The following is a 522,917-nucleotide window of genomic DNA, read 5'->3' on the forward strand; positions in this document are numbered from 1 at the left end:
ATATTCATCGGTAGCATATTTTATATGTAACTATTTGCGTTCTTGGGGTGTCTGCAGTAAACCATTGCCCTTTAGAAACATGTATAATTATAAACATAAAACTAAGTCTCTTCAGATCGGTTCTTTGGGAGAGGCAGTCTAGTGGTAAAAGTGTTGATAGACCAATACAAAGGTCGTTGGTTCAAACTGTACAAAGGTCAATCTATCACACGATACCATACCAGTGCTCTTTTCAAGAAAGCATCTTTTAGACTTATTCTAAAACTTGAAATATGATTCAAATTAGTATCATTAAATATGGTATAAACTAATAACAAGTATAATAACTAAATAATAATACAATAATACATTTAGTACACATCCCATTTTCTTCTGTAATAAAGAAAGCATTGTTGATGATGGTATGCTTTAGCTTGAAGTCTTGAAAAACATATAAATTGCTTTCAAAAATATATGATTAAAAGTAATAAATTATATGTCCCTTTTTGGGGCCTCATTTTAAGCGTGTCTCCTCATTTGTTTTGGATTCAACATACTTAAAAAAGTAATATACAAAGCTTCATACCTTCTTCGCAAAAGAAACATCTTTTTCCCCATAACCTAAACGCTATTCTTCATTTTTTAAATTATATGATTAAATGATTTTACCTATTATATATTACTCAGCTCCAATCTGTGGTGACAAATCTTACTCTTGCATATATTTCGTTAAAACAAACCATGAGGTATTTTTTGGAAGTCGGGAAACACAATACATACTAAATGCAACTATATTCGGGGAAAAGCGCTAGGAGCCAGTATTTGTTAAACGATGGGGTGCAATTATAAGACATTATTGTTACAGGATTCAAAATTAGATGAAACGATTTTAACTGGGTAGAATTGTCATCAATTGTTACTTGTAAAAACTGTATTTTCGCATTTGTCAAATGTTTAGTAATATTGTTGATAAAAATAATTTACAGCTTTGTACTAAAACTTTTGTCAACGTGTATAAGAGATTGAAATTCATGAATGGAAACAATCAGAAGCAAAGAAAAAAGGTTATAATAAATTGAGAATTTACAGACTTTGAAACTGCATTTTATGTTAACGAGTCACCACCATTTTTGTTCTGTAGTGTTATGGCAAAATTTAGATGTGGTGTAGCACCCATCAGAATATTAAAAAAAAACAGGGAGATATGAAAATGTACACATAAATAAACGAATTTGTTTTATTTGTTTGAACTGTATTGAAGATGAAAAACATGTTTTACTCAAGTGTGCATTATATTTGTCTGTAAAGGCGGAATAGTATACACATATCAGAAGGAATTCAAATGTGTTTGATAATTTGTCTGATGAGGAGAAATTTTGACACACATATAGTAATTTCTACAGCCAAAGCTAGTTTTAATATCTTAAAACATCTTATTGTATTGTAAATGATGTCAATAATATCTTAATATTGTCAATTTTATTTTAGAAAAGTAGTATGAAGAAACAGTATCAGTCTGTAAATACATATCAAGTCTGATTTGATACAACCTTCATATTGTAAAAGATTTATTAACAACACTTTTATGCATTGTTTAACATTATCCTGTCACAGATGAATTTAGAATCTATATTTCCCGCATTGTTTGATATAAGGAAACCTTTTGAAAGTATACTTATTGATAACAATTTTAGTCAATTTCTCAGTGGTTCTACTAAAGATTAGGTTTTCGAATATGTAAATGTATAAAACTGATGTATAGTCAAGTTGCCTCTTATATTTCTGCACAGAAAGGCATATGTATTTTATAATATCTTAATGATATACTGTTATAACATGCTGCACGTATAGAGAGACAGTAATAAACTATTTTACTTGACTTTAGTTGGGTATCTTTTTAATGTGTTAAATTACAAACAAAAATCATCATTTATTATGACATAGAACGACAGACTAACGACAGTGCATCCAAACTGATTAAATGCAGTGTCATAGTAATTACATATTACATTTTTAGATCCTGGTATCCAATTTGAAAACAATCATTTAGAAAAGTTTATTTCAGGGCAAATGTAAGAATAGGGATTCCCACGTAGGAACCTAGTTTGCGCATGTACTTATTACATTATCATAGAACAAGTCTAATCACGTTTTCAGTTTACACATATTTGTAATTGGAAAATCCCTTTAAAATTCAAAGTCTGATGCAACAAAAAAAAATATATTCGTTGTATATAAAATATAGACATCTCTGTTATATGTTTTTGGAGTTCACTTTAAACGGAATGGAGTTTCTCAGAGGTAAAACAGTTTTCTTTTGACTTTGACTTTGAATCTTAAAATTATTCAAAGCATAATATGATAAATGTAAAACTGTCTTTCTGTTTTGCTGATTCATGTTTTATTGAGGACCAGTGACCAAACAGATTGGAAGTACAAAGTCATAACATAAAATGCATACCAGAAGAAATGAGGGGAAAGAAATTGAAATGAAATTAATCACAATATCAGGGTGTTACTTGATTTCTTTCCTTTTTTTTTGTTTTGATATGGACCCTAAATGTCTTCCTTTTCAATTATGTAAATCATATTAAATACACATAATACAACCATGTAGCACAGCAAAGAATATGGTTCTATAATAGAAATATTGTCAGTGTTAGGGAGGAAATGGAGCTATTTTACTACTGAAATTTGCAAGATATTTGTATTTTACACAATAATTAACGTTTATTTACCTAGTATAACGCAACTATAAGCATAAAAATAACATTATTCTTCTTGATTGTATATTGTTCATAAACTAAACATTTGGCTAAAAACTAGAATATTTTATTATAGCTTGTATTAATAAAATTGTGTCAAATGATGGACAGATTATGATTTCATAGTAAATATATATTCATCATGGTAAAAGTCTATGTCAGTTTTCTTCGTCAAAATTTGTCGGAATCACCCGTTTGAGCTTATGTCGCATGAAGTGCTAAATAATCAACTTTTATTTTTTTGTACTTATAATTAAACAAATAATTTATGTGTTGTATCTCTGTATGAAAATTTAAAACAAATATTTTGTTGTGTTTTAATCAACTGTTAAATTACCAGAGGTAAAGTTTCATGTTTTTCTTGTTCAATGATTTTAGAGTTATATTATTCGAAACACTTAAAATCGGTTATATAACTAACTTACTAAAAAGTAAAGAGCAAACGAACTTTGTCTAGTAGATAAATAAATAAATAAGCAAATAGATAAATGAATGATTAAATAAATAAATAAATAAAACCCTAACCATATGAATAAGTGTTATTATCAATATCATACTAAATAGGTGAAATAAAGACATTTTCTTACGTTAATACAAACCTCTCTATAAAACGTTTAATATGGCGTATAACGGCTAATGACTTTATATTCATAAAATCTTCAAAGAGTTGTATCCTTTTTGTTATAGTTTGAAAGGATATGAACCAATACATTTTGAAAAGGTCTCTTATATTTCTAAACAGAATAAACAAAGCAGAACAAATACATTATGACTACACCGCTAGATGGAATCAGATTTTGTACCTACAGCAATTTGTGAGCAAGACTCAAATGTTTTACTCCTAGCTTAAGGGAGCATCGCATGTTTCAATATTTCTTCCTAAACATAATAAAAAAAAGATAAAAAAACTTTTAAATTTTAGCTAATATAATTTCAAAAACTTAATACCCATTGAAATATTAAGAGAATATAATTTTTATTCTAGTAAAATTCTATAAAACTTAGACGTTTAATTGTTTTACTATTTTATTGGTCAACATTAGTGATATTTTTTTCAAGGATAGATTAATCTATATTAGATAGATTGTCTGACTGGCTGCAAACATATGTTTGTACACTTTTATTTGTAAATATAAGTGTATTTAAAAGTTTGCCATACTATTACATTTCATAAAACAGGTAAATGACCCCATATAAGGTGCATGTTAATTTATCTTGTCTTGAGGGCCCCATGCAAGAAAATTTTTATTCTTATTATGATTATCACTATCATTTCATTATTTATCAGGTAATAAAACCAAATAATACACAGAATGTTAAAATTAGGACTTCTTCAGTTAAACTAGCAGTAAAATTAGTCAAACAAATATCCTATATATCAAAAAATTTATGACTGTAAATAAATCAAACATTTATAAAAGAGTACAACCGCGATCGACACTTTTAAAAGCACTTGAAAGCCCAGAAATCTATAGATAGTATTTCACGCAGTATGCCTCTTTGTACAAATATCTATATTTATTCCCATGTTTACTGTATGAAACTAAATTGGTAAAAAATAATTGACGTGGAGCTTTGGAACTTTATTCTTAACGAATAAATTGCTGATTTATTTATGGTGTTTATTGTGGTTTATTTTTTCTCATGTTTATATATTTTGTTTTCACTTGTAGGAAAAAAACGTACGTTGTCCCCTGACCCACCAGAGGAACCACTGCGGAAGGTAATTCGCCGTGGAAGCGTGCAAGAATCAGGTAATAAAACATGTAACATTACAAGAGCACAAGATTTAGCTTAGCAAAAGGTTCCTTCTAGCTCATACGCAAAATTTTGTCTTTTAAGAAAATCAGATTTTAGCATCATGTTACGGATGTTTAATATGACCCCACTCCGTATGTTCTCTCCGTATGTTTTCGTCACGTGATAAACACACGCGAGCTACCTCTTTCAGAAGTACACTGTAAATCGCTCTGTCGCAACTTCCGAGGTAGTACATGTCGCGATAAAAGAACATCAACAAAGGTGAGTGTCATCATACTTTTTGTATTTTTACAAGCATTGTATCGAATATCGATTAGCTAAATTATTCTTGATTTGTGGTCGTGGCGATGTTTACCAGCAAGCTGATTTAGCAGTGAACTAGACCGGTCCGTCATGAAAGCATTTTCATTGTCACATATTTGCATTTTAACTGACATCAAGAAGCAGACTGAGTAGGCGTGAGATAGCTGTGAGGTATACAATGTATTTGGAAATAAAATTTGTACCGGAAATTGTTTGGAAATAGAAATATTCACTTTTTATTGTGAGAGACAGTTCTGTCGTGAAGGAGATAGTCATGTCGCCTAGAAGATAGCTCTGTTTTTATAAGTGAGCTCTGTGTTCATAATTTTATGCTACATTGAGAAGTTTACAATATTTACGCTGGGTTGTCCTCTTTTGAAATAATATACAGTCACTGTTCCATTGAGCATACATATGTATTAATTTGCCAAGTACTGTTTTGATATAGATGTTTCATAAGACTATATTTGTAAAAATTTGAATAATTATACATTATTTTAACTTTTCTTAGGTATAATGAAACAATGTAGGCAATGTTATCGATTCTTAACGATTAGTTTCAGATGGGTGCATTATTTAAAGGAAAGATCAAGCGGTAATGTTTATCGTAAAGGAAAAAGGGCAGAAATTTGATTATACATATGAAGAAAAAAATAATAAAGGTCATAATTATGTGAAAAATCACTCAAATGGAACGTGTTTTGCACATGTTCAACTTGACTTGGTACCAATGATAATTACAAGGTTTGATAAAAGTCTGGCATATATGGACCGCGAATTGCGGACAATTTTGTTCCATATACATATAATAAAAAAATAAAAATGGGCCATAACTAAGTGAAAAATAATCCAAATGGAACCCACTTCGCACATGCACAACTAGGCTTAGTACTGATAATAAATTACCAGGATTGATGGAAATCCGGCGAATTATTGCTGAGAAATAGCCCCGACAAATTTCGTCTACAGACAGATAGACTGACGGACGTACGGACCAATAAATATAAGAAAATATAAAGCAAGATGTATTATTCAAATTTTGTATTAATATGAAAATGTGATAATTGAATTGCTATCGTAACTGGACCTAACTTCTATCCTGTTACGTTCAACACTGTTCAAAAAAGTTAATGTAACACAGAGCTATCTCCATGGCGACATGACTATCTCCTTCACGACAGAGCTGTCTTACGATTAAAAAGTTAATATTTCTACTTCCATACAATTTTCGGTACAAACTTTATTTCCAAATACATTGTATACCTCACAGCTATCTCTTTGTTGACGTTCTTTTATCGCGACGTGTACTACCTCGGAAGTTGCGACAGAGCGATTTACAGTACACTTCTGAAAGAGGTAGCTCGGCGTGATATATGTAGGTGCTCGCGAGTGTTTACCAGGCGTGAAATAAATACATAAAAGTATTTCATATATTCATTTACGAAACACAAGAAAAAGATCTAAACAAGTAAAAAATATTAAAAGAATCATATAAAAAATAAACTTTAGGATTTGCAAATTCCACAGATATATTTGAAGCTATAAAACATCAGGTGACTAGCAACTATTTCATTACATGATTATTTGGCAGGAATCTATTTTTTTTTTTTAAATTTAAATATTCAATGCACGGGTTAACACTTTACACGAAATATTGTCCCTTGTCAGCTTGCTGAAAATAACATGCATTTCACAACTGATTTACGTAAAGACGCATGAACACACATTAGCAAATCAATTGTGAAATGTCAAACATGTGTTCCTTTTTTAAGAGAAGGAACAATAATAGACAGTAGTTTTGTCTGTATCGAACAACGAGGCTTTAGAAAGGATTTAGTTGTATTCAACCTCATTTACATAAAGATATCAAAGGCTGTTAGATATTTTTGTCCTCACCATGATGTAATAAACTCTTGCCATAGAACAAGGCTATAGGTCAATCAACATTTTAACGAAATTTAACCGATTGTACTATTCATTTAATGAATTGTGCTAAATAATTTGAACCAGTTATAATGCTCTCATGATGGAATCACAAGGACAGATATCAAATGCCGCTGTAAAATGTCTCCACCTACTTGGACTCAGAGTTGTTAAATTTTCTGGTCCTTTGGGATCATGAAAAACATTCAATTTACTATTATGGCTCCGTTTGAGCCGTTGTTTTCGGGTGTGAAGGGCGTTGCACATTTCATTACCTCTCATGAACAAACTCAATTAAATAGAAAAAGTGGAAACCCCCAGGTCACCCAACACGACAGTAACGAAAATGTTGCAGGCTCAGCTTGATTAAGCCTGTTCAAAGAAGGTAGTGGATAAGAAAGCTACAGTTCACACCTCTAGACCCGGTTTGAGCAGGACGCAACATGTACACATGTTATAAGCACCAGAATATAATTCAGAGACACCCGCAGATGTATTCATACGGCGGTGCACATGGAACCTGCAATGATATACAGAGTGCAATTCCATGTATGATCTACAGTAAAATAATGGTTCTACCCTAAACGAGAAAACAACTGACAAAACTAAACAAACTGAAATGGCGATCTTAGGTTATAGAGCCTGCATATGACAGAAAATGCGAAAAGACAAAATTAAAAAGCAAGTACTATATCTAAGTGGTGAATAAACATTACCACCAAAAGTTATTAAAGCGGGAGTATTGGAACCATCGTAGCCAAAATGTTTACGCTGAAACATTGAAACAGTACACTATCCCGACATAAATGTCGTGCTGAACGATCTGAAGAGATCGAAATATTACAACTCTGAGTTTGCTATCGTGTTGCGTTCTGTGCTTCCAAAGGATCTTTTCACTGTACTTTTCCAATTGGCAATGGTGGTTAAAAGTCTTAATGATATTGATGTATCTATATATTGACTTGGTTTGCACAAACCGACTTCTAAAGTTACAAAACAAAAAAAAAAAAAAAAAAAAACATTTGGTGGACTGTTTTACCCCTGTGTGTAAATGAACTTATGCATAACGCATAAAGGCTGACATTTTGATCCCCACACCTTTGGCAGAAGAAAAACGGAAACAAATGAAATCCGTCATATTATATATCAACACAGAAGGCTGCCTGCAATCGAAGACGGCCAAGTATTATCTTTTTACCTTTATATATTAAGTAAAAACATGAAGAAAAATTTGGAAAACCACCAAATGCTTAAGATTTAATGTCAGTGTTTCTTTGTTATCGTGCAAAATACGATTCATTGAAATGCGTATATAAGAGCGCTTAAAGACTTAAAATGAAAATGGTTTTAAATCCTCAAGGTAAAAATCTTTCATGAGCTTCGCAAACTTCGGCCTATCCTAATACCGACTCTTCGAGGCCATTCGAAACATATATGAACAATAAAATATGATAATGAATAACAGCTAATTATATAAAACCACTGAACAGATATATCACATGCTTCTGATTCACAAGACCACTGAACCGATATGCCACTTGCTTTTGATTCACCAATTATTGAGCAAACATTTTGAACGTGGCTTTGAAATGACAAAAGTGTTGTAACGTTAACAAACATGTTGAAAGAGCTAACAAAATGTATTTAGTTCGAGAGAGAGAGAGAGAGAGAGAGAGAGAGAGAGCGGTTTGGGTGGCTGGGTGGGTGTCAATTGTTGTTATTGTTTGCATTTTTATCATGGATCACCCATTATTCCTAAAACCAGTAAAAGTACATTGTGGAGAGAATTACTATAAGCTCTAGCATCTTTCAATTCAATCCACTTGTCTTGATATTTGTATTGTTTGGATGTTATATGTATGAATGTTATATGTCATGTATATCTTGATAAATAAATATGTTTAAACCAAAACTACCTTGACGTCTCTTTGCAAAGTTTTGACAATGCAAGTCCAATATATCTTTGTATAAAAATGAAAATAAAGCACTAGTGTTAGCCGTGCATGAATTCTTTGAAAAAGTTCCTCTGTTCACGGAAGTCTTATCGCTTTTATGTCCTCACTACTAAAATTGTGTATATTTGAGGGCGGGATGCTTATAGTGTTATCACTTTTCATACGTGCTTTTGTGAACACTATTCGATTTTGCTGATATTTTCTTATGTTCTTAACAACAAAAAAGTCATAAGTGTACCGTTAGTTTATGAAACCTATTGCCAAAACTATGGATGGATGTTAGATAAGTTTAATAAGGTATTGTTCTTGCTCAGTCCCTAACGATACTAATTGGAACTGATCCCTCGGCTTAGCAAATAGTTAACATTAGTGACACACTATCTGGTTGTGTGATATACAACGTGGGAGACACTAAAATTTGCCACACATGTGCAAACAACATTAAACAAAAGCCCATGTCTTTGGAGTAAACTATTTCAGTCAATGTCTTTGTATCTTATTTCTGTCATAAGAGAAGTAATAAAAGCAAAGTCCAAATCAGGAAAAAAACCCGCGTTTTGACTTTTTATCCCCCGCCGATGAAATCGGGAGGGGGTTATTGAAATGGTGTTGTCCGTGCGTGCGTGCGTGCGTGCGTCCGTCCGTCCGTCCGCGGCCATTTCTCAGTAACTAACAGGTAGAATTTCATAAAACTTGAAATAAACATGTATCAACATACTGCGATGATGCCCGTCAAGTTTTTTTGGATTGGTCAATTTCCCTTAGAGTTATTGCCCTTGATTTAATGAAAAATCCACGTCTGCAGCCATTTCTCAGTAACAAGCTGGTAGAATTTCATGAAACTTGAAATAAATATGAACCAACATACTTCGATAATGCCCGTCATTTTTTTTAAATTGGTCAATTTTCCATAGAGTTATTGCCCTTGATTTAATGAAAATTCCATGTCCGGAGCCATATTGGTAGAATTTCATAAAACGTCTTTCATTCTTTTCCATGAACATATATTATAAACATGAGAAGTTGTGTACCCACACCTGGGCACCCCATTGCCTTGGTAACACCCCTTCCTCCACCCCCTACCCCCCACCCCACAAAAAGAAAAAAAATAATTCCTTATTTTAAATTTATGAATATTTATCAACATGCAAAGTTGTAACGTTCCCCCACCTCGCTACTCCAGCCAGTCATGCCCACCACCCCGATCATGCATTCTTTCATTTTTTATTTTCCATCAATATTTAAAATCAACATGTGAAGTTTTGTACCCTCACCTGGTCTCCCCCAAACCCACCCCCCACCCAACACCACCCACAAAAAAAAATCCATTCCTTTTTTAAAAAAAATGTTCAACTCTTCAACATCCACACCCACCCCGCCGCCAGCCATGTTCAAGATACTGTACTTGATTGTGCTATCTCAAGGACATCTGTTCTTTTAAGTTCAAATGTATATGTTAAATAGCAACACTTGGTGCCAAACTACACGAAGACAATATTTCATTTTAGTTACACTTCAAGCTCAAATTTCAAATAACTTTATTTAATTCTAAAAGCTTAGCTTATTACAGTAAACATATTCCATTCAAAATCGTTTCATTACTAAGGATCAACATAACATACATTTATTATGTACACTTAAAACGTTCATTTTCTGTTAAATTGATTTTGACTAATGAAATTATTTGCTTCTTTGTAACATCCTTAACTTTTTGCCGGATAATTTTTTTTGCCATTCCTCACCAGAAACCCTTTCGCCGGGGGATACCAATTCATCGAATTTGCTTGTTTATAAAGTCTTCATCAGGTGAATATTTTATCAAAATAAGATAAACAATTCTCTTTTTTAACCTAGTTAAAATACAATATTTCATGCAAAATTAGCCATGCAAATATAACAGTTACGGCCAAATCATGAGATATTGATATTGTAAACATTGACCGTATGATAACTATTTCAGCAAGAGGAAATGCCATAAACAGACAGAGGAAACGTGGTATAGACAGACATGGTTAGTACATAGTAGATTGATAGATGTTTATCTACCTGTTTTGAATATTTTACATGAAACTCACCAATAACTCCTTTAGGCTCTTGGCATGCAAAATAAATTACAACTATGCATATTATTTCAATCATTTATTTCTGAAATATACTGTATGAAAAGTGTTTTCACTATACTTTTTTAAATGGTCCCTCTAAAAAATCCTTAAAAGATTGCCAAGAGTTCCCAGTAAAGGCACTTATTGACAATAAAAAGTACTTTGATTTTGATAAAAAAAGACGTATTTGGTTTAAAATAGTATTTGTCTGATATACAATTTGTAGTTTTAACAAAATATTTTGTGTACACAATATAGGTTAAGGGCCAAAATTTATTTTCGTAGAGTCGTTCTATTACACATACCTGGTACATGTAGTTTGAAATTATTTTTGAAAAGAAGATAATCAAGATGCTAGGTTTTTAATCGTGGTCAGATACGAGAAAATTATAAAAATCAAACTTTATGTGATATTGCCTCAGTAAAATTTGTATAGCTTTAGGAAAATCGCATGATATATCTACTAGTATTTTGTTCACACTCTTCTAATTTTTCCACGGGTTTTAAACGCGCAATCCAATTCCCGCTGGGAATACGCTTAAATGGGTTGCGCGGCTTCCGGTGCTTGTGTTGCGCGTAAAAAGACGAAATTGAGGTATGTGAACTTATGATTTTGCTTAATATGGGACAAGTATAATTTTTCTCGATAAAAGCAAACATTTCATTCAAGTGTATGTGATATTCATGACTGATCATTAGAAGCGTCACATTTCCAGAAATAAGGCACAAGAGATAGAAAATTTGCAGTTTTCATGATTCCATACTTTTTTGACAGTTCGAGCCAGCAGAGTTTTCGTGATAAAAGGGCTGATTTTTAAATTAATAAGTTTGATACATTTGTATCTTTCTTTATTGAATTTAAATACAGTTGATAAAATACTCGGCAGAGCCTTGCATTTTATTATTTTATTCAATATGAAAAAGACACTCATGTAACGTCCTTTATAAGCTTGTCTCATCCCTGTTTAATACCAATAATATTTAAAGCCTCGCAGTGTTATATCCTTAGCCTAAAGGAACACCAACGTAAACACTTAAGAAATTTATAAAGGTCATCAGAATTAAGGACAAGTTGTTATATGTCCTAAAGTTCCAATGAAGGCACATAAAATAAGATTTAGTTCTGATTATATACCATTACACTATCTGCAGAAAATAGATGCAGACTGATCTTGGTCTTACTGGTCGCAAAGGCATAATCACTTGCCGCCAGCAGGCTTAAGATTTACAAATGTCAACAACACAGCATACCGGAAATCGCCTTATAGTATCCGATCCGCAAATAAGCAAGTTCTATATAACAGTGCTATTAAAACATAAAAAAAAAATTGATGTCTGGTAAGGACATATAATTTTGGTATCATTTGAAAGTGTATTGTCTATAAATTACATGACAAAAATGTGTAATAAAATTTTTCTCTTTTATTTTCTGCAATGATACTTCAAGAGAAATCCAGTTATTACAGTGTAAAAATTATCGTTTCGCAGTCAAAAACATGACTTTAATGACTCTTGCATATTATTTATGGTCATATCATTTACTGGTTCTTGTTCAGCAGACACCACTCTTTCAATGATACCAAAACACATGGGGTCTCTGGGCATCAAAATTTTACCTATTTGTGGATCGGATACATTAAATGAACCAGGGAAAAATAGCTTATGCATGTCGTCGGATATATATGATAAAAAGCAACAACACTGCCTCCCTATGTAAACAGATGAATGCTAAAACATAGGAATATATGTATTTACTGTGTTTATAATATCTGTAACGCAAATATGCATAATTCATAGATTGAATGACAATGTATTTTATTACAATTCTATAGACTAAAGTGTTTATATGATATGTGATACTTTAATGAGAATCAAATAAACGCTAAGTACACGTACTTACATGATCAAAAATAGATATATACTCATTGTTAGTTAACTGGTCCCGGTTTAACATTCAATATTTGGTTTCCGAATGTTTTCGAAATTATGTAATGTATACACAATCAAACATGCGCCACAGATAACCTCAGAATAAAGGCCACTACTGTAAAACATGTTTATTAAGGTCATTATTTTATCTTCGCGTTAAACCATACATACTTAAATTTATTAACGCAAATTTACTTCTCTTTAGAGGTCACTAATCAAGAAAGATAGCAATTTTAATTTCCTTAAAATGCACTAGGTTTGGCTGCGAAATGATATTACAAGTTTATATCTTGAAAATTGGAGTATTGGGGATTTTTTGTTTTTGTTTTTGTTAGGTTTTACATCGCACCCACACAGTTATAGGTCATATTGCGACTTTCCAACTCTGTTCTAACAGGAAACGGTTGAGAACCTTATACATGTATACCTTGTTTCAAAATTATAGAATTAAGGAATCTGATAAATATGTACATTACCGAACTTATTTTCTATTAATTGAACATAGTACAACAGGCTATAACATTGTTAGATAGGGAACTAAACACAGGTATCTGCAAATCAGTAACATTTCTTCTTACTGGTTTTTGTTATTATCTGTATAAAATGAAATACCTAAAGGAAATACTTTATTTTTTGTACGCCCGTTTTGAAAAAAAAACCCGGACGAGTTAGGTGATGACGCGCGCGTCTGTCCATCCGTCAGCAAGGTCAAATGTGTCTGTCAGATTTTGTGTCCAGATCAAAACTTGAAAACCGTTCAAGGTATTGCCTTCGTAGCGATAGACGATGTTCATGATGCATAAACTTGGTCTATAGGTCAAAGGTCAATGTCAAAGCAAGGTAAAATTTGCCTGTAAGATTTTGTGCCAAGAGCATAACTTGATACACATTCCATGTATGGACTTCAAACTTGGCATATAGGAAGGAAGCGATGAAACTATGTGCACTATGTGCATGGCGCATGAACTTAGTCTGTAGATCAAAGGTCAATGTCATAAATTGAGTCCAATTTTTGTGTCCAGAGCATAATTTTTTTCAAGATATTGACTTCAAAACTTTGAATACAGGTGGTTGGTGATGAGGTGAATTGAGGAGTGCAGAAATCTACATTAAACTCCCCCCCCACCCCCCCCCCCCCCCACACACACAAAAGATAATAGTCACGTTTTGTTTCTGTGCCTTAGTATTCAAGCGAGCAAGGTCAAATGTGTCAGTCAAATTTTGTGCCCAGAGCATAGCTAAATAAGCATTCAAGTTTTTGACTTTGAACTTGGCATATAGGTAGGTGGCAGTGAAACGATTTACAGTGTGCATGAATTTGGTCGGTAGGTCAAAGATCAATGTCACAAATTGAGTAAAATCTCTCGTTTGTATTATGTGTCTGGATCAAAACTTCAAGGTATTGGCTTTAAACTTTGAAGTGGTTTGAGAGTGCAACAGTCATATTACCAATATCTCCAACACGCATACATTTCCCGGATTCATTTTCAGTTTTTATCTCAGCTGAGCACAAAGTGCTCAAGGTGAGCTTTTGTGATCGTCCTGTGTCCGTCGCCCGTCGCCATCCGTCGTCAACGATTTGAGAGTTAACACTCCAGAGGTCACGATTTTAGCACAATCTTAATGAACCTTGGTCTGAAAGTTACCCTCAATAAATTCTTGGACGAATTTGATATTGGGTCATCTGGGGTCAAAAACTAGGTCACCAGGTCAAATCAAAGGAAAAACATGTTAACACTCTAGAGGCAGGCATTTATGACCATATCGAAATGAAACTTGGTCAGAATGTTAATCTTAAAGAGCTTTAGGTCAAGTTTAAATCTGGGTAAGGTGGAGACAAAAACTAAGTCACCAGGTCAAATCAAAGGAAAAGCTTGTTAACACTCTAGAGGCCAAAATTGTGACTATATCTTCATTAAACTTGGTCAGAATGTTAATCTCGATGAGTTTTAGGTTAGTTTTAAATCTGGGTTATGTGGGGTTTAAAACCAGGTCACCAGGTCAAATTTAAGGGAAAGCTTGTTAACACTCTAGAGGCCACATTTATAACTGTATCTTAATGGAACTTGGTCAGAATGTTAATCTTGATGGTTATTAGGTCAAGTTCAAGTCTAAGTCAAGTGTGATCAGAAACTAGGTCACAATGTCAAATCAAAGGAAAAGCTTGTTAACACTCTAGAGCCATATTTATGACTATATCTTCATGAAACTTGGTCAGAATGTTAACATTGATGATCTTTAGTTCAAGTTTGAATCTGGGTCATGTGGAATGTGACCAACTAACCTACTTTTTTGTTTTTTAATATACAACCTTGAAAGGGGGGGGGGGGGGGTCCCAGTTAGGTGTCTGCGCAAAATGTTTTTTGATTTTATTTATTCTTTGTGGTAATATACCTACATGTATTAAGTTTCATTAACAAGTGTTACTGTTACCAGTTTTGACTTACTTTTATAGATATTCACATTTAAAGTGGGTGGGGTAATCTGACATGTGACCAGCCAGGAACACAATTTCTGTTATTTTTTCAAAAATGGTTCAAACTTTTTACCTGAAACTTTCATGATAAAATAACTAAGCAATGGCCATTCACACAACATGTTGCATTTTAAATTGTACGGAGTACTTTTTTCATCACAGAGCCACAAAGTGGTCTAATCAAATTTACTGATTTTCAATGGACGAACTTTACCCAAAAGCTAAAACATTTTTCATTAGTTGAGATATTCAGTTGTTATTTGCAACAGATATTGTAAACTAAATAAACATTAAAATGACAGTATATCAGTACACTCTGATTAATATTGGAAGGGTGGTACACTCTCAAACTGGGAAAAAGTGGGTGGGGTAAATAAATATTCGAAGCAACACTACAAAAATTGTGCAGTTGTTAAGAAATGGCCTCAGGTTGTCTATTACTATTTTAATTTTATTAAATACAGCATTGATTGATAAATTTTAACAAAAAATTTCCCACTTTATACATGTGTGTCATGGAAAAAGCATGGACCTTGAACATGACATGTAGACAAACCAAATTAACCCTGAAAGCTCGAAGTATTTAACAAAAGGTTTTGCCTGAGGCAGTATATTTTGAGGAAAGCTATTGTTCAAATTAACATTAAATTTTCTGCATTGATTTTTCCATGGCACACATGTATAAAGTCTTATTGAAGAGATTTTTTTTTGTTAAACTTTATCAACAAAGCCTGTATTTAATAAAACTAGAATGTGTCTGTAGGACACATGGTGTGCTCACTCCCCCCCCCCCCCCCCCCCCACGACTGGTACATTTGTCACAAATAAGGAGAAATAATTCAAATGTTTCCAGTAGTAATGGGGTATAGCCTCAAAAAAATATGAAAAGGATTCATTATTCTATACCATATACTTTTTGAGTTATGAGCATCACAAACAAAAAATCCACTATTTTGGCTATTTCAAGGGCCATAACTCTGTAATGAATGCTAAAATTCTCAAGAAGAATGCCATGTGTGCAAAGGTCACATTATAATAAAGACTCAAGCAAGGTTTCATGAATTTACATTTAAATACTTCTGAGTAAGGCACCGAGAATACTTCTGAGTAAGGCACATAATTAGGTAAAAATGTGCATTTTTTTACTATTTCATGGGCCATAACTCTGGAAATAGGGGACAGACTCAGATAAAAAATAGTAGGTGCGCAAGTTCATATCATGATAAACACTCATCAATTTATATCAAATACCTTTTTGAGCTAGGCGTGTCACAAGGTAAAAATGTGCATTTTTGACTATTTCAGGGGCCATAACTCTAGAAATAGGGCGCGGACCCAGATTAAAAATAGGAGATGCGCAAGTTCATATCATGATTAAGACTAATGCAAGGTTTCATGAATCTATATCAAGTACTTTTTGAGCTAGGCGTGTCACAAGGTAAAAATGTACATTTTTTACTATTTCAGGGGCCATAACTCTAGAAACAGGGGGCGGAGCCAGACGAAAAATAGGAGATGTGCAAGTTCATATCATTATAAAGACTCATGCAAGATTTCATCAATCTATATCAAATACTTCTTGAGCTAGGCGTGTCACAAGGTGAAAATGTGCATTTTTTACTATTTCAGGGGCAGTAACTCTAAAATTAGGGGGCGGAGCCAGACGAAAATTAGAAGGTGCGCAAGTCCATATCATGATAAAGACTCTTGCAAGGTTTCATCAATTAATATCAAATACTTTTTGAGCTAGGCGCGTCACGAACTTCGGACGGACGCACGGACAAGAGCAAATCTGTATGCTCCTACCACTCATGGGGGGCACAATTAAGATAGTAATAGACAATCTGAGGACATTTCGTAACAACTGCACAATTTTTATAGTGTTGCTTCGAATATTTATTTACCCCACCCACTTTTACCCAGTTTGAGAGTGTACCACTCTTCCAATATTAATCAGAGTATACTGATATACTGTCATTTTTATGTTTATTTAGTTTACAATATCTGCTGAAAATAACACCTTAATATCTCAACTAATAAAAAATGTTTTAGCTTTTGGGTAAAGTTCGTCCATTGAAAATCAGTAAATTTGATTAGACCACTTTGTGGCTCTGTGCTGAAAAAAAGTATTCCGTACAATTTAAAATGCAACATGTTGTGTGAATGTCCATGGCATAGTTATTTTATCATGAAAGTTTCAGGTAAAACGTTAGAATCATTTTTAAAAAAATAACAGAAATTGTGTTCCTGGCTGGTCACATGTCAGATTACCCCACCCGATTTAAATGTGAATTTCTATAAAAGTAAGTCAAAACTGGTAACAGTAACACACTTTACACGCCTTTTCCCACACACAACAAAAGAAAAAAGGTTTTCTATAAATTGTTCTTCCTCCTCTTTCAAGACGTTCGGGCGTACATTGCCCCGCTTTGTGGAGCTCTTGTTAAAACATGTAATCTTTAGATACTGCCGGTGACTGTACAAACTGACCATATGATATGATGCAGCATCTACTGTCATAATTTATTGGCTTTCTGTAAAAATTAGCAAAGGTCTCATATTCTATACTTTCTGAAAAATGACCACGCAACTTACAAACTAACATATTTATTATCAAATAATAGTTAAGTACCAACATTGTGAAACATCCAAACCAAATGAACCAGATATGTTGAATAAAAATTTGTTTTAAGGCATCTTCAGAATTTGACCGCAGACCTAATACTGGGGTTTATTCATCTCAATCTCAATGCGTGTACAGTTTGCAATCGATTTCAGCTGTATTGCCTGAAAATTACATTTGCATTGACATAAAATACATTTGGTTGCTTTAAAAGCGGCAGAGGATATTTACACTTTGGGGCGAGCAACTGCTTTAAATGTGCAACAACGAAAGTTAATCTTATTACCAAAATCAAATGTTTTAGACCAATTCGGTCAACTTTCTTGTAGTTTTTAGCTCACATGTCACAAAGTGACAGTGTGAGCTTTTGTGATCGCGCAGCGTCCGTCGTCCGTCGTCCGTGCGTCCGTGCGTCCGTCCGTGCGTAAACTTTTGCTTGTGACCTCTCTAGAGGTCACATTTTTCATGGGATCTTTATGAAAGTTGGTCAGAATGTTCATCTTGATGATATCTAGGTCAAGTTCGAAACTGGGTCACGTGCGGTCAAAAACTAGGTCAGTAGGTCTAAAAATAGAAAAACCTTGTGACCTCTCTAGAGGCCATATTTTTCAAAAGATCTTCATGAAAGTTGGTCAGAATGTTTATCTTGATGATATCTAGAATAAGTTCGAAACTGGGTCACGTGCCTTCAAAAACTAGGTCAGTAGGTCAAATAATAGAAAAACCTTGTGACCTCTCTAGAGGCCATATTTTTCATGGGATCTGTATGAAAGTTGGTTTGAATGTTCATCTTGATAATATCTAGGTCAAGTTTGAAACTGGGTCAGCTGCGGTCAAAAACTAGGTCATTAGGTCTAAAAATAGAAAAACCTTGTGACCTCTCTAGAGGTCATCCTTTTGAATGGATCTTCATGAAAATTGGTCAGAATGTTCACCTTGATGATATCTAGATCAAGTTTGAAACTGGGTCACGTGCCATCAATAACTAGGTCAGTAGGTCAAATAATAAAAAAACCTTGTGACCTCTCTAGAAGCCATATTTTTCATGGGAACTATATGAAGGTTGGTCTGAATGTTCATCTTGATGGTATCTAGGCCAAGTTCGAAACTGGGTCAACTGTGATTAAAAACTAGGTCAGTAGGTCTAAAAATAGAAAAACCTTGTGACCTCTCTAGAGGCCATATTTTTCACAAGGTCTTCATGAAAATTGGTCAGAATGTTCACGTTGATGATATCTAGTTTAAGTTTGAAACTGGGTCATGTGCCATCAAAAACTAGGTCAGTAGGTCAAATAATAGAAAAACCTTGTGACCTCTCTAGAGGCCATATTTTTCATGGGATCTGTATGAAAGTTGGTCTGAATGTTCATCTTGATGATATCTAGAATAATTTCGAAACTGGGTCAGCTGCGATCAAAAACTAGGTCATTATGTCTAAAAATAGAAAAAGCTTGTGACCTCTCTAGAGGCCATACTTTTGAATGGATCTTCATGAAAATTGGTCAGAATGTTCATCTTGATGATATCTAGGTCAAATTTGAAACTGGGTCACGTGCCATCAATAACTAGGTCAGTAGGTCAAATAATGAAAAAGCCTTGAGACCTCTCTAGAGGCCATATTTTTCATGGGATCTATATGAAAGTTGGTCTGAATGTTCATCTTGATGATATCTAGGTCAGGTTCAAAACTGGGTCACATGAGCTCAAAAACTAGGTCACTATGTCAAATAATAGAAAAAAAATGACGTCATACTCAGTTCAAAACTGGGTCATGTTGGGACAGGTGAGCGATTCAGGACCATCATGGTCCTCTTGTTTAATTGACCTATTGTCTATTATCCAGAGAATTTGACAGAATATCTTTATAGATTAACCAAACTGAGACTATTTCAGATGGAGCAAGAGGGGGAACACGCGGTCGAAAGATGCCAAAGCAAAATGGGACCAGAAGGCACGGTAAGTACGCAGTAACAAGTTTTATTGTCTACATGTTTTGTCATTATCACAGACAGCTGTAGTCACACTGCGTACAAGGTACATTTAAGATTCATTTAAGATAGATTTAAGATGGGCTGTCAGTCCGAATATAGGCCTACCCGTCTAAAAGATTTTTTTAACTCGTCTAAATGTCAAGCTCAAGGGTTACTGACGTACGTTCTTGTTCTTTAACGATAACGTGTTATTTACAAAAGTAACTATAAATATATCTAAGTGAAGCATTTACAATACAAGTTAAATCTAAATATTTCTAGTCATCGTACCAATAACGATAATCGTTCAACAGATCTTTTGCCGAGTGGGTTCGAAACTCAGCAACGACAGTTAATTTTTTATCTTATTTTGCATCAAAAATATTTAGATTTGTTTGAGTGTTTATAATTTGTCCCTACAGAAATTTGGTAGATATGAAGTTTAGTATCAAATGAAATATGATATAAAATAAACGCAAAAAGTAAACATATAAATAAAAAGTGACTAATGAATATATGTAAAAGGTAGACATATATCTAAATAAAATTAACAAAGAAAGAGGCGAAGAGAATGGAAACAGAAAGAATAAAAACGAGTACGCAAACTGCAAAATATCTTCATAAGGACTCGAAGTCATAAAAAAAGAGTTGATGATATGCTTCTGGTATTTGCATTTTACCCGACTGAGCTATTTTGCCATATACATAGTATATATACATATATAGCATATACATCATTGGGGTATAGTATCTATTTTCAGAAAAACGTGATATTTTATTTTATCATTATGTTAAAATATGCAATTGTTAAACTGTCAATTAATCAATAACATTTTTCTATTGAATACTTCGATTTAAGCATTTTCACTTTAGCTTGAAGTTAATATGATATTGTTAATAAAGCTGCAACAAAAGTGGACACTTCAGTAACCTTAAGGTTACTTTCTACCAGTCGGACTAAAAAATGTTTTCAAATTAGGTTTTATACATGCTTAAATGTTTTAGGCCGTGCAAGACGTACAAGAGTGGACCGACTCAACAATTCATGTCTTGGCATACTTGGTAAGTTTGCACCAAGGAATATTTGTAGGCCTACTTGAAGTCATTTTATTCAAGATTTAGAAAGCGTTTTATCCTGTTGTTGAATTTACTGGATGCGGTGATACCCCAACATAAAATTATTGACAGAATAGAGTATGGAAACACAAAAAGTACCTGCTTTCCGTCCCTCGAATACATCAAATATCAGCTTATTAACTTACAACTGTCTGTTCTGTATCCAAGCCAATCAGTGAAGATCTCAAACAGTTGGCAATATAACAAGTTAATCACGGTCCACACAACAAACGCCTTTACTTTCACTCGAACAAACTATGCCTTATGATTTTAGACATGGAAGCTGTACTGTTTCTAAAGAGCATTTAAAATCAATAGTAGACTTTAACTCCTGTGAAAACATGTTTTCCATGATACTCGTCTTGTTAAAAGAATAAAGACAGCTAGTGTTGGTTTCAAAAGCTGTAAGATAAATTGGAAAAAGATATTAAATTAATTTACATATAGTTTAAAACAAATAAAAAGTTGTCGCATACTTCATAATTCAAGCTGTTCTGTAGTTCTTAGGTCTGATGACTTTGAAGAATTTTCCATATCGAGTTCAGTGCCGTTATTGCTGAAATCACATGACAGGCATTTACTGCCCTTTTAATCTTGTCAGTTATTATGGATAGTGATCACAATATGCCCGCCTCCACCCGTCTATCAACAATGTTCGCTCTTCTTAAACCATTAGGAAAATTGATGAAAATAAAATTTTGCCTGTATGTTTTTTGGGTGGTCCTCTTCCAAAGTTGTTCAAACAGTTCAGCTTGATTGCACGTAGGGGCCACCAGAGCTAATAATAGAACCATTAAATCATCATAATTTCGTAGTTGACTTTTCACTTGTTCAAATTATTGTCAGAGAGGGCGGTCTCTTTTCTCTTTAAGTATATAATGTTAACTTTGAAAATCTTCTTGTCAGACACTGCTATTAAGATTTTAAAGGAATTTTGCAAATTTGCATGGGTTGACACTTTATTAAAAGTGTTTGAATTGTTCTTATGTGTCCAAAATATGTCCGTCAGAGTTAAAACTAGAAAATATTAAAATAGCATATTCTCCTAAAGCTTTGGTCTTGTTTTAAAGTAATTCATGGTTCTTCTAAAGGTTATTCAATTCGTTTTGACAGCCGCTATGGGCATAGTAAATTATCGAATATGCATAAAGTAGGAAATCTAAAAATGTCTTTCCAGAAACTGCCAGCTCAGTTTTGAAAGAATTTCATTGGAGTGGTTTTCTGAGTTACTTTCTACCAAAACTGTTAACGTTATCTCGAATCGTCAAAAACGTGGCCACCGGTTTCCCTAGTGTAGATAGTGGCAACTGTGACAAAATCTTCTATCAAAAACTTTTGCTTATATTTAGAAATAAGGCATAAAAACAGTTTGTTTCCGGTATTCCGACCTACCGTAAATTGTTTGCTCGTCCCTAAATGTTTGTATGGCCTTGGAGAATATTTTGTTCAACTTTTTAACATAAAGTTGCAAAATTGCACTTTTTATGCTTTAAACATGGTCAGTGATGTTAGAAATCAACTTACTGATGCTCTAAAGGCATAATCCCCTTATTTCTATTCATTTTCTGACACATTTCTGACACAGAAATAATTTCCGAAAAGTCTCACTTAAAACAATTAAAAAATTAGAAAATCCGACCTACCTACCATTTTGTTTTAGCATGTTGCCGGAAAGAAAGAACTTTTAGGCCTAATGTACAGACAATTTCATTGTTTACCGGCTACAAAGATTGTTCAAAGATCTTCAAAAACTTCATCTTCTCATAAACAACTAGTCTGATTTTGATTTCAAAAATCTGTTCTTTGTGTAGGGTTACTAAAATTGCTAGATGCAACAACAACATAATGGTTGTCAGACATGGGTCTAGTGTTCCCTATAGGCTGTATGGAAAATCTTCTTCTCTGAATCTTCAGACCAGTAGTTATTTGTTAGAAGTGTTTCTTATAACACTAACATTTTCTGTCCTTAAATCTCATATAAGTTGAATACATTAAAACCTGTTTTGAGGTGTTATTTCCAGACCTTTATATATTACACCACCAGTAAAATTACTAGCAATGCTGAGACCCCCTTAAACAAATGTTGTTTATGTTATTTTTTTTTTAATCGATTTACTCATTTCGGTTCCCAAAGGGCTGAGAACTATTTAAATGCCCGCGATTACTTTTTAATATAAGTGAAAGTTAGTTTGTCCACCTCTTTGCAGAAGTTTATCATTAAATAGTTTGTTTACTTCTTTCTTTCTGTCTATTCTTGCTTCACGTTGTTTTTCAACTTTTCAGTAAGTTAACCTGTGTCCTTGATTCTATTCCAGTACTGACCATCTTCGCCAACATTAAATTGCCCCTATTGGATGTATGCACATATTAAGTGTACAATATACCGACTGAAAGTTAGGGTTAGGTTTAACATAGGTTTAATAGTGTACATTCAATGCGTGCGTACACTCAATGCGGGAAAAGACCTACAATCTTGTTCAGAGTAAGAGGTGGAGGATGAATGACTTCAGACAAAGTGTCTGCTATAACATTGTTTCACAGAGAACATACACCTCGCCAAGAGCTCGCATTCACGATACCACGATCAACTGCTGATGGGCATTTGAGTAACAGACATTTTCAAAGATTGTTTTGATGTTGTTGTTGTTGTTTTTCAGGCAGATTCAGTGATACAGTGAGGCCTATTCATGACGGATCAGGTTTGTATACTTTTCACAAAGTATCATTTAGACAGAATATCATTTCATAAAGTTACTGCATAATTCGATAATATGCTTAAATACATAATGATTTTTTTTTTTGAAATATGATATGAAATAAACGCAAAAAGAAACTTTTTGCGTTTATTTTATATCACATTTCATTTGATACTAAACTTTTCATATCTACCAAACTGGCTTCAAAATTTCTGTAGGGACAAATTATAAAGTGACTAATGAATATATGTCAAAGGTAAACATATATCTAAATAAAATTAACAAAGAAAGAGGCGAAGAAAATGGAAACAGAAAGAATAAAAACGAGTACGCAAACTGCAAAATATCTTCATAAGGACTCGAAGTCATAAAAAAAAAGAGTTGATGATATGCTTCTGGTATTTGCATTTTACCCGACTGAGCTATTTTGCCATATACATAGTATATATACATATATAGCATATACATCATTGGGGTATAGTATCTATTTTCAGAAAAACGTGATATTTTATTTTATCATTATGTTAAAATTTGCAATTGTTAAATTGTCAATTAATCAATAACATTTATCTATTGAATACTTCGATTTAAGCATTTTCACTTTAGCTCGAAGTTAATATGATATTGTTAATAAAGCTGCAACATAAGTGGACACTTCAGTAACCTTAAGGTTACTTTCTACCAGTCGGACTGAAAAATGTTTTCAAATTAGGTTTTATACATGCTTAAATGTTTTAGGCCGTGCAAGACGTACAAGAGGTAGAGTGGACCGACTCAACAATTTCATGTCTTGGCCTAACTGTATTGGCAACGAGTGTTTGAATCGTTCTTATGTGTCCAAAATATGTCCGTCAGAGTTAAAACTAGAAAATATTAAAATAGCATATTCTCCTAAAGCTTTGATCTTGTTTTAAAGTAATTCATGGTTCTTCTGAAGATTATTCAGTTCGTTTTGACTGCCGCTATGGGCATAGTAAATTATTGAATATGCATAAAGTAGGAAATCTAAAAATGTCTTTCCTGAAACTGCCAGCTCAGTTTTCAAAGAATTTCATTGGAGTAGTTTTCTGAGTTACTTTCTACCAAAACTGTTAACGTTATCTCGAATCGTCAAAAACGTGGCCATCGGTTTCCCTAGTGTAGATACTGGCAACTGTAACAAATCTTCTATCAAAAACTTTAGCTTAGATTTAGAAATAAGGCATACAAATTGTTTGTTTCCGGTATTCCGACCTACCCTAAATTGTTTGCTCGTCCCTAAATGTTTGTATGGCCTTAGAGAATATTTTGTTCAACTTTTTAACATAAAGTTGCAAAATTGCACTTTTTATGCTTTAAACATGGTCAGTGATGTTAGAAATCAACTTACTGATGCTCTAAAGGCATAATCCCCTTATTTGTATTCATTTTTTGACTCAGAAATAATTTCCGAAAAGTCTCACTTAAAAAAATTAAAAAAGTGAAAAATCCGACCTACCTACCAAATTTTTTTTAGCATGTTGCTGGAAAGATTTTTTAGGCCTAATGTACAAACATTTTCCTTGTTTACCGGCTACAAAGATTGTTCAAAGATCTTCAAAAACTTCATCTTCTCATAAACAACTAGTCTGATTTTGATTTCAAAAATCTGTTCTTTGTGTAGGGTTACTAAAATTGCTAGATGCAACAACAACATAATGGTTGTCAGACATTGGTCTAGTGTTCCCTATAGGCTGTATGGAAAATCTTCTTCTCTGAATCTTCAGGCCAGTAGTTATTTGTTAGAAGTGTTTCTTATAATACTAACATTTTCCGTCCTTAAATCTCATATAAGTTGAATCAATTAAAACCTGTTTTGAGGTGTTATTTCCAGACCTTTATATATTAAACCACCAGTAAAATTACTGGCAATGCTGAGACCCCCTTAAACAAATGTTGTTGTTTTTTAATCGATTTACTCATTTCGGTTCCCAAAGGGCTGAGAACTTTTTCAATGCCCGCGAAGTCTTTTTAATATAAGTGAGAGTTAGTTTGTCCACCTCTTTGCAGAAGTTTATCATTAAATGTTTTGTTTACTTCTTTCTTTCTGTCTATTCTTGCTTCACGTTGTTTTTCAACTTTTCAGTTAGTTAACCTGTGTCCTTGATTCTATACCAGTACTGACCATCTTCGCCAACATTAAATTGCCCCTATTGGATGTAGGCACGTAATGAGTGTACAATATACTGACTAAAGGTTAGGGTTAGGTTTAACATAGGTTTAATAGTGTACATTCAATGCGTGCGTACACTCAATGCGGGAGAAGATCGTACAATCTTGTTCAGAGTAAGAGGTGGAGGACGGATGATTTCAGACAAAGTGTCTGCTATAAAATCGTTTCACAGAGAACATACACCTCGCCAAGAGCTCGCATTCACGATACCACGATCAACTGCTGGTGGGCATTTGAGTAACAGGCATTTTCAAAGATTGTTTTGATGTTGTTGTTGTTGTTTTTCAGGCAGATTCAGTGATACAGTGAGGCCTATTCATGACGGATCAGGTTTGTATACTTTTCACAAAGTATCATTTAGACAGAATATCATTTCATAAAGTTACTGCATAATTCGACAATATGCTTAAATACATAATGAAATAAATTTTGTTTTATTACGTAGTAAAGATTGTATATAGTAAAAATGACTGCATTTTATACGTAATGAAAATACATTCAAATATATATTGAATGAATACCAAAAAAACCTGCTTTGAAAAAAGGGTCCATTCCTACAAATAATGTTATTTTTACTGGTGTAGGGGAGGCAACCTGTCTTAATGGATATTTATATGTACAATGTTTATACTATAAGGACACGAAAACAATAAAAGACTGTCAGTGTAAATTTAAGAGCTTGAAACTGATGGCGACACCACAAATGTTCAGGCGTTTTATATACTATTTTATATTTGCTCTTTTATCAACAACAATGCCTCATTATTACTTTTCAGTAAGAGCTATTCGCCGCCCGAGGGATGCTTTGGTGCCATCTGGTATGTCTTAAAATAGAAAAACAATGCCAGTCAGAGTATTAAATAACTATTTGCTACATGTTTGATTTAGACTAATTAAATAACATCGTGAAATGTTTCCAAGCCTATCGAAACATATCGTGCCAAAATAAAGTACAATTTTTTAGACTATCGTTAATTTTAAATTAAACTTCTAATAGCCCATTATTGAATAGCTGACCGTAATTATTCCTTATTGGATCAAGTATGTAAGTGGAACATCCACCAAAATAAAAGGAAGAGCAGTATTTACTTTTGTTTGGACGATGTTATATTGTAAAAATAACAGGTGATATATTAATGTTTTTGTTTGCAGGTGCATCAGGCGAGGGACAAGAGTTTGACACATATAATGGAGGAACGATAATAAAGTTTAACATGAGCATGTAGTTCTACTAACTTTGGCAACAAAGTTCAACAAAAGTCAAAGGTGCTGAGACTGACAACACAAAATATAATTTCATGTGCAATTCAAATAGTTCGCAACGTTTATCAGTTTTGCCATAGAGTTGTATAAAGATTGTTAAACTTACCTGTTTCAATAAATCTATTTGCTTTAACATGTTATAATACTGTTTTATTTTTCTTACGGTAAATACTTGAAAGATAATATTAGAAAATATTACATAATGATGGTAAATTAATTCGCCCCTATGAATGAAATGTCTGTATGAATGGAACTTTTTCGTAACTCGACACTTTTGACACCGTTTCGTTATAGATTATAACCCCGGTCTGTAAATAACTAATTAAACAAACGCTGGTTCCGAGAAACAATTGTCGATATGAGTTATACTGCGCATTATTCGACAACCTGACATAACATGGAAAATAACAAATATGAAATATCAATTAAAAAGAACTTATAGTGATATGAGTTATGTCAGGTCTTATATTTAGGGCTAAAGTTATAAGAATCTATTCATTTGCTATAGGTCCTACGGGACGTAATCGCTGCGTGGAATTGCCTCAGTAACGTGAGAAGAAACAAATGACCACTTTCTACGAGTTGTATACCTAAAGAGCGTACATGCTATATATTCTTTTTTTTTTTGGCTATTTCTATACTAAATTCATTTTAGAAACATTCTGGCGAATGCTGAAAGATATATTGTAAAAAGTGCTCTGTCACCATTTTGTTTAAAGGGCGGGGGCGTAGATGTAAGCGATTTTGTTTAAACACACGTTTTCAACTGTATTTCAGGTTATATTAAGATAGTGGACCCGTAACGGTAATGTTTAACACATGTATTAATTGATACAGTCCTGAAGTTAACATTGTTTCGCACTGTGTTGCATTTTTAAACGACTTTTACCGTGTCGTTGTTGTTTGATTGTTTTTTTATTTGTTAATCTTGTATAAATTATGTTCTTTCCTCCAGCTGAAACAGAGACAAATTTCAAAGTGATAGCCATTGCGCAAAACGAATGCAGAGAAGTCATTTTACCTCATATTTTTTTTAAATGAAACCTCAAAGTATTGCGTAACAATTATAAAACACAAAATAAAATTGTCGATAACAATTTGTCTTGGGAGCCTCGAGTATGAGAATTTAATCGGACAGAAATTAAGCTACAACTCTTAAGAATTATAGCCTTGCTCTCTGCATTCAAAAAGAACCATAGGGCAGAAGTAAAACCTACCTACATTTCTTCCAAACTTTGTAAACTAAAGAATAAATGCAAAATCAAGAACTTTTACAAAATGTAACAAAGTATTTTCAAAGATGTCTAATCATTCACCCTTCAGGTTATATTCATTTAAACAGCATGAAATGGTTAATCAAATGAAACATTTCCGCTTTTGTACGACAAATCAATGATAATAAGTATTGATAACAAGAAATATCTTTAAAAAAGATGGTCGGCGTGATGTAATTGAAGCACAAGTTATATATGGGCAGAAACCTGTATTTTAAATCTTTTGGCAATGTTGAAAGGGGCTTCTGTGAAGTTTTGTATAAATGAGGACAGTAGTTCTGAAGAAGATTGTGTTTAGAAATTGTGGAGGGACACGACGGACACCAAACAATCACAAAAGCTCACTTTGGTGCTTAAAAGATGGTAACAGTAAGCAAACAATATTGAAATACGTTCTATACTTTATTTCTGGAATTGTTGGAAGCAACATGAACCCTTACCCTACTTCAGCTTATTATCAAATTTGTCTATCATTCATAATATGTACAGTACTGTTTTCACTGGAAAGATTAATTTAAAATTTAGAGTCTAAAATTTAACAGTATCGGACATGTTGTTGCAGGTTAGTAATGATTTGCACTGGTTAGAAATTGTTGAAAGGAAACTTAACTAAACAGAAATAACTTAACAAGAAAACTTAACAAAACAGAAATATGTCCGGATGAGCCGATGAATATTTGGTTACGCACACCTGTTCAAGTGGTACGCATACAACCCGATGGTGCTGTACTTATAGAGGTTATAGATGACGAACGCGTTGTCATTTCACTCAGTGTCACACATGACTCAGAGTGAAGCATTTTTATCCTCTTCTCCAATCAGCGCGACTAAATCTGTCATTATGGCTGAAAATACCGAGAATACCTTACCAAGCAATCCGATTGGTACATTATTCAGGCGGCATGAGGTCATACGAGGTCATAAAATCGTGCTTAATACGGCACGCCGAAAAAAACCCCCAATTTATCTTACTTGAAAAAAGGAATATAATGAACAAAGTTTGATCCTAGTGGGGCTTGAACCTACGCCTTCCTGAAAAATTAGTTAAAGTAGCCTTATGGTAGGAATGGAATATTCTTCAAAAAAAGGAGGTACACTATTCCGGTCCGTCAATTTTCCTAATCATTGTGTTAGGGAAGGAACAGGACTAGACCATAATCATTAACAGTCCGGTTTGTAGCGGGTTTCCCTCATACCGACAAGAAAACCACCCCATCTGATCAGTGTTCATACATTCATACATGATGTGTTTGTGTGTGTGTGTGTGTGTGTGCGTGTGTTTGTGTGTGTGTGTTGGGGGGGGGGGGGGGGGTGGCTTTGCATATCGAAGTATAGATGTTGTGCTTGTTACCTTTATACCTTTATACTTTATCTGATATTATGACCCTCAATGTTTATTATTGCTTCATTATAAACATATATAATCGGTTATGGCACGCCTAATAAAAAAGTGAACCCAGGTTCATGATAAAAAAACTAGAATCAACAATCGATAAAGCAGGTTTTTCGACCGTAAAACCAAGTTTTTTGAATACTTACCCATATTTTCGAGCGAATCATAAGATAACGGGCGTTGACCATAGTTTACGCCCGTGAACCCAGGTTTATAACTAGATTTTTTTTTTCAACTGAATTATGAATTTCGGTCGTTAATCTAAGTTCACGAGTGCGAACCTATGTTTACGGGCGTAATCCAGGGTTCACGAGTGTAAACCATAGTTTACGAACGTGAACATATGTTAACGATCGAGAACTTAAGTTTACGACCGTGAAAATGGGTTTACGACCGTAAACATACGTTCATGCTCGTGAACATAGGATTACGACATCATAGTTTTGTCCGAGAAACCAATTTTACTGAACGTAAACAAAGGTTCACGTTCGTAATCTATGGTTCATCTCGTAAACCCAAGTTCATGGTCGTAAACATAGGTTCACGCCCGTAAACAATGGTTCGCGGCAATCCAATAATCCAATAATTACATTCTTGGTCGAAAAAACTAGGATTATCAAATACTAACATATATTTTCGGGCGAAAACATAGGACAACAGGCGTAAACCATAGTTTACGCTCTTGAACCCATGTTTACGTTCGATAAACTTGGTTTCTCGATTGAACTTTAACTTGGGTTTACAAACGTGGGCCTATGTATACGATTGTGAACTATGGTTTACGACGTTATCCTTTGTTTTCTCTCGAAAGAATAGGTTTACATGCTTTTAAGTTTGAAAAACCTAGTTTATCCATCGTTAATCCTAGTTTTTCGACTGTGAACCTGGGTTCATGTAATTATTGGACGATTTCCGTACATGTCACGTCTGTAAAGTATGGTTCAAGATCATAGACCTAGGCTCATGTTCGTATACAGGGGTTCAAGATTCGTAAACGCAGGTTCACATCCGAAATTCATGGTTGATTTTTTAATCCTAATATATCGACCGTAAACCATAATTTACATTTGATAAACTACGTTTCTCGAATAAACTATGAATTTCGTTCATTATCCTATGTGGTTTGATTGGATTACGTTCTCGGAACCTGACTTTTTTGTAAGATATTAAATTTTATCGTTTCAGATTTCCAAGTGAGCATTATGTGACGTTTGTCTCACTAATTATGTTATCCCCAATGAAGCAAACACAATGTATTTTTTTCACCATCTGTAGTCTGTAATATCCTTCACAAGTTAATCAAGATGGTTCATCACATCAATACCCTATGCTCGCCTTAGTTTGATATGGAAAACCCATAATATCTAAGAGTTTGCAAACATCTTTCCCGCACAGATTTCATCCAGTGTTTTGTGGTAGCCAGCCTTTCTGTACTTTCAGTACTTTGATTTTCTTTATGGCAGTGAATAGATTTTTGTACAGTACTGACCGCCTTTTCATAGACATTTAAAAATACGTGCAAGCATCTGATGTTATAACTTAACATATATGTTTTAAATATGCTTAAGCACATTATTATGTCTTCCTTTTTAGATGCTTTATCGTTGTTCATCTCTGTTTTATATAATATTATACTTGTCGGAAAATAGCTCATGAGCTAATGTTAACTTGTTATATTGTATCCGACGTGAAATAAAGCTTCTTGTATCTTGTATCTTAACGTATATAACTTGTTTGCTATAAGTATACATGCACTGGACAATAGAATAGTATTTACCAAAATATATCAATCAAATGAAATAAAACAATCGCAGAATGCGTCCGTATCCGGATTTTAAAACACTCATTGAGGGGACAATGCCAATTTTTGCAATTTTCACTAAATCAGTGGGTTATAACTCTGGAAAAACTTATCTAAACTGGCTGGTTATCAAACTTGACCTTGAGATTAACATTCTATATACGTAGATATGAAATAATAAATACTCAAGTGATTGAGGGAGCATAGATAATTTTCTAAATTTGAAATAAATTCAAGGGCCATAGCTTTTGGGGTAATCTGTTTACCGCGATACATGTAGGCTAAATACAGAACAACCTTGCAAGCAGCATAAATTACGAATTCCAAATATATTTTTGAATTCGTTTATATACACTGTAACATGAAATGTCGTGTAACATAACATTATTACAAGGTAAACTTTTTATAAAAGCCAGTCAGCGGTCCGTGTGTCATGCTCTAAATAACTGACACTGAAAGATTTAAGAAGTAAATAATACTGTTATATTGTCTAGCAGTTACACAAAGAATAAACAACTTTCAGTTAGAGTCTCTTTGGGTTTATATATTGCAATATGATGAAATTCCTTTCGGCATCTCAACACGACTCAGCTTGCCAACAATTTACAATTACAAATGAGCCGTGCTCATAGAGATAAACCAACATAGTGCGTTTGCGCATCCGCGCAGCCTGGTCAGGATCCATTCTGTTCGCTACTGGAATTAAAGAAACTGTTAGCGGACAGCATGGATCCTGACCAAACTGCGCGGATGCGCAGACTGGTCTTGATCCATGCTGGTTGCAAACGCACTGTGTTGGTTTTCTCATGGCGCGGCTAAAATGTTTCCATACAGAAAGCAAGGTAAAAAGTATCCATTGGGATTCGATGGCTTCGGAACTATCGTAATACGGTCCCGTCGAGACAGGTCGGAATAAGGTATTTAAGAGCTACACATTTGCGAGTTTGTTGTTCCAGACACTTTTCTGTGATAGATATAGACTAAAGTAGTCCTTCGTGGAACAGTTAACCTTGTTGTCAACTGCAGACAGCTGAACCAAAGATGCACCTGTCCAAATATATCGGCAGTTTTCAAGCCACAAAGGATGGAACCATGTGTAGTTTTATTATATAAATGATGAAAACAGTTTACATAAACGTTCTGGAACAATGAACTGTAAAATCTTGATCTGATCAAACATTCAATGAGACTTTTAAACTCCGACCTCCCGTTTCCCAAAGGCGGTTATCTTAACCGCTAGGTCACTGTGCACGATAAAAGTGCGTATTATAAATATCATTTCACTGAAACGGTGAGTTTACAAGTTTATTCGCACTAGGAGACATTTTACTGGAACATGTATCGAACGATGGAATCTAAACTATTGACTAGACCCCAACTCCAACATGCTTCACCTACAAGGTGACGTTATTTTCTTATTGTATAAACTGTTTGCGATTTCAATGTTGAGAAAATTTTCTTTCATCATTAAAACTTGCTACAGGAGAGGTAATACTGTGTAAAATAGCATACAGATATAGAGAAAAACAGGTTTCTGTCTTTTGAGAAAGGGTACATAATGGGGGGTTCGCGAGGCAATTAGACGCTAATTAGCGTTCTTGTTTTCGCCCCACGAATTATTTTTTTGCGATCTAGGTATTGCCAACGAGAGCATCGGGTTGGCTTGCTTTTGCATTGAAATCCAGGTTGATCGTCCTTAAAAGCGGTCTTAGTTGATTAATTAGCGTAGTCCTGGATCGTTCACCTTTACCATTATAGCCTGGTTGGCCAGTGTATGGACTGACACGTGACTGATACGTATCCAAGTACACACGTGTCTGTTCTTTAAAATTATCCGAAATTTAGCGTCGTTATCGACTTGTGTTCTTTTCAGAAAAAAAAAAGCGTCATAAGGCTAAAATGATCAGACATCTTTCTGTTATTTCGGTGCAGGAGAGTCAATGACAGTATACAGGACAGACTATATTACATAGCACCGCGTATGAAAATATCACCACGTAAACGTTTTTGATTACGTCAACGCCACCTACAAAAGCGCTTAACAAAGAAATATCAAAAACCAAAGTATTGTTTTAACGGTGCCTTCACTTTAACGGATGTCCAAATATTTCTTACAGGTGATCAAATTACTGCATACCCAAGATGAAAGTTTCATGAGCGGAAGTCATGCTTCAAGCAGCGTTGTAAAAAAACTATTGCTATCAGTATTTATATATGATAAATATACATACTAGAAAAATCTTCCTAGAACAAAGTCGCTCATAATTAAATGATGCGTTTTTTTAATTTCTGTAGTATGTACATTTTCTTACATAAGCAGCTTGTTTCATTGTTCTTATATAATTATGATATTTGAATGCAGATTTCTCAAAAATTACAATGCAAAGTTTGGTTCTTTATTTGAAATTTAGGCCAAACAGTCGAATGAAATAATTAGACATGTAAAACTATTCAAGCAATAAGGACACATGCACATGTTTAATCTAACAGCATACATATCAATGTATAAAAAAGGTTGCACATAACTTTATCACAAAAGGTATTTTAACCTCTTCCAAAAAGCTCAAAAATATAGCAACTGATAGACATGTAATAATGACCTTTAAAATGCTGAAATGTCTTATGTTTACATTTTTGCCCAGATTAACATAATTCTTAATTGAAAAGAAAGTAGCGGAAAATGCAGTTTTGCCGATCGCCAAGTAAATGACTAACATTTCGTAGTACACAACTTTAAATATAGACTGAAACTTTCAATCACGAATTAAATTTTAACTATTGCCGAAAGACATTCTTCAAGCCAAAGCCTACTTTGAAAAAAATAGGCAATTCTTCCTTATCAGTCACGTTTTCAATAAGTAAAAACCTCGACTTTGCTCTTGGGAAAGTGTTCAAAGTTATCTTACTGGTTGTACACGTGACTTAGCAGCTTAGAACACACGTGACTATATTTGAAAATTTATGTAAGACTTGAACAAGTCTGCATAAATATAACACCTCAACTGCCAAAAGTCAATAGAAAGACCTGTTTCGAACAGACGAATATGTGAGTAGAGTATCTGATTTTTTTTTAATTTAATAAATAGAGGATATTACATGAGTGTCTTTTCATATTGAATTTATTAAATGAGTTGAATAAAATGATAAAATGCGAGTTTATCAATTTTATTCAACGAGTTTAATAAATTCAATATGGAAAGTCACAAATGTAATATTCCTTTATCACATGTTAGTCTTTCCTGTCGAAACATCAAAAATTCGACTTTCTTTTACTATATAAATAAGTCAATTTTATCAACGTTTCCAATACTATAAACGACGTCGACGTCAAAGCTTTATTACACTAGTGTATTATCGTTTTTATTTAATGGCTTTATTTCACTCCCGCGACGTCAAACATGTGATAAGTTATTGTAATAATAGTTCGTTCGTCGTAATAATACTTTCTTATTGTTTAAGAATATCCATTTGAAATATTTTAACTTTAATTTTCTTCTGCTGAAGTAATCAAAATGACATATTAAATTATTTTCCAAGGTCTTGTCTATTCAGAAACTATGACATTAAGCATCGTCATTCTCTACACTTCCTGTGTATGTAATTGCTAAACTTATGAAATCATAATTGTTGTCTTAGATTTCTAAATGCTAAATTTTTGGTTTGCCTTTTCAAAGATAGCTTGGTGAAAAATTGTATCAAAATATTTATGACTTATTTTAGCAAATTATTCTACAAACTAGTTGACGGTTTTAGCTCATGTTATATCAAAGACCGGTTCAAGTGAGGAATAGAGACGCAGTTTTATTACCCTTGTGGGACTTTTCTTATCACGTTGGCTTCGTTTGTCTTTGCATTGTTTTTTGTTTGTTTTTGTTTTTCCTGTTTGTTGTCATTATCACTGATTTCATTTTATCTTCTGATTTATTTTTGTCCTCTCATATCGGTTCTGTATCTATTGAAATAAACTGACAAAAGACGCTAACCTTGTACCGATAATTTTCAAGTCACCTATAATATAGTTTTAATATACCAGCGAAATAACATTTGATTTTAGATTGAAAGATAAATTTTCTGAACTTCGCAATATGCTGCATATGTCTTGGCACCAGTCAGCTCACTGAGGGACTCCCACATGCGTCAGAAGAGGTCTACGGTACTAATGAGGAGCCGGCCTTCTGTCATAAATTAGACTGTCCAAGATTTACAGTAATTGAGACATTTAAGGTAGTTGCCTCCCTTTCAAAATGTATCCTTTAATTGTAACATCGCTTTTATGAATTTGCTTTGTCTTACATTTCTCTTCCTAGTTGAAACGACCTAATTAAGCTCAGTTTCTAAAGAACATTTAATTATGTCAACAGTCATCATCATAGGAAGATTTTTTGAATCAGTATATAGTCCCCAACCCGGGAAGACCATTAGATAAACATGTCGAAAAAGTATTTAGCGCGGTATTGATTTTGTAATGAACCTCATTTATTTTATTTTAGACATATGAACTTCGAAAGTATGCACCATCAATGTGGGTTTCTACACAAATAAAGAAAATGGATTTTACTGAACAGGACAGGAAGGAGCTATTTGACAAACTGTTTTACTATATATCTGGAAACAACACTGAACGCAAGTATTTTGTATTCACCATATTTATTCTCAACAAACAGTAAAACATGGTGTATGTTTCCAGTCATCGTAGTGCTTGGTATATAAAACACATCAAACACAACAAATTACATGTAATCCCACGTACTTTCGTACGGAACATGATTTAATGTTATCTTACTTCATACTGACTCAATGCAACTAATAACTATAAATTGCATAAGTATTCACATGAAATAAATTCTTCAAGTATTTTCAAATATAACCATTTCAGATATGAAATACAACATTGAATATAATACTAGTTAATGCATTCTTTACAGATATGAAAATACCAATGACAGCCCCGGTTGTGGAGACAGTTTTACATGGTCAAGGTCCAGATTGTGAAAGCACGTTCACTTTTCAGTTTATGATACCGTTTGACCTGCAGAAATCACCCCCACAGCCAACTGCTCAAGATATTAACATTACTACCATGCCAGAGATGAGCGTTTACGTCAGGTAAGAATGTGACTTTGATCCAATACAGTAATAAAAATCACCCTGTCTCCGCAAATCTGACATTGTTGGTTCGTCTCACGTCGTCGTGACAGGTCTTGATCGAAACTGTGTCTGGTTGTTTCGTCAACCAAACAAAAACAAAAACATGAAAACTCTCAATGAATTTTAATATTACAGCGCATAATTTTCATTTAGGTAACCAAAGAGAGAAGTGTTAACGGAAAAACGTCGTATCAGTTTTTATAGAAAATTACAACGGACATTACAGTACCAAAACAAAATAATGGCACTGCGTTACTGAACTATGTATATGTAGTTATTATGCTTTCTCTTAAGCTTCACTTTACGTAGAAAGCAACAAAACTGTTTGTTGAGTTGCGGCCGTGGAAGTCACAAGTTATCGTTTTTACTTTCAGGGTTTTCGGTGGATATTTGAATGGCACAGACATACAGAACAATATTATAAAGCTTTCGGAAGACATCAACGACTCCAGCAAATATATAGCAAACCCCTACTATTCCGCCGGATATGACAATCCTTTCCAGATTCTTAACAGACATAACGAGGTCTGGCTCCGTGCCAGTTGATATGCCCAAGGACTCAGCTATAGTCTAATGTTTTTTTATAAGGAGCCGGTTAAAGAGTTTTCATGTATAGACTTTACTTTTTATTTTTATATTGAAATAAACTGATAACATTTGACAAAAATGTTTGAATTTGTTTGCCAAAAACCATGGTAATAGACCTTTCGTATTGCACCTAAATAACCCTCCAGCAAGCAGTACATGTACATAACATAACAGGCCATCATCGGATCGAAATTGTTTACAAAATTGCAAACTTATATCGGTCCGATATAATTTCCAACACATGCCGTTTAAACGTCAATGCCTGATTTCGGCTGAATGTTGGACCTATCTCCAAAGCAGATGTCAATTTGCCTACATTGGTCCAAAACACCAGTGTTTGCTCGTTGATTTCTACAAAAGTTGTATTAAATGCGTGTCGATTGCTCTGCTTTCACTGGCTCTACACTACAACTTTTGTGCCTTGTTGATTATCCAAAAGCACTGACAATTACATTTTACCTGTTATCAATGTTAATAACAACATACGTTACTCAATTTTGCTAAAGTTTAGAAAAGTCTACAAAAGAAGTATACTTTTGGAGCAGGTGTAGAAATTGAGTAAAATAAAATTTAAAAAAGATCAGAAAACATTTTATACTAAAGAATCTACTTGTAGGGGAACATATAAAGTCAACACATTTGTAAATACGAGATTTAAAATCATTATATACTTATACTTCTCTGAAATAAATCTTTTTGAAAGAAAAAATGTATCATCATGTTTTGTGATGTATCTTTCTTTGTTTTCTTTTTTCTAGAATAATTTTTTTAAAAATCTAACATCTACATGAAAGTTAATAACAAAGAAAGCAATCACACTCTTCAAGTACAAACAATTGTATGACAAATTGTACAAAAGCCAATGTTTCCCATCGCTTGATCTTCGTATCAGATCTCACAATGTTCAAATTAACATTATTCTGCTAAGGAAAAGGAACTGTGTACATGCAAACCCAAAATGTTCAAAATGCATTTATTAATTCTGCAGGGCAACAGTCATGCAGCTCCAGATAGATTATCTTCATTCCCTAAGGAAACACCCTCTTGACTTGCAAATCAATCAGTCTCGAGCTCCGGAGAAGTGAGTGACTCTGAAGATTTTATTTATTTCGTTCTTTGATTTAAGCAAACATTTGACAAAATGACCATTGTGAGTAATGACAAAATTACCCATTTCATCCGTAGTTGCTATTTACTTTGCTAACATTTACAAGAAGTCCAATCGGGTCATATATTCCTTTCCAGTTGTTAGATTAATATCTTTCACAGTAAACTCTGTCTCCCCTACTATGAGACATGACTCACCCACCCAGTAATCAGGCCAGCCTTCCGGCGGTGGATATTTTATAATGTTTCCTATCAGATTACACCCATGCTCCTCTGTGCAGTACTCCGGACACTTTTTTGTAGAGCGATAAACGGCGGTATATCTCTCTTTGTGTTTCAGTTCTTGAGAAATGGCTGTATTATCTCCCTTATGTTTAAATGTTTGTCCGTACTCCAACAGCTGACCTTTCTCTATCAACTTTACAAATACCTTACAACACCAAACTTTTCCATCTTGTATGTACCTGAGATAGTTTGGATGCTTCCCGTCTACGAATGGGCACATAACACTGAATCCGTATGTATATCTTGACCTACGCTGTATGATATGATTCGGATTCCATCCCATCATGACTGCTCCATTTAACACCGCCAATCTAGAATTTACTGAAAAGATAACTCTTAAATCGTTGAACTCAGTCTCAACTCGTTCCTTTAGATATGGCGATTCACTGTAACCTCCTACTAGAAGTATTGTTTGTATGTTACTTTCTCGGCAATTCTCTAATACCTTTCTTATTTTCTCTGTAATACTATTCACAGATGGTGTAAAAAACTGTTCCATGACTTCTCTGTAAATGACGAATTCATCGTAAGAAGGAGAGTACCCTACTTTATCAGCATACACTGAATTTCTTATTATGCGATGGAAAGTTTTTCCTGTTCTAGTTTTTATGAGATCTATGAGTGCAGTGTCAGTTCGCAATGTAATTGCATCTTTGTCCAATGTAAAATGCTTTTTCTTCACCTGAAATTCATTCATAAATCTAACATGGACAGACGGGTATTCAGATGAAAATTCGGTCCACACAATTTCCCCAATCAGATCACCCATAAATTTTTCAAATTCTTTATCAACACTGCTACCACCTACAGGTTTTCCGGTTGCTCGATATATTTCTATAAGTTTGTCATCTGCTACTGTTTCATGCACACAGATATCTGTTGTTCCACCTCCCAAGTCAGCTATGATGTACTTGAACCCAACAGGAACTGTGTCAGCCATAAGCCGATCTTTACAATACAAAGCGGCGGCTTCCGGCTCTAGGACAAATTTCAATTGATCATTAGGGATGCCTGCAGCAATAGATGCCTCCCGCATAAACTGCTTTGCAGAATCCGACGATATTGCAGGAATAGTTATGACCCATAGGGTGTCGTCTTTCTTGTATCCGATCGTTGATTTCTTAATAATAAATTCAGCAAGTTCTTTCATATTTTTTATTGCCAAATAAAATACTCTCAATGCTCTGACCTTTCTGCCTGAACTGTCTCTTATCATCATATTGCGATTAATTTTGTTTTGTGCGTATATTGACATTTTAAAGTTTTTTATGTAGAAGTAACGTTTTCTCTCAGTAGGTGGTAGTTCAAAATATTTTCTCTGAGCCTCATACCCAAAAGAATTGAACGTTTCATTAGGATTAAGTAGTAGAACTGTAGGAACTTTGTCTTCCTCAAAAAACCAACCATGATTTGCTGTATGTATCTCATTTGCATGCTTCTTGAAAGAATATGCAATTCCAGAATTAACTGTGCCAAAATCTATTGCTATCACAACCGAGGGTTTGTTATCATCATTTTTTTGCCCTTTTTCCCCTCCTACTTGGAGATCTTCAAGCATTCTTCGTGTGTTTCTTAGATTTCGTTGAAATTTGGGTTTTGCACCCTGAGCCATAATGTTTTCCAAGTGCTAGAGATTATCTGAAATTTGAAAACCATTTTCCAGTGTCAGCATTCCAGCTACTCTGTACTGATAAAATGTTAGAAAATGTATTAATCCTATTGATAATTTGAAGTATTATTACAAATATATCATTGTTAAAATGAAATTCTTCTTTGAAATAGTTGTATTTGATAGTGTTCTTTCAAATTGTTTGAAACGATAGTCTTTTTCTAATGCTTAATATAATGGTGTGCTATAAGTCAGGTCTAATATGCCCTTACATTTTAACGCTATATACGTCTCTCGAAAGTGAAAAATATATAATATTATATAGTATGTTATATACATAATATTATGTTACATAATATATTACCACATATTATAACTCGACCTCCGTACATTTCTTAACTTTATTCCTGAATTAGTTTTTATAACATTGATGTTTACGAAATGTCAAAAGATATTTAGTAAAACAAGAATCCGAAATAAGCATGTTTAAAAAAATATGAGTACTAAAAGCTCTAAAACAGATGCCTTAAATATCAAATTAATGTCATGATATGCCAAGTGCTTTGTTTCTTATCGAGATTTTTTATAGTGAGCTTTTGCATGGTCTTCAAATTAATGTCAAAAGAGTATTAAGATTTCCTTACCTTAAAATTGTGATGTTTGTCCAAACATCACAACTGTGCGGTTCATTTCAATATCATGAAAATATATGTTTGTATCAAAGCACAGCCTTGGTTACAATATTCAATCATGCTCTATCTATTAGTTGCTAAATAATGTTTACTAGGTCATGATAAACTTGAATCAATACCAAAGATTTAGTTTAGACTATTGAAATAACATGGTATAAAATGGTATCATGTTACTCAAGTCATTGAATCTTGAATTGAACTCTTCAATTTATCAATTGTTTATCTGATTCGAATGGTTTGAATGGTTATACGTCTTCTATTATGTCATTAAATCATATATCTTTTATAAAGCTGGCTCCTTTAAGGTGATACTGCATGTTCGAAACTATTTAGTTTTGTTTGTTTTGGGCTGAACGACGTTTTTCAACGGTATTTCAGTTATGTACCGGCGGGCAGTTAACCTAACCGGTGTTCCTGGATTCTGTACCAGTGCAAACCTGTTCTCCGCAAGTAACTTCCACACATGAAACAGAGATTGAGGACGAATGTCTTTTTATTAAATCTTCACAAAGAACATACGCTCCGCCTGGGGACCGAACTCGCGGACCAGAGATCCGTAGAAATGTGCTCTCGTAGATCTGCGCCCTCCCTATTGAGCTAAGCGGGCGTGCACTGTTTTCTACAACGTATATTAAAGTTAATCTCAGGGCCGTAGGAAAAAGCCCCCCCCCCCCCTCCCCAATGATTTGACAGATAATGGTAATTATTTTTGGCAATTTTTTGACAGCGAGTCAATTTTAGCTGATTTTCATAATGATGTGTGCCTCCCCTCGCCAATGTGAAAATGCTTCCTACAGTTCTGAACCTTAATTTTAAGATATCAAGCTAATTTAAACCATGTCGAGACTTTTGAGCAAATGAAAAAGATGGGGTATTGTGCTTGATTTTGGCTAGAGTGATTTCAAAAATCATACCTTAAACAAGATTTAATAATTCATGATTTGGATGACTATTGTGCTTAGCCTAGTATAAATAAATTCAAGTGTGTTATGAATACAATGTGTCCAGCTATTGAACAAAACAGCCACGTTTATTTTTAGCGACAAGCAAACACTTAAATCATTAAAACAATAGCTTGAAATAATATTTTATAATATCAGATAGGACTAGTCTATTGTTGAAAAATCTTTATCCAAACCCCCATTGACTACCGTGTTTTGAAGATCCGTATATTTAAAAACTGAGATAAATATATGTATATACAGAGGGTATTTGTTTGTTTTAGTGTAAGGTCGAAATATATTTTATAGAGTGAAAACTAAAATGCAATATTGTCACGAGTGGCGCAGCCACGAGTGAAAATGTAAATTATGGTGTTTACGAGTGAAATATATTTCTATCTTACACTGAAACAAACAAATTTTCTATTTATTTAATGCATTTTAATGGTTTTAACAAAATTATATTCCGTTTGCCCGCGCAGCGTCGCGTGCATCGCATCATGACGTGATAATGTCGTGAGGTCAGGATATTTTTGCAGAAAAGCTATAAATAGTTCTCCTAAAGTCGCGCAATATTTCCGCTAAAGAACTCGTGCATATTTCCCGATACAAAGCTAATAACTTATAAATCTCCGAATGTTTACATTTTTGCGCGACATTTCATTATTCACAGAAGATAGTGCCTTCGTGGACTCTTTCATTTTCTAGGTTATGATTTCAATCTATAAATTGCATAACCTAAATTCTCAAGCAGATATTTTACTTGAACTGATCACTTTTTTATATGATCACAAGATCATCCTTTATACTGAAAAGTTTATACATTAATGAATCTGTGCTTTTCTAAATTCTATGCCAAAACCTAATTATGTTTATGTTTTTCAAAACAAATAGGGGAGCTTTTCCAAGCTCGCTATGAACGACTAGGTTGGAAGTTTATTAACACCTAAAACAAATTTCAGTTCTTTCAATGTCAGGAAAACTTTATGAAAACCCCATACTTGAAAAAGAACGATTTTTTTCTGATTTACTCATATGCAAAATATCGAGCAATGAGTTTAATACAAATACCGCTTTAGACAAAGATTTCTGAGATTAAACAATTGAATCATTAGCTGACAAAGTGACACCTAAGAATGTGAACTTTGTCACAACTAGATGCCCACAGGCAATATGTCAAGCCCGCTAGCTGTCAAAAGGACTGGGAGTTGTACATGACACTCCTTGTCTCATTAAGGCGAACATTTATGCCAAATAAAAAAGAGATTGCAAAAAGTTACAATATAAGTTATTTAAAGTAACAGCAAAGGAACGTTAATCTAAAAAAAAAATAATAATAAGAAAAAAATTCGAAAGTCCACACAAAAATCCGCACCAATTGAGATAGGTCAAAATACACCTCAAAACTGGATGTAACATGCATGTTGTACTACAGAAAAGTGGTCTTGATTTTTCCCTACGACCGGTAATAAAAAAGTTACAAATATAAGCTATTTATAGTAACAACAAAGGAAAGTAATTCTAGGATCTTGCGCATGACACTCCGTCGCATGATGATGAACAATTGTGTCAAGTTACATCAAAATCCCTCTATGCATTAAAAAGAAATGCTCCAGACAAAGTCATTCTTGTATCTGAGTTTTGACCTCTAAGTGTGACCTTGACCTTAGACCTAGGGACCTGGTTCTTGCGCATGACACTCCGTCTTATGGTGGTGAACATTTGTGCCAAGTTACATCAAAATCCCTCCATGCATGAAGAAGAAATGCTCCGGACAAAGTTGTCATTCTTGTATCCTTTGACCTCTAAGTGTGACCTTGACCTTAGACCTAGGGATCTGGTTCTTGCGCATAACACTCCGTCTTATGATGGTGAACAATTGTGCCAAGTTACATCAAAATCCCTCAATGCATGAAGAAGAAATGCTCCGGACAAAGTCATTTTTGAATTTGACCTTTGACCTTGACCTTTAAGATAGGAACCTGTAGTTTGCGTATGACACTCCGTCTCACTGAGGTTAACATTCATACCAAATATGAACAAGATTGTTCCATGCATGTCAAAGTTATGGTCCGGACAAACAAATCCGGACACACACCGAACAGACATCTGGACAACTATGTCTTCGCTTCGGCAAGCGGGCTCGACAAAAATGAACTTAATTAACTATAAAAAATCAACATCTTCTTGTCTGTTTCCCTTTTTACACAGCATTACAACAGACATATAACTCCAGGTTGTACAATAATGGTTCAAGTTATACAGTCTATTTTGCAAACCTTCCTTTGAATATGAAAACAAGACAGTGTCATCTTCAAACATTAGTAAGCATAATGTCAAATTCAGTTACTGCTTACTTTTACTTCTTTTTTCCTTTACTGACTTCTAAATTACTACTGTTTAATAAATCCTTCGTATTGACTTGATTCGATCATTTTCTAAAAACACATTTAATGTTCTTTTTCATGTCATAACCTTTATATGCTTTTAAGTAGTTTTTATCAACAAATGAATTTCAAATTTGTAACTATGACTATGACGTGATATCAAAGCGCTAAAAGCACAGAAAGGTTGAAACCTTTCGATTTATAATCTGAAGAAAAACATGTTGTTCTGGTAAGAACTTAGTTCAATAACATTAAACTTGCACAGGGCGCCTTTTAATATTTGGACGTTCAACATGTCCCTGTGTCAAGTTTAATCGAATGACAGCCATTTACATAGCAAAAATTTCAACGTTATTTTATTTAAGAAATAATATATCTCATCCAGTGATTTGTCGTTGAATAAATCATTGTTTGGAGTTCAGATGCGAAGGAATTATATCACGAGGGCGCAGCCCGAGTGATATAATAATACGCATCTGAACGACAAACAATGATTTATTCAAGAGCAAATCACTAAATGAGATATATTATTTCGATTCTAACACGTTACCAAGGATTTTTAAGTACATCCTTGACGACATTCATTAAAAATTTGCCCGTTTTCAATCGGTTTCTTTTCCAGCGCGCCGCTATGCCGTTTGACACCATGACGTAATAATTGTGACGTCAGAACAGTGATTTGTTGTATAATAATTCACTGTTTTCTGCCTTCTTTGTTTAATAGGAAAATGAGTCGGATCGTGTTAGAATGAAGTGTAATGATAAAAAACTCTCAAACACGTGATATATTGGTTCACCGTAATTTAAACTGCGCCACAAATTACTTCCCCGGCACATTACACAGACGATTTTAGCGTAATTTAATTAAATATCATGAACAATACAACACTGAAAAAACATTTAGAATCAATTATACATGCTTTGACGTAAACAAATACGTTTTACCTACGGCACTAGTAAAATAATCTGCGATTATTATTTAACGCACTTGTACCACCGAATGCATGTAGACTAGCCTTTTAAACTGCTTTTATATGAATTTATAACTAACTGAAATTAATTTTAATATAACAACCAATAAATGCTGGTACACCTATAGATTATAATCATATTCACATAACATAGACAATACCTTAGTAAAGGGCCGCATTTTAAAATAAAATCCGACCATTAGAATATTTTTCGTCTAAAATCATTCTTTATAATAAAGAAAATTTGACAGTTTCGTGTTGTGTTGCAAAAGTGAATGGATGTAAATTTCAAACTGAGGACAGGTCTTCGCTAATTTCAGTAAGACAGTGTGTTCAGTGGATGTGAAAACATAGGTTTCTTTGTCCGTTGTTGGTATTTACCTATCACTTTTTAGTCACTTCCACCGTGAACTTGTAAAACATTCCGCAAAATATTTTGCGGAAAGCTCTACCGGAAAATTTCAATGACAGCTTCGATAAAACGTCAGACTATATGAAATGTCAAAATCGTAAAATATTGAAATCCGACGTATATTTATAGAACTAGTAAGAAGTGTGTATGTAACCTTCACTTTCACAGGAGCTGGTATTTAAGGCATGAATGTCGTTATTCGCCGGATATGCCTTGGTCTACTCAAGTTTAGTCCATATTTAATTTAATAAATACAACCTATACAATACTAAGTTAGCGTTTCCAAATCATGTTTATTCAACAATAACTACGTTGTGCACATAAATGCGTTCCCCTTCTTTTCAAACTGCGCTTATCATTCAAGAAAGATAAAACAAACAAAAGTGTCATTGTGGCCCTACCGCTCACCAGGGTATCAAACGCTATTCTCCAAGTAATCAGATCTCCAATAGTTGAAATAAAATATTATTCATGTTTGCTGTGTGTCAAGTTTTTTTCTATAGTTGTATGTTGAAGCATATTTCCAAGAACTGCTAAATTGTGGTGATAAATTAGTAAATAAAAAGAATTATCAAGCGTAAATTAGAAGGATATAAAAATAATATCGTTAAATCAGACGGCTACAGGCAATGCACATCCTACAGTACCAGAATGCACTTACTGCAGGCACAACACCCAGAAAAGTTCAACTCCAAGAATTTAACACCTCAAAAGTTAAACTCCAAGATCATTCTCCAAGTAATTAGATCACCAAGATTTTAAATTTGCTCACCTCGCATGACTATCATTATTTGTTATGTTTCAAGTTTTTTGTATAACTGCTAAATTGTGAGGCTTAATAGATAAATTAAACGAGAATTATGATTTGTTCTAGCAGGATTGGCATATAAGTGAGAACTGTTCTAGAAAGATTCAGAATTCAAAAGCTACACATGTATACCATCTTGGATGTACCTCTGCATGAAGGTCTTCGGATTACAGTATGTTACAGCGTTTCGAACAAATCTACAGTTGGCAGCGGACAATAACAAATAATATACATTCTTGATCTAATCAATACTACTTTCTATGTTCACCAATCTATTGTACATATAATGTTCTTGACAAATCGTTATGTATTAAAAATATGGCTTCTTAATAAGAAGAGCCATAGTGTCGACTTCCACAAATCAAAAACATAATTTTCAGATATAAAGAATAATGTTTTGACAAATAAGGATCATGGGTCCATTCTCTTATTCTTAACATAGTCTTTAAGCTAGAAAATATACTTTTAGAAGTATTTCTATGTAGCTAGGTTCAAAGTATTGAGTAGAATCGAAAAATCTTTTTTTTTCCAAAATTTATCACGATATCACATAAAACACTAACTTTCACAATTCTTGGAGCAAAGGTTGTATAATTTTACACATTTCTGTGAAATCTTCTTGTTTAGCCGACCCTAGAAATAAAATGTGTTCATGTCACGACTTAATCGTGACACCAAAACATTAAAAATGTTGCAACCCCACTTATTTAATTCATGGGCTATTGTCTTTAAACTCCGCAACCTTGTTAAAAAGTTTCTACAAAGGACCGACCCTGCTAAAATAACAGTAGAAGACAGTGGGGTCCACTAAGCTAGAAACTCAATCTATCAAGATCCTGCTGTTTCGACTTCCGTGCAATTTTGAGATAAGAAAGAAAACTATACACATGAAAGTCGTCGGGAGAAGACGCAAATGCCCCCTTGCTATGCTATGATTCAATTTTGCTGAAATGAAATCAATCAGTTTCATTAATCGGGGACACATTTGTAGGCCAACATCGAGAAACTTCACATCATGCAAACACCAACATTTGATTTTCTAAGACAAGATATAATTGAGTCGGGAAGACAATTACAAGTAACATAAGCTCTGATGAGCTTTTTAACCGACTATACATTCTCGTTATGTACTGCTTTGATTCTATTCTTTTGCTTAACAATCTATTTTAAAGACTCTGTAGATTTTAGTCGGTTTTATCATTTATCAAAATGACAACTTTCGTGTAAATTTTTCAGTTCAACAACAATCAAAATACAAATCCGGAACTGATGTAATACTGTTAAAAGTAATAGTCAAGTACCGCTTATATCTAGACATATTCAGGATTTACAAGGAATGTCAATTAATTATCTTGTAAGAAGTAAAATAGGTCTATTTTACATTAAATATTGAGACAAATATGTAATCCCAGACACATAGCTTAGCTTAACTAGCTACGTGGATCAACAGACCTAAAACATAATTTTAATGCGAAATGACGCATTCTCTAACCTTATCGATTTACGTATATATGAAAATATCAACAGACTGTAGAACAATGTTTAGAAAACAGTTTATATCAATAAGAAAATCTGTCGATTAACCTGAAAAAAACGGGCAAAAACCTTACGGCGGATTAATCTGTCTTTCTGTGAAGTCTGATATTTTTGCAAGCTCTAGAATACGGTAATAATAGGTCTCACCGCTTTGCAGTTTCAATCTAAAAATTGTTATTCTATTTGATAGGTACACTTTTATTATGTTGCAACTTCACGGTGATACATCGTACAGCGGATATAGCTAGTTATTGAGCTGTAATAATGGCGTGTTTTGAAAACCTGCATTACCACAGGTAAGATTTAACATTATTTCAACACCTTTAAGATAAACATTATGTAAACGGCGAATTTCATCAAAAATGGAATGATTCCTATGCCTGAAATACATCCACGTGCACAAGGGAGTTTATAAACAGGCTGATGTTCCGTTTGCTCACTGTCGAACCTTTATTTTTTTGCATATTTTAGTAAAGTAGATAATAGACGATTCATCGAAATTCTGAATCGGCAATTCTCTTTAATTTTCTATTGAGTATTCATACGAAAAATCCTGGATATCAGACTATAACAGTTTCTTTGTATTACCCAAATGAATTTGACACGAGTGTACGGGGTATAGACCGTTTTCAGAAATATCCTGTACGGTGTATAGATTAGGAAATTGAGATGTACTGAAGGTTTCATTCAATATGATTACTTAAAGTTAATGCTGCTAACAGAACATTTAACCATACACTTTCTTGGTGCTTTTTAGGATTTGTCTCACTTTTAGACCATTAATTGCAGCTCATGTGGTCGGTTAAAGTAGGTCAGGTGCTATGTTTCTGATAAGTGTATGTCAGCTCCAAACAATATCCAAACCAAACTTGTGAAATGAATCAACAATGCTGATAAATGCAGAAATCATGTTGTTTCCCCAATCAGTCTAAGAGTCTAAAATGTCGTATGTTTTGCAACAGATTTTGCCAGTATATTTCCATTTTGTTTTAAGAATGTCAACAATGCTGTACATATGTGGAGCCAAAACACGAAACTTAAAAAAGATAATGGAACATTATTTTATGAAGCCTCATTTCATTTCTTAAGTATTATTTATATGCTTATTCTTCTTTTTTTATTAATAGTCATTGTCATGTATGTATCTCTGCATAAAATTGTGAAACGTTACACAATGATTTGTCAAAATATGCATGCTGCATTTCTATTCATTATGAAAAATAGATCATAAGAAAATAAAAATGTTTTAGATATCAAATATTTTTTTGAATCATGCATTTAAAATTGTCTTTGTTGTGCACTTTGTAGACATGTTAACATGTAAATATGTGCACGTATTGTCCATCAATGTTGAACAGAATTATGGCTCTTCAGATTGTGCATTATACTTCACATGCCTGTTAATCAGCTTGTGAAGATACCCAATTGAAGTTTAGTGTTTTTTGCAGAAAAGTTTTTTGTTTATTTTGAGGCCCCAGCTGGGTAACCCGGTTTATTTTTCTTTGCATAACATACATGTATATGACATGCAATTTTATATACAATGTCAATGACATATATAGTCAAAAACAAACATGAACTTAACATGTTTCGAATCAAAATCACGTCAGATTCAGTACGAATATTATGCAAAGAGTTTTGGAAGGTAAAAAAACAGGAAGGAAGGAGAAGGAAGTAGAGAAGAAAGAAAAGAGCCATGTCGCTTGGGAGTTCTAACTTTGATTAATGAAAAAGTAGATTAAAAAATGAGGAATAAGGGGTGATCGTTTCCTGGTTTCAGTAGTAAGTACTCAATACTAGTATATGTACAAGAGTTTTAGGGGTTGTAAAGTTTAGTGTAGTCAGCTATTATATTTCATCGAACTTAGACCACTTTTCTTCATTTCTATCTAACTTGTTTTGCATTAATGCGATTTCTTTTTCAATTTTTATCCTAGCTTTCAAGTATTGTACAAAGCAGTCAAACATTGGAATGTTTTTGCTTTACTTAGATTCAAATATAAAATATTTGCATAATATTATTATAAAGTTTTGAACATCATTTTTCTTATTGTTTTGTGTTACACCGAAACATATGTCTTTGATATTCAGTTACGTGTCATTTCCTTTAGTAGTCAATAGATTTTGAATATTGTTCCAAAAGGCTTGTACTTTGGGGCATTCCCATATTATGTGTTCAATTGTTTCTGTATTCATGCAGCAGAAATCACATAGGTTACTGGGGGCCAGCTTACAGATAAATAGATATTTATTTGTGGGCAACAGACGCATTAAAAATTTGTATTGAAAACTGCGTAGATTTGTATCAATGGTAGAAAGGAATGGTACGCTAAAAATATTCTTCCAATTTAGGTTTTCATTTTCAAAAAAAGATTCCCATTTCACAGCAGCAGTTGGTTTTTCATATGGTACATTGGTTGCTTGTAAATTATAAAGATACTGGTTGGGTGTTTTACAAACTTTTAGTTTTTCTATATGAATGTTTGTTTTATTTCCGTCCAGAAAATTTTCAGAGATGCTTTCTATTAATATTTTCGGTATCTTTTTTTGCAGAAAAGTTATGACCTTTGAGTTTGTACTTTTTATTATTTCTGAAATCTGGTTAAAATTCCTAACAACTTTCCTTTGAGGACAATATTCCAATTCATCAATGTCTACCTAGAATAAGCAGCTGTTATGTTGCATTTGTTGGAAAGAATCCTGTTTATTCTAATTAAATCTTGCACAATGACTAGGACATACTAGTATATCACAGACTATCATTCTCATCTAACTCATACATTTTAGAAATTGCAAAACAGCTTTATTCCATGAAAATATTTAAACAAATAACTTTTGGGTAATGAATAAGGCTCTTACTTTGTATCATAGACCTTCCAAAATTCCACCCATAGACCTTCTAAAATTCCATAGGCAATAGAAATAGAACTTTAAATTACTAAATTATAATCAAAATGTTTTACTATCATGTAATAAGTAGTTTGAAACTCTTGACAAGCATGACAGCTCATCAAATACCTTTGTTTTAAAGTAAACTTGCCATTGGGTTTAGTTTAGTTTAGTTTAGTTTAAACATATTTTATTGCTCCTTTTTTATAACATGTGCAATTATATACATGCTTATACAATTAATGATATCAAAAGTAGCAAAAAGGTTGAACCACGAGTTCTAACAACATCAGTAAACGGTTCTCCCCGACAATATTTCACAATACTTGTATAGCAGCTTGACGGTTACATACCAAAAAGGAAGATTATAATAAAAAGACCAATTGTCAATATTGTTTGAAAACAAGACAAAAGAATTTAAGAGAAGGAAAAAAATGTTGTTGAGAGTTCAGCATGCTAAGGCCATCCGGAGTGGGTACAAGTAGTATCGTTTGCCTTATTGCCGACAGACATTGGGGTTTTATACAATATATATATAAGTTAATTTACACATATATATATATTCATTATCTACTTTCAAAGCGTTGAGAGGACTTTATGTATTTCTGAACTTCGCTGAAAATTATTGGAAAGAGTTTCTTTTCCAAACAAAAGAGTATCTAGACTTAATGGATGAAACGTACGTGTCGCGCGAAAAATTTGTATTCTTTGGTGATTATATAATGGACACTTAAAAAAATAATGTTCTGCATCCTCCATACTGTTTCCACAATTACAAGTAGAGTTTATCCTCAAATTATTTCCACAAAGATCAGCATTAAGATTACTTCAACGTTTTCTGATGCGTGCATGATGAACTGCAAGACTTCTTTCTCCATTTAGAAAAAACTTAGGAACAATAGGTAGTTTAAATTTGTTTTTTAAGACGAGATTTAAAGATATTTAAATTATCAGCATTCCTTATAGATTCTTCTAAATTATTCCAAAGGTCTATTGAAGATGGAACAAAGGAATTCGGGAAAATATGTGTTCGACATGAAATCGTCACATAATTGTTATTCGTTTCGAAGAGAGTATGGAGTAGAATTTGCGACATTATTAGGAAATAGATCTGCTACACAGCTTGGCACAATACCACGGTGAACTTTATATACGGTAACTAATTTCTGTATTTTTCTCCTATCTGATAGTGATACCCAACCTATTTCTTTAAGAAGCCTTTCAATTGAAACAGATCTCGTTAGACCAGTCACTACACGGGCAGCTTCGTATTGTAATTTTTCAAGCAATGCCTTATCGTTTTCTGTGCAGCCGTCCCAGACTATTGAACCGTATTCGAGAATTGGTCGCATATAGGAAATGTAAATTTTATTAAGGGTTGTTCTTTTAAGTTAAAATTTCAGAGCTCTCATGGAGCCAAGTACTTTAGAAGCAGATGACATAATATTACATATATGTTCATGCCATCTGCCATCCTCACTAAAGGTAAGGCCAAGATGTTTATGATGTTCAACAAAATTTAGCTGAGTGTTTTCAAAAAAGAGAGACGGACGCTGGTCTTTACTCAAGGAGAAAACATTACTTCAGTTTTTTTTTCGGATTAAAGTTAACCAACCATTGGTGGGACTATTCTTGTAATATGCTTAGATCTCTATTTAAAGTGTTTTCGATAAAATTTAAGTTGTTGGAAGAGACGGCAAAAGAACTATCATCCGCAAAAAGGCGGGTTATACTTAAGAGGTTTCTGCTATATCATTTACGTATACTAGAAAGAATAAAGGGTCAAGGACCGATCCTTGGGGAACTCCAGCTGTGGTATTTTTTGCCTTTGAATATGTTGATTTTACAAAAACTTTTTGATTACGATTAGAGAGGTAGTTTTTAATCCATTGCAAAAGTTTGCCATTAATACCATATTGACGTAATTTGAAAATCAGACCATCGTGCCAAACCCTGGCAAAAGCTTTAGAAATATCACAAAACACCATACATGTAGACTGTCTTTTATCAAAAGCTTGACATATTTGATGATATATATCTATCAACTGGTAAACAGTGGAATGACCGGGTAAAAAGCCGGATTGTTTAGGGTAAATAAGATTATTTAAGAGCAAATGATTATGAACATGTTTAAAAATAATTCTTTCCATTACCTTCCCTACACAACTTATCAAGGAAATATGTCTGTAATTAACTGGACTATTTTTACATTTTTTAAATAATGGCATAACAACTGCTGATTTCCAAGTATCAGGATAAATTGTTTCTACTAATTTAAAAGATCTATTAAATAAGATACATAGGGACACACATACAGTTATAGTTTCTTTTCTTTAAGCATTCTGTGAGTAATGTCATCTGGTCCGCTTGCTTTATTTGTCATTAATGAGGAGAGAATATCCTTGTATTACTAGATTTTCTAAAGTTACATTGCTTTTTTGAACGAAATTTGGCAGAGTAGATTGTGAATCATCAGTGGTTGAGATTGGGGTAAAATAGTCGTTCAAACAGTTTGCCTTTTCTAAATCAGTAAAATAAAAGGATTTAGTTATCATTTTCCGTAGAGAGCGGAGGAATATATTCACGACCTTTTTTCCCCTTTAATAATAGTTTATCCGTTTTCCAGTATTGTTTAGGATTATTGGAACTTAAGTGAGCAATCGTTATTATAAAACATTTCCTTCGCATGCTTTTTTAAATTACTAACTTTGTTTCTTACCCGTTTGAAGGTTGGCCAATCAGATGGCTTATTAGAAATTAAACCTTTATTTTTTAGCCGATCTGTTTGACGAGACATATGACGAATTGCCAAGTCATAGCCGATCGTTGGGCCTTACAGTAACAATACATAGAGGATATTACATGAGTGTCTTTTCATATTGAATTTATAAAACGAGTTGAATAAAATGATAAAATGCGAGGCTCTGTCGAGCATTTTATCAATTTTATTCAACGAGTTTAATAAATTCAATGTGGAAAGCCACAAATGTAATATTCTTTTTATCACATGTTAGCCTTTCTTGTCGAAACATAAAAAAATCTACTTTCTTTTACTATAATAAGAAAATTGTTTGTTTGCTTTAGGTTTAGCGCTGTTTTCTGTTAACCCAACCAGTGTTCCTCTACAAGTAACTTTCAACTTCACCACATAAAATCGGAGTTGGAGGACGAATGATTTCGGACAGATACCTCCTACCAAATTGTCATGTCCTACCCAGGGATCGAAAATGCGATTCATAGAACTGTGCTAAGCGGATGGGGTAAAAGAAAGAAACACAGAAAACTGTTGTTGTGATGGAAACTCGCTGTAACTCATCAGCGGTTAAACATGTATAATTCTATGTTGTAATTATCTATATGAGCGATTCAAGAATCGTAACTTTGTACGTAGGACCGACGGCTCAAACTTGCTAGTCCTGGTTTCGTATTTACGAGATACTAGGATTTGTACAAGTATATGTGTATGTGTAAGATTTTATTTTTATTTTAATAAGCGTCTGAGATGTCAAAATTCAGAAATTAACAATCTTTAAACAATTTAGCACATCACTAATCAGAATTTTATACAGCTACGCTTATGCACTAATGTAACTTTAGGATAGTATTCAAAGCGAAAACTCTTATATGAGCCGTGCCATTGGAAAACCAACTTAGTGCATTTGCGACCAGCATAGATTCGGACCAGCCTGCGCATCCGCGCAATCTGGTCAAGATCCATGCTGATCGCTAAGGTTTTCTTTAATTACAATAAGCTTTGAAAGCAAACAGCACGGATCCTGACCAGACTGCGCGGATGCGCAGGCTGGTCTGGATCCCCATGCTGGTCGCAAACGCACTAGGTTGGTTTTCCCATAGCGCGGTTCATATCATGATTGTCCTGGAACTCATATCTAAAATAGTGCCCTTTGCTATAAAATTTCAAAATACTCTGACTAGTAAAACCAAGTTCCGCCGTCAAAATATGTGAACATTTGTGTGGAGCGGATAATTTACCGGACAAGCCCATGGAAATTAATCTTATTGTCATATGCTACTATGCTGGAGAAGTAAGAAACGAAATAGTAAAAATGTATGACATTGGGGTTAGCGTGCGTGCGTGTGTGCTTATGGAAAGTTAGGGATAATATCAAGAAAAACAAGAAACAATTAAGCTGTACTCTTGTGGAGGGCAAACTTAAAAATATATGAATCCTCATCTATGATATTTTACAATAATTATGCTTTAACTTTTTGTTTCAAATGTGAAATCTCCGAACTATCTGCACAATTGCATATGTATGAATTTTTAATTTTAACAGTGTATTACAACGGAAATCTTGTTAATTGGTACTTTGAATAAGAAAAAAAAAATCATTATTATATAGAAAATATATTTAAAGCAATTTTCAAAATGGCTGAATTATGATGTCTCAATCTGCAGACGTCGAATTATGGTACATAATTTACGCATGGGGGTGGGGGAAATAAAATCACATGTACCGAAAAAAACTAAGTCGGTGACCCCCCCCCCCCCCCCCCCCCCAGTTTTATTTGTCATTTGGACTCGGTATACATTTTTAACACCGTGTATTGAAAAAAATCAAAAATTTAATTCAGGGATTTTTTAATATGCTGATTTAAAGCCGAAAAATGCTGCGAAACTGAACGTCAATTTTCAGTCAAAAACGGCGATTTTCTTTCCATTTTTCAAATGTTTGTCTGTATCTACCCGCGACGTCAAACATGTGATAATAGTAGGTATACATTGCATTGCCAAATCTCAAAAAGTCGTTATAAACAAAACACAAGCTTCGTCAATCGAGCTTAGGTTAATAAAGGACCAGTCTTTAGTACGAATTAAGTGATTAAGCTTTACGAAATCAGCTCTTTTATAATTCCATAGGCGCCTTTTGTATGGAGCAGAAGATGTTTGTTTAAATCAAATAAAAACTTATGTATCGTAATGATCACTTATGTCTTTAGGCGTAATATAAGTACCCGAATTCAGAACGGAAATATTATAGGACACTGCATATAGGATCAATGAGATTCGATGAGTAAGTAGTCACTGTCTAATTGGCTCGGTTATTATACTGACCATATCATTTACTAATAAAATATTACGACGCGTACTGTTATTTATGTTCAGCTGATCTTCATTTATGCCTCCAAGAAGTAAGATATTCCGACATAATTCAAATGCTTTTTCAAGACACAAATTTAGTTTGTTCCAATAATCATTATCACAATTCGGCGGACGATACGTAGTACAGACTAAATATTTTTCATGTGGACCTCTAATTTCGCCATTAGGTAAAACACATTCTTTAAACTATGCTCACTCTATTATTTCGAGGGGAATTTATACATTTGAAAACACTCTTCTATCCCACTTTTTAGTTTACATCTGAATGTTTTTCACCAGAAAAGATAAAAGTTGATAAAATAATAAAAGTTTATTTCATCAACTGCAAAAATTGGAAAAGTTAAAAACTTAATCACATATTAGTAACAAATCACAGCAGTGTAACTTTTTCATTGTAATCATGATTTGAAGTGCATCTCTTTATGAATTTGTCTGAAATGAGTTTTTTTTTTAAGAAGATAATTCTTTCCCAAATCTAACCTAATTATAAGTTAAACCGTAACTAATGAAAAAATTGAACCATTTAATTTCTGAGAAGAATCCAATGTATCAAATTTGTAAGAACATTTTAGCCCAAAGCAAACATTTAAAAGAATCAACTGAAAATATAGGTATGTAGTATAATTATGATACCATTTTTGCAACTTCCAGTAAGAACAAATTCTAATTTATACTCCGTACAGATTAAAATTACCCCCCTTGCAGTATACAGGCGAGAGGACCTACACACTGTACAGTCCATGCATGCGATTGATGATGAATTTCTCTGCAAGTTGAACACAAAAGCTCTAGTATTTGGCAGGGATCGATTTAAGGTTGCAATGAACAAATTGTACAATTCACATTTTTGATAACTGATGCAGTTACGTTTCTAAACGAAAGAAACTTTTTGCAGGTGTGCTCAAATCAGCGGTGAGCATCCGAACTTTACACACTTAATTTCGTCTTTCGGCCATGGCAATATGCTTTAAGTGTTCTACATGTTCTGTACACCCTAGTTATTTGCAGAAGTTTGAATGTAAACGGCCTCTATAATAAAAACATAGAATGTGGATTTAAAATTTAAATACCTCGACCTTCTTGTTTAGTTTGGCTCACGGGACCAGCTATATCCGCTGTACGCTGTACGATGTATCGACGTGAACTTGCAAGTATACTTTTTTATTCATGTCACCGAATAGCTATAAATAGCTAATGTTGTCAATATTATGTACCACTGGCTTCAAATAAAATTTGTATATTTTATATAGTGTCGAGAAGAGACAAGAATTACCTTCATTGTGGCCTAACTATACTAAAGGAACCAGCGTGGGAAGCCATCTGGTCTAGTCGCGTAATGGCTGCCAGGTATTTGAACACTAATTTTTCACTTGGCATGGCAACGGAGGTCTAAATTAAAGCTAGTTTCTGTTAAATTTCATTGTGGATGTATTTGTGACATTTTGGTAGGAAAATTGTGAGAGCAGGTTGTATTTTGTGAAGTGAATCTCAGTTGTAGTACGAGTAGTACTTCCAGGTCACAGCAGTGTGATTTTGATGTCAGTTTACAGTAAGCAAATGTGACCAGAGAAATCTCTCTTAGAAGATACATGACCCCTACTTTTCTCTCCATTTTATATCAGTTTTATCATAACTCTTTAAAATGAGGTAAGGATTTGTTCTCTGAAATGGGTCTAGCTATGTTTGGAAGCTCTTGAAAACATGTCAGTTTTATATAGAATATATAGGGAAAACTATTCAGATGGTTGTGACCTTGTAAGTAGTATATTAACAGTGCATGTAGCCCTGCAGCCCGTCACGTGACATTATGACGTCATCAATGACTGCGCACGAACAATGGGACGGGTATCGTATGTCTGCATAGGAACGATAGGGATGGTATCGTATAACAGCCTGCGAAGTCAGAAATTCCCATGACGTCATACGCCGCACCCAGCATTCCAAATAACGAAAGAGAGTAGGCGAGTAAATTGTCGTCCTGGCCGCACGCAACATTCGAAATAACAAAAGACAGTAAGTGAGCCAATCTGAAAAACCTATGACGTCACTTGGCACACCCTTAACGTTCCGTTACCACCCAGCTTCTCTATTTTTAGCAGTAGACAATAGAGGATCTTTTATAACGGTGTTATCACCATAGTTATATTATTCATATTCATTATATTCATTTCTTAATCAATGTTCTATTGTTCTAACATAATAGATTTCTTAACTGAATAACCGTAAACCGCTCCCAGTTCCACTTTATATTAAAACTATATTAAATGTAAACAAATTTATTCAATCAATTAATCAATCGATATACAATACCCTAGGATCAAATGACTAAGAGATATCAATCGGTGTCAGTTACACTGTACGCGGTAAGGCGTAACACGATCTCTCTCTATCTCAACTGGTGAATAGAAAGTAAACGAACTTTGTAATTTCGATTAAACATTGATTTCTTTAACTTGTTAGCAGTGTTAGACTATATAAACTTGTAAAGGATTCACTGTTACACAGCTCTGTTCTGTTCTCGATTAAACATTTATTTGTTTTAACTCGTTGTAGTGTTAGGACTATATAAATGTGTAAATGATTCACTTAAGTCTGTTCTGTTCTATTTAAAAATCCGTTTTAACGGTTTCCACTTCAACCATTATAGGTTACATTCTACCAGTTCAATTCCTTATTTATTTCATATTAATAACAAAACATTCAGACCTCATTTTCAGCACTTTAGAGCATTTCAATGATATGAAAACCACATATGGTCATTTAGTATAACATGTCTTCTTATCAAAAAAAAGAAAAATATTGACATGTTATGTTGTATATAAGAAAAATAATCTGTTCTGAGAAACATCACCCTCTAAAAATGCCCTCATGTAAACAGCAGTGTAGCAATTACGCGTAGGTAGACATTTTTCGCAAAGAATAAAACTTATTCCAGGAAATTCACAATGAAAATGGCCTAGATCTTTTCTCAATACAATAAGCAATAAAAATAAGTCAAAAATTTAACTGTCACCTCCTCATTTCACTCATTATACCAGATTTTATCCATAGCATGGAACTACATTTTGGACTACTTCGCATGTAACACTGAGTAGTCACTTCCGGTTTGGTGTAATCCGTCCATTACACTCTGCAATTGTTTGCTGCAGACTGTAATATTATAGTCAATTCTAATTATTTTCTTGTAGACATAGCAAGAAATCATCTCCTCCTCATTCGATAATAGTAATCGCTAGATAAAACAAAGTTATGTTTACAGTTTATTTGTTTGTTTGTTTTGGGTTTAACGCCGTTTTTCAACAGTATTTCAGTCATGTAACGGCGGGCAGTTAACCTAACTAGTGTTCCTGGATTCTGTACCAGTACAAACATGTTCTCCGCAAGTAACTGCCAACTTCCCCACATGAATCAGAGGTGGAGGACTAATGATTTCAGACACAATGTCGTTTATCAAATAGTCACGGAGAACATACGCCCCGCCCGAGGACGTTTACAGTTTAATTGTCTTTTATTTTTCAACCACTTCAAAAACGTTTGCTGATAATGCATATTCGGGGCTGATTTTTTAACCGTAACAGTTCGTTTTCTGCCCAACGCTCGACTCTCTGCATCAGCCCATCGGCGTCACTCTTCCAGCTCAATCCTGTCCAACTGGTGCCATTATTTCTGGAGGTTCGTATATGTTTTTTCAAACAGGTAAATCCTTTTGTTAATCGCGTACTTCCACGCATCCTCAATAGCGTAGCCATCTATCAACTACAGATCGGATACTGTTTCCTTAATGGCTCTATAAGCACGATACCATAGCATAGCGTAAGCAAAGTTTTTCGCTATCGTTTTCCTATATTTGTCTCTCATGTCGCCAAAAAAAACAAACAACGCGATTCCTAGCGGTATCTATCGTGACATATTCCTCCACCATATGAAGTGGAAACCGTTAAAAAGAATTTTTAAATAGAACAGAAAAGACTTGTTTAACAGTGAAGTCAATCACTACTAACAAGTTAAAAGAAATAAATATTTAATCGAGAACAGAACAGAGCTGTGTAACAGTGAATCCTTTACAAATTTATATAGTCTAACATTTCTAAAAGGTTAAAAGAAATAAATGTTTAATTGAAATTACAAAGTTCGTTTACATTCTATTCACCAGTTGAGATAGAGAGATCGTGTTACGCCTTACCGCGTACAGTGTAACTGACACCGATTGATATCTCTTAGTCATTTGATCCTAGGGTATTGTATATCGATTGATTAGTTGATTGAATAAATTTGTTTACATTTAATATAGTTTTAATATAAAGTGGAACTGGGAGCGGTTTACAGTTATTCAGTTAAGAAATCTATTATGTTAGAACAATAAAACTTTGGTCAAGAAATGAATATGAATAACTATGGTGATAACACCGTTATAAAAGATCCTCTATTGTCTAATGCTAAAAAAGAGAAAATAGAGAAGCTGGGTGGTACCGGAAGGTTAAGGTCGTGCCAGGTGACGTCATGGGTTTTTCAGACTGACTCACCTACTGGAATGCTGGGTGCGGCCATGACGTCATGAGAATTTCGGATTGACTCACCTACTCTCTTTTGTTATTTGGAATGCTGGGTGCGGCATATGACCTCATGGGAATTTCTGACCTCGCTGGCTGTATACAATACCACCTCCATTGTTCCTGCGCAGACATACGACACCAGCCCCATTGTTCGTGCGCAGTCATTGATGACGTTATGGGGTCACTTGACGGGCTGCAGGGCTGCAGGCACTCTCCCAAATCGATTGTTATATACTACTATTATAGAAAGTCCAAGTTAGAGTATTTTAACATAACATATATTTTCGGCCTTAATTTTTCACTTATTTGAACAACAATAATATTTGACATAATTGTCTTTATTTTATGTTTAAATGTCTTTTTTTATTTTCGAATACAATAGTTTTCTGTACATAAAGCGGCCGGATCTATCCAATGATAATCTGGTGGTGGCATCTGCCGTCATATGCGATGGGTATTGTCAATCCATCCGTGTAAGCTGGAAAAATATTAATGAAAGCAAATTAAAAGCGTTTATGCTAATTAAGCCAAAGAATAGTACACATACTAAATACACAGTTAGTTAATAAAGTCGATAGAAGTTATTTTGCTCATATACATAACAGAAACACTACATTGCATTAGATTCTCTAAACGGTCTTTGACTGAGTTTGAATTACGTCATCGTGTTAAAATGTCTTTTTGTAATAGTCTTTATTTTCGTTATACATTATTATTTCGGTACTTACATATCTTATGCAATAATGCCATTCTATGACAGAAGTGACACTCATCCGAGTATGTAATTCCATCAGCACACACCAAGTTTTGATGACCGACAGTAGTGTTACAGCGATTGATCTTCACAACCTGAGTCAGACCACCTTCCACCGCAACAGGTATTTGTTCATAGTTCATGTCTGCGTATGTTGAGCAATCCACCTAGTTTGTATAAAAATATCTACTAGTAGCGTCCTGTAATTATGTTCCAACTTTGTCAAGTATAATCTTTACTATTGGTCAATTTAGTATGTTTACAGATACTACCAATCGGACTGGTCCTCAAACTACACACCGTTCAGACTGGTCCTGAATCTGCAAGCATTCAGGCTGGTCATCAATCTACCACCAGTCAGATTGATTCTTGTACTACTTCCACTCAGACTGATCCTCATGCTACCACGATCAGACTTATCCTCAAACTACAACCACTTAGACTGATCCGCAAACTACCACCATTCAGACTTACTCTAATACTACCTATAGTCAGACTGATCCTCAAGCTACCACAAGTCAGACTGATCCTCAATCTTCTACCATTCAAACTGGTCCTCAAACTGCTATCAGTCGAACTGACCACCAGTTAGACTGAACCTCATGCTACCAGAAATCAGACTGATTCTCAAGCTAACACCAGTCAGACTGGTCCTCAATCTACCTCAATTCAAACCGGTCCTCAAGCTACCGAAATTCAGACTGATATTAATGCTAAGATCAGCCAGACAGGTCCTCAAGCTACCACCATTTGGACTGATCCTCATGCTTCCACAAATCTGACTGGTCCTCAAGCTACCATCATAAGACCGATCCGTAGTCTACTACCAGTAAGACTGTTCCTCATGCTGCCATCATTCAGACTGATCTTCAATAATCTACCATCATTCAGACTGACCTTAAAACTACCACCGATCATTCTAGTCCTCAAATTACCACCAGTCAGACTGGTCCTCAATCTAGTATCAACAAAGCATATACACTGAACCAAGAATTTCAAATAAACTTAACGATCACTAAGCGTTCTTAACTGAGCCATCAGACAACTCGACGAGTCTTGTTTCAATGTTTAACTATGTTTGTTTTCAATACCCAATTGTTGAATCACAATATACAGTAACTTACATCCCTAGATAGATTTGTAGAGTTGTCTAGACACTTGCCCGCGTGCAGAACTTCAATCGGTTTAGTGTTGTCCGGAGATGATAAAAGTCGGCACTGAGCTGTTCTCAGGTAGCATTCGTTTGCTGTGAATTACACACAAACTAACTAAATGTTCTATTACCATATACACGGGTCGAAACACAAAAAAAGACAACAAAGGTAGACCTAGCTGTAAATAGCCATAAAAGGACGATACCGTTCACTGTCTTAGAAAAAAGTAATTTAAACGTCACCGTGTTAAACGCCATCATTATAATTAAAACGCCCGAATTTCATAAAGAACATTTTTTCCAGAACGAAAATTTTGAAATTCATTAGACTGAAGGATGATAAACACTTTAGCAAAACGAAGAATTTCTGCGATGCATTAATTAATATGTGTCAATACTTTGAATACAATATCTCGTCCAAACAGGCAAGTCATATTTTCACGCTGAATAAATTACCAAGATTGCAACATGGGTACTTCTTATTTTTCTTGCACGAAATATAAGTAACTCAGACGAGAATTGAATGACGTCATCTAATATTCTTACCATATGTGTATCCATTGGTAGCGCAGACATAATCCTGTGTGTGCGGACAGGTGTGAGAATGTAAGGCATCTGCACAGGAGCTGTGCAGGTCAAGGCATGGACCTTTGCTAACTACAGTCAAGTGTTGATGATTGTGTGTGGCGTTACATATCGCGTTGTTAGCGTCACACTGTGTATCTTCAGAAAGTTAAACCATTATTCAGACTTATTTCAATATACATGTAGTGCAAAGATAAGCTTTGAATTTAAGCTTTCTGTATTTAGTAAACGAGTGTTTGAATTGCGGAACACATTGTGATAATTGTCTACCAAATAACAGCTTACCAAATTTGCCAATTGCTAATTATCTACCTTTAATGTAAGAATGCGAAGTTGAATGGTAAATAGCCACAATTTTTAAAATACCACTATCACCTGAAAGTTAAATTGAAAAAATAAATCAGCATTTCAAAGGTATATAAAGTATGTAACGACGGTTAAAGTTTCCTTTTAATGACAATTTCCAGGTAATAGACGAAATTCTCAGTCAGACATTCCGATATTTGCCACAGTACTACAAAAATTCTTATAAAAACCAGCTATCAACTATTAACCAAGTTATTGTTAACCAAACAAAGGCTTACCATAAGTCTGTCCGTCGCTAAGACAAACCCGATTGGTTGGTTCTTCCTCGTCACATATAACATCACAATGTTTGGTGTCTATGTGTGTAGCTGGTGTAGTCCTGTGGCAGTACCCCATGTAGGCCATCGCCAGGTGACGGTGCTGCAGCTTGTACAGGCATATAGCGTGGTTCAGGTAGCAGTAATTCGCTGAACATAAGAAAAAAAGGTTCAGATTTCTCAATTCAATTTGGAAAACTGAATTTTGCTCATTTATAAAAACTCTGTAATGGTTAATTTTGTGAATCAAAGTACTTAATGTAACACACACACACAAAAAAAAAACAACTTCAAAAGTATACGTCGTGTATTTTGGTTTATATTGAAACATAATTTGAAGGTTATTTGAATATCGAGCTGGAAACAACTTCATTCAATGAAACAATAAAACTATTTATTTAAGTATATGTATTCATTTGAAAAGTCTTTAGTTATTGAGCTCCTATAAACAAATCCAAAATATAAAAAAAATGACTTTAATGGTAAATATGTCATCGCATCAGCACGAAACTGTTGAAACTGACTTTGGCTTTACCGCCGGGGTCACGATTTTTAGCTCACATGTCACTTTGTGACAGGTGAGCTTTTGTGATCGCGCAGCGTCCGTCGTCCGTCCGTGCGTGCGTAAACTTTTGCTTGCGACCACTCTAGAGGTCACATTTTTCATCGGATCTTTATGAAAGTTGGTCAGAATGTTCATCTTGATGATATGTAGGTCAAGTTCGAAACTGGGTTATGTGCGGTCTAAAACTAGGTCAGTAGGTCTAAAAATAGAAAAACATTGTGACCTCTCTAGAAGCCATACTCTTGAATGGATCTTCATGAAAATTGGTCAGAATGTTCACCTTGATGATATCTAGGTCAAGTTTAAAACTGGGTCAAATGTCATCAATAACTAGGTCAGTAGGTTAAATAATACAAAAACCTTGTGACCTCTCTAGAGGCCATATTTTTCCTGGGATCTGGATGAAAATTAGTCTGAATGTTCATCTTGATGATAGCTAGGTCAAGTGTGAAACTGGGTCAACTGTGGTCAAAAACTAGGTCAGTAGGTCTAAAAATAGAAAAACCTTGTGACCTCTCTAGAGGCCATACTTTTGAATGGATCTTCATCAAAATTAGTCAGAATGTTCACCTGGATGATATCTAGGTCAAGTTTGAAACTGGGTCACGTGTCGTCAATAACTAGGTCAGTAGGTCAAATAATAAAAAACCTTGTGACCTCTCTAGAGGCCATATTTTTCAATGGATCTTCATGAAAATTGGTCAGAATTTTTATCTTGATGATATCTAGGTCAGGTTCAAAACTGGGTCACATGAGCTCAAAAACTAGGTCACTGTGTCAAATGATAGAAAAAAAACGACGTCATACTCAGTTCAAAACTGGGTCATGTGGGGACAGGTGAGCGATTCAGGACCATCATGGTCCTCTTGTTATAATTAATTATCTATTTGGAAACCCTATAAAAATCTCGAAACAGAAACGATCAATGTGTAGGCTTATTATACACATTCTGGTTTTTATTTCAGATGTAATCTGAAATCTAATTGAAGTAGTTGATTGAAATTCTACTATTGTAGATCCTTCCTAAAAAAAGAAAAACTCTTAATGTAAATACTTTTGGATATACTTACTGTACGTTATTCCGTTGGTACCACACACATGTGAACCATGTTGTGATGCACAAGTCGAAGTACTTCCACAGTGTTGTCCATTACATACACCAACAAAAACAACAACTGCGGAAGAAAGTACACATGCTACCTTGCTACATGTAGTGCTATCATTAAAATTTAACACACAAATATTGTGCTTAAATTACAAGACTTTATTCCTCATGTGCATTCAGTTTAGTGTGTTCGATAATATTTCCTTTCATTTCTTCTAGCTCTAAATCAAACATAAGGACCATTTAATGTAACGTCGTGAAATTTACGACGGTCAGTGTCAGAATTAACCTTAATCACAACGCACAATCAGGCACCAAGGTAGAACCATCAATTTTCTACCTATAACGACATGAAGTCAGTTGCCTTCGCAATCGGCGCAAAAATAAGACAATTTATTTTAAAATATTTATGATTTACGACATCTTATTAACCCCATACATGGACTGGTAGTATCTACCTCATATACCACCTCATTTACACGAACTATAAACGTTTTATATAAACAAAATAACCGAATATTTTAATAATTACCGCAGAAAATTGCCACTCCTATCATATTGCTTCCAAACTTGAACAAAAGAGAATCACAATATCACGACTCGCTGTTCTTATCAGTAACTCTTCACGTCCCTTATGGCAATAGTCTTATCTTTAACAAGAGATACATTACATGAAGATAAAAATAATTCTAAAAATAACTTGGCACAAACATTGTCATCAACAAGTCTTGTTGTGTCATATGTTTAACCCCTATATGCATAATTGCTATGGATATGGTACGAGCCAGACTGACAGACATATAAATGACACCAGAAACAAGACAAAATGACACTCTTATTTCTTTAATGGAGTTATCACCGCTTAACGAGTATTAGGGTCCGATTTTTGGCGGAAGATCTGAGGTAATCAACCTTTTCGTCCGTCCGTCTGTTTAGACAATATGCAGTTGCCATGAATTAAAGCTATTTGACGTTTGAACTCAGCGGGACCTTGACCCTGGTTTGTAGGCCGTACATGTTGTCTTGATGAGGTTATAACAAATGATGTTAGTTCCTAGCAGTTTTGACAATATGGAGCGGATACTGTTAGGTAAACAGTTGATGTATGTTTTAAGCAGTTTAGACACAGACTAATGAACGAACAGTTCTGTGACTCAAACATAGTATATTTTGTATCTGGGGTTATAATTACAACTGGACATTCCCTTTAAAGAAATTATAGTATAAATTTGCATATGTTTTTGTAATGTCGTGACAAATGTCATTTACGGAGAAAATTCCTGATGCCCAAATAGCAGAAAGCAGAAGAATGCTGCACAGACAGTGGGCTTTCAAACTCATATTAAAGACAATTCCCTGAAAGGCCGGCAGCGGGTTTTGGTGGCTTGAAGCCTAATTATAAGGCTCATACATATCGAAAGGTGGCGATTATGATATATTAAAGTACAGAAATGAAGGTGGAATTGTCATTAGAAGTGTTTAAACAAAATGGGTATAGAAACCACTTTATTTTTTCGGCGACGCCGTCTAAATTGGTTTTCGTTACCTATGCCACGTGACTTCAGTTTGCAAATCAAACTATTTGATAATGCATTATAGATAATTTATCAAAATGGAAGATTTATGCAACACTCTGCCTGATTGGACGAGAGCGTCAATTTCTTTCACTCTGTTGATTGTGCTACGCTGAGTGAAATGTAGACAAAGCGTTTATCCTAAACGACGCTGTTCACAGTTTTAAAGCTAACTTTGGCTAAGTATATTTTAGCAAAAATATTGATATATCTCAAAATGATAAGTAAGTTTAATAAATATGATAAAAACCTGTTCAAATACCACATATATCAAATTAAAGGAAGAGCTGAATACGGTCTGCGTATCACATTAATAAGGGTGTGATAAGAGTCTTTTATGTAGAGAAGTGCTTTTTAAAAGATTTTCCCTGTTACAATTGTCGTCTGTATATGAAAAGGTTTCTTGCTTTTGTGACTTATTCAGATTGCATATTAAAATGAGTACTTGTTTGCTTTGATATATTTGTTATAAATTATTTAACTGATTTATTATATATGAATATTTTTCTTTAGTATGGTATGCAAATATTGAACTCAGTTGAAATCTGTTTTATTATGTATATGCTATATAATGACTGAATCTCATTACACTGAAATGAAGGTACGTTGCATACAGTTTATCTATGTTATATGACTACGAACAAACTTTGCTTATGAAACAGAAATATTGAAATAATTACAATTGTATGTTTTGCTTGACTTTCCCTTTTTTATAGGTGTGACGTCATTGTCAAAAGATTCATGAATAGCGAATATGCATTTGTTAAAGCGGGATCAGTTGACCTATTTTAGAAATAATTAAAAATAATAAATAAAAAATCCTTTAATTGATTTTTTCTCATGTATTCTAATCAAACTTGATTTGTAGCATCTTTATTAGGTCCGCAGCCAACTTTGTTCAGCTCGGACATTTAACCCCTTTTAGGGGCTGCTAGAGCTAAAACTAGAAATGCCTTTATACAGCGTCTCATGAACAGCTTGGTGGATCTTTGTCATACTTGGTCTGGAGCATCATTATAAGGTCCTCTCCCAAATTTATTTATATAGGAACTTGGGCCCTATTAGGGACCACTATAGCTAAAAGTAGATATGCCTTTCTTCGCATTAACCACTAAAATGTAATGGATTTTGTGTAACAATACCGTAGGTTTCCTGCTATTTTGTTACAAATGGGGATAGGGAACAATTTAGCTAAAAATACAAACACGTTTAATGACCTCTTCTCATGAACCGCTTCATGAATCTTCATCAAACTACTGCTGTAATTATTCGTCTAAGGATAAACGAAACAAAACTGCAACCCTACGAAACCTTTGCAAAAAATTAAAAGAGAACCATTTTAATTGTTAAAGTGCGGTGTTTAGTTTTGCAATTTGAAAAATGTTAGATGAAAGATGAATGTTAGATGAAAAAACTCATAAACTTCTTTCCTTATTACAATTCGCCGACCATCATTTTTAAAGATATTTCTTGTTATGTAATATAGTATGATTCATTTTAATAACCTGGGTATTGAAACAGGATAATTCAATTTTCAAACATGACCAAGGTATAGTGAAGACAACAATCTGAAAAAAAATCATACAAATCAAATAGAAAATGCTGTGAACGAAGCATCGTGTTTCTCATGTTCTGACCTAGTTTTTATTCCCCGTTTTTAAATATTGTGATAACTTTTCATGATAAGTAAAGATGCCATCTTCACTTTTTTTCTATGATTTAACATAGTAACCCACTCTTTTTACCAGACCACCCAGTTTCAAATCTGACCGAGACTATATAAAAACTCTTACTAAGATTCTTGTACATCAGGCAAGCTAAAATGGTTTCTAGGTTTGAATAAATTGACAATTTCCCTTTTATCTGAAGCAAAGACCTAGTTTTCAACACAAGACCTAGATTTTATATTGACGTACAATTATACAAGATTTCATTTAAGTGGTTAACTAGACTTTGGTCAAGTAATAGATTTAAGGGGAGAGTTTCTAAAAAAAGTTTATAGCTTCCTACTCAGTCCTCTATGTTTATATATTTGTAACATTGCAACAACTGCAATTATTCAAGAAATACTGTTAAACCAAATAATGGATTTGTTCGAAAACTTAACAAATGATCATTTAACTTGGGTTTACGGAGATCTTACTATAATCACTGTATGTATTTTCATGTCCTGGTTGCCAAGATAAAGTTATTTCAGCATACATATCAATTTAATAAACGTATTGATATTACAACTGTATTACATTTCACAAATTTGATAAATACATATTTAGCCAAATTTCAACCGAAATGCATGTTTGTAAAATCATTATAACCTCCATTTACCTACTTGGTTGTTTAACCAGGATATTTTGGAAATAAATGAATATAGAAACCGCGAAGTTTTAACTATTGCCATTTGGTTTAAATAATTGAAATATTCCAATATCTATCAAATGCAAGACAAAATCAATAGAAACAGTTCACTATTTGAGAAATTCTATTTTTAAGGGAAGTAATTTAGAAAAAATACATAAAATATGATAAAACCTACATTTCTAACAAGGAACAAACTGTGTGATGATAATTTTGTTCATTATAAAGTTTTCAAATGTAATAGGCTTAAAACCAAAATGTGTTTTAATGGTTGCTTAACTTCGATTTGCCATGTTCAAGATAAGCTCCATATAGCAAGGCAAAATACTAGAGCAGAGGAAGGGGAAGTAAAATTTAGAAATTTGTGAGGTTTTGTGCGGTGGTGGTGATGGAATACTCGGGCACAAAAAAAAATGTTGTTTTTTTTTCCCGGTGCGGGTAGAGGTAAGGGATGGGGGCTGGCGCAACAAAAAACATCAATTTGAACGGTATGCAAATGAATAATACTTTCAAATTTTGACCTTTGAACTCCTTTTGTGTGACCTTACCTCGTTCATGCGCTCTGCACATTGTCTCATTGCCACCCACCTATATTTCAACCTTGAACGGTTATCGAGTGATGTTCCAAACACGAAATATGACGGACAGACACACGCACCATATAGCACAGTTAAAACGGGCGTTTAGTAAATATGTGGCCTGTGTGTGTAAAACATATCTATGGTTTGACCTAGTGACTTAATTTCTGACACGATATGAGGTTTTAATTTAGCACAGACTACATGAAGAATAACATTCTGACACAATATTTAAAGATTGATAAATTTCACGCTAAAGTATTTTTACCACAGATGACCTTGTTTTATTCCTGATCTAGCCCTCATTAAGACACAATTCCAAAAAGGTAAAGGCAGACAATCGCAAAATTGTGTTAAGTGTAATTTTTTGATAGATTACACCTTAACTGGAAATTAATCAGTAATCATTTCAGAGTTATTCTTCACCTAGCTTTCAACATCACAATCTGATTTTAAGCAGATCAGTTAGAAAATCACAAACTTTTGTTAAGTGCAATTTTTTGATGGGATGGCACACACTTTTAATTGGTCATTTTTGGGGGAATAATGTAGACCATTTCAATAATATAAGCTTTTTATCAATACCTTGATTTCGTATTGATGCAATGATAATTTACTATGCACTGTCAAAGTATTAACCCAAGCTACGATGCAAACACAATCAGGGGTCATTTTGGTCTACCAATATATTCAAAATTCTATAAAAACAAAATGTAGGTGTTTACCTTGATGCCAAAGAACTGCACTGAACATGGGTTTGTGGGTGGAAGACAACATTTAAGATCCTGTTGTTTCTAGTTAATAACCGAAAGGATATGGTAAAAATCATGTACAGACAACAACTGAAACCTTACCTAGCTATGTTGATCAGATTCCTACACACTTCCGCCAAGTTGGAACCATTTCAGTGATAGCTATGTTCTGTTCCTCCAGTCATGAGTTTTTCTATATATTGACCTTGTGCTTCAACCCTAGGTCGCCATTTCAAATTAGACCTAGATTTTATACCTCTTGTAGAAATTGTGGGTTCTGGAGTCAACATTTTTTCTACGATTTGACTGCGTGACGACGTTTCAAACATGCCATAGATTTTGGACAAAATTATGTTTCTTCATGATGATCGGGTAAATAACGCTCTTGATGTCAACAATGCTCTTCCATGACATGGATTACTTTACAGGCTTTCAAGTGACCTTTGATAAAAAAGTAGGAGCCTCTGATATAAAAAAATGTAGGAATCTAATGATAAATAGTAGGAACTTAGAAGAACAAACTTACCCCAAATTCTCAGTTACTCAGTTACACTTCAATCATAATATACAGAAATGTTTGATGGGGGAGGGGGCACCAATTTAGAACAAAAGCGTCACCAGCGAGGTGCATGGCGCCGAGATGGGGTAGGTTCGGGAGGGGCCTCTGTCCATATTAGGGGGAAGAGTGTTATTTTGAGGTACTGGAAGGGTACTTCCCTCATTTTAGGGAGGTCAGGGGGCTCCCCCCCCCACCCCCGAACTCTGGAAAATTTTTGAAATATAGGTATGAAATGCTGGACTCTAGGTCATTTTTGGTCTAAAACTTGATGTATGGGAGGAGGGATTCCTGTCATTTTAGGGGGTGGGGGCGGTCACTCTTCCTGGAAAATTTTAAAATACAGTTATTAAATGCTGGCCTCTGGTGCATCTTTTTTTCTGGTCTAAAGTTTAAGGTACTGGATGGGTACTCCCGGAAAACCCAGGAAAATTTTGAAATATAGGTATAGGTAATGGTGGCCTCTGGATCTACATTTTGAGAAAATATTATTTCTTTGCCAAAATGTAGTTTGGTGCAACTTTGAAGAGTATAGATCACTTCTCAGCCAACTGGGGCTTGGGGTGCATGGCCCCCTCAGCCTGGCCTCATATAGAAGGTCAGTCTATTTCATGATGCTCTGAGGTCCAATTGTACATAGCAGAGCCTCACCAGTGTACCACCAGTCCTTATATTATGTAACAAATTTCATTCTACAAATAGACTAACAACTTTTGTTAACATATTTCTTCTTCTTTAATAAAAAAGTAGGAATACTAGTTTTTTTTTAAGTAGGAACAGACCTAAAAAGTAGGACTACTTGAAAGCCTGCTTTTAGTTTCCAGATAACCCAGTATCAAACAGTCTTATTTTCATTATTTTTAAGGCAACCATTCTGACCTAGTTCATTAAGGCTGGGTCAAAATTATACTCAGTGTTAACGGTAAAATTGTGGACAATGGTTCACCTGCCTTACACTAAACACCTTTGTTTCAGGTAAGGTAACTAGAAGACGCTTTTGTAGAAAAGCGCATGCATAGTGGTAATAGGCAAGAAGTAAATAGTGGACAGGAGCGGAAGTCAGAGACACTGATGGGATCCTCTACTCGGCATGTCCTATTATCCCACAAAGTTTAAACATTCTGGGCCTAGTATTTCTCAAGTTATGGACTGGAAACGGTTTTCTATGTTCCTGCCCCTGTGACCCTAAAATCAATATGGGTAATCTACTCTGCATGTCCAATCATCCTATGAAGTTTCAACATTCTGGGTAAAGTGGTTTTCAAGTTATTGATAAAATTTTCCATGTTCAGGCCCGTGACCTTGACCTTTGCTCAAGTGACACCAAAATCAATTACGTCATCTACTCCATAATTTCTATCATTCTATGAAGTTTGAAGGTTCTGGGCCAAATGGTTCTTAATTTATTGATCAGAAACCGTTTCCTATGTTCCCTGTGACCTTGATCAAGTGACCCAAAAAATCAATAGCGATCATCTGCTCTAAATGTCCAATCATCCTATGAAGTTTCAACGTTCTGGGTAAAGTGGTTCTCAAGTTATTGATTAGAAACGTTTTGCCATATTCAGGCCCCTCTGACGTTAACCTTTGATCTAGCAACTTAAAGATAATATGGGTACTCTACGCTTAAAGTCCTATCACCCTATGAAGTTTGAAGGTTCTAGGTCAAATGGTTCTCAAGTTACTGATAAAAATGGACTTCCATGTTTTGACCCCTGTGACATTGACCTTTAATACAGTGACCCCAAAATCAATAGCGGTCATTTACTCTGCATGTTTAATCATCCTATGAAGTTTCAACATTTTGGGTCAAGTGGTTCTCAACTTATTGATCTGAAATGGCTTTCAATGTTCAGACCCCTGTGACCTGTGACCCCAAAAACAAAAGGAGTCTTCTACTCTGTAAGCCCTGTCATCCTAAGAAGTTTTGATGGTTCTAGGTCAAATGGTTCTCCAGTTATTAATCGGAAATGGAGTGTGACGGATGGACGTACAGGGCAAAAAACAATACGTCTCCCGGGGGAGGGCCATAATAAAATAGCTGGTCTGTTGAAAAAGTGCCGAATGGTGTAACATTCACCAAACATTATGATTCACCATAAATGATTCTTTAGCAATTGTCTGCAGATGAAAGCTGTCTCTAAATTCAATTAATGTACATCTCTTTCTTTTATATTATATTTGTAAGATATAATAATGTGCAAGGCATCTCTAATCAATGGTTTGTCAAGTAGCATTTCTGGTCACCTCAAATGCCTCTACCAATGAATTGCATTGCCTAACACTCAAATTAAAGTATTGGGCTGTAGTAAACACATCAAAACAAATTCAGTCAACTAAATCTGATTATGTAATAATTTATTTTATTTTAAACAATCTACAGGCAAACATAAATAATTCCAGATTAAACTAGAAAATTCATCAATGTTGCTTCTGGTACTATGGCATCTGTATCAAGTCAGGAGAACAAGAGCCATCATCAAACCCAAACCACCACACGATATTTCAATGAATGAACCTAGAAACAGAGATAGTGATTTTAAAAACAAAATGCGCATTTGTTTCTCACAATGATATTAAAGAGTGTTGCCAATTTTTTATATATGGAGAAATAAGGTCGCATTGCCCCCTTAATATAACATGTTTTTTTTCTGCTGTGACTCATGTCTGATAAATGTTGTGATATTTTTTAAACAAGAGGGCCGTGAAGGCCTTGTATCACTTACCTAACCTAGTTCTTACCCCCAGATAATATAGTATTTTATATGGTCTAGATTTCATAGAGACAAACATTTTGAGCATTTTGAATGTAGATCTATCAGTTAAATCATTATCCAAGTTTCTTAATGATTTTACCTAGTGACGTAGTATCTGACCTTAGGTACCCTACTTTAACTTGACCTAGATTTCATATAGACAAACATTTATGATGACAAAGTCGAAAAAGTTTCCTCTGAAGTGTTAACAAAGATTTTTCTATTAATTGGCCTAATGACCTAGTTTTTCCCAGTTGACCTAGTTTCAAATTTATTCTATATTTAAAACAAACATTCCGACCAACTCTCATGAAGATCAGGTAGAAAATGTGGCCTTTTGAGTGTTAACAATTTCTTTCTGTGATTTGACCAAGTGACCTCGTATTTGACCTAGATAACTATATTTGATGGAGAGAAACATTTGACATTTTTTATCAAGATCAAATAGAAAATGCAGTTTTCAAGGGTTAACAAGGTTTTTCTACAATGTGACCTACTGACCTAGTTTTTGACTGCAGGTAAACCAATTTTAAACGGTTAATCTAGATACTGAACAAAGACAAACATTCTGACAAAGTTTTATAAAGATCTAGTCGTTATTGTCTTAAGAGTGTTAACAGGCTTTTTCCATTATTTGACCTAGTGACTTAGTTTGAGATGTTGATTAACCCAGTTTTAAATTAAACTTAATAGCTTAGGGACAAAGATTTTGACACACTTTTATGCAGATCAAGATGAAATTGCAGCCTCTAGTGACCTAGTGACTTAGTTAAAGATTTCAGATATTCCAGTTTCAAACTTGACCTAAGTTTTTTTTCTACGATCTGACCTAGTGACCCAGTTTTTGACCTCGGGCAAACCAATTTTAAACTTAACCTAGAATTCATAGGGACAAATATCTAAAAAAGTTTTCTAAAGATCAATTCAAAAATGTTGCCTCTAGAGTGTAAAGAAGGTTAATATTCTGACCAAGTTTCATTAATATGTGCCAAAATTGAGACCTCTAGAACGTTAACAGTCAAACTGCTGGCGATGGACACAGGGTGATCTAAATAGCTCATCTCGAGAGCTGTGACTCAAGTGAACTAAAAAGTTGAGGAATATGTCTATTTGCAGTATATTCTGATAATCTGTATATCAGTACTAACTCTTGTTATTGGAAATTGTTTCTAGTAACTTCTATATAAAATATACCCTCAAATAAACCGTGTATTTCACCCTGCAATTCCCTCAAATATATTTAAAACTAAATATGTGTCCATAGGACAAAGGTGTACATGGTTTCATGACTCTAGATGATATTTAAGATATATGCAACACAAATATGTTAACCTATGACTTCTAAGTATGACCTTGACCTTGGAGCTAGGGGTCTAGGTCTTGCGCCTGACACATTATTTTATAATGTTAAATATTTATGCCAAGCAATTTTAAAATTCCTTCATGGATGGCAGAGTTATGGACCAGACATGAAACAGGCCATGTTAACCTTCGATCTTCAAGTGTGACCTTGACCTTGGAGCTAGGGTCTGGGTCTTGTGCATGACATATTGTCTCATTATGGTGAACATTGATGCCATATTATTTTAAAACCCCTTCATGGATGACAGAGTTACAGCCCGAACAAGAATTTACGGACGCACGGAGAGTGCAATTTTAATATGCCCACCTTCAGGGGAAAAAAAACATGGAAGATAATTAGAAATATGATTTCTATAAAGTTTAAGTTAAATAAATGTCATCCAAATACATGTTACCTCATTACTGTAACGTATGCAAACAACAGCTACCAACCTGCACTAGAATCACCACCATCATCACCCCCATCCTCATTTATGACAACTTCCTCAAGAACTTCTTCCCCTCCAGTTGCCTGACCTCCCAATAACGTTTTCTGTTCTTCAGTCATTACTGCTTTCTGGTCATCCGTTATCGACACTGCCTGTGCATCTGTGAATGACTGAAACTGGTCAGTGGTCATCTCCTGTAACATTAAATCACATTTTACTGCAGCAATAATCGACACTGCCCGGATATTTGTGGATGACTAAAACTTTGACAGGGCTATTGTCTGAAAGGTTTTATAACTTTAAACTTCACTGTAGCATTTTACTGTATCTTGTTTTGTTTGGATAATGCATGTTTTTTCGTGTTATAACATCTGCAGAATCCCGAGGGATTGGTTGGTACGGAACGCGCATATATAACAAGAGCTGTCACTAATGGTGACAAATGCCCCCACAGCACCTTGACCTTTGGCCTAGTGATGGGTGGTGTACTCAATAAGTACTATCAGCATGTGAAGTTTGAAGATCCTGGGTGAAGTGGTTCGCGAGTAAAGTGCCTTCATGCAAAAAGTTAACGTTGGCCCCTGTGACCTTGACCTTTGACCTAGTGACCCAAAAGTCAGTAAGGATGGTGTACTTAATAAGTACTATCAGCATGTGAAGTTTGAAGGTCCTGGGTGCAGTGGTTCGCAAGTAAAAGGCCTTTTTGCAAAAAGTTAATGTTGGCCCCTGTGACCTTGACCTTTGACCTGGTGATCCCAAAGTCAGCAGGGGTGGTATACTCAATAAGTACTATCAGCATGTGAAGTTTGAAGGTCCTGGGTGCAGTGGTTCGCAAGTAAAAGGCCTTTATGCAAAAAGTTAATGTTGGCCCCTGTGACCTTGACCTTTGACCTGGTGACCCCAAAGTCAGTAGGGGTGGTATACTCAATAAGTACTATCAGCATGTGAAGTTTGAAGTTCCTGGGTGCAGTGGTTCGCGTGTAAAGTGCCTTCATGCAAAAAGTTAACGTTGCGACGAATGAATGAACGAACTAACTAACTAACTAACGGACGGACAGTTGAAAACTAATATGCCTCCCTTCGGGGGCATAAAAAGGTGTTACAATAGCATGTGAGCAGGAGAATCCCTCTGTTAAAACAAGTTTTCTTTCCTGTTAAAACACCTTCGAAAGGTGACAATAACAGCAGTTTTATGCTAGACTACATCTATACATCTGTGAATAACTAAAACTGGACTAGTGTCATTGCTCAAAATTCTCACTGTAGCATTAGTTACTTCCTTTGCCTCTGTGAATGACTGGCACTGGGTAGATTTCAGATCAGCATTAGATAACAACACTGGCCTGACCACCTGTCAATGACTGGGGTCATGGTCATCAGCTGAGATTAAGTACTTGAAAAATTCATGGTTGGCCCTAGCCATGAAATTTAAATCAAAACAGAAAATCCTATTATATTACCATAACAAGAGGGCCATGAAGGCCCTGTATCGCTCACCTGACCTACTGACCTAAAGATTATCAAGATTAACATTCTGACCAAGTTTCATTAAGATATGGTCATAAATGTGGTCTCTAAAGTGTTAACTAGCTTTTCCTTTGATTTGACCCCGTGGCCTAATTTTGACCCTACATGACCCAAATTCAAACTTGACCTAAAATCATCAAGATTAACATTCTGACTAAGTTTCAAGAAGATACAGTCATAAATGTGGCCTCTAGAGTGTTAACACGCTTTTCCTTTCAATTGACCTAATTTTTTAACCCCACCTGACCCAGATTTGAACTTGACCTAAAGATCATCAAGATTAACATTCTGACTAAGTTTCAAGAAGATACAGTCATAAATGTGGCTTCTACTGTGTTAACAAGCTTTCCCAGATGACCCAATATCAAACTCATTCAAAATTTTATTGAGGGCAACATTCTGACCAAGTTTCATTAAGATTGGGACAAAGTTGTGACCTCAAGAGTGTTAACAGTAAAATTGTTGACAACGGACGACTGACAGACGGACGGACGACAAACACAGGGTAACAGCAGTTTTATGCTAGACTACATCTATCTATACATATGTGAATAACTAAAACTGGACTAGTGTCATTGCTCAGAATTCTCACTGTAGCATTTGTTACTTCCGTTGCCTCTGTGAATGACTGGCACTGGGTAGATTTCAGATCAGCATAAGATAACAACACTGGCCTGACCACCTGTCAATGACTGGGGTCATGGTCATCAGCTGAGATTAAGTACTTGAAAAATTCATGGCTGGTCCTAGCCATGAAATTTAAATCAAAACAGAAAATCCTATTATATTACCATAACAAGAGGGCCATGAAGGCCCTGTATCGCTCACCTGACCTACTGACCTAAAGATTATCAAGATTAACATTCTGACCAAGTTTCATTAAGATATGGTCATAAATGTGGTCTCTAAAGTGTTAACTAGCTTTTCCTTTGATTTGACCCCGTGACCTAGTTTTTGAACCTACATGACCCAAATTCGAACTTGACCTAAAGATCATCAAGATTAACATTCTGACTAAGTTTCAAGAAGATACAGTCAAAAATGTGGCCTCTAGAGTGTTAACACGCTTTTCCTTTGATTTGACCTAGTGACCCAGATTAACATTCTGACTAAGTTTTAAGAAGATACAGTCATAAATGTGGCCTCTAGAGTGTTAACACGCTTTTCCTTTGATTTGACCTAGTGACCTAGTTTTTGACCCCACCTGACCCAGATTTGAACTTGACCTATAGATCATCAAGATCAACATTCTGACCAAGTTTCATTAAGATAAGTTCATAAATGTGGCCTCTACAGTGTTAACTACCTTTTCATTTGATTTGACCTGTGACCTAGTTTTTGACCCCACCTGACCCAGATTTGAACTTGACCTATAGATCATCAAGATCAACATTCTGAATAAGTTTCATTAAGATATATTCATAAATGTGGCCTCTACAGTGTTAACTAGCTTTTCCTTTGATTTGACCTGGTGACCTAGTTTTTGATCCTACACGACCCAGATTCAAACTGGACCTTGAGACTATCCATTGAGACTATCAAAATTAACATTCTGACTAAGATACAGTCATAAATGTGGCCTCTACAGTGTTAACAAGCTTTTCCTTTGATCTGACCTGGTGACCTAGTTTTTGACCCCAGATGATTCTACATCAAACTTGTCCAAGATTTTATTGAGGGTAACATTCTGAACAAGTTTCATTAAGATTGGGTCAAAATTGTGACCTCTAGAGTGTTAACAAGCTTTTCCTTTGATTTGACCTGGTGACCTAGTTTTTCAACCCAGATGACCCAATGCCGAACTCATCCAAGACTTTATTGATAGTAACATTCTGAACAAGTTTCATTAAGATTGGGCAAAAATTGTGATCTCTAGAGTATTAACAAGCTTTTCCTTTGATTTGACCTGGTGACCTAGTTTTCCACCCCAGATGACCCAATATCAAACTCATTCAAAATTTTATTGTGGGTAACATTCTGACCAAGTTTCATTAAGATTGGGACAAAATTGTGACCTCAAGAGTGTTAACAGTCAAATTGTTGACAATGGACGACTGACAAGACGGACTGACGACGGACACAGAGTGATCACAAAAGCTCACCTTTAGCTCAGGTGAGCTAAAAATTTGAACGAAATATTCGTTTTATACAAAGCTACTGAGCCACATGTTCTTCAAAATAAAAGGCTTTTAGAGTATTTTACATTAGTCTTTCAGTTGCTGCTTCTAAACTGGAACTAGATAGAGACATATAATTATACTTTCCATTATTTGCATATATAATTAAATAAATGACAAGGGATGCAATTCAGTATTTTTTGCAGACTTTTCATGGTTGTAATTGTATAAGAATATGTACTGGTTGGGAACCATTTTCCAGACACATATTCATATTTAGGTTCCATTATTCCCTAAAAAAATATTTGACATAAAAGAAGCCCACACTGCACAAACTTCAGCTCCTTCCACATCCGATGTTGTAATCAGCATCGCGTTGTGACGTAAAATATGGGTTCCATGGGGCCTCAAATGGGGTCACTAAAATAAGTTATTTTTCCCGTCAGGTAAACCAGTATCCGGACAAATATTTTGACGGTGTTTTGTTGTTAATTTGATATCAAAATAAGTAATTATACTATTTCTACATATTTCTTTATCATTCATCTCTTCAAAATTGCACATGAAACATAACCCGACGTTCAATAGCAGCTACGAAAGCAAACCGAGGTTGACTATAAAAAACTTGAATTTCGTCTTATACGAATTCTTGATAATTCCAATAGATATAGAATAAAATTAGTTCAAAAATCGAGAGCGCTGCATCTTACGTAACTTTTAGCGTGAAAGTAAAAGTAGAACATGTAATCAAGAGACAATCATTATGTAGTTTGATTATTTCTTCCCCACTTGATACCTCGGCAAGTGTGAACTACTGCGCATGCGCAAAGCTATCTTCATGCCCCGTTAAGACAGAAAGTTGTTTTGTAAATGCAGGTGAGTTATCATCAAAAACCCAAACATTATACAGCCTTACAAAATAGTGGTTTTTTGTAGACATGAAGAACAAACATCTAAATGATCTAGATAAAACAATTACATGAAAAACAACGAAATAAAGCGGATATTACATGTGTCCAGAAACTGGTCCTGTCCAGAAACTGGTTCCCAACCAGTATATCAAGCTTAAAATTAGTCAGTAGTTCAGAGATTAGTTATTAATTATCTAAGAGACACATTATGTCCTCATGAAAATATAAAAATCGTCTCACTTTTTAGTGAGGTATTTTAAAACTCAGTCAAAACAAATAATATGAGCTAAAAGAAAATTGTATGTACGGTATCTTTTTTTCCGGTTTGGAGCCAGTGGCTCCACCTACTGGTGGCAAACCATTTTTAAACGAAAACAATTTTGATAGAGGGTTAGGCAAGAAACACTTGTGTGAAATATCTGAGACAATTACTGAAGTTTTTTGTTCTGGTTTGCATGGCAACCATAATTCTAAGGGAATATGGAAGACCCCCGCCCCCCACCCCACCCCACAAGGAACATTCCTGTTAAGTTTGGTTAAGTTTACTTGGTGCTTTAACAGGACATGTTCTTTAAAGAAATTTTAGATGATTGGTGGACAACAGACATTTACTGACCCACTTTGCTTAGGTGAGCTAAAAGCTAGATTTCGTGGCCAAAACAAACTAGAGCTATCACTAAAGGTGATGAATGTAACCCCTGCATGCACTGACACAGTATATTGCAAGATTGCATAATTATGTGGACTGTATGTATATAGAATGTTGTATACAGTATAGTAACAAAAAACAAAGTATCATAACTCTGCAGACTATTTATCTAATAGAACGTAACATGCACCATGCACAACTAGGGTTGGTACTGATCACTTGTGTGAAGTTTCATTAACTTGTGTGCAAAGGTTCGGAAGATTAGGTGCACACAAGATTGCATATGCAGACTGTATGTACATAGTATGTTAACAAAAAACAAAGTCCCGTAACTCTGCAATTTTTTTTCATGGAAGAACCTAACATGCCTATGCACAACTACTGTTGTTACTGATCACTTGTGTGAAGTTTCATTAAATTGTGTCAAGGGAATGAGGAGAGATGGTGTGCACAAGATTGTGTCTATGTATATAGTATAGTTACAAAAAAACAAAGTACCGTAACTCTGCAGAATTATATTCTGAAAGAACCTAACATGCACCATGCACAACTACTGTTGTTACTGATCACTTCTGCAAAGTTTCATTTAATTGTGTCAAGGGAATGAGGAGAGTTGGTGCGCACAAGATTCTGTCTACGGACAGACAACCTGAAACCAGTATACAATTATGTTGCCCCTTGCTATAGAGATTTGGGAGCCTACTCCTGTGCCTATTCAGAATATAATATTTACAGATGCTAGCTTCCCATTCAAATTAACATCTGAAGGCTTATGTAAAATGATATATTCACAAGTCTTACCTTGAGAACAGCTGCAGGTATTAGTGGTATCACGTCAGCATCCAGCCCCTCTATGGCAGCCACCGTAAGTTCCTTTATCTCAGTACCAGATACACCAGCTGCATACAAAAATATTCATTTTAGAAACTATTTTTATTTGATGCCATTTTTTAAATAGAACAAAAAATACCTGTTAATATGTTTAAAATAGCAAGAGGGTCACGATGGCATTTGATCTTTCATCTGACATTAATAAGCTGGACTGAATAATTTTTGAAAAAGAAACAATGATGAGAAATTATTTAACAAGAGCCGTCAGTGGACAGCACGCTCAACTATTCTCAGTGCTTGATAGTATAATATAAGCAATTAGTAAAACTTTAACATTACAATAAGCATATTCTAAGTCGAAAAGGGGCCATAATTCAGTATAATAGAGGTGCCTCCTCCATTTTACAGACTGGGGTTATGATGGTAAACAAGTATGCAAAATATGAAAGCAAAATCTCAATGGACTTTGAAAATATTTGGGGTGGTACGCAAACTTTAACATTTATTCTAAGTCGAAAAGGGGCCCAATTTCAGTCAAAATGCTTGATAGAGTTTCCTCCTCCTTTTTACAGACTGGGGTCATGATGGTAAACAAGTATACAAAATATGAAAGCAAAATCTCAATGGACTTTGAAAATATTTGGGGTGGTACGCAAACTTTAACATTTATTCTAAGTCGAAAAGGGGCCATAATTCAGTCAAAATGCTTGGTAGGGTTGCCTCCTCCTTTTTACAGACTGGGGTCATGATGGTGAACAAGTATGCAAAATATGAAAGCAAAATCTCAATGGACTTTGAAAATATTTGGGGTGGTACGCAAACTTTAACATTTATCTAAGTCGAAAAGGGGCCATAATTCAGTCAAAATGCTTGGTAGGGTTGCCTCCTCCTTTTTACAGACTGGGGTCATGATGGTAAACAAGTACGCAAAATATGAAAGCAAAATCTCAATAGACTGAAAATATTTGGGGTGGTACGCAAACTTTAACATTTATTCTAAGTCGAAAAGGGGCCATAATTCAGTCAAAATGCTTGGTAGGGTTGCCTCCTCCTTTTTACAGACTGGGGTCATGATGGTAAACAAGTATGCAAAATATGAAAGCAAAATCTCAATGGACTTTGAAAATATTTGGGGTGGTACGCAAACTTTAACATTTATTCTAAGTCGAAAAGGGGCCATAATTCAGTCAAAATGCTTGGTAGGGTTGCCTCCTCCTTTTTACAGACTGGGGTCATGATGGTAAACAAGTATGCAAAATATGAAAGCAAAATCTCAATGGACTTTGAAAATATTTGGGGTGGTATGCAAACTTTAACATTTATTCTAAGTCGAAAAGGGGCCATAATTCAGTCAAAATGCTTGGTAGGGTTGCCTCCTCCTTTTTACAGACTGGGGTCATGATGGTAAACAAGTATGCAAAATATGAAAGCAAAATCTCAATGGACTTTGAAAATATTTGGGGTGGTATGCAAACTCGTAACATTTATTCTAAGTCGAAAAGGGGCCATAATTCAGTCAAAATGCTTGGTAGGGTTGCCTCCTCCTTTTTACAGACTGGGGTCATGATGGTAAACAAGTATGCAAAATATGAAAGCAAAATCTCAATGGACTTTGAAAATATTTGTGGTGGTATGCAAATTTTAACATTTATTCTAAGTCGAAAAGGGGCCATAATTCAGTCAAAATGCTTGATAGAGTTGCCTCCTCCTTTTTACAGACTGGGGTCATGATGGTAAACAAGTTTGCAAAATATGAAAGCAAAATCTCAATGGACTTTGAAAATATTTGGGTGGTACGCAAACTTTAACATTTGTTGAGCTTAAGAAAAGAGAAAAAAATTCACGCCGAAAACATAAAAATTGCCGAATTTTTTTTTTCTGATTCGCGGTCCATGATAAGGTAAACAAGGTTAACAGGTTTTATTGCTGTTTTAATGCGTCAAAGTGATATTGATCGGAATCCATGCATTGGTAATACATGTAGCTGATGACACAAACTCAAAAAGTCAGGAATTATGGTGTTGTTCATCATTTGTTTTAAATCTGAAGTGTCTGTGCTAGTGCCACACATGGCCTTCGATGTGCCGGTAAGTGATGAAGTAGGCACGTTCTACGATTGTTCAAATTATACAGTGAAAAGAACAAAGCCCGACTTGTAAGACCTGCATGGCCACGGGGATTCAAATTGAAAATATTTGGATTAAACATAGAAATATTGTTCAGATAAAGTTTTCAAACCATTTGTTATCAGTGTGTTTAGTTAAATATTTTAGATCTAGAGCCAAAGCCAGTGCTTTCTTGAAAAAAAAGTTTGTTCACAGATCCTGACTGATCCATCACATTAATTGTCTCGCGGCCCAAATCGTTTTGAACGTAACTTCTTTAGTACGGCAGTCAGATATTCTATCAAAATGCATATATTCATTTTTAAAAAATGTTTAGCTTTTCAAATAAGTTGTGTAGATGTAAAAAATAATTTCTGTCGTATTGTAACCCCAATTTTCCCTGTTTGTATATTAATTGGCTGTGAATTGATTCAAAGAAAGAATCTGAAAAAACAGACCTTCTCAACTCAAAATTTCTTGGTCAATCAAAGCACAACAAATAACACTTTTAAAGAGTGGCCATATTGGGATCATTTTTTGTCTGTCTGTTATCATTTTTGACTGAAATGAACCTCTACCACAAAAACTTGAGCTAAGCTTATCTGTTAAGAAATTATTCCAATGGATTCGAGCAATGTCGAAGCATTTGTGTGCCCAACTCCGTTTGGTCTCATTGGTCAAGTGATTTATTACTTTCCCCTCACCTCTACCGTTTGGAGTTACACTAGGGGCACAAAGTTGCTCATGTGTCGAAGCCATCTAACTGGGTTTCAGAAGATATGTTATTCCACTTGGGTGCCTGTTTTGTCTAAAATATTCCTCATCCTCTGCCGTTAAATGGGCACACCTTCAGATTAATGTAGAACAATCAAAATTAAAAATAAGACACTCATCCCTCAGTAATTATAAATACAAAATAAAAACAAAGTGATTCTGTGAGTTTTAGCAAGAATTTATTTGCAAAACCATTCATGTAGTCTTTAAAACATACAGAAAAGCTATCTACTGTCTTAGTCACACTGTAAATGTTTAAGTTCTGTGTTATTATTAAAGAAATGTTAACTTCATGTATAATCATAACTGCCAAAAAAAAAAAAAAAATACCCGCTCGCTCCATGTAAAAGCTACCCGCCTCTGAAAAAATCAAAATTGAGGGAAAAAAAAAAAAAAAATTCGCACGCTCGCTCCCATTTTTTTTTAAAATTCTCCGAAGAACTATTAATCAATTTGGTATGGCCTAACGCCGGGGCAAGTAGGATAGCTCCCCTATTCTTTGAATAGTCGAGCTAAAAATCAGGCCAACGGTTTCAGCAGAGGAGATTTTAATTTTCCAAATAACTACAGTCAACATCGTACGTGACCACCTCTATTAAGCATTTTTTTTTATCAAACGACCGGTCAAAATCCCTCCTGAACGTCTTTAGTATATAAATTCATTCCATTAACGGCTTTTTTATTAAACGGCTAGCGACCACATTCATGTAGTCCCAACAAATATTGGACAAAAGTGTCTATTGAGCAGCCTGGTACAAAATTCCTACTGGGCATTACTTCACCTGTATAATTAGCGAGTACATTTTGATTCTGATGATGACTGATGATGACAATGGTGGTGATTTGATTGTATAGAACAGAGACAATACACAATGTACATGTATATATTTTGAAATCTTTATACATATATGTATGTTCATAATAAATACAATTACATTAACAGTTAAAATAACTTTTCTTTTCACCTGACTGAAATTCATTAAGAGACCATTCCAATAGGAGACCACTTTTAAGCAGTCCCTTGGGCGGTCTCTTAATACAATGTCGACTGTATATAGGGAAAACTAGACCCCACCCCACAACCTTGGCATCCCTATTATTAAGGTTTAGGAGTATATTTTCAAAACACAGAAATATATGATAAACAAACAACATCAATACCAGTAATTTTCCTCACACCATTACATGTTCTGCCATACTGTCCTGTACGATGGATACTTAAAATATTCTCAAAAAGTTGTTCCCCTTTCAAAATGAATACTACTTGTAAAGAAATGAAAATAAACAATTGCTGAAAATTACGTTCAACCTTGTTATGAAAAATTTCAGCAATGGGACATTACTGCAAATGCATCAAAACAAAGATGTAACAGTTCTTTGAAAATGGTAAGTTTTTAAAACTGCTGAACTGTCTGAAAGTGTGACTCATTTTATGCAGCCCTTTTCTGGAATTAAATGTAAATATCAGTAAACTGACATTTGTTGTGTACAGTAATATACATGTTTTATAAGCTGTTAAATTTTCATCTGAAACAACCTTTTCTTTCTATGATTTGGTGTTGTTTGATTTTTTTCTCTCAAAATGTTAGGCTAAGTATTGATGAAACAGAATGATTTGAAAGAACTGAATGGGATGTCACCCCAGGAACATTGCTGTGTTATTATTTTCAAATAAAGTAATCATACAGAAAATTAGCCCCACCACCTTGCAGCCATGATTTTGAACAAAACAGAATGTTTAGTAGGAAGTAGAGGGCACCAAAAAACCATGCTGTGAAACTGTTCTGAAATTCAGCTAGCAGTTTTCGGAGAATTAAAATTTTCTGTATAGCTATAGGGAAAACAAGCACTGCACTCCCTATTGGCTATGTTTTTGTTTTTTTTAACAAAATGGAATAATTTGACAGACTAGTTTTGGTAGAGGGTCACCCAAGGAACATTATTGTAAATTACTTTTGAATCAGGCCAGCAGTTTTTGAGATTATCAAACTTTTCCATATAGTCATAAAGGAAAAACTAGTCCTAACCACTAGTAGATATGTGTTTTAACAAAACAAAATGATTTGAAAGACTTGGTAGAGGGTCACCCAAGGAACATTGCTGTACATTATTTTAAATTAGGCCAGCATTTTCAGAGTTTTCTCTATAGCCATACTGCAGCAATGTCCTTTTTAATGACAGTCTGAGAATGATCTGAAGGAATTTGGTAAAGGGTCACTAAAGAAACAGTTCTGTGAAATAGATTCAAAATAGGGTCAGTGGCTTCTGAGATTTTTTTTTAAGTTTTCTATTTGGTTGCCATGATAACCAGAATTCTGCATGCATGACAATTTGAAGGAGGACAAACCCAATCAATTTTGGTTGAAATTTACATAGTGGACGAGTAGGAGATGGTCTTAAAAAAAAATGCAGGTAGACAGACATCAAACAATCCTAAAAGCTCACACTGAACACTTCATGCTCAGGTGAGTTAAAACTCCGTAAGTTCCATAAAAATCAACACCTACTGCTTAAATGACAAAGAAAACCTGGCACAATGAAAAAGCAAAATTTTATGGCAAAAGGCATTGTTAAAATCTGAAAAAAACATTAATAAATCATATGTTGGTGTCCTACTTTACTGAGGACATATACGAATTTCTCATCTAAATGTATATATAATAGATTTACCAATAAGATATCCAAGTTCTGTTATTTCTGCAGCATCTAGGGTGCTCACTGGTCCATATGCATCTGCCTGTGTAGCTAGCTTGACAAGTTCAGTCAATTGTGCTATACTACATTCATGCAAAGCACCAATATGTGCTCCACTTTTCCTGATCAAAAGAAATTTATTTGATTTATTTAGTCAAAGTCAAAGAATAAATTAAACAAGAGGGCCATCATGGCCCTATATCGCTCACCTGTTATCATTGCACTTAACGACAAGAAGGTCAAAAAATCATAATCAAGATCAATCAAAAGAATTATGAGAAAATATAGTTGGAAACTTTCTTAAAGTTACTTCAAATAAAATTATTTTCAAATCAGGCCAGTAGTTTCATACAAGAAATTTTCTGTATAGCTGTATGGGAAAATGAGCCCCTCCCTCAGGCGGCCACTTTTTCAATGAATCAAAATTATTTGAAGGAATTTGGTAGAGGGTCACCCAAGAAACATTTGTGTAAAATTATTTTGAAAACGGACCAGCAGTTTCTGACAAAAAGATTTTCAAAATTCTATATTATAAGGCATATAGGGAAAATAAGCAAAACCCCTTGGGGGTCATGTTTTTCGCTGAATCAAAATTATTTGAAGGAATATAGTAGAGGGTCACCCAAGGAACACTAGTCTTGTGTAAAATTGTTTTGAAATCAGTTTTCTATATAGCCATAAGTCCAAAGGACAGGAACAACAAAGGGAAGAAATTTAACCAAAAAGAAAAAAAAATTCTTACAAGGTACAGATATGTCAAAATACACCTAAAAATTGGAGGTACCATCCATGTTGTACCACAGAAAAGTGGTCTCGGTTTTTTCCCTACGGCCAATAATAAAAAGGTTACTAAATAAGCTATTTATAGTAACATAAAAGGGAAGTTATTAAAAAAAATTATTCTAAGTGAACAAAAGAAGGATCTGCCAAAAAAAACAAGAGCACTGCAACGCAAAGCAAATGTAGAGCAATATACACACAAAACAAAGTAATATGACCTTTAACCCCTAAGTGTGACTTTGACCTTGAAGTGAGCCATCCGAAACATGCGCTCTGCACGTCGCTTCGATTAGATAAACAGTTGTGTCAGGTTTCTTTGAAATCCTTCAAAGGGTTCAAGAGTTACAGAGCGGAAGGGAACTTGCTAACCAACAGACAGATGGGAGACCGAGGCGATAACATAATACGTCCCTTGGGTGTATAAAAAGGAATCGAGATCTTATGTCAATACAAGTTGTGTGCGAGTTCGGTTAAAATCAAATCATAAATGAAGCTGCTATTGTGCAGACAAGATCAAAATAGCTAATTTTGGCCATTTCAGTGACCATAACTCTGGAACCCATTAAGGGATCTGGCCGGTTCAAGAAAAGAACTGAGATCTTATGGTGACACAAGTTTTGTGCAAGTTTGATCAAATTCAAATCATAAATGAAGCTGCTATTGTGCTGACAAGGTCAAAATAGCTAATTCTGGTCCTATCAAGGGCCATAACTCTGGAACCAATAAGGAATCTGGCAAGTTCAAGAAAGGAAGCAAGATGTTGTGGTGATACAAGTTGTGTGCAAGTTTGGTTAAAATCAAATCATAAATGAAGCTGCTATTGTGCAGGCAAGGTCAAATTAGCTAATTCTGGCCCTTTCAGGGGCCATAACTCTAGAACCCATTATGGGATCTGGCCCGTTCAAGAAAGGAACCGAGATCTTATGGTGACACAAGTTTTGTGCAAGTTTGATAAAATTCAAATTATAAATGAAGCTGCTTTTGTGCAGACAAGGTCAAAATAGCTAATTCTGGCCCTATCAAGGGCCATAACTCTGGAACCAATTACGGAATCTGGTCAGTTCAAGCAATGAACCAAGATCTTATGGTGATACAAGTTTTGTTCAAGTTTGATTAAATTCAAATCACAAAAGCTCACCTTGTCACTATGTGACAGGTGAGCTAAAAATGAAAGATGTCTTTTTAGTTTCAGAGGATATATACAAGAAATGTTTGTAAGATACATATGACCCATGACTGCCTGTTGGAGGTAAATGGTTTTGTTTGTTTTGGGTTTAACGCCATTTTTCGACAGTATTTCAGTCATGTAACGGCGGGCAGTTAACCTAACCAGTGTTCCTGGATTCTTAACCAGTACAAACCTGTTCTCCCCAAGAAACTGCCAACTTCCAAACATGAATCAGAGGTGGAGGACTAATGATTTCAGACACAATGTCGTTTATCAAATAGTCCATGAGAACATACGCCCCGCCAGAGGATCGAACTCACAACCCCACCATCCGTAGACCAATGCTCTACCTACTGAACTAAGCGGGCGGGCAGGGGTATGGTTGATTGATGTTTAGTATCATGTATGCTTTGACCTTGACTTTTGACCTAATGACAACAAAAAACCCAACAATCATTGAGGTCATCTACTGATCACAGAATGTCATCTTTTGAAAAGTATCTCTAGTTATTTGACAGAGAACTTCAGCCTTAAGGTCACTGTGACCTTGACCTAATGACTCAGTGTAAACATGTTTGACATAGTTATTTTATGGAGACAAATATTCTGACCAATTTTCATTAAAATTGCCAAAATGCTGTCCTCTTTTGAGTGTAAACAAGCATTTTCTTTGACTTGACATAGTAACCTAGTTTCTGACCCCACTTAACCCAGATTCCTACTTGCCCAAGATTTCATAACATTCTGACAAAGTTTTGGGAAGATTGACGCAAAAAAGTGGCCTCTCGAGTGTATACAAGCTTTTCCTTTGATTTGACCTAGTGACCTAGTTTTTGATCCCACGTGACCCAGATTTGAAATCTTCTAAGACTCAATGACAACAAACATTCTGAACAAGTTTTATGAAGACAGAATAAAAAATTTGACCCCTAGCTTGTAAACAAGCTTATTCTTTGATTTGACTGGATGACCTAATTTTTGACCCCACATGACCCAGATTCCAACTTGACCTAGAGGTCATCAAGACAAACATTGTGACCAATTCTCATGAGTTTTAAACTTAAACTGTGGACTCTAGGGTGTTAACAATATTTTTCTTGATCTGGCCTAGTGACCTAGTTTTTGATCCCACCCAACCCAGTTTCAAATTTGACCTCGAAATCATCAAGACAAACATTCTGACCAAGTTTCATAAAGATTGAATCAAAACTAGAGTGTTCACAAGCTTTTCCTTTGATATGACCGGGCGACCTAGTTTTTGATCCTACATGACCCAGATTCTAATTTCACCTGGAGATCATCAAGACAAACATTCTGACCAAGTGATATAAAGATTGAGTCACAACTGTGGCCTCTAAAGTGTTCACAAGCTTTTCCTTTGATTTGGCCTACTGACCTAGTTTTTGACCCAACAAGACCCAGTTTTGATCTTGACCCAGAGAACATCAAGGCCAACATTCTGACCAAGTTTCATAAAGATTGGGTCACAACTGTGGCCTCTAGTGTTTTCACAAGGCAAATGTTGACGGACGACTGACGATGCGAACTGGACAATGGCCGGTCATAATATCTCACCTTGAGCACATCGTGCTCAGGTGAGCTAAAACTTATTTTTAGGTGTTTCCATACAATATAACCTGCAAGTAACTAAGTTTCAAAGCTGAGACTCTTAAGAATATAGCAATAATTTTCTGATATCTAAAAAGTTTCTTTTTTTGTTTGGTTGTGTGATCTGGAGGTCAGGCAGCCTTTAAATGAACATGATAAATTTATTAAGAATCTAATTTTAGACAGGATCACTGAAGCTGCATACAGTTTCACAATGGTACTAGGTAGTCAATTAATCTGATACAGTATACCCAATTTCTGCTGATGGTGCTGTAGCAATCTGATTAGCTGTAAAACCACAAAAGATTGATCCCAGCATTGTGATGTCATCAGATGTCAGTGTGGAGAGGTCAGACAAAGTGTTTGTGCTCATATATCTTACAGCAAGGGCAGTCAACTGAAATTGCATATCTAATAATTTTAGCAAAGAGAATGTACTGAAATTTAGGAAGTGTACTATATTACTGGCACGCGAGTAGTCCCCGGACAGAAATCGCATATATATTTCGTCCTCAAAAGCTTAAACAATATTAAGAATAAAAACGATTAACATATATACATACCTTAGCTCCGGTATTACCAGTTTAGGGTTTTTCCTGTGAAATGACGTCACGTTCGCAGGGGATTAGTGAGGCCCAAAAAGGGGTCTGTAGAACGTCAAATTTTAACATGCTCGATAGTAATGCCCGGACACCATTTTTTCCATTAATATATTTATAGGGAACTGCCCATATCAGCTGGAATTGTGAAAAAGAAAAATGCTATTCTATGTAAAAAGATCCCAAGTTTGCGTCGTTTTATTTGTCCCAGCCACACTGAAATTGTGACAACAGAAAATAGAATGATTATGCTTAAGTCACAGATGTCTGGACAATGTAGTGCTATAACACCTCTTTATTAGTTTGGCAAATTAGTATTGTGGTCACAAAGAAAATAAGTTTTCTTGTCGGAAGTGTATGTATCGTCCGCTAGTCATGAAGCAAATACATGTAGCCTTAATTTTAAAACCCTCAAGAGGGGCCCCTCTTGCGCATGTGCATTAAAATCGGGAGCCCAGCCAGTGAAAATGTAAACTAATAACCATGCGGTAGGATTTCAACAATTATTATAGTGAAAGAATGAACTTGATAAACTTCTCCAAAACAAGCGTCTGTATGATTAGGCACAAAATATGTAGACAAATCATGAAAATAGAGCATTGCGGGAGTGTGTCCGGGGACTACCGGTACTGCTGTCCGGGGACTACTCGCGTGCCAGTATCCTTTTACTTTAAAGTAAAATTTCAAAATGGAGTATAAGTATGCCTTCCTTTTTTTCAAGAAATGTATTGGAATAATCAGCAGCAGAATAACAAATTTCATTTCAATTTTTATAATTTCAATACAGATATTAAAAGATGTTCATCTTTTACACAATCGATCAGCAATTTTTCTGCTCAATTTATGGATAATCATAAAATATTAGAAGACTGGTGGAACCAAAAAAATGTTCCTCAATGGCACTTCGTATGCATATGTGTGTTATAGGTTTTTTTTAGAAATGTACCAAAGGAATTTAATTCTGCTAGAAATTGTAACAAAACATAGTTCTTGTTCTCTGCTTTTCTTGCTGACACAGTTTAATGACTGAATTAATTCTTTCAATGAATTTACTCTTGGAGATAATTGTTGCAGACTAGGAAAAACAAGGAAAGTGCAACTCCAACTTGTAGTGAAGCTTCCAATGCAGTTTTGATGAAACCATACTGGCAGTATTTGAACTGAAGTCTTAACAAAAATCTTAATGTAGATTATATGTTTAAAAACCAATTGGTCATACCTCAGTGAAAAATTCGCCAAATGTAAATGTGCAACAAAACTTCATGCAAGTCATTACTATGAGGTTTCATTCAAATCCGATCTACAGTACAGAAAAACTTATTTACCATAAAAAGGGCCATAACTCAACAATAATATGACAGGGATGTGCAGATAATATGCACAATTCTTACTGATAATGAAGCTTGCAATGAAATTTCACCAACCAGTGGCTTCTTAGAAACAGCCCAAACAAGACTACCCTTACAGAAGCAAGCCTCTGTGGCGTACATGCTGCGTATTTGCTGTGTATATGCCGCGAACACAGTAGTACGCCAGAGGAGTACATTTTACATACACCGCATGCCGCGTACTATTTCGAAGAGTACACAGCATGTACGAAGGAGGTCACTAGTATACTTCAAGTATGCAGCACAGACTCTGAAAATTTAAGGAGTACACTGCATGTACGCAGGAGGGACTTGTACAAGAAAATAGTACACTGCATGTACACCACAGTTACTTTGAAATTTGTGCAGTACACTTCATATACGCGGGAAGGACTTGTACAATTTCTTTTGACATTTATACTTAGTTTTTTTTTATAAGTTAAAGTCTGAAGTACACTTCATATACGCAGGAGGGACTTTTGGTGTTTATACTTAGAATTTTTTTAGGTAAAAGGCTGAAGTACACTTCATGCAGGAAGGCTTTGTACATTTTTTTTTTTTGGAAGCAAGAACTTGATTTCCGAGTAACTTTTATCTTAACTCCCTGAGGCCGATATCATAATATACATGCTGCGGCGAGATAAGAATTACCACCTGACGTCGAAGAACATTATCTGATTTTCTCATAATCACACTCGCAGGTAGTCAATTGAAATCATGCATGGAAATATTATTAACATGGATGTAAATTAAACTATACTTTTAAACTCTTCCAAGTTTGAACAAATATTTATATTTATCCACTTTCGTTTGTAAGTTTTATCCAAATAGAATTATAATTTCACTTCGAAACATTCATCATTTTTACACACCTATTGCGTTTAATAAATATTTGAACATTTCCGATTTTATTACTTTTTCACATGTAAACACATTAAATTCCAATAAATAGAAATACATTATTAACACAGAGTATTTACATCAGCATTACTCAAAATTAACATCCATACTGAGTGAATATCTATGGTTTCTTTTGATGAATAATTTATTTCTAAACATGTACACAAACGATGTGTGACACGCACTGAGACAGTTAAGTTGTAATATTTACACCTATCTTTGAAGAATTATTAAATTTACAAAAAGCGTTTATTTACGCACATTTTTGTGTATGAAACATGTTTTGCTGTGTTATTTTTATCCATTTGAATTTAATGCGATGTAAGTGTTCTACTAAAAGATAACATTTTCTGACCATTTATTTCTCTGATAATGAAATTTCATCGTCGGAATCATCATCCGACGGACTGATACATCAAAATCAGCATGATAATGAATATTTTCTTCAGTGTAAGAAAATTCTCGGGCAGCCGACATTATTTTAATCTTTTGAAATACAGTATGAACGAAACATAGAGGAGTTCGTCTTTTTAATTTCCTTTACCGAATATTTACAAACATTTATTTTAACAAGGAAACTAATTATTAGCATAATTAATAATTATAACATCTAAGAAATAATAGCCGATATGCAAAATAATTTTGCTTTTATCAGGATTATCAAAAATTAACAAGTATGTGACGCAATCAGCAAGATCTCGGTGCCGCGACTATACTCGTCAATCGCCGTCCTGGGGAGTCCTGATAACGCGCGTATAGTCGGATATCGACGCTACAGGGGTAGAAAATATAGCGCCTTTAGTCGCATTTCGGCCCCAAGGAGTTAATAGCATAGAACAGTTCAGATTATTCTGAACAATGAAAATTTGCCAAACTATTTGCAGTGTTCATTTTGTGAAGCTTACATCTAAGTGATTTCTGAGCTGCACCTTGCATGCAATGTAAAAATATATTCTTTTTCATTTTGAATTAATTTTGAGGGCCATGATGTAATAAATATAGGTAAAAAAACATCTGATTTTTTTTCAGTAAAGTAACACCTGTATATGCAATTATAATGAAAAATTGAGCAGTGAGCTGTGTGTTACCCATGCTCCTCAGCATTTATCGCAGATTTGCCATATGCTTTAAGTGCACTTGTTACTCTTAATGTCCAAAGTCTAATTATGGTGCATTTTAGGTCACTATTTAAAACTGTTAATTTTAAACTAAATATGGTATTTTTCAGCATTATGAATTTTGTTTGATTTAGAAAAGGCTGCACATGCACAGTAAAACCTGTTCACAGCAGTTTCACACGATAGTACATAGCATGTACGCCACAGGAGTATACAGCATGTATGCAGCAGAAGTACACAGGTTGTCGCTGCAGGAGTACACAGCATGTACCCTGCAGGAGTACACAGCATGTACACAGGGATCGAATTTAACTTTTTTTTCCACTAGCAATTTTTTGCTAGTGCCATTTTTTTCCACTAGCAAAATGGTTAGTTCCACTAGCAATTATTTAGAGGTTGTTTGCTCACTAAATTTTATAACCTAAAGTGATATTTTTTGTTGTTTTATGTACAGCTCTGCTGTTGTGTTTACTGACCGACTTGAAAGTAAACTATAAAAACCTTTAATGTTTTTGTTATTTATTCATACAAACTTATCCACTGTCTGACTATTACATGAAAATTTCTAACAATAAAGCCACAAGGTACCAGTGTAACGTTTTTACTTATATTGTCATCATTTTCTTTTGTTTCATACAAAAGTTTTATATTTAGCTCGGATTCCCATTTTTTTTACAGTTTTGACAGATACCGTGGGGTCAGACCGGGACTTTGTGGTTTGAGCGGTACGAACCAAAGTACTCGTCGTCGAAACGGCCGATGTTGCTTTAGGTTCTTTGGGGTCACTCCCTTGCTTTCACTGTCATTGTCAGCCTCCGCGGCCTTTTTATCCCGAAGAAACTAGTTATTTTATTCATTTTCCATCCATCTTGCGAACCACGGGAGCAAATCGTAAACAAATATCGTATAGACGCTTACTTAAATATCCGATAATTACATTTGTATAAAACGACAAGCGTCTACAATCGGTCACGTGGTTATCGGTAAAATTACCCTAAAGTAGTTTTAAAAAGCACAAAGGACAGTTTGAGCGAATGCGTTGATTTTCGGACGCGGCCGCAAAAATATTCGAGTGCCATTATTTCCTACTCGCATTTTTTGATTCTTACTCGAATTTCGCTAGTTAGCGACCGTTAAATTCGATCCCTGGTACGCCGCAGGGGTAGTACACCGCAGGCTCATTTGCATGTGAAAAGTGTATGTGCCGCGTACATGCTGTGTACTATTTCTCCGGTGTACTTCCCACATACTAGATTCCTCCAGCGTACATCCTGTGTACTATGTAGTCCACAGCATGTATGCAGCAAGTAGTACGCAGCAGAGCTCATCTGCATGTCAAAAGTGTACTACAAACATACTATCGGTGTATGTGCGGTGTATATCCTGCGTACTATTTAAAGCCCTTGATTTCAGTACACATCATGTATGCGTCAAATACGCTGTATGTACACAGCAAGAGTACGCGGCAGGCCTTTTTCTTCTGTAAGGGTATAGGGATGGACACTACATAGATTATGTCTAATAATATTACAGTGATTAAATGCACTCTCAACATTATACACCCCATTTTTGCAAAATGTGGGACCGCAATTTCATTTATAAAAGATCTAACATATACAATTAAACAGTCATGATTTGTGGCTAAAAGATATTGATCAATGGTGACAGTAAAGTGAAATGAGCCGCGCTATGAGAAAACAAACATAGTGTATTTGTGACCAGCATGAATCCAGACCAACCTGTGCATCCACGCAGTCTGCTCAGGATCCATGCTGTTCTCTTTCAAAGCTATTGCAATTAGAGAAACTGTTAGCAAACAGCATGGACCCTGACCAGACTGGGGATGCGCAGCTGGTCTAGATTCATGCTGGTTGCAAATGCACTATGTTGGTTTTCTCATGGCGCGGCTCATATAATTATCATCATGGCACATACATTTCATAACTTTTTGTTCAATGTTGACAGTAGCTGAAAGTCACCTGAAGCCTGTTTTGTTGACAAGGAAAGATTAAAAACATGAAAACAGCAGATAAATTGCATAATTGTCTCTTTATACAGTTTAAAAGCCTCATAATGCCTTTGCTTAAAATGTGGAAGCCACACTGTCTGTTTTGAAATAAGATATATTAACTCCTTTTTTCAATATTTGTTTTGCTTGTATATTTGTCATAAGTCTTAATATTTGATATTAACAGTGCAGAAAATATTTACAAAATCCATTAATATGACTACTTCACTTTTTGCTTCTTACTGTATAAGTGCATGTGTTATAATGAAAGTAGTGTTTTTCTGATCACTTGATTATGTACATATCAGCTGCTTTATCTAGCTGTTATTACCTCAGATTGAAAACCATACCGACTTTAATACAAATATTGATCCCAGTGTTTATTCTGGACACAACTTTGCCAGAATCAGACTAGTTTTTTCCAGATCCTGTACCTAATCCTTGTACGATATGCATGACTGAGCATGCTCATCCTTTGACTATAAGCAAGCATTTATAAACTAAAAACAGGAATGTAAATTCTTTTGCATAGGAGTGATGTTTTGTTGACCAAAATGCCTTCCCTTTGGTCACATTATATAATGTGTTAACCACTCAAATTAGTGAACCCCAGTGAGTGTATGACGAAATAAGAGAGTTTCAAATGTAAAAGAATCATCCACTAACGATCTGTTTCATAAAATAGATGTCTGAAAATATCATTCTTTGTTGTAAGGGAACTATTGTTAATTTGTCTGTGTTTTTCTGACAAGTTGTGAATGTACAGTTTTTGTCTGCACTTCTGGCACATATTGCACTGTATTGCGGCAAATAATCAGAATGTAGAAAAAAAAGAGAATCACTGATTTTTTTTTTCAAGCTTCCAAGTCAAATCCATCAGAATCTTCAGTCTTGTTGAAGACTTTTAAACCAGTAAGACACTAGAAGAGTTTTAAAACTAAGAAGCAAAGAAGAATCTTCTCTGAAATGACATTAAATAGAACAAACCATGACATATTTTGCATTGTACATGACATCTTGCACACTCCTGAGGGACATTCCACATTTTTTTTTACCCCCCCCCCCCACCCCCTTTTTTTTTTTTTAGATAAATTCCCTCCTGTTTTTCAATTTCTGGAATACACACTGAAATCCAGGAACTGTATAGTGGAAACTATGATGAATCATAGAAAGTTGTGAAAATTGGACAGAACACATTTGAAAACAAACATCGGAACCTATTCTTAAAAATTACTGAGTTGTTGTCTTGTGATCATATGAACCAAGACAAGGTGATTAACCAAGAAAGATAAAAGACAGGTAATAACAAGAGTGGCAGACTGTCACAAAATACGCCCATCATCGAACTTAATTCGAAACGTAATTCAAGGGCCATAATCAAAGAGAGCCAGGGGTGATTTGGCTGGTTATCAAACTCGGCCAATATATTATGCCTACAAACATTATCTGCAAGTTTGGTGAAGATCTGATGAAAACTGTTCGACTTAGAGAGCGGACAAGGCTAAATTCCCAGATTTCAAGTAATTCAAGGGCCATAATCCAAGAGTGCCTAGGGCGATTTGGCTGGTTATTGAACTTGGCCGAGATATTATGCCCACAAATATTGTCACCATGTTTGGTGAAGATTAGATAAAAACTGTTTGACTTTGAGAGCAGACAAGGCTAAATTCGCAGTTTTTTGAGTAATTCAAGGGCCATAATCCAAGACTGCCTGGGGCGATTTGGCTGGTTATTAACTTGACCGAGATATTATGCCCACAAAATTGTCACCAAGTTTGGTGAAGATCTGATGAAAACTGTTTGACTTAAAGGGCAGACAAGGCTAAATTTGCAGACTTTTTGTAATTCAAAGGCCATAACTCAAGAGTGCCTGGAGCGATTTTGCTGGTTATCTAACTTGGCCATGATATTATGCCCCTAAACATTGTCACCAAGTTTGATTAAGATCGGACGAAAACTGTTTGACTTAGAGAGCGGACATGCTTTTGGACGCCGACTGCCGACACGGGTGTTCAAATAATATGCCCCGCTCTTTCAGAGACGGGCGTATAAAACAAGAGCTGTCAGTGGACAGCGCGCTCGACTATTCTCAGTGCTTGATAGTATAATATAAGCAATGAGTAAAACTTTAACATTACAATAAGGGCCATAACTAATTAAAAGACATTTTATATTTATTTATTACTGTCGATAATTTACAGGTATGGTATGACCATAGGTAAGAAAACATTATTCGTGAATAACAATATAAATAGACTAAGTGAATTTTACGACATCGAATCCCTCAACATTTTACAAAATTAGTTTGCCAAGAATAATCAAGGCCTCAAAATGTACGAGTTATAAACAGAGAGATATAAATATGTATATTCTATCTGATGGTCACACCAAAACCATACCAAAAATTGTGCCGAAAGAAGTTATTTCACTTTTTATGACCTGCACCTAGTGACCTTGTGTTTACAGATGTAGCTGATTTGCAAATTGACCAAGGCCTGCGGAATCTCCTTTACCTCGCAGAATCTGCCATTACAGAAACTTCTGTTAAATTATAATGCAGATGTTCTCTAGTATAAATAAAATGGTTGTGTTAGTTAAAAAGAAATGACGATCACCTTTCTTTTGCTAATCCATCAAAACAACGAAGCCGACGTCGCTGTCAAAAGTTCCCATATTTACTGCTTGGTGCTATGCTAAAATATTGCTATAGTGTGAGATAAGCGATATCTACTTCAGTTTGCACTTGATTTGTTATTGTTGTCGTTGAATACGTTGTCTTAGGTACCATCTTTACTTTAGTAATTAAAGCCCTAGTAAAATGCATGCACTACAGTAGTTACTTCAACAGTGTGCATTAAAACGTAAAGCAGTGCTGTATAACAAAAGTGTTAGTGCTCTGGCAATTTTACCTGTGGCTGTAGCTACATGCTACCATGCTAAAAGGAAAGTGTGTAAGATTGCAATGTTGTCAAGTTTCTGTATGAACTTCTTTTACCAGGAACCAAATTTTGTCAAAAGAGGAACTGTTTAAACCAACATTTTTACAGTACAGTGTAACTTCCGAAAACTGAATGACCTTCGGACCGGCCTAAAAGTTCGGTTTTTGGAAGTTTCCAGAATTTAGAAGTTTGAAAGTTTGTAGACAAATGGGACGTGGTACACAATAGTTATGTTTTCTTACACGTAGGAAGGGAGATTATTATCCTTTTTAACTTTTTAAAGAAATTAATTAATTAATTAATTACAAACATTAAGGTTAATAAATACATAAATAAAAAATGTAAAAGGAAAGAACACATCTTTAATAATAGCATTTATGCAGATATTTTCCACTTACATTTTACCATCTTTGGAGTCCAGAGTTTGTCAACATTTAATTAATGTTGATAATGCATAGTTTAATCGATGTAACTAAATCAATTAGCACCTATCTTTCTTTCGTTCAAATATTAAGGAAGTTTTTCACACATAAGATATTTAATTTATCACATTTTCATAAACTGAATACAAATGAAAGTTATCGCTGATTACTTCCTTACTTTTGCATAAAATGGTCATTGTGATTATAGCGTGTCAAAATAAATGCGCGCCGCTAATAGATAAACAAGAGATCATAGAGTGATCTTGGCGCCCACCAATGTGCCATTTTTGAGTGTTCCAAATTTCAAGACTTATTGACTACCTCAAGGTCAAATTTCATTTCCGTACACAACACTGTGCATGTGGTCCAAATTCAAAAGCTGTAGCTTGAGAAATGTGAAAGTAGGTCACTAGGTCAATGTCAAGGTCAATGTTTGTTTCAGTACACAATCCTATGCATGTGGTCTAAATTTGTAGCTACAGAAATGTGAAAGCAGGTCACTAAGTCAATCTTAAGGTCAAAGTCCGTTTTGGTACATAAAACTACGCAAGTGGTCCAAATTTGAAGGCTGTAGCTTGAGAAATGTAAAAGTAGGTCACTAGGTCAAAATAGAGGTCAAATTCTATTTCGGAACACAAAACTATGCATGTGGTCCAAATTTGAAGCCTGTACCTTCAAAAATGTGAAAGTAGGTCACTAGGTCAATGTAAAGGTCAAAGTTCATTTCGGTACACAAAACTATGCATGTGGTCCAAATTTGAAGGCTGTAGCTTGAGAAATGTAAAAGTAGGTCACTAGGTCAAAATCAAGGTCAAATTTTATTTCAGAATACAAAACTATGCATGTGGTCCAAATTTGAAGCATGTACCTTAACAATGTGAAAGTAGGTCACTAGGTCAATGTAAAGGTCAAAGATCATTTCGGTACACAAAACTATGCAAGTGGTCCAAATTTGAAGGCTGTAGCTTGAGAAATGTAAAAGTAGGTCACTAGGTCAAAATCAAGGTCAAATTTTATTTTAGAATACAAAACTATGCATGTGGTCCAAATTTGAAGCCTGTACCTTAAAAATGTGAAAGTAGGTCACTAGGTCAATGTAAAGGTCAAAGTTCATTTCCGTACACAAAACTATGCATGTGGTCCAAATTTGAAGGCTGTAGCTTGAGATATGTAAAAGTAGGTCACTAAGTCAAAATCATGGTCAAATTTTATTTCGGAATACAAAACTATGCATGTGGTCCAAATTTGAAGCCTGTACCTTAAAAATGTGAAAGTAGGTCACTAGGTCAATGTAAGTCAAAGTTTTTTTCGGCACACGAAACTATGCATTGGTCCGAATTTGAAGCTGTAGCTTGAGAAATGTGAAAGTAGGTCACTAGGGCAAAATCAATGTCAAAGTTTTTTGAAACACGGAAACTTGCATTGGTCCAAAATTTGACGCTGTACCTACAAAATGTGAAAGTAGGTCACTAGGTCAAAATCAAGGTCAAAGTTGTTTCCAGGCACAAAACTATCAATGTGGTCAATTTGAAGGCTTTCGCTACAGAAATGTGAAAGTAGGTCACTAGGTCAATATCAAGGTCAACTCTGTCAAGGTTCATCTTGCCACTCAAAAATATACAAGTGGTCCAAATTTGAAGGTGTATACAGAAATGTGAAAGTAGGTCACTAGGTCAAAATCAAGGTCAACTCGTGTCAAGGTTCATCTTGCCACTCAAAAATATACATGTGGTCCAAATTTGAATGTTTTAGTTATTGACAAGAACATTTTAAAACTTTTCCCTATATAAGTCTATATGAACCATGTGACCCTGGGGTGGGCCATTTTTGACCCTAGGGCGATAATTTGAACAAACTTGGTAGAGAACCACTAGATGATGCTACATTACAAGTATCAAAGCCTTAGGCTTTGTGGTTTGGACAAGAAGATTTTCAAAGTTTTTCCTTATGTGAGTCTATTTAAACCATATGACCCCCAGGGCGGGGCCATATTTGACCCTAGGGGTATAATATGAACAATCTTAGTTGAAGACCACTAGATAATGTCACATACAAAATATCAAAGCCTAGGCCCTGTGGTTTTGGACAAGGGGTTATTCAAAGTTTTTTCCTATATAAGTCATTATAAACTATGTGACCCCCAGGGCGGGGCCATATTTGACCCCAGAGAAATAATTTGAGTCATGTTGGTAGAGGACCACTAGATGATGCTTCAAACCAAATATCAAAGCCCTAGGCTCTGTGGTTTTGGATAAGAAGGTTTTCAAAGTTTTTCCCTATATAAATCTATGTAAAATATAGAAATAAACAAAGGGCCATAACTCACTCATAAATTGTTGAACCAGTCTGATTTTCAGGTGGACACAACTAGGGTACCAATACATCATTCTGACAAAGTTTGGTCAAAATCCCCCCAGTAGTTTCTTAGGAGATGCGATAACGAGACGGATGGACGGACCACGGACGCAGAGTGATTTTAATAGCCCACCATCTGATGATGATGGGCTAACAAAAGATCTAACATGTTGACAGCGATATCTGATTAACAGGTGACACTTTTAATCCAGCAAATATTTTGCTGTTCGGTTTTCGGAAGTCAATTTTTGTGTTAAAATATAAACGGTGCTTCAAAAATCGTCCGGTTTTCAGAATTTGGAAGTTCCGGTTTTCAGAAGTTAAAAATATATAGAAATAATAACAGAGAAAATGGGACTTCTATATTTTACATAGAGTTTCGTGCGGTTTTCAAAGGTTTCCGGTTTTCAGAAGTTACACTGTACTACTTTATAGTATTAATATGCATTTTCTGCATCCTTCTGTAACAGTCTAGTTGCTTTAATAAATTTTATGTACATTTACAGACTTAACTGAAATTCTAGCTACATGCAACTGTGTCTTGAGGACTGAAGTTTTAATTTCATGCTGTTTAATTTAGCTAAAGGCAAGATATCAAAAATATCACTCATGAACTAAAACTAATCTCGTTTTTAAACAGAAACATTGTATGTTTATTTTATTCATCAAAATCTAATTACAACATAATATATTTATATTTAATAGTAAACTTTATGAAGCTTACCTCAGCAGTAGTCCATTCCTCCAGACTCCCAAGGGAAGTAACTAAACTACTGTCACTCAAGGGAAGACAACTAAGATCAGTCTCTTCAAAAGCAAGAGCAACAACTCCTAAGTTAACTAAATCACTTGTTTCCATTTCACAAACATTGTTCTTAGATAAGGCCTGAAATGAAGTCAAAATTTTATGTGATTCCTCTACTAACAATGTTACAATGGCACCTCAATTATAAACTACCGTAGATGTTTTTTGAAGAAAGTCTCCCCATACATTTAATCTTCATAAGGTAGAGTAGTTGAGGAAGTATGTTAACATATACATTATTGAAACAGCTGCATAGAAATGTGTATTGAAATGTGTTTTGAAAACTATGAATTGGGCTATGCAAACTTTAAATTAATGGGCCATAACTCAATGAAGATCATACCATAGAATATATAGAATCTGCACAACTAGGTTTGTTACTTGTCATTCTTATTAAGTTTCTTTAAAAAAACACACAAAAAACACACACACAATAATATAGAAGAGGTAGTCAAGACATATTGTATTTTGTAATAACCTTGAAGGGACCTTAAATCTGCATCAAAAACCTTAGCATGATGCACAACTCGGCCACGTTTCTATCATTCCTGTAAAGTTTCATTGAAATGTAACAAGTGGTTTTGCAGATGAAGGACATAGAATTTATAAACAGGCATAATGTATAAAAATCGAAGGGCCCTAACTCAGTGAAAAATCATTCAAGCATAAAACTGTTAATAAACATGCAAATTAACCCTTATCCTGCTGGACATGATTTATTCTGCCTTTGCGACTAATGTAGATCATGATCAGCACTGTTCAACATTCAGTCAGTATATTTTTGGTCAGCACTCCTTTAAACAGTTAATGGTACTGTCCAAACTGGAAGATGGACAAGTTTAGTATAGAAATTTAGCAGGGTAAGGGTTAAAGTTTGCCAGTGATTGTTCCCATGGCATGTCATTTAAACCCCATCAATGGTATGGGGGAAATAGTCTTGACAAATTTCATTCAAAATTCCCCTTAAAGGGCCGTTTCTCTGCAAAAAATAAACTGGGTGGGATGTGCCAAAACTTTGCACAACTAGACTTTATAAAAATTATTCCTGTGAAGTTTCATTGAATTCTGCTCATATGTTTTGGAGATGCATAACAAAGAATCTCTATGTAGATTAAAATTTATGAAAAATAAACAAAGGGCAATTTATATTGCAGTGAAAAATCATTCAAGCATAAAACCTGTAATATATGTGCATCAAGGCTTTCTACTTGTTTCCTTTGAAGTTTAATTCAAATCCCACCAACAGACTGTAGGAGAAGTAGTTTTACACAACTTAATTTCAAAAATTAATCTTACAGTCCCAAAATGCTTCAAAACTTAATTGTGCACCACTCATTGCAGATTTATTTTATACTGTTATGAATGAGATTTCTTGCTTAGTTTGTCCACTGCGACCTTATTTGGGGTTATATAGATTGATACACAACATACCTGGATAATATTTTAAGTATGGACAACCTACATTTTTTTAGAAATGGTGAAACAAATTTATCCAAAGCAATTACAATTACTCAAAACTAAACAGATTGAAATCTACAAAATACATGTATATACTAGTTGTGTGTGTATCATCAATGAAAATCCTGCTTCTCCTATAAAACCGGATATGTGTCATTCTTATGCCGAATAAAGGTTTATGATGCTTTTTTTTTTTTGACAAACCAAATTGATAACTGAGCACAGCAATCTTACGAAATATTATAAGCTGAATGTTGGTAAACACAGCATCAGTGGCTAATACACATAAATTTTTTAAGCTCAAAATAGTTTGGACAAATAACTAAGAAACAGGTATTATAATACTGTTGTTTTTTTTTCCTCCCTTCCCCTCAGAAAATTTCTTTAAAATCATGCAGTTTTCCCCAAAAATTGACTTTACATCAGGTTTTTAATTCCCCTTTGCCCAAATACCCAGCTATTTTTTCCCCAAATGACAGGCCTGGGCCCCTTCCCCTCCTAGTAAAAACAAGTGAATGATGTATTGCCATGCAATACAAAGTCCCCTACTGGAAGGCACCTAATTTTCTGTATTGTTATTTATAGTAACAACGAAGGGAAGTTAATCTTTAAAACAAGAGGGTCATGATGACCCTGGATCGCTCACCAGAGAAATATGAGCTATATGTTTCAAATGTCAAACTGATGATTTTTAGAAATTTTTTGGAAGATTTTCCGATGTACAATCAAGTAACCCCTGGGGCGGGGCCAATTTTATCCCGGGGGTCATGATTTGAACAAATTTTGAAGAAGTCTACTAGGCAATGCTACATGTCAAATATCTAAGATCTTGCCCTTCTGGTTTATTTTTAGCAAATTTATGAAGTTTTCCCTATGTACAATCAAGTAACCCCTGGGGCGGGGTCAATTTGACCGTGGGGGGAGGGGTCAAGATTTGAACAAATTTTGTAGAGGTCCACTAGGCAATGCTACATGTCAAATATCTAAGATCTTGCCCTTCTGGTTTATTTTTAGCGAATTTATGAAGTTTTCCCTATGTACAATCAAGTAACCCCTGGGGCGGGGTCAATTTGACCGTGGGGGGAGGGGTCAAGATTTGAACAAATTTTGTAGAGGTCCACTAGGCAATACTACATGTCAAATATCTAAGCTCTAAGCCTTCTGATTTACTTTTAGAAAATGTTGAAGATTTTTCTGTGTACAATCAAGTAACCCCATGCCCGGGGGTCATGATTTGAACAAATTTTGTAGAAGTCTACTAGGCAATGCTACATGTCAAATATCTAAGATCTAGGCCTTCTGGTTTATTTTTAGCAATTTTTTGAAGATTTTCCTATGTAAAAATCAAGTGACCCCTGGGGTGGGGTCATGATTTGAACAAATTTTGTAGAGGTCCACTAGGCAATGCTACAGGTCAAATATCTAAGCTCTAGGCCTTCTGGTTTATTTTTAGAAATTTTTTGAAGTTTTTTCTTTGTACAATCAAGTAACCCCATGGGGCGGGGTCAATTTGACCCCGGGGTCATGATTTGAACAAATTTTGTAGAGGTCCACTAGGCAATGCTACATGTCAAATATCTAAGCTCTAGGCCTTCTGGTTTATTTTTAGCAAATTTTTGAAGATTTTCCTAATCAAGTCACACCTGGGGCGGGGCCAATTTTACCCCGTGGGTCATGATTTCAACAAAGTTTGTAGAAGTCTACTAGGCAATATTACATATCAAATATCTAAGATCTAGGCCTTCTGGTTTATTTTTAGCAAATTTATGAAGATTTCCCTATGTACAATCAAGTAATCCCTGGGGCCAAGTCAATTTGATCCTGGGGGGGGGGGGGGGGGGGGGGTCAAGTTTGAACAAATTTTGTAGAGGTCCACTAGGCAATGCTACATGTCAAATATCTAAGATCTAGGCCTTCTGGTTTATTTTTAGAAATTTTTTGAAGATTTTCCTATGTACAATCAAGTAACCCCATGGGGCGGGGTCAATTTGACTCGGGGGGTCATGATTTGAATAAATTTTGTAGAAGTCTACTAGGCTATGCTACATGTCAAATACCTAATCTCTGGGCCTTCTGGTTTATTTTTAGAAAATTTTGAAGATTTTTCTATGTACAATCAAGTAACCCCATGGGACGGGGTCAATTTGACCCCAGGGGTCATGATTTGATCAAATTTTGTAGAGGTCCACTAGGCAATGCTACATGTCAAATATCTAAGCTTTAGGCCTTCTGGTTTATTTTCAGAAATTTTTTGAAGATTTTCCTATGTACAATCAAGTGACCCCTGTGTCGGGGTCAATTTTGACCCCGGGGATCATGATTTGAACAAATTTTGTAGAGGTCCACTAGGCAATGCTACATGTCAAATATCTAAGCTCAAGGCCTTCTGGTTTATTTTTTAGAATTTTTTGAAGATTTTCCTATAGAAATCTATGTAAAATCATGTGACCCCTGGGGCAGGGTCAATTTTGTCCCCGGGGTCATGATTTGAACAACTTTAGTAGAGGTCCACTAGGCAATGCTACATGTCAAATATCTAAGCTCTAGGGCTTCTGGTTTTTGAGAAGAAGATTTTTTAAGATTTTCCTATGTAAAATCAAGTGACCCCTGGGGCGGGGTCAATTTTGACCCCGGGGTCATGATTTGAATAAACTTGGTAGAGGTCTACTAGGCAATGCTTCACACCAAATATCTAAGCTCTAGAGCTTCTGGTTTTTGAGAAGAAGATTTTTAAAGTTTTTCCTTTCGATTGCCATGGCAACCAGAGTTCTGCATGGAATTCAATTCTTTGAACAATTTTTGTAGAGCTTCACCCAAGGAACATTCCTGTGAAGTTTGGATGAAATTGGCCTAGCGGTTTATGAGGAGATGTTGTTTAAAGTAAAACTTTACGGACGCCGGACGGTGAGCAGGGTTGCCAGCACTCTGGGTGAATAAAATTCCCTGACTTTTCCCTGATTTTTCCCTGACCAATTCATGTTTTTCACTGACCAAAACCGCCAAACATTTAAACGGCCTCCTGACCTCCCCTATAGCCGTCCAATCCTCCTATTATTTTTTTTCCAAATGTTTTGTATTTATTTTCCGATATATAAAACATAAACATCAAACACAATGATAATTAACATGGCTTTCTTTCTTGTATGACTGTTTGGTGGTCAAGTCAATGAAACATAATTGTGACTATTGGTTATTGAAACCTAATTATTAAGAGATACATACCAAAAGCATCTTTGCAGGACATGTAACTATCAAAAATCTAACATCTTTTAAGGTACACTTTCCTCATGGTAAAAACAATAAAGTATGGTTAATAACAAGACCATTGGAACCCTGCTAGTATTAGCAAAATATCATTCTCAAAAATCCGTTATTATACAGTTTCCTAGAGGCAAAAACAATCAAACACCATGACTAATAGCAAGACCATTGGAATCATATTGACAAAGCATCACTCTCAAAATCCAAGATCTCTTAATATACAGTGTCCAGAAAACACCTGGAGTACCTACAACAAAAAAAGTGTATCAGAATAATGTTAGTTGTAGGCTCTCTTCATGTGTCACTTTCCTACAAAATAACAAAAAAATGTTAGTTAGCTCTGGGGCAAGGGTTGTAAAGCCTTTCAGTCTTCAAGCAAAATCAGTGTTTAAAGAAAAATGAGGGATTTAAACAAATTAAATGCATGTTACAGTATTACATCATTGAACTTCGTTTTTAATTACTTAAATTTAATGCTTGAAGACTGCCCTAGACACAAAAGTTTAAAATGATTAACTTCTTCGAGCTTTGAAATCGTTTTTCCCTGACTTTTCCCTGACTTTCCAGGATTTTCATTTTTCACTGACCAAATTTTAAAATTCCCTGACAATTCCCTGACCTTGAAAAAGAAACCATTTTCCCTGACTTTTCAAGACTGCTGGCAACCCTGGTGAGTGATCCTAATAGCTCACCCTGAGCCTTTGGCTCTGGTGAGTTAAAAATGATATTTAATATAAGTCCACATATAACTCTTTACCAGGTAGAGATAAGTCAAAATACACCTAAAAATTGGATATAACAGAAAAGTGGTCTTGATTTTTCCCTACAGCCAGTAATAAAAAAGTTACAATATAAGCTTTTTATAGTAAAACAAAGGGAAGTAATTCTAAAAACAAGGGTGCCTCATGGTGGTTAACATTTGTGCCAAGTTACATCAAATTTCCTCCATTCATGAAGAAGAAATGCTCTGGACAAAGTCATTCTTGAATTTGATGTTTGACCTCTAAGTGTGACCCTGACCTTAAACCTAGGGACCTGGTTCTTGCACAAGGCAATCCCTCTCATGGTGGTGAACAATTGTGCCAAGTTACATCAAAATCCCTCCACCCATGAAGAAGAAATGCTCCAGACAAAGTTGTTCTTGTATCTGACCTTTGGCCTCTAAGTGTGACCTTGACCTTAGACTTAGGGACCTGGTTGTTACGCATGACACTCTGTCTCATGGTGGTGAACATTTGTGCCAAGTAATAATTAAAATCCCTTTAAGTATTGTTGAGTTACAGACTGGACAGGAAAAAAAACCCTTTTCACGGCTGTATCTTAAACAAGAGGGCCATGATGGCCCTATATCGCTCACCTGAGTTTAGTTGGGCCCACTACATGATGCTACATACCAAAGACATTAAATTTTATCATATACTAGTTACTGTTTGTAGATGACCAGTTAAACACATTTAACTTAATAATAACAACAATTTTTGTGTATCTCACTTTTAATGTTTTTGTGATGGCTTGTCAGGCGTAAAAAAAAAAGTTGTTTGTTTCCGGTGACCCGACCTACCCTATTTGTTTACCGCCGACCCTAAACTTTTTTTAGCGGTAAAATCGGGCCGCATATTTTTGCAAATAAGTATATTATTATTTTTATAGCTCTTTGCACGAATGGACTACTCCATCGATCGGGCGAGTGGTTTTTTTTTGGTAACTTTACCAAACTGAGAAATTACATCAGGCAATTTACCTGGATTGACTGGAATTTACCCGCGAATCGTAAAAATATCAAAACGTCGTGCTGGTAATTTTCCACTCCACAAGCACGTGCGCGCTATCGTAATATCTAATTTACATGGCGGTTACTTTTGACACAAAAAATGCGCATAGTGCATTCATTTTTTAATATAATCGCTTCAAATTTTCAACACCGCTTGAGAACTAATACAGTTCGAGTTCTATAACAATTTTAATAAGATATCCACAAGAATGTAGGCAAAATTCTTTAAAAACGATCAAATTTTCATATAATGTTTTGTAAAATTTCTAACAGCGCGATCTTGATTATTTACTTCTTTCTTAAAGTAAATAAACGGTACACATTATGGTAATAAAATTCAGACTTTTGACCAGAATGTACAAAAAACACAATTAAAAAATCTTAAATAATGAAAAAGCGGCAGCAATTTAAATACATGGAGTAAAACGATTTTTGGCAAACAGATTTCTGTTAGCACGGCAGAATATGTTACGTGACCTCGTGAACGTAAATAGAAATGTGGTTTTAAAATAAAGCAGTATGATGTTGTTGCGAATTTTAATAAGTTTTAAATTATTCATTGTACATGACATTTTTTGACACAACACTTCGTTAGATATTCTTTTCAAACAATAATGTAAAATTCCTTGAGGGCAAATAGGTCACAGAGGTAGGCTATCCACTATCATCGTTCACGGTTTGACACATTTACATGTCAGTTTATTCGAGATATTGCACATTGGCTTTAAAAAAAAAGATAAAAAAAAACTTTTTTATTGATTTCTTCTCAACAATTTAAGGAATCGAGAAAGTACGATTAGACAGTGATGTGTCACATGGCGTGAAAACATGACGTAATGCCATGACAATCTCGGGGCAACTGTACCGCTTTGATCTCCACTTCAGATGTCATAATAACCGACACTTCTTTGAGGGGGTGTTAATTGATGATGAAAACAAGGCTAATTACTTAGTTTATCATCAGAATAATTACCGATAATTGTTAATTTTTTTTTTTACTTTCAACACGGGTCGACGTCGGGTGGATGATGATTATTGTGTCCATATTTTGGGACACGTTACAAAATAATTATTTTTCGGGATAACAGATTGTTAGTCTTCCATTTTTAATTTTTTTAGAAATAAGCCCTGTTTCTTTGAGTCAATTGAAGTTATGACGTTTGGAGGTCCACTAAAGTATGAGCAGGTCTACTAGATTTCAGCAGTTGGTGGACCTGCTGAAAAAAGTTAAGGTCGAGGCCTGCAGAGGCTTGAAAAGTCCGGTTTTAGATGGGATTTATAGTAGTAGTAAGACGTTGAACAACCACTTGCAGCTTTAATAATTCACAATTTGGGCATACCAGTCAAAACTTCATTGTCTGGCATTTCCAGGTAATCCAGAATTTTAGATTGGGGTAGGGGGTGATGGTATTAATCTCAATGCAGATCAAAGATGCAAATCATATTCCTGGCCAGTGTGCTTTTACTTGGTTTTAGTTTGAAATATAAATGTTGATTGTTGAATAATATTCAATATTAAAATTATATTATTTAAAGAGAGAATCCACAGCAAGATTTCATTCAAGTTTCACGTTTAATTAAATATAAACCATGTTCTCTGCAAGTTATTGCCAACTTCTCCACATGAATTAGTGGCGGAGAATGAATGATATAGGACACAACGATCCTATGACCACTTGATCTGTAGATCATCTGCTCTACCTTGAGCTGATCGGATGGGATTATAAATCTGGAAATGAAAAAACAACAACAACAAAACGCAAACATGTAAAGCAAATATTTATTTCTTAATATTTAAATACACAATCAAATGGCATTTTATATTGCTAAAACATCATCAAAGTCATTGTACATCCGGGTGTAAATCAAACATAACAATAGGATGCATGTTTATATGGTTTATAATCTCCCTGTTTGAAACTACAATAGTGTTAGGTTAAAAAACAAAAAAAAAAAAAAATGCCTACCCTATTTTTTTTGGCCATGTCACTGGAAACAAACCATTTTTTTTTTTAGGCCTCATTATGTTTCTATAAAATGAAGGTTCTAAACCATTGTTGAATGTTTGTATTTTACTTAATATTAGCATTGTTTTACAAAAGTTGTATTATGTATTTAATTGTATGTTCCAAGACAGCATGACAAGTTTTTTATGACAATAATAATATTTCTAAGGTAGTTCTGCACATTCGGATTGACCAACAAATTTTTCATAATGGTGTCTACAGGAAAATCTTAACTTTCATAACATTTTCACGAATAGAAATTTTTCTACAATGTAGATTTTAATGAAACTTCTGTTATATAAATATGATCTATGTGGTGAAATAAAATGTATAGGTCCATGTGCTTATTTTTGAGATATATGACCATGATTAAAGTGAACCGCACATTCAAGTTAAATTTAATTTTGAATTATTAAATGTTTCAGATGTTTTAATATCATAATTCAACTTTAGAAAGATAGTAACAGTGCCATTGAAAAAATTAGTCACAGAATGCTATTAATTCAAAAATGATCAGTCTTATTCTACAATATAGTTGTTAGCTATACACTCCATGTTAATCAAATGTGCAGAACTACCGTAAACAAGTGGCAGCACCAAAATTTTTTAACAGAAGCAGACTGATTAAATCTATATTTTTTTCCATACACCTAATTCATTCTATTGCGAATTGGGTTGTCTGTTACTAATATGAACAATTGACAATAATATAAAGTCAGTGTCCCCCCCATAATATGATAAAAGCAACTAATACAACAAAAACATTTTATTAAAACTATTAAACAAACTAACAACAAAACCATGAAAGTACAAACAGAAAATTGATATATACGTGATTCGAATTATTCATTAAATGAAGTGTACTCAAAAAGATTTAGAATCATTGCGGTAACCAGACTAGAAAAAAAAAAAACACCGAGGCAGAATTTTTTTCCTGGAATTGGAAAGTGGTTGCACTAATGGCATAGTTACAAACTACACTGTACAAGTCATTAATTAATTTGACATTTTTTCTCCATATAAAAATCATAATGGAGTTTTTGACATATAATTAAGACATGGATACAGGGCCAATCTGATAAAAAATTTGGAATACAACAAAGTCTAAATGGTGCCATTTTAAGTTGTATAATCAGCATAAAAAAACTCTGAACAAAACACACATACAATCTTGCCTGCAATACCTTGGAGTACAAGTTGAGATCTGGGTGGTCCTCCTGTAAAATTTGACAACTATACAATACATACTTTGCATTTAAGCGATTAGACAAAAATCTGAGCACATCAGAGTAAAATTACACACCTACTCCGCCACATAATTGGAGTACACGTCGAGAGTTGGGTGAGAAATTTAGAAATTATACAAGACAAAGCAGTGATTTTAAGCATCTTAAAAAATAAATATGAGCAAATAAGGTTAAAAAGTATTGCCCTACATATTCGACTGCAAATTTTGAATACGGTAAAAATGGGTTTCGAGTCGCTCCCCAGGAAACTTTCAAATTATAAAAGACAAAATGGTGCATGTTTTAATTTAACACATTCTTTGTACCTAAAACATCCGACAGAATCGGGTTGACATGTACACATTACCCACGCAGAAATAGAGATAAGGGGTTCGGGTCCTCACCGGAAATATACAAGAAAAAATGGTGCATTAAAGCCATCTCTGACAAAAAAATCTGAGCAAATCAGGTTAAAATGTGAGCATACACTCCTACTTGTTGTCTGCGTAATTGAGTGACAGTACAGGTGGGGTTCGGGACCCTCTAGAAGAAATTTAAAATTCAATAGGCAAAACTATGCATTTCAAAGCCATTTCAGACAAACGAACTCAGCAACTCAGGTTGACAGTTAACCACACAGACTGAAACGGATCGGAAAACAGGTATTGGGCAAACTGTTAAGTTATACAAGAAAAAAGTATGGCTTTTTTCAGCCAGTTTAGATGTAAAATGTATGCAAAATGTTATGTGATCACAAGCAGAAAGTACAAAGAATGTGTTGGTTATGTGAGGTTCATCCCATGATGCCAAAGATGTGTCGAGAAATCGAAAACATTTGATCAACATGGGACGACCACTATGCAGAACATAATTTCTAGGATTGTATCTAGTATTCATATGAAAAAGTATAACTAAATACACAAAGGTGAGTAATTCCTAGAAAAACGATTTCAAATACAAAAGAATTAATTACATAACACACATGCATTTTTACTATATTAATAACCTTTAACTACGCTATATGCAACAACTTAAGAAGTTTCCTCTGCTATCATTTCAAGTATGTTATAAACTAGATATTACATCCAAACTGTTTTTACACTTAAGACAAAATACAACAGCAATAAAAATCATCTAAAACTTAAAAAAAATGGAAAACTTTGTCAAACATGTTTATAATAGAGACCATAAGACATATAAATTATCTTGCAAATAAAATGTAACAATTGGCCACCCTGAACAACGTTGAACCACTAGAATGCCGAACCTCTATATGGAGAGGTTGCATACATCATACCAGAGGTGAAAATGTATTAAGTGATGTTAAATTCAGTTTTGGACTAGTTCCAATGATAATGCAAAACTCAGTTATGTACAAAGTAAACAAGTTTGTGATCTGACCAGTATGTTTCTACAGTTCCAACACTGCCACTACCATTTGCAAATACCAATCTATTGTGACGCCTGTATTCGTTTGTTGGTTCTTGCATCATTAGTTGGCAAAATAAACTTTCGATCATAAATCGTTTCAGGCTGTCATTTGTGAACATCTATATTGAAATCTCCCATGAAAACTAATGGTTTATCTTGAGTCGAGGTGCTACAAAAAGCTGTTTTTCAATAGTTGAAACAAGACTATGAAAGAAGACGGGTGAATTTGTTCAGAATTACAATTTGCATTTGCTTAGCACATGTTTTTATCCATCTACGATATCCACTCAAAATTCGTTGTATCTATAGCAATTGCATTTAGAAACTTTGGATATCATTTTTAACATACAAGGCTAAACTATGAGACGTCTGATGTTCTGTTTTGTTTGGTTTTGGTCATTCTTATTAGCTGAAACCCATTTATTGAATAGACTAATTTTCATCGTCTTCGGACTAATCTTTTTCAGCAAGTCCAATCACATGTGTCGACATGATAATCTGCTTACGGCTACAACTTCAAAATGTCTTTAGAGCAATGATCTACAATTGTTATAGACTAATTTAAAATGTTGATCAGAATTGACTGTGTCAAGTGGGACATAACAGAGTTGAAGATTTGCTTTAGAATAAAGTCTTTCCATTTCTACTTCTACACGTTCATCCAAAGAAATGCCTTTCATTTTGAAGTTCTCTCAAAATATGGAGATTTTAAAAGATCCTCACTCGCTTTAAGCTACAATAATGGATATGAGGATTTTTTTCTTGTTTACGTTGGTACAAATCTATAACAACTTGGACCAGAGTGGGTTCCCTGAGTTCTGTGAACAGTTTACCTGCAGACTTGTAATGAAAATGTATTCTCTGAATTGTGTTTTTGTCTCAGGTGAAATGTTCGCTCTATGACAAATATGAGAGTCCAACTGTCAGCAAATTAAGTGATGAAAAAAACCTCTATTGTGATATTTTTTTCGTCTTTCACAGTGCCTATTCGTTTTTGTCAAAGTTTACCCATATAATACTGGTCATTGGTTTCAGCTTGCAGTGAATCAATATATTAACTACACGCGCGGAGCAAACCATTAGTTAGCCATCTATCTGTATCAATATTAACAGTCAAGTCATATAACATGCCAACCACTACGCTCAAAGAGAAGTGCAAACCTCACACGTCCTAACAGCATCTCATGGTAATCTTTCAAAATATAGCATTTTGTCTATCCAGTCTATCTGTGATAAGTTTTTGCTCCCTACAACTGAGTCATCCAAGAAATTCTCAACTTTTTGAGGATTAATGTAGTATTGATGGATTTTGTCATCTAAATGCTTGCATAAAGCAATTTTCTGCAAATATATGGGGGTGCGATCTGTGGGGGAGAGGAGGTCCAGATTGTGTATCAACCTGACGATTGTTGGATTGTTCTTATGTTCATGGTCTGTCATTTAATTGTGACGTAACCTGTTTACAAAACAGCCTCCTGCAAATAAATTGTCATTCTTTTGTCGCATGATCTCAGTCAACTTCAAACATGGAAAGAGTGCGAGCTTGCCAGAAATTAGTTGCTATAGCAGATGCATCATGAGTAGAGGTCTTGAATATCCAAGATCCTGGCACTGGCTTTAACTGTGAGGCGCGAGAGACACGCTACAGCTATGATGCTTTTAACCACCAAAAGGTATTATTCTTGTGCCGTCAGTTCTTGATGTCTTTGTCCAATAAACTTTAGCATTGAATTGCTAACCATTGATATCTCATCTATATGACAACGAATGGTTTCTATACCTTGACCTAAATGTGTTTGAGCTTGTCACATTTAAAGTTTTGTTCCTTTTGCTTAAATTTTTTGATGGAAAGCTGTCGATATTGTGTGAACCATTGATGTTATAAGCTGCTTTACCAGTATACGCACACCAACAGTACACCATTTCTCATCTGCATTTTCACCTTCTCTTGAGATTAAAATGATCTGTACAAGTTCTTATACAAAGCCTTTATTACTACACTAACACCAACACCTCTGCGCCTCCAGTCAAAAAAGCATACATTTTCACATCTTTTGTTTTTAACCCAATGTATAACATGTTTGAAGAAGTGTCTATGTTTGTATTCAAAATCTCAAAAGTTCTCTGTAGTGTCAACTGGCACACATTTTCATTACATCATTGTAGCAGATGAAGCACAGCTTCCTAGTTTCAAATACCAACTATCATATTCTCTCTGCTCATTAGCTCTATCAGATTGAAATAACAAATGTCTCAGATTCAACTGACCTTCCTCACAGCAGTTATCTGCTTCAACTTGTTGTGTCTTTCGGGGGCTATTTTCACCATACGCATCAAAGTCCTTTTCTGCCAGCTTCCCGACCATTTCAGCTCGCTCACATGGTGTTCATACAGTTTGCACTTGCTTCAATTTGAATGCTTTTTTGCTCATAATGCTCCTTATAATTCAAAGTTAGCTGTCAAACTGTCATTCATTTCTCCATGGCAGAAACCAAAGAAGTTTCTCGAAAATGATATCTTCATCTGATTTGTAGATTAAATTGAACTTAACGTATAACTTTGTGGTTGTCTCTTCTAATTTGATACCATTTTTTCAGTACCAAGAGAGTTTGTCAACATTGAATACTTCATGGTCACCATTTATCATCGTCATTCACATCTTGGTCAGAAGGAGGAGTATCATCATCATTTAGAATAGACACTTCCTAACTGTGATATATAATCAGCAAGACACCAGTTTTTTTTGATGAGACACGTTGGTCTACTTGAAACCATCTGATGATATTTTCAACTAATACAGTATCTGTGAAGAATCTGGCAGCTTGTCCAATACACTTTTTTGGTCTTAGAACCTGTATTCGCTGATTTGGTTTTTGTGACGTGTTAAAAAAATTACTACATCCCTTGTGCTCCTAGTCAAAGGCATTTGAAGTACTAAGTAAGCTGCTCTTGGCACTAACCTCAACACTATTTGAAACTACATTACCAATTGTCGAACCTGTCTCATTATATCTAAATTTCCATTCTGGGCCTCCTTTTGCAGCAGCAAATCAATAATGTACTCATTCCCGCTCGTGATTACTAAATATAAATACAATGTACATTTGCCAAGCATATGGGTCTAAAACAAACTAATATCAAAGTTTGCATTCAGGCTCTTAAGACTGCCTCGTTGTACAAATTACAAGAATATCTTTAGGTGTTCCTTTCTAGAAATACTTAGATGCTTTTTCAGCGCAGGATCTTCGGTATGACTTAATATAGTCTTCCTCTGTCATTCCAAAATCAGTAAAAACAGTTCAATTACGACATATCTAATCCATCTTTTTCAGGATTCAATTTCTCTGTACCATTTTTGTACATTTTCTGTACTTGTCAACAATCTGACTCAAGTGCTCTAGAACCATTGTCTGATTTAATGTGGAAGTGGGTAACCAAATCGACAAATTTATCTCTCCTTTTTTGTGACAGGTCCTTGAATGTTTAATGAATTTGTAACTGAATCAATCTTTTAAGTGTATTTCATCTGAACATCTCATTTCAAGTACATGACAACATATGCCGTTATTTCTCATTGGGAAACTACTGTTATATTTGGAGCATCTTCCACCCAAACTACAATATGAAAATATGTGGAGAACCTCTCTGTTTGAAATTCAACTCGATAGAAATGGTCCTGTCAACAACCAAGGCAATTGTGAGCTTCTCAAAACAATTTTATAAATTGCGACCCAATGCTCAAAATTATCCGAGAACAATTACAGGGTCTTTTATGAATCACTTTATTTTCTGTTCCCATCCCACGTCAAATTGTTATCTGCTCTTCAAATTAGTTCAATGCCATCATTAAGATTTGATAATCAATTCAATAAATTCGACCATCTGTATTCTGCAGATAAAGTGACATGAACCAAGTTTGGCAAACCAAGTTGTCGTATCATTGCAAAGATATCTTTTTTTTTGTTTCTAAATATGACTGGAGAAATCTAAGCTGTTTGAAAATGGTAATATCCATGATCTTTTTGTACCATGTCCATCATGAGTCTGACTTTCTAGCCGTGAACTCTGTCAATTTCTATCTTTTCAAATACCTTCTACGAACAGCAAGATTAACTTTGTCATTTAGTTGCTTCATTTGATTTTTTCAATTTAAAAAATATATTTGGTACACTATTGGGCTGCTCGTCCTATCAACCGCTTCTCATTTCCCATTTAGGCAATATCACTAAGCTTACAGGAATTAACTTTCTGCATTGTCAGTTCTCCTTTGTCCACCAAATATTGTTGGGAAACATAAAAATTCCTGATCTGTATCCTTGAGATATCCTAGAGGTCGCTGACCTCCTCCTGGAGCAAAGTAAATGGTATAGTAACATTCTCAATATCTGCATCATCAAGAGAGTGTCCTATGTTTCCTACATTTCTGTGTGTTTTCTCTGCATCTGATCATAATTAATTTTCTAGACTTTCACCTGAAAAGCAGACATAACATTTTTGTCTTTTTTTGTAAAACTTTCAGTGTTGTAATATCAGATGAAAAAAAATCTTGCACTGTAATCTTCGCAGTCTTTGTTACATGTGCAGCCATCTTCATCTATAAGCACTGTTGAGTATTAGCGTAGAAGTCACAATTCTCTTAACCAGTGCATGCTACTAAACACCTAATGGCCGCACATACACTGAACGCACAGTGATTTGTATGACAATTTTTTTTTCAATTAACACAATACTGTTACATTTTCATCAAATGGTCTTGAAGTGCATTTACAACAGGTTGAATACAACATGAACATTGACAACATACCTTCACAGAATATACTGACGACCCCCTTCGCAACTCTCAGATCTGCAATGAATGTATAACGTAAAGAAATTAATCTTTCTTCCAATGGATGCAAATGAAGCCATTCAGTTTTCCAGGGCCAACTCATGACCATTCTTACAGATAACTTGGGAACTTTTTTTTTAAAAAGACTGGTTTTAACAAGTTGTACATATCCATTCTAAACCATCATTAACAATGGTCCCAGTCTAAAGCTGTGAATCAAATAACACTTTAATGCTGCTAATTTATTTGCAAACACTTTGCTAAACCAGTCTGCTTACAACAAGTGCAGATAAACTGAGTCCAACTTTATCATTCCAATGAAATGAGAGATCAACTGTCAAATCACTTACCTTGCTTCGTTTCGTTTAGCAGCAATTTCTCAGTTTGCCTAAAATCATGCTTCTTTCGCTTTTTTCAGCTTTTCTGGTCTTATCATTAAGTAAGTATCTTTTCTTTTGTCCTAGCATGTGAACGAGATATTAAGTTTTGTTATCCTTTCATTTTCTAGCACATAAGGTTTTCATTCTAGCACTTCTTTTTTGAGCTCTCTGAATACAAGGGTTATTCCCTTACTTCTGACTCTTCCATCAGCTCCATTGGCATTCTGGCTTTGAAAGTTTCTGCATGTCTTATTCCTTATTTTAGGAACTCTAACTCAACTCTAGCTTTTTGTTTTGATTGTCTCATTCTTTGTTTGCGTAACCTAAAGCTCTCTGCTTTACTGTTTTGAAGTTTTCTGCATTGTCCTTTTTTCTTTACTTCTGAGAACTCTATGTCGGATCTTGCTTTTTGCTTGAAGTTTTCTGCCAATGTGTTTTTTCTTATTTTTGAACACATACATCCAACTCTAGCTTCTGTTTGAAAAGTTTTCTGTATTGCTTTTTCGTATATTTTGAAGAAACTCTAATCAACTCCCAAGAGCTTTTTGCTTTTGAAGTTTTCTTCCCCTGCATTTTTTTTGCTTTATCCTTATATTATGAACTCTAAACAACAACACTCAAAGGCTTTTTTTTTTGCTTTGAAGATTCTCTGCATTGCTTTTTTCCACCCTATTTAAATTTCCTTAAAATTTTGACGTCATATAAAGACTTTTATCTAGCAATCAGCTCTAGCTTTTTGGGTTTGAAAGTTTTCGCCTTTGCTTTTTTCCTATTTTTAATTTTTGAAACTCTACAACTCACTAGCTCTAGCTTTTTTGCTTTGAAAAAGTTTTTCTTTCCTGCGGAACTGGGAGGCTTTGTTCCTTTTATTTTGAACTCTAACATCCAAAACAAACTCTAAGCTTTTTGGGCTTGGTGGGGGAAAAAGATATCTCTGCATTGCATGAGTTTCCTTCGTATTATTTTTTTTTTTTTTTTTTTTATTATTTTTATATTTTTTTTGATTTTTCAATGGTTTTTGTTTTTAGGATTTTTTTATGTTATTTTTTTTTTATTTTTTTTTTTGATTTTGTTTTTTGATTAGTCTTTGCGAGTATTGTATATTTTATTGTTTTTTTATTTGGCCACGGGGAGTCGTATAACAACAACCTCTAACTTTTTTTTTTTTTGTTTTGATTCTCAATTCCTATTTGTCTTGTGCGGGGGGGGGGGGGGCCGGCGGGGTAACCTAGAAGCTCTTTCTTTTTGCTTTCTGTTTGTTTGGTGGAGTTTTTTGCCCTGGCAAACTATTTCTGTTTTTCATTTAGCTTCAGAAATCTATGTCGCGGATCTTGAGAGTACTAGTCCAAAGTTCAATTAAAATGTGAGAGGTAACAGGCATGATTTGATTAGTATTTAGTCCACACATAAGATACTTTTTTTTTTTATTTAGTATTAAAATTTGGGTATGCTGAATTCAAAAATATATGTTGGCCATCTGACAAATGATTTTTTATAGGTCAAAATGGCGGAAAAACAAAATGGCCGCCAAATTATGATATTTCTAATAGAAATGGGTAATATTATTACAATTATCCAGAAATATGTGGGTTTCTTTGTTAGTATTTGGTCCCATATACTTTTTTAGTATAATTTGGGTATGCTGAATTCAAAAATTTATATTGGCCAGCTGACAAATGATTTTTTATAGGTTAAAATGGCGGAAAACAAAATGGCCGCCAAATTATGATATTTCTAATAGAAATGGGTAATATTATTACAATTATCCAGAAATATGTGGGTCTCTTTATCAAAGTGATGTGTAACATAGTAACAAATGAAAGAAACAACACTCTTGTTCAAAAATAAATACTTTTTAATCCAAATGTGTGCTCTGTTCAGAGAAAAAAAAGCTTAAAAAAAAACTTTTAACTTGATTATTTTTATATTATTCAACTCAAATTGGTTATATTTGCAAAGCTATTTTTGATACAGTACACTAATTTTTTAATGTTTTGAATCAGTTTACAGTTTAACTGTTTATCATATAATTATTTCAAAATCATATAGATTGAAATATTTGAACCTTAAGGTATGCGTTCACAGTCCCATTTCATATGTTAATTTACTGCCTCGAGTTCATACAGCTGGTAATGCTTTTATCGCATTAACATATATCTGAGCATAAAAGCCCAGTCTTTTTACATCTACATCTGAGAGTCCTACATCCAGATGCACACTTGAAAGCAATGAACTCCATACATGCTTGAGGAATCGGATCACAGGTAAGAAGAACTGGCTTAAGTGTGTCATCTGCCACCTACCATCCCGTGTCAGTAGGTGCAGGCAGATCTGGATTAGGAACAGTTGCTTGGTTCCATACCAGAGCTTGATAATGAGCTCTTTTAATGTGAAATGAGCAAGCATCACTGGTTGGGGGCATGTGTTCAGGACTTGTAGACCTGCCAAACATAACATTTCGAGCACTGTCAGTACTAACAGTATCTTGGCCACACATCTTGCAAATAAAGTATTCACAGTTTTTCATTACTTCATCAGACAGTTGTCCATATCCGAGACATTCTATCAGTTTTACATTGCCTATAATGACCTTAAATGCAGATCTTTTAGAGATTCCACACACATACGATGTTGTGTCACAGCCAATGAGTGCATGGAAGGCAAGTAAATTTCTACGTAACTCTTCTGTTATTGATAATTTATCTAACACTGTGTTGACTTGAATGTATTTTCGTTTTTTTGCTGTTCCATCCATCATCCATACTGTTGCATTTATTTCCTGCAGATGGCACAGTAAGAGCAAAAACACATCAGTGTCTCTGGCAGAAACAACAACAGTGTTGAAACTTGATCGTTTACTGCAGTGAACAGCATGAACAATGATTCTTGTGTCAGCTTCCTCATGTTTAGCCTTTAATTCATCCAAATTTAGGTCACTGACATTGCTTTCAACAATGTCTTCTTCCTGAAAGCCACCACCAACAACCAATGTCTTTTCAGTAGGGGCTTGCATGATCAGCTCCTCTGATAAAAATCTAGCCAGGTCAATTTTATTTGCAGGAAGTGCTAAAAAGTTACTCCAGACTTTTGGTAACGGTACATCCCTACTTTCAATTACTCTCCTCACTGGTTGATATGTCCTTGTGCGTTGTTTCCTGGTGTTTGATTTTATTGAGTGATGCCTATATCGGTCAAACACTACATCTATTCTTTCATACTTTTTTCCTTTGTTTAAAACTGCAGCAACAAATAAATCAGCATACTGACCAAATGTTGTTTCTCCTTCTATTTTCAGACTTTGTACTAAAGCTTGGCCATCGACAATATATGCAGACTTTCCTTGTATGTTTATTCGGTCACTCATCTCAATATCCTTGACAAGCTCATCCAGCAATATGGATTGTTTGCCCGTTTTGAGAGTTCCATTGGTTTCGGAAATGGAAACTGGAACTGGCAACAGTTCATGTTTTAGTATTTCCTCCATATTAACATCTCTGCCTGCCTTATATGCTGTCACTAAACGATGTAGTGTATTTTGATCTGCTCTTAATATTTTGCCCTTTTCAACTGTTGACTTCGATGCTTTATCACTGATGTACAAAGAAGCAAATGTAGATGGATTATTCTTTTTGACTGTATCACGTAGCTGAACTTTTGATACATTATCACTGTTTTCAAACTGTAGTCTCTCTCTTACAAAACAATCAAGTTTTTCCTGGCCAAATTGCAGGGCAGACAGTAGAGACTTTTCTATGGTATCAGTTACTATGTCTTTAGTTGCTACATTCAGCAAACTTTCACCTTGCAGATGTGGATCAGCCACATTATATCTTTGTAATACATTTAGAACTGCTTCTTCAGCTTGCTGGTCCACAGCTTGCCTGCTCTTTGATTTTTCCTTATGCACAAGTATGTCTTCGTCATTGACTTTTTACATACACTTGGTAAGAAGGCTTATATGAGACTTCAGGTTGTACGATAAAGACCATCTAGTCAAAGCTGTAGGGGTTCTTGATATACCAATTATTCCTTCACCTTTCTTCCCAGTTGAATTCAGCCATTCTTGACTTTGATCAGAATCCACCTGATTGAATTTTGAGTTTGACCTCTTAACAACAAAGTTGCCATTTCTGAACTCTTGCAACACTTCTTGAGGAAGCTGATGTGCATCTGCCAGATAGACAGTTCCCCAACGTGCATAATTCGTATGATCATACCTATGAAATAAAGGGAGCATGCACCGAAACGCATATAGGTATAGATCCCAAAGACCATCCCTTACAGCTCGCGTGAACATCAGAAGCACTGAAACCATTTCCAGGTATGCCCACCAAAACTGGAAGTTAGGATTTTGATCATTCTTTACAAAATCGTCAAGGTGGCTTCTGAAGTTGTCATTTTGCAATTCAGCTACAAGCTTTTCTACGCTCCCAGAATACTTCACTTCCATTAATTTCCCATGCAAGTTAATGTCTCTTTCTTCAATGTAATTCAGTAATTGTGGAAGAAACAATGTCCAGAGAGCCTGTGTTGTTATCTTGTGAGCCACCATTCCTCTGTTGTAGTGCGGGGCCTCCGTGGCCGAGTGGTTAGAGTCGTTGACTTCAAACCATTTGCCCCTCATCGATGTGGGTTCGAAACCTCATTTGGGGCGTAGAATTCTTCACGTGAGGAAGCCATCCAGCTGGCTTACGGAAGGTCGGTGGTTCTACCCAGGTGCCCGCTCGTGATGAAATAGTGCACGGAGGGGCACCTGGGGTCTTCCTCCATCATTAAAGCTGGAAAGTCGCCATATGACCTAAAATTGTGTCGGTGCGACGTTAAACCCAACAAAATAAATAAATAAATCTGTTGTAGTGCTTTTCTGCCAAGACCTGATATGCGGCTATAGGACCCAGAACATTGGATTCAACCCATATTTCATGTAAACCTGACCCTTTCATATGGTCACCTATTACTTTCAGATAGTTCATTGATATATGCAAACCACCCATTCTAGGTATAAGCTTGTCCCTGTATGCAGGCACTGCCCATTTCAAATCCATTAGCTTAAAGTAAAGAGCCTGGTCTACAGTTATAACTGTATGTGACTGCCCCAGCCTTTCTGATATATGCATACACTTCTGAACAACAGTGTTTAATGTGTCGATATCATGGGCTGGTGCTTGTATAATCGGCATGTATCCAACTTTTGTCATATTTGAGTCAGTTCTACAGATAGACTGGTTGAAAGATGACCAGGTTGGACGAGTATCTGCATTATTCCGAAATAGATGGAATGCCATATCAAGGGCTCTTGCTTGTATATAAAGCTAGCTTTAACAGATACTTTTTACTAAACGTATCACAAATATTAAAAGTTAAAATAAATGCAATTTCACCAAATATTAAAATTTAACGATGTATATGAAACAAAGCATTTCTAAAATTTTATAGAAAAAAATACATATAAATTTTTCCTACCTGCAAACTATCCTGCAAAACGCAGTGATTCCATGAAGTATTCTTGACACCTCTAAAACCGTAATGACCACAAAAGAGTGTGTCCTTGTCAGAATTAATGTGGATTAATTAACAGGTAAAGCATTCCAGAGTGTTTAGATAAGGACTTTACAATAACATGATCAGACTCAGATCATTATTGTAATTGTTTATATAAATTAAGTTCACATTAGCCATAATCTTAATCCCTGTCACACTTAATTTTCACCAATTATTATGATGCTTAGGTATTAAAAAGTTTATTGTTCAATAAAATCTTACAAGGATTACATAATGTTATACATGTTATTTTTTTCTCTATTAAAGACAATGTTATGTTAATTTTTAAAAGTTTTAATTTCTCCATTATTTTTGTCTTAAATGATTTTTCTAAAAAATGCATTTCATCAAAAGTATTATTTTCTTTTGACAAAATTCCAGCAGAAGCTTTTAATCTTTTAATCTTATACTTATTCTCATTTTTTTTCTATTCTATGAATGACGTTGAATATTTCTAAAAAATTAAAATGTCTTCAAATTCCCCTTTTTGAGCCCCTGAAGTACAAATTTTTAACTTGTAAAATAGTTTACTGATAAATATTAACTCAATTATACTAAAATATGAAACAATATTTTCAAACATATCTAAAGATAAACATTTGTATCATAAAATAATATCAATGGAAATAAAAATTGTAAAAACAGTGGTCATTTTTGCCCCTATTTTTAACCCTTTCAGAGGCATTTGCCAGATGGCCAACATATATTTTTGGATTCAGCATACCCAAAATATGTTAAAAAAGTATGTTGGACCAAATACTAACAAAATGCTCGTAACTTCTTAAATAAGCATATATCTGCAAAATCGGACTAGACTATTGCTTTTTGTTTTGAAGTTTTTTTGCATTTCTTTTTCTTTACTTCTGAAATCTATGTCGGATCTTGCTTTTTGTTTTGAAATTTTCTGCATGTCATTTTCCTTATCTTTGAACTGTGTTTCAGTTCTAGCTTTTCTTTTTGAAGCTGCTTGGATTTCTCTTTCTTTTTCTTTAAACTCTGGATTAGTTCTTTCAGCTTGTTTAAATTTCTTAAAGTACTCTTTCCTATCTTTCTTTTTATGTATTACAACAATCCAATCTTCTTGTTCCCCTGAGTTCTGCATAAGACTGCTTTTTTGCTTACTCATTTTATGATCTCTTCTTATCTCTTGATCTTCAAAGTATTTTGCTAATAGATCTGAGGCATTACTACTTTTACCACCTGAGACAGCTAATCGCAATGGCAAAATTTCATACTGACAAGACAGATCAATCTTCATGCTACTATACATAGCATACATAAAGGTAACAAGATCATCTAGGCAGATAAATGACATCAACACACATTTACCATCAGGACTAGACAACCCATCTTTACAATGCGAATGAGAATCAAAAAGCCAGAACAAGTCATCTTTGACAAAAACTGCTGAACAAATTGCTCCAATCATCACCAAAACATGTTGTACATTTTGAAATGCTGTATGTAAAGACTGGTGTAAAGAAGGTAAAGCAGAACTGCCAAACTGTTCAACAGCAACTCCTGATATAATGTCTGCCTTTTCAACACAAACAAGCCTTGATAGAACGTTTACTTTATCTGGAATTTCGTCTAGACTCAGCAATCTGTGTCTAAATTTTTCAAGACGTTTCTAGGTGTTTAAAACACTTTTATATATCTGATCACCTGTTTTAAGCACATCATCTAATAACTCTCTTGATGAAAAATTAGAATACTGTGCATAAATTAAAGCACACAATGCATTAATAGTACACTGACTTCCTCTTGAATCAACAGAAAATCTGACATCACCTTGATGGTAGAACCAAATATTACTGACCTACTACTTTCATTCATAGATTTAACAGCATGAGCATAATACAGAGTTTCATTTTTATTCACTGATGCAACATTTTCTACTGTCATAATGACAGGATCTAGTAATATTTGATCCACATTTTCAACTCTATTTAGTGAACAAATTTCAGGCTCAGAACAAGTCTCATTATCAATCAGAATTTCAGGCTCAGTACAAGTCTCATTATCAATCAGAATTTCAGGCTCAGTACAAGTCTCATTATCAATCAAAAATTCCAGCTCATTATCAATCTCAATATCAATGCACTCAGATGATCCTTTATCAAATAAAGGACTAATGGGGCGGGCTCCACCCCCATCTGAGTTAACCAGGCGCCCATTTCTCCATCATTCTTCCCGAATCACTGCCTTCCTTGCCAGTGCTCTTCTCCAGTTCTTCCCTCTAGGCATCTCCTACTAGTGTATCACTACAAAATCCAGTCTTGACTATAAAATCCACACTAAATCCACACTATTGTTATGCCACTAACTATTAAACCACAAGTTTTTCACTTGTCACTATCAATAACACAAATATTTATAGTTTATAGTTTGTTGGAATATAATCCTTGATATAATTCATGTAAGCCTAGAAAAGAAAAATATGGTATTTAATGGAATCATAATAAAAATAAACTAGATATAATTGCAAAAACAAATAAACTTTTGACTGATTTACATATGTATTTATATTATTTTAATTTATTTGTTTTGGGTTTAACGCCGTTTTTCAACAGTATTTCAGTTATGTAACAGCGGTCAGTTAACCTAACCAGTGTTCCTGGATTCATACCAGTACTAACCTGTTCTCCGCAAGTAACTGCCAACTTCCCCACATTATTTTAATTATTTTAAATATCTAATTAATTATCATTAGCACTTCTATCTTTAAAGTTCTAAAAATTTAAATATCTAATTAATTATCATTTTTCATTTCTATTCTTTAATCTTCTAAAATATTTATAGATTGTTAAAGTAGTATCTGAAAGGAAATAAAAGCAGACACTGTGATCAGCCAGGCAGTCAAATTCCAGGAAGAGGTTTTCTCATACATGGGTGACAGTGATAGCACTTTAATTGTGATACATTTTTAAAAGATTACTATGTTGTAAAATAAAAGAAGCAAAAACTTATTGCTTCAAATCCTCAGTCATAAAAAGAAAAAGTGGACATCAATAGTTTTAACATGTCACCCATGGCACTTCACCTGGTACACTATGAAATCTCAAGTACGCATAATTTGATATTATTATAGAACTCCTTGTATAACAGGATGCATCTGAAAAAAAAACAGAAGAAATAAAATGCAATGACAAAAAGACATCAAAAAGTTGAAAGATACATTGAAAACTGTGACCTCTAACACATTTGCAGACTTTTGTGCCTATATTAACTCACTTGGCATCTATCAATTACATGTAGTCAGGGAAATTAAAGTAAAACAGTTGCTAATAAATCATATTCTTGCTAGAGGGTCGCACAAGGGCCATTTGTGTGAAATTATTTTAAAATCAGGCCAGCAGTTTCATACAAGAAGATTTTTAAAGTTTCCACTATATACATATAGGGGAAAATGACCACTGACCTTAGCGGCCATGTTTTTTTGACGAATCAGAAAAAATTTGTTTTGGTAGACGGTCACCCAAGGACCATTTGTGTGAAATAATTTTAAAATCGGGTCAATAGTTTCATACAAGAAGATTTTTAAAGTTTCCACTATATACATATAGGGAAAAAGTGACCACGTCCTCCAGCGGCCATGTATTTTGACGAATCAAAATAATTTGAACAGTAAAGGCAGAGAGTCACACAAGGACCATTTATGTGAAATTATTTCAAAATCAAGCCAGCTATTTTATACAATAAGATTTTTAAAATTTCCATTATATACATAAAAGTAAAAATGACCACTGACAGCCATGTTTTTTGACAAATCGGAAAAAACTGAACAATCTTGGTAGACGGTCACACAAGGACCATTTGGGTGAAATTATTTTAAAATCCGGTCAACAGTTTCATACAAGAAGATTTTTAAAGTTTCCACTATAGACATACAGGGAAAATAGACCACGCTCTCTGTCCGCCATGTTTTTTGAGGAATCAAAATAATTTGAACAATCTTGGCAGAGGGTCACACAAGAACCATTTGTGTGAAATTATTTCAAAATATTTTTTTGGAAGATTTTCCGATGTACAATCAAGTAACCCCTGGGGCGGGGCCAATTTTACCCGGGGGTCATGATTCGAACAAAGTTGGAGAAGTCTACTAGGCAATGCTACATGTCAAATATCTAAGATCTAGGCCTTCTGGTTTATTTTTAGAAATTTTTTGAAGATTTTCCTATGTAAAATCAAGTGACCCCTGGGGCGGGGTCAATTTTGACCCCGGGGGTCATGATTCGAACAAAGTTTGTAGAGGTCCACTAGGCAATGCTACATGTGAAATATCTAAGCTCTAGGCCTTCTGGTTTATTTTTAGAAATTTTTTGAAGATTTTCCAATGTAAAATCAAGTGACCCCTGGGGCGGGGTCAATTTTGACCCCGGGGGTCATGATTCGAACAAATTTTGTAGAGGTCCATTAGGCAATGTTACATGTGAAATATCTAAGCTCTATGCCTTCTGGTTTATTTTTAGAAAATTTGAAGATTTTTCTATGTACAATCAAGTAACCCCATGGGGCGGGGTCAATTTGACCCCAGGGGTCATGATTTGAACAAATTTTGTAGAAGTCTACTAGGCAATGCTACATGTGAAATATCTAAGATATAGGCCTTCTGGATTATTTTCAGAAAATTTTTGAAGATTTTCCTATGTAAAATCAAGTGACCCCTGGGGCGGGGTCAATTTTGACCCCGGGGGTCATGATTTGAACAAATTTTGTAGAGGTCCACTAGGCAATGCTACATGTCAAATATCAAAGCTCTAGGCCTTCTGGTTTATTTTTAGAAAATTTTTGAACATTTTCCTATGTTAAATCAAGTGACCCCTGGGGCGGGGTCAATTTTGACCCCAGGGTCATGATTTGTACAACTTTAGTAGAGGTCCACTAAGCAGTGCTACATGTGAAATACCTAAGCTCTAGGGCGTCTGGTTTTTGAGAAGAAGATTTTTTAAGATTTTCCTATGTAAAATCAAGTGACCCCTGGGGCGGTGTCAATTTTGACCCCGGGGTCATGATTTGAACAAACTTGGTAGAGGTCCACTAGGCAATGCTTCACACCAAATATCTAAGCTCCAGGGCTTCTGGTTTTTGAGAAGAAGATTTTTGAAGTTTTTCCTTTCGGTTGCCATGGCAACCAGAGTTCTGCATGGAATTCAATTCTTTGAACAATTTCTGTAAAGCTTCACCCAAGGAACATTCCTGTGAAGTTTGGATGAAATTGGCTTAGTGGTTTATGAGGAGATGTTGTTTAAAGGAAAGTGTGGACAGACGGACGATGGACGGACGCCGGACGGTTAGCGATCACAATAGCTCACCCCGAGCACTTTGTGCTCAGGTGAGCTAAAAACAAGAAAGTAGGTCAGTAGGTCATATTCATGCTTGAAGTGCAAACAAGCTAATGCAAATAGAAGGATGGACAGACAGACAATGAAGGCAAAAGCAATATGTGTTCCATGAAATGGGGAGACAAAGGACTTCGGACACTATCATATGCTTCTAGCCTACATTTTAAATGCAAATTTCTCATTAAGTATTTGAACAATACCCAAATCGTTTTGAGTCAATGATAAACCAATGTATTAGTTAATTTATTACAGCAGAAACTGATTTGTATCTGTTCCTATCAAGATGTTTTTCTTATTTTATGTGGGCCAGGGTATATTTTCTTGAAAAAATAAAATGTTTAATTTCCGTAAAAATAAATGTCATCACTTACGGAAGTTTTAAATTATATGAATTCCAGTCGAAAAAAGTGATACAAATCTGTTTATTTAAGGAAAAATAACATTTTAAGATTAAAATCCTATAAATAAATAAAAAAGAGAACGATATTTTTGCAAACAACCCGTACTTGATTTATCTATACACTGTTCGTAATGTAAAGTTATTGATGCATTACATGTGTGAATAGGTATACATGTATAAGTGACCGGTCAGTTTTATTACAGTGGTTCAGGTAGTTATTTAAGTACATGTACATGTCTGTATAGCTCTGTTATAAGTGATGGCAGATATTTGTGTGCTGTATAACATTAATACTAAGAAAAGGCAGTAATCTTATCAAGGCCGTAGGGTGCGTTCTTGCTTGGGATAAGTACCAGTGGCACAGATAATATTTGAGCCGCGTCATGAGAAAACCAACATAGTGCAATTGCGACCAGCATGGATCCAGATCAGCCTGCGCATCTGCGCAGTCTAGTCAGGATCCATGCTGTTCACTAACGGTTTGCCTAATTCCAATAGGCTTTGAAAGCGCACAGCATGGATCCTGACTAGACTGCGCAGATACTCAGGCTGGTCTGGATCCATGCTGGTCGCAAAGCCACTATATGTTATTTTTCTCATGGCACCGCTCATTTCGCTTAAACATGTAATAAAAATGTATCCGAAATGACAGTTCTTTCTGAGGCTTGCCTAAGGAAGCTGGACCGGAAAAAGTTAAATCGGGATAAGTCTGACAACAACCCATGTATAGATAATGTTGTCTATTCAGGGCTGAAGTTGTGGGCAAAACATATTCGAAATGTGTCATCTGTAGGGCTAAAGTAGAAGCAGGTCTCTGCATAAAAATTCCACCTGAAACTCGGCTGGATCGTTTAGTTCATTTTTGCATCTAGCCGTATTTGTATATGCCATCTGCATGGAAAGCGACTTGACACATCACTTTCGTGGCATCACACTGTGTGTGAAACCATCACCGATATGACCTGCCAAGAAGCTAATGTTCTTGACCTATGCATGACAGGCATATCAATGCCAAGCGTTATTTCTGTTGGATAGACTATATTCAGGATCAGATTAACTGCTGTGCTCATATTGCCTCTTTTTTGTTGTGTTTAGGCCTAGTCCGCCGCAAAGAACAATCTTCAATTCAGTTTTCACAGTAGGAAGAACATGAAGTAATGAATGCGTGTGACATTTAGTATGTGTCTAAAAGAAATAAATATAAATGCACAGAAGAAGATGAAGAAATAAAGAAATGAAAAATATATAAAAAATACAAAAAAATAATAAAAACAAAATGGAAAACAAATTACATCATCGCTAGTGGCGTGCGTGTTGCGAGGAGGGCAGGCAGAAGATTACCTGGTGTGTTGCTAGTATTTTACAGCACACATTTGCCAATCTACTGCAACAAACAACCAGGATAAGCCAATGAAAATTTAACCCAACGAATAATAATGAATTCACAGTATTTGCTTCTCTCACTACTATACATGTATAACATGCCTATATGTGCCCTTTCAAACATTTGTAGAGTATTTGAGTTACAAACAGAAGTAAAAATATGTGACTATCAATTATTAAAAATGAATATAAAAAGTATTGGTTACTTTACATTGGGAACACCCTGTAGTTATAGTTTTTGTTTAAAAGTACTGTTCCACCCCTTGCATCAACACAATAGTCACAGATAATGTGTATAATTAATATCTACATATGCTGGCCAAATATGGTTTTGATGCACGGGGGGGAACAATGTTGTTTAAAGCAAAATAGCTTTTATATGTATATAACAGGGTACGTAATTCTATTTAGAGCAAAAATTACCATTTTATGAAACAAATATTGAAAAATTTGACTTTAAGAAAAATCTCAAATATGTATTTTGATGGTATATGTAATTAAATACTTATTTCTCAGTGGTTTATTTTTCACTCTTGGAGTAGGCAAATTCATATAGAAAGTGTCCGAAGTCCTTGGTACAGTCATGCAGAAGGTCAACAAAGTAAGCTCAATACTCAATAGACAGCGACCCCCACCCCCCACCCCCAAAAATATGAACAACTGCAAACTCATACACTGGTAAGTAAAGGAGCTTCCTTACATTCATCTTATATAATAAGCAGAATAAACAATCTCTTGATTTATAATCATCATAACCAACAACTTGATTGTCAAATAGGTAAGTCTTTGTTTGTATCAAATCTGAATATACAAATTACAAACTCTCCTGCTTAGCTCAGTAGGGAGAGCGTTGGTCTACAGATTGCGGGGTTGTGAGTTTGATCCCTGGGCATGGCATATGTTCTTCGTGACGATCTGATAAAAGACGTTGTCTCTGAAATCATTTGTCCTCCACCTCTTTTAATTCATGTGGGGAAGTTGGGAGTTACTTGCGAGAACAGTTTGTACTGGTAAAGAACCAGGTAACACTGGTTGTTACTGCCCGCCGTTACATGACTGAAATACTGTTGAAAAACGGCGTTAAACCAAAACAAACAAACATCTCTGCATACATTAAATAAAGAGTAAATAAGAATACTCTTGCTGCCAGCATCAATATAAACTTACTGTTTTTGCTTTAGCAAGCAGTGCATCTCTCTGCTGACTTTTGAGATCTGTAAGTTTTCCGATATCTGGTATACATTCAGTGAATTCAGTATTGTCCATTGCAGTTATTTCTTCTGCAGTGGCAGTTAGGAACAACATTGGTATAGAACGTATCTGAGAGCATGTCCACACAACTGAAATACAAGAGAATGAAGCTTTTAGTTTATCCAACAAATTAGATTACAGTGAAACACCGCTCGCTCGAGGTCGCAAGGGGATGAGCAAAATGCTCAAGTTATCCATGGTTTCGAGCGACCCAAACATTGACCAACATATGAAGGAAAATTGAAGTTTTATTGTTCCTTCTCATGAGAAGGAACACTTATGGTGAACATGCAGGGTTTTCCCGGACGCAGGTTTTCTGCGTCCCTGACGCGCTTTGACTGCTTTGGACTCGCATTTTGTAGTGCCTCTGCGTCCACTGGACCCGCAAAATCGGTCACGAAACTCCTTTGCACTGAAGCTTCCTTTGCGCAGATACCATGTAAAATGCGCAGTTTTTTACCACGGGACCATCCCGAATCGTGGGTGCTCATTATACACAGGTATAGACGATTTTCCAACTCAAAACAAGTTTTGTTACCGATGTTCGCCATTTTGGTAAAGGGAAAAATACTCTCCGCGCTAACTGACACCGCTAAAATCTAGATTGCCGTTACGTTCCGTAAAGATCGAATGGTTTATTTTTTCTATTAAACAAAATTAATTTCATATAAATTTAAAGTATTTTGATGAAAAAATATTAATAAATCACAAAAATTATGATACTATTAGGATCGGTATTCTTTAACTAAGATCAAACTGTGAAACAACATAATTGACATGAGTTGACACTTAATTGCCGGTAATTACTGGCTATTTGATCATAACAAAAAGACTGTCACACCTTTTGTTATCAGTCTGAATTGAGAAGCTCATGCCATTTTGACAGATACCATTCCGAAATACTGAATCAGCTGCTATCTAAATTAAAAAGATACAAGTTCATTCGGTTTTAGGATAAATTTTTTTTAGTAATAATGTCCATTTTCAAGATCAATAATTTGTGGACCCCCAAAAATTATTAGGGACCCTTAAATTAGCAGCCATGGGAGTCCATGGACTCCCAAATAAAAAACCCGAGGGAAAACCCTGACATGTCACACTTGACTGAGCAGGTAAAGGATACAAGGGTATCATCAAAGGCATCCGAATTCCAGTAGGCGCCGCCATTTTGTACTCATGCATATTCATTAAAAATAGCCTCTTTGCCAATGTGTTTTACGCATCTTTAAGTCAATCTTTAGTGAAATACAACTACGTAATAAACAGACCTACAAAAACAATAATTTAGTTTAAACTATCTAACTCCTAAATCTTACATGTCATATTGTAGAATAGAGATTAACTAAATGAATATTCATCATCTAAAAATAGACTCCCGCCCAAAAATATCGTCTACTATTATTCTTCTCGGCTGCATTCTTTGCTGCTTCCAGAGGTTCTTTTTACGATTTTATTTCATACCAACTGTATTATTTTAACATTTTAAGTATAACCATCAAAACATACTGCACTAATAAAGCTATTCGAGATTTTTTACTTGTCTGTGAATGCTATTGCACGTTACGTACCGTCGCCGGGTTACGACATTTCAATTACTTCCCTTGTTTTTTATCTAGAACTGTATAATGCATTTCTTCACTTTACTGAGCTATAAATATTTCGAACTTTGTAATTTCATACCTTTTGATTAATTGTTTTGTAATTTTCAAGTTGTGAACTTTTTGTATGCACTTTTTCAAATCCATCAGTTTGTTGGTGCCGACTTATATAAAAGCCCCTTTTCTCCTGGTTTAGTCGTTCTGGAACTGTGAGTATCCATTCATGCAATGCAATTACTGGCATATGGCAGAACTTTTCATCCATTGTATTGCTAATTAAAATTAGGCAAACATACGACCAAATTCTGATCTGTGCCACTAGGACAGCTGTCGACATTGGTGCCCGAAATTTTGACAGAGTGATGGTATTTATTGTCCGCTGATAATATTTAGGTATGTTCGCTCATCTAAAGGTGTTTGTTTATTATTTTTAGTTAGATAAATGTTTATGTGAAATAACTTTAAGTATTCTTATAATAAACAGATAAGAATGCACGTAAACTAGCAAAAAACATAGTTCATAATTATTTTATTAAAGATCCCTTAAAAAGAATATTTAATATGCGCTAGAAGGAACCTTTTGGTAAGCTTAATCTTGTTGTATCAATTGTCATCGGTACTATTTGCAGAGGAAGCGGGGATACATGATAATAACAAACCCGTGACATTTAAAAAAAAACGTATCACAAACGTTATCTATGATGTAATAAGTAACTACATGCTTGCTTTAATCTAAAGCAAACAGTAATTGATCAATATTTGATCAATAAAACTTTTCTTTAACCTTTCATTAATAATTAATCTCATTATCAAATCAAATATACCGACAAACAAACATTTAAGATAGTCGGGGAATAGACAACGCAATTTTCACAACGTGCGAAAATTTTTAATTAACCGATACATTCTGATCGCCGAAGCTGCAAAAAATTTTGACACCTCTGCTCGAGTTAGCCAGAAGCAACAAAGAGTAAGTTAATACACAGGGACCAGGTGTCATGCTCGGGCGATCGAGTTATCGATGCTCGACCCAGCCATGGTAATTTCAGATAGAAAATAGAAGGAAATCGGCCGGGACCACATGAATTGCTCGAGCCAGCCCGGGTGCTCGAGTCATCGATGCTCGAGCGAGCGGTGTTTCACTGTAAAATGAAAACTGTATGGAACATGATAATTGAACAGCAATAATAATAAAAAAACAAAATCCAACCTTAAGAAGTCTACTGATGTACTAAGTTTTATGAAAATATCTTGTCTAAAAGTTATTGCAGCTTTCCACTTTATTTGACTGATGGACTAACAGTAGGCCAGGTTGGGCACCACGTCTCCTCTGGTGAAGCATTAACAGGGGACTCAAGACTGGCTTAGTGAGCTGCTTACTTATTTCATTGGTATGATTTGACTCTTTAATAAATAACATAAATAGAAATTACAATAAATTATAGAATAAATGTAAATGTTATATGTGCATTGGGGTTTAATTTCACTTGCTGACAAGACCACAAAAGCCATGAAATGGAGCACAAGTAAAAACGGCTTTAAAGCATAATATTATGAAAAAGTAGCTTAAAATATTACAGGTTGCTCTTTTTCCTCTCTTGCTTGATAACAAGGCAGCTTCTCTTGACATCATGAGAGTGTATTCTTCATTTTCTAAATGGTCATCAAAACTCAGTTTATCAGCATGTTCAGCAGCTGGCATTAACTCCTTAAGCAAACCTTCATTTGCCAGAACTTTCTATTAAAAGAGTAAATAATATGATAATAACGACAGGGCATCCACTATTCAGCGATTTGACAGTAAAATGAATTCATGTCTCAATAAGAGACCTCTACTTTAAAAGGAAGATACATCAAGATATAACAAGAGCACCGCCATGCGGGTGCAGTCATGCTCATCTGTTTTTTTGTCTCTTGTATAATAGAAATATTGTCCTACCCATGATTTTCTAAGTCCAAAAGGGGCCATAATTCTTGCAAAAAGCAATGTAGAGTTACGGTACTTGCTGTGCAGAGTCAGCTTTGAATGGCAAATAACTGCTCCAAGCTTTAAAGCAATAGCTTTAACCACTAAGAAGAAAAGTTGACCTAAACGCAAAACTTAACTGAAAAATCTGATATTTTCTAAGTCTAAAAGGGGCCACAATTCTTGCAAAAAGGAGGATGGAGTTATGTTTCTTGCTGTACGGAGTCAGCTTATGATGGTACACAAGTGTTGCAAGTTTCAAAGCAATAGCTTTAATAGTTTAGGAGAAAAGTTGACCTAAACACAAAACTTAACCAAGAAATCTGATATTTTCTAAGTCCAAAAGGGCCATAATCTTTGCAAAAAGCAGGATAGAGTTATCTTTCTTCCTGTACAGAGTAAGCTTATGATGGTGAACAAGAGTTGCAAGTTTTAAATCAATAGCTTTGATAGTTTAGGAGAAAAGCTGACCTAAACACAAAATTTAACTAAGAAATCTGATTTTCTAAGTCCGAAAAGGGCCATTATTCTTGCAAAAAGTAGGTTGGAGTTATGTTTCTTGCTGTACAGAGTCAGCTTATGATGGTGAACAAGTGTTGCAAGTTTCAAACAATAGCTTTGATAGTTTAGGAGAAAAGTTGACCTAAACATAAATCTTAACCTGGCAACGCCAACGCTGACGCCGACGCCAATCAAGTGATGACAATAACTCATCATTTTTTCCCCAAAATATCAGATGAGCTAAAAAGACCCTACTACTCAGAGGGGTTAAAGGTCAAGTATGGAATGGGTACTGACATTCTTTATTTTGATGGAATTAAATTATATCAGAAAAAACAGTCCAAGAAACTACATGCACATAAAGTATAAAGACTTTGCTAAACTGAAATTGTATTTCTATTTGTTTTTTTTTTATATTATTTTCATCTTATTTTATTTATTTATTATTATAGCAGATGATGATGATAAAGATACATTTTGAGTTTCAAGTCATTATCTTATTATCTTATATTGTACTAAAGTTATATCCAAATTTTTTTTTGAATTATGAAAGGGGCATAAATCTGTCAAAAAACAATTAAAGTTATGGGGATTGTAATCACACATGCAGATGATGATTATAAAGAAATATTTTAATTTAAAGTCATTATCTTTTAAAGTACCTAAGCTATGTCTATAAACAAAGATTTCGAAAAAATTTAACATGAAAATAATTCCAAGTATAACACCTTGGTGACCTTGACCTTGGGTGTAATGGGCCCTGCCCCTGCACATACTTTGTTTGCATGCTGAACAATGTAAAAGTGAAGTTACAGTAAGATATAAGCAACAGTTACAAAGAAAAACAAAGGTTGTCGAAAAAAAACTTTAACCAAAAAGGCTCATGCTGACGCCGCCGCCGGGGCGAGTAGAATAGCACCCCAATTCTCCAAATACTGGAGCTAAAAACTGACAACAACATACACAGGGGATCACAATAGCTCACCTTAAGTACTTCTAAGTCAGGTGACCCAGTAACACAAAACAGTTGTCTGTAAAAATGTCCTATCCACCGCATTATGTCTGAGGGAACTGATAATTTTCAGTCTATAGAATGTTGTGACCTCCAACCACTGAACATGCCCCCCTCCCAACATATGAAAAAATAATTACCCACATATTAGGCCTTTATTTTTTTATTGTTCGTTTTACAAACCGTGGAATTGCCCAAGTGTCGTAGGGGGGAGGGAATAAAATTAAAAATAAAATTTCAAATCCCAATTTTATTTAACTGTAGGAAAGGAGTATAGAGTATAAAATAAAGAATAATGACAGGGGAGGAAATAAAAAAACTAATTGATAGAAATTCCCCGACAAAAAAATAAAATTCCCCAATTTATTTTGTCGTAGGAGGGTTTGTAAAACGAAGAATAAAAAAATTATTGCTTAAAAAAAGCAGAAAACTGGGACAAAGTCTGTTTGTATTAGGTATTAATAAGTAAATTCAAAATTGATTTGAAAATCTGGGTAGGTATTCATCAGTTTTTAAGTATGAAACTTAAGACTTAGGCACCTAGACTTAAAAAATTGCAATATTCAACTTTCTGTTACTTAATTGTAAATCTAGTCATGCAATTTTTTGGAGCTGTCTGTGGTTGCCAAGTTGTAAAGTTTCATTACCATCTGTACTAATTTAAGGTTTAGGAGTATATCACCAAAACACAGAAATATTTTATGAACGAACAAAATTGTTACCAATATTTTACCTGACCATTACATGTTTTGCCGTACTGTCCCGTACTGGAAATATTCTGAAAAAGTTGTCCCCCTTTGAAAATGAATGCCATTTGTAAAGAAATAAAAATAAACAATTGTTGAAAACTGTGTTCCACCTAGTAATGTGAAATTTCAACACTCGCACGCTATTACAAATGCATCCAAACAAACATGTGTAACAGTTCCTTGAAAATGGTGAGTTTTTAAAAGCGCTTGACTGTTTGGAAGTGGGGCCTGTTTAAACAGTTCTTTTTTTGGAATTCAATGCTTATATCAGTATACTGACACTTGTTTTGTAGAGTAATATAAGTAATATACACGCTATCATTACAAAAACAACAAAACAAGTGTCAGTATACTAGTATAAACATTGAATTCCGAAAAAAGGACTGCCTAAATGGGACCCACTCCCGGGCAGTCAAACGCCTTCAAAAACTCACCATTTTCAAAGAACTGTTACACATGTTAGTTTTGATTCATTTGCAATCGCATGCGAGTGTTGAAATTTCACATAATTAAGTGGAACACAGTTTTCAACAATTGTTTATTTTTATTTCTTTACAAATGGCATTCATTTTCAAAGGGGGACAACTTTTTCAGAATATTTTCAGTATGGGACAGTACGGCAGAACATGTAATGGTTAAGTAAAATATTGGTAACGATGTTATTCGTTTATAAAATATTTCTGTGTTTTGGTGATATACTCCTAAACCTTAACAATTAGAAAAAAAGAAAATCTAGCATTTTTAACACTAAGTTTCAGGCTAAAAACAGATAGATGAATATCATTATGGTCTCATAGCATTCACTTCTCAATTTAAGAAAAGAATACTTACTATGAAATTGTCAATATCTGAACAGCCTTTTGCATTTTCTCTGAACTTCACTTCCCTGAAAGAAAAGTTAATGCTTTTGATTGCTCACCTGCTTCTCAGTAATGCCTAAGTTCACAGTCAAATGTTATTTACTCTCTGAAAACTTCTTATGTTTGTTTCACTACTTAACTGTTGTTCTTAAAACATTAATATGACCTTTTAAGCAGTTCTCCAACCATTTTCTTCATTTCCTTAAGGAATTCTCAGCAATTTCTCCAACAATTTTCTGCAAAACTGTGCAGATGTCTGAATAATGCAAAAAAAACCTTACCAGCAATCTTTTGTGTAAAAAATAATTCTCTTGATTTTTTTTTCTGCTCAAATCTTCCTTTCCAATTACTTTGCATTTTCTATGCCTTAATCATTGAGATTTTTTTTCTGACAAGTTTTTTAAGTAGATATCAAAGTAAATGTGAACACTTCTTACAGAAAATTCTTCTGTTCCTCTTCTTTAAACCTTCTGCATCTCTCTGAAATAGACCGATACTGCCTAAATATACTAACCTGCCTCAATTTTTAGCTCACCTGAGCACGAAGTGCTCAAAGGTGAGTTTTTGTGATCGCCCTGTGTCCGTCGTCATCCGTCCGTCTTTCGTCAACAATTTGACTGTTAACATTCTAGAGGTCACAATTTTGGCCCAATCTTAATGAAACTTGGTCAGAATGTTACCCTCAATAAAATCTTGGATGAATTTGATATTGGGTCATCTGGGATCAAAAACTAGGTCACCAGGTCAAATCAAAGGAAAAGCTTGTTAACACTCTAGAGGTTACAATTTTGGTCCAATCTTAATGAAACTTGGTCAGAATGTTATCCTCAATAAAATCTTGGATGAGTTCAATATTGGGTCATTTGGGTTTAAAAACTAGGTCACCAGGTCAAATCAAAGGAAAAGTTTGTTAACACTCTTAGAGGTAATAATTTTGATCCAGTCTTAATGAAACTTGGTCAGAATGTTACCCTCAATAAAATTTTGGATGAGTTTGATATTGGGTCATCTGGGGCCAAAAACTAGGTCATCAGGTCAAATCATAGGAAAATCTTGTTAACACTCTAGAGATCACAATTATGGCCCAATCTTAATGAAACTTGGTCAAAATATTACTCTCAATAAAGTCTTGGACGAGTTTGTTATTGGGTTATCTGGGGTCAAAAACTAGGTCACCAGGTCAAATCAAAGGAAAAGCTTGTTAACACTCTAGAGGTCACAATTTTGGCCCAATCTTAATGAAACTTGGTCAGAATATTACTCTCAATAAAATCTTGGATGAGTTTGATGTAGGGTCATCTGGGGCCAAAAACTAGGTCACCAGGTAAAATCAAAGGAAAATCTTGGTAACACTCTAGAGGTCACAATTTTGGCTCAATCTTAATGAAACTTGGTCAGAATGTTACTCACAATAAAATCTTGGACAGGGATATAAATAAGTAGGGGCCCAGTAGCCCATGGCCCCTAGATTTTAGACTGGGCCCCTAAATTGTTGGAGAAAATACCCATATACCTAATGTTAAACGTTTATTTTTGACAGTCTGGGCCCCTAATTAAAAATAGCTAGTTTATATCCCTGTTGGACGAGTTTGATATAGGGTCATCTGGGGTCAAAAACTAGGTCACCAGGTCAAATCAAAGAAAAAGCTTGTTAACACTCTAGAGGTCACAATTTTGGCCCAATCTTAATGAAACTTGGTCAGAATATTACTCTCAATAAAATCTTGGAGGAATTTGATATTGGGTCATCTGGGGTCAAAAACTAGGTCACCAGGTCAAATCAAAGGAAAAGCTTGTTAACACTCTAGAGGTCATAATTTCGGCCCAATCTTAATGAAACTTGGTCAGAATATTACTCTCAATAAAATCTTGGACGAGTTCAATATTGGGTCATCTGGGGTCAAAAACTAGGACACCTGGTCAAATCAAAGGAAAAGCTTTTTAACATTGTAGAGGCCACATTTATGACTGTATCTTCATGAATGTTGGTCAGAATTTTAATCTTGATGGTCTCAAGGTCCAGGTTGAATCTGGGTCAAGTAGAATCAAAAACTTGTCACCAGGACAAATCAAAGGAAAAGCTAGTTAACACTGTAGAGGCCACATTTATGATCATATCTTAATGAAACTTGGTCAGAATGTTGATCTTGATGATCTATAGGTCAAGTTCAAATCTGGGCCAGGTGGGGTCAAAAACTAGGTTACAAGATCATCAAAGGAAAAGCTTGTTAACATTCTAGAGGCCACATTTATGACTGTATCTTCATGAAACTTGGTCAGAATGTTAATTTTGATGATCTTTAGGTCAAGTTCGAATCTGGGTCATGTGGGGTCAAAAACTAGGGCACCAGGTCAAATCAAAGGAAAAGCTAATTAACACTTTAGAGATCATGTTTATGACCATATCTTTATGAAACTTGGTCAGAACGTTAATCTTTATAATCTTTAGGTCAATAGGTCAGGTGAGCGGTACAGGGCCTTCATGGCCCTCTTGTTTGTTAAATATCGAACTTTTCTCGGCACTCTGGTGTGACCTCAACTATCTCACACTGATTTAAGTAGCATGGGCATAATTTGAAATGTTCCACTTGAAATTATAGAACAATATTAAACAGAGACACTCGGGACAATACCCAAATAAAACCTCCATGTGCAAAATTTCACAACATTCCCTTAAAGTGAACCCAGGTCAAATCGTAGTAGTCTCTCTGAGACATGTGCATCTTTAAAGTTCTTTATGCAATTATTTTTGTCTAAGTCAAGGGCCATAATTCTGATCTTGTGGAATGAAATCCAAAATAAAACTCCAAGTGCAAACTTCACATACTATGTAACAACTCTTCAAGCCATTCTTTCACCTCCATTGAAATGTTAAATTATTTTCAGACATGTTTTACAAACTATTACTTTCAGTATTGACTGGAACAGAAGCTGCCAGCAGACAACAATATATGAAATTCCCTGATAATTGATCCCTCAGTTTTAAAAAAAATTAAATTCCCTGATTTTTTCATATTCCCTTATATTTTTCTTGTAGAGAATTTTTACTTCCCTAATTTCCCAGTCTACGGCCACTCAGCATCTGTATACAAACCCTCTGATGAAATATTTCATCTCAGACCATGGATGTCATCTGTGTTTTTTTTCAATTCTACAGGTAATGTAGGTAGGTACAAAATGCATGATGTACTTACTTTCATATTCCATTAGATCATTCTTAGAAAAAATATGATGTAAGGGGCTTGACTCTCCTGCTAATCTGTTATCTTTAATTTCACTTCCATCAACAGTCCAAAGTAACACTGAAACAATGTAAAGGTGTTCTGGTGATCATGCAATTTGGTTACACTTTTCTGAGTGCATTCAGTATCTCTCATGCAAAGAAAAAAAAGAAAAAACAAGAAAAGGACCTATATGCCTTACCAGTGTTTACCCTAAATATGCAAACTATACTACAAAGGAATTCTGCCCATTTACAAGAAAAAAACTTTTCGCAGGTATTCCACATACATGAAGTCCATCAAAAAATAGCATTAATGCTAAATGATTCTTATAATAATCATCACCTGATTGCAAAAGTGGATTAGTGGATAATGTGGATTAGTGACTATCAACTGGTATAAAGAAGCATTTTATAAATCCAAATTTTGCACTCAGGTGATGATTAATTCATCATATTCTTAAAGCTTCTGCTATGCTATGGGTTCAGATCATGTACAAACCACATACCAACATACACCTAGTTCTGCATCAGTGAAATAAATCAAAGTATATATATATATATATATATATATATATATATAAAGTTGCAGACAAAACATACAATATAGAAGTGGTAGTGTATGAACTAACTGTCCTACTTACATAATGTTACTGATGATGTTAAAACAATCCCTGCTACCATCCTTAGACAAGCTGAAATGTATTTAAGAAAATTATTTTTGTGTATTTTAAGTTATCTTTATACAAGGTTACAGAATTTTAGAGAAGTGACACCTTTTGATTGGCTGGCTTTGTATACCAATTACCGGGATATACATATCACCGCAAATGTCCTGTTTTGACACTTAACATAAAAAGTGCTTTATATTTTTTCTCTTTTATTCATGCTCAATGTGCTTAGATTTTTAGTAGATTCTAAACCTATTTTTGAAATTGGTGTGTCTCTCTTTTTTTTCAAACTGATCCCAGAAATTAAAGAATTTAGCTAAGTGACTGGTGGTTATGGTTAATCTTTGCAATTTTTCTCCTTTAATTTTCAATTAAGTTGCTTATTTCTGCCATATCTCGTACCTGTCAAGTTTTCAAACTATGAAAGATCTGAGATTTGTGCGAGTCGTGGCTCGCGACTAATGGAGGTGGGGGCAGGAGGGGTCTTTCCCTCCGAGAATTTTTTTTTCAAGTATATATGAAAATATGCATTCTGGTGCTTTCTGAGATCATTAATAATAATTCCATGTCCACGCTTTTTTGCCTTGCTTTAACACAGTCTATATGGAAAACACATGTGACCTGATTTTTTTGGGTTTTTTTATTTCATGATAGATCTACAAGAAACTTTATTTTGTCTAAAAAACAAATAAAATTGATAATGCAAATTTTATAACTGATTTTGTCAGTAAAACTGTTTTGAGTTTTTATTACAGCCGTGATATCTATGGACCTAAATGATTAATACAAACAAAACGTCTCACTGATCTACATATTCTACTTTCGATTTGAAATGTACTTTCAGTTTGAACCTGCACCGGAAAAATGGTTGTGCATACAACTTACTTCCTGCATAGCTTGCAGAAAGCAAAACTAGGTTCATTGTTTGCTTTTAATTCTAATTAAGCCAAGGAAATTCCAGTTCCCACGCGTTGTTTTATTTTGATGAAAAATTCTTTTTTTTTTGGCATCTTCATGTTTTTTTAGTGTCGGTCAAGGTCAAGTGCGCGAATGGTTCTAATACTTTTCCGACAGTGCAATGTCCACGAATAGCATAAATAGTAACCAGTCCGTCAATATCGATGATTTACATAATTGGCTCGTAGTCATACGGAAATTAACGCATCAATTTGATTGATACAATCTTTCTCGGGAAGCTTCGGTTAAAGCAAAAACTGGCCAGAACCAGTTTCGGCAGGTCTGTTATGTAATCAGTACATTAAAAATGACACTTGACATGTGTTTTCTGTTTATTGTTGTCTCATCCTGTCTTAAAATAACGATGCCAGATGGCAAATTAGCGAAAGTAAGTGGTCCACAATTTTTTTTGTCTGATTTTTTTTTAGAAAGCGTGAGAAAATGCTCCAAATTCGTTAAATCGTGATCAAACCTTGAATTCGTGAGAATCATGATTCAAGCGTCAGACTTGACAGGTATGCATATCTGTAAGTCTGTTTCATATTTAGTTTGATCCACTGTAAAATAGAAATGCTTTCTTTGTCTTAGTCTAGATATAGATCAATTTAACAACTTCTTTCGATTGAAAGTTGAAATTCACGGTAATAGGTAAATGCCAGAAAATGATAAAATTCCCCACCTCTATTCTTTGAATGACATAAGTGGAAACTTTACCTAGCAGGTTCTTTCTTTACTAAGAAAGTAACGCCAATAGTCAGCGTCTTCCCCTCCGAAATGTTTCCCCCCAAAAAATCAATTTTCCCTAGCCATGTGGCAAAAAAAATCTCCAATTTTTATGATTTAGTAGTATTAGATCCTCTTATCTTAAAAATCAGTGCATCCCTAATAGTTTGACTTACAGCAACAATGTAGTAAACTAGTCAAGACGGTGATTACTCTAAATATAGCATGGACGATGTGTCCCAGCATTCAGCGCTCGCTGTATATGATGACAAGGAACCAATTGCACTAAATCCCGGCATTACATGTTGGCGTATATTTGCCACGTACATCGACGGAAACCGATCTTTATCCGGGGATTCCAGAATTCCAAAAAGATCGACAACCGACATTATGTATATAACATTTTGAATTCTCCCCAAACTGGCCTCTTTCGCACGATGTTTTCCCCTTTGACTAGCGCCCACCATCTTCCCCATCTCCTAAAAAAAATTCTGTCTAGTGTTTTGAAGAATTTTTTGCCAAAATTCTAAAGCTAAAATATAAATTAATTAAACAGAATAAAATTTATTCTTTCATACAATCATTTTGTTATAAATAGAGTCCACTGAATACAAGACTCACGGTAATTGGTATACCCAGTTAGGCTGCTTAAAGGTGGATAATCCAGACATCCCAACTTCTCCCGATTCTGGTTGTAAAACCCGATCACCCCGATCAGAAGTCTCAATCTCCCGATTAAAAAAAAAAAAACAACAAAACAACATAAACACACAAAAATTATGAAATAATCCGCTTCTTTGCGCCTATCTGATACTGTATCACTACTAACGAGTCTGTAAACAACAGCTTTCGGATATTTTCGCAACTTAAATTATTCTACCCGTGCTGATTATTGTTTATTACACGATTTAACAAAGCCAGGTGTTGATTAATGTGTCACAGTTGAAATTAAAATCCAGACTTTAGATATCTAATTAAATTCAATCAAATTTAGATTAGAAATTATACTGGCTTTACCTTTTCTGTAACGTTTTGAAATCGAAAGTAGATGGTCGCCGAGTCAACCTGCTAGGTTTTAAAAAACATTTCTCTTAAAATCATTTTGATAAGAGGAAATGTCATGGTAAATTTTAATATCACTTCCTATCAAATGCTGTTAAACTGTCTTTGCATCATAACAATTTGTCAAACACATCCTTTTAACTGGAGATTTAGGCAAATCTACGAAAGTGTAACAATACCCGGACATTCAATTTTGGGTAACAAGATTTTGATCAATAAAAGTATTTGAGCCAGGGGTTTTAAATACTGGTTGACAGGGATGAGAATCAAACAGTAAATTTTCTATTGCTTGAACTTTTATTCTTTTAGCTATATACATTCTGTACTGTTTGTCATATAAAATTCACCTGGGGAGTCTTCTTTCCAACAAAAGAAATAAAAGTGCAGGTTTAATTCTCAGTGGTGTTTCGAATTTAGACATAGTGCTTAAAGTGCCATAACTATTTAATGTTGCATAGAAGGCTTCATGTATTATTGTTCCAAAACATTGAAAATAAATGAATAATAAGATATAGACAAGTGAATTTTTTTAAGACTAGCGATTTTATAAGGGCAAATAAGTTTATATTATCATTAGATTTGTTAAAAGCTTCGTTATCATGAACATTATTACCGCGGTATAAAATCTCCCACTTGAACACCTCAATCTCCCACTTTGGAAAGCAAAAACTCCCACTTGGCATTCAGAAAAAGTTGGGATGTCTGATAATCAGATTTTGGCCATGTAACGGATTTGTTCGAAACTTTAGCATCTGATCATTTACACTCATTTATGTTCACTTAATACAAATTTGATTTTCACTGGAGGTATTATTAAAATTTCATTTTCCTATCCTGGTTGCCCAACCAAGATAGAGTTATTTTATCATAAGTATAAATTTGATAAACATATTTTGCCTAAGGAAATGTATAAATATTGGACATATTGTAATATATTTGTAAAATATTTGCATTAAAAATTATGTATTTAGATGGAATTCATTAGAAACAAAAGTTTGAAAAATTATTATTACCTCCCTTTGCCTATCTTGGTTGCGCAACCAAGATAGATTGGAAATAAATGAATTCAGAAGCTACACACAGCTTTAAAACTTGCATTTTGGTCAGATTGTTCAATAGTTGATATGTCTATCAAATGCAAATGTAAAACTAGACATTGTATCGAAATAAAAAGAAATACCCAGCTTTTTATATACTTTCATATTAAAGGGGAGTAATTACAAAATTTTATAAAAATAATAAAATATACATTTCAAATAGGAATCTAACTCTATGTAATCGGTCTTTTTGTTCCTTAAATAATACTCTACCAGAATATACAAAAAGTAAAAAATGTCATTAAATGTTGATTAAATGTGATTGACCGCCTTTAAGGGCATCAAAACTAATGACCGTCCGGGATTTACTATCTATCTCTATCTCTGGATACTGCCAACCCCTCTCACAAGTGTTATGGGCAGGAAATAAGTGCACGCTGGATTGTTTGTAAACAGAAAGAGATAAAACCTGACAGTGAAAGCATGTCAGGATAAGTGAGACTGGAAAAGTATTCTAGATAAAAAAAGTAAAAACACTATCAATGAAAGTGTTTTTCTGAGCATTGATAGTACATGGGAGCTTTTTTTAAAACACAGACGTTGTTGACTGATCGAGACATGTGCTGAGTTTGTTTTGAATGCCGAAAATTTATTGGCTGAAGGTTAGCAGGGCCGGTTTGGGAGGGGAGGGGTGCTGACCCCCCAAGTGTCTGTGCATCAGTCGTGAGATATGCATAATGAAATGTGCAATACAGGACATGTCTCTTATCTGAATTAAATTATACAATTAACTTTTAAAACCAACACTGACGGAATTCGTACAATGCCACACTATACACGCAGTTCCGCTTATCTTCAAATTTTCCCACGCAAAAAACTCCGCGTTACAAGAACGTTTTGTGATTGTCGTACTATCATGGCTAATTCCTAGTTCCCGGTACAAAGCGCCAAATTCCTCCATTCTTCATTCCACTTGTTCGTAGACTCTATCTCATTCTCAAATGTTTTATATCAGTATATGTTTCTTTCTTGTTTCGATACTGCACAACTGTAAAGTCACCCTTGGCGTAAATGTCTTCGATGGGATGTTGCCAAGTACCACTGTTGAGGCTGAGGTTGAGGAGGAGAGATCGTGTTTGTATACAAATCCGTTGTATTTTCTATTTTTAGCACTGATAAGACAGAGATCGCGTGAGCAGACGCCGAGCGTCCAGGTTTTTTGTAAACAGTGATGTTTTTCTAACGGCTTAAACTTCCTTAAAACACAAATTATATCAATAATTTTTTATTAATGGAAAGGTTATAAAACAAGCAATTTATTAATAACTTTTAATTATTATTTCGAAGTAAAATGGATTTATTATGAACGCTTAACGTACAGTGTTTTTCTAAAAGTTTTGAACATCGCTACGCCGCTATTAAAATCATATGTCATTTAAAATGGTAATTCATTTTAAAAAGATAATTGCATAAGAAAATATGAAAATCGTAAGCATTTCAAAACTTTTTGAATTTTTAAAATCCTTAAATAAACGAAAAAGTTATTAGAAATTAAAAATTCCGATCCGATACATAAACAATATAAAAACAATTGTTTTGCCAACCACCAGATAAACAGGTGTTAATGCGTGACGTCACGGCGATCTCTCCTAGTCCTTTGGGATCATGAAGTCCACTCATTTTACTACAACAGAATTCGGTGCTAGGGGATATGAGGGGAAATGGCCACACTTTTCATTACCTATCACCAACAGACTCAGTCAAACCGAGTCTGCTATTTAGTTTTTGTATGGTTTCATATAGAATTTTTAAATATTTTAATAAAGAGACTTTTCAAAATGATCTTTCACAAATAAAACTTTCTGGAGATATTTCTCAGGAATTATCAGATGTGCATCATATATATAACAAATTTGAAGAAGATGTAACAAAAATCATAAATGAACATGTTCCTGTTAAACAGTCATATAGGAAGAGAGAACAATTGCCATATATGAATAAAACATTAAGGAAAGCAATTTACCGTAAGAAAATGGCATATCACAAGTATTTGAAAAATAAAAATTAAAAAAATTGGGAAAAATACAGACAGAACAGAAACATGGTAAATAAGATTAAAAAGCAATCAATTAAAAATTATTTCTTAGAAAGATGTGTAGGCGGTAGCAAATCCTCAGACTTCTGGCAAACAATTAAACCCTATCTATCCAAAAAGTCATGCAAAAATGATTCAAAAATTACATTAAATGAAAATGGAATTACAGTGTCTGATAAAAAGGAGGTGTCCGAAATATTTAATGATTTTTTTGTTCATGTGGCTAAAGACATGGGCAAAGATGAAATTTTTAACTCTGAAGATCATGAAAGTATACACAAAATAAATGAAAAAGGTTTTATTCCAGGCAGTTTTTCTTTTCAACCAACAGATCATAAAACAGTTACTAAAATTATAAATAAATTTAATATAAAAAAGGCTACAGGTATTGATAAAATATCGGCTAAAATTCTGAAACTAGGAAAAGAATCTCTTGTACCCTTTTATACTGACTTGGTAAATATTTCAATTTCCACAAATGTTTTTCCAGACAGGTTAAAAGAGGCCCAGTTAGCGCCAATTTTTAAAAAGAATGACCCTTTCAGTAAATCAAACTACAGGCCAGTCAGTATCCTGCCAAACCCGTCCAAAATTTATGAAAATGTATTATCAGATCAACTTACCTCTTATTTTGAAAATATTTTTGATGATTTTCTATGTGCGTTCAGAAAGGGTCATGGCTGCCAAACAACTTTATTAAGGTTATTAGAGGACTGGAAATGTGCACTGGACTCAAATCACTATGTCGCAGCTTTTTTAATGGACCTGAGTAAAGCCTTTGATTGTTTACCACATCCAATTTTATTAGAAAAACTTCAGAGTTATGGTCTTTTATAAATTAATAATATTGTCAGCTCATGGGCAAATATAGAGAAAGGAGTTCCCCAGGGTTCCATATTAGGGCCTCTCCTCTTTGACATTTTTATTAATGATATTTTTTACTTTATCAAAAAAAGCACCCTTTATAACTATGCTAACGATAATACACTCTCACCAAATTTTGATCTCTTCATGACAACATTACAATCAGAAAGCGAAATACTTATACATTGGTTTAGAAAAAAAATTAATTGTATGCAGGCAAATCCAGACAAATTTCAGGCAATAGCAGTTGGCAAAAAAACAACTAAGGATAAATCACCAAAATTCAACATAAGTAGTACTGTAATAAATTGTGAGGATGAGGTAAAATTACTAGGAGTTGACATAGACTTTAATTTAAAGTTTGATAACCATATAAAAAATATTTGTGCTAAGGCAGAAAAACAACTTAATGTATTAAAAAGGACTGGAAAAAACTTAGTAAATTAAATAGACTTACAAGTTTTCATACTTTCATATTATCAAATTTTAATTTTTGTCCTTTGTCTTGGCATTTTTGTTCTGTAAAGAATACCAGAAAAATAGAAAAGATCCAGGAAAGAGCTCTCAGATATGTTTATAATGACTACAGTAGTTCCTGTGATGAATTGTTAAACTTTGCTAAATTACCATCATTACATGTAAGACGTTTAAGAACAATGGCAGTTAAAACATATAAAATATTAAATAATTTGGCACCTCCAGTATTGTCCAACCTTGTTAATAAAAAAGATTCTAACTATAATTTTAGGTATTCAAATATTCTTCAGGTACCACAAGTCAGAACTTCAAATTTTGGTAAGAACTCCTTCAGGTATGCTGCACCTGTTCTGTGGAATTCCCTTCCTGAAAGCTACAGAAATGCTGTAAATTTCAGTCAGTTTAAAAATCAGATCTCTTTTTGGAATGGAAATGATTGTAAATGTTCTTTGTGCAAAACTTGAATCTCTCTACAGTCGCATCTTTTTTTATATACCCATAGAACAGGTTAGCAGCATACTCGATGATGTACATGTTTTCCTGTGTGACATTATGTATATAATTTTGCGCTGGATTTTTTAGTTTTGCTTGCATGCAGTTGTATTTATTTTTCCCGCAGTTGTGCTTTCTTGATTTTCATCATGCAGTAGTATTATTTTATCATTTTTGCCTTGTCTTTCAGTTATGTCTTGCATGCAGTTGTATTTGCTTAGTTTTTCCTGCAGTTATGCTTTCTTGAATTTTCTTGCTATCATGTAGTAGTTGCTGTTCAGTTCACCTCATGTCTGATCCTGAGATGATAACTTCCTTTAGCTTTCTTTTAAATTATGCATTTTTGTGCTTGTTTTATGGCTTCACTTTTTTACATTTATTTTCTTATGGCAGTTTTTAGGTCACCGACCTAGAACAGCAGCTATTACATGGTTTTTAAATCTATTACATGGTCTTAAATGTACTGTATTACCTGGTTGTTAAATCTAAAATCTATCAGGAACACATTCAAAGGTCATTTTTATGTTTCTTTCATGTGCTAATATGTATGGTTTGTTTTATATACTAGATCTCTCAGATTGTGCAATGTCATTATAATGTTCTGTCTTTGTGCTAGATATAATTTTTAGGTTAATTTGCAACAATAATAATTTTAATGTTCATATGTTTCTTTAATCATGTCCTTTTACAGCTTGTTTTACTTTTGTTCCTTATAAATTTGTTAACATATAGTCAGTTCAAAAGCACCTAGAGTGCTTATGTTGTATTGTTACTTGTCTTGCCGACTCAAAATAAAATTTATCTTATCTTATCTTATCTTATCTTATGGTTGCGTTCCATGCTTTCAAACGATATTCTTATAGATTTTATTAAGCTCCTCTATGGTGTTTCTCCTCAGACCATTTCAATGTATGTCACTGTACGTGTTCCTTAATATGTTCGTTTCGTCCTCGTTGTCTCGTGCTTTATCTATATATATGCATGCGTGTGTGCATGTATGTGTGTGGAGGGGGCGGGCGGAGGGGAAGGGGGCGTGCGTTCGCGTGCGTGTTTGTGTCTGTCTGTCTCTCTAAGTTTGGGGGCGCGCACGTCCATACATGCACTCCTGTGGATGAAAGTTTGAGGTGACTGCGTTCTTGGGACTTTGCTTTTTCATGGGATGGTCAACCCACGTGACATTTCGATATCGTACACATGGGTAAATCGCTCGATTCAGGTTATATTTTTGCTTATAAATTCTTAATACATGACCGATTTTAATAATATATAAACATCGAAAACAGGAGATTGAGTGTGTTCCTCAACATAAAAAGTCTGCCAGATATTCTCAGTGTTTTCTGAAACACTTCGCCTAATTTTTTTTTCACGAATAAAATGTGTAGGTATCGTGCCCACTAGGATTGTGTTTGAAGAAGTATTGAAAATGTGTTGCTGATGCAGGAAAGCATTCGTTTTAGGTCTTCAACGCTTACTTAAGTTATAAAAAATATCAGCAAAAATGTTAACCGATTGGTATTATTTTTTCCTTGTATACGAAACTGAAAAGTTTGTGTGGTATCTGTTTTTATCTAGTCTGTATGTTTGAGCTGTTCCCACCACGAGTTTAAATTTCATTATAAAGTTTTGTGATCAACTTGTCGAAAAGCCACGTTCTAAAAACGCAGCCTCCCCAGACGTAAACCCAACACGCGGACACACACACACACGCACGCACACACACACTCATATTGCCTACCATGTGGACACTGCAGTTTTAATCCTCACTGTGGACACTTTACTTTCTAATGGTATTATTCAAACAGAATTGATAATTTTCTTACTCTATCTTATTATTGAGGCTACTCATTCTATGATTTACTGAAAATAGCCAATATAAATGAAGAAGGTGTAACCCACAATATGGACACCAATTAGTCGTTGTGGACACCAGCCTTATATGGTAGGTGTCCACACGGTCATATGGCTTCACATGTGCGAGTGTGCATACTATTTGATACAGGTAAAGGGTAATGACTAAGGGATCATTCAACACAATAGTATTTAAAGGCCTAGATCCACTACTATATAAGTGTCCCCCACAATCCAATGAACAACTCCCATCTTATCTGCTGCATATCAGCGATTATGTAACAGTAGCTAATTAAAGGGCAATTAGCTCAGCAGGGTCCCAACTAGACCATGAGGATGTATGCAGTGGAGTTGAAAGAAATTAATTTTCCTTCAATGTGGAATACCGGTCATAATGATAATTACTATTATTTTGATATTATATAGATAACAATAATAATGTAACATTACAAATAAAATAATAAAATATATAGTAATATTATTACAAATAATAATGATAATAAAACACAGTTATAGTGAAAACTCAATGATTTCTTTGTGTTGACAAACAATATTTTCCAATATCATAATTATTATGAAATTCATATTGATGAAGGTGATCCTTATATTAATTTAGAATACATTTTTGTATTTACAAAAAGAATGGGAAAATGGTTTTCTCGTATTTATGCAATCACCATTATTTGAATATAATATACTGGATAAAATCAAATTATTGTGTTCAATCTATACTGAATTTTCAACTTCAGTAAGTTGCCAAAAGTGTACTTTTTTCATGCTTTATTTTGTAACACTGAAATGCACATTCGGTTTCAATCTTAGACAAATGTTATATACAGTATTCTGCAAGCATTAAACAAAGCTTTTAGATAAGTGAAAGACACATTTTTCTGCAATATCACGAGCGGGCACCTGGGTAGAAAACACAGTGCAAAGGATGAATAGATGTATTCGGACCGCGAACACGTATATATCGTAAATAAATGAAAATGAATGATAATGGACTAAACTTAAACAAAAGTTCTGTACAAATTCTGCAAGAATGAATTGTTTGAGAGGTATAACTTAGAAGAATGGATAAATCTTTAGCTTTCATTAAGAACGACAACCTCAATTGAAGAACTACAATACTTTTATTTCAATTTATTATTTTTGTCATGAACGAACCCGTGATAGTAATTTGTCGATATTTCATGACCTCTTAATATGAACATCCAGCAAAAACAATACTGTACATGAACGAGTGTCTGGGGACTTTATGTAAAAAAAAAACACACATAAACATTTTTACATTTTGAAAATATATGTCTGTTAGATTTCATTGCAAGTTTAACGAATGTTTCTTTTTCTGTTAACTTTTTTTTTCTTTAATCTTTGTATTTCATCATGGTCACGGAATTTGATGTTCTTCCAGTCACGAGAAAGCAACAGGCTCTCATTTTTCCTTGCTCGTCCGCATTCCTCCTTGTTAGGAACTCTTAAGCAGCGGATATTTTTGGCGAATGACCTTCGCATGGCCGCTAACTGCTTCTCTGTCCAAGGAACGACCTTGATCTTTTTGCCTGTTTGTACTGGAGATTCTAATATATACAAGAAAAACGTTTCAGTTACTTTGTATAAAACACATACAATCATAGTACAAAGAATCATGAAGGATAAAAAGAAAAAAAAGAATAAAGAAAAAATAAATAAACAAAGCTTTGAAGTTAAAATGAATTCAATTGATCATATTCAACAAAGGGTTCTAATTACATTTAAGGTTTAGAAAGTACAAGTGGTAAAGATGAAATATAAAGTTGTTAAGCCTTTACATTAATGTCTAATTTATTTGAATGACAACTATTATTGACTGCAAAAATTCATGCAGTGATTGTGTTAACACAATACCTGCTTTGCGTTTGGAAGCCGATGTTACACCACTGTTGTTGTTCTCATGACCAATCGAACTACAGACCTTCCTTTGGTATTCACACGCTCTGCATTCTACAGGAGACTGAACTGGCTCATCGTCGCAGTTTTCATTACAAGTCAAATCTGAATGTGCATTAGACCAAAACAAAGTGAAATACCCGGTAATGATTGAAAAAAGAAACATGTCTTTTTTTTAATTGTCCTACAAATGTTATTTAAAAGAAATTACTTCTGGAATAGTGAAGATTGAAATTGAAGTTCTTTTAGGCGAAAGATATATTGATAGAGTTGAACGCTCACTGACTTGGTGTCCACAGTGCGGCTTAATGAAAACAGTGAGAGGAATTGTTCATATTTTTATCATGTTATTTAAGATATTTCATTGTTTGATATTGTTCAAATTATATTTATTTTACATATCTGTTGAAATTTATGTTTGTTTTCTCTTTCTGCAATGACTGTTAGTCATTCGTTTAAACAGTCTCTAAACATTACACTGATGCGCTATTTGACAGTAACTATACTTTTAATGGAAATTGCAACTATACATTTACTTATAATTGTAACTGTCGTATCTGTAAATATGTTAGGTCGGACTTATGCAATATCAAGAATCTGAATAAACATGTTAATGTTTTATTAACCCCCCCCCCCCCCCCCCCCCCCCCCCCCCCCTGCATTTAGTGTGGAGAATCTTAATTACATAATGACTACAAGTTCAACTGCTTAGATTGTTCCTGTTTTCATAATCAAAACATGTTAGAAATAACATGTGTAACCAGTTACACATCAGTTAGATTCAGATTGTTAAAAAAATCGATATTAACATTATATAATCTACAACTACATTTTAAATTTGGTGTCCACAAGGCTGATAGAATGATTAAATGAGCTGTAACTTGGTGTCCACAGTGCAGACTGATAATAGTTGAACGCTCTCTGACTTGGTGTTCACAGTGCGACTTAATGAAAACTGTGAGGAGTAAATGTTCTCTATTTTTATCATGCGTTTTATCAAATATGATGTTTTATTGTTTGATATTGTTCAAATTACAATTTTACAGTTCTGTTGACATTTATGTTTGTTTTCTCTTTCTGCAATGTATGTTAGTCATTCGTTTAAACTGTCTCTAAACAGTACATTGATACGCCGTTTAACAATAACTATACTTTTAATGGGAATTACATAATGCATTAATTAAAAGATTGTAACAGTCTTGTTTGTGAATACGTCAGGCTGTAATTACGTAATATGAAGAATCTGAATAAACATGTAAATGTTTCATTTAAACCCCCGACTGTATTTAGTGTGGAGAGTCTTAATTACACAATGACTACAAGATCAACTGCTTAGATTATTAATGTTTTCATATTCAAAACATGTCCGAAGTAACATTTAAATTCCATTTGGTAAAAAATAATCGATATTAACATTAAATTATCTACAATCACATATGTAATTTCGTGTCCACAAGGCAGATAGAATGATTTTGTGAGTTGTAACTTGGTGTCCACAATGCAGATTGATCGAGTTGAACGCTCACTGACTTGGTGTCCACAGTGTGACAAGAAAACACTGATGAGTAATGTTCAATTTTTTATCATGTATTTTATTTATGATATGTAATTGCTTGATATTGTTCAGATTAGAATTTAACATATCTGTTGAAATTTATGGGTTTTTTTTTTCGCTTCTGGCATTTACTGTTAGTAACTCGGTTAAACAGTCTCCTAACCATATATTTAATAATTCCTTTACAGTAACTATACTTTTGATGGGAATTACACAAATGCATTTACTGACAATTTGTAACTATCGTATTTGTAAATATGTCATGTTGCATTTACGTAATAATTATTAATTATGAAGAATCTGAATAAACATGTTAATGTTTAATTTAAATCCCCTACTGTATTTCAAAACATGTCAGAAGTAACACGCGTAATAAATAACACATCATTTAAATTTCATTTGTTAAAAACTAATATTTATCAGCATTAAATCATCTATAATTACATGTGTTTATACGTTATTTGGTGTCCACAAGGCAGATATAATGATTTAGTGAGCAGTATCTTGGTGTCCACAATGCAGACTGATAGATTTGAACGCTCACTGACTTGGTGTCCACAGTGCGACAATAAAACAGTGAGGAGTAAATGTCTAGAATTTTTATCATGTATGTTATTTACGATGTTTTCTTGTTAAATATTATTCAAATTAGATATATTTTACATATCTATTGATATGAATGTTTTTCTCTTTCTGAAATAACCGTTAGTTATTCGTTTAAACTGTCTCTTAGCCAGATATTGAATCGCTGCTTGACAGTAACTATACTTTTGATGGAGAATCTTAATCATATAAAGAGCGCAAAATCAACTGATTAGATCATTCCTGTTTTTATATTCATAACATGTGTAATAAATTACAGCAACAATTAACCTAGTCGCAAACAGTACAAGATGAGGAACCCCATTCACACCAATGACTGTTATTCTTGAATTTCTCTGTTGTTTGTTGTCTGCATGATTTACTAGCCGTCCTAACGATGGTTGATACAGTTTTGGTACCTCTGAGGCATCAATGCTACCAAAAATATGATAATAACAAAAATTAAAACGTACTGAACAGACAAATGTGTCAAACTAGTGCGATAAAGTCTTGAAGTTAATTAATTTATCTTAGATAATCATTTATGAGACCAAATGTAATCATGTAGATTTCAAATGGATGTTTTTAATTTTGAAAATGCATTTTTATTCACACGAGTATTTTCATGGATTATACAAATAAAAGAAAACATTAACATTAGTTTTCTTGAAGGAATCCGATTCACAAATGATTTATGTAAATGTTACACAGTACTGTCTTGCCTTTGATTACCTTATTCTAAAACAGACACAGATCCGCCTTTGCGTTTGATATCCAATTTTGTAGCTTGAATTTAAAGGCTTGTATTATTTAAAGGTTGAAATATTTTACATACCAGTACTTGACACCATTAAAGTCAAAGAAATATGTGTAGTTTGTATCTTTGTCTTTCACGTCGTCAGCTTTGGATAAAACGCCACGGTATTCCGCAAGGAATTTTCCATTTCTGATATTTTTTTTTTGGCAAAAACACCTCGACGTGAGACATAAAAAGTGAACATAGTGTATTTCATATACGTTAAAAAATAAATTGCTTTACTTAGGCAGGTAGTGAAGAAATACTCCTATTCCTGTTTTTATTTACTGCAATTTATAGCGGCTGAAAGATGAAATCAACGATTCTTATATTATCTCAAACTATAAAATGTTTTCAGAGTAGATTTTTTTTTGCAACGTCTTTTAATTAGTAGTTTTGATAAGCTGAATATTGTTATACATATTAAATGATGCATTTGATTTACTGACGAGAGACCGATAAAATGGTCATTAAGCACAGCAGCTATCTAATTATCTCTGACAGATGCTTGCTGCCGTCTAGTTTATCTGTAGCAGTAGAATGGTTACTGCTAAACATTAGTATCACCTTTCACAAAAACAAAAATGTAGATTTGCACTGCATTCATTATCAAATAAATGTCATATAAAAAGACATCTTAAAGACCATTTTGCTTGTAAATTATAAAGGATGTTCAGAAAGAAAAATAGAATACACTAAAACGTGTTTTTAGATTAAATTCTGTGTTAATGAAATTCTAGCCTTAGCTTATCAGCAGTTACATGTGATTTATTGCTTTTTATTGATTACATGCTGATAAACTGGCTATCACCTCAATTACCATGAAGGCTGCGAGTAGTATCTATTCTCTGGGTCTGAGACAATCGAAATAAGGCATACTAAATCTTCGATCTAGCTCGTGCAGCATAAAAGAAAGTGATGTTACAGAAAAAAAGGTGTTTTCGAAGATATCAATGTTTTACTATTTACTACTGTATCGTTATCAATAAACTATTATAGAATGAAAGAGCTATTTATAAAGGTTTTCATTAACTAGTTTACCTATGAAATCGTTGATATATTTTTCGCATATATCTTCAGGATCATGTTGTCCTAAAACGAACCTCAGAGCTTCCTCCACCGGTTTTATCCTTTTCTCTGTTCGCTGAACCTTTGACATCAACAAATAACTCGTAATACATCTTGCGTTTAATAATAAAGAATTGATAATTTGTAACTGAATGCACGATTTATCTATTTATCCCCATTCAAAATATATTTCTTATAAAATAATGAACTCATTTACTACCACTCTCTGGAGTTGGCAGTCTCGTGTTTTATGTCATACAAGCAATGTACAAAACAAGGTTTGAATGCGTGTTAGATGTACATAATGTCTGTAGAATCGAATGGTTAAAGCCCAGTTCCGTTCCTTGACACTGCGACATACCTTCACTCCCATAATTATGGTTGTTCAAATAGTTATATTACTTTCAACTGTGTATACTCTTAGTATTTTCTTCAATACTTGAATGCAAAATTACAAATTCATTTTACATTTGCTTGCTAAAGATGCATCATACTTATTGTAAAAATACCTGTTATAGAATTTGGAATTCTTTTCCATTTATTAATATGACCGCAACATCGGGAAGAAGGGCCACACCGCTGACGACTTGTCCATCGAGAGTAACTAGTTTGAAACATCTGAGGAATGCCTGAAAATTATATCGCATGAACAAGATCAGGAACAAATTCCTCATGCATTTTTGTCATTCATTTTTTTCTCTTCTTTAATTTACTTGTTTTTACTCTCCTCGTCTTTTTTACCACATTTTCCAATAATACTTACATTTATAATTAAAAAAAAAAGAATACTGCAGATTGATTAAGAATGTAGTTCCTTTTCAATATTAAAAAGAAATAACCTGTTACTGATGTATTTATTGTAGATGGACTGTATTTATTGGAAAATAAAAATATATTACAAAAAAAGAGAAAAATATCTAAATTGATGTTACATTAAAATACAACAACCACTGTTCTGCATTCGGCAAATTGATGATTTATTTTCATCAAGATACCCTTACAGGTAAAATCTGACCACTAAGCTGTGACCTTATAGAAAAGTGTGTATTTCTGCATGAAATGTATTTTATTGAAAAATGTTAGATCAAAAATTATAAGGAGAAAACTGCAATGTTAAATCTGGGGAATTATCATGTGTTATCAGTAAAGAATATAGGATCTTTCGATGCTTTTCTTCAGGGGTCGTAGCTCATGGGTCAAATTCTCACTATATGTGGAATATGTACTTTTTAAAATAAAATCATATTAGCAGAATGTAAATACATCAATAAAAGAGGAATGTGTTTTTTTCCCGATCAAGGCCATTTCATCTAGTGCCACTAACTTTGAAATGTTTATTATCATGATTGAAACAAAGTACCACTTGCTATTAATTCATAATCAATTACAAAAATAAAAAAGTATCACAAAATGGGGAAAATGTTCCCAGTGGGGATTCGAACCTATGACCCTTTGGAATATTGATTCACTACCTCCGTCAAGCTAGCTTACTTAGGCTTAATTTTCTGAGAATTAAGATGAAAACAAAATCGTGTGGTAAATAAATTAAAAAAAGGATCCTTTATCATGAAATTACTTACTCACGAATAATACCAACAGTCATTACAAACCATTATTTTGATAGGCATTTTTTTTTTCTTTTAAGGTATTAGACACCTAATAGTTTTGTTGAAAATGGTATGCTAGTATTCTTAAAGTTTTTCATAAATTTTGTGTATAAATATTACTTCCTCAAACTTTTATAGACATATTTTAAAGCGATGGTATATGGGGCCGTCTTATCAATATCGTAACTTTACGAGAAAATTGCTAAGTCTATTTCTCGTAAGTATGTTGTTGAGTTAATGTTTATGACAATACGATTTTGCACCTATTTTGTTTTTTAAAAAAGAAGATAAAATAGGCCTTCAATAGTCAGTTTTGCTTAACGCAGGTAATGTGGAATGCGCAATGGTAACTTCATAAAAAAATCAATCATCTGTTAATAGCAGGCAGTGTGTCATCAAGAAAATAGTAATTAAAGCGCGCGCCTGTTATAGTCACAACTTGGTACTAGTATAGTAAAACAAATTTAACACTAGGTCTGTATATTGTTGAAAACTGAGCAAAAATGTACCTGCTTCTCAGAATTAAACTCTATTTGAAAATGCGTCGGAATCGTGTCTTTAACTATTATATCACAGCCGTCAGCACTGAAGAATAAATCATTACATATTGATTCATTGACTGGTAAAGAAAAAACGCGCATCAAATAACATCAAAACTTGATAACATTGTTTTGCCATATAACTATTTGCCATGCTTTAATTAATGATACTTAACTCGATAATATGGATAGAAATAATAATGTTCAACTACACGTGTAAAATAAATTATCTTCATTCGATATGTAGAATTCTAATATTATTAATATGAATAGAAATAATAATGTTCAAATTCACATGTATAATACATTATATTGATTGAATTATCTTAATTAGACTACTACCTTCCAAACAGACAGTATGGATTCATTATTGGATACACATGTCCTTTAACAACCACTTTTCCAAGTAAAGCCTAGAAGTGAGAGAAAAACTATTTGAAATTATTTTTCCTTATCGCGTAAGACCGCAATATTTAAAAATCTAACGATCAATAGCATATAAATCTTTCTCCATGATGATCAGTTATGTTATTAAAACACTTTGAAATCAGAGATTGGTAGCATTGTATTGTTTAACAACGTTCTTTAAACACATATCAAATACATATTTCTCAAATTAATTAAAGTAAGAAAAACGGAAAAACTATAAGTAACAAGCTATGAAGTAGTAAAAAACATTACCTTTCCCATTGTCTTAACCGGCATGTGAAATATTCCGCATTGAATTAACTTTCTCTGCTGACATAAATTAGGGACAGATGGGGTTCATAAAACATATTATCGCCTGTTTTATCAGAAATTACTGCAAATTGCCCTTCAGACTGCCTCGGTAAATATAATTGCTACACTGCGGTGTCAGGTTACCGCACGGATCTCTGTGTGAGCGAAACATAAAATTTACAAGTTTAATTCACCAGTCAAGGTGTGCGTTTCACTGGTCCATAACGTTGGTTGACAGTTCCTGATTTAAAGGGAAGATAACCCCTCTCTGACTTGTCTGGAGGTGTGATCTTTGTGGACACCATGTTCCGGTGTCCACAACGAAAAATGTGTCCACAACGAAGGTCAAAATCATACAAATGTGTCCACAACGGTAGGAATATGAGGGCACGCACACGCACACACACACACACACACACACAAAGAAAAAAAAACAAAAACAAAAAACAAATCAGAAGGATACACCGCCTTGGAACGTTCAGTGGCAAAACCACCACTGGGGAGCTTAAGGCCTATGCTATTTTGACATATGTAAAATTCCTGTGTAAAACTGAAATTGTCGTAACAACACGAGAAATGCACGGGGATCAAAGAGAAACTAATCATAATGAGAAAATATATCTCCAAGTAAATTATAAAGTATCAAAAACACTCAAAAGCATGTCCTAACAGTGTACTAGAAGAAAATGCATAGAAATTTTCAGTGCAAGTATTTGGTACCGTAAGTCTCTCATATTTATAAAATATATATATTAATAAATCAAGGATATGTCAGTGTAAATAAGCTGAGCGTTAGTTTTCTAAGAAATCGTCGTAAAACTGTACTACACAAATCACACGTGCACCGCTTTTTTTACAAAAATATGTCCGCCATGTTTTCTTCAGTGAACGAAATAAAAGTAGTGTTTTACCTTGGATTTCCTATTGTATAGTACGATTCAATTTCTAATCTACATAAAGCATCACTTTTTTTTATAACATCCCACCGTCCGATCTTTCCGATCACTTAACGATCACTCACAATTATAAAATAAATCCAACGTGTCATCAAAATTATCACTTTACATGGCTTCATGGACATCACGACCTAGTAACATTAAATTTGTAATCACGAGCCAACCAAACAAATGATGAAAGATCGTGACTTTTTCAAAGATAATGTTTTATTTTCTGCAATTTTCTGATATTCTAACCTTTAAACAATCGAATAGTATGCACAGAAATAACGAGAAATTTATGCAATATAGCTTTTAGTTTAAATCTTTTTCCAGCCCAACAACAGACACGTATATGTCACAAACGCGGCTTGTCCTCGAGTAAAATGTCAAAGGTTACTAGAACATAAATACAATAAATAAACAATCGCTTACAATGTTTTTGTAAGTCCTGTAAGATGAGACGGCTCATGTTTATACATTCATATATATTCCGTATCGGGAACATTGACAATCACAGTTCGATCTTTTCCTCGAACATGAAAACAGTAACTTTTATTCCTTTGTTTACATTTCAAACATGACGATTCACATATACGTTCAAGAACGTAAATTTCGTGCTTTCCGACCCACATGGTGTGTAAACTTTTGTTCGGCAAACCATTTGTAATTTCTGACCGTAAATATCATTTTGAGTATCATTTATGTTCACGAAATTTAATTGAATATTTAAGTTTTATACTTGCAAAAAAACGTGACGGTCATGGTCGCTGGCTTCCCCGCCCATTACCGACGTGGGATGGAACCCTCACTTGATGTGTAAAACTTTTCACGTAAGGAAGCCATCCAAGTTGAGGTTAGTGTCTCGATCTAGGTACTAGTCTAAGCCCCAAAACATGTCTGGAGGGGCACTTGAGTCTTTCCCCACCAATAAAACCTGTGAAAAGTTCATTGTGTCATTTCGGTGTTACTCTCATCATACAAAATAAAAATTGTTCCCGTTTTGGTTTGTTTGTTTGTTTATATTTTTATATAAATGAATATGCAAAAGTGTATTTGTTTGTTTCAGTGTAATGTGAAAATATATGATTACAATTATATATCAACAATGAACGTCACATGCATTATATTTTCACGAGTGTTAATGCTTTGATCGTATATATAAAACAAACATATTCAAAGTAAAGGTCTTGTTTATTAGAGTGCCACTTTTATTGAAAGGGCCAGCCAATATGGCTTATGAGATACCGTTATTGTACTTTCCAATTACCTCCCGATAGGGCTGTCATCGATAGAAACGATATCGATGTATCAACGATATTTATTTGTCGATCGATTATCGATTCCCATTTTCAAAAATCGATATTTTACAGAGAGAAAAAACTATCCAGATAAACACTCAGACCCTCAAAAACAATTAAACTTACAAAGTTGTAAATTTAGATAAATGCAGAAGAGAAGTGAAGGCAAAATAAAAATGAAAGATTTTATTAATTTTTATTTGTTTCTTTTATTTTCATAAATACAAATACAACACAATCAAACAGTAATATGAAAAGTAGGCAATAAAACTAAAAAAAGCATTTACAGGAAGGTATATAGTATGCATATGAACAAATAGGTTGTTAATCTAACTTAATAATCGATATATCGATGTATCATCGATATTTGTCTTCTGATATATCGGTATCGTCGATATGCCTAAGACCCAATCAATGACAGCCCTACCTCCCGACTGCTACCACTATGCCAGCCGCCATGCGGATAGAAGTCGGTAACCATTCATTCAGCTCGCAGCTCAAGAACCGGCCTTATCGGATTGAATCCCATGACAAACACCCCCATTTATATGTATATGAGTATGTACACGTGAAATTGTATGTTAAGTGTAAATAGTATGTATTCACAGTGCAAATCATCCATGCTAATTAATACGTACGATATGTTTGCTTTCTCACTGTCTAACATGTCCGAAATGATCTATTCGATTTTTATCATAAAGTTCTAGTTTAATTTTCACCTTAAATTAAAGCAAACGTGTTCAATATAATTTTAAACTTTGAAGTTTAGTAGGTTGTAGCATTCTCTAGATCAAGGGTATTTTATTACCTTCTGTAGTCAGTTATTTATTGTAAAAATGCTTTTTTAACCAAAGTGGAAAATATCAGGTACTTGAAAATGCAGCTTTCTGAAAGGTCAGTAAGAATTCTCGATGTCATTTGTCAGACATACCGTGTAAATAAATAATATTATTACATAATTAATACTGATATTTCTTTTGTTGCACTTTGCGGACTTATGATAAAGTTATATATATCTGTTAATATTCAAAACTATTAATATTCAAATCTTTCATTAGGTCAAACTTCAATTATTGCCCACTTATATGGCATTTCTGTAGCAAGTCAAACACAGAAAAGCTAGAAAAGCTGCAGTACCGGGCCTTAAGGATTGTATTTAATGACTATGAGTCAAGCTATGATACTTTGTTAAAAAAGGTTAACATGACCACTTTACATCTCAAGGACAACAAGGTATGGCAAGAATTCATTCCGCTTTGAGGCTGCCCGGGTGTGGAACGGTCTGCCAAATGACTTACGTACAATCGATCAGTACAAGGATTTTGCCCGACTGATCAGCACCTCGACAGGCCCAAAATGTAAATGTGCCATGTGTGAATAACATAACACCGCTTCATCTGTTGTCCTGCTTTGCATGTGCTTGCTTTTTCTTTCTTTAAAGTTTTAGTTTACTGCGTATAATTTTGTTGCAATGTTCTTTCGCATTTGTTTTTATCGTTGCTTTTATGTACATGCCTACTTGAAGACTGCCTCCCTGTTGCCAGTCACTGATGCCCTTTGTGCTTTTTTCTATTTTCCATAGAGAAGCCTATCTGTTGTCAGCTGGACGAGTACACTAGCTGGGCAGATTAGACATTCAAATGTCAGTAAGAGCCAAGTGATCTGGTTTGCAGTAGAGACAGTGTACTCTTGTTTTGTTGATGTTCTAAACCTGGTTTGTTCATGTCTTTAACTTAGTCTTTTATGTGCTTTAAACCTAGTCTTTTATGTGCTTTCTTTTATACTATCTAGAGGAAGGTGCTAAGGGCTACATCAACCTTAGTAAATTTGCTACTAGCATTCACCAAATCTTAAAAAGCTTTTAAATTTCTTTTGCCTTTTAATAGTTTTTATATTTAGCACCTTCCATGCAATAAACTCACTATGTAGTGTATTATATGTATGTCATTCCCCTTTTATTTATGTACTTTTCTATACAGGTTTGTGCTTATATGTGCTATGTATGTAAGTTTCTTTTAATTATATAACCATGCCATTCTTAACCGCTGTCATTTAATTTATGTTTTAATATGCCTAACTTTCGCTTATCTTTCTTTTTAGCCGCTTTATTTTTTGTTACTTTCTGTTTTCTTTGTTTGTCGGGAAATAGCTCATGAGCTAATGTTTTTTGTTATACTTTATCCGACGTAAAATAAAGATTCTTGTATCTTGTATCTTGTATCTGTTTGAGCAGTACAATCCCTGTAAATGCGCACTACGTAAGCGCACGGGCCCTTCCCGCACACCATACCTATAGTTCGGACTTCTTTAATGTGTAAAGGCATGTGCACAAAATGACAAATTTTGCCAACACCTTGTAAATTGTAGTGTGTTTTTTAGAAAAGTAATAAATGGAAATAGAAAAATAGCTCTCAGCTCATTTACACGGATAATTCAGCTTTATTATGTATGTTATAGTTTTTCGCAGTTATGCAAGCTGACATAGAATACTGTCACCGAAAATTGTGACATGAACATACTGATAACTTTTCCCACTTTAGTCTTTTAATTAAAGTAAGAGTTCAGCACTTCATGGTTTTAATGTATTGTCACATTGGAAAAAAGTTTCGAAAAATTCCTCAGAAATCATATCATGTACCCCACCCACCTAATTCATAATTTCAAAATAGCATAGTTCTTAAACTGGTTTATGGTGTAATCCCCGCAAAGGCAACAGAATGTATTTAATGTAAAACACAAAAATGCTCTTGTATATTTACACAAAAGCAATCCCTAAGAACTTAAAACGCGTGTACTCGATGCCTTTGCAGAAGACAGAATAACAAGGAAAACACCCTTAAGGGCCCGACGAAACAGATCAGAAGACAGGAATCAAAATAGCTCAGTCCCGGTGGATTTAAGAACTACCTATCTTAGAGTCCTTCACCTGTTCCGTCAGACACAATCAAAGAGGAAAGCGTAGCGTCCAACTGTAAAAGGGCTGAACACCAAACATGTGGCGTGTCTCAAAAGTCATATAATATAATCTGAAAAGTAGATCCCGCGGAAGCACCTAGAACAAGGCAAACAGTGAAGATAAGCCTTACTTCATTCGCAATAATACGTTTACTTTATTTTTCAAAAGTCACCTAACTTTTTTTAAATATTTGGTTTGTCACGAAATCGTTTCTGGATGTTCCGAGCGAAAATAACACCTAAAATAAAAAAAGGAAAAATACCATAATCATAAAACGCAGTATACCAATAGGTCATACACAGTTTCAAAGTGACCATGTCTACTGTTTGTTTACCCTTTCCGTAACAGTGTTTTTCCTTTGTTTCTCGTAAATGTAGGACACCACAATTAATATCATATATAGGAGTCTTAAGGCCTCGGATCTTTTTCTAAAATATCGTGGTTAATGTATTTTGAGATGATCAGCAAAGACGATTTTGTTGGATTCTAAATTATAAATTTCGGTCAATTTGAACATAAATACCATTGTTGGATTTGCTTGTTGGTAGATTGTTATAAAAATTTCTGGATGTCTTAGTAAGAATAAAAGCAACATTTCAATTAAAAGATATTGTGAAATTTCTAAGAAAAATGATATTCGAAATTACGACTTTGCCTATTTTTTTTTCATTGGGAAAAATACTTTTAAAAATAGGGTAATAAAATTGACATAGATATTTCAAATCTTTACTACCACCTCGGAGACTTAAGGATAGTGTATATTTGTGTCTTGATTTGCAAAATAAACCGCAACCCGCGAAAGACACTGTCCTGAATTAGGTGGATCAGAAAGAAAATATGGATGAAAATGCCACAGGTAAAATAGAAAAAAATGAAAACTTCAAACGTTGCTCAATACGACAAAAATGAAAATGTTTCCGGCGGTTTTATTGAGCCTGTTCATGGATGGTAGTGGAAATGTATGCTACGATCCGCGCCCTCTAGTCCTGGGTTGAGCAGAATTCAACGTTTACGTATGTTACAAGTACCAAAGATGTGTTCATACGGCAGTGTACATGGAACCTTCAATGATACATTAGTGTGTAATTCCGTGAAAAGCGGCATATTATCCCTCTTAAAATAATGGGGATGCCCTACACGAGAAAACATTGGGCATAACTAAACAAACTGGAATTTAGAAAGGGGATCTGAGGTTATAGAGTCTGCATATTACAAAAACTGCCAAAAGACAAAATTAAAACGAAGATACCATATCCAATTATACCTTAACCCCAGCAATTTACTGGTACCCATTTACTATCTATCTTCTGTTACTGTCTAAACCTTTACAGGGACGTAGACACTTAAGGAGATGGATCGACTGCGGCAATCGGGATAAACTGCCTTGCTAAATGCATTGCAATGGGAGTAGCCTGGAATCGAACCCGGGACCTTCATCTCCATAGGAAAGTGTCGACCAATGCGTCTAAATGCATTATATTATATGTACTCAATGTCTTTGCAGAGACAGACGTTTGAGGGTCCGACGAAACAGGCCAAGAAATAAACAAGGATAAATATCCACTGGGAAAGCAACAATAAAACAACAACAACAACAACAACAAAAAAGCAGCCTCCGCAAACCTTAACACAGCGTGCGGACGTGCACATGAACAACACAACACTCACACAAACCAGACACACCAGGAAAAATATAAAAAAAAGCCCAGTCCAGGTGAGATTTAACTGCTATCATATACAGTACTGTAGTCTTCCGCCTTTTCCATTCGACACCATCTTTCATTCGGGCATGACTAGATACCGGAAAGGGCCCTTTCCGTGATATTTGATCGGAAAGGGCCTAACATGATCGGAAAGGGCCTGCCATATGTTTATTATTGGAATTGGTTTAACTATTTCTTCATATTTCATTATGACATAATAAAAGAAAATAAATTACGAAAAAAAGTTATCAATTTGTTATTTTTAAATGAAAATACGAGTCATGGCATAAACCGCGCTGATCGGAAAGGGCTTAACATGATCGGAAAGGGCCTGCTATATGTTTATTATTGGAACTAATTTTATTATTTTTTCACATTTCATTTAACAAATGAAAAAGAAATTATTCAAGATAAAAAAATTATCAATATTCGATTTTTAAATGAACGAAAGATGGTGTCGGATGGGCATTTACACGCGCTCTGTTTCAAAGTGAGATATAATGCGAAACTCTTTAGTCACCGTGCATTTTACGGCATTTAGTGCATTTAGTGCGCTCCGGTGTATTCCCGCCAAATGCTTCAGAAGGAGGCAACCGGCCGTTAGATTTATATCAGGTAAAATGTCAAATTATTTGTTGAATTGCATGTTGGGGGTGCAGGCAAGGCCAAGACTTGACAAGAGTCTTTACATGAGACTGGGAGTGGGAAGAAGTTATCTCATTGCTCCAGCAACAATGAGCAATTGACCACAAGCTCCAGAGCCCAAACAAAATTTTGCCATATGGCATATCTTTTTGTAATTCAGAGCCTTCTCATTGACCCAAGCCCTTTGGAAAACTTGCAGCTATTTCCTGTTTCTTAATTTTATGCATGGTCCCTAATACAAGGGCATACGAGCTGGGGCGGCAGTCGCCCCAATATTTCGAGGAACGGCGAAATGCCGAACTCGTAATTTTTTGAAAAGGCTAGAAAATAAATCTAGACTTGTTTTACCCAGAGAGAAAGATGTCGTTTTTTACATGATATTTATTTGCCTTGTTGATTCAGAGTATTTAGAACAAAAAAATGAGGACATTTTAATGAAAATAGCAAGTCAAAACTGTAAACTGTTGCCTGAAAATATTTGTTTATGATATTGTAGCAGTGTGTATATAATGTAAATAATTTGTCTATGATATCGATTGTCCGATTAGCTCAGTTGGTAGAGCATCTGACTTGCAAGCAGAAGGTCGCAGGTTCGAGTCCTGTATCGGGCTGCACATTTTCCCGCTCCTATTACATTGGTGCCGTGAGTGTGGTGGCTAGCCTTGGAATCCTAGAGCTAGGGTGAAGCAATGGCTGGGTTAGTCAAAAGAACCTGAGTTTGTCTTTGAAAAAAAGGAAAGAGGAATGTAGCAGTGCAGTGCTCCAGCTAGGATTAAAAAAGGGCAGGGTGCTGGCACTGAAAAGGGCACTTCTGGAGTGGTGGTCGGTCCGGGACCGTGCTCCCCCGGGAAAAAAATATAACTGGTCCATGCATACAGTGCATTTTAGCATACTTTAGGCATGGAATTTGGCATAATTTAGGCATGTTTTTTGGCACACTTTAGGTATGGTCTTTTAGTAGGCTATGTCTGTCATCTCTAATGCACCTATTTATTAACTAAAAATTCTGCTGTTTGCAGGGTTTCCGCTGCAATTCGCCAAATTCGCCAATGGCGAAAAAATAAAAAAATTGGCGAAAAAAAGTTTGGCCGTAAATGCCTTTTTAGCTCACCTGAGCAATGCTCAGGTGAGTTTTTCTGATCGCTCGATGTCCGGCGTCTGTCGTCCGTCGTCTGTCGTCTGTCGTCTGTCGTCCGTCGTCTGTCAACATTTAGCTTGTGTATGCAATAGAGGCTGTATTTTTCAATTAATCTTCATGAATATTGGTCAGAATGATAACCTTGATGAAATCTAGGCCGAGTTCGAAAATGGGTCATCTCGGGTCAAAAACTAGGTCACTAGGTCAAATCAAAGAAAAACATTGTGTATGCGATAGAGGCTGTATTTTTCATTTAATCTTCATGAATATTGGTCAGAATGATAACTTTGATGAAATCTAGGCCGAGTTCGAAAATGGGTCATCTGGGGTCAAAAACTAGGTCACTAGGTCAAATCAAAGAAAAACCTTGTGTATGCGATAGAGGCGGTATTTTTCAATTAATCTTCATTAATATTGGTCAGAATGATAACCTTGATGAAATCTAAGCCGAGTTCGAAAATGGGTCATCTCGGGTCAAAAACTAGGTCACTAGATCAAATCAAAGAAAAACCTTGTGTATGCGATAGAGGCTGTATTTTTCAATTCTTCTTCATGAATATTGGTCAGAATGATAACCTTGATGAAATCTAGGCCGAGTTCGAAAATGGGTCATCTCGGGTCAAAAACTAGGTCACTAGGTCAAATCAAAGAAAAACCTTGTGTATGCGATAGAAGCTGTATTTTTCAATTGATCTTCATGAATTTAGGTCAGAATGATTGCCTTGATGAAATCTAGGCCGAGTTCGTAAATGGGTCATCTCGGATCAAAAACTAGGTCACTAGGTCAAATCAAAGAAAAACCTTGTGTATGCGATAGAGGCTGTATTTTTCAATTGATCTTCATGAATTTTGGTCAGAATGATTGCCTTGATGAAATCTAGGCCGAGTTCGAAAATGGGTCATCTCGGTCAAAAACTAGGTCACTAGGTCAAATCAAAGAAAAACCTTGTGTATGCGATAGAGGCGGTATTTTTCAATTGATCTTCATGAATTTTGGTCAGAATGATTACCTTGAAGAAATCTAAGCCGAGTTCGAAAATGGGTCATCTGGGGTCAAAAACTAGGTCACTAGGTCATATCACGTAAAAACCTTGTGTATGCGATAGAGGCTGTATTTTTCAATTGATCTTCATGAATTTTGGTCAGAATGATTACCTTGATGAAAGTTAGACCAAGTTTTAAAATGGGTCATCTCGGATCAAAAACTAGGTCACTAGGTCAAATCAAAGAAAAACCTTGTGTATGCAATAGAGGCGGTATTTTTCAACTGATCTTCATGAAATTTAGCCAGAATGATAACCTTGATAAAATCTAGGCTGAGTTCGAAAATGGGTCATCTGGGATCAAAAACTAGGTCACTAGGTCAAATCGAAGAAAAACATTGTGTATGCAATAGAGGATGTATTTTTCAATTGATCTTCATGAAATTTGGTCAGAGTGATTGCCTTGATGAAATCTAGGTCGATTTTGAATATGGGTTATCTGAGGTCAAAAATTAGGTCACTAGGCCAAATTAAAGAAAAATCTTGTGTATGCGATAGAGACTGTTTTTTTCAATTGATTTTTATGAAATTTGGTCAGGTTGATTGCCTTAATGAAATCTAGGTCGAATTTGAATATGGGTCATCTGAGGTCAAAAACTAGGTCACTTGGTCAAATCAAAGAAAAAACATCTGTATGTGATAGAGGCTGTATTTTTCAGTTGATCTTCATGAATTTTGGTCAGAATGATTGCCTAGATAAAATCTAGGTCGAGTTTGAACATGGGTCATCTAGGGTCAAAAACTAGGTCATATCTAAGAAAATGCTTGTTTTATCGCAAGAGACCAATTTTTTGGTCCAATCTTAATGAAAATTGGTCAGAATATTTGTTTCCATGAAATCACTAGGTCAAACATGTTTTACACTGTTATGGAGTGTTTCTTAGGTGAGCGACCTAGGGCCATCTTGGCCCTCTTGTTTTTATAATGTGTATTGTGTGACAGGGTGATGTTTATGATGTAATTTTTTATATTATATATAATGTTTAAAATAAATAGTCAAGATACATTTAACATTTAGACAATGAGATTTATGTAAAGGTAATTAGTTATAAAGCATTAGCTTCAGGCTGATAGTAATTGATAAGTCTTTGAATGTGGGTTCCATACAGGTGTTACAAATTGATGCATATAATCTATGTCTACAATACTGGACCAACTATTGAGGATAGTTATGCCTGATTAAGGTTCAAAGAAAGTAACACCTACTTATCAAGTTCTTTGAGTCTGGGAGTTCTAGTAGCAGAAACCATATTGGGATGAGAATAAGTAATTATGATTGATATGGGAAGCTACATGTCTATTGGCTAATATTTGTAAACGGGTGTGTTAATACATAAAAATCTTAGGGGCTGAGGAATGAATGAAAGAAGGGAGTTGAAGTTAGTTAGAGGAAAGAGGTAGTGATAGAAGGAAGTAGTGTTAGAAGTTTGACGGAAGAATATTAGTAAATAAATGCAAAGTTACAAATGATGGACATGGATATTGGAATTAAATATTGAAAATAAATATAGTAGAACACAGAAAGCGAGTTGTATGTGTTAATTCCCCAAAATGAGTAAGAACAGTAATAATAATAAAGGCGCGAATTTGAGCCGGTTATACATGGTGGAGTTAATCCTAAGTAGAGATCCTTGGTGATAGTGAAGAAATATGTGGATTTTGAATTGGGAATATGGTTTGATCTTATTATAAAATGGCAAAGGACAGTAGTGAAATATATGATGTAAATTAAGTATAAGAAATTTTCTCCTAGTACAAGTTAATATAGCAAAATGCCGAGAGCAAAGATGGCAGTCAATGCTCCACAATATCAAGATGGGGAAAATGTGAACTTTTTCTTGGAAAAATTTGAAAAGGTAGCACAAATAAATCAGTGGACTGAAGAAGAAAAATGTGTGCAATTCTGTTTGATAATGCCTAAAAGTGCAGAACAGTGGTACTTGAATTTAACAGAAGGTGTAAAAAGGAACTTTGATGACCTTAAGGAGTCTTTTAAAAATCGTTTTGACAATGTCAGTAACCGTGCCAACTTGTACGCTAAATTCATGAACTTGAGTCAAGAAAACAACTCTGTTCAGCAGTATATCGAGAATGTGACCTCCTGTGGAAGACTTCTAAATAAAACTGAAGATGAAATAATGGACAAAATTATATATGGGATGAAGGCAGATATTAAGAAGCATGTTATCATGAAGGAGCCTAAAACTATGGGTGAATTAGTGAAATTTGCTAAAATGGCGGAAGACGTACAAGAGGTATACGATGCTAGAATACCTCTTAACCAAACACCTGAATCAAATGGGCCAACGGGGCAGGACTCAACAGGCAATCTATCTGGGTAACAAACCTACAGACAACAACAACCATGGCGGCACAACCCCTACAGAAGACAAGGATTTACTCAGAAACAGAAGAACAAGTGTATTCATTGTGGTAGGTGCAACCATTTGTCTTCTGATTGCTATTTTAGGAATGCCACTTGTCATATTTGCAAAACGATAGGGCATACAGCAAGGGTACATCAGTTAGCTAGTAAATAGGGATACGAGCCTGTCCCACAAAATTTGGGGGATGGGCATAGTAGGGAAAATTTAAATAATGGCACAAATATTGGGAAAGCCTATCAAAATCAAATTGGGAATGAGAAAAATTTAGCTGATGTAAGATTGGGAAAATTTTCAGTAGCTGCAATGTTAGATAGTGGCGCCTCAATTTCATGTATTACTTTATCAATGTACAAACATGCTGGCCTTAGTAAAGAGTTCCAAATGTCAGATTCTGGAATTAAACATGCTGAAACTGTTGATGGTACGTCAATGTCCATTATTGGAAAAATTTGTGTCCCAATGACTATTTGCAGGCTTACATTAATGCAGACCTTCTTGTTTACAAGGCTAAGTACAGAAACAGTGACGGAGGGAACTGTAAAAGTGTCTGGGTTTACAGTGGTGACCTGCCAGAGGATGTGAGGAAAAACTTCCATACAAAGTACACATTCTCTGGTAAGGCCCGTAAATTCCGGCGGCCTTAGTTGTGAAGCTGGTGAAGGGAATTTTATACAGCAAATTATGCTTACCTAATTGTATTAGATAGTTTGTCAAATGATATTAAATGATATCAGCAAATCTTAACCACAGCATTAACTTTACATATGGTGTTGAATGGTCTAAATTTGGTTTGATGGAATTTTGATGTTTGTGAATGCAAATTCCAAATTAAAATCTTGCAAGTACTTTGGTTTAACTTTCTGGGGGTTGGGTTGCACAAGCATTTATTATTCTTACTTGAATCTGATTTGTTTATTTATGACTGTATAGTCAAGTTACATGCATAGTGATACCCATGTGATAATAAAAATTCTGTAGTTCAAAATGTATGTAATAATAAACATACAGAGCAAAAAGTCTGTCCGGAAAGACTTAAAAATATAAAATGATGGAGTTTAACATAAAATTGTGTCCTAGTAACACCAACATTTTACATGTTCTTGAAGAATATTAGCTCCAAAGGAAGGGAATTAGAGGGAAACGTCTAGTTAAAGACTTTTAGTATCCAGGTTCTCTTTCAAAATTAGTAAGCTATAGATATATCCTTGGGGAAAGTATAGATTTGTCATGGTGCAATTAATATATGCTCTTGCTGTGAAGTATTTATGAGTAAAATCCAAGATGTGTACTCTGAGAAGTTAAATATGTAAGTTCACAAGGCATTCTTATGGTAGAAATCAGAAACACTGGTTGTACTGAGATTTAAATGAAACAAAAAGAAAATGAAACAGTGTAAAAGTACATTTGATGTGTTAAAATTTATGAGTAATGTGATTAGAGACAGTGACTTTACATAGATACTCATGAAGAGGCCAAGTGGAACTTTTTGTACAGTGTGATGTGATCGTGAAATACGGACAAACAAACACTGAATACAGTGAATTCAGACAATCATTTATACAATGAATTCAGACAATCATTTTAAGTGTACACTGAAATATTTTGCTGTAAATATTTGATCACTTTTATATTCCTTGTAACTTGATACTGAGGATGATAAAAAAATGTAATTAAGAATAACATTTTATCTTCATGATGATGATTATGATGAATAGTAGTATAAGGTAGACTGCTGACAAGTTAGTCTTTGTATAAAGTTTATGCCAATAAAAAAAAAAAAAAGGCATATTGTAGTTTCTTTCTTAAAATGTTTTCGAAAAGAAAGGAATTTGTTAAGCTAGCATTTATAAGTAAAATAAGAGTGCATTTTACAATTTCTTTCTTAAAATATTTTCGAATGGAAAGGAGTTTTGTGACTTAATTGCACATATAATTATTAGTCATAAATAGATATTAGATAATAAAATGATAGTGATCAATTTTCTCGAAACAATATCATTGTAATATCATCATGGTTGTTTTATATGTTGATTTGATGCATGCCACAATTTATGAAATGTTGTTTTACCATGTCCATCATACTTAAATGTCAAATGTAAGGAAATATTTGATGTCTTTAAGTTTTGTAATGATGTTTATTACGTAATTTTTATATTGAGGTAAATCTTTTATATGAAGTTTTGCAAGTCTTTACAATATTTCAATATTTACTGTGTTCAAAATGAATTAATTTGCGGAGCAAATTTTTAGAGAGTATGAGGATGTGTGACAGGGTGATGTTTATGATGTAATTTTTTATATTATATATAATGTTTAAAATAAATAGTCAAGATACATTTAACATTTAGACAATGAGATTTATGTAAAGGTAATTAGTTATAAAGCATTAGCTTCAGGCTGATAGTAATTGATAAGTCTTTGAATGTGGGTTCCATACAGGTGTTACAAATTGATGCATATAATCTATGTCTACAATACTGGACCAACTATTGAGGATAGTTATGCCTGATTAAGGTTCAAAGAAAGTAACACCTACTTATCAAGTTCTTTGAGTCTGGGAGTTCTAGTAGCAGAAACCATATTGGGATGAGAATAAGTAATTATGATTGATATGGGAAGCTACATGTCTATTGGCTAATATTTGTAAACGGGTGTGTTAATACATAAAAATCTTAGGGGCTGAGGAATGAATGAAAGAAGGGAGTTGAAGTTAGTTAGAGGAAAGAGGTAGTGATAGAAGGAAGTAGTGTTAGAAGTTTGACGGAAGAATATTAGTAAATAAATGCAAAGTTACAAATGATGGACATGGATATTGGAATTAAATATTGAAAATAAATATAGTAGAACACAGAAAGCGAGTTGTATGTGTTAATTCCCCAAAATGAGTAAGAACAGTAATAATAATAAAGGCGCGAATTTGAGCCGGTTATAATTGCTTTGTCTAAAGGACTCTCTGTTTAGCCTAAAAATCAGTATTACCCGCGGCCGTTTCTGTTCGTAATACACAATACACAGCGTGTCACCAACCAACGGATTAGCGGGTCACGAGTGTCTATTGTAACATAATTATAATTACCCGACAATGTATAGATAATTGAATTACCGACATGTCGAGCCGGTGGTGTTAGATCTAGAAGCTGTTCAAAAGAAATAAAACTATATCGCACCTTTGATGTTTTCAGTAAATTTGATCAAACAAAATTTAAAACTTTAATTTATAAATGTAAAATATTCATAAGAAAAAAAGGTAATTTGCGTGTTTCCCAGTTTGAATGCAAGACAAAACATAATTATGCCGCAAAAGCATACAACATTATTTACATAATTAGCGATGTTGTCAGTTTGAACGCGAGATGAAAATTAGGAAAACAACCACGCTTATATAAACTCATCCTCGGATAGTACTTAATGTTCAGACAAACTTTTCGTATTCGTATTCGTATTTTAAGAATAGAATTAGTTCAATCATGGGTAGAAAACGTAAGCTTGAAAATGTGCCAAAAACGGAAAAAGTGCGTAAAATTTCAGAGTTTATGTGTGTTTCTCAAATTAGACAATCAGAGGATAATGTTAGCGAGGATTTAATTACGGACTTAGAGTGTAGAGACGTTGTTACTGAATCTCAAAGTCAGGATGTGAGTGAGAGGGCAAAAGCTAGCGCAAAAAGGAAATTTAGAGAGGACTGGAAACTCAATAGGCCCTGGTTAAGTTACAATCCGCAGACGAGATCTATGTACTGTTCTCTGTGTAGTTCGGCAAATGTTACAAATTCGTTCACTACTGGATGTGATATAATGAAAAAAGAGAATGTGACAAACTATGAAAAAGCAAAGGGTAAGTCAAAATTATTCATTTCTTTCCCGACATCAACTGCTGTTGATAGATCGTATACGCATTTCGTACACGCAAAACTGGTATTTTCCATTCGAGAAATGGCCCGTTCTACGTAAAGTCGGCGAAAATAAATGTTGTTTAGATTCTGAAACTTTTTTCAGTTAAATACACTTGCAGACGTAACATATTTTAGTCATATATCCAAATCTATGAAACAAATAGCACGGAAGTGCCGCTTGCTTTGCACGTGAAAATAGTTTGTCGGGCTTCCCGGCAGACGTAAATGCCATTGTTGCACACGATTGAAATTGAAATTCAGACAAGATATCTAATTTTTAATCAATATACATCAATCACATTCGAATATAGAAAAGAAAATATATTGACTTTACCATTTGCCAATTTGGTTTTTTAAAATCGAAAGTAGGTTGTCAGAATGTCTTTTTCACGATATCGGAGTTTTCGAAAACATTTCTCTTAAATTATTTCAATAAAAGATAATGTCATGGAAAACTTTAATATCGGATGCTGTCAAATACTGTTAAACTATCTTTACATCATCTTAACTTGTAAAACATATTCTTTAAAATGAAGATTTTGGCTATGATTACTAAAGTGTACCAGTATCCGGACATAAAATTTCGGATATCCTGATTTTTACCAGTATTTTTAAAATATATTTTTCTCGGAAAAAATGGTCACCTCGCTGCCCTCCAGATTATTGAGGCTAGTAAAAACTATAAGAAGTCCGCTGAAGCTCAGCTTTCCAAATCCGAGGCAGCAGTGACTGCAGCAATGAAAAACATATTCTTCATGACGTCCAACAATCTACCCAACATGTTGATCTCCAACCTCAATGAATTGTGCATTGATCAGGTAATACTTCATTATTGACACTATGAAACAATGTTGTTTTTTACCAAATACCAGGATAAATAGAAAAAATTGTGGAATTTTAGAATATGTAAAGTATTGGGTGCTGAATAAAAAGAATTTAATAAGTTTTTGATTCACAAGTTACACTTACATTCTTTAATATTGATAAAAAATGACTATTGTCTTAATTTTTGCAAGCAAGGCATAATCTGCTTAATAAAGTCACTTTCAGGGGCTAACTTTGATTTTACAAATTTATTTAACAGGGTTGCTCAAGTCTCCAGTCCTTGAAAGTTGATCGACACACCACCTATGAACATAGCACAAGCGTCCAAGAAATGCAGCAATCTATGGTAGACGTGATCAATGATAAATTTAAAAATGATCTCAGTGACTCAAAGTTCAGTATAATGGTTGACGAGTCTACAGATATTTCAGTTGATCAGAACATGCTTATATATGTTAGATTTCTTGAGCAATCTCTAGGGTGTTTTGAGCAAAAAAGTGTTCTACTTGATGTATGTAAACTAAGGGATGGTGCAACAGCTGAACAATTAAAAAACACAATACTTTCTTCCTTTGACATTCATGATTTAAAGATAAACAATCTTGTAGGGATTAGTACAGACGGTGCTGCGGTCATGACAGGAAAGAAAAGTGGGTTGGTGCAGAAATTAAAGTCTGAAAACCCGAGCATCCTTGCCACCCACTGTATTTCACACCGCCTAGCTCTTGCTAGTGGCCAGGCTGCAGATTCTATTCCATATTTTTTGAAATACCAAGAAATCATCAATGCCATTTACAAGTACTTTGATAACTCCCCAAAGAACATGGCTCGTCTTGATAAAATAAATGCTGTCATGATGAGTGCAAGTAACTCTTTGAGGTTCAAGCAGGTTTTTCATACCAGGTGGTTGAGCTTCGAGGGCAGTGTAAGGGCAGTATGTGATAATTATACTTCTTTGTTGAGTGTTTTGAGTGAGGACAAGGGTGCAAGAGCTCAAGGTTTGTTGAAAAGTGTTTCAAATGTTAAGTTTTTATATGTTTCTTACTTTCTGGCAGATGTTTTGAAGCCCTTGAGCATCTTGTGCAAGGGATTTCAGTCAAGCAGCATTGACTTCACTAGTGTATCTGCGTCTCTGGAAACCACCACTAGTGAAGTCCTGAGGCTGACTGAGTCTAGACAAGGCAAGATGATGAAGGATTTCAAGACATCTGTACCAGAATTTGTCTGTGAGAATGGCTATTTTGAGTTCCATGGGCATATGATTAAGGACAGTGAGAAACAGAGAGAGGAAGCTGAGAGATGTTGTGGGCAGTTTGGGGAGAAAGTGGTTGAAAATTTGAAGGACCGGTTTGCTGATGTGGGAGATAGTAAGGTGTTGAGAGCATTCTGTGGTTTGTTTGACCCTGCTGTGTTTGTGACTGAGGGAGAAGTATTGAATGAGTGTGTAGACATTGTCAGTGATCATGTGCATGAGGAAGAGTTCCGAGATGAGTATGAGTGCTTCAGGAGAGATGTAATGTCAAACTATGGTAAGGTTGCTAATGATGTGAACAGTGTATGTCAGATTGCATTAGGAAAGAGAGAGATGTATGGGATTGTTGCTGAAGTTGCTTACAAGCTTTTATGTGTGCCTGTATCAAGTGTAGAGTGTGAGCGAGGGTTTAGTGTGCAAAATCTTGTCAAGACTAAACTGAGGAACAGATTGGACACAAACTCACTGTACTTATTAATGAAACTGAACATTGATGGTGGTGACCAGAAGTCATTTGATTTTGCTTTTGCCTATAGAAAATGGAAAAATGTGAAAAGCAGGAGAATTTGTGGGTATTAGTATCATTAATAAATAAAAAAAGAAACAGAATGATTTGTAGCCAATTGCTAGTATTACTTTTATTAGTATTATGACATACTATGTTTTTTAAATCTTGTTTGACAATGTTTATACTTGTAAAACATATTGAAAAATTTAGAAAAAATAAAAATGTTAAAATGTTTTAAGTTATTATTTATCAAGAATGATCTATACAGTCTGAAAGAAATTACAGCTGGGAACATCCATAAATGTTAGAAATAAACTGATGAAATAAATGAATACCCCCCCCACCCCCATATACCCGCATACACCTCCCAATTTGTGACTTCGAAACTTTGTGGCCAAAAAAAAATTAGGGCCAGTGGAAACCCTGTGTTTGTATTTTACTTGGCATTGATTTTACAACTTGTAACATTTCTTTGTAATTGCATACTGAATAACAAGATCTATGTGTTTAGGCTTATTTTACTTGTTACAATTTCAGTACACATCTTCTCCATGTAGGCTACTTGATATTTATAAATTTATACCTGTAACATATTATATACAGAAAATAAAGTTTAAACTTCCACTTAAATAAATGAAATTGGGCAAAGTTTTTAACTTGCAACAGTCTAAAAGCAAGTTTAGCAGTCTTGTAATAGACATATTCCGGGTATCCAAAATTTTATATCCGGATATGGTTACACTTTTTTCTAAAAGTCGTCGAATGTCCAGTTTAAACAATATTTTTGAAAAAATATTATGATGCAAAGACAGTTTAACAGCATTTCACAGTATCTGACATTAAAGTGTACCCTGTCATTACATCTTAGTAAACTAATTTCAAAGAAATCTTCATGAAAAATCGGCAATTTCACAAAGCAGACGACAATTTACTTTCGATTTCAAAAACTTGTAAAACGATAAAAATCAAAATATTTTCCTTTTAAATTTGATTGTGATCGATTTTTATTAATTACATATAAATGTCTGTTGTCTGGACTTAAGTTTCAGTTGTGTATAAAGGGGTATTTACGACTATATTACCGAAAACGAAAGTACACTTTGACAGGTGGCGCGAAATGATAATGATTTCAGACTGGTTTGCAAACTGTTTTAACACTAAGGTTCAATGATTTTAATGCTAGTGGAGCAGTCTAAAATATCATGGTCTGCCTCGGGCACGATTACAGCAGGTAATTGTTTTATTGTTTGCTAATTATGTCAATGCCCACCGGCGTGTATCACTCGATAAAAAGGGGGCAATAAAGCAGTGTATTATAATCACTGAGGCAAAAAAGGGAAGTTTGGCTAAAAAAAAGAAATGAATGGTTGTAAAACGGGCAGGGTGCCTGGTGGGGCAACAGGGCGGAACGAATTTCGGAACGGGCGATGCGCCCTGCTGTAAATAGCTAGCTGGAGAACTGCAGTGTGTATATAATGTAAATAATTTGTGTATGATATCGATTGTCCGATTAGCTCAGTTGGTAGAGCATCTGACTTGCAAGCAGAAGGTCGCAGGTTCGAGTCCTGTATCGGGCTGCACATTTTCCCGCTCCTATTACAATATAGCTCTGTTCTTCACCATTTAAATGCATGTTAAACCTAGATGATTTTCTGCAGTTTTATCTAAAAGTTCGGAATACTAAATGTAACTTCGTTGTCGGCCTTTTAAAAAAAAAAAATATTGTTATTTTAATTTAAATACATTGTATTTTTCACACATCAGTTTTAAGATTAAATTTATTAAACTAATTTTTGGAGTTTAAACAACAATTTCGTTTGAAACATTCCCTACGTTCAAGAAGAATGTTTGTTTCTGTATGTAGAAATCTGACATTATAAACAATAATTATAATTTCCCTTACAGAAGCAAGCCTCTGTGGCGTACATGCTGCGTATTTGCTGTGTATATGTCGCGAACACAGTAGTACGCCAGAGGAGTACATTTTACATACACCGTATGCCGTGTACATGCCGCGTACTATTTCGACGAGTACACAGCATGTACGCAGGAGGTCACTAGTACACTTCAAGTACGCAGCACAGACTGAAAATTCAAGGAGTACACTGCATGTACGCAGGAGAGACTTGTACAAGAAAATAGTACACTGCATGTACACCGCAGATACTTTGAAATTTGTGCAGTACACTTCATATATGCGGGAAAGACTTGTACAATTTCTTTTGGCATTTATACTTAGTTTTTTTTATAAGTTAAAGTCTGAAGTAAACTTCATATATGTGGGAGGGACTTGTTCATTTTCTTTTGGTGTTTATACTTTGAATTTTTTTAGGTAAAAGTCTGAAGTACACTTTATGCAGGAAGGATTTGTACATTTTTTTTTTTGGAAGCAAGAACTTAATTTCCGAGTAACTTTTATCTTAATAGCATAGAATAGTTCAGATTACTGGTATTCTGAACAATGAAAAATTGCCAAACTATTTGCAATGTTCATTTGTGAAGCTTACATCTTAGTGATTTCTGAGCTGCACCTTGCATGCAGTGTAAAAATATATTCTTTTTCATTTTGAATTAATCCTGGAGCTTTCTAACTTGGATAATTGAAAAGCCTTATTTGAACTTCGTTGCATTACATTTTGTAATACATGAAATAATTACCAAGATAATGCCTCAACAGCGCCCGAATGAGAAGAATTAATAGCTCTCACTGTTATTTGAATATTCTTAAGCAAAACACCATTCTATCATGTTTTATAAAGGCTTTAATGCTCATTATGTTAACTCATTAAGGCCTCACCAAATTAAAAAGTTGTTCATCGGATTTGCCGCTCGTATATTTTCAGAACGTTTTTGGCTAATTGCGCTCGCCCCATTGGAAAAAATCAATCCAAAATTTTTTGGTGCGCTACTTTTTACGGACGTACAGGCCTCGACCTTAACTTTTTTCAGCAGTTGCCAGCAGGTCCACCAACTGCTAAAATCTAGTAGACCTGCTCAGACTTTAGTGGACCTTCAATTCTATCACATAAATTGTGATGTTGTTGACGTCATAACTTCATATGACTCAAAGAAACAGGACTTATTTCTAAAATAATTAAAAATGGAAGACTGTAGCAATCTGTTATCTCGAAAATAATTATTTTGAAAAGTGTCCCAAAATATGGACACAATAATCATCATCCTCCCGACCCGTGTTGAAAGTGAAAAAAGAAAACATCAACAATTAATTATCGGTAATTATTCTGATGATAAACTATGTAATTGGCCTTGTTTTCATTTTCAATTAACACCCCCTCAAAGAGCTAAAAGAAGTGTGTCGGTTATAAATTCGTGGCATCTGCAGTGTTCACGAAAGACCCTGAACATTCACAGGACAGTCGGTCTGGTAAACATGATTCTTTTACAGGACCGGATAATATTTTACCAGACCAATTTCTTTTTAATAAATTTGATATCTGATCTTTAAAACTGGTATTATACATAGTCTATATAGACAGCATTACACAAATTACATCCTTTAAGTTTATTTCCACGTCATATTAATTGAAACAGATCTTCAGACATTAAGTTTTCAGGCTGTAAAAAATCTCCCTGTACTTGGATTCAGTGTTGTTATATTTTCTGGTCCTTTGGGACCAAGGAGTCCATTCAACATATGTGTAATAAATCTAGAGTCCCACTTAAGCCGTTGCTAGGGGGCGTGAGAGATGTTGCACATTTCATAACCTCTCGCGAAGACTCGGTCAACGAGTCTGTTGTTATTCTTCTTGGTTGCATTCTTTGCTTCCAAAGGATCTTTTAGTAATTTTACAGATTTTATTCATATTCATTTGCTATATCATCGCTGTTTTTTACCCCACAAGTCTATTGTTTGCACCGAGTCACGTTGATGTTGACATAAAGAGAATTTCTGGAAATTCCCGTCTGGTTCCAGCGTACATAAATCGAGTACCATCCACGATTAGTACGCATCCAATGATAACGCGTGTTCTTAGAATTGTCGTGACGTTGTGAGGGGTTTCCACTGTTTCTATTTTAAGTACCAATGAAACAGGCGCTTACTAAAATATAGTTTGACATCAATTTCTCGGGATTCCATTTTACAGTTTAATGATAAAAGTCGAACTTTCGCGAAATCGTGGAGGACTTTCTTCTTATTTTATCATATTGACCTGCAATTTTTATCGGACACTCGGTCTTGCGAACTTGATATATCATGCCGGACCAGATCAAAATTTACCGGAAATGTCCCGACGGTCCGACGGCTTTCGCGACCTCTGCATCTGAAGCGGAGATCAAAGCGGTATAGTTTCCCCGAGATTGTCATGGCATTACGTCATGTTTTCGCACCATGTGACACATCACTGTCTGATCGTATTCTCGATTCCTTTAATTGTTGAGAAGAAATCAGTAAAAAAGGTTTTTCTTTAATTTTTTAAAAGCGAATGTGCAATATCCCGAATAAACTGACATGTAAATGTGTCAAACCGTGAACGATGATAGTGGATGTCCTACCTCTGTGACCTATTTGCCCTCAAGGAATTTACATTATTGTTTCAGAAGAATATGTAACAAAGTGTTGTGTCAAAACATACATGTACAAAGAATCATTTAAAACTTATTAAAAACCGCAACGACATTATACTGCTTTATTTTATACCACATTTCTATTTACGTTCATTAGGTCACGTAAGCTATTCTGCCGCGCTAACAGAAATCTGTTTGCCAAAAATCGTTTTACTCCATGTATTTAAATTGCTGCCGCTTTTTCATTATTAAGATTTTTTAATTGTGTTTTTTGTACTTTCTGGTCAAAAGTCTGAATTTTATTACCATAGTATGTACCGTATATTTACTTTAAGAAAGAAATAAATAATCAAGATCGCGCTGTTTGAAATTTTACAAAACATTATATGAAAATTTGATCATTTTTAAAGAACTTTGCCTACATTCCTGTCGATATCTTATTAAAATTGTTATAGAATTCAAACTGTATTAGTTCTCAAGCGGTGTTGAAAATTTAAAGCGATTATATTAAAAAATGAATGCACTATGCGCGTTTATTGTGTCAAAAGTAACCGCGATGTAAATTAGACATTACGTTAGGGCGCACGTGCTTGTGGAATGGAAAATTACCAGCATGACGTTTTGATATTTTTACGATTCGCGGGTAAATTCCAGTCAATCCAGGTAATTTTGCCTGATGTAATTTCTCAATTTGGTAAAGTTACCACGTAAAAACCACTCGCCCGATCGGTGGAGTAGTCCATTCGTGCTCTCCTGACTTTAACTCGCCAATGCTTATAACGGTAGAATGCCGTACTTAAGGCAAAATCAACTTTCGTTTTGTGAATTCGCCGATATGGGTACGATTTTCCCTCCTATTTTTTTTACTTTTAAGGGTTTTATTTTATTTGCAGACCGTGACTGAAAATTGGTTGACCGTCGGTCTACCCAACTTTTCATAGTTAGTGGACCTGCCGATATTTTGGTTGAGTCGGTCCAACGGTCCACCGCTAAGGTCGAGGCCTGACGTAGAAGTGTATAAATGCTTATATAATTCCAGTCCTAGATTGTTCTCAGATGGATTTTAATCAAAATAAATACATACTACGCACACATCGTCTATAATAAATCATAACACTTATATTTAGTTGCATTAAAGTTGTTTCCCCTTGATGCAGTTACGCCATTTTCTTCAAATGTTTACCAAATTACATGCTACAAAAATTGATTTATTTCATTGAAAAGTGGATGAAGAAAAGCATACTAATTTATTTGATAACATTATTTTGGTAAGGGTAAATACTTACTGATGCATGTCACTTATCTTTTTTTGTTTTTTTTTCTGTCCAAATGATCAGCATTTGCATACGAAAGTTGGTTGGGTAAGGAATTTACATTATCACAGCAGTTTCGCCACAAGAGTACACAGCATGTATGCAGCAGGAGTACACAGCATGTACGCCGCAGGAGTACACAGCATGTACGCCGCAGGGGTAGTACACCACAGGCACATTTGCATGTGAAAAGTGTATGTGCCGCGTACATGCTGCGTACTATTTCCCCGCATACTAAATTCCTCCAGCGTACATCCTGTGTACTATGTAGTCCACAGCATGTACGCAGCAAGTAGTACGCGGCAGAGCTCATTTGCATGTCAAAAGTGTACTACAAACGTACTATCGGTGTATGTGCGGTGTATATCCTGCGTACTATTTAAAGCCCTTGATTTCAGTACACATCATGTACGCATCATATACGCTGTATGTACACAGCAAGAGTACGCAGCAGGCCTTTTTCTTCTGTAAGGGTTTGGCTCTACAAGATTCAGAAAAGTGTCAGCTTTCTGTTATTTTCCATTTTTTTATTCAAATCCCAACAAAAATCGGCCCTTTGATAAAGGTTTTGAAGTTATGTGGTAAAATATTTCTTCAGGGAAGTGAGCTCGAGTTAATTCATAATAATTAAGCATATCACCACATGCAGTCGCATGCTGTTTTTGCTTCAGAATCCCTTTAGATCAATCTCTGATCATCTAATTATCGCCACTTAACATGTGACTGATAAACCCTTTGAACAATAAGTGTTGTAGCTCCATGATTAACGTGAGGTAATATGCTAATTACACGCTAATCGATAGTGGCGAAAACAAAATATCGATCGCTAACGACTGGTCGATATTTACAGATATGGACGACAGTACATGTATGACTAGCAAGTTTAGTGAGTAGAGAATAATTAAGAACACTTGAACACATGCCATTGACAAAAATAATCTCAGTATGCCTAGAACTTCTACCCTCACTGAATACTGCACTGGTCTTAAATCAGGAGTCCTGAAATAAGCTGTCCGAGTTGTTAAATGTCAAAACAATCGACTCGAAAAATTAAGCCACAAATTTTGGCTACTAAACTTTTTTACATAGCGTAACCTAGCTAATGGATTTTCTGAAAATCAAAAATGAAAGTAGATAACGGGAATCCCCAGACTGGCGCTCATTTTCAACTTCACGGTGTAATTTTCCAATAATGATCATTAAATGTAGTAAACCAGTCCACGTGTCTATAAATGGCTGCATACATTTTTGTTTTGATAATTTAAGGGTCATAAATGATCACAAACAGATTAGATATTGCCTTTAGGCATGCGGAAATCACAGATGACGCCGATTAGTTCCGTTTTTAGCTCATCTGATTTTTTGAAAAAAAATGGTGAGTTATTGTCATCACTTGAGCGGTTGTCGGCGTCGGCGTCTGCGTCGGCGTTGCTTGGTTAAGTTTTATGTTTAGGTCAGCTTTTCTCCTAAACTATCAAAGCTATTGCTTTGAAACTTGGAATACTTGTTCACCATCATAAGCTGACCCTGTATAGCAAGAAACATAACTCCATCTTGCATTTTGCAAGATTTATGGCCCCTTTTGTACTTGGAAAATATCAGATTTCTTGGTTAAGTTTTATGTTTAGGTCAACTTTTCTCCTAAACTATCAAAGCTATTGCTTTGAAACTTATAATACTTGTTCACCATCATAAGCAGACCCTGTACATCAAGAAACATAACTCCATCTTGCTTTTTGCAAGAATTATTGCCCCTTTTGGACTTAGAAAATCAGTTTTCTTGGTTAAATTTTATGTTTAGGTCAACTTTTATCCTAAACTATCAAAGCTATTGCTTTAAAACTTGCAACAGTTTTTCACCATCATAAGTGGACCCTGTACAGCAAGAAACATAACTCCATCCTGCTTTTTGCAAGAATGATGGCCCCTTTTGGACTTAGAAAATATCAGATTTCTTGGTTAAGTTTTATGTTTAGGTCAACTTTTTCTCTTAAACTATCAAAGCTATTGCTTTAAAACTTGCAACTGTTGTTCACCATCATAAGCTGACCCTGTAAAGCAAGCAACATAACTCCATCCTGCTTTTTGCAATAATTATTGCCCCTTTTGGACTTAGAAAAATCATTTTCTTGGTTGAATATTATGTTTAAGTCAACTTTTCTCATAAACTATCAAAGCTATTGCTTTAAAACTTGCAACAGTTTTTCACCATCATAAGTGGACACTGTACATCAAGAAACATAACTCTATCCTGCTTTTTGCAAGAGTGATGGCCCTTTTTAGACTTAGAAAATCATGGGTAGGACAATATTTCTATTATACAAAAAAAATCAGATGAGCGTCAGCACCCGCAAGGCGGTGCTCTTGTTATAAAATATTTTCCACGGAAATTTTACTTGTCCCCGGACAAGCCAGCTTCTAAAAACTGCTTGTCCGGACCGAGGAATCCACGAATCGGACAACTCGGACAGCTTATTTCAGGACCCCTGTGTGGGAGACATATAGATTTACTCCAGTCTGTGTGTGTGTGTGTCTGTCACAAAGCTTGTCCGCACTATAAATGAACATTTCTCATCCAATTTTCACCAGACTTGAACAAAATGTGTTTGACCATGAGACCTCGGCCAAATTTGATAATTAGCCAAATCGGTCCAGGCGTCTTGGAGTTATGGCCCTTTAATTTCCAAAAATCGGCCTTTTTACTCTTGTCCACACTCTAATTCAAACATTTCTCATCCAATCCTCACCAAACTTGAACAAAATGTGTTTGACCATGAGACCTCAGCCAAATCGGTCCAGGCATTTTTGAGTTACGGCCCTTGAATTATCGAAATATCTGCCTTTTTACTCTTGTCCGCACCCTAAGTCGAACATTTCTCATTCGATCTTCACCAAACTTGAACAAAATGTGTTTGACCATGAGACCTCGGCCAAGTTCGATAACTAGCCAAATTGGTCTAGGCATTTTGGAGTTACGGCCCTTGAATTACTGAAAAATCTGCCTTTTTAGCTCATTTGATTTTTTGAAAAAAAAATGATGAGTTATTGTCATCACTTGAGCGGTTGTCGGCGTCGGCGTTGGCGTTGCCTGGTTAAGTTTTATGTTTAGGTCAGCTTTTCTCCTAACTATCAAAGCTATTGCTTTGAAACTTGGAATACTTGTTCACCATCAGAAGCTGACCCTGTATAGCAAGAAACATAACTCCATCTTGCTTTTTGCAAGATTGATGGCCCCTTTTATACTTAGAAAATATCAGATTTCTTGGTTAAGTTTTATGTTTAGGTCAACTTTTCTCCTAAACTATCAAAGCTTTTGCTTTGAAACTTGGAATACTTGTTCACCATCATAAGCAGACCCTGTACATTAAGAAACATAACTCCATCTTGCTTTTTGCAAGAATTATTGCCCCTTTTGGACTTAGAAAATCAGTTTTCTTGGTTAAGTTTTATGTTTAGGTCAGTTTTTATCCTTAACTATCAAAGCTAATCCTTTAAAACTTGCAACACTTGTTCACCATCATAAGCTGACCCTGTACAGCAAGAAACATAACTCCATCCTGCTTTTTGCAAGAATGATGGCCCCTTTTGGACTTAGAAAATATCAGATTTCTTGGTTAAGTTTTATGTTTAGGTCAACTTTTTCTCTTAAACTATCAAAGCTATTGCTTTAAAACTTGCAACTCTTGTTCACCATCATAAGCTGACCCTGTACAGCAAGCAACATAACTCCATCCTGCTTTTTGCAATAATTATTGCCCCTTTTGGACTTAGAAAAATCATTTTCTTGGTTGAATATAATGTTTAAGTCAACTTTTCTCATAAACTATCAAAGCTATTGCTTTAAATCTTGCAACAGTTTTTCACCATCATAAGTGGACACTGTACATCAAGAAACATAACTCTATCCTGCTTTTTGCAAGAGTGATGGCCCTTTTTAGACTTAGAAAATCATGGGTAGGACAATATTTCTATTATACAAAAAAAATCAGATGAGCGTCAGCACCCGCAAGGCGGTGCTCTTGTTACTCTTGTCTGCACCCTAAGTCGAACATTTCTCATCCAATCTTCACCAAACTTGAACAAAATGTGTTTGGCCATAAGACCTTAGCCAAGTTCGATAACTAGCCAAATCTGCCTAGGCTTTTTTGATTTATGGCCCTTGAATTACTGATTGGATCCACTCGTCCAGACCATCTAATTGGATCCACTCATCTAAGCCATCTAGAGACACTAGACATTTTTCATAGGGGCAGTTGTGGGAGACATGCGCTTTTCTCAAAGCATCTCTAGTTACAAACCATTTTTTCCCTGAATTTAAATGTTATCTCAACATAACATGAGATTTAAATATTCTCCCTCAAAAATGAGCGCTGCCATCAACATATTGAGGGATGGCTTCGCTGTCTTTCCTTTGGCCATGTTGTATGCTGTGCCATGCACAACTTTACAAGTAAAATGGCAGGCCGGGTACCAGAAGAGCCAAAACAAATCTGTTGTTCCGTTACGTAGACTTAATGGTGAAAATTGGTACATAGACAAATTCATCTATATGAATAAACCAGTGATTTTTTTTTGCACTTTTGGGAAAAGGTCCGGTACCGGATATATTGGGAAAAATAGTGGGGTTTTTACTCAGATTGGGAATTTTTATAGTTAATTAATAACATCATTTGCTTCTTCCTTTAATTCCATGTAAATAGCATCAAACAAACTGTTTAAATTGTTAAATCGTGGTGAATGTCAATGTAACTAAGTTTTCCTTCTGCAATCATCACAAGTGCTGTCCATAAGACAGCGCGCTCGACTTTTCTCAGTGCTTGACTCTGAATTAGAGCTTTGCCAGTAAAAAAAATCCAAGTTAAAAAGGGACATAACTCTGTCAAAATTCAAATCAGAGTTATCGGAATTGTGTCTCCTGGTGTAGACTATGATAGTAAATAACTATTTTGAGTTTCAAGTCAAAAGCTTTAATAGTAACAGAGATATTTGACTATCAAAAATTTTAACAAAAATTTCTAAGTTAAAAAGGGACATAATTCTGTCAAAACTCAAATCAGAGTTATGGGGATTGTTTCTCCTGGTGTAGACTTTGACGGTAAACAAGTATTTTAAGTTTCAAGTCAAAAGGTTTGATAGTAACAGAGATATTTGAGTTTATCAAAAACTTTAACCAAAAATTGTAAGTTAAAAAGGGGATAATTCTGTCAAAATTCAAATCAGAGTTATGGGAATTGTGTCTCCTGGTGTAGATTTTGATAGTAAATAACTACTTTGAGTTTCAAGTCAAAAGCTTTAATAGTAACAGAGATATTTGACTTTATCAAAAATTTTAACAAAAAATTCTAAGTTAAAAAGGTGCATAATTCTGTCAAAAGTCCAATCAGAGTTATGGGGATTGTTTCTCCTGGTGTAGACTTTGATGGTAAATAAGTATTTTAAGTTTCAAGTCAATAGCTTTGATAGTAACAGAGATATTTGACTTTTTCAAAAACTTTAACCAAAATTTCTAAGTTAAAAAGGGGCATAATTCTTTCAAAATTCAATCAGAGTTACGGGGATTGTTTCTCCTGGTGTAGACTTTGATAGTAAATAACTATTTTAAGTTTCAAGTCAATAGCTTTGATAGTAACAGAGATATTTGACTTTATCAAAAACATTAACCAACGACGATGCCAACGCCGGGGCGAGTACAATACCTCTACTTTTTCTTTTAATAGTCGAGCTAAAAATGCAAACTTAATTTGGTCATTTGGGAAATTTTTGGATGATAATTGGGAAAAAAGATTACATTTTTCAATTGGGAAAAGGTCCTTTTAGGGGTACTTTACAGTGATTTTTTTGCCCTTTTGGGAAAAGGTCCGGTACCGGATAAATTGGGAAAAATAGCGGGGTTTTTACTCGGATAGTTAATTAATAACATAATTTAGAATGCTTTTTCCTTTAATTCCATGTAAATAGCATCAAACAAACTGTTTAAATGGTTAAATCATGGTGAATGTCAATGTAACCAAGTTTTATTTCTGCAGTCATCAAAATGCAAACTTAATTTGGTCATTTGGGGAATTTTTGGATGATAATTGGGAAAAAAGATTGCATTTTTCAATTGGGAAAAGGTCCTTTTAGGGGTACTTTATAAAGAAGGAAAAAAATCGCTGCTTTATAAAGAAGGAAAAAAATCGCTGTAAACATGTTTCCTTTTACGAATTTTCAAGGAAATGAATACGTCATAATTTCCCAATCTAAGACGCGCGACCTAATTCACTTATGGAAAAACACCATATAGACTTTACACTGATATTATTTCTGTGTAATACTCTCAGCAATCCGATAACTTTTATTTCAGTGTCATTAATTGAATCAATTAAACAATTAGTGGCCAGTTAATTTGCATATGTTGATGTCGTAACCATGTGATTTGAAGGAGAGGCTTAGAGCTAGCGTGTCGTCTGCACATTTTTTTTTTTTAAGTAAACAGTTTTACGTGAATAAGTTGAACTTTACTATATTTATTTATAAAATACTGCATAAAATTTCCAGAAAATTAAATGCCATATATAGCTGTCGATAACTGTATCCAGATGTCGATAACTATGTCAACAAGGGAGATCGATTTTTTGATCATCATAACGTGGACATATCACAGTAACCGGGAAATACCTTTCCAAATTTTTAAGGGCCGATCAAAAGCCGTTTTACATAATAGGATAGATATTACAACAAGTAAACAAAGTACGTAATTTGTGTATTTATATTTAGATTAAACTGTCGATAACTGTGTCACCTGCTATATAACCTTCTTATAGGAAACAGAAACCACTTATTGTAAAACTATTTTGTCTGCAAAGTTTATGAGCCATTAGAAAGGTGATCATTTTAAAGCATTTTGACGTGTATTGCTTCCAGGTCCGTATTTTTTTTTTTCCAAAATATTTCTTTATCAACATGATCAATGACTGTCTTTTGGGCAAGTGAATAATCTTTCAAAAATCTTACTTCAAAGCCCAGAATGATGCAAACCGTTTATGCACAGCAAGCAGGGCCAGACACTAACCATTTTTGGCCACTGGTCCGAAGAGCAGTTTCCGCTACATTTTTAAATGAAACAATTACTGGTCCTCCAAATATTTCACTGGTCCTTGTTGCTTTTCACTGGCCTCGGACCAGCGGACCAGTGTTAGTGTCGAGCCCTGGCAAGGCATACGGAACAGAAGTTTTTTTCTCTGCCCGAATAAATGACAAATGTCACTCATTTTTCGCAGTACATCGTGTCAGTTAAAATAATGCTACAAGCGGTCAGAACAGGCTAAATGCAAACTAACAAGACTAAAAATTTGGCTCAATTCTACTTAGTTACTTACAGGTTTGCTATTTAATTTTGCTTTCGTAAAATTTTATATCAAAGCAAAAATAGCGGAAATGTATGGAAAAAATATGAGTACTAGCATTTAGGAGTGACCTGTCGCTTTTATTAATAGATTTGAAAGGTTACTGGAATAAACCACTTCAGTAAAGGGGTACCCTACCTTTTTATAACTTATTTTTATAATAAATATTTAAATGACTGCCTTCTTCGACAATTAGACGCAGTGGTGTAGTGGTAAGCGTGACGGCTATAAAATCTAACTTTTGTGAGTTCGAATTCCAACGGAGATCAACATAATATTTTTTCATTTTATATTTCTTTTTCATTTTATATTTTGCTAACATACATTTTAAAATGATGATAATGTTAAACATGTATTTGAATTGCATTAGTTGTATCCTTTTGCTATTTTCGCATATAACAGTATTTTTTTCAAATATCTTCTTGATTGTGAATTATTCAACATGGTTGACATAGCTCTTGACAATTTGGTCATTCAGTTAGCTGATGAAACTGATTCGGAGGAAACTAACACCGCCAGCGAGTGTGAAGATGCTCCATTGGACGCGTGTGTTTGAAATGTATTGAATTTACTGAAATTGTACGAATGAAATTAAAAAAAAATTGAAATGATGAAATAAAATGAAATAAAAAAAAAACAAACATGAAAAATGTAAATAAAACAAATTCAATCATAAAACAAATTGCCCTGTGCTGGATTCGAACCAACAGCCTCATAATCGCAAAAGTTAAATCTTTGAAATATATTTATAGTTTTAAAAACGTCAAATAGCTTTCAAACCCTTATTTAATAAATGGAACAGTCTGGAAAATCCAAATCTAAAAATAAAAGCGACAGGTCACTCCTAATTGCTAATAGAATAGCGCAACTGCATTGGATCAGATAAATAAAGTGGGAATTATACCCACCTGAGTGCCCGCTCATATTGCTAAACTATTCGTCTGTGCTGTCAACATTGTTAAAAATTTGGCAAAATATATTTCTTTTCATTGTAAGAACTGTTCAGCACAGTATCTAGGCTTAGTTATATAAAAATTGAAAGCTATGAAAAACACATTCGTTTGATATACATCAACTTGAAAATACACAAGGAAACAAATGCAAAATCTGTGATTAACTGATGCTAATGTCCAAACATTGAGACCTGTGCTATTTTTACATAGCAGACATTGTCACCGACGTCACAGATCCTTACTTACGAGAGAGCGCTATTTTACAGTACCACTTTTTGTATTCACTGAATCTCGATCTGTGAGACTTTTAAGGTTTAGCAGTATATTACAAAACCAAAGAAATGTTTAGTAAACGAACAACTTCTTAACAAACGACCTATCTGTCAAATACATTTTTACCATTCTGTCCCGTAGAATTTACTTAAAATATTCTAAAAGAGTTGTCCCCTTTTAAAAAAGAATGCCATTTGTAAAGAAATAAAAGTAGAACAATTATCAAAAACGATGTTAAAGGTTTATCAGTATATCACAAAATCACAGAAATGTTTGGTAAAGGAACAACATTTTTACCAACAATTAATCTACCTGTCTAATAGGAGAGATCGTGTTTGTACACAAATCCGTTGTATATTCAATTTTTAGAACTGATAAGACAAAGTCGGGTGGGCAGACGCCGAGCGTCCATGTATTTTCGTTAACAGAGATGTTTTTCTAACGGCTTAAACTTTCTTAAAACACAAATGATATCAATAATGTTTTGATCAATGGAAAGGATATAAAACAAGTAATTTATTGATGACTTTTAATTAATATTTCGAAATAAAATGGATTAATTATGAACGCTTAACTTACAGTGTTTTTTCTAAAAGTGTGGAGCATCGCTACGCCGCTATTTAAATCATATGTCATTTAAAACGGTTATTCATTTTGAAAAGATATTTGAAGAAGAAAATATGAAAATAGTAAGCATTTCAAAATTATTGAATTTTTAAAATCCGTACATGAACGAAGAAGTTATTAACATGCCATGAATATCCTACCACTTTAGATTTCATACAGTTTGCCGGGTTTTAGTGATGAATATAGCCAGTCTATCCCTCTGATCCATGACATTCCGTGCAAAGTATGGTTGCAAATTCATTCCGTGCAAGGCATGGTTTTAAATTATCTAAATACATGTACACTGCTGACTAGCGTACAAATTAAACCAACTATAAGTCAAATCGGGTCTGCAATATTTACTATTTGTTTTGTCGTCGTTGCTTCTGAGGGATTTTTCAGATTTTGTTAGGGCCTAATATATTATGTTGTTATTAAGTGATTAAGTATATATCAATATCTATTTCAAGAAAAAAAATAATTTTAGGATTTTATTTAATGATAACATCCTTACATCATTTAAATATGTTTCAGCAAATAACTTTTTATTTGTAAACACTACAGTATGTTCTTTGATTTTAATGCTGACCGTAACTTTGTAAATTCTTGTCCGGGCTGTAATTCTGTCATCCATGAAGGAAATTTTGAAATAATTTGGCATAAATATATTAACCTTAATGAGACGACGTTTAATGTGTAACACTCAGACCCCTTTCTACAAGGTCAAGGTCACACTTAGAAGTCAAACAGTCTGTTTTGTGTCCGGATTGTAACCTTGCCATTCATCAAGAGGTTTTAAAAGTACTTAGCATAAATGTTTATCACTTGAAAATGAGAACCCTAGCTCCAAGGTCAAGGTGTTAACAGGGTTATTTTTGTGTCCGATCCATATTTCTGCTATCCATGGAGGGATTTTGAAATATCTTGGCGTAAATGGTAACTATAATCAGACAATGTGTCACGCGCAAGACCCAGATCCCTTGCTCCAAGGTCAGTGTCATATTTAAGAAGTCATATCATAATAGATCTTCACGTGTCCGATATATAACTCTGTTATCCATGAGGGGGTTTTGAAACAACTTGGCATAAGTGTTTACCATAAGGAGACAATGTGTTACACTCAAGACCTAGACCCCTAGCTCCAAGATCAAGTTTACACTTAGAAATCAAGTGAAAGGTTAAAAGGATCTGTTTCATATCCGATTCGTAACTCTGTCATTAATCATGTTACAATCTAAATATTTCAAGATTTTGTACCAGTTGCAATTAGCTCCGTGTTAAACAGATCTTTTACCGTGTGGGTTCGAAACTCACCATCAACATTATTTTTTTTTTCTCGTATTACTAAACATTTAGATTCCTTCATGAACTATGTGACAACACAACAGAGAAGTATCATAAGCCGACATGGCAGATCAGAAAAGTTTACCATTATATCAAAGATGATATTGACTAAATGCATGCATTTAAGCCATGCAAATAATAAACATACTGTTGTTTTATATAAAGGCAACCATACAAATACAAACTATCAAAGAAAGAAACAAAAATATGGGAATGAAAATGAAAACGAAAAGAAAAAAACACACACACACAAACACACACAAAGAATAAACATGAAAAAAAACTCACGTAGATTCGACCCCACAAAATGATTACACGCAAGACCCAGACCCCTAGCTCCAAGATCAAGTTTACACTTAAAGGTCAAGTGAAAGGTTAAAAGGGTCTGTTTCATACCCGGTTCGTAACTCTGTCATTAATCAAGAAATTTCGAAATTAATTAGCAGAAATATTCCCCAAAAACGAGACAACGTGTCATGCATAACAACCAGACCACTAGCTCCACGATCGATGTCACATTTAGAGGTTAACGGTTTGCATGAAGTGTTTCTTGTCAGTTCCATACCTATTCCGTCGATGAAGACATTTTAAAATTACATAAACGTTACCTATAATAAAATGACGTGTCAGACGCCAGTCCAAACTCTCTAGTTTCAAAGTCAAAGTCAAACTTAGATTAAAAAGCTAAAATTTATGTTTCTTGTCCAGTCAATAACTCTGTCATCATCAAACATTATTTGTCACAATTTTCCCTATGATGAGTTAGTGTGTCATGTTCAAGACCCAGACCCTAGCTCTAAGGTCAAGGTTACCTTCGGAGAAACTTTTTCTCTTGTCGGAAAATTAGTCATACCTTAACTATTCTGGCATATTTTGCGCATCGAACTGTAGCATTCTTGGACAAACCTCTGGGGGCGTTTGTCACTAATAGTGCCATCTCTTGTTTGAGCTTCAATTCTAACTTTGAGAGTTTATATATATTTGTACTTATCCCTTTAAAATGTCAAGGTCAGTAGTGGCTATTGTCAAGTTACTTTAAAGACACACCACTAACTGTAACCTTTTGTATTTCCATAATGCTGTCTGACTAAAGTACATCTCCTGTTACGCTATACTTAGGATCTGAAGACGTGCTATTGATAGCCTCATTCTGACGACCATTCCGTTAGCCAGGCAGAAGGCTTACTTACAACATTTTGTAAGAATAAAAAATTTGTAAGCGACTGGTCCTGGATTCGAGTCCCTGACAGCCTACACATTTTTACTTACTTACAACATTTTGTGAGAATAAAAAATCTATATTTTGACTGGGTTTTTGATAGTTACATTTTTTATGACATAAAGTGTCAGCCGGTTAGCTCTGTCGGTAGAGCACTTGCTCTATAAGAGACTGGTCCCGGATTCGAGTCCCTGACAGCCTACACATTTTTCTTAATCTTTGGCATTCAAACAAGTCGGCTGATTGGTTAAAATAAAAAAATAGAATTGCGAAAATAAAAATAGCAATTCTGGAAATCAAAAATATACAGAAGACGATTAAGAATGGGTCATTCTCGGATCTTCGTTTAGAAGATCAAGTACTTCAGTCAGATTGTTCCATAATTGTAAATATACATTTTTGTATGGAGAAATGAGAAATGACAAGTGTCTAATTACAGTTTGACAGTAACAGATATAAGGCTAAGACAATGTATTACTAAATATATTATTCAATTCACGGCACTTCATGTATTAAGGTGAGTTTAGATCACACTTTGTTTCTATATACAGTGTAAGATAGTTATTATTCTATTTTTTTTATAAAACTATACTGAGAAGAGAATGACTGAGTAAGTTTGCGGATGAAGTTATGAAAACCGGACTGAGCTTGTCCACCTGTCATCTTGTAGAATAGTTGTATGATACCAGTATTACCAGAATTATTTGCACAAAGTTCATGTGGGAGGAAAAAGTAGACCACTAGGTATTGGTGGGTCTTTAACTCTTCAAACTTGTTAAATACCGATGAATAAAAATAAATGCTATAGTCTATAATTAACGGTCAATGCAAATACGTTAATGCTACACACCGATAGCCACACGAAAACTACATGCAGATATAGACTTGCTACAGTTCTCTACTGCGAAAATCTAAAGTGGTAATTTTGACTGGGAATTCACGGCATGAAATTAAAAATTCCGATCCCATACACAAACGATGTAAAAATATTTTGTTTTGCCCACCACCAGATAAACAGGTCTGGTGTTGATGCGTGACGTCAGGGCGATCTCTCCTATACATGTTTTACTTTACTGTCCTCAGTGTCCTGTACGATTGGATACTTTATATATTCTCAAAAGTTGTCCCCCTTGATAAAAGAATATCATTTGTAAAGAAAGGAAAGTAAACAATTGTTCAAATCGATGTTTAATGTAGAACTTTATGTGAAGTTTAAGCTCTGGGACATTATTGCAATTGCATCAAAACAAAGACATGTAACATTTCTGTAAAAATGGTGAGTGTTTAAAGGCATTAAACTTTCCAGGAGTATGGCCCCTTCATGCAGTCCCTTTCCAGAATTCAATACTGTAAGATATCATATAATGAGAGCAAATTGATATAATGTTTTTTGTAGACTTACATTTAGTTTTATATGCTGTTTAATTTTTATGTAAAACAACTCTTTCTTTCTTATCTTACATCCGAAAAGTGCAGGACTAGTGAACTCTGTTGCAGATCAAGACATTTTTATATCCAACGGTAGATATTTCATTCTTTTAGAATATGAAAATAAAATAAAATCTCAAACAAAAACGTCCACTCCACAGCAATTGTAATTTATACAAAACTGAGTTATATCAAAAACAAAAAGGGAAATACAGTAAAACTGATCATAAAATATCACAATACGGAGCAGGATAAGTCATTGGTATCGCTTTTGAACACTAAATATCTTTTTCAGGTTCAGCTCAGTTTGTGAATGTGTGTCCAAATATCACAGTTATGAATGGATAAATTTGGCATTTAGAATAACAATACATTCTTGAAATTTGGCATGTGCTTTTATAATAATAAACATGCAAAATATGAGAGAAAAAAGATCTTGTTGAAACTTGGTAATTATTTTTCAACAATTTTTCAGGTAATATTATATTTTTCATGTCGTTTATTAGCTCTGAACTACCATATAGCGGGTTATTTCTGCGGTCAAAATATTCTGCGTTTTGGTCCCAAAAATTGTGAAACAAATTTCTGCGTGTTTAATTTCTGCATTTTCACATAAAAGGAAGAGAAATTTCTGCGTTTTTTATGCCAAAGAGGAGGTAATTCCTCGCATAATCGGGCGTTGTGAGAATGATAGCGTATGAAAACAATAAACTAAATTACCAGTAACTGTTGTAAAATAACTTTGCATTTAATGAATACATTGTAGGATTAATAACATGTGAATTGAAAAAATATAAGTCCAACAACAATCGCACAAACAAAAACTTCAAACTACAGTATATCGGCATAACGGTTACACTTATATAAAGGTTACTAAAGTATTGTTCGGAAGATCTTCACAAGAGATTAATAAGAACAACACAAGTGAAATTCACTCAGTTTATTTCATTCACAGAAGAAAAATGTTTTCTGAGGGATTAACAGTTAGGACTTTGATTGACCATCACACCTAATTATACCATTATCGGTAATTGTCAGATGGCGACGGTAATTTCCAATAATTAGACCATGCCATTGTGAACTTTGGATTACTTAGGGAAACATAGCGTTAAACAACGTTGTTGAAAATAATGCAGATTTTTTTGTGTTTTAAATTTTTGCTGGATGAATATTCTGCTGGAAATATTTTTGCGATTCTACTGAGAGACCGCAGAAACGCAGAAATATTCCCCCCGTAGAAGTAACCCGCTATATGATACCAGGATTAATTAAGAAATAGCATGCAGTATTCTTTCTTTCTTTTCTCTTTGCAGGAGACTGGTGAAAGATGGTCACTAGAAACAAAATGCATCATCATTTGAAATATATACCAGTATTCATGTGTAAGGCAACTTTATTTAAGATTCAAATTTTTATGTTTTTATGTTCCCACATTTATATGGGTGGCATTAGCATTGCTTGTCTACGTCCGTACGTATGTCTCAAAATCTTTTGTGTCCAACTTCTCCCACACTATCCAAGCCTTATTAAACATGTTAAATGCTTCAAACTTTCACAGATGAACAAACTTTATGTGCAGATGACTATAACTTTCGCTGTGACAGTTTTTACTGCAGTTTTTGCCCTTTCATAGTTTTGCTTTATAGAATATTTAAGGTAGTTCTGCACATTTGATAAATGAAGTGATGGGGGGAATGTCATTTAGCCAGTGTACAAAATTCAGATTTGAATCCTCTTGCCAGTTCGGGCTACCAGATAAGAAATGTTCCAAGCCCGACGTTGATTTCAGTAGCCCAAACTTTAACGCCATAAAATTTCTATTTTTTGCACCATAGTAAAATATTTTGTTTTACAGGCATCTGTGCATGTTTGAAGGAATAAAAAGGACTATGTTTGCCATGTTGTCAAACAATTTATTCTCTGCTGTACAGAAAAGAAGTCTATCAATGACAGACTCTGAATACTCCATAATTATCATCATCGTCAGAGTCCCCATCATCAGACACGTTGACCAGTCCATGCATTCTTGAGTGAAAAGTTAGTGGGGCTAAGAAAAATTCTGTCGGGCTACAAAAAATTGGAAGTCCTTAGCCTGATTGGCTACGTTGTTAAAAAGTTAATGTCGCACACTGACTTTTTGACACGACACTTTATAATAAGATATTCTTCTCAAACCATTTTGTAATTTCCTTGAGGGCAAATAGGTCACAGAGGTAAGATATCCGCTATTATAGTTTGACACTTACGTTTACCTGTCAGTTTATACGGGATATTGCACATTCGCTTTAACAAATTAAAAAGAATCTTTTTTTTATTGATTTTTACAACACTAGATCTACTTCTCAGCACTAAAGAACCGAGGCGGTACGATCAAACAGTGATGTGCAACATGGCGCGAAAACATGACGTAATGCCATGAAATACTCTGGGAAACTATACCGCCATGGGTGAAAGTTTTCCGGAATACTCCGGAAGTTCCGGATTTTCCATCTCGGCCGGGATCGTTTTTCCAAATCGTCTAAATCCGGGTCGAAATTCGGGGGGGGGGGGGGGGGGGTGTTGGTATTGTGTCATCAATCAACAAAGCTTGAAAAATCAGTCGATCGGCGACAAACACAATCGACTCTGTTTATCACATTTGCCGTTTGCAGCGCATCTCGCATATTGTCAATATGTAACGACAATTTTGATTGGCCCGCATAGGCGCTGTACTTCAATGAAAACAACTGTTACGTTTTTCATAAATTTTACATTCGCCGAAAAGTTCCCGTGCGTCAGAATTTGCACGGACTTTTGTCTGCAGCATGCATTTCTCGATTTCTTGCATGCAATTTTATCTTCAAACACCACGGACATATAGCCGCCTCGTATATTGCGAGTTATGTCTTATACGAGTATTGGTGGGTTAAAGTCTGGATAGGGACGAGTGGACCTCTCTGTATGCTCATCCGATCGGACGCGTGAATTTTACCTCGTAACTTTACCAAATGCAGAAATTACATCCCTAAAACTAACCTGGATTGACTGGAATTTACCCGCGAATCGTAAAGATATCAAAACGTCATACCAGTAATTTTCCATTCCACGAACACGTGCGACCTGTAGGCAAAAGTCTATAAAAACGATCGAATTTTCATACATTTATTTGTAAAATTTCAAACAGCGCGATCTTAAATATTTATTTATTTCTAAAAGTAAATAAATACTACATTCTATGGTCATAAAATTCAGACTTTTGACAAGAAAGTACAAAAAACAGAATTAAAAAATCTTAAATAATAAAAAAGCGGCAGCTATTTCAATACAGGAGTAAAACAATTTTTGGCAAACAGATTTCTGTGTAATGCGGCAGAATAGGTTACGGGTGATTTCAAAAAAAATGAAGACATTAGCATGACAGAAAGCTCAAAATTCAAATTCAGTCTTGGCTCTTAAATTATATGGGCTTGATATCTCCTGACATTGAAGTTTACAAAACTCATTGGGGCGAAATTGTACAAGCACACTGGAATTTTATTTTAACAGTTTTAATTAACTAGTTTTGTGTATTTTGACAACATAAGTATCAAATTTGAACACAGATAGTTTTATAGAAATCATACATATAACTCTTATTTTTTATTGTGTATGATGGTGTACATTTGAAAAAAGAAAATTTCATCAAATTATTGGATAAGACTGCAAAATGTTTTAAAAAAAATTGAATTTCCAGCATTTTAAACCAGCTTTTTTCTGTTCACACATGGAAAAGTTTAAGTGTTTTTTTTAAAAGATCAAAAGACAAGATCTTGCCTCTAAAATAAACATTGGGGTCAGTGAAATAACAATTGATCCTTTTTTTGTTATTCTATATGTATGTTACGTACCAAAATATGTCATACAAAAACAAACATAATTTTTCTCCAAATTTGTTACACTTGCAACACATTAAGGTAATGGATGTTTCCCAAATAAACATGAAATGTATTGGGTTTGTGGACAACAAATGCTTAGCATAATCATGTACATTGTAAATGTTTTAGAAAAGGGGTTTATAAACAATTTATTTTTACAAAATTAACAAAAACATTCGAAAATCAAAGTTGAATATGACAACATGTCAGTTAAGGAATATTACAATCTTTTGTTGTTTCTTGATGAACTGATCCATGTTTAATAATCATTTTTAGCCATTTTATAAATGTTTTGATAGTCTATTTAGTAAATGAGTAAAGTTAGTACCATATTTAGAAAGGTAGCATCGTGTTACACTTGCAACAAGTTCAAGAAACATAATATGACCAGGACTTGGCCTTTAGGAAGTGTTCAAGAAACTGCTTTCACTTCACTTTCTATTACAAAAAATGAACAGTTGAGAATGCAATTTGCTTGCTGAATATTTATTTTAGATTATTACTATTATGAAAATAAATTCACAGTACGATTACATCTGCTTATTAAAAATGCAATGCTTTTCGTATGACAAAAAAAGTTGATGTCTTGGTATGCCACATAATCTTAGCAAATTTAACAGTGAAGACCCTGATCAGATGGCTCTTTTAGAAGCTATCTGATGTGGGTCTAGTCACTTTTTGCATAATCATCAATATTTGCATGATAAGAAAATTGAAGGGTTTATAGTTTTAATAAAGAACAGTAGAAAATTTTAGAACAAACTGGGTAAAAAATTAACCACATGTAGGTCCATTTAATCTGGACTAACCTGTAGCAGCCATCTTGTCTATAGATAGAAAATCACAATAAATGCTTAACCCTTTTGATGCCTGATAACAAGCTCTTGCCCATTCATGGCCGGGAGCTATGGAAATGGGTTCTTCCAGTCGTCCGGCATGTGTCTGTGCATCTGTCTTTCCGTGTGTCTGTGCGCATGATGTTAATGCAATATCCCATGAACGGCTAGTTTGAATCTGACCAAACTTAGTGGACCAAACTTAGTGAATAGATTGCTTATAGAGAGAGGAAGGCTGTGATTGCATTTGTGGAAATTTTGTTAAAAGATCAGGGTCGCTGTTGCTAAACAATTTCTGCTGGCCTGTGCACTATTTGTCAATGTTAATTTCCTGAACAGCTTCTTGGATTTTCACCAGACTTTACCAGTGGACCTATATTGACATACTAATCCCTGTGCTGGCCAGTGATTTATCAGTGATGTGAACGCAATATCTCTTGAACGGCTTCTTAGATCTTCACCAGACTTTACCAATGGATCTATATTGAAGATGTCTCGGATGAATTTGCCTACATGGAGAAATTCTGCGCATACAGTACTTATGACCTGTGCTGGCCGCTGATTGGTCAGTGTTGTTAATATTGTATCTCCTGAATGACTGATTGGATTTACAGCTGAGTTTACCAGGAGCTCTATGGAGAAACTCCATGCATATAAGATGTGCTGGCCTGTGATTGGCTGATGTTGCTGTTGGATTTTTACCAGACTGTACCCTTATAGAAATGATATTAATTCATAGTTTTATTATGCCTGCCTGTTGAAAATAAAAAGTTTTTCACAATAACAAGAATTTAAAGGTCTGGTTTGTCACATGCTGTAAGCAAACAGTACAAAGTCTGATAGGACAGCTCTTTCGGGGCTGTCTGATCTGGGTCTGAGCTGTTTGCAAAAGCATCAGTATGTTTTCTTAGCAAGATAAGGATTACATGTTCACAATGTCAACAGTGAACAATGTCTGACACAATTCTGTCAATAAACATTAAGTTTAAACAAGTTTCTTTGAATTTATATTATTTTCTGTGAAGAACAAATACAGCTGTATGTAATAATTTGCAATTATTAATTTTATTGTTGCGAGTGTAACACTTTACCTACATTAAGCATTAACATGATAGTCAAATAAAGTACAGGTATTTGGCTTCCAAAGTTGCTTATTTTGAACAAGTATGCATTGCACTTTTATGCAAAACAATTAAAATTGCTTATTTAAATAAAATATTTGTTTCAGAATTCATAATGTTAATAAATGAAGGGTAAATTCACACATTTTATATAAAATTTAACTCAAAAATAAGTAATTCCATTAACATGAAGCCTCTACAACAATGAGAACGTAACTATTTTTAATTGAATGTACAGCTGTTCCAATGGAGATGTCACAGTTTTGCTTAAATCTGGTTAGAAATGTGTCCAGTTCACATGTCAAAATAGTGTTACACTTGCAACATCACTTATAATGGCATCATTAATCTACATGCTTTGATACATGATAATAAGTGTTGTGCATGATCTATGGTGTTGATGCTCCTGTGATAGATAAAGAAAGGTACATGTTATCTCACATTTGAAAAAAAATCTTGTCATTTTTAATCAAATGTTACACTTGCAACATATTTCAACTGACAATCTTTAATTCACTGTTATTATTGTATGAAAGCACTGATCTTTAAACTTCAGAATACTTTGTGTAGATAAAACCTTAGTCTGTGAAAAGTCATATACCGTATTTTCCCGTATTAACGCCCCCGGGGGCGTTACATTTTCCAAAGAGGGGGCGTTTATTTGAGGTAAAAAAATAAAAAATGAAAATTTTTACAAAACTTAAAAACATCGTTCAATCTAGCTGTAAAGTGTTTCTGTGTTGTTTAATCCCCCAAAACGTAATTATTTGGCATCCAATTTAATGCAGTGTGTCTTTTATGCATTTAAATACGGTACCTCGTGTATTCCATGTCTGGCTTTTTGACACGCTCGCGACACTACACATTACGTCATGACCCAAACAGCTGTGTACTCCGATAACATTTTCCTTAGTACATGCGGGTAGCTAATTGCGCAATACACAATGTCAATGGTTTGACACGCTGCTGTGCCTGCTTTTAAATTAAAAGTTCTTAAAACTGCCGAAGAAAAGGGTATATCGTAAACACATTGCTGCAAGTTTGTTTAAAGTCGGCAGGAAGCGTGTGCGCGAGTGGTGTAAAAACAAATCAAAAATGTATTTACCGTTTAATTTTCTGTTACATACCGTACTTAGTACAAATGTTTTGGACTTACGGTACATGGATTGTTTAAAAGTGTGTTTAATTTTTAATACATTGGACTTTAGTACTGTAAATTACTTATTATGTGGACTTATAAAAATGAGGTAGGTGATTTTTTCCCGTTCTTGTTGATTTTTTTCCCTCCAAAATGGGTGGGGGGCGTTAATTAGAGGGGGGGCCTTAATTCGGGAAAATACGGTACTTTTTCATTATCTTTGCTTCACAACAACTAATAAAATACAGTCTATTTTGAAAATGGAGGTTTTTAGTTGTAAAAAAATCCAATGGGTCATGTTACTTCGATGCACAAAATGAATGCATCAGATGTTGGTGTATTAGAGTACTATCCATATTTATATGCCTGAATGTCCAAGGCATCGGCAAAAACAAATATTTTGCATACTCAAATAGCATTTTCTTTACACAGTTACATTTAAAAACTTGTTTTTGTAAAAATGTCCCAAAAAAATGTTACACTTGCAACAAATTTAGCCACATTTCCCTTCGTTAAATTTGATTAACAGCATATATCATCATGAAACTTGCTACACACATTTTGGTCATAGAGACGCATATTACAACATAAAATTTATGTTAAGAATCCTTTTATTTGTCTTTTTAAGTAAGTTTATTTGATTTGCCTCATTTTTTTTGAAATCACCCTTACGTGACCTCGTGAACGTAAATAGAAATATGGTTTTGAAATAAAGCAGTATGATGTCGCTGTGGTTTTAAATAAGTTTGATTAGTAAATGAATATGCGTAGATGTATTTTTGACACGACACTATGTGAGATATTCTTCTCAAACAATAATGTAAAAAAAATTAGGGAAAATAGGTCACTTATCGTTTGACACATTTACCTGTCAGTTTATACGGGATATTGCACATTCGCTTTTAAAAAAATTAAAGAAGATACTTTTTTTACTGTTTTAAAGAACCGATGCGGTACGATCAGACAGTGATGTGTCACATGGCGCGAAAACATGACGTAATGCCCAGAGGTCGCGAAAGCCGTCGGACCGTCGGACATTTCCGGTAAATTTTGATCCGGTCCGGCGTGATATATCAAGTTCACAAGACCGAGTGTCCGATAAAAATTGCAGGTCAATATCATAAAATAAGAAGAAAGTCCTCCGCGATTTCGAGAAAGTTTGACTTTCATCATTAAATTGTAACATGGAATCCCGAGAAATTGATGTCAAACTATATTTTAGTAAGCGCTTGTTTCATTGGTACTAAAAATAGAAACAGTGGAAACCCCTCACGACAATTCTAAGAACGTGCGTTATCATTGGATGCTTACTACGCGCTGATGGTACTCGATTTTTATACGCGGGAACCAGAGGGGAATTTCCAGAAATTCCGGGTCATCTTTCTCTTTATATGTCAACATCAACGTGACTCGGTGCAAACAATAGACTTGTGGGGGAAAAGACAGCGATGATATAGCAAATGAATATGAATAAAATCTGTAAAAAGATCCTTTGGAAGCAAAGAATGCAACCAAGAAGAATAACAGCAGACTCGTTTTGACCGAGTCTGTTCGCGAGAGGACATCTCTCACGCGCCTCCCAAGCAACGGCTTAAGCGGGACTCTTAATCTATTACACAAATGTTGGACTCCATGGTCCAAAAGGACCAGAAAATATAACAACACTGAATCCAAGTACAGGGAGACTTTTTACAGCCTGAAAACTTAATGTCTGAAATCTGTTTCAGTTAATATGTGGAAATAAACTAAAAGGATGTAGATTCGTGTAATGCTGTCTATATAGTTTAAGACTATGTATAAATACCAGTTTTAAAGATCAGATACCAAATTTATTAAAAAGAATTCGGTCTGGTAAAATATTATCCGGTCCTGTAAAAAAATCATGTTTACCAGACCGACTGTCCTGTGAATATTCAGGGTCTTTCGTGAACACTGAATGCCATGACAATCTCGGGCAACTTTGATCTCCACTTCAGATGCCATGATACCGACACACTTCTTTTAGTTCTTTAAGGGGGTTTTAACTGATGACGAAAACAAGGCCAGTTCTTATTTTATCAACAGAATATTTACCGATAATTGTTAATGTTTTTTTCCGCTTTGAACAGGGGTGGGTTGATGATAATTTTTTTTCGGGATTTTCGAATCCAAAGCAATCTAGATCAGATAGGATACAAGAAAAATAATTAACAGCTGCATACTGATAAAAGGAAGCTAGATTCCTGTTTGTTTTATATTTAATGTTCGTCCCGGCAGTGCAGGACCGAATGTCCGGCCATTTTTGGCAACTTCCGTGATGTCTGGATTTTATTATACACACCTTGTAAAGAGTTCCAATTATAAAACAAGCGTCAACCACGGAAAAGTCACTTTAATAAAAAAATATTGCAGTGATGATTACTCGATCCCGTTACGTACCGAAATTTACTTCAACTGTTTGTTTTAAAACATCATTTTAGACGACCGTTTATATAACTATTCGCTCACGTTTTTCATGACTTTCACGTGCGCCTAAAAGTTTCCGCGTCAAAGTTTGCACAGACTTGCACACGCATGTCTTGATTTCTACGGTTTGCACGCTTTTTATCTCCAAAGTATCAATCTTTCCACGAGGAACAGGAGGAAGATAAAGATTTCTTTCGGGGATTAACACGCCGTAATTAGGGCTGCACGGGATAGTGCCTGAAAAATAATGTTTTTACCGCCAGCGTACAATACTTAGGACTTAGAAAGCAAACATGGTAACAAATGGAGATGGGCTTGGCTATCTGAATGTGACATTGATGGTGATCGATGGGTCTTTGGCTACGAAAACCGGATATTGCAGGGTCTGCATTTTGTGAATGTTTGTGCCAGAACATTAAAATATGGTGTCATGAAAAAACAAAAATGTTGCTAGAATTTTCAGGTAGTTTCAGTCTGAATCTTACAAAAATATGTTGAGGGTATATTGTTGAAACAAGTCCTTGACTTAGAAAAGTTGCTGTTAACTGAAAATCATGCATTTTGTGCAATATAATAAGTAAATTTTTGGCACACATATAAGGGTAGAATAGGGCTGTTCTAAGCGTTCAAAATCACTAATTCTCAGAAGCTTCTGGGGGCCTTTGCCCCCCTGGCCCCCTACCAGGGCTTTGCCCTGGACCCACCGGGGGCCCTAGCGGCCCCCAAGCCCCCAGCAAATTTTTCAGGATTTTCAATATTCCATACTTTCACCCTTGTACCGCTTTGATCTCCACTTCTGATGTCATGATACCGACACACTTCTTTTAGCTCTTTGAGGGGTTGTTAATTGATGATGAAAACAAGGCCAATTACTTTTTTTATCAACAGAATAATTACTGATAATAGTTAACATTTTTTTTCGCTTTCAACACGGGTGAGTGGGGGATGTTACCCGATGACGATTATTGTGTCCATATTTTTGGGACACTTCAAAATAATTATTTTTCGGGAAATAAGTCTTGGGACAGTGAAAAAAATAATTATTTTATGCTGTCCCAAGACTTCGGGAAAATACGGTAGAAATTACGATGGTTTTAATTTCTTTAACTCAGTTTCAATCTGCTGTAAATATGCATTTAATGATGATATTTCACACAGTATGCACCGATTGATGACGTTTTCACATAGTGCGTGGACTGTTTGATTTTTATTACACAACACGGTAACTGCCAGTATGCGCACACACGATACTTGATGGAAAAACCATGTTTTGTACTACACATGCTTACCGGTAGTGTTCTGGAGGACAGAGCCTTGCTTCTGCCCAAAACGGTTGAAAAAAATTGTGACTTAAGTTGATAAATTGCACGTCGGAATTTTTTGTACTCGCAAAAATTTGCAAGTGAAAGAATGTTAAATTCTAACCCTAAAATGTTCACCACATTGAGACGATGTGCAGAGCACATGTTCTGGATGGCTAGCTACAAGGTCAAGGTCACACATTGAGGTCAAAGGTCATACATTCGGGCGTATATTGCTCCGCATTGCAGTGCTCTTGTTTCTAAAATTACGGCTTTTCCTTATTTTAATAAATTGGCCATAGTGTAATTGGCCAGTACTGTAAATTAAGATATTGTTCGTCAGAAGATGTCCCTCTCCTAGCTGTGTAGGAAGAGAGATGATCTACAGAGCCTGATCCTAAGGTGAGGGTAATATTGTCTGAGGTGATTGATGAAAAAGTGTCTAAAAGCATTCGTCCTGCACATGTGATTAATTTTGATTGGTAGTTATTTGTGGAGAACAGGTTAGTTTTGGTACAGAATTCAGGAACACTGGTTTAAAGTTAACTGCCTGCCGTTTAGTGATGCTTAATTGGTCCATTTTCATGATCAGTCATGAAAATAATTGGACAGGGATTTTCAATCAGTTTTCGATAATTAATCAATGTGAAATAAAAATATATGTAACAATTACTGTAAATCACTTTATATTCGTGTGATCTTTATTTCACGGATTCCCGCACCCTGAATTATTTCGTGAATTTATGAATTTCGCGAATTTATGAATTCGCGACGGGAGGGTCAGAAATTTAAATTCGCGAAGGTTCTTATCTTATATTAGCGAAATTCCAATTCCGGAAGTGGTGATTACATTTATGCCAATTCTTCCGCACCTTACTGAATTTATGCACGCCAACGCCTTGTTAAATACATGGTCTGTTATGGTTATTTCGTATTAGTAATCAGTTACTTTATTCAGACAAATAGCTTTTGTTCTACTGAAATTGATTGAAAAGAGCCTTTTAATATTTTATTCAATTTACGGGCGATTATTCTTATTACATTTAATAGCTGATAAAATGTTTAAAGTTTGTTACAGTCATTTCATGAATAATTGTAACGTACAAGTGTATAATACGATGGTGTGATAAATTGTCCGCTAATCCCTATTGTTATCTAAACGAAATGTGTAAAAAGATTCAGGTTTGTAGAGAAGATAAAGAATGATATGGATCATCCCCTCAGACAACACGCGCTGTGCCTGTTTGACACAAAGTGCATCCATAACCTGTTGAAAAAAACTAAGTTATGTTATATAGTACATCCCTGCCAGCTACATGTACATGTAAGTCCAACCTATAGACCTTAGCGTAAATTCTGCCTTTAAGAAGTATATTCTACATGAAATCGAGGATTTTTATTATACTTATTCATAATATATTGAAATAATTTGAAGTTCATTCAATAAACATCATGTACAGGCGGCTATTATTCATTGCTGAACTTGAGCGTATTTCGGACATTTTTATGCCCCCCGAAGGGAGGCATATAGTTTTTTAACCGTCTGTCTGTCTGTCGGTCTGTCGGTCTGTCAGTCTGTCGGTCTGTCCGCAATTTTCGTGTCCGGTCCATATCTTTGTCATCGATGGATGGATTTTCAAATAACTTGGCATGAATGTGTACCACAGTAAGACGACGTGCAGTGCGCAAGACCCAGGTCTGTAGCTCAAAGGTCAAGGTCACACTTAGACAGTAAAGGATAGTGCGTTGATGGGCGTGTCCGGTCCATATCTTTGTCATCGATGGATGGATGGATTTTCAAATAACTTGGCATGAATGTGTACCACAGTAAGACGACGTGTCTCACGCAAGACCCAGGTCCGTAGCTCAAAGGTCAAGGTCACACTTAGACGTTAAAGATCATTTTTCATGATAGTGCATTGATGGGCATGTCCGGTCCATATCTTTGTCATTCATGCATGGATTTTAAAATAACTATGCATGAATGTGTGACACAGTAAGACGATGTGTCGCGCGCAAGACCCAGCTCCGTAGGTCAAAGGTCCTAAACTCGAACATCGGCCATAACTATTCATTCAAAGTGCCATCGGGGGCATGTGTCATCCTACGGAGACAGCTCTTGTTTTTGGATATGTCTGTATGTTATGGAAAGAAATTTACGTGGATTTATGAATTTGCGATGCACCCGATTCGCGAAAAAAAGCGAAAATTAAAACACCGCGAATAATACCGAATTTACAGTACTGCTTCTGGCAGCTATATGTATTTTATGAATAAATACATTTTCGTTGGTCTATGAAAAGCCATTATTAACATAGGTTTTCTAACGTAACTAGCACACCACAATCTGCAAAGCAAGATTAGTCTTGGTAGGAGGCCTCTTCATCCTGGTGCTGTTAGATTTATCTGATCTGTTGCCATTTAGAGAAACTTTACCACAACCAAAGGAGTAATTCAGAGAGGATAAACCAAGCAAGTTCTGCGTAGGAGCACGCTCCTTTAAGCCACAATCCATTACTCAAAAACTATAATCAATTGTCACCAAGTTTAGACATTTTGGATCAGAGCTCCAGATAAGCTGCGTATTTGCGTATTTACGCAATGCAGAAAACCCAATTGAATTCATATTACAGTGTGCGTACTGAAACGCAAGTTAAATTCCAAATACCCAGTTCGTAAAATACCGCTTGCATATCGCATTTTCCTTATTACTAGAACGGGTACGAGACTTTAACGCTTGATTTAACTGACTGGTTATACGTTACCGCAGAACAGGTTGCAATTATCGGAAAAATCACAGGACCATTCAGTCGGCTGACCGGTGTTATTTGGACGCTAAATTGTAAACAATTTTACACCGATAAAATGTAAAAGAGGTCGGAGAAAAAACGTTGCAGCACAAACAAACAAATTAGTGGGGTATTTTGCTGTTCAACAATGACAGTTATCTGTTTGTGACGATGTAGTGTCACCAATACTGGATGACATCTTTTGGGAGAATGCATATTGCGGTGACCACATCTTTCGGGATACTCAAGATGAACTGATCTCCGACTGCATTAAAAGTGAAAAAGAAAACAGCAGTGGAACATTCATTACAGTTTTAAATACATGTTTGTATCAAACATTGAAGGGCGCCATTAAAGTACTTAGGTACTTAGTAAATCCTGTCGAATGATATATACCATGTATACTGTAAGCAAAAATACTCATTTGTTAGTGCGAGATTGGTAAAATACCCAATTGGTTTTAGCAAATACCCAGTTACTTCTGAAAAGGCTGGGTAATGATATGCAAACAATTATTAAAAATAACACCAACACAAAATTGAAGGTACACTGAGGACATAATGCTTAAATTTAAAATAACTGATGATTTTCTTAAAAATGAAAAAATGATGAAAAAAGGCCTGCATTATTTCTTAATTTGTTTTTCTTTCAGGTTTCTTTTTTAGTTGCTTGTCAGTGTCTGTAGCTGTCACTACGGAGGAAGTGTACGAAAAGCAAAGTTAGTGTTTTATATCTGTTGCATAATTCTATTAAATATATTGTGTCCCATGTTCTGTATTACATTGACCATATATATATAGAGAGAGAAACATATATTGTAAAACTTCTAAACTATACTCTTAAACTTGAACTCGGCGATATATGACCATTTTGTGTCGATTCGCTGTAAAACCCAACTCACTCACTTAAACTTGAGCCAAAGCAGTGCTTAACCTGCAGTCAAGACATTGGTCATTTTGAGTCAGTTATAATATATAAATAATGACAATAGTTATATCTTTTTGCAAACACCCCTGCCTGCTCCTTGCGGCTAATCAGGGGAGACATGGCCAATCTGTCAGGTAATGTCAAAGACCATCACAACAGGGCTTGACTTTAACTCTGTAGAGCATGTGCCCATGGGGCAATTTCAGCAAAATTTTTACTTGCCAGAACTCAATTTTTAATTGCCCAAAATGTAACATGGTGATGTGATGACATATTGCAAAGCAATATAACAACAAAAAAACAGTATTACACGATTTTCTGAGAAGTATTTCTTTGGATCTTTCATATATTTAACTTGCCCAACAGGCAACTGAGTATGATTTTTGCCTGCCTACACTCCATTTTTATCTGCCCAAGGCAAGAGGGCAGTCCTTAAGGTTAAGCCCAGCACAAATGTGTGTTTGTGTTTTTAGCTTATGGTGAGCTATTGTGATCACACAGTGCCCGTCTTCTGTCATGCGTGCATTAGTCCATCCGTTGTCAATAATGTCTCTAAACAACATCTCCTTCAAAACCACTGAATGGATTTTGATGAAACTTCACACAAAAGATCTCTCGGAGGCTGTCATTCAAATTTGTTCAAATGGTTATAGTTTATTGAACATATGGGCCACTATGGTTAAGAAATAGGTTTTCAGCTATCCTACTTCAATAATCTTCCTTTTGAAGCGATACTAGGGCCAGAGTTTTTTAATAACTTGGGTTACGGGAGCGCCGGTCCTAATTCTCCAAAATCCAAAATAAAAATAAAATTCAAAATTGCGATTTTATTTTTATTTTCCCCGACACTTGCATCTACTTTCCGTGGTGGAATATAAAACAGTGTCTGTTAACCTACAATAAGTATCACAGCACGTACAAAGGACTTCGATATTCTCAAAGGACGACACCATCAATACACCGTGACGTAACTTTACTAGAATGACGTGACTAGCTCCGCCTCATAACTAATCAAAGCGGTTTAACACTTGATGATTGACAGCCTCGTAAAAACTGCCAGCAGTGTTTGAAGTGTGTGACAGTGTGAAAGTATCGTGTCTGATAGAGAACGTCTGTAAATATAAACCGTTATCCAGATCAGCTGACATGTTTAGAAGGCGTTAATTGCAGACAACAAAAAGCTTGGATTAAATTGGTGAAACAAACTCTTAAGTCGGAAGACAAAGTAACTTAATTGTGGAAAATATATCGATGATTTCAGCACAAAAACCTCAGCAAGTATCTATATTTTAGCAAATGACATTTCACATCCAGTTTAAATTAATACATTTTTTCCGACCGGTAATAAATTTGCTACTTACTTTGGATTTTCATCAATGATAAATCCTTTTACAGTATTTTTAGAAGAAAAAAAAACATTCAATTTGTCTCCTGACCTATTAAAAACTGATATCTTTGACACATTTCCACCAGCACATGGCAGGTGACATCAAAAGGAGTGTCGGCAAAATTTTCCTTTATTGATTTTCTTTGATGTTGGGTATTGCAAGGTGAATGACGTAATTTGACGTAATTCTACTCCAAGTAAAATGTACTTCAGATTTTTTTAAGTGGATTTTCGTTTTGTAGCTGAACAACAGTAAATCTGGTGATTTTGATAAAATGCTGACTGTTGCTATAAATTTAAAAAACAATAAAATATTTTTTGTTAAATAAGATGTTTTCTAATCAATCTAGTGGTCCTTTTCTCTAAATTCTATTACTTTATGCACTGTTCTGAACCAATTAGTATGATGATGATAGTAATGATTATGGTGATGATGATGTTGATGGTATTGAAGGTAACTGTACAAAGTGAAAATATGTAGGACTCCAAGAAAATTTAAGAGGGACTCCAAAATCTGAATGTTAGGCAGTCCTGACTCCATGAAATTGAATCATAATGGAGGCCCTGCACGGGTACTGAACTCCATGTATGGACCAATAACTTTTAATATTTTAAAACGTTTGAAACTGAGTAATATTACAAAATCTTGAACTATTAAAGAAAAAGTATGTGTAAGTTTGAATGTAGTACCTTTGCTGATTGTTTTTAAAATTTGCAATTTAAATTTTAAAGTCTACCTCAAATTACTTTCAAAGTTGTAGCCAGATATGGAGTTCAGTAACTTTTAAGAGACCCCTCACACTTAACAGGCTTGGGACTGTCTGGCATGTATTGTGTAAAATGGCCCATGTCGGAGCATAAATGAAAAATGGAGAAATCATAAATGAAAAAAGTGAAAAGCTATTTTCGTCTTCCTTAACCCTTACAATGGTACACAGTGTTCGCGTTTACGGCGTAAAAGTATGTAAATACGCAACGAATTTGGTTGGTACGCAGATTTTTCAAGACCATTACGTAGATGGGACGCAAAGTAAAAACGGAACTGAATGTTTTAATTTAAAGACAACAAAATACTAATCACGATGTCGGAATCCCAATTTCATTTTCAGCAGCATTATTTTCTAAAAGTCTAGTCATTCAGTGACGTATTCAGACTGGTTTAGCGTATTGATCAAAATCTCTACTTATCGATGTAAATTATATAGAAACTGTAATGTATCATCCTAATGGCTTATCTAAAGTATGTGAGATTATATACTTATGTTTGTATTGTTAAGAGTTCAGTTTAATCTGCGATGCTGTACTAGTCACATGCTTACTAAATACATAAGCTAGAACAGGTCTTCATGTGATATCTTACATTGGCAACGAGGAAAATATTTGTTTAAATTCGGATGGAAGAGGCATTGATTAAATTCGAGTGCCATGACAATGATTCAATTCGAGTGCCATAATTTTATTTTCTAAGTCAGTGCTTGGATAATTAAAATGGCAAAAGCGATTAACATTCCATCAATCGAACAGTTTGATGTTTCGGGTGACCAAACTTCGCTCTCACAAAGATGGGATAAATGGATGAAGCAATTTAATTTCTTCACAGTTGGTTCCGGTATAACAGATGCAACTCAAAAACGAGCATTGTTGTTACATCTTGCAGGTCCAGAAACACAAGAAATATTTGGGATATTGACAGAAACTGGGGAAGATAAGGATTATGACAAAGCTGTTGAGAAATTGACGGATTATTTCAAACCAAAAAAGAACATAGCTTATGAACGGCATATTTATCGTTGTGAAATCCAGAGAGAGTCTGAAACTGTGGAACAATTTTCAACAAGACTGAAACATTTGGCATTAACATGTGAATATGGAGATATAAAAGATGACATGATAAGAGACCAAATTGTTGACAAATGTCGATCAAACGAGTTCCGTCGTAAGTTTTTAACAGTAGAAGATTTAAAATTGCCGAAATTACTTGACATTGCAAGGGCATATGAAGGTGCTTGTGCTCGAGCAGAGAAGATTGAAAACCCATCATCTACGCCCGTGGTAAATAAAGTTGCGGCCAAGCAGAAAAGTAGTTTGAGACCAAAGCGGCGTCCTGAGCAACAGAGGAATAACACAGGTGTAAAATGTTATCGCTGTGGAAGACTAGGACATTTGGCGCGGAAATGTGACGTTGCGAAAAATAAAGTTTGTCACAAGTGCGTCATCATGGGACATTTTGCAAAAATGTGCAAAAGTAGTAAATCTAAGATCACACAAAAAGTTAAAAGCCTTGATGAGTCATCAGGTTCGGATTTAGAAGAAAATGTGTTCATACTTGGAAATAAGTTCGAATACTTGCCTGGAACAATTAAAGGGACAAAGATAGATTTTCTTATCGACAATGGGGCAAGCTGCAATGTTATTGATAAAATAGCATGGAAGAAACTTAAAAGAAAAGTTAAATTGCAGGAGTGTAGAAAGAAGGTTTATGCATACGGAGCAAGTACACCTCTGAATTTGATAGGGACATTTGAATCAGAAATACGTGTTGACAGGAAAACACAGTCTGCAGAATTTCTGGTGACAGATACTGTGTATGGATCTTTGTTAGGATATCGTACAGCGAGTGCGCTGAAAGTGTTAAAAATAGGTGCAGATATTAATAAGGTGGAAAGCAATGAAGAATTCAAAAGAAAATACCCGGAATGCTTTCAGGGAACTGGGAAATTGAAAGATTTTCAGTTGAAATTACATATTGATAAGACTGTTGAGCCGGTCGCACAGCCAGTCAAAAGACTGCCATTCAGCTTAAGAGAAAAAGTTGAACAGAAAATTGAGGATCTAGAATCAAAGGACATAATTGAAAAAACAACAGGTCCTACACCATTTGTGTCGCCATTAGTTGTTGTGCCAAAGGGAAACAATGACGTAAGGATATGCGTTGATATGCGTCAAGTGAACCGTGCAATCTTGAGAGAGAGACACCCTATACCTACCATTGATGAAGTGATACATGACATGAACTCTGCGACAATTTTCTCAAAAATTGATTTGAAAGAAGGATTCCATCAAATTGAGTTAGAGGAAAGTTCGAGATCTATTACAACGTTTGTAACTTCAAAGAGACTATATCGATATAAAAGGCTAATGTTTGGTATAAATTCAGCACCGGAAATTTACAAGTATAACATTTCACAAGTCCTGGAAGGCTTAGTGGGGGTAAAAAATATTGCAGATGACATCATAGTTTATGCACCAGACAAAACTACGCATGATCAAAGATTGAATGCAGTTTTTGAAAGGTTGCGTGAACGTGGACTAACCATAAACTATGAGAAATGCAAGTTTTGTATGGATAAGCTAGTATTTCACGGACATGTATTATCAAAACACGGAATAGGACCAGAACAGTCAAAAGTAGAAGCTATTCTGAATGCAAGGAGACCTCAAAATGTTCAAGAAGTAAGAAGTCTGCTTGGATTAGCAAACTGGAATCACAGATTCATACCTGACTTAGCTTCCGTTGTTGAACCCTTACGTAGGTTGACTAAGAAATGAGTACGGTTTAAATGGACAAACGAGCAAACGGAATCTTTTGAAAAGCTGAAAAGAAGATTATCTAGAGCAAAAACATTGGGGTACTTTGATCCCAAAGCGAAAACGACTGTTATAGCAGATGCTGGACCCATGGCACTTGGAGCTGTGCTTATACAGGAACAAAATGGTCAGCAAAGAATTATCCAATATGCAAGTCGTACACTCACAAAGACTGAGCAAAAGTATTCACAGACAGAAAAAGAGGCTCTGAGTTTAGTTTAGAGTTGTGAAAAGTTTCGTATTTGGCTAATAGGTCTTGAGTTCGATCTCGTGACAGATCATCGTGCATTGGAGGTTATATACGGTCCAAAATCTAAACCGCCACCAAGGATAGAACGTTGGGTTTTGAGACTACAGGCTTTCAACTTCAATGTGAAATATAAGCCGGGCAAATACAATATTGCTGATCCTTTGAGTAGATTGACGCAGCAAAACGTGACTAAGTCGAAAGTGTCAGACATTGCTGAGGAATGTGTCAAATTCATAGCTTTGAATGACGTACCAGAAGCATTAACTGCACGAGAAATTGAACAAGTATCGTCACGTGATTCTGAGATTACGCAAATGCGAAGAGAGATCCGTAAAAACGGTGATTTTAAGGATTTACCTGACTACAAACATGTTAGAAAAGAACTAACTGTTTTAGGCAAAATGGTGTTACGCGGAACTCATATCGTTATTCCGAAATCACTACGATATAGAATAGTCAAATTAGCACACCAAGGTCATCAAGGAATTGTGAAAACAAAGCAGAGATTGCGCAACACTGTATACTGGCCTGGTATGGACAGTCAAGTCGAACGAGAAGTTAAAAAGTGTCATAGTTGTCAGTTAGTAGGTCAGCCGGAGAAGCCAAAACCGGTGTCGAGAACAAAACTGCCAGAGGGACCATGGCAACACTTATCGATAGATCTTATGGGACCATTTCCAAATAGTGGTGAATATGTGTTTGTTGTTGTTGATTATTTCAGTAGATGGTTCGAAGTGGATATTATGAAAAGCATAACCTCAAGTAAAATCATTGAAAGTTTGGACAAAATGTTCGTAACGCATGGATTACCAACTTCAATAAGGTCTGATAACGCACCAAATTTCAAATCTGAGGAATTCGAGGATTATTTACGTGAACATGCAATTGAGCACTTAACAAGTACACCGTACTGGGCTCAAAGCAACGGGGAAGTTGAACGCATGAATAGGACAATATTGAAAGCAATTAAAACTTTACAAGCTGAAAGAGGGAATTGGAAAAAACATCTGAATGAGTTTATTTTCGCGTATAGAACAACGCTGAACACAGTAACAGGAGTAAGTCCTGCTGAACTGATGTTTCGTAGAAAACTTCGTACTAAGTTACCTTATTTGGTTGACAGTGAGACTGAAAAATGTGACTTTTGAGAAAGGGACATGATCCAGAAAGAAATAGGGAAGGAGTATGCAGATACTCACAGAAATGTGAAATACAGTAACATTTTAAAAGGTGACAAAGTTCTCGTTGAACAAAAAGAACAAAATAAGCTTACACCACGGTTTGAACAAGAACCGTATGTCGTAACAGAAAAAACAGGAAACCAGGTATCGCTTGAGAAGTCTGGAGTAACTATTGACAGAAATGTGTCACAAGTGAAAAAGTATCATGAAAATGATAAATGTAGTACGGAACTAGACAGTGTTCCTGACGAAATTGTCTTAGAGAATACGCGACCAAAAAGGGAAATTAGGAAACCCAAGTACTTAGACGATTATGTGACATAGACAACAAATATTGGAATATGCTTAGCCTAATTATCTGCTTTTATATATTTGCTGTGAAAAAAGTGTGTTTGTTCAGTAACTTGATAAGATAACAGACCAAACCCAAATTTCTAAGATAAACTTGTTTTGAGTGGTGATAAAACAGGGACAGTATAATTTGCCTAATTAACCTAGTTTGAGATTATATCTTGTTACCAAGAAATAATAAGACACTACTTTATCTGTTATCTTAAGAATCCTGGTATGTTTACAAAAGTTGATTACATTAAATTGTTTTCTGAAATTTTGTGAATGAAATTCCATAGTAATGTTTCATAAATGTTTAGATTTAAGGTTGTTGTTTACATGTTTTCAAAATTTTAATTAAAGTTTTAAAGTAATTTTAAATCTAGGTAAAAGGGAAATGTAGTGTATCATCCTAATGGCTTATCTAAAGAATGTGAGATTATATACTTACGTTTTTTTGTTAAGAGTTCAGTTTAATCTGCGATGCTGTACTAGCCACATGCTTAATAAATATGTAAGCTAGAACAGGTCTTCATGTGATATCTTACAGAAACAGTCCAGGTACTTCTTGCATTGCAAACCGAAAGTAAGATGGAGTCTCCGGCGAATGCGAATTCAAAGCAGGGCTTTAGCTAGGGGTCGACATGAGTGAAATTCAAGTCGCCCAATTTTTGTTATTCATCCACTAACAGCCTATTGTGGTACAGCCTTTTGACACTTTACTCAAATACACATGGCATAATTTCGCCTCTGTCTCCTGATACAGAGAAGTTTGAAAGCAATTATAATGGTCGCTGACACCTTTGATTTGATAAACTAAACAGTAGGGATTTAGAGCGCTCTATATTACATTAACTTGTACATTCTCCTTTGACTTTTCAAAAAATTATCTTACCTTGAATAATTTCCTTAAATCCGCGTAATTTGAATAATTTTACAGGGCTCCAGATAAGATGCGTATTAGCGTAAATTACGCTTTGAAATAATGCATATACGCATGTCTGATAATTTTTAAAAGTATAAAAACGTATATGAAATTACAGAAATACATGCAATTACTTTTTACTAGCGTAAACAAAATCTGATTCATCTGGATGCTTTATGTAACGGAGCACGGTAGGCATTCTCCTACATTGAACGTACACACGCATTGAATGGTGCTCTATAGACCAAGGTTAAACTTTATTATACACGCAATGCGTGCGTAAATCAAATAGTTGGGAATTAATATTGACCGTACGGTAGTGTATTTTAAAGTGGTGTTGATTTAAAATATCAACTTCCACTGCAGAGTAAACAACAAAAATGTCTTTTTCTAAGAATGGAAAAGTGAACAAATACTATGAATTCTTTAAACCAACACAAATGATCCCAAAAATATAACTAAAGGTAGATCTATATTGAATATTGGACTTTCATATTTTTTGGTGAATGAAGCCAAAGCAAGCCAAGGGAGAAAAAAAGAGAAGCAAAAACTTGAATTTTGAATTGAAACTGAACTGCAAACAAATTTATGGGTGTTAGGTACCCGATAAATATGTTATAAAACTCATTTCTGGTTGTTGTTTTTTTTTTCACATTCATTATAAATTTTTAGGTTGTTGAAAAACGTAGGTTCCGGTGTGGGGGTTTATACTTCATTGATAAGATACACTTCAAATCCAGTTTTCAATGTTAGTTTATTATGAGATTTTGTCTAAGATGGAAATAAAGTCGTCATAATTATAATTCTCTCATTCCTCTGGTCTAAAGTCACTTAATATTATAACTGTAAAATATTTCATTTCTTGTTTCTATGATCTGTCATTTTCAAAGTCCGAGCCAAAAGTAAAGAAATCTCCCTCTCAAGTTCTGACCTAGGCTTATATACAAAAGCAGGTACCATCCCATATTTGGAGTGTATCATAGTGATGAAAGACAAAGATTACCCCTAATATTTATGAGGATAACCGTTGACTGATGTTACCATCCCAAATACGGAGCCACCTCTAACTCTAACAAATCAGACATGTTTACGATGGTACATGATGACAACATACCCTGATAAAATGATACACACTCCAGTCCCAAGCAGTTTATGAGGGTAACTGGTGAATGACATCTCTAGTAGCAGAGGCCAAAGTTTCACATCAGTAGAATCAATTAATAAATCAACTTTAATAAGACTAACTGCTAAATTTACAACACTCCCCCACCCTTAGCTTCTTAATTGTCCCCAATTAAGTTTAAACATTAAAATACAAGTGACTACTGAGCCAGACTCTTGCTCTCACATATTACGAAGAAGATACAGAATGCGAATACCTAACTATTAATAGAATATTGAAACTGCTCTTCAATATAAATGATTAAGTGTCATGAATAGTAGTAAACATGCTCTACTCTATGTTTTAATAAAACTCAAGATTATAGTTCGGAAGAACTACGTTACTAAATACTTCTCGTAGTAGTATACATGTAAAATGACTATTATACTAATGTGTGTATGAAACATTAAAAGTGTTAAAAAAATCACCAACTGTCCTAGTAAAACACATGTAAAATAAAATCCAGTGTTGAATTCAGTTCATCTAATAAGGTGAATATACATTTGGAAGCACTTTCACGCAATGTTTATTTCTCTCACACTAAGTCCTGGTGCCTTTATTTATTTTAACATTAACACAGTAAGATGATAGAAATAGGCACAATTTTGATAAATTTCATTGATATGGTAGTAGTCATTACCATTTACTAATGTAAGTCCTGGTGCCTTTTATTTATTTGAATTAATTTGAAAAAAAGGAATAGGCACAATGTCTAATTTATATGGCTATGGTAGTCGTCTCTACCAAAGTTTTAAGTCCTGTGTGCCAAGAGCATCTAATTATACAACATATGATTTTAATAAATGGCACAAATTTTCATATCTGAAAATGAAACTCACGAATAAATCCATTTGAATACACCAAGGCTGAATGGGATTATTATTACCAATGCAGCCACTAATTAAATCCATACAAAGAATAATTAATCCATTTGAATACACTTGTGCTGAATGGGATTATTATTACCAATGCAGCCACTCATTAAATCCATACAAAGAATAATGAAATGAATAAGTACACACTTATAATCCAGGATGAATATTAGTTAACACTTTAAATCCAGAAGGAATATGAACTTAATCCAAAAACATAACACTTTTGATATTTATAACTATTGTGTACCATGTTGATATGGTCTGTATTGGATCCTGTTCCTTGAACTTCTCCTCACTTGTTGACTGGTACTGTCCAGGCAGGATTTGGAAGTTTGCTGGTACCCTTTCATTTTTGCTCTATGATTATTTTCGTCAGACTTAACCATGTTTGATTGCCAATGGGTCATTTTATTTCCATGAAACGGTTTCAATCTGTCATGATGCACTATTCTGTACCGATTTCCGGATTCTGTCTCATTAAGTGGCCCCATTATGTCCGTTTGTATACGATCCATAGGATTGCCAACTGTGTACTCTGTTAATGGTGCCTTTGGTATGTTTTTCGGCCTTTTTTGGAATGCACACTTTTCACAACTTTTGATATGCAACTGGACGTATTCCTTCTTTTTATACCAGTGATATTTGAGATGTAATTTTGAATATGTCTTTGAAATTCCTAAATGTGCTCCAGTAATTGAATCATGACAAGATATCAAAAGTTCCTTATAAAGTACTGTAGGAACTATCAACAAAAGCCGATGGTCCTTTGCACTGACAATGTACTTTTTAAATAACACTCAATCAATCAGAGTTAACAGGTCATAATTTAGCCAATAATTCCGCACACTTGGTGAATTCCCAGCCACCTTATCTCTCAGGGGTCGTCTGTTTTCTTCAAGCCACTGTATCACAATTCCTAAATCTGGGTCAGCTCTCTGTAATTTGGCCATTTTAACAGGTGAACAATTAACTGTGTTAAACTGTTTGAGACCACAAGTTAGATGTTTGCGCTGCATCCTCGGATAATGCAACATGTTCATCCAGTATAGAATTTACGTCCTTGTTCAATACCTCCTCGTTATTGTCACCAAGGTTGAAGCTATTTCCACTTTGTACACCATTTAAATCCAGACTATTATGGAATCGAAGTCGTTGAACGCGATTTCGGAAGTACTTCCCAGTCTGTTTAAATCCATGGTAAAGTGTATTGAAACAACCTATCAACTTCTTGATTTGCAGCTGCATGAGCACAAAAATACTGCTCCAAAATCCACTATTTTGAGCCTTCACTCGTAATATGACTGGCCTATTCTGATTCCCAATATTCAAGTTTTTATCAAATAATGGAACAACGTCATTGAATTGTGCAAAATCTGACCAGGAATCATGTTTTTTCAAACAAGTCTGACACCCCTTACACGGTAAACTTTGAAGTATTGTATTCCCATCATAGCACTGACACTCCTCTGGTTCACATGGAATTCTGGACAGGCTATCAGCATTGATATGCTTTTTCCCACTTCGATGTTCGCTTTTAAAGTTATACTGTGACAAAACCTCTAGCCAACGCGCCATTTGATCAGTAGGTGACTTAAACGACATTAACCACCTTAAACTTGAACAGTCAGTCCTTAATAAAAATTCTCTACCCAACAGAAAGTGTCTAAACTGGGTTATAAATGTCACTACGCCCAACAGTTCTCTTCTTGTGGCACAATAACGTCGTTGTGTTTTGTCAAATGATTTACTTGCAAACATAATTGGTTTTTCAACATAATCCTGAGCTGTATCTGACCACTGCATTTGCGACAAGCAACCCCGCACGAGAAATTGCTACTATCAGTATCCACTATGAATAAGCCTTCCTCTTTTGGATATGCTAACATTTCTTCGCCTGTCAATGCAGTTTTTAAGTCCATAAAAGCACTATCCTGTTCTGGTCCCCAGATAAACGCTTGACCGGCCTCTGTTAAGCGATTAAGTGGTGACGCCCTAGCACTAAATCCCTTGATAAAACGTCTGTAATAACTACAAAAACCTAAAAAAACTTCTGAGTTCGGTTAAATTCCGCGGCACAGGCCACTCTCTCACAGCTTTAACTTTCTCTTCTGAAGGACGTATTCCAGAACTGTCAATTGTGTGACCTAATATATTTATGCGCCTTTGTAGTAGATTGCACTTGCTTGGTTTTAATTTCAAGTTATTTTTCTCCAATCTGGTTAAAATTTCATCTAACCTAAACAATGCCTGATCAAAAGTTTCAGCAAAAGTACAAATATCATCCATGTAAATAATCATTGTCCTCCACTGTAAGTTCTTAAACACTAATTCCATACACCGCTGAAATGTATGTGGAGCCCCAGTAAGGCCCTGCGGCATAGTAACATATCGATACAGACCGCCCCTGCTGGTGCCAAATGCAGTCTTTTCACGATCTCTCTCATCCAGTTCTATTTGGTAAAATCCTGACAAAAGATCTAATGAACTGTAATAATTATTTCCTCCCAAACTTTCTAAACAACTGTCAATTCTCGGCAATGGATTGGCACATTTTTTACTTAGATCATTTAAACCCCTATTACCCACAACGACACGCACTCCTGCCTGTGGGTCCTTTTTCCTTACAAAGCATAAAGGTGCAGACCATGGACTCTTACTTTCTTCAATTATTCCCATTTCAAGTTGTTGTTGAATAATTTTTTCTTTTGGCCTTCGAACGCTTTTGGCACCCGTCTAGGTGGTATTTTTACAGGTCGAACATTTTCTGCCACCTCAATTGTATGTCGCACTAATGAAGTACGCCCTAAATCTGTGGAGGAACTGGAAAAAGCATTTTTATGTTTCTCCAATAGACACTTCAATGCTTCTTTTTGTGACTCATTGAGATTTTCAGAGGATCTATGGTACAAGTCCTTTAACCCACTACTCCATTTAGTCATGTCATATTTAATGTCATTATGTCTCCCCCAGGAGACATATTGTTTTTGCCCTGTCCGTCCGTCCGTCCGTCCTTCCGTCCGTCCGTCAGTACGTCACACTTCATTTCCGAGCAATAACTGGAGAACCATTTGACCTAGAACCTTCAAACTTCATAGGGTTGTAGGGCTGCTGGAGTAGACGACCCCTACTGTTTTTGGGGTCACTCCGTCAAAGGTCAAGGTCACAGGGGCCTGAACATTGAAAACCATTTCCGATCAATAACTAGAAAACCACTTGACCCAGAATGTTGAAACTTCATAGAATGATTGGCCATGAAGAGTAGATGACCCCTATTGATTTTGGGGTCACTCCGTCAAAGGTCAAGGTCACTGGGGCCTGAACATGGAAAACCATTTCCGATCAATAACTAGAGAACCACTTGACCCAGAATGTTGAGACTTCATAGGATGATTTGTCATGAAGAGTAGATGACCCCTATTGATTTTGGGGTCACTCCGTCAAAGGTCAAGGTCACAGGGGCCTGAACATTGAAAACCATTTCCGATCAATAGCTAGAGAACCACTTGACCCAGAATGTTGAAACTTCATAGGATGATTGGTCATAAAGAGTAGATGACCCCTATTGATTTTGGAGTCACTCCATCAAAGGTCAAGGTCACAGGGGCCTGAACATGGAAAACCATTTCCGATCAATAACTAGAGAACCACTTGACCCAGAATGTTGAAACTTGATAGGATGATTGTACATGCAAAGTAGATGACCCCTATCGATTTTGGGGTCACTCCATTAAAGGTCAAGGTCACAGGGGCCTGACCATTGAAAACCATTTCCGGTCAGTAACTTGAGAACCACTTGACCCAGATTGTTGAAACTTAATAGGATGATTGGTCATGCAGAGTAGATGACCCCTAACGATTTTGGGGTCACTCTGTGAAAGGTCAAGGTCACAGGGGCCTGAACATGGAAAACCATTTCCGGTCAGTAACTTGAGAACCACTTGACCCAGAACGATGAAACTTCATAGGATGATTGGTCATGCAGAGTAGATGACCCCTAACGATTTTAGGGTCACTCTGTTAAAGGTCAAGGCCACAGGGGCCTGAACATGGAAAACCATTTCCAATCAATAACTTGAAAACCTCTCGACCCAGAATGTTGAAACTTCATAGGATGATTGTTCATGCAGAGTAAATGACCCCTATTGTTTTTGGGGTCACTCCGTTAAAGGTCAAGGTCACAGGGGCCTGAACATGGAAAACCATTTCCGGTCAGTAACTTGAGAACCACTTGACCCAGAATGATGAAACTTCATAGGATGATTGGTCATGCAGAGTAGATGACCCCTAACGATTTTGGGGTCACTCTGTTAAAGGTCAAGGCCACAGGGGCCTGAACATGGAAAACCATTTCCAATCAATAACTTGAAAACCTCTCGACCCAGAATGTTGAAACTTCATAGGATGATTGTTCATGCAGAGTAAATGACCCCTATTGTTTTTGGGGTCACTCCGTTAAAGGTCAAGGTCACAGGGGCCTGAACATTGATAACCAGTTCGATCAATAACTTGAGAACCACTTGACCCAGAATGTTGAAACTTAATAGGATGATTGAACATGCAGAGTAGATGACCCCTATTGATTTTGGGGTCAGTCTATTTAAGGTCAAGGTCACAGTGGCCTGTTCATGTAAAATCATTTTTTGGAAATAACTTGAGAACCACTTGACCTACAATGTTGAAACTTAATAGGATGATTGGACATGCAGAATAGATGACCCCTTTTTATTTTGAGGTCACTTGATCAAAGGTCAAGGTCACAGGAGCCTGAACGGTGACTTGAGAAGCACTAGGCCAAGAGTGTTGAAATTTAGCGGGATGACTGGACATGCCAAGTAGATAATCCCTATTGCAGCCAACCATCAGTGTCTCTTTGACTTTCGCTCCTGACCTCTATTGACTTCTTGCCTATAGGACTTTGCATTGGGGGAGACATGCGCTTTTTTACAAAAGCATTTTCTAGTTTTCACTTGTTTTGGTATTATTGTCCAATATTTCACAGTCATGTAAATCGACATTTTCTCTCAATAAATCCTCTTGTTTAGTTTCATGTAAATATCCCAATAATGACCCTTTTGATAATTTCACTTTTCTGTTAGAGGTGTTAACTAGTCTAATGGGAATTGAATCACCCTGAATTCTCTTTGGAGCAATGAGCACACTTCCCATCAAAACATTGTTAGCTGGTTGTTTATTCTCTGAAGGGTAAATGATGCCCAATGATGAATTAATTGCACCGAAATTTATAGCCTCCCCAGGTATTACTGTTTCTGAATTCGCTGGAATTGTTACTCTTGACCTTGTGGTCACTCTGACTGACCTCAAGGGAACTTTTTCAACTAGAGTTCTACACATTTTCCCATTCAATTTTAATCCCTTTTTAGCACCAAGTTGGTAATCATTTTCATACAAGAAGTCTAATCCAATTAGTCCATCTTCATGAATAGGTGCAACTAATACAGAGTAATTAAAAGTTCGACCCGATGCACTAAATGAAAATTCACATTGTCCATCTATGGCTAATAAACCATCATCCGCAACTTCAAGACGTATTGAAGGGTCAATTTTACACAACTCAGGTCGCACATCCTCTGGTATTCTATGATATAATGCAGTAGAAAAAATTGTAGTACAGGCACCAGTATCTATGACAAAGTTCGCGCGCACAGTTTGAAAAATATTTACAGGCAATATAATGGAAACACCATCCGTATTAGCACTCCTACACTTAATAGTCTTAAATTCAGCTTCACTGTTATTGACCAAGTCTGGGCCGTTAGGCTTGGTCGAAGCTAGTTTTCCGACTTGTTACCTTCCTGAAGGTTTGCCTTACACTCATCCGCATAGTGACCAAACTGCTGGCATCTAAAACACTGTACATCTTTTCTTGGGCGCTGATTTACTTTACGATGCGAGGCTGATCTACTACTTTTAACATTCAACTGGTTCGCGAGATGATCAATCTTCTTGCCAATGTTGGATTTCAGATCCTTATTAAATTCTTGCAGTCTTGCTTCCATTACATAAGGTTCCCTGCCCTTGTCAATGTTCCTAATTATCGCCCCTCTCACGTCATCTCTGATGCTTGAATAGTTGTCGAGCAATTCTCTTGCCTGATCGATAGTTTTTGGATCCTGCATCCCAATGAACAAAGCCGCCTGAGAATCCTGAAGTCCCTTAAGAAAGTGCCGAAGGTTTATCGTTTCCCTCATCTCGTTGTTTGCTGTGGGGTAACCTTTTATTACCAACCTCTTAACCTCTGCCACATATTCAGCCAATGATTCTTTTTCCCTGTTGTATTTCCAGTTTTCTAACTCAGCCAGATAGGAGGAAGTGGAGCGCTTTTCCTGGAATCGCATCGCCATAGATGATTTTATCTTCGCATAACTTGACAATTTGTCAGCTCCAAGCTGCTTGAAAGCGTATTCCGCAGCATCACCGCGTAAACTGTTCTTAAGGCGGAACAAATGTTCACTATTGTCCCACTTGCACGCATCAACCATAGCTTCAAATGGGTGAATGAAACTCTCCCAGGATGATCTGCCATCAAAGATAATTTGCCTAGGTATAGGAACCTCATATTTATCACGGCCTCTCATCTGTTGATTTTGCTGCCTTGATGTATTGCTGTTTTCATTCGAAGCTGTGTCCCTTTCATTGACTAAATTTCTTATCTGATTGTCTTTTTGCATAGAAATGTCATTGATTCGTTGTTGGTAACTGCGCACTAATTCATCTCTTTGTAAAGTACTTTCCTGTTCATTCTTGCGTAGTCTCTCACTTAAGGTCAAGTTATCAACTTCTGCCGATTTAAGTTTTTGTCTCAAAAGTTCAACTTCAGCTAACAATTGTTCGTGACTATCATCATCTTCAATTGTGACAGAATCTTTTTCTTGTTGTTTTTTAGGTCCCATGGTTGTCACTTAATTGTCGCCACAAATATATTGAATAGAAATATATGTCCAAATTTCTTAAAAGCACGTGTATAAGTCCGTTTCCGTCGCTGCCACCAGTGTTGAAAAACGTAGGTTCGGGTGTGGGGGTTTATACTTCATTGATAAGATACGCTTCAAATCCAGTTTTCAATGTTAGTTTATTATGAGATTTTGTCTAAGATGGAAATAAAATCGTCATAATTATAATTCTCTCAATCCTCTGGTCTGAAGTCACTTAATATTATAACTGTAAAATATTTCATTTCTTGTTTCTATGATCTGTCATTTTCAAAGTCCGAGCCAAAAGTAAAGAAATCTCCCTCTCAAGTTCTGACCTAGGCTTATATACAAAAGCAGGTACCCTCCCATATTTGGAGTGTATCATAGTGATGAAAGACAAAGATTACCCCTAATATTTATGAGGATAACCGTTGACTGATGTTACCATCCCAAATACGGAGCCACCTCTAACTCTAACAAATCAGACATGTTTACGATGGTACATGATGACAACATACCCTGATAAAATGATACACACTCCAGTCCCAAGCAATTTATGAGGGTAACTGGTGAATGACATCTCTAGTAGCAGAGGCCAAAGTTTCACATCAGTAGAATCAATTAATAAATCAACTTTAATAAGACTAACTGCTAAATTTACAAGGTGTAAAATTACTCCTAGTCAATTTCAGATTTTACAATTTTACTCTTTCACAAAAAATATGATGAGTAAATACTCATTGGCCAAAAAAATTATCTGGAGCCCTGATTTTACTGCGAACTTAGAAACATATCACTGACACTTTCTGTGACGAAAATAACTTTACTGAAATTTACACAAATTTCTGACAACTGCGGCAGAAACTGGGTTAAACATGATTGACAACTTTTTCTTTTGATGCGTGTCACATTAGGGGATCAAAAGGACCATGTTACCCTTTGTGTGACGTCACTGCTGCTGATGTCATGATGGCATGTATTTAACTCACACAGTCAGTTCTAGTACAATATTGCTTTTATAGATTAAATGTTTTGACTAAACATTGCACTAGGAGCTTGATTTATTTTTTGCTGGGCTAATTTTAGGATATGAAATGATCAAACTGTTTTGAAATTGTATTCATAGATCTAATTAAAGGGTGTTTGGTTTTGGTAGTGATTAGGAAATTAACTGGAAAAATACTTTGAATTACAATTTACAGTAATCACATTGTATGAGAAATTAGATTAACAAGGATAAGAAAGCAGATTCACTGACCTTTTCAGTCAGTTTGTTTTATAATTTGATAGACTTGAAAAAATTTAATTGATTTAAACAAAGAAGTGACTTTTTCCGTAAAATCTTAGTCTGGTGCTTAAACCTGTTAAAGTAACTATTAGCTGATCAAACCTATTATAATTGATGTAACTTTGTAGATTCTAATATTTTTATACCTCTTATCAGAACTGGAATGCATTTATGAAGTTAAAGAAGAGGTGTTATTTATTGTAAAACATGGACATTTATCAATATTGTAGCCGCAAAACCTGGGACTCAACCATATTTGGCTGGGACTCAACATTTTTGGGAGTACTGAGTCCCAGGGACTCAGTGAAATTTTCAGAAAACGCGATCACTGGTACAACCGATTGGTTTTGCCTTTGCGACCAGTGCAGACCTAGATCAGCCTGCGCATCTGTGCAGACTGATCATGGTCTGCACTGTTCGCTATTCAGTCAGTACATTTTGAGTGAACACCTTTCGAATGATAAATGGTATTGCCCAAATTGAATGATGGACCTGTCCATTTTAGAAACTTAGCCTGCTAAGGGCTAAAAGATCAGAAACACAATATGCATAGGATGTGACAACAATACTACACTATACTATATATAATCACACCAACACCAGAAACAGAATACAATGCCAGGTGTGTTTAGTCTCTATTTATTAGCAAGCTATATATATTTAAAGCAGGCAAGCAACATGCAAAAAATTTCAAGTATTTAATAGTTTCTACAACATAATATGGGTGGTTTTCAAAATAATGAAGCTTTTTCTTCTCTCTCACCTTACTTTAATTCAGTTTAGTTTTAGAATGTGTTTTGGAGCAAATTATATCCAAATCAATGTAGTCAATAAATGTGTGCAATTTTATCTTGATGGCTCAAGCAGTTTTGAAGTTATATTAAATTATATAGCTAATTTTGTCCCCTGTGCACCCAAAAAAGTGTGACATTTTACATGAAGTATGGTTTTCAACTGTGGCTTACTTTTTAAAACCATGTTTTATTGTTACAGCTTTGGCCTTTTTATGTAACTTAAACTTTGCACATTTAAATAAAATACTTCTTTTCATTTACCTACATCTTATTTTTACCAATATTTCACATCTTGTGAAGGAACCCCCTTCACAAAAAATAGTGAAAAAAATACTAAATTTAAATGTTGAACACTACAATTTCATAACCTTATTACTTTTCTGAAGTCTTAATGTTTTAATAAGATCTTTATCCTTTAGCTGTGAAGACACATTATGATTTTTTTCTTTAATAAATCAACTTTCTCAGAAACTTGATGGGTGTCTATACACCTAAAAATGTCCCCTGTGCACCTTTCAGTTGTTAAGTGTCAGATTTCTTTTATTCTTTAATTAAAATGGGATTTTGCTTTATTTTCCCTTGAAAGGGAGTTACAACAGATACAAAAGCAGTGTTCAACTTCACATATTACTGACTGTTAAACATTCACAGAGCCAAAAGTGATGTCCCCTGTGCACCTTTTTTGACATATATCAATTGTCTTTAGCATTCCTGTACTTTGCGGTGGCAGTTCTATATTCTTAGCAGTGTGAATGCAAAGTTTAGGCATTTCTTGATAATTTAGCATTATATAAGAAACCCTGGACAATTTAAAATTCACTGTTTGCATTTTTTTCTGAAGTTGCCAATTTTCAAGTTTTAAAAGTGGAAACATCAATTTAATTGCTTCTTAGGCTCTTAAGTTTACCTAAATATGTAATGTTCACTAGTAAATATTATGTAGTTAAAAGAATTTTACTTACCATGAACATATTCTATGAATAAATTTTTTGATACAATTTGTCCCCTGTGCACCCTTTTTAGTAAAATTATGAAGTATGTATGAATTTAACTATTCCATTTTATCATGCGTGGCATTTTGTCATTTTTCTACTATGAATAAGCATTGCATGTAAATTAAATGATTTCAATGTGTTAGTTATGTATAAAGTCACTTATTTTTCATTTAAAGCATTACATTCTGTTGAATTTTCATGTTTTTGTAGTGAAAATTTTAATTTTGTAGTTATTTTGTGGAATAAACTAATTTTTTAATAGTATTTGTCTAAAGTTGATTACCATTAGTCTTTTTATGAATAGAAACTAATAATGGATGAATATTACACTGATCTTCAGTATGTGTCCCCTGTGCATCTGTAAAATAACTCAATTTGAGTTGACAATTCTAGAAATTAGAATTACTGGACATTCTTGAAATTTGGCATGTGGTTTTATAAACATGCAAAGTGTGAGAAAAAAATAGGTTTTATAATTATATGTTAGTTATTTTGCATTCAGCAACAACTTTTATAGGTAAAGTTTTATTTTCATGTCAGATTTGTGCAGAAAGGGTGATTTTAAAACCAATGTCCACAAACATATGATTAATAAGTTTCAAACCATACACATACACCCATTACTTATCATTTATTTTTGAAAAAAATTACTGTTATACATATTTCCTTGTCATAAAACCATGCAACATTTATCACCCATCTTACTGGAAATTCACTGAACTTTCAAATTAAAGGCTGAAATATTTTTCTGATTGGCATTTCTCAACACTTTCCTAAAGTTATTTCCTTCAAATTTGAAGTATTTGCTATCATAAAAAATAGGTGACAACATAAGAAATCAGTTTGAATTTTCAACCCCTATGTCACACTTTTGCTTCATTATTTTGAAAACCACCCATATTATAATATACAACATGGAAAGTGGGAATAAAATGCTTCAAATTGGGAAAATAACTTGTCTGATTTATCTAGACTGTGTTGTGAATCTACATTTGCCTGAAACAACATTTTTTTTTAACCCAGTGGCACTTTTTACAAAATAAAATTTTTTGTAGTTTTTTTCATTTTATTTTTATTTTTTTCCCGATGCTAACATTTTCCTACTTTATTTTTATTTTTATTCCCTCCTCCTAATGCTCATTTTTGGAAAATCTCCCGTAACCAAAGTTATTAAAAAACTCTGGCCTAGCTAGAGCCTTGATATTTAGCTTGTGATGTCAGGGTTTGACTCTACTGTAATTGCTCAAATTATTATATATATAATTATATGCTTATATGCAAGAAACTTTGAAAATCTTTGAATCCATAATAGGTAGAGCCTTGATATTTGGCTTGTGATATCATGGTTTGACTCTACATTAACTGTTCAAATTATTTCCCTAAGGTCAAAAGTGGACACGCCCCTGGGTGTGACATGTATATACTTTATGCTTATATATAAGAAAGTTTGAAAATCTTCTCTCAGCCAGAAGCTGTAATGGCTAGAGTTTTGATATTTGGCATGTGATATAAAGGGTTTGACTACCATAATTGTTTAAATTGTTGTCCAAGTGTCAAAAAATGGCCACACCCATATGTGACTGTGACATGTGTATGATATAGGCTAATATAAAAGAAGCTTTTAATATCTGCCTGTCTGAATCCGTTACTGTCTGTACTTGTACCATTACATTAACTTATACAAACACACTGGAGGCTGTTACACAGGTGAGCGCTTTACTTGTTTTGCCTGACTGCTGGCCAGTCGAGCATAATGATGAGTAAGGCAAAGTATAGATTCCCTCTGTTGTCAAATTGACCAGATCTACTTTTTTTTGTCGGGCACAAAATTTTGCATCAGACTGGATCATAATACATTGTACAGATAATCCAATGGATTTGGCAAATTTTGATGCATGCAGGGCTTATGTATACTAATGTAACTTTCAACCTTCCACAACTATGCCATCTTCATATATACTATTGTAACATCCAGTCTTTTACAACTATTCCATCTTTATATATACTATAGTGCTTATTATAATAAGAGTATAGCGGATTTTAGGGTATAGTGGATAGGTTGATAAATTTTGTATTTAGACTTGAATTATTGTATAAATTTTCATCTTCTTTTACTAGCATGCAGACACACATTCTGACATACATTTTAAATGTTTGCTTTTTCTGTTATTTTTCATATGTCATCAAATAAAAATCCAAGGCTTTTAATCCTTTAGTGACTAAATCAGTGTGTATATAAAAGTACTTGGTGGAAATGAAAAAAAAGCTGAATGTTTTTAAAAGAGAATACTAGCATTTAGGAGTGACCTGTCGCTTTTATAAATAGATTTGAAAGGTTACTGGAATAAATCATTTCAGTAAAGGGGTACCCTACCTTTTTTAACTTATTTTTATAAAAATATTCAAATGACTGCCTCCCCCGACAATTAGACACCGTGGTGCAGTGGTAAGCGTGACGGTTTTGAAATCTAACTTTTGTGAGTTCGAATTCCAACGGAGATCAGTATATTTATTTTTCTTTTTATATTGTGTGTTTTTTTTTTTTTCATTTTATATTTTGGTAACATATATTTAAAATGATAATAATGTTAAAGATGTATTTGAATTGCATTACTTGTATCATTTTGCTATTTTCGCATATAACATAGGTTTTTCAAATATCTTTTTGATTGTGAATTATTCAACATGGCTGACTTAGTTCTTGACAATTTGGTCATTCAACTAGCTGATGGCACTTATTCGAAGGAAACCGACGCCGCCAGCGAGTGTAAGGATGCTCCTTTGGGTGCGTGTGTTTGAAATGTATTGAATGTATCGAAATTGTATGAATGAACTTGAAATGATGAAATAAAATGAAAAAAAAAAAAACAAAAACAAAAAACATGAAAATATAAATAAAACAAATTGCCCTGTGTGGGATTCGAACCTACAGCCTCCTAATCGCAAAAGTTAAATCACTAGCAAGATTCCTCAATTCTACAAGCTATCAATGCAATTTCAGACTGTTCAGTATTTTTAGCTCGACTATTCGAAGAATAAGTAGAGCTATCCTACTCACCACGGCGTCGGCGTCACACCCTGGTTAAGTTTTTCGTACCAGTCCACATTTTGACAAAGTCTTTTGAGATAAAGCTTTGAAACTTTCAACACTTGTTTACCATCACCATGTCCAGTTATAGGCAAGAGTATATAACTCTGTCAAGCATTTTGACTGAATTATGGCCCCTTTTGACTTAGAAATCTTTGTTAAGTTTTTCGTACCAGTTCATATTTTGGCAAAGTCTTTTGAGATAAAGCTTTGAAACTTTCAACACTTGTTAACCATCACCATGTCCAGTTGTAGGCAAGAGTACATAACTCCATCAAGCATTTTGGTTGAATTATTGCCCCTTTTTTACTTAGAAATCTTGGTTAAGTTTTTCGTACCAGTCTACATTTTGACAAAGTCTTTTGAGATAAAGCTTTGAAACTTTCAACACTTGTTTACCATCACCATATCCAGTTGTAGGCAAGAGTACATAACTCCATCAATCATTTTGGCTGAATTATGGCCCCTTCTGACTTAGAAGTCTTGGTTAAGTTTTTCGTACCAGTTTATATTTTGTGTAAAGTGTTTGACATATGGCTTTGAAACTTTTATATCTTGTTCAGTATTATAGTCTCTATCAATAGGCAAGAGTACATAACTCTGTCATCTTTTTTGGCTGAATTATGGCCCTTTTTGAACTTGGAAATTGGTTCTGTTTTCGTATATGTCCATGTTTTGTCAAGATTATTTGACATATGGCTTTTAAACTTTAAACACTTGTTTATCATTATGATTTCCATCTGCAGGCAAGAGTACATAACTCTTGACAACTATTTTGGCTGAATTATGGCCCTTTTTGGAATTTGACATTTTTGTCAAAATATTTGAACTGTGGCTTTGAAACTGTTAACACTAGTATATCAACATGATTTCCATCTGTAGGCAAGTGTACATAACTCTGTCAACTATTTTGACTGAATTATGACCCTTTTTGGACTTGGAAATTAGTTAAACTTTTCATACAAGTCTGTGTTTGCCTAACATATAACTTAATAGCATATTTGCCATCATGGTCACACATTGCCACTTAGTGCAAGACTAATCGAAATCCACAAATACAGGAAAAAACTTTGTTTATTCCATCCTTTTCTTTTGTCTGAAAATCTATGGAAATATTTTGACCCCATTCTTCAATCAATTCTTTGAATAGTCGAGCGCGCTGTCATCCGACAGCTCTTGTAAATATATTTATAGTTTTAAATAAATCAAATATCTTTCAAACCCTTATTTAACAAATGGAACAGTCTGGAAAATCCAAATCTAAAAATAAAAGCGACAGGTCACTCCTAATTGCTAATACATTAGTGTTCTGATTTATAGTAAAAAAATCTTTGTTTAGATGTGGATTTTAAACTAATAATGGAAAAACTGACCAAAGCTATCCTGTACACCCTAAATCGGCGCATATGTTATCAATGGCATGGAGAAAAAGCTGAATGTTTTGAAAAGAATAGCTGTTTTCTGCCTGATATACAGAAAAAACTACTAAATTTGATTTCTTTGAATTGGAATGCAAGAAAAATTAGCTATCCGCTATACCCTAAAGCACTGTATTATAACTTTCAGTCTTTCACAACTGTGCCATCTTTCCAAGCGCATTTCCAATTATTTCACTGGTGTTGGTAGTATTCACAAAATGCTGAAAAAAGACATTGTGATGTCCATGTGTTGAGTTGATATGTTTCAGAAATTTGAAAGGTGCTTTTGCTTAAAGAAAAATAGTCTTTAGTTACTGTCTGATCTGTTTTGTGTTGAGTTTGATTTTACTGGAGACAAAAATTAGTAGGAATACAACTTTCATTCATTTCTATTGACAATTCCGGAACTGAATATGTAAATAAGATTTCAATGTATTGATTTCATTTCTTAGTTGTGTGTTTTCTTATCTTCACTTTTAAGAATTGTGTGAAGCGGAAGTGATGAAGCTAGAAACAGAATTGGAAGAGTAAGTAACTAGTACCATCTTTTTACATTGATCTAAAACCTTGTGTCATGGTAGTGCAGTGTGCAACATTAACTTTTTAACACCGTAGCCCCATACGGACTTCCAATTTTTTGTAGCCTGACAGAATTTTTCGTAGCGCCACCAATTTTTTGCTCAAGAAGGAACAAGACTTTCATTCTAGTAATGTTTTATTTTTTTTTCAATATACTGCTGTAGGTTGGTGAATATTGATATATTTCAGAAATTTGTATGAGTTTTTCAAAATTGATTTCGAAATCTGAAACAGTGTTCACAAAATTGTGCAGAAAGTCAAAGACACAGAGTCATGAAATCAGATCTAAACACCTATGTAGACAAGAAATAGCTTGGCAGTAGACTGACCAGGGGTCTTGCTAGGCCCATTATTTTTTTTTGGGAGAAGTCAATTCTCCCTCAAACTGATTTATGGAGAAGTGGGTAGACTTTAGGGAAAAGTTGAAAGACTCCATCAATTTTTAGCTCACCTGTCACAAAGTGACAAGGTGAGCTTTTGTGATCGCTCGGTGTCCGTCGTCCGTCCGTGCGTGCGTCCGTCCGTCCGTCCGTAAACTTTTGCTTGTGACCACTCTAGAGGTCACATTTTTCATGGGATCTTTATGAATGTTGGTCAGAATGTTCATCTTGATGATATCTAGGTCAAGTTCGAAACTGGGTCACGTACCTTAAAAAACTAGGTCAGTAGATCTAAAAATAGAAAAACCTTGTGACCTCTCTAGAGGTCATATATTTCACAAGATCTTCATGAAAATTAGTCAGTATGTTCACCTTGATGATATCTAGGTCAAGTTCGAAACTGGGTCACGTGCCATCAAAAACTAGGTCAGTAGGTCTAAAAATAGAAAACCCTTGTGACCTCTCTAGAGGCCATATATTTCACAAGATCTTCATGAAAATTGGTCAGAACGTTCACCTTGATGATATCTAGGTCAAGTTCGAAAATGGGTCACATGCCTTCAAAAACTAGGTCAGTAGGTCAAATAATAGAAAAACCTTGTGACCTCTCTAAAGGCCATATTTTTCATGGGATCTGTATAAAAGTTGGTCTGAATGTTCATTTTGATGATATCTAGGTCAAGTTCGAAACTGGGTCACGTGCAATCAAAAACTAGGTCAGTAGGTCTAAAAATAGAAAAACCTTGTGACCTCTCTACAGGCCATATATTTCATGAGATCTTCATGAAAATTGGTCAGAATGTTCATCTTGATGATATCTAGGTCAAGTTCGAAACTGGGTCACGTGCCCTCAAAAACTAGGTCAGTAGGTCAAATAATAGAAAAACCTTGTGACCTCTCTAGAGGCCATATTTTTCATGGGATCTGTATGAAAATTGGTCTGAATGTTCATCTTGATGATATCTAGGTCAAGTTAGAAACAGGGTCATGTGCGGTCAAAAACTAGGTCAGTAGGTCTAAAAATAGAAAAACCTTGTGACCTCTCTAGAGGCCATACTTATGAATGGATCTGCATAAAAATTGGTCAGAATGTTCATCTTGATGATATCTAGGTCAAGTTTGAAACTGGGTCATGTGCCTTAAAAAACTAGGTCAGTAGGTCAAATAATAAAAAAAACCTTGTGACCTCTCTAGAGGCCATACTTTTCATGGGATCTGTATGAAAGTTGGTCTGAATGTTCATCTTGATGATATCTAGGTCAAGTTTGAAACTGGGTCAACTGCGGTCAAAAACTAGGTCAGTAGGTCTAAAATTATTAAAATCTTTTGACCTCTCTAGAGGCCATATTTTTCAATGGATCTTCATGAAAATTGATCCGAATGTTCACCTTGATGATATCTAGGTCAGCTTCGAAACTGGGTCAAGTGTGGTCAAAAACTAGGCCAGTAGGTATAAAAATAGAAAAACCTTGCGACCTCTCTAGAGGCCATATTTCTCATGAGATCTTCATGAAAATTAGTGAGAATGTTCACCTTGATGATATCTAGGTAAAGTTCAAAACAGGGTCACGTACCTTCGAAAACTAGGTCAATAGGTCAAATAATAGAAAAACCTTGTGACCTCTCTAGAGACCATATTTTTCAATGGATCTTCATGAAAATTGGTCAGAATTTTATCTTGATAATATCTAGGTCAAGTTCAAAACTGGGTCACATGAGCTCAAAAACTAGGTCACTATGTCAAATAATAGAAAAAACGACGTCATACTCAAAACTGGGTCATTTGGAAAGAGGTGAGCGATTCAGGACCATCATGGTCCTCTTGTTATATTTCTACCTCGACGCTGTGAGTTGATTCGATGACCATTCATTTTCTTAGTGACATTTTTCCATACACAGTGATAATTGTTTAAATAAAAAGTTCTGAAAAAAACTTTTCTATTCAAGATGGTGTTGAATTTAACACGCCGATTTTTTGGTGCTATATCGTGTTATATATGAATGCAGGATGAAAAGGGGTTTATTATTAATACTGAGGCACCACTTGTGTGAACAGTTTCTCATTCAAATAAAACTGAAAGTAAACTGTGTCAAACCTAGAAATACATAAAATTATTCAAATCCTTTCATCCATCAAAGTCAGTTTTACGAAGTTAATACTAAATACATGTCGTTCTTTTACCATGGATACCAAATAATTGTGTCTGTAATTCCAATTAATCGCATATGCAATTGACAATTTCTTTAGAAAACGACTCGCACGTGTTGACAAATGCAAAGTGTCAAAGACACAACCGCGGTGCTGATTGGCGTATTACAATTGCCTCTGGTGAAACCGATAATTTGATTCGCTTTCACACTTCCGCGAAAATCTCACAAGTACCTGAAGGGGGCGGAGCCTAAACTATGCTATCGGCGTGTGTGTATGTGTATTCAATGCTCGTTTATGACATGGTGCAAATTGTCAAAAGTTTAGCGGGTGCGCATCAAAAAAAATCGGGCGACTTAAATTCGCTTTGAGAATAGATTTGAGCGAAATTTGAAGCTTCAGAGCAGCTATTTTGCTTCCACGTTTGCAATGATCTTTTTTGTAAATTTATTCCTCAAGAATTTTTCATAGCCCGACGGGCTACGGTCTGCTGATTTTCTGTCGCCCGAGCAGATTTTTCATAGCCATTGGCGATCGGGCTACCGTTAATGTTGCACACTGTAGTGTAGCAGTGTGTACATAACGTATATACAGTCGAATATCGTTACCTCGATATCAGTTAGCTGGATACTCTGGTTAGCACGATGTGTTTTAGTCGGTCCCAATTTTTCTCTATATATCTTAATGTTATTATTTATCATTATCTCGATATTATTAGCTCGATAATTTGTTTAGCTCGATGAGATTTCTCAGTCCCTTCAACTTGTACTGTTTTTGTACCCCCCGACAACAAAGTTTTAAGGGGGGGTATACTGGTTTCAGGTTGTCTGTCCGTCTGGCCGTCTGTCCGTAGACGCAATCTTGTGCGCACCATCTCTCCTTATCCCCTTGACAGAATTTAATGAAACTTCACACATGTGATCAGTAACAACAGTAGTTGTGCATGGGGCATGTTAGGTTCTTTCAGAAAAAAAATTTGCAGAGTTATGGGACTTTGTTTTTTTGTTACTATACTATATACATAGACACAATCTTGTGCGCACCATCTCTCCTCATCCCCTTGACACAATTTAATGAAACTTCACACAAGTGATCAGTACCAACAATAGTTGTGCATGGGGCATGTTAGGTTCTTTTAGAAAAAAAATTTGCAGAGTTATGGGACTTTGTTGTTTTGTTACTATACTATATACATAGACACAATCTTGTGCGCACCATCTCTCCTCATCCCCTTGACACAATTTAATGAAACTTCACACAAGTGATCAGTACCAACAATAGTTGTGCATGGGGCATGTTAGGTTCTTTTAGAAAAAAAAATTGCAGAGTTATGGGACTTTGTTTTTTTGTTACTATACTATATACATAGACACAATCTTGTGTGCACCATCTCTCCTCATCCCCTTGACACAATTTAATGAAACTTCACACAAGTGATCAGTACCAACAGTAGTTGTGCATGGGGCATGTTAGGTTCTCTCAGAAAAAAAATTTGCAGAGTTATGGGACTTTGTTTTTTTGTTACTATACTATATACATAGACACAATCTTGTGTGCACCATCTCTCCTCATCCCCTTGACACAATTTAATGAAACTTCACACAAGTGATCAGTATCAACAGTAGTTGTGCATGGGGCATGTTAGGTTCTTTCAGCGACAAAAATTGCAGAGTTATGGGACTTTGTTTCTTGTTAACATACTATGTACATACAGTCTGCATATGCAATCTTGTGCATGCCTAATCTACCAAACCCTTACACACAATTTAATGAAACTTCACACAAGTGATCAGTACCAACCCTAGGTGTGCATGGTGCATGTAACATTCTTTTAGATAAATATTCTGCATAGTTATGGGACTTTGTTTTTTGTTACTATACTGTATACATACAGTCTATATACATACAGTCCATGTAATTATGCAATCTTGTGTGCGTCAAATTGCAATGTACTGTGTCAGTGCATGCGGGGGGTACATTCATCACCTTTAGTGATAGCTCTAGTTACACCTGGTTTCGTCGATATCACAGCTTTTCAAAAGATATCCATGTTTTTTGTAAGGTGTGAAAATCAACCTATTGTTGTCCTGCAATGTATTAATTATAATAAGGTTAGTTTGTGTGTTTTTTGTTAGCTCACCTGTCACATACTTTGTGATCACCCTTCGTCCGTCCTCCGTCGTCAGTCCGTCCGTGCGTCCGTCAACAATTTCTTGTCTGCACGATAGTGGTTTCATTTCTGATTTTATTTAAACAAAACTTGCACACAACTTGTATCACCATAAGATCACGGTTCCTTTCTTGAACTGGCCAGATCCCATTATGGGTTCCAGAGTTATGGCCCCTAAAGGGCCAAAATTAGCTATTTTGACCTTGTCTGCACAATAGCAGCTTTATTTCTGATTTGATTTTTACCAAACTCGCACACAACTTGTATCACCATAAGATCTTGGTCCTTTCTTGAACTGGCGAGATTCCGTTATGGGTTCAAAAGTTATGGCCCCTGAAAGGGCCAGAATTAGCTATTTTGACCTTGTATGCACAATAGCAGCTTCACTTATGATTTGATTTTAACCAAACTTGCACACAACTTGTATCACCATAAGATCTTGGTTCCTTTCTTGAATTGGCGAGATTCCTTTATGGGTTCCAGAGTTATGGCCCCTGAAAGGGCCAGAATTAGCTATTTTGACCTTGTCTGCACAATAGCAGCTTCATTTATGATTTGAATTTAATCAAACTCGCACAAAACTTGTGTCACCATATGATCTTGATTCCTTAGTTGAACCGGCCAGATCCCATAAGGGGTTCCAGAGTTATGGCCCCTGAAAGTGGCAAAATTAGCTATTTTGACCTTGTCTGCACAATAGCAGCTTCATTTATGATTCGATTTTAACCAAACTTGCACACAACTTGTATCACCACAAGATCTTGGTTCCTTTTTGAACTGGCCAGATTTCTTCATGGGCTCCAGAGTTATGGCCCCTTAAAGGTCCAAAATTGGCTATTTTGGCTTTTGCAGCCATATAGAAACTTCATTTCCCTTACAGAAGAAAAAGCCTGCCGCGTACTCTTGCTGTGTACATACAGCGTATTTGACGCGTACATGATGTGTACTGAAATGAAGGGCTTTAAATAGTACGCAGGATATACACCGCACATACACCGATAGTACATTTGTAGTACACTTTTGACATGCAAATGAGCTCTGCCGCATACTACTTGCTGCGTAAATGCTGTGGACTACATAGTACACAGGATGTACGCTGGAGGAATCTAGTACGCGGGAAGTACATCGGAGAAATAGTACGTAGCATGTACGCGGCACATATACTTTTCACATGCAAATGAGCCTGCGGTGTACTACCCCTGCGGCGTACATGCTGTGTACTCCTGCGGCGTACATGCTGTGTACTCCTGCTGCATACATGCTGTATACTCCTGTGGCATACATGCTATGTTCTCTTGTGGCGAAACTGCTGTGAACAGGTTTTACTGTGCATGTGCTGCCTTTCTAAATCAAACAAAATTCATAATGCTCAAAAATATCATATTTAGTTTAAAATTAACAGTTTTAAATAGTGACAAAATTTCATTGTTCAGAATAATCTGCAGACACGGTTAGCAATTTCCCTTCCGCTCTGTAACTCTTGAACCCCTTGAAGGATTTCAAAGAAACCTGACACAAATGTTCACCTCATCCAAACAATGTGCAGAGCGCATGTTTCGGATGGCTCACTTCAAGGTCAAGGTCACACTTAGGGGTCGAAGGTCATATTACTTTGTTTTGTGTGTATATTGCTCTGCATTTGCGTCGATTGCAGTGCTCTTGTTTTTATTTGGCAGATCCTTTTGTTCACTTACAATAATTTTTTCTTATTACTTCCCTTTTATGTTACTATAAATAGCTTATTTAAGAAAATTTTTTATTATTGGCCGTAGGGAAAAACCGAGACCACTTTTCTGTCGTACAGTATGGATGGTACCTCCAGTTTTTAGGTGTATTTTGACATATCTGTACCTTGTAAAGAATTTTTAGCTCACCTGTCACGAAGTTACAAGGTGAGCTATTGTGACCGCTTGATGTCCGTCGTGCGTCAACAATTTGTAAAAAAATCTTCTTCTTTAAAACCACTGGGTAGAATTACACCAAACTTCACAGGAATGATCCTTGGGTGGCCCCCTTTCAAAATTGTTCAAAGAATTGAATTCCATGGAGAACTCTGGTTGCCATGGCATCCGAAAGGAAAAACTTTAAAAATCTTCTTCTCAAAAACCAGAAGACCTAGAGCTTAGATATTTGGTGTGAAGCATTGCCTAGTGGACCTCTACCAAATTTGTTCAAATCATGACCCCGGGGACCCCACCCCAGGGGTCAATTGATTTTACATAGGAAAATCTTAAAAAATCTTCTTCTCAAAAAGCAGACACCCTAGAGCTTAGATATTTGACTTGTAGCATTGCCTAGTGGACCTCTACTAAATTTGTTCAAATCATGACCTCCGTTTCAAAATTGACCCCGCCCCAGGGGTCACTTGATTTTACATATGAAAATCTTCAAAAAATTTCTAAAAATAAACCAGAAGGCCTAGAGCTTAGATATTTGACATGTAGCATTGCCTAGTGGACCTCTACAAAATTTGTTTAAATCATGACCCCCGGGGTCAAAATTGACTCCGCCCCAGGGGTCACTTGATTTTTTACATAGGAAAATCTTAAAAAATCTTTTTAAAAAACCAGAAGCCCTAGAGCTTAGATATATGGTGTGAAGCATTGCCTAGTGGACCTCTACCAAGTTTGTTCAAATCATGACCCCGGGGTCAAAATTGACCCCACCCCAGGGGTTACTTGATTGTACGTAGGAAAATCTTAAAAAATCTTCTATCAAAAAGCATAAGCCCTGGAGCTTAGATATTTGACATGTAGTTTGACATGTAGCATTGCCTAGTGGACCTCTACTAAAGTTGTTCAAATCATGACCCCGCCCCAGGGGTCACTTGATTTTACATATGAAAATCTTCAATTTTTTTTTTTAAAAATAAACCAGAAGACCTAGGGCTTAGATATTTCACATGTAGCATGGCCTAGTGGACCTCTACAAAATTTGTTTAAATCATGACCCTCGGGATCAAAATTAGCCCCGCCGCTGGGGTCACTTGATTTTACATAGGAAAATCTTAAAAAATCTTCCTTCTCAAAAACCGGAAGCCCTAGAGCTTAGATATTTGACATGTAGCATTGCCTAGTGGACCTCTACTAAAATTGTTCAAATCATGACCCCGGGGTCAAAATTGAGTAGGGCGGGTCACTTGATTTTACATATGAAAATCTTCAAAAAATTTCTAAAAATAAACCAAAAGGCCTAGAGCTTAGATATTTGACATGTAGCATGGCCTAGAAGACCTCTACAATATTTGTTAAAATCATGACCCCGCCCCAGGGGTCACTTGATTTTACATATGAAAATCTTCAAAAATTTTCTAAAAATAAACCAGAAGGCCTAGATCTTAGATATTTGACATGTAGCATTGCCTAGTAGACTTCTACAAAATTTGTTCAAATCATGACCTCCGGGGTCAAATTGGCTCCGCCCCATGGTGTTACTTGATTGTACATAGAAAAATCTTCAAAATTTTCTAAAAAAAAACCCCTTAAGGCCTAGAGCTTAGATATTTGACATGTAGCATTGCCTAGTGAACCTCTACAAAATTTGTTCAAATCTTGACCCCCCAGGGTCAAAATGACCCAGCCCCAGTGTTACTTGATTTTGCATAGGGAAATCTTCATAAATTTGCTAAAAATAAACCAGAAGGCCTAGATCTTAAAGCTTTAGCTAAGAAATTTGTTCAAGCAAGCAACTCTACTCATGTGAGCGATATAGGGCCATCATGGCCCTCTTGTATTATTTCTCTCCCCTTTTTCAAACCCACTGCATGGGGTAGAATGAAAATATAGACGTCCCACACAGAGTCCCAGATGGTCGATATCATTACGTCGAACTTTGGCTACGTCGATGCAATTTTTGAAGTCCCTTGAACATCGAGGTAACGGTATTTGACTGTATTTAGTCTATGATATTGATTGTCCGGTTAGCTTAGTTGGTAGAGCATCTGACTTGCAAGCAGAAGGTCGCAGGTTCGAGTCCTGTATCTGGCTGCACATTTTTCAGCTCCTATTACATTGGTGCCATGAGTGTGGGGACTAGCCTTGGAATCCTAGAGCTAGGGTGAAGCAATGAATGGGTTAGTCAAAATAATCTGAGTTTGTCTTTGAAAAAAATGTAAGGAGAGAGGAATGTAGCAGTGTGTTATAATGTATAAATTTAGTTTATTATATCGATTGTCCGAGTAGCTCAGTTGGTAGAGCATCTGACTTGCAAGCAGAAGGTCACAGGTTCGAGTCCTGTATCTGGCTGCACATTTTTCCGCTCCTATTACAGTAGTTAAAATCCTGAATATTATCTAATCTCATCATGTCAGCCCAACATATTTAGTTTAGGGTGAGATATTGATTAGATTATAGGCATATTATAGATAGCTTACGGTTTGACCAGGTGACACCTGCAAAGACTACTGGTAAATACTAAATTTTTTTAAAAAGAATGAGGATTCTGTTGATTAAGTGAATGAGATGCAACAAGACCTATGACTTTATATTGACAAATACCCCCAGACAGCAGCTTATTGTCAGAGGAACAGGGGTATTGAAAATATAATACATTGCATTTGTATATTGTACTGGCGAAAATGTACAAAGATGCACAAAAAATGTTGTGCAAAACTGTATTAAATCTCCAAATTCCATTGCTGTACTTTAAAAAGAAGAAAGTAGATCAGAGGTCAAAATCAGGGTCACTAAAAGTTAGTTTTGTATGTGTGTTCAAAACTGTACAAGTGGTTCAGATTTTATGGCAATATCTTAAAAAAGAAGATAGTAGGTCAGTAGGTCAAGGTCATGGTCAAGGGACCATATGATTGCTAAGGGTCATCAACTAGTTATACTTAACAGCATAGGAAATATGTTAGAAAATTATTGAATTTCTTTTTTTTTTAAAAGTAACTATTCAAATCTGAAACAAATAAAGGGCCATAACTTCGTGAAAAATCATTCAAATGCAATGTTCTGGATGGCTCGCTTCAAGGTAAAGGTCACAGTCTGCTCTGTAACTCTTGAACTGCTTGAAGGATTTTGAAGAAATTTTGTACAAATGTTCACCACATCAAGATGACGTGCAGAGAGCATGTTTTGGATGACTCAATTCAAGGTCAAGGTCACATGAGGGTCAAAAGTCATGCCTGAACCACTTCAAGGATTTTGAAGAAACTTGGCACAAGTGTTCATCACACAGAGACAACATGCACAGTGCATGTTCTGGGTGGCTCGCTTCAAGGTCAAGGTCACACTTAGGGGTCAAAGTTCATATGACTATGGTTTGTGTCCGCTCTGTAACTCTTGAACTGCTTGAAGGATTTTAAAAAAAAACGTGGCACAAATGTTCACAACATCAAGCAGGGTTCCCAAACCACAGGGAAAAAAAACCGGGAATATCGAAAAGTCTGTTCCCAGTCGTGAAAATGCCTTGAGTTTTACGATATTGGGTTAAAATCGGGAAAAGTTTGGGAAAAGTACAAAAGTTCGAACTGATTTGAGTACGAAACTAGTAGAGTGTCATACCAGAGACGTAAAAAATGGTACTAGCAGCTTCCTCGCTTGGCGCTTGGCATTAAGAGGATAGTGCTATGACTGGTCAGCCCGGTGTCAGTATAATGTGACTGGGTGGGGTATCATGTCACGTGTCTACGGCATGATATTTCAGTGAGGCAGCACTATAAAGTTGGGCATTGTGTTCACTGCTACAAGGAGACACCGTCGTTTATATGACTCACGAAACTAGTAGAAGTTATCATATGGTTGTGTTACTATGGCCCCCCCCCCCCCCCCCCACACACACACACACACACACACACACTGACACATACACACACTGGGGTAGACATATTGTTTTTGCCCTGTCTGTTGGCCGTCTCACACTTTATTTCCGATCAGTAACTGGAGAACCATTTGACCTAGAACCTTCAAACTTCATAGGGTGGCAGGGCTTATAGAATAGATGACCCCTATTGTTTTTAGGATCACTCCATCGAAGGTCAAGGTCACAGGGGCCTGAACATGGAAAACCATTTCCGATCAGTAACTTAGAACCACTTGACGTGTTGAAACTTCATAGGATGATTGGTCATGTAGAGTAGATGGCCCCTAGCTATTGATTTTGGGGCCACTCTAATAAAAGTGAAGGTCACAGGGGCCCCAACATGGAAAACCATTTCTGATCAATAACTTGAGAACAACTTGACCCAGAATGTTGAAATTTCATAGGATGATTGTTCATGCAGAGTAGATGACCCCTATTGATTTTGGGGCCACTATGAAAGGTTAAGGTCACAGGGGCCTGAACATGGATAACCATTTCCGATCAATAGCTTTAGAACCACTTGACCCAGAGTGTTGAAACTTCATAGGATGATTGTTCATGCAGAGTAGATGACCCCTATTGATTTTGGGGTCCCTCTGATAAAGGTCAAGGTCAAAGGGGCTTGGAACATGGAAAACCATTTTTGATCAAAAACTTAGAACCACTTGACCCAGAGTGTTGAAATTTCATAGGATGACTGGACATGCAGAGTAGATGACCCCTATTGATTTTGGAGTTACTCTATTAAAGTTCAAGGTCACAGGGGCCTGAACATGGAAAACCATTTCCAGTCAGTAACTTGAGAACCACATGACCCAGAATGTTGAAACTTCATAGGGTATAGGACTTACAGAGTAGATGACCCCAGCCCACTATTGTTTTTGAGTCACACCATTAAAGGTCAAGGTCGCAGTGGACAGAACATGGAAATCCATTTCCAGTCAGTAACTTGAGAAGCATTTAACCTAGCTCTAGCCTTCAAATTTCATAGGGTGATAGGAGTAGATGACCCCTATTGTTTCTGTGATCACTCCTTCAAAGGTCAAGGTCACAGGGGGCTGAACATAGAAAACTCGTTTCAATCAATAACTTTAATAACTTGCAGAGTAGATGACCCCTACTGATTTTGGAGTCACTCAATCAAAAGTCAAGGTCACAGGGAATTGAACATGGAAAACCGTATCATTTCATAACATGAGAACCACTAGGCCCAGAATGTTGAAACTTAGTGGGATGATTGAACATGCCAAGTAGATGATCCCTATTGCAGCCAACCATCAGTGCCTCTTTGACTTTTGCTTCTGTCCGCGATTGACTTGTTGCCTATAGGACTATGCATTGTGGGAGATATGCGCTTTTCTACAAAAGTATCCTTTAGTTTCTTGAGTGATGCAGTGGGTCCTCCCACCTTGTCCTTTTTAACTGCTGTCACGCTGCCCTAAAAATGCGCCCACTTGCCTTTGATCTCCTGCTAAATCCTGCCATATATCCTATAGACGTGTGCACACAGGTAACGAGAATTAATGAAGTGTTAACATTAATTGATAATGAGTACTGATCCTGTGTACTGTCAAAGTGGCGTCAATTAATAGATTATCCGTAAGCGGTTACCTAGCACATGGAAAGTGGCATGTAAGATTTCTTCATGCAAGCCTTAAATTAGACCATTGTTTGGTTAAATAATAAGTATGTATCAGTGCAGTCAGATCCTACCATAATTTCAAATCGCAGATTTTCGAGTAATTCAAGGGCCATAATCCAAGAGTACCCAGGGCGATTTGGCTGGTTATCAAACTTGACAGAGATATTATGCCAGGGGTTTTTCTAGCTAATTTGGGAACATAGCCTATACCCCCAAAATTGGGAATTTTGACGCGTAAATGTTCCAAATTGGGAAATATTTAGTCCCATAGGATATAGTAAGGGTGTTTAAGCACTTTCTCATACACTTGTTTCACATTGTACAACCTCTTCAACATACTTCCATTACAAAATTTTCCATAATTTGGTCAATGTTTGTGCAATTTTGATGGAAATTTTTTCAGAATGTAGTGGGAAAAAATACTTTTTGGCATTGGGAATATAGCCGAATAACGGCTATAAAAATGGCCGAAAAAAAAACCCCTGTATGCCCACAAACATTGTCAGCAAGTTTGATGAAGATCAGACGAAAACTCTTTGACTTAATACTGTTACAGTTTCGTTTACATTGACCAAATCTCCAGTTTAAAGGATGTGTTTGACAAATTATGATGGTGCAAGGGCAGTAAAACAGCATTTTACAGTATCTGATATAAAAAATAACCGTGACATTTCCTCTTATTAAAATGATTTAAGAGAAATATTTATCAAAATTCGGCCGGCTGATACCGTGACAACTACTGTACTTTCGATTTAAAAAATTATAGAAAAAGGTAAAACCCAATATATTTTCTGATCTAAATTTGATTGTGATTAATAATTTTTTATAGAAATTAAATATCTCTCAGTTGTCTCACATTATCATCAACACCAGGTCCTGGCTTTGTTATATAATGCAATAAACAGCACTCAACAGGGGTAAAATGGTGTGAAAATGTCCGAAAATTGTTGTTTACAGATTAGTTATAAGCGATGTTGGGTTATTAAATATGAAGGAGCTTGTGGATAATTTCTTTGTTTTGTTGTCTTTTCTTTTAAATCTGGACCGTCACTCATGATTTCAGAATTCTTAGAAATTATCGCGGATGTCCCATCACTATTTCTACCGAAGTTTTTGCTACAAAATATAACCTTGACACTACGATAACTGATGAATATTTTTTCATGTAGATCTCTAATATTAATTTAGTCCGTGAAACGGGATCATCATTTGTAAAGGCGGAGCTTAAATAGTTTTGCCGATAAAATACGTCACGCGTTCTACATAGTTACAAAGCTGTCATTGGTTTATCGCGTGTTTTAACTCAAGTCAAAGATCGACAGGCATGTGGCAGTGTATGAGGCCCGATTTTTTTTTTTTTTTTTTTTTTTTTTTTTTTTTTTGCGAATTTGAACCGGCCAAAATGCCATTTGAACCGTCCATTTCGGCCGGCGGCCGGTTCTTATTGACAACCCTGCCAAAGTAGAGTGAGGGCCCTGATGGCCCTTGAATTTCTTGAAAAACTGCAAATTTAGCCTTGTCTGCTCTCTAAGTCAAACAGTTTTGATCCAACGGTCTTATTTTGTGACAGTCAGGCACTCTTGTTGATTTTATCTTCATAACCTTGGTCAGAAGGTTTTTTATCATGAAGTCTTGGATGATTTTGAATCTGGGTCATGTAGGGTAAAAAACTAGTTAACTTGGTCAAATCAAAGGAAAAGCTTGTTTACATTCTAGAGGCCACTTTTTGCTCCAGTCTTTCCGAAACTTTGTCAGAATGTTTGTTTTTAGCTCACCTGTCACAAAGTGACAAGGTGAGCTTTTGTGATCGTGCGGTGTCCGTCGTCCGTCGTCCGTACGTCCGTCCGTCCGTCCGTGCGTCCGTCCGTCCGTAAACTTTTGCTTGTGACCACTCTAGAGGTCACATTTTTCATGGGATCTTTATGAAAGTTGGTCAGAATGTTCATCTTGATGATATCTAGGTCAAGTTCGAAACTGGGTCATGTGCCATCAAAAACTAGGTCAGTAGGTCTAAAAATAGAAAAACCTTGTGACCTCTCTAGAGGCCATATATTTCACAAGATCTTCATGAAAATTGGTCAGAATGTTCACCTTGATGATATCTAGGTCAAGTTTGAAACTGGGTCACGTGCGGTCAAAAACTAGGTCAGTAGGTCTAAAAATAGAAAAATCTTGTGACCTCTCTAGAGGCCATATATTTCATAAGATCTTCATGAAAATTGGTCAGAACGTTCACCTTGATGATATCTAGGTCAAGTTCGAAACTGGGTCATGTGCCTTCAAAAACTAGGTCAGTAGGTCAAATAATAGAAAAACCTTGTGACCTCTCTAAAGGCCGTATTTTTCATGGGATCTGTATGAAAGTTGGTCTGAATGTTCATCTTGATGATATCTAGTTCAGATTCGAAACTGGGTCACGTGCGATCAAAAACTAGGTCAGTAGGTCTAAAAATAGAAAAACCTTGTGACCTCTCTAGAGGCCATATATTTCATGAGACCTTCATGAAAATTTGTCAGAATGTTCATCTGGATGATATCTAGGTCAAGTTTGAAAGTGGGTCACGTGCCATCAAAAACTAGGTCAGTAGGTCAAATAATAGAAAAACCTTGTGACCTCTCTAGAGGCCATATTTTTCATGGGAACTGTATGAAAATTGGTCTGAATGTTAATCTTGATAATATCTAGGTCAAGTTCGAAAGTGGGTCACGTGCCATCAAAAAGTAGGTCAGTAGGTCAAATAATGAAAAAATGTTGTGACCTCTCTAGAGGCCATATTTTTCATGGGATCTGTATGAAAATAAGTCTGAATGTTTATCTTGATGATATCTAGGTCAAGTTTGAAACTGGGTCAACTGCGATCAAAAACTAGGTCAGTAGGTCTTGAAATAGAAAAACCTTGTGACCTCTCTAGAGGCCATACCCTTGAATGGATCTGCATGAAAATTGTTCAGAATGTTCACCTTGATGATATCTAGGTCAGGTTTGAAACTGGGTCACGAGCCTTAAAAAACTAGGTCAATAGGTCAAATAATAGAAAAACCTTGTGACCTCTCTAGAGACCATATTTTTCAATGGATCTTCATGAAAATTGGTCAGAATTTTTATCTTGATAATATCTAGGTCAAGTTCAAAACTGGGTCACATGAGCTCAAAAACTAGGTCACTATGTCAAATAATAGAAAAAAGGGAGTCATACTCAAAACTGGGTCATGTGGGAAGAGGTGAGCGATTCAGGACCATCATGGTCCTCTTGTTATGAATCTGGGTCTTGTGGGGTCAAAAACAAGGTCACTATGTAAAATCAAAGAAAATGCTTGTTAACACTCTGGAGACCACATTTTTCGTCCAGTCTTAATGAAAAATTGGTCAGAATATTTGTCTCAATGAAATCACTAGGTCAAACATGTTTGCACTGTTATGATGTGTTACTCAGGTGAGCGACCTAGGGCCGTCTTGGCCCTCTTGTTTCACGTTAGCATGAAACATTGTGTAATGGTTCTCTACAAATTTGCGAAGTTTGTTAAAATGAAATCATGTCCCCAGGGGTCAAAATTGGACCTGCCCCTGTGTTCACTTGTTTATAAGGATCTACATAGGAAAAACTTTAAAAACTCTTCTTTGAGGTTAGAATATATTTGGCATGTAGCTTTGTTTACAAGTCCTTTACCAAGTTTATTCAGATCCAGGCTTCCAAATTAAAATTGCTGCCACCTTTAAGATCTTGTTTAAAACCTTTAATCAAGGCCTTAAGCTTAGATGTGTGGCTTGCATTGTTGAATAAGGCCACACCAAATTGAAAAGTTGTTCATCAGATTTTTTTTCTGAAAATATTGAGGCGGTGAGCGAAAAAATAATTTAAATATTTTTTTTGGTTTTTGAGAAAATCAGGAGCGAGCGAAGAGCAAAGAAATATTTTTGTCTTGATTTAGCTATTGATTGACTAATAAAAACCTTAACAGAATGTAAAGCCTGATTTTACATTAAAAATAATTCACCATGGATTGAGAAAATTTGACCTGCAGATGCGCAACAAAGCAAACTTGAAAAAAGGAAATAACATTAGCATACAGTACAGTGTAATAGGTCTAACATTGGCATACAGTACAGTGTAATAGGTCTAACATTGGCATGCAGTACAGTGTAATAGGTCTAACACTGGCATACAGTACAGTGTAATAAGTCCGTTACTTTCAAAGCTTTTGACTATTATGTCCCTTTTACTGGCAAAGCTCTAATTCAGAGTCCAGCACTTAGAAAAGTCGAGCATGTTGTCTTACGGACAGCTTTAAACTTTCTTAACAGAATAGATTTGTTGAACTAAGTCTCAATTAAGGTCTGAAATGGAGATAAAGGTGCATTAACATTATTCTACTCGAGGATTGGAAAATTTGAAAATTTAAACTGTTCTGAATTCATAATGTAAATTCCTTACTTCACCCACTATAGTATACAAATGCTGATCATTTGGACAGGAAAAACAGAAAAGAGACATGCATCAATATGTAATTACCCATACCAAAATAATGTAGATTGATGTTATTAAATAAATTAGTATGTTTTTCATCCAATTTTCAATGAAATAAATCCGATATAATTGTAGCAACTCAATTTGGTAAACATTTGAAGAAAATAGCGTAACTGCATTAAGGGGAAATAACTTTAATTATAAATTAATGCAACTAAATATAAGTATTATGATATATTGTAGACGATGTGTGCGTAGCATGTATTTATTACAATTAAAGTCCATTTTAGAAAATCTGGGACTGGAATTTTAAGCATTTTTACACTGTTACGTCCGTAAAAAGTAGCGCACCAAAAAAATTTGGGCTGGATTTTTTTCAATGGGGCGAACGCATGCCAAAAGCAAAAAAATTTGTTTGTGCGTGTTTCTGAAAATATATGGTCGGCAAATCTGATGAACAACTTTTTAATTTGGTGAGCCCTAATGGTCCTGTTATGAAGTATGTTCAAATTGTGCCTCATTGGTTATATTTAGCTCTTGTTTTACATAGGCTATTTTAATAAGAAAACCTTTAAAATCTTATAACCTGAAGCTGTAAGACCATTTGGTTAGGCATTTGGTCTGTAGAATTGTCCAGCTGTCCGCCACTAAATTTGTTTAGACCGTGCTCCTGTGGTCTAAATTGGCCTTGTCATTGGAGGTAGTATTTTTATCCCCCGACGAAAGTCGGAGGGATATAGTTTTGGCGTCGTCCGTCCGTCCGTCCTTCCGTCCGTCCGTCCGTCCGTCCTTCCGTCTTTCCGTCCGTCCGTCCGTCCGTCCGTCCGTCCGGAGCCATATCTAGGAAATGGTTGGGAATATTTATTTAAAACTTGATATACATGTTCACCACTATGAGTTCTTGCGGCCCGTCAAGTTTCAGTCAGATTGCCCGAGTAACACCAGAGTTATGGCCCTTAGAAGTTTTTAGTATTAACTATATAGGGTACTATAAATATGGCAATTTCTGCATCATAACTTTTGATATATTTGACTTAGAACTATGAAACTTAAACAGAATTTAGATCACCATAATGTGGTTGTGTACACACAATTTCATTTGGATTTATTTTGTAAATTAAGAGTTATTGCCCTTTAATTGTATAAAAATCAACATATTTGTACATAACAAACTTACCATTTGGTAGAATTTCATTAAATTTCTTTCATTCTTTTCCATGAACATTTATTGTAAAGATGTGAAGTTGTGTACCCACACCTGGTCACCCCCTTACCTTGATCACACACCTCCCCCTGACCCCCCCCCCCCCCCCCCCCCGCCCCCGCCCACAAAAAAAAAAAAAAAAAAAATTCCTTATTTTAGATTTTTTTCAAACAAACTTCATATACATGTTCACCACTATGAGGTTATGGGGCCCATCAAGTTTCAGACAGATTGCCCAAGTAACACCAGAGTTATGGCCTTAGAAATTTCTAGTGTTAACATATAGGGTACTATAGATCTATAGATATGGCAATTTCTGCATCGTAACTTTTGATATATTTTTACCTAGAACTATGAAACTTTAACAGAATTTAGAGCACTATAATGTGGTTGTGCACAGACAGTTTTGTATGGATTTCTTTTGTAACTTCAGAGTTATTGCCCTTTAATTGTCTAAAAATCCACATAATTTATTTGTACATAACAAACTTACCATTTGGCAGAATTTCATTAACTTTTATATGAACATTTATTATAAACATGTGAAGTTGCGCACCCACACCTGGTCACCCACTTGCCTTGGTCACACCCCCTCCCCCAAAAAAAAAAAAAATAAAAAAAAAATTTTCATTTCTTATTTTAGATTTTTTTCAAACCTTCCAAGTTGTACCATTCCCCCACCTCACTTCTCCACCCAGTCATGCCCACCACTGATCATGCATCCTCTCCCCCCCCCCCCCCCCCCCCCACCAACTTCACCCTTTTACCCTTTTTTTTCATGTTTAATTTTCAATCAATATTTATAATCAGCATGTGAAATTTTGTTTCCTCTCCCGTTCCCCTGCACCCCACCCCCTAAAAAAATAAATATATACATATATGTATATATACATATATATATTTCCATTCCTTTTTTTTTTTTTTTAAATGTTCAAACCTTCAACATGTTAAGTTGTGACTGCACAAACCTTGCCCTCAGCCATGTTCAAGATATCTTACCTGTGTTCTCTTAAGGAAACTGTCCTTTTAAGTTCAAATGTACATGTTAAACAGCAACACCTGGTGCCAAACCACTCGAAGACAATATTTCGTTCCAGTTAAACTTCAAGCTCATATTTCAATTAACTGCATTTAATTTTAAAAGCTAAGCTTATTACAGTAAGCATATCCCATTCAAAATAAATTCTTTAGTCAGGATCAAAGTATCATACATTTCAGGCCTCCTAGTGAAACCTTTAAAACCTTTAAAAACCTTTAATTTCAGAGCAAACCTTTTAAACCTTTAAATCTTCTGAAAAAACCTTTAAAACGGCCAAATAGCCTGTAATTTTCACTCAAAACCTGTATTTTTGTTCAGACTGCTTGCCGTGCCAGTTTAAAGCAAGTAATGGTTATACTGCTGTATTTCCCTCCCTTTTAAGTGTTGTTATTAGGATACTTCTTGTGTATCTTTCATCTTGAGTTTTCAGAATGCTGTTGTGTTCACCAGACCACATACATGTAGATGTTTGCAGTAATGTTCACCAGACCATATATATAGGTAATAGGTGTTCCATGTATCAGCATAAGGTACCATGGAGCTGAATGCTTGAAATGGTCTGGTGACATGATGTTTACACTATGGTAACACTGGACAAGGTCTGGTGAAGATACAGCATTCTGAGCAAAGTTGATGTAGACACTACAAATTCAGGCTTTCAAGTGGCCCTAAATTCTTAAAAATTCCTATTTTTTTAGGTCTCCCTAGAATTCCTAAAACAATGCTCAAAAAGGGACAAATTCCTAAAAAAAACCTTATTTTTTCAATTGTCCCTAATTTTTTGTAATATCTGTCTGAACTTAAATTTGTTTTTGCACAAAGTCATGCATATAATCATCCAAATAATTTATTGAAGTTTATTTTCTTTAAGATTCATTTTCAGAGGTTGCTTCTATCAGTTTCCATGAGTTCCTAGGCTACATCTTCATGAAACATAGATTTACTTCATTGAGTGATCAGGCCTAGATCCATGGCTGGGCCCAGGAGGCCTGTGCCCCCATTTGGCTCATCAAAGTTGCTGTCAACTATTTTGGCAAAGAACAGATATTTTCTCAAAATTAGGCCCAAAAACGCACCAGATGCCACCATTCCATTTCTCTATTACAAAATTTTCCAGGGGGAGGACCCCCTGACCCCCCTTCCAATGAGGGGATTGCCTATTCAGTACCTCAAATTTATATAAGTTCCCCAGAGGCCACCATTGATATCTACATTTCGAAACATTTCCAGAGAAAAAAGAGTCCCCTGACCCTCCTAAAACTGCAGGGATACCCTCTGCCACACATCAAAATTTAGACAAAAACATGCACTACTATCAAGCATTTTATACCTGTATTTTAATTTTTTTCAGAGTTGGGGGGGGGGGGGGGGGCAGCATCCTTACCTCCCTAAAATTAGGGGGCTACACCCTCCTATGCCTCAAAATTTAGAACAAAAAAGACACAAGCACCCACTATTTCATACCTGTATTCCAGGGGAAAATTACCCCCCCCCCCCCCCCCCCCCATTGAGAGAAGTACCCCTCCAGTACACCTCAATATGTAAACAAATAAAGGCACCAGTGTCCACCATTTCATACCTGTATATCAAAAACTTATGTTGGAGACACAGTTGCTCTAGAATGGTGCCCCTGCAAAAAGCAACAATATATAAAAGGATGGGCTTGACATGTTGACCTGTGGGCATTTAGTCCTAATTTAGCCCTTATTTTTTGCAAAAATAGCCCTAATTTTTGTCAAATAGTGCTTGAAAGCCTGTACAATGTGTAAAACAGGAACCATATACAAAAAAGGTGATATAAATGTGCAGTGAAAGTGGGTATAGCCATTAAGTTAGGTATGTAATCAATCATAATGTATAATTCAAACAATATGACATAATATCAAACATGCCTATTTCTGATATCTGGTTTTAGAGTGTGGGTTTCCATATATAAATTAACTTTTTTTAGTAAATACCTATATATATTATGTGTTTTCAACGAGAATTCCGACAAAAATAGCCTTTATTTACTCTTTATTTTTTAATATTTTACACTAAAAGGCCTTTATTTCCATAGATTGGAGCCTTTATAAAAACCTTTATTTTTGTTCAGACCTGCTAGGAGGCCTGTACATTTATTATATACTCTTTAATTAAACATTTGTTTTCTGTTAAATTGATTTTGACTAATGAAATTATTTGCTTCTTATTAACATCCTTTCACTTTTTGCTGGATATATCTTTTTGCCATTCCTCACCACAAACCCTTTCGGCGGGGGATACCAATTCATCGAATTTGCTTGTTAAAATAGACTTCAATATAAGAAAAACTTAAAAAATCTCCTCGTCTAAATTCTCAAGGTCTAGAGCTTAGATATTCGGCATGTAGCATTGCATAGAGGTCCTCTACCAAGAAATCATGTATCCATTTGAGTCATATGTGCAGTATATAGCCATCTTGACCCTCCTGTTTAAATTCATTCCAGAATAATGAAAATTATTGTTAAACTAGATGCCTATTGGCAACATGCCGCCAGCTGTCAAAAGGATTAACACGTATGATACAACTTGGTGGCGACAGAACTGATTGTGGCAAACATTTCTGCCAAGTTATTATGCCCCCCTTCGAAGAAGGAGGGGTATATTGTTTTGCAGATGTCGGTCGATCGGTCGGAATGTAGACCAATCCGTTTCCGGATGATAACTCAAGAACGCTTGGGCCTAGGATCATGAAAGTTGATAGGTAGGTTGGTCATTACCAGCAGATGACCCCTATTGATTTTGAGGTCTGTATGTCAAAGGTCAAGGTCACAGTGACCCTGAATAGTAAAACGGTTTCCGGATGATAACTAAAGAACACTTGGGCCTAGGATCATGAAAGTTGATACGGGGGTTGGTAATGGCCAGCAGATGACCCCTATTGATTTTGAGGTCAATATGTTAAAGGCCAAGGTCACAGTGACCCTAAACAGTAAAACGGTTTCCGGATGATAACTCAAGAAGGCTTAGGCCTAGGGTCACGAAAGTTAATAGGGAGGTTGGTCATGACCAGCAGATGACCCCTATTGATTTTGAGGTCAGTACGTCAAAGTTCAAGGTCACAGTGACCAGGAACAGTAAAATGGTTTCCAGGCAATAACTCAAGAACGCTTGGGCCTAATGTCAGGAAAATTGATAGGTAGGTTGGCCATGACCAGCAGATAACCCCGATTGATTTTGAGGTCATTAGGTCAAAGGTCAAGGTCACATTGGCCAGGAACAGTTCAACGGTTTCTGATTTTCTTGTCCAAAACCATAGGGCCTAGGGCTTTGATATTTGGTATGTAGCATAATCTAGTGGTCCTCTACCAAGAGTGTTCAGATTATTTCCCTGGGGTCAAATATGGTCCCACCCTGGGGGTCACATGGTTTATATAGACTTATGTAGGAAAAAACTTTGAAAAACCTCTTGTCCAAAACCACAGGGCCTAGGGCTTTGATATTTTGTATATGACATCATCGAGTGGTCCTCTACTATGATTATTCAAATTATTCCCCTAGGGTCAAATATGGCTCCGTCCGGGGGGTCACATGGTTTACATAGACTTATATAGGGAAAAACTTTGAAAATCTTCTTGTCCAAACCACAAAGACTATGGCTTTGATATTTTGTTATGTAGCATCATTTAGTGGTTCTCTACCAAGTTTGTTCAAATTATCCCTCTAGGGTCAAATATGGCCCCGCCCCAGGGGTCATATGGTTCATATAGACTTATATAGGGAAAAACTTAGAATCTTCAAGTCAATAACTTACATCATTCAAATTTGGACCACATGTATCGTTTTGAGTGGCAAGATGAACTTTGACATGAGTTGACCTTGATCTTGACCTAGTGACCTACTTTCACATTTCTGTAGCTACAGCCTTCAAATTTGGACCACATGCATAGGTTTGTGTACTGAAAAAGAATTTGACCTTGTTATTGACCTAGTGACCTACTTTCACATTTTTGAAGGTACAGGCTTCAAATTTGGACCACATGCATAGTTTTTTGTTTCAAAACAAAATTTGACCTTGATTTTGACCCAGTGACCTACTTTCACATTTCTCAAGCTACAGCCTTCAAATCTGAACCACGTGCATAGTTTTGTGTACTGAAATGAACTTTGATCTTGAGATTGACCTAGTGACCTACTTTCACATTTCTGAAAGTACAGGCTTCAAATTTGGACCACTTGCGTAGTTTTGTGTTCAGAAATAAAATTTGACCTTGATTTTGACCTTGTGACCAACTTTCACATTTCTCAAGCTACAGCTTTCAAATTTGGACCACATACACATTGTTTTGTACCGAAATGAAATTTGACCTTGATTTTGACCTTGAACAAGTCTTGAAATTTTGAACATTCAAAAATGGCTCAGTGGATGGTGCCAAGATCACTCTGTAATCTCTTGTTAGGTTAATAGGTTAAAGGTCAAGGTCAGATTAAACCAGAATGAACTTTTGTTTACATTGAGCATATAATTTCTGTTCCTTGTGCAATTATTGAATGCATCTAGGGGGGCATTTCGTGTTCGACGAGCTCTTGTTTAAGAACATCTCCATAATGGTTAGGTTACAGCCCTGACAGAGAAACTTCATTAACTTTTGACCCCTAAGTGTGACCTTGACCTTTTAACTAGTTATGCCTGACAGACTGTCTCATTGAGGCAAACAATTGTGCCAAGTTATGTAAGAAACCCTCAATTCATGGCTGAGTTACAGCATGGACAAGGGAAACTGCACGAAGTTTTGACCTTTTGCCTCAAAATTTAACCTTGACCTTTAAGCTACCAATCTGGTTCTTGCACACGACACACCGTGTCGTTTAGGCAAACATGTGACAAGTTATTTAAGAACCCCGTGATCCATGGATAAGTTACAGCCTGGACAAACTCAGACAGGCGCACGTTTGGACGCACGCACGCACATATACCAATCAGCCATTGTGACTATGTTGAGCCCACCACCAGCGGACTCGACAAAATCCTACCTGGAATCAATGCTAAAAAGAGTAACAGGCAATGTCCTGTACCAGTAGTAGCCACATTGTATCATTATAGAACTACAGTAATTTGAAACATTGATTGATGTAATTAGGAATGTTATGAAAAAACTTTGAATTTTCGTTACACAGGGCAATTGGCAAGTTAACAAATCCGACTCCGGAGGAAATTGAAGAGGTGACGAATAACTTTCATTCCACGACACCTGCAGCATGCGAGTTCACAGATGAGGAGAAGAAAGGTCAGAGTCACTGGGTTTATAGATGAAAAAGAGTGTCCATTAAAATGACAAAACAATTGGCAGGGTGGGACCTTGCAATAACATAAGAAGTATAAAACATGTTTTGTTGAAACTTGATAGAAGGATATAAGGCACTGTTATAGGAATATGTATACATCCTTTTATTTTTATCCTACAGGATAAAAATTGTGTTTGCTATGGCAACAAATAGTCCAAAATATGAAAAATGTGGATTCTGTGATAACTTAAAAAGAACCAAAGATGTTTTTGTGAAATTTGTTAAAAAGTTTTAAGACAGTATGGAAAGAAATGCACATTTTTAGCTCACCAGAGCACAAAGTGCTCAAGGTGAGCTATTGTGACCTGTCATTGTCTGGTGTCCATCTTGCGTCGTCTGTCAACATTTGCCTTGTGAACACTCTAGAGGCTACATTTGTGACCCAATCTTTATGACACTTAGTCAGAATGTTCGTCTTGATGATCTCTAGGTCAAGTTCGAAACTGGGTTATGTGGGGTCAAAAACTAGGTCAGTAGTTCAATTCAAAGGAAAAGCTTGTAAACACTAGAGACCACATTTTTGACCCGATTTTTATGTAACTTGGTCAGAATGTTTTGTCTTGATAATCTCTAGGTCAAGTTTGAAACTTTGTCATGTGGGGTCAAAAACTGGGATATTAGGTCAGATCAAAGGAAAAGCTTGTGAACACTCTAAAGACCACATTTGTGACCCAGTCTTTATGAAACTTGGTCAGAATGTTAGTCTTGATGATTTCTAGGTCAAGTTTGAAGCTGGGTCATGTGGGGTCAAAAACTAGGCCAGTAGGTCAGATCAAAGAAAAAGCTTGTGAATACTAGAGACCACATTTGTAACCCGATCTTTATGAAACTTTATCAGAATGTTATTCTTGATGATCTATAGGTCAAATTTGAAACTGGGTCATGTGGGATTTTTTATGAAACTTGGTCAGAATGTTTTGTCTTCATAATCTCTAGGTCAAGTTTGAAACTTTGTCATGTGGTGTCAAAAACTGGGATATTAGGTCAGATCAAAGGAAAAGCTTGTGAACACTGACCATATTTGTGACCCAATCTTTATGAAACTTAATCAGAATGTTAAGTCTTGATGATATCTAGGTCAAGTTTGAAATGGGTCATGTGGGGTCGAAAACTAGGTCAGTAGGTCAGATCAAAGGAAAAGCTTGTGAACACTCTTAGAGACTGCATTTGTGACCCAATCTTTATGACACTTGGTCAGAATGTTAGTCTTGATGATCTCTGGGTCAGGTTTGAATCTGGGTCATGTTGGTCAAAAACTAGGTCACAAGGTCAGATCAAAGGAAAGCTTGTGAACACCCTAGAGGCCACAGTTGTGACCCAATCTTTATGAAACGGGTAAGAATGTTTGTCTTAATCATTTCTAGGTCAAGTTTGAATCTGGGTCATGTGGGGTCAAAAACTAGGTCACTAGGCCAGATCAAAGGAAAATCTTTTCAACACTAGAGACCACAATTAAGTTTGAAACTCATGAGAATTAAGCAGGATTTTTGTTTTGATAATCTATAGGTCAAGTTCGAATCTGGGTCATGTGGGGTCAAAAACTAGGTCACCTGGTCAAATCAAAGGAAAAACTTGTGAACACTCTAGAGGCCACAGTTGTAACCAAATCTACGGGAAATACTATGGGAACGCCCCTGGCAGGCGGGCGGCATCCACAGACTTTGTCCAGAGCATACCTTCTTCATGCATGGACGGATTTTGATGAAATTTTCCACAATTGTTCACAATTGTTCACCATCATGAGACGGAGTGTCATGCGCAAGAACCAGGTCCATGGGTCTAAGGTCAAGGTAACACTTAGAGGTCAAAGGACAAATTCAAGAATGACTTTGTCCGGAGCATATCTTCTTCATTCATGGAGGGATTTTGATGTAACTTGGCACAATTGTTCACCATTATGAGACGGAGTGTCATGCGCAAGAACCAGGCCCCTAGGTCTAAGGTCAAGGTCACACTTAGAGGACAAAGGATACAAGAATGAAAACTTTGTCCGCAGCATTTCTTCTTCATGCATGGAGGGATTTTGATATAACTTGGCACAAATGTTCACCACCATGAGACGGAGTGTCGTGCACAAGAGCTAGGTCCCTAGGTCTAAGGTCAAGGTAACACTTGGAGGCCAAAGTTCAGATACAAGAATGAATTTGTCCGAAGCATTTCTTCTTCATGCTTGGAGGGAATTTTATGTAACTTGGCACAATTGTTCACCATCATGAGATGGAGTGTCATGCGCTGTAAATAGCTTATATTGTAACTTTTTCATTACTAGTCATAGTGAAAAATCAAGACCACTTTTATGTAGTTCAACATACATGTTACAATTTTGGGGTGTATTTTGACCTGTCTCTGCCTGGTGTGTGGACTTTGATTTTTTTGTTTGTTTGTTTTTTTGTTTAAGATTAACTCCCTTTGTTGTTACTATAAATAACTAATATTGTAACTTTTTTATAATTGACTGTAGGGAAAAACCAAGACCACTTTTCTGCAATACAACATAGATGTTACTTTCAAATTTTAGGTGTATTTTTTTAAGGTATCTCTACCTGGTAAGTCTTTGTGGATTTAGAAAAACAAAAGAATTACAATAATTACTACACAACCACAGAATTAAAATTCCATTTGCAAATACAGGTGCTAGTGTAAAGAAATTTGCTATGAAGGGCGTATATTGTGACATTCTGGCACTCTTGTTTCCCTTTGTCCATCTGTTCACCCATCTTTGTCCTGTCAGTCTCAAATGGTGGACTATTGATTCTAGTTCTTGCTTGATTTCTCTTTTAAATATATGACAATATCATTCATATTAATCATCATTCTTGAGATGTGAAACCAAAATTTGTAGTCCTGTTTGGCGCCATATAAACTGTACTGTGTTGGTGTGCTGTAAAACCCAAATAAATAAATAATCATCATTCTTAGAAGACTACTCTGATGGTGGTAAGAAGAACTTTATAATGTTTTAAAATATCTTGCTTAATACTGAATTTATCCTAATAAAGCAAATTTAATCGGATATTTTCCATTGCAAATTTCAGCCATTTTATTTACAGCACCAAAAAGTTAAAATTTGAATTTCGGTTTAAGGTAGTTCTGCATGTTTGATTAACCAGAAGTTACGGCGTAACATAATTTATCCGCAAAACGTAGAATAAAGCCTGGATTCGGCATATGGTAAAATCATTTTGTGTGTAAATTTACAAGAGCTAATAATTATAGAAATAATGAACCACTTGCTGGATCTCCATCAAACTTTGGTCTATAGCATCATTACAAGGTCCTCTGAAATTTGTTCAAATGGAATATATTTCAATGAATTGTTTAATCATTACTTATCAACTCCCTGTTGTAATTCCATGAAAAAATTGCATAATTCATAGCCTAATTGACAGACACCGGCTGTTGTTTTCTGTTGTATATGCAGACAGTATATTGTTCCCCCCACCCCCCACCTCCACACTTTTCAGCACCTGGTTTAATGAGGTGCAACAGAATAACTGTATTCTTTTTTATTTCCATGAGGGTAATTGTACATGACATGCATGAGAAAAAAGAGAAATACAAGTATCTAATTAACAAATTCACAGTGACTTAATTGTATTACGTCAAGACGGTGTGTTTTATGTCAAACCATTGTATTGATGGCATTATGCACAGTATTTGATATATTCAGCTGAGTTTAGATCAAACTTTGTTTCTATAGGGTAAGATAGTTATTTATCTATGTTTTTAATGCTGTACTGAACAGAATTTGTAGATGAAGTTGTGAAAACACTTTAAATTTTATTAAGGGAGGGCCTAAGTTGTCCACCAGTCATCATTATAGCTGTATTATACCAGTATTTCCAGAAGGATTTTCAGGAAGTTCATGTTGGAGGAAAAAGTATGTCACTAGGTTGTGGGGTGTCTTTAAACAATATAAACCAACCTGAGGTCAAGAAGTATTTCAAACAGACATGGCAGTAGACAAGTCAATTGTCAGTACTAGAAATATTTAAACACATACAATAATGACAAACAACAAAGTGCAATATACAAGTACGATTGTGTTTTGGTTTTCTTTTTGTCTCAAGAGTATTTGCACACAAAAATAATCAGAATTGAAAAATTAGAAGAAAAAAGATAAAAATGATATTGGTTCATGTTATTATTTTGGGTTGCTGTGTTTTTAGCTCACCTGAGCATAAAGTGCTAATGGTGAGCTATTGTGATCACGTTGTGTCTGCCATCCGTCCGTCAAGTTTGTCTGTCCTTTGACAACGATTGTGTTTAAACGACATCTCCAAAACCACTGAATGGATTTTGATGAAACTTGGCAATGATGTTCCTTGGATGGTCCTCTACGAAAATCTTCAAACTGTACAGCTTGGTTGCACATAGGGCCCGCCAGAGCTAAAAACAGAAAAATCTCCTCCTAAACCAGTGGTCCGATTTTGAAATAATTTTACCCAAATGGTCTTTATGTCACCCTCTACCAACATTATTCAAATTATACCGATTCGTCAAAAAACATGTTACTTTTCCCTATATGGAAATTTAAAAACTCTTCTAAACTGCTGGCCAGATTTTAAAATAATTTTACACAAATGGTCCTTGTGTAACCCTCTACCAAGATTGTTCAGATTATTTTATTTCATTAAAAAACATGGCTGCAGAGGGCCTGGTCACTTTTCCCTATATATATGTAGTGGAAAATATTAAAATTTTCTTGTGTGAAACTGCTAGCCCGATTTTACACAAAATTTTAATGGTCCTTGTGTGACCCTCTACCAAGATTGTTTAAATTATTTCGATTTGTCAAGAAACATGGCCGCCAGAGGGCGTGGTCATTTTTCATCAACAATTTCTTTAAACAACATCTCTAAAACCACTGAATAGATTTTGATGAAACTGTACACACATGATCTCTTGGTAGCCCACTTTCAAAGTTGTTTAAATGTTTCCAGTTCATTGAACATATGGGTCTATTCGGTTAAAAATAGATTTTCAGGTATCAGACTTTAAAAATCTTTTTCTCTAGAGCTTTGATATTTGGCATGTGATATAAGAAATGGCCATGCGTCCTGTCTGTGACATGTACTTACTATAGGCTTATATATAAGAAACTTTGAAAGTCTTCTTTGAATCAATAATAGCTAGAGATAATATTTGGCGTGTGATATCAGAGTTGTACTGCCTCTAGCGTAATTGTTCAAATTATTGTGTGTGACTTTAATATAATATAGCCTAACCTATTTCTGTACTAGTACCATTGCGTTATACAAACGCACTTGAAGCCTTGTACACAGGTGAGCGCTTTAGGGTCAGTGACCGTCTTGTTTACGATCTATTACTGGAAACAAACAATCTTTTATTTTAGGCCTTACTTTGGCAGTTAAAGGGGTATTTCCAACATTGCTCTTGTTTCAATAGATGTGCTCCCCCACCCCAATGTTTTTTGAGGGTAGGGTAGGGTTGGACTTAGATTTGCCATTACCTGTATGTCCATTCATTTGAATTTGTGTCAGGCCAGTCTCGAGAAGAATTTGATCGAGTCATGAAACCTCACAGGATTGTCATTCAACATGTGAAGTTTGTGCGACTGATGATTCACTCACCAAGACCAAAGTTATGGCCCTTGACTTAAACAAAAACATGCATAAAAAGTTTGTGTCACATGTAGCTCAAAAAGTATTTAACATAGGAATTTTTTTATGAAACGTTATAGGAAGAGTATTCAGCATGTGAAATTGTGCAACTGGGTTTTAAGCTCACCTGTCACAAAGTGACAAGGTGAGCTTTTGTGATCGCGCGGCGTCCGTCGTGTGTCCGTAAACTTTTGATTGTGACCATTCTAGAGGTCACATTTTTCATGGGATCTTTATGAAAGTTGGTCAGAATGTTCATCTTGATGATATCTAGGTCAGGTTTGAAACTGGGTCATGTGCGGTCCAAAACTAGGTCAGTAGGTCTAAAAATAGAGAAACATTGTGACTTCTCTAGAGGCCATATTTTTCAATGGATCTTCATGAAAATTGGTCAGAATGTTCAACTTGATGGTATCTAGATCAAGTTTGAAACTGGGTCAAGTGCAGTCAAAAACTAGGTCAGTAGGTCTAAAAATAGAAAAACTTTGTGACCTCTCTAGAGGCCATACTTTCAATGAATCTTCATGAAAATTGGTCAGAATGTTCAGCTTGATGATATCTAGGTCAAGTTCGAAACTGGGTCACGTGCGATCAAAAACTAGGTCAGTAGGTCAAATAATAGAAAAACATTGTGACCTCTCTAGAGCCCATATTTTTCATGGGATCTTTATGAAAGTTTGTCTGAATGTTTATCTTGATGATATCGGTCAAGTACAGAACTGGGTCAACTGCGGTCAAAAACTAGGTAATTAGGTTTAAAAATGGAAATCCTTTTGACCTCTCTAGAGGCCATATTTTCAATGGATCTTCATGAAAATTTGTCAGAATGTTCACCTTGATGATATCTAGGTCAAAGTTGAAACTGGGTCATGTGCGGTCAAAAACTAGGTCAGTAAGTCTAAAAATAGAAAAACCTTGTGACCTCTGTAGAGGCCATATTTTTCATGAGATCTTCATGATAATTGGTGAAAATGTTCAACTTAATAATATCTAGGTCAAGTTCAAAACTGGGTCACGTGCCTTCAAAAACTAGGTCATTAGGTCAAATAATAGAAAAACCTTGTGACCTCTCTAGAGGCCATATTTTTCAATGGATCTTCATGAAAATTGGTCAGAATTTTTATCTTGATGATATCTAGGTGAAGTTCAAAACTGGGTCATATGAGCGCAAAAACTAGGTCACTATGTCAAATAATAGAAAAAAACGATGTCATACTCAGTTCAAAACTGGGTCATGTGGGGACAGGTGAGCGTTTCAGGACCATCATGGTCCTCTTGTTGTTTGGATATTTTTTTGGACAGTCCAAAGTTATAACGCATGATTTAGTAAAAAATTTAGCAACAATTTAGTGACAAGGTGTGCTTCTGTGATCACCCTTCGTTCGTCGTCCGTCCATGCGTGCATCAACAATTTCTGGTCTGCACGATAATGGTTTCATTTATGATTTTATTTTAACCAAACTTGCACACAACTTGTATCACCATATGATCTTGGTTCCTTTCTTGAACTGGCCAGATCCCTTCAAGTGTTCCAGAGTTATGGTCCCTGAAAGGCAAAAATTAACTATTGTGACCTTGTCTGCACAACAGCAGCTTTATTTATGATTTGATTTTTACCAAACTTGCACACAACTTGTATCACCATAAGATCTTGGTTCCTTTCTTGAACTGGCCAGATTCCATTATGGGTTCCAGAGTTACGGCCCCTGAAAGGGCCAGAATTAGCTATTGTGACCTTGTCTGCACAATAGCAGCTTCATTTATGATTTTATTTTAACCAAACTTGCACACAACTTGTATCACTATAGATCTCGGTTCCTTTCTTGAACTGGCCAGATTCCATTATGGGTTCCAGAGTGATGGCCCCGGAAAGGGCTAGAATTAGTTATTTTGATCTTGTCTGCACAATAGCAGCTTCATTTATGATTTTACTTTAACCAAACTTGCACACAACTTGTATCACCATAAGATCTTGGTTCCTTTCTTGAACTGGCCAGATTCCTTTATGGGTTCCAGAGTGATGGCCCCTGAAAGGGCCAGAATTAGCTATTTTGACCTTGTCTGCAAAAAAGCAGCTTCATTTATGATTTGAATTTAATCAGACTTGCACAAAACTTGTGTCAACATAAGATCTCGGTTCCTTTCTTGAACTGTCCATATCCCATAATGGGTTCCAGAGGTAAGGCCTCTGAAAGGGCCAAAATTAGCTATTTTGACCTGGTTTGCACATTATATAACAGCTTCATTTATGATCTGATTTTAACCAGACTTGTACACAACTTGTATCACCACAAGATCTTGTTTCCTTTCTTGAACTGGCCAGATTCCATTATGGGTTCCACAGTTATGGCCCCTGATAGGGCCAAAATTAGCTGTTTGTCCCTTTTCAATTTAGAATATAGGTTAAAGTTGTTTAGCTCACCTGTCACATAGTGACAAGGTGATCTTTTGTGATCACCGTCAGTCCTCCGTCAACAATTTCTTATCTGCACAATTGTGGTTTCATTTATGATTTGATTTGAACCAAACTTACACACAACTTGTATCAATATAAGATTTCTGTTCCTTTTCCGTGCCTCGGTGTCTGTCTGTCTGTCTGTCTGTCTGTTGGTTATCAATTTCCCTTCCGCTCTGTAACTCTTGAACCCCTTGAAGGATTTCAAAGAAATCAGTGACACAAATGTTCACCTCATCAAAACGACGTGCAGGTCAGAGACCACCAATTCAAAAAAGTACAGGGAACTTACTGGGAATGAGGTAAGTGTATACCTGGGAATAAGGTAACGTCTGTGCGTTCTGATTGGTCAGTCATGTAAACAAACCCAGGAAGTGATTATTTTTTCAAAATTCATATTTTTTCACTGCATTTACAGTATTTTATTATACATTTTGACAAAATTTGCTACATTTTATGTGTATTGAAAAAAAGTTTTATCAAACGAATTTCTCCCGCCATGTCAATGATGTAAACGGGGTTGTCTCATTCACACGAAAAATTACTTAAAGTATCACTATTCATACGTTTTTCGTCCGATATTTTGGTAGAACTAAGATAGTTCTTCAAAAACTTGTAATTAGATATACATGTTTTGATGTATGGAAGGCCGTACACGCCATAATGTTACAATGTAAGTCTATGGGAAAACAATTGGTGGTCTCTAACCTACAGAGCGCATGTTTCGGATGGCTCACTTCAGTTTTGATTCAGCGAAAAACATGGCCCCCAAGGGGTTTTGCTTATTTTCCCTAAATGCTTATATAGACCTTTGAAAATCTTTTTGTCAGAAACTGCTGGTCCGCTTTCAAAAAAATTTTACACAAGTGTTTCTTGGGTGACCCTCTACCAAATTCCTTCAAACAATTTTGATTCATTGAAAAAGTGGCCGCCTGGGGGAGGGGCTCATTTTCCCATATGGCTATACAGAAAACTTGTATGAAATTACTGGCCTGATTTGAAAATAATTTTATTTGAAGTAACTTTAAGAAAATTTTTACTATATTTTCTCATAATTCTTTTGATTGATCTCTATTATTAGCTCACCTGTCACAAAGTGACAAGGTGAGCTTTTGTGATCGCCCATCGTCCGTCGTCCGTGCATGCGTGCGTGCGTCTGTAAACTTTTGCTTGTGACCATTCTAGAGGTCACATTTTTCATGGGATCTTTATGAAATTTGGTCAGAATGTTCATCTTGATGATATCTAGGTCAAGTTCGAAACTGGGTCACGTGCCGTCAAAAACTAGGTCAGTAGGTCTAAAAATAGAAAAACCTTGTGACCTCTCCAGAGGCCATATATTTCACAAGATCTTCATGAAAATTGGTCAGAATGTTTACCTTGATGATATCTAGGTCAAGTTGGAAACTGGGTCACGTGCCGCCAAAAACTAGGTCAGAAGGTCAAATAATAGAAAAACCTTGTGACCTCTCTAAAGGCCATATTTTTCATGGGATCTGTATAAAAAGTTGGTCCGAGTGTTCATCTTGATGATATTTAGGTCAAGTTCGAAAGTGGGTCACGTGCCTTCAAAAACTAGGTCAGTAGGTCTAAAAATAGAAAAACCTTGTGACCTCTAGAGGCCATATTTTTCATTAGATCTTCATGAAAATTGGTCAGAGTGTTCATCTTGATGATATCTAGGTCAGTTTCAACTGGGTCACACGCCATCTAAAACAAGGTCAATAGGTCGAATAATAGAAAAAACTTGTGACCTCTCTAGAGGCCATATTTTTCATGGGATCTGTATGAAAGTTGGTCTGAATGTTCATCTTGATGATATCTAGGTCAAGTTTGAAAGTGGGTCACGTGCCTTCAAAAACTAGGTCAGTAGGTCAAATAATAGAAAAACATTGTGACCTCTGTAAAGGCCATATTTTTCATGGGATCTCTATGAAAGTTGGTCTGAATGTTCATCTTGATGATATATTGGTCAAGTTTGAAACTGGGTCAACTGCGGTCAAAAACTAGGTCAGTAGGTCTAAAAATAGAAAAACCTTGTGACCTCTCTAGAGGCCATACTTGTGAATGGATCTTCATGAAAATTGGTCAGAATGTTCACCTTGATGATATCTAGATCAAGTTTGAAACTGGGTCACGTGCGGTCAAAAAACTAGGTCAGTAGGTCAAATAATAAAAAAAAAGCTTGTGACCTCTCTAGAGGCCATACTTTTCATGGGATCTGTATGAAAGTTGGTCTGAATGTTCATCTTGATGATATCTAGGTCAAATTTGAAACTGGGTCACTTGCGATAAAAAACTAGGTCAGTAGGTCTGAAATTATTAAAATCTTTTGACCTCTGTAGAGGCCAAATTTTTCATGGGATCTGTATGAAAGTTGGTCTGAATGTTCATCTTGATGATATCTAGGTCAAGTTCGAAAGTGGGTCACGTGCCTTCAAAAACTAGGTCAGTAGGTCAAATAATAGAAAAACATTGTGACCTCTAAAGGCCATATTTTTCATGGGATCTGCATGAAAATTGGTCTGAATGTTCATCTTGATGATAGATAGGTCATGTCCGAAACTGGGTCAACTGCGGTCAAAAACTAGGTCAGTAGGTCTAAAAATAGAAAAACCTTGTGACCTCTCTAGAGGCCATACTTGTGAATGGATCTTCATGAAAATTGGTCAGAATGTTCACCTTGATGGTCAGAATTTTTATCTTGATAATACCTAGGTCAAGTTCAAAACTAAGTCACTTTGTCAAATAATAGAAAAAACGACGTCATACTCAATACTGGGTCATGTGGGAAGAGGTGAGCGATTCAGGACCATCATGGTCCTGTAGTGATTTTTAGCTCACCTGTCACAAAGTGACAAGGTGAGCTTTTGTGATGGCGTGGTGTCAGTCGTCCGTCCGTCTGTGCGTAAACTTTTGCTTGTGACCACTCTAGAGGTCACAGTTTTCATGGGATCTTTATGAAAGTTGGTCAGGATGTTCATCTTGATGCTATCTAGGTGAAGTTCGAAACTGGGTCACGTGCGGTCAAAAACTAGGTCAGTAGGTCTAAAAATAGAAAAACCTTGTGACCTCTCTAAATGGATCTTCATGAAAATTGGTGTGAATGTTCACCTTGATGATATTTAGGTCATGTTCGAAACTGGGTCACGTGGGGTCAAAAACTAGGTCAGTAGGTCTGAAAATAGAAAAACCTTGTGACCTCTCTAGAGGCCATATTTCTCACTGGATCTTGTTAAAAATTGGTGAGAATGTTCACCTTGATGATATCTAGGCCAAGTTCGAAACTGGGTCACGTGCAGTCGAAAACTAGGTCAGTAGGTCTAAAAATAGAAAAACGTTGTGACCTCTCTAGAGGCCATATTTTTCATGGGATCTTTATGAAAATTAGTCAGAATGTTCACCTTGATGATATATAAGTCAAGTTCGAAACTGGGTCAACTGCCGTCAATAACTAGGTCAGTAGGTCTAAAAATAGAAAAACCTTGTGTCCTCTCTAGAAGCCATATTTTTCAAGAGATCTTCATGAAAATTGATCAGAATGTTCACCTTGATGATATCTATTTCAAGTTCGAAACTGGGTCACGTGCGGTTAAAAACTAGGGTCAGTATGCCTAAAAATGGAAAAACCTTGTGACCTCTCTAGAGGCTATATTTCTCAATGGATCTTCATGAAAATTGGTGAGATTGTTCAGCTTGATGATATCTAGGTCAAGTTCGAAACTGGGTCATGTGCGGTCAAAAACTAGGTCAGTAGGTCTAAAAATAGAAAAACCTTTTGACCTCCCTAGAAGCCATATTTTTCAATGGATTTTCATGAAAATTGGTGAGAATGTTCATCTTGATGACATCTTGGTCAAATTCGAAACTGGGTCATGTGAGGTCAGAAACTAGGTCAGTAGGTCTAAAAATAGAAAAACCTTGTGACCTCTCTTGAGGCCATATTTTTCATGAGATCTTCATGGAAATTGGTGAGAATGTTTATCTTGATGATATCTAGGTCATTTTCAAAAGAGAGTCACGTGCTTTCAAAAACTAGGTCATTAGGTCAAATAATAGAAAAACCTTGTGACCTCTCTAGAGGTAATATTTTTCAATGGATCTTCATGAAAATTGGTCAGAATTTTTTATCTTGATGATATCTAGGTCACATGTGCTCAAAAACTAGGTCACTATGTCAAATAATAGAAATAAAGATGTCATACTCGGTTCAAAACTGGGTCATGTGGGGATAGGTGAGCGATTCAGGACCATCATGGTCCTCTTGTTTGACCTTCTTGTCCTTAAGTGCAATGATAACAGGTTAGCGATGTAGGGCCATTATGGCCCTCTTATTGAGATTTCACAGACAGACCAAAGTTAATGTCCTTGAATTTGTGAAAAATACACATAAAGCAGGCCTCGACCTTAACTTTTTTCAGCAGTTGCCAGCAGGTCCACCAACCGCTAAAATCTAGTAGACCTGCTCAGACTTTAGTGGACCTCCAATTCTATCACATAAATTGTGATGTTGTAGACGTCATAACTTCATACGACTCAAAGAAACAGGACTTATTTCTAAAATAATTAAAAATGGAAGACTGTAGCAGTCTGTTATAAATCCTGAAAAATAATTATTTTGAAAAGTGTCCCAAAATATGGACACAGTAATCATCATCCTCCCGACCTGTGTTGAAAGTGAAAAAAAAAAACAATCAACAATTATCGGTAATTATTCTGATGATAAACAAAGTAATTGGCCTTGTTTTCATCTTCAATTAACACCCCCTCGAAGAGCTAAAAGAAGTGTGTCGGTTATTCGTGGCATCTGAAGCGGAGATCAAAGCGATATACAGTTGAATATCGTTAGCTCGATATCGGTTAGCTCGATACTCCGGTTAGCACGATGTGGTTTAGTCGGTCCTGATTTTCTCCTATATATTTCAATGTAATTATTTATCATTACCTTGATATGATTAGCTCGATATTTTGTTTAGCTCGATGAGATTTTTCAGTCCCGTCAACTTACCTGTACTGTTTTTACACCTGGTTTCGTCGATATCACAGCTTGTCAAAAAAATATCCATGCTATGTGTAAGGTGTGAAAATCAACCTATTGTTGTCCGGCGATGTATTAATCATAATCAAGTTGGTTTGTGTGTTTGTTGTGTTTGTTATTTAATCGTTAATCCAATTTAAATGTCAGGAAGTTTGCATTTAATTCCCAATAATTAGTCTTATAAAACAGCGTCCAATATAACAACTAATTTGGATGAAATATTTTTTTTCTGTCTGACGGAGTAAAGATCTGCCATTAGTGCTGTCAGTAACAATATGCGTATTTAACTGGCAAATTTAGTTATCGAAGCACAGTCAAAATGACTACTCATCTAGGAACATTACCGCTACATTCAGACTTGTTTAGGGAAGGAATAAAAATGCTATTGTTTACACGTATTTTTTGAAAAATTAAAAATTGTATGTATGTATGTATGTACTATCTAAATAGGGTGTTTTATTTGTCAAAAATTAAAATCGTATTTACGTTTTATATTATTACTTTCCCCTTTCAAACCCTTTGAAAATGTATTGGATATAATGACAATACAGACGTCCGACACAAGTACAAAGTAGTCCCAGATAGTCGATATCGTTACGTCGAACTTCGGATACGTCGATGCAATTTTTACAGTCCCTTGAATATCGAGGTAACGGTATTCAACTGTAGTTTCCCCGAGATTGTCATGGCATTACGCAGAGTTCTGCCGAGGATTTCAGCATGATGGGCCCATGGCCCATCTACCCTGAAAACATGGGGCCATTCTGAAACTTTTGGGGCCATTCAAAAAGAACCAATTTTACATTAAAAAGACTTTACATTTCTTATGCATTTAAGAAGTGTATTTTTGTTTTAAAATGTAAAATTATACACAAAGTTCATGCCATTTATTCTCTTTTCCTTATAACGTAACCATGTATACTCAACCATTAACTTCTTCTGAAAGCTCTGTTTGTCAGATGTTTTACTCTTACTTTTTCGCTCTACTCAAATTACTTGACTGGGTGGGGGTCGGATCACTCTGTGATTCTGGGGTTGTTGTTTAATGTTCAGCGACATATGTAGTTGAATCGTCGCTTTTGTTCAATGTATCATTTCTATTTGTATCTTTCCCCAGTGTAACTAAAGTCTGGTTTATTTTCTTAGAGGCAGGAGGACTGAAAAATTTGTGCAAAATCGCTTTTCCTTTCGGTTCGGCCGCCATTTTGATACAATCATGGTGCAATTATCACGACACATTATTTTTTCAAATCCGTCACAGTGATCTCTCCTGGAGGTATGTCTATCTACCGTGCAAGACCGGCAAACTAGCAACTGTTATTGGGTTCGAGTTTCAGATTTTCTGGCGCGCCAAAGGCCCACCGGCACGAAATTTGCTGCGCCATTCATATTTTTTTCGCGCCAATGGCGCAAAAACGCAGCCTCAGCAGAACTCTGCATTACATCATATTTTCCCGCCATGTGAGACATCACTGTCTGATCGTACTTTCTCTATTCCTTTAATTGTTGTGAAGAAATCAGTAAAAAAGTTTTTTCTTTACTTTTTTAAAAGCGAATGTGCAATATCCCGAATAAACTGACATGTAAATGTGTCAATCCATGAACGATGATAGTGGATGTCCTACCTCTGTGACCTATTTGCCCTCAAGAAATTTACATTATTGTTTGAGAAGAATATCTAACAAAGTGTTGTGTCAAAACATACATGTACAAAGAATCATTTAAAACTTATTAAAAACCGCAACGACATCATACTGCTTTATTTTATACCACATTTCTATTTACGTTCATTCGTTCACGTAACCTATTCTGCTGCGTTAACAGAAATCTGTTTGCCAAAAATCGTTTTACTCCATGTATATAAATTGCTGCCGCTTTTTCATTATTTAAGATTTTTTTATTGTTTTTTGTACTTTCCGGTCAAAAGTCTGAATTTTATTACCATAGCATGTACTGTTTATTTACTTTAAGAAAGAAATAAATAATCAAGATCGCGCTGTTTGAAATTTTACAAAACATTATATGAAATTTGATCGTTTTTAAAGAATTTTGCCTACATTCCTGTCGATATCTTATTAAAATTGTTATAGAATTCAAACTGTATTAGTTCTCAAGTGGTGTTGAAAATTTAAAGCGATTATATTAAAAAATGAATGCACTATGTGCGTTTTTCGTGTCAAAAGTAACCGCGATGTAAATTAGACATTACGATAGGGCGCATGTGCTTGTGGAATGGAAAATTACCAGCATGTCATGATGACATTTTGATATTTTTACGATTTGCCGGTAAATTCCAGTCAATCCAGGTAATTTTGCCTGATGTAATTTCGCAATTTGGTAAAGTTACCACGTAAAAGCCACTCGCCCGATCGGTGGAGTAGTCCATTCGTGCTATCCTGACTTTAATTCGCCAATGCTTGTAACGGTAGAATGCTGTACTTAAGGCAAAATCAACTTTCGTTTTGTGAATTCGCCGATATGGGTACGATCCCCCCCCCCCCCACCCCACCTCTATTTTTCACTTTTAATGGTTTTATTTTATTTGCAGACTGTGACTGAAAATTTGTTGACCGTTTGATAGTTAGTGGACCTGCCGATATTTTGGTTGCGTCGGTCCAACGGTCCACCGCTAAGGTCGAGGCCTGTAAAGTGCTTCAATGTTTGACCTAGTCATGAAACCTGGTGTGCAGTGAAAGGAAGTGGAGGCACCCGAGTGTCCAGTGTCCCCTGGTTTAGCTACAAGTTTTCTAGTGTTATGATGTTTTCTTCTTCTCTTTTTAGAAATGTGTAATGTGATAAAGTTGGTGAGAGAAGAGAAAGTGCAAGAGTAAGTAATTAGCACATTTTTAGCTCACCAGAGCCAAAGCCTCAGGGTGAGCTATTCTGATCAGTCACCGTCCGGCGTCCTTAAACTTTTACTTTAAACGACATCTCCTCATAAACCGCTAGGCCAATTTCATCCAAACTACACAGGAATGTTCCTTGGGTGAAGCTCTACAAATTTTTTTCAAAGAATTGAATTCCATGCAGAACTCTGGTTGCCATGGCAACTGAAAGGAAAAACTTTAAAAATCTTCTCAAAAAGCTGAAGCCCTAGAGCTTAGATATTTGGTGTGAAGCATTGCCTAGTGGACCTGTACTACCCAGGGGTCACTTGATTTTACATAGGAAAATCTTCAAAATTTTTCTAAAAAGGCCTAGAGCTTAGATATTTCACATGTAGCATTGCCCAGTAGACCTCTGCAGAATTTGTTCAAATTATGACCCCATGGGGTTACTTGATTGTACATAGAAAAATCTTCAAAATTTTCTAAAAATGAACCAGAAGGCCTAGAGCTTAGATATTTGGCATGTAGCATTGCCTAGTGGACCTCTACAAAATTTGTTCAAATCTTGACCCCCCCCCCCCCCCCCCCCCCCCTGGGTAAAATTTGCCCAGCCCCAGGAGTCACTTGATTTTACATAGGAAAATCTTCAAAAAATTTCTAAGAATAAACCAGAAGGCCTAGATCTTAGATATTTGACATGTAGCATTGCCTAGTGGACCTCTACAAAATTTGTTCAAGTCTTGACCCCCGTGGTCAAATTGACCCCGCCCCATGGGGTTACTTGATTGTACATAGAAAAATCTTCAAAATTTTCTAAAAATAAACCAGAAGGCCTAGAGCTTAGATATTTGACATTTAGCATTGCCTAATGGACCTCTACAAAATTTGTTCAAATCATGACCCTCGGGAGTCACTTGATTTTACATAGGAAAATCTTCAAAATTTTTCTGAAAATAAACAAGAAGGCCTAGGTCTTAGATATTTGACATGTAGCATCGCCTAGTAGACTTCTACAAAATTTGTTCAAATCATGACCCCAGGGGTCAAATTGACCCTGCCCCATAGGGTTACTTGATTGTACATAGAAATATCTTCAAATTTTTCTGAAAATAAACCAGAAGGCCTAGAGCTTAGATATTTGACATGTAGCATTGCCTAGTGGACCTCTACAAATTTTGTTCAAATCTTGACCCCCCAGGGTCAAATTGACCCAGGCCCAGGGGTTACTTGATTGTACATAGGGAAATCTTCAAAATTTGCTAAAAATAAACCAGAAGGCCTAGATCTTAGATATTTGATATGTTACATTGCCTAGTAGACTTCTACAAACTTGTTCAAATCATGACCCCAGGGGTTAATTGATTGTACATCGGATAATCTTCCAAAAAATTTCTAAAAATCTTCAGTTTGACATTTGAAATGTGTAGCTCATATTACTCAGGTAAGCGATCCAGGGTCATCATGACCCTCTTTTTTGTTAGATTATTATGACACTGAATAGTTAGATTTATGACACTTGCAGCAATCGCATTGAAAAATTGTGATAAAAAATTTGGTAAAGTTGAAATCAGTTTTTAAGAAAGAAAAAAAAGCTGTTTGATTTGCATGCTTAAATAGGGACAAAAAAAGAGATGTGCCAACATTAAATCATCCCTATAGGATTTTGCCTAAAGCTTAGGGTTAGGTTTAACATCATTCTGTTTAACAGTGTACATTAAATGTGTGCGTACACTCAATATGGGAGATTTAATACCCCCCTTCCCCCCCCCCCCCAAAAAAAAAAAAAAAAAATGTAGCGGATTGAGAGTTAAGGGAGGGATATTAGTAGCTAGGATTAGTTGTAAAAGCTAACTCAAATTTTTATTTTATTCTGAAATTCATTAAGTTGATAAAATGTACTCCTGCCAGACTTTAATTTGGTGGCTGTATAGGAATCACTTTGTTTTATCCTTCCCTATCCCATCTTTAGAACTGATAATTGTATGTATCCTTTGGAAACTTGCAACATGTTTCAAGTGCACATGTATGCTGCTTTCTCCTTGATTCGAGCCTCTTAAATCTTTTAGGGTTGTGCATATTTTTGTAAACCTGTTCAATTAAATATTTTTTGTTTTTAGGTACAAAAATATTTGCATTTAACAATGGACAATAAGAATTACAATGTTATCATCTTTTATATGAACTTTCTTGCAAGAGACTGAATGAGGTCAAACTCCACATCATTTTAAACCTTTCTCATCCATTCGAGCCCTTTGTTTGGTAGGTCAATAGGTGTTAATGTTTGCACAGTCTATTTCCATAAAGCATATAAAGAATGACTTTTTGTTCACTTGTTACAACAGTCAAAATATGCTCGGGATGCTTTTAATTTGAAATTTTGGGTCACAATATTGCCCACTGTGTAATTTCCTGTTGAAATACCAATTTTTGATGTAGAATATTAAAAGAGGTATTTACTCAATTTTCCAGTGGTTTCATGACTACCGTATTTTACCTAAGTCTTGGGACAGCATAAAATAATTATTTTTTTCACTGTCCCAAGACTTATTTCCCGAAAAATAATTATTTTGAAAAGTGTCCCAAAAATATGGACACAATAATCGTCATCGGGTAACATCCCCCACCCACTGAAAGCGGGGGAAAAAAACAACGATTATCGGTAATTATTCTGTTGATAAACAAAGTAATTGGTCTTGTTTTCATCATCAATTAACACCCCCTCAAAGAGCTAAAAGAAGTGTGTCGGTATCATGACATTAGAAGTGGAGATCAATGCGGTATAGTTTCCCCGAGATTTTCATGGCATTACGTCATGTTTTCGCGCCATGTTGCACATCACTGTTTGATCGTACCGCCTCGGTTCTTAAGTGCTGAGAAGTAGATCTAGTGTTGTAACAATCAATAAAAAAAAGCTTCTTTTTAATTTGTTAAAGCGAATGTGCAATATCTCGTATAAACTGACAGGTAAACGTGTCAAACTATAATAGCGGATATCTAACCTCTGTGACCTATTTGCCCTCAAGGAAATTACAAAATGGTTTGAGAAGAATATCTTATTATAAAGTGTCGTGTCAAAAAATACATGTACATATACAAAGATTCATTCAAAACTTATTAAAAATACGCAACAACATCATTATTGTTTTTGTTTTTTAACCGCATTTTCTATTTACGTTCACGAGTTCACGTAACAGAAATCTGTTTGCCAAAAATCGTTTTACTTCATATTTTTAAATTGCTGCCGCCTTTTCATTATTTAAGATTTTTCTATTCTGTTTTTTGTACTTTCTGGTCAAAAGTGTGAATGTTATGCCCATAGTTTGTATCATTTATTTACTTTTAGAAAGAAAGAAGTATTTAGGATCGCGCTGTTTGAAATTTTGCAAGTAATTTTATGAAGATTCGACCGTTTTTATAGAATTTTGCCAACATTTCTGTCGATACCTTTTTAAAATCGTTATAGAATTCAAACTATATTACTTCTCAATCGGTGTTGAAAATCTGAAGCGATAAAATCAAAAAATGAATGCGTGACGCGCGTTTTTTGTATACGTGTTGATGAACAAAAGTAACGGCGTTGTAAGTTAGACATTATGGTAGGTTGCACGTGCTCATGGAATGGAAAATTACCAGCATGGAGTTTTGATATCTGTACAATATGCGGGTAAATTCCAGTCAGTGGTAAATAAAAATAAACAAATAACGGAAAATGGACTTCCTGGCTGCAGCAAAAAAAAAATGCAACACTTAACTGGTATGGTAAAAAAACACTTTACTAGTAAAAACACGACACGAAAATGTTAAAAAAAATAGTCTTTGGTTCTTATTATTATTTGATATTTTGATCGATACAACACCATACAATGTATAATAACGGTATTTGGGTTACATCTTGAATCAGTACAAACCTTAGTCCCAACACTTAGGGACGAAAAATACGCTGAGAAAATACATGTCCAAAAACTTAGGGTCAAGAAAAATAATTATTTTTCCACATTTTAGGGGTGTCCCAAGATTTAGGGTGTCCCAAGACTTAGGTGAAATAGGGTAATATTTTCCAAGGCATTTTAAAATGTAAATGACACAAGTTTCTGATGGAAGAACATGCTACTTGAGCATGAATTTTACTAAAATACAAGGGCTCGAAACGATGAGAAAGCTTGAATCGACGAGAAACAGGCATATACCTAAACCAGCCACACAAGACACTTAAAATTGACCTGTACTCAAAAATCAATTCTATGAGGCATTTAGCAGATTGAAAGAATATTACTGTTAAAAATTCAGCAGTCCAAAATAAAATTAAGACCTACACAGGAAAATCAAACAGAAAGTGAATTTAGAATAGTCAATAGTTGTGTCACTTCACTGTCTCTTGTGTAACTTCTAACCCTAATTAATTATCTAGCAGGGTTACAGATTGGCGATAGATGATCTTGACACAGCATGGATGTATTCATTTATGATGAAGGACTTACCCCAGTAGATACAAAGTTTTCTTAAACTGACCTGAAAGACACCAAGTTTGACTTGTATGTAAAATAAACTGACAAAATGTGGTTTTAGCAGCTTTTTGTGAATAAACTGAATTTCTAGCATGATGCAAATAAATGAGCTGTGTCATGAGGACACCAACATACTGTGAAATCATCAATATTCATGGGGGACTAATTTTCGTGGATTTCGTGGTTGGCTCAATCCACAAAATTTAATCCCAACAAACAAGTAAAATTCCCATTCATTTTTTAGCTCACCTGTCACATAGTGACAGGGTGAGCTTTTGTGATAGCCCTCCGTCCATCGTCCGTCCGTCCGTCGTCCGTCCACAATTTCTTGTGAACAAGATAGAGACAACATTTTGCAAGCAATTTTTATTAAACTTGTACAAAACTTGTATTGGCATGATATCTCAGTTCCTTTCAAAAACTGGCCAGATCCCATCATGGGTTCTAGAGTTATTGCCCCTTAAAGGGCCAGAATTTGCTATTTTTGTGCGTCAACAATTTCTTGTCTGCACGATAGTGGTTTCATTTATGATTTTATTTTAACCAAACTTGCACACAACTTGTATCACCATAAGTTCTTGGTTCCTTTCTTGAACCAGCCAGATCCCATTATGGGTTCCAGAGTTATGGCCCCTGAAGGGCCAAAATTAGCTATTTTGACCTTGTCTGCACAATAGCAGCTTCATTTATGATTTGATTTTTACCAAACTTGCACATCACTTGTATCACCATGAGATCTTGGTTCCTTTCTTGAACTGGTCAGATTCCTTCATGGGTTCCAGAGTTATGGCCCCTGAAAGGGCCAGAATTAGCTATTTTGACCTTGTCTGCACAAAAGCAGCTTCATTTATGATTTGATTTTAATCAAACTTGCACAAAACTTGTGTCACCATAAGATCTCGGTCCCTTTCTGGAACTGACCAGATTCCATTATGTGTTCCAGAGTTATGGCCCCTGAAAGGGCCAAAATCAGCTATTTTGACCTTGTCTGCACAAGAGCAGCGTCATTTATGATTTGAATTTAATTAAACTTGCAGAAAACTTGTGTCACCATAAGATCTCAGTTCCTTTCTTGAACCGACCACATCCCATTATGTGTTCCAAAGTTATGGCCCCTAAAAGGGCCAAAATTAGCTTTTTTGACCTTGTCTGCACCATAGCAGCTTCATTTATGATTTGATTTTAATCAAACTTGCACAAAACTTGTGTCACCATAAGATCTCGGTCCCTTTCTGGAACTGACTAGATCCCGCAAGAGGTTCCAGAGTTATGGCCCCTGAAAGGGCCAAAATTAGCTTTTTTGACCTTGTCTGCACAATAGCAGCTTCATTTATGATTTGATTTTAACCAAACTTGCACACAACTTGTATCGAACCAGGATGTTGGTTCCTTTCTTGAAATGGTTAGATTTCTTTATGGGTTCCGGAGTTATGGCCCCTGATAGGGCCAGAATTAGCTATTTCTTGTCTGCACAACAGCAGCTTCATTTTTATGCCCCCGAAAGGAGGCATATAGTTTTTGAACCGTCTGTCGGTCTGTCTGTCCGCAATTTTCGTGTCCGGTCCATATCTTTGTCATCGATGGACGGATTTTCAAATAACTTGGCATGAATGTGTACGACAGTAAGACGACGTGTCGCGCGCAAGACCCAGGTCCGTAGCTCAAAGGTCAAGGTCACACTTAGATGTTAAAGGTCATTTTTCATGATAGTGCATTCATGTCCGGTCCATATCTTTGTCATCCATGGATGGATTTTCAAATAACTTGGCATGAATGTGTACCACAGTAAGACGACATGTTGCGCGCAAGACCCAGGTCCGTAGCTCAAAGGTCAAGGTCACACTTAGATGTTAAAGGTCATATTTCATGATAGTGCATTGATGGGCGTGTCCGGTCCATATCTTTGTCATTTATGCATGGATTTTAAAATTATTGGGCATGAATATGTACCACAGTAAGACGACGTGACGCGTGCAAGACCCAGGTCCGTAGGTCAAAGGTCCTAAACTCTAACATCGGCCATAACTATTCATTCAGAGTGCCATCGGGGGCATGTGTCATCCTATGGAGACAGCTCTTGTTGATTCGAATTTAATGAAACTTGCACAGAATTTGTGTCACCATAAGGTCTTGGTTCCTTTCTTGGACTGTCCAGATCCACTAATGGGTTCCAGATTTACGGCCCCTGAAAGGGCCAAAATTAGCTATTTTGACCTTTTCGGCTTAATAGCAGCTTCATTTAATATTTGATTTTAACCAAACTTGCACACAACTTGTATCACCATAAGATCTTGATTCCTTTTTATATGCCCAAAGGGACATATTATGTTAACGCCTTGGTGTCTGTCAGTCTGTATGTCTGTTGGTTAGCAAGTTCCCTTCTGCTCTGTAACTGTTGAACCTATTGAAGGATTTCAAAGAAACCTGACACAAATGTTCACCTCATTGAAACAATGTGCAGAGCGCATTTGGAAGGCTCACTTCAAGGTCAAGGTCACACTTAATGGTCAAACGTCATATGACTTCTTTTATGTGTATATTGCTCTGCATTTGCGTCGATTGCAGCGCTCTTGTTTATATTTGGCAGATCCTTCTTTTGTTGACCTACAATAATTTTTTTCAGTTACATCCCTTTGATGTTACTATAAATAGCTTATTAAGTAATTTTATTATTATTGGCCGTAGGTAAAAAACCGAGATCACTTTTCTGTGGTACAACATGGATGGAACCTCCAATTTTTAGGTGTATTTTGACATATCTGTACCTTGTAAGAATTTTTCATTTCTTTTTGGTTAAATTTTGCCCTTTGTTGTTCCTGTCCTTTGGACTTAGATATTTTTTCTGAGGACTTAGATTTACTTTTAATTTCTTCCCTTTGTTGTTCCTGTCCTTTGGGCTTCATCAGTCAAAATTTTGCTTGATGTAATCCTTTGGGCATAAAACTACTGGCCTGATTTGAAAATAATTTTATTTGAAGTAACTTTAAGAAAATTTCAGCTATATTTTCTCATAAGTCTTTTGATTGATCTGGATTATGATTCTTTGATCTTCTTGTCCTTAAGTGCAATGATAACAGGTGAGCGATATAAGGCCTTCTTGTTGTTCAAAAGTTGAAATCCACGAATTCATATCCCCACAAAATTGCCGTTTTCACCCAAACCATGAAATTTTCTGCCTGCAAAATTTAATGATTTTACAGTAGTGCATTTGCAACCAGTGTGGATCCAGACCAGCCTGCGCATCTGCGCAGTCTGGTGAGGATCCATGCTGTTTGCTTTCAAAGCCCATTTCAATTAGAGAAACAGCAAACAGCATGGATCCGCGCAGTCTGGTCTGGATCCATACTGGTCGCAAACGCACTATGTTGGTTTTCTCACGGAGCAGCTCCATGGTTCGCACAGGTCATGAAAAGTCCTTGAATTTGATACCTACTCCTTGAAAACTACTTGAATTTTGTAGCAGTCAGAAACTACTTGAAAACTACTTGAATTTAGGAAAAAACATACAAAAGATGGCAAATAGTCCTTAAATTCGTCGGGTGCTAAGTGAAAACGGACAAACATTATAAACGGACCAAAATAAACTAAAAAACGGCAAAAAAAAACAACCGTTACCGCCATTAGGGCCTGCCACGGAGTCGGCGATAGTACGGTACGGTACTGTACTTTACGGGTTTTATGCTCTTTCAAGTAATTTTCACACTGTGTAATTTATCCGCAATGCGTTGAGGGTAAATCTTGTGTTACATTGTTTAATTTTGTCCTAAATTGGATTTAAGGTTTCGATGGAGGCCTTGAGAAACAAAAATCAAACAACACCAAATCATAGAAAGAAAGAGTTGTTTGACATGAAAATTGAACAGCATGTAAAACATGTATATTACTTTACGAAACAAGTGTCAGTATACTGATAAAAACATTGAATTCCGGAAAAGGGCTGCCTAAAGGGGCTCCACTTCCGGACAGTTAAACGCCTTTAAAAACTCACCATTTTCAAAGAACAGTTACACATGTTCGTTTTGATGCATTTGCAATAGCGTGCGAGTGGTGAAATTTCACATAACAAGGTGGAACAGAGTTTTCAGCAATTGTTTATCTTTATTTCTTTACAAATGGCGTTCATTTTCAAAGGGAGACAGCTGTTCCCGATTATTTTAAGTACAAATGGCATTCATTTTCAAAGGGAAACAACTTTTTCCGATTATTTTAAGTAATCTTTGAGAAAAAGTTGTCTCCCTTTGAAAATGAATGCCATTTGTAAAGAAAAAAAGATAAACAATTGCTGAAAACTATGTTCCACCTTGTTACGTGAAATTTCACCACTCGCACGCTATTGCAAATGCATCAAAACAAACATGTGTAACAGTTCTTTGAAAATGGTGAGTTTTTAAAAGCGTTTAAGTGTCCGGAAGTGGAGCCCCTTTAGGCAGCCCTTTTCCGGAATTCAATGTTTATATCAGTATACTGACACTTGTTTCGTAAAGTAATATACATGTTTTACATGCTGTTCAATTTTCATGTCAAACAACTCTTTCTTTCTATGATTTGGTGTTGTTTGATTTTTGTTTCTCAAGGCCTCCATCGAAACCTTAAATTGGTTATTTCATGTCTCAGCAACAGTGACATTGCGCCCATTTTAGTCCTTGAAAATGGAGGAAAACTATTTGAAAACTCCTTGAGATTTTTTTTGGGAAGGTCTGTATGAACCATGAGCTCAAATGCTGCTATTCAAAAATTAAATTAAGAACTGTTTTGATTATTATACCCCCACCAAACATGTTTGAGGGGGGTATATAGGAGTCAGTTTTGTCGCGTCCCGTCGCGTCCCGTCCCGTCGCGTCCCGAAATGTATTATCTTAGTTATTACCAAATGGATTTGATTCAAACTTAAAATACATGTTCCACCTTATCACCCACATCATGTGACACAAGGTGCATAACTCTTGACACCAAGTTTTCATGAATTATGTCCCCTTTTACTTAGAATTTAAAGGTTAATTTTGTTGTATTTTCACTAAATCTCAGTTATTACTAAATGGATTTGATTCAAACTTAAAATAGATGTTCCACCTCATCACCCACATCATGTGACACAAGGTGCATAACTCTGATACCATTTTTTAGCTCATCTGATTTTTTGAAAAAAAATGATGAGTTATTGTCATCACTTGAGCGGTTGTCGGCGTCGGCGTCGGTGTCGGCGTCGGCGTCGGCGTTGGCGTCTGCGTCGGCGTTGCCTGGTTAAGTTTTATGTTTAGGTCAGCTTTTCTCCTAAACTATCAAAGCTATTGCTTTGAAACTTGGAAGACTTGTTTACCATCATAAGCTGACCCTGTATAGCAAGAAACATAACTCCATCTTGCTTTTTGCAAGATTTATGGCCCCTTTTATACTTAGAAAATATCAGATTTCTTGGTTAAGTTTTATGTTTAGGTCAACTTTTCTCCTAAACTATCAAAGCTATTGCTTTGAAACTTGGAATACTTGTTCACCATCATAAGCAGACCCTGTACATCAAGAAACATAACTCCATCTTGCTTTTTGCAAGAATTATTGCCCCTTTTGGACTTAGAAAATCAGTTTTCTTGGTTAAGTTTTATGTTTAGGTCAGCTTTTATCCTAAACTATCAAAGCTATTGCTTTCAAACTTGCAACACTTGTTCACCATCATAAGCTGACCCTGTACAGCAAGAAACATAACTCCATCCTGCTTTTTGCAAGATTTATGGCCCCTTTTGGACTTAGAAAATATCAGATTTCTTGGTTAAGTTTTATGTTTAGGTCAACTTTTTCTCTTGAACTATCAAAGCTATTGCTTTGAAACTTGCAACACTTGTTCACCATCATAAGCTGACCCTGTACAGCAAGCAACATAACTCCATCCTGCTTTTTGCAATAATTATTGCCCCTTTTGGACTTAGAAAATCATTTTCTTGGTTGAGTATTATGTTTAAGGCAACTTTTCTCATAAACTATCAAAGCTATTGCTTTAAAACTTGCAACAGTTTTTCACAATCATAAGTGGACACTGTACATCAAGAAACATAACTCTATCCTGCTTTTTGCAAGAATGATGGCCCTTTTTAGACTTAGAAAATCATGGGTAGGACAATATTTCTATTATACAAAAAAAATCAGATGAGCGTCAGCACCCGCAAGGCGGTGCTCTTGTTTATGAATTATGCCCCTTTTTACTTAGAATAAAAGGTTGATTTTGATGTATTTTCACTATATCTCAGTTACAACTGAATGGATTTGATTCAAACTTAAAATAGATGTTCCACCTCATCACCCACATCATGTGCCCACATCATGTGACACAAGGTGCATAACTCTGACACCAAGTTTTCATGAATTATGTCCCCTTTTACTTAGAATTTAAGGTTAATTTTGTTGTATTTTCACTATATCTCAGTTATTACTAAATGGATTTGATTAAAACTTAAAATAGTTGTTCCACCTCATCACCCAGATGATGTGACATAAGGTGCTTAACTCTGACATATTTTTTTTATGAATTATGTCCCCTTTTACTTTAAATTTAAGGTTGATTTTGATGTATTTTCACTATATCTCAATTATTACAAAATGGATTTGATTCAAACTAAAAATAGATGTTCCACCTCATCACCCACATCATGTGACACAAGGTGCATAACTCTGACACCAATTTTTCATGAATTATGTCCCTTTTTACTTAGAATTTAAGGTTAATTTTGATGTATTTTCACTATATCTCAGTTACTACTGAATGGATTTGATTCAGACTTAAAACAGATGTTCCACCTCATCACCCACATCATGTGACACAAGGTGCATAACTCTGACACTAATTTTTCTTGAATTGTGTCCCCTTTTACCTAGAATTTAAGGTTAATTTTGATGTATTTTCACTATATCTCATTCTGATTGGCTTAGAGCCAAAGGGAAGTAACCTTTTTTTAACTTTTGTACTGAGTTTCTTCCCCTTAAATTCCAGGAATTAGTCTATTTTTAGAAATCCTATTTTTAGATTTTCAATATTTAGGTATTTTTCTAACTTTTTTATTATAAGTCCTATGTAAAAAGTAAAAACATTTTTCTGTGGTAACATGGGTCGGTAAGACACTTTTTTAAATTCACTTTTAGTGTATCTCTAATATTAGAGATTTAATATATTTACTAGTATTACTATACTAGTATTATACTAGTATTACTTATATGTGGAAGCCCAGGATGAAGTACTCCAAAGTATTTTTAAGATTTCTTATGGTTGCCATTCTTCTGTGACAAGACCGTATAATGGGGGTATGAGTCACTCCTGTGACAGTTCTAGTTTGTTTTAAAAATTTGAGAGTTGTTATTCGTTTAGACTGTCAAGAGTTATAAATGTAATGATTAATATTTTGTCAAAACGTAAGGGTGTACCCGCCTGTAGATACAAAATTGTCTTAAACAGACCCGAAAGACACCAAGATTGGCTTGTATGTAAAATAAACTAACAAAAAGGGTTTTAGCACCATCTTTTAGCTAAAGCAAATGAAGAACAGGGTTACCACTTACCTTGAAAAGTCAGGGGAAAAATGATTTTTTTTCAAGGTCAGTGAATTGTCGGGGAAATCTTGATAATGGTCAGTGAAAAACTGAAATTTTAGAAAAGTCAGGGAAAACTGAAATTTTGGGTTGATGTTTAAAATGTTTAGTGGCTAGGCAGTCTTCAAGCAGTATTTTTTTATAAGTATTTTCAAACACATTTTGGTGTAAATGTGTATAAAAATAATTTAAATGTGTTTGAATCAATTTCATTTATATGTTAAGTTTGGAATTTTGGTATTTGTTAATGAAAGTTTGTTATCTGAAACAAAATGAAATATAAAAGCGTGGTTTGGACGGCTGTAGGGGAGGAGGAGACAGAAAAAATATGGTGGTATTGGTCAGTGAAAAGTATGGTTTAGTCAGGGAAAAGTCAGGTAATTTCGTGGCATCCCTGAAGAACTATTAAATATTTAACAGTACAAAATGTAACAGAGACCAAACATACATGATTTATATAAGAAAAGCAAACAAAATGGGAATTGAAGAAAGTCTCGGTATTTGTGTTTTCCACTGTCCCTTCAGTAACATTTCAACTCGGTTAAACCATAGACCCCTGGTTAGAAGTCTGTGAGAGATAAATCGTTGAAGTGAAAGAAAAAGACACTAATACTTTAAGAATTTCAATGTTTCATGGAAACATGTTGAGAAATCTTTGCGATTTTGCACTGAAAAACACATTTTTAGCTCATCTGATTTTTTGAAAAAAAATGATGAGTTATTGTCATCACTTGAGCGGTTGTCGGCGTCGGCGTCGGCGTCTGCGTCGGCGTTGCCTGGTTAAGTTTTATGTTTAGGTCAGCTTTTCTCCTAAACTATCAAAGCTATTGCTTTGAAACTTGGAATACTTGTTCACCATCATAAGCTGACCCTGTATAGCAAGAAACATAACTCCATCTTGATTTTTGCAAGATTTATGGCCCCTTTTGTACTTAGAAAATATCAGATTTCTTGGTTAAGTTTTATGTTTAGGTCAACTTTTCTCCTAAACTATCAAAGCTATTGCTTTGAAACTTGGAATACTTGTTCACCATCATAAGCAGACCCTGTACATCAAGAAACATAACTCCATCTTGCTTTTTGCAAGAATTATTGCCCCTTTTGGACTTAGAAAATCAGTTTTCTTGTTAAGTTTTATGTTTAGGTCAGCTTTTCTCCTAAACTGTCAAAGCTATTGCTTTAAAACTTGCTACACTTGTTCACCATCATAAGTTGACCCTGTACAGCAAGAGACATAACTCCATCCTGCTTTTTGCAAGATTTATGGCCCTTTTGGACTTAGAAAATATCAGATTTCTTGGTTAAGTTTTATGTTTAGGTCAACTTTTTCTCTTAAACTATCAAAGCTATTGCTTTGAAACTTGCAACACTTGTTCACCATCATAAGCTGACCCTGTACAGCAAGCAACATAACTCCATCCTGCTTTTTGCAATAATTATTGCCCCTTTTGGACTTAGAAAATCATTTTCTTGGTTGAGTATTATGTTTAAGTCAACTTTTCTCATAAACTATCAAAGCTATTGCTTTAAAACTTGCAACAGTTTTTCACCATCATAAGTGGACACTGAACATCAAGAAACATAACTCTGTCCTGCTTTTTGCAAGAATGATGGCCCTTTTTAGACTTAGAAAATCATGGGTAGGACAATATTTCTATTACACAAAAAAAAATCAGATGAGCGTCAGCACCCGCAAGGCGGTGCTCTTGTTATTCCTGAAACTACTGATAGATACTCTTCAAGTCCTATCCCCTGTTGTGTGTGCCTTTGAAGCTAGCAGTTCAAACTATTAATGAGTTTAATACAGAGTAAAAAATGCAAACATTTTAGTCAAGCTTGCATGAATGCACTGAAGTGATGGCCTGAAAAAGTTACAAAAATGTACATTTTTCGCTTTATTTCCTCAACCAGGAAGTCTGTGACGATGAGTCCCCCACAAATATCAATGATATTTGAGAATAGGTACATACCAGTGACACCCGAGATATTTACATATATTAAAAATTTCATGACTTTGTCTTCTTTACACAGGGTTCTGAGCCAACAATATACAAACCCAACAGAAGATCAGATCAAGGAAGTAAGGGAGAACATGGAAAAGCAGATTTCTGCAGAAGAATGCGACTCTAACAACACATTAACAGTGAGTTAATATCACTGATAGCTAACAAATTGAAGAATTTTTCTTGAAACCTACTTTTTCTTGAAACCTGAGGGTTGTCTTTTGAAAGTAGTAGTTATATCTATATGTCTGGTGGATTTTTGTGCCCCCCCCCCCCCATGAGTGGTGGGGGCATATAGATTTGCTCTTGTCCATCCGTCCGTCCATCTTTCCGAAAATGTGGTCGTGCCAAGCTCCAAAAGTATTTGACGTAGAGTCACAAAACTTTACAGGAATGTTGGTCAGCATGTGTAGTTGTGCATCTGGGGTTTCGCGTACAGATTCATTCAGTCTTGTAGGAGTTATGGCCCCTGACTTTGTAAAAATTGGTCATTTTAGTGTTGTGTCGGGCCTAGCTCCAAAAGTATTTGATGTAGAGTCACAAAACTTTACAGGAATGTTGGTCAGCATGTGTAGTTGTGCACCTGGGGTTTCGCATCCAGATTCATTCAGTATTGTAGGAGTTATGGCCCCTGACTTAGTAAAAAATTGGTCATTAGCTCATCTGATTTTTTGAAAAAAAAAATGATGAGTTATTGTCATCACTTGAGCGGTTGTCGGCGTCGGCGTCGGCGTTGGCGTTGCCTGGTTAAGTTTTATGTTTAGGTCAGCTTTTCTTCTAAACTATCAAAGCTATTGCTTTGAAACTTGGAATACTTGTTCACCATCATAAGCTGACCCTGTATAGCAAGAAACATAACTCCACTTTGCTTTTTGCAAGATTTATGGCCCCTTTTGTACTTAGAAAATATCAGATTTCTTGGTTAAGTTTTATGTTTAGGTCAACTTTTCTCCTAAACTATCAAAGCTATTGCTTTGAAACTTGGAATACTTGTTCACCATCATAAGCAGACCCTGTACATCAAGAAACATAACTCCATCTTGCTTTTTGCAAGATTTATTGCCCCTTTTGGACTTAGAAAATCAGTTTTCTTGGTTAAGTTTTATGTTTAGGTCAGCTTTTATCCTAAACTATCAAAGCTATTGCTTTAGAACTTGCAACACTTGTTCACCATCATAAGTTGACCCTGTACAGCAAGAAACATAACTCCATCCTGCTTTTTGCAAGATTTATGGCCCCTTTTGGACTTAGAAAATATCAGATCTAGATTTCCTGGTTAAGTTTTATGTTTAGGTCAACTTTTTCTCTTAAACTATCAAAGCTATTGCTTTGAAACTTGCAACACTTGTTGATCATCATAAACTGACCCTGTACAGCAAGCAACATGACTCCATCCTGCTTTTTGCAATAATTATTGCCCCTTTTGGACTTAGAAAATCATTTTCTTGGTTGAGTATTATGTTTAAGTCAACTTTTCTCATAAACTATCAAAGCTATTGCTTTAAAACTTGCAACAGTTTTTCACCATCATAAGTGGACACTGAACATCAAGAAACATAACTCTATCCTGCTTTTTGCAAGAATGATGGCCCTTTTTAGACTTAGAAAATCATGGGTAGGACAATATTTCTATTACACAAAAAAAATCAGATGAGCGTCAGCACCCGCAAGGCGGTGCTCTTGTTTTAATGTTGTGTCGCCCTGACTTGGTAAAAAATTGGTCATTTTAGTGTTGTGTCGCACGTAGCTCCAAAAGTATTTGACGTAGAGTCACAAAACTTTACAGGAATGTTGGTCAGCATGTGTAGTTGTGCACCTGGGTTTTGCGTCCGGATTCATGCAGTATTGTAGGAGTTATGGCCCCTGACTTAGTTAAAAATTGGTCATTTTAATGTTGTTGCGCGTAGCTCCAAGAGTATTTGACCTAGAGTCACCAAAGTTTACAGGAATGTTGGTCAGCATGTGCAGTTGTGCACATGGGGTTTCGCGTTTGGATTCATTCAGTATTGTAGGAGTTATGGCCCCTGACCTAGGAAAAAATGTTATTTTAATGTTTTGTCACGCGTAGCTCCAAAAGTATTTTACCTACAGTCATTATTTCACTACACAAGACCAGACTTCTTTTCTAGACTTACTAAAAAAAAAAAAAAAGTTTGTGAAACATGTATGTTAAAATGTACTTGACCTAAAATCATAAAACATTAGAGGATTGTTTTATAGCCTATGAAGTGTTCTCTTTAGGATTTTACTCAACTAGGCCAGAGATATGGCCAACTAAGTGAAAAATACACATAAGGTTCTTAAAAGTTTGTGTTGCAAACATCTTAAAAATTGTTTAACCTGAGTCATTAAACCATGTTACAGTGGCAGGAGTTGGGGGCACCTGTGTCCTATGGACACACATCTAGTTTTATCAAATACAACGATAGAACTTGGAACAACTAGAGCTCCATTTTGTGCCCCTTAAAATAATTACCTTGTCCATTTTTCCTTCAGTTCAGAAAGTTCTGTGTTGAATACTACAGGCTGTCAACCAATTCCTATATTCCTATTCTTATTGAAATTCATATATTTTTCTCACAATATATAGCCATGACAAGCCTCGAAACTTATTTGAGATAATACTGCCTTTTGATTATTGCGTTTACTTTTACTAGCTACAGCTATCTACAGTGGTTTCCTGCTTCCCCCCCCCCCCCCACCCCTCTCAATTTTTGAGGGTCCAGTTAAGAGCTCTTGAGTTCCATCTTGAGTTCTTCATGCATTGTCAGCAAAATTACTGGGATTGTAATTGGTTAAGGGTTTACACTTTTCTTTCAGGACCATTGACCCAAATGGTCATGGTCATTGGGATCAGATGGTGTAATAATCTTATTTTAACCCGTATTAAGCTTGACACGATTGATTCTGCATTTATGACCAGTGTAGATCATGATGATCGATGCAGCACTGTTCACTTTTCAGTCAGTATCTTTTTTAGTAGGCACCCCTTTTAATATTTAATGGTACTGTCCAAATTGAAAGACGGACAAATTCATTATAGAAATTTAGCAGGATAAGGGTTAAGTTTTGTAGGAAGGATCTGAGTTTCATTGTAACTGTTTAACTGTAGCTTCCATAGTCCTTAAACCTCACATAAGGACTGGTCTTACTGAGATTGTAAAATAGCTTCTATAGGGACACACAATGGCAAGGCCATTGCAGTTAACTTTCTCAGTTAAAGGTGGATAATCAGATTTTGGCCATGTAACGGATTTGTTCGAAACTTTAGCATCTGATCATTTACACTCATTTATGTTCACTTAATACAAATTAGATTTTCACTGGAGGTGTTTTTAAAATTTCATTTTCCTATCCTGGTTGCCCAACCAAGATAGAGTTATTTTATCATAAGTATAAATTTGATAAACATACTTTGCCTAAGGAAATGTATAAATATTAGACATATTGTAATATATTTGTAAAATATTTGCATTAAATTATGTATTTAGATGGAATTCATTAGAAACGCAAGTTTGAAAAATTATTATTACCTCCCTTTGCCCATCTTGGTTGCGCAACCAAAATAGATTGGAAATAAATGAATTCAGAAGCTACACACAGCTTTTAAACTTGCATTTTGGTTCAGATTGTTCAATAGTTGATATGTCTATCAAATGCAAATGTAAAACTAGACATTGTATCGAAATAAAAAGAAATACCCAGCTTTTTATATACTTTCATATTAAAGGGGGGGGGGGGGGGGGGGGGATTACAAAATTTTATAAAAATAATAAAATATACATTTCAAACAGGAATCTAACTCTATGTAATCGGTCTTTTTGTTCCTAAAAGAATTCTCTACCAGAATATACAAAAAATAAAAAATGTCATTAAATGTTGTTTGAGGTATCCAATCCATAAATGGCTTAAATTATATGCCTGGTAACGTTATCCTTTTTGGCTGTTTTATGAAAGTTTACCATTTGGCAGTTTGAAAAACGCAAATATTTAGGAGCATAACTAATCTGGGGAGATAACTCTTACAATTCCTTCCTTAACATGAAAATGTGACATAAATAAACTAAAAATAGACAAAGTTTATATTTCAAAATTTTATTTTGCTAATATTTCAAGTGATTTCCATTCCAAATAGTTATATGACCTACAAAACACTATATTATTGAAAAATAATACAAACATTTGAATTTTAATCGAAGTTATCTGCAGATAAAATAACAAAATCTAATCTTGTCTCGTAAAATTTATACATAAATCACTGAAACCATTATGAATCCAGATTATTTGAAGAAGAGTTACAGACCTTTCTACATTCTTTACTTTCCTGAAACTTTTCAAAAATTAAGATAGCTGTATATATAGATGAAATAAAAATTAAAAAGTATAGGTTACCATGCATTTTGAAATTTTACGAGACGGACTATATCAAGGTAATCAATATCAAAAATGTCTAATGAGGCTGAAGTTAGCACCAAAATTAATCTAATATGTTGCATATTTTTGGCTGTTTTTCTGTTTAAACATTTAATTAATACAACTGCTTACTTCAACAGACAAAACAACATCTTATCAGCTGTTTGATGCAATACATAGTATTAATATACCTTTTTTAACCCTTTCCCACATGGATACGTTTATCACCGTATCTATCGATTACCAAACAGAAACGTATTGACCCGTATCTATCGGTTCCCCGATAGAAACGTATTATACCGATTAACGGCCATTTGAACAGAATCGTTTTATCCCGTGTCTCATAATCAATCGCTTTATTTTCGTTCTTTTCCTAAAGAAACAAATTCCGGATGTTTACTAACTCAAACTATGGGATTTCGTCATCATTATTTACGTAGAAGATCATGTGGTTACTATTTAAATTTATCGAGTACTTTGCGAAGAAAGACACCGGGGTTTTTTCCTTCATGTGCACGACGCTACGTCATGGAAAATTACTGAGAAACTGCTTGCAACTAGCCGTTTCGCGGGGCTTTCCTCGTTCTAAAAATAACAACCATTTAACATCAAAGTATTTTTAAATGTGTTAGGTCATGAAGGTCACGCGTGATACATGCAGATTTCCCCTAAACAACAATTTGTGTATACGATGGCTTGGAATTTATGGCCTTACATAACGGGAAGTGTTAATCAAAACAGAAGGACCGCGGCTTTCAAATATTTTATGACACCCCAAGAGTTAATTGCTGCGGAAGTCACCCGTGATGTACCGACGTTTGATCATCAAAATATTACGTAATATTATCTTAAAAATATTTAATTTTTAGCACAAGAATACTGTAGTCGGTTACGAGTCTCGATCTCCACGATCTTTTTTGCACTTTCAGAAATTTTACGATCCGTTATTTTTGTAGTGTTATTCAGTTTGATGGTTGTTTTTTATATAAATACTTACCGATTCCGATTCGGAAGATAAGTCTATTAACTATAAATCAAACTTTCAAACATCAAAATGAAATTGTATATGAATTTCAATGTGAAAGTAATCCAAAACAGAATTTTATGCCTAAAAATATATATTCCCGTACTTTAACACTTTATATCTTCGAAACTCAAAGAGAGACTACAATAAATTTTGTATCATCGGAAAGAGAATTTAAATTGCTATAAACTTTATACTGACAAAAATAATGTCAAACTTACAGAAAATATTAAAATAATGACATTTTTAACATGTGTGTGTGTAATCACAAAATAATGCCAACACCTCTGTTCAGATAAGACAGTCACCTTTATCAGCCATATACCGATTATTGATTATTGATTATCACTTATCAGTGTTATGTAAAAGAGGTTACTTTGGCTTCTGTTCTGTGTGGTAAAGGGTTAAATATAAAATGCAATAACTTTAGCTGTCAGCTTCGCTTTACGAATAACCAAATATTTGCAGGTACATAAAACAACATAACATATTATTAAGTTGAAAACAGTATGTTCCATCAGTTACATGTTTCAAGATTATAAATATGATAGTATAAAATATTTGCAAGTAAAAGCCATTAGAAAAACAACATGCAATTCTGTATTTTAGAAAAAAACAACAGCACTATATAAATAGACTTACCCCACCCACCAGCAAAAATAATGGAAAATCAAAAGGAATTGAATATAAATTTGTTACTTCAAAATTTTGTGATTCATTACAAATTATGACTTGAAAGTAGTGTAGTTTACAATGAATGTTACAAATGAAATGATCTTAGTTCTATTACAGCTGTTCTCAAATCTCAGTGAAAACTTATCGATCCAAACTGGAGAAAATTGGCCCAAAATAAGTATATTTCTCCTTTTTGTTTTTCAGATCTCAGTAAAAAGATTATAGCATTTACATTACTGACATGTTCTTTTTTTACCCATAATGCTTTCAAATGTCAGAATCTAAACTTAACAAAAACCATGCTATCATAATACTTAAGCAACCTCTTGTAGTCAAAATTACCCCAGACATTCATTAAAATATGTCAAAATTGGTATGAACCACAGAAACCCCTGCGGGTGCCTACCATTGCCTGTAATTGATTGACGTTTATTAATATGGAATAGAAAGTGTTATAAATGGTTCTTGACATTCTTACTCACTTACTGATAGTAAAGAAATGTACAAAGTTTTAAAGCAAATAGATCTTATAGTATTCACAAACAAGAGCTGTCTGTTGGCAGCGCGCTTGACTATTCGAAGAATTGATGGAAGTATGGGGTCAAAATATTGCCAGAGATTTGCAGACAAAAGATGAAAAATAGATTAGACAAACAATGTACCTGTTTTTGTGGATTTGGATAAGTCTTGCAATGTATGGCAATATGTGACCATGATGGTAAGCAAGACTGTTCAAAGTTTCAAAGCCATATATATTAAACAGTTTAGACAAAATATGGAATCGCATGCGAAACTTTACAAATTTCTGTCTCACAAAAAGGCCATAACTGAGCTAAAGTCCTTGTCCCAATCACCGTATGTAGTCTTGCCTACATATGTATATTATGATGGTAAACAAGTGGTAAATGTTTCAAAGCCATAATTATGACAAACAGGTTAGGCAAATACAGACTGGTATGAAAAATTTAACTGATTTTCAAGTCCACAAAGGGTCATAATTCAGGCAGAATAGTTGACAGAGTTATGTACTCTTGCCTGCAAATGGAGATCATGATGATAAGCAAGTGCTCAAAGTTTCAAAGCCACATGTCAAAACAATTTTGACACAACACTGACTTCATGAAAACTTCACCATTTCCAAGTCCAAAAAAGGCCAAAATTCAGCCAAAATAGTTGACAGAGTTATGTTCTCTTGCCTACAGATGGAAATTATGATGATAAGCAAGTGTTCAAGGTTTCAAAGCCACATGTCATAAGTTTCGACAAAACATGGACCTGTACAAAAACTGAACCAATTTTCAAGTCCAAAAAGACCATAAATCAGCCAAAATACTTGACAGAGTTATGTACTCTTGCCAGGCCTACAGATAAAATAAACAAGTGGTATAAACGTTCCAAAGCCATATATCAAACAGTCTGCACAAAATATGAACTGGTATGAAAAACTTAACCAAGATTTGTAAGTCAAAAGGGACCATAATTCAGCCAAAATGCTTGATGGAGTTAAGTATTCTTCAAGTTGCCTAAAACTTGACATGGAGATGGTACACAAGTGTTGAAAGTTTTAAAGCATTACCTCAAAAAGTTTTGTCAATATGTGAAATGGTATGAAAAAATTAACCAAGGTGTGACGCCGACACTGACGCCAACGCCGTGATGAGTAGGATAGCTCTACTTACTCTTCAAATAGTCGAGCTAAACAAAAAATTGACCAAGAAATACAAATTTAAAAAGCCTTTATTCTGACAGAATACAAGCAATAGTTATGGTTCATGAACTATTTAGTCAACTAATGATGATAAACAAGTATATAAAGTTTCAAGCTATAGCTCTTAAAGTATGAAACATTTAATTTAACCAAATATTTAACCAAGAAATTCCAATTTTCTAGGTACACAAGGGGTCATAATTCTGCCAAAAAGTGACAGAAGTGGGAATTATGACTCTTTGTGATCTAATGATGATAAACAGGTGAACCAAGTTTCAAAGCTATATTTCTTACAGTTTCGAAGAAAAGACGAACATAAGCAAAAATGTTAACCAAGACCAAAGCTGACAAAGATCAACAAATGATGACAATACCTTGTAGATTTAAAAATGAATTAGATTTGCTAAAAAGAATTCAGAACTATCTTTTTAATTATACTATTAAACTAGGTACAATGTAAATTCTGAAATCTCCTGGTCTTTCAACTGAATTCTCCTGTATAGGTACCCTGGAAGTTTGGCATGTAAGCATTGTTATGATACATTTGTATCCGAGTCTTTTTGCCCTATGTTTGCAGTAAATCATCGAAAGTCTACCAATAGTTAGTCTGAAGCATTCAGAACTTGCTATTTGCTTCATATGTCTTTTCATTTTACAAATTTTATGTCTCAATCTCCACTTGCATATATTTCCTAAGGTCTTCTTTCACGTCATGGTTCCAGCTCAAGTATTATTTCAACAGAACAGAAATGCCTGAATGTCATGGTTCCTGCTACATATCTGAGGTACTTTGGTAATGGCAGCTCACTGAAATGAGACAAATTATCAACATTAAGATCAAGTAGGAATATTATAATAATGAGTTAATTCTAAATACTAAAAGCAGGAATGATGTCATATTGTATGACTTATGCCCCTTGAGAATACTTATAGAATGAATTAAAAAAGTTCAAAAAGGGCATAACTCTGAATTTAATGAAAACTGAAGGTTATGAACTGATATAGCTGTAATAATGTTAAGTCCCAAAAAGGGACTTAACTAAAAATAGGATCAGACAATTAGCACATATCCACTTCATACTGATGATGTATTCCAAGTTTCATTTGAATAACATGAAATATGTAGTAGAAGCAGAGGACACAATGTACAGATGTGATATAATAAAAAGTGGCATAACTAAAAAAAAAATAATCTGACATTATGCTTATGTTTGCTTCATGATATATACCTATATGGAAGCTGTTGTACAGATCTATGTAATATTGTCAAGTCAAACGGGGAATAATTAAAAAAATAATTATCTGTTCTGATAATATGCTAATGTTCATTTCATGTTGATGAAGTATACAAGATTCATTTTAATTGGATGGAAATGGTACATCAGAATGTACACCAGAATGTGGGACTGATGGGCAGACAGTTCAAACAGTGTTGACAATATATACCTCATTGATTAGTGACAATGGGGTGTACATAAATAAAAGCGACCTTATCAAGATGTATGACATGCAATGAAGCATCATGCCAAGTCTGAACATGTTTTTTTTTTTAACAACAATACACTAAATTGTTGGGTGAGACAGAAGTTTTAATCACATTTTCAACAATACACAGCTTGAAGATATATGACTTACATGTATATATTAGCTGGACAGGTGCAAAATGATAACAGCACATTTTATGTGAAAGATAACTTCCTCATATACATGATCATAAAATGAAGACTGAAGTCATATATGTCTTTGGCATATCACACAACAAATGACAAAATGAGCCGCGCCATGAGAAAACCAACATAGTGGGTTTGCGACCAGCATGGATCCAGACCAGCCTGCGCATCAGCGCAGGCTGGTCAGGATCCATGCTATTCGCCAACAGTTTATCTATTTGCAATAGGCTTTAAAAGCGAACAGCATGGCTCCTGACCAGACTGCGCGGATGCGCAGGCTGGTCTGGATCCATGCTGGTCGCAAACCCACTATGTTGGTTTTCTCATGGCGCGGCTCAAATATAAATCACTATGAATTAAAGTCACAACCCGGGCTCTTCACAATTTATATAAAGTTAATTTTAAACTCATCAAATTTCTCTCTTCTGTATGAACCTAATAAAGGCAAAATGAGAAATAAAAGCTACCTTTTTACGCCTTTCTTCAAGTTTCTGGTACAGTAGCTGAATGGCTGCAGATTACTGACAATTTGCTTTCAAAGAAAATAGCATCAACACAGACCATTGCTGCAAAAAAAATTAGTAATGTTTTAAAATATGTACATATATAATAAGACATAGTTCGTTATACATATGACAGGACAATGTCATCTTACATCCAGGGTGTAAGACAGAGTTTTCCAGCACTGATGAAAACATCAGAGACTCGCGTAACACAATCCAAAGTTTTTTGTGTGAGTCGGTTGGTAGGGATTTTTTTTTTTTGCATATAATCATATAGGGAAAAACATTTCATCCGAATGTCCTGGAAAAAAAGTTGGGTAACACAATTTTCACAGGTAGGTCATGTTACCACAAACAAATGATTTTTAATGATAGCCTTATATACATTCTATTTCAGTCATAAATGTAGCAAGCCATTCAGTGGATTTACTAGGATATGTTTGCAGATGTTAAACACTAAACGTGTTTACCGTATATTATAATGGTTGGCAGTATGTATTACTCTGTTCTAGGTCCAGTAAAGGGATGCCTTACCTATCATTTCTTTAAAATGTATAATAAGAATCATCAAGGTTGTAACAGTAGCACAAAAATATGAAAGTCAATGCAAATGTTATACATGTTATACAGTCATGTACTAGAGAATATACCAATAATTCACACTTCTGTGTCAAAACTGAAACGAACGTAACAAATCCTTGGTTCAAGAAAACTTGTTCAGATATAAATTATTATAAATTTATTGACATCATAAATTTTCATTGAGTAGCGAAAACATATTACAGAAGCATTCCATCTTTTCAAAACATAACAAACATTAATATAAAAGCAGACATATCATAGCATAGATAAGATGCACCTCAATCTATCAAATTAAACCAATAACAAACCCTCTGAGGTCTAAAATAACTCTTTTTCGCAAGTAAAACTTATTTATTTACCGGTAACATTGACGCTTACAAATGGCACACAGATGCCAAAGGGCTATAACCAATGCAGTAACAGCTTTGTACATATAACATGTAGCTTGTATTAATTTTCAACATCAATACATAAACAGTACTTGTAACAGTCCCAGTAGTTTAAATTACATTCAAATTTGAAGAATATCAATTACTATATATATTCAACACAATTCATATATTTTTAGAAGTACCTATTTTAAGATTTTTTTTCATCAAAATAACATGCTTACTACTTCGTGCTGCAGTGCATCTGAAATTTTTGGTTTGGCCTTTGGGGAAAGGAAGTGGCTGGGGATTCGGTAAATGGACCTCAAGACCCGGAGTCTAAAGGTCCAGTATTCAATATACATGTACTATTTAATGCTGTATTATCAGTGTCAGGACTGCTTCCCGTATAAATCTACCTGCGTTAAAAGGAAGCAGTTCCAAAGCAAAAAAGTATGTTTTTCCCCAATTTTGTCCCAATTAGTATGAATACTGAGAACTGTTTGTAAGGACGAGAATATATTTTGATAAATGCCTCCGATTATGTACAGTGTACAAAGTCCTATTTATAATTTATCGAACTTGCGATCTATTTTTTCAAGGACTAAAGAATAATAAATACTTCTGTTTCCTGTCACTTACAATGCATTTAGAATGACAAGTAAAATACGCGAGTAAACTTCTGAAATCCTTTCCCGCTTTTAAAGATAAAATACTGTCTCCTCTTTGTAAATACCATTCTCAGCATTCATATTGATTACCGGACCTCTATTCCAGGTCGAGAAATCCGGTTACCGGACCCCTAGCCACTGCCTTTGGGAACATTGCCTGTTTTGTGGTACTGTACCATTTGACATGCACTTCGATTATATACCTGTAGGATTTACAACTAGGAATGTTCATGAATTTATAAATAATCTCATAAAAAGTTCTTCCATTGACTTTTTACAAACAAATAATAGCAGAGCTACCGGCGCCGCAAAGCGTCGCATTACGGTTAGACGTGTGAAAAAAGAACATGAATAAAACTGTGTTTACTATCGAGTTGAAAATTCGTGGTAAGTTTTTGGAATCGGTGTTGTTCGGATTTCTTCCAGTACGCAATGCTCATAGTAATTAATCAGTAAGACGTCAATAGACGCTTGCTGTTTATGGTTGACAAAAGCGTTTCGCTTACTGCTTTGAACGTTGAATAAAAATGTAAATGAGCGCCTGATAATAAGAATTTAGTGCTAAATACATTTTCTACGAAGAAAGAAAGGTAAAATACAATATTTTCGATGCGAAACGATTTTCGTCACGCTGCCATAACTGAAATGCATTATATATACTTATATTTGTGTGATTGACGTCATACTTCCACATTGGTGCAGTGGTTAGCGAGGTTGCGTTAAAGTCCAAAGGTCGGGAGTTTGAACCTCACCAGAAGCGCTTCTTTTTTTAATTTCTTTTTTATTTCAGCTTTTTTTCTTTCTTTTTTTTATTTATAATGGGTTTTGAAAGTATTGTAAAAAATAAAGTCATTCATGTGAAATTCTAAAGTGTTTTGTTAGTGATGTCAGGTTCCAGTGTAGTACTGTCTGACAGTGTCTGTACATTAGTCAGTAGATAAAACCTTAAAAAAAAAAAGAAAAAAAAAAGGTTTTTGGATCAAAATTTACATGCATGGAACTGTGAAAAGCACAAATGCTCTTCTCCCCGTTCACATATATTTCATCCACAATCATAAAAATCACTGACCAGAGTTTATTACTAGGAAAAAAACTATTTGCTATGAATTATCAATAAACATCAAAAAGGATCCTATTACCATTCCTATTCTATACCAATAGTGCTAAAAGATTAACCATAAAAATGTCATAGATTGTTAACTAAGCAGTTCAGTAAATAAAACAGGAGTTTTCGAGAATTTCGGCAAAAAGGTGATTTTCTCTGGGTAAAATTCTCATCAGTAACTTTTAAAGATGGCTAGTCTTTTGGTTTTTAAACAAGCTTTGTACATCATAGCAGTATTTTGGCCTTAAAGTTGGACACATTCTTCCTTCTAAAAAGAAACGTAACTTTCTTTAGTTCGTATATAGCATATTTGTAGAGTTTTCGCATGTCAAGATTTAATCTTAATGCATTCTAAGACATTCATTCAGAAATCATGAATTATCATTAATTCATAAAAATTTTAATAGATCTTAAGGTTTCGATGGAGGACTTGAGAAACAAAAATCAAACAACACCAAATCATAGAAAGAAAGAGTTGTTTGACATGAAAATTGAACAGCATGTAAAACATGTATATTACTTTACGAAACAAGTGTCAGTATACTGATATAAACATTGAATTCCGGAAAAGGGCTGCCTAAAGGGGCTCCACTTCCGGACAGTTAAACGCCTTTAAAAACTCACCATTTTCAAAGAACTGTTACACATGTTTGTTTTGATGCATTTGCAATAGCGTGCGAGTGGTGAAATTTCACGTAACAAGGTGGAACATAGTTTTCAGCAATTGTTTATCTTTTTTTCTTTACAAATGGCATTCATTTTCAAAGGGAGACAACTTTTTCTCAAAGATTACTTAAAATAATTGGAAAAAGTTGTTTCCCTTTGAAAATGAATGCCATTTGTAAAGAAATAAAGATAAACAATTGCTGAAAACTGTGTTCCACCTTGTTATGCGAAATTTCACCACTCGCACGCTATTGCAAATGCATCAAAACGAACATGTGTAACTGTTCTTTGAAAATGGTGAGTTTTTAAAGGCGTTTAACTGTCCGGAAGTGGAGCCCCTTTAGGCAGCCCTTTTCCGGAATTCAATGTTTATATCAGTATACTGACACTTGTTTCGTAAAGTAATATACATGTTTTACATGCTGTTCAATTTTCATGTCAAACAACTCTTTCTTTCTATGATTTGGTGTTGTTTGATTTTTGTTTCACAATGCCTCCATCGAAACCTTAAAGAACATAAACTTCCTAAAACGGATCCATAATTCCAGATAATTTCAGCAGCACTCCTTTGATTTTCAAGGGGCACTGGGGATTTTTCAAGGTAGCTCTGCCTTCTAGGTAGTACCTAAGTTCATATTAAAACACCTACCTAAATCAAGCGTTTCGTGGACAATCGTTGTTTTCGATGCCTACTTTTTCTATATCATCTGATCAATGTACATGTCGAAATGACGTCAAACCGGATGTTTTGGGCTATTCACAGCATATTCAGAGCCGACAGGTCTTGTTAGCACAATAAATGATAATTTTCTGGCGCCCATCGTACCATATGATCACACGATAGACTGTTAATTCTAATGTGTAACGTTTATCATTGTTTTTGTTTTTTTAATCGGCATTCGCAATGTTTTTTCATGGGCGCCGCCATTGCATCTCGTTGTAAGAGAGTAGACGAGAATTCCGTAATTTTTTGATAATAGAAAACTATTGGTAAAAATTCTTTATGTATTTGTCTTTTTATTAATGGTTTTATTAAATGATATTCAAAAATGTACAAAATAAAATAAAACTAAGTTCCTGAATGAAAATTCCGGAAAATACCGACATCGTCCGATAACTGCCGAAGTGATATGCGCTATTTATGGATCGGATACCTTAAATGTGATTGACCACCTTTAAACTAAAAATTTTTTGTGTTGAACCTATAAAGTGTCACAAGAGAATAACATGATTTCTTAAAGTCAACTATAGTCCCTTGACAGCAGATAATCAGCCATTCTATTTTTAGGTCACGTTTGCACAAAGTGCTCAAAATCATCATGTGCTTTTTGTTGTGGGTCATATGTCATTGACAATTTGACTTCTAACACTATAGGTCACAGTTTTAGCCCAATTTTGATGAAACTTGATCAGAATATCACCATTAATAAAAGCTCAGATGAGTTTGTTAATGGGTCATTTTAATTAGAAAACTTGGTCACTAAGTCAATTAATAGAAAAAAGTTGACACTAGATGCCCCTTTTTAGCTACGTGATCTTTAAAGGCACACCCTAGAATTCCTGTGTATGAGATGGGTGAAATATTTCCCAATAATAGAATTTCTTCAGACTTTGGATATTGACGTACAATCATCTAAGAAACAAAAATATGCAATAAAAGTCATAGGTCACCGGTATTGAAAAAGAGTTATATGCCCTTGAATGCCCTCAGAATGTTTGTCTATATATAAAATCTAGGACAAATTTAGAACTGGATTACCTGAGTTCAAAAGAAAGTAATACTTATCCATGTAATCATAACTGAATTATTTTACATCTTGATCTAATTTCTATAATAATACAACAGTGAACAAATGTGCATTTGATGAAGTGATATTACTTCTGGGTCAACCCTTCCTATCTTTGATTGACTATATATGGGTGTATTAGAAAACTATTCTGTTGCTTAGCTGATTGAGATACATGTAATGGCATTCTGTCTTATGTTATTTACAGGGCATTTCAGATGGTACTAAACGTGGGCATGATACTTCAGACATTTCAGATGATGAAGTGAAGTGAAGGCATGGCTGAATAATACAAAGACTGACCCACAGGAATTCTATGAAATGACCAAGAAGCTTAACACAGAAACTCTAAAGATAGCCTTGAAAAATGCCACAGATAACATGGTAACATGTGATATGGGGAAAAGTCAAACTCATTGGTGGAATAAACATTTCTTTTTTACCTCACAAGCTAATATAAAAAATTTGCAGTTTTGGGCAACAATTAAACTGCATATAAAATATTGATATCCCTTTTCAAGAAAAGTGTTATATTATTGAAATACCTGTTTAACTCAACTTTCCCAACTCCACACTATGTTTTAGTTTTATCTTTGCCAAATTTTGACTTATTTGAATGAATATTTGACACATTGTTTAATAATAAGTTCAGTGAAATGAAAGAAAATGACAGTAACACTTGTATAAGTTTATTAAGCCATGACAGGGGCAATTAGATAACCAAAAATAAAATGGCAAAATGAGTGCCACTTGATGCTAGTTGTCATGCTGGAAGTAGTGCCATCTGTGGGATTTAATAATTTTGCAGCCAATGTTACTCTTTTCAAGGAATTTGATAAAAAATCTTACCCTGACAATGGATAGTTATATTTATGCAAATGTTCATTAATAGTTTCGGGTGATTCCAGAATTAACTGTATGTTGGGGTGGGGAGGGGGCATGGCAACAGATTTTTTGAGGGTGGTGGGGTCCATCAGAAAATCATAATTATGGGTGGTGGGGTCCATCAGAAAATCATAATTATGGGTGGTTGTCCTCACAAAAATCGTCTTTATGGGTGGTGGGTTGATTGTAAAAGTATAAAAAATATGGGTGGGTGGGTATTTGATCACCTCTTTTAATTAATTACGGACATTTTCCTTTCTTTTTAACTACAAGTCGTTACTTCACTGACCGCAATACAAGGAACGCAATTTTAACATTACTGATCTAAGAAATATGATCTTTTTTATTTCTGTTCATAAATATTTAATTTTTCTGTCTCGTTCCTGTTGAATTTGCAGCCAGTGCCCTTAATCGCCAAAAGTATGTCAATCGATATTTCCTGATGTAATAGAATCGTGTCACCGATTATGTACTATATCTTGCACTTGTGTAGAAGTCAATAAAGTCCGTGAAGACCCAATGATACTTCATTTTCCCGCCTTTCATTCGCACTTGTGTATTCTGACTGGCATGTGACGCGTATAAATAAATGTTTGAAATCGAGGCAGGCCGAAACGAAAACATGCGTGAATTGAATAAAAATTCTTTGAATGTAGATTACTTTTCCCTAATATTAGTTGAATTTTTATGCCCCCGACGGGAGGCATATTAGTTTTCAACTGTCCGTTCGTTTGTTAGTTCGTTCGTCACAACGTTAACTTTTTGCATGAAGGCACTTTACTCGCGAACCACTGCATCCAGGACCTTCAAACTTCACATGCTGATAGTACTTATTGAATATACCATCCCTACTGACCTTGTGGTCATCAGGTCAAAGGTCAAGGTCACAGGGGCCAACGTTAACTTTTTGCATGAAGGCACTTTACTCGCGAACCACTGCACCTAGGACCTTCAGACTTCACATGCTGATAGTACTTATTGAGTACACCACCCCTACTGACTGGGGTCATCAGGTCAAAGGTCAAGGTCACAGGGGCCAACGTTAACTTTTTGCGTGAAGGCACTTTACTCGCGAACCACTGCACCCAGGACCTTCAAACTTCACATGCTGATAGTACTTATTGAGTTCACCACACCTACTGACTTTGGGGTCACCAGGTCAAAGGTCAAGGTCACAGGGGCCAACATTAACTTTTTGCATGAAGGCACTTTACTTGAGAACCACTTCACCCAGTACCTTCAAACTTTACATACTGATAGTACTTTATGAGTACACCAACCCAACTGACTGGGGTCACCAGGTCAAAGGTCAAGGTCACAGGGGCCAACGTTAACTTTTTGGATGAAGGCACTTCACATGGGAACCACTTCACCCAGGACCTTCAGACTTAACATGCTGATAGTACTTATTGAGTACACCACCCCTACTGACTTTGGGGTCACCAGGTCAAAGGTCAAGGTGCTGCGGGGGCATTTGTCACCATTAATGACAGCTCTTGTTCATTGCTGCACAAATACTTAAAAGAGGCGTACAGAATCCTCGTGCAATATCACACAAAATGATTTAATCGTATGTTAATAAATCAGTGGTACCGATTTCATTATCCAATGCCGACGTAAATAACATAGCGTCATCATCCATATTAAGGACATATCTGTCTCAGATATTTCAATATATTTGTGAAGCACTAGCCGATTCAGAAACCTTTTTACAAGAAAATTCGTATGTCGCTAAGAAAACCAACATCATAATATTTCCGACAGTCATTCTCGTTTATAATTATGGGAAGTCACTAATGTTGTACACAGTCATATTTACTGCAGTATTACGCAAATGTTTTCTTTGCTAATATGTGGCATTACATGTATTTGAACTATTCAATCTGTTTGCACACGCGGTTTATCTATTTTTCTGTCGATTTGTTCATTTAAATCGCTTATGCATCAATGCAAAGTTAAACTGTAAAAAATCGCAAACATCAATTTCTTTAAAATACTTGCATGATTTATGTTGAGCATGATAAAAAACAAAGCCATATGTTCATTTGATTTGCAGGTTGAACTTCTCTTTTATTAGTTTCCAGTCATATTTTGCCCCAAGATTAATGCAATTGATAGAAAGACCTATCATAAATAAGTACATTTTTTGCAGTTTAAAATATTAATGACAAAGGCAGCATCGTAAAAAGAAAGCTTTTTCAAAACTTATTTTACGTTGAAGTAAAGTGACTTGTGAAATATTTATCTTTTCCTAAATATTACCTGTCGTAATTATTTCTATTACGTTAAACAGTATGTGGACAAAAAGGTCACATTCAAGTTGTTACTTTTGTGTTTAGCCATTTAAAGGCATGACTTCCAGACGTTAGCTTTAAGTTTGGTCATGTTTTGAACATTAAAACATGAGTTTTTAATCTGTCTTAAAATGCCAGATCAAGAGAGAAAAAAAAACATGCTCAAGTCGGGACTGCAATAAAAAAGATCTGCAGTCTTGATAATACACCACGGAGGAATATGCGCGTAACGGCAGTTAAATAAATATAAAGCTTTATGATTACCCTTACAGAAGAAAAAGGCCTGCTGCGTCTTCTTGCTGCGTACATACAGCGTATATGATGCGTACATGATGTGTACTGAAATCAAGGGCTTTAAATAGTACGCAGGATATACACCGCACATACACCGATAGTACGTTTGTAGTACACTTTTGACATGCAAATGAGCTCTGCCGCGTACTACTTGCTGCTTACATGCTGTGGACTACATAGTACACAGGATGTACGCTGAAGGAATTTAGTATGGGGGAAATAGTACGCAGCATGTATGCGGCACATACACTTTTCACATGCGAATGAGCCTGCGGTGTACTACCCCTGCGGCGTATATGCTGTGTACTCCTGCGGCGTACATGCTGTATACTCCTGGTCCGAGTCCTGCGGCGTACATGCTGTGTACTCTTGTGGCGAAACTGCTGTGATAATGTAAATTCCTTACCCCACCAACTTTCGTATGCAAATGCTGATCATTTGGACAGAAAAAAACAGAAAAAAGATAAGTGACATGCTTCAATAAGTATTTACCCTTACCAAAATAATCAAAGGGGAAACAACTTTAATGCAACTAAATATAAAAGTTATGATTTATTATAGACGATGTGTGCGTAGTATGTATTTATTTTGATTAAAATCCATCTGAGAAAAATCTAGGACTGGAATTATATAAGCATTTATACACTTTTACGTCCTTAAAAAGTAGCGCACCAAAAAATTTTGGATTGATTTTTTCCAATAGGGCGAGCGCAATTAGCCAAAAACGTTATACGCTATACGCCGCAGGGGTAGTACACCACAGGCTCATTTGCATGTGAAAAGTGTATGTGCCGCGTACATGCTGCGTACTATTTCCCGCATACTAAATTCCTCCAGCGTACATCCTGTGTACTATGTAGTCCACAGCATGTACGCAGCAAGTAGTATGCGGCAGAGCTCATTTGCATGTCAAAAGTGTACTACAAACGTACTATCGGTGTATGTGCGGTGTATATTCTGCGTACTATATATTTAAAGCCCTTGATTTCAGTATACATCATGTACGCATCATATACGCTGTATGTACACAGCAAGAGTACGCAGCAGGCCTTTTTCTTCTCTAAGGGAACAAAGGCCATGCAAAAAACATATTAACACATGCACAGGATGGGAGATAATTAAATAAACTTACAGTAGATGACACTTGCTAAGATCTTAGTGGGGAGTATGTCTGTTTAATCCCCACTCAATTAACACTAATAATTTCCAGTCATTGACACTTAGTTGATATTTACTGATTTCCTCAGATATGAATTTCTTTTTTATTGCTTTATTTACCATTTTATAGCATCTTACACTGACATTATTTATGCACAATTAAATTCTGATTATGTACAACACTAGCAATACATTCATAATTATATATTAAACACATAAAATATATACTATGTACTGTAAATGAAATTGTATTATATACATTATAGTTGAAATGTTTGTCCATATACATGACTAAACAATATCTCCCATTAACATTTACATTTAACACTTGCTTGATTTGTTTACTGTTTTATTTTTTTGTACTTTTTATTAAATTTTTAAAAAATCAACAGCTACTATTTACAAATCACAAAATTAATACAAATTTTATTCATATACAAGTACATGTCGTTCAGTTTGACACCTGACCAAATGTTTCTTTGAAAAGCTATGAGATTGCCTGAACGAAAACTATTATAAATAAATAAATAAATAAATAAATATATAAATAAATAAATATAGAGTCTGCTGACATTCACGATTTGAGTCCCTATTTTGTCGGCTTATTAGGTATTTACTGTTTCAGCAAAAACCGGCCTTTGAAACCAATCATTGCTTCATCAATAGACAGATTACAACTTTGACGGTAAATGTCACTCTTGAAATTTCTGTTTTACATGTGTATAAGTGGCCAGACTTTGAATAACCTGTCGCGATACTGTCAGTCCGATCAGGCTGATCACAGTTATTTGAGATGATTTTTCAACTTAGGCCAACGTTGAATAGGCATGGTTTTGGTAAAACCCTCTACTCGAAGTCGGTCATCGGAGCTCCAGAAATCTTCCACACAAGGTTATGTATTCCGACGATTATCATTACCGAGAAAGAAAGTCTGCATTTCATTTGCCGTTGTTTCTCCCTGAGCCTCCCAAACATCATCACCCCTTCCATTCAACTGTTGTTGTTTATGTTGAATTTCATGCCTGGTATATTCATAAAAAATTTGGTTTCTTCAGCAATCATTTAAAAAAATTTGGATCGAACATCGTGTCAAATCTGTTTGAAATTTCAGTCAGATTTTGTCCGCCATCACGTATAAAGTCCCTAACATACCTTGATGAAATATTCGAGTCAAATTTCTATAATTCATCAACGGTCGTAGGTCTTCGAAAGGGGTGTCACATTCCAAGTCATTTTCTACTTGTCACGTGTATAATTCCTCTATTTCTGACGAATCGGAGTCACTTGATAAATCATCTGATGAAATATCACTAAGGCGTTTCGTTGGATAAGCGTTAAGGGCGGATTGGGGCGATATGATTTGAAAAGGGTTAATATGCTGTATTCTTCTGGAGACTCGACTGATACTGGTAGCTACAACATCGTTAAGGATGAAAATTCTCCAATATTTATGTATACCTTTTGAAGGAATGTCCCGCGATTTGAAAAAGTTAAACTTTGGCAGTAGGTACCACAGTTATCGGCCGCTGCGAACGACAAAAAGGAAACGGATCGATTGTCACATTGGTGTTAATTACAAGTAGAGGGTGCCTGTTATAAGTTGTAATTGATAATACATGTTTTTACTGAAAAGAAAGAGTAAAAATCTGCAGGTGTTAACGTTTTTCAATATGCAACACATTTATTCATGTCATGAATTAAATTATCTTATTATTTGATCAGTCAATGCTACAAATTGACATAATTTTTACAAGATGTACACAATGATGTTTATAGACATCTAAGTGGTTATTAGATATAGAAGCCATACGATCATTTAACGCATGTTAATTCTATATTTATTGAGATTTGTATTTTGTAAACAAGAAAGTTAAAAAATATATGTGTATACATCGTTACGGAATTTTCTGCTAATCGCTAAATTAAAAGACTCATGCACTCGCACACACGCACTCACAGACATTATTCCGAAATATATACCTATCAAGTTGGAAAAAAGATGCAGAAACACCCTCTTCCGAATGTATGCTGATTCCTGTGTAAAAAAAAACAAATTTATAACAATAAAATAGTTAATTTATGTATCAGAACCAGAACAGCAACTTATGTTAATTAGGCGTTATTGTTAAGTATGGTAATGCAACCAGCATCATTTTCATAACAATCTTCGTTTCAGTTGGTTCACGCACCTCTGCAACATTAAATAAGGCGAGAAACATGAATAACGCCTGGCGCGCATCCAAAATTACTTCTGATATCCTTAACGAGAAAAACCAAAGAAACAAAACAAAAGAAAATCAAAAATCCATTCACTGAATATCTAAAGTCTGTTCCATTCCAAAGGTTTACCTCAACTTTGGTGTCACATGACAAAACTACGACACTTACCGGCAAAGTAAACATGGTTTGATAAACTAAAAGAAAGTCACCCTCGAGAAATTAAACGATTTTTTTTTTTGCTTTGCCAAATATCCAAATAAATGACAAATTTATATTTTCAACGGCAGTCTCCCATTGTAATTTCTTGTCGCCATTGGTGTTTGCTCTCTAAATTTGGAGTATTACGGGAAAATTCACGTGAATTTTATCGGGAGCGATTCAAGACTCATTTCATTTATGAATGCATGAGTGATATGAAATGTTCTATTAAAAAAAAGTTATAACAATGAACACATTATTTAGATCTAACAAAAATGTAAATTGACTCACTTTTAACAAAGTTATAAACACTCCATAATTCTTCCATGTCTTTAGTAGCTCTATCCAATCCTCGATGAGTAAATTGTAAACAAACAAGCTCTTTTAAACATCAGTGAAATTCAGGCATCAATCGCACCATGCCCTTGAAATGATGACCTCATTTCCAAACGCATGGTTCAAAGATAACCTGTATTTTAGCATCCTTACTGAAGTATTTACAGTCCGCCACATATCCAGTTTCTTTCACAATGGTCAGTTTTGAACTTCAATAAACAATATTCACCAGTTGTGTATGCAAGAGAATTCTTTTTCTCCGAAAGAAACTTGACGTATTAGACAAATGACGTAATCTTGCTGTGGCCATATGCAGATTTATACGAGATATTACCTCTAGGTTTAAATACACAATCAGCTGATAGAAGATAGAAATCTTGACGTATCTTTGTCACGCTAGAATTATACTTTACTTCTTGAAATATATATTTAAACAATGCTTAATTGTTTATCGTTTTATCAACCTATCTATTTCTTTTTTAAATTTTGCTGTTTATATGGGAGCATCTCCTTTTTCTTTTAAGCTCGTGACTTACTCTTGATCCTAGAGCTGCTAATATAGATTTCTTTTAAAGCGAAATCGGACCGCAAACCCATTGTCTCTTTTTATTGTTATCAAATCTATCATTATTATTATACCAGATTTATATTTGACTTAAATAACTTGTATGAACGATCCAGAGAGCAGTCATAGAGCCTACTCGGAATTTGAAGTTATTTATAATGGCGATTCCAGAATTAAATTTATGGGGGGAGGGGCGGTGTCAGACGGCAACCGAATCTTTTAATGACTGGTGGTGGGTTCCATCGGAAAATCATAATTATGGGTGGTGGGGTCCATCCAAAAATCATAATTATGGGTGGTGGTCCTCACTAAAACCGTCTTTATGGGTGATTTGAAGTCTTGGTCATGCTTTTAGCGTCCTTAATTAATCGCTGAAAGTATGTCCGTCAACATTTCCTGACGTAATAGAATCATGTCACCGATTATGTACTGTATCTCGCACTTGTGCAGAAGTCAATAAAATCCGTGGAGACTGATTGATACCTCACTTTTCCCGCCTTTCATTCACACTCGTGTATTCTGTCTGACATGTGACGCATATAAATATTTTTTTGTTATGCCACGGACATAGTTTCAGAAATAAAATCGAGGCAGGCCGAAAGGAAAACATGCGTGGATTGAGTAAAAATCTTAGCATGAAGATCACTGTTCCCAAAATTAGTCGATTTTTCCATGCTCGCATAGATACTTAAAACACGCGTACAGAATCCACGCGCAATGCCACACAACATCGTATGTTAGTAAATAGTACCGATTTCATTATCCGCTGCCGACGTAAATATCATATCATCATCATCTATATTAAGGACATACCTGACACAGGTATTCCAATATATTTGTGAAGCACTAGCCGATTCGGATTTGTTTACAAGAAAATGCTAAGTCGCTAAGAAAACCCACATCAATATTCATTCACGTCTATAATTAATTATGGGAAGTCACTCATGTCGCACACAATCATATTTGAAATGTTTTCTTTACTAATACGTGGCCTAACATGTATTTGAACTATTTAAACTGTTGCAAACGCTGTTTGTCTATTTTTCTTTCGAATTGTTCGGTTAAATTGCTTATTCTTCTTTCTCAAAGCCAGCATCGTAAAAAGAAAACCTTTTTAAAACTTATTTTACGTTGAAGTAAAAAAAAAAATTGACGTGCGAAATATTTCATATCTTTTCCGAAACATTACCTGTCTCTACTATTTCTTTCATATGTTAAACAGTATGTGGCCAAAAATATCACAAGTTGTTACTTTAGCGTTTAGCCATATAAAGGCACGGACATCCAGATTTTTGCTTAAAGTTTGGTCAGATTTTGAATATTAGAACACGAGGTTTTGTTGCTAATCTGTTTCAGAATGCCAAATTAAGAGATAAAAACATGCTCGAGTCGGGAATCGAACCCGGGCCGCCGCCGCGTTAAAAATTTCCCTGGGGTCGTGACCAATACACCACGGAGGAATATTTAAATAAATATATAGCTTTATGATTAAGGCGGTTTACCTCCAGTATCCCGTTATTTTGAATAAATCACCATAAAAAAAATTCTTATGTGTTTCTGTAACATAATCTGTCATTAACTATTAAAACTTTCATGAGAAATTTAGCAATAATTTTCTGATATCTATTTTTTTGTTGTTGTCATACTTTCTGGGGATCAGTGCTTTTAGAACAAATTTAGTAAAACATACTGCGTGGAATTATTTTGAAGACGGGCTAAATTTCCTTAACCGGCCGGCTTAGCTCAGTAGGAAGAGCGTTGGTCTACGGAACGCGGGATCCTCGGAAGGGGCGTATGTTCTCCGTGGCGATTTGATAAAAAACATTGTGTCTGAAATCACCCGTCCTCCACCTCTGATAATTAATGTGGGGAAGTTGGCAGTTACTTGCGGAGAAAAGATACTGGTACAGAATCCAGGAACAGTGGTTAGGTTAACTGCCCGCCGTTACATGACTGAAATACTTTTGAAAAACGACATTAAACCCAAAGCCAAAGAAACAAAAACAAATTTCCATAAATCATGTCCAAAGAAATTACAAGCCTTGTCGGCGTCAGGGAATGATACTAGTTTTAATGACTCGACACGATTCTTCCGAAACCGTATTTCTGTAGAACCTGTGCTAGATCGATATATACATTTTCGTACATTGTTCGGCAGATGTTGAACACAACGTTAAGATGGAAACGGGAATAGTAACATAATGAAAATCCACCTTAAATATACGTAAATATCGGGCCATCGTATACAACATAATGAATTTCTCCATAGAACCGGAAGCAGACGTTTCTTCTTCGTATTTTGGCGGGAAAACTGCATTGCCTTCCATGATGCTCCTTCGGAAATGACCGTGTGCTTATGGAAAATTACGTGTTGGCGTTATATTTTCGCGTCACCAGAAACATTAAGTACTATGTTGAAACTTTCATGTAATTGTAAACAAAATGCACTACAACAAAATGAAAATGCATGCTTTAGAGCTCGAATTTTTATATTGTGCCTGTACGTCCGTGAGAGACTCTGAAATGTCTGTATTTATAATATTTTTCATTCGAGTTTCAGTGACAGAAAAATTAATATAAGAATAATGCCCATGTGTTATCAAAATAACGAGAGGTTTGCACGCACATTTGTTTTTTTTTTTTTTTTATTTTTTTTTTAGAAATCACCTTTTTTTTTTTTCTATTTTCTATTTATTTATTTTTTATTTATTTTCAGTTTGAGGTGGCCTGTCACGAATTTCCCCAAGAATTAACATAATACAATAACAACCAGTCTTTTCAATATTAACTCGGCATTTAATTTTGAATTAACCCTAGTTTATTGTGCTACGGGCGCCGCCATATGGAAAGTCGACGTACGTCATATAGCATTACGGTCTATGGGGAAAAAAAGAAAATCCAAGATATTTCTTTAATATACACTTTATTAAAAAAATGAAAAAAAGGTCTAGAGATATTGATGTATGGGATATAAATGTTTTTTGGACGATTTTACCGATACTGATAATTCAGAAACGAGGTAAACGTAATAGGTGGAACAGACTTTAGCATTTAAATTCTTACACAAAATCTGTTGAGTGTGGCTGAAACTAAAGTGATAATGCATTCGACATTACTTCTGACATTCATAGAAGAAAAGAAAAAAACAGTTCACGAATATTTAGCATCAAAATTCTTCATGTGGCCGAAATTTGGAGATCGCCGTTCACATGTATATGTTTTATTTGCCTTAGAGAATTGCGGTTTTCTTGAGTGCGGCATCGAATGAAAATGCTGCGACACCTGTCTGAAAACCAATTAAAAATACATGAAAAGCTGTAATTTCTTGAAATGATAAACTTGATAAATGAGCATTTAACATTGGTTTTTAGCTCACCTGTCACAAAGTGACAAGGTGAGCTTTTGTGATCATGCGGTGTCCGTCGTCCGTCCGTCCGTAAACTTTTGCTTGTGACCACTCTAGAGGTCACATTTTTGATGGGATCTTTATGAAAGTTGATCAGAATGTTTATCTTGATGATATCTAGGTCAAGTTCGAAACTGGTTCACGTGCCCTCAAAAACTAGGTCAGTAGGTCTAAAAATAGAAAAACCTTGTGACCTCTCTAGAGGCCATATATTTCACAAGATCTTCATGAAAATTGGTCAGAACGTTCACCTTGATGATATCTAGGTCAAGTTCGAAAGTGGGTCACGTGCCATCAAAAACTAGGTCAGTAGGTCAAATAATAGAAAAACCTTGTGACCTCTCTAAAGGCCATATTTTTCATGGGATCTGTATGAAAGTTGGTCTGAATGTTCAGCTTGATGATATCTAGGTCAAGTCCGAAACTGGGTCACGTGCAGTCAAAAACTAGGCCAGGAGGTCTAAAAATAAAAATATTTTTTTTTTTTATTACTTCCCTTTTATGTTACTATAAATAGCTTATTTAGTAACTTTTTAGCTCACCTGTCACAAAGTGACAAGGTGAGCTTTTGTGATCGCGCAGTGTCCGTCGTCCGTCCGTGCGTCCATAAACTTTTTGCTTGTGACCACTCTAGAGGTCACATTTTTCATGGGATCTTTATGAAAATTGGTCAGAATGTTCATCTTGATGATATCTAGGTCAAGTTCGAAACTGGGTCACTTGCAGTCAAAAACTAGGTCAGTAGGTCTAAAAATAGAAAAAAACCTTGTGACCACTCTAGAGGTCACATTTTTCATTGGATCTTTATGAAAGTTGATCAGAATGTTCATCTTGATGATATCTAGGTCAAGTTCGAAACTGGGTCACGTGCAGTCAAAAACTAGGTCAGTAGGTCTAAAAATAGAAAAACCTTGTGACCACTCTAGAGGTCACATTTTTCATGGGATCTTCATGAAAGTTGGTCAGAATGTTCATCTTGATGATATCTAGGTCAAGTTCGAAACTGGGTCACGTGCGGTCAAAAACTAGGTCAGTAGGTCTAAAAATAGAAAAACATTGTGACCACTCTAGAGGTCACATTTTTCATGGGATCTTCATGAAAGTTGCTCAGAATGTTCATCTTGATGATATCTAGGTCAAGTTCGAAACTGGGTCAAGTGCGGTCAAAAACTAGGTCAGTAGGTCTAAAAATAGAAAAACCTTGTGACCACTCTAGAGGTCACATTTTTCATGGGATCTTCATGAAAGTTGGTCAGAATGTTCATCTTGATGATATCTAGGTCAAGTTCGAAACTGGGTCACATGCGGTCAAAAACTAGGTCAATAGGTCTAAAAATAGAAAAACCTTGTGACCACTCTAGAGGTCACATTTTTCATGGGATCTTTATGAAAGTTGGTCAGAATGTTCACCTTGCTGATATCTAGGTCAAGTTCGAAACTGGGTCACGTGCCTTCAAAAACTAGGTCAGTAGGTCTAAAAATAGAAAAACCTTGTGACCACTCTAGAGGTCACATTTTTCATGGGATCTTCATGAAAATTGGTCAGAATGTTCATCTTGATGATATCTAGGTCAAGTTCGAAACTGGGTTACGTGCGGTCAAAAACTAGGTCAGTAGGTCTAAAAATAGAAAAACTTTGTGACCACTCTAGAGGTCACATTTTTCATGGGATCTTTATGAAAGTTGATCAGAATGTTCATCTTGATGATATCTAGGTCAAGTTCGAAACTGGGTTACTTGCCTTCAAAAACTAGGTCAGTAGGTCTAAAAATAGAAAAACCTTGTGACCTCTCTAGAGGCCATATATTTCAAAAGACTTTCATGAAAATTGGTCAGAACGTTCACTTTGATGATATCTAGGTCAAGTTCGAAACTCGGTCACGTGCTGTCAAAAACTAGGTCAGTAGGTCAAATAATAGAAAAACCTTGTGACCTCTCTAAAGGCCATATTTTTCATGGGATCTGTATGAAAGTTGGTCTGAAAGTCCATCTTGATGATATCTAGGTCAAGTTCAAAACTGGGTCACGTGCTGTCAAAAACTAGGTCAGTAGGTCTAAAAATAGAAAAACCTTGTGACCTCTCTAGAGGCCATATATTTCATGACAACTTCATGAAAATTGGTCAGAATGTTTACCTTGATGATATCTAGGTCAAGTTCAAAAGTGGGTCACGTGCCATCAAAAACTAGGTCAGTAGGTCAAATAATAGAAAAATCTTGTGACCACTCTAGAGGCCATATTTTTCATGGGACTTATATGAAAGTTAATCTGAATGTTCATCTTGATGATATCTAGATCAAGTTCGAACGTGGGTCACGTGCCATCAAAAACTAGGTCAGTAGGTCAGATAATAGAAAAACCTTGTGACCTCTCTAGAGGCCATATTTTTCATTGGATCTGTATGAAAATTGGTCTGAATGTTCATCTTGATAATATCTAGGTCAAGTTCAAAACAGGGTCATGTGCGGTCAAAAACTAGGTCAGTAGGTCTAAAAATAGAAAAACCTTGTGACCTCTCTAGAGGCCATACTTATGAATGGATCTCCATAAAAATTGGTCAGAATGTTCACCTTGATGTTATCTAGTTCAAGTTTTTAACTGGGTCACGTGCCATAAAAAACTAGGTAAGTAGGTCAAATAATAAGAAAACCTTGTGACCTCTCTAGAGGCCATACTTTTCATGGGATCTGTATGAAAGTTGGTCTGAATGTTCATCTTGATGATATCTAGCAAGTCAAGTTTGAAACTGAATCAACTGCGGTCAAAAACTAGGTCAGTAGGTCTAAAATTATTAAAATCTTTTGACCTCTCTAGAGGCCATATTTTTCAATGGATCTTCATGAAAATTGATCTGAATGTTCACCTTGATAATATCTAGGTCAGTTTCGAAACTGGGTCATGTGCGGGCAAAAACTAGGCCAGTAGGTATAAAAATAGAAAAACCTTGTGACCTCTCTAGAGGCCATATTTTTCATGAGATCTTCATGAAAATTAGTGAGAATGTTCACCTTGATGATATCTAGGTAAAGTTCAAAACAGGGTCACGTACCTTCGAAAACTAGGTCAATAGATGAAATAATAGAAAAACCTAGAGACCATATTTTTCAATGGATCTTCATGAAAATTGGTCAGAATTTTTATCTTGATAATATCTAGGTCAAGTTCAAAACTGGGTCACATGAGCTCAAAAACTAGGTCACTATGTCAAATAATAGAAAAAACGATGTCATACTCAAAACTTGGTCATGTGGGAAGAGGTGAGCGATTCAGGACCATCATGGTCCTCTTGTTATTACATGTGGTCACTTCTTTTCTTACTTGTAGATGTCATATTTACATTTTATATGTAAAGCATCTCTTTTTCCACATATGGCTGTGAAGAGGACGTAAAATAATACTCTTTTTATTTAGAACTTTACAGTCTGTAGATACTTAGTTACGGTAAGCTTGTGAGACACAATGGCGCCTTAGCAACAATGTCTACGGATCGACGGATAACGCCTTATCTTATTGGCCAGTATAATTGGTTTGATTGACAGATCGGATCTATCCATTCTTAGGTGTTTCTATAAAATAATCTGTCAGTAACTAAGTTTTAAAACCTTGAGAAATATAGCAATAATTCTCTGATATCTGGTTTTTTCCCTTTTTTATTGTCGTACGATCCGAAGGTCAGTGTCTTTAAAACAAGTTTACAAAAACATGTACTGCGTGAAATCATTATTCCTAAAACGGATGACTAAATTTCCTTAAATCATGTCCAAAGAAATCACAAGTCTTGTCAGTGTAATGACTCAGCATGATTCTTCCAAAACCATATTTCAGTAGAAACTGTGCTAGATTGATATATACATTTTCGTACACTGTTTGGAAGTGGTTGAACACACCTACAGATGTGAACGTCAAGATGGAAACATGAAAAATAAAACGAATGAAAATCCGACTTAAATATGCATAAATATCGGGCCTTCTTGATAGATACGGATTATGGGAGCAGACGTTTCTTCTTTGTGTTTTGGCGGGAAAACTGCATATGCCTTCCATGATGCTCCGGTAATGACCGCGTGCTTATAGAAAATTACGTATTGGCGTTATACTTTCGCGTCACTAGAAACGTTACTGTGTTGAAACTTTCATGTGTAATTGTAAACAAAGTGCTCTACAACCGAATTAAAATGCATGCTTATCGTGTCTGTTCGTCCATCACACTCTCTTATAATATTTTTTCATTCGAGTTCTTAATATTATATTTATGTGTTCAACTTTCAAAAAGAAAAGATGTTTAACTTAACGTTTAAACACTAGCAGGCATGTAATGATGATTGTTTCACTTGTTCTGGCTACTCGCTCCTTGAAGTGTTGGGTCGGAAGCGGTAAACTAACAAGTTTAATGGATGAGCTTATAATAAATCAGGTGGGTGGGCTATAGACATTTTTCTATTCTAACGGCAAATTTTTGAAGTGGAATGAAGCAATTTGGTGACTCTTCGACGTTTTTATGCCCCCAAAGGGAGGCATATTAGTTTTCAACTGTCCGTCCGTCCGTTAGTTTGTCACACGGTTAACTAACAACGTTAACTTTTTGGATGAAGGCACTTTACTCGTGAGCCACTGCACCTAGGACCTTCAAACTTCACATGCTGATAGTACTTATTGAGTACACAACCCCTACTGACTTTGGGGTCACCAGGTCAAAGGTCAAGGCGCTGCGGGGACATTTGTCACCATTAGTGACAGCTCTTGTTGAGATACAGAAAGTACGATTTTTGTACATTAATAATTATAGGTGGTGGGGGTTTTTCAGACACCCCCCCCCCCCATACAGTTAATTCTGGAACTGCCCTTACTGGATTTATATCAAGAAAAATGGATTTATATCAGAAATATGCACAATTACTGCACAAATACTGGGTATATTATGTCACCAATATGTAGTAGGGGAGACATAAAGATTTAGTGCTATCCGTCTGTCTGTCAGTCAGAAAGTTTGTCCACATGCAACTCCTCTGACACCATTGGACAGATTTACACCATACTTCACAAGAATGGCCAGTGTCAAGTCTAGTTGTGCATATCTTTTGTGTCATCTGGTTTGATGATTTTAAGGTAATTCTGCACGTTTGATAAACCGGAAGTCGAGGCGTAACGTCATTAATCTGGAAAACATAGAAAAATGCCTGGATTCGGCATACGGAAATGAAAATCAGTTAATGTATTAATGGCATCCAGTGAGTGAATTTGTTAAATGGCACCGTTACTATCTTTCTAAAGTTAAAATATGATATTAGAAAATCTGACACTTCAAATTTTCGATGTAAATGAGATGTGAAACCAAAATTTGTAGTCCTGTTTGGTGCCATATAACCTATACTGTGTTGGTGCGCTGTAAAACCCAAATAAATAAATAAATTAAATAATTCCAAATAATTTCTAAAAATTAGCTTGAAATATGCGGTTCATTTTAATCGTAGCTAAATAACGCAAAAATAAGCACACAGACCTACACATTTTATTTTACCATATTATAGGCCATATATTTATTTATAATTGTAATAAGTTTCATTAAAATCTACACTGTAGAAAATTTTCTATTCGCGACAATGTTACGAAAGTTACGATTTTCCCATACACTCCCATTATGAAAACTTGCGCGAGGTCGAACTTTTTCAAATCAGTCTAGCAAAAAATCAAGCACACGACCCTACCTTTTTTATTTGCTGAATTTTCTTAGTATACTGTAACATTTAATTTTCTTGGGCATGAAATTTCGTGATTTTGGTAAAGCAATTTCGTGGGGATATGAATTCTTGGATTTTAACTTTTGAACAAAAAATGTATGGGAATTTTACTTGTTTGTTGGGATTAAATTTCATGGATTGACTCAACCATGAAATCCACGAAACTTAATCCCCCACAACTATTAATGATTTCACAGATATTTTGGCCATGTCTTTTATGTGGTTGAGTGAATTTCCACCAAAGCTTACATGAGTGATCAGTATCAAGCCTCATTGTGCTTATTATTGACATGTTCTGGTTAAATGATTTAAGAGGAGTTATGGTTTTTACTTTGTCTTATTTTACCTTGTCCTGGCATCTGCTCCAATACAACAAGGAAGAATTACACCAAACATTACAGAAGTGATCATTGCCAAGGTTTATTTTGTATATTATTTGCATATTCCTGTTTGTTTCTTTGTTGTTTTTAGCTCATCTGTCACAAAGTGACAAGGTGAGCTTTTGTGATCGTGTGACATCCGTCCGTGCATGTGTTCTTACGTGCTGAAACTTTTGCTTGTGAGGTCACATTTTTCATGGGATCTTTATGAAAGTTGGTCAAAATGTTCACCTTGATGATATCTAGGTCAAGTTCGAAACAGGGTTATGTGCAATCAAAAACTAGGTCAGTAGGTCTAAAAATAGAAAAACCTTGTGACCTCTCTAGAGGCCCTATTTATTATGAGATCTTCATGAAAATTGGTCAGAATGTTCACCTTGATGATATCTAGGTTTAAGTTTGAAACTGGGTCACATGGGGTCAAAAACTAGGTCAGTATATCTAAAAATAGAAAAACCTTGTGACCTCTCTAGAGGCCATACTTCTCAATGGATCTTCATGAAAATTTGTCAGAATGTTCACCTTGATGATATCTAGGTCAAGTTCGGAACTGGGTCACATGCAATCAAAAATTAGGTCAGTATGTCTAAAAATAGAAAAACTTTGTGACCTCTCTAGAGGCCATATTTTTCATGGGATCTTTATGAAAATTAGTCAAATGTTCACCTTGATGATATCTAGGTCAAGTTCGAAACTGGGTTACGTGTGGTCAATAACTAGGTCAGTAGGTCTTAAAATAGAAAAACCTTGTGACCTCTTTAGAGGCCATATTTTTCAAGAGATCTTCATGAAAATTGATCAGAATGTTCACCTTGATGATATCTAGATCAAGTTCCAAACTGGGTCACGTGCGGTCAAAAACTAGGCCAATAGGTATAAAAATAGAAAAACCGTGTGACCTCTCTAGAGGCCATATTTTTCATGAGATCTTCATGAAAATTAGTGAAAATGTTCACCTTGATGATATCTAGGTAAAGTTCAAAACAGGGTCACATACCTTTGAAAACTAGGTCAATAGGTCAAATAATAGAAAACCTTGTGACCTCTCTAGAGATCATATTTTCAATGGATCTTCATGAAAATTGGTCAGAATTTTTATCTTGATAATATCTAGGTCAAGTTCAAAACTGGGTCACATGAGCTCAAAAACTAGGTCACTATGTCAAATAATATAAAAAACGACGTCATACTCAAAACTTGGTCATGTGGGAAGAGGTGAGCGATTCAGGACCATCATGGTCCTCTTGTTTATCTTGATGATATTTAGGTTACATATGCTCAGAAACTAGGTCACTGTGTCAAATAATAGAAATAACGACGTCATACTCAGTTCAAAACTGGGTCATGTGGGGATAGGTGAGCAATTCAGGACCATCATGGTCCTCTTGTTTTATTAGAGTTATGGCCCTTGATTTGTGAAATTTTATGATTTTTTAGACATTACATTATAGAGTGGATTTCTATCAAACAGTATAGCAGTGCTAAGTCTTACTGTTCATATTGGCATGTTGCGGTTCAGTGATTGGCTGGGGAGTTATGGCCCTTTATTTGTCAAATTTTATAGGGGCCTCCGTGTCCGAGTGGTAAGGGTCGCTGACTTGAAATCACTTGCCCCTCATCGATGTGGGTTCGAGCCTCACTTAGGGCATTGAATTCATTATGTGAGGAAGCCATCCAGCTGGCTTACGGAAGGTCGGTGGTTCTACCCAGGTGCCCGCTCGTGATGAAATAATGCACGGAGGGGCACCTGGGGTCTTCCTCCACCATTAAAGCTGGAAAGTCGCCATATGATCTATCACGTGTCGGTGCAACGTAAAATCAAAAAAAAAAAAAAAAAAAAAAAAAATTGTCAAATTTTATGGTATTTTGGCAACTTCACATCCACAATTGGGCAGATTTCCACTAAACCATACAGGAACTATCAGTGCCAAGCCTAGTTACACATTTCATTGGCATGTTCCCATTCACTGATTTACAGCAGAGATATGGTCCTTGATTTGCCACCTTGTTTACACCTGGACTTGCTACATACTGTGAAATCATTAATATCAGTGGGGGACTAATTTTTCGTGGATTTCGTGTTTGAGTCAATCCTTGAAACTTAATCCAAACGATCAAGTAAAATTCCCATTCATTTTATGTTCAAAAGTTGAAATCCAAGAATTCATATCCCCACGAAATAGCGGCTTTGACCAAAACCATGAAATTATATGCCCACAAAATTAAAAGATTTTACAGTATACAATTAGTTTGACTTAACCCTTACCCAGCTATATTTCTATAATGAAATTGTCCATCTTTAAATTCAGACCGTACCATGAACTGTTAAAAGGGGTGTTGACCAAAAAGATGCTGACCGAACATTGGTGAACAGTGCAGATCATGATCAGGCAGAATTGGTTGTGTCCAGCATAAATCAAACCTCACAAGTGTAAAGCTTAGTTGTGCATATTATTGCAGTATACAACTGGTTGGAATTCCTACAAACTTAACAGGAGATTCCAATGCCAAGGCCTACTTGTATATATAATTTTGGAATGTTATGGTTCACTGGTTTTCCCTGGAGTTTTGTCCCTTCATTTGTGGCATTTTACAATATAAATTTCTTTGTGATAAGTTGTTGGAGGCATATGTTTATAATGAAAACACAGTCTTTAGTTTCACATTACAATAAATTTGTTTGTAAATTTCATTCATATCTGTCAAAATTAGGAAGAGATAAAAATAAGCTAGGTGTGGAGTTAGAAAAGTTGATGTGTTTATATAATATAAAGTATATGGAGAGTTGTTCTTACTTGCCCTGGTGTTGGTGCTGAGTCCACACTGTTGAAACACATTTTCACAGCAATCACAGTTCCTTTGGTGACCCTCTCTACCAGTTTCCTTAAAACAATGCTGATTTGTTAAAACATGGCTCTCAGGGGTGGGGCTAGTTTTCTTTTTATGGCTTTAAGGAAAGCCTTAAGCTTGAAACTTCTCATCTGCAAAATGATTTCACATAAAAGTTTCTTGGATGACCCACTACAACATTCCTTAGCTCCTACCCATATTACCCTCCTCCCACAAATATTTTGGTTTGTTTTGGTTTCTTTTGTTCTTTATATATATTGTCACTCAGTATAAGCAGGTCTTCCCGCATTCCTACTTTTTCCTTCTTAAATGCCGCTTACTTTTCCTTCTTTAAGATGAAAACCACCTACTTCTACTTTTTTTTTCACATAAAAAGGGAAAAAAGAATAAACAGCCTTTTCAGTAGTTATATTTGCAGATGGTGGACTCTTGATGTGTTGCTGGCAGTTTCTGGAGCCATTTCAAGATGAAATATTCTGTATCATTAGATACACTTCACAAGAACCTCAAAAAATGATTTCTGTGGCTCTGAAATTAATAAAAAAAAATACAGCTTCTGGGGAACCATTACAGAAAAATGGATTCCATCCAAAGTCAGCTATAAGAGATCACCTTCCATGGGTCAATCAGGACATTAAGAAACTAATCAGAAGGAGGAACAGAGCTTTTAAAAAGGTTAAGAAAACTAGCTCATCTTCTGATTGAAAGAAATTTCTAGACTTAAAGCATCTAGTGCGGAAAAAGGTCAAAGAGGCTTATAGCCAGTATCTTGAGCACATCCTAATCTTGAAAAACATTGATGCCTCACTCCCAAATAAACCAAATACTAAGAAACTGTACTCGCTCATTAAACACTCGAGACAGGAATCTTCCTCTATCCCTCCCCTTAAGTATGAAAATAAACTCCGTCTGGATGATCAAGCTAAGGCAACAGTACTGAACAAACAGTTTCAGTCTGTTTTTAGCCCCAAATCACCACTAAACCTCGTTCAGCAAAATGAAACTAAGTCCAGATGGTAACTGAGTCCCTACTATGCCAGATATTAGGATAGGCACAAATGGTATTGAGAAACTTCCCAGCAACCTGAACCCCATAAGGCCAGTGGTCCTGACAAAATCAAGCCTATGATACTTAAAACACTCTCTGTAGAACTATCCCCCATCCTTGAGGTCATATTCCAGAAATCCCTGGAGGAAGGATCACTTCCATCCCAGTGGAAATCCGCATACTTTACCCCATTTTTAAAAAAGGTGATAGGTCAAATCCAGTAATTATAGGCCAATTTCATTAACATGTGTCCTATGCAAAGTTCTTGAACACATTGTTTCCTCATCTATTGTTAAGCACTTCACCAACCATGGTATTCTGTATGACCTACAGCATGGATTTAGGGAAAAAAGGTCATGCGCTACTCAGTTATTTATGTTAGTAAATGATCTGGTCACTTCAGTCTACAATAAGAAACAAGTAGATCTTGTACTACTAGATTTTAGTAAGGCTTTTGACAAGGTTAGCCATGAGAAAGTCCTTCTAAAAATGCACGAATATGGAGTCAGAGGTAACACACTAAGATGGGTTAAAGGCTTCTTAGATAATAGGATCCAATCAGTAGTCCTAAATGGCACTACCTCTGATGCCATCCCAATATCATCAGGTGTCCCGCAGGGGTCTGTACTTGGTCCCCTGCTCTTTCTAGCTTACATAAATGACCTCCCACAAAACGTCAGTTCCAAAGTCTGTCCGTTTGCAGATAACATATATCTAACTTTGTCATCTGCAGACCAATCTGTCACTCTCCAAAACGACCGAAAACTTCTAGAAAAGTGGGAGTTGGAGTTCAACCCCTCCAAGTGTCAAGTGATCCTTGCCACTAGAAGGAAACATCCTATCCCTACCCAGTATTACCTACATGGAGTGCAACTTGAATCGGTCAGCTCAGCTAAATACCTAGGCGTGGATATCTCAAATGACCTATCATGGGACAATCACATAAATAGGTCAACCAAGAAAGCTAACCAAACCCTAGGTTCTTACGAAGAAACATTAAGGTCAAATCCCAACCCATTAAGACCATTGCTTACCTGACTCTAGTCCGACCCCAGCTTGAATATGCCTCCGAGGTATGGTCGCCCCACACCCAAACTCAAATTGACCAAATTGAAAGCGTCCAAAGGAGAGCCGCCCGTTGGATCAAGACTGACTACGGCCGTACTTACAGTGTAACAGATATGCTACACTCCCTAAACCTTCGTCGACTGGATTTAAGGGGTATAGATTCTAGGTTATCACTCTTCTATAAGATTCATCATGATCTGGTTGCTATCCCAATAGTAGATTACCTGACCCCAATGACTCGATGTGTCCGCTATGGCCACTCCCTAAATTATAGGTTAATTACTGCAGCCACTGACTATTACAAGTTTTCTTATTTTCCGAGAACAGTGTACCATTGGAACCAACTTACCCCCAGTGTCGCCCACCTCCCTACCCTAGAGCAGTTCAGTGCTGCAGTTTGCAGCCTTGAACATGCCTCGCCCTAGTTATCCTGCAACTCACCAAAGTTATTTTTAGTTTCTTCCACTCTAAATTTTTATCACTTATTCTTTCTCTCTTTGATTTTGACGTGCAAAACGTCTACATTCCCGCAAGGGTTTTGACGTCAACGGAAGATAGATAGATATGTGGCTAGTGCTTTGCATTGGATGCACTGGGGCCTTTATTTTCAGGTTTTTCAAAATTTTCTGCATGCAGGGTTTTTTTTCAGCCGTTTTTATAGCCGTTATTCCGCTATATTCCCAATGCCAAAAAGTATGTATTTTTCCAAAAATGAGTGCAAAAATTCCCAGTCTACATTCTGAAAAAAATTTCATCAAAATTGCACAAACATTGACTAAATTATGGACAATTTTGTAATGGAAGTATGTTAAAGAGGTTGTACATTGTGAAACAAGTGTATGAGAAAGTGCTTAAACACATCCTTACAATATCCTATGGGACTAAATATTTCCCAATTTGGAACATTTACGTGTCAAACTTCCCAGTTTTGGGGGTATAGGCTATGTTCCCAAATTAGCTAAAAAAACCCTGGCATGCTCCCATGCATTTGGTGCCTCCTGCATACATTGCCTCATATCAACATATTTATAATTCTACCAAACCATATCTTAACCTTTGAAAACTCCATAAGCATAGTTGTTAAACGCTGTGATGCTCTGCTGAGGGTGCTTGGTTGCATTTGAGTGCTTAAATAGCACATTTTATTAGTGTTTTGGTTTGGGTTTGGAATACACTTCATGTTAATAACCTCTTACTTTATCTACTTTCTTGTACGCAAACCTCCAGTTTTTATGCCCCCGAAGGGAGGCATATTAGTTTTCAACTGTCTGTCCGTCAATTCGTTCGTTCGTTCGTCACGTTAACTTTTTGCATGAAGGCACTTTACTCGCGAACTACTGCACCCAGGACCTTTAAACTTCACATGCTGATAATACTTACTGAGTACACGACCCCTACTGACTTTGGGGTCAAAGGTCAAGGTCACCAGGTCAAAGGTCAAGGCACTGCGGTGGCATTTGTCACCATTAGTGACAGCTCTTGTTTTCCTACTTTTTTGTGTAGGGACCGCCTACTGTTTTGGAAGGCCTGTAAAATAAGGTCATTGCTCCCCCAACCTGGAACAAAAAGAAATCAATACATATGAGCCGTGCCATGAGAAAACCAACATAGTGGGTTTGCGACCAGCATGGATCCAGACTAGTCTGGTCAGGATCCATGCTGTTCGCTATTAGTTTCTCTAATTCCATTAGGCTTTGAAAGCGAACAGCATGGATCCTGACCAGACTCCGTGGATGCGCAGGTTGGTCTGGATCCATGCTGGTTGCAAAGCCACTATGTTGGTTTTCCCATGGCACGGCTCATATTTTACTATGTTGTGTTCCTTGATACTGTCTTATTATCATTAGCCTGGGAATCCAGTCTGACAATTTCTAACTTTTTTAATACCTGCAAATTGACAGCCTGGGGAAACCTGTTTTCCGACCGCAGCGCCACCTATATTACACCTGAAATATGCGGGTGTTTGATAAAGAACGATATCTTCTGAAAGCAATATACCATGGCTAAAAATAGAAACGGAATTCTCACGGAAAAGACAGATCGGAACCGTGTACTTCCGAAGGTTTCCGAACATTTCCAGGCCATAGACAAATACCAGTTTGTACCTCCCGTAGCTTTTCCAGCAAGTTGTAACAACTTTTAAATATGTATAAACTTAAATTTGCGTCATAGCTATCAAGAAGTTAGATTAATGCAGACCTAGTGATCTACGGAAATTGCCGAATTTTCGGCATCATTGCCTCGTTTCCGTTTCAAACAAGCGCAGATCTGATCACATGTTAATTAGGCTAATTATAGAAAGTCGATAATCAGTAGTAACCTGGAAACTCCTTCAGATTTCCCCAGGCGTTGATAATATCAGAAAGTCGATGAATGCCAACTGACACTAATTAGCGCAAATTAAGTGATCTTAAATGCATTGGTATTAGGTATTATTTCTTCTGACAAAGCACAAATATTATCAACGGCTTCCCAGGATATATTATCATGATAACATTCCCAATCCCCAAGATTAACTCTACTTAAGTACTGCCTGATTGATGTTTATAAAAAAGTTCTTAGACATACACTTCTTCACACTTAGTTATTAGCATCCTTGTGTGCCGACCTCTCTTTGTTCAAATGAATTAGCTTGACTGCACATAAGCATCTCCAGAGCTTAAAATAGAAAACCTTTGAAACCAATTCTCATGAACCAGTTATATGCCCATCATGCAAACCTGTTCTGAACTACTCTGATATCTGGGCAAAAGCATCCTTTTCACAAACTTGGTTGCTTGTTTATATTTAAGATCCAACCTGAAGACGGATGTACATGGCAAGTTATTTAATTCATTGTTTGCAGTTTGTAATCTCATATGCTTTCGAAAAATAAAAAGGTGTAATATTTTTCTTCAGAATCTACTTATGATCACAGGACTTGGGGAAGAACTTGTAAGGAAACTTGGAGGTGTTAAGAAAATAAAAGTTGCAGATGTGCAAGATCTGGGAGTAGCTGCTGTGTATATATTTGCCCCAGGGGAATATAAATATGTGTCCAATGATGTGTTTAAATACATGTAAGTATGCCTCTTTTTCATAATTCTGAACCTTCTCATTGATCTGAGCCTTTGGAAAATTTTCACTTGCAGTGATAGCCTGTTTTCAAATTTTAAGTACATTGTGGCTAACCATATGACAGTTGAAAAGGAGAAATTTGTATTATTCATGTTAAGATAAAAATATGCACATCTGAAGATTTTGGCACATAATTTGCTTCTTTAAAATTACTGGGACAATAAATTAATGTCTTAATTATTGGAAATAGTAATCACATACTGTAAAAAAAGTTTTATTTTGGAAATTTAACATTTTAAATTTTTGAAAGAAAAATTTTTCAAAAAATGCTTAGTTTTGAGAACTAGAAAATTTATCACAAGTCCGGTTCAACAGAAAGCACTTGACGCTCGGGGTATGGTCATTTGAAAGCTTTTGATTTTTAATTACAACTGTTCTTGAAATTTTTTTTTTGGATTTTTTAAAAATTGGAGATTTTATAAGCAAAAAGTTTTTGCAGCTAACAATGATCTTGGCAAGAGCTGCTATACTAGTTAAGGTGCTTGAATAACGAAAAAAAGGGCTTCTGAGAGCTACAAAAACATTTTTGCTAATTTTAAATCACCTTTTTTCTGTAAAAGTTTCATGTTTATTTTAATTAATGTTTGTCATGTTGTTTTTATAGTACAATTTAAACTGCAATTTTTAAAACACATGATTTTAGCTGTTTTTTTTGTAGACTTTTGATGTGTACATGTTACTATAGATTCAAGAACTTCATTTTTGTCAATTCAGTGGTATGTTTTATTAGCTCACCTCGTGTGTGCGTCAACTTTTTCAAAAAAAAATTTTCTTGAAAACCCCCGGGCAGAATTACACAAAACTTCACAGGAATGATTTTTTGGGGCCCCCTTTAAAAAATTTTTTTAAAGAATTTATTCCATGCAGAACTCTTTTCCTGGCACCAAAAGAAAAATTTTAAAAACTTCTTGCCAAAACCCCAAGGGCATAGAACCTTGAAATTGGCATTGACTCCTCTAATGTTTCTAAAAAATTTTTTAAAGTCCCCGGGAAAAAAAGGGCCCCCCAAGGAAAAAAAGTTTTACGTACTAAAAGGAAAAACTTTAAAAAATTTGTCTAAAACCACGAGACCTCCTTTGACATTTGGTAGGTTTTCGAAATTCAGGGTAGTCCGCAGCCCTGGCTACCAAATTTCAGCTCGGCTACCGATTTCCACGGGTACAAGCCCGACGGGGCTACCAAATTTTTCCTCATTTTTAAAAAAAACATGCAAATTTAAACAGTACTGCACGTGATTTCCCAGACTAAAACGCTTAGGGAAATTTTTGGTTTTTGCACTCTTACTTGTTGACAATAAAACACATCCCAAGCTAACCGCAGCTCAAAATTGGCAAATACAATACCTCTAGCGAAACGGAAAATTTGATTAGCTTTCAAAATTCCGGAAAATCTCAAAATACCTGCATTGGTAGTTAAATTTGCTATCAGGTGTTAATGTGTTTTCAGCACTGGGTTTTACATCTTAAAAATTTCAACACCCCAGTTCAGTAATTGGCGAGTGCGGACCAAAAAAATGGGGCAAAACGTTTGATTTGTTTTGGCAAGGAGTGTCATGTCCGATGTTTTTTGGACTCTGACGTGCGATCGGACGGGATATTTCGAGTTAAAATTTTTTCAAAAACATGCAAAAATGACTGTATTCGTTTTTATTATTTCAAACATGCATAAAGTCTGAAAAAACAAAATGTTATATGGTAAAAATTATGATTTTAAGGTGTAATTCGGCTATGAAATTGATGTGGGGCTTGGGAAAATTTTTAATTTAGCCCAAAGGGCATTGGATTCAAATCTAAATTTTCGTACACTGGTATGTAACCTTCCCTTTTGGGGTCCCTACCAAAATTTTTCAATTACCCCCTTGGGTGAAAAAGCCTGCCGGGGGGTCTCTTTTACATAGACTTATATGGGAAAAAACTTAAAAATCTTTTTGTTGAAACTGCAAGACCGGGTCTTTGATATTTGGTGTGTTGCTTGCCTTTGGTCCCTCCCAAAAATTGTTAAAAATTATTGCCCGGGTAAAAGAGTCCCTCCCCTTGTGGCCAAGTTTTCTTAGATTTTGTATGGGGAAAAAAAAAATAAAAATTTTCTCGTCTGAAAGTTAAAGGGCCTGGCCTTTGATTTTTTTGGGTTTAGCATTGTTAAAGATTCAAACAAGATTCCCAAAAATTTTCCCCCGGGGGTGAAAAGGCCCCACCCGGGGGGCATTTGTTTTTTTGGTTTATAGGAAAAAATACCAGATCAATTTCCTGACTTTTTAAAAATATATTTACCTGATGAAGGTTACGGGTCCCCTTTTATTTTGCCCTTTGACCTATCTCTTTTTTTTAGCTCCCCTGAGCACAAAGTGCTTGGGGTGAGCTATTGTGATCGCTCACCTTTTCGGTGTCCTTGCCCACTTTTTCCTTAAACAAAACCCTCCTAAACCCCGGCCAATTTTATGAAACTTCACGGGATTTTCAGGGATGACCTCTTTAAAAATTTTTAAAGAATTAAATTCCAGCAGAACTTGGTTGCCATGGCAACTAAAAGGAAAAAAACTTTAAAAATCTTTTTCCCTCAAAACCCAAACCCCTAAACTTGATTTTGTGTGAAGCATTGCCTAGTGGCCTCTGCCAAATTTTTAAAATCATGACCCCGGGGTAAAAATGACCCCCCCCCGGGGTCATTTGATTTTACATAAAAAAATCTTAAAAAATCTTCTTCTAAAAAAACCAGAAGCCAGCCCTTAATATTTGACATGTACATTGCCTAGGGACCTCTACTAAAAGTTGTTCAAACATGCCCCACCCCGGGGGGCCCCGATTTTAATAGAAAATTTTCAAAAAATTTAAAAATAAACCAAAACCTAGATCTTGGATTTGACAGTAGTTTTGCCTTAATTTCAAAATTTCTTCAAATCATGCCCCCCGGGTAAAATTCCCCCCCGCCCCAGGGGGTTTTACTTAATTGTACAAAAAAATCTTAAAAAATTTTCTAAAAATAAACCAGAAGGAGATCTTAGATTTTTGACATGTAGAAATTCCCTATGGCCCTCTACAAAATTTGTTCAAACTTGACCCCCCCCGGGGGGTTACTTGATTGAAAATAGGGAAATCTTCAAAAATTTGCTTAAAATAACCCCAAAAAGGCCTAGATCTAGATTTTTTATATGAATATTACTGTAACTTCTAAAAACTTTGTTCAATCATGCCCCCCGGGGTAAAATTGGCCCCCCCAGGGGTTATTGTTTGATTTTTCAAAAAAATTTCTAAAAACATCAGTTTGACATTGAAACTGTAGCTCATATACTCGGTGAGCATCCGGGGGTCACAATACCATTTTTTTAAGATCAGCCTCAAAATTTTTGGATGACATGTACATTTTTTGCATATGATCTTAAAAACTGACTTCGAGACCGAAATTTGCCCTACTGACCACTTTTTTAATATCTTAGATCATTTTTCCTTTTGAAACGTGGCAAATATTACTAGGGGCGTTCGGGTCACATACTCTTGTTATTAATTTTTTGGGGGAGTGTTTGTATTCATGAAAGGGGTGTTCTGTAAATAAAAACCCCTTAAAATAAATACAGCTCGCTCATTTTTACTCTGCTTTCCTCAAATTTTTCAAAAATTAAATGAAAAACCACAGACTGCTTGATCTGGTTGAAAAAAATTTGGATAATTTTTCCTGATACTTCTGCTATAGTCTTTAAAATAGGTAATTTTTTGTTTTAACCCAAAAGGGATTTTTTCCCCACAAAACCCCCCCAAAACCCTCATGATCTTGCCCTTTCCTTTTTTAAAAGCGCATTTTGTACTCCCTGATACAAATGCTATGTGACTCTTGTGATCACGCTTGCCCCCGCCGTAAATGCCGAGTCCATGTCCGTCGTCAACAATTGTGTTTAAACGACATCTCCCCAAACCCGCGAAGGATTTGATAAAACTTGGAATGTATGTCCTTTTTTTTGGTTTTAACCCAAAATTTGTTCAAACTGTTCCCTTGGTTTGCACAAGGGGCTGCAGAGCTAAAAATAGAAAAATTTTAAAAGGGACATCTTCTCTTAACCGATGGTCTGTTTTTGAAATAATTTCACGCAAGGGGGTCCTTTGCCACCTCAAACCAAGTTTTTTCAAATTAACCGATTCATCAAAAAACGGGGGCCACCAGGGGGCTGGTCACTTTTCCATATATATATTATATGGAAATTTAAAAAAATTTGTGGTGAAACGCACCCGTTTTAAAAAATTTTTTTACACAAAGGGTCCTTGGGCCCTTTACCAAGTTTGTTCAATTTTTTCTGTTTCCCTAAAAAACATGGTTTCTGAGGCTGGTCACTTTTCATATTTATAAAGTAGAAATTTTGACCTTCTAAAAATATTTTAAATTTTTTTTTTGTTTCCTTAATAAAAAAAGGGCCCGCCAGGGGGCGCAGTCCTTTTCACAAAATTTTTTTAAACAACATTTCCTCCAAACCACTAAGGATTTTGATAAAACTTTACAAAAAGCTCTGGGTACCCCTTTTTTCAAATTGTTAATGGTTGGGTTTCATTGAACATATAGGTCTTTTTTGGTTAATATAAGTTTTCAGCTAACTATCTGACTTTTAAATTTTTTTCTCTAAGCTTTTTTTTTTGGGCATTGAAAAAAGGGTGTGACTCTCTACCATAAGGACAAATTTTTTGCCCCAAGGCCCAAAATTGCTTTACAGATCCTATAATAAAAACTTAAAAATTCTTCTCTGAATAAAATTGCTAAGCCAGATATTTGGAGTGATATCAAATTTTACTGTCTCCCTAATTGTTAAAATTTATTCCCCTAAATTAAAACCAACATTGTATTACCTTTAAATGTTGCACAAACACTTTTGAAGCTTGTACCAGGTGACGTTTTGGGGGGTAAAATACCGTCTTGTTTTTTTTAAAGGGGGCTCCTTCTTTAACCAAATTTAAAAATTTATTTCAGCTTGGGTCTTTTCCAACAACGAGAAAGCATTTCAACTCTTTCTTTTGGAAAAATTTCGTTTAAAATAGTCACTGCCAGAACTCGATGTTTATGTGAAGCCTTTCTGAAAATTGGTGCAGGGTAGTTCGTCATGGCCAAAGAGTTTCAAGATTACCTACATTCGTCGGACACTGGGGATAACCTGTCTTACTGAAGGGAAACTCGTCAACATTAAAACTGTTTTTTTATGAAGTAGAAAAAAAGGCCTGCTCCGTAGTACTGTACTATGGTCCGACGCCCCCGACTTTCTGCGTTGAACTGACCAATTTTTGTCGGACGGGCGACTTTTGGGACAAATCTGCCATGACTATGTTTATTTATACTTTAGTTTTAATTTAACATGTTTTTTTTAAAATTAGCCCCGCTTTGCCAGAAAGGGAGAGCGCAAATAACGGTTTGCGAGGTTGCGGTTCGTCCGGGGCGAGGCTTATGTTTTCCTGCAATTTGATAAAAACTTTGGTCGAAATCGTTTGTCCCCACCTCTATTCATAGGGGGAAGTTGACAGTTTTCGCAAAACAAGTTTTCATTTAAGAATCCAAACAGGGGTTAGGTTAATTTTCCCTTTTACAAAACTGAAATACGGGTTTTGGTACCCAGTCACTTTCAAAATACCACTTTTTAAAAGGGAACCCTTAGGGCCCAAGTGGTTAATTTCGCGGGACTTCAATAACCCTTTTTTTTTTTATTAAGGGACGTTTTTGTTATACCCCAGTGTCCGTGTTTTTATCCCCGAGCTTAGATTGACTTGGGATTTGTTTTTAACCCCCCAAAGGGGCTTTAGTTTTGACCCTGGGGTTTTCTTCTTTCCCCCTTAACAATTTTTCCCTCTCTGTAACCAAAAAACCCCTTAAAATTTCAAAAGAAACTTGACACAAATATTACCCACCCAAACCTCAATCATGTTTCAGTGACTTGCTTCAAGGTAAAGGTGACTTGGGGGGTCAAAGGGTCATATTTTGTTTTAAATTGCTCTGCTTGCAGTGCTTTTGGGTTTATTTGGCAGATCCCTTTTGTTCACTTACAATTAAAATTTTTAATTATTTCCCTTTTTTTATGTTCTATAAATACTTTTTTTGAAACTTTTTTTTTTATTGGCCGAAAGGGAAAAAACCCAGACCATTTCTGTGGTACAACATGGATGGTACCTCCAATTTTTGGGTTTTTTTTTTTTTGACATACCTTCCCTGTTAAAGATTTTTTTGTGGTTTTAGAAATTTTTTTTTTGGATTTTTCCCTTTTGTTGTTCCTGCCCTTTGGGTTTCAAAGTCAAGTTCTTTAAATTTTGCTCCCTTCCCCTGATGAAACCCCTTTTGGGGCTATATTGCCCCGCTTGGCAAAAGCTTTTAAATTTTTTTTTAGTCACCTGACACTTGTGCTCGAGGTAGTTTTTGGGATCGCCCGTTCCGTCGGCGTAAACAATTTTACGTTAACACTCTTAGGGGTCACAATTTTCCCCCAATCTTAATGAAATTTGGTCAAAATGTTACCCCAAAAAAAATTTTGGACGAGTTTGTTTGGGTCATCTAGGTCAAAAACTAGGTCACCGGGTCAAATAAAAGGAAAAGCTGTTTAAATACTGTAGAGGCCACTTTTTAAGAGGGTATCTTCTTAAAAATTTGGTCAGAATTAAAATCTTGAGATTTATCCTTTTGAATCGGGGTCAGTAGGGCCAAAAAACTTTCACCGGGTCAAATAAAAGGAAAACTATTTTTAACACTCTGGGGTCACATTTATGCCCGTATCAATAAAACTTGGTCATAAGTTAATTTTGATGACCTTTGGGTAAAATCAAATCTGGGTCAGGGGGGGCAAAAACAGGTCACTTGGTCAAATAAAAGAAAAGCTTTGTTAACACTCTAGAGGCAACATTTATGACTTTTTTTCAGAAATTAGTCAGAATGTTAATTTTATATCTTTAGGTCAGGTTAAATCGGGAAAATGGGGGGTCAAAAACAGGTCAGGGGTCAAATCAAGGAAAAATTTTTACACTTTATAGGCCATATTTATGACTCATCTTAATAAAAAATTGGTCAAAAAGTTAATTTTGTGATCTTTGAACAACTTTAATCTGGGTCAGTAGGGTAAAAACTGGGTCCCAGGTCAAATAAAAGGGGAAGGGAAAGTTAACACTGTGAAAGCCAGATTTTTGACCATATCTTAATGAAATTTGGGTCAGAATGTTAATTTTGTTGATCAAGGGTCAAGTTTAAATTTGGGTCAGGTGGGGTCAAAAACTAGTCACCAGGCAGAAATAAAAAAAGGAAACACCAAAGGGGCCATATTTTTGACTGTATCTTTCGAAACTTGGTCGAATTTTAAACCCTTTTTTTTAACCTTAGGTCAATTGAATCGGGGTCAGTGGGATCAAAAACTAGGTCACCGGTCAAATAAAAGGAAAAGCTATTAACACCCAGGGGCCCAATTTATCCCAAATTCTAAATGAAACTTGGTCAAAAAGTTAATTTGATGATCTTTGGGTCATAGGTCGGTGAGCGTTTACGGGGCCTTCGGGGCCCTCTTGTTTTTTTTTTTTTCAGTTTATTTTCAAAATTTTTTAAATCATTCAAAGGGCCTCTGTGGGCGAGGGGTTTAAGTTTGCGACATAAAACCCATTTGCCCCTCCTGATGGGGTTTGAGCCTCACTTGGGTCTTTAAATTTTTTATGTGACCCAGGGCTTTAAGAATTTTGTGGCCACCGGGGGCCCCGTTTGGGGATAAATAATAAAAGGGGGGGTACCGGGGGTCTTCCCCAAATAAAGCGGGAAAGTTCCATCCCTGACCTATTTTTGGCGGGTGGCTCTACAGAAAAAAAAGGGCCCTGCTGCTACTCTTGTGTGTACAACGCATAATATGCGTCAAGATGTGTCTGAAATCGGGGTTTTTAAATAGACGCGGGATATACCCCGCACTACACCGTGTATTTTTTATACACTTTAATGCAAATGAGCTCTGCCCCGTATACTTGCTGCGTACAGCGGGGAACTAATAGTACACAGATTACGGGAGGAATTTAGTATGCGGGAAATAGTACGCGCATGTACCGGCACAACACTTTTCACATGAAAATGAGCCCTGCGGTGAAACTCCCCTTTCCTACTCGTGTACTCCTTTGGGCGTACATTTGTGTATCCTCCCCCGAGTCCGTGGCGTACAGCTTGTACCCTGCTGCATCATGCTGTGTACTTTGTGGCGAAACTGCTGTGATAATTAAATTCCTTACCGCACCAACTTTTTATGCAAATGTGATCTTTTGGACAGAAAAAAACAGAAAAAAAAAGTGACGCATCAAAAGTATTTACCCTTACCAAAAATAATGTAATTGATGTATCAAATAAATTAGTATGCTTTCTTCCCCACTTTTCAATGAAAAAAATAAATTTTTTGTAGCATGAAATTTGGGTAAACATTGAAAAAAAGGGCGTAACGCAAAAGGGGGGGAAAAACTTTAATGAAACTTAATATAATGTTATGATTTATTGTAGACGTGTTCGTAGTATGTATTTATTTTGATTAAAATCCATCTAAAAAAATCTGGACTGGAATTATATAAGCATTTATACACTTTTACCCCTAAAAAGTAGCGCCCCAAAAAAATTTTGGGGATTGATTTTTTCCGGGGCGGAGCGCAATTAGCCAAAAACTTTCAAAATATCAGGGGCAAATCAGAGAACACTTTTAATTGGTTAGGTTTAAATGAGTTAACATAATGAAAAATTAAACCCTTTAAAAAAATAAGCATGGTGTTTTGCTTAAAGTTTTCCCAATACAGTGAGACTATTAATTCTTCTCATTCGGGCGCGTTGAGCTTTTATCTTGGTAATTATTTCATGTATTAAAAAATTTAAATGAAACAATTCAAAAAGGCTTTACAATTATCCAAAGTTTGAAACTCCAGGTTTATTCAAAATGAAAAAAATATATTTTTCCCCTGCATGCAAGGTGAGCTCAAATCAAAAAGATGTAACTTCAAAAATAAACTTTCCCAAAAAGTAAAGGAAAATTTTCATGTTCAAATACCGGTACTGAACATTCTTGCTATTAAAAAAAATTTACTCAAAAACAAGTTCTTGCTTCCAAAACAAAAAAAAAATGTAAAATCCTTCCCATGAAGTGACTTCAATTTTTAAACAAAAAAAATTCAAAGATAAACACCAAAAGAAAAATGAAAAGTCCCCTCGTATATGAAATTTTTTCTTCAGCTTTTAACTTATAAAAAAAAAAACTGAGTTAAAATGCCCCAAAAAAATTTTACAAAACAGTCTTTCCCGGGTATAGAAGTGTAATTTCACAAAATTTCAAATATCTCGGGTACATGCATGTACATTTTTTTTTGTACAATCCCTCCTGCGTACATCATGTACTTCTTAAATTTTCAGTCTGTGGCGTACTTGAAGTGTACTAGGACCTCCTCGTCATGCTGTGACTCTCGAAATATACGCGGGTGTACGGGATGCGGTGCTTAAAATTACTCCTTGGGGCACTACTGTGTTCCGGCAATACACAGAGATCCCCGATGTACCCACAGACTTGCTTCTGTAAGGGTGACCATAAATCCAACAAAACAAACTAATCACTTCTTATGGATTTTTGAGAGAATTTTTTTTTTTTGCCTAAAATGTGGGTTCTAAATAAGTCCCTTTAATGAAATAAGTGGCAGTTTTGAAACTGAAGTCGCCTTGGCATAAGATTTAGGACGATAGGTCAAGTAATAGAGGACTATTATTTGGGGAAACAAAAATTTTTTAATGAAATGACATTAATTTTTTATTTTTACCATCCCTGATCAGGGGTTTCCCCCGCTATTGGGGGAAAATGGGGGAAAAATCCGTGAATTTCAAAAAATTTACTCCGGCCGGGGAAAATACTGGAATTTTGGGGAAAAACGGTAAAAGTACGGGAAAATACGGGAATTAACCAATTTTTTCTAAGGGGGTAAAAATTATAAATTTAAAATGGCGGACAGGGGTCATTTAATTTTCCCTTTTTGAAATTTCCCATGTTTTTTTGGTTTATGGGGCCCATATAGGAGCTATGCTTGAATTTTTTAAACGGTAATTTAGGCTTTCGGTCATTTTTGTGTCCGTTTTTAAAAGCCCGGAAAATTCTGATTTTTTTTCAGAACAATTTTGAAAATCGGATTAGTGACACGCTCATTTTAGGGTCAAACATCAAACCCGACTGAAAAAAATTTAATTGCGAAGTGTACAAAATTAATAAATAAAGTAGGTGGCATCAAGAGGGGTTTGTTTTTATGAAGGGTTGATTTAAATTTTTCACAACATGCTAGACAAGTAAAAGATTCAAGTTTCCTTGAGAAAGAAAACTTTGGGACAGTAAGGGAAAAAAAAAAAAAGAAAAAAAAAATTTGCAGGCCTGTTTTTTTAATAGAAATTTTTAAGCAATTCGGCCCTCAAGGCACTCTTGTTCTTATATTTTTACAATGAAACTAAAAAATTGACGGAACGACAAAACCCTATGTCTACAGAGGTCCTTGAAAAACGCAACAAGGTCCTGGAAAAGTCCTTAAATTTCATAGACGAAAAAGTGTGGGAATCCTGCAGCATGCACTTTGTCGATGGTTATATTCAAAGACAAGTCTATGGCAGATGGTCAGGGTCATCATGGCTCTCTGGTCTCATAGATTAGTCTTTGTCTTACAAGTATAAACTTCACTATTTACTGTTTCAGGACACAAGTATGGCAGGAGTATCTCCAAATTTTGGCAATCCCAAACTCAAGGATAAAAGGGCCCGTGTGGCAGAGCGTTTCGTCCCTTTCAGGTCTTCAAGAATAAATTCTGTGGGGCGGATGGGAAAAAAATCAAATTTTTAAAAGTTCTGTGCACCCCTAGATCGCAAAAGTGTTAAAAATTTTTTTAAAGGCCTGCATTTTGTGAGCTTTTTTAATTCCATGCTAGTCTTTACGAGAGTAATTTTTTTGGGGGGCAAGCAAGTGTTTTTTAAAAGCGCTTTTTTATAGGAGTTGTTTATTTGGTTTTATGGTCTTTTTCCTGGAAATGGGGTTGCAGTAACTTTCATGCTTTTTAACAGATCAAAAGAAAAAGTTAAAAAGATCACTATCAGGGCGATTTTTTCTTCAGGGGTTTTTAAGTAACTTTGTGTAAAATACAAGAAATTATTCATGGAATGCAGACACTTTGTACAGTATGTATATGTCCTTTAATAATCCTTTATGGGTCAGTAGATCAAGGTAAGAGCCTACAAAGTTACATACGTAGTTGCCTAGAGACAATTATGTGTTTCTTTTTATACACTCATTTGAAAAACAGGACGTAGTATGGGAACACCCCTGGCGGGCGGATGGGCAGGTGGACAAATTGTCCACAGACTTTGTCTGGAGCATATCTTCTTCATGCATGGAGGGATTTTGATGAAACTTGGTACAATTGTTAATATTGCAAGAACCAGGTCCCCCGGTCAAGGTCAAGGTCCCAAAAGGGGGGAAAGTAAATTCAAGAAAGCTGTCCGGAGCATATCTTCTTCATGATGGAGGGATTTTGAGGTAACTGGCACAATGTCACCCTCATGAACAGAGTGCCCTGTGCAAAACCAGGGCCCCCAGTTTTAGGGAAAGGTTTCACTTAGAGGTAAAGGTACAAGAATGAAAACTTTGTCCAAGCTTTTTTCTTCATGATGAGGGGTTTTGATGTAACTTGGACAAAGTTTACCACCACGGGTGGAGTGTCATGCAATAGAACCAGGCCCCTAGGTTAAGGTCAAGGGCACACTTTAAAAGGGCCCAAGGGGAGATACAAAATGACTCCCGGACATTTTTTCTTTATGCATGGAGGGATTTTGATGTAACTGGCACAATGACACCATCAGAGAGAGTGTCATGCATAGGGCCCTCCTTTAAATTACTTTCCCTTGTTGTTGCTTTAAAAAAAGCTTATATTTTAACTTTTTTTATACTATCATAGGGGAAAAATAAGACCCCTTTTTCTATAGTACAAAATGCAGTTACATCCAATTTTGGGTGTATTTTGACCTATCCACCTGGGTTTAAATTTTTTTGGGGACTTACATTTTTTCTTTTCATTTTTAAATTTTTTTTTAGCTACTTGTCACAAAGTACAAGGTGACTTTGTGACGCGCAGCGTCCGCTCCGTGCGGCGTGCTCAGTCCTAAAAATTTTTCTTTTGACCACTCTAGAGGCACATTTTTTTGGGATTTTATGAAATTGGTAAAAGTTCACTTGATGATATCTAGGGCAGGGTTTGAAAATGGGGCAGTGCCTTCAAAAAAAGGGCAGTAGGGCTAAAAAAAAAGAAAAACCTTGTGACCTCTTAGAGGCCATTATTTCCAAGACTTCATAAAAAAAAGGCCAGAATGTTTCCCCCTTTATGGTAACTAGGGCAATTTCCCAAAAAGGGGCACTTGCCTTCAAAAACTAGGGCAGTAGGTCTAAAAAAAAAAAAACCTTGTGACCTCTCTAGAGGGCCCTATATTTCAAAAGACCATGAAAATTTTCAGAAACGTTACCCTTTAGATTCTAGGTCAAACTCGAAACTGGGTATGTGCCTTCAAAAAATAGTCAGTAGGTCAAAAAATAGAAAACCTTGTGACCTCTCTAAAGGGTGTATTTTTCATGGGATCTTATGAAATGGGGAAATTTTATCTTGAGATATTTGGGCAATTCGAAACATGTCATGTGCTCAAAAATAGGTCGTAGGTCTTAAAAAGAAAACCTGTGACCCCTCAGAGCCCCATATTCAGAGATCTTCATGAAAATTTGGGGAGAAAAGTTTTCTTGATGATATCTAGGTCAAGTTCGAAACTGGGTTACGTGCCATCAAAAAAAGGGCTAGGTCAAAAAAATAGAAAAAACCTTTGCCCTCTAGAGGCCATATTTTTTAGGGATCTGTATGAAAAATTGGTGTAAGTTCATCTGATATATCTATTTGTTTTAAAGTGGGGCACATGCCCTTTAAAAAGTAGGTCAAATAATGAAAAAACATTGTTACCCCCTGTAAGGGCCCTATTTTTGATGGGATCTGTATGAAAGTTGGGTTTAATGTTTATTTAATGATATATAGGGAATTCGAAACGGGTCAACTTGGCAAAAACTAGGTCATAGTTTGAAAAGAAAAACCTTTTTGACCTCTCAGGGCCTACCCTTTTAAGGATCTTCATGAAAATTGGGCAATGTTAATCTTTAGTACTAGGTCAAATTTTTGGGCGGGCACGTGCCTTAAAAAAATAGGTCAAATCAAATAATAAAAAAACCTTGTGACCTCTCTAGAGGCCATACTTTTCATGGGACTTATGAAATTGGGCTGAATGTTCTCTTAAAATATCTATCAGGTTTGAAAAATGGGTAATGGGTTAAAAACTAGACAGTAGTCTAAAATTGAAAAATCTTTTGACCTCTTAAGGCCATATTTTTTCAATGGATCTTTTTGAAAATTGATCTGAAATTTCACCTTGAGGGAAATTTTGGGAGTTTAAAAAAGGGTAGGTGCGGTCAAAAAAAGCCATAGGTATAAAAATAAAAAACCTTGTGACCTCCTAGAGGCCTATTTTCATGAGATCTTCATGAAAATTAGTGAGAATGTTCCCTTGATGATACAGGTAAAGTTCAAAACAGGGTCACGACCTTCGAAAACTAGGCAAAAGGGCAAAAATAGGAAAACCCTTTTGACCTCTCAAGAAAATTTTTAATGGATTTCATGAAAATTTGGTCAGAATTTTTATCTTGATAATATCTAGGGCAAGTTCAAAACTGGGGGCCATGAGGTCAAAACTAGGGACTATTCAAAAAAAGAAAAAAAAAAGACGTCATACTCTAAACTTGGGCATGTGGGAAAGGTGATTTATTCGGACCTCATGGCCTCTTGTTTTTAAAGATTTTAATTAATTGCCCTTGTTGTTAATAAAAAACTTATTTTTTTAACTTTTTTAAAAATTGAATTTTTTTGTGGACTTTTTAATTTTTTTTTTTTGATTTTTTTTTTTTTTAAATTAACTTCCTTAGTTGTTTCAATTAATAACTTATATTTTAACTTTCCCTTTTAATTGATGAGATGGAGTGTCGTGCACAAGAACCAGGTCCTTGGTCAAGGTAAGGTCACACTAATACAAAATACTGTACGGGCATTTCTTCTGCATGGAGGGATTTTGACATAATTTGGGACAATTTTACACCTCATGAGAGGAGTGTCAACACAGGTCCCTTCTTTAAATTATTCCCCCCTTTTTGTTACTTTATATAGCTTATATTGAACTTTTTCTTACTATCTGGGGGGGGGGGGGGGGGTGGGAAACGAGACCACTTTCTGTAGTACAAAAATGCATGTTACATCCAGTTTTGAGGTGTATTTTTTACCTATCTTTAAACCCGGGGTGGTTTTTGGTGGACTTGCAATTTTTTTGCCCCCGTGGGGCATAAAGTTTTTGAACTGTCGGTCGTCCGCATTTTTTTTGTGTCCGGCCAATCTTTTTCATCGATGGGTGGATTTTCAAATAAAATTTGGCATAATGTTACCACAGTAAGGTTTCGCCGCAAGACCCGGCCGTACTCAAGGTCAAGGTCACACTTAGACTTAAGGGTTTTTGCATTTAGGGGGGGTGTCCGGCCTACTTTTCACGATAGATGGATTTTCAAAAAAACTTGCTGAATGTACCACTTAAGACGACGTTCGCGCGCAAGACCCGGTCCGACCCCAAAAGGGCAAAGGGCAACTTAGACATTAAGGATAGTGCATTGATGGGCGTGTCCGGTATATCTTTTTCATCGATGGATGGTTTAAAAAACTTTGTTTAATGGTACCACATAAGCGAGTTTCATCGCAAAACCCAGGTCCGTACTAAAGGGGCAAGGCACATTAAGTTAAAGTCCTTTTTTATGATAGTGCATTGATGGGCGGTCCGTCCTATCATTGCTTCATGCTTGGGTTTTAATATAACTGCGCAAAATGTTGACACAGTAAGAGCGGGGCGCCCAAGACCTAACTTTCCTAGGGCAAAGGGCCAAAATGAACACGGCCATAACTTTCTTTAAAGTGCCATCGGGGGCATGGTCATCCCATGGAGAAGCCTTGTTTTTTTTTTTTTTTTTTTTTATTTTTTAAAATTAACTTCCCTTAGTTGTTTTCAAAAAAATAAATTATAACTTTTTTTAATTGACCGTAAGAAAAACCAAGACCCCCTTTTCTGTGGTACAACATGATGTTTTCTTTCAAATTTTAGGTGTATTTAGGATTTCTACCTGGTAAGGAGTTTTTTTTTGACTTAGAAAAACAAAAGTATTTCAGTAATTACTAAACAACCACAAAATAAAATTCCCTTTGCAAAAACAGGAAAATGTAAAGAAAAAAAAATTTCTTGACGGGGGTATATGTGCTTTTTGGCACTTTTTGTTACCAGCTAAAAAAAAAAGTTGCTGAAGATGTCTTTTTTTTACCCCCACGAAACATGTTTTTGGGGGGGCTTATTAGGGGGCGTTTTTTTTCCGTCCCGCGGAATTAAATTTTCTCCGTTATTTTCAAATGGATTTGATTCAAACTTAAAATAGATGTCCCCCCCATGTCACCCACATCATTTTACCAAGGGGCAAAAATCGATACCAACTTTTTATTAAATTTTGCCCCCTTTTTCTTAAAAAAAAAGGGTTTAAATTTTGATGCTTTTCACTATATCTCAGTTTTTTCTAAATGGGTTTGATTGAAAATTATAATAAATGTTCCCCCTTATCCCCACGTCATAACACAAAATGCATAAAACTGCACCAACTTTTTAGAATTATGCCCCCCTTTTTCTTAGAAATTTAAAGGTTTAAATTTTGAGCATTTTCATAATCTCAGTTTTTTCTAAAGGGTTTGATTCAAAATTAAAGTAAATGTTCCACCTTGTCACCCACACCGGGGCCAAGGTGCAAAACTTGACACCCCCAAATTTTCATGAATTATGCCCCCTTTTTCTTAGTTTAAGGTTAATTTTGTGCATTTTTTACTATATCTCAGTAATTACAAATGGTATTGATTCAAATTAAAATAGATGTTCCACCTCATCACCAAAACATTGACAAAAAAGCATAACCACACCAATTTTTCATGAATTACCCCGTTACTTAGAAATTTTTAAAGGGTTAATTTTTGGGTGCTTTTTATTATATTCCCGTTATTACTAAGGAATTGTTAAACTTAAAAAAAGATGTCCCCCCTCATACCCACTCATGTGGTAAAAGAAAAACATAACTCTGACACCCTATTTCAGAAATTTTGCCCCCCCTTTTTTTAAAATTGAGGTTTAAATTTTTATGCATTTTCACTATATATCATTCTGAGGCAAAGGGAAGTAACCTTTTTTTTTTTTACTTTTGTACTGAGTAACTTTCTCTTAAGGTATTGGACCCCTAATAGTAATGTTTAAAGAATTATTTGGGTTGGTAATTTTTGAAATTACCTTTTTTCACGTGTTTTCAATTTTTGAAAAAATTTTACGTGCCGTTTTTTTTAAATTTTGTATAATTCATGATATTTCCTCAAGCCAAGAGAGACAAATTTTTAAAGTGATGGGGCCCCACCAAAAATTCGCAGAGAATTAAAAATTTTTCCATTAATTTGATAAAAAAACATCAAACTATTGGGAAAACAATTTTTTTTAACACAAAATAAAACGTCAGTTAAACCTTTTAGGGTCCCTAAGTAAACGATTTAATGAACAGAAAACTAACTCCCAAAATTGAAAAATAAGGCGAATCCCGCGGGCCTTTTTAAACATTGCCTTTCATTTAAAAAAACCTTGGGGCGAAGTAAAACCACCCACATTTTTTCCCCAAAAATATCTAAAAAAGAATGAAAATAGAAAACTTTTACTGCATGTTTCTCAGATTTTTTTAAAATGTATAACTTACCCCTTATGTTTCAGGGTAATTTCCCTTAAACGCAACAAATCACTAAAAAAAAAATTTTCAACTTTTGTACAACAAAACAATAGTAATCTTTAAAAAGTAAAAATTACTACAAAAAAAATGAAAGTAAAAGGAAAAAAGTTTTTGTCCCATGGGGCTTAACCTACCCCCCCTAAAATTGCAGTCAAAGAAGGGTTTTTTTGTACGGATTGAATATCTTCGAAAGGAGGTCTCTTATTACGGATCCAATACCTAAATTCCAAGAATTACTCTTTTTAGAAAATTTTTTTTAGATTTTCAATATTTTTAATTATTTTTCTAACTTTTTTTTTATTTGTCCTAGTAAAAGGGAAAACATTTTTCTATGGAAACATTTCGGTAAAAATTATTTGTTTATTTTAGTATATCTCTAATAGAAGATTTTTATATTTACCCAATCCCCCCTCCTGGGCAAAAACTATATTCTTCATTTCCACGGAACCCGGATGAATCTCCCGAAAACAAGTTAGAATTTTTTAAAGTATTAAGTTTTTTTGACGTTTTTTATTTTAAAATTTCTATGGCCGCCATTCTGCTGTGACAAGACTGTATGGTGGGGGTATAAGTCACTCTTGTGACAGTTCTACCATAATCAGCCGAATATAGGTCGCACTCGTGTATAAGACGCAGTGAAAAAATATCAGCAGAATTCTGGAAAAATGCTTATACCCACTTATCACTTATCCGAATTTATGTTTGTCCGAAATTCGCTATAGGTTCTACGAACTCGCCGGTTTTTGCTTAATCATTGTCGATGTTTTTGGATGTTGTGGCAAGTATTTAAATTGAAAAGCATAAACTCTGTGTAAGCACTAAACTGCCGCATCCTCTGACCACTCCACGAATATTGACGCCAGTAAAAACGAAAGTACACTTTGGCACATGGCAGTAAAATGACGTAATTTTAAGACTGGTTTGCAAATTGTTTTGAACATTATGGATCAGCGACAATGATCATATTGGATCAGTCTAAAATCTCGCATGCACATGTTTACAATTGCCTCCGGGTATGATTAAACGGTTAATTGTTTGCAGATTGTGACAGTAGGTGTAAGATAAGTATTGCTTCGGGCGTGAATTTCTCAATGAACAAGAGGATTATAGACAACTATCAAAATTATGTTTGAAGATTAGATAATCGATTTCCCGGCTACCTGATATGGGGTTTCAAGAATTTTAATGCAAAATATGTGAAAACACTCCGGAAAAGTTTTACACAGGTCTTGTTAAAAACTTAATGATCAGTTACAGAAATGCGTTGTAAAATATATTTTAATGAAAAACAGCATTTATTTATCTTTTTTACGAGAGCTCTAAATTTTACATTTTATACAAAAGCAATTTAAAAGGCCGGGTCCCGATACCAGCTATTAGCTATGCCCGAGTCATTTGTATTTACTCCCCTTGAATTCTCTTCAATGAAGAGGTACGCAGGGTAAACAAAGATCTATTTTCTTAATTTTTGAGTCAGGGGAAATGTTTGGTCTTTTTCTAACCCCATATATAGGACGCATCGGTCCTTCGAGACCAGAATCTCGTAAAAAAATGTGCGTCTTATATTCGTAGGATGATGGTAGTTGTAACTGTCCAAATTCCTCTGATTTGGAACTGTTACTGCTGGGCAAGTCTGGTCAATCAGTGCATTGAACTTTGTTGTTTAAATTCCTTCATTACAATGAAACCTCATTCATGAAGTGTGATCAGAGATTTTTATTAGCTTGACTATTCTACTCACCCTGGCGTCGGCGTCACACCTTGGTTAAAATTTTGCATGCAAGTACATACAGCTATCATTTAAAGGCATATAGCTTTGAAACTTATTTTTTTCTTTTTCTAGGTCAATTACCAGCCTCACTGGGTCAAGTTCCATTACTCTGACATTATGCCCCCTTTTGGACTTATAAAATCTTGGTTAAAGTTTTACATGCAAGTTACTATCTCCATAACTAATTCAGATATTGAATTGAAACTTCATGAGTCTTCAAGGTTTTAAAACTAGTTGATAGCATTAAGTCCCATAACTCTGACCTGCATCTTGTCCAAATTAGTCCTTTTGGACTTAGAAAATCCTGCATGGTTCGCACAGGTCTTGAAAAGTACTTGAATTTGATGCCTAGTACTTGAAAAGTACTTGAATTTGAAACTGCCTAAAACTCCTTGAAAAGTACTTGAATTTTGAAAAAAAAAGAGTAAATTTTGATAAATTGTCCTTGAATTGATGTTCTGCGATTGGAAAATCAGAAGAAGTAACAGATCAGACCAAAATATCGAAAAAAAGATGAACAAATGACAGACCTATCTTTGACAGGGCTTACTGACGAGTAAATGAAAGTACATTACGGTACAGGGACGGGTTTTAGTACTCTAAACGCAATTATCACAACGTGAAATTTTATCGGTGCTGAATTGAAGGTCATTTCCGGGTTATTATCGCAGTGTTTATTTTGTAGAAAATCGACAGAATTCGTCATGAGTAAAAGAAATAAATGCGACAAATGCGATTTTGTAGTCCTTGAAAATGGGGAAAATATCCTTGAAAAGTACTTGAATTTTGTTTTGAAAGTTCTGTATGAACCATGTCCTGGTTAAAAGTTTTGCATGCAAGTACATACAGCTATTACTAAAAGGCATATAGATTTGAAACTTATTTGTTCTTTTTCTGGATTAATTACCAACCTCACTGGGTCAAGTCCTATAACTCTGAAATGTCTTTTAGGCAAATTATGCCCCCTTTTGGACTGAAAATCCTGGTTTAAGTTTTACATGTAAGTTACTATCTCCAAACCTAATGTAGATATTGAATTGAAACTTCACATGTGTCTTTGGGGTTTTAAAATTATAGTTGATAGCAGCAAGTCCCATAACTCTGACCTGCATTTTGACCAGATTATGCCCCCTTTTGGACTTAGAAAATCGTGGTTAAAGTTTTGCATGCAAGTATATACAGCTATTACTAAAAGGCATATAGATTTGAAACTTATTTTTTCTTTTTCAAGATTAATTACCAACCTCTCTGGGTCAAGTCCTATAACTCTGAAATGTATTTTGGGTAAATTATGCCCACTTTTGGACTATGAAAATCCTGGTTAAAGTTTTACATGCAAGTTACTATCTCCAAAACTAAAGCAGATATTGAATTGAAACTTGACATGACATTGTGTCTTCGGGGTTATAAAACTAGTTGATAACATCAAGTCCCATGGCTCTGACCTGCAGTTTGGCCCAATTATGTCTCCTTTTAGACTTAGAAAATCCTGGTTAAAGTTTCGCGTGCAAGTGCATACAGCTATTACTTAAAGGCATATATATTTGAAACTTATTTTTTATTTTTCTACATCAGTTACCAACCTCACTGGCCATAACTCTGACATGTGTTTTGGGCAAATTATGCACCTTTTTAGACAGAATAAATTCTGGTTAAAGTTTTGCGCTCAAATTACTATCTGCAGAGCAAATGCAGATATTAAATTGAAACTTCACATGTGTTATAAAACTAATTGATTGCATCAAGTCCCATAACTCTGACATGCATTTTGGTCAAATTATGTCCCCTTTTGAACATAAAACTTCTGGTTAAAGTTTGCATGCAAGTTTCTGTCTCCCAAACTAATGCAGATACTGGATTGAAACTCTATAGTGTTTTAAGATTTCTAAAGGGTAACCTTTTCCTGCTTCTGGGACAATAATTCAAATAGTGGAGCATTGGCTGTCTTACGGACAGCTCTTGTTGAGTTCTGTGCCTTTGAATAAAGACAGAATATGTTTACAGGGTAACTAGTGCAAAGCAATTCAAATGAAATTTCATTCTGTCAATAAGTATAAACCTGAAAAGTGTAGATGATCATAAGTGGGACATTGCATAATTTTGTACTCTCTAACTTGCACAAAATATGTATCCTGCATATTAAGATATATATATTTATATAATGAGTAGAAGTAATGATTATTCTTAATTCCTGTGTCAAATTATTGTTGCATTAGTATTAATTGCATAAGTAATAGCTGTAGCTTCATATTTTTCTTACCAGCTGTGCACTTATCCTTGTTGTACTCCCCGACAACAAAGTTGTAAGGGGGGTATACTGGTTTCGGTTGTCTGGCCGTCTGTCCGTAGACGCAATCTTGTGCGCACCATCTCTCCTTATCCCCTTGACAGAATTTAAGGAAACTTCACACAAGTGATCAGTACCAACAGTAGTTGTGCATGGGGCATGTTAGGTTCTTTTAGAAAAAAAATTTGCAGAGTTATGGGACTTTGTTTTTTTTGTTACTATACTATATACATAGACACAATCTTGTGCGCACCATCTCTCCTCATCCCCTTGACACAATTTAATGAAACTTCACACAAGTGATCAGTACCAACAGTAGTTGTGCATGGGGCATGATAGGTTCTTTTAGAAAAAAAATTTGCAGAGTTATGGGACTTTGTTTTTTTGTTACTATACTATATACATAGACACAATCTTGTGCGCACTATCTCTCCTCATCCCCTTGACACAATTTAATGAAACTTCACACAAGTGATCAGTAACAACAGTAGTTGTGCATGGGGCATGTTAGGTTCTTTTAGAAAAAAAAATTTGCAGAGTTATGGGACTTTGTTTTTTTGTTACTATACTATATACATAGACACAGTCTTGTGCGCATCATCTCTCCTCATCCCCTTGACACAGTTTAATGAAACTTCACACAAGTGATCAGTACCAACAGTAGTTGTGCATGGGGCATGTTAGGTTCTTTTAGAAAAAAAAATTGCAGAGTTATGGGACTTTGTTTTTTTTGTTACTATACTATATACATAGACACAATCTTGTGCGCACCATCTCATCTCATCCCCTTGACACAATTTAATGAAACTTCACACAAGTGATCAGTAACAACAGTAGTTGTGCATGGGGCATGTTAAGTTCTTTCAGAAAAATTTTTTGCAGAGTTATGGGACTTTGTTTTTTTGTTACTATACTATATACATAGACACAATCTTGTGCGCACTATCTCTCCTCATCCCCTTGACACAGTTTAATGGAACTTCACACAAGTGATCAGTAACAACAGTAGTTGTGCATGGGCGTGTTAAGTTCTTTCAGCAACAAAAATTGCAGAGTTATGGGACTTTGTTTCTTGTTAACATACTATGTACATACAGTCTGCATATGCAATCTTGTGCGTGCCTAATCTACCAAACCCTTACACAGAATTTAATGAAACTTCACACAAGTGATCAGTACCAACCCTAGTTTTGAATGGTGCATGTTACATTCTTTAAGATAAATATTCTGCATAGTTATGGGACTTTGTTTTTTGTTACTATACTGTAAACATACAGTCTATATACATACAGTCCACATAATTATGTAATCTTGTGTGCGTCAAATTGCAATGTAATGTGTCAGTGCATGCGGGGGGTACATTCATCACCTTTAGTGATAGCTCTAGTTTTAATAGAAGAATCTTGAAACAAATTGTAACTCTGGTAAATTGCTCAGGTTTTAAAGAATGTAGTTTTTCTCTTAAAATTCTTTGCAAAACATAACCCTGTCTATAATGAACCAAAATTGAAGTTGTTCAAAGAGTTGATTATTTTTGCCAAAACAGTTCTATAATGTTTGCAGGTTCAGAATGCTATAGATTCATTAGCATACCAACCATGGACATGTTATGATATAAGAAGATTAGACAATGTAGATGAAGGGAAAGATGAGTATGATCACTTTTTCATGCGGGCCCTTACAACTGCAAGAAGACTATTCCCAAGTAATAGACCTTGTGGGAAATTTTTGGCAGAAAAGGTTGTAACAGGCGGAAAATCAGCTCTTCAGCTCGATTCAATGGATGCTATGAAAAGGTGACTGTTTCAGTGTTTACTGGCTTTAAACTCATGAATGGTAATCTAACTGATTTATTAAGCTCTCCAAAAAATCAAGGAGGCATGTAGTTGCCACTTTGTCCAGGCAGCCAGAACTGAAACTTACACAAAATGTGTATCTCTATAAAATCTTAGGCTTCTACCACTAACAAGCCAGAACAGTTAAATGAGAATGACTATAGGGGTATATAGGAGTGAGCTTGTCAGTTGGTCGGTCGATCTGTTGGTTTTCATGGTTTCCGGAAGATAACTCTTGAAAGGCTTGACCAATTTAAATATTTTTTGGTAAACAGATGTAACATCAGAAAATACAGGTCAAGTTCGAATTTGGGGTCAGTAGGTCAAAGGTCAAGGTCACAGTGACCCTGAACAGTTAAACGGTTTCCTGATGATAACAAATGAAAGGTTTAATTTAAATAATTTTTGGTACACAGATGTAATATCATAAAATACAGGTCAAGTTCGATTTGAGGTCTGTAGGTTAAAGTTTGAGGTCACAGTGACTCGGAACAGTTAAACGGTTTCCGGATGATAACTTGAGAATGCTTGGGTCTAGGATCATAAATTTTTGTACACAGGTGTAACATGATTGAATACAGGTCAAGTTTGACTTTGAGGTTAGTAGGTCAAAGGTCAAGGTCACAATAGCACGAAACAGTTAAACGGTTTTTGGATGATAACTTTAGAAGACTTGGGGTCTAGGTTCATGAAAATTGATAGGGAGGTTGGTTATGACCAGCAGATGACACCAAATGATTTTGAGATCAGTAGGTCAAAGGTCAAGGTCAAAGTGACTGGAACATTTAAACTGTTTGCATACAATAACTTCAGAATGCTTGGGATTAGGATCACGAAATTTAATAGGGAGGTTTATCATGACCAGCAGATGACCTGTATTGATTTTGAGTTCCAAAGGTCAAAGGTCAGAGTGACCCGGAACATTTAAACCTTTTTATACGCCCGTTTGAAAAACGGGACGTATAATGGGAACGCCCCTGGCAGGCGGGCGGCGTCCACAGACCTTGTCCGGAGCATATCTTCTACATGCATGAAGGGATTTTGATGAAACTTGGCACAGTTGTTCACCATCATGAGACGGAGTGTCATGCGCAAGAACCAGGTCCCTAGGTCTAAGGTCAAGGTCACACTTAGAGGTCAAAGGTCAAATTCAAGAATGACTTTGTCCGGAGCATATCTTCTTCATGCATAGAGGGATTTTGATGAAAGTTGGCACAATTGTTCATCATCATGAGAAGGAGTGTCATGCGCAAGAACCAGGTCCCTAGGTCTAAGGTCAAGGTCACACTTAGAGGTCAAAGGATACAAGAATGAAAACTTTGTCCGGAGCATTTCTTCTTCATGCATAGAGGGATTTTGATATAACTTGGCACAAATGTTCACCACCATGAGGCGGAGTGTCATGCGCAAGAACCAGGTCCCTAGGTCTAAGGTCAAGGTCACACTTAGAGGGCAAAGGTCAGATACAAGAATGACTTTGTTTGAAGCATTTCTTCTTCATGCATGGAGGGATTTTGATGTAACTTGACACAATTATACACCATCATGAGACGAAGTGTCATGCGCAGTTCCCTTCTTTCGAATTACTTCCCTTTGTTGTTACTATAAATAGCTTATATTGTAACTTTTTCATTACTAGTCATAGGGAGAAATCGAGACCACTTTTCTGTAGTACAATATGCATGCTACATCCAATTTTGAGGTGTATTTTGACCAGTCTCTACCTGGTAAAGATTTTTGTGAGGACTTACAATTTTTTTTTTGATTTTTTTTTTTTTTTTTTAAGATTAACTTCCCTTAGTTGTTACTATAAATAACTTATATTGTAACTTTTTTATAATTGACCGTAGGGAAAAACCAAGACCACTTTTCTGTGGTACAACATAGATGTTACTTTCCAATTTTAGGTGTATTTTAAGGTATCTCTACCTAGTAAGGAGTTTTTTTGTGGACTTAGAAAAACAAAACACTTAGTTATTACTAAACAACCACAAAGTTAAAATTCCATTTGCAAATACAGGTGCTAGAGTAAAGAAATTTGCTGTGACGGACGTATATTGTGACATTCTTGCACTCTTGTTCAGACAATAACTTGAGAAAGCTTGGGCCGAGAATCTTGAAACTTCATAGGGAGGTTGATCATGACTAGCAGATGATCTCTATTGATTTTGAGGTCAGTAGGTCAAAGGTCAAGTAAGTTCAGCTCTGACATTGGCTTAGTTCTGTGACAAGGCCATATTGTGGGGGTATAATTCGTTACTCCTGTGACAACTCTAGTTATTTTTGTCGAGTTTAATGTCATACCCACACAAGTATAGATCAGCAACTTTCCAGTTTTTCTTGATGGAAGAAGACCACAGGTATCCCACCAAGCATTATTGAGACACATATTGGCACCTGAGCAGAACCACCAACATTTTTTCAAGCCAGATGGATGGCTGTCCTTCTTGAAGAATTCTACCTCCCAAAGCAGGTTTCAAACCCTAAGTGGTGAGGTGCAAGTGATTGGAAATCAGGGACCTTAACCACTTGGCCACAGAGGCCTACTGTAATGTCTTAGTTAAGTGTTATACATCTATTTAATATCAATAGCTGTTGCTTCTCTTTAGATTACAAAGAAATAGTTCATTTTCAGTAATATGAAGCAAACTTTGTTGTACGCAAGGTTTACAGATAAAAAACAATAGCAAATATTCTATTACTATGAACTTGTACATATATTCCAAAATTAGATTAGTAGATTCGTATATATGTCTTTTAAAACTTTTCAAAAGCAAATCGTTTGCCGAGGATTATTTGAAAGTTACGATTGTATAGTATTTGCATATGAGGAACCATTTATTAATGGTGAACCAGCTTAATGCTCTAATTTAAGAGACTGGAATACAAGTTTCGCCCCTATTGAATGTTTTGCATTCATTGTATAATTAAGCCTATATTACACGGTTGTTGCACAGTGCATGCGTACATCCAATGTGGAAGAATTAAGTGACTTCCTAGACCAAAATACACAGGTTCTCAATGAAGTGTAGTTATGCATAGCATATTATTTTCTTGAGTGGATGAAGGTGGCAGTGTGGGGGCACTTGGGTACACATATTCCTTCAGGTTTGCAATAAGATTATGAAGCAAAGTGCTTCCAAGTTTGATTACATATACCATTGGATACAATGATGCTTTGAAAACAATATGGTTAGATAAAATTTTACATTGGGAACGATATTTGTTTTAACATACAAAACTACTTTTATAACCATGTTGTAGTTTTGGAACCATAACCCATTAAAAGTAACTTGCACTCTTTCCTCTTGATAACTTGTCTTTTGGAAGTGATGTATGTTTTTATGCATTGTAGGTTGCATTTTCTGTCAGCCTGTTTACCAGCGAAAGTCCTCAAAAAAGCTATTGATGATATTGGGTGTAGCTTCGGTTCAGAGTTAATGAAAGACGGAGCTTTAACTGGAAGAGTGAGTTCTATCTACTGTTAAAATTTGATCCGCCTACAAGGATTTTCCTAGCTGTTTTAGGAACATAGCCTATACACCAAAAATTGGGAATTATGATGTGTAAATGGTTCGAATTTGGAAATATTTAGTTCCATATGACATAGTAATGCTGTGTTTTTCAGAATGTAGATTGGGAATTTTTGCACTCATTTTGGGAAAAATTCTTGCTTTTTGGCATTGGGAATATAGCCAAATAATGGCTATAAAGATGGCCCAAAAAAACCCTACTATAAAATAGATTACATAAAATGTATTTTTCATCAATCATTCCTAAGAAGTCCATGGATATAGAATCTGTTATGTAAACGTTTACCTGTCAAACAAGACATGCACTAGGGTAAACATGGAGCTTTGGAAGTATGTTCAAGCCCCACTACAGTCAGAATCACACTCTGTCTTGATTCCAGTACTACATTTCCAGACAGACATTACTGTGGTTCTTATAAGCTTGAAGCTTTCATCTCAATCAATATAAAACGAATTAGTGTAAACAAAAGTGGAATGTTTTTGAAAGATGAATGTTGAATGAGAGATATGACTTTTATAATGCATATATTAATACCATGTTTTTGTGTTTATGTCTAGTTGACTAAGTACCTCGCCAAGAAGTGTGCTGCCCCTCCCCAAAATGTTGACGAAGTCACATGTACAAGTTTAGAAACAAACTATAAGCCATATCTAAAGTCAATGAAAAGAAGCTTTTTCAAAAGCTTGCCGCAGGCTGTGATGTGTGACACAAAATGTCTAGATCTATTTAAAGGAGCAGAAGGGTTTCCAAAAGATGTTGTAAGTTGTTTTCTTTATCAATAGATCATTAGATGTTTTTATGCCACCAAAGGGAGGCATATTAGTTTTCAACTGTCCGTCCATTAGTTCGTTTGTCCCAACGTTAACGTTTTGCATGAAGGCACTTTACTCCACTGCACCCAGGACCTTCAAACTTCACATGCTGATAGTTCTTATTGAGTACACGACCCCTACTGACTTTGGGGTCACCAGGTCAAAGGTCAAGGCACTGCGGGGGGCATTTGTCACCATTAGTGACAGCTCTTGTTCTTTGAAATTTACAATCTGTGAAATAATTCGGTTTTATGCACATCAGTCTTCTTGGTTTGGACAAAAATGGCTATTTTGTGTGATTATGATTTTGTGGGTTTCAAATTTTTAATATAAAATGTATGTGTTTTTTTTTTTATGCCCCCGAAGGGAGGCATATTAGTTTTCAACTGTCTGTCCGTTCGTTCCTTCGTCACAACGTTAACTTTTTACATGAAGGCACTTTACTCTCGAACCACTGCACCCAGGACCTTCAAACTTCACATGCTGTTAGCACTTATTGAGTACACCACCCCTACTGACTTTGGGGTCACCAGGTCAAAGGTCAAGGTCAAAGGGGCTAATGTTAACTTTTAGCATGAAGGCACTTTACTCGCAAACCACTGCATCCAGGACCTTCAAACTTCACATGCTGATAGTACTTATTGAGTACACCATCCCTACTGACTTTGGGGTCACCAGGTCAAAGGTCAAGGTCACAGGGGCCAACATTAACTTTTTGCATGAAGGCACTTTACTCACGAACCACTTCACCCAGGACCTCTAAACTTCACATGCTGATAGTACTTAATGAGGACACCACCCTTCACCAGGTCAAAGGTCACGGTCACAGGGGCTAACGTTAACTTTTTGCGTAAAGGCACTTTACTCATGAACCACTTCACCCAGGACCTAGTACTTAATGAGTACACCACCCCTACTGACTTTGGGGTCACCAGGTCAAAGGTCAATGTCACATGGGCCAACGTTAACTTTTTGCATGAAGGCACTTTACTTGCGAACCACTTCACCCAGGACCTTTAAACTTCACGTGCTGATAGTTCTTAATAAGTACACTACCCCTACTGACTTTGGGGTCACTGGGTCAAAGGTCAAGGTCACAGGGGCCAACGTTAACTTTTTGCATGAAGGCACTTAACTCGCTAACCACTTCACCCAGGACCTTTAAACTTCACATGCTGATAGTACTTAATGAGTACACCACCCCTACTGACTTTGGGGTCACCAGGTCAAAGGTCACAGTCACAGGGGCCAATGTTAACTTTTTGCATGAAGGCACTTTACTCAAGATTCACAAACCCCTTCACCCAGGACCTTCAAACTTCACATGCTGATAGTACTTATTGAGTACACCACCCCTACTGACCTTGGGGTCACCAGGTCAAAGGTCAAGGTCACCAGGTCAATGGTCAAGGTGCTGCGGGGGCATTTGTCACCATTAGTGACAGCTCTTGTTTGGATTTAATCTTTTGAATTTAGTTAAGCACAAAATCCTCAGAAATAATATAGTATAGTCCCCGCCATGAATATTAATGATTCCATTGAAGTAAAATTTTAGTTGTTTATTTCTGAACTGCCTAAAATAAGTTTATATGATATTTATCCAACATACTTGCTTTTTGCAAGAATACAGAATAACCTATAATAACCTAGAATACGAAGTTTTCTTTTAGGAGCTTAAAAATTAAGTATCCTTTAGAAGACATATCTCAATTTCTTTTACATAGATGAAATTCATAATGAAGCAGTGTTACAAGGACAGCTCAACTATAAGTCCTGATGATGTCAAAAATTTGGGAGGCTTGGTCACTGACCTTCCCTTGGACAAATTTGATCAGATTAATGCTGCTGACCTGGAAACGAACATTAAATCAATCAAAAATGATTTGAAAGCTGCAAAAAAACAACGAGGAAAGAAAGCTGTTGTTAAAAAACTTGCTAAAAAGGTAAGTAAACATTTTGAATCCTCTACATGTACCACTCGTTCAAAGTTGAGTGGTTTTGTGTAAACAGTTTCACGATATTTGCTCTCAACTCTGCGTGGTTTTGCCAGGCGGTATATTCATTCTTTTTCGTTTAAGAATTTCGTTCAGGCTTACCTGAGATTCTGTTGCGCATGCGCAGGTCACTTTTCCGGTTGCAATTCTGCAAGAAACATGCCTCTTAGTTTAAGATTTTTTAATCGGTCGTAGATCGATTTTATCGAAGAATTTATTGAAAATTTCATTCTAGTTTGTTTGATTAGTTATTGACACAATTTTGTATGCACGTAGTGCATATCTAGTAAATTTAATTTGGTGAAACGAGGCGAATCTTAGGTCGCACGTGGTGCAATTTTTTCACTTCCGTCATAATGGCGGATGCTAGTAAAGAATTGAGAGATACAACTTCGAAGAAAGTTGTGGAATGAGGTGAAAAAGTTAAAGAAAAAGTGAGTAAAGGCAAAGCGCCGGCGAAAGCGCCTAAAAAGGTCGAGGAAAAAGCCAGCTCGTCGAGTATGGTTAAAACTGCTGAGGACAAGATTCTTAACATGTTGGAAGTTATGAAAAGTTCGTTCGATAAGCAAATGAAAGATCAGAATGTGAAAATTCAAGAGTGAGCAAGTAAAGTGCAAAATTATGAACAGTTGTATGACGACTATGAGAATTTTGATGATGACGAGGAGTCATTTGATGATAGATCTAGTGAATGTCAGGATTCTGACGAACAGAAAAAGAGAAAATGTGACGAGGATGAGAATAATAATAATAGGTTTAAAGACATGGCAAAACGATTTAAGAGTACAGAAATTTGTGATGTTAATGTTGATTCGGTTCTGGCATCTACAGTGAATGAATTGTTTCTGAATGGGCTCGATGAAGAGCATTACAATAAACTCACGAAAGATGACCTTAATGCAAGGCCAGAAAATTGTGACGCTTTAACTGCGGTTAAAATGAGTCAGTTAATTTGGGACGCAGTCTCGCCAAATGCACGTACATCTGATAGGAAACTTCAGCATATTGAAGAATCTATAGTGAAGAGTGGCACTATCTTGGTGAAAGCGGTGAATCAGCTGGCTCAGATTGAATCGGAGCATTCTGATGTACAGTTAGGAACTGTGATTGATCAGTGTAATGATGTGCTTGCCTTGCTTGGACATGCGAACAAACAGGTGAACCTGACTAGAAAGGACTTTTTACGTCCGGAAATGAGCAAAGAGTATACTCATTTGTGTAGCCAGTCCCGACCATTTACGAAATTCTTATTCGGGGACGATGTGTCTAAATCAGCCAAAGAGCTTGAAGACTGCTCAAAAATCAGTAATAGGATGTTTGATCGCCGCCCTTTCAGAGGTGGACCAACACGTAGACTCATGAATCGAGGGTTCCGGTTCAGGGGTGGATATGGCCGTGGCATGCGACCAAGAGGCCGGGGAATGTTTGACCCTGGTACATCTGCAGTTGAATAAAAAAACTACCAGAGACGGAGGTCTCAGATGCCACTAAAGCAGTAAAACAGGTAAATGTTTCTGATTTTCAAGCAGGTAGATTGGCGCAATTTGTGCAAGAATGGGAAAAACTAACATCTGATCCTCAAATTCTTGATATAGTAGAAAATTGTCACATTGATCTTCAAATTAATGAAGAAGATTCTAAAACAAAAATTTGTCATAGCATTCAGTATAAATTTAACATGTTTGAATCTCAGCAAATTGATCGTGAAATTGAGAAACTTTTACATTTGAAAGTTATTGTGCCTGTCGAGGCAGAGGAAGGTCAAATACTATCACCAGTCTTCTTACGACCAAAAAAAGAATGGTGAATACAGATTGATTTTGAATTTAAAAATAGTTAATACATTCATTCCTTATAACCATTTCAAGATGGAAACGAGCCCGCCCGCTTAGCTCAGTAGGTAAGAGCGTTGGTCTACGGATCGCGGGGTCGCGAGTTCGATCCTCGGGCAGGGCTTGTGTTCTCCGTGACTATTTGATAAACGACATTGTGTCTGAAATCATTAGTCCTCCACCTCTGATCATTCATGTGGGGAAGTTGGCAGTTACTTGCGGAGAACAGGTTTGTACTGGTACAGAATCCAGGAACACTGGTTAGGTTAACTGCCCGCCGTTACATGACTGAAATACTGTTGAAAAATGGCGTTAAACCCAAAACAAACAAACAAGATGGAAACGTTTGAAAAAGCTCTTACATTAATAACGAAAGGTGTAAAAATGGGATCAGTTGATATTCGTCACGCATATTACTCCATAAAAATAGCTGATGAACAGCAAAAATGTTTCCGTTTCATTTGGCGCGACCAAATTTACCAATATACCTGCTTAGCTAATGGAGTTAGTGAAGGCCCTCGTCTTTTCACAAAGCTTTTGAAGCCCATTTATGCAAGATTACGTTGCCTGGGATATATAAGCTCAGGTTTTATTGATGACAGCATTTTGTTGGGTGATACTTTTACTGAATGTGTTGATAATATTGATGCAACAGTTAACCTGATGTCACAGGTTGGTTTTATTATAAATGAAGAAAGTCAGTATTGTTTCCCAAGTAATTGCATTACTTGGGGAACATAATAGATTCTGAAGAAATGATAGTCATTTTGCCAAAAGAAAGGCAGGATAAAATTATTCAGGAATGTCAAATTTTGTATGGAAAATCTGAGGCACCAATTAGACAGGTGGCCAGGGTTATTGGTCTTATTGTAGCTAGTTTTTCTGCCGTAGACTATGGAAAGTTGCTAGAACTAGCAAAAACTATTTCTCTGAAGCATAATTTTGGAAATAACGATGCAGTTATGCCACTTACAGACAAAATGAAATCTGAGTTAGCTTGGTGGATTCAGAATTGACGGCAACAGTCTAGAGTAATTGACAGGTCAAATCCAAGTAACATTATTGAAACGGATGCATCCTTCCTTGGCTGGGGGGCTAAGTACCTAACCCAAAAAATAGGCGGTAGGTGGACTGTTGAAGAAAGTCAATCAAACATAAATGTATTGGAATTACTTGAAATTTTCCATGCATTACGGTCTTTTCAGAAGTCTATTGTTTCCACACATGTAAAAGTAATGTCAGATAATACGACTGCTGTCAGTTATATTAATAATATGGGTGGAACTGTCTCTCCTCAGTGTAATAGGATTGCTGTTGATAATTGGTCATGGTGCATAACTCATGACATTTGGTTAACTGCTGCACATATTGCAGGAAAGCATAATTTAGAAGCTGATGAAGCATCAAGAAAGTTTAAGGACGATCTTGAATGGAAACTAGATGAAAATATTTTTATTAAAATATGTGACTTGTGGGGTGTCCCTGATTTAGATTGTTTGTTGAATGCACAGTTAAAAAATGATTGTTCTTGGAAACCTGATCCTGATTGCAGTTACGTAGATGCATTTACCTTTGATTGGAAGATTGTAGATAATGTGTATGTTTATCCTCCTTTCAGTTTGTTAGGAAGATGCGTGCAGAAAATGAGAAGAGACATGGCCAAGGGCATCATCATAGCGCCACTGTGGCCGACTTAGCCTTGGTTTCCGAGACTTATGGAAATATTGGTGGAGACACCAGTCATTGTTCGCAAGAAAAAAGGTCTACTGAAACTACCGAATCAAGAGGTAACACATCCCCTGGAAGGAAAACTCCAACTGATTGCTTGCAAAGTGTCAGAAACAGTTTCAGACAACGTGGCTTTTCAGAAGACTCTACCAAAATTTTCATGCTCTCCTGGAAATCAGGAACAAAAAAGCAGTATAACACACACATTAACAGGTGGTTTCGCTACTGTACTGAAAGAAAAATTTCTCCAATTTCGCCAGCTTTGGAAACGGTAATTGAATTTTTCACTGAACAGTTTAATAAAGGTCTAGGCTATGAAAGCCTTAATACAGCACGTGGAGCACTTTCTGCTCTGGGACTTAATTTTGAAGGTTTTCGAGTTGGTAACCATCCATTGGTCATTAGATACATGAAAGGTGTATTTGCAGCAAGACCATCACAACCGCGTTATGCTGCCGTTTGGGATGTGAATAAAGTATTGGTTTATTTAAAGACACTTTCACCGGTAAAACATCTTTCGTTAAAAAACCTTACACTTAAGCTGGTGATGCTCATGGCTCTGACTCAGGCTGCACGTGTACAGACGTTACAGTTAATTTGTTATAACAGTTACAAAAAGTTAAAAACCGAGTTTGTATTCAAGTTTGATGGTATGTTGAAACAGAATAGGCCAGGATGTAATATAGTTTTTATTTCTTTTAAGGCCTATCCTCCAGATAGGAGGCTTTGTATTTATACTGTGTTAAAGGAATATTTAGCACGCACACATGTCATAAGGAATGACAGAAATTCTAATAGACTGTTACTCAGTTATGTTAAACCATATAATAATGTTACAAGAGACACAATATCCAGATGGATCAAAACTATTATGTGTAGATCTGGGATAGACACTAAAGTATTCAGCTCTCATAGTGTTAGAGCAGCATCAACATCTAAAGCCAAGGCTTCAGGAGTACCTATTGGGACAATTTTAGAAAAAGCTGGTTGGTCTACAGAAAGTACCTTTGCACGGTTTTATGATAGGAAAATAAATACAGGCAGAGATCAATTTCAGGAAGGTGTGTTGCTGCACTAGGTGTTTTTTCACATTAGGCTTCAAAGTCTCTGGTAAGCCTGAACGAAATTCTTAAACGAAAAAGAATTTAAAAAATTAAACGAGACTTACCTTAGTAGAAGTCGAAGTTTGATTTCAATTCTTTGAGTAAGAATTGAGTGAGGGCTTAACTGCCGCCCTCCCACCCGACAGTGTGTTGTTGATTAGAAATTAATTGCTGCATGTTTTTATTAACTAATGGGAAAAAACACAATTTAAAGAGTGATCTGCGCATGCGCAACCGAATCTCAGTTAAGCCCTCACTCAGTTCTTACTCAAAGAATTGAAATCAAACTTTGACTTTTACCAAGGTAAGTCTCGTTTAATTTTTTTAATTTTCCCAGATTTGAGGTAACAGGATTGTTACATACTGGCTCTGAGGCTATTGAAAGCTAGCCGCTACATCTAAGGTGCTAGATACTTGCTATGTTCAAGGAGAGTCGTATTATGTTTCATAAACATGGCCTGATGTTCATCTGAGCTGGAAGCCTGCCCGCTTAGCTCAGTAGGGGGAGCGTTGGTCTATGGATCGCAGGGTCTCGAGTTTGATCCCCGGGTGGGGCGTATGTTCTCCGTGACGATTTGGTAAAAGACATTGTGTCTGAAATCATTCTTCCTCCACCTCTGATAATTCATGGGGTGAAGTTGGCAGTTACTTGCGGAGAACAGGTTTGTACTGGTACAATATCCAGGAACACTGGTTAGGTTAACTGCCCGCCGTTACATAGCTGAAATACTGTTGAAAAACAGCATTAAACCCAAAGCAAAGAAACAAACATCATCTGAGCTGGTACCCTCCATCTACATTCCATCTTTTTTTGGACTTGTGTCAAATGATAAAAGAAAATTAATGTAATGATAACAAGAGCTGTCTGTAAGACAACGCGCACGACTTTTCTCAGTGCTTGACTCTGAATTAGAGCTTTGCCAGTAAAAAAAAATCCAGGTTAAAAAGGGACATAACTCTGTCAAAATTCAAAGAGTTATGGGAATTGTGTCTCCTGGTGTAGACTGTGATATTAAATAAATATTTTGAGTTTTAAGTCAAAAGCTTTAACAAAAAATTCTAAGAAAGGGACATAATTCTGTAAAAAATTCAAATCAGAGTTATGGGGATTGTTTCTGCTGGTGTAGACTTTGATGGTAAACAAGTATTTTAAGTTTCAAATCAGAAGCTTTGATAGTAACAGAGATATTTGACTTGATCAAAAACTTTAACCAAAAATTCTAAGATAAAAAGTGGCATAACTCTGTCAAAATTCAAATCAAGAGTTATGGGAGTTGTGTCTTCTGGTGTAGATTTTGATAGTAAATAACTACTTTGAGTTTCAAGTCAAAAGCTTTAATAGTAACAGAGATATTTGACTTTATTAAAAATTTTAACAAAAAATTCTAAGTTAAAAAGGGGCATAATTCTGTCAAAATTCAATCAGAGTTATGGGGATTGTTTCTCCTAGTGTAGACTTTGATGGTAAATAACTATTTTAAGTTTCAAGTCAATAGCCTTGATAGTAACAGAGATATTTGACGTTATCAAAAACTTTAACCAAAAATTCTAAGTTAAAAAGGGGCATAATTCTGTCAAAATTCAAATTAGAGTTATTGGGATTGTTTCTCCAGGTGTAGACTTTGATAGTAAATAAATATTTTAAGTTTCAAGTCAATAGCTTTGATAGTAACAAAGATATTTGACTTTATCAAAATCTTTAACCAACGGCACCGCCGACGCCGGGGCGACTACAATAGTTCGAAAAGTTGAGCTAAAAAGGCAAGGGAATATAGCTATGTCTTCCAGTGGTTGAAATGTTTTTATGCACTGTCCTATGTTCAGGATGAAAATTTCGATTTTCCTAGCTCCCTGACGTTTGAGTTCATTGTTTACCACTTAAAAGGTCCCGTGCACGAACAGAGAGGGCTATGTTTTCTCATTTATTTTATTACCCGAAATTATAACCAGAAGACAAGTAACATTCACATTTTTACATGTTTATTTGTACATTTCAGATATGAATACAGTCACATATTTCAATTACCGGCGCGTAAGATACTGTAAACAGTGCTAATTTAATCTATGAAATATTCTTTTCAATATAAAAGTTATTATCAGTATGTTTGCAGAGTATGGCCACTCCAATGAAAGCTATTTGAAAAACCAGTCGACCGGGAGGAAACCAGACTACTCGTAAAGCACCACGTCATTGCTCCACGTTACCTGTAGAGCAACAAGCAGCGCCACACGGACGCAAGGGATACCACAGTACACCACAGTAAATTAAACATCCCCCAAAACTCGACGTTACCTGCAAAGCAATGAGGAATATTTAGCGGACCAACGAGCAAGGCAAAGTACTGTGGTTCTAAGCAACGAGCAAGGCTACAGTACACAACAATATTTAGCGGACCAACGGAGCAAGGCAACGTACTGTAATTCCAAGAACCGAGCACAGCAAGTACACCACAATATTAGCGACCAATGGAGCAAGGCAACGTACTGTACTTCTAAGCAAGGCAAATACTATAATGACAAGGCTACAGTACACCACAGTAAATTAAATATTCCCCATAACTCGACGTTACCTGCAAAGTAATGAGGAACATTTAGCGGACCAATGGAGAAAGGGCAACGTACTGTAATTCTAAGCGAGGCAAATACTATATGATGAGCAAGCTATGGCATCAGCAAGGCTATGATACATTTAAGCAAGGCTAGTCAGATATTGCCAAGGCACTAGAGCAATACCTTTAATATACACCATAACATCCGTACCATCAAAACGTCCCAAAGCACCCCGATCGCCCCCACGGTCGACAGAATTTTTCCAGGCCCTTAAAATTAGGAGTGACATAAAAAAATAATTGTATATAAATATGGAAATAATTAACTGGAATTTTAGTAACAAAAATTATACATGTATAAATTCTAAATGGTCCTTTTGATTTCTCATAAAGCAACAGTCCGGAAGAATGATAATACCCTTTTTAGATCTGTCTGTTTCACAAATTGTTTGTAGCCCAGGAATCCGTTCAATTAATGTCTGTGGAAAGTACCTGAGTCTAAATCACTTCCGAGTTGGCACCCAATGGCAGCATATTATCTCAACATAAGTACTTCACAAAACAGTCAGATTGTCAAAACAGAATTAAAGATACAAAATATAATGAATTGTAGTTTACAACAATTTTTATTATTATTATTATTGGGGTTGCGGGTGGGCAATTTAACATCGATCTGAAGCGCTAGCCAATACACCTTTAGTTCAACTGAGAAGATTGCACGTGCTCTCGATTTAATATAACGCTCGAGTGGTTTCCCTGACGAATAGGCGTTATCATTCATCTGTTATGTTTAGACAAGGAACTAGAAAAACTGGTATACTTGACAACGACGATATTTTTAAAAGCTAACACACTTAGCAACGAGATAGCTATTAATTTCGGGAAAAAATAAATGTAATTATTTTTTAGGCAAAATAATTTTTTATTATTTTATTACCCAAATTATAACCAGAAGACAAGTAACATTCACATTTTTACATGTTTTATTTGTACATTTCAGATATGAATACAGTCACATATTTCAATTACCGCGCGAAGATACTGTAAACAGTGCTAATTTAATCTATGAAATATTCCTTTCAATATAAAAGTTATTATCAGTATGTTTGCAGAGTAGGGCCCCACTCCAATGAAAGCTATTTGAAAAACCATTCGACCGGGAGGAAACCAGACGTACTCGTAAAGCACCACGTCATTGCTCCACGTTACCTGTAGAGCAACAAGCAGCGCCACACGGACGCAAGGGATACCACAGTACACCACAGTAAATTAAACATCCCCCAAAACTCGACGTTACCTGCAAAGCAATGAGGAATATTTAGCGGACCAACGGAGCAAGGCAAAGTACTGTGGTTCTAAGCAACGAGCAAGGCTACAGTACACAACAATATTTAGCGGACCAACGGCAAGGCAACGTACTGTAATTCCAAGAACCGAGCAAGGCTACAGTACACCACAATATTTAGCGGACCAATGGAGCAAGGCAACGTACTGTACTTCTAAGCAAGGCAAATACTATAATGAGCAAGGCTACAGTACACCACAGTAAATTAAATATTCCCCATAACTCGACGTTACCTGCAAAGTAATGAGGAACATTTAGCGGACAAATGGACAAGGCAACGTACTGTAATTCTAAGCGAGGCAAATACTAAATGATGAGCAAGGCTATGGCATCCAGAAGGCTATGATACATTTAAGCAAGGCTAGTCAGATATTGCCAAGGCACTAGAGCAATACCTTTAATATACACCGTAACATCCGTACCATCAAAACGCCCAAAGAAACGCCCGATCACCCCCACGGTCGACAGAATTTTTCCAGGCCACAATAAATTTGCCAAAATTTATCCCCCAAAAATTCTGTGCAACGATTTCTTAAATTCTTAAACATACAAATCTCAGCTTTTCAACAATTATATTTGTTCTTAAAACCAAACTGGTTCATCCATATAACTATAACAAAATCGGATGGGCTATTTGAAAGACAAGTAGAGCAAATCCCACCAACATCACGTGATCACGTTTTGCCAATGTATGAAACAGAACAGAAGGATTATCGATCGTCTTGAGTGATTCGGATCATTTGTTCATCATCATGATGATAATCTATAGTTCTATCTTTGAAAGAAATAGCTAACTTAAATGCTTACCTAAAATTTTATTTGTTTGGATACACTTTTATCTTAAGATTTATGTCCTAATGTAATCCAATTAAAATTCAATTCAACCATGTTGATATGTACTCCTTAAGGCTATACATCAATATCTAGAAAGACCATTATCCCTTTTATCAGCAAGCATTATCCCTTTTATCTGCAAGCATTATGTTGTTACTGCATTTTGGTTAGCTTTTGAATGAGTTTACCAGGCCTCAATCGGGTCGGGTATGACAACACAATCCAATACACTACGGTACCAATTTAAACATAGTATTATTGTATAGAACAACTTGATACTAATTAAAACGACTGCATGTTTCTACATTGTATTATCGTTTTCTTGTTATGGTTCTCATGCATCGTTGAAGTCAAGAAGATTGTCAATGAAAGAAGTTAAGTGCATACTGGAATGTTTTATACAAAATGTTTTCTGTATTGAAACGTTTTAATGAAGAAAATCATAATTATCAAACATTTTACCGTGTGAGATTTATACATCAAGTCATGTCTGGACTATTAATTTATAATAATACTGCGGTAAAATACCGAAGATAGTGGATGGCTCACACATCCCGAAACATTGTAGTGCAATTATAAATGTATTTATAGATGAATAGATCTACTGCGGAACTAGGTCGATATATTTATCAATGTTGTACTTCTGTCGAATCGTATTTTACAAGAAAACCATGCTTTACTATGAAGACCCTGGATAATCGACTTTTCAAATAATGTTTCGCTATCGCTTTCTACTTATAAATACGTAATCGTTCTATAAATAGATTGCACTGTACAGCATGAAATATGTCAAGATATTCAACTTACACGAAAACACAATGTCAACCTTATTTGTAAATCTAAATCTAATACATAATGACGTTAACATTATCTGTCTGCAGTAAATAATTTCGGCTTGGTTTGTCAAAGAAATTTTTTACTTAGATATTAAAATCCGACTTTAATAATTTATATAACAAACCAACACTTATTTATGAAATCCCGGTTCCGGGCTAAGGTAAAAAAACTACAGAATTTCGTTAACATGATATAGTGCTACATGAGCTATTCGAAGAGAATTCACGTACTGGAACAGGAGAAAAATTAAGACAACCAAAAAAATTTTATTCATACATAACGTAACAAACGACTGGTAGTTTGTTACAGATTTCAACCAAATCCCATGATAACCAGCTCTGAAGTTTTTGCTCACTGTACATACATACTCCAATGATAAAATCATCCTCGATTATGAATAGTCAAGAGTGTTTTAATACAGTATGATGACTTCCACAATTTTAAGAACCATTTATATGATCTGTGATTTGGATTCGGCTAAATATTGGCAGTATATCTTAACGCTACATATTTACAACTATGATGACCTAATCTTATATTAGTTAGTTTGTAACACCAAACAAAAACATGACACAATATAATGGGAAACCAACTGCAAAACAGTTCTCTCTTTTGTTATTTGCAATGTCACGCCATTTTAAAATGTCATGTTAACTGACACCAGTGCCCTTAGAAATAAATACGAACAGCTCTAACTAAATACTATCAAGAATTAATGACAACCAATAAAAATATCATAGGAAAGCTAGCCACATATACATGTATAAATTCAATTTGATTTCTCTTTAGTTTTAAAAGTTTAGAATGGTGTGAAAAATTTGAGGCCACAACTTGAATTAACAATGTTTCCGTGATATGTTATTTGACTCTGGTAACGATTTAATCTATATAATAATATAACAGAATCCGGTTCTGTATGGAAAATAACAAAATATCTATTGTTTTTCAGCCTCTAAATTGACAAACACCACGATTCTGACCCCGTTTCTTCGAAAAATTCAAGTAACAACGTGTTTCGGGAAACGTAACAATCGTTTCAAATTTAATGTACGGAAAGTTGAGCTTCAACGAAACAGAATTTCCTCACAAAATTATGAAACGTAGTAGTGAAACAATTAACAATCCTGAACACCAAACAAAGAACAAACTGCCCAACTAATACTGTTTAAAAAACGTTTGAATCTTATTTTCATGATAGACAACTCGATTTTTTTTTTTTTTTTTGTAAAACGTTTGCGAGCATTTAGCCTAAAATAACAGTGGATGAGTTACATAAAACTTATCAACAACATGCCTCACTCTATTTCAAAGATGCACTACAAAGTAACGGTACACTTTGTAATCCGTCAACTCTACATGATTTGCATGAAAAATACATGAGGCACACAAGAATTTAGTTCAAAATTGACGGTGACATATTAAGCGAAGACAAAGTGCATTGCATGAATTAATGTAGCGATATATATGTACGTCGGTGTGTTTAGTTAAATTTCAATCATATTTTGTTTCCCAGCATAAGAAAATTATTCCTCTATACGTAACAAACTATGCTGAAAAGAGATTGAATAAATAAGTCTTCAGATAATGTTGCGAAAACACATTTATCAAAGAAAGGGCCTAAATTATCCACCTGACATACATATTATACCTGTATATATACAACCTAGCAATTTCAACATCTTTAATTATTTTGGATTAAATACTGTGGATCTTAAATTTTCGATTCTATGGATGCACGTGTTTCCGTGCAGTGCATTTGAAGATCAATACCGAAACCAGTCGAAGAAAATGTAAGTACATCTAAGTCTAATATGAACCAGTGAATTTGTTAGTGATATTTGTTTATGATATCGAAAGAGTTAAATGACCTAACCTATCCAACGTTAACAGGTGCCTGATGCCTGCGTTTGCATGCGACAGATTGTCCTGGTCATGTAAAACTTATCGCAAAGTGAGGGTCGTAATTAATAGTGCTTGAGAAAACCTACTTTAATATCTTACAGTTGCGTCCTTGTATAAATATTTTTCCTTACAATCTTTCTGGTTTCCATAACCCATCCGATCTTAATCCGTATACTATACCCTGCAATACTAAACTATTCAAACGGTCCCATAAAGGGGACATTAACGTAAAACACTCCGAAAATTTGCAATTTAATTGTGGGAAGTAAATGAGCACAACAGTGTCATTGTCTTATGAATGTGACGTCATCGATGTTACTACTTGCTTTGCGAGCACCTTACGAGTAATAAAACGGAAATGCACTATGTGATTCTCGTGTATTGAAAGTACCACTGCCTGTCGGAATCAAGAAACCATTACGACAGTTGACTGAACTAGCAACATTATTGCTTTGGTTCGAATCTGTAAAATTATGAGAAATAGGGTCGCCACACCCCGTATAAAGTTTACAGTTAATACAATACACAATAAATTCATAATCGGTGCATAGATGTTAACGGGAAGACATTAACTGTGTATCACTATTTACTGACGTAAGTACTGTCATTACCAAACTGCAGAATTAATTGCGACTCCTTCAAAATTTGTTCGAAATCAATAACAACTACCGGCATTTTGTCCGATTTCCTGGATTTCTGGCAAATTCGCCATCAGTTCGCCTTTCATTTCTTTCTCTTCATAGTCATCTCGAAAGGCTGGCTCGCCTCTACCTTTCTGGCGGGCTCTGCATCGACCACGTGGCATGTCTATTCAATTTAACATCGATCTGAAGCGCTAGCCAATACACCTTTAGTTCAACTGAGAAGATTGCACGTGCTCTCGATTTAATATAACGCTCGAGTGGTTCCCTGACGAATAGGCGTTTATCATTCATCTGTTATGTTTAGACAAGGAACTAGAAAACTGGTATACTTGACAACGACGATAGTTTATAGCTAACACACTTAGCAACGAGATAGCTATTAATTTCGGGAAAAAATAAATGTAATTATTTTTAGGCAAAATAATTTTTTATTATTACAGAGAGGGATCGATATGCATACACACCGTGTTTCAGGTTGTTTGCAGTACATGCATGTTTGCAGTTTAATGAGTTATGGCACTGTATTTTGTGTAATCCTGGACTATTTGTCAAGGTGTATACATGACATTGTCTGTTTTTCAGATGCTTGATGATGGCAAGGTGTCTGATCTTGTTGATTCTAAGGAGATAATGAAGGAGGTATCACTGAAAGATCTGAAAGCATCCCTGTCTCAGTCTGCTGATGTGATTCAAGATCTTGGCATTGGTGATACAAATGCAACATTAGGGTTTACTGATTCACAGGTTAGAGTAAAGTTCTTTCCTTAGCTTTCGATTGTTAGCCTCCTACTGGTTGGCATCCAGTTTGGAGGACTATCAGTCATGGCGAAAGAGTTTTAAGATGGAAACTTGTTTGACTGAAAACATGTTGTAAAGAGTGAACAAAAAGATTAAATAATGAAATAGATGAAAACAAGAGATGTCACTATTGGTGACAAATGTCCCTGAAGTGTGCCCAAAAAAACTACAGTTGTCATGACCTAGACACGTATGACCTGAAAGTCATCAAGACAAACATGATCAACCCTCATAAGTTTCAAACTTTAACTGTAACTGTGGACTCCGAGTGTTAACAAGATTTTCCTTTGATCTGGCCTAGTGACCTAGTTTTTGACCCCACATGATCCATTTTCGAACTTGACTTAGAGATCATCAAGACAAACATTCTGACCAAGTTCCGTAAAGATTGGGTGAAAACTGTGCCCTCTAGAACGATAAGGCAAATGTTAAAGGGGTGGGGACGGGGGCGAGAGAGGAGGTACATTCATCACCTTCAGTGATAGGTCTAGTTTCCATTGGGATCATTTTCTTGTGTCCAGTCAGTAACGTTTTCATCAATGCATGGATATTTATATAACTTTGTAAAAACACTTGTCACAAATTCATATACTATATTGACCAACTTAAGAAAATGTTGGTGTATTTTTAGCTCACCTGAGCCAAAAGCTCATGGTGAGCTTTTGTGACCACTCAATGTCTGTCGACCGTTGTCTGTCATGCGTCTTGTGTCACTCAACAATTGCTAAAAAAAATCTTCAAAACCACTGGGCAGAATTACTCCAAACTTTAAAGGAATGGTCCTTGGGTGGCCCCTTTTCAAAATTGTTCAAAGAATTGAATTCCAAGCAGAACTCTGGTTGCCATGGCAACTGAAAGGAAATACTTGAAAAAATCTTCTTGTCCAAAACCACAGTTCATAGGGCTTCTATATTTGGTATGTAGCATCATCTAGTGGTTCTCTACCAAGATTTTTCAGATTATCCCCCTAGGGTCAAATATGGCCTTGCCCGGGGGGTCACATGGTTTACATAGACTTATATAGGGAAAATTGTCCAAAACCACAGGTCCTTGGGCTTTGATATTTGGTGTGTAGCAAGATTGTTCGAATTATCCCCCTAGGGTCAAATATGGCCCTGCCCTGGGGGTCACATGGTTTACATTGTCAAAAACCACAGGGCCTAGGGCTTTGATATTTGGTATGTGACATTATCTAGTGGTCCTCTACCAAGATTGTTCAAATCATGCCCTTGGGATAAAAAGAGGCCCGCCTCGGGGGATCCCAAGTTTTACATAGACTTGTATAGGAAAAAACTTTAAAAATCTTCTTGTCTTAAACCACAAGACCTAGGCTTTTGATATTTGGTATGTAGCATTTCCTTAATGTCCTCTACCTAGATTGTTCAAATTATTACCCACGGTTGAAAAGTGGCCCCAGCCCGGGGTCCCAAGTTTTACGTTGACTTATATAGGATTTTTTTTTAAATCTTCTTGTCTGAAAGTTCAAGGCCTAGGCCTTTGATACTTGGTATGTAGCATTGCCTAGCAGTTCTCTAACTAGAATGTTCAGATTATGCCGTTGGTGAAAAGAGGCCCTTCCCAGGGGGTCTCATGTTAAATGAGTTATATAGGAAAAAATATTTTAAAAATTTTCTGATCATATTTCCTAGACTGTTTTATTATAATTACCTGATGACCCAAAGGAATTAGGGTTTACTTGACTTTGACCTTGACCTACTGACCTACTTTTTTTGTTTTTTAAGATAGAGCCTTGAAATTTGATGACAAATACAGTTTTGCACATCGGTCTTAAAACTGACTTTCAGTGACCATGAATGTGACCTACTTTCTTAATATTTTAGTATCAGTTTGACTTTTGAAACTTGTAGCTCATATTGTTCAGGTGAGCGATCCAGGGTCATCGTGACCCTCTTGTCTTCAGAATTACTTCTCTTTAATTATTTCATTACACTTTTTCTCTATTTTCCCATCAATTTATGATAAACAAGATGGCTGTTTAGATAAGTTGTCACTTTCCTATTGGATACTTTATGTTGTATTGCAATAATTTATTCACTTCTTCCCGGTTGAAAATTTTTATAATAGCTTCATTTCCTGAATAAAATTAAACTTCTATAATCTAATTGATTTTTAGATCAAAGTTTAAATGGTTTGAGGTGTCAGAATAATAATTTTAATTTTTTCAGAAAAAATGGGTGGTGAAACAGGTTGTGAAGAACAAGCAAGCAGGTGCCTTCACAGTGGAGGATTTAAGGTAATTGTATATTTATCGAGTCTATACAAATTTCCGTCTCTGGCATGAAAATGGCAGTATAATGTTATCCCTGTGCGTCTGACCACATGATTGTGGGTTTGCGCATTAGAAAAAGACTTTCCAGTCAAAGAAATGAAGTCAGTTTTAAGATGAGGTAGTTTTGATTAATTTCCTTGGCATATTTTAAACAGTTGATTTTGATGAAATTTTCATGTGTGGAATAATTTTTTTCAAAGAAGCATTTAGTTGCAAATCTGTACCCAAAACAAACAAACAATTTAGGCAGTACCACTAATTATTCAAAGGGGTGTCCACTGAAAAATTATTGAAGGAACAGCAAACAGTGCAGACCAGATCAGCCTGCACAGATCTTGGTCTGTACTGGTCACGAAGGCCAAATCACTTACTGCCAGCAGACTAAGGTTAGAGCTTGTAATGATTAGCATTTGTGCTTATTTCATTTCGTAATTATTTAATCTGTACTTGATAATATTGCTATGTCTTTGGTAACTACTATTTGATGTAAATACGTTGTAAAAATGTTGAGGCACATATGGAAGATCATTTTGGCGAATATGTAGTCTCGTTTAAATAAAGTCTTTATTATTATTATTATAAATAACGCATTTTAAAAAGCTAGTCCATGAATTTTCAGGAATCTGCTAGTATATGCCAAAGTTTTGTAACTTCTGAACCTTCAGTCTGCTGACGGAAAGTGATTCTGCCTTTGCGACCAGTGCAGACCAAGATCATGGTCTGCACTGTTCACTATTCAGTCAGTAAATTTTTGGTAAACACCCCTTCGAATAATAAATCATTTAAAATGGTATTGCCCAAATTGACTGATGGACCAGTCCATTATAGAAATTAGCAGGCTAAAGGTTAAGTGCCTCTTAGAATGGAAACTGTTTTATTGCAGGGAGATGAAGTCACTTGTAACAGGTTTGTTGTCCTCCCATATCAAGAAAATGGGTGAGGCTCACAGTAACGATGCCGAAGGAATGGAACTAGCTAGAGAGATGTGTACACATACTGACTGGCCAAGAAAATCTGTAAGTTTAAGCATTAAATGAAAAATCACCCGGCAAAGCATGGCATTTGTCAATCCTACAATATTAAAAAAAGTTGATAATTTTGTAGATATATATAAAATTGTAGTTATAATATGGCTCATTTAGCTTTTTCTCAATATTAAGCGAGCGCAGTTAAAGTTACCATTGTTAGATTTTTTTTATTGGAAAAGAATACTGTGTTTGAAACATTCAACTAGTAGTAGTACTTGTTGTTCGACAAAGATCCAGCCTACAAGCAATTTTCAGCAGTTTTCTCACAAAGTTATTATAAATGTGCTAAATACACGGCCAAATTGGAATAGTGAAATTACTGCTAATTGGTATAGTCCTGGTAAAAAGACCTTTTCCTTTTCAGCTGGAAGCTATCAACAAATATCTGATACAGTCAGGCCTTAATGTAAGAAATTCTACTGACCCCATGTCATCTTTAACTGTGATGGATGTGGAAGGCCTTGGCTGCCAGTGTCTACTAAATTTCAAGTGAGTCGAGAACATGAATTTTTGCAAGATTTATTCTATACAGGTACTTGCTAACACCTGAAATAATGCCTGAAGGAGTATTTAGGGTTTTTGTGTGTGTGTGAAAATCTGGAACAGTTGTCATATGACCAAAATTGTGTCGCTGTTTCTAAGCCCAGCAAAAACAGAACGCTGGATGATGTGGAGACATGGCCAATGCATGTATCTAAGGTTGGATAGATAGTTCCATCACTATTTTCGGAGCATTCCACTAATTAGTCCACACTGTTTAAGAATATTTCAGTATTTCAAATGTCAGATAATGACTGTTTCTTGGATTACTTTAAATGTTTATACTTTAATGTATAGTATGTAAACAATGCTTTTCATGTGATGTACTATTTGCAAATACATTTAGATGCATTCACGGTCTATGAGAATTATCTGTCTGGTATTTTCATATATTATTATATACCCTATAATGTAGGGAAAAACAAAAATAACAAGGTTTAACACTCCAAGCTGTCAGATTGATTTCAATTTTTAGTACATCTGAATATGAGTATATGGACCAGGAAGTTTGCTCAGCTGTGTGTATGAAGATTGGATATTGTGACATATTCCGGTGCTTGAATCCTACTAGAAGGAAAAATGTTCTACAGGCTTGTTTGAAATGCAAGGTAAATGTCTTAACTGAAGGAAAGAAAGTGATTTTAAATTTGAAATTATTTTTAGTTTTTCATCAAACCTTTAGCTCTAGACCCTGTTATTATAGGTGTTCGAGTTAAATCTAAAGCAAAATTCACATTTTTCAAATATTTTTTCCTATTGATACAACTTCTGCATTCATTTGGATTAGATATATCTGTGTCATGGTTCAATAGTCAGCTGTTACAAATTGACACGAATGCTGATTAAAAAATTTAATGTAATCAAGCCCGCCTGCCTTATTGTTATGCCCTACTTCCATTAGTGGGGTGTATATTGTTTTGTACCTGTCTTGGTCAGTTAGTAGGCCATTTCTGATCAGTTATTGTATAACATTGCTTACAGTGCTCAAACATCACAGGATAATTGCTATTCCAAGTTTTGTATGTCAGTAGGTCAAAGGTTAAGGTTTCAGTTACATCCAGACAAAAAAATGGTTTCTGATCAATAACATGCCTAGAGCTGTCAATTTGCTGTGGTCAGTTATTGACTTTCTGTTTTGGGGGTCCTTACTCCAAAGGTCAAGGACTGATATTAAAAATGGTTTCAAATCAGTATCCAAAGATCCCTTTGATCTGATGTTGTAATCTTCATAGGCTAGATGATTGCCTGTTGTCAGTGACTCCCTATTATTTAATTGGATTACTAGGTCAGAGGAGGTCAAGGTCACATTGACACTAAAATTTAAAACTATGTCATTAACTGGGAAAGTGTAGCCAACTGCTGTCAGACTTTGTAGGATTATCGCTGTGCTGATTAAATGACTCCTATTCTTTTTAGGGATCAGTAGGTCATAGTTCAAGGTCACAGTGTCATGGAACTGGTTTCTGATCAATATCTGGAGAACATGTTGGTGTATAGCTGTCAAGATCTGAAGGACGATTGCCTTCGGTCAGTTTGATTGTGGCTAGTACATGACCAATATTGGTTTTTATACGCCCGTTTGAAAAACGGGACGTATTATGGGAACGCCCCTGGCGGGCGGGCGGGCGGGCGGGCGGGCGGCGTCCACAGACCTTGTCCGGAGCATATCTTCTACATGCATGAAGGGATTTTGATGAAACTTGGCACAGTTGTTCACCATCATGAGACGGAGTGTCATGCGCAAGAACCAGGTCCCTAGGTCTAAGGTCAAGGTCACACTTAGAGGTCAAAGGTCAAATTCAAGAATGACTTTGTCCGGACCATATCTTCTTCATGCATAGAGGGATTTTGATGAAAGTTGGCACAATTGTTCATCATCATGAGAAGGAGTGTCATGCGCAAGAACCAGGTCCCTAGGTCTAAGGTCAAGGTCACACTTAGAGGTCAAAGGATACAAGAATGAAAACTTTGTCCGGAGCATTTCTTCTTCATGCATAGAGGGATTTTGATATAACTTGGCACAAATGTTCACCACCATGAGGCGGAGTGTCATGCGCAAGAACCAGGTCTCTAGGTCTAAGGTCAAGGTCACACTTAGAGGTCAAAGGATACAAGAATGAAAACCTTGTCCAGAACATTTCTTCTTCATGCATAGAGGGATTTTGATATAACTTGGCACAAATGTTCACCACCACGAGACGTAGTGTCATGCGCAAGAACCAGGTCCCTAGGTCTAAGGTCAAGGTCACACTTAGAGGCCAAAGGTCAGATACAAGAATGACTTTGTCCGAAGCATTTCTTCTTCATGCATGGAGGGATTTTGATGTAACTTGACACAATTATACATCATCATGAGACGAAGTGTCATGCGCAGTTCCCTTCTTTCGAATTACTTCCCTTTGTTGTTACTATAAATAGCTTATATTGTAACTTTTTCATTACTAGTCGTAGGGAAAAATAGAGACCACTTTTCTGTAGTACAACATGCATGCTACATCCAATTTTGAGGTGTATTTTGACCAGTCTCTACCTGGTAAAGATTTTTGTGAGGACTTACAATTTTTTTTTTTTTTTTTTTTTTTTTTTTTTTTAAGATTAACTTCCCTTAGTTGTTACTATAAATAACTTATATTGTAACTTTTTTATAATTGACCGTAGGGAAAAACCAAGACCACTTTTCTGTGGTACAACATAGATGTTACTTTCCAATTTTAGGTGTATTTTAAGGTATCTCTATCTGGTAAGGAGTTTTTTTGAGGACTTAGAAAAACAAAACACTTAGTTATTACTAAACAACCACAAAATTAAAATTCCATTTGCAAATACAGGTGCTAGAGTAAAGAAATTTGCTGTGACGGGCGTATATTGTGACATTCTTGCACTCTTGTTAAGGATCAGAAGGTCAAAGGTCATGATGACCTTGTTGTTAAAGTGTTCCCATCAATAGATAGAGAATGCTTTGGCCTGTGCATCTCAAACTTCGTAGGATAATTGCTTGTGGTCAGTAGATGATGCATAGTGTTTTGGAGCTCAATTCTTATATGTTCATTATGTATGTATTTTACAGCACTTCCAGCGGACAACAGAGTTGCATAAAACAATTGACAGAACTAGTTTTGTTTAGAAATAATACATTAAAAGTTCATTTAGAGGAAGTACGAAGACTGAGTCTAAAACAAAATTTAGGCAAGCAGAATGCAAGAAATTGTGTACCGTTTTGTTGCAAAAACATATATATATATATTCCCTATCTAGCAGTTTTGAAGATACAACCTTACCACAATGAAATTTACTGTTATTTTTACACTTATATCTACATAGAGAAACTTCTGTAGAAAATGGTTTATCAGTGAGAAAGATGTCTTCATACAGTTGTTTTGTCTGTTTAAAATTTTATATCAAACTTTCAGGGTTTGGGAAGCCATATGATAACAGATACTGATTTTGATGAACTAGGACCAAATCTGATATCTCAGATGTCTCGGGCACAGCTTGACCTTGTTCCTGCAGAAGTGCTACAGAGCCACGTAGAGTTCTTCAAAGATATTTGCATGGACCAGACATTAAGAACAGCTGTATCTGAAGCATTACAGGAAGTCATTGGAAGGTTAGAGAATAATATCTGAATATTTAAATATAATTTAAGTTTAGGTCAATGGTTAATGCCACCATACAAACATTTTGGTTTTGACTAATATAGATAATCTCCATTAGTTTGATAATGCATAAAAATACATTTTTGTTTTTAGCTCACCTGTCACAAAGTGACAAGGTGACCTTTTGTGATCGCGCGTTGTCCGTCGTCCATCCGTGCGTCTGTGCGTAAACTTTTACTTGTGACCACTCTAGAGGTCACAATTTTCATGGGATCTTTATGAAAGTTGGTCAGAATGTTCACCTTGATGATATCTAGGTCAAGTTCGAAACTGGGTCACGTGCCTTCAAAAACTAGGTCAGTAGGTCTAAAAATAGAAAAACCTTGTGACCTCGCTATAGGCCATATATTTCACAAGATCTTCATGAAAATTAGTCAGAATGTTCACCTTGATGATATCTAGGTCAAGTTCGAAACTGGGTCACGTGCCATCAAAAACTAGGTCAGTAGGTCTAAAAATAGAAAAACCTTGTGACCTCTCTAGAGGCCATATAGTACACAAGATCTTCATGAAAATTGGTCAGAACGTTCAACTTGATGATATCTAGGTCAAGTTCGAAAGTGGGTCACGTGCCGTCAAAAACTAGGTCAGTAGGTCTAAAAATAGAAAAACCTTGTGACCTCTCTAGAGGCCGTACTTTTCAATGGATCTTCATAAAAATTAGTCAGAATGTTCACCTTGATGATATCTAGATCAAGTTCGATACTGGGTCATCTGCCTTCAAAAACTAGGTCAGTAGGTCAAATAATAGAAAAACCTTGTGACCTCTCTAGAGGCCATATTTTTCATGGGATCTGTATGAAAGTTGGTCTGAATGTTCATCTTGATGATATCTAGGTCAAGTTCGAAACTGGGTCAACTGCGGTCAAAAACTAGGTCAGTAGGTCAAATAATAGAAAAACTTTGTGACCTCTCTAGAGGCCATATTTTTCATGGGATCTGTATGAAAGTTGGTTTGAATGTTCATCTTGATGATATCTAGGTCAAGTTCGAAACTGGGTCAACTGCGGTCTAAAACTAGGTCAGTAGGTCTAAAAAAAGAAAAACCTTGTGACCTCTCTAGGCGCCGTACTTTTCAATGGATCTTCATGAAAATTGATCAGAATGTTCAGCTTGGTGATATCTAGGTCAGGTCCGAAACTGGGTCACATGCTGTCAAAAACTAGGTCAGTAGATCAAATAATAGAAAAACCGTGTGACCTCTCTAGAGGCCATATTTTTGATGGGATCTGTATGAAAGTTGGACTGAATGTTCATCTTGATGATATCTAGGTCAAGCTCGAAACTGGGTCAACTGCAGTCAAAAACTAGGTCAGTAGGTTTAAAAATAGAAAAACCTTGTGACCTCTCTAGAGGCCATATTTTTCAATGAATCTTCATGAAAATTGGTCAGAATGTTCATCTTGATGATATCTAGGTCAAGTTCAAAACTGGGTCACGTGTAGTCATAAACTAGGTCAGTAGGTCAAATAATAAAAAAACCTTTTGACCTCTCTAGAGGCCATATTTCTCATGGGATCTGTATGAAAGTTGGTCTTAGTATTCATCTTGATGATATCTAGGTCAAGTTCGAAACTGGGTCAACTGCGGTCAAAAACTAGGTCAGTAGGTCTAAAAATAGAAAAACCTTTTGACCACTTTAGAGGCCATATTTTTCAATGGATCTTCATGAAAATTTGTCTGAATGTTCACCTTGATGATATCTACATAAAATTTGAAACTGGGTCACGTGTGGTCAAAACTAGGTCAGTAGGTATAAAAATAGAAAAACCTTGTGACCTCTCTAGAGGCCATACTCTTCATGAGATGTTCATGAAAATTGGTGAGAATGTTCACCTTGATAATATCTAGGTCAAGTTCAAAACTGGGTCATGTGCCTTCAAAAACTAGGTCATTAGGTCAAATAAAAGAAAAACCTTGTGACCTCTCTAGAAGCCATATTTTTCAATGGATCTTCATGAAAATTGGGTCATGTGGAGAAGGTGAGCGATTCAGGACCATCATGGTCCTCTTGTTAGCTCTCCTGTCATGTAGTGACAAGGTGAGCTTTTGTGATCACCCTTCATTGGTCGTCCGCCAAAGTTTCGGTCGTCCGCCAAAGTTTCTTGTGAACATGATAGAGACCACATTTTTAATCGATTTTAATCAAACTTGCAAACAAATTTTGAAAACTGGCCAGATCCCATCATAGGTTCCAGAGTTATGGTCACTTAAAGGGCCAAAATTCGCTATTTTGGCTTTTGTAGCCATATAGAGACTTCATTTAAGGTTTGATTTGATACAAACTTGCAAAATATCTATAACAACAATAGATCTTGGATTCCATGATGAATCTGTCAGATCCAATCGTAGGTTCCAGAGTTACGGCCCCTGATTGACCCCTGAAAAAGCCAAAATTTATATATTTTTAGCTCACCTGTCACAAAGTGACAAGGTGAGCTTTTGTGATCGCGCGGCGTCCGTCGTCCGTGTCCGTGCGTGCGTCCGTCCGTAAACTTTTGCTTGTGACCACTCTAGAGGTCACATTTTTCATGGGATCTTTATGAAAATTGGTCAGATTGTTCACCTTGATGATATCTAGGTCAAGTTCGAAACTGGGTCATGTGCCGTCAAAAACTAGGTCAGTAGGTCTAAAAATAGAAAAACCTTGTGACCTCTCTAGAGGCCATATATTTCACAAGATCTTCATGAAAATTGGTCAGAATGTTCACCTTGATGATATCTAGGTCAAGTTCGAAACTGGGTCACGTGGGGTCAAAAACTAGGTCAGTAGGTCTAAAAATAGAAAAACCTTGTGACCTCTCTAGAGGCCATATTTTTCATGAGATCTTCATGAATATTGGTCAGAATGTTCACCTTGATGATATCTAGGTCAAGTTTGAAACTGGGTCACGTGGGGTCAAAAACTAGGTCAGTAGGTCTAAAAATAGAAAAACCTTGTGACCTCTCTAGAGGCCATATTTTTCATGATATCTTCATGAATATTGGTCAGAATGTTCACCTTGATGATATCTAGGTCAAGTTTCGAAACTGGGTCACGTGGGGTCAAAAACTAGGTCATTAGGTCTAATAATAGAAAAACCTTGTGAGCTCTCTAGAGGCCATATTTCTCAATGGATCTTCATGAAAATTGGTCAGAATGTTCAGCTTGATGATATCTAGGTCAACGTCGAAACTGGGTCACATGGGGGTAAAAACTAGGTCAGTAGATCTAAAAATAGAAAAACCTTGTGACCTCTCTAGAGGCCATATTTTTCATGAGGTCTTCATGAATATTGGTCAGAATGTTCACCTTGATGATATCTAGGTCAAGTTCGAAACTGGGTCATGTGGGATCAAAAACTAGGTCAGTAGGTCTAAAAATAGAAAAAGCTTGTGACCTCTCTAGAGGCCATATTTCTCTATGGATCTTCATGAAAATTGGTCAGAATGTTCACCTTGATAATATCTAGGTCAAGCTCGAAACTGGGTCACGTGCGGTCAAAAACTAGGTCAGTAGGTCTAAAAATAGAAAAACCTTGTGACCTCTCTAGAGGCCATATTTTTCAATGGATCTTCATGAAAATTGGTCAGAATGTTTACCTTGATGATATCTAGATCAAGTTCGAAACTGGGTCACGTGGGGTTAAAAACTAGGTCAGTAGATCTAAAAATAGAAAAACCTTGTGACCTCCCTAGAGGCCATATTTTTCATGAGATCTTCATGAATATTGGTCAGAAGGTTCAGCTTTATGATATCTAGGTCAGGTTCAAAACTGGGTCACGTGGGGTCAAAAACTAGGTCAGTAGGTCTGAAAATAGAAAAACCTTGTGACCTCTCTAGAGGCCATATTTCTCTATGGCTCTTCATGAAAATTGGTGAGAATGTTCAGCTTGATGATATCTAGGTCAGGTTCGTAACTGGGTCATGTGCCGTCAAAAACTAGGTCAGTAGGTCGAAAAATAGAAAAACCTTGTGACCTCTCTGGAGGCCATATTTTTCACGAGATCTTCATGAAAATTGGTGAGAATGTTCACCTTGATGATATCTAGGTCAAGTTTAAAAGTGGGTCACGTGCCTTCAAAAACTATGTCATTAGGTCAAATAATAGAAAAACCTTGTGACCTCTCTAGAGGCCATATTTTTCAATGGATCTTCATGAAGATTGGTCAGAATTTTTTATCTTGATGATATCTAGGTCACATGTGCTCAAAAACTAGGTCACTTTGTCAAATAATAGAAATAATGACGTCATACTCAGTTCAACACTGGGTCATGTGGGGATAGGTGAGCGATTCAGGACCATCATGGTCCTCTTGTTTACCTTCTGAACATGACAGAAGTGACATTTTACATTGTTTTGATTTTAACCACAACTTAAGTCAAATATGATCTTGTTTCCTTTTGAAAACCTGCTAAATTCCATCATGGGTTCTAGAGTTACTGCCTGTGAAAGGGGCAAAATTTTCTATTTTGACCCTTTCAGCCATATAGAGGTCTCCACTTTACCACACTGGCTCACTCATTTGTGGCGGTACTGTGCTGGTTAGTAAGACCTGAAACACAGAGGGCCAACCACCATTATAGACATGCAAATTAGAGTAATTAGATGTAAAGAGAGCTAGAGGTGCATCAATGAGCTCCGATGCATCGGAAAACCGGTTTTAAACTCGCTGATTCGATTCGATACAGACACCTCAAAGTTCGATTCGATCCGCATATGCCCTGTTGTATCCGCATGTCGACTTTCGTTACGCGGCGTACGATTGGTCAGTAGTAAATCTGGCATCCAATCAATAATAGAATTTTATTCTTACTAGACTATACAAGTAACATGGCGTCTCCCATACTGAAAGACTCTCCGAAGAAAATCAAATCAAGGGTGTGGGAACATTTTGGTTTCCGCGGGGGATCAGAACTAAAAGCCACAGTCATGTAAGATGTGTTTACGCGGATGTAAGTTACACCATGTCCGATAGTACGACCAATCTTATACAGCATATGAAAGGAAACACTCCATCGATGTCCGACAAATCGTTATGATAAATTTCATCAATAGATAGTAAGATAAATTTTATTTTAAGTCGGCAAGACTAGTTTCTGTAGTATATATGAATTTGTGATGTTTTTAGCTCACCTGTCACAAAGTGACAAGGTGAGCTTTTGTGATCACGCAGCGTCCGTCGTCCGTCCGTCAGTCCGTGCGTGCGTGCGTAAACTTTTGCTTGTGACCACTCTAGAGGTCACATTTTTCATGGGATCTTTATGAATATTGGTCAGAATGTTCATCTTGATGATATCTAGGTCAAGTTCAAAACTGGGTCATGTGCAGTCCAGGTCAGTAGGTCTAAAAATAGAAAATCCTTGTGACCTCCCTAGAGGCCATATTTTTCAATGGATCTTCATAAAAATTGGTCAGAATGTTCATCTTGATGATATCTAGGTCAAGTTCGAAACTGGGTTACGTACCATCAAAAACTAGGTCAGTAGGTCAAATAATAGAAAATCCTTGTGACCTCTCTGGTGGTCATATTTTTCATGGGATCTGCATGAAAATTGGTCAGAATGTTCATCTTGATGAAATCTAGGTCAAGTTCGAAACTGGGTCACGTCCGGTCCAAAACTAGGTCAGTAGGTCAAATAATAGAAAAACCTTGTGACCTCTGTAGAGGCCGTATTTTTCATTGGATCTGTATGAAAATTGATCAGAATGTTCATCTTGATGATATCTAAGTCAAGTTAGAAACCGGGTCAACTGCGGTCAAAAACTAGGTCAGTGGGTCAAATAATAGAAAATCCTTGTGACCTTTCTAGAGGTCATATTTTTCATGGGATCTGCATGAAAATTGGTCAGAATGTTCATCTTGATGATATTTAGGTCAGGTTCGAAACTGGGTCACGTCCGATCCAAAACTAGGTCAGTAGGTCAAATAATAGAAAAACCTTGTGACCTCTGTAGAGGCCATATTTTTCATGGGATCTGCATGAAAATTGGTCAGAATGTTCATCTTGATGATTTCTAGCTCAAGTTCGAATTGGGTCAACTGCGGTCCAAAACTAGGTCAGTACATCTAAAAATAGAAAATTCTTGTGACCTCCCTAGAGGCCATATTTTCATGGGATCTTCATAAAAATTGGTCAGAATGTTCATCTTGATGAGATCTAGGTCAAGTTCAAAACTGGTTCAAGTACCATCAAAAACTAGGTCAGTAGGTCAAATAATAGAAAATCCTTGTGACCTCTCTGGAGGTCATATTTTTCATGGGATCTGTATGAAAATTGGTCAGAATGTTCATCTTGATGATATCTAGGTCAAGTTCGAAACTGGGTCACGTCCAGTCCAAAACTAGGTCAGTAGGTCAAATAATAGAAAAACCTTGTGACCTCTGTAGAGGCCGTATTTTTCATTGGATCTGCATGAAAATTTATCAGAATGTTCATCTTCATGATATGTAGGTCAAGTTTGAAACTGGGTCACGTGCAGTCAAAAACTAGGTCAGTAAGTCAAATAATAGAAAAACCCTGGTACCTCCGTAGAGGCCATATTTTTCATTGGATCTGCATGAAAATTGGTCAGAATGTTCATCTTGATGATATCTAGGTCAGGTTTGAAACTGGGTCACATGCGGACAAAAATTAGGTCAGTAGTCAAGTAATAGAAAAAAACTTGTGTCCACTCTAGAGGCCATAGTTTTCATGGGATCTGTATGAAAGTTGGTCTGAATGTTCATCTTGATGATGTCTAGGTCAAGTTTGAAACTGGGTTGCATGCGGTCAAAACTAGGTCAATACGTCTAAAAATAGAAAAACCTTGTGACCTCTCTAGAGGCCATATTTTTCATGAGGTCTATATGAAAATTGGTGAGAATGTTCACCTTGATGATATCTAGGTCAAGTACAAAACTGGGTCACATGCCTTCAAAAACTAGGTTATTATGTCAGATAATAAAAAAACCTTGTGCCCTCTCTAGAGGCCATATTTTTCAATGGATCTTCATGAAAATTGGTCAGAATTTTTATCTTGATGATATCTAGGTCAAGTTCAGAAGTAGGTCACATGAGCTCAAAAACTAGGTCCCTGTGTCAAATAATAAAAAAAACGACATCATACTCAGTTCATGTGGGGGCAGGTGAGCGATTCAGGACCATCATGGTCCTCTTGTTTTTTTTTTTGTTATTTAAAATATGTCAACAGGAAGTTAAAATTAAAATTTGTTCTTGATGAATTACTATCCTAGTTTTTCATATTTATTGCATTGATTAAACATCCTTTAAACATTAAATAGCAGCAATAAGTAGAAAATGAATCAAATCGAAAATAATCGAATCGACATATTTGATATCAAAATCGAATTGAATCGAGCTTTAAGTGAATCATTGCAGCTCTAGAGAGAGCGGCATTGCAAACCGAGTGACAGAATATGACCAATGACAACTCTAATACTGAACAACATGAAAACCGTAAAACAGCAATAATTACAGGAAGCTGACAAAGCAATACATTCTAAAATAACAGATACATACTTCTAAATGCTGCACAACATCTCTAAGTTTGTCTAAGACCCCAGGATGGAACAACAGTGTTCCCTACAAAAAACAGTCCTGTGCCTTTCACTATCAATCGTACAGTCAGCTGATCAATTCAACTCCCGCTACACTAGCGAAAATTACTACGCTGAACCCTTTACAACCAATCACTACTTGTTTTGTAGATAATTTTAACCTTTCAGCTCTACAGTACTACTAAATACTGTATGCTTACGCTGTAAAAAATAACACTGTCAAATCCGGTGTAGCGTGAAATCTGCAAATCATATTGACATTTTAGGTTACAAGCTACTAAAATTCAACCCTGCTACATTATTATTGTTTTATGTGTAACAAAAAGTATTTTCCATATATGCATTGAATACAGACATGCTTTGTATTTTATAATGTAATAATGATGTCCTACAGAAACGTGAATATTGATCTGTAAACAAAGTTTCATTATCCTAGGGAATGTTAGGCATTTGTAGAGTTATACAGTGTTACTAACAAGTATATCATTTTCAGCTCTGGAACAAATTATGAACCGGAGACCTTGTACTTGCTGGGTAGCGCTATAAAAGTTCTTCCTAAAGCACTACAGGCACAACTGGACAAGGTAAGCTAAAAAGTGGAAACCTACTGATGATATTTTTACCAAACTGTAGCTTTTTCTCAAGCCTGCTTGCAAATGCGAAGACAGTTGTCCAAATGGCTGTTCTGTGTATGTACGTCTGTCCGTCCAGATTTGTTTGTCCGGACCATAACTTTGACATGCATGTTAACCTTATTGAGACAGTGTTGTGTGCAAACCCCAGGTTCCTATCTCAAAGATCAAGGTCACAGTCGGAGGTCTTAGGTCATGTCAGATCTTGTCCGGCCCATAACTTTGACATGCATTGAGGAATCTTGTTTATATTTGGCCTGAATGTTAACCTCATTGAGACAGAGTGTCATTCACAAATCCCAGGTTCCTATCTCAAAGGTCAAGGTCATGGAGGTCAAAGGTCATCAAAGCTTACTTGACCAATAACTGTGACATGCATTGAGGAATGTTGTTTATATTTTGCATGTATGTTAAACTCAATGAGACTGACTATCTCAAAGGTCAAGGAACTTCTTTATAGGATTGTACTTTTCCATCTGTCTGTCCACAATTGCGTGTCTGGTCCATAACTCGGTCATTCATCAAGGGACTTTAATATTATATGGCGTAAATATTTCCCATGATGAGATGACATGTCATGCATAAAACCTTGACCCCTAGCTCAAAGGCAAGGTCACACTTGGAGGTCAACAGGGCTTTTTCCTGTCTAATTTCAGAGTTCATTCTAGGCTGCGCCACGGGGCCATTGGCGCGTATTTTACCATTTAGGCACATAAATGTTCACCCTGTAGCTCTCAATGGGCGCACACATTTTCAGAAAACAAAGTATTAAATACATTTACGATTAGCAATAAGGGCCGACTTCCAGCAGTTGTGAATTTAAAACGACTCTTCCGATGATGTAATGAGCCGTTTCATTGGTCGATGTAAAAATAGTAGCCAGTCTCCAGTCGCCTAATAAAAGACAGCTTACAATGTTGCTATGCAATGGCGGTCATGATTCGGAGAAAAAGAAATCCAATTTTATGTTTTTCTCAAAATGTCCGAAAACAGCCTTTACAGAAGAAAAAGGCCTGCCGCGTACTCTTGCTGTGTACATACAATGTATTTGACGCGTACATGATGTGTACTGAAATCAAGGACTTTAAATAGTACGCAGGATATACACCGCACATACACCGATAGTACGTTTGTAGTACACTTTTTACATGCAAATGAGCTCTGCCGCGTACTACTTGCTGCATACATGCTGTGGACTACATAGTACACAGGATGTACGCTGGAGGAATCTAGTACTTGGGAAGAACACCGGAGAAATAGTACGCAGCATGTACGCGGCACATACACTTTTCACATGCAAATGAGCCTGCTGCGTACATGCTGTGTACTCCTGCTGCATACATGCTGTATACTCCTGTGGCGTACATGCTATGTACGCTTGTGGCGAAACTGCTGTGAACAGGTTTTACTGTGCATGTGCAGCCTTTTCTAAATCAAACAAAATTCATAATGCTCAAAAATACCATATTTAGTTTAAAATTAACAGTTTAAATAGTGACCTAAAATGCCCCATAATTCGACTTTGGACATTAAGAGTAACAAGTACACTTAAAGCATATGGCAAATCTGCCATAAATGCTGAGGAGCATGGGTAAGACACAGCTCACTGTTCAATTTTTCATTATAATTGCATATACAGGTGTTACTTCACATTGCATGCAAGGTGCAGCTCAGAAATCACTTAGATGTAAGCTTCACAAATGAACATTGCAAATAGTTTGGCAAATTTTCATTGTTCAGAATAATCTGAACTATTTTATGCTATTAAGATAAAAGTTACTTGGAAATCAAGTTCTTGCTTCCAAAAAAAAAATGTACAAATCATTCCTGCATGAAGTGTACTTCAGACTTTTACCTAAAAGAATTCTAAGTATAAACACCAAAAGAAAATGAACAAGTCCCTCCCGCATAATTATATGAAGTGTACTTCAGACTTTAACTTATAAAAAAAAACTAAGTATAAATGTCAAAAGAAATTGTACAAGTCCTTCCCGCGTATATGAAGTGTACTGCACAAATTTCAAAGTATCTGTGGTGTACATGCAGTGTACTATTTTCTTGTACAAGTCCCTCCTACATACATGCAGTGTACTCCTTAAATTTTCAGAGTCTGTGCTGCGTACTTGAAGTGTAATAGTGACCTGCTGCGTACATGCTGTATACTCTTCGAAATAGTATGCAGCATGCGGTGTATGTAAAATGTACTCCTCTGGCGTACTACTGTGTTCGCGGCATATACACAGCAAATACGCAGCATGTACGCCAAAGAGGCTTGCTTCTGTAAGGGAGCAGATGATGGAGAACAAAGTCCAAAGAAAGATTACTTGTCTGAGACCGCTAAATCACCCAATGGCATCAGAATCAGGTGACAAACATTCATTCCGTAGTAAAATAAATGGCTGTCGGACTTTCCATGGTTAAGTTTCAATAACGATCAGAATATTATGACTTGTAATTACGTTTTTAGAAGAGCAAAAGCAATACGTTGAGCTACATGTAACAAAAGTGTTAAAAATACAGTTTTTTATTACGGTAGACAAGCTTACTGTTGCTGAATGGCTGCTTTTTAATTTCTGACATTTGCAGTTAGAGTTTGACCATCACAATATAAAACTAATTGTATGCATCGGATTAGTTGGACTATTCATTAAGGGTAAAACAGTTATTCTTTTGTGACCCCTGTTTTTATGCCCCCGAAGGGAGGCATATTAGTTTTCAACTGTCCATCCGTTAGTTCATTCATTCGTTCGTCACAACTTTTAACTTTTTGCATGAAAGCACTTTACTCGCAAACGACTGCACCCAGGACCTTCAAACTTCTTGAGTACACCACACCTACTGACTTTGGGGTCACTAGGTCAAAGGTCAAGGTCACAGGGGCCAACGTTAACTTTTGCATGAAGGCACTTTTCTCGCTAACCACTGCACCCAGGACCTTCAAACTTCACATGCTGATAGGACTTAACTGAGTACACCATTCCTTCTGACTTTGGGGTCACCAGGTCAAAGGTCAGGGTGCTGCAGGGGCATTTGTCACCATTAGTGACAGCTCTTCTTTTCAAATGTCCCCAAGTTTTTGCCTTAATTAGGCCCTTTGACCCCACTTAAAAAAATTCTGGAATGAACACTGCAGTTGGTAACGCAGCAATTCGTGAAGGGATTTTAATATTACTTGGCACAAATGTACCCTTATATTGAGACGATGTGTCATGTGGAACGCCCAGACCTGAAGCTCGAAAGTCAAGGTTACACTTGGAGATCAGAGGTTAATAGCATTTTTTGCCTGTCCATTCCATAATTTTGTAATTTAAGACAGAATTTAAATATCAGCACAAATTTTCCCCTGGATGAGATGACAAAGTGCAATACCTTGAAGGTCAAAGTCATTGAATACTGTTGAAAGATGGCGTAAAACCCAAAAGAAACACACTTGAAGCTTTAAAATGTCAACCTGTCTTTTCCTGTCCAATCTGTAACTCAACAATTCATGAAGGGATTTTAATATAACTTGGCATAAATGTTACCCATAATAAGATGACTTGTATTGTGCATCACCAAGACCTCTAGCTTAAAGGTCAAGGTCACACTTGGTGACCAAATGTCAAAAGATTTTTTTCCCTTTCTGGTTCATAATTATGATATCATCCATTAAGGGATTTTAATATTACTTGGCATAAATTTCCCCATAATGAGACAAAGGCGAAAAGATATGGTGGCTTCAATTTCCGGCTGTCTGTCCATCTGAGAATTAAAATGTTTATAATTCAAACAGTAGTTTTGATAGAATCACCAAATCTTACATAATAAATAATTAGCACATGACCTTTGCCCAGATATAGTATTATTATGTCTCCCACCACACAGTGATGTGGGAGACATATGGATTTACTCTTGTCTGTGTTTGTCTGTCACAAATCTTGTCCGCTCTCTAAGTCAAAAATTTCTCATCCAATCTTCACCAAACTTGAAGAAAATGTGTTTGATCATTAGTCCTCAGCCAAGTTTGATAACAAGCCAAATCGGCCCAGGCACATCGGAGTTATGGCCCTTGAATTACCGAAAATAGGCCTTTTTACTCTTGTCCGAGCTCGAAACAGTTCTCATCTGATCTTCACCAAACTTGAACAAAATGTGTTTGACCATAAATCCTTGGCCAAGTTTGATAACTAGCCAAATCGACCTGGGTACTTCAGAATAATGGCCCTTGAATGACGTACAATTTATGGGAACGCCCTTGGATGGCGGGCGGCGTCCACAGACTATGTCCGGAGAATATCTTCTTCATGCATTGAGGGATGTTGCTGTAACTTGGCACAATTGTTCACCATCATGAGATGGAGTATCATGCACCAGGTCCCCATGTCTAAGGTCAAGGTCACACTTAGAGGTAAAAGGTCAAATTTAAAAATGACTGTCCGGAGAATATCTTCTTCATGCATGGAGGGATATTGATGTAACTTGGCAGAATTGTTCACCATCGTGAGACAGAGTGTCATGCGCAAGAACCAGGTCCCTAGGTTTGAGGTCAAAGTCACACCTAGAGGTCAAAGGATACAAGAATGAAAACTTTGTCCAGATCATTTCTTCTTCATGCATGGAGGGATTTTGATGTAATCGGCACAAATGTTCACCACCATGACGAGTGTCATGTGGAAGAACCAGGTCTCTAGGTCTAAGATCAAGGTTACACTTAGAGGCCAAAGGTCACATACAAGAATGACTTTGTCTTTAGCTTTTCTTCTTGCATGGAAGGATTTTGATGTTTGGCTTAATTGTACACCATCATGAGACAGAATGTCATGCCCAAGAACCAGGTCCCAAGTTTACAATTACTTCTCTTTGTTGTTACTATAAATAGCTTATATTGTAACTTTTTAGCATCTGATGCTCAGGTGAGTTTTTGTGATCGCTCGATGTCCGGCGTCTGTCTGTCATCTGTCGACATTTAGCTTGTGTATGCGATAGAGGCTGTATTTTTCAACTGATCTTCATGAAATTTTGTCAGAATGATTACCCTGATGAAATCTAGGCCAGTTTTGAAAATGGGTCATTGAGGTCAAAAACTAGGTCACTAGGTCAAAGCAAAGAAAATCTTGTGTATGCGATAGAAGCTGTATTTTTCAATTAATCTTAATGAATTTTGGTCAAAAGGATTACCTTGATGAAATCTAGAAAAAGTTTGAAAATTGGTCATCTAGGGTCAAAAACTAGGTCACTAGGTCAAATCCAAGAAAAACCTTGTGTATGTGATAGAGGCTGTATTTTTCAATTGATCTTCATGAATTTTGGTCAGAATGATTACCTTGATGAAATCTAGGCTGAGTTTGAAAATGGGTCATATGGGGTCAAAAGCTAGGTCATTAGGTCAAACCAAAGAAAAACCTTGTGTATGGATAGAGGCTGTATTTTTTAACTGATCTTCATGCATTTTGGTCAGAATGATTACCTTGATGAAATCTTGGCCAAGTTTGAAAATGGGTCATCTGGGGTCAAAAACTGTGTCACTAGGTCAAATCAAAGAAAAATCTTGTGTATGCGATAGAGGCTGTGTTTTTCAATAGATCTTCATGAAATTTTGTCAGAATGATTACCTTAATGAAATATAGGCAAAGTTTGAAAATTGGTTATCTAGGATCAAAAACTAGGTCACCAGGTCAAATCTAAGAAAAACCTTGTGTATGCAATAGAAGCTGTATTTTTCAATAGATCTTTATAAATTTGGTCAGAATGATTGCCTTGATGAATTCTAGATCAAGTTTGAATATGGGTCATCTTAGGTCAAAAACTAGGTCACTAGGTCATATCAAAGAAAAAGCTTGTGTATGCAATAGGGACTGCATTTTACACCGAATCTTCATGAATTTTGATCAGAATGTCTGGATAAAACCTAGGTCAAGTTTGAATATAGGTCATCTGGGGTCAAAAAGTAGGTCTCTAGGTCAAATTAAAGAAAAACCTTGTGTAGGCAATAGGGGCTACATATTACACTGGATATTCATAAAATTTAGTCAGAATGATTGCCTTGATGAAATCCAGGAGGATTTCGAATATGAGTCATCTGGGGTCATAAGCTAGGTCACAAGGTCAGATCAAAGAAAAACTTTGTGTATGCCATAGAGGCTGTATTTTTCAATTGATCTTCATGAATATTGGTCATCTTGGGTCAAAAACTAGGTCACTAGGCAGGGTTCGCAAAGGCCTTGAAAAGTCCTTGAATTCGATGGTAGTCCTTGAAAACTCCTTGAAAATGACAAAAAACTTACAAAACCTGGAAAAGTACTTGAATTTTGAAATTTGACCTTAAATCACTCCTTGAAAACATTGTAACTTTGCTTTGCAAAAAGAATTTATAAGGCTTAAAATGAATCGGAGAAAATGAAAATAAATTCTTGAAATTTCCGGATCGGGCCACTCATTGATTTCCCCGTATGCTATGATAGTGGTCTACGGCAGCATTATATCGATATTCACACAAAGTGCTATTTCTGCTGTATCACTGTTTACGTATTTCCGTTTCCGTTTAAAAAAAAAAGACACGGTGAATAATAACTCACAGTTTTTTGCTATTTGCGAGTGTTTCAAGTGAATTAACATGAGTAAGAAAAAGAAACGTGTTTACTCAAGTAAGTGGGAGACAAAGGACGAATATAAACAGTGGCTGAAGCCCTATAAAGCAGACAGAACAAAGTGTACTTGGTGTGACAAAATTTTGTCATATCATCAGTGGGTTTGCGCTAAAAAGTCACCAGAAAAGCGTTAAACCTCAGCAAAATAGTGAATCACATCAATCTTACAATCCAATTACGTCATTTTCAAAGGTGTGACAAGTGATGGTTGTTTAATTTTTTCATTACATGATGAACACAATAAAAGTTGTTCAGATTAGGTTTTAAAAAAGATAGTGCTTGAAAAGTTGTAAAAAGTCCTTGAAAAGTACTTGAATTTTGTCTCTGATACTCTGTATGAACCATGCTAGGTCAAATCAAGAAAAACCTTGTGTATGCTGCAGTAGGGGCTGCATTTTACACTAGATCAGAGTATTTGTTTGGATGAAATCAAGGTTGAGTTTGAATATGGGTCACCTAGGGTCAAAAACTAGGTCACACAGTCAAATTAAAGAAAAACCTTGTGTAGGCAATAGGGGCTGCATTCTGCACTGGATATTCATAAAATTTAGTCAGAATGATTGCCTTGATGAAATCTAGGCCAAGTTCCAATATGGGTCATCTGGGAAACATGTTTACACTGTTATGATGTGTTTCTCAGGTGAGCGACCTAGGACCATCTTGGCCCTTTTGTTTATTACTAGTCATAGGGAAAAATCAAGACCTTTTTCCTGTAGTACAACATGCCTGTTACATCCAATTTTGAGATGTATTTTGACCTATCTTTACCTGGTAAGGATTTTTTGTGGGCTTAGATATCCTTTTTTTTTTTTTTAGATTAACTTCCCTTAGTTGTTACTTTAAAAAACTTATATTGTAACTTTTTTTGTAACATCTATGTTGTACCACAGAAAAGTGGTCTTAGTTTTTCCATTATGGTCAAATTGTAGGTGTACTTTAAGGTATCACTACTTGGTAAGGAGTTTTTTTATGAACTTGGGAAAACAAGAGAATTACAATAATTACTACACAATCACAGAATAAAAATTTCATTTGCAAATACAGATGCTAAGTGTATATTTGCTATGATGGGGGTATATTGTGACATTCTGGCACTCTTGTTACTCTTGCTCGTGCTGTAAGTTTAACAGTTCTCATCTGATCTTCATCCGAAAATTCTCAACAATTCATGAAGGGATTTTAATATAACTTGGTATAAATGTTACCCATGATAAGACAACTTGTATTGCGCAGTACCCAGACCTCTAGCTTAAAGGTTAAGGTCACACTTGGTGACAAATGTTGAAAGTTTTTTTTTCCTTTCTGATCCATAATTATCGTCCATCAAGGGATTTTAATATTACTTGGCACAAATTTCCCCATAATAACAAACTCGAAAGGATATTATGGTGGCTTTCAATTTCCGGCTGTCCATTCATCTGAGAATTAAAATGTTTATAATTCAAATACGGTAGTATTTCTGCTAGAATCGCCAAATCTTACATAATAAATAATTAGCACATGACCTTTGCTCACATGTAGTATTATTCTCCTTGACCCAGTAAAAGCAGAGTTTTTCCCTTTGATTTGCTTTAAAATAAATGAAAATGTTTACAATTCAGAAAGTGTTTTACCTATGCACCTATTGATTAATCTTCATGAAACTTAGTACAAATACAGATGACTATAGATAGGGTGATGCACCTATATGCACCTATTAATGAATCTTCATGAAACTTAGTACAAGTACAGATCACTATAGATAGGGTGATGCACACACCAATTTTTGTTGGGATCACTTCAGTAACTGCTGAGTTGATGCTCTATCTTTCAAAATATATTTCCCTTATTCACAAAACAACCTATTCGGGGGTGAGATGGGTGGGGTGGCTCAGAGTCAGTTTGTAATAACTGAACTGAAGCTGAACTTCAAGTCAGTGCATAAATATTGTTAGGCTACTCGTCTCGTCAGACCTTGAAAGGCTACTTATTTATTCTAAACCGCATGTATAATTTGTCTGAGAACGCCGAGGTATCAGATTATGTTTATCATCGTTCTACCCTTTATTTTACCATGACATTTACAAAACCCGGTCTCAATCGAAAGATCTACCTTTACTTTATCCAACTCCTCCGATGCTCCACCCAGATTCTTCCACATAAGCCCATAATAATTCAATATTTTGGTCAATCGTATGTTTCAATTTCAGCTCCTCCTGTATTGGTTTTCTACTTCCGGTTACTTCGATAACTTCCGTAAGCGCGTACCGCGACGGACTTTACCGATTCCCTGTTCCGAATTTAATCGAACAAAGTGGAGCGGCTCTCCTGATGTCATTTACTGGTGACATCAGTGGAATATATTCCAAGACAATATAAACCCCGAAATTTGGTCATTTTATTTTATCAATCGTCTCCACCAAAGTTCTAGTACAGAACGCTGCAACTCTCTACTGATAAATAAATAGCTCCACTGAGCTTCACTCACTAATATTTATGTCAAAAAGAAGGAAAACCGGAGAGGTACCCTATTTCTATATATTTATAATGGTCATCTGGAGAGCTTCCCTACAACAGCCTATATATTTGTAACCTGACTACCTCGGCTTCCAAAGTTACTGAAGATGTTATTCTACATTGAATCTTCTTGCTGTATTTAATTATATTAAAGATCCTGACATGAAAATAAATATGTAGACTGGATTACAGCTTTGTCTCTTTGCTAGATGTTAAGCCTGGATTGTGATCATTCTGTGTTCGAACCCTAAACCTTCAACAACTGTTCCCGGACCTTGGCAGGTGTGCCGGCAGAACAGTATTATCCCCTGACAAAGGCGGAGGGATACAGTTTTGGCATTGTCAGTCCGTATCTATGACATGGTTTGAGTATTTGAATTATGCATGGTAGAAATGTTAACTGCTGTAGAAAAATGCCATCCTGCAAGTTTTGGTCACATTACCTTAACGTAGGACAAGATTTATTTCCCTTTATATATTACATGTGTAGTGTTCTATTCCATTTTCTCTCCTTCTCCAGTTACATCTCAGATTTGGTTTGATGGATTTCAGTTAGACATGGAAGAGATGTGAAATGCTATAGAGTAATTTTAAAACAGTGTTAATGTTATTATATAAAGACAGTGATTGCTGACATGCAGACAGCATTGATGGAAGAGTTGGTACCAGATACTGATGAAGAGATCAATCTGAGGAAATGTTGTGAGAAATGGCTTAATACAACTGACTTAGACAACCTTAAGGAACAGAATTTTAATCTAATGCTGACAGTAAAGGATGCTTTTTTCGCAGATAGCGAACTCTTAAGAAAGAAGAGATCCAACCTTTGTAAGTACATAATATTTCATGGGTGCCTGTATTTGTACATTGCACACAAATTGATAGGACCTTAATATGTTGATTTTCTCTTTTTCCATTCACATTCGGTTACATTATGAAAGTCTTGTGTGTGATTTTGGTCCCCATTCATTCATTGGTTAAAGTAATTCAAACCAGGGCTTTTATTCCTATAAAGCTACCTCTGTAAAAGGAGTCATTCCCAAAGCAAAAAAGTATGTTTTTATGCCCCCGAAGGTGGGCATATTAAAATCGCACTGTCTGTCTGTGCGTCCGGTAAATTCTTGTCCGGGCTGCAACTCTTCCATCCATAAAGGGAATTTGAAATAACTCAGGGCCCTCTCTACATTTTGGGGGATTGGGGCTGGGGCCCTTGGAGGGGGGAATTTCACGTCGTTTTCAAGGGAGGGGGGAATTCATTCTGGAGATATGCCATCTGATCATAACCCCTTAAATTAAGGTCAATTGAGTATTACAGATATCAAACTAATGTGAATATATCTAAAGTATTGTACAGAACATAATCTATTGAAAACGGGCAACTTTTATTTTTTTTTTTATTAAATCAGTTATGTGACATCCAATCGAGGTTCACATGTCGTCATTATCGGTAGCACTAGCAGTATCCACGGACATTGTCTCAGCAGCAGCCGGAGCAGGGCTTCCCTTCATCGTATCTACCTGATTGTGCATGACTGGCCCTGATGAAACAGCGGTGTCCGTGACAGTAGTTGTTTTTTTTTGAGAGCATGCTGCTTAAAAAGCAAATCTATTTTTGCGCATTTCGCCCCTGTTGCATCCGTGATCTTTTTACGGTATGATGTGCATTATGCGACATTTTTTTTCGAAGGGAAGTAACTTTGCATACACGCATCCAGGGAACTGAAAAACACGCGTATTATACGGATCAGTAAAACCAGGGGTTCCATTAGACCTGAAAACCCAAGAGTCCCGGGACCCTTGGGTCCAAATTTTGAAGGGTCCTTTTTCAAAATACAAGAGTCCTGCCCCAACACATCGATACAATTGACTATATTTTCTTATAAAGTAATATTAGGTAATTAATAGCTACTACAACCAAGAACATGTAACAGCATAATAACAATTTCTGTTTCAGGTCATATAATCTCATATTGTAAATAAATTTTTATCAAAATTCATTTTAATTTGATGAGGTTTTTCTTCAATATTTTTGTTTGTTAGCAGAAAAGTGCTAAAACACACATAAAAATGTATCCAAAAACGTACTATCCGGATACTGGTACACTTTTGGAATGTCGTCTGAAATGTTGTTTTTGCCAGTTACTTGGTCCACTAAGGTAAACCAGAGATAGTTCCTCAAATAATGATGCTACTTTTCATTAAAAATTGCATTGAAAGTCAAGTTTTTTGTAGTGAATTTTGGAAAAATTGCATATGTCATCGGGTGTAATTAGAATCGTTAAGGTTTAGCAGTATATCACAAAACAACAGATTTTTTTAGTAAATGAACAGCATTTTGACACACAACTTATCTTTCCAATATACGTTTTACTGTTCTGTCCCACAGAGTTGGATACTTAAAATATTCTTAATGAGTTGTCCCCCTTTAAATAAGAATGTCATTTGTAAAGAAATAAATGTAAACAATAGTCAAAAACGATGTTTTACCTAGTTATGTAAAGTTTAAACACTCGCACAATGTTGCAAATGCATCAAAACGAAGACATGTAACAGCTTTTTAAAAATGGTGAGTTTTTAAAGCCGCTCAACTGTCCAGAAGTGTGGCCCCTTCATGCTGTCCCTTTTTGGAGTTCGATACATGTATCAGTAAACTGACAATGGTTTTGTAGAATAATATAAATATTTTATACACTGTTAAATTTTCATGTAAAACAATGCTTTCTTTCTATGATTTGATGACGTTCGAACTTTTTTCTCCGAAACATGGACCTATACCTTAACGGACATCTTTTTTTTGCTTTCCAAATTCATTCAAATTTGTGGATTTTCTCGTTGATATTAAGGTACAATCATTAAACAATGATCTAATTTAAAGTTTGCATGAAGAAATCATGCAGGACACTTTTCACATGCTCAGTAATCAGCTGGTCGCTTAATTACGATAATAATTGGCGCCTTTTTTGACAGTGTGCAGGCTCAATACGGGTAACGCTTTATCAATTAATGTTAACACTTCATTGATTCTCATTACCTATGTTTACTCGCCGTGACACAACTTCAGTGTGCGACATTAACTTTTTAACACCGTAGCCAATGGGGCTACGGACTTCCAATTTTTTGTAGCCCGACAGAATTTTTCGTAGCCCCACTAATTTTTCGCTCAAGAATGAACAAGATCTTCATTCTAGTAATATTTAATTTCTTTCAATATACTGCTGTAGGTTGGTGAATATTGATATATTTCAGAAATTTGTATGAGTTTTTCAGAATTGATTTCAAAATCTGAAACAGTGTTCACAAAATTGTGCAGAAAGTCAAAGACACAGAGTCATGAAAAGAGATCTAAACAGCTTTGTAGACATGGTAGACAAGAAATAGCTTGGCAGTAGACTGACCAGGGGTCTCGCTAGGCCCATTATGTTTTTGGGAGAAGTCAATTATCCCTCAAACTGATTTAAGGAGAAGTGGGGAGACTTTAGGGAGAAGTTGGAAGACTCCATTAATTTTTATATTTCTACCTCGACGCTATGAATTGATTCAATGACCATTCATTTTCTTAGTTACATCATTTTACCATCCACATTTATACCCAGTCACCACTTGTGTGAACAGTTTCTCATTCGAATAAAACTGAAAGTAAACTGTGTCAAATCTAGAAATACATACCGGTATTCAAATCAGTTCATCCTTCAAAGTTAGTTTTACGAAGTTAATACTTTACATGTCGTTCTTTTACCATGGATACCAAATAATTGTGTCGATAATTCCAATTAATCGCATATGTAATTGACAATTCTTTAGAAAACGACTCACACGTGTTGACAATTAAATGCTAAGTGTCAAAGACGTAACCGCGGCGCTGATTGGCCTATTACAATTGTCTCTGGTGAAACCGATAATTTGATTTGCTTTCACACTTCTCGCGAAAATCGCACAAGTACCTGAAGTAGGCGGAGCTTAAATTATGCTATCGGCGAGTGTGTATGTGTATTCAACGCACATTTTGACATGGTGCAAATTGTCAAAAGATTAGCGGGTGCGCATCCAAAAAAAAATTCGGACGACTTGAATTTGCTTTGAGATTGGATTAGAGCGAAGTTTGAAGCTTCAAAGCAACTATTTTGCTCCCACGTTTGCATTGATCTTTTTGATAAATTTATTCGTCAGAATTTTTCATAGCCCGACGGGCTACGGTCTGCCAATTTTCTGTCGCCTGAGCCAAATTTTCGTAGCCATTGGCGATCGGGCTACCATTAATGTCGCACACTGCAACTTGCTGATAAAGAAAAATCAGCGTGGCATGTCCATAGGATAAAGGGCGGGAATTTAGCAGAAGATCAAAGGCAGGAGGGCATGACCGCGAGTGTTTATTTTGAATACACGTGTTTATTGTGGACATAGTTTTACTGTAGGAAATGACTGGTAAGAGGAAGGATTATCAAAGGAAAATGTCTTTGGGTCCCGCGTGACACACAGGCAATTATCATGGTTCCCAGGTCAAATGAAACCCCTGAGTAAAACTTTATCAGGTCCATTAAGTTACGAGACGCTCCTAAGACTATCGGGTATCAATTTTTTTCTTGATTTTTTTTTTTTTTTTTTTTCGAGGGGGAATTTTTCTACACTTGGGGGGAAAAAAACATAATATTTCGAGGGGGGAAAAATCGGCAAACGAGGGCCCTGTAACTTGGCATAAATGTTCACCATAATGAGACGTCGTGTCATGCGCAAGACCCAGACCCCTAGCTCCAAGGTCAAGGTCACAGAGGTCAAAGGTTAACATGGTCTGTTTCGTGTTCGGTCCAGAACTCGGCCATCCATGAAGGGATTTTGAAACAACTTGGCATAAATGTTTACCATAATAAGACAACGTGTCATGCGCAAGACCCAGACCCCTAGCTCCAAGGTCAAGGTCACACTTATAAGTCAAAGGTTAACAGGGTATGTTTCGTGTCCGGTCCATAACTCTGCCATTCATTAAGGGATTTTGAAATTACTTGGCATAAATGTTCCTCATAATGAGGTGACGTGTCATGAGCCAGACCCACACCCCTAGCTTCAAGGTCAAGGTCACAGAGGTCAAAGGTTAACATGGTCTGTTTCTTGTCTTGTCCATAACTCTGCCATTGATGAAGGGATTTTAAAATTACTTGGCATAAATGTTCCCTATAATGAGATGAGGTGTCATGTGCAAGACCCAGACCCCTAGCTCCAAAGTCAAGGTCACACTTAGAAGTCAAAGGTGTTTCTTGTCTGGTCCATAACTCTGCCATTTATCAAGGGATTTGAAAATAATTTGACACAAATGTTAACCATATTGAGAAGATGTGTCACGCTTATGACCGAGGCCTCTTAGGTCAAGGTCACAAAATGATATGTGATTTTTTGCGCATACAACTGTGGCATACTTGGGCCTACTTCCGGGGCATTTATCACCAATAGTGACAGCTCTTGTTTTCTTTCCAGATGATTGCTAGTTTTTATGCCCCCGAAGGGAGGCATATAGTTTTTGAACCGTCTGTCGGTCTGTCAGTCTGTCTGTCCGCAATTTTCGTGTCCGGTCCATATCTTTGTCATCGATGGATGGATTTTCAAATAACTTGGCATGAATGTGTACCACAGTAAGACGACGTGTCGCGCGAAAGACCCAGGTCCGTAGCTCAAAGGTCAAGGTCACACTTAAACGTTAAAGGTCATTTTTCATGATAGTTGGGCGTGTCCGGTCCATATCTTTGTCATCCATGGATGGATTTTCAAATAACTTGGCGTGAATGTGTACCACAGTAAGACGACGTGTCGCGTGCAAGACCCAGGTCCGTAGCTCAAAGGTCAAGGTCACACTTAGACGTTAAAGGTCATTTTTCATGATAGTGCATTCGTGTCCGGTCCATATCTTTGTCATCCATGGATGGATTTTCAAATAACTGGGCATAAATGTGTACCACAGTAAGACGACGTGTCGTGCGCAAGACCCAGGTCCGTAGCTCAAAGGTCAAGGTCACACTTAGACGTTAAAGGTCATATTTCAACATAGTGCATTGATGGGCTTGTCCGGTCCATATCGTTGTCATTCATGCTTGGATTTTAAAAATACTGGGCGTGGATGTGTTCCACAGTAAGACGACGTGTCGCGCGCAAGACCCAGGTCCGTAGGTCAAAGGTCCTAAACTCTAACATTGGCCATAACTATTCATTCAAAGTGCCATCGGGGGCATGTGTCATCCTATGGAGACAGCTCTTGTTTTGCATTTGCTGTTTTACAATTGTTTTGCTATTGTAAGCTTTTGCCATTCCATAGACATCAAAGAAAAATATTTTCATATAGGTCGAGTTTCTATTTTTAGCTCACCTGAGCAATGCTCAGGTGAGTTTTTGTGATCGCTCAATAGCCGGCGTCCATCGTCTGTTGTCTGTCTGTCAACATTTAGCTTGTGTATGCGATACAGGCTGTATTTTTCACTTGATCTTCATGAAATTTTGTCAGAATGATGACCTTGATCAAATCTAGGTCAGATTCTAAAATGGGTCATCTGGGGTTAAAAACTAGGTCACTAGGTCAAATAAAAAAAAAACCTTGTGTATGGGATAGAGGCTGTATTTTTCAATTGATCTTCATGAATTTTTATCAGAATGATTACCTTGATGAAATGTAGGCCAAGTTCGAAAATGGGTCATCTGATGTCAAAAACTAGGTCACTAGATCAAATCAAAGAAAAACCTTGTGTATGCGATAGAGGCTGTATTTTCAACTGATCTTCATGAAATTTTGTTAGAATGATTGCCTTGATGAAATCTAGGCCAGGTTTGAAAATAGGTCATGTAGGGTCAGAAACTTTGTCACTAGGTTAAATCAAAGAAAAACCTTGCGTATGAGATAGAAGCTGTATTTTTCAATTGATCTTCATAAATTTTGGTCAGAATGATTGCCTTGATAAATTCTAGGTCAAGTTAGAATATGGGTCGTCTGGTGTCAAAAACTAGGTCACTAGGTCAAATCAAAGAAAAATCTTGTGTATGCAATAGAGACTGTATTTTTCAATTGATCCTCATGAAAGTTGGTCAGAATGATTGCCTTGATAAAATTAAGGCTAAGTTAGAATATTGGTCATCCGGGGTCAAAAACTATGTTACTAGGTGAAATTGAAGAAAATAATTGTTTACACTTAAGAGACCACATTTTTGGTCCAATCTTAATGAAAATTGGTCAGAATATTTGTTTCCATAAACCACTAGGTCAAACATGTTTACACTGTTATGGTGTGTTTATCAAGTGAGCAACCTAGGGCCATCTTGGCCCTCTTGTTATTATACGCCCGAAGGGATGTATTATGTTATGGTCCTGGTGTCCGTCTGACTGTCCGTAGCAGTTTCGTGTCCGCTCTGTAACTCTTGAACCCCTTGAAGGATTTCAGAGAAACTTGACGACGTGCAGAGTGCATGTTTTGGATATCTCATTTCAAGGTCAAGGTCACACTTGGGGGTCAAAGGTCATATGAGTGTGTTTTGTGTCCGCTCTGTAACTCTTGAACTGCTTGAAGGATTTCAAAGAAACTTGGCACAAATGTTCACCACACTGAGGCGACGTGCAGAGCGTATGTTTTGGATGACTGGCTTCAAGGTCAAGGTCACACTTAGGGGTCAAAGGTCATATATGACTTTTCTTTGTGTATATTGCTATGCATTGCAGCAGTCTTCGTTGTACTGGGTTGCCCGAAGTCCAGGACAAGTAGATCCTGTTTCGGGCAAGCCAAAGTTTTCAGGTGGTTGCCCGAACGGACGAGTGCTTTTTCCGAAATTTAAATCCCTTAATTTTCACAATAATTACAAAAAGATTCTGAAATGAACATCCTAAATACTAGCTTTCGTATATTTATGCATGAATTGATGACTTCACATTTGCAATATATAAAGTTACTTTACAAAATTCAGAAATTACATCCCTATGACTGGAGTTTACCCGCGAATCGTAAAGATATCAAAACGTCATGCCAGTAACTTTCCATTCCTCGAGCACATGCGACCTATCATATCGCCGTTACTTTTGTTTATCAACACATACACAAAAAACGCGTATAGTGCATTCATTTTTTAATATAATCGCTTCAAATTTTCAACACCCCTTGAGAAGTAATACAGTTTGAATTCTATAACAATTTTAATAAGATATCGACAGAAATGTAGGCAAAATTCTATAAAAACTATCGAAGTTTCATACAATTATTTGTAAAATTTCAAACAGCGCGATCTTAATTATTTATTTATTTCTAAAAGTAAATAAATAATACATACTATGGTCATAAAATTCAGACTTTTGACAAGAAAGTACCAGCAAACAGATTTCTGCAAGTGCGGCTGAATAGGTTACGTGACCTCGTGAACGTAAATAAAAAATTGTTTTAAAATAAAGCAGTCTGATGTCGCTGTGGTTTTTAATAAGTTTAATAAGTAAATGAATCTTTGTACATGTCTTTTTTGACTCCACACTATGTCAGGTATTCTTTTCAAACAATAATGTAAATTCCTTGAGGGCAAATAGGTCACAGAGGTAGGATATCTATTATCGTTTGACACATTTACCTGTCAGTTTATACGGGATATTGCACATTCGCTTTTAAAAAAAAATTAAAGAAGATACTTTTTTACTGATTTCGAGAACCGAGGCCGTACAATCAGACAGCGATGTGTCACAATGGTGCGAAAACATGACGTAATGCCATGACAATCTTGGGCAACTATACCGCTTTGATCTCCACTTCAAATGCCATGATACCGACACACTTCTTTTAGCTCTTTGAGGGGGTTTTAATTGATGATGAAAACAAGGCCAATTACTTGTTTATCAGCAGAATAATTACCGATAATTGTTAATGTTTTTTTTTTTCGCTTTAAACACGGGTGGGTTGATGATGATTATCGTGTCCATATTTTTTGGACACGTTGCCCCGGACTGTGGTATTTACTTGATAATAATGATTCAACTTTTTTGGCCATGCCACCAGAAACACAATTTTTTTTTTTTTGGGGGGGGGGGGGGGGGCTAACCAGGCTGATCCATTATTGCAGTTAAATTTGAACAACTACACTATATTTTAAAGGCCCTGGATTAAAAAAGTAAGTTTTAGAAGGGTAGTGTAAATTTCAACCCCACACCTGGCATATAACTAGATACTGGTATAGGTTTCACTTTTTTCCTACAGTTTTCTCCCATAATTTCTGTCTGCTAGTAACTTGAATATTGCAACATGGTTATCCACTTACGTTGGCTTAGCCAGCCCATCGATAGTGTGGGTAGGTTACTTGACTACCATTTAAATAACTGAATGTTGAATTAAGCATAAACCAAAATACATCATATTTATAAACAAAATGATTTTGGGCAAGTAAAAATGTTTTCGGGCAAGTGGTTTTCTTAACTCACTTGCCCGAAAGGACAAGTGCTGAAAAAGTATTAAGGCGAAGACTGTTGCAGTGCTCTTGTTTTTATTTGGCAGATCCCTTTTTGTTCTCTTACAATAATTTTTTTTTTAATTGCTTCCCTTTTTTGTTACAGTAACTATAAATAGGTTATTTTGAAACTTTTTTTGATTATTGGCAGTAGGGAAAAACCGAGACCACTTTTCTGTGGTACAACATGGATGGTACATCCAATTTTTAGATGTTTTTTGACATAACTTTACCTGGTAAGAATTTTTTTGTGGACTTAGAAATTTTTAATTTTTTTTTTGTTCCTGTCCTTTGGGCTTCAACAGTCAAGTTCTTTAAATTTTGCTCCCATCCTCTGAGGTAACCCTTCGGGCGTATATTGCCCCACTTGGCGGCGCTCTTGTTCCCAGTTTGGTAAGATTTTCCTAATTCAAATGGTGGGGGTAGTATTCCCAAATTAATAAAAAAAAAGGCCTGCAAACTTACACATGTGTACATCCATAATGTAATGATTTTTGAAAAGATTTAAAGAATATTTGAAGGGGTAAAAATTTCAAGATTCATGACACTTTGTTAAATTTGTTTAAAAGTTAAAGCTGAGGGATATTTCGGCCAAGCATACTTTTGGATATCTTGTTACCTCTAGTATTATGCTGTAAGAGGACACTTAGGCAAAATTATATATTTTCATGCCTTTTACTAATAATAGTTAAATTCAGTGAAATAGTACATATATACTTCGATCCAATGAAACGTTTTGTTTTAACTCGGTTAACTACAGTAAACACAAATGAAGTAATGTGGTAGTATATCTATAAACTTTAACCTTTAGCCTGCCGGAGCCAAGTGATATTGCCTTTGCGACCAGTGCATACCAAGATCAGCCTACACATCCGTGCAGGCTGGCTGATCATGGTCTGCACTGTTTGCTATTCAGTCAGTAAATTGTCAGTGAACACTCCTTCAGATAATAAGTGGAACTGCCCAATTTGAATGATGGGCCGGTCCATTTTATACAGAACTATGGCTTTTCCTGTGCTATGAAATATTTTTTTGTATATATATATATTCAGTTCCATGGACTTGTCGCCAGATTCGTCCTCTCCCAGTATTGTTTGCAACAGCTTCTGCCAAGGAGATTGACGCTATGAATAATCAGGAATTTGTTGACTGCCTAGAAGTCATTGGAAATATTCAGACTTTAAAGCGCTGGCAACGTGAGCTCTTGTTGACTAAAGCACGAACAGTAAGTACCAATATGCAGTCTTTCCTCTTGTCTTTTCGCCAAAATGTTATCGTTATTTTGCATATGTTATTTAAATTATCATTTTGTCAAACAAGATTTACAAGACTTGACTTGACCCAGAATGTTGAAACTTCATAGGATGATTGGCCATGAAGAGTAGATGTCCCCTATTGATTTTGGGGTCACTCCGTCAAAGGTCAAGGTCACAGGGGCCTGAACATTGAAAACCATTTCCGATCAATAACTAGAGAACCACTTGACCCAGAATGTTGAAACTTCATAGGATGATTGGTCATGAAGAGTAGATGACCCCTATTGATTTTGGGGTCACTCCATCAAAGGTCAGGGTCACAGGGGCCTGAACATGGAAAACCATTTCTGATCAATAACTAGAAAACCACTTGACCCAGAATGTTGAAACTTCATAGGATGATTGAACATGCAGAGTAGATGACCCTTAACGATTTTAGGGTCACTCTGTTAAAGGTCAAGGCCACAGGGGCCTGAACATGGAAAACCATTTCCAATCAATAACTTGAGAACCTCTCGACCCAGAGTGTTGAAACTATATAGGATGATTGTTCATGCAGAGTAAATGACCCCTGTTGTTTTTGGGGTCACTCTGTTAAAGGTCAAGGTCACAGGGGCCTGAACATTGATAACCAGTTCTGATCAATAACTTGAGAACCACTTGACCCAGAATGTTGAAACTTCATAGGAAGATTGAACATGCAGAGTAGATGACCCCTATTGATTTTGGGGTCAGTCTATTAAAGGTCAAGGTCACAGTGGCCTGTTCATGTAAAATATTTTTTGGAAATAACTTGAGAACCACTTGACCTACAATGTTGAAACTTAATAGGATGATTGGACATGCAGAGTAGATGACCCCTATTTATTTTGAGGTCACTTGATCAAAGGTCAAGGTCACAGGAGCCTGAACAGTGACTTGAGAACCACTAGGCCAAGAGTGTTGAAATTTAGCGGGATGACTGGACATGCCAAGTAGATGATCCCTATTGCAGCCAACCATCAGTGTCTCTTTGACTTTCGCTCCTGACCCCAATTGACTTCTTGCCTATAGGACTTTGCATTGGGGGAGACATGCGCTTTTTAGGCCCCCGAAGGGAGGCATATAGTTTTTGAACCGTCAGTCGGTCTGTCCGCAATTTTCGTGTCCGGTCCATATCTTTTTAATCGATGGATCGATTTTCAAATAACTTGGCATGAATGTGTACCACAGTAAGACGACGTGCAGTGCGCAAGACCCAGGTCCGTAGCTCAAAGGTCAAGGTCATACTTAGACGTTAAAGGATAGTGCATTGATGGGCGTGTCCGGTCCATATCTTTGTCAGTGCGCAAGACCCAGGTCCGTAGCTCAAAGGTCAAGGTCACACTTAGACGTTAAAGGATAGTGCATTGATGGGCGTGTCCGGTCCATGTCTTTGTCATCGATGGATGTATTTTCAAATAACTTGGCATGAATGTGTACCACAGTAAGACGACGTGTCACACGCAAGACCCAGGTCCGTAGCTCAAAGGTCAAGGTCACACTTAGGCGTTAAAGATCATTTTTCATGATAGTGCATTGATGGGCATGTCCGGTCCATATGTTTGTCATTCATGCATGGATTTTAAAATAACTATGCATGAATGTGTGACACAGTAAGACGATGTGTCGCGCGCAAGACCCAGCTCCGTAGGTCAAAGGTCCTAAACTCTAACATCGGCCATAACTATTCATTCAAAGTGCCATTGGGGGCATGTGTCATCCTACGGAGACAGCTCTTGTTTACAAAAGCATTTTCTAGTTTTGATTAAAATCCATCCGAGAACAATCTAGGACTGGAATTATATAAGCATTTATACACTTTTACGTCCGTAAAAAGTAGCGCACCAAAAAATTTTGGATTGATTTTTTCCAGTGGCGTGAGTGCAATTAGCCAAAAACGTTCTGAAAATATACAAGCGGCAAATCCGATGAACAAATTTTTAATTTGGTGAGGCCTTAATGTGTTAACATAATGAGCATTAAAGCCTTTATAAAACATGATAGAATGGTGTTTTGCTTAAGAGTATTCAAATAACAGTGAGAGCTATTAATTCTTCTCATTCGGGCGCTGTTGAGGCATTATCTTGGTAATTATTTCATGTATTGCAAAATGTAATGCAACGAAGTTCAAATAAGGCTTTTCAATTATCCAAGTTAGAAAGCTCCAGGATTAATTCAAAATGAAAAAGAATATATTTTTACACTGCATGTAAGGTGCAGCTCAGAAATCACTAAGATGTAAGCTTCACAAATGAACATTGCAGATAGTTTGGCAAATTTTCATTGTTCAGAATACCGGTAATCTGAACTATTCTATGCTATTAAGATAAAAGTTACTCGGAAATCAAGTTCTTGCTTCCAAAAAAACAAAAATATATAAAAATCCTTCCTGCATGAAGTGTACTTCAAACTTTTACCTGAAAAAATTCAGAGTATAAACACCAAAAGAAAATGAACAAGTCCCTCCCGCGTATATGAAGTTTACTTCAGACTTTAACTTATAAAAAAAAACTAAGTATAAATGCCAAAAGAAATTGTACAAGTCTTTCCCGCGTATATGAAGTGTACTGCACAAATTTCAAAGTATCTGCGGTGTACATGCAGTGTACTATTTTCTTGTACAAGTCCCTCCTGCGTACATGCAGTGAACTCCTTAAATTTTCAGAGTCTGTGCTGCGTACTTGAAGTGTACTAGTGACCTCCTGCGTACATGCTGTGTACTCGTCGAAATAGTACGCGGCATGTGGTGTATGTAAAATGTACTCCTCTGGCGTACTACTGTGTTCGCGGCATATACACAGCAAATACGCAGCATGTACGCCACAGAGGCTTGCTTCTGTAAGGGAAGTATTTCTAAACAAACTGCCTGTCAATCATCTGTCAAAATTATCATCCCAAATAATTGTCAGTCGATATGCAGTTATGACACGCGCCGATTTACCAGAGGCATGTATGCAGACGATTACAGACGACAACCAACCGGATCATAACAAACAACAATATTAGATATGTCTGCAATTAAAGCAAACTGCATAACAAAATAAAAAGGGAGAAGAAAATATTTTAAAACAAAGTCTGCTGCTTATTAAAATTTAAATGCCAATTAATGGCCAGTAATTATCGGCAATTAGCATGACACCTCGTGTCAGTTTTGATGTTCACAGTTTGATTTCGGTTGACGATAATAGTCGATCTTTAATTAGTATCAGAATATCTATGATTTCTTTATATTTATTTCATCAAAATATTATCAAATATATATGATATTAATTTTGTTTAAAAGAAAATACAGCACTCGATCTTTTACAGAACGTAACGGCAATCTCAGAGCGAGAAGTCCTTGAATCGCGAATTTTAGAGTTGAATTGCTATATTTGATATAACCAGTTTCGATTAAAAACACTGGTATTGTACAGATATAACAGTCGTCTTTAATTGTAGCTCAGAATATCAGATTTCATCTTGTAGTAATTATTCATACAACTTATATTCTAATCAGAATTATATGTATAATTTTTCTAGTTACTTGGCATGAAATTTTGCAAAATCTAGGCGGGACCTTCCCCAATGTGAGGCTTTTACAAACCGTAGGCTTGGAAATTTCAGGACGAGTCTGCGGATGTTATTTAATTTGATCATAACCAGCATTAAAACTACATGTACTGTACATTAACACCTTTGCCATGACATCTGTGACAAAAATCAATAATTGTCTGCTAGCTTACTTGTTTGCATATCGCCTTTGTTAAAGTTTGAATACATGTAGACATGTGACAATTAGGCAGTCAGTACGATGTCAAAATTAGATTGTTTGCATAACAAGCGTGTAAGCGGTCAGTCAACTATCAAACCGTTAAGTTTGCACCAATTAAGCGGATGACATGAACACCTGAGTGAATAAAAATCAAACAACAGGCCCAGTTTTGTAATAAAATGCAGCCGTTTTTCGTAATCATCACACTCAGTTCATCGGAATTAACGAAGATTCGACGCACGTGAAAGCCATATTGAGAATGTTCTCCCTTTTTAATATTGTATATTAACGACGGTGATTTAACAATTTTCTATCTTATTTATTGATTTTCTTCATGTATTCAAAATTAAATTTTTTAAGACTGTCCACGTTCTTCTTTTAGTTACATAAACCCCCAGTGCAATTGCATTGCATATGTAATTCTCACGACCGTGCACTCCTCACACAGAGTTATGTATGTTTACTTCCGGGATACACAATTCCAACTTTCTTTTAGAATCACGACAAAATGAGAAGATGACACAGCGTTCTAATTCTTTTAATGTATTTTTCAGTAGCATAGGTAAATAAATGTCCCGTTTATATGATTCTTATTTCTTATTTACATAAAAAGCATCCAAAATATGCCTAAAACATTACCGGTGGGTGGGGTATTGCATATACCACTGATACGATCAACCCATGTTATAAATTTAACCCCGCTAGATCCGCGGGTCTCGAACCTTGGACCCCAACGACAGCATTATAACAGAGTCCCAGTGTATATGAGAGTTGAGTCTGTGATTGTTCTACTTGACTTGTATTCTATGCTCCCAAACAGTCTTTTTTATAAAACTATTGTTGAGAAATATCATTTGTTTTACTTGTCTTTTTCAGGCATTGTCTAAACAGAATGTATGTGATATGACTGTAAGTGAACTTGAGCAGCTAGGAGTTATTGCCCTTGGTTTTAGTGTTCAGGACATCAGCTGTCTCCCTCTGAGCAATGAGAATCTGGTTTCCTCACTTGGTGGCTTGGAAGGATGGAATACACAACAGGTTGGTATTCAAAAAAAAAAGTGTATGTTTGCAGTACTATGCTTGAAGCCAATTTGAGTTGTCCTTTAAGAAGAAAAAAAAGTTTTACATTTTAAAAGCAACAGTAAGGGGTTCCATTAGGTCTTGTGTGTTCCAAGTGTTAACTTTGTTACTTTCATGGTGCCCACTCGCTTATCTCAGTAGGTAAGAGCGTTTGTCTACGGATCGCGGGGTCGTGAGTTCGATCCTCGGGCGGGGCGTATGTTCTCAGTGACTATTTGATAAACGACATTGTGTCTGACATCATTAGTCCTCCACCTCTGATTCATATGGGGAAGTTGGCAGTTACTTGCGGAGAACAGGTTTGTACTGGTACAGAATCCAGGAAAACTGGTTAGGTTAACTGCCCGCCGTTACATAACTGAAATATTGTTGAAAAATGGCGTTAAACCCAAAACAAAACAAAAAGCAACAAAAAAAAATTACTTTCATCGTTTAATATTCCTTTTCAGCTGGACTATACAAAGTATATGGAGAGCGATCCTACTCACCCCGGCCTCGGCGTCTTTTTGTGTCCCCCGCCTTATTTAAAGTTTTTTTTACACTTTCTCTTTTTTTCTCCTTATCTCTGTAATTACTTGATGGATTTGCTTTTAACTTACAATAGTTATTCCTCATCATCATTCACATCATATGGCACAAGGGCCATTACTCTCACACCAATATTTCATGAATTATCCCCCTTTTTACTTAGAATTTCAGGTTAAAGTTTTGATGCACTTTCACTCTTCTCAGTTATTTCTAAATGGATTTGATTCAAACTGAAAGTAGTTGTTCCACATCATTTCCCACATCATATGACACAAGGCCCATAACTCTGGTACCAATATTTAATTAATTATCCCCCTTTTACTTAGAATTTCAGGTAAAAGTTTGATGCACTTTCACTATATCTCAGTTATTACTAAATGGATTTGATTCAAACTTAAAATAGTTGTCCAACATCATCACTCACATCATGGCACAAGGGCCATAACTCTTGCACCAACGTTTCATGAATTATCCCTCCTTTAATTAGAATTTCAGGTTAAAAGTTTTGATACACTTTCACTCTATCTCAGTTATTATACCCCCACCAAACATGTTTGGATGGTGGGGGCTGTATAGGAGTCAGTTTTGTCCCGTCATGTCGTGTCGCATCCAGAAATCTATATCTCAGTTATTACTGAATGGATTTGATTTAAACTTAAAATAGATGTTTCACTTTATCACCCACATCATGTGACACAAGGTGCATAACTTTGACACAAATTTTTCATGAATTATGCCCCCTTTTACTTAGAATTTAAGGTTAATTATGATGCATTTTCACTATATCTCAGTTATTACTAAATGGATTTGATTCAAACTTAAAATAGATGTTCCACCTCATCACCCACATCATGTGACACAAGATGCATAACTCTGACACCAATTTTTTATGAATTATGCCCCTTTTTACCTCTCTTATTATTTGATATTTTTTAACACAGACTCCAGCTATTGTGCAATATTCATCCACCATTGGAGTCAATAAACACTCCAGTGATAGTTCTTGACAGATTTAAATGTTTTTGGTACACAGGTGCAACATCATAAAATACAGGTAAAGTTCAACTTTGGCTCGAAACCACCAATTATATATGTAGTTATGGCTCCTTTCCAACTTAAAATTTGTCAAACTCATGGTTGCCAGACAATAACTCAAAAGGCTTGACAGATTCAAAAGGCTTGACAGATTTAGATAAATTTTGGTACACATGTGTAACATCATATAATACAGGTCAAGTTTGATTTAAATTGCACCTTCTTGTGGCCATGTCTTTCTTATGGTTGCCAATCTTCTGTGACAAGACTGTATTGTGGGGGTATTCGCCACTCCTGTGACAGTTCTAGTTACTATACAGATTTGATTCAAACTTAAAGTAGTTGTTCCACCTTATCACCCACATCATATGACACAAGGTGCATAACTCTGGCACCAATTTTTTATGAATTATGCCCTCTTTTACTTAGAATTTAAGGTTATTTTGATGCATCTCAGTTGTTACGAAATGGATTTGATTCAAACTTGAAGTAGTTGTTCCACATCATCACCCACATCATATGACACAAGATGCATTACTCTTACACCAATATTTTATTGATTATGCCCCCTTTTTAGCTTAGAATTGTACTTATATCATGTTTTGATACACTTTATCTTTACCTCTCTTATTACTTAATATTTTTGACACGGACTCGAGCTATTGTGCAATATCTTCTTCCACCATTGGAGTCATTAAACACTCCAGTGACAGCTCCAGTTTCCTCAGATTTGCCCAGTTTCACTATCCAGCATCGAAAAAGACGAGCGCGCTGTCTCCTGCGACAGCTCTTGTTTATATGCTGTTTGAAAAAAAATCGTGCTGTTTTTGCATTTCACATATTGGTGGTAAGTTGTTTGGTAAAAAGGATAACATGGAATCTATGTCAGTTGAAGAACAGTATTTTTCTTTCTAGCTCACCTGTCACATAGTCAGACAAGGTGAGCTTTTGTGATCACCCTTGGTCCGTCGTCAGTCCGTCCGTCCATCTGTGCATCAACAATTTCTTGTCTGCATGATAGTGGTTTCATTTATGTTTTTATTTTAACCAAACTTGCACACAACTTGTATCACTATAAGATCTCGGTCCCTTTCTTGAACTGGCCAGATCCCATTATGGGTTCCAGAGTTATGGCCCCTGAAAGGGCCAAAATTAGCTATTTTGACCTTGTCTGCACAACAGCAGCTTTATTTATTACTTGATTTTTACCAAACTGACACACAACTTGTATCACCATAATATCTTGGTTCCTTTCTTGAACTGGCCAGATTCGAATATGGGTTCCAGAGTTTTGGCCCCTGAAAGGGCCAGAATTAGCTATTTTGACCTTGTCAGCACAATAGCAGCTTCATTTATGATTTGAATTTAACCAAACTTGCACACAACTTGTATCACCGTAAGATCTTGGTTCCTTTCTTCAACTGGCGAAATTCCATTATGGGTTCCAGAGTTATGGCCCCTGAAAGGGCCAGAATTAGCTATTTTGACCTTGTCTGCACAATAGCAGCTTCATTTATGATTTGAATTTAATCAAACTTGCACAAAACTTGTGTCACCATAAGATCTTGGTTCCTTTTTTAAACGGGCCAGATCCCATAATGGGTTCAACAGTTATGGCCCCTGAAAGGGCCAAAATTAGCTATTTTGACCTTGTCTGCACAATAGCAGCTTCATTTATGATTTGATTTTAATATTATTGTATTACCACAAGATCTTGGTTCCTTTCTTGAACTGGCCAGATTCCATCATGGGTTCCAGAGTTATGGCCCCTTAAAGGTCCAAAATTGGCTATTTTGGCTTTTGCAGCCATATAGAGACTTCATTTATGGTTTTATTTGATACAAACTTCCAAAATATCTTCAACAACAATAATCTTGGATTCCATGACAAATCAGATCCAATCGTAGGTTCCAGAGTTATTTTATATCTGATTACCTCCCCTGATTGTAATCAAAATGGATTTATATCAGTAAGTACTTATAGGACTTATTTGAAATTTCATTATTGTCATTAGTTGGACTGAGCCAATCAGGGTAGATAACTATGGACTGATTTTATGTCAAATTACCTCCCTTAATTTCAAATTAAAATTGGTATAACTCCGTAACTAATGAAGATACTGATCTGAAATTTCATTTATGTCAACAGATTTATTTGGCAGACCCTTCTTTTCTTCACTTACAATAAAAAAAAATTTAATTACTTCCCTTTTACATTACTATTAATAGCTTATTTTTTTGTAATTTTTTTATTATTGGCCGTAGAGAAAAACCGAGACCACTTTTCTGTGGTACAACATGGATGGTACCTCCAATGTTTAGGTGTATTTTGACATACCTGTACCTTGTAAGATTTTTTTTTTCTTTTTGGTTAAATTTCTTCCCTTTGTTGTTCCTGTCCTTTGGACTCGGATATTTTTTCTGAGGACCTTCTTGTCCTCAAGTGCAATGATAACAGGTGAGCGATATAGGGCCATCATGGCCCTCTTGTTCTGGATGATCTCTTAGACTTATGCGTAATGTGTATCAATAACTCAGTGTCTATTCAATAAAGATGGCACTTAGTCTTGGATCTAAATCAGATTGATTCATAAAGCAGTCAGTTTCAGTAAGAAAACTGTGCAGACAGGGGACCAAGGAGAAGTAAATACCTATAACTTTGTCAGCCTGCCCGCTTAGGGAGAGCCCAGATCTGCGCATTGCACCCATGAGTTCTGTCCTTTAGTGTGGCGTATGTTCTCGGCGATGATTTGATAAATGACATTGTGTTTGAAATCATTTGCCCTCCACTGCTGATTCATATGGGGAGGTTCGCAGTTACTTGTGAAGAACAGGTTTGTGGAGACCGGGGTACAGAATCTAGGAACACTGGTTAACTGGTTAGAGAAACATCCTGCTGCTACATAATTGAAATACTGTTGAAAAATGGTGCTAAACCCAAACAAAACAAAAAACTTTGTCAAAATTTCAAAAATTGACAGTCCTCTCAGTTGCATTCATGAGCTAATTTAATTGGATTTTTTTGAAAAACTTGTATATTTTCAGGATTTGTTTATAGGAAGAAAATGACAACTTGTTTTAGTCCTTGATAATGAAGAATAGAGATTATTTTCTTGTATTTACAGGGTTAAACTTTTGAGCAAACATTTGAGGTATAAAGATTTCTCAGTGTGTGCATGCTTGCACTACATCCGTAGATATTTCTTAGCTTTTTTCTGCAATATATGCTTAATGCATGTTACTTTTCTCTTTGCACTTTTCTACAGTATATACTGTCTAATCATTTAATTTCATGGGCATGAAATTTTGTGGTTTTGGTCAAAATGGTTATTTCATGGGGATATGAATTTGTGGATTTCAACATCTGAACATGAAATAAATGGGAATTTTACTTGTTTGTTGGGATTAAATTTCGTTGATCGACTCGGCCACGAAATCTACGAAAATTAGTCCCCAACTAATATTAATGATTCACAGTATCATGCTAAATTGCACAGTATATATGCTTTATGCATGTTGCTTTGAACTTTTCTACATTATATGCTTCATGCGTGTTTCTTTGCACTTAACAATTATGGGTCTGTGTCCTTCCCTTTAGCAAATATGGAGTAAACAAATAACTTTGCTTGTATATTAAGCCTTGAGATGTCCGCAAAGATACCATTATACAAGTGTTTTCCCTTTTAGGATCAAAAGTTTTATAAGGTGAAAATGCATGCCATTTTGTGTGTTTACTCTTGAAAAACAGATGTAATTTAACTAAATGCATATCTCTACTACTTTATACTGTGTAAAACTGACTTCACTTTCTGTCTTGTTTATAAATGTCTTTGCCCATTGTTTTGCTGAAAATAATAGATAAAAGGCATGTCTGCTATTTCTCACTGTGTAAGTAATTTTAAAGCTGCTGTCTTCGTTTAATAACTACACAGCATGTATTTTGTTCACTTGTTCTGTTTATTATCAGCAAACTTTAATTCCATAAGAGCACACACACATGTCTGAGTATGATATGATACTGTTTCCTTTCTTGCTAAACAGAATTTTTCCATTTTTTTGCTGGTGCTAGAAAACTTCGTCTTACACCCTGAGGTGTAAGATGACTCACGTGCTGCACAAATGAATGTGTAAATTCATACGCTACTATAATGAAATAGTGCTCAAAAGAAAAGCATATGTTTTACTTCATTTCTAATATTAATTAAAGAGTAAGGAATGTAAGAAAAGAATTTATCACTAAATGAAGGTACGGCTGGAAATACCTGGCTCTTGAGTAACTGTTTTGCGATAACTTGGCAGAGCCTCATTACTGCCTAAACTATTACTCTCAGGCCAGATATTTCCATCTGCACCTGAAAGATTCTTTTATGATTCTCCATTTCTGTCACCAGGTTATCTTTTTTTTTTTCAGATATGAAGAATACCACTGATAACATCATAAAGTCGTTTATAGGAACTTTAAAAGTTGAATTATTACCTTGATAAAATTGTCGAAATTTTGATAGTTTTTTTTTTAAAAAAGAAAGTTTCCTTCAAGATTTTCATTGACAAAAATAGTTAACACAGAAGTCTTCTTTCGAAAATCAAATTAATAATTCTTGTTACCTTCAAAAATGTAAAATGACTATAACTTTTATTTGGATCTTGCAAAAAAGGGGAATTTTATGAAAAACATAATTATATTGAGGATTTGGTGAATCAAACAGAAAAATTGCATTTATATTTTCCAGCAGTATAATGTATAGAGCAGTACATGTTGTAGTGAATGTTGCTGAAGTTGTAAGTTCAACTACAAATTCCTCACCACTTGGGAGTTGAAACCCTGCTTGGGGTGTAAATTCTTTTATTAGCTCACCTGTCACAAAGTGACAAGGTGAGCTTTTGTGATCGCGCGGTGTCCGTCGTCCGTCAGTCCGTGCGTCCGTCCGTAAACTTTTGCTTGTGACCACTCTAGAGGTCACATTTTTCATGGGATCTTTATGAAAGTTGGTCAGAATGTTCATCTTGATGATATCTAGGTCAAGTTCGAAACTGGGTCACGTGCCATCAAAAACTAGGTCAGTAGGTCTAAAAATAGAAAAACCTTGTGACCTCTCTAGAGGCCATATATTTCAAAAGATCTTCATGAAAATTGGTCAGAATGTTCACCTTGATGATATCTAGGTCAAGTTTGAAACTGGGTCACGTGCCTTCAAAAACTAGGTCAGTAGGTCTAAAAATAGAAAAACCTTGTGACCTCTCTAGAGGCCATATATTTCACAAGATCTTCATGAAAATTGGTCAGAATGTTCACCTTGATGATATCTAGGTCAAGTTCGAAACTGGGTCACGTGCTGTCAAAAACTAGGTCAGTAGGTCTAAAAATAGAAAAACCTTGTGACCTCTCTAAAGGCCATATTTTTCATGGGATCTGTATGAAAGTTGGTCTGAACGTTCATCTTGATGATATCTAGGTCAAGTTCGAAACTGGGTCACGTGCGGTCAAAAACTAGGTCAGTAGGTCTAAAAATAGAAAAACCTTGTGACCTCTCTAGAGGCCATATATTTCATGAGATCTTCATGAAAATAAGTCAGAATGTTCACCTTGATGATATCTAGGTCAGATTTGAAAGTGGGTCACATGCCATCAAAAACTAGGTCAGTAGGTCAAATAATAGAAAAACCTTGTGACCTCTCTAAAGGCCATATTTTTCATGGGATCTGTATGAAAGTTGGTCTGAACGTTCATCTTGATGATATCTAGGTCAAGTTCGAAACTGGGTCACGTGCGGTCAAAAACTAGGTCAGTAGGTCTAAAAATAGAAAAACCTTGTGACCTCTCTAGAGGCCATATATTTCATGAGATCTTCATGAAAATAAGTCAGAATGTTCACCTTGATGATATCTAGGTCAGGTTTGAAAGTGGGTCACGTGCCTTCAAAAACTAGGTCAGTAGGTCAAATAATAGAAAAACCTTGTGACCTGTCTAGAGGCCATATTTTTCATAGGATCTGTATGAAAGTTGGTCTGAATGTTCATCTTGATGATATCTAGGTCAAGTTCGAAAGTGGGTCACGTGCCTTCAAAAACTAGGTCAGTAGGTCAAATAATAGAAAAACCTTGTGACCTCTCTAGAGGCCATACTTGTGAATGGATCTCCATAAAAATTGGTCAGAATGTTCACCTTGATGATATCTAGGTCAGGTTCGAAACTGGGTCATGTGCCATAAAAAACTTGGTCAGTAGGTCAAATAATAAAAAGATCTTTTGACCTCTCTTGAGGCCATACTTTTCATGGGATCTGTATGAAAGTTGGTCTGAATGTTCGTCTTGATGATATCTAGGTCAAGTTCGAAACTGGGACAACTGCGGTCAAAAACTAGGTCAGTAGGTCTAAAATTATTAAAATCTTTTGACCTCTCTAGAGGCCATATTTTTCAATGGATCTTCATGAAAATTGATCTGAATGTTCACCTTGATGATATCTAGGTCAGTTTCGAAACTGGGTCACGTGCGGTCAAAAACTAGGCCAGTAGGTATAAAAATAGAAAAACCTTGTGACCTCTCTAGAGGCCATATTTTTCATGAGATCTTCATGAAAATTAGTGAGAATGTTCACCGTGATGATATCTAGGTAAAGTTCAAAACAGGGTCACGTACCTTCGAAAACTAGGTCAATAGGTCAAATAATAGAAAAACCTTGTGACCTCTCTAGAGACCATATTTTTCAATGGATTTTCATGAAAATTGGTCAGAATTTTTATCTTGATAATATCTAGGTCAGGTTCAAAACTGGGTCACATGAGCTCAAAAACTAGGTCACTATGTCAAATAATAGAAAAAACGATGTCATACTCAAAACTGGGTCATGTGGGAAGAGGTGAGCGATTCAGGACCATCATGGTCCTCTTGTTTATGTGAGGAAGCAGTCTGGCTGGCTTGCGGAGCATTGGTGCATCTAACCAAATGCCCACTCATGATGCCTGAAGGGGCACTAGGGTCTTTCGCCAACATCAAAAGCTGAAAAATTGCTATGTGACCTTAATTGTTTCTGTATGATGTTAAAAAAAAACAACACTAAAATGTACATGGTTTTGGAATATTTTCAGTGTGAAAGAACAAAAATAATTCTACACATGTTATGCAACATAATTTCTTAAAATCAGTAAAGATCTGAAAATATTTGAATGATTTCAGATAGGATGTATTTTTGCAATTTACACAAAGTTATAATGTGCATGATACTCTGCACTAGTTAAATTGTTATGTCTCCCACCACACAGTGGTGTGGGAGACATATTGATTTACTCCAGTCTGTGTGTGTGTGTGTGTGTCTGTCAGTCACAAAGCTTGTCCGCACTCTAAATCAAACATTTCTCATCCGATCTTCACCAGACTTCAACAAAATGTGTCTGCCAATAAGTGCTCGGCCAAGTTCGATAACTAGCCAAATCGGCCTTGATTTACCAAAAACACTCAGATTTCTTGCGCAGTTTTACCCCTAAACCGGCGGCTATACTACTTGTAGTATAGGCGTCCTTTTTATGTCAAGAAAGGGCATGCACATGTGGATTAAGTAAACAGTATATAAAGACTGACTTACTATTTAGATGATTAGGCAGTTGTGGGAGACATGCGCTTTTCTCAAAAGCATCTCTAGTTTGCAACTATTTTCTACTTATTTCAGTTGTCTGCCCTTGCTACAAGGTATATGAGCACAAACAGTTTGTCAAACCTGTCCACACTCACATCTTCAAATATCACTATGCTGGGACCAATCATATGTGGATTTACGGCCAGTCAGATTTCTACATTATCACCTGCAGAATTTGGGTTTGTTTCCATAACGTATTTTATTAAACTTCTTATTTGCAGTTTCTGGGTTATATTATGTTTCATTTTGTCAGTTTATATGGCTTTTCACCTGTCTTTATGTCTATTTTCAAAAATGAATTTACCTCAAGACCAGACTAAATCTGCAAGACATAGTCAATGATGGAGGTTCAAGGTCATCTTATAAAACAAATCTTTAGAGCATCTTAACAAAAGACTTACTAGTATATGTTGTTTTGTTTTTGATTTAATAGACTGACAGCCTTGTTGGATTTGTTCCTTATTTCTTAGGCAAAATGAAAATGTTAAAAAACTGATAAATTATTCATAATATTAGATAATCATTATAACGCGTGTTCTCCCAACTTTGGAATGCTATTTAAGAGCTGAAAGGTCCTCAAATATCACAAAACATATTTTTTCTCCCAATACAGGAATAATGGAGAGGATATTGGAAGCATGACAGAATGTGGTCTCCAGCAGTGGAAAGCTTTTGTAAGTTTGGCTGTACAAGATAATGCCTATGGACCAATTAGTACATGGGAGGCTGAAGATGTAAATGAACTGAAGTTTATAATTGGTAAATATTGTTTATTTTGGTGAGGAAACTACCAGTAGGTCACTAGGTCAAATTAGAAGGTGGTTTTTAAGATAATTGTTCAGGAATGCAACTACTAGTTATTTGCAAACTTCTTTTTTAGCTCATCTGATTTTTAAAAAGAAAATTATGAGTTATTGTCATCACTTGGTTGGCGTTGGTGTTGGCTAGTTAAGTTTTATGTTTAGGTCAGCTTTTCTCCTAAACTGTCAAAGCTATTGCTTTGAAACTTGCAACACTTGTTCACCATCAATAGCTGACCCTGTACAGCAAGAAACATAACTCCATCCTGCATTTTGCAAGAATTATGGCCCCTTTTGGACTTAGAAAATATCAGATTTCTTGGTTAAGTTTTATGTTTAGGTAAATTTTCTCCTAAACTATCAAAGCTATTGCTTTGATACTTGCAACACTTGTTCACCGTCATAAGTTGACCCTGTACAGCAAGAAACATAACTCCATCCCTCTTTGCAAGAATTATGGCCCCATTTGGACTTAAAAAATATCAGATTTATTGGTTAAGTTTTATGTTTAGGTAAACTATTTTCCGTAACTGTCAAAGCTGTTGCTTTGAAACTTGCAACGCTTGTTCACCATCATAAGCTGACTCTGTACAGCAAGAAAAATAACCACCCTGCTTTTTGCAAGAATTATGGCCCCTTTTGGACTTAGAAAATCAGATTTCTTGGTAAAGTTTTGTGTTTAAGTCAGCTTTTCTCCTAAACTATCAAAGCTATTGCTTTAAAACTTGCAACACTTGTTTACCATTAAAAGCTGACTCTGTACAGCAAGAAACATAACTCCATCCCTCTTTTTGCAAGAATTATGGCCCCTTTTGGACTTAATATCAGATTACTTGCTTAAGTTTTGTGTTTAGCTTAACTTTTCTCCTTAACGGTCAAAGCTATTGCTTTAAAACTTGGGAGCAGTTATTCGCCATTAAAAGCTGACTCTGCACAACAAGAAACGTAACTCTACTTTCCTTTTTGCAAGAATTATGGTCCCTTTTGAACTTAGAAAATGATTGGTAGGACACTATTTCTATTATACAGAGACAAAAAAAACTGATGAGCGTCTGCACCAGCAAGGCAGTGGTCTTGTTGGTTAACACAGTTACTATGGGGAGAATTTCTTATAGCAGATTTACTCTTATTTCATTTGAATAGGTCATAAAAGTGTGAGATATAAAGGATATTAAATCTGTTTACCCTTTTTAATGATGATGACTTCAACATTACTGCACTCTGCTTTTCTGACTATACTCTTAGCAGACATATGAATATACAAATATTGTTGAATTTGACAAGCTTTCTTTACTGGCCTTACTAGCCTAAAGGAACCAGCGTGGGAGTCATCTGGTCTAGTTGCGTAATTGTGGACAGATTTTTGAACACTAATTATGTCCCCCTTCGAAGAAGGAGGGGTATATTGTTTTACAGATGTCGGTCGGTCGGAATGTAGACAAATCCCTTTCCGGATGATAACTCGAGAAGGCTTGGGCCTAGGATCATGAAAGTTGATAGGGATGTTGGTCATCACCAGCAGATGACCCCTATTGATTTTGAGGTCTGTATGTCAAAGGTCAAGGTCACAGTGGCCCTGAATAGTGAAACGGTTTCCGGATGATAACTCAAGAACACTTGGGCCTAGGATCATGAAAGTTGATAGGAAGGTTGTTCATGACCAGCAGATGACCCCTATTGATTTTGAGGTCTGTATGTCAAAGTTCAAGGTCACAGTGACTCTGAATAGTAAAACGGTTTCCGGACGATAACTCAAGAACACTTGGGCCTAGGATCATGAAAGTTGATAAGGAGGTTGGTAATGACCAGCAGATGACCCCTATTGATTTTGAGATCAGTATGTTAAAGGTCAAGGTCACAGTGACCCTGAACAGTACAACAGTTTCCGGATGATAACTCAAGAACGCTTAGGCCTAGGGTCACGAAAGTTGATAGGGAGGTTGGTCATGACCAGCAGATGACCCCTACTGATTTTGAGGTCAGTAAGTCAAAGGTCAAGGTCACAGTGACCAGGAACAGTAAAATGGTTTCCAGGCAATAACTCGAGAACGCTTGGGCCTAGTTTCAGGAAAATTGATTATTAGGTTGGCCATGACCAGCAGATGTCCCCTTTTGATTTTGAGGTCATTAGTTAAAAGGTCAAGGTCACATTGGCCAGGAACAGTAAAACGGTGTCTGATCTTCTTGTCCAAAAACCATAGGGCCTAGGGCTTTGATATTTGGTATGTAGCAAAATCTAGTGGTCCTCTACCAAGAGTGTTCAGATTATTTCCCTGGGGTCAAATATGGCCCCACCCCGGGGGTCACATGGTTTATATAGACTTATATAGGAAAAAACTTTGAGAAACCTCTTATCCAAAACCACAGGGCCTAGGGCTTTGATATTATGTATATAACATCATCTAATGGTCCTCTACTACGATTGTTCAAATTATTACCCTAGGGTCAAATATGGCTCCGCCCTGGGGGTCACATGGTTTACATAGACTTATATAGGGAAAAACTTTGAAAATCTTCTTGTCCAAACCACAAAGACTATGGCTTTGATATTTTGTAATGTAGCACCATTTCGTGGTTCTCTACCAAGTTTGTTCAAATTATCCCTCTAGGGTCAAATATGGCCCCGCCCCAGGGATCATATGGTCCATATAGACTTATATAGGGAAAAACTAAAATCTTCATGTCCATAACATACATCATTCAAATTTGGACCACATGTATAGTTTTGAGTGGCAAGATGAACCTTGACACGAGTTGACCTTGATTTTGACCTAGTGACCTACTTTCACATTTCTCAAGCTACAGCCTTCAAATTTGAACCACAAGCATAGTTTTGTCTACTGAAATGAACTTTGATCTTGAGATTGACCTAGTGACCTACTTTCACATTTCTGAAGTTACAGGCTTCAAATTTGGACCGCTTGCATAGTTTTGTGTTCCGAAATAAAATTTGACCTTGATTTTTCCCTAGTGACCTACTTTCACATTTCTCAAGCTACAGCCTTCAAATTTGAACCACATGCATAGTTTTGTGTACCGAATTGAACTTTGATCTTGAGATTGACCTAGTGACCTACTTTCACATTTCTCAAGCTACAGGCTTCAAATTTGGACCACATGCATATTTTTGTGTTCTGAATTGAAATTTGACATTGGTTTTTACCTATTACCTACTTTCACATTTCTCAAGCTACAGCCTCCAAATTTGAAACACATGCATAGTTCTGTCTACCGAAATGAACCTTGACCTTGACATTGATCTAGTGACCTGCTTTCACATTTCTCAAGCCACAGCTTTCAAATTTTGACCACATACACATTGTTTTTTACCGAAATGAAATTTGACCTTGATTTTGACCTTGAGCTAGTCTTGAAATTTTGAACATTCAAAAATGGCTCAGTGGATGGCGCCAAGATCACTCTGTAATCTTTTGTTAGGTTAATAGGTTAAAGGTCAAGGTCAGATTAAACCAGAATGGTAGAACTTTTGTTTACAGTGAGCATATAATTTCTGTTCCTTGTGCAATTACTGAATGCATCAATGGGGGCATTTCGTGTTCTCCACTTGGCATGGCCACAGGGGTCTAAATTAAAGCTGGTTTTTGTTTAAATTTCATAAATTTTAAATTGTGGATTTTTTTTTAGACATTCTGGTAGAAAAAATGGACGGTTTGTGTCTTTGTTTGTTCTGGGTTTAACACCGTTTTCCAACAGTATTTCAGTTATGTAACGGCGCAGGGATCACTTTTGACTGCAATTTCGCGATACTGTCACGTTTTGTTTTTTTTTGCAAAAAGATCATAAATTTTGCTCAAATGCGATTAAAAATCGCATCTGCGCGGCCGTGGATCCTTTGCCGAAATTGCGACTTTCCGCTGCATTGCGGAATTGCTGTTAATTCCTGATCGTATGACGTTTATTAGGCGCTTGAATTTCACTTTTATCTCCATAGAGCATTTGGTGATAATGATTACAAGGCAAAACCCACCCATTTTCGCGATGTGTCAAAATGCCAGTGAAGAAGAAATTGAAGTGTTTGCTTCCATTTGCGCGGACAAGTAGCAGTGAGAATAACAACAAGGTAGAGAAACCCCTAGTGAAGTCTCTTGAAAAAAACGCTGACTGCCGAAAATTCCAAACGAAATATTTGTAATAAATTTGAGGGCGAGGGTAGGGTCATTATGAGTTTGACTTCAAAGCTATTCTGGTCTAATGGAAGTGGATCAGATCTAGAAAGCTTAAAATATAGCTGAACTTCCTTTTGGACAGAGCAGCTTTGAAGTAAAAGTTCAAAGTTAACTCCTTACTGAAGGGAAATTGCATGTGGACCCTGCACTCGGCTACAACTTTAATCAACCTATTCAGGCACAGAATTTTGAGTTGTGTTAAATGTGTCTCTAAAAGGAACTGTTTTGTTTATTTACAAAGATAAATTACTCTTACAAATAAACAGATGTTTTCTTTTTATCAGTGTAATAAAGGCTATCTGCCGATGTGAAATCTCATTATAAAAAGAAAAATTCCCATTCATTTTGCCAAAATCTCTTTGATTCAAGGCAAATGGAAATTAATCTCAAAAAGGTAGCTGCCAAAAGTGATCCCTGCGGCGGGCAGTTAATCTAACCAGTGTTTCTGGATTCTCTACCAAATAATTTCAAACACGATGTCTTTTATCAAATTGTGATGGAGAACATTACGCCTTGCCTGAGGATCAAACTCAGACCCCGCGATTAGTAGGTCTGCGCTCTATCTATTGAGCTATGCGGAAGAGAATGTTGTATTTGATGAAGTGAAAGTCAATTTTAGTATTCATAATACTACCAGGTCACTAGGTGTGTGTATTTTTACAGCTGGACTATCTGGTAGTGAGATAAAGGAACTTACAGAGGCTGCTTTAGAGGGGTTGGATGCTGATGTGATACCGTTAATACCTAGAGATGTTCTCAAAGTAAGTACAAACTATAAAACTCCCAGTAGAAGTTTACGAAGTGAGTACAAAAAATGAAACTCATTAGAGAAATTTTCTTAAGGTGAGTACTTACAATAAGACTCGCAAAAGAAGTTCTAAATGTATGTTCAAACAATAAAACTCACTAGAGAAGTTCTTCAGGTGAGTACATAAAGGCTAGAGATATTCTAAAGGTGAAAACACAAAAATAAATTCATTAGTGAAGTTCTTGGGTACAAGAAGAGCAAGAGGTGTTCTCAAGGTGAGTACACACACACAATAAAACTCACAAGAAAAGTTCTCAGGGTGTGTACAGTCACCAGAGATATTCCCAAGATGAATAGTATTATACAAACAATAAAACTCAACAAGAGCATTAGATCTTTAAAAAAAGGTTATATATTGTGATCGCCTACCAGCCATCATCCGTCCTTCCACACTTTCCTTTAAACAACATCTCTGAAACCATTTGATAGAAGTTGATGAAACTTGGCCTGGATGTTTCTTGGGTGGTCCTCTTCCAAAGTGGTTCAAATGGTTCCATTTTGTTGCACATAGGGCCCGGGAGGACTAAAAATAGAAAAATCTTTAAACATCTCTTAAACCACTGGTCCGATTTTGAAATAATTTCACACAAATGATCCTCTACCAAGTTTATTCAAATTATTCCAAATCGTCAAAAAACGTGGCTGCCAGAGGGTATGGTCACTTTTCCCTGTATGTATATACATATAGTGGAAACTTTAAAAATCTTGTATGCTGGCCTGTTTTTTTAGCTCACCTGAGCAATGCTTATGGTGAGGTATTGTGATCATGCTGTGTCCGTCGTGCTTCTGTCCGTTTGTCCGTCGTCAACAATTATGTTTAAAAGACATCCCCTCCATAACCGCTGCATGGATTTTGATGAAATTTGGCATGGGTGGTCCTCTACCAAAGTTGTTCAAATGGTTCCACTTGGTTGCTTATAGTGGCTGCCAGGGCTAAAAATATAAAAATCTTCAAATGACATCTCCTAAACCGATGGTCCTATTTTGAAATAATTTCACACAAATGGTCCTTATGACACCCTCTACCAAGATTGTTCAGATTATTTTGATTTGTCACCTTTCCCTCTATGTATATAGTGGAAACTTTAAAAATCTTCTTATTTGAAACTGCTGGCCCGATTTTAAAATAATTTTACACAAATAGTCCTTGTGTTACCCTGTACCAAGATTGTTCAAATTATTTTGATTCGTCAAAAAACATGGCCGCCAGAGGGCGTGGTCAATTTTCCCTATATTGTATATAGTGGAAACTTTAAAAATCTTGTGTGAAACTTTTATAATATTTTAAAATAAATACACAAATGGTTCTTGTGTGACCCTCTACAAAGATTATTAAAATTATTCAGATTCTTTGAAAATCTTCTCTGAATCAATAATAGCTAGAGCCTTGATATTTGGCGTGTGATATCAGATTTGTAATATCTACTGTAATTGTTCAAATTATTGCCCTAGGTTCAAAAGTATGTGTGAAATGTATGTAATAAAGGTTAACATAGAAGAAACCTAGCTCTGTACTTATACAAGCACACTTGAAGCCTTGTACACGAGCGCTTTAGGGTCAATAACCCTCTTGTGAAATAATTTCATACAAATGGTCCTTGTGTGATCCTCTACCAAGATTGTACAAATTATTCAGTTTAATAAAAAAACATGGCGGCCAGAGGGTGTAGTCACTTTTCCCTATATGCATATAGTGAAAACTTTAAAAAATCTTCTTGTATCAAACTGTTGGCCCTTTTTTAAAATAATTTCACACAAATGGTCCCTGTGTAACCTTCTGTCAAGATTGTTCAAATTATTATGATAATTTAGATATTTAGTATGTGGCATGCTCTAGTGGTTCTCTACCAAGTTTGTTCAAATCATGACCCTGGGGTAAATATATGCCACGCTCACATGGTCCCTTGTTTTACATAGACAATTGTTTTTGAAGCAATTACAAAGTTTAAGAAATTTGAATTGTTTTTGAAGCAATGACAAAGAAATTTGGACAAGTATAATATTTGATACAGATTTCAATACTCGTCTTGAATAGTCTAAATCATGACCTATTTTCTTGTTTTTGAAGGTACAGCATAGAAATTTGGACCACATGTATAATTTTTGATACAGATTTGAATATGCCTCTTTAATATTCTTAAACCTGACCTACTTTCTTGTTTTTGATGCTACAGCAAAGAGGTTTTGACCACCTGTATAATATTTGATACAGGTTTCAATACTCATCTTGAATAGTCTTAATCGTGACCTACTGACCTACTTTCTTGTTTTTAGCCCACCATCATCAGATGGTGGGCTATTCAAATCAATTTGCGTCCGTGGTCAGTCGTTCTTCCGTCCGTCCGTCCTTCCGTTAACAATTTCTCGTTATCGCATCTCCTCAGAAACTACCAGGGGGATTTTGACCAGACTGTCAGAATGATGTAACGGTACCCTAGTTGTGTCCCCCTGAAAATCAGACTGGTTCAACAGTTGTTTAGTAAGTTATGGCCCTTCGTTTATTTCTATAATTTACATAGATTTATATAGGGAAAAACTTTGAAAATCTTCTTGCCCAAAACCACAGAGCCTAGGGCTTTGATATTTGGTATGAAGCATCATCTAGTGGTCCTCTACCAAGATGATTCAAATTATTTCCCTGGGGTCTAATATGGCCCCGCCCCGGGGGTCACATGGTTTATATAGACTTATATAGGGAAAAACTTTGAAAATCTTCTTGTCCAAACCACAAAGCCTAGGGCTTTGATATTTGTAATGTAGCATCGTCTAGTGGTTCTCTACCAAGTTTATTAAAATTATCCCCCTAGGGTCAAATATGGCCCCGCCCTGGGGGTCACATGGTTCATATAGACTTATATAGGGAAAAGCTTTTAAAAACTTCTTGTCAATAACCTACAACATTCAGATTTGGACCACATGTATGGTTTTGAGTGGCAAGATGAACCTTGACATGAGTTGACCTATTTTGACCTAGTGACCTACTTTCACATTTCTGTAGCTACAGCCTTCAAATTTGGACCACATGCATTGTTTTGTGCATCTGAAATAAAACTTTGACCTTGACATTGACCTAGGACCTACTTTCACATTTTTGAATGGAACATGTCAAGTTGGTACCACAGTCATTAAATTTCGTGGTCCGAAATTGAAATTTGACCTTGATTTTGACAGTGACTACTTTTAAAACTTTTCAAGCTACACTTCAAATTTGGACCACATGCATGGTTTTTGTACAGAAACAATACGTTGACCCTTTACATTTGACCTAGTGACCTACTTTCACATTTTGTGAAGGTAAGCTTCAAATTTGTACCACATGCATAGTTTTGTCATCCGAAATAAATTTGACCTTGATTTTGACCTAGTGACCTACTTTCACATTTTCTCAAGCGATAGCTTCAAATTTGGACCACTTGCATATTTGTGTTCGAAATGAAACTTTGACCTTAGATTGACCCAGTGACCTACTTTCACATTCTAGCTACAGCTTCAAATTTAGGACCACATGAATGGTTGTGTACCAAACAAACTTGACCTTTGACATTGACCTGGTGACCTACTTTCACATTTTTGAAGGTACAGGCTTCAGATTTGGACCACATTCATAGTTTTGTTCTGAAGTGAAATTTGACCTTGATTTTGACGTAGTGACCTACTTTCACATTTTTCAAGCTACAGCCTTAAAATTTGGACCGCTTGCATAGTTTTGTGTAGCGAAATAAACTTTGACCTTAAGATTGACCTAGTGACCTACTTTCAGATTTCTCAAATTACAGTCTTCAAACTTGATTCACATGCATAGTTTTGTGTACAAAGAACTTTGTCCTTGAAATTGATCTAGTGACCTACTTTCACATTTCTCAAGCTACAGCTTTCGAATTTAGACCACATGCACAGTGTTGTGTACGGAAATGAAATTTGACCTTGAGCTAGTCAATAAGTCTTGAAATTTGGAACACACAAAAATGGCACATTGGTGGGCGCCAAGATCACTCTGTGATCTCTTGTTGAAGGTACAGTATAGAAATTTGGACCACGTGTATAATGTCTGATACAGATTTCAATGCTTCTTTAATATTCTTAACCCTGACCTACTGACCTGCTTTCTTGTTTTTGAAGCTACAGCATAGAGATTTGGACTACATGTACCTGTATAATTATGTCTCCCACACCACTTTCTGGTGGGAGACATATTGATTTACTCCTGTCTGTCTGTCTGTCTGTTCGTGTTTGTGTCCGTCTGTCACAAATCTTATCCACACTCTAAGTCTAACATTTCTCATCCCATCTTCACCAAACTTTAACAAAATATATTTGCTAATAAGTCCTCAGCCAGCTTCGATAACTAGCCAAATTGGCTCAGGCACTTCGGAATTATGGCCCTTGAATTACCGAAAATCGCTCAGGTCTTTGGGGACATAAAGGAATTGTAGTATATTGGTCCTTTATGTCCCCAAGATTTAATCATGTCAGATGATCAGGTAGTTGAGGTCTTGGTGCATGGTTGACTCGTATACTACTATTCAGATTATTGGGCAGTTGTAGGAAGCATGCGCTTTTCTCAAAAGCAGCTCTAGTTTTTTTAACAGGTATCTTGAATAATTTTTACCTTGACCTATTCATCTAGATTTTTTAATTTTGAAGCTTTAGCAAAGAAATTTGTCCAAGCAAGCTAAACTCAGGTGAGCGATATAGGGCCATCATGGCCCTCTTGTCTATTTTTTTTTGCTACAAATGAAGAGTAATCTACACTTAAATTGTGAACACAGCATTGTACAAGCTATTCTTGTATTCATTATTAGTTTAGTGTGGAATTATTTTGAGGGTTCTAAAATTTATTTTTCTGATACTTACATTAAACATTGAAATTCATCAAGAACATCACACAGTTTTCTGCACTTAGTCCACTGAGTGAAACTGTATTTCCTTCTATTTAGAACAAAGAATTGGCTCAGTTACAATCACTCTCAGATGTCCAGGCTTCGGCAGTAACGAATTCCCAGAGGGCAGTACTGACAGCAGAACAGAATGCTGTACTGGATAGAATAGTTGATAGTGAACCAGTGATTGGGGCAGGCCATAGTGGCACTAATTCCAGTATGTTTGAATAACATCATTTGACTTCTTAACTGATATCTGCCTGTTGCTTTACAACTATTTAGAGTTTGTAATAAAGTAGAACTATTCCAAAGATGATTTGCACAATCTATTGTAAATTATTGATTTCTTGTCTAGTTCTTAGCGACAGTTTCAGTTTGTTTAGAAAATGCAGTCTTCTGCAAAATTTGCATCTCTTAGTAATATTTTTAAACTGACTGAAAGCTACTAAGGGCTCCTTTAAGATATTTAGTAATCATTTCCATATTTGACACAAATTAATAGCGTTGTATTTTATTTCTAGATCTTAATTAAGGTTTAGGGTGAATATCCTTCCATCCGTTGATCTTTGCAACAAACAGAATAGGGCTAATTGTATGTCAGGTTTCCCTTTCAACTGCTGCTCTCTCTATCACTGTTTGATCGTTATAATACTGTACTTTCACATTTGTTGTTGATTTTCTTTCAGCTCCTGTACTAGGGAAGGTATTCGGAAGTGTCATGATAATGGTTGCCATGACCATCCAGAGTATTGTCCTCATATGAAACTTGTCATTTACTGTGAATGTTTGATTCTGTTGTCATTCAGTTTCAATAAAATATGATGTTAAACACTTATTTTTCACTGAAAGCCATGTCATTGTCAAATATCCATTTTGTGCTGGACCCGCCCGCCTCTACTTAAAAACTTGGTGGGCACTTAGTTTTCCTTGTCCGTCCGTCCGCATTGGTGTCGTGCATATTTCAAGTATTATTTGACCCATATTCATCAGACCTCACAGGATTGTTATTTAGCATGTGGAGTTGTGCACCAGGTGTTTCAGTTTGGATCTTACACGACCAGAGCTTAGCTATGATCCTTGACTTAGTCAAAAAAATCACTAAAGGGGTCTAAAAGTTCGTGTCACGTGTTCTCAAAAGGCTGTTTAACCAAGGGTTATGAAACATTACAGGAATATTATTCAGAATGTGAATTTGTGTACCTTGGGTTTTTAGCTCACCTGTCACATAGTGACAAGGTGAGCTTTTGTGATCACCCGTCGTCAGTCCGTGCGTCCGTCCGTCAACAATTTCTTGTCTGCACGATAGTGGTTTCATTTATGATTTTTTTTTAACCAAACTTGCACACAACTTGTATCACCATAAGATCTCGGTTCCTTTCTTGAACTGGCCAGATCCCATTATGGGTTCCAGAGATACGGCCCATGAAAGGGCCAAAATTAGCTATTTTGACCTTGTCTGCACAATAACAGCTTTATTTATGATTTGATTTTTACCAAACTGGCACACAACTTGTATCACAATAAGATCTTGGTTCCTTTCTTGAACTGGCCAGATTCCGTTATGGGTTTCAGAGTTATGGCCCCCGAAAGGGCCAGAATTGGCTATTTTGACCTTGTCTGCACAATAGCAGCTTCCTTTATGATTTGATTTCAACCAAACTTGCACACAACTTGTATTACTATAAGATCTTGGTTCCTTTCTTGAACTGACGAGATCCCGTTATGGGTTCCAGAGTTAAGGCCCCTGAAATGGCCAGAATTAGCTATTTTGACCTTGTCTGCACAATAGCAGCTTCATTTATGATTTGAATTTAATCAAACTTGCACAAATCTTGTGTCGCCATAAAATCTCAGTTCCTTTGTTGAACGGCCAGATCCCATAATGGGTTTCAGAGTTATGGCCTCTGAAAGGGCCAAAATTAGCTATTTTGACCTTGTCTGCACAATAGCAGCTTCTTTTATGATTTGATTTTAACCAAACTTGCACACAACTTGTATCACCACAAGATCTTGGTTCCTTTCTTGAACTGGCCAGATTCCATCATGGGTTCCAGAGTTATGGCCCCCTAAAGGTCCAAAATTGGCTATTTTGGCTTTTGCAGCCATATAGAGACTTCATTTATGGTTTTATTTGATACAAACTTCCAAAATATCTTCAACAACAATAAATCTTGGATTCCATGACAAATCAGATCCAATCGTAGGTTCCAGAGTTATTTTATATCTGATTACCTCCCCTGATTGTAATCAAAATGGATTTATATCAGTAAGTACTTGTAGGACTTATTTGAAATTTCATTATTGTCATTAGTTGGACTGAGCCAATCAGGGTAGATAACTATGGACTGATTTTATGTCAAATTACCTCCCTTTATTTCAAATTAAAATGGGTATATCTCCGAAACTAATGAAGATACTGATCTGAAATTTCATTTATGTCAACAGATTTATTTGGCAGATCCTTCTTTTCTTCACTTACAATAATTTTCTTTTTAATTACTTCCCTTTTACGTTCCTATAAATAGCTTATTTTTAGTAACTTTTTTATTATTGGCCGTAGAGAAAAACCGAGACCACTTTTCTGTGGAACAACATGGATGGTACCTCCAATGTTGAGGTGTATTTTGACATATCTGTACCTTTTAAGATTTTTTTTTTTGGTTAAATTTCTTCCCTTTGTTGTTCCTGTCCTTTCAATATTTTTTCTGAGGACCTTCTTGTCTTCAAGTGCAATGATAACAGGTGAGCGATATAGGGCCATCATGGCCCTCTTGTGTTTCATTCAGCCAGACCAGAGTTATGGCCCTTCAATTCTCAAAGATACGCATAAAAAGTAGATGGCATTATTTACTTGGTCAGGGTTCAAGGTCACACTTCAAAGGTTCAGATAGCTTTTCATCGGCTCCATATACAGCGCTGAAATGATTCATACAACAGCATCAATGCTAGTCTCATCAAGACGATGTGCAGAATGCACAACCAGTGCCGTTAGATTCAAGGTCGATGTCACAATTAGGAGATCAAAACGGCGTTCAGGTTATGAATCACTTACAGTGATGACAGTAATAGTATAGTGTATGGTTTCTGAAGTCCACATTTACCTGTATGCATTTCTTCGTAACGCCATTTTGACCAGTATATGTTGGGTACGGAAGTTTGCAGCAAAAGTTGTGCAAAAATATGACTTGTTCAGAGCTAGGGTTCACATTACACGAGTTGTTATTCCTAACTATCGATCGACTCTGGTTCAGTCATGATGTTTATGCCTGTTGCCGCTTATCCATGCATCCATACAGTATTCTAAATATTCAGCCAGACTATAATGTAACAACCGCTATACAAGTCGTGTACAGTACTTCAAGCCTTAGTTGGTTTGTTAACAAGGAAAGCAAAATCCTTGCTAACAGTGCACCATTTTACAGGTCATATTGATGAGTACTGACGGTAAAAACCTTGCACTAGAAAATGAAAGTAACGCCAGTGCAACCGGAATGCAGGTTTGTACACCATTTTCTAAGGTAAAATCAATATTCGTCTAGTACTAAAAAGGCTGTATGATAAAGACCTTGCCCAGTTGGTTGTTGTATCTTGGCTTCATTGAAATATTCCGTGTATCCATCTTGCTCTACAGCAAACATGGTGCGACTTTTAACTGTACTCGTAGTTCGGTCTCAACAGAAAATGACGTGGTGAACTGCTTTGGTTTTCATTAGTTTTTAGGTTGACTTTCCGAAGAAAAAAGTAGAGCTACTGCACTCACCAGGCCGTCGCCGTGGTTGAAGTTTTTGACGAAGTCAAAAAATATCTATTACTATCAAAGCTATTGACTGAGAAAAGTCGAGCGTGTTCGTCTTGCGGTCAGCTTTTGTTTTTATTAGCTCACCTGTCACAAAGTGACAAGATGAGCTTTTGTGATCGCACGGTGTCCGTCGTCCGTCCGTCCGTAAACTTTTGCTTGTGACCACTCTAGAGGTCACATTTTTCATGGGATCTTTATGAAAGTTGGTCAGAATGTTCATTTTGATGATATGTAGGTCCAGTTCGAAACTGGGTCACGTGCGATCAAAAACTAGGTCAGTAGGTCTAAAAACAGAAAAACCTTGTGACCTCTCTAGAGGCCATATATTTCACAAGATCTTCATGAAAATTGGTCAGAATGTTCACCTTGATGATATCTAGGTCAAGTTCGAAACTGGGTCACGTGCCATTAAAAACTAGGTCAGTAGGTCTAAAAATAGAAAAAACTTGTGACCTCTTTAGAGGCCATATATTTCACAAGATCTTCATGAAAATTGGTTAGAACGTTCGCCTTGATGATATCTAGGTCAAGTTCGAAATCGGGTCACGAGCCCTCAGAAACTAGGTCAGTAGGTCAAATAATAGAAAAACCTTGTGACCTCTCTAGAGGCCATATTTTTCAAGGGATCTGTATGAAAGTTGGTCTGATAGTTCATCTTGATGATATCTAGGTCAAGTTCGAAACTGGGTCATGTGCGGTCAAAAACTAGGTCAGTAGGTCAAATAATAGAAAAACCTTGTGACCTCTCTAGAGGCCATATTTTTCATGGGGTCTGTATGAAAATTTGTCTGAATGTTCATCTTGATGATATCTAGGTCAAGTTCGAAACAGGGTCATGTGCGGTCTAAAACTAGGTCAGTAGATCTAAAAATAGAAAAACCTTGTGACCTCTCTAGAGGCCATACTTGTGAATGGATCTCCATAAAAATTGGTCAGAATGTTCACCTTGATGATATTTAGGTAAAGTTTGAAACTGGGTCACGTGCCATAAAAACTAGGTCAGTAGGTCATATAATAAAAAAACCTTGTGACCTCTAGAGGCCATACTTGTGAATGAATCTCCATAAAAATTGGTCAGAATGTTCACCTTGATGATATCTAGGTAAAGTTTGAAACTGGGTCACGTGCCATAAAAAACTAGGTCAGTAGGTCATATAATAAAAAACCTTGTGACCTCTCTAGAGGCCATACTTTTCATGGGATCTGTATGAAAGTTGGTCTGAATGTTCATCTTGATGATATCTAGGTCAAGTTTGAAACCGGGTCAACTGCAGTCAAAAACTAGGTCAGTAGGTCTAAAATTATTAAAATCTTTTGAGATCTCTCTAGAGGCCATATTTTTCAATGGATCTTCATGAAAATTGATCTGAATGTTCATCTTGATGATATCTAGGTCAGTTTCGAAACTGGGTCACGTGCGCGGTCAAAAACTAGGTCAGTAGGTATAAAAATAGAAAAACCTTGTGACCTCTCTAGAGGCCATATTTTTCATGAGATCTTCATGAAAATTAGTGAGAATGTTCACCTTGAAGATATCTAGATAAAGTTCAAAACAGGGTCACATACCTTCGAAAAATAGGTCAAATAATAGTAAAACCTTGTGACCTCTCTAAAGACCATATTTTTCAATGGATCTTCGTGAAAATTGGTCAGAATTTCTATCTTGATAATATCTAGGTCAAGTTCAAAACTGGGTCACATGAGCTCAAAAACTAGGACACTATGTCAGATAATAGAAAAAACGACGTCATACTCAAAACTGGGTCATGTGGGAAGAGGTGAGCGATTCAGAACCATCATGGTCCTCTTGTTTTAGTTCTTACAACAGAAACAAACTGCTAGCAGTATCCCGGTGCAAACACAAAATTTCTGAGATACTCTAGTCTCCCACCTTACCGTTAGTATGAGACCAGTACTAGTTCTTCCCAGAAAAGATGGCTTCGCGTGTGTAGGTGCTACACACTGGGCATGTTAAAGAACAGACCGTCATATTCGCAAAGAGCTAAGCTTTGTAAGCCGGGCATGTCTATATCCAAAAGGACCTTTTTGTTTATTCTGGGGGCTTTGTCTCGCTCTTTCCTTTTAATCAGATCGCTCTCTGTACTGGTAGAGCCTTTGAACATGTTAGTCATGAAGAGGGCGCTATATAAATCTGGTATAATATTTTATCTGCTCGAAGTTTTTTGTAGGGCGGAACTTGAGATTTGTTTTGCCTTTCGTCTGTCCGTCCATCCGTCTGTCTGAATTGGTGTCGTGCCTTTCTCAAAAACTATTCAAACTTCTATAAGAACTGTTGGTCAGCATAAGAAGTTGTGTACCTGGGGGTTGTTTGGGATTAGACTGCAATTGGCCAGAGTAAAGTTGTTGATTTTGACGTAGTCGAAATAATTCTGCATACAGGCCTAAAGACTTAACCTAGGGTCATTAAACGTTATGGAGTGTATCTATAAGTTTTGCACCTTACGTTCTGTTTGGGATTTCATTCGGGGACAGGAGTTACATTCCTTCACTTCGTAGACTGAGGATCTTATTTGTGCCGCATGCATCTCGAAAAAATGTTACCTACAGTCTTGGACACGCATCTAGATTCAGTCGCTTTCTTTCTTGCTTTGAATTACAGATTCTTATTATTTGAAGTAACGTTTTCTTCTACTATTCCCTTCTAGCAAAACCAAGCCCGTTTTTAGAAGGGATTTAAAAACGTAGATACGGTATTAGATAAAAACGGGGTTTTACAATAATTAAAACTGAAGCTGTTTTATGCAAGGCAAAGACTTAGGGAAGCAGGGAGAAAAGTAGGTAAAACTATCGGTACACTTCATAGAATAATGCTACGCAACTAAAACCAAACCGAAGCAATATATAATATTTCAAAATGAAGTTGACGGAATAAATGTTTCCTGGGTTGACATTTCTTTCTTCGTTAAGAATATAAGACGTCTTATGGGCCGAAAGAACCAAAAGCGACTGGTTCACACATTTTAGGTGAATAATGTTTTCTCTCAGTAGTCTATGTATTGTGGTGGCTTTTACAAACTTGCTGATATGTGAATTTTTCAAGATGTCCAAATGAATTACCAAAAGTATTTTGTAGAAGGGAGTAATAACGTTGAAACGCTTTTGAAATAAGAAAAAAATCCACTCTATTTGCTTTGTAACCGATATCTTACACTTACTTTCAATCACTTTATTGGTTTTTAGTGTCGTATATATACGCACAACTTGATAGAATAATTTCACCTTTTATCTGGTCGAGTAGCTTTAACCCTTTTTCCACTGTCAATAATCAATAATTGTAAGTGCTGTATTTAGGAACAGACATCTTTTCTCCAAAGTACTGGGAGAATGGATTATTAAGTAAGCAGCGAAAAAGGATTGAGTTGCAAGAGTAAAGGTTGGCTCGAATACTTGATGTTATTTTCTTCGGCCCATGCTTGGGATTTATATATATATATTTGTATATATATATATATCATCAAAACGTAATACGAATGCTTTTACATTAAAAAACAACACGAATGCATTTACATTAAAAAAAAATAACATTTGTTCATCAATAGTCAAACAACATACCAATAGTCCAAAGTAAATCTGTCACCTGCGACATCATCTTTAATTTAATAAACAGAAACAAATCCTTGTCGTTCTTCACCACTACGCTGTACACCCTTATCGGCGGCAAATAAAGTATTACTGATTTGGAGTCTTGGCGCTCTTCAAACTCGTCAAAGCGCTCCAGAACGAAATGGCAAAATACAGAAAACACGCCGAAATTATCTTTACGTAAAGAATATAGTAATATAATGGTTACAACACACATTTAATAGCTGTTCTTTATTCTATATAAAATTGACATATTTCCAATGGCGAAGCACACATCAGGACCCATTTTAAATGTCTGTAACTGAATTTACTTTATGAATATTGTCAGTGCTGAGTAAAATCAAAAGAAAAAGTGGGGGTCTTGTGTGATGCAAGAAAAATATTTTCAGTCAAACACACAAACTGCAAAATCAGCCAGTACTAAAATGAGACCCCAAACTGTAGTGGTGGTGTATGATCCAAGTGTCCATGAAAAATTCTGTCATGCTGTTATTTTATTATGAAAATGATACCTACATGTCAAGCTTAGATCTGCGATGTGATTTTATGGGGAAAATCCTATTTGTATCCGCCATTATGCTACTAACATTTTTTCGCGCCATTTTCCTATTTAGTGTCTGTATGTCTATAATCAATAAGCGTTTGATAGTGATCATTCATCCAAGTTAATGTGATCACTAGCCTAATAGTTCACTAAAAAGCTGTTGGTATAAACAATTGTTTTATTTGTCAACGGGATAGATACAGTAAATACGGCAAAAATCTTGCTGTTTATTAAGAAGTTTTTAGAAGCCTTGCGGCGAAAAAAATCGTTATTGATCGCTGGCGCAATACTATAAAGGATGTACGTTTTCCTGCCATTAGGTTTCCTGATATAAACTATCCGAAATCTCCGAATAATTTTGGTCTTTAGGACCAGCACGCAACACTACAATGGACCAACAATATGACTGACATCTTTGGAGTTGTAATGTGGCCATTTTGGGGAGTTATATGCGGTTTCATCACAACAATGTAGAAACTGACAAAATTTCGTAGAAATTAGAATTGCTGTGAAGAAGACATAAAAAGAAGTTTTTAGAAGCCTCGTTTCTTCTGAGTTTCTTCTGACTGCCGATGACATTATTGGTCGCTTTATTAATGTAATGAGAATGTGTAACTCGTCAATTGATGGTGAATTCATTAAATGCTCCCGGACGGGTGAGGACAAGGTTTTATAGAGCTGAAACAGGTCATCGTGCCAAAATAGATATCGTTCGATCAATTAAGGTTATAAATGGTGTCAGCCACCATGCTGGCAGCTCGAAAAGAGGTGACGATCTGGAAAATCGATGAAATTAACACTGTCGCATTACTGCTTCACTAAATTTGAACTAGGACCCCAGCTGGTTGTGAGCGGAATACACAGATTGAAACTAATATGATTTTTTTAAAAAAAAACACGTGTGAACAAAAAGTAATGGACTTAGTATGGATATTTTCAGTTTCTTTTGCCTTAGTTATGCTTTTATCCAGTCGGTCGAATAAATTCTAAGGTCCTGATTTAACTTGGCTATGCTGTATGACCACGTCCTCGTCGTGATGCTCTACTTCCTTTTAAAAATTTCAGGCGTGTATTGGTCCCAATTTTCAGAGTTCATATTTTGTTACAGTCGAATATGCTTTCTGGGCATATTAAAAGTGTGGTAACAATAAAAAAAAATAACTATGAACTTTGATGTATGAAAGACGTTAGGTCCTAAGCTCTTTGGCGTAGAATCACTGGTTCTCGACTGAAATCTTAAGGTCTTTAAACTGACTGTAACAAACCCATATGCTGCTTTACAACATGTTCATTTTCAGTGATTCTCTCGTATTGGACTGAAATAATGAACGCATCACAGTTTTCTACACTCGTAGTTCTGTTATCATGGTTATACGCAGGTTTATATTAAACGAAATAATGGTATAGATTTATTGGATGCATATATAAAGGCGATAGACATACCTGACTGTCGTATACACAATTTTGCCCTTTCAATCGTACACATAATACACATACTGTGTACAAATATAGGCCATGTTTGTAATCTTTATACAAACTTGTAAATAAAGTATAGATTTTACATTGTAAAGTCAATAAATATTATTGTGTACATGCGTAAACTACATTTGTCAGCGGATTTAGAAGGACATGCGTAGATCTATTTAAGGTAAGCACATTTTGAAATATTACTTTAAACATTTTACCTTATTCATGATATATTTCAAAATATCGTAAAGATGTACCAACTGTTGAACCACAAAATATACGTTTTTATGTTATCGTGATTATGTGAGCGGTTTTGATGGATTAAGCATGTTTAAGTTGCATATCATATTAATAGTATTGCAACGTCTATACATACTATAAACAATAATTCGATTTTGTTCCAAATACGGTGAATACAACTTTATGATTGAATCATTTTACAATTTTTTTGCCAATTCTGTGCATACTTTCACTGGTATGACCTTTTTCATAAATATGATCTTGACAGTAAAACCAGAATTAACGAAATTTCGCTGTAACGTGTATACAAAGTCTCATTTACATTTCTCCAGGATATTTCTCTTTACATATCACATACATACGTACTTAATAATGATCCGTTTACATACATCATGTGCATGTATATACATACCTACAAGGTGATTTGCTTTATATGAAAGCAGGCTGGTGTTAATAACTAAAACGTAAATTTATTTAATACATCGGTTTAAACTTCATTTAACATTGAGTTTAATGATTGTTTAACAATCTTACGTATAGATCCAAGTCCTGTTTGGTTTGAATCTATGGAGGGATGTATAAATGGTCACCGTGATGTCTTACTAAAGGCTATATTTAATTATTAACGTTTTGAGTATTTTGTACAGTGCGCATTGTAGCTTATCCAATTATGCATTTGACAACAAATGTATTTTAATACTAGGGCATCGCCCGATACAAGTATTGTGTCGTTGGTAAAGAAAATAAAAGACTATATGTATATTAAACTGTATCAATAAAATCTGTAAGAACTAACAATTCCTTTTTCTTCTTCAGATTATAACAAGCTAAACACATGTTGGTGTGCTGGCAGATATAGGACCTTAAAGAGATAATTCACGATGTTGCAGAGACAAACAGCATTGAGCAAGCAGTATGCAGCCACTCATAAACGGTGCCGTTTTATTATGAATCCTTAATAGAAATTAGGCAGTGAAACCAATGGGAAAATGATTATTTTGTGCGTTTTAATTCATACTGTGGATGAAATTAAAAACAGTTTTTACTGAAAAAAAAATGGTTGAAACTGTTGTTCGATCTGAAAAAAATCTTAAATAGCAACTGGCAGTCTGCTGATTTAATGATTCGCTGAAAATTTATTTGAAATTCTTCTAAACATCAAATATGGCGACAGATCGTCTGACAGACGACGAAAGTTGTGAAAAACTTCTGGACGAGTCTGTAAAAGAACTGGATGAAGATGAGGAAGACTGCATTAAACATTTGTTAAACGCACTCGAAAGAGATGAAGCGGAGGCCAATGAAAAATATTGGGAAGGGAGACAACTCTTAGCGAAGGACAGGGGTTTGATGCTGGATTACAATGACAGAGGTAATGAAAGTGTAAATGCTAGTGTAAGTGATCTGAATACAAGTAAACTTAAACTCGACATCACTGCAAACAATGTACCGCCCAAAGGAACAGAAATCAAATTCAGCAAAATATCTCCGTCGTCGTCAGATAAACAAAGACGTGCAATGAAATTACTTAAAAAGCATAAGTCAGAAACTGGGAAAATTATTTGTGGTATAGTGATTATGTTAATTATTTTAGGCATTGGAGGGAGTTTACTTGTTCTTGGATGGATAATGGACATGGAGGATCTTTACCTGCTTGGTGGTATTTTTGCATTTGGTGGTGTTATTTTTACGATTGCACTTATAGTTGTAAGATGCCAGACTAGAGAACAACTAGGAGATACGGATTATTCTGTTCTCTATAAAGCATAGGATCTTATAATTTCATTATAAGGCCCACAGGATTTAGATCTCTTGCCAATTATGTCTTAATGGATAAAGCGTTGGCAGAAGAATAAATTCAGTTCAGTCCTCTTGTTAAAGAAACAAACAAACGATATGGTCACAAAAATGGTGCTTATATGATATAGTTTTGCAATTTAAAAAATGTACAAGCATAGAAAAGAGTAAATTGTTCACATTTAAAATTATTATAGTCAGCATTTAAGTTTTGCATTAATAGATATGTGTAAGGTTAAGGTTATACAATTGTACTAGATTTACCATTAAATAGGATCTCACCTGACCACGTGTCGTCCTACCGTCGTGTGTTATAAAGACGTTCTGGAGTGTGTACTGTACATTCATCTTTTGTTTTGTATAGTTGTTTTAGATACGATTCGCAACCTCCCCTGTTTTACGATGTTTTTGTTAGTTTTGTTATTAGGGAGGTTATGCTTTCATACATGTGCGGGTATTGGTTTTTTTGAGATTTTATTTCATTAAGTTAAAAAGGCGATTTAGAATATTGCAGTTATAGCTTAAACATTCTATTACGTTCAGAAGTTTATTGTCAAATCTACATCAGAAGTTTTAAATGTATATAAGCAACTCGATTAAATTATGATATTGTAACAGACCCTTACTTCTACTTGTAGAGAATTTCTACACGTACATGATACCCGTACAAGAATGAAATCTGAACCGCTCTGTTATAGAACAGCATATTTACTACATGATACCAGCCCCATTATACCAACGTGTACATTGTTAGATATATCTATTGTTAAGTTTTTTTTTCTTCTGCTGCCTGGTCCAATATAGTCTTTTTCTCTTATCGCCGCAACAAATGTCAGTAGGACAGTTTTTTTTTCGAGGCCAACAGCACTAAAGGAACCACGGCACTAATTTATTGAACACTCATTTTCCACTTTGTATATTTTTGACATTTTGGTTGACAAAAATGAGGGAGAAGGTTGTAATTCAATTCAAGTATGAGGTCACAGAAGTGTAATTTTGACGTGACTTTTCGGTAAGCAAATGTAACAGGAAAAAATATAATTATATCTCTTAGAAGATACATGAATCGTACCTTTTCCTTCATCTTGAGCTAGTTCTAGGATAATTCTTTAAAATGAAGAAATGAATTTCCCATTGAAATGGATCTGTGTCTGTACTGTACAATAGCTCTGTGAACATCTCCAGTTGATATAGAATATGTAGGGGGATAATATTTTCGTTCTGTTGAATCTCCACGCAAGCGGCATTTATCTAAAAATGATAATGTAATGATGTGTTTATACAATCGCTCGGTAATAGATCTGATCTAGGGTCAATACGACATACCTTTGATCAATGAAAGGACCATAATGATACACATATATCTATTAACTGCATCTTACGACGCATATATAGTGTATTTATTTTAACTGTGATATCAGATATTTATTACTGTTTCATACAAATATACTGCTTCTTGATAGTTTGAGATAAATATATTCGTATCGATAAAAATGTATGTGTTACACTACTTTCATATCCGACATACAAATTTGCACATTTTATGTCTATACCGATGCCCGATCATTTGTTTTACTAGTGGTCAACTAAATATATCTCGCGTTTTATTTATAAACTTAGTGTTTTATCCCGAGATTCGTACTGTATTACAAATTTTAGTATCTTTGTTTAGTTGACGTAAGTTTCGTATTGTATTGTTTTTAAGATCAGTAAAATACGATGACTCTGCCATTGTTACATGCGCATTTAAAGAAAAAATGTTTATTTTTAACTGTCTCCTTTGGGCAAAGTTTTTTGGCGCGCGGGTCGGGGGAGGGGGGGGGGGGGGCTTGAGCGACTTTCTGGGATGACATAAATCCGAATTAGTGTGTGGAAGCCATTCATATTATAGCTGATCTCCTATCGATGTCTCAGACTTTGCAAAAAATGCTGATCAAAAGTAAGCTAGTTTGATGGTTTATTTTATATGAAACACTCATCATTACATAAAAAAACTTCTTTGAATCGGTTATCCGTTCATTTTAACAGTTCTCATACAGGACTAAATATTGTTCAACAAAATAAGCTGTAATCATATTCTGCCCGAGTAGTTCAATTTAATAATTTTGGCAACATTGAAAGAAACAGAAGCGCGAAGTATTTATGCATTTTAAATTATTTCAGCCTCATAGACGGTTTGCATGATATATAGGAGATAGTCTTTTATTATATAAACACAAGTAATAATGCAATAATGTGCTCGAGTGAAATATCTTTAGACCTTACAAAAAATGTTCAGTTTATCATTTCAAGTCAGATGTCTGTATGAGCCTCATTTTCTACCGAACAAATCCGAAACGTCATACAAGAATACGTAATTGCAAATGCCATTACAATCCTGAGTTACCTTTAAGAACATTTTCACAATGCCATTCACAAAAAAAAACGAGACGTCACGCACGATATCATGATGTCTCAATAATTATTTTGAGAAAAATAAAAATGAAGGTATGAATACTGATGATCTTGCTAGAAATTATTGTATCCGCCTTTTTGATATGAAATGCCAACTATTTATAATTCATAGTCTTCCGCGTTGAAGCCTTTGGTAAACATCTAGGGAAATTAAAAGCCGAAATACTTGATGAAAATGATCGCATACTTGCCACATATGTTATAAACCCCAATTTTAGGCAATTAGCGCAAGTTAAGGCAGTTGTATATCAAAAGGTTTTAATGCATTATTGATTAATTAATAAGTTTTTAATGTACATGCATATACATTGGTATACGAGGAGTGTTTTAACGTGTCTATATGTTTGTATTTATAAGCTTGGTAAGTTTATATTTTATTCTTTTGATATGAAATTTATACAAATTTACATAAATTTATGCTTTGGAAGTTATTTATGGTGTATATGATATTATTTTGCCACAAAATAATTTAGTCATTCTCAAGTTATATCAGATTATATACTAGTATTTAACAAAACCACCAACGCACCCCACTATATGTTTCATATTACTAGCAAACGAGGGAATTTTACTCGAATCATAGCAAACAAAAATACAAAACATCTTCTTTGTCCAACCATAACAAATTTGAATCAGAATGAAATATTGAACAGTGAAAATTTAATATCTTCGCCTCTGTAACTTTAAAAATTATGACATTTTAAGAAATGGGGTGATTTCGTAATATGAATAAAATGGTACCACTTCAACTACTGATGTTTACTGAAATTTTATATGCATTAAGCAACATATTTTAACCTGCTTTTACATATTTTAGCCAGCTGGTGGCAAGTCTGCCTTTGCATCCAGTGCAAACCAAGATCAGCCTGCACGTCCGTGCAGTCTGAACATAGTCTGCACTGTTCGATATTCAGTCAGTAAACGTTCTGTGAACTCTCCTTTGAATGACAAATGATACTGCCTAAATTGAATGATAGACCAGTCCATTTTAATTTAGCAGGGTAAAGGTTAATAGATTTTGTTATAAATATTAAAGTTGCCAAAATACCAAGATTGTGTTTTCACACTGATGATTATAAATATCACAGTGCACATGTATTTAATGTGGATATGATGTATTAGCATATACGTGTACATGTACTTGTTATCATTTTAAGACTGCAATAAACTTTAGAAAGCCAAGTTCCTTTTCATTAATTCTTCTGAAGCGTTTGAACATGTGTGGAAATTCACGACAAGCCGCACTAGATCGAAAAAAGTTTCTTAGAACAGTCGGGTTCTGCGGTCTGGTGTGATGGTTGCTTTTTCAACCATAGCTGTATCACTTATTTTCATCCTGTCGCACGTGATACTGGGAGGGAGCACGTGTATGAAAAGATAGTATATTTACCTTATTATATGTGTAAGCAACAGAGACTGCATTTTACACCCGATCTTCATGAAATTTGATCAGAATGTTTGTCTGGATGCAATCTAGGTCAGGTTTGAATATGAGTCATCTGGGGTCAAAAACTGGGTCACCTGGTAAAATCAAAGATAAACCTTTTGTATGCAATATGGGCTGCATTTTACACTGGATATTCATAAAATATAGTCAGAACGGCTGCCTTGACGAAATCTAGGTCAATTTTGAATATGGGTAATCTGTGGTCAAACACTAGGTCGCAAGGTCAAATCAAAGAAAAACCTAGTGTATGCAATAGGGACAGCATTTTACACTGGATCTTCATGAAATTTGACCACAATGTTTGTCTTGCTGACTTCTAGGTCAGGTTTGAATCTGGGTCATGTTGGGTCAAAAATTAGGTCATCCAGTCAAATCAAAGGAAAAGCTTGATAACACTTTAGAGGCCACGTTTATGACCATATCTTCATGAAATGTGGTCAGAATGTTTATATTGATGTTTAAAGTCTTGGATGATTTCGAATGTGGGTCATGTGGGGCCAAAAAACTAGGTCACTAGGTCAGATCAAAGGAAAAGCTTGTTAACACTCTAGAGCTCACTTTTTTGCTCAATTCTTCCTGTAACTTTGTCAGAATGTTGGTTTTATGTAATCTTGGACAAGCACGAATCTGGGCCGTGTTGGGTCAAAAACTAGGTCATTAGTTCAAATCAAAGAAAATACTTGTTTACCATCAAGATTTTTGGTCCAATCTTAATGAAAATTGGTCAGAATATTTGTTCCCATGAAATCACTAGGTCAAACATGTTTACACTGAAATGGTGTGTTTCTCAGGTGAGCGACCTAGGGCCATCTTGGCCCTCTTGTTTTTTTTTTTTGTTTGTTTGTTGGGTTTTTTTTTCTGAGAAAGACGAATGATATTTACAATGATTTTGATTACACAGACTACGTATAAATTCCAGAAATAAATTCCAGAAACATATATATATATATATATATATATATATATATATATATATATATATATATTACTCTTAACTAGTTATTTGTATTTGTTAACTATTTCTTGAATTTAGCTCTGGTTTAAATATATTGATAAAGAATTGTTCTTTTTCTTTTCTTAAAATCGCGTTTGTAGTTTGTAATTTATATAATGGAAAGATCATAAATGATGGTTATCTTTGTCCAGCACTGTGCCACATGTGTCGATATGTTCACTGACATATAGCATTCGTGTGTTTTTGTCTCTTATCTGTTGTCGGTGAACAGTTATTCGTTTGCGTAGAAAATCCCCTGTCTCACCAATATATTCTTTCTGGCAGCCACAACATCTAATAACGTATATTAAATTTTGAACATCACAGAATAAAGTGTTTTTGATTGTGAATGATTTTCCGCTTCTGAAATTAAATGTGTTTCCCTCCAATAGATGTTGACAAAGTCCACAGTTTGATCTACCACATTTCGTTACTTTTTAGAACTGTTTCGTTTTCATCAAATTTGGCCCTTGTTAGCATTTTCTTCAGATTGGCAGGCTGGCGTTTACTTTATTATTATTTATTATAGTGACAGATACAAAATAAACAGATACAATACAATTATTACAACAATTAGATCAGATCAATACCCAGCCTTATAAGGCTTATCAGTTACTCAATACATTGTAGATAAATCATGCATTATACAATTTACAGTACAAATAAACTACAACATCATATATTGGGTCTTGGCCATTTTTACAAATGTTTAGGCGAACCAATCTTTGCAACACATTCTAGAAGAATGTTACAGTTCGAGTTGATTCATCCTCCATCGTAGAAGAATAATAATTTCCAGTTTGGATTTCTGCCTTTGAAGAAACATAATTTCCAACCGAAACAGGCTTTTTCGCTCCCTCCGACTCGTATAGTTCTTTGGTATATTCGGCACGAATTTGTCTGTTTTTCAGATAAGGTCTACATTGTCCAACAGTGAACAGTATCGAGAACACTATTCCCCCGAAAGCAAATATGCTTCCAAGGATGAGACAGTCCTTGTTTGAGTAGACGATTCCGAGTATGATCAATGTTGCCCCAGCAGCCAAACAAAACACCACTACCAACATTCCTATACAAACAGTTGAAAAGCTCGTCTTGTTTTGTTCTAAAAGCTTTGCCAACTGAACTTTACGTTCTGTTGTGGCCGCCTCAGATACCTGCCTAGGTATCGATTGGCCTTGGCTGGGCATTGCGTGTGTCGACTTTAAGCTTTCGTCCAATATATAACTACACTACATTTAAACATATCACTAAGCGCTGCTCAAACAGTGGTCATCGTCCAATTATGTTTTAAGATCCATCCTGTTTGAATCAATAATTTAAAAGAATATTAAGCATTTTTTAAAGATCTGGGTATATGCAGAAAGACTTAAGAAATTAAAAAGTACAGATCAAAGGTCTGTACCCAAGAATCACAAAACTATTAACACTTGTATGTAATATAAGTCTTTGTTCTGTGTGCATGTGTAATCAATATTTTGATGTCATTGAATATAAGATCTAATATTCCACAATTTTCAGTCATAATAATTTCTTCAAATAAAACATCAATGGAATTCAAAACAACACGCATTAAAGTCCGTTCCGTGTTAACGTCTGGATTATACAAAATTTATTCACAACACACTGATTAAATGTCCTCTATTTTTGATAACAAATCAATGTATTGAATAGTTAGGTCACACAGTATTTCGGTTATTTAGCATTTAAATTTGTTTAACTTACTGTTGAACAAATGGTCTTCATGCATTGCGTATAGATAGCTCAAGGGTTTAAATTAGTATTGTATATACAAGGACGGCGATGTTTTTGTCTGTTCGTGCTTCCGTTAAATTCTTTTCACGACACTTATTCATATTTAAAGACGAGACCGCGTATTAAAAAAAGCATAAGACATTGAGACCGGGCTTAATTGAAGAGCTTAATGATTTCAGAATTGTAATGGATAATAAATGAATGAGGAATGCATAGTAATAGTATAGAACATATCCCAGGCAAAATAATTGGAGACCCATAAATTTACTCCACCTATTGAGCACTATAAGATATTTTGCTATGACTTTTAGATCATTCTAAAGTTGTTTATCGCTCCGGATTCAAAAAAAGTATGAACACTTTTAAGATCCAAATTAACCAAGACAAAACTGGTATCTTTTTCAAAATTTGTATGAAATATAGTCGACAGTTTAGTTGACAATCGTGCAAGAATATGAAGACATTTTGGGCTTATTTATATCATTCTTAAATTCTCTTCCCGAAAAAACACCACGACCTAGTGACCTACTTTTTCCTCCCACATGAACTTCGTGCAAATCATTCTGATAATACTGGTATAACACAGCTATTCTACAAGATGACAGGTGGACAATTTAGGCTCCCCCTGAATTGACTCCTCTGCAAACTTCAGTATAGCTTTATAAACATAGAATAAAAACTATCTAACTCGCATTAATATATCAAATACTGTGCATACTACTACATTAAAATAATATATTAAGCCCTTAAACACATTGTCGTCACTATCAGTTTGTAACTACATACTTGTTATTTCTCATTTTCTTCATGCAAAATATGTATAATTACCATCATGGAAATACAAAAGAATACAGTTATTTTGTGGCACGTCTATAAGGGGACACAAACGAAATCGTGATTACAGATTTCAATCAGCAAATTCCCAACATTACAGTGCTGAACTATTTGAGTTTAAATAAACGTTGTTACATTTCAAAGGTTCACTTTGTCATCTTTTTTACTAATCTCTGGAAGGAGAAAATTCATCCAATGCCTGATTTATTTTCCGACTAAACTAGTATTCGGAGCGGATCTGTCTATTTTCAAAGTGTGATCTACAGTGTCCGACAAAGAGTAGTACAAAAAATAGTATTCCTCCAACGCCAAACACACCTCCGACGATCAGGAAATCCTGGTTGTTTAAAATGAATCCAAGAATGATGAGACATATACCTAAACTTAAAGTAAACAGGAATATAAAAACACCGACACAAACACTCGAACACTTGGTTTTCCTTTGATCCAACATCAATCTAAGTTGGCGCTGACGTTGTTCTACTGCTATAACTTCACCTTTCGGTTTTGGTGGCATTTTTGCAGCTTTGTCTAAAGATATTCAAATCAGTTTAATGTTGTCATAAAACACAGACAATTAGTGATAATTTAAGTTCTGTTCCGTTATGGTATCTATCCTACAGTTCGAATTATGTTAAGTTTCAAACATTGTGGCATCGATCTACATTGTTGTAATATCCATTGCTGTAGTTTTTATCTGCAGTGTAATTCTTGAGGAAACAAGCCTATTTTGATAAAACATCATTTCATTAATTCACTGCTTCAAACTAATCGTCTTCATTTTTTTTTTCATTTTTGTTGTTGGAGGTCCAGCTAATATTATCCTACTTTCACACACTCTGTTTCAGACTGGAATAATGTGTTGCAACCAAACATTTATAGTATATTTACATTCACTTGTTATGAACTGCATGTAAAAGCTGATCATTAGTAATAATCATAATCCATTTTAATCCTCTTTAGGATTTGTTAGTAATATTGTCGGGGTTCAGGGACGCTGAACTTAATAACAACATAAAAATATGCGATTCAAATCCTAGTCCATGCGAGGCTTAGTCTGACTTAAGCAATTTTACTTAAGGAGCCGTACCCTAAATCCCCGATATACCTATTAAATACCGCCTAAAGAATGAGAGACATAAGGGATGAAGTACAAGCCACATCTGATAAGTTTCAACAATACAACTGAAAAAGTGTACATGAAAGTGATGAAAAATTCATAAATCTTAATATGTCTGTTCTGTAATCTGTACCCCAGTTCTACCAGAGTGTGTGAATGAAATGTCTGGTCAAGATCCAGGTCTTCAATCACGGACCTGTGGAGGCACAAAGATGAGCACTACTCATCTAAGCTGTGCAAACTGCAAATATGAGAGCGAGATGAGTGAGACACTTGTATACCACTGCCCGTGTATATAAAATACATGTAATGTTCCATGCAATAAAATAAGTATAAAATCTGTATATTGAAATTCAGCATCTTCTAAGTGGATCGAAGTTCCTCAAATATAATTCAGCAATTGAAGTAAATGAAAAGGTTCCCAGTTCCTAACGGTAACAATCGAAAGTAAAATTTAATACACAAATGACCGATCAGCGACAGTTACAGTAAGATATCTATAAACTCCGAGTCAAATAATGAGCGGACCTGGGTGCTGAAGTAGCGTCATCCGAAATATTAAACAATTGTGTGGCTAAGTATGTTTGCGACAAGGACATACTGGGCGTCGCATTATGTGAATGTTTTATTGTTAGGTTATTAGTAAATGACTTTACCTTAACTGCTGCCGTTTTGTAAGTAATGACCTGCATGAGTTACATCTTTTCCGTAAATTAAATGTCGGTGTCCGAACCGAAATAGCGATATAACTATTGGATACTTGGTCTAATGTTTTGATTAATATTTTGTGATGTGATCTGCAGACAAAAAAATCAGCCGCCAATCTCGGGGTTGTAGGTTCGAACTCTGTGTCTGACCGTTGGCTATATTTTTGACGGGAAGATTGTCACACTTAAACCAAATTTTTGCGGTTCATTTAGTACAAGAAATACACTAGTATTCAACATTCTTGTATGTACATGTTAGTAAACCGTTGTACAAAATATCGACGAAAAACTTTAAAACATCTTCGATCTTGTTACGTCTAATGGTAAAAATAACTAACCCATCGCCAGCGTTTCCAGAAGTTTTCAGGAAAATCCAGGACCGGACAGGTGTTCGTTCATTCAACCGACAAATTCAAGCAACTGTCGTCAGTAGACGGAAAATGAAATCATAAAATACATTTTGTTTTGGAAAATATGAAATGTGTTACATGACGTAATAATAAAAGCAATATCTATAAAATTACATTACATCGAATTAAGAAAAGTGCTCTGAACTTAATTCGAACCCATGGTAACGGGAGTAGATGTCCGAGAGCTTAACCCATTACACCACCGTGTCGTTGATTAACTTTTTATATGATTTTAGTTAATATTTTCAGGATGCAAAATATTGCGTAAAATACCGAATGGCATTGTATTGAGTGTCAGGTCAATACATACGAGTAATACTAGTCATTCAGGATAATATGGCAGTTGCACAACAATTTTATTATTTTCCAGTTACTTATCAAGAAACTTTTAGCAAAGATCATTATAGGAACGATAGATGTGTTCATCCTAATCGATGATAAACATTTATATTTATCTGCTCCACTGCCATATTTTCTTATATTGTTAGTAGTAATATATCATTAAATTAAAGGTAACAGCATAAAACAAAGCAGTTCTTTGTTACTTAATAGGATATTTGTGTACCAAATGTAATAAGCATCATGCAGAATCAGAATAACACTTAACGCGCATTTCCATAGAGGAAAACTATTACTGGTAAGATTTATTGCGTATGGAAAACATTAACAAGATTTAAAATTCTGCTAGAAGCAATTCAGAATAAAGTTGTTCGCTTGACAAAATTTTTATATGAATCTACAAGAAACAAATTGATAAATTATTAAGTTGTATTTTTGGACTTATTTCACGTGTCAAATTTTTTGTGTTCATTTTTTTTCACCTTTAGAAAGATGGTAATGTTCTCGTTTTCTTAAATGTGAAAATATTGCATCTACTGTTCACTCGTGAAAGGCACTTCCCAATCTTAAACTGAAAGAAACAAATACCATATAAATGTTATAATCTATATGCTCAGCTGACACATTGTCCTGAATGATAATACATTGTCATGGTATCAAATACATCATTACATATAAACAAAATACATGGAAAAGAAATAAATAAGGAATCATGTACATAGTAGCTTACATAATATAAATAAACATACAAATTTGGCACCTTAATTAATTGAGACTCGATGAGTGTTTTTACAAATTTTCTTAAGGGTATCACAGATGTAAACTGATATTTCAGAAGCGTATGTCTCATTGTTATATGTAATCGACATTAACAACTACCATATAAACTAGGCACGCAGAGTGTCTGTTTTATTCGATCCCGAATTTCTAATAATCTCATAGAAATAAAACTTAGTCACCAAATATTCGATGCACTGATGTCTTCTGAGTTTGCAAATGTCACAACAAAAGCAGTCACAACGTGTTTTTTAAGTAAGTTTATCTCGCAAAAATTAAGAGTAATCTTATGACAAAAATGAGTAGATATCTGCTTAAAAGAATATATGAAATTATAAAAGGCACGTAGAGTGAGTTTACAGTAACTCAAGTTGAGAAATGTCGTGCGTTTTCTTTGTCATTTCTTTGCTCACGTCCATCGTAAATACCGCGTTCTTTTTATCACCTGGTTCACTCGGCAACGCCAATCGAGGTGGCGGTGGGGTACCAGGTGTGTCAGCATAGAAAACAACGCCTGAGGTAGTTGCGGGAGTGGCTAGAAATGATCGCATTTTTTCTCCATAAAGATCATTTTCTGAAGGCTGTGGTCTATTTCTAGCACTTATTAAATCCTCATTAGGGTCAAAAACAGCGTTATAAAATTCAACGTTACTTTTACCGCTAGTTGGTCTTACGTCGTTAGACGTTTCAACTAGATTTAACGTCTCAACAATGTTACGTTGACATCTAGGTCTACAAACTGCCGTATACATAATTGCAAAGAACATCATGCTTCCAGCACCGAAGAGACATCCTAATATTATCAAGTCTTCTATATCCTTCACAGCTCCGGCGATAATCAATGCGATTCCGAAACCTAACACTGAAAACCCGAGTAAAGGAAGACATATTATGTTCCACTTTTTATCAATGGTGTCAGTGATTTGGGTAGGTACATAAACGCGTACATTTTTCTTTTCAGTAAACTTGACTTTTTCTTTTCCTGGTATATTCTGCGACATATTACTGCTGTTCCAGTGTATTTGAGTACAAACAGCTCATCACAGGGCATTTTGTGGAATCGATTCTGAAAAACAGAACAAAGTGTCATAACAGCACACAACGGAATTCTGATAGTTGATTAATTAGAGCTTATCCTCTGCAAATCAGAATAATTCTGTTGAGCTTTTATGGTGTAGTATGGTAATATAAGCTATATTACTGCGTCCCTAGCACTCAAAATTGAGTGTCATTCGAGTTTTAATGCGCTGTGCTTGATGTAATATTGATTGAAAATAAAGCAGAAATCTCTTTTGAGCGTGTGAAGCGAAACGAATTTATTTTTTCTTTGCAAATGAATTAAGATACAGGTTGTAGACATATCTGCTACTAAAAAACCTTTACTGGTGATTTCGTTTTCAAAGTGTAATGTAACAATCATTAAAAACATGTCGATGCTACAGTTGTTACACTCTAGAACAAAGGGCAGCCGATCAGTTATAACCTTTCTTAAATAAATTGAGAAAGTGTGTACTTCTATGTCATTGTTTCCATGTATCAGCCTCTCCTCTGTAGATTTACTCTTTTTTGTTTGAAAAGAACACAGTAATGAATGTCAGTGCTATGTTCGTCATCTTGAATCAACTTTTCAGCACAGCAGGACTAAAAAGATTTCAAAACTGGTTGATTCAAATGTCCATGCACAGGTGTTTATTGGTCATTTAACTATTTACCGTGCATTATTTATCTACGATATCGATAATCGATTTTAACCTTTTATATGAATGTATCAAGCTAGGTCAAAGAACATTCCAGGTTAAGAATTGGACAATGCAACACTTCACAACGTCAACTAGTTTATGCCACTCGTGAAAATTTTGCATCTAGTGTTGATTCTGAACATTCTTACACTGAAACACACAAATGAGCCGCACCATGAGAAAAAATCAACATAGTGCGTTTGCGACGAGCATGGATCCAGACCAACCTGCGCATCTACGCAGTCTGATCAGGATCCATGCTGTTCGCTTGGTCTGGATCCATGATTGTCGCAAATGCACTATGTTGGTTTTCGCATGGCACGGCTCAGATATCCTCTATATAATACATCCTGGACATTTTATATAAAATCCACTCGGTGACCGAACGGATCGATTTCCCACAGTGTGAAAGTAAACAGATATATGTGTTGATACTGTAATTTCGCGATTAGATCCTTAACTGGTGCAGCGTATGTGGATTCATGAAAAAGACTCAGAATTACTTCTGTAAAATGTTTCGATTTCGGTAGAAAAATGTTGGTATGAAATAATACGCAATTTAACATACACATTTCAAAAAGATAATTATATATAGTCATTTGTTATGGTAAGTATTATATAAAAACGTTTTAAACAAAATTTCCGTGTAATTTATATTATCAGGAATTAAACATGATCTTATTTTTGTCTGTATATCAACGTTTTACTAAACAATATATCAAAAGCACGTTACCTTGAATAACTGCGAGTGTTCACTCCATATTTATTCTGGATGCTAAAAAGTATTTCGAAATTATGTTCGTTTACTTTTGTTTACATTTTTTCAATGTTAACTGCGTTAAAATCCGATATCTTGTACAACGGTTTAAGCTAAAAATAGATTAGTCGATAATATTATGTCGCTTCGTTAATATTTTATCAATATAAAATTTCACCCGTATAATATACCCGGGTTGTACAAAAGCTAATGTAAAATGCCTGTTCATGTATGTACATGTGTGGCAAAATCAATAAATGTTTGATCTGATCTGACTTTGTATCGACCAGCGCGCTAAGTCTTTGTGATTGAAGTGTGATAAATAGGTGCATTTTGGCTGAACACCACTAAATCCAGCTGTTCTTTATTTCATATAAAATCCACTCACTTCATAACGGTGTTTCGACATTTTCTAGCATATCAGATTTTCAGAGACTTATATTCCCATAAAGAACTAGATCGCTACTTTAGAAAAACAAAAAGAAAAGTGGGTGTTAACTTTTATATAAGAAAACTACAGTTCGTTAAATACAACCCGCTGAATTTACTACTTTCCGCTTCTTTCAGTTTCTCTTTTCGTGACATTAAATTCTTACGCCGCCATTTTTATCTAGCATGCGATAGGAACATGCCGATTTCATTAGAATGCAAAGTGATACATACTGAAACGCGGTAGGGTAAAAGTAAGCACGTTGCTGCCGAGAAAATGCACTAGGAAAGGAAAAAAGATTAGTACTATTTATATTTGGACTACTTGTGACTAGACCTGCGGAGGCTTACATTCTATTTGGTAGTGATCAGCCTATAATTTTCAAGTAATTAGTAATATGGAAGATAATAGATTGGTTAAATGATTCAATATAGATTTAATACGTTATATATAGAAACACGTATATATATACCAAACACTTACTGAATGGCTTGCCAGTCAATAGTCAAAACTATTGGCCCTCGTTCCGAAAGCGTTTTATTGCATGACATCAAAAATTAACTTTCACAGATATAGTTTATATTCCTTACTTATTAGCATTGTAAAACTTGTTGAATATAGACTGGTCATATAGCACAAACTATTGACCAGCGATTTTCATAAAGTACCCTGTAATAAAAATATTATACACTTATTGAATGGCTTGCCGGTTAATAGTTAAAACTGTTGATCATCGGTCCGAAAATGTTATATTACCTGACTTCCGAAATTAATTTAGATAATGATATGTCTGATTCAGACTTGGTTGCACTTTAGCATACATAGATGACGAACATGAGGCCTAAAAAAAAATTCTTTGTTTCCGGTAACATGCTCAAAAAAATTAGGGTAGGTAGGTCGGAAATTTTATTTGTTTGGAATTCTTTTTTATTAAGGGAGACTTTTGGGAAATTATTTTTGTGTCAAAAAATGAATACAAATAAGGGGGTTATGTCTTTAGAGCATCAGTAAGTTGTTTTTAACATCACTGGCCATGTTTAAAGCATAAAAAGTGCACTTTTGCAGCTTTATGTCAAAAAGTTGAACAAAATATTCTCCAAGGCCATAAAAACATTTAGGGTCGGGCCAAAAATTTAGGGTAGGTCTTGATACCGGAAACAAACATTTTTTTTTACGCCTGAGTAGACTATGTCTAAAGTCAGGTTCGTTGCTGATACCTTGCAGATACAAATCTGCAAGATGCCGAGAAACTTAACATGGTCATACATAAATCGCCCTCGGGATCTCTTTTGCAATTGCCTACTACATGGCATGTCCGTGTCTTTAAAATGGTTACGAGCTCAATATATCTAAGTACCAATCTTTCTTGGAGCAACCACATGCAATGAGTAAGTGCAAGCGCTTATAAAACATCTGCGAGAGACATCGTCCATCCGTCCTCTTCTTGAATACGCCTCCCCAGTACAAAGTCCCTTTACTAAACAGAATGAGGACAAAAAAGAAATGGTTCAGAGACGGGCTGCATGATGATTCTTAGCAACAACTCTACCCATGCCAGTGTGACAGGTATGATTCCAATAAAGACTGACGTTCTCTTGATAACCGCATATCCAGGACAAGACTTTGTCGCAATTTATCACATTCATCTAAGGCTATGTACCTTGCATATGCGTACGTTGCGCAAAATTTCCAGGCACTCACACGACATCTACATAACACAAATACTGAGGCAGACAACTACCGATGATATCCGCCTAACACCTGTACAGCAGAACGGGTTACCTTCCAGCATTTCACTGTTGTCAGATCTGGAACGGTTATACAGTGGAACAGACTGTTCACAACATTGCACTGTCGTCAGACCTTGAACGATTGTACAGCGTATCTGGCTACGGCTAGCTGCCTTCCAGCAGTTCACTGCCGTCAGACCTTGATCGTAGGCTTTCTTCAAGATCTTCACTACTGACAGATCTGAAATGACTGTAAAGCGGAACCGTAATTTTCACACAAACGAAATCGCAACACGTGTGAAAATTTCGTACGAATTCCTCACACATTGCGTAACAAATACGTACGAATATGTCACAAGTAGGTATTGTGAAATTTCAGAGCCCCATTTTTTAACCACCTCTTACTACCAACGAAATTTTCACAAATATGTCATACATGTGTGAGGAATTTTTCAATTTTTCAACAGAGAGTCTGTGTGAAGTTAGCAGAATAGCATAGAATTTTCTTCTTTTTTTTTGGAGGTGGGGAAGAGGGTGTAATTTGTGGGTGAGAGGGTCAAAGTGAGCAGAATAGCAGAAAACCTCCAGCAGAATAGTAGAACAACTCCAGCAGAATAGCAGAACGACGAATTTCAAGGACATATTTTGGGAGAGAGGAGTCAAGGTCAAAAGCAAAAGTGACCATCTTGGCAAGTTGTTCTGCTATTCTGTTATTCTGCTGGAGTTATTCTGCAAAGCACTGAAATTGACCGATACTGAACGCTTGCTATATTTTCAAGAGAACAAGTTATATTATCACAAAACAATGCAAACTTTTAAAGCTACTGACCAATTGACCAGCAACCATTTTTATATTTTCAGAAAAAAAAAAAATATAAAAAACAAGAAACAAAAAAAAAAATCATGAAAAATAAAATGCCGGTATACGCCACGATGGTGTATTTTTCTGGAGCTGTCGGCATTCTTCCGCGTCGCATTCGGCTACTTCGGATAGGTTTCGGCGTTTATACCACAACCGTTCGTATGCCACTCCTCGAATTGATCGGACACGAAATGCGACGGGCTGAAGTATCAGTGTGAAATGATTACCAAAATATTGAGTGCTGAAGAATATGCCCTTGTGACATTGACCTTTAATCCAGTGTACCAAAATTCTGCATGGGTAATCAACTTAATATGTTCTGTCATCCTCTGAAAAATGAGGCTCAATCAAGCATAGCAAAACAATATTCCAACCTGATCTGTCTGAGTGGCATAAACTGTTGTTTGGAATGTGTGAAAATTTCGTATGAACAATATTTCTACATATGTTTTTTTGACTTGTGATGTTTACGTTTCTGCTTTGAGAGGGTTATAGGTACAGAACTAATTTTTCACAAATGTGTGACATATTCGTACGTATATGTCACACAATGCGTTAGGAATTCGAACGAGTTTATCACACATGTGACGAATTTGTATGTGTGGAAATTACGGTTCAACTACGGCCTTCCTGGACTGCACGCAGTCAGACTTGCAATGTTTGTATAGCGAAACAGGCTACGACTGTGCTGTGGAACAGGCCATATAGGTATATAGGTCATATGGCGACTTTCCAGAGGAAGAACCCAGGTGCCCCTCCGTGCATTATTTCAACACGAGCGGGTACCTTGGTAGAACCAGCTGGATGGCTTTCTCACATGAAGAATTCAACGCACCAAGTGTGGCTCGAACCCATATCGGCGATGGGGCAAGTGATTCGATGTCAGCGACCTTAGCCACTCGGCCACGGAGGCCCCGCTTAATACTGATCACTCCTGTAAGATTTTGATAGAAATACAACCTGTATAATAAGAGAAGTGGCCAAAACACCATAAAATTTGATGAATCTAGGGCCATAACTCTGCTGAAAAATCATTGAAAAAATCGGAAAATGCCGACCATATGCACAATCAGAATTGGCGATAATCACTTTTGTACGGTGTGGAGGATATCTGCCAAATAATATAAGAGAAGTGGCCAAAACATCATAAGATTTGATGAGTCAAGGGCCATAACTCCACTGAAAATAATCAAACTGGAAAATACTTACGATAAGCACATCTAAGCATTAGTAATGATTACTCCTTGGAAATTTGGTGTAAATCCACCTGATAGCGTCGGAGAAATTGCGTGGACAAATTTTGTCACAGATGGACGGACAGACGGATAGACAACACTAAATCAATATGTCTCCCCCACTACATGTGGGAGACACAAATATTTCCTTGTGTTGTACATCCGGAGGCATGCCTCTTTAATGTCTTGCATAATTCGAACACCCCAGCAAAATTGTCTGTTATAATCATGAATTGTTTAAGAGTTCAGACATTAACAATCATTATAAAAATCCACGTTGGTTGTGAGATGGATTTAAAGCATTTTAACATCACAGTGATGTGACTACAAGAAAACAGAACGACACTTAATGCAAATTTCTAAACATATTACATTAACTACACTCCCGTAAACGTGTTTTAAGGTATCTCATTGGATTTTCATTATACCAACACGGAATGTTAACAGTATTTGTTTCACCGATAACTGGAATTGATATAAAAGAAAATCTGTTTTGTCTGCGTTCAAAACACGTCCTGATGGAAAACGTCTAAATGTCATGCACTCAGCAGTCATGAAAACTAATTAATATGCTGTGAAAAGGATAATATATTTTAAGGAGAAAATCTGTTTGTTGAATTGGGAAACGTGCTATATTTTGTAGTATAATCCCTGTTTATTTGTTGAATTTCACATCACATAGACATAATTCTAGATCGAATGGCGACTTTCTAGCTTTTTATGGTGGAGGAAAACCCCAGGTACACCTTCATGCATTTTCAGAAAATGGGTGCGAGTGATTGGAGCGGTTAGATAGGCAGATACATCGACCTTCCTTAAGCTAGCTATATGGCATCCTTACATGAAGAAATTCTATACCCCTAAGCAGGTTTCGAACCAACAGAAGTTAGAGAAAAGTGAATCGAAGTCAGCGATCGTAGCCACTCGGCGGAGGTCCCACATAACCTCTCTAACAGATAAACACACCTATACAATGACATATATTCAAATTCCCATTTTATAGAAATTTGAGTAAATGAACCTTTATGTTGCAACAACCTCTGCACATCAAGACATTTCAGTCTTTCCGCCGATGGTGACTCCAGAGTGGTTGCACAGAATATGAAATAAATTGCGTAATAGCATAATAAAATCATTCGGTTAAAAGTACATTAAAACATTAAATTTATCAATATATATATTTTGTTACAAACAGAACGGAAACGATTTTATATATATCTTTTAATTTAATCATATTTTATTGCTTCAAATTTTAATACAAATACAAAATTCATGCTATGAAAATGGCAAGCTTATTTTAACAAATTAATAAAAGTATGATTAATTTAACTTACATAAACTTATGTTTACCCAATTTGTCTGGAATATTTGTAAAAATATATGTTAAATCATTGACTCATGAACAGATTCAGTCAAACATAGTCTGTTTGTGTTTTGCTTGGTTGTGTTATAATTATTTTTCCAAGGGATCTTCATTTTCATTGTTACAGATCATGCAGTGGTTAGAAATTATAAAACACCCAAGTTCATATTCGAATATGTAAATAATTACTTAACAATATATTTGTAAAACATAAAATTTACATGTTTGTGACGCCAGTGCAGATTGAAAAAAGTTGTACGAGAGAGTTCCCGTGCCGGGTGCAGAGAGTAAAGAGGAATCATGTGTTGCAAAATTGCGCCGACTGAGAGGGATCCCGTGCATTTACGAAATCAAAAAATAGGGCGTTTTTAAGTAAATATGATGAAAATAACCACATAAAGTGTATTTATAATCAAATTGGGATCAACGTCTTCACATCTAAGGTAATAGATGCTTGCTATATTGAAGGGAAGTCGTACTTAAGTTTCATAACATGGCACGAGTCAGTACCCTCCGTCTACATTCTATCTACGTTTCGACTTGTGTCAACTGATAAAACAAATGTAACGATAAAAAAACAAGGGTATATAGCCACGTCTTCCCGTGGTTCATATGTCTTTATGCAGAAACCTGTGTTCAGGACGATAATTCGATTTTCCGAGCTCGCTCCCTGACAAAGCAGCGACGTTGGAGTTCATTGTTTGCCAGATAGAAGGTCCTGTGCTCGAACAGAGAGGGATCCGTTTTCTCATTTACCGCAGAGAAGGATCCGACATGCATAAACACCGTGATCTAACAAACGAAATACATAAAGTGATATTCAGTTTCGCATTTAAAAGTATATTATGTCCATATATCTTATCTAAAACATGAACAATTTCTTAAGACTACACAGTATCTATAATGTTTTGATAGCATTGTAATTGTTAAATGTTTTGATAGCATAGTACATCATTAAATGGTTTGATAGCATAATACATTTTTGAATGTTTTGATAGCACAGTACATCTTTAAATGTTTTGAGAGCACATTGCAGCTTTAAATGTTTTGATGATCATAAAAAGTAAAAATTTGCTTTATGATCTCTCAGTAGAACGTATTGATCTCAATTAATGCAGTTCCTGTAACAGCTTTGAGAAATATTTCAGGCTTTCAAATAACAACAAATGCAGTTTATGCAAATGCTCTTTCTGAAAGGCAGTTATTTTCAAAAAACTTGTTTTTTGTATCATTTAAATGTATAAATATAACCCGAAATGAACATCAAAAAAAGAAAGAATTAAAGATGAACCGTCAAATGTAATTACACTTTGAACGTGCGTACAAACGTTTCTTCGAAATTTCAGAACGTTCGTATAGCTGCAATAGACAAAACAAAGTTCAATATCTAAATAGACTTCATTATTAATATTTTGGAAGATCATTTTCCGAATTCTAATGTCCTTCCTCTATCTTTGCTGTAAAAAGTCTGTATTAATCCAGTTACAGTGAACGCCAATTTCTTTAAAAAAAAAAACAACAACACATTATGTTGGGTTAACCGACATAATTGATGTGTTGGAGGAAGATCTACAGAATCTCTCTGGCCACGGGCAGTCACCAGCGTAGAACCACCAATTCCGTTATCCAGCTAGACCGTTCCTTCATATGAAGAATTCTATATCTCAAAGAGGTTTCAAACACCACAGCGGCTAGGGGAAAATGATTCCAATTCAGCGATCCCAACCCCTCTGTAACGAAACCCTAATAATGAATAAAAAACGTCTGAATTGTTTTCAGTTTGCAAGCAACTATTAGTTTTGCACGTTTTTGGTCTGTTTATACTTCAAAATAACTTACATGATTTCCGTTGATAACTGGTCATTATTGCAGTAGCTTTCAACTTATTGGCAGAAAAGGAGAAATGTATGATACTTTCGATACGACACTTGACACACCACAACATAGTGGTCTTATTCTTTCTCCCCAAATAAACATGAAAACAGGTATTATACAGCTATGATACAGGTGGACAATTTAAGCGCTTCCTGTATTAATAACTTATTCAGTCAATTTCTTTTCATTATACTTTAAATTAATAAAATTAATAAATAAATATCTTGCACTGTAGAAACAAAGCGTGGTTCATCAAGTGCTGTACAAACCGCCACATTAATTAAAAACATTTTGAGAAATTAAAGACATTGTCTTGACCTAATATATGTAACTTCCATTTTGTAAATAGCCCTGTAATGCAAATCATGTATAACTACTATCATAAAAACACTAAAGAACACAGTTATTGGGCCAATCCGTTTTTAACTTACCCAACCTGGGATATGCCGGTCACTTGAGCGGCGCCAATTTTTGAATAAACGATTGCCAGTTAAAAGCAACAAATTTCAAATTTATTATGATTTTCTATTGTGGTTTGTTCCAAATATTAAAGTTAGAAAAAAACATTTTTCTTGTGGTATAATTCTACCTTCTTTGGTATTAACCATATTTTTTTCAAACTTTTGTCCAAATCTATATCGCAGAAATATATGATTTGCCGCTTAGCCTCTTTCGCAAGATCGGTGCACATCGGCGGACACCAGACAGACCTGGCCAGTATTGGTGCCTAATCGGTTGCCCCCGGCGAAACGTCCTACGACGCTAATGTAAACGAATGACCCGTCCTGTAATTAATCACATCACTTTAATTATTGATTATAATTTTGAAATTAGATAATGTATTAGGTTCACGGGAGTTGCAATGGCTCTAGTGCAAATTCTATTTTCTGACATACAAAGAAACAAGCAACAGACATGTAGTAATACAATGATAGAGCTAATGTCTTATACAGGTGTAAGGTACGTTGTGTACTATATTATTAAGCAGTTAATGAGATGCACCTTGCTTACGTAATTTTTTCAGTCATATATCTATTGAAATATCTATTTTATATTTTAATTCAGTTTTCTCCAACCGCAAAAGAAGTATTATGCAAGACTCATAGCAATGACATACAATTTGACATAAAGAAAAGATGGCCAGTTTATCAAACCCAGTTCTTAATTTCATCGCCAAAGATGTTGATAAGAATTATAAGAATTTAGTAGTGTTGATGTTGAATAGAAGAGTTACTATTTTATCATCGAAGGATTTGAATGACGGTCGTTGTTGCTGCTATTTCAGCATTATTGGCTATATCTATCGCGCAACAAATGAATATCCTGGTAAAACAATAAACTCAATAAAACTTTGGGTCATGTTTGTTAACAGCAGTGAGAAAAAAAAACTGTACATAATCCAATACATAGGTTTACAAAGTTTAAACAGATCATAAATTAAAGTCTGATAGAAGTGAGAGTTCTTTAAAAGATGTATTTTCAATTTTATCTTTTCTAACATGTTTACTTTAACCGCAAAAACAGTCATTATCACAATGTACATACAGATAATTAATTAAACATAAAACTTTCAAACACACCACCAAACAATACGAAAATCATCAAAGAAAAGAAATGAATAAATACAAGCTTTGAAATATAGTTTTCCTTCTTTTGGCTAATTGTAGAAGTTATATTTCTAGTTATAACAAGAGTGCCAGAATGTCACAATATACGCCCGTCACAGCAAATTTCTTTACTCTAGCACCTGTATTTGCAAATGGAATTTTAATTTTGTGGTTGTTTAGTAATCATTTTAAGTCTTTTGTTTTTCTAAGTCCACAAAAAACTCCTTACCAGGTAGAGATACCTTAAAATACACCTAAAATTTGAAAGTAACATCTATGTTGTACCACAGAAAAGTGGTATTGGTTTTTCCCTACGGTCAATTATAAATAGTTACAATATAAGTTATTTATAGTAACAACTAAGGGAAGGTAATCTTAAAAAAAAAAAAAAAATCCAAAAAAAAATTGTAAGTCCACACAAAAATCTTTACCAGGTAGAGATTTTTCAAAATACACCTCCGGACAAAGTCATTCTTGAATTTGACCTTTGACCTCTAAGTGTGACCTTGACCTTAGACCTAGGGACCTGGTTCTTGCGCATGACACTCCGTCTCATGATGGTGAACAACTGTGCCAAGTTTCATCAAAATCCCTCCATGCATGTAGAAGATATGCTCCGGACAAAGTCTGTGGACGCCGCCCGCCCGTCCGCCTGCGCGCCCGCCAGGGGAGTTCCCATAATACGTCCCGTTTTTCAAGGCATTCAGGGCATTTATAAATATTTATACAAAATGACACTTTTAACACACTATTTGTCAAACTGGTGATTTATGAAACGTTTTGTTACGCGTAGTAGTGCCAAAGTTGGTAGATTCCGCCCATGCAATAATGGATGTTTGGTAGCCATATACAACAATTGTCGCTGTTGAAGACATTAAACATAAAATTGTATAATTGAGCCGGACCATGAGAAAACCAACATAGTGCATTTGCGACTAGCATGGATCCAGACCAGCCTGCGATCCATGCTGTTCGCTAACAGTTTCTCTAATTACAATAGGTTTTGTTGGTTTTGTTGGTTTATGTTGGTTTTCTCATGGTTCGACTCAACTATTGTCATGAAGTGAGACAGAAAAGCCAATAGTTCAAAGCTATAGTGATGTTTGCTCTAACATTCGCCCACAACTTTGTCTATCAAGTAAAACTTATTGTTTTTGTTCGCAATTAACACAAGTATTATAAATGTATGTTTGTTTTAACAGCAAACGTTATTTACACACAAAGAGACTATCATATCACAAAATTGTACAGATGAGCAACTTGAAGAGAGAAATGAGTGTCTGCCAGATTAAAAGGCTAGGTTCTTTTTTATCGGCAACCAATTACCGATGTATATTGAATATTGTCAGCACAGCTAAGGCAAAATATTTCGTTTTGAAATAGAGCCTATACCAAAAAACACGTTTGAATTCTCCTAAGATGCCTCGCCATCTTATTAAAGAAACATTTTGTAAACGATTGTCAGTGCTAGGAATAATTCATTATGTCCGTGGTTATTTATGTGCTAAATTAAATTTAGAAACTGGCCAAGCTGTGGGAAATATTTCATTTCCTTTACATATTGAAAGTTTCAGGAAATCACCTGATGGGAATTACTTAATTTGTTTGTTAAGCCCTCTATGCCGATATGTTTAGCTTTGTTCTACACATCCATTTCTTTTAAGAACGGGTGAACATGGATAGTGTTTTTGACTATTCATGGTCTTTGTTTTTGTCTCATAAAGTGTATAAATATTTAGTTGGGAATCCAGTTAAAGCGGACATCATTTTCTAATAATAAAGAAGACATTTAAATTGTTTCCATGTGGCTACAAAGTGTTAGTTCACACTTTTTACTGTTTTATATGTTTACTCTAGCTGATTATCTATTTATTATTAGAAGAGTAGTTGTGTCATATCACCTATGTGTCAGGAACAAATCGTACAAGACAAAAGGTAAACTTACAGTCTGACACTAGATCGTAAGCTTGCTAAAATAAAGTTGAGGAATAAAAAGACCCATGTAAAATAATTTGAACCGCTTTAATCATGATGAGAACCTTTCAAAAATTATAGACCAAGATCCCTCTTATGCTCACCAATCAATATCTAAAACTGTTGTGACCATGTACTTTTATTTTTATTTTCAAAACGGTAAAGGAAATGGTACGCCACAAAATCGAATAAAGACAAAAACAAACTCAGAATGATATTGGATATTTCCTGAGAGTTAACTGAAAATATCTCATTTTCGACATTATACCGAAAACAACTTTGCAAACTATTACAAAACATTCCAACAGTTTCCGGAATAAGACTCTCGCAAAATACTTGTTCTGTTGAAAATATTTTAAAACTCGAACATGATTTACAATAAACAGGTTTATGACAATCCGTTGTAAGCATTAGGTTGCCACATGTGTCTTGGCTGGAAAAGTCCCCTCTAAATTCAACCAGAACTGTTATATTTTGATCTCTTCAGATCGTTGAGCACGACATCTATATTGTGGTTAATGTACTGTTTAGTTTTCAGCCTGAGTGGTTACGCATACGCCGCTTTTCATGGAATTGCGCTCTATGTATCATTGAAGGTTCCATGTACACCGCCGTATGAATATATATGCGGCTGTCTCTTAATTGTATCTGTACTTTTAACAGTTCTGCTTAACCGTCCTTGAACAAGCTAAACCAAATCAAGCCTGCAACATTTTCATTTTTGTCGTGTTGGATGACCTGTGGTTTTCAGCTTTTCTCTATTTGATTACATTAGTTGTTAGTAAGCAAATGAGCAGGTGTTCTCTTCATTTTAATTTGGCTAGTCGTCGGCAAACTGGACCATATTTTTAAAAATCTAATTACTCTTACTGGGTAATTTTGCTAAGTTTCCAGAAACAGTCATATCTCTGTTGATACAAATATTAGTGTATACTTGGTATACGTACAGCTGAAATGTAGTTAATCTTGCTCCATTTATTAATGAGAAAAATGATTAATTTCAAATGCCACTTTATCATACGACTTACTATCCCAGACGGTCTTTTCTGTAATGCATAATTAGTGTAAAGGAGGAGGAGTCTACAATAACAGGGAACCGACATAGTGATTAATTACCAACATGGTATGCTTTGCCCTCAAACGCAGAGGGACAATTACACCACCAGACTGAACACATACCAACAATTTATAGAGCAAAATTATGAGACAAATGTATGCGTCTGTCAGGTTAACATACTTCAAGTTGATTTTCATTTCTTTTTAACGTAATAACTGAGAGTTATTGAATGTTCCCTGAATGATAACCAATGCCTGTGTCCAATTAACAATTGCCTGGTGATTTTCAGCTTCATATTTATGTATGAAACTGTTGCGTAATATTGGAAGCATCAGGCTGATTATACTGCTGTTGGGGATGCAAACTTCAACTATCTTTTAATGAAACGTCATTTAGAATTTCTACTTTTCAATAATATTTGGATATAATAATTTAATAATTTTCTGTTTAATATTTGAAATGGTTAGGAAGAGTAACTTGGCTGAATTTACAGACAATCATGTCTCTTTGCTTTGATTCTCTAGCAATATCATGAGCATTTTCTGCCCACTTACCTTTCCAAACCTCTAAGATATGACAACAATTCCATTGTAGCTAAAAGGATATAATGTTTCAAGATTTGTATTGAGAGCAGATTAACATTGTAGTCTTGGTGTCTCGGAAATTAAATTGCAACGGTACGACTAAACCTTTTAAATTTGGCATCTTAAAATCAAAATGTCAAGTGAACTACAATTTTGATTTCCATGAAATGCAAAACTCAATAATCAGCTCACTTTTGTGAAATTATTGAATACTGTTTGTTGAGACAAAACAGCGCCCGACAACATTTTAAAATGTGTGGTACTGTACAAGAAACGCTGCTATCAATTCTGTATCTTTAAATGTCTATATTGTGATCCTTTTCCCCGTCGCTCCTGTAAGTCCTGTTTCTTTTACCTTGCAATGAATCTCTTTTCCGCAAACTTTTTCTCGTCGTAGCATGTAATAAGTGGAAAGAATGCCCTATATAATAATGTTTTGTATAATAACTTAATCAGTAACATTCATCTCGTTGGTTCCAAGAATTACCTCTCAATCTCAACCTACCGGGAGCATTTTACTTCGCTTGGAGGGTATATACCTTTTAAAACACATTTGCGTTTATGCATCTATACATTTTCAAAGTATATATGTGATTTTGGACATGAATATGATTAATTTGTTGTGATAGACTTCATCACCATCGTTGAGTTGAATCCTGCATTATTACTACAAAGTACTACTATTTAATGTCGATGTTGTTTAATCAATTTTATAGTGACCAATATATTTGTAAGAAATGACATCTGCACTTTAAACTAAATTGCAAATATTTAAAACACACTTTGCTTGTCATTTGACATCTGGCCATTGACTGATTGATTAACTGTATTTCGGGCATATACGCTTTTTTATAACACATAATACAAGAATATATGATATCAGATAATAATTTTGTTTTCATTGCTTATCATATTTATAGCAAGTATCGTTTTTGACATGATATAGAAAAATCTTGCAAAAATAAAAGAAACTCCAGTACTGACTTTCTCTAGAAGCGGAATCAGGCGTGATTCAAGTAAGTTCTACGATGCTGTACTGGATTTCTCTGGAAGAGGCCTTAGGTATGATTCAAACAAGCTCCAAGCTTTAGTACTGCTTTTTTTTCCTGGAAATTGGAAGCGGACTCACTCGTGTCTCAAACAAGCTTCAAGATGAAGTACTAGTTTTCTCTGGAAGCGGATTCAGGCTTGATTCAAATAAGCTTCAGTAATGGTTTTCTCTAAAAGCGGAGTAACGATTCATTAAAAAAAAGCCTCAAGCTTTAATCAAAATCACGCTATACAGAATAAATATAAACTGAATAGGAGCTTACTGCAAGGTAATTTCATATTGCTTAACGCATTAGTAGAAATAAACAGACTACTCCGGTGGAGGCAATTTCCTAAAAGTCAGATCACGATGAATTGTACCTCTTGTTTTCTTATCTCACACATAATTTCCGAATACAGAAAAGTTGAGTAACGTAATGTATATAAGTTCTAAGGACACTATGCCATACCATTACAAATTAAGAAAAATAGTTGCTAAGTTCTCCAGGTTTATCCGCCCCCCCCCCCCCCCCCCCCCCCCCCCCCCCAAAAAAAAGAAAAGAAATAGAAAGACAACAACAGCAACAACAACAAAAACCAGATCGCACTTTGCTTTAGATTCAAGCTTGTCTGAACGACTCTCGAGTCTGCTTCCTGAAAAAAACAACAACAATATTTGTGTCATATGAGAAGCGCGTTGGGTCGTATGAACCCCAAGGGGACTCTACCCTAGGAACCCCGGTTTTTGAGCGCCCAACTTAATTTTAACAACCATTATCATGTTGGAGCCTGTCCGATAAATCTTTGTAGTGAATGAACCCTTTACATACTAAAATATCAAATATTACAATTACATCATTGTTTGAGATTCCATGAAAATTTAGGAGATCATAATGTTTAATATAGCTAATTTCTAGTGTCAAATGAATCTTAAAGATAATCAGACACTAAAGTTCACGACATAGCATTACTTCTGTTGATATATCATAGTGTGATTGAAATAATTGTACGGAGTTTTGGAGCCATAATGTACTTAATATTAGCTAGTTAGTTTTCTAAGTAAGTTAAAAAAGGGTCGTATCTTCAGAAGAAAAGAATGAACTTAGAAATAACGATGATATGCGATTGGTACTTCATGTTGATAATGTATACCAAGTTTCTATTCAAAGAATGGAAACTTTAACGGGAGATTAGTGTTAACTGGACATAAACGTTGCGATAATATGCTCATGTCTACTTCATACTGATGATGTAAACCAATTTTCTTTTCAATTGGATGGAAACGGTAGGAGGAGTTGAAAACAAAAGTTCTGGTGTAGTTGTAATATTTCAAAGTCCGAAAAGGTCCATTACTGAAACAAATAATTGAACATTGAAGTCCAGAAAACATGCGCATTTCCACTTCATGTTGATGACATACATTATGTGGCATTTCAATTGGATGGAAATTTTAGGTGGAGTCGAGTAAACAAGAAAGTGTAACCGACGGACTGACAGTTCAAAAACTATATGCTTCGACACCGGTGGCATAAAAATGAAACATAAGCAGTTTCCCAAATTCCATTTTATAATTATCAAAGAATCAGACTGTTCACTAAATTCTATGAACAACTTAAAAAAAAAGAACTGATAAAACAAATGTAGATCTACATGTCTGCTAGGTTAATAAACACGATTCGTTTTATTACCACCCAATTACTCTATGATATTGAATATTTCCGGAAGAAGAAACACTCGTAAGATAAATAATACTTCTAATTCAAAGAGAATTGAATTCTCCCGAGATACGTTACCATTTTATTAAAGACGAACTTTTTTCACGGTTGTCAGTATCTAGGAGTGTTTATATGTCTGTGGTAAATCATGTGTTAAATAACATCAGGAATCGGTCAATCATTATATAAAGAATTGTTCAGGCATTAAGATATGTCTTTCATGATTTCATACACAAAACGAATATAGCAAAATTTTAAACGGCGGGTTATCATAAAAATATTTACTACGGTTTAAAAAAAAAGCAGCAAACTGTATGAATTTGGAATCAAAGATAAAAATGATGACATGATTTCAAGTCTTTTGTTTTTCTTAAATTTTTCATAAATGTGATATTATCGTTGGAGGTATGGTGATTGCAACAGATTAGGCAATGCATAATATAGAAATGCACGGATACATTAAGAGAAAATGTTTGTCATGAAAAGTTAACAATGAATAGCCATAAAATAATGTTTAAATTGTATCGACAATGACATGAATTCATACTGTTTTGTATCCAGTTGTAATTCAGGTGATGCGAGATAAATACTACCTGAATGATAGCGCAGTTTTTCTTTCTTATCATGTATTCTACAGATTTTAGCGAAAATGCGTTCTTGGTTATAATTTGTTTTATCCCACGAATCTGAACCAGAAACTTGATTTTGTAATGATTTAATAAGTATAAAGACAAGTAAATGTTGTATATGTGAATATATTACAAAATGTCTATGCCATAATTCTGGTACGAGATTAAAGCAAGTAGTTGAAAACAATGCATTTAGATCTTATAAAACAATTACCACATAAATTACTCATCCAGTATGTTATTCAAAATGGATGATTCTTCCAACTATCGTTTATTTCTAAGTCACACAAAATATAAAAAAAACTGATGTTCATAGCAATATTTCTAATTGCATACACTTGCATTTCACTTGACAAGCCAAATTCCTACCGATTTCTTAGAAGACAAACACGCATCATTGCCTTGTTAGATAAATCACAAGTGAAATAGTGAGTGCAGTGCATTAACTAAAGCAATCTATGATATTTTTGTAACTGCTGAATCTTTGAAGAAGTCACTAAGTCAAAATGACGAAGATGTTTTACATGAAAATAAAATGTATCATAAGTTTTTTGTTATTTGTCGAAATTGATTCTCAAACATAGACCCAGTTGCGTGGTTTCGAAAACAGTCATATAACTGATAATAAGTTCGGGTGCTTTTACCAGGAACTATGCCTGAGTGTTTAAAATTTAAACTGATATAATCTTAGAAGGTTTGATGATTTCTCGAAAATGATAAGGGTATCTATATTGCTTCATGACAGAGTATGAAATTAGTTTTTGAAATCTTTGAATGTTTATGAATATTTATTTACTTAATTTATAAGATACACCATACATTTTTTATATGTCGAGTATTGCCTTTCAAACTTTGTGTTCTCCATTACTATATATCAATTTATGTTGTTTTTATTTGTAAATGATTATCGTGTAAAATTAGGATCAAATTGACCCAAACACTGGCAAAGACATATGCAATAAATTCATACGTACAGAAGTATTAAAACGCTAAAGTACAAGTAATTAATCTTATTTAAAACACTCAAACATTTTAACTGTGAAATCTTGGTCAATTTTTCTATCATTTATGGTCTGTGAGAATAATATGTTTTGCACCTTTCTTGGGGTCACATAAGTTACTAACACACATATGTAACTAAAAGAGCACATAGGTAACTAAAAGAGCACATTTGTAACTATTTAAAAAAGCGACATGGCACAAATGAAACAAATCGGACACACATGTAACTTAAATATGATATGTAACTGAAACGGGCATATATGTAACTACCTCGACAGATGCTAGATCTTTGACGAATAACATGCATTTTACAGTATGCACTATATTTTGCGATTGTAAAATGTAGTTGCAATAGTCTCCAATATACTACTGATATTGGTAATATAATGTATGTGTACTAACCGACACTTTTTTTTTTTTCGTAATTTCCCGTGTTGTCTCAGGTTGTGATCCGGACTACATGCTAAACTTTCTTTAGCATTAGTATGAAATATGTACAGTAGTTTAAGTACATAATAAGGCATCTACTAGAAGTAATTATAAAACCATGAACATATTCAAAACTTCCCTATTAACATTCAATATTACTTAAATATTCGCTTGTTGAAGCAATATGTTTAACTAAATATTGCACATATAGATTTGATAAAAAATTTAGAATGAAAAGCAGATAACATTATTCTAAACCGATGTTTACCTATGTGATGAACTTTTCGATTTCAGCTGCTGTCTATGAACTTTTATAGGGATGTTTTATTATGTGTTTTATTTATAAAGTCACTATAACTAACGCTCAAATCAAGCAAATAGCCAGCCAAAAAAAAACAAAAAAAAAAAAAACCGACCACCTCTGAACAGAGACCATCTGGCTCTAAAGATGTTTTGTTTCCCATTTTTACATGAACAGTGCGTTTTAACCAGTGAATAACGATCACCTACCAATAAAGAGCACATTTCGGCTCTCCCAAGGGGTCTTCATAGACAGGTTTGACTGTATACAACATCGTCTGTCACAGTCGTATACATAATTTCATATTGATATGTCCATACAACAATTCATAAGTATACGTAAAAAATAAATAAATAAATAAATAAAAAATAAAAAAGGATTGTTTCGAACACAAAAAATACAGATGTCTCTCACAAATTATCAGTCAAATACTCTTGCGAGAGCACCATTTGCCCCAGAGGAGACAAATGTACTTGATTTAGAATGATTGCAATTTAAACAAAATGCCTTTACATAGATTGTCCGCGCAATTTAGCAGTAATGCTTCATTCTATTTGTAAGAAGAAGGGCGTTCTAAAAGGCAGTATTCTTTCCGTCCCTCGTTTTAGTATTAAAATCAGTAATATTGTAAAGAACATTGATTCTTCTGTGGGTCGCTCCTTATATGTTGGCGATTTTGTAATCTGCTGCCGTTGAAGAAATATAAAACTATTGAAAGGCAACTGCAACAGAAACAGATTCATCCATTTTTCAAAGTAAATTTAATGAAATAAAACTGTATTACAATAACAAATTTCACATATATGGAAATAGTTCTAAAGATGGTGACACTTTGGCAGCAGCTGCTCTTATAGGACTGTACACTTCAAAGAGCCTATGTTCAAAAGGAGCCCCCATCTTTTCAGCTGAACTGCATTAATGAATCTGAAGAAAACTTGTTTATTATTTTTTTCTGATTCACTTTTATCTCTTAAAGCCATAATTATATCGTATGAAGGATGATAACTCTCTTGTTCTTCAACATCTAAATAAACAAACTCTACTATGAAAATATGATATTAATGTTGTTGATTTTTTCTGTTGGGAACCTGGTCATACAGGAATTTCTGGAAACGATGATGCTGATAAGGCTGCAAAGGCGGTCTCAAGCTTGAATATTTCTCAACTTAAACTACCTTTTACAGATTTCGAATAAAAAAGTATATTTTAGTCCTTGGCAGTCGTCTTGGGATCTTGCCATACACAATATGTTACATTCTATATCAAACCAAAACTTGGCGAATGGCATATTAGCAATAGAATCATACGTCGAGAAGAAGTTATTTTAGCCCGGTGCAGAATAGGGCATACCTACTGCACCCATTCATACCTCTTAAAACGTGTAACAGTTCCAGATTGTGTGCCATGTTTTGTCTCTATATGACGTAAAAGTTTCAAAGTTTCAAGGGATTCGAGTGACGACTTCATATGAAAATGACGTCGGAAAAACGCATCTTTATAACATTTTTGAATTACGTAACGTCGTAGTTTCTGTAGTGAATATTTCAATTTACAACTGTCTAATATTAATGATAATAAAAAGTAATGAGCTTTCATTGAAATTTACTCTAAAGAAGACCATTTTTCAGTAATCTGTAAAGATGAAGAATTAGATAAAATTTTACTGTTTTTATGATTAAATCAAGTATAATATTTCCTTTGAAATAGGACCAATATAGATCTAATAATTAAACATAAAAATAAAACGAATTTCAAAACCGGGTCCATTTTTTTCAATAACAAATTTAAAAAAAATAAAATGAGCGAAAGATAATGGGGGCATACTGATTCGTTCTCCTTGCAGAACCATAACTTTTTAACCTAACCCCTTTTCTATACTCTTCTATATATATATACTTTTATGACAATTAAGTTTAAGAGAAAAATCAGTTGATAAGTCATTTATTTTAGCCTTTGTCCCAAAAGTATCCATAGATTTTGTTACTGCCTGAAAGTGTATTTGTATTTAGTCTCATTCTGATTTCTACTGCATTCTTACAGCTGTCTTAACATTTTTGTTCCAAAAATTGCCCAGTGGAGAAATGACTTATCTAGAAAAATTTACGGCACTATTTTGTCGATCCATAGATTTTTTTCATAATTTTTATAAATATTTCAAAGACATTTTTTAAGAAAACGAAAGAAATAAAATACTTGACAACCGAGTTTGTTTTCGACCTATGAAGTTTCAAAAATCATTCATGTCTTGCGCATCTCTATTTATTTAAAGAATTAACTTGACCTTGGCTTGAATACATCTGCGGATGTCTCTAAATTGCATTTTGTACTTTTAGCATGTGTAAATGTTGAGTTCTGCTCAACCCGGGGCTAGAGGGCGTGGACGGTAGCATGCATTTCCACTACCGTCCATGAACAGGCTCAATCAAACCGAGCCTGCAACATTTTCGTTTTTGTCGTGTTTAGCGATCTGTGAAGTTTCCACTTTTCTCTATTTTATTCATATCAATTATTGAAAATTCATGGTGTCACGACTTTTACGGGTATTCAGTATTACTTACCGACAATCGAATTTCTGCATATCCAAACAAAATTCGAGTTTCATTTTTAAAGGTTACAAGAATCACTATAACATCTGGCCAAGAAGGAACGAAGCAAAACATTAACAACACATAAACGGTATAGCTTTGCCAATCCCATATATCAATATACAGCCATATTAGCACTATGTCTTGTTGGTTATTGTGTATTGCAGACACATAAACCGTAAAATTGTGGACCACTGAACAAATCTGCAAATCATTAAGAATGTTTTTATCAGTTCCCACTCTAAGGATTTTACCATCCTTGTTGTGCATAAAGTATACTTTAAAAGCCATTTCGATCGTTAAACTGACTCATAACATTGCATCTGTTTGTCTCTCTGCCATTTTCTAAAGCAGAATGTGGCGCCGAGAACAATATGTCTCAACGTTTGGACGATATATACGGGCGCAATTTCTCAAGGGAAAAATCATATTAACTATTCTCCGATAAATAGTTTCAATAAACTTCCTTCGAGACATTTGACTTTTACATCATATTATATGCAATTTTCTTGCCCAAATGAGTTGAACTGATGTTATTCTTGTTTACAGAAAAAATCGATTCTGGTGTAGATGCTTTATCTATCATAAAATACAGAAACTGCAGCGCACGTAATTTGAATTTAAAACGCACATATAATTCTGTGTAAAATGTTTATCAGCATCAATGTGCTCTCACATTTAATAGATTTGTTTTTGTTTCCTTGTGTTTGGGTTTAATGCCGTTTTTCTGTTGTATTTCAGTTATGTTACAGCGGACAGGTAACTTAATATAACCAGTGTTGCTGGATTCAGTAACAGTACTCACATATTCTCAAGTAACTGCCAACTTATTCATGTGAATCAGGCGCCCACTCGTGATAAAATAATGCAAGAAGGGAGGCCTAAGGTCTTACTCCACCATTAAAGCTGGAGAGTAGCCATATGACCTACAATTGTAACGATGCGCCGTTCAACTCAACAACAACAAACAAAACAAAATATGAATCAGAGGCGGATAACGAAATGACTTCAGACAGAATGTCTTTTATCATATTGTCACGGAAAACATACGCCTTGCCCAAGGATCGAACTGACGACGTCGTGATCTGTAGGCCTGCGTTCTTCCTTTTAAACTAAGCGGGTTGGCTTCCAATGACAAAGTATACTCGGATCATTTTACATGTGTGCATGTTATTTTGGCTGCATGCATCACATACGCAATAGCACAAAAAGGGAAACGAAAAGAAACAGAACTGAGAGAACAAAACTCTTTCAAGATCAAAAAAGTCTGCTTCCTGGTTTGGATACAATGATTATAAAAAAGTTTAAATAGCGCAATGAATGTAAACATTTTACTGTTGGTTGCAAGGCCTTCAGCTTATTTCAAGTGGACATAATGTTTTATCAAAACCAAGGAAGCTTTGTAGCCTTAAATGTGGTTGATCAGATTTTGGTCAACTATTGAATTTGTTCAAGACTTAGAAAACTGTTTCTTTACACTTATTTATGTTCACTGAGCTCTTAATACACATCAGATATTCAGTGTAAGTATTTCTACAATTTAATTTTCCTATCCTGGTTGCCCAACCAACATAGCGTTGTTTTAGCATAAGTATAAATTAAATTAACATATTTTGCCTAAGGAAAAATATTAATATAAGTACTACTGTATCAAAATTGTCAAATATTTCCATTGGTAAGTTTATATTTTGCCAAAATCCATTAGAAATGCAAGTTTATTAAATCATTATTACCTCCTTTTGTCCTTCCCGGTTGCGCAACCAAAACAGAATGTTACATAGAACTGTTTCGGCTTAGAAGTGTAAATCATTTAAATGTTTGGCATGAGACAAAACTGTTTAAAAAGCTGTTGTATTTATACCTGGGTCTATTCTTAGTATAGTTCATCCTGTAGACAAATCTGTGTGTGTTGACTTTCTTAATCTATGCAATTTACAAAGAGATGCTTGGTGTAACATCTGATTAATATTTTTCGGAAGCAAAATACTGCCTGTAGATTAGCTTTCATATCATGCTATATGTAATACAAATATTCGACAGCATTTCTGTAAAACATTTCCTTTCCTTTTCCTCTAATTCTACCTTCCTGATTCCGTCCTTTTTTTAAGCTTATACAATCCTGATCAGTACGTACAATTTAATTCTTGACTAAAATTTTGATAATTTAATAATTGCAATGAGTTTAAATATTTGGCATATAGCAACTCGTAGAAGTCATCTACTAACTTTGTTTATATGATGCTTTTAGCAATACTTAAGGTTGCGACGTCAGTAAACACAGCCGTAAAGAATTGACAGAGGCGCTTCTAGTAAGAAAAACACTAATTTATCATATATTTTATCAAAAGATGATTTGCCTAAGATTGTTAACTTTTCATAACTATAATTCAAACTGCCTCAATAATATGTGACTACATTTTCCTGTACATTAAAATTGCAGTGCGACTGACATTTTGAATTTCAAAAGGTTCGAGATGCAACTTTAGGATTAAATACACAACATGCACATATACTGAATATAGAACTATAATTATTCCTTTAGCAAGGCAAGTCTACGGAAAATGTTCTCATGATTGCCTGTATAAGCTACACTTCTCATCAAAGATTTCAATAAACAGAAATATATCAGTTTTTGAAAGCATTACTGTGGCTAATATTATGTTGAAAAGTAATTGGTTGAAAATAAGATGAAACAAAATCTGTTATCAAGAAAAAAGTTAAGTTAGAACTACCAACTGCAGAATAATCGTATTGCCGCTTTCAATGTAATACAAAGTTTTGATGAAAAATTTCCAGGCGAAACATTTTCTGTTTTCGGTAATTGAACACACATAGATTATCCTTCGGGGAGCGTTCAATAACTCTGTTATTAGAGACAGAAACGAGGAACCGAACGTGTTTATCTGACTGACAAATTCATTTGTCTGACCCTTTCGCCTTTTTATCATCTGTCAAGCATAATCGTCCCTTTGCGTTTAGATAAATATCTCTATAATAAAGCTGGAAATATACTTAATATACCATGTTGATAATAAATCAACTGCAATTTATACAAGACTGTCTGGGGCTGAAAGTGTTAGGATTAAGCAGAATTTGAAATTATTCATTTTTTTTTCGAATATTGCACATGTTATAAAATGCCATCTGTTGGTTAATGCATTTAACACTAGCTTACATATCATGCTAATACAAATTCAAGCAAAAAGATTTTTACATTTTTTAATTTTACATACATGCACGAAATAATCGCGCTTAATATGAAGTTTTCCTTTTCAGCTCTATGCTAAGTGTTGTTTCTGATAAACTCAATGAATTATAAACAGCTGAGTGGATGTATAACAAATGATGTATACCTGCTTTATGTAGTTCTTTTTATATAGAAAATATAATCTTTCCAAGGCAACATATAAAGCCATTGAAAACACATTTAAATGTCTTCATTTCTTTCACAGATATAAATTCTTTCAAATGTATATAAAAACATACTAACTACGCGTTATCACCTAAACAATTTACACTGGAGAGCAATTACTGAAGTTAACAAAAGAATAGCAACATCAAACAAAAACTCCTTCGTCTAAGCTAGGCCATTCAGACTTTTTTCAAATCCACATTAATTGATAGTTCCTGGATAATAACTCTGCGCCACTAAACGAGCAAGGACATATTTTAGTCTCCGAGGTTTATAGCCTTGATTGTTTTAACACCAGCCGAATATTTACAGCACTCTTATGACAAAGGAATGTGTTTTACTGAAGACAGTTAATTTCTCCCAAGTTGCCTCTACGTTTTATTAAAGAAACATTTTGTTTACGGTTGTCAGTATTCATGATAGTTTATATGTTTAAGGTAATGCATGTTCAACCACTATGTTAAGAATTGCTGTAACGACGTTATGTGAAGAATTGCTCAACCATTATGTGAAAAATTGCCAAAGTATTTTATATTATCTTTATGAAACCTTGATTTTACATTGAAACGTATAAAAATGTAGGATAATCATGGAAACATTTCGCCTAATAACATTCTCACATGTAGATAGTGCTAAATTGGATATTTTGCCATTATGATAGAGTGTACGCTTAAAAGATGTTTGACTAATATTTAGTCTTTGGAATGCAGATATTCTAACTTCAGCTCTTAAGACATTGAATAATTTGTATATAAAATGTTACGTATTTTTCTACAAATGACGTATCATTCATGATTTAGAACAACTTCTTTCAACTGTCTTAGATACGTTAAGCAAAAGTCTTGCACCCAAATGTCAGTGTTGTTATAGTTTATAGTTTCTAATCCCTTTGGATCACTGAGTCCTTTCAATATATGTGTAATAGAATTCCGCTTAAGACGGTGCTAGGAGCGTTAGGGGTGTTGCACTTTCAATTACCTCTTATGAACAGACTCATTCAAACCGAGTGTTCTATTATATTGCTTGGTTGCAGTCTATGCTTCCAAAAGATCTTCCAATAGATTTTACTATACAAAAACAAATGATTGCCGTATTGCCTGATATATCTTGCCTTGTCATATTCCTTTTTCTGTAATTATTGTCAAAGTTACTAAACAAATTACAATGCAAATGAACCGATTTGCCATACAATTGAACATAGAATCAATTTTAAACGAAGGGTTAAGCATGCTTTGAAATTGAATACATCCTGATCTTCACTTTATCAACATACAGTGTATAATAACCGACTGATATTGAATAATTCCAGAAGGATAACTGGGTGATCATAATATCTCAGGGAATTTTATTGTTTTATTGTACGTTTTTTTTCATGGTTGGTATTTTGGACAGACTCAATCAAACCAAGTCAGCTATTTTTATTTGCTTAGTTGCATTTTATGCTTCCAAAGGATCTCTTTACAGATTGTATTGAGTATGTAAATCATGTGATTAATTATGTTTAGGGATGCGTTATATTCCAGAATCCCAATTTTATCTTATCTAACAGAATACTATATACGCTGAAAAAATGAATTATATGCTAGTAGAAATAGTCAAATAAAATATTCTGCCCTTATGCTAGTTGAGTGTATGGAATTTCGAATACAAATGCCAACTTGTCCGGTGACAGATATAATTAACTTTTAATTTCATTAAATGAAATAGCAGAATTAGAGTTTCTGCTTTGCTTCAAAAAATCTTATTTGTATAATTGTAAATACATAATGTTATGTACGAGTATATTGATACTAACAACGGTTTAATGATTTTCTACATGTATAATCCCTTTCCGAAAGGAGAGTTGACTGTAATTATGCACTTCATCAGGAGCACGTGCTTGACATGTTTTTACAAACAAGATTGAATGGACCAATCAAATATTTAATGAACCTGGAACTGATAACAGACAGTTTGTTAGCTTATCATAACACATAAAAACGAAAATGTGTTTTTGTAAACTTAAAAAGCGTACACGTGAAATAAGCAAGCTGCATTTTAAAATTGCTTCACTGATTACTTTCATTCATAGATTTTTAAATTTTGATTTGTACAATATATTTTCAACATCCAACAGTCTGACTCATTTAAGTAAATTGTTTCAGTTTCTCGCTTTTATCACATTATGTTAAAACTGAAGTGCTACACTCCCAGACAACCTTATCGGACATTTGCCTTACTTTAACGCATTCTATACTTGCCCGAGAGACAGACCTTCTTGTAATATTGGTTTTCTGTAATCTTCAAGGATTACATTCGGATTACATTCTTATATTCGAGAGGTCTTAGGATGTCGGAGATATTTCTACTTTAATTAAGAACTTTCTATCATCAATTTATGAACTCCCTCGGAAAGTGTGAACGAGACATGATGTGCAGTAAGAATCAATTAGATAAATTCAATTAACGAATGGAATTATTGATCTATTCTTTACTCATAGGATCTTTAAAACAAAGTAAGTGTATGTAAACTGTTTGCTCAAATTCTTTAATGCGTAAAGAAACGGGGATACTTTTAAAAATATTGGTCTTAACTAATTTAATTGAACCATTTAAAGGTTTTATTAAATTGGCATTCTTCGAACTGTTACGTTGAGAAGTATGTCAGCATATTCTGTGCACATGCCTTAATTGTCTGCTTTTATTGTACCCCCGACAACGAAGTTGTAAGAGGGGAGTGTATACTGGTTTCAGGTTGTCTGTCTGTCCGTCCGTCCGTAGACACAATCTTGTGCGCACCAACTCTTCCCATCCCCTTGACACAATTTAAAGAAACTTCTCACAAGTGATCAGTAAGACCAGTAGTTGTGCATGGTGCATCTTAGGTTCTTTCAGATATTTCTTTGCTGAGTTACGGGACTTTATTTTTTGTTACTATACTATATACATAGAGTCTGCATATGCAATCATGTGCCCGCCTTATTTGTGTGTGTGTGTGTGTGTGTGTGTGTGTGTGTGTGTGTGTGTGTCCGGGTTTAACGTCTTTTTCAACAATTTTTCAGTCATATACTAAACGAATCTCCCGAACCCATGCACACAATTGAATGAAACTTTACACAAGTGATCAATAGTAACCCTAGTTGTGTAAGGTGAATGTTAGGTTCTGTCAGAGAAAAAATCTGCACAGTTGTGGGATTTTGTTTTTTCTTAATATACTATAGGCCTATACATAAAGTCTGCATATGCAACCTTGTGTGCGCCTAATCTCCCGAATCCTTGCACAAATTTTAATGAAACTTCATATAAGTAATCAATATTAACCCTCGTTGTGCATGGTCATGTTACTTTCTTTTAGACAAATATTCTGCAAAGTTATGGGACTTTGTTATTTGTTACTATATTATATACATGGAGTCTGTATACATACAGTCCACATAATCTTGTGTGCGTCTAATTGCGATGGACTGTGTCAGAGCGTGTGGGGGTATATTCATCACCTTCAGTGATAGTTCTAGTTTTTAGTTTGGTTTATTCTTAGCACAGTCAAATAAATAAGGGCCAGCTGGCAACATCTGTATTTTCTATGGTGTTTGTTTCTTTTACCTTACTGAAGGTTAATTCTTAATACACAAATAACAATATATATAAAGGGTGTAAGCAAAGTTTGTTTCAACTTAAAAAGTAAATCAGCATAGTCAAAACATAGAAAGTAAGACATGTATATAGATTTTCAGTATTATTAAATGATGATATTTTGACGTTACAGAAAGATTTCCTTTTCAGGGAAAATAAAAGTACAATTTATTCTATATACTCAGTTAAAATTTTTTCAACTTTCTTCTTTAATTGATTCTCACATTGACACTGTATGCCATATCTTTGATTATTATTTGTATAATTCAACTACTATAAATTAAAACTGAACATATAACTTCTAAATATATTGCAACATATGTGTGCTGTCAAGTCTGCAAGTTGCATATTCCCATAAAGTTCAGCTAAAATCATTTTCTACACACAAAAAAAATATTAAAAGGGGAGAATTATCACGAAATGTCTTACATTCATGTGAACGTGTCCAGTAGTGAAACCCAATGATTAAAGGTGGTCTTTCAGAGAATAGTACGGGTCTTTCTAGCGTCTGTTATACTGATATGTAATATGATAAAGCTGTAACCGGAACGAACTTTCTTTACACCCTTAGAAACACTTCAATTATTTTTTTTAACGTAAAGGTAAACCAGATTGTTTGGTACTTCTCAAAATGTTTATACTGTTGTGGCCAATTTGGAATACTACTGTGTAAAGGTACATTTTATCTTTCCATAGAAATCTTATATAAATTTACTTGTTAAAATTTCCTTTGAATAATACTACAAATTGTTAAAATAAAGTTACGTGATATTTAAAAATTAAGACATTACTTTTCAAAACATTTTTGTTTTAAAAAATGCATTAAATATTAATTTCGTTATTACGTTTACTTTAGAGCAACTATTGACATTTTACTGTTAATCTAATGCCGCCATTTTAGATATTATTTACAACACTAGCAGACTCGTTCTGTTAAAGTATGCTTATAAAACAAAGTGAAATGACACATGGCACTTTAGAAGTGTTGTCGTGAAATTTAATCAAAGTCATTTTGAGATCCTTTGGAATCACCTTGAGTAACCAGTCAAAATCATAGAAATAAACTTGCATACTTTTGTAGCAAAAAAAAATATGCTTGTAAAGTCGTACTAACTGTATGTATCTATAATTATAAACTCAAATTAATTTAACAACCTTATGCAAAACGTTGCATGATATGCTTATATCGGTTTTTAATTTATAAAATATCTGTTAACCGATTATTCTTATAAGTCATTGTTAAGCTTGGTGTTCAGTCATTTGCTTTTTACATTTGGAAGCTAAGTTTTCCTCTGTATGCCTGACATTGCAGATGGTAGTCTATAAAAGGTCATAGGGATGTTTTCGTTGCTCAAACTTTTGTAAAATCTTAAACGCGTATAATATCATATTGATATGATTATTTATGTGGGTTGTTTTCTTTTGCCAATATGAGTGTTAGCAATACAGCTATCAGGGAAAACATTTTTACACTGTATTTTAAATGTGTTAGATTAAGCTTTAGAGTGTGTTCTCAATAAAACGATTTAAGCTCCTTAGTGGTGTTTTTATTTTGCTGCTAACGCTCTTTGTCACTGCTTCATATTGCTCTTTCTAGTACTTGTTTTTCACTCTTATTGCTCTATGTAATTTTGTTTACTGGTTTGCACTCTTACTTTTTCTATGTACTTTCGTTTACTTGTTTGCCCTCTTGTTTTTTTCTATTTACCTTTGTTTACTTCTTTGCACTCTTACTTTTTCTATGTACTTTTGTTTACTGGTTTGAACTCGTACTTTTTCTATGTACTTTTGTTAAATGATTTGCATTCTTACTTTTTTCTATGTACTTTTGTTTACTGATTTGAACTCTTTCTTTTTCTATGTACTTTTGTTTACTGGTTTGAACTCGTACTTTTTCTATGTACTTTTGTTAAATGGTTTGCATTCTTACTTTTTTCTATGTACTTTTGTTTACTGATTTGAACTCTTTCTTTTTCTATGTACTTTTGTTTACTGGTTTGAACTCGTACTTTTTCTATGTACTTTTGTTAAATGGTTTGCATTCTTACTTTTTTCTATGTATTTTTGTTTACTGATTTGAGCTCTTTCTTTTTCTATGTGCTTTTGTTTACTGGTTTGAACTCGTACTTTTTCTATGTACTTTTGTTTACTGATTTGAAGTCTTTCTTTTTTAGCTCACCTGTCACAAAGTGACAAGGTGAGCTTTTGTGATCGCGCGGTGTCCGTCGTCCGTCGTCCGTCCGTCCGTCCGTGCGTCCGTCCGTGCGTCCGTCCGTAAACTTTTGCTTGTGACCACTCTAGAGGTCACATTTTTCATGGGATCTTTATGAAAGTTGGTCAGAATGTTCATCTTGATGATATCTAGGTCAAGTTCGAAACTGGGTCACGTGCCATCAAAAACTAGGACAGTAGGTCTAAAAATAGAAAATCCTTGTGACCTCTCTAGAGGCCAAATATTTCAAAAGATCTTCATGAAAATTGGTCAGAATGTTCACCTTGATGATATCTAGGTCAAGTTTGAAACTGGGTCACGTTCCGTCAAAAACTAGGTCAGTAGGTCTAAAAATAGAAAAACCTTGTGACCTCTCTAGAGGCCATATATTTCACAAGATCTTTATGAAAATTGGTTAGAATGTTCACCTTGATGATATCTAGGTCAAGTTTGAAAGTGGGTCACGTGCCGTCAAAAACTAGGTCAGTAGGTCAAATATTAGAAAAACCTTGTGACCTCTCTAAAGGCCATATTTTTCATTGGATCTGTATGAAAGTTGGTCTGAATGTTCATCTTAATGATATCTAGGTCAAGTTCGAAACTGGGTCACCTGCGGTCAAAAACTAGGTCAGTAGGTCTAAAAATAGAAAAACCTTGTGACCTCTCTAGAGGCCATATATTTCATGAGATCTTCATGAAAATTGGTCAGAATGTTCATCTTGATGATATCAAGGTCAAGTTCGAAAGTGGGTCAGGTGCCGTCAAAAACTAGGTCAGTAGGTCAAATAATAGAAAAACATTGTGACCTCTCTAGAGGCCATATATTTCACAAGATCTTCATGAAAATTGGTCAGAATGTTCATCTTGATGATATCTAGGTCAAGTTCGAAACTGGGTCACGTTCCTTCAAAAACTAGGTCAGTGGTCTAAAAATAGAAAAACCTGTGACATCTCTAGATGGCCAAATATTTCACAAGATCTTCATGAAAATTGGTCAGAATGTTCACCTTGATGATATCTAGGTCAAGTTCGAAACTGGGTCAGGTGCCGTCAAAAACTAGGTCAGTAAGTCAAATAATAGAAAAACCTTGTGACCTCTCTAAAGGCCATATTTTTCATGGGATCTGTATGAAAGTTGGTCAGAATGTTCATCTTGATGATATCTAGGTCAAGTTTGAAACTGGATCACCTGCGGTCAAAAACTATGTCAGTAGGGCTAAAAATAGAAAAACCTTGTGACCACTCTAGAGGCCATATATTTCATGAGATCTTCATGAAAATTGGTCAGAATGTTCATCTTGATGATATCTAGGTCAAGTTCGAAACTGGGTCACGTGCCATCAAAAACTAGGTCAGTAGGTCAAATAATAGAAAAACCTTGTGACCTCTCTAGAGGCCATATTTTTCATGGGATCTGTATGAAAGTTGGTCAGAATGTTCACCTTGATGATATCTAGGTCAAGTTCGAAAATGGTCACGTGCCGTCAAAAACTAGGTCAGTAGGTCAAATAATAGAAGACCTTATGACTCTCTAAAGGCCATATTTTTCATGGGATCTTTATGAAAATTGGTCTGAATGTTCATCTTGATGATATCTAGGTCAAGTTCGAAACAGGGTCATGTGCGGTCAAAAACTAGGTCAGTAGGTCTAAAAATAGAAAAACCTTGTGACCTCTCTAGAGGCCATACTTGTGAATGGATCTCCTAAAAATTGGTCAGAAATGTTCATCTTGATGATATCTAGGTCAAGTTCGAAACTGGGTCATGTGCCTAAAAAACTAGGTCAGTAGGTCAAATAATAGAAAAACCTTGTGACCTCTCTAGAGGCCATACTTTTCATGGGATCTGTATGAAAGTTGGTCTGAATGTTCATCTTTATGATATGTAGGTCAAATTTGAAACTGGGTCAACTGCTATCAAAAACTAGGTCAGTAGGTCTAAAATTATTAAAATCTTTTGACCTCTCTAGAGTCCATATTTTTCAATGGATCTTCATGAAAATTGATCTGAATATTCACCTTGATGATATCTAGGTCAGTTTCAAAACTGGGTTACGTGCGGTCAAAAACTAGGCCAGTAGGTATAAAAATAGAAAAACCTTGTGACCTCTCTAGAGGCCATATTTTTCATGAGATCTTCATGAAAATTAGTGAGAATGTTCACCTTGATGATATCTATATAAAGTTCAAAACAGGGTCACGTACCTTCGAAAACTAGGTCAATAGGTCAAATAATAGAAAAACCTTGTGACCTCTCTAGAGACCATATTTTTCAATGGATCTTCATGAAAATTGGTCAGAATTTTTATCTTGATAATATCTAGGTCAAGTTCAAAACTGGGTCACATGAGCTCAAAAACTAGGTCACTATGTCAAATAATAGAAAAAAGGACGTCATACTCAAAACTGGGTCATGTGGGAAGAGGTGAGCGATTCAGGACCATCATGGTCCTCTTGTCTATGTATTTTTGTTTACTGCTTTGCACTATTACTTTTTCTATGTATTTTTGTTTACTGGTTTGCACTCTTACTTTTTCTATGCATTTTTGTTTACTGGTTTGCACTCTTACTTTTTCTATGTATTTTTGTGGTACTGGTTTACACACTTACTTTTTCTATGCATTTTTGTGTATACACGTATCCTGTGCACATCCACACATACTCCGCTGAAGGGGTGTGAGATCTATGAACATGGCTATTGCGTAAGTGAAAGTCAGCTTTACTGCAAAATTATTTAATAAATATGTAACAAGATAATTGCTGCCTATTACAACTAATTCCAATATTAAATATTTTCCCGGCTTAGAGGTTTATTTCAAACCAAACCGAATTATTTATCTTCCACATGTTCCTGAAATAAAGTTAATAAAATTTTGTTCAAGAAGAATAGTTAGCCTTATTTACTATCAAACTGAATTGAAATGCCTTCTTTGCCTTACCTGTTCCAGGTAGTTTCAACAAATGAGAAGTCGTTAGTCATTATTGTTTAAATACCTTTTTTCACCTATTAAAGTTGCTACACATACGCTGTGCCAAAGAGGCAAACTACGTTTTTGCATTTTTGCATGCTATTCCATGCTAAGAAGGTTGATAATCAATAATTTGAAATTTAATGTTAGAAATTATGAGCTTCAGACATGATAATGCCGCTGCAAACACTTAACCAGACGGTGATCTATTTAGTGTTTAAAGTGTTTCATTTAGCTTGTGTTTCTAGTACTTATATGACCTTTGGAACGGAGCTTCGTTGTTCACTCAATAATGCTAATCCAATTTCATGAGAAAGTGTATTTCATTATCTTCTGAGGGAAATGTGTTCTGCGTGTCTTTCAAAATAGTCATGATGTTATTTGTCTGGAAAACTTCAAGGTTCCATGAAGATGGAAACTATTTAGTGCTAAGAAAAAGACAACACAGTAAAATTGTCATTCATATTTATCGTATAACTTTGAACCGGATTACTGGAAAGATGATGGCAGGGAAACAAAATTAGCATTTTCTTATATTAATCATTTATCAAAGAATATACTTGCATAGAATTAACAAGGGTCTGTCTCATTGACATTTACACACTTGTTATTACATTTATATAGTAAGCATTTTTGCATTTAATGTAAAAGTATCAGGTTAGTGTCGCTCTGTTAGTTTTACTGTTTTTAGTCCCGTCTATTAGATTGAGAGTAGAACTAAAGGTTGTTAAAGGGGGAGGTTGTATAAATCATTGTGCAGATAACGAGAAGTTTCTACTACATTTGTATTTTAATACTGCTATCTATATCATAATATTACAGTAAATTATTACGCATCCCTGAATGTACACAATATAAACAATACTTACAATCATGTTATATTGTAATTAATATATCGAAACACCATATACTAGAAGTAGTTCATATAGTTTACTACCAGGCACCAGGAAGGAAGGTAAACGGGGGGGGGGGGGGGGGGGGGGGGGGGAGCGGTGGTCTAGTGGATAAGGTGTCGGCCGCTCAATCCAGGGGTCGTTGGTTCGAGCCCCACTAGGGTCACGACCATGACTTCTCATATGCCACTAGTACTGGTTTTTCTAGGAAGCGGACTCGAGAATGGTTCCAATAAGCTTGAAGCTTTCAGCACAATCAAGCAAAAACAAAATGGCGATAATACCTAGATTTGCCAGAGGCTATCTAAACCGTTTCCACTGCGGCTCAAACCGTCGCCCTCCTGTTTTCGATGCTAATTTCTTAATCATAATTAACCTAACATTTGCGTAATAGAGCCAACAAAACGAATGTTTACGTTATTTTTGTAATTTCTATCCAGTTCGAAATGTAGATGCACAGTGGCTAATAGAATGATTTTAAATACGTTTTTATTTCATTATAATTATTACACATTCAAAATACACATGACACGGATTGCTTTTTCATGGCAATGTATGAATATGATTTTTATATCTATTTTTACTTGATTTTGTTTTAAACATATACAAGTGTTTACATAAAGGATATATAAAGAGTTACAGTCATTTAATCATTTGAATTTTTTTCTTCAACAACATGAAAGTAAGTTTTGCTTTTTATTGTTTACCCATTGCATTTAAGATTGCGTTTTCATTGTATATCATGTTTCTATTGAATTTTAATTTTTACTTATAATACCCAAATACTCATATTGCAATTTTCAAACTGACTTCAAAAATAAAGTATATTACTTGTAATGAAATTTCTAATACCTATATACTTCGAATACCATAATACTTGTAATGATTCCTGATACTAGTATCTATTTACTACTAACGTAGTTTTATTTGTATAACAGCTTTCGGCGTGATGTGCTCCCAGTGTGATAGCGATCTAGATCCTTACTGCATGGAGAGCCCACCAGATCCAGTAAACTGTACATTGTGTGGATCATTTGATGAAAATACGTTTGAATGTGTCCAGTATCATGTAGTTGAATATTGTATTACTGAAAGGAGATACATAAACGGTATGTTTCATTTTGTTTTGAATAAGGAGACACTTTTTATGGAGAAATGTGTTAAAGAATTACCAAAGCAGTAAATATATTCTATCACATATACGTTTCTGTAGAAAACCCCTGATAAATAACACTAAAATAAAAAGTATTGATAACTTCATTTCAAAAATTATATAGCTTTGAAATAGTGTGAAATAAATTAAATATCTATGTCAGCTTTAATTTAATGCACGTGTGTTATCAGTGAAATGATGTTGATATTTACATATGTCACGTGTACATATATATACGTATTTACGTTTTTGTATGCATTGGTTAACGTTGGATTAATCGCGATGCATTAAATGATCATTGAGTCAGATGCTTAAGATTGGCATGTTTTAAATTTGTATTGGTTTCAAAAACATATGTCAATCCAGTTGTAGGAAAGTCTTTAATTGCCTTCAGACTGATCACATGCATTACAGTTTAAACAAGTTTCCATCTAAGTTTTTAAAATGCGTGTACATATTATGTATAATTTAGCATTTTTCAGAAAGAATCATTAGTCAGACTACAAGGCATTTTCATATTTTAAGAGAGGTAGCTTTTGGGTTATTATGCTTAGAGAGCCGGTATCAAAATACGTTGTCATTTTTAATGATGCTGCACTAAGTGTATCTGTTAAGTCTTAAAGCAACTGATGCCTAGCTATTCATCAATTCAGTGACTGCCAAAGGCAACGGAAAGCAAAAAGTATTATATCACCTAGAGATAGTACCTAAGTTTTTCAAATCATAGGTTTGAAGTAAAAAAGCTTTGAAATGAAGACAAATGTCCATATATTTCTCAAAAACAGAAATATAGACAATATTTTAACCAGAAGTGTGGAGTTATGAGCATTTAATATTTTTATGTTAACGAAAATTTTGTGATCAAGGAAATGTAACTCTTCTTGAACATGGAGAGCATACACATCAAAGGGACATAATATAGCCAATATTTTCTAATTGGGTGCATTTGATTTAACATTCAACTTTCATCTGGATTGCTAAATAATGATATATGATACTGTGTGCTAAAAATTTAGAACATCTGGAACAGTCTATTAACAGCAAAACTATGCTTTAGCAGAATCTAAAGAGTTAAGCTCTAACTGGGACTCGAACCCAGGACCTCTCACACCTAAAGCAGACACTCTACCACTTCCCTATAACAGCAGTAGCTAATAGCTATGCAGTTTAATTGCTGGATTACATTGCGTGAACTGGAACAATAATCAGTGAACTCCGGATTATCGGCGTATTCGCTTTGTTACCTAACGGCAATTTTTGTGTAAAGAAAAAATATAATCTATTATCTAATGCTGCCAACGTCATAATCGGTCAAATCTGCCCAAATTTCTCTGACGTGTTATTCAGAGTATGAACTTACTAACTGGTAGTACCAGTGAAATATTACTTACACTGAATCTTTTATATTTGCCCTTTTTACAGCTGTCGAACGGCAAAGACAGTGAGTTTTGTCCAAATATAAGTAATTATTTTACCAGTTTTGAGAGGATTTCAATTGATGGGAAATTACAGTTACAAACTAAATACCTTTCTGCAACACATGGAGTCATTAGCATTCACTGTCAATCAGTATTATGACTAAGATCGACTGTCATTCATTCATTTCAAAGTTTCATAGACAGAGTCTACTTGTTTACTTTTTGTATCGAAATCGGTGCACTTGTAAAAATCACTTTAGTTTGAAAAATCAAAGTATGCGAAGAGCTATGGTACGGTCTCTATATCACCTAAATTTCCTTTAACAGTATGTCAAGTACAATTTATATAATTCAATGTCAGTGACAGCTCTCTAACAAACAAAGCTTGCAATTTAACTAAATAGATATAGGCAAATATGACGCTGTCATTTGAAACACCATTCATCAATACAACTCGTGATTACAAGTGGTTTACATTTTCTCGCCATTTAAATCAATTTCCACACCTTCCTACGAACAATGAAAAACTGTTTATACATGTATAATGTTCCTGTGCTACAACTGAACTTTGATTGCGGACACCGGGTATTTATTCAATACCCCTAGTGGATTGAACATGGATTAATTAAACATAAATACTATAAATTTCGAAACATTGGAGTTATTGTCCTTTGTAAATCGCATTTTAGCTGAACGTTTACCATATTCTACCGTACATATACAATTCTATTTAGTTAGCGTGTATTATTGACTTCTTATACGTCAAAACCATCTGGAATCATCTGTAAAGTAAAAGTACATTAAAAATATAATTGGATTGTTATAACAGTAGCTCGATCTGGGATGCTGTATTCGGCTCGAGTGGATTTTAAACAAAAGTTTATATTTCCCAGAAATAAAAAAGTTTTTAATTGAATTTATGTACAAATATAATAAATATAAACAACTACTTTAGTTTGATCAAGAATGACATTGCTAAGGTGTTGTTTAGTAGCAGCACGGCAGAATAGCAGCGCCTTAGTATACCGCTCTGTTCTTGATCTCTGATCCGATTGCAACAGAAATGGACAAAAACACAGAACATATTGCAGCTAAAGCTGAAACTGATGATCTTTTAACTTGTCATTTGAGCATGTTTGTTAGATGCAATTCCTCATTATTTTGCAAACAACTAATTTTTTTATAACCTCTGATTCTAGTTAATTGCTCATATTAGAGAAACTTTTGTACGGTAACACATGCCCATGTGGCTCATAAAGCTTTTTTAGAAATATTTAACTGTCAGAAATCACGCATTATTCACGAGATGTATTTTTGTTTCAAGGCAAATGACGAAAAAAAGAAAGAATTATTAAATGTTGAAACAAAACAAATAAAAAAATAAATGAAACAACAAAAATCAAAATAAACAACAAAAAAGACGATTTGTATGACACATGTTTCAGCTTGTTATAAAAATTTGGGTTCGGCCAAGTCACAAAATCCGTTTTTTTAATATATGATTAATTCTGTTCTGTTTACAGGCACCTTGGTGAGAATTACACGAGATTGTAGTCCAGCATCCATGCCAGAGTCCTGTGAATTTATTACTCAATACGGGAATATAATGAAAGTGTGCTTCAGAACTTGTAAGACTAACGGATGCAATTCTTCAGGGGAACAAGTAACCTCTACTGCAACTTTAAGATATCTTTATTTAACTGTAGCATTCTTAAAGTATGTTTTATTTCGGGAATAAGTTTATGAGTTGGAGGGCAACGTGAATTACCAAACATTGAAAGAAGTCGCGTGTATCAGCTTAAACAATGAACAACACACTCAATGTGTTTATTGTGTACCAGATTACACAGTGTGCAGTGTATTACACACTCAATATGAACATACTGCAGCAAACTACCAACTCAATATATTTTGCGTGTGCCACCTAGCGCTGGGTGCAGTGAACTAGACATTAGCATGTTTTTGCGGACTAGCTTGCACAGTGTGCATTGAACTACACGCTAATTATATTTTGTGTTTTTTGAAAAGTGTGCAGTGAATACGCACTATGCATGTTTTGCCCGTAACAGCTTGCACAGTGTGCAGTGAACTACAATCTCATTATATTTCCTTGCACCATATTGAATAGTGTACAGGGAACTAGAAACTCAGCATATTGTGTGTGTACCAGCTTGCCATGTGTGCAATGAATTGAACACGCCATGCAACATGTTCATTGCGAAAACTTGAAGACAATATGTCAGCATGTTTACAATATATGCATATACATACGTCGCTATGTCAAATGTTTTCACATTGTTCTATGTTTTCAATAATATATTCTCTTGGACAGTATTTTCTGATATACATATATGCAAAATAGAAGTATTTCCAGGACACAAAACAGAAGTGGAGTGCCACTGGCACCAGATCAGAAAGAAAATGCCTCTGTACATGTTATACCCTACCCCTAGGTATTCTATAAGAACCATGGTCATGAACGGGAAAATATACTAACCCATTTCAATCGTAAATTTCTCAACTTAAACGCGCAGTTCGGTGAATGGGTACCTAGTATATTGAACAAGCGATAATTTATCTTCCATCGTGCACCAATCATCTTGTCTCAATATTCCACATTACTGAGATTATCAACATATTTTATGCTTTCGTCAACATTACAGAAAAAACTTGCTTGACCTTCCCTAATGAACATCCGGTCTAGAGGTCACGGCAGTGTGCACATGTTTGGCGAAATGTGAACAAAGAAAAACAGAATTACAAAAAAAAATACAATTTTACACTAAAACTGGAAATGATGAAAGAAATTCATCTTGTATATGATCTTTAATTTGAAATCGTACATTGGTCTGCATCTGTTTTGTTTATTTTATTCATTTTGCACATTTATGCTGCATTTTCACATTTTAGCGAACACGTGTAGTAAAATGACGATTGACATACATTTTCAATCAGAATGGTTTTGTAATCTAGAACGGAACTTCACCAGGGAAGGTCAAGCAAGTTTTTTGTGTAACGTTGAAATAACTATAAACTATGCGTTGTTTTTCTAAGATAAGATGTATTGAAGAAATGTGACCGGTACACAATGGAAGATAAATTACAACTTGTTTGATATCCATAGTACACATTTACCGAACTGCGTGTTTTAAGTATGAAATGCGCGATTGAAACGGGTTAGTAAATTTTCCCCTTCATGACCATGGTTCTTATAGAATACCTAGGTGTAGGGTATAACATGTACAGAGGCATTTTCTTTCTGATCAGGCGCCAGTGTTGGAGTGCGCTAAATATTCGTTCACTCCACTTATATTGACTTAAACAGCAAAACGATATTGACATATGTTGAAAACATCCACTGATATCTTTTTCGATATGTTGATTAGCAATCTTTTACATAAAAATGCCGTTAAGACAAAACGCATCATTCATTAAATTCGTGACCAGTCAGCTGTGTATTAAATAACTTACGAGACAGTCAGCCACTGAGAAACATTCGTAAACAAAAATTGCAGCAATATTGTTTTACAAATTCATGAATAAAACAAGAATTAAAAATCAACAGAAACACTCCAGATATGCCCAGACGTATTTATTAATTTGTTTTCGAAGAGTTTTTACTGACTCTTTGCAAAAGAGTGGGTCTCTTTGACTTGAAATGAACAATAACTGTTAAAGATATGGTTTTGTCAATGGAAAATGTGTCTGATGTTTTGTATTTGAATTAGGTCTTGGTGTAAACTTGGTGTAAAAGAGTAACACATTGCTTCAATTGCCAAGCGGACATTGCGATGAATTCGACACAGGTTTATTTGACAAGATAGGTCTCTGTACAGTAAATGGAATGTAGGTTAATCTAAAGATAATGTACCTTTTTAACTGATATGTTAAAGTGTTTGCATCCCATTATTCAGATAGATAGAAAACAGTTTTTTATATTTGATTAAAACTTGTTACAAAATATAAAAATCGCGGAAACATTTTACAGATCTTACAATTAAGTACTGGCGGTTAAAATTGATTTGATTTATTATTAAACATATTTATTTATCAAGAAATACATGACATATAACATCCATACTGTTTTTTTTGTCTTGTCTTTTTTGTAGTAAATTTTTGAAAGGGCCTCAATTTTACGAATGTAAAGTGGTGACTTCACAGATTACACTTTAAAGTTCACCACCACTATTACATTTCACAAGTCACAATTTATACTTTACAAGTCACAATTCATACTTCACAAGTCATAACTCATACTTCACAAGTCACAATGCATACTTCAGCGTTCATACTTAATAATTCACAGTCCACAATCATAGAAACATCTCCTGAAATCATTACCATGAATGAGATTCATACAATACGAGCTTTAAGCAAATACAAAATGTATATGAAATAAAGGATGAAAGGTCGGTAACAAAAGATGACATTACTTCGTAGAATTATATGTATGTTTTGATAATATAGGGATAATAAACGTTTTTTGTGTAATAACTTCTGCAGAAGCCCACAGGAACGTTTGTGCAGAAGATAATACACAAAACAAACGTGTATTGTCGCTATTCTTGCATAAAAACATGACACGAAGACTAAATTTATTGCTTTTATATGTGATGACATTCGATTCCGGTACAATTCTTAATTACCATTCTGTTGTTCTTGGAAGCGGTAAACATGTTTTAAATATCTATAACGGGGGCCCCAAATCAACAACAACATTAAAGTCATGTATTTAAGGTTTTAAAGCGATATTTAAAAAAATCTCGTTATTTCAAACGAGATATTACCCATGATTACTTAAAAAAATTGTAAATAGGAATACAATTTCAAGATTAATAACTTTTCATTCGAGTTGTTTTGAGTACGAACAGATTGAAAGTACAGATGAGTACGATCGTATCCACAAGTTGAACGCTTTGAGAAACTAGATAATATACCGGCTGATACTTCCCAAAATAATTAATATGATTCCTAAAAACAAACAATCGCACAAGTTACATGTGATTCAATACATTCACGTTTATCGGCAAAATTGTGAACCGAGTTCAAAAGGAGGTGAACAGAGGGAGAAGTGAGTAAGTACATTGATGGATATGTAGGGGAGGTGGCAGTACGTTTGGGATTAGTAACTGATGCAGCAAAACATATTATGGATTAGATTGCATCTTCTTTGCTACAAAACAGGTTATTATGGAAGAAACAAGATGCAGATTCCAGACACCCTCACGCCCCTAGCATCGGCTTAGGCGTAACACTATTACCCATGAACATTGAATGGACTTTATGATCCCGAAGGACCAGAAAATATAACAACACTGAATCCAAGTACGGGGAGACTTTGTACGTCTGTCACACGGCACTTAAAGATTACTCTTGTGATAGTTAATAAAATCTGTAAAAAGATCCTTTGGAAGCAGAGAATGCAACCAAGAAAATAATAGCAGACTCTGTGTGATTGCGTCTGTTCATGAGAGGTAGTGCAACAACCCTCACGCCCCCTACCACCGGCTTAAGCGGAACTCTATTACCAATGAACATTGAGTGGACTCCATGATCCCAAAGAACCAGAAAATATTACAGGTTGGAAGTATAATCTGTGAAGAATGAACTCTGGAGTTTGGACTACACTATGAAGTGTGAACTATGAACTTTGAACTGGGGACTCAAAGTATGCTTTATATTTAACTTTAAATATAATGAACTTTAAAGGTGTCTTGTGATATGAAGTGTGAAGGCTAAACTGTGTATCCATCATAAAGCTTTCGTAAAGACTAGAAATATATAACTATGTAATACTCAAACAAATATTATCAATGTTACTCACAGACGCCATTCAAAGAAGACACATTAAATGAAACCAACAGCTCAGGATAAATATTTTATTTGTTTTTTTTTGTAATGTTGAAAATATTTTGTACCTACCTCCGACTTCTTCACGTTACATTTTATTAGATAAAGTATTTATTTAATCAATTTTAAAATCACAATAATAGTAAACATAAGAGACGGTTATGGTGTAAGGAAGAACATGCCACTACAGCCACATACAGGATGCAAGAAGCCATCAACAAGCTTTCAGCTTGGGCTGAAGATTAGTGTGTATCGATCAATACAGAGAAATCGTCCACCACACTATTCTCCCTGTCGTCAAAGCAGAGGGCGGGTAAAATCAAGATGGGAAATACTTCGCTGATTGAAGCAGACGAGGAGTGACCTTTGACAAACGGCTAACCTGGAAGCCCCACATTAGTCAAGCAGAAGGGAAGGCCCGTAGGAAGCTTGCCATGATGTGCAAACTTGCTGGAACAACATGGGGAGCAAATGAGCAAATACTCAAGACAGTATATCAGGGAACAGTGAGACCCCATTTAGAGTATAGCTCAACTGCCTGGTCCACTACTGCCAAAACTAACCAACAGGCTTTAGACAAGGTTCAGAACCAAGCATTGCGGATCATGACAGGTGCTACAAAGTCTACACCAATCTCCTTCATGGAGAAGCTAACAGGTACACAGCCGTTACAAGACAGAAGACATGCAAAGGTTCTGCAGAGAAGTTCAGGTCTTTTCAAGACCATCCCATGAAAGACAAGCTAGATGGCTACACAAAGAATCGGCTCAAACGTAGCAGCTTCGTACATGAGGCAAAGAGGCAAAGAAACTCAACCGAGAGTTCAAAACTGAGCTGAGCATACCAACGACTTCCCTAGGTAGTGAAGACATCATAAACCCACTAGCGAATGATCTGTCCTCAGTGACTGTGAGACTTGCTGTTCCTCGTCTTGACCGCGGGAAGCAAGGGATGAAGGCATTCGGAAGAGCCTCACACTTGCTATGATCAATGAAGACTATCCTCTGGAATTATGGACTCATGTCTATACAGACGGATCAGCCACATGCGCCGTCAAAGATGGAGGAGCAGGAGTTTTCATTCAAAACCCATCTGGCAAGGGAGAAACACTACATGCAGCCACAGGAAAACACTGCAGCAATTACAAGGCAGAGACTGAAGCACTCAAGAAGGCCGTCTCAATGGTTGAAGACTCGGCAGAAGAAAGCTCCTCAGTCGTCTTTCTCACAGATGCACTGTCTGTCATGGAAGCTCTGATCAACAATAAAGCTCCGCAGCTAGCCAGGAGAATGCAGAGCCTGAGTATAACCTGCAAAGTAGCACTTCAGTGGATTCCATCCCATTGTGGACTTGCAGGCAATGAAGAGGCAGACAAACTGGCTAAGCTAGGAGCTCAGTCAGAACAACCAACAGAACCTGTGAGTTACAAGGAGAAAGTCACCATCACCAAGGCACTAACGAGACCAAGGATGGAGGAAGATGCTTTTCATCTCCTTGATCGGTCTGAACAAGTGATGATGGTCAGGCTCCGCTCAGGGCACAACAAGCTCAGTGCTCACATGTACAAGAAATACAGACTGACATCATCGCAAACTTGTCCTTGTGGTGAAGAAGATCAGACTGCGGAGCATATACTTCAGAGATGTAAAAGGCATGACCAGGAGCGAGCTGCGACTTGGCCGATAGATACCTCAATCCACCAGAAACTGTATGGAGGCATTGATGATCTTCGGCAAACCACAAGTTTCATCGAGGCTACTGGTCTGACAGTGTAGACGCGAACGACAACAAGAAGAAGAAGATAAGAGACGGTTGCTTTTTCTTAGCCTTTCCATTGGCATTGACCGGCTTGTTCTATAAACAAATACAAATTACACCAATAAATACAAATATGTTGTCCAACAGTTACTTCTTTAGAATAAATACAGCCAAGAAAATGCCTCCGGGAAGACGTATATATAAAAAAATATAAAAAAAAATGAAGTGTGCCAATGACTCAGTAAAGGAATTCATTATACGCGTCAACTTAAAAACTTATGATTTCTTTATGAACAGCATATAATAAATTTTAACTTAATATTAACAATCACGTGTATCTTTTAAACGTTTCAGAAAAAATATAATATAGGGTATAACAAGAGCTCGTAGAGGCCAAAGCGTTCTCAGGTTATCGTCCGGAAATAGGTTAAATGTTCTGGGTCACTGTGACCTTGACCTTTGACCCACTGACTTCAAAATCATAAGAGTCATTTGCTGGTCATGATCAACCACCCTATCAAGTTTCGTGATCCTAGACACAGGCGTTCTCAAGTTACCGCCCAGAAATGGTTTAACTGTTCAGGGTCACTGTGACCTTGACCTTTGACCTACTGACCTCAAAATCAATAGGGGTCATTTGCTGGTCATGATCAACCTCCCTATGAAGTTTCGTGATCCTAGACCTACGCGTTCTCAAGTTACTGCCCGGAAACGGTTAAACTGTCCCGGATCACAATGACCTTGATCTTTAACCTACTGACTTCAAAACCAGTAGGTGTCAACCTCCCTATCAAGTTTCGTGATCCTAGGTTCAAACGTTCTCAAGTTATCGTCCGGTAACAGTTTAAAAGTTTCGGGTCACTGTGACCTTGACGTTTGACTTACTAATCTCAAAATCAATAGAAATCATCTGCTGGTCATGACCAATCTTCCTCTCAACTTTCATGATCCTAGGTCCAAGTGTTTTTAAGAGTTATTATCCGGAAACCGGTTGGTCTACGGAGAGACCGAGATACCGACCGACCGACGGACCGACCTGCAAAAACAATATACCCGTCCTTCTTCGAAGGGAGTGGGGTGGGGAGCATAAAAGTGTAACGGTCATGCTACGATTAGTTATAAACATTATTATAAACACATTGTCAGTTCTGACTCCAAACAGTTACAAAATATAACAGCCTTGGTTTATTTCACTATCACAATGTTCATACAGTGATATCAAGCCGTCTGCAGAATAGATCTAAAACTAGCGGAGAGGAAATTATGATCGTCTGAAACTATTGACTGCATATGTTATGTGTTATCTCTTACATATAATAATATGTCAGGAAACAAATAAAGTATAGATTAAACATGACAGCTGATGTAGAATGTTTGGGACGGATCATATACTGTTGGTTTTGATTGCCTTTCGCCACGAATGTCTAGGTTGATATTTATTGTATTACTCAGATCTGAAATGCAAATTAAAGTATAAATGGGACACTTCTTTGTTTCTTATTTTGCATTTTGATTGTTTTTCGTCACGCATACTGGTATTTTTAATTATCAATTTGTCTTATGTACATGCAAACTGTGATACTATGTGTCTCAGGTGACAGCATATGGCGGCTTTCGATGCTACACTGATCCTGTAGAATAGGATTTTACAGACTTAACGTAGTAACATATCCATTGATTTTAGAATTGTATTCTTTGATTGATGACAATATAACAGTCGGATTTGAACTTATTTTGACAATTATCATTAAAGCTTATTGTGTGTGTATTTTTGTAAAAGTGTCCAGAACAATTCATTATTAAGTTTCATTTATTTTACTCAGCAGCTATAATGTTGTCGCCACAATTTATTTAGCATAGGCAATTTCACTATTATGTCTATTCTAATCCCATAGGTTCTTGTTGAATCTTTGACATTTATGTTTTAGTCGAAGAAATCATCTGACGGATAAAAATTAAAAGTTGTGTAGTGTCATCAGTCAAAACACACGCTTTCTCTGCTTTAGATAATACTATACGAAGCATCTAATAAATACCAAACTTCAAATCAAAAGACTTTAGCTAGGGAGGATGATACATTTCTTGCAATTATTCATTATACCACGTGGATTGTTAATCTTCTCCTTTTATTGCTGTGTCCGGTTTGGAAATCCAGCTTTCCGACAGGTAAATAGTATCCCCAAGGGAATCAGTTTTGCGTCATGTGTCGCTTATTTGTTTTGTATTGTTATGAGACTTTATGTTGAACTATTCTCCAGATATATAGGCAGACGCTATTATCTTATTTGATAATACGTCCAGATCGAAGATATTCTCACTTAAGATAATCATTTTCTTGCTCAGATTGTTTGTACTATTTATCCCCAATAGCTTCAGTACAATAAAACTAAAGGATAATGTTGCCACTCTTTTCGGATTTTAATCTCTCTACAACATTCTCTATAATATACAAAAAATGTACTTACATTTACGATAAGAAGAATGATTTTAATTTAAGTATTGTTAATTTCCTTCATCTAGATGGAAATGTAACCCGAGGAACATCTCATGGGATATACATTTCTCAGCAGATTTGCTAGAGCGTGTAGTTCTCTTGAAGATTTCAATGGATGCAATCAATATGTTACTATAAGACACCCTTAACAGGGCTTCCACAATGATAATTTCGTAAATGTTTACAAAATTGTACACTCAGTCTGAATTCAGATTTGGTTTCTAAATTTCAAAGTAAGCTGAAACTCTCGAGAAAAGATTTATCAACACCTGACATATATGGTGGATGTTATTTATTATAATCCACTTTTGTAGACACACCACATGTTTGTAATTCAGCTCTTCAACAGTTTTTTTTATTGTGTCTGATGGAACAGGTGGAAGTCTCCCTGACTGGCAGCTCTTAACCCTTACCATGCTGGACACTATTGATTCTGCCTTTGCGACAAGTGTACGTCATGATCAGCCTGCATCCGTGCGGTCTAATCACGAGCTGCACTGTTCGCCATTCAGTCAGTATCTTTTAGTAAGCAAACTTTTTAACAGTTACTGGTACTGTCCAAATTGAAAGATGGACAAGTCCATTAAAGAAATTTAGTAGGGTAAGGTAAGGGTTAAAGTCTAACGAGACTGAGCTCCTTTGATACTTGTCTTCTGTCCTGTTTCGTCGATCCCGTAATGGTAATTCTCTTATTCTGTCTTTCAGCAAAGTCATTTAGTACAGGCATATTTGTTTCATAAGTCTTTTATATATTCTACATAAGCATTTTTGTGGCGCGGATAACTTCTATTTTTACTGTTCCGTAACTTTGGAGCATGGTAAGTCCCCAGCAGAATTGTTTTGCCACTGATCGTACCAAGGCGTACTTAACTGTAAAAACAAATAAAGTAATAACAGGATTCTTATCTCTGTTTTTCAATATCTTTATCCCTACACACTTCCTGTACTATTCCTATATTATTTTCCCTTTATATTCTCCCTATTTAGTACTTTTATGTATCATTTAAATTCAGCGACATCGGTATGATTGATATAAATAGAATTCGAACCATTTTCTATTTTCTTCTTGGGAATTAGATGAAGTTCAATTCTAAAATGGATTAAATATTTTAGCTTTGCCTTAGTCAAGTCTTATACGTAGAGATTCAAGAGCATTCCGATGAAGCAACATTGCCAGTGGTAAATTTCTAAACAAAAAAGCAAAATCAATTTTAACCCTTATCATGCTGGATACGAATGATTATGCCTCTGCGACCAGTGTAGATCATGATCAGCCTACACATCCATGTTCGCCATTCAGTCACTATCTTTTGGTAAGCACCCATTTTAACAGTTAATGGTACTGTCCAAAATGAAAAATGGACAAGTTCATTATAGAAATTTATCAGGATAAGGGTTAATTTACAAGATGCTGAAGGTTTGAGACTGATTTTGAAACTTATCTTTACAGCCTTGAACCCAGCAATATAGCAGAATATTTGCACCGTTTGAAGACTACAAAATAAAATCTAATCTGTCTCAGGAACGAGAACATATGGCCTTTCTCCTTACTGTGTTTTCTAAAATCGTATCTTCCTAGACAAAAGAGATCAATCACTTAGACAAGTTATTTTCTCTTCAATGGTGAATTTCCTAAACACATACGTTCACAAAGCAGGAAGGAAGAGCGAATTCATGCTTTTGATAACATAACCATAGCAGAATATATTTATATTCATATTACACGAAAACAAAAGATTAATTCATAAGATTCAACGCTTAGAAATTTATATATGTCTTAAGTACGAATGTGCAGCAGTGATGCGTCACGTATCTTTTTATCACTGCTGTCTGGTACTTTAGAACATATTGGCATACTATAAGCTAATTCAGAGGCTATAGGTCTGACATTTGTGGCGCCAATTCGTATTTGTAAATAGTAAATGACTTGAATGTAACGTAAATGGCAGATTGAAGTCATTACTGATGTAGATCTCTGACGAACAGTCTGAGACTTATTTATTTCAGTTATGAGGGAATAGCAAAGTGGAAATAAGAGAGCCGCCTGATACACGTGTTACCGGACAGACATACTGATATATTGCTATGAATTGATGACTTTAATATGCACATAGTAACATATCATTTTATTGTATCTGTACAAGCATGCTTCAGTGTCATTTATAACAATTGGATTGCCGACACAACAATAACAAACAAGCTAACTGTGATTTATGATTGCTAACAATGTTGAGTCTAAAATTTATGATGTTGAATGTACGTCGTTAGACTACTCCATGACGCTATACAACAAAACAACAACAACAACTACATTTATTCAGCAAATTATTAATAAAATAATAGACATATATAATATATAATTTGAGAGATACGTTCGGAACATGGCGCGCTTTTTGGAAGTGTATGTTTCATCAAGATACTATTATTGTACGCGAATTGCACAATAAATCAAAGAACCTATGTTTTCGGCCGAGGCCGAGAACCTTAATTTTTGGTTCGCAATTCAGATCACGTTTTTTTCAGAGATCCTAGGTTCTAAGAATATTTGTACAAATGGCCAAAACTCATGATTTCAGCCAGAATCATAGGTTTTAATGTAACTATCAGATCACAAGTGTTTGATATACCTACCGTCTGGCGCTGCTTTAGTTTAACCGAGCTGATAGATTTTTATTGGCTAATAATGCGCGACATATTCCTGATGACTTGGTTTTCCTTGGAAACAATGTTACGAGTTATCGCATATAATTATTCTTGAGGCAATGCAGGGGCCAGCAGGATACTTATGTTTGTTTTTCACATGTGTTCATATGTTATTGATATGTTATCATATTAAGCATATTATCTTCTAGCACAGTATACAGCATACAATTGATCACCATCTGAATATTATGTAAATACTATTCGCCCGATGTTAAACCATATCCTAATAAAAATCACACTAGATTGTTATAATTACGAAACAAACTTTTACGCGTTTTTTTAAAATGTTATTTTTATATAACGTTGTGAAAAAATGTCCAGTCTTAGAACATTTGGACACACCTCGTATTTACTGAGGTTTTAGCAATCCATTGAATATCTGACAAAGACGTATCATTGTATTTTTTTAAGAATTTAAGAATTAAATGCTGTTTTATATTGTTTGTGTGTTTATACGGGTAGAAACCTCATTCAGACTTCTTGCAAATCCATGAATCGTGTTATACCCGTTTTAACGCAATTTGCATTCAATCTTTATATTTACAGTATAATAATAGTCTGCTACAAAAACAATTGGCTTACTTTCCATGAGAATCAGAAAATCAAAACAAACATGTCAGGTTATCGAGCTTTTCAACATCTAAACGAGCAACACACCTTCCATTGTACTTCACATTCCGGTAAAAAGTACAGTTCCTTGCTTTATTTAAAATATCTTTGAATCCTGTGAAAAATCGTATAATCTGTCTAAAAGCGGTAAAAATATGGAAGAAGCAAAATAGCGTCTATCACGAAAGAGTGACAGAATAGGATGAATATTACCTCTCACATAAGGAACAAATACATGTCACTTGATTGTTGATATAGAATGTTTTGTAGCCTTTGATCACGCACGAAATTTGTTAATTCCACGTATAAATGCGTTACTCATTGTTCCATTTTTTGTTAAGATTGGCCTAGGACGGTAGCTTTGTATTACAATTTGAATTGCCAAGTAAATATATGCCACTTCTATTTCTATTTTAAGCTGTAGTCCTCATACAAGCAGTGTGGCGTGTGTGTTCGTGTTAACGTTCAAAACACAGAAATATTTGATAAATGAACAACATTTTTTCCAACAATCTACCTGACCATTACATGTTCTGCCGTACTTTCCCGTACAATGGCTACTTAATTTTCCTTTACAAATGTATACATTTGTAAAAATGAAAATAAACAATTGCTGAAAACCTTGTTAAGTTAAATTTCAGCACTGGGACATAATTGCAAATGCTCAAATCGAAGACAAGTGACAGTTCGTTGAAAATAGTGAGTTTTTAAAGGCGTGAAACAAACTGTCCGAAAGTGTGGCCGCTTTATTCAGTCCTTTTCCAGATTTCTTTGTTAATAATCGTTTTGTATAGTAATATTATACATGTTTTATATGCAATCAATTTTCATGTGACACAACCCTTTTTTCTATAATTTAGTGTTGTCTGAACTTTTTTACTCAGAATGTAAGGGTAAGCGTGAGCACAATATGTTTTAGTACTGCCTCACTGGAATATCACACCGTAGACATATGGCATGATACTCCACCTAGTCACATAATACTGACATCGGGTTCAGCAGTCCTAGTGATTTCTTTTTAATTCTGATCACCAAGAGAGGAAGCTACTATAACCATTTTTCACGTCTTTGGTATGACGCGGCCAAGGAGCGAACCCAAGACTACCCGCACTAGAAGAGGGCGCTCTACAATAAGGCTACTCTGAGGAAGATATACTTTGTGTATGTATTGAAACTTTTTAAAGAAGGTAGAAGCGAAAGTATTAAAGGTTTTAGTAACTTATGAACTCTTGTTTTCTAAAATTTTACAATTTTACACATTTTTTGTTTTAATTCGTTGGCAATATTATTTCAAAATATTCAGTGCATAAAATATTTATGATAAATGTATCGTTTCGAAGACAACAAAACAACACATGAAAAGCCGAGGTGGGGCAACTGTTAATTTTTTCTTAAACAAAGTACAGTCTCATATAATGATATATCCATATGCATCCATAACAAAATTATAAACATACTATGAAATATTCTATTAGGATATTGTTAATTGACACCAACGTAAATCCTATAGTGTGGTATTAATATGTGACGTCATATACATATTTTCGAACGAGGGTCATCCAGACTAGAATTAGCATCACTTTATTATTTTGAAGTCTTTCAAAACGGATATTGTATTTTTTGAAAATGTAAGGATAAAATGCTTTTAAGAGACCTTCACATAGGTACAGCCCTTATATTTGTTTACTGAAGAGAAGAATTTCCATTTTTTTTTTGCTTAACTGAATGAACAGAATACTATCCCATATAAACTTCCAACAAATTGTTTTGTTACAATGTTTACGTCACAGACGCGGCTAAAACATGCCACCTTTAAAATCTTGCTTGCATTTTGTTGACTACTCAATACTTGAAAGTAGGCCAACTTAGCAGTTTTAATCAAATTTTGGATTGACTTTGCCAATAAACAAGTAACGCTAAATGGATTTCCAGAATAACTGAATGGAAATTTCTTTCATTCGTTTCTGTTTTAGAAGTGTTCTAAATGTAAATAATTTTGACATTCGCAACGGCACATGTGGTAGTGTTAATTGAATAACAAATCATTTAATTATCTAGTAAATTGTTTCTTTTTCAAAATGACTATTACTATACACTTATGGCCAAATTGTATTCTGTAAATAAGTAACATGGTATGTGCGGTTGGAAAAATGTTTAATATGATTAAAACGTTTTGGCTTTTGAACAGTTTATTAATTACTTAATGACGTATTGTCAGTACCTAAAAGCAAATGAAGCTTATTCTACCCCTTCATACAAATCTGTCACAATATCTCCATGCCCCGCCATTTTACATTAAATTACACGTTTGTCTTACCATTTCTCAGTCAGAATTGAATTTTATTTAAAAATATGAATATGTCTTCCTTTACAATTTAAAACCATGTGTTAGTAAGATGTATTTTAAATTTCTTTTCTTTTCATTGTTTTTATTACAACAATTCATGTAAAGTACCCTTTTATTCTTATATAGATTATTATTTTCAGAAGCATGTCCGAAAATATTCAAAAATGATTTGAAGCCATAATAAAGAGTGTCAAAACCCATTCATACAGTGCTAATTTCAAATTATGGACAGAAGTGAAAAGTGCTTGAATATGTGTAGAATTCATGGTAAAGATTCTGTGCTGGACTGCGTTTATTTTAATAAAACTGTTGCAACGGTGCCATTTACCAAACAAATAAAGTAAATAAATTAACGCACGTCGCATAATCTTTTCCACTGATTATATGCTACAAAGGCAATGAAATATGCATTTACATAAATGTAATTAAATATATTTGTTGGCATTAACAAACAAAAAACCCGCTTACATACTGATTCATGACACGTGAAACAGTTACAGTAATTGCTATCGTGAAGATCATGACCATTATTGGAATTTATATATATTGAAGGACTAATTACTATTATACTCTAAGTAAGAGTTACTCCAAATTATGTGTACCATGTATGATTCTAAGGACTTGCTCCAGATATATTGTGTATCATGTTTAATTCATCTGCATTTCTCCAGACTTATGTAATGTTTGATTCCCGCCAAAATATTCTTTGTTCTTTAAGTATTGAATACTCCTGAATATGTGCATTTCATGAATATTAATCAATTATATAACATTTGATTCTTTATGTTTGCTCCATATATTATGTAAACTCATGTTCTTTGTTATACTTAGGGTATATAAACTGTTTAATCATAATTAAAATGAGAAAAAAAGAGAGTGAAACGACAGTAACAAATGGAAAAAACATAAATAGTGTTCCATTTGAAATCGACCACGAGTCATATACTTCTATAACAAGATTGTTGAGAGTTACAGCATATGCGTTAAGGTTCGTGAGAAAGCTACAAGGTAGAGACAGGGAAAACAATGGTTCACTTACAATCAATGAACTGTAGATGAATTATATACATACAGAGAAAACATTTCGGCGAAGTGTTAAGTGCAATTCAAAACAGCAAAAGAAATACCTTGCAGCATCAATTAAATGTGTATATTGATGACAACGGTGTTTTGCGTTGCAAGGGACAATAACATAATGTTACTCTCAGCGAAGGATCAAGATTTCCGATTCTGTTTACCGAAACAATCTCGGTTTACACATTTGTTAGCTGAGAAACATTAAAAGCAATTACTACATAGTGGAGTGTCTCAGACTTTGAGCAATATAAGATATAGATACTGGATTCTTCACGGACGTGCTACAGTTAAATCTGTTCTTCGCCAATGCAGAATTTGCAGACGTTACGAAGGAGTACCCTATGCCTGTGATGCCACCTCTTCCTAAATCACGAGTGACAGAAACTCCTCCGTTCACACACACAGGATTGGATTATTTTGGTCCATTATATGTGAAATCAGCAGACGGAAAGACGAAAGTCTTGGTATGTTTATTTACCTGTATGGTCACTCAAGCTATACATCTTGAACTCGTACAAAACATGTCATCAGAAGAATTACTTCTAGGTTTTAGGCGTTTCGTGTCTCAGAAAGGTGTGCCAAACGAGATCATTTCAGATAACGCTTTGCAGTTCAAGACAGCCAATAGAACATTAGATACACTTTGGTCTAATATTGTGAGAAGTGAATTATTCTTCGGAGCAAAGAATCAACTGGAATTTCATAGTAGAATTAGCACCCTGGATGGGTGGATTCTACGAGAGATTAGTGTGTGTAGTAAAAAACTCTTTACGGAAATCGCTCGGTAGGTGTTTACTTACACTCATTCAAATGCAAACCATACTGAAGGAAGTTGAATCAGTCATCAATACACGCCCATTAGTGTATGTTAGTGATGGCACCAATTCAAGTTTGACGTTGACACCAAGCCATTTCTTATCGCTAAACCCCCGGATTGGCATTCCCGAAATGTGCGAAGAAAGCAGTGATCATGAATATAAACCGTTTGAAAGCTGTGCAGATAGGCTAGTTAATTTATGGCTGAAAGGACAAAAGTTGCTAAACGCCTTTTGGCGCATATGGCAAGAAGAGTATTTGCTTGGCCTTAGAGAAAGAGCTCAAGTGAAATTAAAATCAAAGAAAATTGTTAGTGCTATGGAACCGAGTGTCGGTGATATTGTGATCATTAAGGACGAACTTCCAAGGTCTTGTTGGAGAATGGGTCGAATAGAGGAAACGCAACGAAGTAAGGATGGCAAAGTACGATCAGCGGAAGTGCGATTAGCTACAGGTCGTGTTATTAAACGACCTGTGAGCTTACTCTATCCCTTAGAATCAACAGAATATGTTAAGCATACTAGCGGGACGAATAGTGACGTAAATAGCACACGCCCTTCACGTTCGACGAGAATTGCAGCAATAAAAGCAAAACAAGCAATTAAAGGACAGTTGCAGTAAGAATATAGAAATAATAATATTACTACATCGTACAACAGAAAATTTTATAAATTAAAACAGTTCATTTATTAAAACAGTTCATTTAAAAATTAAATAAAAACTCAATTTTTATAACGCAGTAAGGCTTTCTATTAAGGAGTAAGGTCCTTAAAACCAGCATAGATTTACCGCTCAAAGATTTCGAAGCAAAGCATGTATTATTCTTGCTTTCCACGTGCTTAATTTTATACAGGAGCCATGTTATCGCTGTTTTATAAGTTAAAGGCGGTAAAGTCGCACGAAAATATCGTGTTCATCGTGAAGATTAGTTATATATATAGTGTACTGTACCTAGTCAATTCATTACTACAATTCAGTTGAAATAATGCCTGGGTACGCTTGTGACTACTGCAATAAAGTTAATATGAAAAAGGCAAAGCCTCTGAGCGAGCGTAGCTGAAACGACAAAGAAACTATTCACTGCTTAAAAAAATCCGAGAACCTATTCACTTGAAAAGAAACAAAAATTAAGTGTCATTATACCTGTAACAGCGAATATCATACGTTGCAAAAATTATGGAAAGCCGGTGTCACGGTGACGTCATTACCTGTTTGCGGCGTTCTTATGGCTTTATGCTTATTTATGACATTTTATCCCATTTTCTGGCCAATGCTTGATCTTTTAAAAGAAAATCATATTTTTTCTACCAACTGGAAATCTTTCTTGCGTTATTTTTGAGTGATGGATAATATTCAGCAATCAAATGAAGTTCTGTATTCACTGCCAACAAAGCATTTCCTCTAGGGACACGCACTTCGTAAAATAAAAGCAAAATTGAAATTATTTCCATAACATAACTTTATTAAAAATAAAGACACCTAATGAACATAGAAATTGTAATTCAAATATAAATAAAAAAAAAAAAAAGCAACAATTTTCCCGACTTTGACGGAAGTAGAACAAAATGGCGGCGCCCAGACGAGAGGAAAATTTTTTAGCTATATCACTTTGCCCCATTCGGCACACCTTTGTTATATTCGCCTACACATTGCCGTAAGGCGAGCTACGCGCTCGCTATAAAATATAAAAGAAATTTTAAGGGACATATGGCGGAAAAACACTTAACACAAATTACCGGTTTGGAGATGTACTGAAGATGGATGTACTTTAAAACATATACGACGAAGTTATTTGTGGGAACACTTGTCGTTGAAGCATGGATATTCCAAGAGTGATGCACGTGCTAAAACTTTAAATGTGCGACCAGCAGACAAGGATTATAAAGAAACCTGCAGTTACTATGAGGATATTTCCTCCGATGACGATATTTTGAACATTTTTGTAGACGAAGCAGATATTGATTATTCCACTGTTCAGGATTTTGACTTGGAGCTACTTGATAGTGGACTTAGGGAGTACAAAGATGACGTCAGTGTTCATGTTCAACGATAACGTTCAACAGGATGAAATCAACGTTCATGATCAGCAAGATGACGTCAGTGTTCATGTTCAACAAGTTGACGTCAACGATAACGTTCAACAGGATGAAGTCAGCGTTCATGATCAGCAAGATGACGTCAGTGTTCATGTTCAACAAGTTGACGTCAACAATAACGTTCAAAACGATGACGTCAACGTTCATGATCAGCAAGATGACGTCAATGTTCATGTTCAACAAATTGACGTCAACGAGTACGTTCAACAGGATGACGTCAACATTCATGATCAACAAGATGACGTCAGTGTTCATGTTCAACAAGTTGACGTCAACGATAACGTTCTTCAGGATGACGTCACCGATAAATGTGCTTCTCGAAATGACGTTATACCTGATGACGTCAGTGGATATGATTTTTCGCTTGATGACGGTATTGACATTCTGGAAGTTGAGGTCAATACTGATGTTCTACAAGATGACGAATGTGAGAAAAATGTTACTACTGCTGTTCAGGATGACGTCAGTGATAATAACATTAGTGAGCTTGAAGATTATGACGTCATTGATTCAGTTTACAGTTACACTGATAGTAATGTGCATAGTGAAGGAAGTGATAATGGTCAGAATGACGCTTCGCAAAACGAAACGGAGAGATACGAAGTTGAAGTAATTGATATTTCATCTGACAATGATGAAGCTGATAGTAGAAACGATTGTAATAGTGTTGATAAGCATGTTCTGGAAACACGAGCAGAAATATGGACAAGAACTGGTGTAAGATACACTACATACACGGATGGTGTTCCTTTATTTCGAACAGTTACATATGAGGACGATTATTGGACATACAAAATTAATACAAAGAGTCACTGAAGGACTAATTCTATCTGAGTTCAAAATGTTAAAGGTGTATATATATGGGATTTTGTGTTATTCTAATTAAGTGACATAATTATTTTGTTCTCCTGTCGGGAGTATCGTGAAGGTCATGACCATTATTGGAATTTATATATATTGAAGGACTAATTACTATTATACTCTAAGTAAGAGTTACTCCAAATTATGTGTACCATGTATGATTCTAAGGACTTGCTCCACATATATTGTGTATCATGTTTAATTCATCTGCATTTCTCCAGACTTATGTAATGTTTGATTCCCGCCAAAATATTCTTTGTTCTTTAAATATTGAATACTCCTGATCATGTGCATTTCATGAATATTAATCAATTATATAACATTTGATTCTTTATGTTTGCTCCATATATTATGTAAACTCATGTTCTTTGTTATACTTAGGGTATATAAACTGTTTAATCATAATTAAAAAGGACTTTTTTTGGATAAGCTTAAGATACACTAAAGAAATTTTATATAATTGGAGATAATTTATGAAACATTTAAATACTTTGGAATTTGGATTATGTGATACTTCGAATGAAATATATTAAAAGGTTGGAACTGCAGGATTTAGTTCTTTCTGTTTATAAATTAACAAGAAATTTCCAGTGTGGGAAAAATCCTCCACAATTGCAGTATATTTCCTGGTATAGCTTATTGTTCATAGAATCGCAAATACAGTAAAACAAATAATAAAAATTATGAAATAAAGAATGTAGAAAAGATAGAAAGGGATCTCCGTGTCCAAGTTATTAAGATCGCTGACTTGGGATCACTTGGCCCTCATTACTTCTTTAATGTGAGGAAGTCATCCAGCTAGCTTGTGGAATGGTTGGAGTAGCACTTGGATCGTTCTCCGCCATTAAAAGCTGTAAAGTTGCCAAGTAGCCTATATTTGTGCTAGCCTGACATTAAGCCAAACAAAAATGTACAAGTTGCCCTAAAAATACTAATTTTGGTGCATAGTAGTGAAAAAACAGAACAAACTAATATATACCTTTATGATCAATTACTCCCTGTCTTGCTGCTTAAAAATACATTCAGTAAGTATGCTATTTACAGTCGATTCTTCTAGAGAACGACGAGATACAGGTATGTGCTACTCATCAATGTTTATGAACTTTTTCACATCACACCTGCCTTAGTTTAAATATCTCAAAAATATAACAACTAACAAAATACAGAGGTCGAAATTTATTTTGTTTGAGTTTATTTTTCCTAAAGTAACATTTCAAAATATTTAATACACAAACAAAATAACCAGGCATGTAATATAAATGTTTGTCAATAGCTGTATGTAAATTCCTCTAACTGCAGAAGAGGCAATTAACAGCTTCCATCACGAACTATTGACAGTATACATCTTACATTATATCGTAATATGTCAAGAAACAAATAAAGAAGATATAAAACATGGCAGTCGATATAGAATATTTGGAACTGATCGTCTGCTGTTTTAGATAAATCTGCGTTTGTTTAGAGATTTTAAGACAAACAAGTATACGAGGATTTATAGATTTGATTATCTCAGCAAATAAAGCACAAACTTTATTGTTAACTTCGCTCTTTATGATGAAATACCGGATGTATGACGTCTAAAATCATGTATGTCATTTGTCCTACACCTTTGGAGAAGGTCGTCATTTACTTGCAAATACCAGACTGATACTAGAAGTGGATCCAAAAACAGCGGATGTGTCAACTCATCACTTTTGTTTTTGTTTCAAATGAAGAACCATGTTACTCCAAATCAAACAAAATAAACGATGAAAGCGGTAAGTGTATTCATCAAGTTCAATGTTTGTTGGATTTTCCGTGCCTCTTCACACGAGTGATTCCATACATTTAATTATTATCCCCCGCCGAAAGTTAAAAGATATAGATTTGGTGTTGTCAGTCCGGCTGTTCCTCTGTCTGTCTGTACGTACGTGCGTCCATGGGTCCGTCCGTCCATTTTAGCTACAATCGCAAAACCTCACATTACTATTAATAAGTCTATTATGTCTTGTTGTTCTTGTTTAGTATTATCCCTCTAGATAATAGAAAAGCAGATTTCCCCCTTGGTGAAAAATAGGGACTTACGACTGTATGTAAGTAACCTACTGACGGAACTGCATGAAACATACACTTGTAGCTCACTGTTGTGCGTTGGTACATACGCAATTTTCGTCAGGATCACTTCAGTAACGTCTGAATGATTGCCCTTTTATTGTTTTATAATCAATAAATTCCAACGTCACAAAGTAATACATTGATAAATCTTCTTTAAATTTAACTCAAAGTATAGATCACTCTAGCGCAATGGATGGGTGATGCATGCACATCTTTCGCCAGGATCTCTTCAGTAATTGCAGAGATTTTGACCTTTTATTGTTTTAAAATTCATAAATCCCCACATCACAATGTAACAAATTGTTGAAATTCAATACAAATATAGATCACTGTATGGCAGTTGTGCACGCTATTCCGTCATAATACATTAACTAACTGTAGAGTTATTGCCTTATTTCCTTTGACCTTGAGCATGTTAATATAATTATTAAAAATATACTAGTACACTCTACTTAAATCAGCCATGACACAATCCCATTGTACACAATTTGTGTGTGTTTGGAAATTAGATAACAATCAAAATATATTCCCCTCAATCACAAAATAATATATTCGGCGGGGGATATTAATTCGCTGAATTTGCTAATTAACTTTTCAAGTTTCGAGCATACCATTTACCAAAATAATTTTCAGTGTCTGTTTAAACTTTAACTGTTCTCTTACTATTTAAAACACTATTGCTTAAACATTGCAGACTGATTCATTGAAATAAAGTTTGACAGATGTTCAAAAACTTCGTCTGACATCAAGATCCCTTTTTAACCCAATTGTAGGCTGAAAAAACAACCACGCCGTCTATACTTTTCAAAAGGCTAGAAAAATCTGATATCAGTTGTTGTTAAAGAAAAGTAATTATTCTTAAAATCAGCACTTCCTTTCCATGCCATTAATTTTAGTCTATACCAACATGTCTTACGCTTTTGCTATAAGTTGTGTTATGGTATTTTCGCTCTGCATTCCTGCCATTAGTCATCGTATATAGCGGCATGACACGTCAAAATCATTTGGGGACAAAACACAATAGAGCGGATACAAAACAAGTTCCGTTGCTTAGACTTTTCTAATGAACAGCCGGAAAAAGATGGTTTCTGTAGGTCATCGCAAAAGATAGATATGCATACTAAGTTAGTAAGAAATATAAAAATTCTAAGACATGGACCAGTTACTTAGCTGTACGGATCGACGGGATTTAGACAGACAACCAAACAGACGAATACAATTCGTTTCCTCTTCAAAGCGATAAACAGTTCGCCCAAGTTGCTCTGCCAATGGAATTGCTCCATTTCGTTCAAACCTGGCCATTCTATTTCACATACAGTTATCACATCAACTGTATGTATTAAATGTAATTGTTACGATTTAATAGACTCCGCCCAATAATACTGTAAATACTGTGCCTGTGTGTCGGCTTAGGTACACTGGGCGGGACTAACTGTAAGACGGTTGTAAGTTGAATACAGCAGAATTTTAAGATATTAATTTTTCGCTTCGCTAACGCTCGCTCGAAGTTAATATCTTAAAACTGCTGTATTCAACTTAAAACCTATACTTAACTGAAACTGACAAAACTTAATTTCCAGTTCTCAGATAGGGATTATCATTCGAAAAGCATATTTGGATATAACATGTTTAAGCATTTTAAGCTAATTGTAGACCTTTGTAAAATGCATGCAGTCATTAAGTTCATTGCAATTCACTGCAAAAACATAGTGATCTTTTCTTCCACTACTTTCGTATCCGAGGTGTTAGTATAATTGTATACCATTGCATCACAGTCGGTTTTCTTTCTGTTGCCAATTACTGGCCTGTGTATTTATTATATTTTTACTCTTCTTCTTAAATGTAACACTGTAACGTAAATTGATAGCTTTAGACAGGTTCCAGAAGTACACCGGTCAGTTATACATACAACTGTACGCAGACCAATAAAGTTTCTTACAAATATCGAGCTTCTTTAGATGTATTTAATAAAAGTCAAGAGAGATTGACAATTTCATACATTCTGGCACTAGATCCTATTTGTTAATGGTTA

General features: G+C 35.5%; 12 protein-coding genes and 3 long non-coding RNA genes across 24 annotated transcripts; 8 read left to right on the forward strand and 7 right to left on the reverse strand.

The window, feature by feature from the left end:
- Nucleotides 1–2,128: 2,128 nt before the first annotated feature.
- Nucleotides 2,129–27,195, forward strand: LOC123563178 (uncharacterized). Of its 6 annotated transcripts, XM_045355815.2 has the most exons (9): nt 2,129–2,280; nt 4,418–4,498; nt 10,647–10,697; nt 19,710–19,772; nt 20,792–20,848; nt 23,560–23,601; nt 26,078–26,119; nt 26,566–26,607; nt 26,942–27,195. In XM_045355815.2, exons 1-9 carry the CDS (start codon nt 2,184–2,186, stop codon nt 27,013–27,015), a joined length of 549 nt encoding a protein of 182 aa, XP_045211750.2. In that variant the 5' UTR covers nt 2,129–2,183; the 3' UTR covers nt 27,016–27,195. The 6 variants fall into 6 exon arrangements, with proteins under 6 accessions (XP_045211750.2, XP_045211753.2, XP_045211752.2 ...); XM_045355818.2 differs by lacking the exon at nt 20,792–20,848; XM_045355817.2 differs by lacking the exon at nt 10,647–10,697.
- An 8,384-nt stretch (nt 27,196–35,579) lies between these two features.
- LOC123563180 (heme-binding protein 2-like) lies at nt 35,580–37,214 on the forward strand (the record flags this gene model as incomplete). Its single annotated transcript, XM_045355821.2, has 4 exons — nt 35,580–35,744; nt 36,011–36,143; nt 36,446–36,626; nt 37,043–37,214. Coding segments are annotated over 4 exons (651 nt in total), but the record flags the coding sequence as incomplete, so codon positions are not given.
- Nucleotides 37,215–38,463: 1,249 nt separating this feature from the next.
- Nucleotides 38,464–39,867, reverse strand: LOC123563179 (heat shock 70 kDa protein 12A-like). Its single transcript, XM_045355819.2, has one exon. The coding sequence runs from the start codon at nt 39,865–39,867 to the stop codon at nt 38,464–38,466; it is 1,404 nt and encodes a 467-aa protein (XP_045211754.2).
- A 21,026-nt stretch (nt 39,868–60,893) lies between these two features.
- Nucleotides 60,894–66,022, reverse strand: LOC123562569 (ovoinhibitor-like). Its single transcript, XM_045355198.2, has 7 exons — nt 65,889–66,022; nt 65,322–65,426; nt 63,648–63,836; nt 63,025–63,201; nt 62,450–62,571; nt 61,300–61,492; nt 60,894–61,049 (listed from the first exon to the last, which is right to left on the reverse strand). The coding sequence occupies exons 1-7, from the start codon at nt 65,911–65,913 to the stop codon at nt 60,979–60,981; spliced, it is 882 nt and encodes a 293-aa protein (XP_045211133.2). The 5' UTR covers nt 65,914–66,022; the 3' UTR covers nt 60,894–60,978.
- Nucleotides 66,023–73,512: 7,490 nt separating this feature from the next.
- Nucleotides 73,513–149,007, reverse strand: LOC123563183 (uncharacterized). 4 transcript variants are annotated; one of them, XM_053529894.1, is made up of 13 exons: nt 148,854–149,007; nt 144,226–144,276; nt 143,556–143,663; nt 140,799–140,841; nt 140,333–140,387; nt 136,852–137,011; nt 133,592–133,764; nt 103,314–103,475; nt 91,133–91,278; nt 87,302–87,447; nt 81,723–81,820; nt 75,722–75,911; nt 73,513–73,689 (listed from the first exon to the last, which is right to left on the reverse strand). In XM_053529894.1, the coding sequence occupies exons 1-13, from the start codon at nt 148,990–148,992 to the stop codon at nt 73,625–73,627; spliced, it is 1,536 nt and encodes a 511-aa protein (XP_053385869.1). In that variant the 5' UTR covers nt 148,993–149,007; the 3' UTR covers nt 73,513–73,624. The 4 variants fall into 4 exon arrangements, with proteins under 4 accessions (XP_053385869.1, XP_053385866.1, XP_053385881.1 ...); XM_053529891.1 differs by having other exon boundaries at nt 148,824–149,007; XM_053529906.1 differs by having other exon boundaries at nt 148,843–148,940.
- Nucleotides 149,008–153,720: 4,713 nt separating this feature from the next.
- LOC123556415 (uncharacterized) lies at nt 153,721–159,695 on the reverse strand. The gene is made up of 4 exons (XM_053529924.1): nt 158,709–159,695; nt 158,165–158,308; nt 155,695–155,841; nt 153,721–155,387 (listed from the first exon to the last, which is right to left on the reverse strand). The coding sequence occupies exons 2-4, from the start codon at nt 158,196–158,198 to the stop codon at nt 155,137–155,139; spliced, it is 432 nt and encodes a 143-aa protein (XP_053385899.1). The 5' UTR covers nt 158,199–158,308; nt 158,709–159,695; the 3' UTR covers nt 153,721–155,136.
- A 334-nt stretch (nt 159,696–160,029) lies between these two features.
- On the reverse strand, nt 160,030–163,005 carry LOC128550619 (uncharacterized). The gene is made up of 3 exons (XR_008368335.1): nt 162,226–163,005; nt 161,854–161,929; nt 160,030–160,366 (listed from the first exon to the last, which is right to left on the reverse strand). It is a non-coding gene; the product is annotated as an uncharacterized LOC128550619 (long non-coding RNA).
- A 7,024-nt stretch (nt 163,006–170,029) lies between these two features.
- Nucleotides 170,030–293,811, forward strand: LOC128548891 (uncharacterized). The gene is made up of 7 exons (XM_053524439.1): nt 170,030–170,113; nt 201,550–201,618; nt 214,412–214,477; nt 239,381–239,426; nt 263,470–263,579; nt 279,536–279,581; nt 293,691–293,811. Exons 2-7 carry the CDS (start codon nt 201,564–201,566, stop codon nt 293,809–293,811), a joined length of 444 nt encoding a protein of 147 aa, XP_053380414.1. The 5' UTR covers nt 170,030–170,113; nt 201,550–201,563.
- On the forward strand, nt 177,696–181,448 carry LOC123542954 (zinc finger protein 862-like). Its single transcript, XM_053529885.1, has 2 exons — nt 177,696–179,421; nt 179,688–181,448. The coding sequence occupies exons 1-2, from the start codon at nt 179,341–179,343 to the stop codon at nt 181,257–181,259; spliced, it is 1,653 nt and encodes a 550-aa protein (XP_053385860.1). The 5' UTR covers nt 177,696–179,340; the 3' UTR covers nt 181,260–181,448.
- A 6,893-nt stretch (nt 293,812–300,704) lies between the features above and the next one.
- LOC123548458 (uncharacterized) lies at nt 300,705–308,201 on the reverse strand. The gene is made up of 3 exons (XR_008368333.1): nt 307,697–308,201; nt 303,620–303,718; nt 300,705–302,289 (listed from the first exon to the last, which is right to left on the reverse strand). It is a non-coding gene; the product is annotated as an uncharacterized LOC123548458 (long non-coding RNA).
- A 35,989-nt stretch (nt 308,202–344,190) lies between these two features.
- LOC123563181 (uncharacterized) lies at nt 344,191–438,151 on the forward strand. Its single transcript, XM_053524442.1, has 21 exons — nt 344,191–344,205; nt 345,067–345,177; nt 356,904–357,136; nt 360,531–360,642; nt 361,267–361,467; nt 363,246–363,464; nt 376,872–377,033; nt 379,274–379,341; nt 380,261–380,393; nt 380,770–380,894; nt 381,421–381,553; nt 384,356–384,552; nt 392,637–392,727; nt 402,518–402,725; nt 412,394–412,566; nt 417,249–417,410; nt 426,681–426,826; nt 427,261–427,406; nt 432,298–432,395; nt 437,380–437,539; nt 438,009–438,151. Exons 1-21 carry the CDS (start codon nt 344,191–344,193, stop codon nt 438,083–438,085), a joined length of 2,970 nt encoding a protein of 989 aa, XP_053380417.1. The 3' UTR covers nt 438,086–438,151.
- An 8,560-nt stretch (nt 438,152–446,711) lies between these two features.
- On the forward strand, nt 446,712–452,408 carry LOC123563186 (uncharacterized). Of its 2 annotated transcripts, none has more exons than XM_045355829.2 (2): nt 446,712–446,916; nt 447,792–452,408. In XM_045355829.2, exon 2 carries the CDS (start codon nt 448,140–448,142, stop codon nt 448,743–448,745), a length of 606 nt encoding a protein of 201 aa, XP_045211764.2. In that variant the 5' UTR covers nt 446,712–446,916; nt 447,792–448,139; the 3' UTR covers nt 448,746–452,408. The 2 variants fall into 2 exon arrangements, with proteins under 2 accessions (XP_045211764.2, XP_045211765.2); XM_045355830.2 differs by lacking the exon at nt 446,712–446,916 and adding an exon at nt 447,003–447,144.
- A 1,763-nt stretch (nt 452,409–454,171) lies between these two features.
- Nucleotides 454,172–462,909, reverse strand: LOC123563188 (uncharacterized). Its single transcript, XR_006688760.2, has 2 exons — nt 462,082–462,909; nt 454,172–460,675 (listed from the first exon to the last, which is right to left on the reverse strand). It is a non-coding gene; the product is annotated as an uncharacterized LOC123563188 (long non-coding RNA).
- A 25,308-nt stretch (nt 462,910–488,217) lies between these two features.
- On the forward strand, nt 488,218–500,571 carry LOC128550614 (uncharacterized). Its single transcript, XM_053529937.1, has 3 exons — nt 488,218–488,419; nt 496,548–496,718; nt 499,704–500,571. Exons 1-3 carry the CDS (start codon nt 488,374–488,376, stop codon nt 499,916–499,918), a joined length of 432 nt encoding a protein of 143 aa, XP_053385912.1. The 5' UTR covers nt 488,218–488,373; the 3' UTR covers nt 499,919–500,571.
- A 15,395-nt stretch (nt 500,572–515,966) lies between these two features.
- LOC123561965 (uncharacterized) lies at nt 515,967–516,455 on the forward strand. The gene has a single exon (XM_045354627.2). The coding sequence runs from the start codon at nt 515,967–515,969 to the stop codon at nt 516,453–516,455; it is 489 nt and encodes a 162-aa protein (XP_045210562.2).
- Nucleotides 516,456–522,917: the final 6,462 nt, after the last annotated feature.

The sequence above is a fragment of the Mercenaria mercenaria genome, chromosome 2, assembly GCF_021730395.1.
Source record: "Mercenaria mercenaria strain notata chromosome 2, MADL_Memer_1, whole genome shotgun sequence".
Classification (NCBI taxonomy): domain Eukaryota; kingdom Metazoa; phylum Mollusca; class Bivalvia; order Venerida; family Veneridae; genus Mercenaria; species Mercenaria mercenaria.

What these genes read in the sequence shown, in the direction of transcription:
- LOC123563179 (XM_045355819.2), bottom strand. Translation starts at nt 39,867, where the DNA reads ATGATGATAAGAGACAGTTCAGGCAGAAAGGTCAGAGCATTGAGAGTA.
- LOC123563183 (XM_053529891.1), bottom strand. Translation starts at nt 148,992, where the DNA reads ATGGAGGAATTTGGCGCTTTGTACCGGGAACTAGGAATTAGCCATGAT. An exon ending in CGTCAGTGTTGGTTTTAAAA is followed by an intron (nt 144,277 to 148,823) that starts GTTAATTGTATA and finishes AATACATTTCAG; the next exon opens with CTTGTCTAAGGATGGTAGCA. An exon ending in TGGTGGTGATTCTAGTGCAG is followed by an intron (nt 73,690 to 75,721) that starts GTTGGTAGCTGT and finishes CTCTGTTTCTAG; the next exon opens with GTTCATTCATTGAAATATCG.
- LOC123563181 (XM_053524442.1), top strand. An exon ending in CTGACTGGCCAAGAAAATCT is followed by an intron (nt 380,394 to 380,769) that starts GTAAGTTTAAGC and finishes TTTCCTTTTCAG; the next exon opens with CTGGAAGCTATCAACAAATA. An exon ending in TTATCACCTGCAGAATTTGG is followed by an intron (nt 426,827 to 427,260) that starts GTTTGTTTCCAT and finishes CTCCCAATACAG; the next exon opens with GAATAATGGAGAGGATATTG.
- LOC123563186 (XM_045355829.2), top strand. Translation starts at nt 448,140, where the DNA reads ATGGCGACAGATCGTCTGACAGACGACGAAAGTTGTGAAAAACTTCTG.
- LOC123562569 (XM_045355198.2), bottom strand. Translation starts at nt 65,913, where the DNA reads ATGATAGGAGTGGCAATTTTCTGCG. An exon ending in TACCAATGGATACACATATG is followed by an intron (nt 62,572 to 63,024) that starts GTAAGAATATTA and finishes TGTAATTCACAG; the next exon opens with CAAACGAATGCTACCTGAGA. An exon ending in CTACAAATCTATCTAGGGAT is followed by an intron (nt 61,493 to 62,449) that starts GTAAGTTACTGT and finishes TATACAAACTAG; the next exon opens with GTGGATTGCTCAACATACGC.
- LOC128550614 (XM_053529937.1), top strand. Translation starts at nt 488,374, where the DNA reads ATGGAATTATTGATCTATTCTTTACTCATAGGATCTTTAAAACAAA. An exon ending in CATAGGATCTTTAAAACAAA is followed by an intron (nt 488,420 to 496,547) that starts GTAAGTGTATGT and finishes TTTGTATAACAG; the next exon opens with CTTTCGGCGTGATGTGCTCC. An exon ending in TGAAAGGAGATACATAAACG is followed by an intron (nt 496,719 to 499,703) that starts GTATGTTTCATT and finishes TTCTGTTTACAG; the next exon opens with GCACCTTGGTGAGAATTACA.
- LOC128548891 (XM_053524439.1), top strand. Translation starts at nt 201,564, where the DNA reads ATGGTCACTAGAAACAAAATGCATCATCATTTGAAATATATACCAGTA. An exon ending in ATATATACCAGTATTCATGT is followed by an intron (nt 201,619 to 214,411) that starts GTAAGGCAACTT and finishes TTTTTCTTTCAG; the next exon opens with GTTTCTTTTTTAGTTGCTTG. An exon ending in GGAAGTGTACGAAAAGCAAA is followed by an intron (nt 214,478 to 239,380) that starts GTTAGTGTTTTA and finishes TTCACTTTTAAG; the next exon opens with AATTGTGTGAAGCGGAAGTG.
- LOC123556415 (XM_053529924.1), bottom strand. Translation starts at nt 158,198, where the DNA reads ATGGGGTTCCTCATCTTGTACTGTTTGCGACTAG. An exon ending in CTTGTACTGTTTGCGACTAG is followed by an intron (nt 155,842 to 158,164) that starts GTTAATTGTTGC and finishes ATGCACATTCAG; the next exon opens with ATTTGACTTGTAATGAAAAC. An exon ending in GGCTTCCAAACGCAAAGCAG is followed by an intron (nt 155,388 to 155,694) that starts GTATTGTGTTAA and finishes TGTATATATTAG; the next exon opens with AATCTCCAGTACAAACAGGC.
- LOC123542954 (XM_053529885.1), top strand. Translation starts at nt 179,341, where the DNA reads ATGAAAAACATATTCTTCATGACGTCCAACAATCTACCCAACATGTTG. An exon ending in ATGAATTGTGCATTGATCAG is followed by an intron (nt 179,422 to 179,687) that starts GTAATACTTCAT and finishes TTTATTTAACAG; the next exon opens with GGTTGCTCAAGTCTCCAGTC.
- LOC123563178 (XM_045355815.2), top strand. Translation starts at nt 2,184, where the DNA reads ATGCAACAAAAAAAAATATATTCGTTGTATATAAAATATAGACATCTC. An exon ending in CGGAATGGAGTTTCTCAGAG is followed by an intron (nt 2,281 to 4,417) that starts GTAAAACAGTTT and finishes TTTCACTTGTAG; the next exon opens with GAAAAAAACGTACGTTGTCC. An exon ending in TTCATGTCTTGGCATACTTG is followed by an intron (nt 20,849 to 23,559) that starts GTAAGTTTGCAC and finishes GTTGTTTTTCAG; the next exon opens with GCAGATTCAGTGATACAGTG.
- LOC123561965 (XM_045354627.2), top strand. Translation starts at nt 515,967, where the DNA reads ATGTGCGAAGAAAGCAGTGATCATGAATATAAACCGTTTGAAAGCTGT.